Here is a 513,861-nt window from a genome sequence, read left to right as displayed (position 1 = left end):
GTATATTAACAACATGGCAATGAATTGCTGTGCATAATTGATCTGATCATTTAAGAATGTGTTGTATTTGCCTTATGAAGGAAGGCTAGACAATAGGCCTGTTTCCTTTGAAATTTGGAAAAATCAGAGGTGACTTAATTAAACAAAAAAGATCCTGAGGAAACTTGACCGGGTGTTGAAACAATGTTCTCTCTTGTGGGAGAATCTAAAACTAGGGGTCATAGTTTAAAATAAGGTGTCTCCTATTTAAGACAGATGAGGAAACACTTTCTTTCTCTGTGGGTTCAGAGTCATTGGAATTCCCTACCTTTTAAGGCAGTGGGTGCAGAATGTTTTCATGTTTTTAAGGCAAAGATTGCTAGATCCTTGATTATTAAGGGAATGAAAGATTGTCAGGGATATGAAGAAATGGAGAGTTGAGGCTACAATCGATCAATCATGATCTTATTGAGGCAGTGCAGGCTTAAAGTGCTGAGTGACCCATTATGGTTCCTAGTTCATGTATTTGTATGTATCTGCACAAGTTTGTGATTTTTAAGGTTTTAATAGTCTTGGTGTTTTTGGGATCAGCAACCCAAATGTTCTAAATTTGGTCTTAACTGCAACATGTTGAAAGAATGATATGTGCTTGTTGTGGCTTTGAGGTTTGGAACATGAAACAAGTACACATGGCACTGAATGTAGTGTAGAATGATAACCATTGTATTTTATGCATTCAGATCAATTTTCTATGTGCCTTGGATTTTTGAAGATAACAGCAATGTTAAGAAACACAGAAACAGATCTACATCATGTCCATTTTGATGAGGTTGTTGAGCTATTAAAGACAAGGCTTCTACAAGTACAGTACTTACAAATAAAAGTTATTGTAGAATTGTGCAGTATGAGAGACAACAGATGGCAATGTCATGTCTGCCGGCTCTTTGAAAGACTTATCCAGTTGGTCTGCTCCCTTGCCCCTTTCTCATGGTTGTGCAAAGTTATCAAATAAACTAAAAACGAATGAAAAATGTGATAAGCTTTAGAGCTTTACTATTTGCCATCAAGGATTCATCTCTTCTGCTTTGTAGTATTGACATCTGCTTCACACTTTATTTACTATTTTCTTTTACGTCTGACTGGTTGCCATTCTGCTGTGTTGTTTCCTTCCATGATCTCCCATAACAACTTGTTTACATTCTAAATGCCAAAGCAACCACATAACATGATAATTTATTCGACTGCTATTTCAGAACAATTCAACAGTCCTCCCAATAACGCACAATGAAGACACCCCACATAATCGCAAAAATATTGGGAATGCCGTACTGGTTCTGATACGGTTAAGATATTTAACTGCTTGGCCCAACTTAACACAACTTTAGTGTTTGTGGTCAACCCTACACCTGATTTAGTCATTCTGGAATTTTCTACAAGGTTCTTGGGGAGTCATGTGTTTTGAATCCATTATTAGTGACCATCATATAACTGAGTTTAGTCTAAAACTATGGATCAGTAGTCAAAAAGTGATGTTGTTAAGGTGGATCCCACTGACAAAACCTGAGCCAAATTCATTAAAGGTGTTGTTGGCTACGGAAATAAATGTTGAAACATATTTTATATGTACTGAAGTAATTTGCTGGTAGTGAGTCCTGAACAATATACAGACAGGCTGATAATTGGTAAGAAATATTTGTGTTATGTTGGTGCTAGGCAATGATCAACTCCAACAAGAAAATATAGCCAACTTCCCTTGATATTTGATGCCATTACAATCACTGAATCCCTCATCATAGATGTCCTGAGGATTATCATTTATCAGAATGAAAACTGGATCAGCCATATAACTATTGTGTTTGCAAAAGCAGACCAGAAGCTGAGAATTACCTGACAAGGAACTCGACTCCTCAAAGCTTTTACTGATCTGTAAAGCAAAAGTCCAGAGTGATGGAATATACTCCAGTTCCCTCAATGAGGGTAACTCCAAGAAACCATTTTGAAGCTAAGTACTGTCTGAGATATACCAGCCTGCTTGACTGGAACTCCATCCACCACCTTCTCTCATGTCACTAGTGGCACACGGTAGAAATGTATACCATCTGCAGAATATAGTGCAGCGATATACCAAGGCTTCTTAGGTAGTACCTTCCAAATCTGTTACCTCTACCCCGTGAAATGAAAAGGCAAACACCACCTTTACAAATTTATGCACCATCCTGATTTGCAAATGTGTTGCTATTCACCATTGCTGGGTCCCAAACAATCCCATGGAAAGCAACAATTTGAGAAAGCTGCTCACCATCAAAAGGAATTAGAGATAAGCAATAAATCTTAGCCTGGCCAGGAATGCATTCCATGAGTAAAGAAAAAAACAATAAGCTTGATGGAAATGTACATCACAGAGTAGGGCCATTAAGTAGAGGATGGAAATTGGGACAGAGTTTGCAGTTATGTGTAGAGCATTGCAAACAGTTGATGTTAAGGGACTTGACTCTTAATTTCTTTTGAGAGATAAAAGTTTTGAGAACTGAACTAGTTTGATTCTTTTTGTTACTTCATTTATCCCCCCCTCTAATCTTAATATGTTATATTATAACGTGGAGGAATATTTGGGCCCAAAACTCCAAATGTTATTCTAGTCGATAACTAATAGTGAAAAAAAGGCTTATATTCACACATAGTGCTTTACATGACCACTGGACTTTGAAGTGCATTACATTCAATTTGAAATGTCATCACTGTTGAAGGAATACTGCAGCCAATTTGCTCATTGCAAGCTCTCAGAAGCAGCAATGCAATAAATTATCAGAGTCATAGAGATGTACAGCATGGAAGTAGACCCTTCGGTCCAACCCGTCCATGCCGATCAGATATCCCAACGCAATCTAGTCCTACATGCCAACACCCAGCCTATTTCCCTCCAAACCCTTCCTATTCATATACCCATCCAAATGCCTCTTAAATGTTGCAATTGTACCAGCCTCCACCACATCCTCTGGCAGCTCATTCCATACACGTACCACCCTCTGCGTGAAAACGTTGCCCCTTAGATCTCTTTTATATCTTTCCCCTCTCACCCTAAACCTATGCCCTCTTGTTCTGGACTCCCCAACCCCAGGGAAAAGACTTTGTGTATTTATCCTATCCATGCCCCCCATTATTTTGTAAACCTCTATAAGGTCATCCCTCAGTCTCCGACGCTCCATGGAAAACAGCCCCAGCTTGTTCAGCCTCTCCCTATAACTCAGATTCTCCAACCCTGGCAACATTCTTGTAAATCTTTTCTGAACCCATTCAAGTTTCACAACATCTTTCCAATAGGAAGGAGACCAGAATTGCATGCAATATTCCAACAGTGGCCTAACCAATGTCCTGTACAGCCGCAACATGACCTCCCAACTCCTGTACTGAATACTCTGACCAATAAAGGAAAGCATACCAAACGCCGCCTTCACTGTCCTATCTACTTGCGACTCCACTTTCAAGGAGCTATGAAGCTGCACTCCAAGGTCTCTTTGTTCAGCAGCACTCCGTAGGACCTTACCATTAAGTGTTTAAGTCTTGCTAAGATTTGCTTTCCCAAAATGCAGCACCTTGCAATTATCTGAATTAAACTCCCATCTGCCACTTCTCAGTCCATTGGCCCATCTGGTCAAGATCCTATTGTAATCTGAGGTAACCCTCTTCGCTGTCCACTACACCTCCAATTTTGGTGTCATCTGCAAACTTACTGACTGTACCTCTTATGCTCGCATCCAAATCATTTATATAAATGACAAAAAGTAGAGGGCCCAGCACCGACCCTTGTGGCACTCCACTGGTCACAGGCCTCCAGTCTGAAAAACAACCCTCCACCACCACCCTCTGTCTTCTACCTTTGAGCCAGTTCTGTATCCAAATGGCTAGTTCTCCCTGTATTCCATGAGATCTAACCTTGCTAATCAGTCTCCCATGGGGTACCTTGTCGAACGCCTTACTGAAGTCCATATAGATCACATCTACTGCTCTGCCCTCATCAATCTTCTTTGTTACTTCTTCAAAAAACTCAATCAAGTTTGTGAGACATGATTTCCCACGCACAAGGCCATGTTGACTATCCCAAATCAGTCCTTGCCTTTCTAAATACATGTACATCCTATCCCTCAGGATTCCCTCCAACAACTTGCCCGCCACCGAGGTCATGCTCACTGGTCTATAGTTCCCTGGCTTGTGTTTACCACCCTTCTTAAACAGTGGCACCACGTTTGCCAACCTCCAGTCTTCCAACACCTCGCCTGTGACTATTGATGATATAAATATCTCAGCAAGAGGCCCAGCAATCACTTCTCTAGCTTCCCACAGAGTTCTCGGGTACACCTGATCAGGTCCTGGGGATGTATCCACCTTTAACCGTTTCAAGACATCCAGCACTTGCTCCTCTGTAATCTGGACATTTTGCAAGATGTCACCATCTATTTCCCTACAGTCTATATCTTCCATATCCTTTTCCACAGTAAATACTGCTGCAAAATTTGTGAGAAGATTTGTAGCTCAGGTGCTCGTTGTTGTGGTTCTGTTTGCCGAGCTGGGAGTTTTTGTTGCAAACGTTTCGTCCCCTTTCTAGGTGACATCTTCAGTGCTTGGGACCCTGTTGTGAAGCGCTAGAAAGGGGACGAAACGTTTGCAACAAAAACTCCCAGCTCTGCGAACAGAACCACAGCAACGAGCACCCGAGCTACAAATCTTCTCACAAACTTTGAACACCTACGGGCGAGAGACGCTAAGACAAGCCAGGAAATGGGAATCCTGTGCTAACCGCCTAAGCGCCACATATGAACAACTCCGATTCCTGCATGAGTGCCAAAAGAATTGAATCCTTCTACAATGTGTCAGATAAAGACCACCAGTCAACAACCCACAAGCCAGGGGGACAGCCAGACAGAACGGACTCAGGATGATCCAGGTAATGATTACAGATGCTCACAACAGACTCCACAAATACAGACAAGAAATTGCGCGCCAAAAATCGTTAATTTTAAAAACTACCAATTACGAATGGACCCGGACCATAGAACAGGCTGTCACCATAGTACAGAACAGGACCACACACTGCAAAAAAACGGCACTAAAAGAGCAACTGACAACTGGAAGCGGTACATTCAAACCAGTATAAAAGCCGGAGAAATCAGCACAAAAGTGCTTCACAGGAGGGTCCCAAGCACTGAAGATGTCACCTAGAAAGGGGACGAAACGTTTGCAACAAAAACTCCCAGCTTGGCGAACAGAACCACAACACTGATGCAAAATATTCATTTAGTATCTTCCCCATTTTCTGTGGCTCCACACAAAGGCCGCCTTGTTTGATCTTGAGAGGCCCTATTCTCTCTCTAGTTACCCTTTTGTCCTTAATATATTTGTAAAACCCCTTTGGATTCTCCTTAATTCTATTTGCAGAAGCTATCTCATGTCCCCGTTTTGCCCTCCTGATTTCCCTCTTAAGTAAACTCCTACTTTATACTCTTCTAAGGATTCACTCGATCTATCCTGTCTATACCTGACATATGCTTCCTTCTTTTTCTTAACCAAACCCTCAATTTTTTAGTCATCCAACATTCCCTATACCTACCAGCCTTCCCTTTCACCCTGACAGGAATATATTTTCTCTGGATTTTAGTTATCTCATTTCTGAAGGCTTCCCATTTTCCAGCCGTCCCTTTACTTGCGAACATCTGCCTCCAATCAGCTTTCGAAAGTTCTTGCCTAATACCGTCAAAATTGGCCTTTCTCCAATTTAGAACTTCAACTTTTAGATCTGGTCTATCCTTTTCCATCACTATTTTAAAACAAATAGAATTATGGTCACTGGCCCCAAAGTGCTCCCCCACTGACACCTCAGTCACCTGCCCTGCCTTAATTCCCAAGAGTAGGTCAAGTTTTGCACCTTCTCTAGCAGATACATCCACATACTTAATCAGAAAATTGTCTTGTACACACTTAAGAAATTCCTCTCCATCTAAACCTTTAACACTATGGCAGTCCCAGTTGATGTTTGGAAAGTTAAAATCCCCTACCATAACTACCCTACCATAAACTCCCCTACCCTTACAGCTAGCTGAGATCTCCTTACAAGTTTATTTCTCAATTTCCCTCTGACTATTGGAGGTCTATAGTTCAATCTCAATAAGGTGATCATCCCTTTCTTATTTCTGAGTTCTACCCAAATCACTTCCCTGGATGTATTTCCGGGAATATCCTCCCTCAGCACAGCTGGAATGCTATCCCTTATCAAAAATGCCACTCCCCCTTTTCTCTTGCCTCCCTTTCTATCCTTCCTGTAGCATTCGTATCCTGGAACATTAAACTGCCAGTACTGCCCATCCCTGAGCCATGTTTCCATAATTGCTATGATATCCCAGTCCCATGTTCCTAACCATGCCCTGAGTTCATCTGCCTTCCCTGTTAGGCCCCTTGCATTGAAATAAATGCAGTTTCATTTATTAGTCCTACCTTGTCCCTGCCTGCCCTGACTGTTTGACTCACTTCTGTTCTCAGCTGTACCCGTCTCAGATCGACCTCTTTCCTCATTATCACCCTGGGTCCCACCCCTCCCCTCCACCCCCCCCATCTTATTAGTTTAAATCCTCCCAAGCAGTTCTAGCAAATTTCCCTGCCAGTATATTAGTCTCCTTCCAATTAGGTGTAATCCGTCCTTCTTGTACAGGTCACTTTTGGGGTAAAAGAAATTCCAATGATCCAAAAATGTGAATCCTTGTCCCATACACCAGCTCCTCAGCCATGCATTCATCTGCTTATCCTCCTATTCCTGCCTTCACTAGCTCGTAGCACTGGGAATAATCCAGATATTGCTACCCTTTACTTTTTAAAACTTCTGCCTAATGCTCTGTAATCTCTCTTCAGAATCTCAATCCTTTCCCTTCATATATCGTTGGTTCCAATGTGGACAATGACGTCCTGCTGTCCCTCTCCCCCGTGAGAACATTCTGCACTCTCTCTGAGACATTCTTGATCCTGGCACCAGGGAAACAACACACCATTCTGCTTTTTCTCTGCTGGCTACAGAAACGTCTGTCTGTACCTCGGACTACCACATCCCCTAACACAATTGATCTCTTGGAAGCCGACGTACCCCTCGTTGCCAGTCTCAATACCAGAAACTTGGCTGTTTGTGCTACGTTCCCCTGAGAATCCATCACCCCCTACATTTTCCGAAACAGCTTACCTGTTTGAAATGGGTATATCCACAAAAGACTCCTGCCCTAAGTGCCTACCTCTCTTACCCTTCCTGGAGTTAACCCATCTATGTGACTGTAGATGAGACTTTCCCCCCTTCCTATAACTGCCATCCATCACATACTGTTGCTGTTGCAAATTCCTCATCGCTTCTATCTGTCTCTCCAGCCGATCCATTCGATCTGATAAGATTCGCATCCAATAGCATTTATGGCAGATATAATCCGCAGTAACCTTTAAACTCTCTTTAAACTTCCACATCTGACAAGAAGTACATATCTTATTTGTAATTTTGGTTGAGGTAGGAATATCTCTGACCAGGACCCTGGGGATAATTTCCCTACCATTCTGCATGGTATCTTTTGCATCCAACTGAGAGGACAGATGTAGCCTCAGTTTTATGTGTTATCCAAAAGTACGTTCACCAGAGCAGCCCTCCTTTTGTGCTGCACTGGATTGTCAGCCTTGATATTTATCCTCCCATCTCAGAGTGGTACTTGAACCTGGAATCTTGTGATTCAGGGACAAGAATGTTCTCCACTTCCAAAGACTAGGGTTCTCTGTGCAGAAGGAATGTCACTACAAAGAAAATAGCAGAGCTGTTATCAATGCCACCACAGCTGGGGCAGCAACTGTGCATGTACGTAAGGAGGTTTACAATGACTGCAAGAATCAATAAAATGTGGTTCTGATGAAATGTTCTGACCTGAAACGTTGACTCTCCCGCTCCTCTGATGCTGTTTGACCTGCTGTGCAATTTCCAGCTCCACACTGTATCAACTCTGACCTGCCAGCATCTGCAGTCCACACTATCTCCAAGTTACAGTGACTACAAAGCAGCTGCCAGGTATAAAGATGGTGCTGCCATATAATCCCACACTGCAACTTGCGGCTGTTTGGAATAAATACTTGAGCATTCACTCAGCATAAAGTTAGCTCCGATTGTGCACAGAAATAGAGACAGGAATAACGCGGCAATGCAACCACAAGCCCGAGAGTGCAACAAGGCAACCTGTGACTCTATTTAGAAAGAAATATTTTTGCTTGTTTTGACTGCTTCAGAGCTGTCTTGTTCATGACATTGGGTCAACAGTGCCTTGTATCGAAGTGGATATAGTGCAGACAGTGAACCTCTGCCTCTCTGAAATAGTGTTTAATACACCTTAAGTATCCAGCTATATTGGCTCCAGTTAAAACAGAAATGCACACATTCCATGCAGTGCATTCAAAACACACCCATTAAACACTGTATATGTGTATGTGTTTGACTCAGACTTCCCTAGGTAGACAATCCATACTTGTTAGCGAATGATTGCTGACAATGATGTCGATGCCACGTGTGTAGATGTATTTTGGATTAGGCATATCATCTTTATGCATCCTTAATGCATGCGCCCATTTTGATGCATGGAGTCACTTTTTCTGGAAGAAAATAATGGGTTTGAACCAGCATTTTCCCGCATTACAGTAACTCATACTGAAACTCCTATATTCTGTATTGCACTGGTGAAATGTTATATATTCAGCTTTTCTCACTGCTCTTACAGAATATGATAGCTTTAACTAATGTGAATTTTCATTAACAATAGCAGGGTCTCAGAGTGAGTGAGTAAAATTAATTCACTTAGTATTGGCATCTATTTTCCAAAGTAGGAATAACTACACGTGGCTAAGTCATTATACATTCCCTCATAGGGGTGTTTTTCACTGTTGATTGCAAAGGAAAGACATCTGACAACACAGTGCAGTAACAATGGTTAACAATGTAGGAATGCTTTTATGAGGTTGTGTATAATTGCGCAAAACATTCTGGAATAGTGATATTTCATTTTGAAATATGCATTAATATTTTTAAGGATGAACTTTATGGACATAATTATTTTTAACTGACTGACAACATCCCAAAGTGTTTGATAGCCAATTAAGTAATTTTGAAGTGAAACACTTTGAGGGGTAAATACTATCCAAAACACTGAGAGAATTCCCATGCCCTCCTATAGTTTGAGTAATGCTCTGAGATCTTGTGTGGTTACCAATGAGGGTCATAGCCTAATGTGTCATCTGAAAAATGATACAACTGCACATGAGGTACCAGTACATCTGTGCTGGATACTGGTTCCGTAATGGCATGCTGTGATGAGACAGAGACAGAATTAATCAAATGAAATTGATTAGCTGTGATTATGCCATTAACATGATTATTTTGCTTAGATGTACGCCATCCACTACAGATTTAAGAGCCATTGAAGACAGTCATTAATAGTTTTAAATTATTCAGCATCACTGTCACGTGATTAATGAAAGATGTCATTAACCACATAGCTTAGTAAAATAAAAAGCTGAAATTGGCATGATGTTGCTGAAATGTCTAAGGCAATGGTGCTGTATGATTTTCATTATAATCTGCATAAATTATAATAAGTGAATAATTCAAAATATTTATGCAATCTTGAGCAGTTTCTGTGCTAAATCAGTGCTGTACAATTATGACAGCTTACTCTGAATAATGTAATCAGATATTAATTTAAATCTTCAACAAGTGAACCCATTTTCCACTATTAACATTGAAAATACAGCTCTATTAATATAATCTGACTTGTCCAGTGTTGGTCCGAAACAAAAACAGAAGTTGCTGGAAAAGCTCAGCAAGTCTGCCAGTGTCTGTGAAGAGAAATCAAATTTCAGGTCCAGGACCATTCCTCTGAGATGCTGCCAGACCTGCTGAGCTTTTCCAGCAACTTTTGTTTTTGTTTCTAGTTTACAGATTCCGTAGTTCTTTCGGTTTTTGCCAGCGTAGGTCCCAACATACACCCTGATACTGATAAATAAAACTACTGTACACCGAAAAGTTCATGAACTGAATAATTTTTTCCCCTTGTTCAGATTGCGTAAGAATGCTGGGATGTAGCAACGAACGCTCTTCACAGCGCACGCGCCAAAGACAAACTGAATGAGATCACGCGGGGCCCGAGAGCTTTTGCATTCAACAAGCGCGTAGCAAAGCAGAACAATGAAACCATGTGGTCGCACACGGGCTTTTTGCGTTCATACTTTCATTCATACCTTGAATTTCGTACGTACATTGAAGTAGAATTTTACATAAAATCCTGTTCGTAAACCGATTTGTTTGTGAATGGGGTCGTTCGTATGTCGAGGCGCTACTGTACATGCACATGAAGTAGAATACTCATTGCTCTGGACTGGGGAGGCATTGATGAGGTATCATTGAAGAAAGAGTCATAAAGTCACAATGTAATATGGCACAGAAACAGACCCTTCAGTTCAAACAGCCCTGCTGACCACCATCCCGCCTGCCAGTGCTTGGCCCATATTCCTCCAAACCTTTTGTATTCATGTAACTATCCAAATGTCTTTTAAACATTGCAACTGGACCTGCATCCACCACTTCCTCTGGCTGTTCATTCCACACACCAAGTACTCTGTAAAAATAATCACATTGCATGTCTTTTTAAAAATCTTTCTCCCCTCACCTTAAAAAATGTCACCTAGTCTTAACACATTCAGAGCACTTGTGAAGATGGAGACAGTGAGATCTGCAGATGCTGAAGATCAGAGTTGAGAGTGTGTTGCTGGAAAAGTACAGCAGGTCAGGCAGCATCCGAGGAGCAGGAAATCGACATTTCGGGCCGGAGCCCTTCATCAGGAATCTCCGGCCCAAAACGTCGATTTTCTTGCTCCTCGGATGCTGCCTGACCTGCTGTGCTTTTCCAGTAGCACACTCAACCTTGTGAAGATGGGTCATTGGACCTGAAATGTTAATTCTAATTTCTCCCCACAGATCCTGCCAGACCTGCTGAGATTTTCCAGCAATGTCTGCTTTTGTTTCAGATTTCCAGCAACTGCAGTTCTTGCAGTTTTATTCGTTGACTAATTATAGTGACTGATTCTGAAATCATTTTTATTAAGTTTGTTTCTAAAATAAAGCTTGAATTAATGTTTTTGTTTGTTATCTTTGAATTATTTATATTGTATAAAATATATCACCCCAAAACTAATTTGTAGATGCATAAAATTTGGTTTGCATTTACAATTAGATTAGAGAGGTGATTCCGATTGGTTGATTCTCCTCATAGAAACTGACAGCAGAAACGGTTTCAGTAACCCTTTAGCTAACTGTTAGGTTCACAATCCTCAGCATTCTATGATTTCACTATGATGTATAAAAATGTTAGGATTGATTTTAAAATCTTGCCTCACCCGATAACTGGATACATGAATCAAATACATGAGATACTGAAGAACACAATTTATTTTCTTGATTTGTCTCTCATGAAAGAAACTGCAGCCTATAATTCTATTTTAGTGGGAGATGTTTCTGAGTGGTAAATAGAAGTAGGCTTCGTGAGCCTGCCTAGATTTAGATTAAGTAATATTTCCATTGGTAGCTCATGAGACCATACATAATTTCAAATTCACATTCACTTGATCTGTATTGTGTGATTCTTCTGGCTTTGAGATGTAGTTTCTACACACACACGTACATTTTGAGCATTCACATGGAAACAAATCTGTATGAGCAAATAGGGTTCCTATTTTCTTTAATATGACTCTGTAAAGTGTAGCTTATTTAGAACAACCCTATTCCAAGTCTAATGTCATCTATGTTCCAGAAGTGAGAAATTTTCCGTCAAACATCAGATTGAAATGAGAGAACCGAAAGGAAGAAAAATTATAGGGATAATGCCCTTATTATATCATTCATCTTCCCATTTTGAGCTAGCAGATGCACGATCCTTATCTTCCTCCATAGTTTAAAAGCTTTTCTCCCAGATGTTTTCTCATGTCCTTTTGTAAACGGTAATTATAATTATTTGGGTTGTCTTCATAATCTGCAAATTCAACAAAGAAATGGGAGGATGAATGAGTGATATTTATGCTTCAGTGTGTCATAAATACAAACATTACGCCAACATATTTTAACATTATGAATGTGGTAAACAAGGTGATAATGACCAGATAATCTGCTATTGTGATGTTGATTGAAGGGTTGGTATTGGACAAATCAATTGCCCTGCTCTTGTTCCAAGTAATTCTTTTGTAAAAATCTGAACAGGCAGTTGAATTCCTTGGTTTAGAATCTCATCTGAAAGATAGTACTTTCAGTAGCACACTGTTCTTTCCCTTGATTGGAACTTCTTTTTATTTAGTAGAAACAAGCCGTGAAGTGGGATTTGGACCTGCATTAATGCTCAGAAGCAAGACTGCTACAGGTTCCTCTGCAACTTCTTGCATCTCTGAAAGCCAATAGAAAATTAAACAATTTACTCACATGTGATCTGCAAACCTGGATACATTTAGATAGAGTGACCATTGATAGTGCAAATTTTTACAAATGACCTAATGCATTAATTCACAATTGCAATTTATCAAATTCAACAAAAGTCCTCTCCTTAGTTGCAGAACTTTTTTTTTCTCATTCTTTTACAGGACATAGGCGTTGTTGGCTGGCCAGTATTATTGCCCATCTCTAACTGCCCTCAAGAAGGAAGTGGTAAAATGTCTTCTTGAATTACTCTAGCCCATGTGCTGTAGGTAGACCCACAATGCCTTTAGGGAGGTAATTTAGAGATTTTGATCTAGTGTCATTGAAGAAATGTTGATATTTCTAAGGATGATGGGTGGCTTGGAGGGAGAATTTCAGGCAGACATTCCTGTGTATATACAACCTTTGTCCTTCTGGAAGGAAGTGATCACTACATAGAAAATGCTCTGTCCAAGGATCTTTGGCAAATTTCTGCTATGTGTCTTGGAGCTAGTTCACACTGCTGCTACTGAGCATTGGTATTAAGGGATTGGATGTTTGTGGATACAGTGCCAATCAAATGGGCTGCTTTGGCCTGGATGGTGTCAAATTTCTTGAGTGTTGCTGAGTCAAGCAAGTCGGGAGTATTCCATTACACTCCTCACTTGTGCCTTGTCGATGGTGGTCAGGCTTTGGGGAGTCAGGATGTGTTACCCATTGCAGGATTTCTGGCCTCTGATCTGCTCTTGCAGCTATTGCATTAATATGTTGAGTTTCTGGTCAACTGTAACCCCCAGGGACATAGAACAGAGAACAGAGAACATTACAGTGCAGTAGAGGCCCTTCAGCACTCAATGTTGCACCAATGTGGAACCATCTGAAGTCAATCAATCCTACACTATTCCATTTACATCCAAATGTTTATCCAATGTCCATTTAAATGCCCTTAATGTTTGGTGTAGGCAATGCGTTCCACACCCCTACTACTCTCTGAGTAAAGAAACTACCTCCTATATCTATCACCCCTCAGTTTAAAGCTATGTCCCCTCAAACTAGCCATCACCATCCGAGGAAAAAGGCTCTCACTGTCCACCTATCTAACCCTCTGACTATCTTATATGTCTCAAGTCACCTCTCAACATTCTCCCTAATGAAAACAGTCTCAAGTCTCTCAGCCTTTCCTCATAAGACCTTTCCTCCATACCAGGTAACATCCGAGTAAATCTCCTCTGCATCCTTTCCAAATCTCCCTATAATGCAATGACCAGAACTGTACACAATACTCTAGGTGTGGCCAAACAGAGTTTTGTACAGCTGCAGCATGACTTCATGGTTCCGAAACTCAATCCCTCTACCAATAAAAGCTAACACAATGTATGATTTCTTAACAACCCTGTCAGCCCGGGTGGCAATTTTTGGGGATCTATGTACATGGACACCGAAGTATACATATCCCTTTCCATCATTAAAATAAACATAACTGAATTGTTTACTGTTGGAAAATAAAGAATTAAAAAAACTAGTCACCTTACCAATCCAGCACACAGAACCTTTTGTTTGGCTGGAGGTGGAGGATGGGTGGGAGACACTACCGAGGTAGTGTTTCAGGTAACACAACCTTGATAGTGGGGGATTCAATGATGGTAACACAATGGAATGTCAAGGCTGGTGGTTAGGTTGTCTGTTTTTAGAGATGGTCATTGCCTGGCATTTGTGTGGCATATCATTTGTCAGCCTAAGCCTGTATATTATTCAGACCTGGTCACATTTGAACAGTATCTGAGGAGTCACAAATAGTGTTGCATGTTGTGAACATCCAACTTTAACCTTATAATGGAGGGAAGGTCATTGATGAAGCTACTAAAGATGTTTGGGCCTAGGACACTACCCTGAGGAACTCCTGCAGAGTTGTCTTGGAGCTGAGGTGACTGATCTCCAACAATCAAAACCGATATGCCATGTATGACTCCAACCAGTGAGGCATTTGCTAACCAACACCCATTGATTTCAGTTTTAGTGGTAGTTGATGTCACACTGAGTCAAAAGTTCCCTTCATGCAAAGAGCTGCTATTCTCACCGCTCCTCTGGAATTCAGCTCTTTTTTCCATGTTTGAATCAAGGTTGTAATGAAGTCAAGAGGTGAGTGGCCCTGTTGCAAACCAAATTGGGCATCAGTGAGCAGTTTATGAAACAGCAGAGTGCTGATTGATAGCACTGTCAGTGATAACTTCGATCAATTCACTGATGATCGAGAGTAGATTGATGTGGCTGTCTTTGCCAATTGGTTTATTCGACATATTGGTTATGAAATATTCTACAGTCATGGAAGAAAGTTATAACACGATCATTCTATTTTGCACATTTTTTGATATTTAGTTCTATTCCCTATAGTTATTATAATACTGTATTAACTTGCCTCTTCCACATTGTACTCATTTTCCTCACAAAGAATTTTTATAACTCTCAGGTCTACTTCAGCTGCGTTGGCTGTTTGTGTAATTCTGATCTGACTTCATCTAGAAAATCATGACAGGTGACAGAAAATTATACTATTTGCAACAGCCCTGTAAGGTTTATTATGTCACTTTGTCTCTGATGTCCAAGAACAGATCCAATTTTCCATATATTTTTCAGATGAGAATGACAAGTTAAGGCTGTACAGGATGGCTTCCCAACTTGAACCTGCTGCTGTCAGTTGCTGCCTTTCTCGTCTATTTCTCTATTCCAGAGACAGTCTTCAAGGCACTAAGATTCCTATGCCTGGTTTCTCTTCCTTCTTCAGAACACTGTGGTCTTGTATTCCTGCAGTTCAGCTTCATCTTGTACCATTTGGGCTCAACCAATCTTCTCTCTGTACTTTTCCATACTTTCTTGCTTGCTGACTACTGTGCTATGTTTCTGCCATAAATGTTGCTTTCTTTACTCAATTCTGTGTTATTGATAAAATTGTTTTTCAGAAGTACACAGTTTATGACCCCACTCAGAACCAGAGTTACAATAATACTAAACAAGAGTATTATTTCCAGCAATTTTAAAACTGTCATGGAAAAGTCAAAATGGTGAATATTTTCTCCAACAATTTGTTTGTGGGTTTTCCCAATAACCCACCATTGTAGAAGAATGGCTAAAAGAACAGACAAATGCATATTAAGATCTTGTGACAAATTTTGACAAGGTTAAGTGAGCAATTAGGAGGACACCCTAAGCAGACACAAACCAGAGACATTTGGGATGATTATTTTTAATAAGGGCAGCATACAGATTGTGTGTACAATGGGAAGGATTACATTTCCTAGCTCCACATATGAAACATAAAATTAAAGGATGGCATCCTAAGAAAAGATTGTCAATAGAATATATATAGGCAATAGAATATATAGTCATCTGTTATGTTGTCTAATCTTGATGTTATGCTAATGATTAATTGGGAATGAATTTTGTTTGTCACCAGTGACGCTGTAAACAAAGTTAGAAAGATGTTCACTCGTCAGTGTTTCAGTGAAATTGTAAACACAACAAAAATAAGCCTTTTTAAAAATTCTGCCAGTACTCCAAAAGCCACTCAATGAAATCAATAATTTGGCTATAAAAGTTACATTTATTTATTCCTCAAGAAAGAATATGACTCATACAGCACTTTACTATGTCCTCAGGATTTTCTAGTTGATTACTCCTAAAGTGCAGTACTGCTGTGTGCCAAATCGTAAAATGTAACATGTGCACAGAAAGGTCCACTGAATCGTAACTGAATCAATCAATGAATGACTAGATAATGGGTTATTAATAAATGTTCAGAGATAGGTGGGTAAATACAATGAATGTTTGGAGGAGATAGCAGAGAACACTTGTATTGTTATCATCTACGTGGCAATTATGAGATGCCAGCACAACCCAGCAGGTATAAATTAGGTATTGCTGCAGGTTTGTAACGTTTTGCAGTAACTAAAATGGGAAATGTCTTGTATGCACAAAAGCAGGGAGTTTTAGAGCTGCAGGAAGCCACAAGTTAATGTTAGCAACTCCCTGAGGTTTTCAGATACAGCCCTGGGGATGCTGTTGGAGAAAGTAGACATCTGAAAATAAGTACTTGTATAGGTTAGGTATTGCAGAAAATTTGTGAACAGCAAATGCAACAGTAACTTTCAAAGGAAATTCAATCAACCTTTGAAAAAGATTAATTTTCAGCATTATGAGGTAAAATCAAGAAAGCGAGACTGATCGAATACATTTTTCAGAGTTGGTTCAAATATCATAGGCCAAGTGGCTTCCTTCTATGCCATGATTTCTACATGAGGAGCAGCAACGTTGAACGTGAATGTTAACTACATTTTAGTTGTGTTCCTGCTGTTTGCTGAAAAAAGTGGAATATTTTCCCCTAAGTACAAAGGCAATGTTCTATTTTTTTTTATAGATATTTTTATTGGGAATTTAACATTTTGACAAATTTACAAAAATAAGCAGAATTTTCAAGCACAAACATTAATATAAAAATAGATCTTAAATATATAATCATCAAAATTCAACTAATCTACAATCATCCAGAGTGTATAGTTGAGTCGCTTACATCCTTCAAATAAGAGAAAATGTTCTCTAATACACTCATAACAGTATGATAAAAAGGAAGCTATTTCCAAACAATAAGAACAAAAAAAAAATTAAACATGTTTGAATGGAGATCTTCCCCCTTGTTCTCAGGGGGCCTTACTACCTTTCCAACGTTCCACCATATCCTCTCCCAAACAGTGTCCCACCCTCGACCCGGGCGCTCCTTAATAGGATTTAGATATAATACCGAGCTAGAGTTAACAGTGAGCGCCGCACCCCCACCCCTCCCCACCCATACCTGAGTATATCTAATAGCATCAATGCCACGTACAAACACACATAACTATAAAATTACAACTCCAACAGATTACAGTTAAGTATAATAACATAGCAAGGAACACAACCCCGCTCCCAGAGGCAAAAGTAAAGTAGAATAAAGTATCCATTTCTCCCCACGGAGTGTGGGAGAGGCAAGCCAACATAAATTGTCTCTTACGATTTATTTAACCGAGTCTAAAAGTTTCTTGGCCTCTTCCGATGATCTAAAATTATACTCGGATCCTTCGTGGGTAAAGCATAACGTCGCTGGGTAGCGTAAGGTGTATTGAATATCTAAGTCCCTTAAACATTTCTTCACCTCATCAAACGTCTTCCTTCTTCGTGCCAAAGCCGGGGAGAAGTCCTGAAATAACATAATCTTGGATCCTTCATGAATCATAGCTTTAGGATCCTTTCCAAGCTTTCTGGAGGCATCCAGGAGTATCTGCCTCTCCCTATAACTCTGCAGCCGGAACAGGACCGGGCGTGGGCGCTGGTTTGGGCCAGATCCGCGTACTGCGACCCGGTAGGCCCACTCCACCCTTACCCGATCAGTTTCAGCCCCCAGGTTTAAAAGCTGGGGTAGCCATCGCTCCAGAAATGCTGCTAACTGTCCTTTCCCTTCTTGTTCTTGAAGGCCCAGCAACCGAATATTCTTTCTCCGATTTCTGTTGTCAATATCATCCATGTAGATTTCAAAGGCCCTGACTCTCTGCTCCAGAGCTCGCACCTGTTCTGCAGCTGTTTGAGCTGCAGCCTCGGAGGTCGTGGCCTTTAGTTCCACCCCCTCCACTCGGCCCTGTAATTCTCCTATAGTTTGATTCTGTTTCTGCAGCTTTTCTTCGAATGCATTCCATCTCTGTCGGGATTCTGTGATGAAATTGACGAGTGTCGATTCCAATCTGGCAATCATCTCTATAAGGCCTGTTTTTACATCAGCTGCAGCCGGAGGAGAGGAGGGTGGGGGAGGGGTCTTTGTTTTCCGAGAGCTGCGGGGTCCCTTTGATTTACTCATTATCCACTCAGTATTAGACTATTTAAATATAATAATCAGCAGCTAATTAAGATTAAAGAAATTTTTTGGGTGGTTTGGCAAGTGTGGTGGGGGCAGGAAACCCACTTTTCCCAGGTTTTGGGAAGGGCTCTGTAGACTCAGACTTGCTGAGTCGCCGCCATCTTGGATCTCCCTATGTTCTATTTTTGACACCGGACATCAAGGATTCTTTCCAAGCCTCACTAATGACTGATCGTAGGTTAAAAGAAAGTTTAAAAACTAAGAATGTCCCAAAATGTTTTACAGCCAACTAAGTACAATTGAAGTGCATTTACCGCTGTAATGCAGGAAACATGCAAGTCAATTTCCATGCAGCAAGGAACCAACAACAGCAATAAATAACCAGATAATCTATTTTCGTGATGTTGATTGAGATAGAAATCTCTTGCTCTTCTTCATATAGTACCAAGGGATCTTTAATATTTATCTGAGAGTTCAGTTAGTTTAAAATTGCACTCAGAAGGCAGTGCCTCACTGCTAATGCAACTTGTGTCAACATAGATCTTGTGCATAGAATTGAACCAACAAGTGTTTGACTCTGAGTTAAGACTGTTAGCACTGAGCCATGGTTCACACTAAGTCAGCAGGAAATAGCTCAGCGCGACTCACTTCTTAATGAACTGACACTATCAGAAACCATCTTTACTCTAATAAGTGTGTCTTACCTTTGGTTGCTTCATAATCCTGTCCACATTATGGTAAGATGACTTTGAATTTGCCTTACTGAACACAGGTGCAACCCACAGCATTTCATGATGAAATATAAAAGCACCACTAGCTCTGCCTTCAATCCATGATTGTGCCTCCATATAGCTAGTGTAAAACCCAAGAGTTCCTAATGTCTGGGCATCTCTATGAACAAACACCTACCTGTGGCAGATTCTCAATAAGCCTAGAATGTTTTCTGTTGCTTCCTTAATTGGAGGGGATTGCTTTCAGGGTGTGCTCTCTGCTTCACCTTCATGAAAATGGTTGAGGTGAGGCATGTTTTTTTTTGGTCCCATCTCTATTTAGTTCTGTGTCAGACCATTAAAATCTATCCTTAAGTCTCACAACCACATCCTAAGCCCTTTTTTCTAGATTAAGAGGCAACTCATTTGCTGCTGCTTGACAGAGTAATGAGAAGAACTGTTGTCCATCTGCTCAGCACAAAGCATGGTTTGCAAAATAACTAATATTATGTATCACCAGAAGAGAGATTCTTAACTATAGTGTACTTCTCAAATCAATACAGTCCTTATAACCTGATTATAAGGTATCATAATTCTGTTACTTATATGGCACGTGCAATAATACTTAAGTATGAAATTAAATTGGCACTTACAACAAAGCTCTAGTGGTGATTAGTTAGAAATTCAATGTGTTCCATTTTTGAGTCCTGTCCTTTCAACCTTTGCAAATCCAATGTCTGAACTGCTAGTTTCAGAAATTTTCTTACAAGTTCCAAGTAATAATCCATACAATTCTGCTTTACAATCTAATAATGCTTTTTAGTAACACTATAGTACATAACAAATGACTCCTAACTGTATTAAAATACAACTCTATATACATGAATAAAAGGTTAATAGTTCTTCTAACTTTACCAGATAATGGTGGCATTCAACTCCAAAACTTTATTAACTTCAAGATATTTTCATTCCTGTTGCTTTTAATTGCTCTTTCATCAACTTCATCTTTTAATCATAATTCTTTCTTTGGTTTCACCTGAGTCAATCTCATGCTCTGACAAAACTCCCAATTAAAACATTTTGCACAAACCCAGATGTTTTCATTTGAAGAACTGTTTTCCTTGCCCTTGTTATTAACTGATTAAAATTGTCTATAGCATATGAATCACTATACACTAGTATGTCTTTTAATTATGTTTATTGAAGCATCTAGAGTGCCCATAGTTTTAAGGTCAGTGTTAGTTAAACAGTTTAATGGTCATAACTTCTAGGTTGACTAATACAAAGATGCTAATAAGCAAAGCTGAAATATGCAATATAGAGATCAAGACTGGTATGCCTTTACCATAGAATCATAACAGGCCATTTTGCCCATTGAGTTCACAATGACCCAAATCTGAAACCCTATATTCCCTGTGACTAATTCACTTAGCCTGCATACTATGGGAAATTTAGCATGTCCAATCCACCTAACCTGCACATCTTTGGACTGTGGGAGGAAACCTATGCAGACACATGAGAATGTATAAAGTTCACACAGGCAATCGCCCAAGGTTGAAATCAAACCCGGGTCCCTGGTGCTGAGGTGGTAGTGCTAAGCACTGAGCCACTGTGCTGCCCTAGCAGACCTTACTTCAAGATAGGCCAACTAACTATCTTTACACAAACATTTGGTGTGTAGTTTTGATGAAGCTAGAGGCAAGTGTTGAAATGTAGTGCCCTTGACTGCACAGGTAATGCTGTGCTAACTGTAACATTTGGCTGCAGGTCTTTTTGCTTGATGTGACTCAAGAGGATCAAAGTTTTCTTGCACAGTGATCCTCAGAGAATTGTAATGTGTTGTTCAGGGATTTCTTTGGGCTGATAGAGATTCCTTTAAGCACGACTCCAGCTGCAACTGTTTACTTCTTCCTCTTGCTTTTCCTCCTGCTCTCTTAGTGAGCTTTCTGAAATATCTGTACCAGAAAAGTTTGATCATTGTCACTGCACCAAATTTCAAAAATCTTTGTATCGAAGAAGTTTCTAACTATTGCAAACAAAAGCATCATCAGAAGCTCCACATCTGACCACTGTTGAGGACATCATTGGCTAGCATGGGCACTTCAAATCCTCTGTAACGTTCGCTTGTTGGGAGAGGTAGCAATTGAAATTAGTCAGATGGTGAATGACTGTTAGAAACTGGCTTTGGTATATTAATAATTATTTACATAGACTTCATAGTAATGGCAAAGCTTTCAGTGCTCATTATTATTACAGGGCCACCCAACCATTAATTTCTGGCATCTGTACATGTGGACATGCAGAACTTGCTATCAGAGAAATTCTGCCTCTCCGCATGTTATGACCAATAGACTCAGCATTGAAATCACAATATGAACTGGTGGTGCTTACACAAAGGTTCCCCATTGAAGATTAGATTCCCTACAGTGGGAAACAGGCCCTTCCACCCAACTTGTCCACACTAACCTTCCACAGAGTAACCCACCAAGACCAATTTCCCTCTGACTAATGCACCTTACATTATGGGCAATTTAGCATGGCCAGTTCACCTGACCTGTGCATCTTTGGACTGTGGGAGGAAACCGGAGCACCCAGACACAGGGAGAATGTGCAAACTCCACACAGACAGAATCGAACCTGGGACCCTGGTGCTGTGAGGCAGCAGTGCTAACCACTGAGCCATTGTGCCACCCCAGATCAATGAAGAATTTGGGGATAGTGCATTCAGACTAACCAAATTCTAATGGTATAATAACAATTGAATGGCATCTGTGATCCCAGAAAATTAACTTTACAGGTGTGAAGCCTCAGTCCTTTAAAAGGACGACATCAATGTACAAAACTGTCCATTTCCTGCAGGATTCCCAATTTGGGATATGCTTGAGGTTCCAGCACTGTACTCTGTCTGAAGCAGTAACCTGGATTGACCAACTACTAGGAATAGTGAATGGAGGACAGCAGGCTCTTTCTCAAGGCCAGAGGTTCAATTGGAGATGCTTCAAAACTAAAGAAGCTGAAATTCCATTTAAAGCACTCTCTCAGTACTTTTAACATATCTAGAATTAAAATAACCTCAGATACCAGTCCACTATTTTCAGGAAGAATGACTGCTCACGGAGTTGCTGAATTAACTATTTTTTGCTCTGTCATAGGGTGTTACCGTCATTGTCAAGGTGAGAATTTCCCATTCCAACTAACCCTTGAGACGTTGCTGGTGGGCTGTCTTTTTGAACCATGGGCAGTCCAATTTTATAGCTGCACCAAGCTACTGTTAGGAGTTCCAGGTTTTTGACTAAGAAACAAAGAAAGTGCGGTGATGTAATTATAAATCAGGATAGTGTGACACTTTGAGGAGAAATTATGTCTGGTGGTGTTCCCATGCAACTATTATGATTGAGAAAGTAGAGTTCATGAGTTTTCAAGGTGCTATTCATGAGGCTTGGAGAATTCTTTCCTATTTTTGGCAGAGCACAATTCATGCTGTTACAATCAACTGCAATATGTTAGAAGAGCAGGATAACCCATATTGATAGAATTATTTTTGGTATTAACTTGAACCTTCTGTAGGATACTAGAAATAATTAAATCAACAGTATTTTCTGTGCACTGTTGCCGAATGATGGTTTTGTTATTAGTCAGAAGACAATGCCTCTGATTATTTGCAATAAGGCAATGGACTAAATATGGACTGTTGATGTTCGAGTCAGCCTTTGGCAACAAAATTGGTTATGAGTCATCTTCCTTTGAAGCCTGTCCTTGGAATCACCCAAAGAATTCTACTGATGGTGGAACAGGCATTTTATCCCAGAGAGGCAACATATTGTACTTCTGCTGTTTTTAGAAAATCATGTGATAATCTGTGCTCAAGTAATCAAATCTAAACTAACCAAATATCTTTTAAATGTATCTTAAGATTTGATTTGTCTAGTTAATAATAGTTTTACACAGTATGATAATTAAGTCAATTGCAAATATTGCAATTAAAATTATTTTCCTTTCTCATTCTTGCAAATGGGTGCAACGCATAAATACAACCACAAATTATAAATGTTGTATTAATGTCTAATATTTAGTACGCATCACAATGAACAAAAGAAAGTGAATATAACATAAATTTGAGTGAGGTTAGTAAAATCACATTTTATCTGAATCTCTTTTTAACATTTTACTTCCTTCTAGCTGCAGTGTTTAAATGTGGAAATAGATCTTTACTAAACTATTAGGTTTCAAGGTAAGAGTACTCCTCTTAAAATGAGGGAGGATAAGAATACTGAAATTGAATTAGATTTGTAAAGTTGCTTGTAATGAAGTCAGTGCTGTATTTGTCATTGCTGTAATTTTACAAAAATTTAACTGATGGGATTTAATAAAAGCATTAATCAAAGTGGTTCAGTCATTGCAGTGTTAAGAATGCACAACAAATTCAAATTCTGAAAACTGTATTCTGTGTCCCATAAGATATAGGGATAAAGTAGTTGCGTGGTCCAGAGAGATTCTTAAGGACACAAAGAACTTGAGGTTTATGTTTTCACCAAAACCATAAAAAAATCAGGGCTGCAGATGATCATTTAAATGCAAGATGGTAGTGACGATATGAGAAGTTTGAACTTCATGCAAATATCAAAGCAAATATGGTTGCTAATTATACTGTAAAAACTGTAAGTTGGAAAAGTGATCAAATGGCTTACTTTTCAGAAAGTAATTTTTTCAGCCTCATTTTACTGGTTCTAGGGAAATTCATTGAGAAACTTCAACATAAATTCCCAAAACAAACAATCCCTGCATGGCCTAGAGTCTCTCTGTTGTTGACATGTATAAAAGCAAACTGAGATCCATTTTTCACAAAGGCATAAAGCTACTGCATAGCTAAAGGCATTTTGTGCTTGACCTACTTGATGGAGAACTCAAGCATGATTATTGGCACAGTCAATAGAAGTCACATGTTTGGCAACCATAATTTCAATGGTTGCTTGTCCTAAAAAGAACCTGTTTAAAACTGAATGGACACCAAGGAGATTAAATATCCGACTAATACTTTGATAGCTATTAACTGCTTTGACACATCCTGAGGATGTTTTTAAGTGTGGCCTAGTCTAATTTCACTTGCAGAAATCTAGAAAATGACAAACAAAAACTACAATGTGTCCCCAAGATAATAACTTGAAAGCTGTCAGATCAGCAGACATTTTGTGAGTCATACAGTTACTTAGCCAGTGCAGCTCCATGTTAAATATTTAAAAAGGGTGGAATCATACCAAACACTTGGCTCACACTCACCAGTTTTATCTACAGTGCATTGGCTATAAAAGACAAAAGGATGTCAAGAGGTTTTGCTGCATAAGCAGTGAACTACTTCTGCAGAGGAAGTTTCTTATCTGCCTCTGTCCTCACTCCATGCTCCTGGACTCTTTACCCTGTGAATACAAGATTAAGTAGATAGCGAGCATGTGGTAGTATAGTATTATGGTTTGTCACTGAATTGTTAGTTCAGAATAAAACAAGAAAATGATGGAAGTACTCAATGGCTCTGGCAGCATCTGTGAAGAGAAAAGCAGAGTTTACCGATGGAATTTAATGATCTCTCTCGTGGTGGCAGGGGTCTATTTAATCAGACAGGATGATTTCAAATGGTGACACTGCATCTTGCCCATTTCTATCACAATTAAATTTGTTGTAGGCAGGCCTGGAAACAGCCTACCACCAATTGAGGCCCTTAATTGAGCAATTCCATTCATTTAAGGGCCTCAAAGCATTCCACCAATATTAACCCAGCAGGAGAGGGGTGACCCGCAATGCTGGGAGCATAATAAACAAATCTGTGCAGGGTTACTTTAAGGTACCCTCAGGAAGGCAAATGAAGCATTGGTTTTTATTTAAAAGGGATGGAGTATAAAACCTGGCAGCTTTTGCTTTAACTACACAAGGCACCAGTCCAATATCACTGGAATAATATGAGGAATTTTGGGCTCTCTACTGAAGGAAAGATATACTGGCATTGCAGGAGATCCAAAGAAATTTTCCAGGTTGATACCGGGTTTGGAGGAATAGTCTTATGAAGAGACATTGAGTTGATTGGATCAGTATGTATCTGAATTTAGAAGAATGAAAGGCAACTTTAGTGAAATGTACAAAACACTAAGGACTTGACAGTGCAGTTATGGAGAGGTGACTTCTCCTTGTGGGAGAGTTTAGGACCAGAGAACATAATCTCAGAATAATTGGTTACACATTTAAGAGACATGAGGAAGGATCTCTTCTCTGCCAGTAGTGAATTTGTAGAATTCTTGATCACAGAGGGCTGCTGAGGCTGAGGATAATTAACTATATCCAAGACTGAGAGAGATCTTTAATAGCAAGGGAATCAAGGACTATAGAGAAAAGACAGGAAAATGGACGTAAGGATTATCAGGTCAGCCATGAGCTCATCGAATGGGAGAGCATACTCAGTGGGCTAATGGCCTACATTGCTCCTGGATCTTGTGGTCTTTTAGTTAGCATTCAAAAAAAGAGAGAATCTAATATTTCACATTGGACTCCATACAATTTAATTCATTAGTTTTACTTATATTGTCAACCTGGCTTTCTTTTCAAAATTTTGTCCATTTTGCTTTATCACTTCTGGCATTTGAGAAAAAAAACAATTCTCCTGTTTCTTTTTGGGTGCAAGTTCCCCAATCACCTGATTATTGCTGGGCCCAATCACAATGCAGCAACTGGAGATATGTGATAACCTACATCCCAGGTAGCAATCAGCTATGAGCTTTACTTTACTTCCTCAGAGGACATAAGATATGCCGCAATGTTAAGAAATATGGGACAAACATCTGATAAAGTGACCAAGGGAAAACTTGACAGTCATCAGTAGTTAGATTAGATTCTCTACAGTGTGGAAACAGGCCCTTTGGTCCAACTAGTCCACACTGACTCTCCAAAGAGTAACCCACCCAGACCCATTTCCCTCTGACTAATGCACCTAACACTATGGGCAATTTAGCATGGCCAATTCACCTGACCAGCACAGCTTTGGATTGTGGGAGGAAACCGGAGCACCTGGAGGAAACCCATGTTTCCCATGGGGAGAATGTGCAAATTCCACACAGATAGTCTCCCAAGGCTGGGATTCTGGTGCTGTGTGGCTGCAGTGCTAATCACTGAGCCACTGTGCCGCCACCATGTGTTTTATTTGCAGACTGTAGTATTTAAAAGGCATCTGGATGGAAACATGAATAGGAAACATTTAGAGGGATATGGGCCAAATAATGGCAAATGGGATTAGATTAGTTTCAAATATATCATTGGCATGAGTTGGACCGAAGAATCTGTTTACATGCTATATAACTCTATGGCTCAATGATTATTGATTTGATGGAGTTTCTTTCATCTTCACCCAGAGATTTTTACTTTAGAAATGGTAATGTAAATGTGGCAGTTGACAGGATGAACAAATCTAAGCCATCTCAATGAGACTGGGAAAAATTGAGGACTGCAAATGCTGGAGGTCAGAGTCAAGAGTGTGGTGCTGGAAAAGCACAACAGGGCAGGCAGCATCCGAGGAGCAGAAGAATCCATGTTTCCAGAATAAGCTCTTCATTGGGAAGGGTCTATGCCCGACACATCGATTCTCCTGTTCCTCAGATGCTGCCTGACTTGCTGTGCTTTTCCAGCACCGCACTCCCAATGAAACTAGGAGTCATTTGTGGAGGAATATCCTTAACTACTTGTGCCAGTCACAATACAAAAGAATTAATGTAAACTTGGTTGGGATTGAACTTACATCCAAATTTTTGTCTATACTGATATGTTATTTGGGGCGGCATGGTGGCTCAGTGGTTAGCACTGCTGCCTCACAGCACCAGGGTCCCAGGTTCGATTCCAGCCTCGGGCGACTGTCTGTGTGGAGTTTGCATATTCTCCCAGTGTTTGTCTGGGTTTCCTCCCACAGTCCAAAGACATGCAGGTCAGGTGAATTGGCCAAGTTAAATTGCCCATTGTGTTAAGTGCATTAGTCAGAGGGAAATGGGTGTGGACTTGTTGGGCCAAAGGGCCTATTTCCACACTGGAGGGAATCTAATCTAAATTAATCTTTTGGTCTTAAATGCTGGCCCAGCCAGTGATGCCCACATCCCATGAATGATTTAAAAAGTAAAATCCTTAGTAAATAAGGATGCCAAAGTTCCATGTGGATCTTTCAACAGATTATCACCTTTCTCTGTGGGGCATTTCACTGTGTACAGGAGAAAGTGAAGACTGCGGTTATTGGAGATCAGAGATCAGAGTCTTAAAATTGATGATGGAAATGATGGTATGACTCTAGCATCACAGGAACCCAGCATGGTTGAAGGCAGGCAGAAAATAAACATTGTAATAGATAACTGTGTTCATTATAATTTACATCATAGTACAATGTATTAGGCTACATGTAATGTGCCTTGGGCAATGTGTACTAGATCATTGTGGCCAGTTTGAATATGACTAGTTCATGTCGTACAGATGTACATATTAATTGAAGTCATTCTCAAAGTAATAAAATGAAAGCAAGCCATGTGCTTCAGGTTGGGCAGCTTCAGGGAGAAATTGCTATGAACAATGTAGAACACATGTTCTGCGTAAATCAATTCCATAACTATATCATTTGGAGCCCCACATTCCAGTGGAAACTCCATTAACTGAAACAAATCACTAAATATCAAATGTGCACTGGGTTGCATGAATCCGCATCTCCAATTTCATGACTGGTGTCTGCATTAGACAACAGCTGAGATTAGGATTACTGTTAGTATGGGGGCCAAACATCAAGACCGACTGCTTCAACTGCAATTTCTGTGTATAACTCTAGTATTATTTGAAACTTCTTAATTCAGTGTTTGAGTCCTTCAATCTGTATTCAGGATCTAAACTAAACCAGTTACTTATATCTGCATTACTCATTTTCTTATGAAATTGCATCCATCATAATTCTTTCAGTTATCTTTATAATATATCACTTTCAGTCCCAGCCTCATCCATTTGACCTTTTCTGGTCACTTAATGCATCAACATCTCCTGGAAAGTAATACAGTATGTATTTTCCAGAAATTGCCTGGGTTGTTGAAATGTACACAACTTGCTTTAAAATTATAATGAAATAGTCTTGATGGCCATTTCATATCAACTAGATTTTTTTTGTAAACAACAAAAAATTACAAATTACCTTTCTCATTTTTACTAATGTAATTTCAAAATATGGTCCCTTTGTTGAATATACATTACCAATCCCCATTGTCCATTACATTAAGCCTCCAATTTAATAACAACAAAGACTTGTTGACAAGTGATGATTGGAAATTTTAAAAAATGGCTAACTTTTTCAGCACCAAATATATTTATTTCACAATGCATAAATCAATTCCATAGAAAATGGGTCACCAGGTCAATTTTGCATTGAATAAACTGCATTTTGCAAAGGAGTAATGGATTTGGAAATTATTCTGACAAACATTAATAATTTAGAAAGCAATCCTAGCAGAATTTTACTTGAATGTTTTTGCACTATGAATGATGCAAATAGTATGGATATTTCTCCACTAATTAGTACAAATCATACTAATGACTTGCTCTATTGATGGAAGTAGGTGTTAATAGTGATGGACTGGAAAGGTGGTTTGGTTTGAAGCTTATTTTAAATTTTGAGATGACGCAAAGATTTTGCACTTGTAGGTTCAGTCTGCGTGAGTTTGCCAACTATCAGAGTAGGCTAAACAGGGTAGTTTTGCAGTATTTTTGACGTGGTCACACCACAGCATGAGAGTCTGGAGGAAGGAAGCGAAGGGGTGACCATGAGACAGTCCAAGAGACATGGGATGCTAATGTAGGAATCTTCTGGCATTTTGCTCACAAATCAGTTTCCATTCTTGAAACTGACGTGGGTGCTGATGTCTCAAGGGAGAGCGTCAGAGACTCAATTCTACAGCAGCAGATGAATAATAAGAAGAAAAGAGGAGCAATAATGATAGAGGGTTCATTAGCAGAAAAGACAGGCCTTTCTGTGGCCATCAACATAACTCCAGAATGGTATGTTGCCTCCCTAATGCCAGTGTCAAAGATTCACAGAGCAGCTGCCAGACATTCCTCTATGGAGAGTGAACAGCCAGGGGTCATGGTTCATGCTAGTGCTAATAACCTGGGTAAGGAGGGAAATTTGGTTCTGCAATTATAATTTAAGAAGCTAGGTAGCAAGTTCGCACGCAGGATCTTAAATATTGTAATCTCTGGATTGCTTCTAGTGCCACACCTATATGAGTACAGAAATAGGGGATAAGGCAGAGCAATGCATGGCTGAAAAAATGATGCATGAGTGAGCGCTTTAGATTTCTGGGATACTGGGACCGCTTCTGGGGAAGGTGGCACCTGTACAAGTTGGATGGGTTATACCTGAACAGAGCTGGGATTGTGTTCCTTCATTTTGCGACTGCTAGTGGGAAGGCTTTAAACTAACTTGACAGGGATGTGGGAATCATTAGAATCCATAGAATCCCTACATTGTGTAAGCAGGCCATTCAGCCCATCAAGTCCATACCAACCCTCTGAAGAGCATCCCACTCAGACCCACCCACTGCCCTTGTAACCCTGTATTCCACATGGCTAACTCACCTAGCCTGCACATCCCTGGACACAATGGTCAATTTAGCATTGCCGATCCACCTAACCTACACATCTTTGGAATCAAGAGAGGATAGCAAAAGAAAATACCAGGGTTCTCAGAATACTAGCAAATGCAACTGGCATTAACGTAGACAATAGAAAGTTAGGTGAAGTCAGAGTAAAGAAAGAAAAAAGAAGTCAAAATTAAGGTCACTGTGTATATATGTGAATGAATGATATACAGGAGATAAGATGGGGAGTTACAGGAGCAGATTTCCAGGTAGAATTTTGATACTGCAACAATAACAGCGACCCGGGCAAAGGTGGACATTCAGGTATTCAGAAAAGATAGAAGGAAGGGAAGGAGAAGTGGTAGCAATACAGGTAAATGAACATATTGCTGTGCTGAAGAAAGAGGATATTTTAGACATTCCAAGCACAGAATCCGTTTGTCCAGAATTCAGGAACAAAAAGGGCACAATTGCATTGCTAAGTGTAGTCTATAGACCACGAACTAGTGGAAAGGATGTGGAAAAATAAACATCCAGGGAAATTACAGAGATGCCAAAATTATTTGATACCTGTAGTTCTAATGACAGTCTTCAAATACTGAAAGACTAGGATACTTATATTGTACACGACAGTGATTGCAAGCAAGGGAGCTCTCGACCACAGTATGTGTCCAGCCTAACAAGAAAGAATGCACTTTTAGAACTGATTCCTGTAGTTGAGGTGGGTCAAGTGGATCAAGTATCAGTTGGGGAACAGTCAGGAGACAGTAATCATTGTATCACAAAGTTCAGGATAGTGGTGAAGAGTGGCATGCAACAACCCAGAGGGAGAAAACTCAACTAGTGGAGAGCAGACCTCAAGAGGGCAAAAATAGAATGGAGCAGAATTGACTGGAATGAGACATTGATCTGAAAAACAGTAACCAAACTATGGGCTAGCTTAAAAGAGAAGATGGTATGGGTGTAGCCAAGGTATGTTTCTTCAAAGGGAAAGGAAGAACAGACAGATGCAGAGTTCCTTTAATGACAAAGGAGATTGAAATTAACGTCAAGAAGAAACAGGTGTCTTTATGACAAGCATCAGGTAGAAAATAAAATTGAGAACCAAGAGCAATATTAAAAGCTCAGAGCAGAAATACCAGAAGGTAGTTTCAGAGGTGTCCCAAAGGACATATAAATAATAAAACAGCAATAAAAGAGGACTAGCGCCAATTGAGGACCAAAAAGAGAATTTACACCTGGAGGCAGGGCATACTTTAAGTGTTAAATGAATTTGTATTTCTCTTTACCAAAGAGAGATGCTACTCAGACCATGGTGACAGACGAGGGAACTCAGTCACAAGAAGGTATCAAACTTGACAGAGCAGAAGTGTTAGATGGTTGGTACTTAAGTTGACTAGGCACCAAGAATGGATAAGATACTTCCAAGAAACATAGGAACATTGGGTCAGAAGCAGGCCATTCAGCCCTTCAAGTCTGCTTCATCTTTTCATAAGATCATGGCTGACTCTATATGGGCCAAGGCAGGTATATCCCTCAATACCCTTGTTTAATTTAAAAGAATGTCTATCTCAGATTTAACTTTAATAATTGGAATGTCATTGACTACCATTTGAGGAATTGCATGTAGTGTTTTTCTCCTGAATTTCTCCCAGATGGCCTGCCACTAATTCTTAGACTATGCCCCCAATTGTAGAACTTTCAACCAGTCAAGATAATTAATCATTATCAATGCAGTCTTTCCTTATTAATATCCTGAATACCTCAATTAGATTCACCTCTTAGCCTTCTATATTCTCGAGCATAAAGGCCTAATTTTTAAAATCTCTCTTCATAACCTGAAGTCCAAGTATCATCTTTTTGAACCTGCATTGAACACCTTCCAGGGCCAAAACATCTTTTCTGAGGAATGGTACCCATAGCTGTTCACAGTACTCTAAGTAGTGTCTAACGAGGGGTTTGTATAACTCCAACATAATGTCTGTAACCTTGTACTCCAGCTTTTAGATATGATGGCCAACATTCCATTCGCCTTCCTGACTATTTTCTGCACCTGTTTATGGCATTTTAAAAAGCTGTGCACCTGAATCTACGGATCTTGATGGACATCGTTGTCTTCTTCACTCTCTAAAATGTGCCACCTAAAAAAAACCCTGATCCATCCTTTTTTCTATCCAAAATGGATAACCTCACCCTTGTTTATATTAAAATCCATTTGCCACAGCTTTGCCCATTTATCTAATCTATCGAATTCCTGTTAGAATTTTATACTGTCCTCAACACTGTCTAAAATGCTGCCTAATTTAGTGTCGTCAGCAAATTTGGATATTTCACTTTTGATGCCATTATCCAAGTTGCTAACTAGTCTGTAATTCCCTCTGTCATCTTTCATAAAGAGTGGAGGGTCATGAGCAAATTTCCAATCCAGAGGTACAACTCCTGAATTCAGGGAACTCTAAAAGATTATGGTTGGAGCATCAATGATGTGCTGCTCTACCTGTTCTAATACCCGAGGATGGAAACCATCAGATCGTGGAGATTTTTCACTCTTCAGTTCCATTAATTTCCCCATTGTTGATGATTTACTTAAGCTAATTTTATTTCAACCCTGTCCCTGATCCTCTGTGAATTTATTTGGACATCCAGCAAGCTATCCTGCTTTTCTGATGCGAATACTGAAGCAAACTTCTCTAAGCAAGAGCAAAAAAACCACCCAGCTCAGGAACAGGCTCTTCTGCTCATCAAGCCTGCACCGACACATGATGCCTTTCTAAACTAAATACTTTTTAACTCTACACAGTCCTTATACTCTACTGCCTGCTTATTCACGTTTCTGTCAAAATGCCTCTTAGACTTTGCTATTGTATTTGCTTCTACAACCTCCTTTACCATCCTCTGTGTGAAAAAAAACTTGCCTCTTGCATCTCCTTTAAATTTTTCCACTTTTACTTTAAGTCGATGTCCCCTAGTAATTGACATTTCTTTCCTGGGAGAAAGACTCTGACCATCTATTTTAACCTCTATCAAGTCACCTCTCAGTCTCCAAAATTCAAGTGAAAACAAAGTTTGTCCAATCTCTCCTCATAGGTGATACCCTCCAGACCAGGCAAAATCCGGATAAACCATTTCTGCAGCATCTGCAAAGCATCCACATCTTTCTGGCAGTGTCACAATCAGGACTGTACATAATATTCCAAATGCAGAGTAACTAAAGTTTAATACAGCTGTAACATTACTGGCTAATTTCTATACTCTGCTTTGGCTAATGAAGGCGAATATGCCAAACGCCTGGAGACTTGTATTACCACTTTCAGTAAAGTGTGGACCTGTAAGCATCAATCCCTGTATATGTTGTTGCTACTAAGGGTTCTGCCATTTACCATATATTTACCCAGCTGTATCAGAGCTTCCAAAATGCATGACCTCGCATTTGTCCTGATTAAATCCTATCTGCCATTTCTCCACCCAAGTACTCAGCCTATCAATATCCTGTTGTATCCTCTGGTAAATATCTGCAGCTCCCCAATCTATGCATCATCTACATAATCAGACCATCTCTATTCTCTATCAAATTATTTATATATATTACCAATAACAGGACTCATAGCATTCATACCTGTGGAACACCACTGGTCACAGATCTCCACTCCGAAAAAAAAACACCCTTCATCGCTACTCTCTGCCTTCTATGACAGTCAGTTCTGCATCCATCTTACCAGCTCAGCTTGATCTTCACCTTCCATTCAGCATGTCTGCCACTACCCCATGGTCATTAACAATATCCTCATCCTCAACTTTCAATGGACCAACAGTATTCTTTCCCTTTTATATAACTATGAAATCTCTTAATATATTTTGTGCCCCTTGCTAGTTTCTTTTCATAATCATTTTTTAGTTGTTCTTGTGAGCTACCTTGTAACCCTCTGATGGTCTTTGTATTTGTCCCATTCTGTGGGATCTGTGCTGTTTTTTGTGTTTTTATAAGGCCTTTCTGTCAAAGGAAATGAGAGTGGGAATTGCAAGGGCACTGGCTACAATTTTTCAGCCTTTCCTCAACTAAGGGCAGATGCCCAATGATGGGAAAATTGGAACCATCATATCCATGGATTGGAAGGTTAAGCTCAGTAGTTACAGACCAGTCGGTTTAACACCAGTGGCAGGAAAGCATCTACAGATATCTATTTGGGATTTAGTAGCTACATGGAGAAAGGTGGGTGATTAAGAAGAGTCTGTAGGGATTTCTAAAGGGGAAATCACATTGAGCAAAGTTGCCGAAGAGTTTGAACAGGCAACAGAAAGGCTCGATGAAGATAATGCCATTGATGTGGTGCACATGGACTTTCAGAAGGCGCTTGACGCAATGCAACAGATTTGTGAGGAAAGTTACAGATCATGGAACAAAAGGGTGAGTAGCAACACAGACACAAAATTGGCTGAATGATAGGAAACAGAGTAATAGTCAATGGATATTCTTTGGATTGGGGGAAGGTTTGTAGTGGAGTTCCCCAGGGTTTTGAATTTGGACCCTTGCTTTTCCTGATTAATTATTAGTGATCTATATCTTGGTATGCAGTTAGAAATTTCAAAGTCTGAAGGTGATTCAAAACTTGGAAGAATTGTAACTTATAAGGACAGTGTCAAACTCCAAACATGCTATCATCCTCTCAGCCCCGCACCCACCCTCCTATTAATCTCTCAGCCCCTTCCCCCTCCACATTCCTGGTAAAGGGCCTATGCCCAAAACGTCGATTCTCCTGCTCCTCAGATTCTACCTGCTGTGCTTTTCCAGCACCACACTTTTCAACTCTGACTCTCCAGCATCTGCAGTCTTCATTTTCTCTAAGTTGGTGGACAGGGCAGATAGGTGGTAGATGAGATTTCATGCAGTGAATTGTGAGGTGATGCATTTTGATTGGAAGAACATTAAAAGATAACATAAAATATAGGGTATAATTGCAAGGGGAATGCAATAGCAGAGCACCAAGGTGTCCATACGTATAGATCATTGAAAGTGATGGACATGGAGAAGCAGCAATCAATAAAGCAAAGTGTCTTCAGCTTTATTAATAGGAACATCGAGTACAAGGGCAAGAACATAATGTTGAACTTGTATAAGATACTGATTAGGCCACAGCTCGAGTATTATACACAGGTCTGGGAACCAAAGTATTGGAAGGAGATGAATGCATTGGAGAGAGTGCAGAATTGATTGACAAGAATGGTTCCAGGAATGATGAACTTCAGTTATGAGGATAGATTAAGGAACTTGGGTCAGCTCTCCTTGTAGAGAAGATGGCTAAGAGGAGGTCTGATAGGGGTTTGCAAAATCATTAGTGAGAGTAGATAGGGAAAGTTGTTCCTGCTCACAAAAGTAGCAACAAGATTAAAATGATGTGCAAAATCAGCAAAGGTGTAGTGAGGAAAGACATTTTCACTCAGTGAGTAGATGGGTATGGAATGTACTGCCAGGAAGTATGGTGGTGGTGCGATCTTTTGAGGCATTGAAGAGGGCATTGGATGATTATTGGACTGAAAGTAATTTGCAAGGGAATTGGAGAAAAAGCTGCAGATTGGTATTGATGATAATTTAATGAGCTGATGTGAGCACAATAAGCCAAATGGCCTCCATCTGCACCTTAACATTTCTGTGACTCTGTGACTTTGGACTGGACAAAGTTCTGGCTCCTCGTTGATGTTAAATCATTCCCATAAGTACAGGAATAAACTTAATCTTAATTATCACCAACAGAGGTCAAAAACCAAGCCCACAACTTGTTCCACTTGTCAGTTTTTTTTTAAACAACTTACGACCGTTCCATTGATCAGATGTGGTATTCCTCCATGCATCCACATAAATCACTGGAATCATCATGAACAAATACAACTGATACCCTGCAAAAGTCTACCAGAGTATCAAATTCTGTGTGAGAATTTTAAGATGAAATAGATACTTTTACTTTTAAGCGTTTGGAATTAGTTTCTCTGTTTAGCTTATTTATTTTCAATTTGCATGTGAGATTATTCCTCTTACTCCAGCTACACATTATGTTTTACTGCACAACTTCCCCAAAACCCACAGCACAGATTTTAATTAAATAGAAAATGAATCAGCAGGAATATCCTCTTAGGACAGCTGTTGTGGACTGCAGGACAGAGACCAAAAGCTGCTTGTTTATGAGGTATCCAGTCTGTTTCTGAGCATGTGACCAATATATTAGGAAATAATATGTGCCATCTAAAACAAAGAACTGAGGTTTAACAATCGGCAAAAGAACCTAAAGTGAAAAAATATAGTAGCATTCTAACCATATTTAAAGATTGAATGCAGGACCATTAAGTAGTTAAAATCCAAACTTGCTATGATGGAGAAAAATATTAGTTGTCTTCATTTCATGTGCTCAGTACAAAAGAATTGCTCATTGTGTTAATTATTGATTTTTGTGGAAAGTAGTTGACATGAGTTACTAACTAGCAGAAATTCCTACTTTAGTAGGCCACCTATTGTTCCTCTTACGTATGGTGATAAATGTCACATTTAAATTAACAAATTATTAAAAGTAGCTGCTTTACTATATCAGGTCCTCTGCATTTGCTGATAGATATCATTCATGTGAAAAAAAATAGTTATCCTAATTCTCCAGATGATACAGGTAAAAGCTTCTTGTCAAACAGGCCGTTCTCTCACCAGGCAGCACCCATTGTCTCCCTTTGTGCTCTCTCTCCTGCCTCTTTTTACTGAAACTGTTGATGTCAGTTCTTTACTGAATGCTCCCATTATATCCTTTCTGTGTTTCCAAATCATATTTCTGATTCAACTTTCTCCTGTTTCCTCAAGACATATTGCAACGTCACATCGTAACCAATGGTTATTGCAGATCTAAGCATCTAAAATGGCTAACCTCAGCTTTTAGAAACATAGACAATAGGTGCAGGAGTGAGCCATTCAGCTGATCAGTTTCAATATCCCACTCATACTTTCTCTCCATACTCATTGATCCCTTTAGCTATAGGGGCCATGTTCAGCCCTAGCTTGAGTACATCTATCAAACTGGCCCCAACAGTTTCCTGTTGTAGAGAATTCCACTGGTTCACAACTCTCTGTGCAAAGAAATTCTTCCTTATCTCAGACCTGAATAACATATCCCTTATTCCCTATGTGACCCTTGTTCTGGACTTACCCAAAATTTGTAACATTCTTCCCACATCTAGCCTGTCCAGTCCCATTAGGATTTTATATGATTCTATGAGATCCCCCCTCATTTTTCTACGTTCCAGTAAGTAAAAGGCCAGTTGATCTAATCTTTCTTCCTGTCCTGCCATCCCGGGAATCAGTCTAGTGAACCTTGCACTCCCTAATATCAAGAATGGCCTTACTCAGACTAGGAGACCAAAAGTGCACACAACACTCAAGGTGCACCTCAACAAAGCCCAGTATAACTGCAGTAAGACATCACATACTCAAATCCTCTCACTTTGAAGGCCAGCATGCCATTAGCTTTCCTCACCACCTGCTGCACCAGTATGCTAGCCTTGAGCAATGTTCCACTATGATACCCACGTCTCGTTGCACCTCACCTTTTCTTAAAGTACCACTGTTGAAATAATAATCTTTTTTCTTATACCCTTTACAGTAGTGATGTTTCCTGCATCTCTGCCTTGGCCATTTGCCTCTTTTATTCTCTCAGTCAATTATCATGGGTAAAACTTGAAGAAGAAACAACTGTGGAAGTAAATATGACAGACTAGAGAAAAAAAAACATAAGCTACAATGGACAGGTATTTGACTGTTTGATACCCCAATGTGCAGCAGAGCACATGGAGGAATTTTAATTTGTTCATATCATTTTGGCATCAATGTTAAGGCCAGCATTTCATTGCTTATCCCTAATAATTTTTGAGAAGATGCTGATGAGCTGCCCTGTTGAACCACTGTAATCCATGTGCTGTAGGTGCTTTCACAGCACTGTCAGGGAGACCATTCAAGTTATCAGTTCAGCAACAGTGAAGGAATGGTGAAATAGTTCCAAGTCAGCATGATGTGTGGCTTCGAGGAGAATTTGAAGGCAGAGATTTTTCCATGTGGCTGCTGTTTACATTCTCCAGATGGTACAGGTCACAGGTTCGGAGGTTTGAAGAAAGTTTTGTGAGCTACTGTAGTGTATCGAGCTGGTGGAAAGAGTGAATGCTCAAGGTGTTGGATGATGTGCCGATCAGGTGGGCTGCTCTGTAATTTGATATTAAGCTTCATGAATGTTGTTGCAGCCATATCCATCCAAGTAAGTGGAGAGCTTTCTATCACACTCCTGACTTGTGTCTTGCAGATGGTGGACAGATTTTGAGTAGCCAAGAAGTAAGTTATTTGGCTCAGAATATCTAGCCTTGGTCTTGCTATTGGAGTCACTGCTTTCATGTGATTGGTCAGTTAAGATTCTGGTCACTAGACAGTTTCCTCACATACCTGAAATATAATACAGTTGTTGAAGAAGTTCACTACTCTTTAGTTTTCTTAAATCAATTTACAACATTATAAAGTCAATATCAATGTTAAATATTGTGTTTTACTGGACACTTAATCTACTATTTAATCCATCGAATGCTAATGGACACAAGGTTTCACACCCATGCATTTATAAGATTTTACTAAATATTGCTGGCATTCACAATAGGGACAATCACAGATATTGTTGTACTGATATTTATTTGCAGATAACAGAAAATATTTATTTTGCAGTGAATTCTTATATTGAGGTTCTGTCAGCCCCAATCTGGTGCTTGAATGCTTTTGGTTATATAGACTTGATTGTGAGAGATTATTTCCTAGTTGCAATGCTCTCCCATTTCTCTGATGTTCTTGACACTTTGGCATATTTATTTCCTTTTTTGACACTATCTTTTGACAGCCTTTTGCAGTCGATAGTACTGCTTCTTTACAAGAAATGAGAACTTGAATACACAGTACATTTTCATTATATGAACTTCCAATGCATTATGCCCTGAATCTGTCAGCTTATCATTTTTCATTTTTTACTGTTAGGTAAGGGACTTCATTTCAGTCATCAGGATGGCAAAAACTCAATCATTTCAAATTAACTCAGTTTATGTGGTTTATTTTGAAGTTGATAGCAGATAAAAATCCAATGCAGCTGAAAGTGGGTGTTACTGGTGTTCTTGTTACCATACATCACCGCAGATCTATCAAAGAACTATTATGCCTGACAGTTAAGAACACCCTCCAATAATTACCTGTGCAGCTTCACCACTTGCGTTTTGACTTCTTTTCACTTAGGAAGTCTTTGTATGTGTATTTTCAATACTTGTAACAGATTATCCAAAGCACTGGATCAGCTAAAGTCATTGTTCGATTCATGTCATGTGTTGACTGTCCTTTTAAGATTGAATGACGTGATGAATTCTGTTACCAAAATTCAAATCAGTTACATGCAAGAATTTTTCTGCAGTTTTGATCTGAAATCTCTTGTTGGGAAAAAATTTACAGTTCTTTTTTCAGTTGACAATCTTGTAAAAAAAAGTCAGGTTTTCTACTTTTATAGGAGAACCAGATGTGCCGAGTATTTTTTAGATGGTTGGAAAGAGGCTGGTAAGTGTAGATTTACAAAGCAAACTGGGCGTTCTTGTGATAAGTCATTGAAGATTAATATGCAGGTACAGCAAGCAAAAAGTGGTAGTGGGGGGGGTGGTTGGTGGTGAATGGAATGTTTGCCTTTATTGCAAAAGCATTTGAGTACAGGAGTAGTGAAAGGTTGCTTCATATGTAAGGGTTGCTTCAGTTGTATACGAACCTAGTTAGATTATACCCTAGTTAGATTGTGTCTGCAGTTTTGGTCTCCTTATCTCAGGTACAGGAAAAAGTTCATCAAATATGTTCCTGAGATGGTGTAACTACTCTATGAAAAGAGATAAGTCAAACATGGCCTGTATTCTCTGCGTTTTGAAGAGTGAGAGGTAACCTCATTGAAACTTACAAAATACTTGAAAGGATAGACAGGATAAATGCAGGCAAGATGCTGTCCCTGTCTGGAGAGTCTAGAATCAGACAGTGCAATTTACAAAGGAAGAGGATGCCACCTAGGACCAAGATAAAGAGTTTGTTTTTACTCAAAGGTTTGTAAACATTTGAAATACTCTACTATGGAGGGCTATGGAGTCTCAAGTATGTTTAAAGTAGAGATTAACAGATTTCTGATAGCCAGTGGGGTGGAGAGTTATGGGGATTGGATGTGTAAAAGGCATTGAAGTATCCAATCAGCCATGACAGTGGTGAATGGCAGAGCAGGTTTGATGGGCTAAATGACACACTCCTGCCATGGAATTATAGAGTTATACAGCACAGAATTAGACACTTGGGTCCAATTTGTCTGCGCCAACCAGATATCCTAAGCTGATCTAGTCCCATTTGCCAGCATTTGGTCCATATACCGGTAAGCCTTTCCTATTCACGTACCCATCCAGATGCCTTTTAAATGTTGTAATTGTACCAGCCTCCATCATTTCCTTTGGCAGCTCATTTCCTCTGCATGAAAACATTGCCCCTCAGACCCTACCAAATCTTTCCTCCCTCCGTTAAACTTACGCCCTCTAGTGTTGGAACCCCTTCCCTGGGGAAAAGACTTTGCCTATTCACCATATTGATGCCCCTCATAATTTTATAAATCTCTACATGGTCACCCCTGAGCCTCTGATGCTCCAGGGAAAAAAGCTCCAGCCTATTCAGCCTCTCCCTATAGTTCAAACACTCCAATCTCTGCAACAGACTTGTAAATCTTTTCTGAACCCTTTCAAGTTTAACAACATCTTTCCTATAGCAGGGAGATAAGAATTTAATGTAGCATTCTAAAACTGGCGTAACCAACATCTTGTACAGCCGCAACATGACCTCCCACCTCCAATAATCAACACACTGAAATGAAGGCAAGTATGCCAAACACCTTCTTAGCTGCCCTATCTACCCACGACTCAACTTTCAAGAAACTATGCAGCTGCACCTTTAGGTCACTTTGTTCCTCTGTTGTCTATATGTTACCATGTTCTTTACATTGCAGGGTGCATCATCTTTCCTCTTTCAATAGAGCAGTTAGCTATTTTTCCCAAAGTTGAAATGAGTTACAATGCAGCTTTTATTTTTGGCTGTTATTGTGTTATCCCTCATCGCAAGGAATTAATGTAATTTACTCCATCTGTCAACAGTACAAGCACTCTTTCACTCTTGCCTCTTGTAAACAAGTACATGGTTAAGGACAATATACTTCACATATAAATAAGAACTTTAAACCTCTCATCAGCATTTTAAAATAATATTAATAGTTACTGTATCAAACAAATGCACTCATAATATATCTTTGGCAGAGTATATCATTTATTTATCCACTCTCTGCACTTGTGTTTTTATGCCAGATGGGTTGAAGCAGCTTCTAGTAATTCTTTGTGACAATTTAGAGAATTCTAGCATTTTGAGCTGTGAATTTTAAAGTCAAGTTTAATTTTTTGTTTTTCGTTCAACTGAAAAAGATTTTCAATAATGGAGATTTTATTTTACATATAAACATTTCAATTTACTTCAAACTTCAACCCACAAAATGTTTGGGACCAAGGTAAGCTTTGGAAACTGGGGAGAAACCATGACAGATTAAAGCTGATGCAAATAAGTACTGTCACATATTGAAAGATGGAATGGGGACACATATCCTGAATGATTGGTTTTGAACTAGTTCACAGAGAAGCTAGTAGCTTGGGTTTTCTGTGTAAAGTGTGCCCAGAGCCTAACTTTATTTTTCTTTCAGACAGATGTAAAGTGGATATTCCAGGGATGATGCGGCTGGTCAAACCACTTAGCTTTAAACAAAACAGAATTTATTTAAACATTATGGATGAAGCGTGAACGAAAGGAAACAGTATTTGGAACAACAACTTATTTGACAACCCAAACAACATGATATCACAACTTAACAAAGCTGTTCCAATCTCAACACAAACCTTGGCAAAAAATAAATTCAAACACAGGTTATTACAGAAAGGAGATTTCAGAGAGAAAGTTCAGATGAGACCTCTGTTGAAACATGGAACCTCTTTTCACTGTAGCTGCTTCTCTAGGTCGTCAACAGTTTTCAACTCCTGCTGAAAGCTAGAAAAAAAACTGAACTGGAAGACCTGGCCACTCCCCTGCCATTGTTCAAAGTAATTATTTCCAGACAAATTGGCACCTCTGCCTTTATAACTCCTCTTGGGAAAAAAAACATGGACAACCAAGGGGCAGCATTGCCACATTATCCTCTATGCTATCTTCTTGCCTTTTCCCCAAAACCCTTGAATTCCTTACTAATTAAAAATCTATTATCTCACCCTTGGAATACACTTAATGACCCAACCTCTACCACCCTCCATGGGACAAAATTACACAGGTTCACTACCAACTGAGAAAAGAAGTCATCTCTGATGTAATTGGATGAGCATATGTCAAGCAGAGAACTTGCCACAATGTCATCAAATAACTTTCTTGCTCACCATATGTACCCTAACAAAATGCATGCACATTCAAAATGAGGTATGGCAGTGATATATGAATTCCACTATAAGCACTCTTGAAACTTCCAGCATTGTCATACACTTTAAATGTTTGCAGGATAAGTTTGCTCATGACGTAATGGAGTGCATCAGATTGATTGATTAATTTATTGTCACACGTACTAAAATACAGTGAAAAGCTTTGTTTATGAGCAGTATAGGGAGATCATAGTCAGCAAGGATGCACAAATCAAAAAGATTGACTGGATTGAGAATTAGTTAGCAGATAGGAAGCAGAGGAGGAATAAATGGGTCTTAGAAAGCAGTAGAAAGCAGTGACAAGTGGGTACTGCAATGATGAGTGCTTTATCCCAGCTATTTACTGTTTATATCAGTGGGTTGGATAATGGAATAAAAAGTAACATTTCCTAGTTTGCTGATAACACAAAACTAAGTTGGAGTATGAGTGGTGAGGAAGATGTAAAATAACCTTCAAGACAATTTAAACAAGTTGAGTGAGTGGATAAATGCATGGGAGATGCAGTATAATGTAGATAAGGATAACATTGTTCACATCAGTGGGAAAAACAGAGTGGAAGACTATTATTTAAATTGGGTGATAAATTGGGAAATGTTAATTCACAAAGGGACCTGGGTGTCACTGATGCAAACATGCAGATGCAACAAGCAGTTAGAAGGGTAAACAGCCTTCATTGCAATACAGTTTGACCTCAAAGCAAGGAAATCTTACCAGCTGTACAGTGCCTCGGAGAGATCACACCTAGAGTAGTGTGTGCAGTCTTGGTCTCCTCACTTGAAAAAATAGGCAATTATCATGGACAGAGTGCTGCAGAAGCTCACCAGATTTATTCTTTAGATGGCAGGTGTGTCTCTTGAGGAAATATTGGATTTACAGGGCCTGTGTTCGCTGGAGTTTAGAAGAATGACTGCAGACATTATTTAAACATTTATTCTGAGGAAGATGCACAGTCTGGCAGCAAGGAAGATGTTTTCACTTGCTGAAGGGGTATGGAGAACGATGGATCACTCTCTCAGCAGAGCAGATAAGGGCTGTTTGGCAGTGGCTGCTTGAAGGCTCGGTGACGTTTGTTTTAATGGTTTAAATTTGAATTTTTTTTTAAAAAAGCGCGGAGCGGACCCAGAAGCTGGTGTAGCGCAAGCTTACCTGGGTAAGTTGTTTTCCTATAAAGGCGCGCAGGAGAGGAACCCAAGGCACTACAGAGGCAGAGCTTCCCACCCGCCCTCTTCCTCTCACCTAATAATAAGACCCGTTGTGGTAAGAAGGTAAGTGCTGCATTTTGCTTATTCTCGTGTTTAGACCTAGTTTTTTTTTAAGGGTTACTTTTAGAGGGATGGCAGTGAAGGCAGTGCAATGTTCCTCTTGCAACATGTATGAGGTGAGGGATGCCATGGTCGTCCCTGCTGATTACACTTGCAGGAAGTGCACCCATCTCTAACTCCTCCAAGACCGTGTTAGGGAACTGGAGCTGGAGTTGGATGAACTTAGGATCATTCGGGAGGCAGAGGGGGTCATAGATCGGAGCTTTAGGGAAGTAGTAACTCCAAAGATTGTAGACAGATGGGTGACAGTGAGAGGGACTGGGAGGAAGCAGCCAGTGCAGAGACCTCCTGTGGCCGTTCCCCTCAAGAACAAGTATACTGTTTTGGATACTTGTGGGGGGGGACTTACCAGGGGTAAGCAATGGGGTTCAGGCCTCTGGCACGGAGCCTATCCCCGTTGCTCAGAAGGGAAGGGTGGAGAAGAGCAGAGCAATAGTTATTGGAGATTCGATAGTTCGGGGCACAGATAGGCAGTTTTGTGGGGGCGAGAGAGACTCACGTTTGGTATGTTGCCTCCCAGGTGCAAGAGTACGTGATGTCTCTGATCGTGTTTTCCGGGTCCTTAAGGGGGAGGGGGAGCAGCCCGAAGTCGTGGTCCACATTGGCACCAACGACATAGGTAGGAAGAGAGAGGAGGATGTTAGGCAGGCTTTCAGGGAGCTAGGTTGGAAGCTCATAGTTAGAACGAACAGGGTTGTTGTCTCTGGATTGTTACCTGTGCCACGTGATAGAGAGTCGAGGAATAGGGAGAGAGAGCAGTTAAATGCGTGGCTACAGGGATGGTGCAGGAGGGAGGGATTCCGGTTTCTGGATAACTGGGGTTCTTTCTGGGGAAGGTGGGACCTCTATAAACATGATGGTCTACACCTGAACCTGAGGGGCACCAGTATCCTTGGGAGGAGGTTTGCTAGTGCTCTTTTGGGGGGTTTAAATTAACTCTGCAGGGGCATGGGAACCTAGACTGTAGTTTTAGGGTGCAGGACCTGGAATGTAGGGAGGTTAGGAACCAGGCATCAATCTCGAAGGAGGGTGCCTGTGAACAGGAAGGTGGCTTGAAGTGTGTATACTTCAATGCGAGAAGTATACGAAATAAGGTAGGTGAACTTGCAGCGTGGGTTGGTACTTGGGAGTTCGATGTTGTGGCTATTACAGAGACACGGGTAGAACAGGGACAGGATTGGCTGTTGCAGGTTCCAGGGTTTAAATGTTTTAGTAGGGTCAGAGGTGGAAGTAAACGAGGGAGAGGTGTGGCATTGCTTGTCAAAGATAGTATTACAGCAGTGGAAAGGACGATGGATGAAGACTCGCCATCTGAGGTAGTTTGGGCTGAGCTTAGAAATAGGAAAGGTGAGGTCACCCTGTTAGGAGTTTTATACAGGCCTTCTAATAGTCCTAGAGACGTAGAAGAAAGGATTGCAAGGATGATTCAGGAGAAGAGTGAAATTAATAGGGTGGTTGATTTGGGGGACTTTAACTTTCCAGATATTGACTGGGAAAGCTATAGCTCGAGTACCTTAGATGGGTCGGTGTTTGTCCAATGTGTGCAGGAGGGTTTCCTGACACAATATGTAGACAGACCAACAAGAGGTGAGGCCATACTGGATTTGGTTCTGGGTAACGAACCAGGCCAGGTGTTAGAATTGGAGGTAGGTGAGCACTTTGGGGACAGTGACCACAATTCGGTGACTATTACTCTAGTGATGGAGAGGGATAAGTGTGCACTGCAGGGCAAGAGTTATAGCTGGGGGCAGGGAAATTATGATGCGGTGAGGCATGACTTAGGATGCGTGGCTTGGAAAAGTAAGCTTCAAGGGAAGGGTGCAATCGATATGTGGAGCTTGTTCAAGGAACAACTACTGAGTGTCCTTGATAAGTATGTACCTGTCAGGCAGGGAGGAAAGGGTCGTGTGAGGGAGCCGTGGATTAATAAGGAATTGGAATCCCTTGTTAAAGGGAAGAGGGCGACCTATGTAAAGATGGGGCGTGAACGTTCAATTGGGGCGACTGAGAGTTATAAGGTAGTCAGGAAGGATCTAAAGAGAGAGATAAGAGCAGCAAGGAGGGGACATGAAAAGTCCTTGGTTGATAGGATTAGGGAAAACCCAAAGGCTTTCTATAGGTATGTCAGGAATAAAAGGATGACTAGGGTAGGAATAGGTCCCGTCAAGGATAGTAGTGGGAAGTTACGTGTGGAGGCTGAAGAAATTGGGGAGAAACTGAATGAATACTTTTTGTCAGTATTCACTCAGGAACAGGACATTGTTGCCGATGTGAATATTGAGTCACAATTAATTAGAATGGATGTCTTTGAGATATGTAGGGAAGAGGTGTTGGAAATTCTGGAAAGGGTGAATGTAGATAAGTCCCCTGGACTGATGGCATTTATCCTAGGATTCTCTGGGAAGCAAGGGAGGAGATTGCAGAGCCATTGGCCTTGATTTTTATGTCCTCGTTGTCTACGGGAATAGTGCCAGAAGACTGGAGGATAGCAAATGTGGTTCCCTTGTTCAAGAAGGGGAGTAGGGATAACTCTAGTAACTATAGGCCGGTGAGTCTTACCTCTGTTGTGGGCAAAGTCTTAGAGAGAATTGTAAGGGATAGGATTTATGAACATCTGAATAAGAATAATGTGATCAAGGATAGTCAGCATGGTTTTGTGAAGGGCCGGTTGTGCCTCACAAACTTTATTGAATTCTTTGAGAAGGTGACTAAGGAGGTGGACGAGGGTAAAGCGGTTGATGTGGTGTATATGGATTTTAGTAAGGCATTTGATAAGATTTCCCATGGTAGGCTACTGCAAAAAATACGGAGGTATGGCATTGAGGGTGCATTAGAGGTTTGGATTGGGAATTGGCTGGCTGGAAGAAGACAGAGGGTAGCAGTTGATGGTAAAGGTTCATCTTGGAGTGCAGTTACCAGCGGTGTTCCGCAAGGATCTGTTTTGGGACCATTGCTGTTTGTCATTTTTATAAATGACCTGGAGGAGGGGCTAGAAGGTTGGGTGAGCAAGTTTGCGGATGATACGAAAGTCGGTGGAGTTGTTGACAGTGAGGAAGGATGTGGCAGGTTACAGCGGGATATAGATAAGCTGCAGAGCTGGGCAGAAAGGTGGCAAATGGAGTTCAATGTCACTAAGTGTGAAGTCATTCACTTTGGTAAGTGTAACAAGAAGATGGAGTACTGGGTTAATGGTCGGATACTTGGTAGTGTGGATGAGCAGAGGGATCTTGGTGTCCATGTACACAGATCTCTGAAAGTTGCCACCCAGGTAAATAGTGCTGTGAAGAAGGCATATGGTGTACTGGCTTTTATTGGTCGAGGAATTCAGTTCCAGAGTCCTGAGGTCATGTTGCAGTTGTATAAGACTCTCGTGCGGCCGCATCTGGAGTATTGTGTGCAGTTTTGGTCGCCATACTATAGGAAGGATGTGGAGGCACTGGAACGGGTGCAGAGGAGGTTTACCAGGATGTTGCCTGGTATGGTAGGAAGATCGTATGAGGAAAGGCTGAGGCACTTGGGGCTGTTTTCATTGGAGAAAAGAAGGTTTAGGGGTGACTTGATAGAGGTGTACAAGATGATTAGGGGTTTAGATAGGGTTGACCATAAGAACCTTTTTCCATGTATGGAGTCAGATATTACGAGGGGGCATAGCTTTAAATTAAGGGGTGGTAGATATAGGACAGACGTTAGGGGTAGATTCTTTACTCAGCGAGTCGTGAGTTCATGGAATGCCCTGCCAGTAACAGTGGTGGACTCTCCCTCTTTATGGGCATTTAAACGGGCATTGGATAGGCATATGGAGGAAAGTGGGCTAGTGTAGGTTAGGTGGGCTTGGATCGGCGCAACATTGAGGGCCAAAGGGCCTGTACTGCGCTGTATTTTTCTATGTTCTATGTTCTATATGATAGACCATATCAGACTGAGATGAGGAAAAATGTCCTCACTGAGATGATTAGATTAGATTACTTACAGTGTGGAAACAAGCCCTTTGGCCCAACAAGTCCACACTGACCCTCCAAAGCGCAACCCACCCAGACCCATTCCCCTACACCTAGCACTACGGGAAATTTAGAATGGCTGATTCACCTAACTTGCACATTTTTGGACTGTGGGAGGAAACCGGAGCACTCGGAAGAAGCCCACGCAGACACGGGGAGAATGTGCAAACTCCACACAGTCAGTCGCCTGAAGTGGGAATTGAATGCGGGTCTCTGGTGCTGTGAGGCAGCAGTGCGAACCACTGTGCTGCCCATGATGGGCTTGTGAAATTCTCTACCTGTCAAGGTTGTCAGGGCCAAGTTTCTGAATATGTTTAAGAAAGAAATAGATATCTAGTACTGAATGTGTCTAGTGGTTGAGTTATGATCAGCCATTATCATGTTGAATGGCGGAGTAGGTTCAATAGTCCTCGTGACCTCCTCCTCCTATTTTCTAAGTTTCTAATTGGAAACAATATATTGCATTCCCTTTATCCTATATTTTCTGTACCTGTGGTTGAATTTTCCCAGTCCATCTGAGGCTGGAAGACGGTCAATAGTAAGTGAAGGCATCAGGATATTTTTCAGTGACCTCCTCTTATCACAATATATTGCCATTGAAGCACATATTTGTAGCACAGCTGCCCATAATGTGATCAACTCAGCAATTAAACGGACGAATTAAAAGTCTTTTGTCACCACTATGAACACTTTGCAAATGTTCAGAGGGCCCATCATAGAGGTCTTCTAGGGGGTTCCTATGGCAAAGCTCACTTTGATGTGAGCTCAAAACTCCATGGTTGCCTTCACAAATCAGTAAGCCACCTTATTCCTTAACTCAACCCTCTCCCGCCCAAAGCCAGGGCCTTCCTTCCTGGTCCCTGGCTTCCACAGGAAAACAGGCATGCCATCATGTGCACCACAGCATTGAGGAGCCATGTCCCTTAAGCTGCGGCCAGAGCTTCCATTTTCTGCCCTGGAATCAGGACCTCATTGGAGCAGACAAAATTTAATCTCCGTTGATTTATTGTGTATTCAAACCCGCCTACAAAAACAAAACTAAACTCCATGCTAATCCCTGGGTCATATCACTTGCAATCTGCCTTCAATCAAAGCAGCTATCCTGTTTCTTTCTTGTTCACCAATCAAGTTTCTAGCAAAGCTGCTTTGTTACCCAACATATGCCAGCTTTTTTCTCAAAATCATTTTGGCAAAGCTTCTGAAATCCCTTTATAGTATATCCATTCTACATCCTTCAGCTGTTTACACAATCCCCACTTCATCAGAAATTCTGTGTGATTTACATTCAGTGCAGCCTGATCAAGCTGGCCTCAAATAGACATTCAGCTCTCCATATGCACTCAGCTGAGTACCTGTCATGGATCCTGTAACTCTCACTAACTTGGCTGATTTAACTCTTCCAAGTTGTGCGTGCACACTGCCCAATCTACTGGATACTTAGAGGCATGTTTCATATCCAGGAAATGATTTGTCATGGTTGATGGGGGTAGAACAGATTAAGTCTGCTGTTTCAACTTAAGCAACATGGTGATAGTTTGCACGAAAGCAGCCCAAAATGGGAGTAGGGACTCCCAAGTGTCAGCTACAATTTGGGTGTTGTGGGATCTGTGGCAGCAGCATACCAACTTATAATAATAACAGTTCTCACTGAGGGCTTGCAGTGGTTTTCATGTTTCTAAACGAGGTACAAGTGGAAAAAGTTTTGGAAGAATCAAGTTTACACAGAGAGCATGTAATTTCATGGAACCTGATGTTTAAAAAATGGGATAATAAGCAAAATGTATGGATAGGGTTGGATTGTGATAAAAAGAAATGATTGATTTGATCAAAGACCCTCTGAACAATGGAAAATGAGTTTGAGAATAGGCTACTAAATATATCACAGAGTGACCAATCAAGAAAAACAACATTATTTTATGCATGAATATAACATTAGTGGATAACCATTTGATGAAAACTGACCTAGAAGTGGACAAGTTGTAAAGAAGAATAAAATATAAGCGATTTCTAATAACTAATGTGATTTCAGACTGAAAACAAAAAAAAACATATTTTAAGGTCAAATATATGTAAACCCAGGGATAGCTGCAAACTGATTCTGAATTTTTAGCTGAATGTTACCCCAGGTATTTCTTAAGCAGTATGCTTTTTTTTCTTTTTGCTTTATAACAATATTCTGGTTGAACACAGGCTGTTTGAGAACAATCTAACATTCATAAGGTTTTGGATCAATTCGTAAATTTTTGAATTCTTAATGAAAAGAGTTTTGGAGCTAAATGAGCTTTCCTTCATGATATCATATCGTCAGCATTATAACACTTGAATAGAAAATAACAAATACAATTTAGGAGTAATAACATTCCTGCGAGATATCAGCTCCTTTCCATGCCAGCAGTTCTAATAACCGAAATAAACCATCATATATGGTCTATAAATGAAAAAATTGCTGCTATCACCAAAATTATTTGACAGAAGAAGGATTTCAGATGCTTAACATGTGAATAGTTATTTAACAATGTTAGTATAATAGAAAATCTGTATCAAACAGTTTTTAATGCACAATGCAACTGAAAATAAAGGAATGGCAATTTATAACATTTACAATTTTCTGCAGCAATATACATGTTTCCTATATATGGTTTTATAAGTACAGGACCATTTTATCATTTCCCATATGTTATTAAATATTATACATCTGGAATAGTCTATAATTTGTTTGTCCCTTTATTGGTATAGCATCTAATTTCCATAACGGATACACTATGAGGTGAGTTAGTAAACAATGACTTCTCTGTAGACTGCTGTTCATTCATCATTTGTTTCTTCCTGATGTTAAAAGGTTATCCTTGCACTCCTGTACACTTGGAAAATTATTCAAGTGCTTTCTGTACATCATCCAGATATTGGAGTGATACTCCTGCAAATGCCAATCTCAACAAGTTCTCCTTACGCCTGGTTCACGAGGTGTTTAGGGATGCTACTCCCATTGATTGTGAAAAGAAATTCCCTCTTCATCCTGACCATCACCTTCAAGTAGGCTCCAATGAATTTAATGGTTTGGCTATAATTTGTGACAAATCGTTTTCTTGTTCCATCATTTCAACTGCGACATCTAATTAAAACCTGGTTTCAAGATGTGCATGATATTTAAAGATGTTCCACTGAAAAGAGACATTCCGTTTCAGGAGTTAAAACTCCGGGATGATTGTTGGGGGCATCTGGTGAGTTTCAAACTCATTCTGCTGCTCACTGCCCAAAATCCACCTGGAATTAAAACTGTGTTTCTTCTCTTTCAACCTGTGGTATACCTGCCACAATTCTGAAAGGGTAGTGGAAACAATTACTGTACAGCAGTTGTAGCAAGGTTAGCCAGGTTGACCCACATAGAATAGAGTTCCCTCATTCAAGCAGTTAGCCTGGTTCAATCTGGGAGCCTTGGCTGACAGATATAAACAGGTATGTCAGACATTCTGCCCACTCTGAGAGCTGGCTCTGATGGGGCAGGATCAGTGTCAGGGACTCTCCAAGTGTAAATCAAGGGTGACTTGGTAATGGAGTACCATCCCTGGTGGAGTTATTTCATGGTAGTAACTATTCATAGGAAATTGGATATGCACTTGGAAAGGAGAAATTTGCTGATTTATGACAGGACAGGAAAATGAGAGTAATGAGATAGCACTTTCAAAGTGATTGCAAAGGCAGAATTAATTGAGTAGCCTCCATCTGTGTTGTTATAATTGTATAATTCCTGTAGTGCAAAAATGACTTCAGCTTGGATGGCATTTTTCTGACTCACCACCTCTTAGAGCCTCTTCAGCCCCTTCTCCACCCAGGTTTAAGTGGGAATCAAAACAAATTATAATGTTAATAAAAGAAAATTCTCCTCCAATCTGTCACAACCATCTGTGGCTGTTACTTGCATACTCACGTTATCATTCCAGATGTTTCGTGCTTTGAGTTCATTGCATTGTCTCATAAGCATTTGAAATCCAAGAGATCAAATAATTCCACAAATTTGTTCATATTGGTCTTCACATTAGGAATCCACAAAAATTGACTGCAGGGATTCTATACTTTTTGATATCATTGCCATCTTCAGCCATTACTGATTTAGCTTTTGTAAACACACCTCAGTGGGATTGATGTCCACGATGGAGCTCACAGATCAGTAGGTATGACATACCTTTCTACCTATTACTGTTTCTTGCTACAAATGAATCTTTTAAAGATTACAATACAGATTTTTCCATTCTACTGCTAAAAGTTTGCAAAGAAGATTGACAGAAACAACAATATTTATTTTGATATTCCTACAGAACTTCAAGCAAATTTATAGCAAGAGGTCAGGAGAATCATTTTGTAAATTATAGGTGGTATTATTGTATCATATTGAACATAGTCAATGGGTGATTCAGAGCCCTAGATATAAAATGTTTTGGATGTGTTTGCATTTGGATATTTTGTCTCCCTCTTACAGATTCAAAAACTAATTAAATAATTAATCAAATTGTTTTATGAAGAGATAACCAGTCCATTTCAGAAACTCATTTATTTAGAAAAATTCTTTGCTGCTTGTCAAATGAACAGATCTATGGAGGGGGGCACTCAACAATGATTTTTGTGTTTCAGGCATATTTCTTACTTTATCCTGATAATAGTGGAGTAGTTCATGCATGATCAAACTGACTACATAATTTCAGCACGCAAACATAGAAAAAAGGACACAAACTATCTAAGCAATCTTCTCAGCCTGTTCATCCAGGTCTGGTATAGCATATACACACGGTTAGTCTCCTCCCTCTGAGTCATAGAATTTCTTTGCTGAAAGAAGAAACCAGCAGAGAAAAACCTCTAAGTCAATTAGAAAAAAACTCCGGGGAATGTATCTCCAGCCCTCTAACGTCATCAAGCAAGTTTCAAGTCACAGGTAGATAGGTTAGTGAAGAAGATGTTTGGTATGCTTGCCTTTATTGGTCAGTACATTCAGCATTGGAGTTGGGAGGTCATGTTGCGACTGTACAGGACATTGGTTGGGTCACTATTGGAATATGGTAAGCAATTCTGGTCCTCCTGCTATTGGAAGGATGTTGCGAAACTTGAAAGGGTTCAGAAAAGGGTGTTGCCAAGGTTGGAGGATTTGAGCTATAGGGAGAGGCTGAATAGACTGGGCTATTTTCCAAAGAGCATCTGATGCTGAGGGATGACCTGACAAAGGTTTATCAAATCAAGAGCGGCATGAATAGTGTAAATAGACAATGTCTTTTCCCTGGCATAGGGGAGTCAAAACTAGAGGACATAGGTTTAAGGCAAAAGATTTAAAAGGGACTTAAGAGGGCAACGTTTTCACTGAGAGGGTGGTGTGTGTATGAATGAGCTGCCAGAGGAAGTACTGGAGGCTGGTGCAATTATAACATATAAAAGGCATCAGGATGGGTGCATGAATAGGAAGGATTTAGAGAGATGTGGGCGAAATGTTGGCAATTGGGACTAGATTTATTTAAGGTATCTGGTTGGCATGGACAAGTTGGACCAAACAGTTTGTTTCCATGCTGTATATCTCTATGACTCCTTGACACTGTAAGTGGATTACATAACTAGGCAAAGCCAACCCCATCTATGTTCTTTAACATAATGCTTTCCACTTGCAGAAAGTAATCGAGTTCCCTTTTGAATGATGGCAGGGTATTCCTGCACAGATGTTCTATTCTAGATGTTAATCACTCTTGTTGGAGAAATTCTAAAATTATGACATTTTTATGAATATAGTTTCAAGTAGTCACATACTTGAATTTAATGATATAATGTCCTTTCATGTCATAATATCTTACAGTTTCCCTTTTTTGTTCCTTTTTCTTCTCATTTTTAAAGTAATTTGCCTGTTCACATAAATAACAGAAATCAATTAAGCAATATAGACTCATAGAGCATGGAAACAGATCCTTCAGTCCAACTTGTCCATTTCGACTAGATATCCTAAATTAATCTAGTCCCATTTGCCAGCATTTGGTGTCAACCCTTCCTATTTATATACCCATTAAATGCCTTTTATATGTTGTAATTGTACCAGCCTCCAACACTTCCTCTGGCAGTTCATTCCATGCACGATTCTCTGCATGAAAAAGTTGCCTTTTCAGTCTTTTTAAAACTTTTCCCCTCTCACCTTAAGCCTATGCTCTCTTGCTTTGGACTGCACTAACCTGGGGGAAACAACTTCGCTATTCACTCTATCTATGCTCCTCATGATTTTATAAACTTCTATAAGGTCACCTCTCAGTCTCAGACACTCCAGGGAAAACAGCCTCAGCCCATTCAGCTTCTCCCTATAGCTCAAACTCTCCAACTCTGGCAACATGCTTATAACTCTTTCCTGAATCCTTTCAAGTTTCACAACATCCTTCCGACAGCAGGGTGACCAGAATTGCATGCAGTATTCCAAAAGCGGCCTAACCAATGCCCTGTACAACTGTGACATGATATCCCAGCTCCTATGCTCCATGCACTGAACAGTAAAGGCAAGCATACCAAATGCCTTCTTCATTGTGCTGTCTACCAGTTATCTAATATAAATTGCAATGGCGAGTTTTGAGAAGATTTGTAGCTCAGGTTGAGGTTCTGTACGCAGGTTTGCTTGCTGAGCTGGAAGATTCATTTCCAGACATTTTGGCACTTTACTAGATAACATCTTCAGTGGGCCTCCAGGCGAAGCACTTTTGAGAATTCCTGCTTTCTATTTAGATTAGATTAGATTACTTACAGTGTGGAAACAGGCCCTTCAGCCCAACAAGTCCACACCGACCCGCCGAAGCGCAACCCACCCATACCCCTACATTTACCCCTTACCTAACACGGGCAATTTAGCACGGCCAATTCACCTGACCTGCACATCTTTGTGACTGTGGGAGGAAACCGGAACACCCGGAGGAAACCCACGCAGACACGGGGAGAATGTGCAAACTCCACACAGACAGTCGCCTGAGTCGGGAATTGAACCCAGGTCTCTGGCACTGTGAGGCAGCAGTGCTAACCACTGTGCCACATGTTTGGGTTTCTTTGGGTAGGCAATGTCATTTCCTGTGATGATATCATTTCCTGTGGTAATGTTATTTCCTGTTCTTTTTCTCAGGGGATGGTAGACAGGGTCTAATTCGATGTGTTTGTTGATAGAGTCCCGGTTGGATCTCTTAATATAATCTGACAAAATTGAAAGCCATATTGCATACTATGGGAGGCATCAGTAACGATATATATTATGAGATATTAAAAGTTATCTAATGCAGTTAAACTTTGAGAAAGGACACAGAGTGGTTTTAAATGAGTTAATAAAGGGATATCACTCATTTCTAATTTTGCTCTGCAATCCCATGAATTTTGATCTGAGATATATTGTAAGTGAAAAATGCTTTGCATGAATGTTCTTTTGTATTTTGTTCATTGAAAGGACAAACTATTGCCTCTACAAAGTAAGTGAGAAACATTAAAAATTAATTTAAGGACAAAATACAAATGACATCCTTTGCAATGACTGGTAAACATTAAAAAAAAGTTTTCCAAAAGGGACTTTCTGGAAAAATGAAGGGAAATACATTTATGGCACATGTTCTCAATGAGATGTTTTGCACGAAAGTAACATTGATCAAAGATAGAGCTGTAAATCCATTTCATTGATCCTGCAGAATGCATACCATTCCAAAATGGCTTCCCACTATAAGTTTTGATTGGTTAATTATGCTCAGCATAAAGAGTAACAATGAGGCAAACCCCTAGTCCAGAAGACTTCAAGGAAAAGGTATCCCCAATTGCTAAGGACAGCAAACCACGAAATTTTAAAAATAAGCTACAATCCAGATAATGCTTTGGGGACCCGGGTTCGAATCCCACTATGGCAGATGGTGGAATTTGAGTTCAATGTAAAATATCTGGAATTAAGAATCGAATTGTCAATTGTTGGAAAACCCATTTGGTTCACTAATGTCCTTTCGGGAAGAAAGCTGGTCTGACCTACATGTGATTGCAGAATCATAGCAATGTGGTAGATTCTTAAGTGCTTGCAGGGAAATTAGGGATGAGCAATAAATGCAGGCCTAGCCAGGAACACCCTCATTCCATGGATGAATAAAGAAAATCCTTGTGGAAGCATTCAGTGCAGGAGACCTCTTCAAAGAACGACAAAGTATTCAAGATCTGATAAGGTCTCAGCTACAACAGAGGAAATGTTCAGCTCCAAGATAGAGGCACAAGCTGCATTGTGAGGCAATAGTCTGCAGGACAATTCAGCCAGTAGTTACTGTATGAGTCAAAGCTGAAAATTCCTGTTGCAAAGTGGAGTCTTTAAATAGCACAGCATTTGAGGCTGAAAGGGTAAGAATTTTAAAAACAAGTTGCTGATCAGATTGGGTGTTGCCTTCACAGCACACAGGTACGATCATGGATGGATTGAAAAAAATGCAGAACAAACAGCACCAAGATGGAGCTGCATAACCAGGAGTGGAGAGACAGGAAAATCTTGAGCCAACCATTAAGAACAGATAAATGTCAGGCAATTCAAAGAAATGAGCAATTATGGACTAAAGTGGAGATTTTTGGGAATCCTGTTATAGCAGGGAAAGGTGAGAAATCCTACATTAGAGCTGTGAAAGACAGGAAAACCTCCATTGAAATGCAAATGCATGGGATAATGTTCAAAGAGCAAGAAAGAAAATGGAAGACTACAAGATCCTATAGGAATCCGTACATTATTTCATTAATTATTTCTACAGAACAGTGGAGAGATGCAATTACAGTGAATTACAATCAGAATTCATAAGACATTGAATTGTGGTAGGCATTACTGATGTTTATGATTGATGATGATTATAGAGTTATGATATTCAAAGAAGACTTGACTCTCCTAAAGGCAAGTCACATGTTGAGTGAAGCAGAGGTCTGTAAGTAAACGATCAATCCTAAGAAATCAAACTTGACACAGGGACTCTTTGGAAATCATTCAATTTTTAAGATACCAAATCAAAAATAGGTACATGATAAATCAATGCAACAGGTAGGACAGACACCAAACACTAAAAGTACTTGCTAATTACATGTAGCAAAGAAACCACGCAGGCATGAACTGCATCCAATTGTTGAAACTGAATGCTTTTATTGTAAAACATTGGAAGCTTTTGAAAAATGTGTCAAAGCAGGATACAGCCTCAGAAAATGACAGGACCAGTGAAATACCCACACAAAGTGATAGGTGAGTTAGAACAGTCTCCGGCAAAAGTCAAAACTAAATGTTTTTCAAATTAAATCAGTCACCCAGACCAAATATTCTAGCAAGGAGTAAGTGAGGTCTGCAGATGTTGGAGATCAGAGCTGAAAATGTGTTGCTGGAAAAGCGTAGCAGGTCAGGCAGCATCCAAGGAACAGGAAATTCGACGTTTCTGACCAAGGGCTTATGCCTGAAACGTCGAATTTCCTGTTCCTTGGATGCTGCCTGACCTGCTGCACTTTTCCAGCAACACATTTTCAGCAAATATTCTAGCAAGCAGACATTTATGACAATGGACAGCTCATAAATTTCAAATTAGACATGAGGGAAGGTATTATCTGATTGTGAGCCTTGGTTGATGAATATTGTTAACAGAACTTCAACTATAGAGTCTAGGGAGAACTTTATTCAATGTTAAAGGTATGCTATAAGCACCTCTCCAATGTAGAAAGCACCAAATTCCAGAAAAACCTGTATGTACCTCATTACAAGGAATTCTAAATTGACCTCAATTTTATTTGAAAGCTAAAAGGGGTTAATCAACAAAAGAAAGGAAACCAAACAAAGAAGCAACAACTGAGCAGAATACCCCACTCAAGATAATTCAGGTAGCTGCATCTGAGTTGAGTCAGATTGCAATGTCACAAAGTGAACAACCAATTATAATGAATCCAAGTCATACATTAGATGCTGTGTTGACTAAGAAAGCTCAGGTTCAAGTCAAATATCTTCCAAAGAAGAATCCTGAGCAACCATAATGAATGTTATAGTAAACCAGAAGTAACATTCAAGCAACACAACTTAGGAAGTGAACAGATTGGTTTTACTAATGGTTGAGTCATCCTGGGCAAATAAGAAAATCAAAACAAATGAACAGGATGAAATGGAAAGTTTATCTACTTCAGTACATCTGGATTGAGAACAAAAATCCACTGACATAAATTAAAGGTGTGGTGCATGCAATTCCATGGAGGCACAACTAAGAAGAGACAAGAAATATCTAAAATTCAAGATAACCTGTATAACATAGAACAAAGAGCCTTCTCTACCAGGGCTGATGACCACAATGAAAGAAATACAACAGATTAACAACTTTCTAGTTCAGGAAAGAACCTTGGATCACAGACCACTCTTGCAAATCTAAACAGAACACATTAAGGGAATAGTGTAACCTCCAAATTGCCTCAGTTTGCTGGTCAAAAACTTACTATTGGTGATGGGGTGCTGCTAAAAGTAATAATATAAACAAATATATAACAATAATAGCTATAATAAAAAAAATTGTTGGAAATGTTGCTTATGGTCTGAAAGAGTTAACACTTGATTAATGCAATTAGCAGCACCAACAATGATGATATCATGAGGATTTGGTGGAAAATGAGAGTAGGATCTCATCAGAGACAGGTCTTTATACTGACATGTGGCCTATTCTTACAACCTGTAAATAGTTATAGAGATGTAATAAACTACACCTTGTTTACTCAATAGGAGTCTATTTGATAGATGCACTGGCTTACCCTCACACACACTGGACCACGTAAGCACCTAAAGAATCAATTTCGAATAATATATTTAAAATATAGAACATACAATAGCAATGCACACACGTATTAAGTTAGTTTATTTAATACACCCCCGTTTATTTAAAATGTACTATTTCATTACTGATTTCTTCATACCACTTATTCTATTCCTCCGAAGCTAAATAACTATTTAATCTTGCTGCCATCTCGCTATTTTATGCGAATATCCTGTCTACTTGTTTAATATAACGCCTCTACCGTTCTAATTTCCATTACAGCTTAGGGGGGGGGGGGAGACTGAGAGCCTCTGGGGTGACTTTGAACAATTCGATCAATGAGTCTGCCCGCATACAGATCATAAAACTGTGAGGTAAATTTCAGTTCTACAATCTCCAACACCAGCCCCGCTACACTTGGCGATCAAAAAGACCCCGTTATCACACTTTGCAAGACCATTCTCCACGCCGCCGCACTCATAGTGATCAGAAATCTCCTCGCCCCTCCCAATTACCTGCTTCAACAGTACCGCCCGCCCCTCTCCCCCTACCCCAGCTGTAAGTGTGCCCAATTGCAGTTCACAAGAGTTGGCCATCTCAGGGTTGGCAGCTTCAAGGCGTGCTACACCGCTGGGTGGCCCGGGGGGTGGTGGTGAAAGCAACTCCAGCCCACGATCATCACTTCCGCAGCTCTGTTACAGGGGAGGCTGGACCAGAGCTGCCGCCGAGTCCCCAGTCCCTGGAGCGGGAGCGTGCGGGCGGGCGAGCGAGCGAGTGCGCGCCACCCCTTCCATCTCCCAGGAACGCGCAGAGGGAGCGAGGAGCGCGTGCTCGTGTCGCAACACATTTCCCAGGAACAAGGTTGAAAGGCACAGACACAGAGGGACAGAGGTATAGTTGGGGGGTGGGGGGAGGGGGAGGGGGGGGGAAGCAAGAAGAAAAAACGCCGCGAGTCAGTGTTAAACCATCCGCAAGCCCTTTCAATGAATCATCTGAGGCCGGGATCTGGAGCGGACAGGAATATTGCAGAAATCAGGAGGCTTTTGCTCTTGGCGTGTGCAGTACGCCGGGCTTGAGGTAAATCACGGTTAGTTTTTGTTGTATTTTAGGGGGAAAAAAAAGAATCTTTCAATAGACAGCAAGAGGTGAGGGATGTTGGAGAGAAGGAGAAGCAAAGCCTTCAGCAATGAGGTGCGGTGCTGTAGTTAGCATCATTTATCCCACCCGCCCCAGCGCTTCCACAGCCGCCACTGTGACCGGCCCTGGTCGCTGTCCGTGGTGCTGAACCTGTTTCAAGGCTCGGGCTGGCCGCGCTTTCCCCGTCCGCCACTCTTGTTCATCCTTTACCCGTTGCTGCATCTGAATGCACAGCCTCTCCACACCAGAAGCTGCATGCAAAAGATTTGATAACATGAGATTTCATTCGGTGGAGACTCCAGGGCATGCACTCGCATAACGGTACAGCGCGGGGAACGTGCACTGAATGAACACTTGCAGTGCATCCCCGGTCAAATTTTTTTTTGCAATCTTGCTTGCATTTTTATACATTTTATTGAGAACTGTTTGCATGTCCCGGATGGTTTGTCCTCTTGAGCTTCCCATTTCTGCTATGCCTTATCGTAGGCATAACTCAGGGCAAAGATCGCATGTGCTTTTGTGATGGTTTTACCTTCCAAATCCGCGGTCATAAAATCATAAAGGGATTTAGAGTCGAAGTTTATAGGAAGTGCTGTCTGCACCCCTCCTCCCTCTTGTGTTGGTATACGTACATTGCCCTCTGCTGCTACTTCATTTATTATACTAATGTGGCGCCTGACTTTAGTTTCTCTCATCTCATTTTCTTGTTTAGTTAAAAATCGGGAATCCGAAGGCGGCTCAACACAGATCTTGCGATGGCTCAAGGAAATAGTTATGGGCAGAACGCCAGTAACAACGGTATGGCAGACGAATCGCCGAACATGCTAGTATATAGAAAGGTAGGCAAGTCAGTGGGGACATGCATATAACTTGTGGCGGAAGATGCGGCATCTTCTTAAAGCTACGACGTTCGTTGTTCGGAACCGGTGATATTTTGTGGTGTGCTTTGCCTATCACTCCGGCTGTGGTTGGGAAGAATAAAATAATCGTTGAGCTGGATTTAATGCATAGAATCCCTACAGCTTGGGAACAGGCCCTTCGGCCCAACAAGTCCACAATTAGGTTCCCCTGTTTCCGACCTGTCCCAAACACGCTTGGAGCTCGGGGCGGTGGGGAGGTTTAAGCTAACCATTGATTGTTGAATGGACATGCTGGGCAGCTGGAGAGCGCTTTCTTTCAGAGAGTATTTTAGGTGTGTGTGTGGTGTCTGAACGCTGCTGGAGCCTGGGGTTTGTCAGCATTGGGTCTCAGTCCTGAAGCTGGCCTTAAGGACATAACAGACCAATTTAAGGTGACGGCAATAGAGTGACAGGTGACTGCTAAGCAAATCTGAGCCAGACTAGGTACATATCCGAACCTCGCCACATGCCCACAAACAGTGGGCTGCAGCTAGCACTGCGTGAACTCGCAAGAAAGATAAGTTGGTATTAATCCGGTTGTCCTCATGAATCACACGCATTTTCAGAAGCATTTTTTCAGAGCATCTATGCTGTAGAGTGTGGGGATGAATTAAGTATCCACTTTATCATTGGCATGGGTCGAAAATATCTATCCAGGTATTTAAAGTAACAAAATCACACATATTCAGCAGCATAAGTTTTTATGGATGATTTATTTTTTAAAAAAAACTGAGTTTGAGTTTGTACCAGCTGAGGGAAATACTTTGCAGATGGGGCAACATGAACTGAGATATACAGTCTTGAGAATAGACCATAAGACTTTCAACATATGAACAGAAATTAGGCTATTTGGCCCACCATTTAATTGTGGCTGATGGGTTTTTTAACCCAATTTTCCTGCTTTCTCTCCATAACCTTTGATCCCCTTGGTAATCAAGAACTTATCGATCTCTGTTTTAAACATATTCAATGACCTGGCCTCCACAGCCTTCTGTGGCAATGAATTGCATGGTTTCACCACTCTTTGGCTAAAGAGGCTTTTCCTCATCTCCATTCGAAAAGGTCTTCCCTTTACTCTAAGGCTGAGCCCTCGGTCCTGCCTATGGAACCATCTTCCCAATGTCCACTCTATCCAAGCCATATTCAGTCTTCTGTAAGTTTCAGTCAGATCCCCCTCATCCCTCTAAACTCCATCAGGTATAATCCCAGAGTCCTCAAATGGTCCTCATATGTTAAGCCTTTCATTCCTGGGATCATTCTTGTGAATCTCCTCTGGACCTGCTTCAGGGCCAATACACCCTTCCTGAGGAACGGTGCCCTAAATTGCTCACAATACTCTGAATGTGGTCTGACCAGAGCTTTATAAAACCTCAGAAGTGCATCCCTACTTTAATGTTCTCATCCTGTCAAGATGAATGACAACATTGTATTTGTCTCGCTAACTACTGACTCAACCTGCAAGTTTACCTTAAGAGAAACCTGGACTAGGACTCCCTTGTACTTCAGATTTCTGAATGTTCTCCACATTTAGAAAATAGTCTTCATCTCTATTCTTCCTACAAAGTGCATGATCTCATTCTTTCCCACATTGTATTTCATCTACCACTTCTTTGCCAAGTCTCCTAACCTGTCTAAATCTTTCTGCAACCTCCTCACTGCCTCAACACTACCTGTCCCTCCACTATCTTTGTATCATCTGCAAACTTAGCCAGAATCCTTCAGTTCCTTCATCTAACTCTTGCTGTAACAGTGGAAATAGTCTTCTCAGGGCCACAGACATCACCTGTCGAAAATTATACAAAATTGAACTAGAAAATGCGTGTAGATGAGAGGAACCAGTTCAGTGCAGATGTGGAAAGACATTCAATAGTTAACACAACTGTTATGTACCTCTTTGCTTTTCCTTAAAAAGTGAATTTGTGGTTTATTCTCTTCCCTTTGCACTGAACGCTTCAGAGGGGAAATGTTGGAAGTGTAACTGAGGGAATGTCACCTATTGAACTGCAACATGAATCCCATTTCTATGTCAACATTTAAACCTAGTGTTTCTGCCTTATAGGCAGGGATGCTAACTACAGAGTCAAAGACTTGCTGAGATTTATCACTACACATTTTGCATTGTTTTACAGAGTAAATAAGAGCATAGCTATGGTTACTATTCTAAGAACTCAATAGAGCATTGCTGTGTATAATTTGCATTCGTAGTGTTCCTGATTTAAGAAATGATTGTTTGTACTAATGATTCACTCATGAAAGATACAGAATGGAATTTCCCAAGATTAGTCAGTAAAATAAAGCTCAATATCATTGCTCACAATATCAGGTGACTCACTTGCAGATGACTGTCTGTCAATGACTGGCATGAAATCCCTGTTGACAAAAATAGAGAACATTAAGATGAATGTTTTCTTCTTCTGTTAAGATATTATTAATAACAGAACTGCATGACTGTCAAACAAAAAAATGATGCACTCCTGCAATATTCCTCTTAATGATTATGAGAACATAATATCATTAGTAGGAATAGTAAATAAGTAAACTGTAGAACAAAATAATGCTTTCACACTTTGTGAAAAGCTGCTTAACTTGTGTAAATGACTAACATTAACCTAGCTGTGATATGCACTAAACTGCATTGTTTACAATTGAATAAAATATTTGGAAAGCCCACCTCACAGCCAGGCCATGGAGGTCCCAGTAGATGGCAGCATGGAGATGAAATACAAATGAATGAATTTCCATGAGTGACAATTGACCAAATACTGTACTTCTTTCAAAGTAAAAATGGTCATATATGGGATGCATATGTGTTTGAACTTTCAATTTTTATACACCAGTAAACAATATGATGAGTATCATTGTTTGCAATTCCTAAATTGCAATTTCATACATATACACAGTGTAGGGTGAACTTAATATATCAGAATTGAAACTTCAAATTTACTTGCAGATTCTTGTAGATCTGGGTGCAGTGGAGGTAGAAAGTAGTATTCAGGTTAACCATGAGATATTTTCAATATAACTTTATTTTGTTATGTAATCAAATGAAACCATAAATAACCGGGACTATGGGAGTCAATGAGAATTTCAAGCTGTACCTAGAAGACTATTTTTCAACATTATGCAATACCTCACATAGTACAGGGGGCATGAAGTAACTTACACATTTTTCTGTAAGGACTTAGATCATAATAAAGCTCTTCCAATTTTCTTTCTTTCTTCGAAGATGTTGATGCATACTAATTTCCAGGAGTATTCAAGTGGAGAAATGTATCAACTAACTTTGAGATATAGAAGAAATACTTTAAATGTTTTTTGTTTTAATTTATTTGTGGGTTGAGGGCATTGCTGGCGAAGCCAGCATTTATTGTCCATCCCCTATGTGTACAGAGAGCAGTTAAGAGTCAATCACATCATTGTCTGGAGTCACATGTAAGCTTGATCAAATAAGGTTGGTAGGTTCCTTCCCAAAAGGGCACTAGTGAACCTGATTTTTGTTTTCAATGGTTTCACAACTATTATTAGACTCTGAACACTAGATTTTTATTGAATTCAAATTCTACCATAACTGGATTTGAACCCAGCATTGCCTTAGTTTCTGGATTAATAGCCCAACAAAAATACCGCAAGGCCATCACCTCTCCCCTAAATGTGTAATTGGTATTTGTAGTTAAATTGAACTCTAGAAAGAGGAAAAGCCAAGGATAATTAAACTGTAATTCCTTATTAAACAAAGTGTGACTTACAAGAATAGAAATCAAGTTGCAAGAACCACAGTTATAAAGATGACTTGTTAACAGAGGTAGAAAAATGTCCTTCTTTCCATAGATTTTTGTGAAACTCCCTTGTTAGCAAAGAACCAAGAAGGTAGGCTGTAACCAAGTGATTTGGTATGTATAAATGCTGCAGTTCATTCAGAGGAAATCAATTATATCAGGAAGGCTGTATAAGATGATTGACATCAAAAAGGCTGAAATCTCCAACTTCATGTCGTATGCTGATTGTTCAGTAGAGATGATTTCTTTGAAAGCCAAGGATATATAAGATACTATTTCTGACACTAAGTTCATCAGTCTTTTGTTTTCAGCTGTTGATCCTTTGTTCTTAATTTAGTGACTGTCATTTTAATATTTCTGAAAGCAGAGTTTGTAGTAGAAACCATGGAAGCTTTAGTCTTGCATATCCAGTAGAGTTCTTATAAAATCAAAGTACATCTCCATTTGAGAGGAAATGGTTGAAAAACTTATACTAACTAGTTAGAGGCAGAAAGAAGTGTGCTGTTTAAGTGTACAAGTTCCCCTGAGAAGGCACCAATATGGATGACTTTTATAGCTCTCTGTAAGGTCCCACAAAACCACTCAGCTCAAATTGCTACAACAAAACAATTACAAGAGTAAAACTGGACACAGCATCAACCTTGGCTTTGGATTTGGAAAAGGCATGGTTTCCCCAAATCATCTTGAAAAGTCCTCCTTATTAACATGTGCCAAAAGTAGGAGATTTACCCTCAATCAGTGAAGCCACAGCTTGACATTGCCATAATCATAAAATAATTCCACTCACAATACCTCAGACCTCTCCACCACCAATGACAGGCAAGTGCTATCCCACCAGCAAGTGAAACCCACCAGAGCTGGCAACAGATTGGTCCAGTCATGAAGGAGTGACTTGGGAGTCTTCAACAGTACTTCTGGAGACCATGAAGTTGCATGGCATTTGGTCAAATGTAAACAAGGAAACATCCTGCTGATTATTATTTACTTCGTTCTTTTCTCAAGTTAATGGATCAGTACTTCTCCATTTTGAACATCACTTGGAAGAAAACTGAGGTGGTACCGTGGGTGCAGAACATCAAAGTCTGTCATGAAGAATAGCTTGGTAGTGCCACTCTTATTTAGCTGTCCATGTCCTAAAGGGTATAGTTGTCAGATTGTATCAAGTGGCAAGCAAACCAACCCACTAGACCTCACCCTCACAAATCTTTTTGTCATAAGTGTACCTGCCCAATCAATGTTGCATTCCAAAGGCCTTGTGAAGATGAAGTTTCATCTTCTTACTGAGGGCACTGGCCATCATGTTTTATGGCATTACCACTTTTGAAAATGGATACATTCAGAACAAATTTAGCAGTACAACATTGGACAACTATGAGACATAGTGGACCATCAGCAATAGTAGAAATGTCTTGCAAACAAGCCAGGGGATCAAACCTGGTTTGTTGAGGAATGCAGGAGAGTAGCCAGGAGCTTCATTAGAATAACTAGATATTAGATGCCAATTTGGTGGAGCTACAACACAAGTCCACATTCTAAGTAGCAGAAGCAGTATGTTTCAGATAGAGCTAAGCAATTCTACAATCAATGGATCAGAGCCTAAATTGCAATTCTGTCACTGCCAATTTCAAGTAGTTGTGAAAACTTAAATAACTGGTAAGTTGAGTTGGCTGTATTAAAATTCCCATCCTCAGTGGTAGCAGAGTCTAACTCATGAATGCAATATGCATAGTTGAATGTTTGCAAAAAACAGTTTTTCTGGAAATGCTTACTAGATAATCCATATTGGCTAACTCCTAAAGATGAAATCTGTCTCCACAATTTGTAAAGAAACAGGTGGGAGCACTGGATACACAAAGCTATGGGCCCCAACATTTTGGCTGCAGTATTGGAGATTTGTGTTCCAGAATAAGCTCCATCACTAACCATGTTCATCCTGTGTTTTTATGGCTCTGGTATGGATCCAGAAAAGTGGAAAATTATTCAGCTATCTCTTGCTGATGGAGAGCAGGACATATCCAGTCTAGTCAGTTTTTCCATTAGTACACTTCTTATCAATAGCAAACTGATACCAGCTTTTGTTGACGTGCTATCAATTAACATTTATTCACTAATCATCTACTCGCTGATGCTTAGTTGAATTCCATCAGGTCCATTCAGCTCCTGACCTCATTTCACCCTTTGGTCTAAGCATGAACAAAGAGCTAAATTGTAGAGGTGAGGTGGGAGTGACTAACCTAAACTACATAACAGCATTTAACTGAGTGTGGTCTCCAGAAACCTTAGTGAAATGGGAAATACTTGGGAAAGTCTCCACGAGCACAATGAAAAATGATTGAAGTTGTTGGGAACAAATTATCTTAGTCCCAGGATGTTGCTGAAGTGTCCTTGGGCCAGCCATTTTTAGCTGTTTCATTGGTGTCCTTGTTTCCATCAAAAGCTCAGAAGTGAGGAAGCCTCCTGCACAATGTTACTTTTATTCACATCATCTTAGATAATGAAGAGGTCAAATAGGCTTGCAGCATGACCCGGATTCAAGTTTGTACTGATAGGTGATGGAAATCTTTATGCTACACGGGTGCCAAACAAAGACTATTGCTAACAAGAGAAAGTCCAACTTCTTTTTGACACTCATGGGAAGTTTAAACATTAGGTGTCCTTCAAAATTCATAGAATCATAGAATCCCTACAGTGTGGAAATGGGCCATTTGGCCCATCAAGTCCACAATGTTAAACTTCTGGGGTCATTATTGAGCAAAAACTTAATTGGGGTTAAAGGACAGATACTGGGCATGCCGTTGCCAGTGGCTCACCTTCTGGCATTCTGAAGCTTCATTCCAGCTACAAAGCAAAAGTCTCACAAATGCGAAGTGAGAAACAAAAAACTTTTTCGCACAACAAATAAAGTTTGGAATGCACTGGCTGAAAGCAAGTAGTGAAGGCAGGTTCAGCTGAAGCATTCAAGAGGGCATCATATGTTTGTTTGAGTAGAGACAATGTTCAGGGTTACAGGGAAAAGGCAGGAGATTGGCACAAAGTCATAATGCTCATTCAGAGAGCTTGTGCAACCACAATAGGCTGAATAGCCTCTGTCTACACTGCAACAATTCTATGATTCTTTGAAGTCAGATTTGTAATGGATTAATTTCCAATTGACTGTATGAGTATAGGTCCAAGAACTCTGCACCATTCAGAACAAAGCAGCTCAGTTGAATGCTACCCATCCACGATCTTAACCATTTGCTGTCTCAACCACTAATGGAAAATTAACCACCCAGAATATGCACTGCAGCAACCTACCTAGATTTCTTCAAAACAACCTCCCAAACCAGTAGCCTCTATCATCTAGGAGAACAAGGACAGCGGATACTTGCTGAAACCACCTCTTACAGAGTTCCCTCAATGACACACGCCAACCTGACTTGGAACAATGGAGTCCCTTTGGCAAAGTGTCACAAATCTGGCATCTACTGGCTAGCAATGCTGTGGGTGGACCCAGATCACAAGACAGCACTAGTTTGAGCAGGCAGCTCATCACCATTTTCTCAAAGGCAGTTAAGAATGTATGTTGACTTTGCTAGCAACACCCCACACCTGTGAATGAAAAAGCAAAAAAATCACCGAGTCCAGATACAGTAGCAAGAAGTTGAATTTACCCAGGAGAAGCAGATATCATGTCTATAAGTTGAGATTGCTGATGCTGCATTTTGGAAGGATAACACAATTCTTCCAGAGATAGACGAGACAATCAGTTTACTCACACCAGTTCCTAAGGAGGATGTTTCTCAGTGTAAGTATAAAAAAAAATTAATATACTTTGCGGACAGGCAGTATAATTCTGTTAACTTGTTTTTGATTTGAGGAATCTAGTCCTAAATTAATTTATCCACATTACGTCAAATGCAGCTATCAACTTCAGTTGTATATTATAGTTCGCAAGGATTAGTGCTGAAATACATATGAACTGTTGTTGTAGCATTTGCTACTTATTTCATTTACTAAGTCTGTGCTAACACTTTGCTTACTCAATAGTTAAGTGCTACCATCTGGGATTCTAAAAATAATCATTGTTAACCTATCATTTTTTTGTCTGAATTACATGTTGATAGTTTCAGGATCAGATTATTTCATTCAGTAGCTTGGATAGATCCTGATTGGAGGTCAGCAAAGTAAATGCTAATGATATCTGACTTGACTGATATAAAATAGTTTGGTGCATTAACTATAGACATCCTTGTTAATTTCTACACATAAATTGATTGATAAAACATCAGCAGTCCAGACAGAAGGAGTAACTATAATGAAGTTCAGGATTTATCTGATGCCCTTGCTGAATATTTTTGTTATGGTTTTGAGTGCGTTGTTCTAACAGAATTCAGTTGAGACTTCCAGCAAGTATACCTTCAGCATTGCTTGCAGGAGTCAGATGGGGTTGCCAATCTGAATTAGAAATGGCTGCAATGTCTGTAATTCCCCTCAATCTTCCACTTAGCATTCTAAATTATTGTCATAAGCTGTGTACACTTTGGCCTTTATTTCAATGACTTATCTAGGTACTGAATGAAAAGATATATTTCTCATGGAAACTTTTCATTTCCATTCTTCAGGCTTGGACTCTAAGAAGGTCTTTACAATCCTTGGTAATTTCTTACAAGTAGAGATTTTTCTCATTCACCATTATTTCTTTTTCATTCAGTTTAGGCTATAGAATAGACTAAAGTGTGACAGTACTAATAATTAAGAAGTCCATTGTTACTTTGCACTGGTCTTTTTTCATGTCAATGTTTTTCAGGACAATGATAATATTAATAAGCACCCTAAGGAAATTATATCTTACCTTCTTATATATTACACAGGAGTGCATATCCATGAAGGCATTCTAAGGAAATAATACCCCCAAGTGAGTTGACACGGTTCAGTTTTAGCTTTACTCTAACACTCAATGTGTTGTTGCCTGGAAATGAGCTTAGGTTGTGCATTACTTTAAATATATGAAATGTTCACAAAAAAAATTATGGTAATATCAGCCTACTGAATAAGTGGTGGATTCTTATTTTGGGAAATGAGAGAAAATAATGTTTAAAATAACATTAAATACTTGCACCATGTAGCTAAAGATGGTCTAAATTAGGCTATGATTGTGCCCAAGAAAAACATTAATTCATTTATTTATAACATACTTCAATTAATATAGGAATTTATTAACGTGTAGGAAAGTTTGGATATACATTTTTAAAAATTACTCTTGGGACGTGAGTGTTGCTAATTTGGCTGATACTTATTGTCTATCCCTAGTTGCCCTGGGGAAGGTGATGATGAGTTGACATCTTGAACCACTTTAGTCCATGTAGTATAAGCAGACTCTCAAGGCGGTTAGGAAGGGAAGTCCAGCATGTTGCCTCATTGACACTGGCGATTTATTTTCAAGTCCCTTGAAGGGAAACTTATAGGTGGTTTTCCCATGTATCTGCTGCCCTTGTCCTTCTGGATGGAATTGGTAATGGGAATGGAAGGGTGTGTCAAAGGATCTTTGGTGAATTTCTTTTGCAGTGCATCTTGAAGACAGTACACTCTGCTGCTACTGAGAGTCAGTAGTGGAGGGATTGGATGTTTTTGGATGTGGTGCTAATCAAGCAGGCTGCATTGTCCTGGCTGGTGTCAAGCTTCTTGAGCTTTGTTGGAGCTGGACTCATCCAGGCAAGTGGGGGCCATTCTATCACACTCATGGCTTGTGGTGAATTGGCTTTGGGAGTCAGAAGGTGAGTTTATATTGTGTCTCTGTGTCCTTCTTACAAAAGTGAATCACACCACATTTAGAAGCATATCATCATACAGTGTAGAACAGGCCCTGCTGCTCAGTGAGCTGTAGTGCCAAAAATACATTACTACCTACACTAGTCTCACCTTCCAGCAATAGGCCCATAGCTTTGAAAGTAATGACATTTCAAAGCTGATCCAGGTTGCAAGGTTACCCGCCTCAACTACTCCCAAAACCCCTCCCCTGGAAGTGTATTCCAGACCTCTACCACCTCCTGGGTGAAAAATAATCCTCAAATCCCCTCCAAACCTCCTGCCTTTAACTTTAAAAATGTGCTCATTTGTTTTCAAAATTTCTTCTTAATGGAGAATTTCCTCCAAATTAGGTTTGACCTGCTATTTCTTTTCACATTCCATTAACCTTCCATGCCCTGTTCAAGTTCTGCACCATCTTCCACACAGTTCCCAATGCTTCCAAGTTTGTATCATTATTCAAAAGATGTGGCAAAAGATGGCGGCAACGGAGTTGGCAGTGTCCCTACTCTTGAGCTTGGTCTTGTCCATTCCATCCTCCATAGAACATAAAACATTCCAGCGCAGTACAGGCCCTTCAGCCCTTGAAATTGCATTGACCTGTGGAACCAATTTGAAGCCCAGCTATCCTACACTATTCCATTTTCATCCATATATTTATCCAATGACCATTTAAATGCCCTGAAAATTGGCAAATCTACTCCTATTGCAGGCAGTGCAATCAATGCCCCTATTACTCTCTGAGTATAGAAACTACCTCTGTCATCTGTCCTATATCTATCACCCCTCAATTCAAAGCTATGTCCCCTCATGCTAACTATCACCATCTGAGAAAAAAGGCTCTCACTGTCTACCCTATCTAAACCTCTAATTATCTTGTATGTCTCAATTAAGTCACCTCTCAACCTTCTTCTCTCTAATGAAAACAGCCTCAAGTCCCTCAGCCTTTCCTTGTAAGATCTTTCTTCCCTACCAGGCACCCTCTTAGTAAATCTCCTCTGAACCCTTTCCAAAGCTTTGTTGAAATTAAGACTTGGTGACACAGAATTTCAAGAGTAAACTATTCAAACAAAAGCACAAATTTACTTTTCTAAGTTGATCAGATTTCCATTCTAGATCAGTGCCATCTGAGAAGGAATCAGACTAATCACGTGCTTGGCAATAACAACATTGGTTTCGCCAAATTCACCAATATTTGTGGATAATATCCATACAATATAAAGGCAAATTTACTGACTGTGTATATGTGCTTAGCAAACATCCACTACTATTCTGTGCAGTGCATTTCAGCCTTTATATTTGACAAAAAACTGGAATTCTGCATTGAACATATCAGATGTAGTAACCCTTGGTACAGCTTGCACTTGTCCGACTTTGTTAGAGAAAATTGCTAATCGTGTTGACTCACCAGAGAGCCAGAACAGATACACCCCTGTTTTCTATTCAGAACATGGAGGAATGTTGTTTCCCCTTTCATTGTTGGAAATGAGTTTCAATGCTTGTGCCTCCCTTCTGGCTTGGTGTGGTTATTCTGGTTGGTCGGGTTGACTGCGATGACAGACCTCTTCTCCATATGATGTTACACATGTAGTATGTTACTTGCATTTTAGCAGATCTGTATTTTTTTATTCTACTTCTGTTTTTGTACACAAGTCTGATTATTGATATTTTTGAGTTCGTAAGCTGAATGATCACCAATGCCAATTTAAACTTCAAAACGAGAAAATAATTCACGATCTGGGACCCAATCTCAGAGAATCTCAGTGAGTACTTTGTACAAGACTGGATATGCCTATTGTATGGTAGATTAGTGTGTGCTTAAAAAATCATGAATGGAATGAAATATGAATTGAGGCAAAACTTTCATTTTAGTTGATGTATATGTAAATACATCCAATACAGAATGGTTTGCGGTTATTGGAGCAAATATAATTGTTTCAAAGTGGCAAATACGTGTGGAATCAGACACATAATCTGGAACCATTCCTATAGTACCACATGCTTATTTAATCGGGCTAAATTGTTCTTTTCATTATTAATCAGTAAAATGGCAATGTAACTTGTTTGATTAAACATCAACAAACTTTACAGTCTTATAATATATCCTACGATAAAATTTTTCAGACTTTAAATCCCTCGTTACCACATCAAAACCAAAGTTAATATGCAAACATATTTAAATGGACATCAATCGTTCTGTGACTGTTTCTGAATGACTATGATGAATACTTCTGATCCTTGATATTTTTAATCTTTTGAGGCATGTAACAATTCTTGTTCTCTATTTAATTTGCATAAATACATCCGCCTTTCTCCTTGTCTTTGCTTTTATATGTTAAATGGTTCCCGACAATTATTCTTTTTCCCTTCTAATTAGGATACAATATATCAAGTACATTATTTACTGTTGAGTAGTTTGGCCTCTAGTGACAGGCTATAGCAACCTGTTTCAGAAGCATCCAGCTATAGAAACTGACATAAGCAAATGCTTTGTTTGCTTCATGTACCACGAAGCGAGGGAAAATGAATCATTTTAATAAAAGGTTTATATGACGTGTTGTGTGGCTGAAACAAATCCAATTTTACAGTAAAAAACTACTCAGCTGTCATGAACATATTTAATGCTGTAACAAAATTTCCCACCATAAAGTAGACACTTAAAATCTAAGCAACGGTATCTGATTTTCAGTGCAATATTTATATTTTGCTTGTCATCTCTTTTCCCAGTTTGCTCCTTTTATGTTTTTATTATCTTATGCTTTCTCTCATATTTCTTTTAACATTAGAACCCAACTTTTTCAAAAAGTGATTAAATGATCCACTGTGGGAGGAGTCTCAGGGTGCATTCTGGAGGCAGGAAACACATGGTTCTCAGCCATTGAAGTACTGCACCTTAGTCCAGTTCCTGGATGCTCAAGGTTCCCTACAAAACTCAACAGTGACTCCTTCTACCTGTAAAGCTGCTTTGCGATTGAGTAGCAGTGCCAGGGGTCTACTTACTATCCGTAATAAGATGGCAGTACCAGTGGTGACTGTGGTAGATCTGCCGAGCAGCTAACTACTGACAGTGGCAGTCTCAGGATCTCCAATGGTCCCAACTCCATCAAATAAAAAAGCCTCTCCTTTAAGGATTAAAATGTTTCTTCTCTATTCCTCCTGTGAGCCAGTGGCATTGGCTCACTGCACTGACTGCAATTACACAAGCCTATTTCAAGTTATTTGGCTCCAGATAGCATACACAGGGAGACTTCATCTACTTAAATTGTCTGGGATTGAACCTGCGACACAGACTAAAAGCCAAGTGACTCTTTCATTAAACTTTATACTTAATTGATTTATGAGAGCTGAACCTCTCACTTGGATCTTGATTGAGAGCAGTAAGTGTTGATGAAAATAATGTATTTGATGTCATATGCATAAACTTCCAAAAGAAGTTTGTTGAAGTGCCACAGAATAAGCTTTGTCAGCAAAGTTGAAACTCATTGAATATGTGGAAAATAAGCAGCACAAATATGAAGATTGGTTCAATGACAAGAAACAGAGTGTGGAAGTCATCAGTTGTTTTTTCACATTAGAGGAAGGTATCCAATTTGGTTCTCCAGAAATTATTATTGGTACTCCTAATTTCCACCTTTATTAATAACTCAAGTTATGACCCCCATTGATCCAGTGACCAATTAAAAAAAAATTCCAAGGTGTAAGTTCACTGAAGAAGGGCTCATGCCCGAAACATCGATTCTCCTGCTCCTTGGATGCTGCCTGACCTGCTGCGCTTTTCCAGCAACACATTTTCAGCACTATAATAAGTAAACAAAAACAAAAATCATGTAAACATGCTGAAGAAAAGTCATATTGGTCTTAACTCTGTTTCTCTGTCCACAGAATATTACCTGGCCTGCTGAGCTTCTCTGGAATTTCCTCTTTTTATTTCACCCAAAGATTATTCAGTAGTCAACTTAAACTTTAAATTGCAGAAAGGTTTTCCTGTTTAATTTTTACAATGTCTGTGGTTACAGTTTGCTTTGTCCATTAAGCAGACATTTCACTCTCCAGTCCAAAGGTATGCTCAGCTTTGCTGCTTTGCTCCAAATTTCAGCCGGATTACTTCAAAACCTGGACTGACTGTCACTGTGTGGGTTACCTGCAAATTCCTTACTCTCAACCCAAGCTAAGTAAATCATCCAGCCGTGTTTAAATTCTTGTGAACACCATGCCTTCAACCCAGTCCATTTGGCGGCACAATGGTTAGCACTACTGCCTCACAGCACCAGAGACCTGGATTCGATTCCAGCCTCAGGTGACTGTCTATCCGGAGTTTGCGCATTCTCCCTGTGTTTAGGCCACTGTTGGAATATTGTGTCTAATCCTGGTCTCCTTCCCATCGGAAAGATGTTGTCAAACTTGAAAGGGTTCAGAAAAAATTTACAAGGATGTTGTCAGGGTTGGAGGATTTGAGCTACAGGGAGAGGCCGAACAGGCTGAGGTTGTTTTCCCTAGAACGTCGGAGGTTGAGGGTGACCTTATAGAGGTTTACAAAATCATGAGGGGCGTGGATAGGATATATAGACAAAGTCTTTTCCCTTGGGTCGGGAGTCCAGAACTAGAGGGCATAGGTTTAGGGTGAGAGGGGAAAAATATAAAAGAGATCTAAGGAGCAACTGTTTCACACAGAGGGTGGTACCTGTATGGAATGAGCTGCCAGAGGAAGTGGTGGAGGCTGGTACAATTGCAACATTTAAAAGGCATTTGGATGGGTATATGAATAAGAAGGGTTTGGAGGGATATGAGCCGGGTGCTGGCAGGTGGGACTAGATTGGGTTGGGATATCTGGTCGGCATGGACGGGTTGGAACTGAAGGGTCTCTTTCCGTGCTGTACATCTCTATGAATCTATGTGCAGGTCATGTGGATTGGCCGTGCTAAGTTGCCCATAGTACGAGGTGCATTAGTCGGTGTTATATGTAGAATCGGGGAATGGGTCTAGGTGGCTTACTCTTTGAAGGGTCGGTGAAGGGCCTGTTTCCACACTGTAGGGAATTTAATTCATCTATATTCTGCATGGCGAACAGTAAACATCAGCTGGCTCCCACTGTCTCTCTTTTCTCTCTTTGTGCCCCTTTCTGTCTGTCTCTTTTTTTCGCTGCTAGTCTCTCAGATACTACAGAATGGGCTGTCTGTGACATTTAGGAATCTCTTCAGAAAAAATCCTTTAACATGGTAGTAAAACGGTTTGTAAATGTCTCTTCTCATGTGGATCACATGGGCATTGTATTAATGTAGAAAAGAAATCATTGATGATCTTCTAGATATCGCCTTCTCTCTATCTTGGAATTAAATGTGTAATTTAAAGTAGAAGGCTTACAAATTCTGACATTTTTAATACCTCCCTGTGATTTGAAGGCGAACAGTCTATCCACTGTCAGTATAGATGCTCTGCTCATTGTTTAAAAGAATGGATATCTTGCACCTTATACCCAGGAAGATAATCTGGCTCACCATTAAGCTTCAATAAACAAACCACCAAAGTTTGTTGTCCGGATGTTTACAGAACAAATAAAAAACTTCATATTTGTAGTACACAGACTTGGAATTTTTTGAATTGTGTGAAAGATAGTGAAGACATTGAGGAGGCAGACATGCTCAGGCATCTACCAGATCAAATTTAATGCAGGGTTGCATGAAATGAGACATTGAAGAAGGAAGAGCAAGGACAGACAATGGAAAGAAAAGAGTACAGTTCTAAAGAGGCATAGAAGCAAAGAGGTGAGGCTTGAAACTACAACATCCTGATTCATTCTGACACTGGTTGGCTCCAATGTATCTGGTGGTGAGGCAGTGGAAGATGATGATAAGCTGGCTCAAGACTGATGGACAATGTTTAAGCTATTTCTTCTTTACTTTGTCTTACTCCTAAAACTATTTAAAATCCACCAGATCATGGCAACAATGGAAAAGCTTTTCACTTATATTTTACTGTTTTTCTCACTGTAGGAATACAGATGACAATAAAAATCATTCATTCAGATGCTCAGTAATGCATACTCTGTCATTTCCATCTCTTTCTGGCAATATGCCGTGCAAAACAGCATTAATTTTAAAAAAGAAAGAGTTTGTTTGAACAACAGTGAGTGTCATTCATTGGCTTGCTACTGAAACTTAAAGCTAACGATTTACCAGGAGCAATTAGTACAAACATCAAATTTCAAAATCATCAGCAATTTTCAGAGAGACCATTCATGTGAGTGACTGATTTTTAAAACATCAATAGTCTCGACAATTTTACTACCTGATCCCTGGAAAGTTTAAGCAAGTAAATTTGTTGAGGGAAAGACATGATCCCTACCTCCGAATTAAAGTCGCTTCACATATGCAAGATGACAAGCTATCTATTAGAAGATAATAATGGGGTAATCTTGGACTGCTCAAAAGCAATTACAGCAGCTTTATAATTGTATTTAATTTATATTTAAATATGTAATTAGCTTTAATTGAGAAGGCTGGGCAAAGCTCAAATTAAAGGGCTGAATAGAGTAGGGGAAAAGTTGAGGTAAAGTCAGACAATAGTAGTGGTTTGATAAGGTGAAAATTGTGTCTAGCAATTTGTAGATTGTGATATGATCAAAGTATAGAGGATGCGTGCTGCTATGTCTCTGAAATCCTCTGACTATTTAATTTTGAATGGAAATTGCAAAGGGAAGTTGCAATGAGCCTCAACTGAAGAGCAATAATTAAAGATAGAAAAAAGAGAAACATAGTTTAATTGGACATGAATTGAATTGAAAGGAGCAATATCCAAAAAAAGGCACGCATTAAAAAGAGAGGAATATGAAAGATTGTGATGTAAATGGTAGAAGTAAGAGAAAGATAATGGATAAAATCTAATCTTGTCCAGAGTTGTGAGAAATGCAATAGTTGGTTCCATTTAGTCATGGGAGAGGCTGCATATCAGTCTCCCTGTGCCAGAAATATCTCCTGGGATTAAGTTGGAGGCAGAAATGGACTGATAAAAGAAATTTGCTTGCTTGTGGCAAATTGTCAGTTAAGCTCATTCATTGGCTGCTGGTGGTAGTGCTGGCAACAGAGAGTTGTCATCTCTTGGCTTGGTGTGTGGAATTTCTGTCATCGGGTCTTACAGCCCAGGCTTTGCATGAATCTGACAGTTCAAGTGGCAGCAAATTTAGTTGGGCCTCCACCACAGAAAATTCCTTTGGAACTGGTTAATGAGACTAGGTCAAGAAAGTTAAATGCAGCCCCATAGTCACACCACATGCTTTTTTTTCCACAGTGAAGAGAATATCTCTCCATGTGAAAAAGAAATTCAAGTTTGTAGACCTAAGCTTTAGAAAATTAGATAGAAAAGGTGTGCTTGACAAAAAGAGGAAAATTAACTTCAGTAATGCAGTAGAATATACAATGCTGCGAACACTCAGGAGGCCTGGCAGTATCTGTGATTGAAAAACAGGGTTATCTTTTTACCTTGTCACCTTCCACCAGAACTGAGAAAAGTTAGAAATGTCATAGATTTTGAGAGTGAAATGCTGGAAGGGGAGAAGAACACTAAAAGAAAGATCTGTGATAAAGTGTTTGGCTAAAGGGAGGAGGAATTAATCATTGAATCACAGTGTGGAAAGAGGCTATTCAGTCCATTGAGTCTGTACTGACCATCCAAAGAGCATCCCACTCCCCTACCGTATCCCTGTAACTCCACGTTTACCATGGCTAACCAACCGAGCTTGCACATCCCTTAACATTACAGAGAATTTAGCACGGCCAATCCACCTAACCTATACTTCGATTATCCAGCATTTGATGATCCGAATGTCGGATTATCCGGCAAGATCGCAAGGTCTCGATGCTCAGCTAAACTATGCTATCTGGCATTCGATTATCTGGAATTCGATTAACTGAATGAATGCTGCCTGCCTGTGTCCTTCAGATAAGCGAGGTTCCTCTTTGTATCTTTGAACATACATATATTGGAGCAGTAAAGAAGCAAAAGATGTGTCTGGCTGAGGTGTAAATAGGCGTGAGATGGATAGCAGCCATGTGAATACATAGTAAAGGATTTAACAAAGAAGTAAGCCAAAAAGACAACAAAACACATCACATGAAATTATATGGGGGTTATGATCTAAAATCGCTGAATTTAATATTGAGTCCAGAATGTTGTTGGATACTGGGTTAAAAGAGTGTTGCTCCTTGAGTCTGCGATAATCTCCATTGGAATTCTATAGCAGGTAAGGGACAGAAAGATCAGAGTGGGAACAAAATGCAAAATTGAAATGACAAGTGACAGAAAGTTCAAGATTATGTTTGCAGAGAGCATAGAGACATTCCACAAGCAATCACCCAGTCTGTGTTTAGTATCTCCAGTATTGTGGAGGTCCATAATTTGAACAGGGAACACGTTATACTAAATTGAAAAAGTACAAATAGCCCATTCACTTGATTGGAAGGTTTGGGGCCTTGAATGATGAAACAGAAGGAGATAAAATAGAGGGTATTGTATCTCTTGTATGGAAAGGTGTTATGGGAAAGGGAAAGGATGTAGAAGAGTGAGTTAGAAGTGGGAGTGGACTAGGATATTGCAGAAGGGGCCGTTCTTTTGAAATGCTAGAAGATGAGAAAAGGGGAAGATGTGTCTGGCTGTGACATTGTGTGGGAGGCTGAAATGGCAGAGAATGATTCATTGAATATTGATGGATTGGAAAGTGAGGCCAAGGGGAAATTGATTGTGGATTTCAGGTGGGTGGTCAGAAGACTGACCTTTTAGAAGGGGAAATGGGGACTATGGCATGGGAGAATGGAATAGAGTCCCTGCAAGAAGCAAGGTGTGAGGAAGTATATTTGAGGTATCTTGGGAAGCCACGGTGCTTGTAAGGAATATACGTTATTAGCCTCCCCAGAGAAATTGTGAACACAGAAAGGTGTGAGGGAGGAAAACAAGGATGTTCCACATATCCCTACAAAATGGTAGGCAAAACTAGGATCACATGGATACCGCTAGCAACATCTTTTATTTGGTCAAAGATGAATGGAGTTGAAGGTAAAAATGTTCAATAAGAGAATAATTTCTGTCAGGTGGAGGAGGTTGGTGGTAAATGGAGACTGGTTGAGTTTTCATTCAAGAAGGAATGGAATGCTCTTTAATCACCCTGGTCATGGGCTTGTGAGATCTTTAATGGCATTTAGTTAAAGGCATGAGTTTGTATTCAAAATCCTACTCAGGGAGCAAGGTAAAGAATGTCATTTTGTGAAGATTGTGATAAAGGTTTGCTTGAGTTTACAAGAGACCCATACTAAGCAGTTTTTCAAGTAATTTAAGAAAATAACTGATGCTTTAATGAAGTATAGCAGGGTAGCTTAAGATTTCAAAACTGCTGCAAATTATCTTTTGAAATAGGGGAATTTGTATATCCTTGAATTCTGTAATCTGATAAACAGTTCAAATGTGGTCTTATCCACTGTTAGAAGATGGTGTCTGTTGTTGCTGTCATCGTATCTAATGCAGTAGCATAAGGATTTTCTGAAATGTTTCATTTTACTTTGGCTAAGAAGCACAGAATTATAAATGTTCCTGTAAAGAAAGAGGTATTTAGCTCACAGTGCCTGTGCCACCTATGAAGCTAATCATGTAATCCTATTACTCAGGTTTTACTCCACCCTTTTGTAAGTTTTCCTCTTTTTCAACTATCCACTTTTCTTTCAAAAATGTTATTGTAGATTATGTTTGCAGATTGCTTTTGGTGGGACTTTCCATGTCATGATAACTTTCTGTAATTAGAATCTCTTAACTGTACATTTGCTCTTTGGTAAGGAATTCTATTATGTAAGGTTTGTGAAGGTTTGTAGCTCAGGTTGAGGTTTAGGGTGTAGGTTTGCTCGCTGAGCTGTAGGTTTGATATCCAGATGTTTCATTAGCTGGCTAGGTAACATCATCAGTGGCGACCTCCAAGTGAAGCGAAGCTGTTGTCTCCTGCTTTCTATTTATATGTTTGTCCTGGATGGGGCTCCTGGGGTTTGTGGTGATGTCATTTCCTGTTCATTTTCTGAGAGGTTGATAGATGGTATCTAAATCTATGTAATTGTTTATGGCGTTGTGGTTGGAGTGCCAGGCCTCTAGGAATCCTCTCGCATGTCTTTGCTTAGCCTGTCCCAGGATAGGTGTGTTGTCCCAGTCGAAATTTTGGTTTTTTTCATCCGTGTATAGGGCTACGAGGGAGAGAGGATCGTGTCTTTTTGTGGCGAGCTGGTGTTCGTGTATCCTGGTAGCTAACTTTCTTCCTGTTTGTCCTACATAGTGTTTGTGGCAGTCCTTGCATGGAATTTTGTAGATGACGTTGGTTTTGTCCATGGGTTGTATTGGGTCTTTTAAATTTGTTAGTTTTTGTTTGAGAGTGTTCGTGGGTTTGTGTGCTACTAGGATTCCAAGGGATCTTAATAGTCTGGCTGTCATTTCTGAAACTTCTTTGATGTATGGTAAGGTGGTCAGGGTTTCTGGCTGTGTTTGGTCTGCTTGTTGTGGTTTCTTCTTGAGGAATCTGCGCACTATATTTTTTGAGGATCCGTTCTTCTTGAATACGTTGTATAGGGGGTTCTCCTCTTTTTTCCGAAGTTTGTCTGTGCTGCAGTGTGTGGTGGCTCATTGGAATAGTGTTCTGATACAGCTTCTTTTGTGTGTGTTGGGATAGTTGCTGGTGCAGTTAAGTATTTGGTCAGTGTTTGTCGGTTTTCTGTATACGCAGGTTTGTAGTTCTCCGTTGTCCTTTCTTTCGACTGTGACGTCCAGGAAACCATGACAAATAGACCAAACACAGCCAGAAACCCTAACCACCTTACCATACATCAAAGAAGTTTCAGAAATGACAGTCAGACTACTGAGACCCCTCGGAATCCTAGTAGCACACAAACCCACCAACACTCTCAAACAAAAACTAACCAACTTAAAAGACCCAATACAACCCATGGACAAAACCAGTGCCATCTACAAAATTCGACTGGGGCAACACATCTATCCTGGGACAGGTTAAGCAAAGACATGCCAGAGAATTCCTAGAGGCCTGGCACTCCAACCACAACGCCCTAAACAAACACATAGATCTAGATACCATCTATCAACCCCTCAGAAAATGAACAGGAAATGACATCACCACAAACCCCAGGAACCCCATCCAGGAGAAAGATATAAATAGAAAGTAGGAGACAATGGCTTCGCTTCACTTGGAGGTCACCATTGATGATGTTACCTAGCTAGGTAATGAAACGTCTGGATATAAAACCTACAGCTCAGCGAGCAAACCTACACCCTAAAAATTCTATTATGTCCTGCACTAACTGAGTAACAAACAATAGATAATTTTCCAATTTATTTAACTCATCATTATCCATCATTGTTTTGGATATTGTGATCTTGATCCTTTTAGTTTGAATGTTTACAGAACAAGTTGTTTTTCTTTCTCATAAATGAAATATCTTACCCTTGATAATTTAGTGAATTTCATTTGAAACCTTGACATTCCTCAAGTAAAGTATCAAACATTCTAATTGGAGCTTCACCAATGATTTATAAAGGTTTAAAGTTGTCCCTTTGCCTTTATATTATACTCAAAGTTACCTCTAATTTAGAATTGGAACTGTCAGGGATGGATGTGATTCATGGATCATGTTGGCAGTGTTATGATTAGGTTAATTGTACAATTGAGTGTTTAAAATTAATCAGTCACTTTTATCTTGACCTTTTGATTGGTTGTCTAAAATCAACCTCCAAAGAATCCTACAAGATACTTCAACTGATGACAATGCTTCTTTAATTAGTACAAAAGCCATTAACTAGAACTGATTGTATAAGCAAACTGATGCAATCTTGCTTAAAAACTGAAAGAACTGCAGATGCTTTAAATCAGAAAGAAAAACAGAAGTTGCTGGAAAAGCTCATCATGCAGCATCTGAGTTCCAGTTCTGAGGAAGGGTATCCAGACCTGAAATGTTAACTCTGACTTCTCTTCACAGATGCTGCCAGATCTGCGGAGCTTTTGCAGCAATTTCTATTTTTATTGCAATCTTGCTTAATTTGTTTTTAAGTGCATTGTGTTTGTCACTAATGTTCACCCTTTATGCAAGAGAAAAAGCTCTTTTCATTATGCTGTACTGCATGCAATATCCAATATCACTTCCTCAAGATTTTAGGTTCTAACTCTTTATGCTGGCAAAGAATTGTCAGAAGTTTCCTGAAATAACATCAATTCAGATTCCTAATATCTTCTTCTCTGTGACTGTCACCATTGCATAGTTGTGTTCTGATAGTTGTTGGAGAAAGATGTTTTAAAGGCTACCATTTAACAACATTAACAACAACAGATGAAAATCAGCAGGTCTGTCAGCGTCTGAGGGGAGAAAGCAGAAGTAACCTTTCAAGTCATTCTTCAGAACAGATTGTGGTTAGGAAAAGGTGGCATATATGCGATATATGTGGGTATGGGAGGGAAAGCAGATAGTGCCCAGAGAGAGAGGGCAAAAATTAGGGAGACAAAGAGGAGGATGATAGTATGCCAGGGAAAAAGAAAAACTCGTGATGGGGACCATAAGTAGGTGAAAATGGGTTGGCTTTGCTGAAAATGGTCCATGTCATGACAGGCCTGGGATATGGGGGTAGGTAAATGACATAGAACAAATAGTTGCACTTCTAAAACTGAAAATGCTGTTCTTCCAGCTCATGCCCAGGCTCACTGAGCACTGCAGCAAGCCTGAGACAGAAATATTGCCAAGGGATGTGTGGAAATGACAGGCAACCAGAAGCCCAGGGTCATTTTTATGGACAGACCAAATGTATTCTGCAAAGCAAATGTCAGGTCTTCACCTCCCCAGTGTAGAGGAGTCCAAGTTGTGAGCAGCAAATACTGCAGAATAGATTGAGTAAACGTTGGATAAATCACCACTTTACTTGGAAGGTGTGTCTGGATCTTTGGTTAGTGAGGAAGGAGGAGGTAAATAGGCAAGTGTTGCCCTTTCTGCAATAGCAGGGGCAAGTGCCATGGTGGTGGTGGTGGTGGTGGAGGTGGCTGGGAATGGAGGAGAAGTATACCAGGGTGTCCCAGAGGAATGGTCGCTGCTGACAATGGAGGGGAGGGGAATGTGTTTTTGGTGGTGCTGGTATCCCATTGAAGGTGGCTGAAATGCAGCTTATGATTCTTTGAATGCAGAGGCTGGTGGGGAGGAAAGTGAGGACCAAGGGGACCCTATCGGTGTTGCAGGAGGGAAGAGGACAGGTGAGGACAGAAGTGCAGGAAATTGGTTAGAAGTTGGTCAGACATGGTTAGAAGTCCTGTCAATCACAGTAGTGGGGAGAAGAAAGATAGAAATGGCTGAGGCCCTCCTGTGGAAGGTGGCATCATTAGAATAGATGTGATGGAAACGGAGATAGACCAGGAATGGAATAGAGTCTTTACAGGAGGCAAGGTTTGAGGAAACATTATTCTGACTGTGACTGGACACAAAAATGTTTGATATGGCTTCTCTAAGTTACCTGACTATAAACCATAAGCTCAAAGTGGATTACAGGGAGACATTCCCAGTCACATGAAGATTTTTATCTGGGACATAATGACATTCCAATGAAGACTTGCTTTGGGAATTTGCATTAGATGCAGATTAATGCTAAGGTCCCCAGGTGGGAAAGAGCTTTATTTCAGAACATCAACACCTTTTTCAGAAGATGACAAGTGTTCTGTAAACGTTACCCGCCAATGAAGAATCACACAAAAGTACAAGCTTCCTGGTTGAAGAGAGATTCTATTTTGAACCATGCAAGAAAAACCCATCTTCAGAAAGCTTTGTATATTAACCGGTCAACTAAAAGTGCCAACCTGCAGACTAGAGGGCATAGGTTAGGGTGAGAGGAGAAAGACTTAAAAGCAACCTAAAGGGCAACCTTTTCACTCAGAAGATTGTGTGTGTATGTAATGAGCTGCCAGAGGAAATGGTGGAGGCTGGTACAATTACAACATTTAAAAGGCATCTGGATGAGTCTATGAATAGGAATGGTTTAGAGGGATATGGGCCAAGTGCTGGCAAATGCGACTAGATTAATTTAGGATATCTGATCGACATGGATGAGTTGGATCGAAGGGTCTGTTTCAATGCTGTACATCTCTATGACTCCCAAACTCTGCTGTCCTACTGTGTCTATTGATTGAAAGAAACTCTAACTATAAAAGCCATTGCATTTTCTGGATCTGAGTTCAAGATCTCTTTGCTTCAGCAACAAGGAACTCAAGCAACAGGCCTCATTGATATAGCAGAGACCACTGACAGGGCATTCCTGTCAGTACTCTTTTGTCCTATTTGCACTTATTTTAATTTTGAAACCTTTTTTCAGTTGATTACTTTATCTTGTTTTCTTAATTAAACTTCATTAATAGCTTGTAATAAAATAACCAAAAAAAAGAAGTATGAATGCTGGAAATCAGAAATAAAGATCAAAAATTGCTGGAAAACTCAGCAGGTCTGGCAACATCTGTGGAGAGAAAGAAGAGTTAGTGTTCCAGGTCCAGTGATCCTTCTCCAAAACCGATCATAGATAGGAAAATGTTGCTATTTTTGCTGAAGATGTAGTGGAGAGGAGGGATAGGAGTAAACGATAGGTGGAGATGAAGCCCAGATGAAGAAGATTACAAGTGGACAGATGGGTCAAGGTCAGCTTGAGAGAATCAGTGGCTGCAAATGGGTCCATTAGTGGTTGACAGTGGGAGGGAGATGGTAGCAGCCCATGTGACTACAAGGCCTGTTGTGTGGGGGTTGGGGTAATGACATGGAAGAAACTGCTTGGGTCCTAAAATTACTGAACAAAATAACCATCCTGTTTAAAGAAAAGCTTTGCTCATCTTAAACTTAAACCATTTCAAATTTTAAAGAGGGGCTAAACAAGCTTTATTAATTCAGTTCAACAACCATGTTGTGGACAAGCCTGATGGTTGTAACAATGGGGAGATGGTCATGAAAAACTTCACAATTATCACAGGAATGTTACAATGCAGAAGAGGCCATTTTGCCCATTGTGTCTATGCTGGCTCTTCATATGAACATCATTATATACTTGATTCCTGCCTTTTCACAATTCCTTTGCACATCATATCTACCCAAATAATCATTCCAATACCTTCTTGAATGCCTCAATTGAACCTGCCTCCACCTCACTTCCATGCAGTACATTCCATATCCTAAAGCTTTTCCCACATTTCATTTGTTCCTTTCTCCAAATCACTTTAAATCTGTGCTGTCTGAGTCATGATCCTATAATGAGCAGGAACAGTTTCTCCCTATCTGCTCGAACAAATTTGCTCATGGTTTTCAAAACCTCTCAGCCTACTTCTCTCCTGGGGGGACAGTCCCAGCTCATTCAATCTACCATTATAAGTGAAATTTCTCATCCCTGGAATCAGTCTTGCAAATCGCTTTTGCGCTCTCTGCAATGTGTTCACATCCTTTAACAAATTGATGGAGATTAGAAGCTCGGTCGATGGGAAATTTGAGATTTGAACTGATTTTCTTCCATTCTGCTCAGCAGTGTGCTGAGGTTTCTCAAAACTACTACATTCAACTAACTGTTAGGCAGTGTTTCTGACTTAGCTGAATGGCCTATTTTTATAACTATGTACCCTATTTAGTTAAGCGACTAAGATAACTGAGCTTTATCCGACCATCATTCAAATACACTTATATCTATGCTGTTGTGCTATAAATATCAGAATGGCATTGTGTAAGCAAAGTGCACATAAACTGAATGCAATCAAATAGATTTTTTTTCAACAAACCTGTTGTGAAACATAAAAGAATTACATTCATAATGTAAACGCTTCGATTGAATCACAAGTGATCATCAGGTAAAGGTTCATCTTTTACTGTTTCACAGTATCATTACAGTTTAATTCACTGATCTGAGACAGATGCTGAACTTGTTGAAAACAAGACAGGTTTACTGAAACCAACTTAAAAATCACACACCACCAGGTTATAGTTCAACAGGTTTATTTGGAAACGCCTGCTTTCGAGGCGCTGCCTCTTCATCAGATTGTTGTAGAAGTAGTGCCTTGAAAGCTAGTGATTCCAAATAAACCTGTTGGACTATAACCTGGTGTTGTGTGATTCTTAATTTTGTCCATTCCAGTCTACCACCGACACCTCAAAATCACAAATACTGAAACCAAGGAACTGTTATGCATTGAGATTCCAACTAATACAATTGTCACGCACTTTGGGCTGAATTTCACTGGAAATCAGCTAAGTGTCAATTTTAGCAAGTTTCATGAACCAATTCTTTCTGTGAGATTTCTCATGCTATCTTAAAGAACTCGCACCATTGCCTCTGCATTGTGCCTGTGTGGTATCAATTTGTTGCTGAGCATCAATGACAAGGCACAACAGGAAGTGAGTGATCTTGATCGGATTCCAGATGCTCTTGACTTACTGTGCTGGAACTGTCTCCCTTGGGCTGACTGAGTATTAACCCTCCTAGACTTTGAGTCATGGTCATTTGTTTAATGTACATGCAGTATGTTTGCTGCATTGGTTGCTGACACATGGCGTAATTTTAGGATTGACATAGTACAGCACTGTACAACAACATGTCCACCCCCTTGCCTGCTGGAAGACATGACAAGCTGCCTGATTATGCTTCTGTGCTAAATGGCAAGTCAAGGCAGAAGTACTGATCTCAACATCAAGAATCTCGTCACTGTCCACCTCACCCATTCTCCCAATTCTCTTGCCATTTCCCACATCATTCAGTGGCTGGGAAGGTTTCATTCTTTGTCAACAGAATACCTTGTAAACAAAGGCTTCCATGGTGATATGTGAACATCTTTTATCCTGTCTCATTTGATGATGCCTATGGAAAACCTTACAGGATGCATACATTTAAGAACAGGACTTTAAAATCTAATCCACTGGGGGCAAGAAACCATGACAAAGCTAAGCTGCACAGAGTAAAGTAATCAAAGCTACGTTTGGAAAACAGATTTTCAACCTTCTAATGAGAGAGGGATGTCAGGTGATCAACCAAGCTTTGACTGTGCAGATCAAGGATATACCATCTGTAGCTGTGAGAAGAAACTGCTGCATTCCACACTCCTCTCTCTATCTTCATGTAAGATGGCACTGAAATAACTCCACAGACCCTGTTATCCCGTCACCAAGATGACGGCAAATACCCTTGCCAACTTTTATAGGTGCACCATCGAGAGCATTCTGTCTGGGTGTATCACTACCTGGTATGGCAACTGTACCATTCAAGATCGGAGGCAGTTACAGAGAGTGGTGAATTCAGTGCGGACAATCACAAAGGCCAACCTCCCACCTATAGAGTCCATCTACCAGGTCCGCTGTCAAGGACAAGCTGCCAGCATTCTCAAAGATTCATCCCACCCTGGCAATGTTTTTCTACAACCTCTACCACTGGGGAGAAGGTATAGAAGCCTGAACACACACACCAACTGGTTTCATAACAGATGCCACCCTACTGTTGTTAGAATACTGAATGGACTCACAAACTCTTAACGTTCGCCTGTACCAGTGTTTTTGTTTTTGCCGCTGTTATCTATTATTTACTTATCTATGCTGGTAAACTACGTGATCTGCATGTATTGCTCGCAAGACAAATCTTTTCACTGTGCCTCAGTACATGTGAAAATAAATTCAATTCAGCCAAGTCACTCTTTATATACACATGAAAAGTCCTTGACTCCAATCCTGCCTCTTCAGAGTCAGCCCTCAGAGTGCCAGAATCCCTGACACATTTTGTACCTGTCAGCCAGGTGAACAATGCAGGTCCATTCCTGTGTTTCCTAAAGCAAGCTTCATTCCCTGTAGTCAACTGTCTGTCTTGCTTGGCAGAGTCCTGGGTCCAGCAGTGCATTTCCTGATGCAGTTTCACCTCCCCCACCCTCCCCGGCACATCTAGGAAGGTGAGATTTAACCTGGTGCAGAGTCTTCCACCCATTAGCAACTCTGCTAGTGCTATCCCTGTAGTTACTTTTGGGGTGGTCCAGTAATCAAGTTAGGACCGGGACAGGCTGTAGGCTCTTTCTTTAAGCCTGCCTTCAAAGTTTTGACTGCTCTTTCTACCAGACCATTGGATGATGGATGGTATGTAGCTGTCCTTATATGCCAAATCCTATTCAACTTTCGGAAATATACAGAATCTCTGCTGGTTAATGATGGCCCATTTTCTGTGACAAGCACTTCCAGAAGTCTGTGTACTGAACAGGATATGCACAGTTTTTCTATCATCGTCCCTGTGTTTGACTCTGTGCATGTCGAATCACTTTGAGTGGGTGCCTACAATAACCAAGAACATTGAGCCCATGAAAGGGCCAGCAGAGTCAAAGTGCAACTGAGCCTAAGGTTTAACTGGCCATTCCTGTGGATGTGGGGGAGTGGCTGGTGGTACTTTTTGTCCTTGTTGGCACTTTAGGCACTGCCCCACCAACGTGGCTAAGTTTGTATCCAAAACCTGGTGACCAGACATACTTCTTACTAACATCTTCATTTTGGAGACCCCTGGGTGGCTCTAGTGCATCTCAGCCAGAATTTGGCTGTGACCTTTGCTTGGAACAATCACTGTCACTCCCCATAACAATGTGCCGTTCTTTACTGTGAGCTGGTGTCTCCACGTCCAAAAAGGGTTCAATTCTAGGTCTAATAGCCTTTCGGTTTCGCCTGTGACCACCAGTTGTTTCAGTTTTGACAAGAGTGGGTCTTTCTGCTTGCAAAGTCTGATATTGTCAGCTGTGATTGGGAGTGTGTCCAGAAAATGTAATACCATTCCAGACTCTTTCACAGGATACCACCAGTGGTGTATCTACCAGTGAGAGGCAGCTCAATGCCTCCATACTACTCGGCCTCTCAGACAGTGTTTTTGCTTATAAAATATAAGCACTTAGAATTAGAGCCCATTGCTGAATGTGGTCCAAAGCTGTGGATGACACTGCCTTCTCCTCTTTAAGCAGACCAAGTCGGGTAGTTGGTCTGTTAAAATCACAAATTTTTGTCCATAAAGTTATTGGTGGAACTTCCTGACTCCAAAAATCTTTGCCAGTTCTTCTTTCTCTATATGGGGGTATTTAAGCTCTGCATTCGCCAAAGTCCTAGATGCATATGCTGTTGGGCATTCCTTGCCATTGAGCCACCTGTGATCTAAAACCACCCTAATGCCATACAGAGAGGCATTCCATATCAATACCAGATCTGGCTTGGCATCATAATGTGCCAACATCTTAAAGGGTGATAGCTGTTTCTTTACTTCATTGAAAGCTATGGCTTGTCTGTGCAACCATTTCCAAGGCTGACCCTCTTTTAGGAGTTAATGCAAAGATACCAGGATGGAAGCCAGGTTATGTATGAACTTTCTGTAATAATTCATCAGCCTATGGAAAGACATAAGCTCTGATACAGACGTGGGAGCTGGGGTACCTTTAATCACCCTAATTTTATCTTCTGGCGTGTGTAACATGGTCTTGTTGACTCTATAGCCCAAATAGGTCACTTGAGCAGCCTGGAGCACACGTTTCCGTCCTTGGAAAAATGCCTGAGGACTATAAATTTTCTAAATGTTCCTTATTTGATTTCCTTGTTATTAACACATCATCTAGATGAATTGTGATCTCTGGTATACCTTGCAAAATATTTTCTATTATCTGTTGATGACAGCCCAAATGGCAGCCTTGTGTATTGGTGCAAACTCTAATGGGTATTAATTGTCGAGAGTGTGGAGCTGGTAAACGACATAAGTCAAGTAGCATCTGAGGAAAAGGAGAGTCGACATTTCGGGCATAAGCTCTTCATCAGGAATCATCAGGTTTATGGTCGAAACGTCAATTGTCCTGCTCCACGGATGCTGCCTGACCTGCTGTGCTTTTCCAGCACCACACTCTCGATTCCAATCTCCAGCATTTCTTTCTCCTAGTCATTATAACCTTACTGCGCTTCCAAGGATGAAGAAGTTCTCCTCCTCTCTCTACAAGGATGTTAGGATTCCTGATGAAGAGCTTATGCCTGAAACATTGATTCTGCTGCTCCTCAGATGCCGCCTGACCTGTTGTGCTTTTCCAGACTCTTGACTCTGGTCTCTAGCAGCTGCAGTCCTCACTTTCTCCTGTAATTGTATTAACCTGGGAATTTGTGTCTAATGATTGTAAGTACACCTGGTTCCTGTCCAGCTTTATTGAAAGGCATCCCCTGCGCCCCTCCCAAGCTTTGCGTATAAATCCTCTATGTGAGGGATTGTGTATTTATCCAGCTGTGAAAACTGTTTACCGTTTGTTTAAAATCCCCACAAAGACAAAGGGACATATTGGGCTTCAAACTTGGTATGCCCAATACTACTCATTCTGCAACTGGTTTGATGGTTCCTTCACCTCCCTGCCTTCTGATTTCTGCCTCTACTTTTGCATGTTGGGCAAATGGCACTGGGCCTTACTGAATTGTGGAATTGTTTCGGGTCAATATGCAAAGTGGCCTTGGCTTCTTTGATAGTCTCCAGACCTTCCCAGAAGACCTCCAGGAATGTAATTAGGACTTCACTCAGGCAGCTAGTTTCTGATTGAAAAAGGTTGAGCCAATCTTGGTGAAACTCTTGCAATAACTTCACTCTATCAAGCTGGGACTTGAGCCTTTTACTATCATCACTGGTATTTGAACCTTCTGCTATTCATAAGAAACCGGAACAGATGTATCCTTAATCTGTAAAGGTTCTCTGAAATAGGTTCTCAGTCTAGCTGAGGTTTTGCACAAAGCTGGATTCCAGATCAAATTTTATTGAAAACTGGTTCTGCAATCAGGGATATGGCTGTGCTAGTATCAACCTCCATTAGAACTGGATGACCCTTCAACTAGACGTTTACTTTGATTGGTTCTGATTTGGATGTTGCTAAACAATTTAACTGTTCCAAACCAGATGTGGTTGATCTTCCAGGATGTGAACCCTCCTGGATACTAACCTATGAGTTACCTTGCTCAATTTAGGTTGAGGAGGACTCTTTTGCTATCCTGTGTTTTTACATTGACAGTGACTACAATGGCTTCTGGCCAGGATCCTGTAGATAATTTTAACTGTTTGACCAAAGCTTGGCTTCATTTTGGGGTCTTTCTGTGGGCTGACCACAAGTCCCTCCATTCAGAATATATCCTGAGTGAGGTTGTGCAATTGTCTGCACTCAAATGGTGTTCCTCACCCTCAGTCGGCCTGCCAAGGACGTTCACTTCCATCAGAATACCTTGCAACTCATATGCCCTACTTGCCACATTTTCCAATGATAAAGCCAGTTGTAGTGCCTGTTGGACTTTGAGTAATAGACATTTTATGTAGTTAATTATACTAAACAGTCTCTCAGCATCTCATTAAACAAAAGTCACATGCTTCTGCCTGTTGTCTTATAGATACAGATTCCCCTGGTTTTCGAATTGCCAAGTAAAAATGATAGCATCTCATTATTAGAGGAAGTTTGGTGTCATAATATTTCTTAACTATGCCTGTCAATTCTTGAAAGGTTTTAGGGTCTGGTGCCTCAGGGAAAGTTAGGCTTCTAATAACAGAAAAAGCTGCCACCCCCTGGGCTGCCAGGAGAATTCTCACTGCTTTTCATCTGCCACAATGTTGTTTGCCAGGAAAAAATAAACATATTTTTTTCTGCATAGTTTGGCCCAGTTTAACAGGGTCAAGCTACCTGAACAAAAGCATGATGCAAGAATTGCTTAGCCCAACTCAAACATGAGCACGTTTCTTCCTGGGCAAGTTTTACTTTCATTGCAACGGGAATAACTCCACTGAGGCCAGTATCCCGTCATCAAGTCACCCTTTATTTACACATGAAATGTCCTTGACTCAAGTACTGTCTCTTCGAGTCAGTTCTCAGAGTGCGAGAATCTCTGACATTCCTCTTTTTAATCTGTCAGCCAGGGCTCCCTTATTAGACCAGATTAACAGCCCATGTCAAAGAACTCATATTCTGTAAAGTCCAGCTGGCTGACCTCATCACAGCCACTACAGGCACACTGTCTACATTCCTATAGCAGATAAAGAATCTTTAAAGAATGGTCGTAGTTTCCACAGTGCCCTTTTCCTAAGAAGACATCAGTGACATGCTGAAATTGCCACTGGAGACCAAAGCCATTCATTAACTACAGCTAGCTCTGACACACAATTACAAACAGTGAGCTTCCAGTTTCATTTTTGCGTATTGTGAATTTTAACTTTGCCAAAGTTAACCTCCTCTAGTCTGTAATTTGTATTTGTGCATATTTGGCTTGAGTGCATATGACTGCTGAAGGAAGTCAGAGTTTATGTTACATTTTTGATATTTAACAATTAACTAAACCCCTTGCTTGTTTAACTGAGAAAAGCTTTGTCTTGTTATCATTCCCACATCAACACATAAGTCCACACTAAATTGATGAATACACCCTTTTTAAATTCAGAGCTGCCGAAAATGTTAGATTTATAAAAGGTGAAACCTTAACAGTTTGCCTAAAAATTGTACTTTTACACAATCTAATTTAAATATTTGTTTATCAAGCATGGTGACTGGAAATGATTGCAGAGTATACTAATGCTGAAGGCGACTGAACAAATTGGTGCTGTTGTTAAAAAATGTTGAGGAAATGCTCAATGAATTTGCTATTTTTACTGACTAATGTTATTAATACACATATATGTTTCTAAAAGGAGAAATTGCAGAAATGGAGAACATTAAATGAAAGGCTTGTATGAGAAAGAGCTCAAGGGGATGCCATAGTATAATTCTTTTTGACAATACAGTAATTATTTTTAAAAGAATCATAATGTGGTAGTTATCTCAATACCATGGAATAAATTATATTTGGTCTTTCTGCCGTAGGCCACTGATTCTTCACTGTCCAAGTCAACCCTTAATTATGGTTCTTTAATCTTTTCTCTTGTTGCATATGATTATTCTATTGTGGTTCTGATTATCATAATGGTGAGAGACAATATAACACTCATGAACTTTACCTCCTAGTGTACTATATTTCATAATATCAGCTTCTATCTTTTATTACCTATAGTATTTAACTGGAATGTGTGCTGTTGAATAAATTGATGGATCTCTTTGGAAATCACTTATTGAAGTTTGATCTAAGTTGACATCAAAATACTGTGCTCATTATTTTGACCTCTGTTGGACTCCCACTTACCAAAAAATACCCACAATGCTTGTTTGGCTTTAAATATTTTCCTGTATATTTGTTGGTGCAATTTCAAACGTTAAAGGTGCAGTTTTTTAGTATGTTGTCAGATGTCAAATGCCTGAAAGCTGAGCTTAGCTAAAAATGGTAACATTTTACTAAAGGAAAAACAATTCTATTTTGCATTTTACAAGAACTGTTCTTCATGTCATTTTTATTTTACATAAATGTAAAACCAAAACTATTCCTCCTCCTTCACCAGGATATGTTGATTTCGTTTCTTATTATTGCTGAAGTTGCAATGAACTTGTAGTGATTTAATGGCTTTTTAGCAAATTTATTTTGCATGAAATATAGGTGAATTTAGAACAAATAAACTTGCTAAATCTGCATTGAAATGATAGGAATTACAGGAAATATTTGACATAGGTGATTTATTTGGCTAATAATTTTCTAGTTGGATGAACAAACAAATTGGGGGTTGTTTAGCTCAGTTGGCTAGTTAGCTGATCTGTGATGTCAGAATAACGCCAGAAATACGGGTTCAATTCTTCTACTGGCTGAGATCTCCATGAAGGTCCCACCTTCTAAACCTCATCTGAGTTGAGGTGACCCTCAAGTTGAACTTACCATCAGTCATCTCTAATTGTGGAATGAGGCTGTGGTGACTTTATCTTTTTATTTCAAAAAATAAATGTAACTGAATAAGGCTAACTGAAGTCTAATTTCTTAGAAATTACTAACTTGCATTTTATCTAATTAAGAATGATTATCAATATTTGGGAAAATTGCCTTATAACCATTGGAGTGAACTTGGCTTGAACAAGCTGTTTTACCTGATTCAGCAATGATTATGATATTTTCTGTAAAGTAGGAAAATGGGCATGGACATTGTGATATTTGAAAATCCAATGGATATTTATTACTAATATCTATTATGCACAAACATGACATCCTCTAGGCATGTCTGTGTGTCTGGTCTAGAATGAAGGAAGAGTTTGCAACAGAGAAGCATGTTTCTGCCAAACTGTCATACTTCAAGTGATCCAAGTAAAGATTAAGTATGAAATCTTTATATCCTCAGGTCACATTCCGTGATGCCTTTTAATGACATACTGGCCAATTGACTGTGGGACATAACACAACAACTATTGTACTTGCATATTATCATATGCTTACATATGTTCCATATTATAAAACACATTTAATAGTAACGTGATGACATGTTCTGCTCAAATGGATGTTTTGATTTTATTTTGCAACCTCTAATTATTTCCTTCTGAATGGTAAAATGACTTGTCCATCAGCCATCACATTTTTATCACTAACAATAGGTGATTAGATTCCCTACAGTTGGAAACAGGCCTTTTGGCCCAACAAGTCCACACTGACCTTCCAAAGAGTAACCCACCCAGACCCATTTCCCTCTGACTAATGCACCTAACACTATGAGCAATTTAGCATGGCCAGTTCACCTGACCTGCACAGCTTTGGACTGTGAGAGGAAACCAGAGTACCCAGAAGAAACCCACGCAGATACAGGGAGAGTGTGCAAACTCCACACAGACTGTCACTCAAGGCTGGAATTGAACCCAAGTCCCTGGCACTGTGAGGCAGCAGTGCTAACCACTGAGCTACCATGCTGCCTCACATGGCTATTTATACTGGTCAGGTGGATACTGAAAGTGTTGTGGCACCACTTGAAAAAGAGTGGGGAGAGTGTGTTCACCTGCTGTCCAAGCTGACATTCTTACCATTATCACTACTGTCAAATAGAAAATGCAGATTAGCATATTGTGGTGCCACCTAAGTGTAAGGAGGAGGGCATGCCCCATCGACTTCAATCGAGCTGAGGTGGAGATGGTCAAGAGCATCAAGCTCATAGGGGTGACGATTACCAACAATCTGTCCTGGACCACCCACATTGATGGGAATGTCAAGAAGGCACACAACACCTCTTCTTCCACAGGAAACTAAGGAAATTTGGCATGTCCATAAAGAGTGCCTCCAACTTTAACAGATGCGCCATAGGAAACATTTTATCTGGATGCATCATGGCTTGGTATGGCAATTGTTCTGCCCCAGACCATAAGAGACTACACAGAGTTATGAACATAGCCCAGCCCATCACACAAGCCAACTTTCCAGCCATCTATACTTCTCACTGCCTTGGAAGGGCAACCAATATCTACAATAACCCCTCCCATTTTGGTTATAATCTCTTCCAACCTCTTCCATCAGGGAGAAGATGCAAAATCTTAAACACATGTACTAACAGGTTCAAGAACAGCTTCTTTCCTGCTGTTATTAGACTTCTGAATGGACCTCTCAAGTTTCAAAGTTAATGTTCATTTTGCTTTTTGTGCAGTTTTGTTGAAGCCATAACTTTATATTCCTCACTCTGTTCTATCACCTTACAGTCTTTATTTGGTATCATCTGCCTGTACTGCATGCAAAACAAAACTTTTCACTGTCACTAGGTACATGTGACAATAATAATCAAGCAATCAAATAAATCAATTTTCATACATTCCGAGACAGTGCACCTCATAATTGTGTACCTTGCTTTTATATTGTATTTTATACATGTTGGATATTGTAAACAAAGGGCATATGGTATGGTGGGTCTTCAGGTGGATAACATAAAAAGAGTATGATCTTTGATTTGTACGAGGTATGAAGGCAATTATAATATTAATTGGAACAACTGGAGTAGACTTTTAAGACTCTTGAGCCATTTTTCCCATTTCTTAATATTATGGATCATCTGTATTTCAACTCCAAATTGCCAACTTTGCTTTCTTTTAATATCCATAGCTATTAAAAATTTATCTATTCCTATTTCATGTTTTCTTCCTCTCTTGGTCAAGCTTCAAGAGAATTTTGAGGGAGAAAATTTCAGATTTCCTTCAAAAGAACTGTTTCCTGACAACATCCTTGAATGGCCTAACTCTAATCTTAAGATTATGCCTCCTTGTTCTGATCTCCCCAACTAGAAAACCTTTCCCCTCCTCTATATATCTCATTACATCCTTTAATCATCTTAACTTTGACAGTATCATAGGGGGAGAATTGGGAGACAAGCTGTCCTGCACATTGTCATATCTGCTCGAATAACCATGTCAACAGTGACATTGACAGAAAGCTGAGAAATAGACTATTGTTCTTGCAGTCTGGTTGAGGAAAGTAATGAATTAACTTTTTTAATGCTAATGTGTAAGTATTTCATCTTTCAGAAGTTTTCAGTAAAGTACAAAATCACTTAGACTGTCCATTCTTACTGCAGCAGCTGCTTTTATTGGACAAATGGTGCTAACAATTTGCCAATTCCACTGGTTAATTACACATTTGCTGGTTTACTAGAAGTATTAAGAGCACCAATATTTTAGGCTGGATCTTAACTGTTGTTTCACACTGCATACTAAATAACATACCTTGACCGCGAGGCTCAAAATAATTATCCCACAAAGGTTTTCAACGACCTCCCACTGTTTCTAACACTGCTTGAGTCCTTTGATGAATTACAACCTTGCAGTCCCAAAACACTTTGCCGCCACAGGGAGATGTCACCAGACCATTCGTAAGAGATGCTACAGATGTGCTGACTAACCTCTTGCAGAAATTCAATTTCATTTGTAGTCTCTGCTTCCAAGAACAGATTATGAGCGCAGTTCTTCCCTCCTGCGACCCGGATATTTTTATTGTAATAACTAAGAGCAAAGACACAGTTTTACTGTCTTCCTCTCATAGTAAAGAAACCATATCAATACTAATGAACCCATTTTAGGTGATGAGGACAATATTTCATATGGTCTACAGGGCAGGCAGATGACACAGGCTTCATTTGCTCTGGTATTGATTTTAAACAGCTAAGAACAGCTTAGATTGGGAATTCTGCAGAGTAGGGAACATGACCACAATTATTGCACAAAGCTGTTATCATTCCTGTTGGAGTGTTTCATAAAAGAATTTGCAAATATTTGACCTTGAAATTGGAAAGCTGTAGCCAAAGTCAGTATTGCTCTTTCCCGTTCAAACATTTGCTAAGAACCATGATTAACTTTAATATCTAGTTGTTTCATTTTCCTGCAAATGGCTTCTGTTTATATGATGAGTCCAACTGATATTATTAGTGGAACTGGTTTGCAGATTTGTTGAGCTGCGCAGTAATGGGCAAGTTAAATTTGGCAAGCTTATGTCCAAATTGCGCATCATAATTTCCAAGCTATATTTAAAGAAAATCTGAAATCTAAAGTTTGTGTTTTACCCTGAAAGCAATTTATACACATAAATTCAAAGGAGTGATTTAGTAATATGACTGACCTGATAAAGACTTATGGTGACACTGTTAAATACTGGATAACAGGGCAGTTTGATCTTATTTATTGACTGCTGAGTTTATGAGCATTACAAGATCATTGATGCTTAAATTGTCACTGTAACCAATGTTGGCTATATATGTATGTCATATAATTTAAACCTAAAATGCTGCAACTACACCGACAACTGCTTTCTAATGAGGGGCTTATGACTGAAATGTCAACTCTGCTGCTCCTCGGACGCTGCCTGACCTGCTGTGCTTTTTCCAGTGCTACACTTTTCGACTCTTACTGTCCAGGATCTGCCGTCCTCATTTTCTCTTAAGTGCTTTCCAAAGTGTTTTTGAAAGTATTTTGTTTGAGCAGGCATTGCTTCGTCTCTACTTTAGGAAGAGTTTAGATCAGTGACACTACTTTGCCTGAGACAGAAGGAATTCAAGGTCCAGTCTGGAGTCTGAGCACATATTCTAAGCTGAGACTTCAGTACAGTTCTGAAAGACTGCTACAGTGTCAGAAATGCTGTCCTTTTGGTGAGATGCTAAACTGAGGTCTCCCTTCTGGCATGTTGTGCCGAAATGAGTTAGAGCGTGTAGACAGGATTAATAGTAGGTATCTTTTCCCGAGGATGGGGGTTTGAAGACTAGGGTGCATATTTTAAGGCGAGAGGAGAGAGATTTAAAAAAGACATGGGGGCTTTTTTTTACATAGAGAATGGTTCACATGTGATACAAGCTTCCTGAGGAAGTGGTGGATGTGGGCACAGTTATAATGTTTGAAAGACTCTTAGATAGGTATATGAATAGGAAAGGTTTGGAGGGATATGGGCTGGGAGTGGGGAGGTGGGATTAGTTTAGTTTGGGATTATGATCAGCATGGGCTGTTCGGACCGATGGGTCTGTTTCCATGCTGTATAACTCTATGAATATTCAAGATTTAGGTACGGGTGTAGGCAATTCAGTTCCTGGAGTCAACTGCACCATTGATATAGTTGTAGCTGATCTCATCTCAGCCTCAACTTGACTTTTCTCTCAGCTCTCTAGAACCCATCAAAGCATTACTGATTAAAAATCTGTCTATCTTTTCCTTAAATTTACTCTATCTCCCAGCATCTGCTACACTGTGAGGTAGTGAATTCCACAAATATATGACCTTTTGAGAGAAGTAATTTCTCCTCCTCTCTGTTTTAATTCTAGTACCCCATATCTTAAAGTTGTGACCTTTTGTTCTAGGTTTCCCCCCCTTTCTATGTCTACAGTGTCAATCCTGTTTGGCATCTTCTACACCTCAATTAGAGCTCCTCTCATTTCTCCAAACTCCAGAGATTATTGACCTCGGTGCCACCGTTGCCTACATTTCAACAGTGACCGTTTTTCAAAAATATTTAATTGACCTCAGCACACTTTAAGATGTCCTAAAACTGTGAAATGTCCCATATAAATGTAAATATTTTAAAATAAAAGCATGGAGTTCAAAAAACAAGGAGGTTATGCAAAACTTTTAAAAATTATTGGTTAGGTCTCAGCTGCACTACTATATCCAATAATGTGGATCACACTCGGGGAAGCCTTGGAGAAAGTTGAGACCAGGTTTACAGAAGGTTTATGAATTATGGGTACTGAAGATAATAATACTTAGGGATGACGATATTCGCTGACTGATGGAAAGAAGAGGCAATTTATGAATGATGGGTCTGGTTATGTGATGTCATGTAAATGCTTGAATCTGAATCTTTCTTGTTTGGAGCACTCCCTGACACAATTCTGGGACAGGAACCCGGAAATGACTGTGACAAAATGTGGGGTTTAATTTTTACAATGAATTACAATGAATAAGCTGTCTGCCAAAACCCTTTCCAATTCAAGATGATTTCAGGACCTCCAGTTCTGATGCAGTCATGCTGTTCATGACTGTCAATTAACTGTCATGAGAATTAACTCTGGCTTTCTTACAGATATTGCCAGACACGCTGAGTTTCTCTAGCACTTTCTGTTGCTACCATCTGTAGTATGACTAAAGTGAAAGGAGTGTGCAATCCCATTCTGGAAATATTGTGGCAAAGAGAAGTAACTAATGAGTTACTATCAATTTTTAGCAGCTGTGATGAGATAGCTGAAATATTTTGTACTTTGCTGTCCACTCTTCGCAGAATTAACAACCACATCTGTTAAATCTGCTTTTTGATTATAGTGAAATGTTTAGCAGGTAAATAAATCCTGAAAGGAGTAAAACACAGGGAGAGAAATGAAGCTGCAGGGAGGAGTTTTCCCAGCTCTTTGGTCTCCATTGGAAGAAATGTGTTGGGACAGTTTGACAACTTATTCTGTGTCACCTCTGGCCAGTTTTCCCAGCGTTAAGGTGGGGCCAGTGTTTGCATTCTGCAAATCCATGCTACTGAGCCACTGAGGTTGACAAGGGTGCAATTACCAGCAGTTTACACATTTCGGGGATATTTATTAGTATTGCACAGGCTCTCTGCTTTTCGGTAACTCAGAGAAGGCGACTGCAAGGAGCAGGTCAGCGCTACTTGAGTGGCAAAAAATGTCAAAGCTGATGTATTCCTGTGTTAGAAACGTGCCAGTGAATGCAGCTTTCTGCTAAGAGAGTGATGTCCTTGAGAGTGGAAGGACTGGCTACCAGTACTGTTATGTTTCCACCTGCCTTGAGGTTGCATTGAGATCCATACATCAGTGCCCTGTTTGTGCTGCTTAGTTCCATTCACTGTGGACACAAAAATTATCATCGTGGAGTCACTGCACTTTTTGTCTCCAGGAGGAGGGCCCTGTCCAGTTGGAGGTTTGTGTGCTCTAGATATGCAAGATGCCTTCTTGAAACAAGGGTTATGTAGGCTTCTTAAACGTGCCTACTGTTTTTCATCTATATATGCTCAACTCTACTGTTCTTCACCTTCACTGGTCTAACAAGTTGGAGACCACTCCGATAAAGTAAATCATTTGTAGTTTGATTTCAGCGAAGTCATTACAGAAGTACTACAGATCACTGCTAGCCCAAATAAGGCCCCTCCCCTTTCTGTTTGACATCCATCCACCCGTTGAACCTTTTAACTCTATCTGACAAAGCTGTATCAGGATGTTTGCTTGACCTCTGCAGATTGTCAGTGGTATGCAATGTGTTAATATCATACCACTTACTTTTTGCTGGAAACCGGTATGAATCGAATTGCCCCCATCCCATTTGACTCCTTCTGGGCTGAATCTTGTGTTACCATGAGCAATATATTTATGTTCATTGCTATATGCAACTCAAAATACCTCTTCAGGGCTGTGGCCTTTAGTGGTAAGAGCTAATTGTAAAAACAATAATTAACATGCTTTTCTGCTTTATCTGTAACAATGACATATTACTTCTGTGGCTATTTCCAAATACTCACTTATAACTTTAATTCTGTCATGATAGAACAATAGAATTTTGTTGTAATGCTTTTTCTCAATTCAAACCATAATGGTCCCAAATTTAAGCAAATTAATCGCCTAACATTAATCAATCCTTCAAAATAGGGACATGTGTTCAAAAAGGGGCACTTAATTTTGTGTCTCAAAAAGGCAAAATAACTTCAAAACTAACAAAATCAGAATTAAGTAACAATTGTAATGCCACCTTAGGCTGCAGCCAAAATATACAGTCAGGAGTATCATTCAGGCCCACACATTATAAAATGCTAATAGCAGTTTTTTAACCTGTAATCCTTTATATTTTCAATTCACATTGTCTTTATGAATTATGTAAAGCTTGTGTAAATAATTATCATACCCATTGAGTTTGGTGACAGAATAAATTTAGATGAAATTTCTCTCTATTGCTTTCAGAAAAATTTGTTATTATTTTCGAGATTACATCCTATTATCCCTCTTGTTTGTAATTGGGACCAATAACAACACCAATACGAATATTTAAATATAGAGGGATAGAATTAACTTACAATTCGAGAGGCAGGGACTAATCAAGAATAGTTGACATGGTATTGTTAAGGGGAGGTCATATCTGACCAACTTGACTGAGTTTTTTTTAACCAGGTGTATTGATGAGGGCAGCGCATTTGACGTAGTCCACTTGGACTTCAACATGTCTTTTGTTAAGGTTCCACTTTGCAAACTGATAGAGAAGGTAAGACCCTCTGGGAAGCAAAGGAAATTGCAAATTGAATACAGAATTAGCTGAGTTTCAGGAAACAGCAAATGATGGTTGTGGGTGTTTTTATGACTGGAAGCATGTGTCCCATGAGTTTCTGCACAAATTTGTTTTGGGACCCTTGCTGCTTGTCATATATATAAATGACTTAAACTTGAATGTAGGAGGGTTTATCAGTATATTTGTGGATGATATGAAAGTTGGCAGGTTGATAAATAATGAGGAAGATATCCTTACATTACAAGCGGATTTAGGGCTACTCAAATGGGATGATCAATAACAAATGAAATTCAAACCGTCTAAGAGGGAGGTGATGGGTAGAAAAAACAAGGCAAGACAATACATGAGGAGAAAGTGAGAACTGCAGATGCTGGAGATCAGAGCTGAAAATGTGTTGCTGGAAAAGCGCAGCAGGTCAGGCAGCATCCAAGGAGCAGGAGAGTCGACGTTTCGGGCATGAGCCCTTCTTCAGGAATTCCTGAAGAAGGTCTCATGCCCGAAACGTCGACTCTCTTGCTCCTTGGATGCTGCCTGACCTGCTGCGCTTTTCCAGCAACACAATTTCAAGACAATACATGACATTGGATTAGAGGGACTTTGATGTGCATGTCTACTGATCCTTGAAAGTAAAAGAGGCATATGAGATACTTGCCTTTATTAGCCGAGACATAGAATTTAAGAACAGGGAGGTTACACTGGGCCTGTATAAAAAAAAGTGTTAGTTTGCCAACAGCTAGAGTTTTATGTGCAGTTCTTGAAATCACATAAAGGAGGGGTGTGATTGCACTGGAGGGTGTGCAGAGGAGATTTACCAGGATGTTGCCTCGGCAGGAGTGTTTCAGTTATGAAGAGAGTTTAGATAGACTGGGGTTATTTTCCTTGAAGCAGAGGTGACTGTGTTGTCATAAATGATGCACATAAAATTATGAGGAGCATAGTGTAGATAGAAAGACTTTTTCCCCTTGATCAAGGGATCAATCTAGATGGGGCAGGAGGTTTAGAGGGGGATTAAGCAATTTCTTTTCAGCTAGAGGGTGGTAGGGTCTGGATAGGGATCCTCACTGCCTGTAAGGGTAGTTGAGGGAGAAACCCAAAAGGCCTTCATCAGTGCTGTAGACCCCATGACTCTATGCAATCCTGTATGTATATAATCACCAAACTTTGACAGAGAGCTAAAGAAGTAGACATCATTACAAATGATGAAAAACAGGTGGTTTAAAGGAGCAATGTTAAGTGAGCTGAAATGAGACAGTTGTGGAGGGATGTGAGGACAATATGGATTTTAAACTCAAGGCCAAGTAATTCAAAGTTGAGGAGTTGGGGGAATAGAGAACCAATGCTGGTTTATGGCATCAAGTGTGATGGGTGATTGGGAGTTGAAGTGAGATATGAGAAAAACAACAGAGTTTTGGATGAAGTTCTTGCAAGTTTATTGTGTACAGTTCTGGTCACCGCATTATAAGAAGGGTGTGGAAGCTTTGGAAAGGTGCAGAGGAGATTTACTAGGCTGTTGCCTCCTATGGAAGGAATGTCTTACGAGTAAAGGCTGAGGGCCTTGAGGCTGTTCTCGTTAGAGAGAAGAAGGTTGAGAGGTGACTTAATAGAGACATACAAGATAATTAGAGGGTTAGATAGGGTGGACAGGAGAGCCTTTTTCCAAGTATGGGGACGGCAAACACAAGGAGACACAACTTTAAAGTGAGACGAGATAGGTATAAGACAGATGTAGTTTCTTTACTCAGAGAGTAGTAAGGGTATGGAATGCTTTGCCTGCAGCGGTAGTAGATTCGCCAAGTTTAAGTGCATTTAAGTCATCATTGGACAGGCATATGGACATACATGGAATAGTGTAGGTGGGATGGGCTTCAGATTAGTGTGACAGGACGGCGCAACATCAAGGGCTGAAGGGCCTGTACTGCACTGTAATGTTCTATGTTCTATGTTAAGTTGAAAGGTGGCAGTCCAGGATAGCATTGGAATAGTTGAGTATGGATGCGACAAAAGCAGATAAGTGTTGGTTGAGATGGACAGTGTTACAGAAAAGAAAGATTTGATTTGGTTTATTAGTTGTCACATGTATCTTGTTAGAAATACAGCATCTTGTTAGAAATAGTGAAAAGTGTTGTTTTTGTCACCACTCTCCAGAGCTACCTTAAAACACAGGAAAATAAATGAAAATGTAGACTATAGAGGCAGAAAAATGAAGAAAGAAAGAAAAGGTGTTCAAATTTACAGTCCTTGTTAGTAGGTGCTTCGCCATGGGCCATGGGCCTGGTGGCCAGGCATGAATCCTCTTGCTGTGCTGCTGCCACTCTTCGGTGCCATCTCAACTCTACCAATGCCCTCGCCACTATGAGTCCTCGCTAGACCTCACCAGTACAGACGTTACCAAAGCTGCCTAGTACTGCACTGGGCCCAAGCTCAACTCCACTGCCTCCCTGAATCTGCCTCAGGCCCACCTCTCTGATGCAGCCACTGTCATTGCCGCTGGGTATGGTACTGGGCCTAAACTCGCCTCCTCCGCCGCCTCCTTGAACCTGTAATGGACGCAGTCGCCGCTGGGAACCCAAAGTCACATCTGCAGCATCAGCCAAGAGTCGGTGCTGGGACCGCCTTATTGATGCAGAAGCTGCTGGGAAACCAAACTCACCTCCAACATCGCTGCCACAAGTCTGTGCTGGGCCCTCCAAGCTGTCCATCAAAAGCTAAGTAAGAGAAATTAAAGAGACAAAATAACTAGAGAAATGAAAAGAAATGAAAAGGAAACCAAATGGAGCAGAGGAGCCCCAGGTCCAGAAGCCCTATTCCACCGCCATCTTACTTGAAGCCCGGCAGGTTGATAATAGATAGGCTGTGGGACCAGGAACATAGCTTAGAGTCAGATAAGAAGCCAAGGGTTTAACAAGACTGGTTTAATCTGAGACGGTGATAGCAGAAGATGAAGTTGGTGGCAAGTTTATAAAGTCTTCACCCCTACCATGAACTGCTTTAAAATGGCAGAAGCAATGGCTTATAGGTGGTTGGATGTAAATGATCTGACAACAGAGGGTTAAGGGCTTGGGAGGTGGAGGCAATAAATAGAACTGAGTGTTCTTAGTCAACATGATGAAGCTGACTCCACTACTTTGGATGAAGTCACCAAGGGTTGACATTTTGTCAAATCTTCCCATCCCTCCTGAAGAATGGCTCCCAGCATTTGTCTTGTGACAACTACTATCTCTTGTAAAGTGCAACAATCTCAATGTTGCACCCTTAATTTTGTAATCTTTTTCCAGAATACCATTTATTTATTTATTTTCTGTTCAGTGATATTATTACACACCTCTAAATATTTTAATGCAAATAATTTATGTTACTAATTAAAAGAGCAATTCACAAGCACTACGAATGAAGGGCAGCCCAACAATAACCAGTGTAGGGAAGGGAGGGGATTAAATAAAAATGGAGCTAAAGGGCACAAATGATAGCCTTTATTATTTAATATCTGGAAGTGCTATCTCATACAATTGAATATGCAGGTAGTTTTTAAATATTTTTCCCAATTAACCTGCTCAGCAATGTTGTTACACACCACTGGAACAGGTGGGATTTGAACCCACACCTCCTAGTCCAGGGGTTGGAACCTCACCACTGCATCACAAGAGAGCCCATTGCAGGTAGCTTTTACTACATCTGGTCCAAGTATGCACACCTGTCTCAACACAGCTAACAGCTGTAACCAAATATTTGCAATTCTTGACCAATGGGAAGAATACTCTTGGCTTCCCCATAATAAACTAACCTTAATTTGTATCAAATATTTACAGTTTGTGACCAATGAGATGAGTGTCTCTGACATTCCCACAACAATCTAACCTTTAGTTGTGCCCAATGTATGTAATTTTTGACTAATGGAAAGAGTGTTTATGCTTTACCCACAAGTATCTAATCTTAAATTGTGCTGTTTTGAGTGGGGATCCATCTATAGACCACTCTTCCCCCCAGTCAGTCTTAGTCATTCCTTCTGTTTATTTCTAATGTTAGGGTCCCTTGAACTCAAATGTGCAAAGTGGGTCCAACCTATAACTTCACATGTTCTTTCGTAAGATTACTTTGCAGCATTTTGCACTGAAAGGCATCCTGAACAATACCCCAAAAATACATACAAATTGAGATTTTATTTCAGTAATAGTATATACTGTACAAATTGATGTCTTAAGCCTTATTAATGATTTAAGTGTGTCCAGTGAAGTGAAATCTAACATGCTTGTGGATGTCTATGTTTTGATGTTGCAAGAAAATTAGCATCAAAGTACATCGCTTTCATATAAACAAAACTGACAGAATTATTTACCTTACCTTTAGAAAGTCTCATGCTGTGGAGCTTCCATACTTTCAAGGTCTAAAATTCACTTTATATAACTTTGTTGTATGAGGTAGCCTATTCTTCAAACTACTCTTTTGAGCTGATAGTTAGTTTAAAATGTCGTATCCAGTTGGGGAAATGGCTATCAAATGTAAATAACTTTTATAAATGAGAAAGAGAAGGCAATATGGGCCAGTCTCAAAATTCTCCTAGCAACCAATTAAAACAGCATCATCACTTGGAGTTTGGGTCAAGATCGAAAACACTAATTACAACAAACCATATGCAATATGCCTCTTTGATTAAAGGTATTCTATTCGTTTGAAAGAACTAGTTGCCTTACTATATTTTTTTTCCCATTTCTTATCTGAAAATATCACAGTGAAATTCTTCAGCTTGCTAGAAATTGCAACAGTAGCACAACAAATTGTATTCATATGGTTATGTTGTGGAAGCATTATAAAACAAATGATGGCAGTAAGGTGCATCTAATGCAGATGATCAAATGTTGGTTTAAGAGGTGGGTTTGAAGTAGTCTCTCAAAGGAGGTACAGAGGTGGTATGTATAAGAAGGGAATTCCAGAGCTTGGCACTAGTTGACTGAAGGTATGGCCAACATCAAAGAAGCAATTAAAATTTAAGATACACAAGAAGGCAGATATAGAGGAGTGCATGTGCCTCAGATGATTGTAGAGCTGAAGAGAATTACAGGGGCATAAAGGGGTTGGCCATGGTGTGATTTGTAAACAAGGATGCAACTTTTAATATTAAGGCATTACTTAAACAGGAGTCATTGCAGGTCAATACGTATAATGGATGAACAGGATTTGATGTGAGCTAGAACATAGAACATAGAAAGGATACAGACAGCAGATTTCATGATCTCAAATTTACAGATATTAGTAAATGTAATGTTGATGGCTTGTTGATTAATTATTAAAACTGTACAGGGACAGGCATTGTTTGACTACGTATGTTTAAGAGAGTTGGCTTGGGCACTGAGGTTGTAGTTCAGTGGCGGATATCTGTATGGCTGCATCTTGTGAATAAACTCACAAGGAAAAGATTTGCCTTGTTTTGTATTTCACCATCTGACTTGAACCTGTGCATCTTTGGAGATCAGTAAATACCTGTGGATGAGGATTTCAACAGCAGATGAGCTAAGGCAGTCTGAGAGTGGGGTGAAGTTATGAGAATAGAAGTAATTAGTATCATCAAGAATATATGTAATTGAAAGCTCATCTTGGGGTTAGATATGACAACAGAGTTACAAACATTATGATTCAGACTCAGACAGTTGGAACGTAGCAGGGTGGAATCTGAGTTCCCAAGATAGATTTTAAAAATGGCTTTAGCCTTCTCAATATTTAATGGTTGGAAAGTTCTGCTCATCTAGTACTGAATGGCAATCTAATGGTGGATTGAGGTAGTGAGGCATTGGGATTTTAAATGAAATCATTGGGGAGCAGATGAGAAATATAAGAAGGATAAGGTACCTGCAGACAGGAGCGTGAAGAGAAACCATTTATGATGATTCTCTGACTATGATTAGGTAGCCAAGGTTAGAATTAGGCGGTGCAATAGCTGCTCATAAGGAAGTGGCAATAAACAAGATGCTGTGATCAACTGCTTCAAAAGCTGCAGGCAAATTGAGACCATGAGTGGGAGAATTTACCTTCATCACAGTCACTCCGTTTTTGATGTCATGAAATTGTGTAATTTTGAAGTTGACAATGTGTTGAAATATTAGGCTTATTTCAACTGCAGGAATCATCCTTGTTTCCTGCATGTCCTAGTTCAGCCTGGACCATGCTCTCAGCTTATTTTCTGCTTCTGTCCTGAGTTGGATATTTAATTAATTGCTGACAGATTTGAGCGTGCATGTTATATATATTTTGCAAAATTATGGGCAATGCTTTTTTTAACCACAGAGTTCATGGTTTAAGACTCAGGGCTGTATAACTGTTGAGTTGCAATTTGCTGTGATGAAATTTATCTGCTATCAGCTGAAATATTTGGCATAGCAGAGCAAGTTCAACTTGTAGGAAATTTGTTGCAAGACCTCGTGCTGAAACCTTTCCTCCTGATCACCAAGCAACGACAAATTCATTAACTGCAGTTTGCAACAACAAAGAAATCCAAAATGGGAGAAAGGCTGGTGCACCTTGGTACAAAGGACTTGCTGAGAAGCTACAAAATGAACAGCTGTACAAATATAGCAATATAATTATTTATTTAATTATGGTCTCTTTGTTTACATTTCACTAGTTATCCTCAATGCATATTAATTATTTTAAAAGCTAACGAAGGAACAGAACATAACATTTTTCAATTTGTTTCAAGTTTTCTGCTTGAATTTTGTACATGACAACTTTGAAAAAGTTATTTCAAAAAGAATAAAATTGTGTGTTTGAACTCGAGAAGCAAAATTAGCCATGGAGAGACTGCAAATAGTATAGATCGAAATGGAGGTCATCATAGGTGAAGCAGAGACTGAAAAAAACATGCGAGTCTAATCAAATTGCATCTGAGAGTGTGACAGAATCTGGCTTCAAATCTAATGGTAGTCCTGACAGCCAAGATCAGAACACTATAATTATTTTTAAGAAAAGGCACAATACCACCAGCAAGAGATTAATTAGCCGTGGCTGAAATCTTTATCCAATTTGATTGTATTTTCAGGAGGATAAAGCTTTAGGAATGAATCACACAGTCAGTTGTTGAATTCATTCTTCTGGAGACAAAAGCAGCAGTTGTGATGTTTTTGTAGTCTTCCTGGCACTTTTTAGGTTTTCACAGCAGCAAATTAGTGAGCGTGCATCAGAGCAGTCAGATTGGAGTGAGCAGTTTGTCAATTCAAATAATGGCGATAAGTGGTTACTTCATAAAATAGAAGGTTGACTAAAAATTTCGTGGCACATTGCACTTCTGTTTTACCAGAAGGAAGCTACAGAGAAGGCAAAATTGTCAAGATGGGGGAAATGTGAGGCATGAGATCTTCAATCATGAGTTAACATTACAGGGATCATGCTGTAAGGTTGAGTGAAATAGGAGTTGATGGGAAGGGTGAGGGCAGTAACAAATTAAAAATACTATACATGAATGCACGTAGCATTAGAAATAAGATGGATGAGCTTGAGGCTCTTTTGGAAATTGGCAGATACGATATTGTGGGGATAACTGAGACATGGCTTCAAGTGGACAGGGCCTGGGAAACGAATATTCAAGGCTACACGTGCTATTGTAAGAACAGACTAACGGGCAGAGGGGGTCGGGTGGTCATGTTGGTAAGAGATGATATTCAGTCCCTTGCGTGGGGGGGACCGAGAATCAGAGGATGGAGAGTCAGTGTGGAAAGAGCTGAGAAATACTAAGGGAAAAAAGACCCTCTTGGGAGTTATCTACAGGCCCCCAAACAGTAGTCTGGAAGTCGGATGTAGGTTAAATCAGGAGCTGAAATTGGACTGTTGCAAAAATGTTACTACAGTTGTTATGGGGGATTTCAACATGCAGGTAGACTGGGAGAATCAGGATGGTATTGGACCTCAAGAAAGAGACTTTGTGGAGTGCCTCCGAGATGGATTCTTAGAACAGCTGGTGCTGGAGCCGACCAGGGAGAAGGCAATTCTGGATCTGGTATTGTGCAACGAACCTGAATTGGTCAGGGACCTCGAAGTGAAGAAGTGACCATAATACAATAAGCTTCAATCTACAACTTGAGAGGGAGAGGGTACAATCGGAAGTGACAATTTTTCAGTTGAATAAAGGGAACTATGGAGCTATGAGGGAGGAGCTGGCCAAAGTTCAATGGTGCAATACCTTAGCAGGGATGACAGTGGTGTAACAATGGCGGATATTTCTGTATATAATGCAGAAGTTGCAGGATCAGTTCATTCCAAAAAGGAAAAAAAGATCCTAGGAGGAGGCATGGGTGGCCGTGGCTGATGAGGGAAGTTAAGAAACATATAAAGTTAAAAGCGAAAAAGTATAACATAGCAAAGGTAAGGTGAAAACGGAGGACTGGGAAGCTTTTAAAGAACAACAGAGGATTACTAAGAAGGAAATATGCAGAGAAAAAATGAGGTATGAAGGTGAACTGGCCAATAGTATAAAGGAGGATAGTAAAAGTTTTTTTAGGGATATGAAAGGCAAAAAAAATGGTTAGGAATAAAATTGGGCCCTTGAAGACAGAAACTGGGGAATATATTACAGGGAACAAAGAAATGGCAGAATAATTGAATTGGTATTTCAGATCTATGTTCACTGGGGAAGACACAAGCAATCTCCCTGAGGTAACAGTGGCTGAAGGACTTGAACTGAAGGGAATTTATATTTGCCAGGAATTGGTGTTGGAGAGACTGTTAGGTCTGAAGGTTGATAAGTCCTTGGGGCCTAATGGTCTACATCCCAGAGTACTGAAAGATGTGGCTCGAGACATCGTGGATGCGTTGGTGATTATTTTCCAGAGTTCGATTGATTTGGGATCAGTTCCTGCAGATTGTAGGGTGGCTAATGCTATACCACTTTTCAAGAAAGGTGGGAGAGACAAAGCAGGAAATTATAGACCAGTTAGTCTGACCTCAGTGGTGGGAAAGATGCTGGAGTCTATTATAAAAGATGAAATTACAACAGATCTGCATAGGAGTAACAGAATAGGTCTGAGTCAGCATGGATTTATGAAGGGGAAATCATGCTTGACTAATCTTCTGGAATTTTTTGAGGATGTAACTCTGAAGATAGACGAAGGAGATCCAGTAGATGTAGTGTACCTGGACTTTCAGAAAGCTTTTGATAAAGTCCCACAAAGCAAAATTAGGGTGCATGGTATTGGGGGCAAAGTACTAACTTGGATTGAAAGTTGGTTGGCTGATAGGAAGCAAAGAGTAGTGATAAACAGCTCCATTTCGGAATGGCAGGCAGTGACCAGTGGGGTACTGCAGGGATCAGTACTGGGACCGCAGCTTTTTACAATATATGTTAATGATATAGAAGATGGTATTAGTAATAACATTAGCAAATTTGCTGATGATACTAAGCTGGGTGGCAGTCTGAAATGTGATGAGGATGTTAGGAGATTACAGGGTGACCTGGACAAGTTAGGTGAGTGGTCAGATGCATGGCAGATGCAGTTTAATGTGGATAAATGTATGGTTATCCACTTTGGTGGCAAGAACGGGAAGGCAGATTGCTACCTAAATGGAATCAATTTAGGTAAAGGGGCAGTACAGAGAGATCTGGGTGTTCTTGTACACCAGTCAATGAAGGAAAGCATGCAGGTGCAGCAGGTAGTGAAAAAGGCTAATAGCATGCTGGCCTTCATAACAAGAGAGCTGAAAATGTGTTGCTGGAAAAGCACAGCAGGTCAGGTACCATCCAACGAACAGGAAATTCGACGTTTCAGGCATAAGCCCTTCATGAGGAATGAGGAAAGTGTGTCCAGTAGGCTAAGATAAAAGGTAGGGAGGAGGGACTTGGGGGAGGGGCGATGGAGATGTGATAGGTGGAAGGAGGTCAAGGTGAGGGTGATAGGCCGGAGTGGGGTGGAGGCGGAGAGATCAGGAAGAAGATTGCAGGTTAGGAGGGTGGTGCGGAGTTCGAGGGAATTGACTGAAACAAGGTGGGGGGAGGGGAAATGAGGAAACTGGAGAAATCTGAGTTCATTCCTTGTGGTTGGACGGTTCCCAGGCGGAAGATGAGGTGCTCTTCCTCCAACCGTTGTGTTGTTATGTTCTGGCGATGGAGGAGTCCGAGGACCTGCATGTCCTTGGTAGAGTGGGAGGGGGAGTTAAAGTGTTGAGCCACGGGGTGGTTGGGTTGGTTGGTCCGGGTGTCCCAGAGGTGTTCTCTGAAGCGTTCCGCAAGTAGGCGGCCTGTCTCCCCAATATAGAGGAGGCCATATCGGGTGCAGCGGATGCAACAGATGATGTGCGTGGAGGTGCAGGTGAATTTGTGGTGGATATGGAAGGATCCCTTGGGACCTTGGAGAGAAGTAAGGGAGGAGGTGTGGGCGCAAGTTTTGCATTTCTGGACCCCACCACCAGGGATATATTTCCCTCCCCTCCCCTATCTGACTGGTTTGCAGTCAGAGGCTAGTTGGGTACAGTAAGTGCCTTGCTTGTTGCAAGCAACTAAATAAAAATGCTGTTTGATTCAATCTGCCAGTCTTTGCGATGTTTAGCTGATATATCCAGTGTTACACTGGCACTTAAATACAGTGGTGAGCACCGCTTTTGTTGCTAATGCATAGTGGCAACGTGAAACAGCTGGCTTCACTCATGGATAAACGAGGTAGACGAGGCACGTTTCAAGATCAAAGGTGAAAGCCTCGGGCCAAAATTATGATTTTGCATAATATACATTGAAGAATGGTCTGATCAGAATAGCCATTCTCTTGCAAGACATCTTCAATGTATTTTATTTTAATATTCAGTTTGCACAGTGAACAAATGATTTGGAACCTTATTTAAAAGGCAGCCTGGAAAGCCAATCTTAATAGTATATGGAACTGTAGGAATCCCATGCCTACATTGACCCGTGAAATTAGGTAATTGTTCTGATGAATGCAAGATGAGAGGCTACAACATAATGTCATTTTTTAAAAGCAATGTTCAAGTGTTGTGCTACCAAAAGACTGCAGTAACATAGCATAAGGTGCTTTAGATGACTATTACCAAACAAGTTTGTCTTTAAATAAGGACATTTTAAGACAAATGACCTAAAGCTTGACCAAAGAGTTATGTTTAAGGAGGAGCTAAGAAGAGAACCATTGTGGATAGATTAAGCAGTTATCGGTAAAATTTCAGAAGCTATGCAGTTGAAGGCATGGATGCTAATGGCAAGTGATTAAATTTGGGGATGTGCAAGTGGCCAGAATTGCAGGAGCATGGTGATCACAAGACTTGGAGGGCTGGGAGATGTAATAGATAGAAGGAGGGATGAGATAATGGAGTGGTATGAAGTCTAGGGAAGACAGCATTCATTTCACATCACTTTGTACTTGGAGAGATTTAGAGTTATGAGATCATAAATGACAGACCAAAAGTATCAGATCATGATCTCACACGTGAGACTGTTGCCAAATATAAGACTGTTATTAAGATGAGACAGTACCAAATGTTCTATAAAACTTCAGAAAGAGTCAGAGCAGAAAGCATTAAAAAAGTGAGATACTGAAAAATGTGCAATATTTCAATTGGTGTAGGTTTTACAATAGAAGCTGGTTAGCTTAGCTGGATGGACAAAGATCACATTGTTCAAAATAGTGCCAACAGCATGCTTTTGATTTTGTTCTATCTGGGGTCTTTGGGGGATCTCCCCATGCCTCTGAGATTGGAAGGTTTTTGAAAACCTTCACAAATAAAATCTGCGACATATATAGCTCACGTTGAAACATCAGCAGCCAATGAGCCAAGTACCTGCCTTCAGGCAGAGTGCCAACCCATACATTTCACAATGGGTAGTAAAAGGACCCATGTCACATTGGCTTTCACTTCCTTTTAATGTTTGGCTTGTTAATCCTCTGTTGCATTTCCACCCTTTCTGAGCTGCATGGCATCTTTCATAAATAATAAAACTTAAATTCACATCATTCTCAATTTCTAAGATACTGAAGCAGTCTTTGTCTACATGCAGCAAGACTTGGGCAACATACAGGCTGATAAGTGACAAGTGATATTATGCCACACAAGTGCGAGGCTATGACTGTCACGGATAAGGGAGAATCTAGCCATCATCTCTTGACATTACCACCCCTTGACACTCAATGATATTACTATAATGGCATTATCCATTATCAGCATCCTGGGGGACATTTTCATTGGCAAGAAACTGAAGTGTGGGTCAAGAGTGTGGTGCTGGAAATGCACAGCAGGTCAGGCAGCATCTGAGGAGGAGAAAAATCGACGTTTTGAGCAAAAGCCTTTCATCAGGAAGAAACTGAATTGGACACAGCCATTTAAAAACAGTGGCAATAAGGGCATGTCAGAATTTTAAGGCCTGGAACTCACCCCCTGTTTCTCCAAATCTGTCCACTATCTAACAGGGAGAAGTCAGGAGTGTAATGGAATACACTTTAATTTTCTGGAAGAGAGCTCTAACAACATTAGAACCTCAAGACCAGCCAGGATTAAACAGCCTGCTTCATTGACACTCCATCTAAAATCTTAACATTCACTTCCCTGACACCAGTGCAGTGTATAGTGGCAGCAGTGTGTGCCATTCACAAGATGCATTGCAGAAACTCACCAGCGCTCCTTCAGCAGGATGTTCCAAACCCATGGCCTCTAGCACCTCAAAATATAATGGCAGCAGATGAATGGCAGCACCACCATGTCGCCCTCCAAGCCACACACAGTCATGACTTCTAACTATACTACCATTCCTTCACCATCACTGCATCAAAATCCTGAAAATCTCTCTTCCTAATAACACTGTGGGTGTGCCTATCCCACCATGGGTTGCAGTGCTTGAAGAAGGCAGCTCATCATCACCTTCTCAAATATAATTAGGGATGGGCAGTAAATGCAGGCTTAGCCAGTGATGCCCATAACCCATGAATAAGTCAGAAAAGGACATTCTGTACAGATGTGGCTTGCTCATCAGAAACCTATTCTTCCTAGGGCAAGCTAAGGAAGGGAGAGAAAAATCAGATAAAGAAAGATTGGAGACACTGAAAACATGGTTTGTAGTTCTCTTTAGGGTGCTTTGAACATGTAAGATTGATGGCAAGACACTGCGATTGGAATGACAGAGGCTAAGACACAAACAGCAGGGGCATAGCAGTTGAAAAATGTTTGAAGTAGCAGAGAGCAAAACGTATAACATGAATGGAGGAGTGAGAGATGTAATTGGAAATATAGGTCGATATATTCAGTGTAGAGTATATCTCCCATACCTTATAAAACTTTTATATTATTGGTTCAAACTGTGACCAGTCAGAACTAAACAGAAAAGAGACAAACACCCAAATCAAAAGTAACAATATAAAGTACCAAAAAAAAAACTGGAAATACTGGAAATATGAATCAAAAACAGAAATTGTTGGAGAAACACTGCAGGTCTGGCAGCATCTGTGAAACGAAAACAGAGTTTATAATTCAGGTCCAGTGAAACTTCTTCAGAACTCTTCTGGAAAAGGGTCACTTGACCTGAAGCATTAACTATGCTTTCTGTCTGTAGGTGCTGCCATACCTACTGAGTTTCAATAGAAACTACCAAACAGATTATATAAAAAAAACAAATTGGCCAATTTTGATATGAAGAAGTGGAGGAGCTAAGTGTGATGAGTCCAGAGGAAGTTTGGATGTGTGTGTGTGTGTGTGTGTGTGTATAAGTAGCAAGTTAAAATGCCTGAAACTGCTGATGTGTTGTCAGGAAGCCTCCATTTTTTATCTTTCCAGCTGGCCTCATACAGGTCTCCTGGTGACATCTGTCAAATAGGAAGTGAAAACAAAAGCTTGCATTTATAGTGTTCTTTTTGTAGCCACCAGCTATTTCAGTGTGTTTTTACAAGCCAGTGAAGTACTGTTGAAGTGTAGTCACAGATATGTTGTGTAAGTCATCAGCTAATTTGTGTACAACAAGCTTCTACAGCAATGTGATAATGGCCAGACGATCTGTTTTTGTGATGTTGATTAGGGGATAAATATTGGTTGGGTCACTGGAAAGAATTAGGAGAAAGTGAGGACTGCAGATGCTGGAGATCAGAAGTTAAAAATGTGTTGCTGGAAAAGCACAGCAGGTTGATTTTCCTGTTCCTTTGATGCTGCCTGACCTCACTGGAAAGAATTGCCCCACTGTTGACAATAGTACTATGGGATATTTTAAAACCATCTGAGAGGGAAGTCAGGATGTTGGCTTAACATCTCATCTGAAATATGGCAACTCCAAAAGTGTCAGGATTTAGTAATCCACTGCAGTATTAACCTTGAATTTAATGGTGATGTTGTGGAGTGTTCGATTCATCCACAGAGTATCTCTGATATGATAAATGCAACTTTTGCCAAAACTGGCACTTACATATACTTCAGTCAGAATGAGAGAGCTCTCAAATTTGCTGTTGAATTCCCACAGGTCCAGAAAACTATTGATTGGGTAGGTGTGGCAATAAAGCTACTCCCAGGTACCCAGCAGTATTCATTGCTTGTTAATCATCTGGGATTCCATTGCATTTATACTCAGCATGTCTGCAACTACCAACAGAGTATTGTGCCTCTGTGAGGTAGCCATGGAGCTGCCATTAAGTTTTAATTCTGCACCAGTTAGAGTGAAGGACACTTGAATGTGTGGTGTCATTCACCTTTCCTTTCCATTTTGTACAATCAAATTTCAAACTGCCTCAACTGTTTGTTTCCTAACTGTACTTCTGAAATGTCTTGCTGTAATCTCTAGGCCTAGGAAACAGTTCAATGTGTTTAAAAAGTGCTCCAGAGCACTTCACAGGAGCCCAATTAGACCAAATCGAATGCCAAATTAAAGGTGACGTTCAGTGGGATGACTAAAGGCAGAGAAATTAGTGCTGAAGAAGAGTCATTGGATCCAAAATATTGACTCTGCTTTCTCTCAGCAGATGCCGCCAGACCTTCTGAGTCACCCCAACCATTTCTGTTTTTGTTGCATAGAAGTGAGAAGTGACTTTCTAGAAGATGTTAAAAAAAAGAGGAAAAGTACAGTAGGGGAGATAATTTTAAAGAATAGAGGAAAAGTACAGGAGGGTTTAGCAGGCAAATTCCTGAACATGTAGGACCCAATCAGCTGAAGGCACGGTATACCAATAGTATGGGATAGGACCAGATCACAGGGACACAGAGTTGTATGGAGTTATATGGCTTGATGTGCTCATAGAGAGGGAGGGGTGAGTCCTTGAAAGGATTTGCACGTGAGGCTGTACATTTTTAATTGGAGTCACTTGGGCTCTGAGAACCAATGTAGGTCAGGAAACAGCCCCTCTCAAGTACGTATAAATTTAAAATTTTGGGCAACTGCTTTTTCTGTGTTTAATTTGCTTGGAAAACCCAACCACTGAAGGAGGTAATAAAGTTCTCTCAAACTAACCAATCAGTTGGTTATCTGGAGACTACAGGTGCAAAGCCAGTTGTAAATATTTTGCAAACTCAAAGTACTTATAGCTGAATATTCTGAAAACAAATCAGAACAGACTTTTAAAAATGTATCTTCAAATCACAATAATGCATCTGTGGGAGTACAACAGGGTGTAATTGAGGATGGCAGATTGATTGAGAGAATTGACCTATAATTTCATCCTTCAATCAATCTGCTGTCTTCATTTGCAACCTAATGGTACTCCTACAGATCCATTACTGCTTAAGCTAAGTCAACATGCAACTGAAATATACATTGATTCAGTGACATTTATCAAAATTCAGAATGAAGAGAGGGAATTAGATAGAAACATCTGTTAGGCTGTGCGGAGAGCGCATGGAAATAGAATTAGTTGTATAACTGTTAGAAAGAGCTGGCATTGGCACAGTGGTCCAAATGGCATCCTTCTGCGCTATATCCTCCTATAAGTTTGTAAATCAGTGTCATTCAGTATTCTTTGTGTCAATTGCAATGAGTTTCAAAAGGTGTGGCAGCTACACCAAATCTTCATGCCAGTCAAATGTAAAGGGTAATCCTCTCAAAAAAGTAACCAGCTGAAACATTTTACCTGATTTCTCTTTAGTAACTTTAAATGTCGAGTTAAATCTAGCCAAGGAAATCAAATCTCAAAAAGGCCCGTTAGTAGGGCATGAAAGCAATGTGCAATTACTCTGTGCCTGATTGAGATGATGGGGATAGCACATAGAGTTTGTGCTACCTGCTCATCTGTTTGGTGGTAGCATGCAGCCCAACATTAAACACACTGAATACTGACTGCATGCTGTACAGGGGGCTGAGATTCAAGCAAGGCTATTCCCAATTAAAGTTAGCCAAGCCACAATGGGTGCTGCACCTAAGAGTTAAAGTTCCATGGTTCTCAGCCAGAGCACTTGGTGCAGAACATGGGAAGTAGGAGAGAGGTCATCTCTCTGCACAAGATTCTTCATTTGTATACTGTGAAGGCAATGGGAACAGATAGCCATGAAGGGTATTATCAGGAGTCTGGCGGTAAGGATCTATATTTAGTGTCAGTAAGGGTTCAGTGACCTCAGCAGTGATCAAAGTTGATGAATGATCTTCAAATGCCATTATTCTAATTTCCTATTAACTGTAACACTAACCTGAACACTGCTCAAAATAGCACACACTCACCACCCCGTCTATCAGCAATGTCTGTCATGATTCTCCCTCACATATCACTGGTGCAAGCCTTACATGCACATAGCTTTTACTGTGAAAAGTGTATCACCCAAACAGGTTACAACACATACGTTGTTACTTTTCTGTCTTTCTCGAAGGATGTATATAATAGGATGCAGCAACAACAACCCAGTGAGGATCAGGCATGGCTGCTTGTCCTCAGTCCCATGGAGAAGATGATGCTTAGCAATATTGGTGCAGCCATCACCAAGGGTGTTGCAGCCAGCATTGTTGAAACCATCCAGAATGATGACATGCTCTTCCCTATGCACCTATGTCACTCTAATACTGTAGTCACCATGTGATGTACAAGCTACTGGTGGTGCTGCCATACACCTCTTGCATCTTAGCTGAGTGGCCTTTCTATACCCCAAACTTTCCTTCATGCATTTGTACTTTCAGATCTACAAGGCGTGTTGCTTGACCGGCCAGTGAATAAATGAGAATTAAAATTCAGAGGAAGAGCAGACCACCGAGGAAGCAGCACCACAGCTTGACCTGATACTTGCAGCCAACTATGAGAATTTTAAACAGCAACATAAAAACAGGATGTGCGTACAAACAGAGAAAATAACAGCATGAAGAGGCCATTTAGCATTTTGAGCCTGTCTCACCATTCGTTTTTTTTTAGATTAGATTACATACAGTGTGGAAACAGGCCCTTCACCCCAACAAGTCCACACCGACCCGCCACCCACCCAGGCCCATTCCCCTACATTTACCCCTTTACCTAACACTACAGGCAAATTAGCATGGCCAATTCACCTAACCTGCACATTTTTGGACTGTGGGAGGAAACTGGAGCACTCAGAGGAAACCCACCCAGACATGGGGAGAATGTGCAAACTCCACACAGTAAGTCGCCAGAGGTGGGAATTGAACCCGGGTCTCTGGCGCTGTGAAGCAGCAGTGCTAACCACTGTGCCACCACGCCACCATCACCAATGGCATTGTTACGATCATGATTGATCACCCAGCTCAGCCTGTTCCTACATTTCCCTCATCTTTGATTTCTTTAGCCTCAATCCTTCTTGAAATCACGCAAGATGCTGGAGATCAGAGCTGAAAATGTGTTGCTGGAGAAGCGCAGCAGGAGAATCGACATTTCGGGCATGAGCCAATTACAGCAGGATATCCCTGCTCCATTACTTGAATTTTCTTGCAATGAAGTCTAACAGACTATTAGTCTTCTTTAATACACCAGCTTGCTTACCTTCAGCGAGTGGCATTGAGAACACCCAAGTTTTGTTGTACATTCCTGCCTCTCAAATTATAGACATTCAGATACCAATCTGCTATTTTGTCTTTGGGACCAAAGTGGATAACCTCACTTTTGTCTACACGAGACTGCATCTGCCATGCATTTGCTCACTCATTGGGTTTGTCCACATTTCACTGAAGCATCTCTGCATCCTCCTCACATCCTAATCTCCCATCCAATTTTGTGTCATTCTTCAAAATTAGTGTATTGTTATACTGAGATCGACAATACTTGTATAGAAGATGAAAAGTGAAGGTACTGTTACACAGCCCTGAGCAGATCCAGTGGTCATTTTATAGACTCTGAGTAGATCGCAGAAACTACTGTGCCATTGGATTCTATTGTGAAGAAAATCACCATATCAAAGTAGGGGAAGACGATCAGCATCAATGTCTTCCAGTTTTTCAATAAGCTTAAATAGTTGCAGCATGTTGAAAGCTGAAGAAAAATAAACAAAGGTAGTGCAAGATTTGCTGCTTAATTAACTCACATTGACGTAGCAATGTATGACGACAATGCCCATTGAAATATCTAGTGCATTGGAAGGCTTGCAGATGGTTTATTGCCATGGTCAAGGAGCATCGAGGAGTCAGACTCCAACATGTCAGTAGATTTCGTGCAAAGCTTGAAGGTCATCCTTTCCAGTGTGGCAGTGGTGGACAGCTCCAACACATGGCTTCCAGACCCAACCATAGTGCAGTGTCTGCTGATTGAATCTCGGCTTCTGTTGCAGAACTAGCAGAAGCTCTCCAACATCTGAGTGCTACAGTGGAAGCTCAGATTTAGATTTTAGACTTAGATCTTATTGTCACATGTACTCAAGTACAGGAGTTCAGTGAAAGGTATATAATGTTGCCGCATATGGCGTCATCTTAGGTACAAAGGCACCTAAGGTACAAAAAATTTAGGTACAAAGTAGTAAAAATTAATTACTTTCATAGAATAAGTAGAAAAATAAAGAAATAAGGTAATAGTTAACATTAAAGTCCTTCTTAATTTAAATTGGAAAAATAAAGGAACGGAGTTAAAAGTTCAGCAGTTGTTGATGAGTCCTCTCCTATCTTACTCTCCAGGAGACCTCAGCTGCCTGTTCTCAATGCCATCACTCATACTGGGGAACCGCCCTCACTCCTCACATTTCCTGCTTTGGGCCGCAATGCCATTGCTGCTGAAGCTGCTGCCTCTCTGATCTTCTCCTGGTGCTCATTGTCATGCAAGTCTGGCTTGGTAACATGCAGGTTCAATCTGCAACTACCATGGCTGTGGATATCAGCACTCAGCTCAATCCAGCAAATCTGTTCTCGAGCAGATTATTAGGATTGCTAAGGTTCTATTCCATGGGAATGACAATAACTCTGGTGCACAATCCTGACGTCCTTTCTCAAGATGGCATAGTTCGTGTTCTCATCACTGTCTTTTGTCAGTACCGTAGTTGTTGCCTGTCAGTCAGCAAAGCTACATCACTCCATATACTGTACTGATACAGTCCAAGGTCAGCTGCTCAAAGGAGTCCCACAAGACCATCTAGAGTCTTCCCTATTGAATGTCAGCAGCCTTTTAACAGCCATACTGTGGCCCATACTGGGATAGTACTGTGTGTTACTAGACAGGGCAAGCACTAACAGAAAGTGGAGCTTGATTAGTATTACGTGTAATTTGGCATGTGTTGTTGGATAAATTTATAATGTAAAGTTTGACTGTTGATTTCTTTACTAAAGGACTTTGGGCAAGAGTATGCAGTGCTCGGCTATAATAGAGATGTGGAAAGGTGGGGAAGTGGGGTCCAGTCATGATCTGGTGTGTTTCAGTGGGAGCCAGAGCTTTTGAAACACTCATGAACTAGCTCTGAGAAATTTACTGGTACCTACGTTTTTAAACAGGTTTACGTTGAATAGTTAAGAATGAGCTAACTTGGCATCACTGTTTTTCTTAAACATATATGGTAATTCTGTTATTCTGTGGTACAGTGAAGAGATTGAATTATTGTAATAACAAGGCTATTTTCCTAACGTGATTCAGGGAAGGGTATCTCCATCCAGAATAAATTACCTGTGATGTCTAATGAATTGAACGTGCTGAAAATGTGTTGCTGGAAGAGCGCAGCAGGTCAGGCAGCATCCAAGGAACCGGACATTCGACGTTTCGGGCATAAGCCCTTCTTCAGGAATCTCCAGCATGTGCAGTCCTCACTTTCTCCTCCTTAATGAATTGAACATGTCAATGTCTGGATAATATATTACACCTGGAATAAAAGCTAACTTTAGTACTGTAGTGATTGGAATGAGGGCCAGGTGAATCTCATTGACAATGAAATCCATGATTGGGACCCTCAGTCCAAACACTACAAATACATATCTATCTATTTAGTGACCTTTGCTATAAAAACATTCAACAGCCCAATAAAAATGGCTGCTATCATACACACAATGGGTACGTTGGCTACTTCAGTAATGTCTAGTAATGTACAGAACAAAAAGCAACCTTATCACCTCTTCTTCAGTCAGTCTGCTTGTAACACTAATAAAGTAAGCTTAAATAACACCTGCTTCTGATCTCAATCTCTCTCAGAAGTATGATTTCTCAAAAACGTCCTGTATTTTGTTTGCCAATCCCCAGTTTACAATGATGATATCTTCACCAGCAATCTGACTGCATCAGAGCTCCTCTGAAAGAGAACTTTGTGCATAACTATCTGAAAGACCTCCTGCTGGACATTGGCTGACTGGATCCTCTCTAATTCATGCAACCTAATTCCAATATATTGAATTCTAATTGACTCGTAATTTCTTTTTTTTTTCCTTTCCTTCTTGGATGCATGTGTGTGAATGTGTTTGTGAACCATTCCCCTGGGTTTTGAATGCAACAATAAATCCTACTTCATTTTAACCCTAAAGAATTTTGCTGTGGGTCATTTAGTTATGGCTTTACAAACATGGTTTGGGGAAATATGCTACTGAATTTATTTTAAAAGCAAAAAGAAAATAAGAAAAAAAAATTAAAAATAAAACCCCTAATTCTCTTAAGGAGAGGACAACATGGCAGTAAACATAATTCAACTCACCTCTCTCTTTTTTGTGAGAAATGACAATTATGTTTTGCAATCTTGGCCAAATCCCAGTGACAAATCAATAAGTCCACAGTACCTCAGAATGTAATGGAAGCCATTTACAATCAATTTTTTTTTGCAGGTAAATGAAGAGGTTATTATTCAGACATAATCTGGTATCTCTTTTTTACAAGAGTGCTGTCATTTCATCGTAAAATATGTCTTGACAAAAGCTTGAGTTTTGTTTCTGAGATTTACAGTTACTGTTTGCATCAACAATTTCAATGCAACAACATAGCATCTACAACTGGTGCAACGTATTTGCTGTGACAGGTAACTCAAGGCTGACAATGATATCCTAGTGTAATTTGACAATGCACAGTAACCTTTATTTTCCTAAACTCTGTTGGCATTGTTAAATGGCTATGCTATTTAGCAATGAAATCATAAACATATTGTAGCTTCCATAATATCAGTGACAATTTACTTGCACTTATTTCTTTAGTACATGGCCTCGATGATCACAGGAAAGGCCACTGGGAAAAGCTGTTATATGTTGCTGCCGATGTTTTGTGTGTTAATGCAGGGAATACATCGTCTAACATTGTATTTCTCACCAAATCAACTTCGTGTTGCTAGCTGACAAACGTTATGAATTTTGTCTGTGGATCTACAAATCATGGAGTGTTACAGGACAATTTCCACAATGCCATTACTTCCAACGTCAGAAATCTTGAGATTGACTTTGGGACAGTGCTAGGGAAGATGCCACATCCATGCATCACTGATAATCTCACCCAAGCGCTGCAATATTAACTGAAAACAACCAATGCTAGAGATCCCAGCGGGCTAGACAGCATCCATGGAGAGAGAGGAAGCTAATGTTTCGAGTCTAGATGACTCTCCATCAGGGGTAATGAAGTGTGGAGGGGACAACATTTATGCTATTGTTTGGGGTTGTGGGGTGTGGGGTAGTGGATGTATGGCGCTAGTGGAGAAAAGATGTTGATAGTTCAAGTTAAGTGATAGAATGTGATAATGGCAAAATAATGATGTAGTAAAAAATGAGGTCTGCAGATGCTGGAGATCACAGCTGAAAATGTGTTGCTGGTCAAAGCACAGCAGGTTAGGCAGCATCTCAGGAATAGAGAATTCGACGTTTCGAGCATAAGCCCTTCATCAGAATAACGTCGAATTCTCTATTCCTGAGATGCTGCCTAACCTGCTGTGCTTTGACCAGCAACACATTTTCAGCCAAAATAATGATGTGTTTAACTACCAGACTGGAAAGGACAGGCAGTCCCCCTGGAAAGTGGGGAGGGGAGAGAGGACATGATGACAGAATGTAACAAGGTGAAAGAAAGGGAAGAAATGGTTCACAATTTGAAGGTGTTGAACTCAATATTAAGTCCAGAAGGCTGTAAAGTGCCCAGTCTGAAGATGTGATGTTGTTCCTCCAGTTTGCGCAGCGATTCACTGGAGCACTGCAGCATCCCAGGCACAGACATGTGGTTACGTGAGCAGGATGCTGTGTTAAAATGTCTAGCTACGGGAAGGTTGGGGTCATGTTTGCACACAGACCAGAGGTGTTCCATAAAGCGGTCACCCAGTCTGTTTTTGATTTTCCCAATGTAGATTAGGCTACATTGGGTGCGGCGAATATGATACGAAATAGTTTCTTCCAGTTGCCCTGTGCACCAGTCATCTCACAAGAGAGAACTGGTGACCATCTTGATAGATTTAGATATTGAGTTGAATTATACATTATGAAATCTCTAACATGCATTCTTTACAATGCTTTAGTTTAGATGGTCTTTTTGATTATGCATTATTGTTTGTACACCTGCTCTTGCAGGAATTGGATTGGAGTATGTTGAAGGATGTGCGTTATTATTTTGCAATCCTTTCATGCCATATTTTCCAGTCGGTTAAATCTGCAGACAGAAATAGATCCTATGTTTCAATTACTGTTGGCATGTCAGCATTGTTATAGCAACAAAGAATTAGTTAGACACTTTGATTAAGGGCAAGAAAATGTGAATTTACAAAAAAAAAAGCCTTACTGAATAGTTTCAAAGAAGAGTTACCTGAGAAGTGAAATATTTCAGGCATGTCAAATGGACTTGTGAATTGGCAGTCAGCTTATCATTGCAGAAGGTTTTATTTTCTATTAGCTTGTAAATTTCAAATATTAGATTTCAAACCAAGGAAAAGTGACTGCAGGATTAGAAATAAATCTCCAAAAGGTTTGAACATGGCATGCTGTTACAGTGCAAAGAAGGTTGGGTGAGATGAAAAATCAGCTGAACTTTGTTAAAAAGCCTATATTGCTGTAGACCAAATTCACCTTCATAGGTTCTAAAGTATGAGTGTGAGAGGGAAGACAGAGCTTGAGAAAAGGGCCAGGAAATCTAATGTTCACTGCTTTAAAAATTATTCTGCAACATTGCCAGCTTATAATGGTGATAACTAGGAGTCTCTTGCCTCTGAAAACAAAAATATTGGTGGAGAAATTAAATCATAATTCAAATGGCACGACAGAGAAACCTGTTAGATTTTCTTTCTCGCAAAAAAAATTTCTGATGTCCAACTAGTTACGACTAATTCTTACCCAGAATATATGTCACAGAGAGCCATGTATTATGAGAAGTATTTCAAATTCTGAGGTGATTGAATTTTTTGACCAGTTTCACTTGTGCAGGTACTTAACAAGTGCATTACTGCAGCAAAAAGCCAAGCAACAAAATATCGTGAGCATTTCCATAACCTGATTATTTTTTATGACCTGAATGTAGCCATGCTTGAGTAGAAAAATTGTGTTTTAAATTAGGTGCTACTTTAGAAGGTCACTACTGCATTTGTCTAATTTCCCATGTATGATATTCTTGCAGGACAGTCTAAAACAATGAACAGGACTTGGTGGGTCAACACCAAATTAAACTGGCTCAACCTGACACACGAAGAGAGTGCCATTATACTCCTCTTTCCTTGATGAATGTGTTACACATTATCCAAAAGTCCATACAATGTATATATCTTTTTTTCCATATGTTTATAAATCAAACTTAATCACTGGTTTCCTATTCCTATGAATATATCTCCTTTCTTGACTCAAACTTTCAGAAGTTGGGGAAGCACTTTAACCCATCTTGGCCTGGAACGGAGAAAAGATTTTCTCGAACGAGGCTTGTTTTTGTCCTTGACCATCAATTTAATTTTTCCCTTCGTCAGACATGTCTGTCTGATTGATTCAGATCTGTGTTAGTTTCAGGCATAACTTGTGCCACAGTAACTGTTGGTATTCTGCTTATTGCAACTATCCAAATCATTAGACTTATTTGATTATCTCCAAATCCCTTCTTTTTAAGTCAATTTTTCTTCATGAACTACTGAGTGTTTTACATGATTCATATGTATGCACATAACCAATCCATCACCAAGTATCTTGATTTAATACATGTGAGTACTGTACATGTTTACAACTCTCCCTGGGAGCCATTTTGACCACCGATGATGCTAATCTTGCACCTTAATATGCTGGATTCCACTTCAGACCTCTCACTGTGCTCTGTCATGATTTTCCTTCTGTCTGGATGATTTTCCTTTACTTACTGTGCCAAATATGTCTTCAGTGATGAGAATCTCATTCCAGGCTGTCTTCAAAGAAACAATTGCTGACATTCTACTAGCAGTGACATGAGGTGTGTTATGATAAACAAAGTTGCCAGTTTGTGATTCAATGACATCTGACATTTTATTCCGGTTTGTAGCCAACCTTTGTTTAACAAGAGCTCACTTGACAATCTGCTTTTTTATTTGAAGCAGAGTGATATGCTGGAACACTAGTGAGTTTTTGCCCTGTTTGTGCTCGTGAAATTTGATAACTCTTAAATAAATGATTTGGAGATGCCGATGTTGGACTGTGGTTCACAAAATTAAAAGTCATGCAACACCAGGTTATAATGCAAGAACTTTATTTGGAAGCACTAGCTTTTGGAGCGCTGCACCTTTGTCAGGTGGTTGTGGAGAATAAGATTATGAGACTCAGAATTTATAGCAAAAGTTTACAGTGTGATGTAACTGAAATTATATATTGAAAAAGACCTGGATTGTTTGTTAAGTCTCTCATCTTTTAGAATGACCATGTTGGTTTCAGTTCTTTCATATGTAAATCGCAAAACATTTTTTAAGAGTTCACTTGCTAAAGTTTTTGTTAAAGTTCACTTGAGAATGTAACTTCTGAAAAAGAAGTTTTCTGATTTACATACAAAAGAAGTGAAACCAACATGTTCAGTCTAAAAGATGAGAGACTTAACAAATAATCGAGGTATTTTTCAATGTATAGTTTCAGTTACATCACACTGTAAACTTTTGCTATAAATTCTGTGTCTTACAATCTTATTCTCCACAACCACCTGATGAAGGAGCGGTGGTCCGAAAGCCAGTGCTTCCAAATAAACCTGTTGGACTATAACCTGGTGTTGTGTGATTTTTCACTTCTGAATAAAGCTGGTGTCCAATGATAGATACAATTTTCTCTGGTAACCCATAACTAACAAAAAAACTGTGCAAAGTCACTCAAGTTTTGCTAGTTTTTGTTAGATTCATTGAAAATACCTCAAACCACTTTGAATAGCTATCTATCAAAATAAATACCAATTTACCTCAATGTCTGCAAAATGAATGTGTATCCTCAACCTCACCTTGCCATGATTCTAAAGATGCTGCCTTCTTTTTCTACAATTTGACATACTTTACACTGTTTTCTTGTATCTTTTATGTCCTTGTGTAACACTGGCCACCAAAGTTAAGTAACAAAGATATATAACTTTTCGCCAGACTCTTTGTCTAACTCATCTGTCATGACAATCACACAGCAACCCATGATTTGTAGATTTTCAGAATTACCACTGAGGCTCCTCACGTAAATTGAACTTTGTCAACTGACAACTCATTCTCAAGAATTAGAAACCGGCTGGATAATGGTGCTGGCTACAGATAACAAAATAGTTGTACATCCTTGACCATATTGTGTCACTATCAGTTCCACCAATATCATCTGCTCTGTCTGGCAACTCATTTACATGTGAAAAGATAAATAAATCCTCCTCATTTTGAGTTTTATGTTGATGGGATGGTGATCTGGACATTGCTTCAACATCATAGTGATCCTCCACTTGTTTGTACTTAATGTCTTCTTATAAGCAGACAAAATCAAAGCTCATCTTTGCATTCTAGCTTCAGATAATGTGGGTAGTGGAGCTTTTAGGTTCAAAATAACCATCAATGCCTTATGATCAATTTCAATTGTGAAAACCACAACTGTACAAGTAAATATAAAATCCCCTTGCTCCAAAAATCAAAGACAGCGCCATGTGTTCTTTCTGAGTACAATTTCACTCTGAGACACTGAGGCAAATGCAATCGGTCTCTTTACATCAGTACCCAACAGGTGAGAGATCACAGCACCTATTCTGTATGCAGACATATCACATGCTACCTTAATTTGTTTGGATCTTTATTACAAAAGCATTTGACCATCCTTCATTTCATTTTTACACAATGTGAAGATTTGTCATATTCCTTGGTCCCAACCAACGGAACACCCTTAAGAAATTGTTTAATAAGCTCAACAAAGCTGGAAAACTTGGAAATTTGAATTCTGCAATCATTTAATTGGCTCAAAAGAGATCTGAGCTCAGAAATATTCTGAGGGTGTGGCATCTTTCTTATAGGTGCAGCCTCACTCTTAATGTAGAATCCATCCTCCTCTACCCTATAATCCAAATACTCAGATTTTGAAACATTGCACTTTTGATTGCTTTCTCTCTGATCTCCATTGCTTTTCCAAATTCCAGTGCAATGTCTTCAGCCTGTCATCATGGATGTGCCTGTTGGAGTTGAAATAGTTACGGCATCTAAGTAAGGCACTACTCCCTAAATTTCTTGCAAAATTTAGTTCATTCGCCCTTGAAAAATTCCAGGGATGAAGAGACACCAGATAGCAGCCTATGAAGCTAAAGTAGTTCATGTAGGTATTAGTAGTCAATTAGACTTTGTCTCATTGCGTAATCGAAGTTACAGACAGGCACTTGTGAAAGCAAATTTTTGAAAATACCGGACTTCTGAACATAGCAAACAGATCCTCAATGATTATCATAATTTATAATCCCTACAGAATTTGCATCTGGTACTAACATTATGGAAGTAGCCCAATTAATATGTTTAACCTTTGGAATAATGTGTTGTGTCACCAGTCTTTTGAGCTCATGTGCTATTTTCTCCCTCAAAGCATAGGACATTGAATGGGGTTGGCAATAAGTTGGTCTGAATGAATGAATGTTTCTTTTAATTGCCATGTGTATTTTACAGTGAAAAATATAGCAAATTCAGTGAAAAACTTCCACTTTCACCATAATTCTGACACAATTTTGGATATTTTAAGAATAATAATTTTAAAATGGCTTAAGGAGAGACCATAATCCATTCACCACTGCTTCACTGCTGCCAGTGCTGAACTCAACTAATGTCGAATTTGCTGTTCCTCAGGCATTGTCTTTCACCACTGGGCCAACCTTGCCGAGATTGCCTCTGCCAACGTAGCAGCCAATCCTGAATCCCGTGCTTGCTCTTCCTCCAGATGTCTCCTTGAAGCCACTGCCAGAGTCCCCACTCCGGGCACACCACCTGCCTCAGTCTCTCTGAGCCTTTGTCTAAGCCATACATAATTGAATCAGATGGCCAGTTCTACTAAACACCTGAGGATAATGTCACCTTGCATTGTGAGTTTCTTTTCTGTGAGAAAGACCTTGTTCCAGTGCAGCCTCAGTGTGTATAGCCATTTCCTTCTTAGCAATGCCAATTTGTCACCCTTCACTTCAATTATGGGTAATTTTGTGCATTGCTCCTGCTGGTGACTACAGCCATTACACTCCTCTGTAACTTCTTAACTTTCTGCATTTTATCTCCAACTGATGTTGACTCAATCTTTGATGATATAAGGATCCAGGAATCATGCTGACTAGCATCCATGTGTTAACCTCCATGTTCATAGGATCTCCAATCAATATTACTTGGACAAAGTTGACCTGTGAATATTCATTGGACTTCCTTGTGCTATTAATTAAAAGGATTTACAACAACCCTTCACCAACTAGCTGCTGTTCAGCAACCATTTGCTATGACTGCCATATCTTTTTACCAGTATTTTCCCCGTGTACCTCCTTCTGACATGCCTTGGAGAGATGATTCTTCCATCTTGCCACTATAGCACTCTGCATTCACAAATAGCCAATTCTGTTCCCAATGTTGGCCTTAATGAATAATGGGACTTTGCAACTGCCTTTGTTGGGGCCTGCAGCTTAATGAGCTGCAGTTATTCACTCGAACGAGTCACTGGTGGTTTGTAACTCTGACTTCTCTCAAGTCACGTTCTACTATATCCATGTACAATGCTGTTTAGCAAGCTAGGTCGAAGGCAAACTTTGGCAATTTTGGAACTTACTGTGAGTATCCTCACTTTGTAGATTACATACAAATTACACACTGCTTCTTTCTTTGTGTTCTTCAAGATTTCTATGGATGGACAGCTTTTTCAAAAGTGTGGTAAGCTTTCCAATATCCTCACTGAGTAACTGATCACTGGTTCCAAACTGAGAGCTTCTTGTAATCACCAATGCATTTTGCTGCTGGTCAGCTTTATACAAAACATCTGACAGTGAAATGTCTTTTGATCCAACAGGAGTGAGCAAATGTAATTGACTAATTCATGGCCTGCTTTGGTCAGACATATCCACCCCTTTTCTCCACTGCCTGTTTGGATGTTATTAGCAATGAGGAACATCTCAAGCTGCTCCACATAGGCACTGACAGACTTTCAATCAGGACTGTACTCTCCCAGTTTTTCAATAATACCTGACGATGCAGTTACCTTCAAAGGTTAGTCCACCATATATACAAGTAGTCTTTCCACGAAAATTGGATTTGTACAGCCATCCCTTGAAAAATAAAATTCCTCTGCTGGGTGCTTATTTAACCGAAATATGTTTGGCAAAGGACCTCCACAATCACACTTTTTTGTCAAACATATTTCTTTACAGGACAGACTAAAACAATGTGCAAGGCATAGCACCTCAGTATAAAAGAAAAGGCTGATGTATTTGCAACCATCTTCCACCAGAATTTGCCGAGTGATCCATCATGGCCTCCTCTCACTGGTCCCTAGCATCATAGATATCAGTCTTCAGCCAATTTGATTTGCTCCATGTGATACCAAGAAACTGTTGGAGCCACTGAATATTGCAAAGGATTTGAGCCTGTAACAAGATTTCAGCAATTGGACTGAAGACTTGTGCTCTAGAAATTGCTGTTGTCTGAGCCAAGCTCTTCCAGTACAGTTACAATACTGGCATTTATCTGACAATGTAAAAAAAAAACTGCTCAGATGTGTCTTGTACAGAAAAAGCAGGACAAATCCAACCTGGCCAATTATTGCCCCATCAGTCTACTCTCGATCATCAGTAAAGTGATGGAAGGTGTCATCAACAGGGCTATCAAGCAGCACCTGCTCAGCAATAACCTGCTCAGTTATGCTCACTTTATGTTCCATCAGGACCACTCAGCTCCTGACCTCTTTACAGCCTTGGTTCAACCAAGAACAAAAGAGCTGAATTCCAGAGGTGAGGTGAGAGTGACAGCACTTGGCATTGTGCACGAGATCTCCAGTAGCATTGTGGGGTAGTGCTAAGATATGCCACAGAGCTAAAACATTTATGAAACAAAAAGGGTCAAAGCCATTCATAATCCAACACTCTTCAGTTTCATTCACAACTCTTCCAAATTAACCAGCCATTGTCAGGCCACAGAGGAACTTAGATCAACCTTTGAATTTGGACTGAGAACATAGATGGACATTTAGCCCTAAAATAACAGGTAATGATTGCCTCCAAATGGATTCCTTGTCTTCAGCAACACCATCATTATTCAGATCCCACCATCAAGATTGGTATCCAATGGACCAGCCGCTAACTGATAGGTAGTCAAGAACTTTGTGACAAGAACATAGCTGGACACTTAACTAACTGCTCACTCACTAAATGACACAAAAACATTTCCACCACCTATGAGGTGAAGAGGAAAGGGTAAGTGATCATGCCAGTGGACTAGTTAATCTAATGGTCCAGATTCATGCTCTGGGACACCAGCCCAAGTTGCACAATGGCAGCTGGTGGGATTTAAATAAACAAAGAGATTCAATTCAGTAAAATTCTGGACTTGAAAGCAATTCTCAGTAATGGTGACCATGAATCTACCATTGCTTGCCATTAAAAAACCATCTGGTTTACTGAGATCTACTGCTTTATCTGATCTGGCTAATATGTGACTCCTGACTGTAGCAATTTGCTTGACTCTTAACTACCTGCTGAATTGGCCAAGCAAGCCACCCGGTCATGGCAATATGGTATAGGCAATTAATGCTGGCCTTGCCCACATCCCACGATTGAGTTAAAAAATGTAAAGAACATGATGGAGTACTCATCACACATCTGGATGAGAGTCTCACAACTCAAGAGGCTTGATGCCATTCAGGATGAAGCAGGTAATGTTTGGAATTCTTGCCATTGAACTCAATGTTCAGTTATCCATGACTGGTGCACTGCGGCTGCAGTATGCAGAATATGCATTCACACAACTTTTCATCAATGGGAACAGTGCAGTGTACAAGGGATTGTCTGATTTATGGGTGCAATGTATTCTTAGGCACCTTAGTAAATGACCAATGCCTAGAGTAAGTAATATTGTTTTACCTGCAATGCACTTCAAACAATAAAAATAGTCTGAGGGCAGTTTATAATGAGGATTCATAATAAAGACCCATGGGACATGATTCATACTGGAGGATTGATCCAACATGCTATCTTACATAATGTACTTGTATAGTTACGCTCTATGCTTTGAATTGTTTGTAAATCTGATCCCACTGATCTTCATAATTTATTTCTCTTTTATCCTTGTGTTACAAATTAATTCTGTGAGCATGTGGATGAAGAAATGAAACAATGGATTTAATGGCCCACTGATTTCTTTTCACGACTGGTTACAGTGAACTCAAGGGCAGGGTGAGTGCTAATTAGCCTGTTGGCATGGGATGGGAGTTTAGAAATGCAAAATTGAATTGTATTTAGAAGATATTTTCAGATCAAACTTCAATCCAATGATTAGATCATAGTATGTTATATTTCACAATAAGTTATCTCATGTTTATGTAGTTAACCAGATATCATGACTCTTAGGGATGAATGCCAATTCACCTTGACGTAACTAACAGAGAACTTATTCAGACCTTTATTAATCAGAGATGGGACTTGGGTGTGCAGTGGGCAAAGCAGCTGGAGAAGCTGGAGGACCAGGTAGTTTGAAGTCCAAGGGATTACATCAGCTTTGTTTAACTGAAAACAACGGGAAAAATATCACCAATCAAGTACTGGGTGAATATGCCCTACTGTATTTCTCTTGGGTTACTGAATGAATAAATTAGAACTCATGATACAATATGTAATGAGTGGTCAGTGCTAGAAGTAAGTTAAATGGGCTGAATAGCTTCTTCCTGTTTCACTTTATAACCTGCACTCAGATTGATTTTAAGCTGCTCTTTTATGTTTCATGCTGCGCCTGGTCATGAATTACACATTTTTATTATGGGCTCTGATTTATTCAGTTACCTTCTGAGAGAAAGACGTCAGTGCTTATTTTTCCAGCCCTAAAGGTTGAAGGCAGAATGCAGCAAATGGAAAATGATCAGTTCAAATCATAATCTAATGAAAGGCCCTTTGTTATTTCAGTGTTGTATGACTACAATGAACATAATCATGGATTGTAGCCAGTTGTTTCGGATATGATTGCTTATTGGGCTGGAATCATGGCACTCCATTGTTTCTGGTGGTTTATAACATTTTAATTGCATTAAAATGTAACAGGAGGTGTTGTTTTGAAAAGTGACATCCCCAAGGTGTGATTTAGGACTGTTAGAATTTTCTGCAAAACAATATCTATTATCTATTGTAAAGACCCATGTCTTTGTTTTGTACTTTTAATTGTCGACTGAAACGAGTAGAGAACTGTTTTGAAATCAAGGATTGGTGAATGTCTTGAAAGCAAGCAACCTAACATTGTTTACACAGCTGCTGGTTCCAGCTGTACCTGAAGTGTAGTTTGCAGATGAGCTGGAGCTGTAGATTTGAGTACAAATAGAGATTCAAATGGCAACACGTAGCTGGTTGTCTGTGGATTGCTGGCTAGTTATTGATGACACAGGCCTTTCTCCCTGCCAATAACTATGATTGATTCTCAGATAGCTGAAGACCTGGGGCTGTGCACAAAATACACAGAAGCTTTCATATTTGTACCAGCTCAGGAGATTTCTCTGGTCGCTGCAGTGAAAACTAACATAAGCCTGAAGAAAACATGTTTATTTTATCTCCAGCAATGCCATGTAAGACATGGCATTTAATTAACAACTCAGAACAATCCCAGGATATACTTGCTGTAACATCTCAGTTGTCTGATTTTCCACTGACCTTTTAAGCACAACAGGTATCAGTCTCACCTGTGATCCAGCCACATCATTCCTGAGCATAAACTGTATCTCCAGAACCACGAATTTCTCTAATACTCCTCCCACCACTTCATCACTTTTCACTCGACTCTCCAGCCTCATCTTATACAATAGATCATTACTTTTATCACCATGAATTCCACATATTACTGCCTTTTCTGCCAATGCTTCTTCTAAAGTACATACCTCCTCATCTCTCAGCATCAAAGATTGACTTGCTCCTGTATCTCTTAAAATTTTAATTTCTTTACCTACTTTTCTTGAGTTAACCTTGTTAACCTTAACATACCCTATTAATTATTTAAAGAGATCTGGTACCTTCTTAGTAATCAACACCTGACCAGGCCATGCATTGTTTTGCAGCTCTTTAGCTTCCACTAGGATCTCCTTTACCACTGTAATAAGCCCAACTGGCTTATCTTGTTTTACTACATCTGTTTTCCCAGTGCTTTTCTTAAACCAACACTGCGACTTCATGTGTCCTACTTTATTGCAATGACAACACCTATCTTTACCATCTTCAATGAGATCTTCTCTTCCTTTGCTGCCTGAGGATCTTTCTTTTCCCCAATATCTATCCCTCACAGATTTAAATTGGTGTTGGAAGCTAAACTTTGGTTTATGAACTAACTCATAATCATCTGCCATCTCTGCTGCTAACCTTGCAGTTTCAACTCTCTGCTCTTCCACCTGAGTTCTCAGTACTTAAGGAAGTGAATTTTTGAACTCCAAAATTACCGTCTCTCTAACGGTGTCTTATATCTGATCAATTTTCAATGCCCTTATCAATCAAAGTTACTTTGATTGATCCTTTCAAACTCTATGTACATTATACTAGGTTCTTTCTTTAGATGCCTAAAATGTTGTCTGTAGGCCTATGGCATTAGTTCATATGAACTTAAGATGTTTTTTTCACCTCCTCATACTCTCCAGGTACCTGCTCTGATAGTGAAGTAAACACCTCATTAGCTCTACCAACCAATTTTGTTTGACTCAACAGTACCCATATGGTCACTGGCCATTTCATTTGTTTTGCCACTTTCTCAAATGAAAATGAACAAACTTTAGTAATTCTTGGACATATTGAAATAGATTCCCACCAGGCCTTTGGCTACAGTGGGCCTTCTCTTCATCATTGCCTCATCACTACCTGAAACCTTCGCCTCCACCATTTTTAATCAACTTTCCTCTTTCGTTACTGAATTTCTGAAGTTCAAAAACTCTCTCTTTCTCCCTTTCTTCTACTTATAATTGTAGTTCAAATGTTTCATTTCCTTTTCATGTTCAAGCTGTTTAAATTATTTTAACTTTGTTCTGCTGCAATTACCTCTCTCTCTCTTTTGCTTTTGCTTCTCTTTCTTGTTCTGTTTCCTCTGCCATTGCCTCTAATTCAAGCTGCTTCATTTGCAATTGAATTTTAGGAATTTCCAATGATTCTGATTGCGTTCCTGGCAATTATAAGTGCTGCACTATTGCCACAATTATTTTCCCTTTCCTCATCAACACAGACAATTCCAACTTTGACTTGTTTGCTAATTCCAAAAGTGTTACTTTACTCACTTTCTGTAAATTACCTGAGGTGAGTTTTTCCACCCCCAGTAAGCTCATGGTGACTGAAATTGTCATTATTACGCATGACATACTTTGTTTAAACCTACTGGAAACACAAACCCACTAACATTCACTGCTTACTGTCTTTGAGCCCGATAATCCTAAAGCCAACGTGGAGTTAGAGATTTTGACCCCGACAAGAGCTCCCTGTTTGTCATGGACCAGACCAAACTCCCTTCAAATATATCAGGAAGATAGCCTAGATTCTAACTCTTTCTTACTTAAAGGCAAGTGTAACCATTGTAGTTTGATTGCGTATTCTGCTTGGCTTAAAGCCAAATAACCTTATCCTTACTCTACCATTAGAATACAAACAAAAGAGAGAAGAATTAGTCTAACTTTAACTCTGTTGGAAAACTTAACAGGATAATAGATTGTTTAATTATTAAACAACAACTGTTCCATTATAGAAACATCTCAAAAATGCACCCTTGGCAAAGGCCAATTCAGTAAAATAGATTGTCTCATATGCAATGTCATCTATATGGAAGCTACATCAACAGAAACTTCTGGCAGAAAGAGAGAAAGCAAATGTTTTACTGTAGCCATGAGAAATCTATGGCAGCTTCAAAACCCCAGTAGCTAATGAAAGCTAAACTAAAACGTTTAGAACTCTTAGATTCAGTTGGAGTCTGACCCTGCCCATCCATGTTGCTTCAATTGTTTCAATGTAAAATATAAACCCCCAGGCTTCACAAGCTGTTTACTTTATTGGCTGGAACGGGCCACTCGTACCTGTGTCTCATCCTCTCTTCATAAAAGGAAAAACAAAATAAACCTCTTAAATCCATAGCATTGTCACAAATGGTACATGAATGTTGAATCATAATAATGGATTCTATTTGTTGTTGGCAGCCTCCTGGACTCTATTGGTGCTTGGTTGTGAAAATCACTTGTTATTGTGGTCAGTGGAAGCATATCTCCTGTGTTTCTCATGATTAGAATTATACCATATTCCCATTGTAGTTTTTCTTTAATTAGTCCTAGGGATTCCTTAGTTGTAAAAGGCAATAAAAAGACTTGAACACAAGATTCCTGGATGACTCAACAAAAGTTTGTTTTTGAGTATACCCCCTACCGATCCTCTGAAAAAGAGATAGGTTCCGGGGAATGTCATAGAGTTATAGAGATGTACAGCATGGAAACAGACCTATCGGCCCAACCCATCCATGCCAACCAGATATCCCAACCCAATCTAGTCCCATCTGCCAGCACCCCGCACATATCCCTCCAAACCCTTCCTATTCATCTACCCATCCTGATGCCTTTTAAATGTTGCAATCGTACTAGCCTCCACCACTTCCTCTGGCAGCTCATTCCATACATGCACTACCTTCTGCATGAAAAAGTTGCCCCTTAAGTCTCTTTTATATCTTTTCCCTCTCACCCTAAACCTATGCCCTCCAGTTCTGGACTACCCCACCCCATGGAAAAAGACATTGTTTATTTATCCTATCCATGCCTCTCATGATTTTATAAACCTCTATAAGGTCACTCCTCAGCCTCCAACGCTCCAGGGAAAACAGTCCCAGCCTATTCAAACTCTCCCTGTAGCTCAGATCCTTGTGGCTTCAATATATATTTCCTTTCCCCAGAAACCATACAACACAGAAGGGACCATTCATCCCATCTTGTAAATGCCAACACAAAGACACCCAGAGTCCCTTTCTAATCACATCTTGCTGCATACGGCCCACAGTCTTACGTGTTACATCACGTCAGGTGCAGACCCAGGTACTTTGTAACAGTGTTTAGAGCTCTGTCTCCATCACTAGCTCAGGCAGCGAATTCCAGACACTCACCACCCTCTGCGTCAAAAGGTTTTTCCACACATCCCCTCTCATCCTTCTGCCACTTTGGTGAATCTATGACTCCTCATTTCTGAACTCTCTGTCAAGGGAAACTCTCTGCTCTATCTCTACCCCTCACAATTTTGCATACCTCAATCATGTTGTCCTTCAGCCTTTTCTGTTCCAAGGAAAACAATCTCAACCTCTCCAATCTCTGTTTTTGGCTACAGCTTCCCATCCCTGGCAACATTCTAGCAAATCTTCTCTGCGCTCCGTCCAGAGGAATTTCATCCTGCCCATAACGTGGTCTCCAGAACTGCACACAGTACTCCAGTTGTGGACTCACCAATGTCTTATATCCATTCTACTTGATGTGATTTTTGAGATCTGGAAGTCCTTTCTTAGTGAACAGTCACTGATGTTACCAAGATCTACTCTGCCCACATGATCTGTCATAGATACACCGACGGGATCTTTCACCTTCACTAGGGTATTCATACCTGATGAGGTGAAACTCACATTAGTTCCCAAAATACAAGAACGAGATGTGGGAAACATAATCCTGAAGTATTCAAAGACAATATTACAGCTCTAGGTGTCCAAGTATATTGCAATTAGAGGCATTTGAATGTCTGAAGTAAAACAAAACAAAAAAATGTGAATTAAAGCACAGTTGCCTCAGCATGTCATGCTGCAAGTGAACTCCATAAGTTGGAGACTGAGACCTTTATACCATCAAGTTATATGCTATGATACAGTGATAGCATCATGGGCATACCCCTCGAAGATAGTTTGCAAACTAGCTATGAGTTATGATATAATGCTGTAGTTCTATGATTGATGCAGAGGTGGCAAATTGCGATTCTTTGATTTTTGGTGAAATCCTAATTATAGAATTAATGCTATAGATATTTACTTTTATTATACACCAGAAAAGCATTGGATCACTTTTTATTTTTAAATTTGTAGATGTGTACATCAAATTAAAAATGCTGATTTTATGCTATTTACCCTTCACATTTACAAACCAGATTTACAGGTTGTGGCTAAAGGCAAATATTATGTTTATTCTTTTGCTGTTCAGTGATTGAGGGGATCTTGGAAATCAGTAAGCTGTTGCCGTAATAAAAGATTTCTTGTTGACTGTTTGCTAACACTACATTAGCACAAATAAAACCAAAAGACAAAAAAGAAAAAGCAGAAAATGCTTGAACTCAGAACGTCATGCCGCGTATGTGGACAGAAAAACAGAGTGGAAGGAGCAGATGGAAGTCCGTTTCAATGGATCCAAGCCAACTGTTCAGCTTCCGACATCCCATTCCATACTGTAATGAGTGAGAGCTTGTTAAAAGCATCGGCCATGTGATGGAAGACTAAAGGTATCACATTTTATAGTTTTATGGTGTGAGTATAACAAACTAATTTCCTTTTGGATCTACACGTGTTATAGAGTTGGGTAGTCATAATATTTCCACTTTTGAGTTAGAATGTGCATGGATTGAACCCCACAGTTGATAGCCTAAAGACTGGGACTAGAACTTCTGAATTTAGGATAGCATCACATTGAATTCTTACTTTTGGTGAATATGGCTGTCTTGGGTCACATATCCTCTATCTATATGAGATTTATTTACTCTATAAACCAGTATTGGGAGCTCTTGTGATGCAGTGGTCCTTTCCCTACCTCTGGGCAATGAGGCAGGCACTGCTCCAAAAGTGTGTCCTAGTGTATCTGAAGAGGGTGATTAGAATTATCTGTAAGCTGGCGTATGTATAAATGATTGCAATCTTGGAAGAAATGTGGATGTTATGGCCTACAGGGCTGTTTAATCTCCTCAGTTGCAAACATAGTACAAAAATATTTCTGTGAGGTGACTTGAGGCATTTTTTAAAAAAAGATGTTAAATGTTTCATAGAAATACAAGTTGTTGTTATAACAGTCTTGTAGCTGTTCACTACTTCATAGAATTTATCAGGGTAAAATGTGAAGATATGAAGACAACAATTTATTTTCTCAACAGCTTAAAACATGATACATGATTGTTCTGCTGAATGAACCAGAAGAGTCAAGTGGGTTAAAAGGGTTGATTCCATGGGGCAAGGGGAATATCTGAGTTGACTGACAACTTTTCAGATGCTTATTCTTGGGTAGGGTTAACTCTTTTGAGACAGTCTTTATTTTTAAAATCTATTTGTTTCAAGAGCATTAAGAGGCAACCACAGATGGATTGGAGAAGGATGTTGTTCTCCATAGGATGATAAATTTATATGCCTTTCCCAATTTGTTTTTGATTGTGACCAAATGTATGTGTTCAAATGAGTTGATTCAGTATTGAAATTTTATGGGACACTTTCCAACCCTTTCAATTAAAAACTTGGTCAGAGATCCATTAACCAAAAAGCCATTTTAGCCATTTTATGTTCAAAGGGATATTAATTGGCTCAAGTTAATAATTATGTCCGCCATTTGGCAAGGGAATATTGTCTCAGACAACTGCTAGCATATTTGATTCGCCAGACACTCTGTAGTCACAGCAATACCAGGTTCAAGCCATTGCCATTGATGCAATTATGTGTTGTCAACGAACAATAAGATGTTCTGGTGTAAGACTTCAAGGTGTAATGAGATATTTGCAGAACTTGGCTAGCAGACCTAAGGGCCTGAGAATTAGGGAAGTAGAGGGACCAGGTTTAAAAGGCCAGTGAGAAATGTGATAGGAGGGCTATGACTTGGAGTGGGTGGGGATTGGGAGTAGAAGGAAGAGGAAAGGTACCTCTGACGGGAACGGCAGGCCCAAAAGCTGTTGCCCACCATCCAATTGCCTGGTGCCAGCGAGAACAGTAAAAGGTGCTTTTGAGAAGATGTGGGCCTTACCCTGCTTTTGGGAAGAAGTGGGATGAGACATCCAAATGGATCCAATAGTCCCAAGGGTAGGATGGCAATTCAGTGCCAATACTGCCCTGGCTAAAATGTTAATGAGCATGGGTGGCCAGGGCACATAGCACTCAGCATGTTGCCTCCCCTACCATTCAAAAAAAGTAAGGCTGATCAAATTCTCCAGACACCTGTCTGCCCCAATAACCTCTCAGTCCCTTGTTGATCCAGAATAAATCTAACTCTGCCAAAGAAATATTTAACCATTCTACTTCCATTACCTTCTGAGACAGAGTTCCAAAACTCGAGAAATTCTGTGAGAAAAAGCAATCTGCTGATCTGTATTAAATAGCCAACTCCTTATTTTTCAACAGTGACCACTAGTTCTAGATTCTTCTAGAAGAGAAAACAGCTCCACCTTGCCAAGACACCTCAGGATCTTATTACTTTCAATTAGGTTATTTTTCATTGTTCTGCCATTCACTAGATGGAGGCCAAATGACAATGTTCCAGTTTATCCCGAACCTGGCATTTCAAGATTGGTATCCCTTATTTATAAATTTGTCTTGGATCTGATGAAGTAAATGGATTGTATGGCCTTTTCAGAGTTAATATACTGTTTTTAAGCTGACCAGCTCTTGATGGAGAAATTTGAAATTCACTAATGAATCTGAAACCACAAAAAACCAGTCTGATTGTAACTATGACATCATGGTAACTACCTATCTCGTTCACTAATACTCTCTGGGGAACAAGCATCTGCCAGGAGTAGAACAATTTGTATCTACATGTCACTTCACAGGTCACAGAATTGAGAGGAAGGAGGTCCATCATGTCCATTATGTCTGCACTGGCTGTCTGAATACATAGGCACTTCATTCAGGATTCTAACTACTTGCTGGGTGAGAAAGTTATCCTTGTCATTTTGCTTTTGCTTCCTTTGCAAAACACTGGTTCTCAGTCTATTAATGAGTGAACAGTTTCTCCCTATCCTTCCTGTCCAGACCACTCATAATTTAAAAAAAACTTCTACAAAATGTGGGTCTTCCAAAGCTAGACTACCCTTGATGACTAAGGATATTGGTGAGAAAATAAGGAAGGAAAAGGGGGTATATGATGCATCCCAGAATAATAATGGAAATAGAAATCAGGAAGAGCACCTTAACTGTAGGAAAGAGGCTAAGGCTGGAATAAGAAAAGCTAAAAGGACGCATGAGAAAAGGATGGCAGGTGGCACTAAAAAAAAGGGAAATGTTCTTCAAATATATTAATAATAAAAGATTAGTGTGGCCTATAAGGAGAAAACAGAGAAAGCTACTCACTGAAGCAAAGGATATGACAGTCCTGAAATAAGTAATTTGGTTCTGTCTTTACCAAATTTGAAAGTCATGACAAGAGAACAATTCAAAATATGGGTGTTGAGCAACTGAGCAGGACAATGATAGATAAAGAAGAGTTGTTGAAAAGGCTGGCGCTTCAGGAAGAGAAGTCACCAGGCTCAGATGGGATGCATCCTAGATTGCTGACAGAGTCATAGAGTCATAGACATGGGCAGCATGGAAATAGACCCTTCAACCCGTCCATGCCGACCAGTTATCCCAACCCAATCTAGTCCCACCTGCCAGCACCTGGCCCATATCCCTCCAAACCCTTCCTATTCATATACCCACCCAGATGCCTTTAGAGGTAGGACAGCAAATCACAGAGCCATTGGCAGAAATTTTCCAGGCTTCTCTGAGCACAGGATTAGTCCCAGGGGACTAGAGGATTGCAAATGTGATTTCGTTGTTTAAGAAAGGAGCAAAAGATAATCTAGGAAACTACATACCTGTCAGCTTGATATCAATAGTGGGAAAACTGACAGGAGGAAGTAAAGACTGCACATGCTGGAGATCAGACTTCAGAGTGTGGTGCTGGAAAAGAACAGCAAGTCACGTAGCATCCGAGGAGCAGGACAATCGATGTTTCAGGCATAGGTCTTCATACACTGAGTGAAAACTAAGTTAATACTAGCCTGCCAGGGTACCTTTGTCAAGGTAAGGTCATGTCTGACAAACGTAATTGAGTTCTTTGATGAAGTGACACAGGCAGTAGATGACGGTAGTGCTATGGAGTTTGAAGCACTACTCCATAGTAGTGCTTTAATACAGTCTCACATGGGAGTATGGGTAGCAACTTAGAAATATTTGGGATTGATGGATTCCTGGCAGCAAGGATTAGAAATTGGCTAAAAGATGGGAAACAGATGGTATGTAGAGAAGGGCATTTCTCAGACTGGAGACCAGTTGAAAGTGGTGTTCCCCAGGGATTGGTATTGGGACTCTTGCCGTTTCTGATTTACATAAATGATTGGGAGATGAGTGTTGAAGGCAAAATCACTAAATTTTCAGCTGATGCTCAGCTAAGGAGAACAATGAATTGTGAGGAGAATGCTGAGTGACTTCAGGGGCACATTGACAACTTAACCAAATGGGCAGACACCTGGCAGATGAAATTCAGTGCAGAGAAATGTGAGGTCATGTATTTTGGTAGAAGAAACACAGGTAAATAAAAAGACTCAATGGTACAATTTTGTGCATAATTCTTTAAAAATGGCCACGTGAATTGAAATTCTGGACTAGTGGTGCTGGAAGAGCACAGCAGTTCAGGCAGCATCCAAAGTGCAGCGAAATCGACGTTTCGGGCAAAAGCCCTTCATCAGGAATAAAGGCAATGAGCCTGAAAGCGTGGAGAGAGAAGCTAGGGGAGGGTGGGGGTGGGGAGAGAGTAGCAGGGCAGAGGAAATGACCTGGGAGTTGCAGTGGGAGAGGGACTCCCTGAAATTCTTGTAGAGAGAGGAGGAAAACTTCTTCAAGGCAGGCATCCTTGCAAGAGGATTTGCAGTAGGGTTAAAATCAACGAGGTAAAAACGATGACTGCAGATGCTGGAAACCAGATTCTGGATTAATGGTGCTGGAAGAGCACAGGAGTTCAGGCAGCATCCAACGAGCAGCGAAATCGACATTTCGGGCAAAAGCCCTTCATCAGGAATAAAGACAGTGAGCCTGAAAGCGTGGAGAGATAAGTGATTTTAAACCCTTGTGATGAACGCGTTCCTTTGACAAGGTTAGATTGCCCTTGGTTTTTTTCAGTGATGTTTGAAATGACCCAAGGTTCCACCATGTCTGAAGTTTGAATGGCCCAGTGGGGCCTTTTTGTTTAAGAAGTTTTTTCAAGGAAAACCAGATATAACCAGCCCAAGGACTATATATTAGAGAAGTGTCAATCAGACATTCTGGAATCCTGACCGTTGGAGTATGTGCACTTTACACATCCTAGCATGGCAACAGTGAAGGGTGTTGGCAGGACCTCGTTGGATGATTAGAAACCAGCACATGACCCTATTGGCTAAAGGCTCAAGAACATTCTGGAAGGTCTGGTGCAAGGTTGGTGAGAGGCGGGGGGAGGTAATAAAAACAAACATATCTGGAAGCTAACCCTCAGTAAAGGTCACATTGAAGACTCAATGTAGATTTGATGATGACTCAAAGCAAGGCTTGTTGCAGAAGACCATGCAGCAACCCAAAAAGACCCAGGAGAAGATCTGCCCTGACCTATAAGACCCACTTTTGTGAAAGAGAATCCACCCAATGTCAGTGTGGAAGGAGATTTCAATGACCCAGCTCAAACACATGGTAATATTTTTTCCTCAGGTGGATAGAGCTAGTCAGGGAGTAAATATTGTGGAAATTTGGGAAATGCTTACATAGTGTTTTAGTAAGGAATATTTTGTTAATAAAATTGAATAGAACTGCAAACTGAATTACTAGAACTAGGGGGAATAGCCTCAAAATGAAGGGGAGCATATTTAGGACTGAGTTGAGGAGGAATTTGTTCACCCAAAGGATTGTGCCTCTGTGGAATTTCCTGCTCAATGAAGCAGTAGAGGCTATCTTGTTGAATGTTTTTAAGGCAAAGATAGATTTTTGAATGGTAAAGGAATGAAGGATTATGGTAAGTGGGCAGGTAAGTGGAGCTGAGTCCACAAAAATATCAAACATGATCATATTGAGTGGCAGAGCAGGTTTGAAAGGGCCAGGTGGCCTACTCCTGACCCTATTTCTTATATTCTAATTCTGTGTCCCTTTGTCTGCCCAACTGACAAGACCTCTTGAATAAAGTGTTTTTAATACATAAACTGGTTGACGTATCCAAAGTGTGGACTACAAGGTATTAGTCAAGAAAACCTTCGCTGAACTGCTTCTAAAGCAATTATATTGTACCTTAAATATGGAGACCAATATTGTGCATAGCACATCAGGTGTGTTTTTTTAAAGATTAGATTCCATACAGTATGGAAACAGGCCATTTGGCCCAACAAGTCCATCCAAAGAGCAACCCATCCAAACCATTTCCCTACCCTACATCTACCCTGCATATTGCACCTATGGGCCATTTAGAACAAAGAACAAAGAAAATTTACAGCCCAGGAACAGGCCTTCGGCCCTCCAAGTCTGAGCCTATCCAAATCTACTGTCTAAGCCTGCCGCCCAATTCCTAAGCATTTATATCCCTCTGCTCCCCACCTACTCATGCATCTGTTCAGATGCATCTTAAATGAATCTACCGTGCCTGCCTCTTTCACCTCTGCTGGTAACATGTTCCAAACGCCCATCACCCTCTGTGTGAAGTACTTGCTGCGTGTGTCCCCCTTAAACTTTCCACCACTCACAATGAAAGGGTGACTTCTTGTTATTGAATCCTTCACCCTGGGAAAAAGCTTGTCTCTATCCACCCTGTCTATACCCTTCATGATTTTGTAAACCTCAATCAGGTCCCCCCTCAATTTCCTTTTTTCTAAAGAAAATAAACCTAACCTACTCAACTTCTCTTCATTTAGTATGGTCAATTTACCTAACCTGCACATCTTTGGGCTATAGGAGGAAACGCATGCAGATATGGGGAGAATGTCAGACAGTCAGCCAAGGCAGGAATCAAACCCGGGTCCCTGACGCTATGAGGCAGCACTGCTAACCACTGAGCCACTGTGCTGTTCTCATCAATCTCATTAACTGAACCATATGTCCTTTCTTTTTCATGCATTTCACATCACAAAAAAAAAGAACATTCTATTGGTATTTTCGCTAATCAACCTGTTCAGTAATGTTATTACATTCCTCTGGAACAGGTGGGACTTGAACCTGGCTCAGTGGTAAATACATTACCACTGCACCACAAGAGCCCTCAACGCAGTCCTATTAACTTCCCTGATTACCTGCTTCACTTACAAGCTAACCTTTTGTATTTCATGCACAAAGTTATCCAAATAATCATTTCATGGTCACCATTAGCCCCTTAATTCCAGATATCTTATTTAGATTGAATTCAAATTCCACATTCTGCCATGTCAGGATTTAAACCCAGATCCTCAGAACATTACCTGTGTCTCTGTGTCTAGTGATAAGACAACTTGTATTATCGCGGCTCAGCTCTGCAATCTCTTACCAATATGCTTTTTTAAAGAAGTTCTTCCCGCACAGATGTACTGCATTATATATCTTTCCATATTATTCTTCATTTGTCAGATATTTGCCCACTTACTTCACCTAGCGATAGTTTTTCAAGTTTCATATGCTCTACAGACAATTTGCTTTACGACTTAGCTTTGTTTTGAAAGCAAATATTGCAATTGGACCTATGATCCTTTCATCCACGGTATTTACATAAATTAAACTATGAAAGGTGAAGCCTCACCAGTGACCCTTGTGGTACACCACTTATCACATCTTGACAACCTACTTATGAGCTACTTATGTTAACTCACTGTTAACCAGCCAATCACTATCCATGCCAATATATTACCCTGACACAGAGCTTTTATTTTCTACAATAACTTTTTATGTGGCACCTCAGCAAATGCCTTCTGGAAATCCAAACACAGCGCATCCACCGATTCCCTTTAACGACAGCAAATATTAGTTCCCCAAGGAATTCCAATATATTGGTTAGATGTGATCTACCTGTCTCAAGGGAAATGATAATACAAGTTGTCTTATCACTAGACTATTAATCCAGGGACACAGGTAATGTTCTGAGGATCTGGGTTTAAACCCTGACATGGCAGAATGTGGAATTTGAATTCAATCTAAACAAGATATCTGGAATTAAGGGGCTAATGGTGACTATGAAATGATTATCAGGGAAAAAAAAACATCTGGCTCACTATTACCTTTAGGGAAGGAAACTGCCATCCTTACCTGAATGGCCTACATGTGACTTCAGAACCATGGCAATGTGGTCAGCTCTTAACAGCCCGCTGTGCATTTAGGGATAGCAATAAATGCTGACCTAGCCAGTAACCCTCACATTCTGTAAATTAATTTTTTAAAAAAGCATATTGATGCCTGAATACTTTGAATTTTTCGAAGTGCCTTGCTCTAATACCTTTAATAATCGCAGCTCATATCTTCCCTATGCTATATATTAAGCTAACTGGCCTGTGGTTTCCTTATTTCACTTTCTGTGTTCCTTTTTGAAGGAAAGAGTTATATTAATTATTTCCCATTCTATTAGAGTCTTGCCTGAAATTAGGAAAACTAAAGCTTAAATATAAACTGTCTTACTCTTTTAATTCTTTTAAGAATCTTGGATAAAATTTAACAGGACTAGAGTCATGTGAGTTTGGAACTCCTGATATTTGTTCAATATCACTCCCTTAGTGATTGTAATTTTCTGAAGTTCCTCCCTATTTTCCATTTCTTGATTTACAGCTAATTGCTAGGATGCGACGTGCATGTACTTTAGTGAAATCCAGTGCACAGTATGTATTCCGTACATTTTCAATACCCTTATTTTCCCAGGCTCACTGTCGTAGGACCAAGATTGCTTTATGAATGCTTTTCTTATTTTAAATATATATACTTATATAATTCTTAAAAATATAGTTTACACTCCCACTCAAATTTTTCCCTTTTCCCTCCTTTTTAATTTTTAGTCTTTTTTTAATGTTTTCATTTCTCTCACTTCTGTAGTCACACTGGGTGTAGTGTAGATCAAAAACCAATGTACTTTACCAAGTAGGGTGTCAAATGCAAATGTCATCATTAATTAACAAAGCCACCCTGCACCATTTCCTAGCTTGCTATCCTTCCTAAAGTACCTTTCTAAATTCAGGTCCTAAAGAATGTCTTTCTACAGCCATGTCTCTGTAATTGCTGTCAGATCATACTTATTAATTTCTGTTTGTACCATTAATTCATCTGTTTTGTTTTGAAAGCTATGTGCGCTCGTGCAGAATATTTAGTTATCCCCTTTTTAATGAATAAGTACTTATTCAGAGTGGACTGTGCTGTGGAAATGTAATAGATGCATTTGTAATCTGAAGAACACTGTGTTTGTACAGCCAGAAGGTCTTTTATGTCATGGAGATACAATAAAGAGACTAGAAAAATGAGAGTACATTCTCATCTGAGTGAAAACACAGGACAGAAAAACAACATAGCAATCTGAAAAAATTATTTGTTTGCTCAGCTTTGCTAACTTTCAATGTGTTTATTGATAGAATCACCCTTCCTTCTTCATTCTGTTCCCTATTTGTAAACAGTGTTTACACATGCAGGTTTTGTGTCTGTTAAGAACATGCCTTCCATCATTTCTATATTTTATGTTTAATGTATTCATCATTGCTTGAGGCTACATTTGGTACACCAAACATAGAGATTGTTTGGAAAAATGAATTGAAGGTAGAGCTCGACCACAATGGGCTCAATACTCACACTTCATGAGCCTATTGTCCGTTTAAATAATCCTTTGATTCCAAGAGTTGAGGTATCTCACCTTCTCCTAAACAGCCTCCAGTTTCCCTTGGCCACCAGAGAATCCCTTTGTGTAACTGTTATTTTTTCTTTTCTTTCTCTCTATGTGGAGATGATTGAGCCTTCAGTTGCCTTCTCCTTGCTTGGTGTATTTTAAATTACGACCTGAGTAGAACATGGCTTCACCAAGTAACCAGTTATGAAACTAGACTTTCATTATAAGGTACTTGCAGCTTAGTACATGGGAACATTGTGCTGGATTTTATGCTTCCCCATCAGTCAGTTTGAAGGTAGAGGGCTACTGAAGCTGGTCATCAAGTCTACCAAGGCTGAAATGGACAGACTTTCAGGGAATCAAAGGTTATAGGGAAAAGGCAGGATTACGAGTTCAGCCATGATCTCATTGAATAACTCAGCAAGCTCGATTGGTTATAAGACCTACCTTTTGCTCCTATATCTTATGTATTTTGGCCTTATCCTCATGGCCCTATTCAGGACTGTTGCCTGATGGGTAGACTACAAATTGACTCATGAGAAAATGGGATTAGAGCAGAATTACCTATGAATGTGTGGCAAGTTTCTCCAATTTCATACACTAATAATGCTTGTGAATACTGCCAATTCAGTTCATGCTGTTTATTTAGCAGAAACAAGTGGTGAGTAGGAGCATTTTCTCTCCCCGTAGGCTGTTTTTGTTAAGAGGCTTTCGCTGTGTTAATATTTTACATAAATAATAGTTCACAGGCAATGCTTAAGGGAGTTTTTAACCTGAAATTGCAAAGACTGAACAGCTACCAAAGCAAATTAAAACATTTTAAGCATGAGGATTTGGTAATTTTTCAAACTCTTCTATTTTAGTGGGAAAGTGTAGGATTTATATTCCTGCATGATCATCATGTGAAATCTCCATGTAGTACAAATCTAGCTGAGGGCATCTTGTTTTGCAATGCAGAATATAAAAGGTGAATTATTACTTTCTTTATGGAAAGCAATGGAATGTTGCCCATCTCTAATTGTCCTTGAACTGAGTAGCTTACTTGATCATTTCAGAGAGCAGTTAAGAATCATCCACATTGCTAAAGGTTTGGAATTATCAGAGCAGGTAAGGATGGCAGATTTATTTCCCTATAGGGCATTTGTCAACCTGATAGGTTTTTACGACAATCAGTAACAGCTTCACAGTCAGTAAAGGGACAGATTTTCAATTCCCAGATGTGTTCATTGAATTTAAATTCCGCCAGCCATAACGATAGGATATGAATACATTCTCAGATGTAACCTAGCCTCCTCTGGATTACTAGTCATACAGTTATAGAGATATACAGCATGGAAACAGACCCTTCGGTCCAACTCGTCCATGCCGACCAGATACTCTAAATTATCTAGTCCCATTTGCTAGCATTTGGCCCACATTCCTCTAAACCCTTCCTATTCATATATCAATCCAGATGCCTTTTAACTGTTGTAGTTGTACCAGCCTCCACCACTTCCTCTGGCAGCTCATTTCATACACGCACCATCTTCTGCATGATTAAGTTGCCCCTTAAGACTGTTTTAAATCTTTCCCCCTTCACCTTAAACCTATGACCTTGAGTTTTTGACTCCCCTATGTTGGGGAAAAACTTTGACTACTCATCCTATCTGTGCCCCTGATGATTTTATAAACCTCCTCAGCTTCTGATATTCCGGGGAAAACAGACCCAGCCTATTCAGCCTCTCCCTGTAGCTTAAACCCTCCAACTCTGGCAACATCTTTCCAGTGCCATTAAACCACTACATGCCTACATCCATTCCCTGCCCTGTTAAATCTACCGTTTTCAATTGTGTGTGCAAATATAGTGATGTGAGCTGTGGTCAGCTCTTCAGTCTCAGAGTTGACAAACCAGCTGTCTTTAACTGGCCTGGAATTTGGCTCAACCACACTTCTGCCTTCGCATACCCATGGAAAGCTTCCTTCTTCCACACCAATTTGCCTCAGACTTTCAGTTGATGACCTTGCTACCCTTCATTAAGGTGAGCTGCCATTTGAGCAAGGAATCAGATCCAGGGCTCTTTGTCATAGTTGGGCAGGGAGACTAAAACTCCCTCTTTCTACCACCTAGTGAATGCTTACTAAGATTGATTTGGAGATGCCGGTGTTGGACTGGGGTGTACAAAGTCAAAAATCACACAACACCAGGTTATAGTCCAACAGGTTTAATTGGAAGCACTAGCTTTCGGAGTGCCGCTCCTCTACCACCTGATGAAGGAGCGCCGCTCCAAAAGCTAGCATGCTTCCAATTAAACCTGTTGGACTGTAACCTGGTGTTGTGTGATTTTTAGCTTACTAAGATTGTATGGTAATTCAGCCAAGATCAAAATTCCAAACCTAGTCTTCAAACTGGAAAACTGTCCATTTATGGTACAGCTGCAGTTTTGTGTTTCATGTCTTCTTTCAGTGGACAGAGTTATATCTGATTTATAGATGGTGCAGTCCTTGGGTTGATGATTAAAACAATTGGCAATATGTTTAAGATATATCATTCCTTTTTATTATTTGATGAAATTTAGGTAAAGTTACAACAATTTTAAATTTGATAACTTTCACATTTCCAGCTCAATGAAGTGTCCCAAGATACTTTATCTAATAATTGTCTCACTCTTGATGTCTTCTGTCTAATTATAAAGTTAAAATTTCTGGCAGTTATCATACCTCTATTAAGATACTCTGTGTTGCAAGATTTCCAACTGAAACAGACCACAAGGTCCAACATTAGGCATTGGTCAGCGTATGAATGGATTGTAAATTTTTAAATATTTACCTGCAATATTTGGAACACCAGTAAATGGTGCTGTAATTGGCACTAATGATGTACAAGTGTGTGCTATGTAATACTAGATTTCAACCTAGCATCATATCTACTTAGTGATCCTGTTAAAGTGACCAACTCTGCAGCATTATGATAGCCTAGATGTTAAGTAAAACGTGTCTCATTATGGCAGCAACAATTTGACTCTAAGGCCTAAGTTGCCTTCCCAATTTTATGACCTGGAGTTAGTTCCTACTTCATTGCATCTCCTGAAGATGAAGGTAGCAGTTAGAAAAATGTTCTGCCATTGGACAGGACCCAATTTGGTGTCATTGTTATCCTCTAAGAAATCATGTATAGCTTGTCCATGTTATTGTTTCTGGCCCAGCTATTAGCCCCCAGTGCCGCCACAGTTATATACGATTATGCCTCAGGCCAATATATCACAATGGAGCCTAGCTACTCCTCACGGGTAGTTCCCTTAGAGAAGCCATGGAACACAAAAAGGATATATCCGCACTGCTTTTCTGTCCCTTCCTAAAATTGCTCGAGAGCCCTGGAATTCTGGTAGCAAATCTCTCATCTCAGGCAATAAGCAACCCTCAAAGTAGGGAAAGAGATCTGAAAACACAAATCTATAAATTAAGGTATTTTTCTCTTATATTCATTTCTGAATCATCCTTCACTGCTCCACCTCTGGAAGGAAGGTGACCTATTTTAAGGTGGTCTCCATGGCTACCATAAATAAAAATGATGTGAGTCACTCAATTGTGACCAATTTCTCTTCCCTTCTCTCACTCCCTTTCTGTCTCTAGGGAACAAATTGCTCTCAGCAATGACAATCCTACCAAAAGGATTTATTTTGCATTCTTCATTGGTAATTTAAATGTGCAACCAAAATTATTTTTTCATTAGCTAACTTACAGAGTTATCATAGAAATCATCAAATCTCTACAATGTGGAATCGGAGCATTCAGCCTGTCAAGTCCATACTGAGCCTCACATCGCATCCCACCCAAATCCACCCCACCTATTCCAATTCCCATGGCTAATCCACCTAGCCTGCGCTGCCCTGGACACGAGAGGCAATTTAGCATGGCCAATCCACAGTCTTTGGACTGTGGGAGGAAATTGGAGCACCTGGAGGAAATTCACGTAAATGTGGAGGGAATGTGTAAACTCCTTACAGATATTCACCCAAAGGTGGAAATACACCTGGATCCTTGGTGCTGTTAGGCAGAGTACTAACCAGTAAGTCATCATGCCATCCAAATGTTTGTTCATTTTCTCACAATTGACTGGAGAATGATTTGAGCTGATAGTGAGTAAGTTCTGTTTGTGAGTTGTAAGTTGAATAAGCAGCAATATCATATCAGAAAGCAGTGCTATCCTTTGTATTATTTCTTGATTTCATGTTTGAGTTAGACTGCAGCTATGCGTGTCATAATTCTAATCTGTTTCGACAATAAATGTGATTGTTTGGCTCCAGTGAAAGCATGGAGGTGTAACAAGTAGTTCCCCAGTGAACATTAACTTCAGTGAGAGGGTGATAATAACTTCAAGTGGTCATGTAAATTTATAATACCAGGTGATGTGACTGAATAATGTCATTCTTTGTTTGTAGGAGGGTTATCAGCAGTCATGCGCTTCATCACTGTTCTCTGCTTAATGTACTGTGTTGTTCTGTGATGGAAATATTTGTTAATTTGTTTTCAATCCTGTATCTAAATATCCATCATTGCTGGGCCTTGACCCCTTCAACATCAGTCTTCTGGTCCACTGTCTACCATTTTTATGGCACCATATTTTTCAAATAATTCAGATCATTGTGCTCTCAAAAAGGAGTTAAATCATAAAACAGAATTTAATGTCTTTCATTATGATGAGTTTAGTGGGTGGAGGGACTCCACTGTTATTCTTTCTCAACCCTAATGAAGTGCATGGAAGGAAGGCCCATTGAAGTATAGAAAATAGGAACAGGAGTAGGCTATTTGGCCCCTTAAACTTGCTCTGCCATTCAATATGATGATGACTGAACTTCTTATTCAGTACCCTGTTCCCACTCTTCTTCTATACCTTTTGAACCCCTTAGCTTTAAGAACTGTATCTAACTCTTTCTTGAAAATATTCATTATTTTGACCTCAACCACTTTCTGTGGCAATGAATTCAGCAGGTTCATCACTCCTTGAGTATAGAAATTTCTTCCTTTATCATTTCTTTTTTTTTAAAGATATTTTTATTAGAAATTTAATATTTTGACAGATTTACAAAAATAAACAGAACTTTCAAGCACAAACATTAATATAAAAATAGATCTTAAATATATAATCATCAAAATTCAAAGGAATGATACTAAAGAAGAAAGAAAAACAATGAAACTCAGTTAACTACTAATCTAATCCACAATTATCCAGAGTGTATAGTTGAGTCACTTACATCCTTCAAACAAGAGAAAATGTTCTCTAATACACTCATAACAGTATAATAAAAAGGAAACTATTTCCAAACAATAAGAACAAAAAAAAATAAAACATGTTTGAATGGAGATCCTCCCCCTTGTTCTCAGGGGGCCTTACTTCCTTTCTAAAGGTCCACCATATCCTCTCCCAAACAGTGTCCCACCCTTGACCCGGGCGCTCCTTAATAGGATTTAGATATAATACCGAGCTAGAGTGAACAGTGAGCTCCCCACCCATACCTGAGTATATCTGATAGCATCAATGCCACGTACAAACACACATAACTATAAAATTACAACTCCAACAAATTACAGTTAAGTATAATAACATAAAATAGCAAGGGAAAACAACCCTGCTCCCAGAAGCAAAAGTAAAGTAGAGTAAAGTATCCACTTCTCCCCACGGAGTGTGGAAGAGGCAAGCCAACATAAATTGTCTCTTACGATTTATTTAAACGAGTCTAAAAGTTCCTTAGCCTCTTCTGGTGATCTAAAATTATACACGGATCCTTTGTGGTTAAAGCATAACGTCGCTGGGTAGCGTAAGGTGTATTGAATATTTAAGTTCCTTAGACATTTCTTCACCTCATCAAACGCCTTCCTCCTTTGTGCCAAAGCCGGGGAGAAGTCCTGAAATAACATAATCTTGGATCCTTCATGAATCATAGCTTTAGGATCCTTTCCAAGCTTTCTGGAAGCATCCAGGAGTATCTGCCTCTCCTTATAACTCTGCAGCTGGAACAGGACCGGGCGTGGGCGTTGGTTTGGGCCAGATCCGCGTGCTGCGACCCGGTAGGCCCACTCCACCCTTACCCGGTCAGTTTCAGCCCCCAGGTTTAAAAGCTGGGGCAGCCATCGCTCCAGAAATACTGCTAACTGTCCCTTCTCTTCTTGTTCAGGGAGGCCCAGAAGACGGATATTCTTTCTCCGATTTCTATTATCCAGGTCATCCATGTAGATTTCAAAGGCCCGGACTCTCTGCTCCAGAGCTCGCACCTGTTCTGCAGCTGTTTGTGCTGCAGCCTCGGAGGTCATGGCCTTTAGCTCCGCCCCCTTCACTTGGCCCTGCAGCTCCTCAATAGCCTGGCTGTGCTTTTGTAACTTTTCTTCGAATGAGTTCCATCTCTGTCTGGATTCTGCGATGAAATTGACGAGTGTCGTTTCCAGCCTGGCAATCATCTCTTCAAGGCCTGTTTTTACATCAGCTGCAGCCGGAGGAGGAGAGGAGGGTGGGGGAGGGGTCTTTGTTTTCTGAGAGCTGCGGGATCCCTTTGGTTTACTCATTATCCACTTAATATTAAACTGCTTAAATATAATAGTAAGCAGCTAATTAAGGTTAGAAATTTTTTTTGGGTGGTTTGGTAAGTGTGGTGGGGGTGAGTAACTCACTTTACCCAGGTTTTGGGAAGAGCACTGTAAACTCAGACTTGCTGAGTCGCCGCCATCTTGGATCTCCCTTTATCATTTCTAAATGGTCTATGCTGTATACTTACACTGCGATTGCTGATTCTGGACCCCTGGGCCATCAGGAACACCCTGTGTTTACTCACCCTGTCAGACTTTTCTTGGTTTCTATGAGATCCCCCCTCATTCTTTTAAACTCCAGTGAATGTCATCCTAACCAATCCAACTTCTCTTCATGCCTCGGTCCTGCCATCCCAGGAATCAGTTTGGTAAACATTTATTGCATTCCCTCCTGAGATTGTTCATCAGATAAGGAGGCCGAAACTTTTCACAATACTCAAGGTGTGGTTTCATTAGGGCCCTGTACAACAGCAGGAAGACATCTCTGATCCTGTGATTGAATTTTCTCACTATGAAGGTCAGTATTTCATTAGCCTTCTGCATGCACATGTTTACTCTCAGTAACTGGTGTATTAACTGGCATTGTTGCATCTCCCGTGTAGATGGCCTTTTTTGCCTAATGCCATTGAGATACTTAAATGGCAATTTACAATCAAGGGCTCCATCCCACCACTGCTGGTGATCACACATCAACAGGGTTGGAACTCACCATGTAGGAGACTTGTAAAACAAAATCCTGTTGGAGTTGTTTTGCTGACTTCTGGGAGAGATCCCTTGTTCCAAAGTATTTGGTACTTGTCTAATCAGGGAACCAGTTTTGGAAAGCAGCACATGTCTGCAGAGGGCAACCCTCTGCCATTGCTGCTAAGAACCTTTCTGTTGGGCCATCACCTTCTGCCATGACCTAGCTGTGATCTGAATTCCTCAGTGATTCTGAGTTACAGTGGTTCATGGCTGGTGTCGGTGGGGACAGGGGTTGCATTACTGACAGCAGCCGCCACTTTGCCTATGGAGCTGTTGAGCAATGAAGAACTCCTGCCCTCTGTCTGGCTGACAGGACTTCCTGCAAACCTTGATCCTGGATTGGTTAGGACTATATTCACTGAGTTTTGATGATTTGCAGCTGGGGGATGGGGTGGGGGGGGGGGAGGTGGTGGAATGCGGTAGTAGAATCACATGGAGCCCAATGAAATTCTAATGGGACCAGAGAGGGTAAACACAGGAAGGATGTTCCCAATTAAGAGTCTGATTGGTATTAAGGCAGCAGGCTTTCCCAGTTAGAGGAGACTCTTTAAATATAATAAAGAACTGCAGATCCTGGAAATCTGAAATAAAAATAGAAATTGCCAGTGAAACTCAGCAGGTGTGCCAGCATCTGTGAAGAGAAAGCAGAGTTTGCGTTTAAAATTCAGTGACCTTTCTTCTGAAGAAGGGTCACTGGACTCGAAACATTAACTCTGATTTCTCTCCACAGATGCTGGCAGACCTGCTGAGTTTCTCCAGCAATTTCCATTTTTGATTTGACACGGGGCTGTTGTTGACTCTTCCGCTGTTGAGCAAGACCTTACTGCATACATTAAATACTGTGAATTCAAGATTGATGATTTGAGAAGGTACATGGAAAATTAACCAATTATACTTGTTGAGGCTTGTTTATTAAGTAATCTTTTGCTTGTGTTAAATAGGAACATAAATTATTACTTACAGCTTCTATTAAGTTTGAAGCTTTGCTTCCTCTTGAAATGTTGTGTGGCTTAAACTTAATCAGATAATTTTGTTCAAAATGTTAGTGTTACTTGTACACACCAATTTTGTCTCTATATATATTTTTGTTATCTGAAAGTATGGAGAAGCAAGAAGGTAGAAGAGATCCTAATCTCCGCTCATTGCTGGCACATCCAATTCTCAGTCAGAATGTCTTTGTTTTGAGAGCCCTGACAAAATATTCGAGACTACTGAAAACATGGAAAATACTGTATAAATGCAGGGAGTTTTTTTTATGTCTTTAAGAGCATATTGTAAAAGCAGTTTAGAAGGTTTCCTAAACAAATGAAAAAAAATCAGGAAACTGTCTGAAAAGAAAGAAAATAGCAAATTCAAAGTCTGATTATTCTTTGCCTGCTAGAGATAGCTGACTAGCGATATCGCTGTACTGATCTTGAGCAATAAAGAATGTATGTGGGAGAAAGCTTGATATAGCGCTGATGTATATTGCATGAAAAGGAAATGAGATTTCAATGGCAATTTTAGTTCTATCTGGGTAGATCCATTAATCCCACCTGAAAGTGCACAGATAATTAATACGTGAAGATTTAAATTAACCTATTGAATTATTTGCTGAAATATCCAAAAGTACATGCTCTGCTACTAAAAAAAAGGCAGAATGTTATATCTTTGCCAGTTGCAATTCAACAGAGCATCACATTCAGTTGAATGTGATAAGCCATGTGTTTGGAAAAGCATATTTTCTTTATGTGAAAAGACTTTTGCTGCCAGCATCCCCCTGCCATTTTGAAAGTGGTTAGCAAAGGGGACCACTGTGGAATCTGTGACACAGCACTATATGATCCAGTAAGAGAGGATGCAGAGGTGTGCGACTTGGTGGTATTCTTGCCCAGGATCTTCGGGTGAAATACAGCTGCTGGTGTACATGATTTGTGGGCAAAATGATTGATTAGAAATAAATGAAAGATCGTACAAAAATGAAGACTGAGTTAAAAAGACTGAGATTTTAGGTAATTCCATGTTTTGTCAAAAGAAATGGGGATTCTTGTAACTTCTTGGGATATATTTTTGTTGTATCAATTATTAAAATGGACATTTAAATTTTTTGTTTAGAATACACTTTGCCTGCTATTAATGATGTTAATTTTAGTTAGTATGTAACAATAAAAGTTTTAAAAAGTGAAATATTGTCCATTTGATTTTCTTTCATTGGTTTTATAGGAATTATGTTCTTTTAGAAGTTATCAGTCTCTAAAGAGATTATAACAAAGATTACCAAGAGTTTCAGGTGCAACAGGAATTTCTAGAAGTTCAATTGGTTCAGATAAATGAGCAATCTAAATACATTCTGTGTAATGGTGCCTTGGTAATTGTTTCCAATATTGTTGAAAATTCAACTAAGTTGCAGAAATTGACAATTTTCTGCAGGGTTTTTTAAAATTTGAATAATCTTTGCAAAACCATCAGTCCTCAAGTCTTGAATGTCAGGAGTGACAATAAGCTTCAGCAAACACTAACGAGCATAATATTTTGCTTACTTTGTAGACAATTTTCAAAATGTCATTATCATTTCTCTTTCAGAGGTCAGGTTTATTTTCCCTCATTTAGATAAGCTGCTGTTTAGTTAACAGTGAGTGGGATGACCCTGAGATTATGGTATGTGGAGTTGCCAATGTCTGAACTTCTGATTGCACATCTATGCCATCACTAAGAAGGCCGATTTCCATCTCTGTACAATGGTCTGACTCTGCTCCTCTCTCAGCTCTTTTGCTACTGCAGCAGTCTTTCACACCTTTGTTTCCTCAGACACTTGTCCAGTTCCTTGTAGGAGTTGTTGTTTCCTTCGTGCGAGATGCTAGGGTGAGGGCATAGTCTCTGAGTAAAGAGTTGCCAGTTAGGACAAAGATGAGGAGGAACTTCACTCAGAAGGTAGTTAACCTATGTCATTTTTTACTGCAAAGGGTTTTAAAGATTACATTGTTAAGTATATTCCATGCTGGAATAGATAGATATTTAGGAGAAAGTGAGGACTGCAGATGCTGGAGATCAGAGCTGAAAATGTGTTGCTGGAAAAGTGCAGCAGGTCAGGCAGCATCCAAGGAGCAGGAGAGTCGACGTTTCGGACATGAGCCCTTCTTCAGGAAATATCTTCATAGATATTTAATCAGTATGGATATCAAGGATAATGGGAAAAAGGCATGAAATGAGATTTCAGGATCACCAGATCAGCCATGATATTATTGAGTGATGGAGTAGACTCAGTGGGCTGAATGGGTTTCTTCTGTTCCTATATCTTATTGTGTTATGGACTTCCTACCTGGCCCTTGACAGTCTACCCTCTATAAACCTGAAGCCAGCTAAAACTCAGAAGCTTGTGCCCTGCCTTGCATGTACTCATCCCTGTCCTTGCTGATCCATTGCTTAAGCAATGCCACAATTTTCATTTTTGTTTCCAATTTCTTCATAGCCTCACAACTGGACCCAGGCCCAATTCTGCAATTTCCTTCAGTCCCACAACCTTATGTTCAGATATATTTGTTCCTTGAATTCTGCCCTCTTGATCATCTCTGATTTTAATCATTTTAATGATTGGTCATTATGCTTTCAGTTACCAAGGACCTAAGCTCTTGAGCTCACTCCTTACACTTTCTTTTCCTCTTTTAAGGCACGCTATTAAACCCAACTTTTTGATCAAACCTTTGATTGTCTGCTCTCATTTAATGCAGTTCTGAACTTGCTTTAACACACTCTGAGAAATGCATAAGTTGTTTCCTTATGTTAAGGCCAGTAAATAAATGTACCCTGTGGTTGCTGCTTACAAAGTTGAGGGTAGTTATTAATTGTACTTACAGCTGGGCATGATAACAGAGTGATTGTTTATGTCTCCAGTTGGTGTTGTCATTTCTCATATGCAACAACAGTAAGGCTACAGAGCAACTGTCAATTAAACACATCAGGTGGAATGTTTAATGCCTACCAATAACATCCAACCATCCGCCCCCACCCCATCCCCGCCATCTCCTGTGTGTATGGGCTAGGAAATAATGGGGGCTGTTTGATGGGTTGACATGATCTTGACTCCCATTTAAATCCAGTCTGGTAGGGATTGAGTTGGCTTTCTGTCTTTCGGCTTCCTGTCTCTGGGCTAGTTGACTTAATAGTGGCTATTAGGTCAATTAATGGCTATCTATGGTCAGTGAGGGGGTTGTGCCTCATGGATGGGCAGCCAATTATGTCCTGATGGGCTTTCTGCAGCCTGGGATTGTTTCCTCCTGCTTAGACACTCCATACTTAATGGAAGGACCACTGCGGCAGGGGCAACACCCACAGGAACACCTCCCTACCTGTTAAGTAAAACTCCTTCCCATTTCTAACTTGCTAGATTGACTCCTGCAAGGTCACTTATTTCCTGGCTTCAGAACTGTATTGTTGCTCTTCCTCTCTGGCCTCTTGCAATAATGAATTTGCACCTAAAGTTCAAATATCTGTTTACAATGCTCCTTGTGATCTACCAGCAGGCATATGTTTTTCATGAATGTGTTTACTTGGAACCACAACTAAATTAACTGGATGTGTTTACACTGTAGTACTCCATCAAGTAGAATAAACAATGTCCTAAATGAAATATTAGAAGCCTCGAGAACATGACACAGGAAAGCATATTTTTATTCAGGGGATGTGGATTTCTCTGGTTGGGCATTTATTGCTCCTCACTGATTGTCCTGAGAAGGTGTTGGTGAGCTGAGTTCTTGAACCATTGCATTCCAATTGGTGTAGGTACATCCATAAGATGGCATTCTCTCTTGATGAGTGCACATTATTCACTATTCCTCAGATGGTGAATCAGTCCATGTTCAAATGTAGCAAGACCTGGACAATATTTAGGCTTGGCTTGATAAGTGGCAGGTAACATTTGCATGTCTTTTGAAGGATTTGAACTTAGTGACACTGACGAACGGTAATATATTCCCATGTCGGGATTGTAGTGACTTGGGTAGCCTACCTACAGGTGGTGGTGCTACCTTGTCCTTCTTAATTGTGGTTGGGTTTAGAAGATATTGTCTAATGGGTTTTGTTGCATTCTGTGCATCTTGTTGATTGTGCATACTGCAACTATTAAGCATCAGTGACGTAGGAAACAGTTGTTTGTAATGTGGTGTCAGTCAAGTCGGCTACTTTATCCTGAATGGTGTCAGTCTCTTGCGTGTGGCTCAACGTGCACTCATGCATGCCAGTGCAGTGTAGTTGTCATAGTCCCTACTTGTGCCTTCCACATGGTGGACAGGCTTTGAGGAGACAGGAGTTGGGTTACCCGCCACGCAATGCACAAAAGTGAGAACTGCAGATGCTGGAGATCAGAGTCAAAATTAGAATGGTGCTGGAAAAGCACAGCAGGTCAGGCAACATCCGAGGAGCAGGAAAATCTGACAAGCCTGCTCCTCGAATGCTGCCTGACCTGCTATGCTTTTCCAGCACCACTCTTCTCTCTACCCGCCACACAATTCCTAATTCCTCAGCTGCTATCAGATCCAAAGTATTAATAACGTGTGACAATTTTGCTTTCTGATCAATGTTAACCTCCCGGATGTTGTTGAAGGAATTTGGTAATTAAGTTGAATGTCATAGGTCAATGGTTTGATTCTCTTCTTGGACATGGTCACTCCTTGGACTTGTGTGATGCAAATGTTACCTGCTACTTATCAAGCCAAGCCTAGATATTGTCCAGGTCTTGCTACATTTGGACATAGACTGCTTCACCATCTGAGGAATAGTGACTAGTGTGCAGTCGTCAAGAGACATTGCCATTACAGAAGTGGCTGAAGATGATTGGGCCAAAAATGCTACCCAGAGGGACATATGCAGACATATCCTGGTGATAATGATGATAAGCAAATCAACAATATTGTTATGTTCTAAATGAATTAAGTAGCTGCCATCTGACAGAGCTATTTCTTCATAAAGAAAATATCAATTCATACAGCTTGTATTTCACAAAGATTACAAATGGGACATGTTGAATCTTAGGGTGGACTACTAGAATTGTAAAGAAAAACTTTCAGGTTGGCACAATGAACTTGTCGAAATCAGTGGAGTGTAGTGTGTATTTCTAACTTATATACCACAGAGGGAATAGAGAAGGTAAATCAAAGGACTATCAATTCAATACTTTGGATTAGGTGCCTCAGCTACAAGGGCAAAGTATTTGAAATTCTAGATAATTCGAAACTAATGATATTTTGGACATAATTCCAAACTCTAAAAAAGTGGTCAAGATTTATAACTGGATTTACTTCTGCTATCTTGCTTAAATTTAGGTAGGAGAGTGGTAAATAGAGGACAAAAGTAGGTAGAGTTTCCTTTTCCAAATTAGAAGAGAGACTTGAACTCACAAGGAGGTGGAAGGGTCAGTCACGAGTGTTGCTCATCCCTCCCCACCATAGCTCAAGATAAGTGGGTACAAGGGCTAGGCCAAAACTCCCCTTAATTTCAGAAGGGAAGGTGATCATGTTGTTTTATAATTGAACTATTGTTTTTCAAATGTTTAGTGTATGAGCGGATTGAGTGTATGTTAATGGAGGTAAATGGATGGCATGGTGGCTCAGTGGTTAGCACTGCTGCCTCACAGCGCCACAGACCTGGGTTCAATTCCAGCCTTCGACGACTGCCTATGTGAAGTTTGCACAATTCTCCCTGTGTCTGGGTGGGTTTCTTCCAGGTGCTCTGGTTTCCTCCCATGGTCCAAAGATGTGCAGGTCAGGTGAATCAGCCATGATAAATTGTCCATAGTGTTAGGTGCATCAGTCAGAGGGAAATGGGTCTGGATGGGTTACTCTTCGTAGCGTCAGTGTGGACTTGTTGGGCCGAAGGGCCTGTTTCCACACCGTAGGGAATCTAATCTAAATAGTGTTGACAAATTAGAGAAAAAAAATTGGACATGTGTTTGGCAGAGGAAATAATTGAAGTGAATAAAAACGTTTATTTGAACTTTGGGGGCAGCCTGATGGACTGCATGTCTTCTATGTTCTGATTTGATAAATAGAATGATTTAATGTGCAGCGCGAATGGCAATTAATCGGCAGTAGTGAGATTCCCACAATTGTTGGATTGCACAGGAATGGCATAGAGTTTGCAGATACGGTCCATTATTGTTTTAAAGGCCTCACTGGCTACAGGATTTCAGAAAATCATAATAGGCATGACCATTGCTATAAGGCAGCAAGTTGAATTTTTCATATGCTTCAAAGTGTGACACTAACAAGATACCCCACATTTTTTATATAAATATGTATATGAAATTCTTGTTCATCCTTCACCTGGATGAAATTGTACATGAAATGGCATGGCAAGCACTCCATTTCTTTGTTCATGATTTCCCCTTGCCTCACCTACTCACCTTGTCTATTCGAGTTGCAGCCTGCCCAATGTCCCTGAACATACAGCAGCTGATGGTGCTCTGCGGACTGTTGGTGGGTCTGTGAAAATAGCTACTGTAGAAGAAAACAGCTACTGTTAAACTATGCTGTGCTGTTTCATGTAAATGCTGTGCCATTTATGTGCAAGTCCTTTTCTTTCCCTCTCAACATGACTAACTATTATCAGAGGTGGGAGCTGATTGAAAATTTTCATATCTATATCAAATTTTTCATTTGTCAGAAGTAAGGTAATGAGGTATATTAAACTAAGCCTCAACAGTGACAGATGTTATAGCGTGAAAGGTTCAGAAACAAAACCAGTTCCTTTAAAAATGTTTTCAATGTTTGATAAATCTTCCGTGGGCTGGTGCTGGATTTGTGTTGTGCCATTGCATATTTATACTAATAACTTCACGTGCTTCAGTAAGACTCCTATTCTTAAGGAATCAATTTATTAATGAAATAAAGCACTTCATGCCATAATAGTAATTGCTATGTGCTGTGAGAATAAAGATACATTTGACAGTTGGAGGGCTAATTCAACAAAAGTGCTTTCAGCTAATTTGGTTTTATGCATGTTAGCTCTGATCTTCATTTCTGTTCTGGTAGCGAATTTCTTTGGTCCTGACATATCATTTCCAATTGCTTGTAGCAGTTTAGCAATTGCTGGGACCATGAAGGATTTCTCCTGAAGAGTCCTTAGTTGTCAGTTTCAATAATGCTTCATCTAAAACACAGTTATTAGAAAGTATAAATATTCCAGCAGCATTTGTGAATTATCAATGACAAAGTTATGAAGATGTAAGAAGGTGCTCTGCAAATGTAATTCTTTCTTCTTAGCTGAAATAATCACCATAACCACCACTAAATGAATCTGCAAGATAGCAATTACCAGACACTTATGGAGATATCGCAAGTGCTATTTTGATATCCTGGTGTTTTTCCTTATGGTGGGGAGGGCAAGTGTGAGAATATTTGAAAAGACCATGGCCAGCAACCTCTCCATATGTTGTATCTCTTGCTGATCCTTCATTTTTGCTGGGTCACAGTTTGGATTTCCTTATTGTGGGGCTGTTAATAATGCATGCACTGTAATAGTTACAGGAAGGGATCCACCATCACCTTCTGCTGCAGGGTGAAGAGAATATGGGCTGGATTTTATCTGGAAGGTGGGCGGTCTGAACTAAGCGGGGATTCAAAGTCTGAAAAAAAATTTGACCCAAACTCACCTCCAATTCATTCACTTTCCAGCTGGAAGCAATGGGGGTGACAAATCCATTAGTGATACTGATGTTGGAAGATTTATCATCCAGTTTTTCAACTTTAACTCTGATTCTAGCATTTGGCAAACTGTCAGTTATATTAAAATGAGAGCTTTGTTGGATTGCAGCGATGAGTGCCTTTCCATCTATCTCTTGGATCCAGATATTTGTTTCCTTGAGGCACCTCTGCAATTTCTTTTTTAGATTAGATTACTTACAGTGTGGAATAAGGCCCTTCGGCCCAACAAGTCCACACCGACCCGCCGAAGCACAACCCACCCATATCCTGCATTTACCCCTTACCTAACACTACGGGCAATTTAGCATGGCCAATTCACCTGACCCGCACATCTTTGGACTGTGGGAGGAAACCAGAGCACCCAGAGGAAACCCACGCAGACACGCGGAGAACGTGCAAACTCCACACAGTCTGTCGCCTGAGTCGAGATTTGAACCCTAGTCTCAGGCACTGTGAGACAGCAGTGCTAACCACTGTGCCACTGTGCCGCCCACTTTTGGTGCATCCTCTCTCTCCCTTGATCCTCAAAACTCCTCACAATTTTGCAATCTACTCCATCCTGAATCTTCCATTCCATCATCAAGCCTCTCTCTCCCACCCCACACTTGGTACGTCAGGTCAGGAAGACTTTAGCCATAAATGTGACCTTACTAGGGCCTTGCACATTCTGAGAACAATACTTTAAAAATACTTTGGCTTTAGATGCTCTGGAAGGAATTTTACAAGGAGCTGATGTGCAACTGATGAGAAAGCCGAAGCAGTCATAGCTTTGCTTTACCTAGTCCTTATGTATTAACATAGCACACATGCCAGTTTGCTTCTGTTTCTGAAGCCTATCCATGTGCTTGTCAAGAAAGATTAACTGGCTTTTGATGCTGCCTTTGATATATGTTCAGCAAAACAGAATATTTCAAGAGCAGATGAAAACAATTAAATTCAAATACGGAATGCCCTCAAGCCTCAAGAGTCATCTGAATGGAGACAGGTCATTGTGGATACCTTGGCACAGCACGAAGCAATCTTTATAATTCTTCATGTGTAAATGTCAAATGTTGAAAATGAAAAGCTAGGTATTGTTTATTCGAATGTGATGTAGTGCAGAGATCATACATTTCAGTTCTTATAAATTGTCGTCTGGAGAAATGAGATTTTAAATGACAAAAACAAAAAGAGCAATATATCACGGGTCAACCAATGTTTCCTTTTGCTTTCATTATCATCATTCTGTTCAAGGGTATCTCAGGCTGCATGGTTTATGCCTTGCCTTCAAGCTAAAAGAACTCAAGGATTAATTTCTTTTTTTCAGTTTTTCAGGTTTTCAGGCTGGCACATTTTAAAAAATTGGTATTTAGAATTCACTCATTTGTTTGTTAGAGAGTGAGATTATCTTCTAAAAATATTTTCTCTCCATCCTTGTCTTATTTCTTGTCAGCATTGTGTTAGTCAGAATATAAAGAAATGGCAGAGAATGACTAAAAGGTTAATCAGTATAAAGAAATTGGAGTGTAGGAGGAAGCTGAAATGTAAAAACAGGTAACAAGAATTTATATATATAATGTAAGGAAAGTGAGTGTGGGTGAAAGTGAAAATCAGTAATTAATATAGATAATAAACACGTATATTATATTTTTGGATTTGGATTTCAAAATAAAGGCAGATGGATGTAGGTTATACTGTGGAAGTTTTTTTTTAAAAGGTTAGGAGGTTATTCTTGGACGTGACCTCATGTATCAGTGCTACAGAGAAACATTACTGCAGTCAACTGCTTGCTAGACTCTATAGTGTTGATAGATAAGTTGGTTATACTTTTACATTTACGACAAGCAGAGTATACAGAACAAGTCATTAGTTTTCTGTTAAGAACAAAGTAAAATTTGATTTCAATTGGGATAAATGTTTTATCTTAGTCGGATTTCTTTCAATTCATTTGACAGGAAACTTTTGCCTTCAACAAGAATGGTTTCTGGTCCGTGGAGTTTCCAAGCCAGGAAAATTTGCGATTGAAATGTTCAAGGTTGTCGTGATATGTGATATTTCTTTGAGATTACATTTCTGGACTTAATAGCATTGGGAGTCAAGTTGAAAATTTGTTTTGATATTTGTTTCACAATCTTTCTATTTATATAGATTTGTTTGTATTTTCTTTTGTGTGTGTAATGTACTTTTGTTCTGTTGTTAAAGAACATCTGCAGCCTCATGTGACTACGTTTCAGTGACGAACAACCAAGCTAACCAGTTGCAAAAATCCAGTATGATATATCAAGCCTGGTTTCATTCTGACATCTGACTTGCTCCCAGCTAACGGCAATACTGGACATAAGATAAAAATGACAGATGAAACAAAGTTCTGCTTCTGCCTTCACTCTAGAGAACAGAGGAAACTTTCTGACAATTGCTGTAAATCAAGAGGTGGAAAGAAGAGAGGAACTTGATGAAATTATAATCACTAGGAGGTGAAACTCAGCAAATTGATGAAACAGTAAGGTCTTAAGCTCCTATGTCCCAGTGGACCTCATTCTTGGGTCTTTAAAGAGGTAGCTCATATTGTTGCTAATTTTTCAAAACCCCCTGGACCCTGGAAAATTACAACTATCTCCCCTTTATTCAAAAAGGGTAGGAGGCAAAAAAAAGGAATCAGTTGACAAGTTAGCTTGACACCTGTCATGGCAAACGTGCCAGTATTGATCATTTAGGAAGCTGTAGCTGGGCCCTTAGAGCATTTCAAAGTACTTGGAAGAAATCAGTGTGGTTTTGTGAAAGGGAAATCATGTTTAATCAATTGATTGTAGTTCTTTGAAGGAATATCATGTGCCAGGAATGAAGGCACCTCATTGGACAGATAAAGTTTGTTGCTGCAGAATTTACAAGAATGAGGGGTGGCTTGAATAAAGTATGTAAGATCAAGATCATGAATGGTGTTAACAAGGTGGTCATAGAAATGGTTTTTCCATTAATGGATGAGTCTGGAATTATGGAGATCTGTTTTAAAATCAAGGGTTGCACTTCTTGCAGATGAGAGAGAAAATGAACTATCTCAAAGAGTTGTGTGACTTTGGAGCTCTCTACCTCAGAAGGTGGTGGAGACAGAGTCATCGAATATTTTTAAGGTGAAGACAGATAGACTAGACCAACAAGAATCTAGCTAATCAAACATTGTTGTGTGTAAATGGGACTGTACAATTCAAAGGAAACAAATCAGGCATGACCTTATTGAATGGCAGAGTAGTTTTGAGGGGCCGAATAGCCTAATTCGTACGTTCTTTGAAAGATAGTGAAGAACTGGTCTGATGCCAGATAAATACCGGGATGGTTAGTGCAGAACTGATGGGTGATAAGGACATTTGTACCTCCTGGGCTATATGGAGGAGATGACTCTCTGCATTGTGGTTATAGTACAGCTTGTGGTATCTGGCATTTCTAAGAATATTGAGGATAACAGTATATGGACGTAGGTTTGCTCGCTGAGCTGGAAAGTTAGTTGTCAGATGTTTTGTCACCATACTAGATAACATCTTCAGTGAGCCTCCGGATGAAGCACTGGTGGTGTAGCCCACTTTCTATTTATGTGTTTGAGCTTCCATGGGTTGGTGATGCCATTTCCTGTGGTGACATCATTTTCTATGCTGATGTCATTTCCGGTTCTTTTTCTCAGGGGGTGGTAAATGGGATCCACGTCAATGTGTTTGTTAATAGTGTTCCAGTTGGACTGCCGTGCTTCCAGGAATTCTCGTGCGTGCCTCTGTTTCGCTTGTCCTAGAATGGATGTGTTGTCCCAGTCAAAGTGTCCTTCCTCATTCCTATGTAAGTATACTAGTGAGAATGGGTCATATCTTTTTGTGGCTAATGATGTTCATGTATCCTGGTGGCTAGTTTTCTACCTGTTTGTCCAATGTAGTATTTGTTACAATCCTTACACAGTATTTTGTAAATGACATTAGTTTTGCTTGTTGTCTGTATAGGGTCTTTCAAGTTCATTAACTGTTGTTTTAGTGTGTTGGTGATTTTGTGGGCTACCAGGATGCCAAGGGTCTGAGTAGTGCAGCACGGTGGCACAGTGGTTAGCACTGCTGCCTCACAGCGCCAGAGACCGGGGTTCAATTCCTGATTCAGGCGACAGACTGTGTGGAGTTTGCACGTTCTCCCCGTGTCTGCATGGGTTTCCTCCGGGTGATCCGGTTTCCTCCCATAGTCCAAAGATGTGCGGGTCAGGTGAATTGGCCATGCTAAATTGCCCGTAGTGTTTGGTAAGGGGTAAATATAGGGGTATGGGTGGGTTGCGCTTCGGCGGGTCGTTGTGGACTTGTTGGGCCGAAGGGCCTTATTCCACACTGTAAGTAATCTAAGTAATCTAATTTAATCTAAAATCTAGTCTGGCAGTCATATCCGTAATGTCTTTGGTGTAGGGGCATCAATCAAGCAGACAAAACACATCTAGAATCTCTAGCTACTCTCCCCTACATCAAAGACATCTAGAAAATGACTGCCAGACAATCAGACTTCTTGGCGTCATGGTAGCCCACAAACCCACCAACACATTAATACAGCAGCGAATAAACTTGAAAGACCCTATACAGACAACTAACAAAGCTAATGTCATTTACAAAATACCTTGCAAGAACTGTTAAAAAAGGCAGAAAACACCATCAAGGCACAAAAAGACATGACCCACTCTCAGCAGTATCCTTAAATATGGATGAGGAAGGACACCACTTTGACTGGGACTACACATCCATCCTAGGACAAGTCAAACAGAGACGCGCATGAGAATTCCTAGAAATGTGGCATTTCAACTGGAACTCTATCAGCAAACACATTGACTTGGATCCCATGTACCACTCCCTGAGAAAAAGGACAGGAAATGACATCACCATTGAAAATGATGTCACCACAGAAATTACATCACCAACCCAAACACACAAATAGAAAGTGGGCTACACCACCAGTGCTTCGTCTGGAGGCTCACTGAAGATGCTACCTCGTGTGGTGATGAAACATCTGAAAATGAACCTTCCAGCTCAGCAAGCAAGCCTACATCCAGAACCTCAACCTGAGCTACAAATCTTTTCAAAACTCATTAACAGTATATTTTTGCCTTCCACCTTTTCAGCTCAAATCGATTTTGCTGATCATGGGCCTTTTGCTTTCCATTCCCTCCTTCTTTACTTCACCTTAATCTTTGACTTTGTGGTTTCCCACTTTTTAGACACCCAATTACCTGCAGAGCCATAAGAAAAAAATCACAGCAGAGGAAAGAGAAATAGCATAACACTGATTAAGAGGCCCCAACACTTGGTCTGACACATACAGCAATCAGCTCAAGAGCTGGCACTGCACATGCCTTAGAACCAATTATAGAGTTGATATCTACATATTGTGAATCATAGACATCAGTGGACTGCAGCTACTTGGGGGGGACGAATAGTGTCAGCTCATTTGAGGATGGGTTCACAGTTGATTTTTGCTACAATTCAGCTGAGCACCTTAATGGAATTGTTTACAGGAGAACATTTACATGAAGGTGCTGGGTATATTGTCTGTAGACAGGCAGGAAGCTTGTAGAACACAGCAACCATGCACCATTAGGAAGTGGAGAAGTTGACATTTCAGGGTATTGTCTGGGCTTCCAGACTGTGTCCTGTTATTGCCAAGTAGCACAGAGGATAGTGGCTTCCAATTAGCAGTGGACATCATGCAGAGCTTGCCTTCTCAGCAGCTTCTGTGCCATCTCTCTGTCATCCAAATGACTCAGGTAGTAGAACTGCAGCTTGCAGACATTTTGCAGCCTGGTGGACAAATCATTAAATCCTCAGCCTTTCCAATAAGGAGGTAATGCCATAATACTCCTCACAATATTCAGGAACTTGCTCTACTACCTCCAGAAACACTGTAGCATACCTGCAGAGAATTTTCAGAAGCAGCAGTTATTGTAAATTACATTGTCTGACGTTAAGTGCATAATCCTTTAAGCTACACCATGATCTTCCATGAGTGGCAAGCCAATATGTACAATGGATTTATAAATTGCAGGTGCACAGGCAGAGTGACACATTAGCTGTTAGGATGCATAATGTTAAACATCACCAGTTTGGATGATTCTGGTGGAAATCTGAGTGTGCTTCCTGGTATTGACATAGTCCATACTATATTAGAAGTGACTCCAGGCACAATACACCCCATTAGGCATGGTCCTGACTTCCATCTAGGTATATAAATGGTTAAAGTAAGTGTAAAGTAATACTCTCAGTATGTTAGCTATTTCATATGAATGAAAATACTCTTGTGATTTCTGTCCTGATTTCATCCAGCATATCTGGATTTAGAACTGAGGAGCAAAACCCTTCATGCTGCAATGTTTCACCTTGTCCTGAATACAGCAAGGTTCTTCTAAGCTGCAAATAGCCTTTGGGAGCATGACGAAATGAAGAGAAATAATTTTCTGTGTCAACCTACCAGATTTTTTTGTCAGTAATTATAGCCATCTCAGATGTCATCAGATAGGGTTTCAAATGTAAAACCTTACATCCTGATGTCTTTGCATGTTTTTTAATATACATTTGGGAAAACCTTTTGAAACAGAGGAAGTTGAGATTGCATATAACCTATGAAAGATAGATGGATCAAGAGGCTTATGTCGAAGGTATAATCTGCTTGCTGATGATGGACATGATTTGCAAAGTTAGGTTCCAAAACTCATGCATTTGATTGCAGCATAGTCATCACGAAGTGGCTTTTGGCAAGGTAGATAGTGTGCCTGCCTCCTCGGTCAAGCCCCTGCCACCCCAGGGCCTGATAGCATTGATAATGTGGAAAAACAAGAACCAACTTGTCAGTTTGTCTGACACACACAAATAGAGTCACTAAGAGTGGGGAAGATTCTGGTCACCATCTGATGGAAAGAAATTGGAGCGTCGATCATCACTATTCATAGCTCTGTGCTGTGATGCAAAACAATGCATGTAGCCACAGCAACTCCGGCTTCCTGGGGAGTTGGTTGATTCAGTTGGCTGTCTAGTATGGACCAGCTTGGTGCCAACAGCGTAAGGTTTGGTGCTCCATTCTGGCTGCAGTGTTCTGGGGGGGCTACTTCCTTACCCTACCCATGGTGGAAGTCATAGCGCTATGGGTTGATTCTATCTTCATGCAGAAAAATCAAGAAGTAGAAAATGCAAGTTGTGCAAGCAGTGAGTCAGGGAGTGTGTGGGGGTGGGAAATATGCGGCACTGAAGGCTAAGTGAAATGAACATGAACAAATTATAGAAGAGGTACCACGCTGTGTTTTGTAATTGCAGCTGGTGGTTTTTCCTTTGCTACAGATTTAAGATGACCACATGATAACTTATTGAATGTAACCTGCTGTGGAGAAATTCTTGCAACATCCTGTGCAAGTTTAACATTTAAACTTGCTCTAATTTCATCTGTACATTGGATACCACAAATCCATTTGCCTTCTATACTCTCTCAACTTCTTTTGTTGTATTAGTGGCCTATGTATCTGTGTGCTGTGATCTCCACTTGCTGTATTATATTTAAAATCTTTCAATTTAAGGTGTATTTCAAATTCCTATCACAATGCATGTTCCTTCCCAATTTGCCTACACTGCATTGAAACTGCTAACCTGATATTCACAGTCCTGATTAAATTCTCCTTTGAAATTTGTCATATGCTTCCAGTTTGGTATCATCAGTATATTTACTCAGGCTGTTATTTATATTGTATCATGTAAAGATTATGTCTTTTTATTTTCCCACATTTTTGATGGGAACAGAAATGGAAAAGGTCTATTTTTAAAACCAATGATTGTGAAATGATTTGCTGCTTTTTTAAAAAGAAAGTCACTGAGATTCTTGAATACTTGCACTTACCGATATTCATTGTAAGTCATGTTTGAACTGCTGCTTTGTTCAAGCACTGGGAGGACATATAATTGTAGACAAGTGGCACCAGGATTTGTGAAGTTGTGACCAATTGTGGATAACAAGGGCCATCAGTCTGACAAGAACTAGCTGATTGGTACCTGGGAAGCTGAACAGCATGTGTGTGTGAACTTGTAAATAAGAGATTCAAAAATAGAAATCACTAGAAAAACTCAGCAGGTCTGGTCACATCTGTGGAGAGAAACCAGAGTTAACGTTCTGAGGAAGGGTCATCAGACCCGAAACATTAACTCTGATTCCTCTCATCAGATGTTGCCAGATCTGCTGAGTTTTTGCAGCGATTTTTGTTTTTGTTTTTGATTTACAGCATCTGCAGTTCTTTTGATTTATTCAGCAAATACGAGATTTTGCAAGTAATGTATCATTTGCCTGTGCCTCTTGCAAGGAAGTGAAAAGGACCTGGAGAACAGCAAGACCTGGCATGCAAAAGAACCATCTCTGTGAAATCCCTATTCAACGCCTTTCTGACCATCTCTTTATCCATGTCCAATTTCTCAGGCAATCAAAGAACAGGCAACAACTGCAGCCATGTTAATATTACCCACATGCTGAGAACAGATAATATTTTTAAAGAGTTATAAACTCTGAACTGGCATGTATCTAAAATCTCATTGCACCTTATCTATCCTGTTATTGGGTACAAAAATGCATGTTTGATGTATCTGCAATTTGCTTTAAAAAACCAGTGCATCATTTCAATGTTTCTTGTTAACTTAATTTATAGATTGCATTGTTTTGTTCTTTTATGCAAAAAAACAAACAGTTCTCCACAAGTAAATATCACAAATTTATCCCACTGACCCCAGACATATACTGCTCAAGCAAATGGCAGCAGTTCTATTATTGTAAATATGCTGTATAGAGATAGCAGTGACTGATTCCTAAAACTTAAAGATTGAAGGTACTTTGCAGTTTGATTGTACGGATATTCACAAGTTGTGAATTTATTAGCAAACAATAGTTTATTAACTAGGATAACAGCAAAGGGTATCTTTCAGGTTTTAGAATTTTAAAAGCTTCAGAAAATTGCCATTTTCAACTTTATTGCAATGATCAAAAAAAAGTGAATGAATTATGCAACTTTGTACATTAACTTTGAATATTTAATTGAACACCTTAAACAAATTTGATGAGGTTTCTGGGTGAAAATTGCACCCAATATAAGATATAGCACATCTCTATAGTACACAGGATTAGGTCTGGTGTGATATAAAAGCAAGAGTGTACATCATCACAGCAGGTGATTCAGTGTCCTACGCTCTTGCTCTCTCTCCCTCTCTCTCTCTCCCTCTCTCTTTCAAGATACAGCCATCCTCAGATTTTTTTTAAAATAAAGTTGATGTTTTCCCAAATTTAACAAGCTTCATAACTTTGTTTTTAGTATAACAAGACCAATAATAGTATATTCTCATAAAGTCATAGAGATCTGCAGAATAGATGAAAGCCTTTGCCCTTTGCACCAATCAAAAACAACCACCTAACTCTCTAATCCCATTTTATAACACATGGTCCCTTGTATGCCTTGGCATTGCAAGTGTCAATTTAAATACTTCTTAAATGTTATGAGGGTTTCTGCCTGTGCCAACCTCACAGGCATTGAGTTCCAGATTCTCACCACACTTTGGGTGAAAAAGCTTTTCCTCACATCCCTCCACAACCAATACTGATCTCCATTAGGAAACCTGAAGTCAAGCTTGGGACATCTGTCGAATGGAACTCCACAGAGATTGAGATTTACAAAGATTGAGACAGGCAGATCACAGTGACTGAAAAGACCTTTATGAACTTGAATAAAGAGATTGCCTAACGTTATAGTCTTTTGGTGTCTTGGATAGTAGTTGGATGATGTGGAGGAATGTGGCACAGGGATTTTTTCTACCTGAGAGCACTTTGACTTTTATTCCTCAATGTATCTTCTGCCTGTTTCTGCAGATGAGGTTGGGGAGTCTGTGAACACCTACATCAAAGTCCAATCAAAAATGACAGCAAGTTGACCTCAGGAAGCAATAGCACCCTCACATCCCTCCAATTAACATGGTGGGACTGAGATGAAAATTACTCCTTTTCAAGCAAATGCAGTATTTGTGTTTCAGCAAATCATGCTTTGTATCATCTTCCTGGAAATTTCAGCTTATTTCAGCTCTTGGTGTGAGCAGCCCAGCTAGGGTTCCATCAGCACATATGACAATAATATTATTTTGAAAGATTATCAGCCTTACAAGTCATCAGAGTGGTACAGACTGTGGCTAAACCTCATCTTGCTGACTATGCTACCAATTGCTTTCTGTTTTCTTCCTGTGCAATATCATGTGAAATCAAAGTGCCACTTAAATAAAGCTTTTGTTTATGTTTGGTGCTCACCTATCAAGTCTGAGTGTGGCAGATGGCAGCAGAAACACTATAATTATTCGAGCTAAGTAATTCTCTTTGTCCTCCACACAGGAATTATTTATGTAATACTGATCATTACCTAGCTCATTTTGCCAAGTTGTAAAAGTCTGATGTTAAAATCTGTCTGTTTAATTTAACTTTGGTTGAGTGGTAATAGATCAGAAGATTAAAATATGTAGAGGTGAACTTTATATGAGTATTTGTGTCTGCTTATGCAGAGGAAATGATTTACATAGCTATATTAACATAATTTCCTGGATTTGCTCATTATAGCAATGACTGGTGTAACCCTTTCAAAACAGATACAGTATGTTGGGATGTATAGGAATTACAGAGAGAGATTCTTGTTTAAAAAAACAGCAGAGCAGACTGGGAGAGGCTTGGAGAAAAGCAAGTAGCAGTGTTCATTTGAATCTCATCTGACTTCATTGCATTTCTCATCAGTCATTTTCTGATAATCTTTGAGGAGGCCTACTCCGAGAGCAGCTGGTGCTTGCTGACATACAGCCAGCAGTGATTAGTGCACAGATAGAGAAGAAAGATGGTGTGGTTTCACAGACTGCAACCTGTGAGCTATCTTTGAGGAACGTGACATGAGGAGAAAACAACAAATGTTGGAGATCACAGTAGGTCAGACAGCATCCATGGAGAGAGAGCAAGCTAACATTTCAAGTCTTTTCTCCATCAACACTCTACACCCCATGACCCCCAACCCCGACCAAACTTTAGCCTAAACGTTGTCCCCTCCACACGTCACTTTAGCACTGATGAAGAGTCATCAAGACTTGAACTGTTAGCTTGCTCTCTCTCCATGGATGTGGTCTGATTCACTGTGAGCTCCAGAATTTCTCGTTTTCAGGACAGTTTCCAGCATCTTCAGTAATTTGTTCCTATGTTGTGACATGTGCTGACACAATTCACTAACTATTCGAGGGCAATAAGCGAATCTGCAACTTGACTTTGACCTCACTAGTTTACCTATTGCAGATGCATCAGTTGCATGACAGTATTGGTGTGAACAATTACCATACAGTTATTTGTGGTGGAGACAAAGTCCCATTGTTGCATTGAGAATGCAGGGATCAAGGCAGCCTGGGGTGGTGGTGGGAGCAGGCCAAGCCGGTGACAGCAGGCAATCCAGCTCGGTCCCAAAGCAGAGGGGGTCAGGCTGTGTAAGGAGAGCGAGCCCAGCATGGCCGGGGAACTACTTACAGTGTTTCTTTGTTTTTCTACCTTTTCGTAAGAAGGACTATAACGTTTAACTTTTTAATCTTTGTTTTCCTTACTTCTCTGCTTTGTATCTAAGTTTCTGTACATAGGTACTTTTGTACCTAAGATGGCACTTTAAGTGGCGACTTAAAAACTTTTCAATATGTTCATGTGAGTACATGTGAGAATAAATCAAATTCAAGTCAATAATTCATCATGTTTTGTGTCACTACCATGATTTTGAAGAGATCCAACAGCTCAGAACTGGGCATCATATGGTGATCTAAGCCAATAGGAGCATCAGCAGCAGAATTGTATTTGACAAAGATCCATAACCTCATGGTGTAGTACATTACCCACTCTACCATTGTCATCCAGCTGGGGATCAACACTGTTTCAATCAACAGTGCAGGAGGATATGCCAATAGCAGCACCAGGTGTACATCCCCCTGGTGGAGCTGCAATACTGTACTACCTGCATGCCAAACAGCAGATACAGTTTGATGGACAAAGCTACATGATCTCACAGCCACTGGATCAGATGTAATCCTTGCAGTGCTTCCACATCAAGCCATGAATACTGGTGACAATTTAAAAACAAAAGTGCAGAAAGAAGCTCCACATATTTCCCCATTATCAGTGATCAGAGAGCTCATTGAAATGCAAGGCCAACACTCCATTCTTAGTGAACAATGCTGGGTGGATGATCCATCTCAACCTCCTCCTGAGGAGTACCCAGCATCACAGATGTCAGTCTTCTGCCAATTTGCTTGACTCCACTTGATATCAAGAAATGACACTGGACACTGCAAAGGCCATTGTTCCTGGCAATACGACTGAAGATTTGGATGCTTACCCCCAACCCCCATCACTTTCCGAGGCAAAGAAATGGCATGATTGTAATTGATCCCCTACCCCTTTTAACAATCAGTCGCCTTACCACTGATGCACATCAGCAGCAGCAGTAGTGTGCCATCTGCAAGATACATGACAGCAACTCACCTAGGCCTGTACCATAAAAGTAACAGGGGCAGCACATGTATTTGAAAGCCAATTTCCCCACTCCCATCCAAGCCATATTAACCAGCCTAACCTTGAGTTAGGCTGCTTCTTTACTGGCATTGGGCTGAATTGTCAGCTGTGATCTAGTTGAATTGCAGATCAGGCTTGAGGTGCTTACTGAATCTTCCTCTTACGCTCCTGGTTATTTATTCATAATTCCCTTCCTTTTGTATTAAACAATGTTGAAGCCATTAAACCAAGTTATTTTTCAGTGGGTTCCTGATAATACAAATGAAGAGACTGTAATGAAAGGAAGCTATAAACTAAAGCTGCAGATGGTTTCAAGGTAATCCAACTAATATCAAACACGGTACTATATTAAATTCTTTTGCTATCAATGTTATTGACGGATCCTTTTCTTTTTGTTCATGGCTTCTGGGCATCAGTGCCAAAGCCAGCATTTATTGCCCATCCCTGATTGTCTAGCAGAAGGTTGTGGTGAGCTGACCTGAATCTTTGGGATATGGGTAGACCCACTGTGCCTTTAGGGAGGAAATTTTAGGATTTTTACCCAGCGATAGTGAGGGAATGGTGATGATTTGTGCTTTGGAAGGGAACTTGCAGGTGGTTAGGTTTGTATGCATGTGGTGCACATTTCCTTCCAGTGGTTGAGGTTACATGTTTGGAAGGTGTTATCAAAGAAACCTTGTTGAATTACTGCAATGACTCTTGTAGATGTACACACTGCTGGCACTGTGCTAGTGAAGTGAATGAATGTTGAAGGACGTGGATGGAGTGCCGTAAAGTAGGCTGTTATCCTGGAAGATGTAGAGTGTCTTGAGTGTTGCTGAAATTGCACCTACCCAGACAGGTGAAGAATATTCCATCTCTCTCCTGACGTGTGCCTTGAAAACAGTGGACAGGCTTTGGGGAAATGGGAGGTGAGTTACTTGCTGCAAAACTTCTAACCTCTGGCCTCCTCTTTTAGTATATGCATGGCTGGTCCACTTAAGTTTCTGGTCAATTGTAACTTCCAGATTGTTGACAGTGGATGATTGAATGATTGTGATGCCACTGAACAATGATTGAAGGAATTGGTCAGATTCTGCTTTGTCGGAGATGTTCACTGCCTGCCACACATGTTACTTGCTATTTATCTGCCCAAGCCTAGGTATTTTCCAGGTCTTGCTGCTTATGGACCTGGACTGCTTCAGTATCTCAGGAGCCATCAAAGGTGCTGAACTTTGTGTAATCATCAGCAAACATCCATACTTCTGACCTTTAGATGGAGAGAATATCATTGATTAAGCAGCTGAAAATCTTTGGGCTGGACACTACCTTGACGAGCTGTAGGAGTGATGTAATTCAATTGACCTTCAACAATGGTGGCCATCTTTCTTTGTGCTAGGTATGATTCCAACTAATGGAGCGCTTCCTCTCTGATTCTCATTGATTCCTGTTTTGTTCAAATTCCTTGATGCTATACTCATGTAAATGCCACCTTGATATCAAAGCCAGATTCTGTGGAGGAAGTGAATCAGAAAGTGAGAAGCATAAAGGTCTTCTGAAGTTAATTCCAGCAAAATTCTCTCTCTTCCTTTTCTCTGTAAAGTTGCTATCTCCAATTTTCTGTTGATAGAGCAGGAAAATGATGCATTCAGAGGCATTGAGAGAAATAATTCTAAAACCCAAAGATAACCAGAAAGGCCCAAGGTCTAACCAGGCAATGAGTGAACCAAAGACTTGATCACTGTACAAATAACATTGAATCATCATTAAAGGAAGGAAAAGGATCGGGAATCAGTCCATGTAGGCTTGTGATTTTGGATTAGTGGTACGGGCTGACTATATTCCTCTGACTATTTATTCTCCCATCACTCTTTTTTTTTGTGTCTGCTTGCGATTATGTGTGAATTTCAAAAGGGATAGAGCTTAAGATTAGATTACTTACAGTGTGGAAACAGGTCCTTTGGCCCAACAAGTCCACACCGACCCGGCGAAGCGCAACCCACCCAAACCCATTTCCCTACACGTAATACTACAGGCAATTTAGCATGGCCAATTCACCTAACCTGCACATTTTTGGATTGTGGGAGGAAACCCACGCAGACACGAGGAGAATGTGCAAACTCCACACAGAGAGTCACCTGAGGCGGGAATTGAACCCAGGTGTCTGGTGCTGTGAGGCAGCAGTGCTAACCACTGTTACGTAAGTTACAAAATCTTGAATAGTTATATTCATTGTTATTGAAGAAACCTGGAATAATTTACTTGTAACCTGAATAACAGTCAATCAGAGGCAAATGGGATCTTTGGTAGTCTTGTTAAATCCTCAAATTTGACATAACTGCGGGAATAATGGGGCTTGTCTTCCAGCACAGTACCTCAGTGAGTCACGACAATGTGTTAAGAAGGGGAAGGGCATAGTTTTAGTTTCAGTTATGAGTCTTGAGAGTACTGTGTTGTGAGGACATTTGTTTACATTCATCTAAATAAAGTTTTAAAACACTTTAGACTAATATTTCAGTTCACTGGTAACAAGGACAGAAGAGAAAAAAATCTGCTGTTGCCAACCAACAGAATGATAGAACTGACACAAAGTCAGGCAGTGTGCCAAGATTCAACTAATGTCCAAAAGGCTCTGGCTAGTAAAAAAGTCCTGTTTGGCTTAGAAGAAAGTTGCAACAGCAGATAACTGCTAGAAACTGAGGGGATTGGAAATCTAGGGGGTTGCTTTGAAAGTGTTTAGAAGACAGTGAGAAGAAAGCTTCAGAAACCAATTACAATTGTATTAACTGAGTAAACAGCTTTAAAGTGGAATCAGACAACCTTTACTGAGGTTTAATTATCTCTAAGGTTGCTGCTGAAGGTCAAAGGTTATATCATTATTTCAGATATTTGTTATAGTGATTGTGATGAGGTCAGCCAGATGCACTGCTTAGAATATGAGTTCTGTGATTGGGGCTGTTACGCTGGTCCAATCGGGAAGCCCTGGCTGACAAATAGAAGCAGGAGTGTCAGTTATCCTGGTCACTATGACAGCTGGCTCTGAGGAAGATGGATCAGTGTCAAGGACTCCCCATGTATAAATAAAGGGTGACTTGATGACAGGATACCAGCCTCTGTGGAGTCATTTCATTTGTAATACCATTTCAACCAACTTTTGTATTGTGTAATATAATTTGGTATTCTTTCTTCTTGTGCGTGATAAATTTCAGTTTTTTGTTAAAAGTACAATGTCAACCTTTTGAGAATATGTTCAGTAACTGACCTTCATGATAAACAAACGGCAAGAATAAAACGCATGGTCTGTCAAACTTGGTTTCACTTTGGGATATGACTTGCCCTGTACTATCACCAGGACAATAGACATTGAAATCCTCCACCCACAGTTCATTGTGTGCCTTTCCACCTTAATTATCCTTCCCAAGTGGTGTGCAACTTGAAGGAGCACTGGAGGATTGTAGGTGGTAATCAGCAAAAGGTTTCCTTGTCCATGATCGATCTAACATCATGAGACCTCATGGGGTTCCTAGTCAAACATTAATTACTCCCAGGGTAACTGCCTCCTATCTGTACACCACTGTACCACAATCTCTGCTACGTCTGTTCTGCTTGTGAGACCTGACTTACTTCGGAATGAAGATGGTGGTGTCTGGAACATTGTCACTCTAATGGAATCATACCTTGCATACCAAGTTACTCTTTTCTTTGTCTAGTTGGTGTGACCGCTTTCCCACCTTTTGGCACGGTCCCCAGATGTTAGGACTTGCAGGATTGACAGGGCTGGGGGTGGCATTGTTGATTTCAGTGCCTAAGTCGATGAGGCTGGATGGTCTGTCTGATTACAAACGTTTCTTTGTACTTTAATATGGTTTGATACATCTGAGAGGCAAGCTGTACTATTTCAGAAGAGTCAACCACGTTTTATGTTAGTGTCTTGAGTCACATGTTTGCAGATTTTCCTCCCTGGAGGACTTTAGCAAAGTAAATGAGTTTTTTTTAACGAATGGACACACACTTAACCATTAGATCAGCTTGTAATCCCAGATTCAAATTTCACCATCTACCATCACCAAGGCATATTCAAACTCAGGTCCCCAGAGCATTAAACCAGGGACTCTGGATTACTCAGCCAGTAAAATTATGGCTGCACCACTACCTCCACATTCCTTTTTGAAATGAAAGTTTACTCACATTATCATTTCTGTGAAGTGTCACCCTTGTGGCTTGGGCAGAGTTAATGGGAGGCTGCTGCTGCCAGTATGAGGACCCCTGAGATGTCTGTGGCTGACGAATATTCACAAAGCTTGAATCTCTCAAAAAGCAGCTGCAGACTGCAGTATTTTGGTTGCTGACATGCAGACAGGCCCATCTGGCACCTTGAAATTGATTCTTTTTGAAAAACAAATGCGGTTGCAGCAGTCTTCAACTTGAAAAGTCATCTTTCTACCTGACAACAGAAAAGACTCAATTTTTTCAAGGTTTGATTATCTGAGAAATCAATAAAATATCAAATCTTTCAAAGACTTCCACAGGATTCAGCAGAACTCTTAGCTCATAGGAGCTTTGGAATAGAATGTGGGTAAAACCACGCACTAGCCCCATCTCCTACCCCTACCCCTACCCCTCCAATTCGGTGCACAGAGTCAAACCTCTCTAAGATTGTTTCTTGGCCTGAACTGGAAAATAATGTGGCAATGATTGCAGGCAGCTAGGGAACTGGGAAAGAGAAGATGCAGCAGGCAGTAGCTGTGTGTTTTGATCGACTGTTGCAGGAACAATTACTGGAATACTCAGAAACACAAGACAGAAAATATGGTTTTGATAACATAAACATTGAGAACTCTCAGCAATTTTTGGATCTTTTCCTGCTATCTAGATGTAAAATAACATCTTCTGTGAAATGAGAATTGGTATAAATGCATAAAGGGGAAAATAAGTTATCTCTTTTAATAATTGTTCAAGTTTTTAAATCATGATATGCTTTACCACGAACTTTGTCAACACGTACTTATTTAACAATTGTCAGTTTGCAGAATGAGAGCTGGTGGGCTAATACATTAGTTGCTGGCAATTTGAAATAAGATCAGAAAATTCTGCAAAGACTTAGCAGATCAGGCAACATCCATGGACAGAGAAAGAAAGGTTAGCGTTTAAACTTGAAGTGCTATTAAGGACAAAAGTTGACCAACTTGAAAGGTCAACTCCTTTTCTCTCTCCATGACTGACCTGATGAGTAGTGAGGAATTTTCCCAAATGACCACCACTGCCAATGTATGGTATTTGCCACTTCTGCCAGTATGTGGTACTGGATAAGGATTAATCGAAGTAGTTAGCTGTTGAAGAGTGTGGTGCTGGAAAAGCACAGCCAGTCAGGCAGCATCCGAGGACCAGAAAAATTGACATTTCGGGCATAAGCTTGTCATCAGGGATGAAGCTTGTGGGCTCCCTTGACACTCAAGCCTCATTCCTGATGAAGGCTTATGCCCGAAACGTGATTTCCCTGCTCCTCAGATGCTGCCTGATCTGCTGAGCTTTCCCAGCACCACATTCTTTGACTCCGATCTCTAGCACCTGCAGTCCTCGCTTTCTCATAGTTGGCTGTCACACCTATCCTGCTTTGTCTTTGCTCTGTCTTTGGGCCTCCCTAAGTGGTTAGTGGTAGAGGACAAACCACTTGGACAACATGAAGATTTATTTCATGTTTGCAATACCACAATTAAATTCTGTCAGGCATATTTACTAGGACCTTAAAAAGCTGGTAGAATTAAGTATGTCCACCTACAGTCTATATGTGACTTCAATGCGGCCAATGTAACACCTTCAGAACTGTTTCCTCTCACAACAAGCACTTTAAGCATCTTCTGTTTCAAATCTGAGAGCTGGAAGAGCTGCTTTGTTTGTTTGATATGAGAAACAAATGCAAATAAAAACCATAAATAATAATTAGCCATTTGAAAGAATGCATTCCATTTGTACAGAACTCTGATGAATAAGTACCATTCATCTCTAACAGCTGCCACTTAGATTTAAAGGCAACCCTGGGACTTATTATGATATTATGATATTGCACACATTTTAAGGGACAGACAAAGGGAAGCTTTGTTAGATGACCTTCGTGAAGGTAGTGGAGTGCTTAGGCAGTGACTGAGAATTTAATCAATTTAGGTTACTTCAAAATTGTGAAGTAGAGTCTTATTTTTCAGGCATTTGTCAAATCCCAACTCCCCAGTCTAATTCAGGAACTGGGTGGTGGAATCTGTTCAGAAAGACTGAATGGATTGAAGCTCTCTTCCTTAGATATACAGAAGGTGAAGAGTGATAACATGATAGAAGTCTTTCAGATTTTTCAGGGGATCAACAGGGTCGAGAAAAAATTTCCAGTTTTGGTGTGAGACTTTGGATGCAGGTAGTCATCGCTGAAATCCAGTTTGGAAGTTAGGAGCAACATTTTGTTTAATTTGAGAAAGTAAGAACGTTAAATTTCCTCATGGAAACAGTACTTGAGATATAGCTTAGATTCAGTTTAAGTGAAAGCCAGACATAGACTTGAGATAGGAAGGAATAGAAGGCTACGTAACAGAGTGAGGTGGAAATTGTTCATGTGTAGCATAAACACTGGCATAGCATTATGAGGCTGAGTGACATGTTTCGATGTTCTAAATTCTGCATAATATCCTGAGGTCAGCTCACTATGTGATCAATTTGCTGGTGATTGTTTCTCTTAAGATCTCATCAGAGGGAAACAACTGACCTTCTTCCACTACTTAGATGTAGTTTTGAAAGATATGACAAATGCATCCATTAGCATCATGTGACAGATGGTTGTTTCTGTCATATGGAGGATGCCTATGATTTATTACAATGTATCAGGTAACAACTGGACCAGAACTATTTTCTTGTCAGCCACAAGCAGCTATAACAGAAAAGAAAAGCTGTCAGCAACAGTGAAAGCCAGCTGTAACCATAACAACTCCAGTCTTTTTGGTCCTCTTTCAACTCGATAAACAGCTAAATAAATGGGATCCCTTCTGGCTATGATACAAAAGTTACTGATCTGATAAACAAATAATTTGCTCACTCTTCTTGTCTTTCTTAACAGATTATTAGGATGCTTTCTGCCTTTCATGCCAAGCTTCCTGATTTGATGAGCAATTTAGTTTTCATACCTCACATCCACTCCCTATAAATTGTTCACCTATTAGGATCCTACAGTTCTTTGCACCAAACTAATTCATTAGTTCACAAGTTCATAAGCTATCGGAGGAGAATTAGGCCATTTGGTCCATCGAGTGCTCTGCTATTTGATCATGGCTGATATGCTCCTCACTCCCATTTTCCTGCCTTCTCCCCATAGCCCTTCATCCCATTACCAATCAAAAATCTGTCGAACGCTTCCTTAAATGTCCCAGCATCCACTGCACTTTGGGATAGTGAATTCCATAGATTCACAACCCTTGGGAAGAAGTAGTTTCTCCTTAACTCTGTTTTAAATTTGCTACACCTTGTCCTAAGACTATGACTAGATTAGATTAGATTAGATTAGATTACTTATGGTGTGGAAACAGGCCCTTCGGCCCAACAAGCCCACACCGACCCGCCGAAGCGCAACCCATCCATACCCCTACATTTACCCCTTTTCTAACACTACAGGCAATTTAGCATGGCCAATTCACCTGACCCGCACATCTTTGGACTGTGGGAGGAAACCGGAGCACCAGGAGGATTGCCCACGCAGACACGGGGAGAATGTGCAAACTCCACACAGTCAGTCACCTGAGGCGGGAGTCTAGGATGACCTCTCATCCTAGAATGCCCCATAAGAGAAAGCATCTGCTCCACATCTATTTTATCCATACCTGAATTTATCCAGTACCTCAATTGCTCTCCCCTCATTATTTTAATTTCCAGAGAGTATAGGCCTAACTGTTCAATCTCTCTTCACACGAAAAACCCCTCATCTCTGGCATCAATCTAGTGAACCTCCTCTAGGTTCTAGGGCCATTACATCTTTCCTCAAATAAGGGGTCCAAAACTGCACACGATACTTCAGTACTGATGATGCTTTGTTTAGTTGCAACAATACGTCCTTACTTTTTATATTTTATTCCTTTAGCTATGAAACCTAACATTCCATTGACTTTCTATATTATCTGCTGTACCTGCATGCTATTTTTCTATGACTCATGAATGACGACACTCAGATCCCTCTGCACTGGAGCACCCCAACATCTCTCCCTTTTTAGGTAATAGATTGCCTTCCCATTTTTCTGACCAAAATGCATGACCTCACACTAATCCATGTTAAGATCCACTCTCCTAACCTATCTAGTTCTATTTTTAAGGTTCATATTTCCTCTTTGCAATTCACCATCACTTCTATTTTTGTGTCATCCACAAATTTGCCTCCATAGCCATCTATCCCTGTATCCAAGTCATTAATTTAGGTTATAAATATCTGCGGTCAAGAGGAACTAACCCTATGGCACCTCAATGGTTACATCTTGCCATCCAGAAAAGAAAAAAATATCCTGATCTCAGTTTTCTGTCCATCAGCTAGTCATCTATCTAAGCTAATAAATTACCCCAGTCCCATATGATCCAACCTTGTGAGTTACCCTTTTGTGCAGCATCTTATCATATGCCTTCTGAAAGTCTAGATAGATTACATCCGCAGGATCCCTATTATCTACTTTGCTTGTTACATCTCCGAAGAACTCTAGCAAATTAGTCAAATATGATTTGCCCTTCACTGAAACATGTTAAATAAGGGAGACAATCAAAATGAAAAAGAAGGCATACAAGAGTGGCCAAGATCAGTAGGAAATGAGAAGATTGAAAATCTTTAAAGGTCAATAGAAAGCCACAAAAAGAACTATAAAGAAAAATGACATAGAAATGAGAAAAAACTAGCACAGAATATAGAGATAGACAGCAAAAGTTTCTATAAATATGTGAAACAAAAAGAGTGGCTAAAGCGAATGTTGGTCCTTTAGAATATGAGAAGAGACATTTAGCCATGGGAAATGGTGAGATGGCTGAGGCATTGAAGAGGTAGTTTGTGTTGGTCTTCACAGAAAAGGACACGAATGGCATGCCAGTAATTGACAAAGAGCTGAACATAGGGGAGGACCTGGAAATAATCATTATCTCTGGCTCCATTATCTTTCCCAACACCATTTCTTTCATGATAGAGAAGTCTCCTGGCCCTGATGGGATGCATTCTAGCTTACTCAAAAGGGGATGGCAGGAGAAATAGTGAGTGCACTTGTGGCAATTTTCCAAAATTTGCTGAACTCTGGAGCAGTTCCAGCAGATTGGAAAATAACAAATGTGATGTCATTGTTTAAAAAGGGTGGTAGACAAAAGATGGGAAATTATACACTAGTTAGCTTAACTTTTTTAGTGGGGAAGATGCTTGAGTCTATTATCAAAGAAAAAAAAGCAAGCCATCTAGACAGAAATTGTCCTGTTGGCAGATGCAACATAGGTTCTTGAAGGGCAGGTCATGATTAACAAATCTTTTGGAATTCTATGAAGACATTATGAACACAGTAGACAATGGGGACCCAGTGGACATGGTGTACGTAGATTTTCAAAAGGTCTTTGACAAGGTGCCACCCAAGAGGCTGCTGCATAAGATAATCTGTGTGACATTATGGGTAAAGGATTAGCATGGATTGAAGGTTGGTTGACTAACCGGAAGCAAAAAATGGGGATAAATGAGTGCTATTCTGGCTGGCAATCAGTGATGAGTGGTGTGCCTCAGGGATCAGTGTTGGGACCATAATTATTTACAATTTATATAGATAATTTGGAGTTGGCGACCACGTGTAGTGTGTCAAAGTTTGCAGATAACACTAAGATAAGCGGCAGAGCAAAGTGTACAGAGGACTGTGAAACTTTGCAAAAGGATGTAGATACTTTAAGTGAGTGGGCAAAGGTCTAGCAGATGGAATATAATATAAATAAATCCATTTTAGTAGGAGTAACATAAAAAAGAATTATTATGTGAATGGTTAAAAAGTTGCAGCATGCTGCTGTGCAGTAGGGCCTAGGTGTCCTTGTGCATGAATCACAGAGGGTTGGTCTGCAGGTACAGTAGGTAATTAGGAAGGCAAATGGAATGTTGTCCTTCATTGCTAAAGGGATTGAGTTTAAAAGCAGAGAGGTAATGTTGCAGCTACACAAGCTGCTGGTGAGGCCATACCTGGAGTACTGTGTGCAGTTTTGGTCTCCTTACTTGAGAAACAATGTACTGGCACTAGAGGGGGTGCAGAGGAGGTTCACTAGGTTAATTTCAGAGTTGAGGGGATTGCCTTATGAGGAGAGATTGAGTAGACTAGGATTATATTCATTTGCATTCAGAGGGGTGATCTTATAGAAACATATAAAATTATGCAGAGAATTGATAAAATAGATGTAGAGAGGATGTTTCCACTGGCAGGTGAGACTAGAACAAGAGGGCATAGCCTCAAGATTAGGGGGAGCAGATTTAGGACTGAATTGAAAAGGGGTTGAAAATTAGGGGGAGCAGATTTAGGACTGAAAACTTCATCCAGTGGGTTGTGAATCTGTGGAATTCCCTGCCCTGTGAAGTAGTTGACAGTACTTAAGAAATGTTTTTAAAGCTCACATAGATTTTTTTTTGAAGAATAAAGAAATTAAGGGTTATGGTGAGAGCAGGAGTAAGTGGAGCTGAGGCCATCAAAAGATTAGCCATGATCTTATTGAATGGCAGAGAAGGCTCAAAGGGCCAGATGGCCTCCTCCTGGCTCCAGGTTTTTATGTTCTATTGCTGACTCTGATGGATAGAGTCTTGACTTTCCAAATGCCCTGACATTGCTTCCTTGATAATTGATTCATGCACTTTCTGAACAACAGATGTTAAACTAATCAATCTGTAATTTTCCACATTTCACCTTCCTCCCTTTTTGAATAAAAGTGTTACATTAGCATTTTTTCAATCCACTGGAACTTTTCTCATGTCCAGGGAATTTTGGGATATTGTAGCTAATGGATCCACTATCTCCGCTGCTATTTCCTTTAATACTCTAGGATGTAGGCCATCAGTCCAGTTTCTGTTGTTAATCATTGTTGCATTATGGTATAAAATATACTTGTACTGTATGTATTGTGCATGCCTCAAATAATTTCCTTAAGATTTGTTCTGCTATAGAAAAGATATTATTAAATTGGAGCGGGTTCAGAAAAGATTTACCAAGGTGTTACTTGGAATGGAAGGTTTCAATTATAAAGAGAGACTGGATAGGCTGGGACATTTTTTCACTGGAGTGCAGGAGGTTGAGGGGTGATCTTATAAAGGTTTGTAAAATCATGAGGGGCATAGATAAAGTGAATAGTAAAGGTTCTTTTCTTAGGTTGACAAAACTAGCGAACATAATTTTAAGGTGAGAGGAAAAAGATTTAAAAGGGACCTGAGCAGCAAGTTTTTCATACAAAAACTGCCAGAGGAAGTGTTAGATGCAGATACAGTCACAACATTTAAAAGCCATTTGGACAGGTATATGAAAAGGAAAGGTTGAGAGGGATAATAGTCAAACACAAGCAAATGGGATTAGTTTAGTTCGGAAAACTTGGTCGGCATGAACAAGTTAGACCGAAGGGTTTGTTTCCATGCTATCTGACTCTATGACTCTTTATGAGCTATGTAGGCAATTAACCCTAATAAAATTGTGATGGGCCTTCTCCTTAAATTGCTGAAGTTCTTGTGACAACAGTGTTAAATTAGAAAATTCCAGGATATTGATCCAACAATGGTGAAGAAATGACTATCTGCTCAAATCAGATTGGGGTGCATGATATGAAAAGGAACCTGGAGGTGATGGTATTCCAACAATGTTGCTGCACCTATCCTTTTCAGCAATGCGAAATCAAAGAGGAAATGACTGTTAAGTATCATAAATTATTTACATTGCAACAGCCATTCGACCATGCTAGTGTTTATGTCCCACAGACGCCTCCTTACTTCTGTGTCTGTCTAACACCGAAAACATATCTTTCTAGTCCTGTCACCCTTGTGAACACATCTAGACATTATTACTGAAGTAACCTTAATGAATTGTTGCAGTGCACACTGTAGATTTTCTGCACCGCAGCATCAGTACAATCGTGTTGCAGGGGTGGGTTCAGCTGTCGGAATAGTTATCACTTGAAAAGCTTTGACAGACATCTGAATCCCCAACAGTAAGGAAATGCTGAAATGAAGAAGCACAAATGCTGGCAATCTGGAACAATCCAAAACAGAAAATGCTAGAGAAACTCAGCAAGTCTGGCTGCATCTGCGGAGAGAAAGCAGAGTTAGTGTTTGGAGTTCAATGACCATTCTTCAGAATGGAAACATTCCTGCATTTCAATTCTGAAGGATATATTATTTGGGAAGGGATAAAAAGTGCCAAGTGTGTCACAAAATAGTTTCAGACCCTTTGTCGATATTTTCTCTGGGACCTGTCATGAGTGTTTGCTTTTCCATAAATTTATTTTGCTAAGCTTGTCCCAAAATTCAACTGAATAATTGTTTTCTGGACTGCAGTGAAAATATTGACATTCTCTGCACTGGAGAATACAGGATGTAACCATATCAGAAACTACAGGGGATTGTGTAATATGGCGTGAAACCTCTCATCAAATATCATTTGTGTCCTAAAAAAATTATAATGTAAAATGTCCATCATATTTCTGTGACTGAACACATGGTAGTTTATCTGTGCTCTTGCCAGGATTAGAAAATGGTTGCATTCACTCTTGTGTGAGTCTTGGTTGTGAGTGTGTTTCAGCAAATTATTTAACTGAATATTATTAAATCTGAGTCCTCGGTTAACTTCATCAGAGGACCGCATACGTGCAGTTTATGACAAAGTTGATTGGATACGCACTGTCCTTGTCTAATTCTCCTTGCAGATTAAAGATGCCAGCTGTACTTCTTCTGCGCAGAAGTATGTGGGTTTAATCCATGCTCCATAGTTCAAACCACATAATCTCGACTGACAATGTAGTGTGGCAATAGTGTGATAGCTTTTGATGAGAAATATGCAAAGACCACAGGCTGACCCCTGACATATTTTGGCAAAGTGTCAGTTTTATTGAGTTTCTCTAAATGAGGCCTTTTCTTGTGTTATCTCACCAAACTCATCTTTTCAACTATCTACCACACCCTTATGTTGCACATCCTGTCTGATTCTAGCCCGACTTTACTACTTATAGCTGGAACATCTCTCTGCTACCCAGAGTCCAAAAAGGTGGACTGGATATACTAAATAGTCTAGGCAAAAGTGAGGACAGCAGATGCTGGAGATCAGAGTCAAGATTAGAGTGGTGCTGGAAAAGCACAGCGGGTCAGGCAGTATCCAAGGAGCAGGAAAATCAATGTTTCAGGCAAAAGCCCTTCACCAGGATTCCTGATGAAAGGCTTTTGCCCAAAACGGCGATTTTCCTGCACCTCATATGAAAGAGTCTGTCATATCTAGGGATATGCAGGCTAGGTAGATTAACCAAGGGAAATGCGGGGTTCAAATGCTAGGGTAGGGGGCTGTGTTTTGGGTGGGATGCTCTTTGAATGGTCATTGTAGATGAGATGAGCCAAGTGATCTCTGTCCACGCTGTACAGATTCTACGATTCAAGTCGACCTAAACCCCTGTCATCGATGCTATCTTTAAATGACATTGCGTACTGAGTCACGTGTCAGAAGACCCGAGCTGCCTTGCATAGCTCCTGACGTTTGCCCTTTCTATAATACCAGGACAATAGAGTAAAGCAAGCCAAACTGGATGGAGGGCTACCCAAAATTTTGCTTTCACCCCTTTGGAGTATGACCTTGCCTTCTTTGAGTGGCTGACTGACAGTGTCAAAGCCACAAAACTGATATTGAAGGCCACCCTTGACCCATTGTGCTAGGACTCCTGTCACACTTGACTTGATAATGACTTCTGGCAACTATGACAAGCTTCCTGGCTTTGTGACTGCTCTAAATGATCAGGCAAAACAGTACTACTGTGAACCGGGTAACTTGGGCTGAGGAAGCACACTGCAAAAATACCAAGTATGGCATGGATGCTGTGAGTCCTGAGGTAGGTTTAAAGTGAGTGAGCAGTATGAGAGCAAATGAACATCCATGAGATGTTCTATGAGTTGGGTTCCTGTCCCTGAAGTGCCAACGTAATGATGGTATCCCAGTATGCTTTGGGTCCAGCCTGGCAGTGCAGAAATGTGCTTATAAGGTGATGTACATGATGATGCAGTAGGGCTGCCACATATCAGATGGTGGTTTCCATGGATGGAAGGGGTGCTGTTTAGTGTGGGAGGGGTGCGTGTGGTCACTTCCCATCAAAGGTACCCTGAGATGTTGGTGCTGGCTCTCCAAGATGAATATCCAGAGGAGCAAGCGATGATACCCGGAGTCACCAGGTATCCGCTCCGACTTTCATATCGACACCTAGCTTCCTTGCTGTGAGTTGTTGGATAGAAGACTTCAGAATAATGAGCCAGGTCCTGCAGATGATGAGGCGGATATCAGGCAATAATCTCCCTAAATAGGTACCACAACCTTAAAAAGTCCGCGGAGTGGGAATGCTATTGGGAATGCTGGAATAGGATCTCAACTAACATTTTTAAATCTCAGCCGCCTCTGTTCTGACATGGTCCAAGGCATGAAAATCTGGCCTCTGTGCACCAAAATCTCAGGAAGGCACTGAGACTGATGGGTGGTAAACTGTTATACCTCACTGCCAGTGAGAGTCAGGATTGGAAATCAAACCAAATCGCAACATTTTACAAATTCTCCTTTGCTGCAGTCGATATACTGACACTTTGGAAAAAAAGTTGATGAAGAATATTTTTCATTGATTGTTTTATTTTCCCTCTATGCAGTAAAAAGAAAGATAAAAAAATTTGCATTTCCATGCAGCTTTTCATGACCACTGGATATTTCAAAATGCTTTACAGCTAAAGATGTACATTTAAACTGCAGTCACTGCTGTGTTACACATCTGACATGAACAGGTTTTTACTTTGGGGCTGTCGTTAACTTAGGATAAAATGAAGGGATCACGTGACCTGTTCTGAAATTTGCCTGACAACCAGCCTGGGTGGCATGTTAGAGATTACAGGGAGATCCAGATTGTTTGGAGCAAAGAAGGTGTAAAGGTGTTCACACTGGGAGACAATAGCAGTGTTCACGTTTACAGTGGTTAAACTACTCGTCCCTCAGCTTCCAAACAAATATTGGGAACGTTGAGTTGTAAATGAATATATTTGAAATAGGGATAGGATAGATTTGTTTTCTTAAGGAGATAATCAATGTTCTTAGCAAGGACTATGAGATGCAAATCGCTGTGGAGATGGGATGTGGGAGGCGGGGTTCTGGAGATATCCCTGAAACTTCCATATATAGGTGTCCTGCCTGGATCCAGGAAAGAGGAAATAGCCAGAGGCTGAAAGCCTCATTGGTCCCGGGTGCAGGAATGTGGGTGTGAGCTTGCACTCAGATTAAAATGACCAAATGCATGAAGATTTGAAACGAGGCTGGAAGGTTCATTTCACTTGCTCTTCAGGGGAATTGCATGAAGATTAATGGAATAGGAGAAAAGAAAAGCAACCACGCTGAAAATGAGTGTCGGTACCACTCTCCAAGCCTCCAACCATTCTCATCATCCCACATATTTGAAGAAAGACTGCCATTAGGTGGAAGAAGAGCTGTCTCCAAAAAGAGTGAGAAAAATATCAAGATACTTGGGAGAATGTGTTGCACTGTAATTAATTGATCATCCCATTGTTACTTGCATAATTTACTGCTATTAGAATTCTAGTTCAGACATTTTCCCAGTGAACTTGTTTGCTGAAGTAGGCTTTCTATTATATGCTACATCGGTTTCTCAGAGCGCGTACAGTGCACGCACTTCTGAAAGGACACCCCACTTTTTAATAGGGTGGTTAAAAATGCCCATGCCATCCGTTTTATGCTATGGGCAGTGTACTGCATGGGTGAAATTGACTTGTAATGTCTCTCACATTTATAAAGTATGCCAGTATCCACTAACTAGGCATAAATAAGATGAAAACACCACTATCATAGGACAAGCCAGACAGAGAACAGCCAGAGAATTCCTAGAAGCATGGCATTCATCCCCAAACTCCATCAACAGACACATTGACCTGGACACCATATACAAACCACTACAGCTGAAACTGACACCCGGAAACGGCAAGAACATCCATCAACAGACACATCGACCTGGTCCCCACATACAAATCACTGCAGCTGAAACTGACACCCGGAAGCAGCAAGAACAAACCAATATAAATACCGGAAGAAACATCAAAGCAGCGCTTCACACGAGGCTCCAACAGCACTGATGATGTTCCCTAGCCAGGGAACGAAACGTTTGCAGCAAAAACTTCCAGCTCGGCAAGCAGAACCACAACAATGGATACCCGAGCTACAAATCTTCAATCAGATTTTAACCATATTGAAGTATCTGCAAGTGCTTCAAACAATAACTTACTTTTGAAGCACTGTGACTTGTCGTGTAAACACAGCAGACATTTTATATCTGCAATACCTCATGAACAGAATGAGCAGATAATTAATTTTAGTTTATTTATTGGTGGAGGGATGAGGGTATTAAAGTGAATGATCTGGTTGAATTATAGACCAGTTAGTGTAACCTCTGTAGTGGGGAAAATGCTTAAGTCCGTTGTCAAGGAAGAAATAGCAAGGCATCTAGATAAAAATTGTCCTGTTGGGCAGACACACCATAGATTCATGAAGGGCAGGTTACGCTTTACTAATCTTTTAGAATTCTATGAAGACATTACGAGCAAGGTGGACAACGGGGACCCAGTGGATGTAGCGTACCTAGATTTTCAAAAGGCCTTCAGCAAGGTGCCGCACAAGAGGCTGCTGCATAAGATAAAGATGCATGGCATTACAGGCAAAGTATTAGCATGGGAAGAGGATTGGTTGACCAACAGGAAGCAAAGAGTGGGCGTAAATGAGTGCTATTCTGGCTGGCAATAAATGACTAGTGGTGTGCCTCAGGGATCGGAGTTGGCGCAGCAATTATTCACAATTTACATAGATGATTTGGAGTTGGGGACCACGTGTAGTATGTCAATGTTTGCAGTTGATACTAAGATGAGTGGCAGAGCAAAGTGTGCAGAGGAATGTGAAACTTTGCAGAGGAGCATTAATACTTTGAGTGGGTGAGCAAAGGTCTGGCAGATGGAATACAGTGTTAATAAACATGAGGTCATCCATTTTGGTAGGAGTAACAGTAAAAAGGACTATTACTAGAATGGTAAAAAAATTGCAGCATGCTGCTGTGCAGAGGGACCTGGCTGTCATTGTGCATGAACCACAGAAGGTTAGTCTGCAGGTACAACAAGTAATTAGGAAGGCAAATGGAATTTTGTCCTTCATTGCTAAAGAGACGGAGTTTAAAAGGAAGGGAGTTACATTGCAGCTGTACATGGTGCTGGTGAGGCCACACCTGGAGTACTGTGTGCAGTTTTGGTCTCCTTACTTGAGAAACAATGTACTGGCACTAGAGGGAGTGCAGAGGAGATTCAGTAGGTTGATTGTGAAGTTGAGTGGTTGGCCTATGAGGAGAGATTGAGTAGACTAGGATTATATTCATTGGAATTCAGAAGAATGTGGGGGGATCTTATAGAAACATATAAAATTACAAACAAAATAGATAAAATAGATGTAGAGAGGATGTTTCCACTGGCAGGTGAAACTAGGACAAGAGGACAAAACCTCAAGCTTAGAGGGAGCAGATTTAGGACTGAATTGAGATGGAATTTCTTCACCCAGAGGGTTGTGAATCTATGGAGTTCCCTGCCTAGGGAAGGAATTGACATTATTTCAGTAAATGTTATTAAAGCTTTTTGAACAATAAAGGAATTAAGGGTTACAGTGAGAGAGTGGGAAAGTGGATCTTATTGAATGGCACAGCAAGCTTGAAAGGCCAGACGGCCTACTCCTGCTCCGAGTTCTTATGTAACTTCAGAACCTAGTTGCTAAATAATTAAGAACTTATTGTTCGCATTTCTTTCACTTGTTAACATCTTATGTTGATGACTGAGTGATGATATCAATTTAAGAGTTGATGGGGAGTGTTACTGAAGCGAACCAATGCAGGAACTGAATGAATGCACATTGGTCATTGCTTCATTATGCATTATTAAAATGCAGATACATCTTTCAGAAAAACAGGATTAAACTAAAAGGTAAATGAAAGGGAGATTTTTTGATGTGCTTTGAGAAGTTGAAATTTTTGTTTAAAATATTTTATAGTATAATTTGATAGTTACTAAAATTAATATGTTAAATATTTACCAATTCAATTTTCAAGTATATTTGAAACAAGGCTGGGATATGTGGACACATTGGATAGATTTAATAAAGCTTATTATATACCCCCAGAATAGCAGTAATTTCAGAAGTTTTTAGGTCATTGGACTCAAGACAATTAATGACTCAACTAATTATTCTACTCTGCATTACAATTATGCTCTGCAAAGATCTAAATAGATCCCTGCCCTGCAGGTATACAGCACTGACCACCTGGAAACTCTTTATAATAATGTAGATAACTAAAGAGTGGCACTTTCCCTGCAACATTAACAAATGTAATGGGCGGAACAAAAATGACAGGAGAAAGTGGAAAAATAAAGTGTCCCTATGACTTTGCACACTTTTTCTGGCTTCTCTGGTGGCATTTTACTTGGTTCATTTCATATGGTTACAGTAGCGCACTAATAATAAGAAAATACTGAAAACTAGATCTTAAAAAAGTGACCTCAGCATTGGATAAAACAACTGTAAAGCATATCGAACTGATAAAATATGTGTACAATTTGCCAAATTATTTCACAGTTTTAATTCCCAGTAGGAAGTTAGTAGGATCAGATTATGGTTCTGCTGGTGTCAGAGGTCTTCATTCTGATATAAGCCAACTCTTAGGTATTAGTCAAGTGTATGGAGTGTCCACATTCTGCCCTCAAGCTTCAGCTCCTGGCTACCCATTGTTCTGATTCAACACACATGCCAGTGAATTGTGTTTGGCCCCACAGTGTAGTTTTATACAGTTAACAATTGGTATGCATGTACATAACCAATGTAACTCACAACTGCCAACCAAGCCATCAGTTGTGTCAGGCTGCTTCACAATTTTAGGAAGACACCTCCTTACATCTATGCGGGCTGGACCGTAAATCCCAATGAGACTTACATCCTAAATTACAAAAGAAGGAACTGTCTGTTTGACAAATTTTAAGATCCAGTTTATACATTGGCAGCTTCTTTGGTAAACCAGTGTGCTAAAGTGGAGAATAATGCAGAGAATTCATATTCCATCTTTCATTGCAGGTGAGTTGACTTAGCTGATTACAGCTATGGATATGGCAGGGACACTGATATAAATGTCTCCCCAGGTTAGGACAAGGAAATGCTTGCTATTACTAAACTGGAAGACGATGAGACTTGACTGTGAGAAATGGGCAAGTATCAGAGAGTAATTAACCATCTGTGCAGTTAGAAACTGGTAAGGAGTCAGTGCTTTGAGAAGAGGAATAGGGAAAATTGGTGAAATATAGGTGAAAATCACTTCGAACAATTGGGAAATAGTATTTTACAGTCTGTATAGTACTCATAGTTGAGCAAGCCACTTTCAATTTAAGTGTAGGCATATCGAGTGTTTCTTTTATGTTGATCTCTTGTGTTTTACCAATTATTTCAATAGCTCAAGATTAGCCCTGGATGTGAGTATGAACCACAATGATTTGAAAATAAGATGATGTTGAGGTAAGTTTATAAATTCAGCACATAAATCAGCATATTTTAAAATGAAAAGGAGAATAATGGATGCATTGCTGCTTGTTTAATATAGGTTTTATGGATGCTCATCAGTGTGTAGAGCATGGTTTGCGGTAAAAGAATAGGTAATTATCTTTTGATCTTTATGCTTACATAGAAATTGAATAGGATTGGTATCTACACAGATGAGTGCAGATTTGAAATTCAAAAGAAATATTCAACAGCCTTCCAATAAACTGAAACTGGAATTGATTTGTAGTCCAGGACAGGCTCACATAAAGAACAAGTTTTCACAGTAAATGTAACACACAAATATGTAAAAGAAGACTAAGAATAGGCCATTCAGTGCCTTGAGGTAAAAACAAGAACTGCAGATGCTAGAAACCAGATTCTGGATTAGTGGTGCTGGAAGAGCACAGCAGTTCAGGCAGCATCCAAGGAGCAGCGAAATCGACGTTTAGCCTGCTTTGCCATTTAATAAGATCATGGCTGTTCTGCTTGTGTTCTGAATTCTACATTCTCATTCTCATATATATCAATAGCCTTTCATTCTCTTGCCTGACAAGAATCATTTTACATCTTGCATTTTACATTTGGGGTGGCATGGTGGTTAGCACTGCTGCCTCACAGCGCCAGGGTCCCAGGTTCGATTCCAGCCTTGGGCGACCATTTGTATGGAGTTTGCACATTCTCTCCAGTTTCCTCTAACATTCCAAAGATGTGCGGGTCAGATGAATTGGGTGTGCTAAATTGTCCATAGTTGTTAGGCACAGTAGTCGGCGGGGGGGAGGGCTACTCTTCGGAGGGTTGGTGTGGACTTGTTGGGCCGAAGGGCCTGTTTCCACACTGTAGGGAATCTAATCTAATCTGTCTTGATACTCAATGATCACACTTCAATCTCCTTCTGAGGCAGAGATTTCCAAAGTTGCACAACCCTGTTGAAGCGAAACAGTTCTCCTCATCTCTGTCTGAAAGAATGATCCCCTAATTTGAAACAGTACATCCTAGTTCTGTTCTCTCGAAGAAAGGAAACATCTATTCCATGTCCACCTTGTCAATACTGTTCAGGATCTTGTTCACTTCAATTAAGTCTCCCCTCACTCTTTTAAACTCCAGTGGAAATAAACTCAGTCTGTGCAACCTATCCACATAACACAACCCACTAATTCCAAGTGTCAGTCTGGTAAGGCTCTCCTGAACGACCACCGACACATTTATATCCTTCCTCAGACAAAGAGACCAAAGCTGCACACGGTATTCAAGATTAGGTCTGCCAATTCCCTGGAAAACTGAATTGTAATATCTTTACTTCAATGTTCAATCCTCTTATCATAAGGGATTGCTTTGATTATATGCTGTAACTTGCATTCTAAAATTTTGTGACTCATGCATCAAACATCTAGATTCCTTTGCACCTCAAAATTTCACAGTTTGATTTGGAGGTGCTGGTGTTGGACAGGAGTGTACAAAGTTAAAAATCACACAACACCAAGTTATAGTCCAACAGGTTTATTTAGAAGCACTAACTTTTGGAGTGCTGCTCCTTCATCAGGTGGTTGTGGAGTATAAGATTCCATGTCCACCAAAATATCAGTCATTCTTTTTCGAATTCTTCCTCCCAAGGTGAACAACTTTGCCAAATTTTCCCACATTATCCTTCGTCTTTCAGATTTTTGCCCACTCATTCAAATTGTTCATATTGAAATAAGTGCACCAAGGTTGGTATACTGATAACAAGTCACCCTGTGTTTACATGTCACTGATTCAGCTAGCTCAGAGCCAGCTCCTAGAGTGAACAGAGCCCTTGACACTCCTGTTAAAATCTGTCAGCCAGGAATCCCCGATTGGAATAGGCTAACAGCCCTAATCAGGGAACTCATATTCTATGAGGTGCACCTGGCTGACCTCATTCCAATCACTACATTTAAAACCTTCCATAAAGTGCTAAATTTGTCTTTTCAACATACTTTTCCAGCTGTCTTTGTATTGCCTGCAAATTTAGCCAATACGTTTGTACCCACATCTAAGTCATTGATGTGAATTCTGAAAATTTGAGGATGCCTGCTGAACTTTAGCTATCACATCCTGTCAATCAAAGACCCATTTTGTATGGTCTCTGTTTTCTACCAGCCACCTCACTACCCTTGCTAATATATTATCACCCAAGCTTTTATTTTCTGTAATCAACATTGATGCATCTCCTTATTAAATGCCTTCTGGAAATCCAAGTATAGTACATCTATAGGCTCCCCTTTATCCACAGAACATATTACTCTTTCAAAGAATTCTGATAAATTGATAGATTTTCCTGCATGTGTTTACTGTAAAGGGATGTCTACACTACTCCCACTAATGGCTTCTTTCTCCTACTGGTCCTCATTTCAATTCAAACTGATCCTACATTTTGATCTCCTGAACCATCTCTGATTATTGCAACAATATCATCCCTGGTTAATAGATCTACCCTTCCACCTTTGCCTAGCTTCATATTCTTCTTGAATATCATATACCTTCAAGATTCAGAGCCCAGTCCTTGTCATCCAGTAGCCATGTCTCTGCAGTGGTTATCAGTTGATATTTATTGACTTCAATGTGCATTGCCTTAGTTAAAAAAGCAACTTACACTCAGGCATCGGGTCTTGGATTTTCTTTTTTTGTTTTCTTTTAGTATCGAGTCTGAATTGTTCGTGCATTTCTCATGTTTTGTTTTATGTCTCTGTTCTTCCTTGTCATTCTCTGATTTTAATTTCTTGACATTATTATTTTCCTCTCTTACCTTGTCTGTAATCTTTGATGGACTGCATCTTTTGACATTTGCCCCTGCTATTTGGTTTAAAATTCTTTGAGTTTCCCTAATTATGGCAACTTATGTTATTTTTATTTTGTGGACTTACGTGGAATGTACTGCACAGAAACTGATTTTTTTTTGTTCTATCTAGAACGTGCTGGTGTTCACACTTCATATGAACCTCCTTGCACCCTTCATCATCAGTGTGATATTCTAATTCATTCTCCCTTGTCTGCTTTTCTAGATTACCCTTAAACACAAAATTGCCATTAAATCCATTGTTCTCTTTTGTAATGAGTGCCATATTTCCATCACTGTCTTTGTAAAGAATATTACAACACTATCCAGGTTGTACAACATAGATGTTCAACAGAAAAACAATACCACCTCTGAAGATAATCTTGTTCCTTGCTACTATCATATGTTCCTTTGGTAGGAAACAATTGCCAGACATCAGAATTTTATTTGAAGTCCCCAGCCCCCACAGGAAATAGCAACAATTTTCATTAATCTAGCACTATTTAATGGTGAAAATATCTGAAAATACCTTACAGAAAAAAATTAAAACAATTGTGAACATTTAAGGAATGGATAATGAAGCAAAGTTGCTCAGTGCTTGGTCAAAAAATGTGTCATGTGGAGTTCTTCAACAATGGTGAGAGAAGAAGAGAGACTTAGGGAAATGGGTTCAAACAGTAGGATTGATGGAGCTGACAGTTCTACCACAAATGGGCCTAATCAAAGGAATAGAAGATAGATTTCATGGAGAAGAGGAGACTGGAGAAAGTGGGAAGAAGATAGTTGAAGAATTACAACCTGATATGTATTGAACTTGAGAAGGTGGGAGATATTTGAGGATGGCTGTATAAGGCATGAATCAAGAAAACAGGAGAGAACAATGAAGAATGTAAATATGACTTTTCATGGCCATTTAGAAATCCTTGATTTGAATATCTTCATAATAAAGGAAGCTCTAATTATATTTTTACACATTTAAAGGTCAAAATGTAATTTTTTAAAATTGAAGATTTTATCATTGAAGTCATTTGGTATGCTTTCCTTTATTGGTCAGAGCATTAAGTTTAGGAGCTGGGATGTCATGTTGGGGATGTACAGAACATTGATTAGTCCACTTTTGGAATATTGCATGCAGTCCTGTTGTAGGAAAGATGTTGTGAAACTTGAAAAGGTTCTGAGAAGATTTACAAGGATGTTGCCAGTCGGGCTTGATCCAACGAAAAAGGCTGAATAGGTTGGGGCTGGAGTATCAGAAGCTGAAAGGTGAGCTTACAAAGGCTTATAAAGTCATAAGGGGCATACTTCCTGAGGTGGGGGTGTCTGAAATTAGAGGTCATTTCCCCAGGGTGGGGAAGTCTAAAATTAGAGGGCATAGGTTTAAGGTGAGAGAGGAAAGATTTAAAAGAGACCTAAGCGGCAACATTTTCATGCAGAAGATGGTGCGTGTATGGAATGAACTGCCAGAGGAAATGGTGGAAGCTCGTCCAATTACAACCTTTAAAGGTATCTGGACGGGTATATGGTAGGAAAGGTTTAGAGGGATATGGGCCAAATGCTGGGAAATGGGACTAGATTAGGTTAGGGTATCTGGTCAACATGGGTGAGTTGGACTGAAGGGTCTGTTTCCATGCTGCACGTTTCTATGACCCTATAACTAAAATATCATGTTTTGACACTTAGGTTTTTAGTATTTTTCTCAATAAAAGCATCCAGTTACTGTTCCACATTTTATTTTAAAATGCAACTCCCTTAATTTTCTAATATGTATATTAAAGGAGACGGTGACAATTTACTAAACATTTCATTATGCAGAGTCACATTCAAAGCACCTTTAAGTCATGTTCACTGACTGTAACATATTGAAAAAAAATCATATTAATAATGAATATGCCAGGTATTATATATGGTGATTCTTTTGTTACTCATTGTAGATTCATATATTTCCATTTTAAAAAATAATCATTAAACAAATATTTGTGAAGAACTAGCAGTTAACAGATTTTAACACCTCCATAAAAGCAAAACTGTTACAGTCTGGCTTATTCATGTGAGATCAACTTACAAATCATTGCCAACTTGTAGTCATCTATTAAAATCATGATTAATATTATGCAAACAAATCATGGCAAAACCATCAGTGTCAGCATACAGCAATTGATGATAATTGAGCAGTTGTATTATCTCACACAAATGGTCCAGTCTGTGGAATCATGTGGTTTCCAGTGTCATCATTCCAGGTACGGTTGCATAACAACAGCACAACAATGTGTTTTTCACTGGCCTTTTGCATTTTTACAAGTTGCATTTTGCAAGACCTTTTAGCACAGTAGCATGTTCTAAGGCATTCCACAGAAGTGTTATTAAACAGAACTTAGCAGTGGGAGAAAGTGAGGACTGCAGATGCTGGAGATCAGGGTCGAGAGTGTGGTGCTGGAAAAGCACAGCAGGTCAAGCAGCATCCGAGAAGCGGGAGAATTGATGTTTCGGACGTAAGCCCTTCATCAGAACTTAGCAGTGTCACATCAGGAAACATCCAGATGAGGACCAAAACAATTTAATTAAATAAATAGATGCTAAGGAGCACCTGAAAGGGACAGAGAGGTTTTGCAGAGGTGGAAGGACAAAGCACAGGATTTCAGGACTGAGGTTGGAAAAGGCACAGCTGCCAATGTTAGGTGCGCAAGAGGCCAAATGAAGGGACACAAGATCTTGGAGAGTTATAAATCTGGATGAGTGACAGAGCTAGGGAGTCAAGAGCACATAGAGTCACATGTAAACAAAGGTGGGAATTGCAGGCTTAAAGCATTTCTATTGTGGATCTTCAACTGAGCAGAATATTTAATCTCTGCAAATGCCTCATGGATCATTTGTTAGGATTGGTACTGTGAAGGGAATGACTGAACTTGATTTTTGAATGACTTGAATTAAAATCTTCAATATGGGACTTCAAAAGAGTCAGCAGTATTCCAACATATCTCTTCTAAAATAATTGAGCATTCTTTCAAAAGCCTTTTCTGTTTTAGCAATACATTCTTGCAATTCTTTGCTCCAGTTTGCAACGAATATTTCATGCAATTTACAGTATTGGACAATTTCAGCAATCCATCATTAACCAAAGTTTTATCAAACTAGACTTGCTTTACATAACTTGCTAATAATTTCTTGAAAACCCTGCTAGGAATTATTGCCATCAGAATTGAATGACCTAGAATGTAACTAGGATTTTAGCTTCTTGTAGTTACTGGAGGTAAACTGATTAATTCAAAGGTAATAACATTTCACCTTCCATAATTTGTCACAGAAGTTTGAGGGTGCATACATGAGGATCAGTAGTTGGCACAACATCGTGGGCTGAAGGGCCTGTTCTGTGTTGTACTGTTCTATGTCTATGTTAAATAATTTCTCTTTAGTGAGGCAAAGAACTTACAATGATCTTCACTCTTGTGATGTAGGTTTGTAACATACTGTTATAATTTGTGAACTATGAAAATGGTAGAAAACTGGATTTTAATTTCACTTCTGTGAAGGCGAATTTTTTTAATAGGCTAGGAAGTATTTTTGAACAGTGAGTTCAAACATCATTTCTGTGAAAGTGTATGGCTAAAATTAAGTAAGCTATCTGGTGAGGTAATTGATGAAATATTTACAAACTGGAATATTTATGAATTTAGAACGAATGATGATCAGAGGCACAAATCAATTCAGAAGAATAGTTTCACATCAGCAGAAGGACAGTTGGAGTTGTGGGAGTGTTTAGAGCTGGAAAGGAGTCTTTAGCAGCTTAAGTAGAGAAGATCTTTCTTAAACTTCAGTTTTATAAATCAGTGAAGTAGTTCTATGTATTTTAGGGCAAAGCAGTAATAGAAAGAAGCACATCTAGTGTTATGCAGAAAATTTAAAAATAAATGCTTGCAATCTTGTCCATTGAATACAAAATTAAAGGGTCAAGTCAGAAGAATATTTCACTAGGATTGATTGACTGTAAAGAATAATGCTGGGAAAAGGGTGGAACCTTTCTTTTTGCTGTTTAGGTTAAGTTCTTTCTAAATTACGTTTTATTTTCATATATGGTTAGTTTTCCTTTGATATAATAAACTTGTATTATTTTGTTAAGAGAACATTAGCAGCCTCATATGAATATGCTCAGTGGTCAATCATTGCAACCAAACTGCCATCTAAAATTATGATCTGTCAATCCAAGTTCCACTCTAGGATTTGACTTGTCTGGTGTTATCAACTGGGATTACAACTCCATCTTATAACTACAAGGTTCTTTTTTATATCCATGGCTAAACGTTTTTCGGACCCAAAAATGGATGCCACATATTTTGTATTAAAAGAAATATATTGATACAGTCACTGCAGGAACACTGTGAGTTGGATTTTTCACTCTGTGGAAGTGGAAGCAAAGATGGCTGGAAGGAGTGTTATTCTCCTGTTTAAACACCAGCTCCCAGACTTAGAGAAAGAAAAAGTCTTCGCACAATCTTTCTTTTTGTTTTAAAGGTGATCTGTAGAATCAAACAAAATATACAAGTGACTCAAAATGAAATTAAACTTAGGAACATGCCATTAAGGAGTAGATGTATGTTATTCAACCCTTGATCAACCTCCACCATTCAATGCGATCACACAGAGTCATAGAGTCATAGAGATGTACAGAATGGAAACAGACCCTTCGGTCCAACCCGTCCATGTCGACCAGATATCCCAACCCAATCTAGTCCGACCTGCCAGCACCTGGCCCATATCGTTCCAAACCCTTCCTATTCATATACCTATCCAAATGCCTCTTCAATGTTACAATTGTATCAGCCTCCACCACTTCCTCTGGCAGCTCATTCCAAACACGTACCACCCACTTTGTGAAAAAGTTGCCCCGTAGGTCTCTTTTATGTCTTTCCCCTCTCACCATAAACCTATGCCTTTTAGTTCTGGACTCTCCAACCCCAGGGAAAAGGCTTTGCCTATTTACCCTATCCATGCCCCTCATAATTTTGTAAACCTCGTTAAGGTCACCTCCCAGCCTCCGATGCTCCAGGGAAAACAACTCCAGCCTGTTCAGCCTCTCCCTATAGCTCAAGTCCTCCAACTCTGGCAACATCCTAGTAAACCTTTTCTGAACCCTTTCAAGTTTTCAACATCTTTCCAATAGGAAGGAGACCGGAATTGCATGCAATATTCCAACAGTGGCCTAATCAATGTCCTGTGCATCTGATTGATCTGATCTGATTGTAACTTCAAATCCCTCTGTTTCTGATAATCTTTCACCCTTTTATTTACCAAAAAAATCTATCCTCCCCTGCCCTAGTAGTATTTAAAAACTCTGCTTTACCTACCTCTTTGAGGAAGAAAGACCTAAATGCTCATGGTTCTTAGAAACAAGATGCCTCATTTGTTTTATGGGTTACTCCTTATGTTAAACAGTGACCCCTATTCTTCATTCTTCCATAAGAAGAAACATTTTCTTCACATTCAACTTTTCAAGACCCCTCAGAAACTTGTATATTTTGACCAAGCCACCTTTTACCCTTCCAAACTTCAGCAGATACAAGCCTGCTGTGTCTAACCATGTCCTCATAAAACAGTGTGCCCATTCTAGTTATTGTTGTGCTAAACCCTCTCTGAACTGCTTCCAATACATTTATACTCTTCCTTAAATAAGGGGACCAACACTGTACACAGTACTCCAGATGTGTCTCACTTGTGCCCTGCACAACTGAAACACAACCTCTCTGCTTCTGTGTAGATGGCATTCTGATTATCTACTGAACCTGCAAACACCTTTTGTGAAACATGCACAAGAATTCCCAGATTTGTATAATATTATATTGCTCCGTCCTTGTGTCCTCCTCACAACTTACTTTCCTACCTATCTTTGTATCATTGGTAAATTGGCAGCTATACATTCCATTCTTTCATCCGAGACATTTCTGTAAATTGTAAACAATTAGTCTTAGCACCAGTCCCTATGGCACACTACGTAAAGCTACAGTCTGCATTTTGTTAGCCGGCCAAAATTCTATCCAAACTAACAAACTGTTTTCTTCACCAAGAGCCTTTATTCTCCACAATAAACTTTGATGCAACACTTTATCAAATACCTTCTGGAAATCTAAGTACAGTACCTCCACAAGTTCCCCCTTATCAATAATAGAGTCTGGGCCGAAGGTACATCCCAGAACTGGGACCCAGGCTGCTAGGCAAACCCCTGCAGTCAGAGTTGGGCAGCAAACCATGGGTCTTGACTAGGAATAGCAGTTGGGCTCCTGATTCCCCCGATCCACTACCTAAATGAACTTCAATAGATTGGTTAAATATGATTTCCCCTTCACCAATACATGTTGATTCTGCCTGATTACCTTGAACCTATCTAAGTGCCCTGAAGGGGGAATAATAGTGGGGAGGCCATGATTGAGTGGTATTATTGCTCCACTATTAATTCAGAAACTCAGCAAATGTTCTTGGGATTGAGGTTCAAATCACACCATGGCAAGTGGGGGAATTCAAGTTCAATTAAAAAAAACTGGAATTAGGATCCTACTAATGAACATAAACCCATTGTGGATCATCAAAAAAAAAATCTGGTTTACTAATGTCCTTCAGGTAAAGGAAACCTGCCATCCTCACCTTGCCTGGTTGACATATGGTTGACTCTGAACTGCCCTTTGAAATGGACTAGCAAGTTACTCAGTTGTTTCAATCGCTACGAAGTCTCAACAAAGACATGAAACCAAATGGAGCATCTGGCATTAAAATAGGTACCAGAAAAGACAATGACAAAAACAGGCCTGTCAACCCTTTACATTCTCCTTATTAACATCTGGAGCTAGTGCTCAAAGTTTGGGAGAGCTGTCTCACAGACGAGTCAAGCTTGATATAGTCATAGTCATGGAATCATACCTTATAGACAATGTCCCAGGCACCATCATCACCATCCCTTGATATGTCCTAGCTCACTAGTAGGACAGACCCAGCAAAGATGGTGATATAGTTGGGAAGGAATTGTCCTGACATTCCTCAGCATTGACGCTGGACCCCGTAAAGTCTCATGGCTTCAGGTTAAATATCTGCAAGGAAACCTCCTGCTCATTACTGTGTACCGTCCTCCCTCAGCTGATGAATCAATATTCCATGTTGAGCAACACTTGGAGGAAGCACTGAGGGTGGTAATGTTGCAAAATGTAGTCTTCATGAGGGATTTCAATCTCAATCCCCAACAGTCAGTAGCAGCACTATTGATCGAGCTGTATGGCTTCTAAAGAACATAACTGCTGGACTGGCTCTCAGCAAATGGTGAGGGAACCAACAAGAGGGAAAGATATGCTTGACATAATCCTTACCAATATGCTGGCTCTGCCATCCATAGATGCATCTGTCCATGATAATATAGGTAAGATTGACCATCACACAGGCCTTATGGAGATGAAGGCTAGATTATGTGGTGCTGGAAAAGCACAGCAGGTCAGGCAGCATCCGAGGAGCAGGAAAATGGACGTTTCGGGCAAAAGCCCTTCACCGGGAATGAAGGCAGGGAGCCTCGGGGTGGAAAGATAAATGGGAGGGGGATGGGGTTGGGGAGAAGGTAGCAAAGAGTTCATTAGGTGGATGGGGGTGGGGATGAAGGTGATAGGTCAGACAGGAGAGTGGAGCGGTTAGGTGGGAAGGAAGATTGGCAGGTAGGACAGGTCATGAGGGTTGGGAGGTTGGAACTGGGGTAAGGTGGGGGCGAGGGGAAATGAGGAAACTAGTCAAGTCCACATTGATGCCCTGGGGTTGAAGTGTTCTGAGGCAGAAGATGAGGCGTTCTTCCTCCAGGTGTTGGGTGGTGAGGGAGTGGCCATGGAGGAGGTCCAGGACCTGCATGTCTTTGATAGAGTGGGAGGGGGAGTTGAAATGTTGGGCCACGGAAAGGTGGGGTTGATTGGTGTGGTGTCCCAGAGATGATCCTTAAAACGCTCTGCAAGAAGTGCTCCTTCTCACAGGGACTCTGAGGGAGCTGGATCAGTGACTCTCCATGTGTAAATAAATGGTGACATGGTGATGGCATACTGGCCTGTGGAGTTATTTCAGCCATCTCTTTACTTTCCATTGACGATTCTCCAGTCTCATTTTCTAAAGGATCAAAATTAATTTTGAAAACATTTATTTTAAATATTTATAGGAACTCTTACTACCTTTTCTCTATTTCTGGCTAGCTCTCTCATACTTATTTGTCTTATTGTAACGGTTAGCAATTTTTTTTATTCAGTCTTTGCTGATTTTTGTATTAATTATATATTTTTCCTTTAAGATTGATATTATCTACAACCATGGATGATGGGTTCATCCTTTAGCATTTTTTAAAATTCTTTGAAATGTACCTATTCTGCACAACTTGATAAACCCCCTTAAATGTCTGCCAATAAATCTCTGTTGATCTATTCTTCAAATTAATTTGGCAGTTTACTTCAGGCAGCTCTGGTTTTCATGCCTTTATAATCACTGTAATTTAAATTTTAAAGCATAGTCTTGGGCATTCTCCCCTTTTCTTCAAAATGAACGTAAAATTTATACATGTCATTATCATTGCTGACATGTCATTGTCATTGCAATCTCCTGATTGGAGATCATGAATTAATCCTATCATGTACAATACCAGATCTAGTATATGTTATTTTAAGAAGCTACCTGGAAACATTCTATGAACTTATCCAGGCTACATTTGCCCATGTGACGTTTCCAGTCAAGATGTTGATTGAAATCTCCCATGATTATGGTGTATCCAACAAGCTCCCATTATTTCTTCCCTTACACTTCACTCTAGCGTGGGTGTACTGCCACGGGGCTTGGACACCACTCCTACAAGTGGCTTGTTTCCTTGATCATTTCTCATCTCCACCCCTAACTATTTCCATGTCTTGTTTTCTTAAGTTTAGGTTATCCCTCTCTATATTGCATATATCATCATTAACTAGTTCTTTAGGTGATGCAGTTACTCAGTAAATTCAACTTATTTATATGTGGAGAATCCATTTCTTCCACACCAACCCTTGATCCAGAGTTACCGCTCCACCCCTTTTAAGCTTCCTGCCTTTTCTAAATGGCAGTGCTCTTCAAAATTTAGATCCAAATCCATCTTGGCCTGCAGCCGTGTATCTACCAGGTCCTACTTTATTTACTTGTGTTTGTACTCTTAGTTTATCTGTTTTGTTTTTAAATGCTATAGCCAATCAGATAAAATGTCTTTGGTGCTATGCCTTTATTATTTTTATAAACTCTGGTTTTATCCTTCACTTTACTTGAAGATTTGTACTTCTGATCCCTTCCAGTCACAGTCTGTTCATTATTTCCTGCATTATCACCTTTCTCTTTGGCCTTGTCTCTTCTCTTGGATTTACCACATCTTCCAATATTTGGTCCCGTCCTCCCACTAGTTCTTTTAAAATCCTCTCTACATTGACTTCCAAGAACATTAGCCTTGTCACAGTTCAGATACTGACTGTGCCATCGGTTCAGATTCTAATCTCTCCCACAGTGCCCCAAGAATCCCAAGAAACCACTTCTCCCACATCAGCCCTTGACCCATGCAGTTATCTGATTCTCTGACCCTTCTGATTCTCCCTGTGCCAAACTGCACATTGCACAGGTAATAACGTTGAACTTATGGCTTCAGAGGCTCTGCTTCTGAATTTGATGCCTCGCTCCTCCTCCTGCATATGTAGAATTTCTACTTTTGTTCTGCCTATGTTTCTGATCCTGCATGGGGTACTTTTTGGTTTTCTTGGATCCTTTTTTCATCCCGCTAACTAGGTTACTAGGTGATGCAGTTACTCAATAAATTTGGCTTGTGCATTTATATTGGCATGGGAAGTATATGGACTCACACAACAGCAGAGTTAGATTGATTCATCAATATCCTCAATTATTATCAGCCCTCAAGTGAACGTAAAGCCACAAGGAAAGCCTTCATTACCTTGATGCAACAGAACTTATGCCTGTTGTCTTGAGACATCTTAAGTTAGCAGAAAAGTATATTTTAAAAAATCGCACAAAAATCCACCATCCTAAACATAGCTTCTACAGATTGGTGAGGTCAAAGCAAATGCCCTTACATGGCATAAACACATAAGTAGAACATTTTAACTAAGGCAGTTGCTACCTTCTTTTCTATATCACAGATCTCTATTTCAGATTTGCAGTTAACAGTTGATGAATCACAATATCATCCACAACATGTTACTTATTTTGTAGTCTTGAATTTATGTAACCTTAAGCTAGGGATTCCATGTTTATTTGCAGGAATTGACTTTCTCATTGATTTCAAGCTTTTTTGTCTCCTCGTTGACTGAGCATTCCTTTATTAATGTGCAATAACTCTATCTCTTGCAGGTTCCTCTGTATGCTTTACAGACTCCTGCTCCTCCCATTCAGCATCCCACTATGCTGCTACAGTCTCTTTCTCCCCTCTTGAAACCTCTCCCTCTATGTCCTCTGTTGTCTCTTTGCCTCCTTTCTTCCCCCTGCAGCCTCATCCTTCCCCTTCCCTTTCAGCTCCTTCTCCCCTTCCCTTGCTACCTCCTGCTACTTCCTTGCAGCCTCCTTCTAACAACAACCCCACCCCCACATTGCAGTTTCCTTCTCCAACCGTCTGTAGCCTCCTTCTCCTTTTTTTCTATCTCCCCTCCCTCATCCCACTAACCTTCTTCTTGCAGTGTATAGCAATGATACTCAAACATGTAAGTAGTCAGCCTACATCAATAGCAATGTCAGAGATTAAATGACAGAATTTGAAGAGAGATGATTCTATATATGAGCTTGTTCTAAATTCACAAAAGGTTAAACGGAAAGGCCATCTTACTATTATCTTAGAGTCAGCAATCTCTCTAGATGTTTCCTGAAGGCAGAACCAAATACAAGATACACCATAATGAAAACAGATGGTAACAGCAAATGACTGACCCAGCAGCAGCAGGACAGAGCAGTGACAAGAAGAGGATAAGGCCCAGCTACTTGGAAATCAGTCATGAGCAGAGCAGCTATGAACATGGAACAGTACATGGCGAAACTCCAGTGAAAAAAACCCCTGGAGCGATCACTACCGATACCAACATTCTTTGAACACAGGGAACATAGAACATAGAACATAGAAAGATACAGCGCAGTACAGGCCCTTCGGCCCTCGATGTTGCGCCGACCGAATCCTACCTAACCTACACTAGCCCAATAACTTCCAAATGCCTATCCAATGCCCGCTTAAATGACCATAAAGAAGGAGAGTTCACCACTGCTACTGGCAGGGCATTCCATGAACTCACAACCCGAAGGCTAGAAGAAGCTGAGAAATGAGCTTGTTGATTCACCAAGATAAAGGAGCACTTCAAGATGAGGGTCTCAACTGAACAAGGACAAAGTCAGAGCAGAATTACCAAAAATATTTAGCATCTTTGCAAGGTTAGTAACAGCTTAGCACTTTTCATTGAAAGCAGATGCCAAACCTGTATGCACATGCGCCAAAAAATTTTCAATATCCACTTTTGAAAAAGTAAAGGAAAATTAAGGCAAGGCTGCATCAGGGAATGACTTTACCAATGACAAAGCTAACAGATTAATGTTCTCTGGCATGGTCCAGAGCCAAACTTTAACCATTTACTGACCATTCACACAGTCAAATCATGCGTTATATATTGAAATCCACCTTATATCATTGTGGATAAGAATCTAACAAACCTGTTACAAGATAGAATTTTCACCAGTCCTGATGATAATTAGATTATATTAGATTCCCCACAGGCTCTTCAGCCTAACAAGTCCACACCGAATCTCCGAAGAGTAACCTACCCAGACCCATTCCCCCAGCCTACATTTATCCCTGACACTATGGGCAGTTGAGCATGGCCAATTCACCTGACCTGCACATCTTTGGATAGTGGGAGGAAAACAGAGCACCCAGAGGAAACCCATGCAGACACGGGGAGAATGTACAAGCTCCACACCGACAGTCGTCCGAGGCAGCAACTATCTCTGGAACAAAGATCACACCATTTATAAGATATTGCTTTAATCATCTCCCTTTCAGCATTACATCAGATCTGAAAATTTTCAAAGAATAATGATTAGTTTGGAAGGACTAGAAGACTTACCTGTGTCATATAGATGAAAGTTTACAGTCATGACTTAACCATGTCTGAACATGATGAAAGAGCCAGAGCTTTATTGAAAACCTTGCAAGAAGTAGGTCTTGCTCTGAATGAAAATGTTCCTTCAACTAGCCTTAAAACTTTGGGACATATTGTTCACATAATGAGCATCATAGCTGGTCTGCAAAACAGTAAAACTGTTCATGATTTCCCATTACATTGTAATGTTACTGAAGTGCAGGGAAACATGGGAATGGTTGACTAAGTCAGGAAGCATTTATTAAATCTGGCACCGGTAAATGAATTAGGGCAATAATTGTTTTGACATTGTTTTGGAGTTGGCAGAGAACTCACACATATTCTGAGAGAGAATCATGGCTTATCTCATGAGACATATTGGCACGTCATGACTCAGAAATGTTAACAATAGGGACAGCAGACACCTCATTAACTGGACCAATGCTTTTTTCAAGCTCAGAAAGAGGGAAGATGTACACAAGTCTACCATTTTATCCAGATCTAGTTGGAAGAATCAACAGCAATGCAGGCATGAGAAAATTATAGATTTCATCTTAGATCTGAAGTTTACTACAGAGACAGACCTTAAACCATTGATAAAATTATTAAGTGTCATAAAAATAGCAAAGATATGACAAAGATTTCAATTAACAGGAATAAGATTTGTCACAGTAACAGAGTATGTCCAAGGTAAATATCAAACTACAGACACTCTGGTTATGCATTCCTGTTCAGCTATCGATGTAAAATGTTGAGAATTGTTTTGAAGAATTGGATTCTCATAGTTCTTTGACTTCAAGATAGTTACCTGTGATGACATAGGGTTTAACTAAGAACCACAAGCAAAGTCGTAGAGTTCATGGTTTACCAGCTGGGGAGTCGGTATGGATTGAGAATCAGAATCATGAAGGCACATTCGTGGAGAACACTTTGCAATGAAGATCCTATCTCAATGAGACAGAAAACAGCATTGTAAGGAGTATAAGAGGTGTTAATTTTGATGATAAGTCAACCCTCATTGGAATGGATCAAAACCTATCCAGAGGTCGAGTAAGATAACCTGAACAAAGAACTGACATTCTGTGGTGACTCAAACACTAATTCATTGACTCCCAGCAAAAAGACCTCAACTTCCTCTTGGGAGAGCTGAGAACAAGTTCAGAGAAAGAATTGAAATCACCACAGTGACTATCTTTGTGGGCCAGAGATGGAGACAGATGTTGGGGGGAGATGTGAGATGATGTATACAGTTTGGAGCCTAGAGGGTGATGCTGAGCAAAAGTTTAGTACTAAAGTATGTAAATAGTTAGCCTAGGGCAGGAGTGGCAGGAGAGTTCACATGCCATTAGACAATTGACAAAGATGATTCAAAGTAAAGTCTTTAACTAAGCTTTATAGTGTAAACAGTCAGCAAAACATTAAATCAAGAGGTAATCTTACAAACATCTTAGACTCCATAGTCTCTAGATCCTTGCTCAGGATGCAATGATTTCCAACACCCACATGATAATAAACTTGTTCTCTTTCTCTGTTCCTCCTCTACAAACAGCCTCCTTTCGCCATGCAGCTGTGTCTGTCCCCATCTGACGTCACACACCCCAGCTTGGCAATTGGAATCGCTGATTGACCTTCCCAGTCTCAAAAGATAGCTTCCTGTTGTGATTACCCAACCCTGGCAGATGCCTCCTACACCCCTACCCAATCTGGCAGAAAGACCCCCAATAGATAGTACCCCTGACCCGAGAAGACGTTTCTCCCTTGATCCTGACAGAGAGCTCCCTGCTGGCGCAAGCAATCTACCTGCTGTTGCTATTTACCTTCTCAGCTCCTCATTGCTTCTCCAATCCCAGGCTAATTCTCTTCCACATATGCTGCTGTCACTCAGATATATGGAGGAGACTTTTCTCTGACTGGTTGATCACATGATTCATTATTCAAGGGGGCTTTGGGGGAAAATTCATCCTCTGTTTTCATGTTTTTTGACCTCTGCAATATGGGACCAAATAGAGAGCCCTTGCCTCAGTATTCTGACTTACTGGAAAAACCTTCACTGGGTCTTCAGCAAGCAGATGTGTTTCAACATATTGTCCGACACATCTTTAACTAAGCACTTTAACCAAACTACATATATTGAACTAGTAGAGTTGATTTGGATGCAATGCTTTTTTTTTACATCTAACTGTGCGACAATCAAGGATTGGAGATCTAAATTTGTCATGTTAATTGATGTAGCTTTGTTTGATGTGTGTCTCACCTGTCAGAAAGGTCACCAGCCATCACTGCTGACATGATTACTGTATAAATGGATGGGCTGTTCAAGTGAAAACTATTGACCTGCCTGAGGGTCAGACTTTATCTGTGTGTGCCATTGGTATTTCAATATCACAAATTACTAGCAATTTAACGCAATTACAGAGGTTAACCTTTTTTCTATAGTGTTTCCTTTCTCCGTATACATCTTGGCTAATTTTATTTCAGTTAGTCAGCCTAAAACAGTCAGAAGAATTGAGCTATGTCCCTGATTATACAGTAGTGTATTATCATATATGAAGTGAGCAACTGTGGTTCAAAGATTCATTTTCTGTAAAGAGGTAGCTCAAGACAATTGATACTATTGTGGCCTTCGAAGGAGGATAGCCAAATTACTAAAGTATATTTGCAATGAACACTTGCTTGTGGATTTCTAGATTAGATTCCCTACAGTGTGGAAACAGGCCCTTCAGCCCAACCAACCCTCCAAAGAGTAACCACCCAGACTCATTTCCCTCCAACTAATGCACCTAACACTCTGGACAATTGAACATGGCCAATTCACCCGACCTACACATCTTTGTGACTGTGGGAGGAAACCCACACAGACACAGGGAGAATGTGCAAACTCTACACAGACAGTCACCTGAGGCTGGAATCAAACCTGGGACCCTGGTGCTGTGAGGCATCAGTGCTAACCACTGAGCCACCATGCCACCCTAGCCTGCAGTCTGAAGTTTGAAATTAAGCATTCTAATTAGGCTGTATATCACCCAAAGAGTTGCTACTGCGCGTCAGTACTATTAGAAGAATTTCAAACCAAGTACAATTGTGAACGATGTGCTAAACCATGCAAGCGATTATCCTGAGGACTGAAAATCAGCTGGAATGTTACCATATTGTAGACCATAAAATTTTGGAGCAAAATTAGATAATTTTATCCATCATATCTGCTCAGTCATTCAATGATGATTGTCGACTCTTGGACAATGAGGTTGCTACATGGCCAGAATGACTGTGTTTGTGAAATTTGTTTGTGATAGTTAATGAGCATGCTTACATATACAACAATCCTTCTGATATTTCATAACGGAGGCTTTAAGAACTTTTCCTTCCTAAGAAAATCAAGTTTGATTGCATTCTAAGCAAATATATTTTGAGAAATATTTTGAGATTTTTCAAATTTAATAGCCTAGGTTGACCACAGTCCACTTCTTTCATATTTGTAAAAGTGCTTGGAATTCAATTTTTAAAGCACTGTGCACCATCACTGTCACAGAAATGTTATCATTAGAATACTATCAGAAATGCATTAACTTATTATTTATCTTGTTGTTTTTGTAGGATCATACTATGTGAAAAATTGCTGATCACATCACTGCATGCATAATAATTACACTGCAAAATAATTCACTGTTTGCGAAGTGCTTTGCGATATTTGCAAGAAATGTAACAAACTGGTGGCATTTCTTCCTCTATGCCAGTGCACTGATAAAAATAATGATTTGTCGATCTTTGGACTGACTAGCAATGTCTTGAAGTGAAAAACACATGTACCAGAAATTTTCTTGCTGCCTTTACTACTTCACTGCTGTTATAACCTCGATAAAGGTTCAGCAGACACACCACTTCCACATATTAAATGTGTTTCATCAACTCCCACCAAAGGGACTGGTGATTTGGAGTAACATTGAGGAAATTTACCATCATGGACAATGTTAAAAATCACACAACACCAGGTTATAGTCCAACAGGTTTAATTGGAAGCACACTAGCTTTCAGAGCACTGCTCCTTCATCAGGCACTCCGAAAGATAGAGTGCTTCCAATTAAACCTGTTGGACTATAACCTGGTGTTGTGTGATTTTTAACTTTGTACACCCCAGTCCAACACCAGCACCTCCAAATCATGATCACGGACAATAATGATGATAAACAACTTGAGACTTTCATATTTGTTTCTACCAGTCTTGCAAGGTTTGCTCTACTGAAATAGATTAGTTGATAGAATTCAGATGTAAAAGAAATCTATTGTTTCATCCTCATGAAGGAGTTTGTTTTGCATAAGTTTGCCCCAAAATAAGATCCATCAATAGTGAAAAAATAGAGTTTGGGGCAACTGTTAAACATATGCCATCTGTTTTGTGGTTATATTTTTGCAGCTTTTTTTTCTCAACACGTTCATACTTGTCACACCCTTGAAGCTATGAGCATCTTGAATTAGTGTGAATAACCAATTAAATATGCATAATGTTGAATATAGCTTGTGTCATGCTGTTGCCTTGGGAAATACTCAAATTGGTGTTCTTTCTTGTTTGAAGTCTGGCACTTGAATTGTTGCAATGTTTCTCATCTGCATTTTTAATTGGATTTGAGGAGTTAAACTTTAAGAAAACTAATAAAGTTTTTGGTGTTGAATGTATGCCTTCGAGTAAATTTACACCAAGTGTGGCCTTATACTAACATGGCTTTGGATTCACATTATTAATGCAGAGTGTAAATTGTTTGTCAAAACCCAAGACAACTCCAAAGTCTAGCTCAGCTTTTATGTCACTGACACAGAATTCCACATAACTTGAGATGGGCTCAATGAAATTTCTATAAGGAAGACAGGGATTTTGTTCCACTGCATTTACATTAATGGAAGACACCCACAGGAATTGTATTGTCTAAGACTAACCTGCCTGCCAGGAGGGTCTCAGGATCTGCTGGCACATTTAAAGAATATTGGGCATGGAGTAAAACTGACCTTTCATCCAATCCTATGAGATTCCTATCCAGTGGGCTGCATTGAGTTTACTCCACCAAACAGATTGGCATATACATCAGTCAGAAATGAGACAAGCAGAGCTCCCAGAGTATTTTTCACATTGGTTGTGTGAACCATGTAAATCAGTGAAAAGAAACATTCTAGAACATAGAACATAGAAAAATACAGCACAGTACAGGCCCTTTGGCCCTCGATGTTGCGCCGACCCAAGCCCACCTAACCTACACTAGCCCACTATCCTCCATATGCCTATCCAATGCTAATAGAGTTTGGGGACAAAATCTGCTGGCCAAAATCACTTGGAAAAAAGAATATAATAGACTCAAAACAGTACACAGAATTTGGTTGAACTTCTGACATAATGGCCGTTTGGTGCAAGTAGTCATAATCACCAAATGCATTGCCTCCTCCTTTCAATCAGTTATTCAAATCACTTTTAATGCTGATTTAGAACCTGCTTCAACTACAAAATGTGGAAATGAATTCAACAGCTAATGTGATTCAAAAGCTGCAGAGAAACAAAATTGTCACGTATTCAATTTTTTAAATTTAATCATTTCTCAGTGGCATTTATGTTTAGATCTTCCAACTTATTAGAAACTGTCCACTTTTAGCTACTCTGTTCCATCCTTCCATTATCTTATGTGCTTTCTACCATATTATCCTATAATCTGTATTGTAATGAAAACTGTTCAATTTCATCTTATTTTCCTCAAACCAGGTAATATGCCAGGAAATCTAGCTTGTACCTTCACTGTAGCTTCAATATTCTTCCAAAATTGTTACCAGTTTTGCATACATTATAACCAAAAACTTATTAAGATTTCATCTATTCATCTAAGCATATCCTTGCTTCTTGGTTTTATAGTCAATACAGTTTCTGTAAAAAACTTGAATCATATTAGTCTTCTTTACAACCGGACTAAGCTGAGATACTACCTTCGGTTCCCTGGAAATGTATATGTCGTATTCTATGATCTTTCCCAGGACAGTGTCTACTTCAATTCTGAGCATTATTGCAGCTGCTATTTGTTTGTCAAATTGTATCATCTTGCCTTTCGTGACTTTGAATGACATCCGGCATTTTTTAATCTATTCCCCACCTTATTAATATTTCTTTTGCAACTTCCTTCAGTCTCCAAACAAAATAACCACACATCTTATTTTGGTGTCACCTGCAAATTTTGGCAACAAACTCTCTCAGCCTTTATCCAAATTATTGGCCCATTGATGTATATGGATATACACAGTTTAAGTGGTGGAGCAAGAAATTGAGGATGGAATGCAATTTGAGAAAATGCAGGGTTGTGCACTTTGGCAGGGGGAATAGAGGAATTGGTTATTATCTAAATTAAGAAAGACTGCAGAAAGCTATGGAACAGAGCGATTTGGACATCCTCATTCATGAAACATAAGAAAAAAAACAAGCATCCAACAACAGCAGGTAATGAGGAAGGCAAATGGAATGTTGGATTTTATTTCAAAGTGAATGGGAATGGAGTACAAAAGTAGAGAGGTTTCACTAAAACTACGCAAGGCACTAGTGAGACCATAACTGGAATAATGTAAAAGGTCTTGGACCTCATATCTAAGAAAAGATATACTGAAATTGGAGGCTGACCTGAGAAGGCTCACTACCCTAACACCAGGTAAGGAGGGACTGCCTTACCAGGAGAGGTTGAGTAGATTGGCCTGTATTCATTGAAGTTTAGACGAATGAAAGCTGATCTAATTGAAACATAAAAGATTCTTTGGGCACTTGACAGGATGGATGCAGAATGTTAAGTTGGCCTTTTGGGATAGTCTGGGACTAGAGGGCAAAATCTCAGAAAAAAAAGTCACACATTAAAGAGAGATGAGAAGGAATTTTTTTTTCTCACAGAGGATAGTGAAACTGCGGAATTCTTTACCATACAGATCTGACGAGGCTGGGTCTTTAAGATTAGATTCCTTACAGTGTGGAAACAGGCCCTTCGGCCGAGCCAGTCCACACTGACCCTCCGAAGAGTAACCCACCCAGACCCATTTCTCTCTGACTAATGCACCTAACATTATGGGTAATTTAGCATAGCCAGTTTACTTGAACTGCACATCTTTGGACTGTGGGAGGAAACTGGAGCACCCGGAGGAAACCCACACAGACACAGGGAGAATGTGCAAACTCCACACAGATAGTCGCCCGAGGCTGGGATCAAACCCGGGACCCTGGTGCTGTGAGGCAGCAGTGCTAGCCACTGTGCCACCCGTAAGTGGATTTGAAGCTGAGAGAGACAGATTTTTAATCAGTAATGGAATCCAGGATTGTGGGGTAAAGGCAGAAATGTGGAGTTGGGAATGATCAGATCGGCCATGATCACATTGAAGGGCAGAACAGAATTAGAAGGCTGAATGGCCTATTCTGCTCCACAATTCACATTATATGGAACACTGATTCAGAGCCAGATCTGATCCCTGTGAGAAATTACTACCTACTGAAACACTACCTAACAACTCTCTTTTCTTCCTTCTAACCAATTTTAGTTTAATTTACTGTTCTCAATCAAATTCCACACTCTTAATCATCTATAACAATATCTCATGTGATGCAATGTCAATTCATTTCCAGTGAATGTTCTCATTTCACTTTCCCAGTTATTTCCTCAAAATATGAAATTTCATGATGTTTGTAAAAAAATGATTGTCCATTATGAAATCCATCCTTACTATTTGAAAGCTTTTTAGTTTTCGCATGTCCTCCTTGATTACAGTCTACCACTGATGTAAAATTACCTGTAATTAACTGGATGAACTCTTTCTCCCTGCGATAGTTCATTACAACATTACCCATTGTCCAGTTCTCTGCTACACTAGAGCCTTGAAATATCATTTTTCAGATCTCAGTAATTCTTTTCTTCCCATTTCTGCCTCAGCGTGGAAAATGTTTCTGTTTCCATTCAGTATCAACTAATGATTTCCATTGTCTTAATGGAGCAAAGATTGTTGTGCAATTAATTAACATATTTATATTAAATATTATATATCATTCATAGATTATGAACTTGTATTTCCCTACATCTTTTACAAACTCCACAAATTTCACTATTACATACTGGGACTGGTCTAACTGGAGACATCAATCGAAAAGAAAAAAGTCATAACATTATCCATGATAGATGCGTCATTTTAATATCACTTTAACAATACTGCGAGAAGGTTAACAATCTTGTAACCTTGTGCTCAGTCAGATCAATCAAGAGGCAAGATTCATGGTAGAAGTAAAGAGAGGTCTTTTATGGAACACAGTTTTAATGACAATTTACTCTGTTGTTGAGGTTTCACTGTGAAACCATCATGAGCATATTTTATTTCTGCACACCCTTAATCTGCAGTAAGGGGAACTAAATGTACCCAATCTCAATAGTAGTGCAATGAGGTGACCTTCCTGAGTGCAAAGTCAGTGGCAAATATCTGATGCCTAAGCTCAGGTGTGCATCATGTTTCAATATAATTGCTTTCATTACTTTACAAAAATTGTGATAAATTACTATAATCTCTTGAACACCCAAAACTAATTGGAAGTAGCAAAGTAAGAGCAGAGTTGTTCTCCGCAATCTTCAGTGGTCCCATTACATGGTAAATTATTTATTATTATTATCGTTAATATTTGCAAATGCCTCTATTTCCTTCGGTAGTGATAGAGAACTACCGTTGAGACTTGTGAAAAGGTTGGGTTGGTCTCATCTGAAGTTACTGGAAGTTACTGGAAATCAGAAACACAGATGAAGTGCTGGAGAAACTCAGTAGGTCCAGCAGCATCTGAGGAGAGAGAAATTCAGTTAATGTTTCAAGTCTAATGATTGTCCTTAGAAGAGGTGTCATTGGAGGTGAATCTTAATTCTCTCCACAGATCGCTATGTCTGTTCAGCAGGAGCCCTGAGAAAGTTTTTGAGGTTGAATTTCAAACTATTTTTAGATATTATGTACATTATCTACTGGTGAGGCCTAAGACCACCTGATATTATGTCTCGTGGCTTTAATAGAGCCAACATGGTTGGATATCTAGATGTAAGAAGTCAGTAGTTTGCTGCTGACATTGTAGTGCCCATCAGCTAAGTGAGATCTGGGAGTCAACATAAGAGGCCAGGGATGGGGACTGAAGAATGGGATGTTGGATGATGCGACGGGGATAGGAATCTGAAGAGCAGAAAAGCTGTATTGTTGGGGATGAGAAGCGAGACCTACATTTTTTAAAAGTCGGGCTAGATGGCAAACTCCTACTTGGTTAGCTCTGTTGGCTAAATGGCCTCTAATACAGAGTGACATATGGGTTCAATTTCAACACTGGCTGATGTCACCTTGAAGGTCCCACCTTCTTGACCTCACTCCACACCTGAGATGAGGTGACCTTCAGGGTAAACTCACTGCCTGTTGTCTCACGGGACTGTGGTGACTTTTGTACCTTTAAATGTCAAGCTCCCCCTAACCAGTCAAATGCTCTTCTGCAAAATTCATGTGAAGGCAAACTAAGAAAGATTCTCACTGAATAGAGTTATTATCTGTTTAGCAGTCTCAGAATACACCTTGGTGGTGATTCAGGTCTCTGAGAGTAGAGCAGACACTCTGTTACAACATTTACTTGAAAGGATTAGAGAGATGAAGACAGTAAAGACAACAACTTATGGTTTGGCAAGACTCAATGATGCTGGAGCTGAAGAGATTGTTTAAAATGGTCAAAGAGAAGAGATTCTGTGCCATCTGGATTGTCATGAGAGATCAAGTGAGAGATGCATGTGTGCTTTATTGATGGTAACCATGCTTGGGCACTTAAGACAGAATACTGCTGCTGTGTAAAATAACTCAAGGACTGAAACAATTTCAGAGAAAATTAGAAATTCCCAAAATATAAACCAATGTTGGAAAAATTGTAGCATCGCATTCGTGTGGGCAATAATGAATGCTTATAGCCAAGTGAAGCATGTCATCTTTTTATATCAAACGTTCTTTCCCTGTTAACTAATGTTTGGATTTCAGTTCAAATTTTGGAATCTTGGTTTATAAAACAGTTGCAATGTGAAATCTTGTCCATTGTTTGTCCTAGGTTTCAGTGTTGGATTCCTTAATTCTTTTTAAAGTTCCTGTTCACCATGAGGATTCTGGTACATGACATGCAGTTGGAGGGGGATAATCCTTGTGAGCTCAGCATTACTCGTCCACAAAGAGCTTTCTGAGGTGTTCTAAGCCAGTCAGGTACAGAGGAACCTTCACTATTCAGGCAGAGAGTACTTGGTTGGATAATCAAATGTTTGGATAATCGAATGCTGGATAACGCCGTTCAGCCAAGCATCAGGACTTTACAATCTTTCCAGCGTAAACCAAAATTCGGATAATCGAATGCTGGATAATCGAGGTTCCTCTGCATTCTGGATTCCTGAAAGTGGAAAATTGGAAAATTACTGAAACAAAAAAGCAACTGTCTTATTCAGGAACCAATTGGACTCAGATTGGAATAAAGAAGGTTGTTGAGATATTTGTGGACAATCTCTCCTAAATGTAGAAAATGAGCTCTGAACTCTGTTTAAAGGGTGTTTGTACCTGTCTGTGTCATGATATTGAGATATCCTCACTCTCTGACTGGCTAAATCTGTAAGAAACTGACAGTCACAAGCGAGTGTATCCTCAGCAAATTTGGGATCCCACCAAGATTTGAACCTTCCTTCTTTCAAAAATTATTGGACTTTTTGATCAACTTCTAGTATTTTCTGTTTTTTTTTAATGTAGAATAGTACTAGACATAGCTCCCTACTTAAAATTATTTTAGCAAGTCAATAATTGGTTCTGATTTTTCAGTGCTTTCTTCCATTTTGTTATTCTTGCCTTAAACACATTTCCTAAGAGATATTAAAATCCTTTGTGATTATCACCTTTTGATTGCCTGCAACCACATAACTTGCCTAAACAGTTTTGTGCCTACGTGTTCATCTTGAGCATTGACAGCATCTGCCAGTTATCTATCACCTCATTGTCCTTTCATGTTAATTTCTACCTTTGCAATTTCTGACTTTGAATTTTACTCCTACTCGCTCAGTAGGTGTTTTTAAAACCCAAGGACCAGATATCCCAACAGTTAACAAGTCAAAAACAACTGAAGAGAGATCATGGTCACAGTATACTGTCTGATTATGAGTAGTGGTGCTAATAAAATGTCTATTTTTATTCATAAGACAAGCTAAACTTTTCTTCCAAAAAGTTCACATATCTCCCAAACCCAGCCTACATAATGCTTTAGTAAAGTCCAACATCCACTGTCGATCTGGATAAGAAAGCTCTATGAAATGTAGGGGAATGGATCTGGGTGGGTTGCGGTTTGGCTGGTCAGTGTGGACTTGTTGGGCTGAAGGGCCTGTTTCCACACTGTAAGTAATCTAATCTAATCTAATCTAATCTAATCCAATCTGGAACATGGACCTCCCATTTGTCAAGGGGCCTTCAGATTTGGTTTGATTTGATTTGATATATTGTTGTCATGTGCAGTGAAATGGTTTGTTTTGTGAGCAGTACAGGCAGCTCAGAGTAAACGAGGACATACAGATCATAGGGTGCTCAGACAGAGCAAGGCATACAAGGTTTTGGCTGCACAGGAGATGCACAAAGTAAGGTCAGCATTAGCTTTGAAATTAGAGAATTTCACTCAACAGTGTATTACCAGCAGGGTGAAGCTGTACTTGAACTTGTTGGTGCATGTGTTCAAGCTTCTGTATCTTCTGCCTGATGGAAGAGATTTGACAAGAGTATTACCAAGATGTGATGGGGTTTGATGATGATGGCAGCCTTTCTGTGGCAATGTGAAGTGTAAATGGAGTCCATGGATGAGAGGTTGGCTTCACTGATGGTGTGGGCTGTGCACACAACTTTATCTAGTTTCTTATGGCCCTGGGCAGAGCAATTGCCATACCAGGCCCCCATAATGCATCCGGATAGAATGCTTTCTGTGGTGAATCTGTAGAAATTGCTGAGGATCCTTGTGGACATGTCAAATTTCCTGAGCTGCCTGAGGAAGAAGAGGCATTGGTGGTCCAAATCAGATTGTTGCTTGTTATCACTTCTGGGAACTTAACACTTTTGATACTTTTCACCTCAGCTTCTCAGCTCAGTGCTTCTTGCGTTCTATATTGCAACAACAATATGTGTAAATATTTAACTGCTGTAAAGACTGATTAAAACACAGCAACTAGAGTTACCATCAATGACAACTGTAAAGGGGTTGGGGAGAAGAAGGAAATAGGGAAGGGATTGGTATAACATCTCCCATTCTGACTCTAACTCTCCCAGAAGACTGGAGAATAGCCAATGTTGTTCCTTTGTTTCAGAAAAGCATAATCCAGGAGATCATAGGCTGGTAATAGCCAGTATAGCTTTGGGCAGGGGTGGTCCTGCCTCACAAATTTGACTGAGACTTTGAAGAAAAGATGAAGATGATCGATGTGGCAGTGGATGTTATCTACATGGACTTTACTAAAGCAGAAGATTAGGTTTTGTAGAATCCTTGGTGAGTTGGTAAGTTGGATACAAAATTGGCTTGGTCATCGAAAACAAGGATAGTTGTCAAAGGGTGCTTTTCCAACTAGAGCTAGATAACTGGTGTTCTGCAAGAATCAGTGCTGGGCCCTCTGTTGTTTGTAATGTCTATAAATGGTTTTGATGAATATGTAGGTGGTCTGATTAGTAAGTGTGCAGAATTGATGGAAATGTGGATAGTGACAAAGGTTAACAAAGAATATAGCAAGATATAGATCTGTTGGAAAGTTGAGCAGAGCAATGACAGATGAAGGTTAATCCCGACAAATGTGAGGTGATGCATTTTAGGAGGTCAAATGCAAGAGGAAAGTACAGAGGAACCTCAACTATTCGGCATTCGATTATCCAAATTTTGTATCATCTGGCAAGAACACAAGGCCCTGATGCTTGGCTAACCTATGTGATCTGGCATTCGATTATCTGGCGAACCGAACGAAATGCTCCCCGCCCGTGTCCTTCGGATAATCGAGGTTCCTCTGTATATAGCAAATGACAGGATGCTTCGGAACATTGATAGACAGAGGGATCTTGGAGTGCAAATTTATAGCTCACTGAAAGTGGCAACACAAATGAATAAGGTGGTAAAGAAATCAAATGGCATGCTTGCCTTTATCAGTCAAGGCACTGAGTATAAATGTTGGCAAGTTATGCTGCAGTTGTATAAAGCTTTAGTTATGCCATATTTGAAGTATTGTGTGTCATTCTGGTTGCCAAACTATAGGAAGCATGTGGAGACTTTAGACAGGGTGCAGAAGAGGCTTACCAGATGTTGCCTAGATTGGAGTGTAAAAGCTCTAAGGAGATGTTGAATAAACTTGGATTGTTTTCACTGGAGTGTTGGATGCTGAGGGCAACTTGACAGAAATGTAGAAAATTATGAGAGGCATGGATAGGGTGAATAACCAGAGTCTGCTTCACTGGGTGGAAATGTTAAATACTAAGGGACATAGGTTTAAGGTGAGAGGGGAAAAATGTAAAGGTGATGTGTGAGGCAAGGTTTTATGCAGAGGCTGATAGGTGCCTATGCAGAGGCTGGTAGTACCTGGAATATACTATCATGGGAGATGCTATAAGCAGATATGTTAGCAACATTTAAGAGACTTAGACAGACACAGTAAAATGCAGAGAATAGAAGGGTACGGCGGGCATCATGGTTGGTGCAGACATAGTGTCAAAAGGCCTGTTCCCATTCTGCACTGTTCAGTGCCCTGGAGAGAGCTTTACCACCAGACATGCTCCTGACTGTAACCTGTGAAATCAAGTCAGACTTAAAATAAAAATATTGGAAACTGATTAGTCTGATTATCAGAAAAATTCAAAGTTGGCAGAACCGCCATCATGTAATAACAATGATATCGTGCACCTATAGTGCCTGAAAAATGTTCAATGTTGATATGCCGATCAGTCAGTCTAAGTTGTAGTTCTCGAGTGTAGATATTGGCACAATCCTGCACTATTTATTCAGTATTGTAGTTTGATACTGTATCTCTTCTGTGATATTAGCATTCAACTTCATTATGTGTGTCATCAGGGTTTCCAAAGCCCAGGGTATTTAGCTCCATATTGTGTTTCATGCATAACCTGAGCAGCTAGATTGACAAGTTCAGTTGTGCTTGACCAGTAAACTGACAAGGATCATTTCTGTGCTTATGGAGGTACAGTTTTTAGGGTCAATTTAATTTGCTTCTCAGTTGTTATGTCAGATGTTAATAACCATGCTAAATATTTGGAAATCATATGAATTTGACTTGAACATATTCCTTGTCTGTAAACATTTTAAAAAGGTAAAAATAATGACGGCAGATGCTGGAAACCGGATTCTGAATTAGTTTGCTGGAAGAGCACAGCAGTTCAGGCAGCATCCAAAGTGCAGCGAAATCGACGTTTCGGGCAAAAGCCCCAGAATCAACCCTTCCTGATGGATTTGATGGGTTTCCTTCTGCTGAACTGAGCTGAACTGCCTGAACTGCTGTGCTCTTCCAGCACCACTGATCCAGAATCTGGTTTCCAGCATCTGCAGTCATTGTTTTTACCTTGTTGATTTTAACCCTACTGCGAATCCCCTTGCAAGGATGCCTGCCTGGAAGAAGTTTTCTTCCTCTCTCTACAAGAATCTCAGGGAGTCCCTCTCCCACTGCAACTCCCAGGTCATTTCCTCTACCCTGAAGCATTCCTGATGAAGGGCTTTTGCCCGAAATGTCGATTTCGCTGCACTTTGGATGCTGCCTGAACTGCTGTGCTCTTCCAGCACCACTAATCCTGTAAACAGTTTAGTCATAGGTCCAGATAGTCATAGTCGTGAGATTCCACTGACCTTCAGACTTGACAGCTGGGATCTGGATTGGGAGGTACCACAACCATTTCTAACAACTCCCATTTTTTTCAAATTAAAGGAAAGGGAGTAGGGCATGACTGACTCATGCAGGAATCCAGATCTCAACAGGGACATTTGAACACATGGCTAAGTTCAAACAGATCCCAAGTTCACTGCAACAAGGACCTTAGCTATCATTGGAAATTACAAATTTTCAGTGTAGTCATAAATATTCTTTATAAATGAATGATTTTATAGAGCTGTCAAACTGTTGTATTATTTAAATTGTCAGCCCTTTAAAATTAAAAAGAAATTTTTTTTGTATCAATGAGAGAAGAGGAAAATTGTTCCAGCAGTTACAATAACTGTTTGTTGACATGACCCCAAGAGCTATCATTATTACTGGTTGACTGCTGACCACAACTTAAAAGGGTAGGGGAATGAGGTATGGGGTAAGGACTAGTAAAGCTAGTGAATATTTAACAAAATTAAACAAAGTCCAGAGGAAGGAGATACTCATTGGTTCCTGTAGCCATCTCCAAAGTGTGCGTCGGTGTGACAAACCCCATTTTCTCACCAGTCCCATCTCCACAACACCATTCCCCCCATCAGATGCACTGAGTCAGGAAATTTCCCAACTTCATGCTATATGACTGAGGAGTGAAGCTCCAGGCAAAGGGTCTTTTTTGACACAGAAGGAACCCATCAAATCCATGCTGACTTGTCGCAAAGGAATTCTGTCAGTCCAACATGCCCAGTCAATCCATGTGACCCTGCAGTTTTATTCCTCCCAAGTGCCCATCCAGATTCCTTCTGAAATCATTAATAATGTCTGCGACCACCATCATCATGGGCAATGAGATTCAGGTCATTAGAACTCACTTTGTAGAAAGTTTCTTCCGAATGTTTCTCCTACACCTCTTGACCAAAACCATTTGTACGTTTACTCCTGCCCTTCCATTGTCGGCTCATAAAAAGAGCTTATTCCTGTCTACATTACTTAAGCCTATCGTCATCTTGCATCCAATCTTCTCTTCCTCCTCTTTGCTTCAAGGGGAGCAATCCCAGCTTTGCAAATTCAATCTTGTAAAAAACAAATCCTGACCCATTCTGGAAAATTGCCTCTGCACATTCTCTGTGACCTTTGCAGCTTTCCTAAAGTGTAAACCTCTAGTTGGGACCATAACAAGAGCTGTATAAATTAATTTTCAGTATAATTCAGTGCATTTTAACTCAATACCTGAGATCCCATATGTTTCGCTGAGCACTCTCTCAATATGTCCTGTCAACTGCAAAGCTCAATGGACATGCAACTCCATGTCACTCAGTTTCTACACATTCTTTAGAATTGTGTTATGAAGTCTGAATTGTGTCTCCTTGTACCCTGTGCCAAAGTGCATCACTGTACACTTCTCTGTCACTTGCCTGTCCACTCTGTTAGCTGATCTGTCTTGTTTAGAATTATAAAATCCTTACGGTGTGGAAGCAGGCCATTTGGCCCATCAAGTCCACACCACCCAAATGAAGAACATCCCACCAGAACCACCCTTTCCCACAGCATATCCACCTCGACTGCACATCCATGAACACTATGGGCAATTCAGCAAGGCCAATTTATCTAACCTACACATCTTTGGATTGTGAGAGGAAAAGCAGACCAAGCAGCATCCGAGCAACAGGAGAATCGACGTTTCGGGCATAAGCCCTTCTTCAGGAACGTCGATTCTCCCCTGTTCCTTGGATGCTGCCTGCCCTGCTGCGCTTTTCCAGCAACACATTTTCAGCTCTGATCTCCAGCATCTGCAGTCCTCACTTTCTCTCCGAAAAGCTGACCAAACCCACACAGACACAGTGAGTGTGTGCAAACTTCACACAGAGACAGTCACCTGAGGTTGGAATTGAACTCAGATGCCTGGTACTATGAGGCAGTAGCACCAACCACTGAGCCATCATGCCATCACAAATTCATATGACTCATTCATAGAAGAGAATTCCAACAGTGTGAAAACAGGCCATTAGGCCCAACAAGTTCACACCAACCTTCCAAAGAGCAACCCATCCAAACCCATTGCCCTACCCTATTATTCTACATTTACCCCTGATTAATGCACCTAACCTACACATTCCTGAACAATATGGCAATTTAGCATGGCCAATTCACCTAACCAGCACATCTTTGGATTGTGGGAGGAAACCGGAGCAAATCCACACAGACACGGCAAGAATGTGCAAACTCCACAAAGACAGTCAACTGAGGCTGGAATCAAACTTGGAGTCCTGGTGTTGTGAGACAGTTCCACTGTGCTACCCTGGGTTCATATTGCCCAGGTTTTTGCAAATCCTCCAAGTTTAATATCACAAGAAAGTTTTGAAGTGATACAATTGAGAAAAAGGTTTTGTATTTATAAAGTAAAACAGCATTCATGAGCTTGGCATATCCAAGTTTGGTGAACAGCCAATGAAGTAAGTTTGAAGTATTATAATATAGGAAATATTTGGATTCACCTGCATATCCATTGTGTTATGTGTATACTGCAACAGTAGCATGTTGGTTTTCAATTATGATGCTCTAATTTTGAATATTAGCCACAATTCATCTTTGCAATTGGCAACCCCTTAAAACTAAGACATTCAATTTCAGGGCTGTCATTTTGTTGCTGAATAAAAATATCTTCAGGGATATATGTTTGTGAACAGAAATAAGCTGATTGGGTAACTGTTGAGGGGACTAACTGTTTATACTAACTGTTGTTCTGCTTGGATAAGGATGCTATTGCAGTGGGAGATGGATCAGTTTATTTTTCTGTGAAAACAGCTTACAATTCCAGGATAATTCTGGAATGCAAAGGGAATCCCTGACTTTTCCTTTCTATGCAACCCTGTCACCTAGCTCCTCCATTCTTGTCTCCAATGAGAAATTTGAAGAACTTGTGAATTTTGTTTTCACCAAGAGTCAAAAAACTTGATCAGCTACCTGTGCCCGTCCCTTCTCTTCTTTTCTCTGGTCAATTGGACTGACTTTCCATGAGTTCCTTTTTATAAATGAAGCTTTTTTCTTAACTAGGACATTACAGAATTTACAGCTTTAACCCTGAATTTGCATCCTTCTCTAGTTTCTCTTCTATCTTTATTCATGACTGCCTCAAGCTTATTTTGTCTCAGAACTCTCTAGGCCATATTTCCAATAAACTGCTAACCACTTAACCTCCTTTCCATGCTAGCTGACATTGCTGACAGTTCTCTGTTCTCCAGCTGTGCAGCTCTTTTCCAAATCTTATTGTATTTACAGAGGAACCTTGATTGTCCAAAGGACACGGGCAAAGAGTTTTCGTTCGGTTAATCAAATTCTGGATAATCCAGTGCCGGATAACATAGTTTAGCCAAGCATCGGGACCTTGTGATCTTGCCAGATAATCTGATATTCAGATAATCGAATGCCAGATAATCGAGGTTCCTCTGTATATAGCATCAGGTATAGCCTACATGTGACTCCAGATCCTCAGAAATGTGATGGACTTCTTTCAGCACAATTAGGGATGGGAAAGAAAGAAAACAGAAACACTGCATGTATTGTGGCTATTGTGACAACAGATATTTCTTTTTGAAACTTTACCCTCAATTTCACAGTAGCAGACTTGTCCAGTATAGTTTAAACCTCAATGAAACTGCAAATTTATTTGTCATTTCACCACAGTTCGCGGCCATTGACCATACTTTCATCTATCACCACTACCCGCATGACAGCATGTGAAAACAATTCATTTAATTGAAGTGCTTCAGGATATTGCTGAGACACATAATAAGATGCTATATAAGCAACTTTCTCAAGTTGCTTGTAATCTAGCATTACCATAATAAGGCCACGTACGATCGATAATTATGAAATGGCTCCAGAACAAGAGGAGGTCATTCAGCCTGTCATTCATTACCACCGCTCTCTGCGACAGTGAATCAGTTTGTTGCACTTCTCCCCTCCCTCCTCCGTAGCTCTGTCAATGCCCATACCACATGAATGAATAAAAAAACGCCATGATGTGGAGGTGTTGGTGTCGGACTGAGGTGGACAAGTTAAAAATCACACAATGCCAGGTTATCGTCCAACAGGTTTATTTGAAAGTATTAGCTGCTCCGTCATCAGTTGGCTGTGGAGCAGGATCATAAGACACAGAACTTATAGCAAAAGATCACAGTGTCATGCAACTGAAATGATATATTGAACAAACCTAGATTGCAAAAAGGTTTTGAGCACATGATGTTCAGCTCTAAGTACCTAAATAGACTATGAATTCCACACACTAAGTGGGGATAGAGATGGGGATGGGGATGGGGATGGACTTCTTCAGGTGTGACTGCATTCTCACCCTCACTAGTGAGAAAGCTTACTAGATCAAGGTCAGACCAGCCATGTAAGAGTTGACCAGTGAGGTTCTCAGCAAATCACCAGCCTCAATATTCCACAAACTATCATAATCCACTGGGCAGAGGTTGGCAGCAACGTGGTCCTAAAGGAAGTTGCTTGATGCCCAGCCTTTAGGGACATAACTAGCCTTTCTTTCAGGTCAGGTGGAGTGGGAGTCAGAGGAAAAAGAAGGTCAGGGGAGTCAGGTACAAAGGAAGGTTGATGGTATCACTCTTCTTAAACACAGTTTTGAAAACTAGCCATTTTTTCCACCAGCCAGGAAGAGAGGTAATCAACCCTGTAGTGATTTGAGGTTGTTATTGATCACTTAAGGGTCTTAAACGGTGGTAAATCAAAAATGTATAATTGCAATTACATCTCTTAATTGTCCTTGTCAAACCAATATCTCTGAGAAACCTGGTCTCCAAGGTCTGGCATTGGTCATTTTTTTTCCGGTTTGCTGAGTGGTCATGGGAATTGAATTTTGGGAAAGGACCTGGATGTGGCCATGTTTGGCACTCTACTAACTAGAGTTTACAGAATGAGAGATGATCTCAATGAAACTCATAGGATTCTTAAGGGGCTTGACAGGGTCAGTGCTGAGAGGATGTTTTCCCCCCTTGGGAGAATCTAGTCTAAGGGCATAGCCTCAGAATAAAGGGATGCCAATTTCAACTGAGATAAGGAGAATATCTTCTCTGAGGGCTGCGAGTTTTTGGGATACATTACCACAAAGAGCTGGAGGGGGCAGAGTCCTTGTGCAATTTTTAAGGCTGAGATAGACAGATTCTTGATCAGTAGGGGAATCAAAGGTTGTGGGGAAATGCAGGAAAGTGGACATAAAGAATATTGGATCAGGCATGATCTTACTGAAGGGCAGAGCAGGCTTAAGGGGTCGAACAGCCTACTCTTGTTCCTATTTCTTATGGTCTTATGATGTTACAATGTACTGTCATAGAACCACAAAGCGCAAGAGGAGATAGTTAAGTATTTTGTGCCTACTCTTTGAATGAGTTGTCCAAACAATCTCACATCCCTGCTCTTTCTTCATAACTGGCAATGTTTTTCTTTTTGAACTGTATATTCAATTCCAGTTTTGAAAGGTATTATTTGTTCTGCTTCCACAGACCAGACAGGCAGTGCTTTCCAGATCATAGCAACTTGTTACATATGACATATTTTTTTCACCTTCCCTTTTGTTTCAGTATATTCAATCCTCCCTTGTTGTTTTTGATGAATCATCATTTATTTTATCATTTATCCCCATGCTAATCATAATGACCTTAAAACTGACCTTAACCGGATATATGATGCCTTTAAAAGGAATAATTACTGATAACATTTTTCCATATACCTGCTGCTGTATTGGAATTTAAATTCTGGTCCCATCTGAGGGTTAGTAATCTATAATCATACTTCCTGTTCCATGATTACAATTGAAGTGAAATAGTTTGCTTTCATAATTGAGAAACCATGTTAAAAGTGCAAGACCATGGTGTGACACCATCAAGGTCAAAAAAAAACAGAAGAGAAGATAGGATCTGAAGAAAAAACCCAAAACATTAACTCTGTTTCTGTCTCTGCAGATATTGACAGACCTGTTGAGTTTCTCCACTATTCTCTGTATTGTTTCAGATTTCCTGCTTCTATTGTATTTATACTTTATGAGAAAATAAAGTCATTCGGAAAAAAGCGTTTAGCTGGCTCCAAACTTGAGCTTAAGGGGAAAAATATTGCAGATGCTGGAAATCCGAATTTTCTTTAAATTTTTCCTGTTTTATTTGGAGGCACCATTATGCTGGTTGATCACTTGGTGCCAACAATGTGTTGGACTTGGTTTTACAATTAGACAGGCGAAAGTGAAGACTGCAGATGCTGGAGATTAGAGTTGAGAGTGTGGTGCTGGAAAAGCACAGCAGGTCAGGCAGCATCCGAGGAGCAGGAAAGTCAATGTTTCAGCAAAAGCCCTTCATCAGGAATGAGGCTGTCAAGTGCCCTTCCTATCAATAACCATTTTTGTGAGACCATAAAATGTAGAAACAGAAGTAGGCATGGCTGATCTGATAATCCTCAACTACACTTTCCTGCCTCTTCTCTTGTTAGCTTTACAGATTAAAAATCTGTATGTCTCAGTCTTGGATACGCTCAAAAAACCGACCTGTTGTCATATGGTTCAGCCTTTCTCAGAGCATGGCTGAACAGGAGACTCACACTGCCTGCCATTGGCCTGTTGGAACAATGCACAGGATGGTAATCAACCTGTTTGGCCAAACCAAGAACACACCTTCCTTGAACATTAAGTCCATTTCACCACATGACCATAAGACCGTAAGACATAGGAGTGGAAGTAAGGCCATTCGGCCCATCAAGTCCACTCTGCCATTCAATTATGGCTGATGGGCATTTCAACTCCACTTCCCCACACTCTCCCCATTGCCCATAATTCCTTGCGAGATCAAGAATATATTAATCTCTGCCTTGAAAGCATTCAACGTCCCGGCCTCCACTGCACTCTGTGGCAATGAATTCCACAGGCCCACCACTCTCTGGCTGAAGAAATGTCTCCTCATTTCCATTCTAAATTGACCCCCTCTAATTCTAAGGCTGTGCCCATGGGTGCCAGTCTCCTCACCTAATGGAAACAAATTCCCAGTGTCAACCCTTTCTAAGCCATGCATTATCTTATAAGTTTCTTTTTCAGAATGGCAGCTTACCTTATTAGATCACCCCTCAAAATTCTAAACTCTAATGAATACAATCCCAGGATCCTTAGCTGTTTATCCAATGTTAGGCCAACCATTCCAGGGATCATCCTTGCAAATCTCCGCTGGACACACACCAGTGCCACTATGTTCTTCCTGAGGTGTGGGGCCCAAAACTGGACACAGTATTCTAAATGGGACCCGAGTAGACCTTATAAAGTTGCCTTTGTTGCCTTTACATTCTAACCCTCTTGAGATAAATAACAACATTACATTTGCTTTCTTAACCACAGACTCAGTCTGCAAGTCCACCTTTAGAGAATCCTGGACTAGCACTCCCAGATCCTTTTGTACTTTGGCTTTATGAATTTTCTCACCGTTTAGAAAATAGTCCATGCCTGTATTCCTTTTTCCAAAATACAAGACCTCGCATTTGCTCATGTTGAATTTCCTTAGCCATTTCCTGGACCATACTCCTAAACTGTCTAAATCTTCAGCTCCTCAGTACTACCTGCCTGTCTACCTAACTTCGTATCTTCGGTGAACTTCGCCAGAATGCCCCCAGTCTCTTTATCCAGATCATTAATACGTAAAGTGAACAACTGCAGCCCCAACACTGAACCCTGTAGGACACCACTTGTCACTAGCTGCTATTCTGAAAAATAACTTTTAATCCCAACTCTCTGCCTTCTGTCAGGCAGCCAATCCTCAATCCATGCCAGGAGCTCACCTCAAATACCATGGGGCCTCACCTTACTCAGCAGTCTCCCATGAGGCACCTTATCAAAGGCTTTTTGGAAGTCTAGGTAGATAACATCCACTGGGTTTTCACGGTCTAACCTACTTGTCACCTCTTCAAAGAATTCTAATAGGTTTGTCAGGCACAACCTCCCCTTACTAATTCCATGCTGACTTGTTCTAATCCAACCCTACACTTACAAGAATTTTGAAATCTCATCCTTAACAATGGAATCTATAATTCATCTTGTTGTCAACCTGAAATAAAAACAGAAAATGTTATAAATATTTGTGACATTCTGATCCATCCCTCAGTTATCTCCAACAGTCTTTTCATTGCTACAGCAGATTTCCATGTAAATCCAAGATGCAATACCAACTATTTTACCTCCAGTTACCTCCTCCCTTTCTAACATCCTTCGTGAATTGAAGCAGCATTGCTTGTATTTCTTTCTAATTTGATAGAGGTGTACAAGATGATGAGAGGCATAGATAGAGTGAATAGCCAGAAACTTTTCCCCAGGGCAGAAATGGTTATCATGAGGGGGCATAATTTTAAAGGTGATTGGAGGAAGGTATAGGGGAGATGTCAGGAGGTAGGTTCTTTACACAGACAGTGGTGGGTGCATGGAATGCATTGCCAGCAGTGGTCGTAGAGTCAAATACATTTGGGACGTTGGGTAGACACATGGGCATGTAGGTTAATTTGATCTTAGAGTAGGATAAAACATTGAGGGCTGAAGGGCCTGTACTGTGCTGCACTGTTCAGTGTTCTATGTTCTAATAATTTTACTGTGCTCACAATGTGGTCTCCTCTACACTGGAGATACCAGGACACTTCTGTTCACCTTACTATATATGACCCTGAGTTTCCAGTCATCTGCCATCTTCAACCGTCCACTCTGCTCTCTCTCTGTCTGCAATTTCAGTCTGCTACAATATTCCAAAGAAGATAAGCACCAGCTCATGTAAAAACACCGTCTCTTTCTGTTATGTACTTCACAGCACTTCAAATGCAACATTAATTTTAACAATTTTAGATTGCTACCTCTGCCTCATTTTCTTTTGTTTTTCTGTGTTAGTTAGTTTGTTTTCCCCCTTGTTCTCTTATTTCCTTTTTTTTGTGCTTTTGTATGGAAGTTATACAGGTTCATGCCTCCTCCACTCTAATGAGTTGCTTTCTAATTTGCTTCATTGCCACTCCTTTTAGTTTTGCAACAGGAGACCTTTTGGCATTGACCTTTGGCATTGATCTTCCCTTCCCCCCACCCGACCCCATCAGATCTTGCTTTTTATTCTTTATCCAACGCTACCCGTTCCCCTTCTTTCAGCATCTAAAGCCTATTACATTTCTAATTTGTTCCAGTTCTGATGAACAGCCATTGGCCTGAAATATCAATTCTATTTCTCTCTCTTCTAACTTGATGAGAAGAGTTGTTCAAGTTGTTTTCAAGTGCTTCTAGACTTAATGAGAATTTTCAGCATATTCCGCTCTTATTTAAGATAACAAGCTCAGAAAGTCTGAAATAAATCGATTGACGTCCACATCCAGTTGGCTTCCTTAGTCTGATTGGTGATATATAACTTTGATCTATCTGGTGCTGACTCTGAAATTCCATGGGGATTCCTTCAATCTCCTGCTGTAACTTCCCACTGCAAGGTTTCACTAACAGAAACATTTCATTAACGGATGAGTGTAATTCTGCCCCCAGCTTGACCTGACTGTGGCTCAGTTTGGCAGTATTGCTGACTCTGAATCACACAGCGCTGATTACGAGTTCGCCTCCATGAGTTGATTGACAAGGCCAACAGGGAGAAAGTGAGGACTGCAGATGCTGCAGAGTCAAAGTTAAAAGTGTGACACTGGAAAAGCACAGCAGGTCAGGCAGCATCCGAGGAGCAGAAGAGTCGCTGTTTTGGGCATAAGCCCTTCATCATTCCCGCTGTGCTTTTCCAGGACTACACTTTTGAAATTGACAAGGCCAACAGTCTGTGTAATAAAGAGTGTCCTTCTTTCAGATGGAAATCTACAGGTGAATGTAAAAGCTTTAATGAAATCATTTTGAAGAACAGGTGTCCTGACCAATATTTGTCTCTCAATCATTATCACAAAGATCTCATATATTGCCGTTTGTGGGAATCATGGTGTGCAAGTTAGCTGCCACATTTCCTACATGACAAGCAGTGACTGAATTTCAAATACTAATTTATTGGCTATAAAGTGCTTTGAAATGCCCAGTGGTACTGAAAAACACTAAATAAACAACAGATTTTCTTTTCTGATAGCCTCATCATTCTTTAATAGCGCCAGATGAAATACATTGCTCATAGTTTTCATCGTTTTAAAAATAAGGTTCATAATCCTTTCCCAATCTCCTATTCTTAAAGAATAGATGCAATTCTCTGAGCTCTGTTGCTAATTAAGACCATCAATTTATGAATGGTGTTTAATTAATTTCCCTTGATCCCTTTTCTGTATGTCTATTTCTATTTTAATGACACTTTGAAATTCTGTGAGATCTGCTCCTGCTCTCAGTGTTTCTTAATGCTTTAGTAATAAAGAACCCACATCAAGCACTTTTAGTCTTTCTCACACTCCTTCTCATCTTTCACTTGCTCAAAACCTATTCCATTTCTAATTTTTTCCAATTCTAATGAACAGCCACTGACCTGAAATATTAACCCTGTTTCTCATGTCAACAGATGCTTCCAGACTTCAGCATTTTCTGCTCTTATTTGAGATTTTTTAACAAGCTCAGAAAGTCTGAGCGAGTCCGACAGTTTGAGTTACCATGAGGTCTGCTGCTGCTCATAATGTTCTAGACTGCTTTAACAAAAAAGAATCCATGGCAAGCACCACTTGCATTGAATTCCTTTAAAGGGCCAGCCTTTACTTAGTAGCAGTACTATTACCTCTGAATCAGAAGATGCTGGGTTCTAAGCCTCACTCTGGAGATTTGTGCTATATATTCTCTGTTGACACTCAACTGCTGTAAAGAGGAAGCTGTCATATAAATGGAAGTTCCGTCTTCCAGATGAATGGTTAAACTAAGGTCCTACCTACCCTCTTAAGTAAATCTAAAAGATATTGTGGTAGTATTCCCAAAGAAGCAAGTGAAATCTTCCAGTGTCTCAGCCAGGATTTATTCCTCAGTCTACACCACTAAAGCAGTCTAATTTGACACTTATTACATTGCTATTTGAGTAGACAAATTTTGCTTTGTGCAAATTGGCAGCTCTGTTTCTTTACATTTCATTTCGACACTTCAAAGCTACTTCATTGCCTGTGAAGTGTTCTTGGTGAAGTTGTGAAAAGTGACATACGGTTATAGTGTGTCTTAACTGGGCTCTTCCAAGTTACTTGGAAAAGTATTCACTCGTGCATATGTATTTTCATTAAATTGCATTTAATAAATGAATGGAAGCAAATTTTGACTTTTATATTCAGCACAGTTATTTTTATTTACCAAATAATTGACAGATAAAGAAACAGAATGCTGTTGTTACAACAAAGGGTGTTTTCCAAATCAATTCTTCATATAAACATGGTTCTACAAAATCTGATTGACCATTGTTAATCAGTATGACTTGTAAAGGCATAAGTGTTTAAATTTTCTGACGTGAAAACAAACCTAATCAGGTTACGTCCTGTTGAAAGATTGTCAGATTGGACGTGATAAATTTATAGAGAAATCAATCCTTTTTGACTTGGATGTGCTGACACCCAGTGGCATAAATTGGCTTTAACATTTGAATCTGTGCAATGGAGTTGACCCAATTACATTGCTGGCTGTTAGTGAGACAGTGGCCTGGCAGGAACCGCTGCCTTTGTTACATATTTGTTTTCAGGCCTGCCATGCATGCATTTTGAAAGAAGCAACAAGATGAGGGAGTATTTAATGAATGGCAGGACACTGGGCAGCTTAGAGGAGCATAGGGACCTTGGAGTAATTATTGACAGTTCCATGAAATTGGCAGAACATATGAAAGGTATCATATGGGAAACCTGCTTTCATTGGTTGTGGCAGAGCATATAAGCACAAGGAGGTATTGTTGGAGTTGTACATAGCACTGGTTAGGCCACAGCTGGAGTATATTGTGCACTTCGGGGGGTTTATGATTGCACTAAAGGCGGTACAGAGGACGTTCACCAGAATGATGCTGGGACGGAGAAATTAAGCTATAAAGAGACACTAGATTGGCTTGGATGGTTTTCTCTAGAGTCAAGAGTGTATTGCTGGAAAAACACAGTAGGTCAGGCAGCATCTGAGGAGCAGGAAAATTGATGTTTCGGGCCAAACCCCTTCATCCTGAAAGGTTCTAGCCTGAAACATCGATTTTCATGCTCCTCGGATGCTGCCTGACCTGCTGCGCTTTTCCAGCAACACACTCCTGATTCTGATCTCCATCATCTGCAGACCTCACTTTCTCTTGGCTTTCTCTAGAGCAGAAAAGACTGAAGGGAACATGAATGAGATGTATAGGATTATGAAGAGTCTAGACAGGGTGAATAGAGAGCAGTTGTTCCCCTTAGCCAATTACAAGAGGTGACATGGTGGCTCAGTGGTTAGTTAAAGCACAGCAGGTTAGGCAGCATCCAAGGAACAGGAAATTCGACGTTTCAGGCCAGAGCCCTTCATCAGGAATGGCTGGCCCGAAACGTCGAATTTCCTGTTCTTTGGATGCTGCCTAACCTGCTGTGCTTTAACCAGCAACACATTTTCAGCTCTGATCTCCAGCATCTACAGACCTCACTTTTTACACGGCTCAGTGGTTAGCACTGCTACCTCACAGCTTGAGGGATATGGGTTCAATTCTAGCCTCAGATGACTGCTTGTGTGGAGTTTGCATATTCTCTTTGTGTTTGTGTGGGTTTCCTCCCACAGTCCAAAAATGTGCAGATTAGATCATGCTAATTTGCCTGCAGTGTGCAGGAACTTGTTGGTTAGGTGGATTGGCCATGAGAAATGCAGGGTTATAGGGTTGGTTGGGTTGATTAGCCTGCTTCCATGCTGTCGGCATTCTATGAAATGAAGAGGTCACAGCTTTAGTGTAAAATGCAGGAGATTTGTGGAAAAAAAAACATATATAGGACAAGTGCAGGAAATTGGGATGATTGCACCTTTAGTGGGGGGGGAAATATCGGTGCAGACTCGAAGGGTTGACATTTTCTGTATGAATCTGTGAAACTATATATTTCTAAGGGGCAACCATTTCCGTTAGTGAGGCCAATAGTAATCCTGATAAATTTTATTACATGCAGGGCTGGATGTTGTACGGAGAGCTGGAGAATTGAGTCAGGCAGAATGTGAGAATGCAGGAATCTAATTTGTTTGGTGTACACTGCTTGGGTTTACAATATTGTATGAATCAAGGACCATATTTGAAAGTCACCCTGAAGAAGACACAATTTTAGCAGTACTGCTTTACATAGGCAGATGAGCAATGATGCATTTATATTCGAGATAGGGTTCTTAACTTGGATAGCTCATGAAAATATGCATAGGAATCATGATGCGTGATTAAGTCACTCCTGTTTAATCTAATGCAGGCAGCACTCCAACTTGGAGCTGCCTGCTCATTTGGAAGATTGATGCTTGCAGCTACAGCTCAACATACTGTTCATTGGCTACATGGATTAGTGGGGGTCCAAAGGTCCTCCCATCCCTTAAAGCTAGCCTGCATCTTTTAAAGAGGAACTTTCGTATGGCTAGAGCCAGTTGTGAATCTGACCTGGGAAGCCTTGAATAAAGTAATGACATGACAGAAAGCAGTTCCAAAGCTTTTTGCATGATGTACAGGAAGCCTTGATGGGTGAATGATGGTTCAGTATCCACAGGGCCCAGGAGACCTTCCAAAAATCCATTCAGAAAACAGTGGGAACAGGTAAGTGGAGATAAGTGAAAGGCAATCTGGGTATGGTGCCACAAGCAGTGCAATGACCACGTATGAGTTGTAAAGGTCAGTGAATGCAAATTCAAAAGTCATGAGCTGCAGCACTCATCTTAGACACTGCTCAGTTCATCAGACTCCCAGCACTCACTTATCAACAACTCAATCAAGATCTCATGCACAGCATTCATATGGTGCACACTCTCTGACTTTTTTAGAGATAAAAGCCTGCAGATACTGAAATCCAAAGTAGACAAGCAGGAGGTTGGGAAGCCTACAGCCTGGAGGACTCAACAATGAGCACTCTTAATTTCAAATAACTTCCCATCCATCCCCTGACTCCCTACCCAGCCCCTCCCCCTCACTTCCACCCCTCCCTTACACCAACTGGATTCATTCCTCCCACTGACCAATCAGATTGTACCTTCAACCTGCCTTCACCTATCCCCACTTCAAGCCAGGCAGCATCATGAGGTGGAGAAGTCTATGTTTCGGGTATAACCCTTCTTTAGGACTGGGGGTGGGTGTAGAGGGAGCTGCAGATAAAGAGGGTGGCATTGGGGCAGGGTGGTGAATTGAGGATAGGTGAAGGCTGGTTGAGGGTACGATCTGATTGGTCAGTGGGAGAAATGAATCCGGTTGGTGGAAGGGAGGAGTGGAAGGGAGCGGGAGGGGCTGGGAAGGGAGTCGGGGATGGGAAGGGAGGCTATTTGCAAGTAGAGAACTGATTGTTGAGTCCTCCAGATTGTAGGTTTTCCAGGCAGAAGATGAGGTGTTGTTCCTCCAATTTGCGGTTTGGTTTGTGGTGGCAATGGAGGAGGCCGAGGATGGTCATGTCAGAAAGAGAGTGGGAAGGGGAATTAAAATGGGCAGTGACTGTGAGGTCTGGTTGGCACCTGCGGCCTGAGATGCTCAGCGATCCGTTCCCTAAGTTTATGTTTGGTCTCCCTGATGTAGAGGTAGAACAGCAGACAAGCAATGGCTAATATTTAAAGACATGCTGCACTATCCACAGCAGACATATATTACTATACATCCACCCGAAAGGAAAGGTGTATTAACCATGATTCAAGAAAGAAGTTAAAGATTGCATTGTATCAGAAGGAAGTGAGCTATATGTACTCAAAAGCGGTAAGCCTGAAGATTGGGAACAATTTGGAACCCAGCAAAGGAGGACAAAGCCTGATTAAGAAAGGAAGAAAAGAAATATGAATGTAAACTAGCAAGGAACATGAGGATGGACAAAAACATTTCTGTAGATATATGAAAGGAAAAGATTGGATGGGACAAAAATGAGCCCATTAGAGATGGGACAAGATAATTTATGGTGGAGAATGGGGAAGTGGCAGTGAAATACGTTGCTATTTTGTCTCTGTCTTCACAGAAGCAGATACAAAATATCTCCCAGAAATACTGGGTGACCAAAGATCTTGTGAAACTGGGGAGCTAAAAGTAATTAGTCTTAGTAAATATTCAGTATTTGAAAAGTTGACTGGATTGAAAGTGGATAAAGTCCCTGGACCAGATGAGCTTCATCGCAAATTGTTGTTGTGAGGGAGATAAGTGTTATTGTTCAAAACTCTATAGATTCTGCAAAGGTTCATACAGACTGTCGCAAATGTAACCCCGCTGTTTAAGGGGAGAAAGCACAGAATAAGGAACTACAGACCTGTCAGTTTGATGTCAGTAGTTAGAAAAGTGTTAAAATCTATTACAAAGGATGTGATAGCTGGACATTTAGAAAAGAATGCTGAAATAATTTGACAGAATCAGCTTGATTTATGAAAGGGAAATCGTGTTTGAGAAACTTGTTAGAGTTGTTTTTAAAGGATATTACTTGTAGCATTGGTTATGGAGAACCAATGGATGTGTATTTGAGTAAAGGGAAGTCCTTTTCAGGCAGAGATATGGAGAAACTTCTTCAGCCAGAGAGCAGTGAATCTATGGTAAAAACAGGATAAAAACAATGACTGCAGATGCTGGAAACCAGGTTCTGGATCAGTGGTGCTGGAAGAGCACAGCAGTCTAGGCAGTATCCAACGAGCAGCGAAATCGACGTTTTGGGCAAAAGCCCTTCATCAGGAATAAAGGCAGTGAGCTGGAAGCATGGAGAGATAAGCTAGAGGAGTGTGGGGTGGGGAGAGAGTAGCATAGAGTACAATGGGTGAGTGGGGGAGCAGATGAAGGTGATAGGTCAGGGAGGAGAGGGTGGAGTGGATAGGTGGAAAAGAAGACAAGCAGGTCAGACAAGTCCGGACAAGTCATGGGGAGAGTGCTGAACTGGAAGTTTGAAACTAGGATGAGGTGGGGGAAGGGGAAATGAGGAAGCTGTTGAAGTCCACATTGATGCCCTGGGGTTGAAGTGTTCCGAGGCAGAAGATGAGGCGTTCTTCCTCCAGGTGTCTGGTGGTGAGGGAGCGGCAGTGAATTCATTGCCACAGAAGGCTGTGGAGGCCAGGTCATTGAGTATGTTTAAGACAGAGATAGCTAGATTCATGATTGTAAAGGGGATCATGGGTTATAGGGAGAAAGTGGGAGAATGGGGTTAAGAGACTTATCAGAGCTGAAAATGTGTTGCTGGAAAAGTGCAGCAGGTCAGGCAGCATCCAAGGACCAGGAGAATCGATGTTTCGGGCATGAGCCCTCCTTCAGGAATCCTTTCCTGAAGAAGGGCTCATGCCCGAAACGTCGATTCTCCTGCTCCTTGGATGCTGCCTGACCTGCTGCGCTTTTCCAGCAACACATTTTCAGCTCTGATCTCCAGCATCTGCAGTCCTCACTTTCTCCTTGAGAGACTTATCAGTCATGATTGAATGGTGGAGCAGATTTGACAGGCTGAATGGCCTAATTTCTGCTCCTATGTCTTATGATCTTATGATTTAAACTTCCTTGTGATTTCAGAGTCTTTCTCGATTCACCTTGCCATTAATTCCTCTGATCTTGTGACCTTGTCTTTGCCCCCCATATTCATCAACATATTCCAACCTTACTATATCAATCATCTTTCATCCCACTTTCTCAATCTCAGACAAGAACAGTTTCTTGCATCCATCCTGCAGCTGTCAATCTGTTTAATTATTTATGCATCTCAGGGATAGATGGCCTTCCCCCAGTAAAACACCTGCTCTCTTCCACCTTACCCTGTTACGGCTCCCACATTTTCTTCTTAAAATCCAACAGATTTAAGCATATTTGGAACATAATTGGTTTAACGATCTGTCACCAGTTCAGGCCAGACCATATCATATATCATTGGGCTTTTCTGTCCACTGTCAAAGTTATTCACTATCCTGAGGATCATATTAGAATGCAAAGGTGATATACAACTTAATTTCACAACTGCAACCATCTCAACAAACCTTTCCCCTCCCTATTCTCCAGCTCATACGTATGAAGCTCATGAATGCCTTTGTCAATAATATTTAGTGTAACTACTATGTTGCTTTTACAACGCTGCATCTTTATCCACCAAGTGAAACTTGCCTCAAGGACTATGCTTGCAATAGCCTTGAACTCACATCAATTTCCTGCTCTTCTCATGTCTCTCATGTTTCATACAGCATGGAAACAGACCCTTTGGTCCAACCAGTTCATAATCCCAAACTAAACTAGTCCCCCCTGCCTTTTCTGGCATATATCCCCCCAAACCTTTCCTATTTATGTACTTTTCTAAGTGTCTTATAAACGCTGTAATTGTGCACGTCCACCACTTCCTCAGGAAGTTCATTCCACATGTGAACCATCCTCTGTAAAAAAATTGTCCCTCATGTCGTTTTTAAATCTCTCTCCTCTCACCTTAAAAATGTGTTCCCTAGTCTTGAAATCCCCATCCTCGGGAGAAGGCCACCAACCATTAATCCTGTCTACAGCCCTCATGATTTAAAAAGCCCCTGTAAGATCAGCCCTCAATCTCCTATGATCCAGTGAAAAGTGTCCAGCTTTTCTTTATAACTCAAATCCTCCATACCTGACAATGTCTTGGTCAGTCTCTCCTGAACTCTCTCCAGCTTAATAATATCTTTCCTATAAGTGGGCGACCAGAACTGGACACAGTAATCCAGAAGAGGCCTCACCAACTTCATGTAAACCTCCCATTGGGTCCACCTCTTGTACTCTTGATGCTATTTCCTGGCCCTGATATTGTAACTGGTTTGCACTATTTGGTTACTGCTACCTCTGCTTCCAAAGTTATTACCAAGCCCCGCTCCAATCAAGTTGTCATTCTTTCAAAACTGTGCCAGTGTTTCCTAATATTAATTTATTTGGCTCTGAGCTAATCATTACTTTTGTGAAACTACTTGAGCCATGCTTTCCTGAAGGGATAAAGGACTGTTTTTGAAATAGATTGTTAAGTGATGAGTGATCACTTGTCAAGATTCAGCACCATTAGATGCTGCATTTAGGAAAATGGAGTAGGTGGGTGGATGAAAGGACCCCATTGCCCTCTCCCTGTTATCTGCCATCACCAGTTGAATTTGCTTAGATGAACAGGTAGTGCAAGGTGAGACTGCAGTTCAGTTTCATTTGCTTGACATTCACTTTTGCGGTTAACTGAAGCTGGTCCCAGTGGAAGCAATCAGATCCATCTTATTATCTCCACTGGGTGCAACTGGTACACCAATTTCCTCTTCTGACATTAAAAAAGGAAATTAGGAGGATGTGTCTTGCTGCTGGGACCTTGAAGCACAGTAGTGGGTAAAACAAGATTTTAGCAAATAGCTCTCTTTCTCTAATTAAAATGCAAGATCAAACAGCATCTATATTTAAACTAATTGTTTATTTCGCCTTTTGTCAGTTCCAATCAAGTTCAGTAATGGAATTAAAAATATATATGTACTGATTGGTTGAGGAATTACATTGCTAAGGAAACCGACACTTTAAATCTCAAGTCACTCCTAGGCTAATTAATGCATAGGTTAACTGCAAACTTTGATTTTCCACACCAGTTATTTTGATCAGATTACTCAACAGAAACAATTCTGTTCCTGTATGAAACATAACTGTAAATTGTTTTATAATATTCTGTGTGTTGGAGCTCATTGGATCACACTGATTATAACAGACAGATTTCATTGGAACTGTTTGGCCCTTTCGTAAAAATCATTTAAAAATATCCAGTGGTGGGCGAGTGGAAATGCTTATTGCTTCCATTTAAGGTAAACATGGATTCTTGAAATCTGACTTGAGCTTACTGCAGTTTATAATTAATAAAAATTTAAATATTATTAATGATCGAGGAAAAACAAATATGCTATGTTAGGCAGTATTTTTGGCCAGGACCTTTGGATGGTGAGGATTTCCAACCGACTATCTGAAGAATTGGAGGAGAACACAACCCTGCTAGGATTATTAATTGGCTTCAGACGGGATTTACACCACTCCCTCATGCTCCAAACTCGATTGGCCAGTGGTTCTCAGAGCAAGCAGTGTCAGAAGCTGTAGTGGACAAGACTGGAACTATAAACAGCTCCCAGGGTTGGCGTTCCAGAGTATAAGTCTAGGAATAGAATAGCCTTTATTATCACAGCACTACAATGAGTGCAGGGAAAAATTTATAACGTCGCCTCTCAGCACCATCTTGGCTACAGAGCACGAGGTACAGATACCTTTAAATGTAGTTACAGAGTAAAAAACACATAGACTAACATGGGAACAGTTGAACAAGTCCAGAATGATAACAAGTGATCATAAGTACTTTTGTTCCGGTCTGTGCCCTCTCAGCCCAGAGCATAAGGTCATGCTGCTGCCATGTGCTAGTCTTCCTCCATGGCTCGCTCGCCGTTGTGGGAATGGTCCCACTCGCTCTGACACTGGAATCTGTCCATGCTCACTCCTTCTCGGGAATCTCTGCGTGCTCACTCCATCATGGGAATCGGTCCGTGCTCATTCCATCACGGGAATCAGTCCGTGTTCACTCCGCCACAGGAATCGGTCCATGCACACCCCATCACGGGAATCGGTCCATGCTCATTCTGTCGCAGGAATCAGTCCGTACTCACTCCGTCCTGGTAATCCGTCCATGCTCACTCCATCACGGGAATCTGTCCATGCTCACTCCATCACGGGAACTGGCCCACATTCACTCCATCACGGGATTCGGTCCGTGTTCACTCCATCACGGGATTCGGTCCGTGTTCATTCTGTCACAGGAATCGCTCCGTCGTGGGAATCGGTCTGTGTTCACTCCATTACGTGAATCAGTCCGTGCTCGCTCTGTCACGGGAATATGTCCGTGCTCGCTCTGTCACGGGAATCAGTCCGTGTTTGCTCTGTCACGGGAATCAGTCCGTGCTCGCTCTGTCATGGGAATCAGTCCGTGCTCGCTCTGTCACGGGAATCAGTCCGTGCTCGCTCTGTCACGGGAATCAGTCCGTGCTCGCTCTATCACAGGAATCGCTCCGTCACGGGAATTGGCCCATTCTTGCGCCATCATGGGAATCGGACCGTGTTCACTCTGTCACAGGAATCGATCCATGCTCACTCTGTCATTGGAATCAGCCTGTGCTCGCCCTGTCACGGGAATGGATCCATGCTCACTCCTTCACGGGGAGTCAGCTCATGCTCACTCCATCGTGGGAATTGGTCCATGCTCACTTTGTCACGGAAATCGCTCCGTGCTCACTCCATCATGGGAATCACTCCCTGCTCTCACTGACACGGGATTCGCTCCATGCTCACTCCGTCATGGGAATCACTCTGTGCTCACTCCATCACAGGAATCTGTCTGTGCTCATTCTGCTGCTGACCAAGTGGGTGTGAGGGGAGTACACAAGGCAATAGGTGAGGTGATGTTTGGGTGGGGACAAGAAAGGAGAATGTTGAGCACAGGTGGGGATGGCAGTGTTGGTGGAAAAGCTAGGTAGAGGCAGTACCTGTGTGGACAGAGTTTGTAGGTTGGTGAAGATAGGTGGGAGAGTGCGGGAGGAGGCACTGCTGAAAGAACGCCATTGATAAAGGTGCCCACCCACCCTGTCAGAGAGCTGAGCAAGGTTGCTGTCTGGGCTTCCATTCCACTGCTGCATGCTTCCTGTCAGCCTGAAAATGAAAATCATGCAAGAAACAAGCCTTATGTGACCAATGATTGGCCGTTTCAAGATCTCACTTGGAGCCAGGGTGCCCAAATTTAAACTCCTCAGTCCCATTGTAAAATTGTAAAGAGACCCCCAGATAGGTAGGAGGCCATTGGAAAGGATAACTGGGGAATATCATACTCTCCTTTTCACCAGCAGATCATGCTGGTGGAGGAATGTAAACTTTAATCCTTCATTATTAGAGAACTACTTGAACATAAGACTTCATTCACGAAATGATAATTTGGTGGTGGACATCAAGGATCCCATTATGGTATCTTAGAGTTTGTACTGTTGCGTCTACCGAAACTGAATGGTGCTCATGATCAAACGATAAGATCTTTCGTTAATACATTTAAATCAGGATCCTATGCTCACTATTGAACATTTTTCTGATAGTCAACTGCTCATGCAACAAACATCTTCAAATTTTCATGACTTTAGGAGAATTATATGAAGGGGTCATCCATGAAGTTCGCTTAGATACTCGTTAATTTGAGTCTGGGTTTTGTGGCCTGTTTGCTGAGACACGTCTGTTTGGCTCCCTTCTGAACACGTGTGCTGCAATCATGGATGGTCAGATGGGGCTGTTGTTGGCACTGGAGGACAAGGGAGAATAGCAAGAAAGAGAGGAGGAAACAGAAATCGCTGGAAAACAATGAAAAGAGGAGCAGGGGACTAAGCAGGAGGCAATACCTCCATTTCATGGGGTGATCTCCTGCCTTGGAGGAGTAATGTCTGAGCCTTCTTGCTAAGAGGAAGAAATCGACCAGATTTGACAAACTTATTTCACAGGTAGTTTTATTGTTAATTTTAAAACTGGGATTGATAGATTTTGGTTAACCAGAGGTAATATGAGATAGGAGGCAAAGATGGGTATATAGAATTCTGACACAGGTTACTGTAATCACTGAATGCCAGAGCAAGCTGAAGGGGTGAAATAGCTAACTCCTATTCTGACGTTTCACAGCAGAGGCTGCTGTTAATGCACATCACTGCCCGTGGCTGTCAAGGTCAGTGTGGCTTTTGGATACTTACATGACAAACTAAACATTGCAGATCCAGCCAGAATAATTCAGCTAGATTTTCAAAATGAAAGGGCCAGATTAAGTTTTTTTTTGGCTAAGTCTGAGTTTTATCAAGTTTTTGGAGGTTTGTTTCCTGCAAAGCCTCATGGATTGTCCTACCATGTCCTACTGAACCCATCTCATTAATTACCTCCTCTGCCCTGATGGTGCTCCTATGTCCAAATTACACCTCACCTTTCCAGGCACCATTCCCAGAACAAGTCTCCATTCAGTGGATATCCCAGAATTCACCGGTATTGTTTATACCCTTGACGTTTTTAAAAGTCCCTTGTGCACCCAGACCAGCACTGGCAGTTTGGAGCTACCCTGCACAGTACCTGACATTTGCCCGGGACAGGATGTAGAGGGAGGGGGGGAATTGTATCCCACATTTGGAGGTACCTCTGGATGAGAGGGTGCCTCTGTGGAACCTACCCCTTCTGCAGGACGCAGTGCATCAAATCTGGTCTGAGGTTTCCGCTCATGTCGCTTGTGTCAGCTCAACCGGCTGCAGGAATACCGAGTGCTGAAGGAGGAAAGGACAATATCCTTCTCCAGTCCACCAAGGTAAATACCACCACCTTCTCTCTAATATCCCACACTCAATCTACCTCTGCTGCTGTACTTATTTACCACCATTGCTCATGCTCCGCTAGTCTCGCTGTTATCTGCAATATCTTCCCTCAGTCGTTGTCACTCACCCCAACTCTTGCCAATGTCTGGGCTACCTACTGTCTCACGTTGGACATTTCCATCTCTGCACCGACAGTAAGAGCTGTACCTCTCAGTTTCTTCTCCTATATTACTTGCTTGTCTCTCACTCTGTGAGGAAAACAGCCCACATTAGTGCGGAAAGAGTAAGATCGCTGGTGTGCTGTCAGTCTTTTGGCCCCTCCCCCCTCAGGCACAGAGGATTCTGTCTCTGACCACCTCAAGCACGCCCTGAGCTGCTAACTGAAACTTCCCTTGACTCAGTTTGCTAGGGCCCCCAACTCAAGGCTATTCCCCTCAACGTGGTTAAAGATCATTTTAATATGAATCGGGTTTCTCTGGTTTAGGGGGCAAAGCTGAAAAAGGCAAGGGAAGGCAATGAAAGAATGGGATGCTGTGAGTATCAAGATAGGCTCAGCGTGAGTGAACACAATTGCAGGAAGTGAACAGCCCAGAGATGCAGTCTGGTCCAGTCAGCGAGATGAGTGTGTGTCCTTGAGCCCAACATACTTGCTGCAGCTTTACAATGACAATTGCTGATGTGGCTTGAGGTGCAGTATTGAAGTGCAGGAGTACTACTGCTGCAGGTGGATTGGAGATGGGCCATGAATGTTCTTAAAGACTGGGACATGTCAGATGCCAATGTTTTTGAACACGGAGTCCAAAGTGGTCTGTGCACATGGAGCGTGCCCCGAGAAGTTTGGTGCCCGGATTCCGAAATGGAGTTTGCTTGGAGCAGGCAGTGAGCTGAGTCTACCTGGTGCTCACCCTGGTTTCCTTGTCAAGATTTCACAACGGTCGAGCTTGTTTGGCAAGTTTGATAAGTTGGGAGACTGAATATTAATGAAGTGAAACAGAAGTTGCTGGAGCTACTCAGCAGGTCTGGCAGCATGAGTCCAGTGACCCTTTTTGAGTCCCTTCTTCATTAATGAGGCGAGTTGGGCTGTTAACAATGTTCTTTACAAGCAATAATCACTGTCAATTGGCAAATCAACACTGCCTGGTGAGAATCTCACCGTGTCACATAAAAGATGATCTCAACATCAAGTTGCGCCTTGCTGCAATTATCTTCCAATTCTGCCACACAGCTCAACATCACCCATGTCACTCAAACCTCAAGATTCCACCTTAAGTCTTTATCTTTGGATCTATGGCCAGGAATCCCTGATGGATTAGTGCTCTGATAACCTTGCAAGTTAGGTCTGATTGAGGTCAATACTCGAGACTTTGAATGTGCCAATTTTATAATCAATTTATGGTTGGACTAAATACAACCTGTAGCAGAGATGTGGATGAGATGCACTCACAAAATGCTGAGTTTAGACAAGAATATCTTTATAAGTTCACAAGTTCATCATTAATACCCCACAAGTGACTGATTTAGCTAATGTCAGAATTAAACGGTAATGTGGAACACCAGCTGTGATCTTAAAAAGGCAATTGCATTGTGTTGCTGAGGCAATTTGTTTTTACTCTGGATTTATCATTTAATAAAGAAACAAAATCTTTGTTTTCAAGATTACTGACTTCATTTGAAACCACCTTTGAATGGGCCAAACCTACGGAAATTGGGTAGGTCACCAAATAGAATTCTTCTGTGGGAATTTTCTATTGAAGATGATGATGTATTCGTTGGACAACAACAGGTCTTGAAATGGGCATTAGTTGGCGATTTAAGGGCATCAATTGACAGCCGAACTTAATTCCAATGAAAGTGGCAGGATTCTGGGAAGGCAATATTTAAACTCCTGTGCCACTTGTCAGCCCACTGCTCCTGGGACTAGAAAATTCCACACCTCGGCTCAACACTTAATCCCACCAGTTCATTTCTTAATATATCGTAGAACTGTGACGTCTCAAGGTCATTGTGTTCTGTGAAATGTAAGGAAAGTTTCCTGGAGCTACTATTCACACCAGAAGCTCTCACAGATAGTGTTTTCAAGGATGACTTCGGTCTCCACCATCATCTCTCCATCTCCCACACATTTTGTTCTAGAGTTTTGCAAGGTCTTTGTTCTCATGCCCTGGAAGCATTCGACCTTTAGTCACAGGATCAGGTACATTCAACGTTAGCACCAGAACCTCGTGTCATGTGCCTTTGGAATGCCAAATGCCAAGATACTTTTCTTGGAAAACAATGCTGAGAAATCACAGCAATCTCAGAGATGGATGGTATGTGATAGACTGGTAGATGGTACCTGAAAGAAACTGGGGACAGTGGCAACAGAGTATATAACTTGTTTGACCATAACACCAAAAAGGTATAGCAGCAGAAATTAGGCCATTCAGTTCTTTGAGTCTGTCTCAATCTTAAATATACTCAATGGCCTGACCTCCACAGGCTTCTGTGGCAATGAATTCCATAGATTCGCCACTCTCTGGCTGAAGAGGTTTCTCCTTATCTCCGTTATAAAAGGTCTTCCTTTTACTCTAAGGCTGTACCCTGAGTCCTAGTCTCTCCCACCAATTGAAAGATCTTCTCAACACCTACTCTGTCCAGGCCATTCAATATTCTGTAAATTTCAATTAGATTCCCCCACCCCTCCAACCCATCTTTCCAAACTCCATTGAGTATTGACCCAAAGTCCTCAAATATTCCTCATATGTTCAGTTTTTCATTCCTGGGACCATTCTCATGAACCATCTCTGAACACGCTCCAGGGCCAGTACATTCTTCCTGAGATATGGGGCCCAAAACAGTTTCAGGGTGACCTCTACTTAAACACCACAGCCAGCACAAGATTATCAACTGTGTTTGGGACAGTCAGTGAAGTTATCATTCATACTAGTAGGTCTGCAGTGCATAAAAGAGTAGGTTTATCAAACAAGTCACTCATATATTGATTTTAAGAACAATCGATCACATAACTTTCCCAGGGGCAAGAGCAGAAACAAACTCAAGGATATTCCCAAGTAAACAGTAACCAGGGTATTATTGATGACACATGTACACAGACCCAAGTACTCTTATACACACAAGTGCCCCATTTGCACGGCATCTGTTAACCTTATTATAATTTACATATGTTTTAGATTAGATTCCCTACAGTATGGAAACAGGCCATTTGGCCCAACAAGTCCACACTGACCCTTCTAAAAGTGATCCATCCAGACCCCTTCCCTATATTTACCCGGCCAATGCCCCTAACACAATGGGCAATTTAGCATGGCCAATTCACCTGGCTTGCACATCTTTGGACTGTGGGAGGAAACTGAAACACCCAGAGGAAACCCACACAGACACGGGGAGAACATGCAAACTCCACACAGACAGTCGCCTAAGGCGGTAATCAAACTGGCCACGTTGTTATAAAGTATTTCTTTATGGGCTATGTGTGAAGCCTCTAAGGCCAGCATTCTTTCCACCTTCTTGTTGCCCCTTGAGTGACACACTAGGCTATTTCAGATAGCAGTTAAGCCTCATCATATTGTGTGTCTTTCTATGCGATGCTTCACTTTGATCCATCTAGCATCCAGAAGGCAAAAAAGAGAGTCTATCTTTTGTTTTTTCCAGGTCATAAATAAGGGAAGAAAGGATCTCTAAGAAGGGACATGTAAACAACTGCTGGACATGCACAAGGATAGCAGTGAGTTGAGGGGCGCATAGGTTAAGTTACTCTATTTTACATTAGGATTAAACCTCAGCACAACATCATGGGCCAAAGGGCCTGTTCTGTGCTGTACTTTTCTATGTTCTATGTTCTCAGGATAACACCAGTTATGAGGTTCAGGGAGGCCTCCCACTTCAGCTGTCATTTCCCCTCTCTGCAGCCATGATGTTCAATGTGACTTATTCAAACTGATTCCATTTTGAATTTGTCTCCTCTTCTAATGTTCCAATTTCTCCTGCATGCAGAGTCATTGTCTTGAAGTTTTGGGAGGCTATAGATTGCAGAAAGAATTAGAATCAAACGTGAAGAATCTCCTTCTTAACTTTTGCATGAGTATATGATTATTTATCATGAAGATAAGTTATGTTGTAAAGTTTGTTGTTGGGGTTTGCTTTTCAAATTTCAGTGAATAAGGCGTTCAGGGTAAATGTTAGTAATAAACAGTGGCCATTCATGTAAAGTAAGGAAATACCTGATGTAACATGAAATCAAACTGCAGTTTGATGGAGAGTGGAAGGGAATTATTTCAGGCATGTCTTATTTGCCTGTTTTACCAGGTACAGGGAAACATTAGCTAACCTTAACTTTGCTTTTCACTCTGATCTCACATTTTTCCTGAACTCCATATTGCATCTGCGCTACGTCATCCCAAGGAATTTGGTTCATGCCCCAGGATGGGAACATTAGCAAAGCAAGATTTTTTTTATTTCAAAAATATACTTTATTCATAAAATAATTTGATGGTTTGTACACTTGGTCATGCCATACGTACATAAACATTTACATACAGAGATCAGAATTTATCATTTTTATATACAGGTCTGTACATGTATCAATCATATGCCCATAAGATAATACAAGTACAAGATAATACATGGTTTGGAAAGGGCAGACGCTAGGAAATTGTTTCCATTAGGCAAGGAGACTAGGATCCGTGGACACAGCCTTAGAATTAGAGGGGGTTAATTCAGAACAGAAATGCGGAGACATTTCTTCAGCCAGAGGGTGGTGGGCCGGTGGAATTCATTGCCACGGAGTGCAGTGGAGGCCGGGACGCTAAATGTCTTCAAGGCAGAGATTGATAGATTCTTGTTGTCTCGAGGAATTAAGGGCTACGGGGAGAACGCTGGTAAGTGGAGTTGAAATGCCCATCAGCCATGATTGAATGGCTGAGTGGACTTGATGGGCCGAATGGCCTTACTTCCACTCCTATGTCTTATGGTCTTATATATTTAGCTGAGGTGTCAGCAGAGCCCAAAAGACTGTGCGGGCCCCCTGTTCTTCTTAAGCAGGCAGATGTTACACAGTGGTCTTTCCCCACCGCGCCTTGGCGACAGCTGCCCCAAGCTACAGAGCATCCCTCAACACGTAGTCCTGGACCTTGGAATGTGCCAGTCTGCAACACTCAGTCAAAAATATGGAACGCTTCACGAATTTGTGTGTCATCCTTGCACAGGGGCAATGCTAATCTTCTCTGTATCGTTCCAATTTTAGTATATGTGCTGCCAAAGCGCATGCCCCAGCCCCCCAAACCAAATACCCAGCATAGCAAGATGCTCTGCAGTCCTGATGAAGGGTTATGCCTGAAACATCAACCCTCTTGCTCTGCATGACCTGCTGTGCTTTTTCCAGCACCACACTTTATTCATTCTGACTTCTCCAGCATCTGCAGTCCTCACTATCTCCTAGTTGCTCTGTATCCTTATCAAGCCAGTACAAGCTCTGTGTCCAGGGAGAATTAAATTGTCCATTTAAATAGCAGTTGTAACCTTTAAGAGTTGCCAGGAAGCTCATGCTGACTGAACCAATACAGGCTGAGAGCTCGTGATGCATAATTAATTAGGCTGCACTCATCAAATCTGGCAAGGTCAGCTGAATGTGACTTCAGCAAGTATGAAGACAACTGTTTTATAATCTCAAAGCCATAACACTCTTTCAGGGAAATCTACACAAAAGCTATAGTATGGTCTTACGTGTCAAGTAGTTTGGTTATCGTTTTCTGTTCCAGTCACTACCGGTTCACCATTACTCTACTATTTCTGCTCGTTAATGTGCTCAATAAAAACAATTTAAATTTTGAATCTGAATGGTTGGCTTCAGTTACCCCCTGGCGACAAGACAAAATCAGTTGGAGCTGAAAATAGTGAAGCACAAGTTTTGCAGTGACTGCCTCAGGGAGACTACCTGAAGTGCCTTAACACCTGACTTGTCAAAAATATTACCTCCTTTTTAATCAGCTTTCTCATAGAAACTTATGCTTTCTTCCATTTAACTGGCACTTGTCTGATCAATCAATGCACAAATACAACACCATTGTGTTTTTCCTCCCTTTGGGATCTCATTATTTTACGGCATGCTCCTGAAATTAAAGAGAGAGAGAGTCATGCAGCTTTAATGGTTTTAACAGCTGCATGGTGCCATTCTGCTCATTAATGCCGCAGTATGGGTGATGCAATTAACATTAGCTGAATCTCTGCATTTATCAGCAATACAGGAGACAGGAATAGTTTTAAAGCTACAGTGCCTGTGATGACACTTCAATTCACAGACCACAGCTTGTTACACAACATGGGAAAATTTAACAATGCACTTCACAAATAGATGCATGAAAATAGGGAAAGTGAGGACTGCAGATGCTAGAGATCAGAGTTGAGGGAGTGTGGTGCTGGAAAAGCACAGCGGGTTAGGCAGCATCTGAGGAGCAGGAGATTCGACGGTTCGGGCATAAGTCCTTCATCAGATGCATAAAAATGCTTGGTTGACCCAAAAGGAAGTAAGACAAGTGGTCTTAAGGCTGTTTTTTAAAGGTAGAAAAAAAAGGGAAGTAACAGGGTAGGAAAAGACAGATAATAAGTGAAGTGAGTTGGAAAGAGTTGTTTAGGAGGTATTATTTTGCTTTCACTGAGGTCAACTTAGTAATTTTGCATTACTGCTGAAATACGATTTAATATGATTTAACAACCAGGAAGAAAAATGGCTATTAAAGAATATCTTTAAAGTGGAGAAATCTTCAACTTGGCAGTGACCTTGTGGTGGAATTTCTTCAAGCCTTTCTGTGAATCAGCAACATTTCGGTTTTGAGACAAAATGCCTTTTCCCCAAAACTCCCAGCTTTAACAAATTGTTTGATACAACATTGCTAAAAAAACTTTCCAGTAATTAATGTTATAAACGTAAATAATACCGCTCTGTGCCACTTAAGTTGTTAGAAAATAAAATTTTAAAAATCACCTCTTGGTGATTTCCTCTGATGACAGAGTGGGTTTTGTTTTGAGTGATGAACCGGTAAGAAGAGATTTCCAGTCTGAGAGACTGACACAATTTTTTCCCCCTCTGCCCTTCAAAACATCCAGCTGCAATTTTCCAATTTATCTTTTTTCTAACCAACTATCAGGGTCAACTTGAACTCCCTTGGCTAATGTGGGTGGCATGGATAGGGAGTTAAAATGTGGTGGAACCTTGTGCCATGTTCCCGATGCATCTCCTCACCTGCCCAAAGTTTCTTAACTTGCCTGAAGTTAGTCACAGGAAGATTGCTACAGAGTGGCTACAGATTTCATGGTCAAAATCACTTCTTGATGCCACAATTGGGATACAGAAGTTATTGTAACCAACAGGGCGTGTGCAGTCTCTATTGCTTCAATAAAAGCTGACAGCAGTAAAGATTGTTGAGACAGGAGGTTCACCTGACTCATAGGTTATCTTGGGTGGCTCTACTGTCCTGGAATCATAGAGTCTCTATAGTGTGAAAGTAGACCATTCAGATCCCCTGCAAAGCATCCCACCTCAGACTTACCCCACATTACCCGTAGCTAACCCACATATCGCTGAACACTATGGACAATTTAACATGGCCAATCCACCTAACCTACACATCTTTGGACTGTGGGAGGAAACCAGAATGCCTGGAGGAAACCCACACAGACATGGGAAGAACATGCAAGCTCCACACAGACAGTTACCTGAGGGTGAAATCGAACCTGGATCCCTGGCACAGTGAGGCAGCAGTGCTAACCACTAAGCCACTGTGCCACACCAATAGTGACCTGGCTAGCCTAATACTTGTAAAAAAAAGACTTGCTATTAAATATACGACTCAATGAAATAATTTTTAAAATGTAGCTACTGTTGCAATGTATCAAAGACAGCAGCTGAGAACTCCCATGAAAAGCAATGTGGTCCTCTCAAACAATCTGTTTTTGTGATATAGATTGAGCGATAAGTATTGGCCCAGAAATATCTCTCCTGATCTTCTTTAAACTGATGCCATGAAAACTTTCACATTTCACCTGGGAGAATGATGGGGCCTCATTCTACCTTCTTATCTGAAAGAAGGCATCTCTGACAGTGTAGCTCCCCTCCTCCACTCCCTGCAGTGGAATGTTAATGTTCCTCTTTGTGCTCAAGCCAGGACTAGGATTGAAACCCGAATGTTGTGACTCAGGTGAGAGTTCAACTGCAGAATTACAGGATACGTACAGCACGAAAGCAGGTTATTTTTCCTGTTGTGTCTATGCACAGATCTGCAAAGGTAGTAGTAGAGCTTGATAAGGTGGTAAGAAGGCATTCAGAACGATCTCCTTCATTGACAGAGGTATAGAATACAAAAGTAGGAATAAATTGTATAAGACACCGGCGAGGCCACAACTGATATAGATTAGATTACTTATAGTGTGGAAACAGGCCCTTCAGCCCAACAAGTCCACACCGACCCACCAAAGCGCAACCCACTCAGACCCATTCCCCTACATTTATCCCTTCATCTAACACTACGGGCAATTTAGCATGGCCAATTCACCTAACCTGCACATTTTTGGACAGTGGGAGGAAACCAGAGCATCCAGCAGAAACCCACGCAGACATGGGAGAACTCCACACAGACACTTGCCTGAGGTTGGTATTGAACCCCAGTCCCTGGCACTGTGAGGCAGCAGTGCTAACCAGTGAACCATTGTGCTGCCCCTGGTCACCACATTACAGCAAGGATGTAATTGCTTTGGAGAAGATTCACTAAAATGTTGCCAGGGCTAGAGAATTGTAGCTCCATGGAGTGATTGGAGAGGTTGGTGTTGATTTCCTTGGAATAGAGAAGACTGAGGGGTGACATGATTAGGTGCACAAAATTATTAGTGGTGGAAGTACAGTAGACAGGAGAAGCCTGTTTCCCTTAGTAGAGATTTTGAAAACCAGGTGTCATGGATTCAAGCTAAGTAGCAGAAGGATTAGATGTAAAACCTTTTTAACAGGGGGTGGTGGGTGTCTGGAATTCACTGTCTGAGTTGGTGGTGGAGGTAGAGACCCAAAACTCTCTTTAAAACATACCTGGAAATACCCCTTAAGTACTTTAAGCTGCAAGGCTATGGGGTGTGTGCAAGAAGATGGGATTAGAAAGGAACTCTGGGTGCCTTTGAGTTGGCATGGACAAGATGACCCTTCTGTGCTATTCTGTGCTGGCTCTTTAAAAGATCAATTTACTTAGATTAGATTAGATTAGATTAGATTAGATTCCCTTCAGTATGGAAACAGGCCATACGTTTTCATTGCAGTCCTACAAATGATTCTTTTCTTGACAAACTGAGCCACATCTGGCAGACTCACACTTAATTTAATGGTGACCATTTCCTTTGTCACCTGCCTCTAGCCTCATTTCTACCTCGTCAGTTTTGTCTCCTGTGCAGTGACATGATTCCCCGGGGGTAGGCTGGGAGTCAATTTCAGGGCACGAGTAACAAGTTGAAAATCTCCCAAGCCATTTTAAGCCATCTTGCGCTATGACTATTGCTATGGTTAATAAGCTATTAACATGATAAAATTGAGTTGAAATTAATTTTTAATTCTAAATTATTTTAGTGTTTCTTGCTTGGAGTAAAATAAAACTTGAACATTTGAATCAAGCTGAGGCAACTGCATTGAAACTCATCATTTTCGAGCCCTCTATTTTGAAAATGAGGACATCAGAAATACCCAAAGACATTCAAGGGACTGTTTGTATGTCTGACTTTACAAGGAATGCAGCGAAAAGGGAGACTTGGGAATTAATTGAGGTCAGCTTACTGTAGCACTTATCTTCAAGGCTTTTACATGAATTGATTCAACCCTTTAAGCTTGAACTTCAGGAAGATGGTTACATGATATGTTATCAGAACGGCACACATTTCAACACTAAATCCACAACTTGAATGATTATCTGGCAGGAGCAGTTTAATACAACCATTTACACATTTGTCTGCATGTATTAGTACTATCCCATTGTAACATCTTTACTTCAACAATGAATGTACATCAACCTCAGCTCTTTCATGGATGAAGGAAAATTTGAGCAATTTCCTTTAAAAGAGATCTGTGCCATCCTGGTCAGTTCTTTTTAGCAACTGAATGAATGATTTGTTTATTGTCACTTGCGTTTTACAGCGAATTATACAGTAAAATACAACAAAAAGCTTCAACAGTCATCCCACTCTGACACCATTTTGAATGGTTTAAGAATAAAAAGGACAAAAGGTGTAAGTGAAAGAGAGCCCTGAGCCGGCTCACCAGTGACACAGGCACTGCCACCCTCCTCCACTGCTTGCACTGGATCCACCAACATAGGAGTCGTCACTCCATAGGCACTATATCTCCACCTGACTCACCTCACCGACGCTGACGCTGATGCTGTGTCCCATCCTGAATCTACATTCACCCCACAACCATGAGTCCCCAGTTCTGCTGCCACCTCAGTGGCGCCAGGAGTCCTGGCTCCAGGCAAACCACGCTGCCGCCGCTGCAGCCACTGCTAGGAGTTCCTGAATTGGGCCCACTGCTACTGGAAGTCCCTGCATTGGGCCTACCATAGCCAGATGTCCCTGCATTGGGCCTACTGCAACCAGGAGCCCCTGCTTTGGGCCTACTGCAACCAAGAGCCCTGCTTTGGGCCTACTGCAACCAGAAGTCCCTGCTTTGGGCCTACTGCAACCAGGAGCCCCTGCTTTGGGCCTCCTGCAACCAGGAGTCACTGCTTTGGGCCTACTGCAATCAGGAGTCCCTGCTTTGGGCCCACTGCAATCAGGAGTCCCTGCCTTGGGCCCACTGCAACCAGAAGTCCCTGCTTTGGGCCTACTGCAGCCAGGAATCTCTGCTTTGGGCCTACTGCAATCAGGAGTCCCTGCTCTGGGCCTATTGCAACCAGGTGTTCCAGCATTGGGCCTACTGAAACCAGGGGTCCCTGCTTTGTGCTTACTGCAACCAAGAAGTGCTCATTTATAAAGCATTTTGTAATGTTAGACTCTTTTAGGTTATTGGTGAGGTATCAGTTCCCAGTTCTTAAGTGGTGTAACTGCAATATTAATGCATTTCTGGTATTGATGTTTTCAATATCTAGCAGTAGATTTTCACCAGCTGAATTAGCTTTGGAAATGGTTGATTCTATAATCCACCTTTAAAGCCTCAAAGTGTCATGGTTCATTTCCAATCTCTAGAACTCAGCTTACCAAAAATTTCATGATTCAAGGCTTGTTTGATCAAGCAAAAACCTACTCAAATCTGAGGCTAGCACAGATAAATTAATTCAGGAAAGTTATAAAAGGAACAGTGATACATTACTAAAAATAAATGTGGAACAACTAAGAGATGAAGAGCTTAATGATAGTCCTGGGGAATTGCCAGACAAAGAGACCTGGTGATGCAGGTTCATAGTTCCTTGAATGTTGCAGATAGACAAGGTAGTGAAGAAATTATTTGGTCTGCCTGCCTTTATTGGTCAGTGCTTTGAGTATTGGAGTTAGAAGGTCATTTTGCGACTGTGCAGGACATTGGTTAGGCTATATTTTGAATACTAATTCAGTTCTGCTTTCCCTGCTACAAGAAAGATGTTGAAACAGTACAGAAAAGATCTATAAGGATGTTGCCAGGTTTGGAGGGTTTGAGCTATGGGGAGAGGTTGAATAGGCTGGGGCTATTTTCCCTGGAGCATCTGAGGCTAAGGGGTGACCTTATAGAGGTTTGTAAAATCACAAGGGATGTGGATAGGGTGAAAAGCTGAGGTCTTTTCTGGGGTTAGAGGAGTCCAAAACTAGAGGCCATAGGTTTAAAGTGAAAGGGGAGAGATATAAAAAGGACCTAAGGGACAACTTTTTCACGCAGAGGGTGGTGCAAGTATGGAATGAGCTGCCAAAGGGATTGGTGGAGACTAGTACAATAACAATATTTAAGAAGCATCTGGATGGGTGTATGAATAGGAAGGCTTTAATGGGATATGGGCAAATGCTGGCAAATGGGAAAAAATTTAGTTTAGGATATGTGGTCAGCATGGACAAGTTGGACCGAAGGGTCTGTTTCCATGCTGTACATCTCTTCATCTCTAAGTTTGTCCTGGAGAGTGAGGAAATACTGAGATGCTAAACAATTACTTTGCTTCAGTTTTCAAGGAATAAGGCACCATAGCCTCATCAGCTCATTAGCGAGAGAGAGAGAGAGAGAGATGGTTTAATCTGAGGATCACTATGCCTCAGGTTGAGGGGAAAGGTCAAAAAGGAGAGTCCTTCATGGTAACCTCAGCCCTGCAAGAATTGATCCCACACTATTACTATCACCCTGCATCAGCTATCCAGCCAACTGAACTAAAGCAATCCCCAAGTTTTCTGGAATAAGTGAGCATTAGAACTGTCAAATTTGTGGTGGCCCTGTGGAGCAAACATTGGAGACTACTATCCAAGGAGAGGTAATGTTGAAGTTGTTCAAACTGTAGGACTTAACGTCTTATGTTTGAAGAATTGGGTGAATCGAGGGAAGAAATAGTAAAGATCCTGACCATATATTTGTTATTATGGGAAATTATTCCAGAGCACTAGAGAATGGCAAGTGTATGAAGCTTCCAAAGTAATGTGGGCAGGAAGGCAAACATTGTAGGATGTTAACACTGGAAGTGTTACATTCATAACAATAGGAGGATCTAAAATTGGGTACATGCTGAATCATAAAGGGCAGTTAAAATGTTGAACTTACTTTAATTAACCAGGGTTGAAGCAGAATAGAAACTTTTTGTTTAAAATCTGAATTTGATATTTACTTAGAAAGAGACTCTTATCAGTCTAGATGCTCTTTATGTTCCATTCAACTGATTGTCCATCCAATTGCATTTCATCTCGTCTGCGTGATCTTCTATCCTTTTCTTCTTTATCTGTTCGCATAGCTTTCCTTGAAATAAAGCCTCAATATTCACTTCAGTTTCTCCATGCAAGTTCCACATTCTAACATTTCTGAGTGAAGAAGTTTCTCCTAAGTTCTTTATAGGATTTATTAGTGATTATTTTATGTTTATCATGCGTAGGTTTCAACCTCCCCACGAGGAGGAATTTTGAGAGATTTAACTGGGATTAGAATGTGTGCCTCTTCATATTTCAAGCTACATTATTTATGAAATTCTGTACACATCAGTCCTATTTATTTCAGATATTATTTTAAAAGAAAATGTATGCCTACAAGTTTTTTTTTAGGCACAATTACTGATAGTGATATTTCACGCTCAATCTGGACTCCAGTGATAAAGACAAGCAAATGATTCAGCATATTCTGACAAGGAAGAAGCTTAAATTTCCTTTACATAAACAGAAAAGATTAAATTATTTGCATTTTCTCTGGATTTATTGCAACGAAAGTAGCACTATTTATATCAAATGAAATAATCTCTCTCATTTAAATGTACTTGGTAGACAGCTGAAATACAGACAATGTTTGCACAGTACAGACTTAAGGATTCCAGTTGTACCTGGCTCTATAAACAAAAAATTTTAATTTGTTCTGTATTTTCCCCTATTTGTCCTGTTTGGATTTATGTATTCTTCCTGCCTTCTCCTTATCAATCTGTCAATCCACTGTGGGCTATCAGCCTGCCCCCTGCAGTAACAGCAGTGATGCAAGTTGAAATTGATCTTGCTACATTACCAACAGACCAATTCTAGGTTTTGTGCAGGAGATGCAAGTGTAAATAATTGTGAGATATTAATCCTGTTGCGCAAAGCACACAGCATGAATGGCAAAGGAGTAAATGTGAGAAGGTGATAGTTAACTCATTTGCAGGGACACAGCTGCTCTCGGTGCTTTGCTTTGAAATCAAAGCTTTTGTGATTGTAAAGATCTTACATTGTCGTTCAATATAGAGCTAACATTTTAACTCAGTAAAGGTTCATCCAGACATGTAAAAATTCTCCTGCTTTACCACATGTTCTGTGTTTGAATGAAAGGCCTGGAATGCAGGCATTTCTTGTCCAATTACAATAGATTCTCAATCAACAGGGAGGCAATGACTCAGATTGACTCTGGACCCCATGAAGTCTCATGGCTTCAGGTTAAACATAGGCAAGGAAGTTTTCTGCTGGTTACCATGTGCCACCCTCCCTCTGGTAATGAACCAGTACTCCTCAATGTTGAACAATGCTAGGAGGCAGCACTGAGGGTGGTTTCAACAAGAGTGGCTTGGTAACAGCACTACTGATTGAGCTGGTTGGGTCCTAAAGGACACAGCTGCTAAACTGGGTCTGCAGCATGTGGCAAGGGAACCAACAAGAGGGAAAAACATACATGACCTCATCCTTACCAATCTGCCAACTGCAAATGCATCTGTCTGTGTTAGTATCGGTAAGAGTAACCACCGCAAAGTACTGATGGAGATGGCAGTCCTGTCTATACATTGAGAATACCCTCCATTGTGTTGTGTGGCGCTATGCCCGTGCTAAATGGCAGATGTCAAATAGATTTAGCAACTCAAGACTGGGTATGCATGATATATTGTTGGGCCATCAGCAGCAGCAGAATTGTACTCCAGCACAATCTGTAACTTCATGGCTCGGCATATTCCCCCATTCAACCATTACCATCAAGCCAGGAGATCAACCCTGGTTCAATGGAGAGTGCAGAGGGGATGCCAGGAACTGCACTAGGTACCCCTAAAAAAATGAGGGGTCAAACTGGTGAAGCTACCAAACAGGGCTGCTTGCATACCAAACAGCATAAGCAGCAAGTGACAGACAGAGCTAAGTGAACCCACAACCAATTGATCAGCTCTAAGCTCAGCAGTCATGCTATATCCAGTCATTAATAGTGGTGGACAATTAAACAACTCATTGGACAAGGAGGCTAAAAAAAAATCCCCAATTCTCAATGTTGGAAGAATGCTGCACATCAGTGCAAAAGATAAGGCTTAAACATTCACAGTAATCTTCAGCTTGAAATTCTGAACAGATGATCTATCTTGACCTCCTCCAGTGGTCCCCAGCATTAAAGATGCTGGTCATCAGCCAATTTAAGCCACTCACCGTGATATCTAGAAATGGTTACAGGCACTGCACACTGCATAAACTATAAGCCAGACGACATTACGGCAATGGTGCTGAAGATTTGTGCTCTAGAACTTGCTGCTCCCTTGGCCAAGCCGTTCTAGTACAATTGCAACACTGGCATCTACCTGACAATGTGAAAAGTTACCTAAGCATGTACTGAAAAAGCAAATTAGCCAAATATTATCACATCAGTCCACTATCGATCACCAGTAAAATGATGGAAGCAATCATCAGCACATTACAATGGGATCTTGATCAGATGGGCCAATGGGCTGAGAAATGGCAGATGGAGTTTAATTTAGATAAATGCAAGGTGCTGCATTTCGGGAAAACAAATCTTAGCCGGACCTATACACTTAATGGTAAGGTCCTAGGGAGTGTTGCTGAACAAAGAGACCTTGGAGTGCAGGTTCATAGCTCCTTGAAAGTGGAGTCGCAGGTAGATAGGATAGTGAAGAAGGCATTTTGTATGCTTTCCTTTACTGGTCAGAGTATTGAGTACAACAGTTGGGAGGTCATGTTGCAGCTTTTCAGGACATTGGTTAGGCCGCTGTTGGAATATTGCATGCAATTCTCCTATCGGAAAGATGTTGTGAAATTTGAAAGGATTCAGAAAATATTTACAAGGATGTTGCCGGGGTTGGAGGATTTGAGCTATAGAGAGAGGTTGAACAAGCTGGGACTGTTTTCTCTGGAGTGTCGGAGGCTGAGGGGTCACCTTATCGAGATTTATAAAAAATCATGAGGGGCATGGATAGGGTAAATAGACAAAGTCTTATCCCTGGGATCGGAGAGTCCAGAACTAGAGGGCATAGGTTTATGGTGAGAGGGGAAAGACGTAAAAGAGACATAAGGGGTAATGTTTTCACGCAGAGGGTTTTACATGTATGGAATGAGCTGCTAGAGGAAGTGGTGGAAGATGATACAATTGCAACATTTCAAAGGCATTTGGATGGGTATATGAATAGAAAGGGTTTGGAAGGATATGGACCAGGTGCTGGCAGGTGGGACTGGATTGGGTTGGGACATCTGATCGGCATAGATGGGTTGGACTGAAGGGTCTGTTTCCATGCTGTACATCTCTATGACTCTATCAACAGAGCTATAAAGCAGCACTTGCTCAGAAATAACCTGCTTAATGAATCTCAGTTTGGGTCCACCATAGCCACTCAGCTCCTGACCTCATTTCAACCTGAGTTCAAACATGACAAAAGAGCTGAATTCCATGGAGGAGGTGAGAATGACAGAGTGTAACATCAAGGAGCCCTCACAAAAATTAAATTAGTGATTGAAGTCATTACCGAAAAATGGTTGTGGTTCTTGGAGGTCAATCAGCTCAGCTCCAGTTCATCTCTGCAGGAGTTCCTCAGGGTAGTATCCTAGGCCCAAGCATCTTCATCAGTAGGTCAGAAGTAGAGATGTTCATCAGTGATTTCCCAATGTTCAGCAGCATTCACAAGTGAAGCAGTCCATCTTCAAATGCAACAAGATCTGGACAATATTCAGGCCTGGGCTGACAAATGGCAAGTAACATTCGTGCCACACAAATGCCAGGCTTTGACCATTACCAATAGGAGACAATTTAACCACCTGTCTTTGACATTCAATGGTGTAACCATCACTGAATCCTCCACTATCAATGTCCTTGGTATTGCCATTGAGTCCATACAACTGGACTCACCACATAAACGTAGTGCCTACAAGAGCAGGTCAGAGGCTTGGAATACTATGGTGAGTAACTCACTTTCTGAATCCCCAAAGGCTGTCCATAATCCACAAGGCACAAGTCAGGAGTGTGGTGGAATACTTCCCACTTACCTGAATGGGTGCAGCTCCAAGCATACTCAAGAAGCTTGACACCATCTAGGACAACACAGCCCACTTGATTGGCACCACTTCCACAAGCATCCACTCCCTCCACCATCAATGCTCAGTAGCAGCAGTGTTATTATCTACATGATGCACTGTGAAATGCATCAAAAATCCTTAGACAGCACCTTCCAAAATCTTGACCACTTCCAAGGAAAGACAAGAGCAGCTAATACATGAGAACACCATCACCTGCAAGTTCCCCTCCAAACCATCACCGTGCTGACTTGGAAATATATCGCTGTTCCTTCAGCATCGCTGGGTCAAAATCCTGGAATTTGCTCCCTAATGGCATTATTGGTTAACAGCAATTCAAGAAGGCAGCTCTCTACGACCTTCTCAACTGCAACTAGGGACAGCAATAAAATGCTGGCCAGCCAGCAACGCCCTACATCCCATGAGTGAAGAAAAGAATTCCCTGCACTTTTCAATTTTGCTCCTTTTGTAATCCACTGTTATCACAACATCCCAACTGCACCACCACCCCCTTCTTATTTCTTCACCATATTACCTCAACGTCACTTCCTTTTCACTAATTACCTTATCTTGGTGGTTTCTTTCTTTCTTGATCACTTGCCTTCTTACTTTGGTCAATATTACCTTTCGTAATTGCCCTCCAACTCTCACTCAAGGGCTGCTACCTCACAAGGGAACTGCTTACTTAACTAAGTAAGTCTTGTGGCTAAACATTGAGTAGACCTGAAGCTGAGCTATCCCTCCCAGTTTCTACGCCAGGCTCCCTTCTTCCACCTAGAACCAGGAGTCATCATTTAAAAATGAGGACTTTTAAAACAGAGATGTGGAAACATATTTTTATCTCAAAGAATTGTGAGTCTTTGAAATTTTTTTCCTGTAAAGGCAGTGCATGCAGAACATTTAAATATTTTTAAGGCAGTAGCGGACAGATTCTTTATTAACAAAGGTGTATATAAGAATGTTAGAGATGAGGCTAAAATCAGATCTGAATGGCAAAGTCAGCTCAATGGGCCAAGTGACCTCGTCCTGTTGTATGTTCTCCTAAGCTGAATTTTCCATTTTCACATTACATTTGCCACTTTGGATTTCCCCTACAAATACTGCATTGATTCTGAAGATAATGCAACAACTCAAAAACATTTCAGCAGAGAATTCTGATGTCAGAAAATCAGGCAGCCTCAGGTAGACTTTTTCAGAGACCTTGGATTCAATTTTAATTCCCTGCCCTTGGCAGAAATTAGCGCTGAAAATGTGTTGCTGGAAAAGTGCAGCAGGTCAGTCAACATCTAAGGAGCAGGAGAGTCGACGTTTCGGGGCATGAGCCCTTCTTCAGGAATGAGGAAAGTGTGCCAAGCAGGCTAATATAAAAGGTAGGGAGGAGGGACTAGGGGGAGGGACATTGGAGATGCGATAGGTGGAAGGAGGTTAGGGTGAGGGTGATAAGGTGAGGGTGATAGGCCGGAGTGGGGGTGGGGACGGAGAGGTCAGAAAGAAGATTGCAGGTTAGGAAGCTGGTGCTGAGTTCGAGGGTTGGGACTGACAAGGTGGGGGAGGGGAAATGAGGAAACTGGAGAAATCTGAGTTCATCCTTTGTGGTTGGAGGGTTCCTAGGCGGAAGATGAGGCGCTCTTCCTCCAGGCGTCGTGTTGCTTTGGTCTGGCGATGGAGGAGTCCAAGGACCTGCGTGTCCTTGGTGGAGTGGGAGGGGGAGTTGAAGTGTTGAGCCACGGGGTGGTTGGGTTGGTTGGTCCAGGTGTCCCAGAGGTCTTCTCTGAAACGTTCCGGAAGTAGGTAGCCTGTCTCCCCAATATAGAGGAGGCCGCATCGGGTGCAGCAGATGCAGTAAATCATGTGTGCGGAGGTGCAGGTGAATTTGTGGCAGATATGGAAGGATCCCTTGGGGCCTTGGAGGGAAGTAAGTGGGGAGGTGTGGGCACACGTTTTGCATTTTGTGCAGTTGCAGGGGAAGGTGCCAGGAGTGGAGGTTGGGTTGGTGGGGTGTGTGGGTCTGAACGTAGTCCGGAGTCTGTGTGGGGTCAGTCGGTTCCATAGGCAGGTGCTGAGGAAGGAGATGTGGCTGTGGTAGCGAGTCTGTTTGAGAACGTGGCTGAAGAGCTTCTGGGCAGAGGAGATGACCTGGGGGGTGCAGTGAGACAGGGACTCATGAAATCTTTGTAGAGGGAGGAAGAGAGCTTCTTCAAGGAAGGCACCCTTGTAAGAGGATTCACAGTAAGTTAAAATCAACTAGGAGAAAGAGAGGACTGCAGATGCTGGAGGTCAGAGCTGAAAATGTGTTGCTGGAAAAGCGCAGCAGGTCAGAAATTAGCACTGATCGGGCCGACTGTCAGACACCAGCTGCATGCCAGCAGGGTGCACATTAAGTATGCAAATCAGGCTCCAGTGATGTCATCAGGACTGAAACTGATGGTTTATCCTGGAGTTTGAGGTGTGTGCAGAAATGGTCACTCCACAGGTCTAATTGAGGAGCTGGGTGTGTATGAAATCACCAAACTAAGACTGAAAGAGGGCAGTTCCTGAATAATGGTTGGCGTGGTCTTGTCGTAGCTTATCATAACTGAGATTGCATTCTGAAAACCAGACCTTCCTGAAGCTACTTAAAAAGGTGTTTATCTGAAATACTTCGGTCAAAAGTCATACAACACCGGGTTAGAGTCCTACAGGTTTATTTGAAATCACAAGTATTCGGAGTGCTGACCCTTTGTCAGAAGACTTCATCTTCAGGACTCTAACCCGATGTTGTGTGACTTCTGACCCTGTCCGCCCCAGTCCAATACTGGCACCTCCATATCATCTGCAATACTTAGTTTCAGCTTTCCCTTCGCTTCTGGCAATTGCCTCTTTGCCTGTGGGATAGTTGTGACAGTGGTGCATTGGTGCATTGAGAAGTTGCAGGATGCATACCTGCTTGGTGTAATTGGTGTATAAGAAGTTTCAGTTCTCAAATCAGCAGGATGTATCTGCTGCTGGACTCACACATTGAGCAGAGCCATCAGCTGAAAATCAGGAGGAGCTACTTTTATATTTCAACCTGAAGTTTATACTGTTTTTTCTGACAACCAGTTGGGAGAATGTCAAGGATTTTCTAGATGTTAGAGAAAGCTGCATGCAGGGTAACATTGAAGAGTGTACAATTCCTTTACATTTGACGTCTGTCACCGTCCCAGGGGTATTAATTTGATGTTTGCAAAGCAGAATTACAGTTGGTTACAAAATGCCAGAAGATATGCAGAGTTTGGATATCAAAATCATCAACATTGTCAGAGGAGTTGAAGAAGAGATCATGCTAGAATATGAATGTCATGCTCATGGGAACTAAATTAACTTCAGAAAATAGATTAATTATTAATTATGTCCGCAGTGTTGGTAGCATACCAATTCTATTGAACCCACCACCACCATCACCATCCAATCATTTGAATGATTGCTGCATTAAGAAACTGGTAACCAGGGTACCCATGGGCTGGACATCGGTGCCCAAATTGTAGCTGGCTAGGACCAATTAAATGCCAGCCTGTACTTTTTTTTAATGGTAAGGAACATTGTGACTGGAGTCAGTGTTGGCAGTCCTGCAGGAAGTGACTCTGACCTGGGAAGTAGTGGAGAATGACACAACGTGTGAGTGAGTCGATTTTGAGTGCTGCAGTGGATGAGGAGGTGAAATATTGGAAAGATGCGTAGTATTCAGCAGGGGGAAGTGCTAGGGGTAGAGTTGCAGGAGACCCTCTGGATTTATGTTTAAAAAGCAGTGGGAGCTGATTGCTTGAGTTGTAAATGCCAGCAGTCAAGCCCCAGGAATGTGGGCACAGTGCTGCAAAAAGCTCAATGACTCAGTGACTACTCAAAGTTAGTGATGCACCTTTTGGATTCTTTAAAGGAACAAGTACAAAGGTAAAGTTAGTGTGTAGAGAAGGGCAGGTAAGAAATATATATTCACACCACTATGCTTTTAACACAGCAGACACAGTAGAATGAAAGGGAAATGCAATGTGAATTGGAAGTTAAAGAAATGGTCATTTTAACTATCAGCCCCACTGCTGGCCACATCCTCACTTGTTAGATTACTTACAGTGTGGAAACAGGCCGTTCAGCCCAACAAGTCCACACCGGCCCACAACCCACCCAGACCCATTCCCCTACATCTAACACTACGGACAATTTAGCGTGGCCAATTCATCTAACCTGCACATTTTTGTACTGTGGGAGGAAACCGGAGCACCTGGAGGAAACCCACGCAGACACGGGGAGAATGTGCAAACTCCACACAGTCACCTGAGGTGAGAATTGAACCCGGGTCTCTGGCGCTGTGAGGCAGTAGTGCTAGCCACCGTGCCGCCCATTATGGATAATAGCTACACCATGTCCTCCAGAGGGTTAGGACTTGCACGTGTGTCTGTTTCCTTTCAGTTGTGCACCACCTTCTGCAAAAGGAGGGCGATGTGTGTCAATGAGTGTTGTGCATTTTGCTTGAGTGACGTTCAATATTTGGCAGTTTTTGCGAGAATTGAGAAGTATACGTGATGTTTGCAATTCCTAAATGCATGAGCAGGAGATAAAGAGGTGAATGTGAAGAGTGACTCAGTTGATAGAGATTGTTGGTGAGTAAAGGAGTTGTGGTCACTGCTTGCTGAATCCTGTCTCAGATAATTGGTATCTATATCAATCTGTAACTGTCATAGAAAGACTGATACTTCAGATTCAGGGAGATCCTAGCTGTCCTGCTGCAATGCATCTCTTACCAGGTCTAAAATTCTTTTGCCATCAACTGTAGATTCTGCTTTGTTGAATCATGCCACAAGGGTTTATCTTGTAAGGTTCTTGAATCTTCAGCTCTTCCTGCAGCTCACTATTAATATGAGCAGTGTACTTAAAGCTAAAGAAAGATCCTTTGACGTCCAAAGCTACCCATGTGAGGTATCAGGCAGCTAAACAAAATCTACATAGCTGATTGCCATTTGTTGCACTATTGCTCATCATTGGATCAAAACCTAGAAATATAGAAAATGTGACGTTTTGTGGGTACTGCACCCATCCAAGTAAGTGATGAATATTCCATCACATTTCTGACCTTTGTCATGTAGATGAGGGACAGGTTTTGGGGATACCTTGCCTCTGACCAGCTCTTATAGCTACTGGATGGGTGGACCAGTTATGTTTCTGGTTGCTGGTTACATGTAGGATGTAGATGGTGGGAGATTCTGTACTGATAAAGCTGTTAAATGGAAAGGACAGATGGTTAAATTGCAATCCGTGTTCATAATGACAACAAAGATCTTCAATTTGCCTGGGTAAAAGAATGCGTGTTTATATAAAAATATATAGTCTGAGATGGAACTTCGTACTTCAAAATGATGCGCATTTGTGGAGTGAAAAGCTTTTTAAAATTATTATTAAAGCAATTCAAAATAATCTCTGAACAGAAGGTGTTATCTAATTCTAATTGTGATTTTAATGCCCAGCGTACAGGTTTCTTTATAAAACCATGACTTGTGTTGATGCTTCCTTAGAAAACAGAAGCCCTTAATGTGAATAGAAAATAAAATTAAGCTTAAGAGATGAAATGGCTTTACCCCTAATTAAAGAAAAGCAAAACATTTCGTTACGCTACAAAGGAAAATAAATGCTGAGTACATTCTCCTTTTTTAAAAAAAATGTTTAAAGGCATGGAATGCAAAAATAACATTAAACATTTTCTCCCATCTCATTTCAGATGGAGGATGTTATAGCACGAATGCAAGAGGAGAAAAATGGGATTCCTATCCGCACAGTCAAAAGCTTTTTGTCAAAAATTCCCAGTGTGTTTTCTGGTAAGATACTGTTCTAATTTTAAGTGGCATGGAAGGATATGGCCAGTTTTATGTCAGTTGTGGAAAACTTAATGAAATCTGATGGGAACATGTGGGGCATCAGTCTTATGGAAATTCCAGTTAGCCACATTTTGCGCAACAAATGCAATAATAAACCTAGCAGTTTGTATTTTTTTAAATATGTTTTGCACTGACAAACGGAACATATAGCTTCTAAAAAAATCCTCTTTTTTAATATTTCTCTGGACAAGTAGAAGCTGATCAAAGAGTTTCACTGTGGAGTTGGGTGGTAGAAGGTCATGCCTAACTAACCGAGTTAAGTTCATTGTGGAGGTTACAACCCTGGTATGTAATGGGGTGCCTCGTGTTTCCTTCTATTTGAGCTTACGGATGCTTTGCATGAGCCCAAGCTGTTTGACGGCACTCACCATGCTTTCTCAAGTGCCTTCTGTCCTTGCAACTTTCTTGTTATAACTACTGTGAAACTACTTTGAATCATACAAGGATAGGCAGAAGAAGTCGGAAAACACATAGAACGTAAACCAGAAGTTTGCAGAAGCATCATTTTAATTTTTCTGTATTCTAGATAGGACTGGCAAAAATCTGCTGTCTATGTATTACACAGGTATCCCACTCTTTCTTAAGCCCTGTGCATGCTGACCTACATTGATACCCAGTCAAACCAAGCCTTCACTTTAATTTTTTAAATTTTCCTTTTCAATCCCTCTGTAGCTTTACTGTTCCCTATCTCTGAAATCTCTTCCAATTGATAGTGGTTTCTTTTTCATTCCTAATAGAACAGATCTGTGATGGGTGGCTGTAGACTCCAGCGGCTTAGGCTCCACATCCTGGAATTCTTTCCCTAGTATTCTCCACCTCACTTTTCTTCCAATAAAACATTCCTTAAAGTTCACCTCTCTGAGCTAGCTTCTGGTCATCTGACTTAATATCTCTTTATGTGTCCCATTTTACTTTATGCTGTTTGTACAAAGTATCTTGTGTTATTTCATTCCATTTAAAACATTATAGAAATGCAGATTGTGGTTACACAAAAGAAAACAAAAAGAAAAATTAAAGGACAAGGAGATTATTTTTTAAGAAAATGGTTTTAAAAAAACAGTTTATTTAATGGATGTATTTGCCATGTGAAACATAGCTAACTTGAATCTGCAGAAGGTTTTCCTGAACTCCTGCTATCATTTTGATTTATTTATATATTGTCACATGTATCTTCATACAAAATACAGTGAAAAGTGTTGGATATTGTTGCACTCTCTCGTACCGTCGTAAAGCACGGGAAAATAAACCAAAACATAGAATATGAAGGCAGAGAAATGAAGAAATAAAAGAAGTGTCCCACATTACAGTCCTTCTTGATAAGTATTTCGTCATGGGCCATGGACCTGGTAGCTAGACACAAATCTCCTTCACCGAATCGCCGCCACTGGAATAAAAATTACCCACTCTTCGGCTCCATCTCAACTCCGCCACTCTGAGTCCTTGCTGGATCTCACCATTTCAGATGCTACTGATGCTGCTTGGTACCGAATTGGCCAAACTTTTACTCCGACACTACTATGAATCCACTTTGGGCCCGCCTTGCCAATGCAGCCATTTCTGATGCCACCAGCTTAAACTTGCCTCTGCAGCAGCAGCAGCAGCAGCAGCAGCAGGCATGAATCAGCACAAGGACTGCCTCATCAATGCAGAAGCTGCTCTGACCCTAAACTTGTCTTTGATATTGCTGTCGCCTGTCCGCAGTGCTGGGCCTACTCTATTGGTTGGAGATGTCAGAGACCTGGGGGAAAAGGCATAAATGACTATTACTTGATGTTTCTGCAGATATTTGGCATCATATTAAACTTTTATTGACTGGAAATTGAACCATTATCGGTGTGATGACCCATTACATACCCCTCTCCATCCTCCTTTCTACTGAAGTTGGAAACATAAATTGGAAAAGGTGCACACAGCCACCTGACATAATTTCTGGACCCAAGATTGAAGTCATCATTCCCAATCAACTGAAGTTAGGTCAGGATATTGGGAAGGAACCACTGCATTTTAAATCTAAATTGTATGCAGCAAACCTTTTATTAATTGGACCTATGGGACCAGGAGTGAGTGGGTTGATCAAGTATTCTGAATAATCAGGAGGTTTACATAATCAAATTAAAAACACAGAAATAAATGATAGAAGTGTAAGGCTCGGGTTTTAACCATCACTGTTATACATTATTTACAGCATAAGTCACTGAACTAATGATGCAACTTTGCCTTGAATAAAACTTACTGGCAGAGAACTTTCTTACATGTACCCACAATAGACTATTCAGGTTTCACGGTAGATAGTGTACTCGACGTGAGGACTTAAACTAGCAAGGTGAGGAGTGGGACCCAGGGGGATAGTGAGGAAAGAGATCAATCTGAGACTGGTACAGTTGAGAACAGAAGTGAGTCAAACAGTCAGGGCAGGCATGGACAAGGTAGGACTAATAAATGAAGCTGCATTTATTTCAATGCAAGGGGCCTAACAGGGAAGGCAGATGAACTCAGGGCATGGTGAGGAACATGGGACTAGGATATCATAGCAATTACAGAAACATGGCTCAGGGGTGGGCAGGACTGGCAGCTTAATATTCCAGGATGCAAATGCTATGGGAAGGATAGAAAGAGAGACAAGAGAGGAGGGGGAGTGACGTTTTTGATAAGGGATAGCATTACCGGTGTAGTGAGGGAGAGTATTCCCGAAAATATATCCAGGGAGGTTATTTGGGTGGAATTGAGAAATAAGAAAGGGATGATCACCTTATTGGGATTGTATTATAGACCCCCTGATAGTCAGAGGGAAATTGAGAAACAAATTTGTAAGGAGATTTCAGCTATCTGTAAGAATAATAGGGTGGTTATGGTAGAGGATTTTAATTTTCCAGAGACTGGGACTGCCATAGTGTTAACAATTTAAATGGAGAGGAATTTGTTAAGTGTGTACAAGAACATTTTCTGATTCAGTATGTGGATGTACCTCCTAGAGAAGGTGCAAAACTTGACCGACTCTTGGAAAATAAGGCAGAGCAGGTGACTGACGTGTCAGTGGGGGAGCATTTTGGGGCCAGCGACCATAATTCTATTAGATTTAAATTAGTGATGGAAAAGGATAGACCAGATCTAAAAGTTAAAGTTCTAAATTAGAGAAAAGCCAAAATTAGAGAAAAGCCAATTAGAGAAAAGCCAATATTAGGCAAGGTCCTTCAAAAGCAGGTAAAGGGACAGCTGGAAAATGGGAAGGTTTCAGAAATGAGATAATGAGAGTACAGAGACAGTATTTTCCTGGTAGGCTGAAATGAAAGACTGGTAGGTGTAGAGAATGCTGGATGACTGAAGAAAATTGAGGGTTTGATTAAGAAAAAGAAGGAAACATATGTCAGGTATAGATAGGATGGATTGAGTGAATCCTTAGAAGGGTATAAAGGCAGTAGGAGTATACTTAAGAGAGAAATCAGGAGGGCAAAAAGGGGACATGAGATAGCTTTGGCAAATAGAATTAAGAATAACCCAAAGGATTTTTACAAATATATTAAGGACAAAAGGGTCGCTAGGGAGAGAATAGGGCCCCTCAAAGATCAGCAAGGCAGCCTTTGTGTGGAGCCGCAGAAAATGGGGGAGATACTAAACAAGTATTTTGCATCAGAAAAGGACATGGAAGATATAGACTGTAGGGGAATAGACGGTGACATCTTGAAAAATATCCATATTACAGAGGAGGAAGTGCTGGATGTCTTGAAATGGGTAAAAGTGGATAAATCCCCAGGATCTGATCAGGTGTATCCTAGAACTCTGTGGGAAGCTAGGGAAGTGATTGCTGGACCTCTTGCTGAGATATTTGGATCACCGATAGTCACAGGTGAGGTGCTGTAAGTCTGGAGGTTGGCTAACTTGGTGCCACTGTTTAAGAAGGGTGGTAAGGACAAGCCAGGGAACTATAGACCAGAGAGCCTGACATCGGTGGTGGGCAAGTTGTTGGAGGGAATCCTGAGGGACAGGATGCATATGTATTTGGAAAGGCAAGGACTAATTAGGGATAGTCAACATGGCTTTGTGCATGGGAAATCATGTCTCATAAACTTGATTGAGTTTTTTGAAGAAGTAACAAAGAGGACTGATGAGGCCAGAGCAGTAAATGTGATCTATATGGACTTCAGTAAGGCGTTCGACAAGGTTCCCCATGGGAGACTGATTAGCAAGGTTAGATCTCATGGAATACAGGGAGAACTAGCCATTTGGATATAGAACTGACTCAAAGGTAGAAGACAGGGGGTGGTAGTGGAGGATTGTTTTTCAGACTGGAGGCCTGTGACCAATGGAGTGCCACAAAGATCAGTGTTAGGTTCTCTACTTGACATCATTTATATAAATGATTTGGATGTGAGCATAAGAGGTATATAGTTAATAAGTTTGCAGTTGACACCAAAATTGGAGGTGTAATGGACAGTGAAGAAGGGGTTACCTCAGAGTACAACGGGATCTGGACTAGATGGCCAGTGGGCTGAGAAGTGGCAGATGGAGTTTAATTCAGATAAATGCAAGGTGCTGCATTTTGGGAAAGCAAATCTTAGCAGGATTTATACACTTAATGGTAAGGCCCTAGGGAGTGTTGTTGAACAAAGAGACCTTGGAATGCAGGTTCATAACTTCTTGAAAGTAGAGTCGCAGGTAGACAGGATAGTGAAAAAGGCATTTTGTATGCTTTCCTTTATTGGTCAGAGTATTGAGTACAGGAGTTGGGAGGTCATGTTGCAGCTGTACAGGACATTGGTTAGGCCACTGTTGGAATATTGTGTGCAATTCTGGTCTCCTTCCTATCGGAAAGATGTGAAACTTGAACGGGTTCAGAAAAGATTTACAAGGATGTTGCTGGGTTTGGAGGATTTGAGCTATAGGGAGAGGCTGTTTTCCTTAGAGTGTCGGAGGCTGAGGGGTGACCTTATAGAGGTTTATAAAATTATGTGGGGAATGGATAGGGTAAATAGACAAAGTCTTTTCCCTGGGGTCGGGGAGTCCAGAACTAGAGGGCATAGGTTTAGGGTGAGAGGGGAAAGATATAAAAGAGACCTAAGGGGCAACTTTTTCATGCAGTGGGTGGTACGTGTATGGAATGAGCTGCCAGAGGAAGTGGTGGCGGCTGGTGCAATTGCAATATTTAAAAGGCATTTGGATGTGTATATGAATAGGAATAGTTTGTAGAGATATGGTCCGGGTGCTGGGAGGTGGGACTAGATTGGGTTGGGATATCTGGTCAGCATGGACGGGTTGGACTAAAGGGTCTGTTTCCATGCTATACATCTCTATGACTCTGTGCATCTACAACTCAAAATTGAATCAACTGCTGATATTTAATGTGGCCATTTGATTAAACTACAGATATATTTACATTGAGGTAAATAAATTTAAAAAACGGATAATTAGATAGAATAATTCAGTAAACTTTGCGGTATTTGAGATATGTAATTTTTGCTGGTTATTAAGAGTGTTGATTCATAATGAGCCAGTTAAAACAAAGTTTACTATATATTTATATATATATTTCACACATCCAATCTCTAATAGTTCAAAGTTCTTAGCATGAATAAATCAGCATCATATTAATATTATTTATACAGGCAATCACTTACAATAAGATTAGTAACACAATGCTTCATTCAATTGGATAGGATCTATTGTATAATATTTATAGCTCAACATTAGATATTGTTCACTACCTCTTTGTACATAAGTGTTTACTTTCAGCTCAGAGATTTGAGAAAGACAGAAGAAAATTATTTTTTAGATGATGCTCTTTCATGATATAGAGGTCCTAAATGGTTTTACAACCAACAAATTTATTTTTGAAATATATTGTTGTGTCATCTGTTGTTATGTTTTTTGTTGAACAACTTAAAATTAATTGACTTTATATAACCAATTCCCACAATGTATTCTTGAGAAATGTAAATTTACTGAAAAAAGTCTGATAGTATTTTGCTCCTTCTCACAGTACTGCTCTTCTGGCAATGGTAATGAAAGGCCCATAAGATTGTACCACTAACTTAGTCAAGTTACTGCTGGTAAACTACTGCCAATTCTTGGAGTGTATGCAGCTGATAGCAATACCAGGAAAGAAACAAAACCAACTGGTCAGATGTGGGGCCTTTTGCTTTGTATGTACACTGTTCCGCTCCAAACCCAATTCCTCAGCTATTGAAACAGCGAATACTCATGTGTAGCAAGACCTGTACAAAATCCAGATTTGAGCTGTGAGTGGCAACTAGCATACAAACATTCAGGTGAGACAGGTGTCAGGCAATGACCATTCCTAACAAAAGGGAACTTATCCACGTTAGCATGACGATCACAGCGGCAACACCAATGTCAAATCTCCTACCATAAATGTCCAATTATTATCACAATTTATTTGTTAGTTTTCTCCTCAAACCACCCTAGTGACATTCTCATTTGACCTGTCTGCAGCAGAGGCCACGTGCAACCCTGTCTTTCTACAAGATAGCAACTGGACTACCCACATCTTCTGCCCTAGCTGCAGACTATTTTACGCAGTGACCCTCAACATTCAGATTCAGCCTGTAAGAGAAAAAGTGGATTATCCACCTTAGCCTCCAAATCCATTTGCCTCAATCCTGGGATGAAGGGCTTGTTTTATGAGGGATGGATGAACAGGTTGGTCCTATACCCATTGGAGTTGAGAAGACTGAGGGGTGATGTTAGTGAAAAGTCCAAGATACCAAGGTGACTTGATAGGTTGGATACTAGAGGATGTTTCCACTTGACTCTAAGGTAAAATCACTATAGTCTTCCCAGACCGTAGGACTGCTTTCTCATGTTTGTACCTGAGGGTCACTTCATCTCAGGTGGGGAGAGAGGTTGAGAAGGAGAGACCTTCATGGTCATCTTAGCCAATGCAGAAATTGAACCAACACTGTTGGTATCATTCTGTGTTACATAGTGGCCAACAGCCAATTGCCCTCCTAATTCTACTGTTTAAAAATAAGAGGGCTCTCTCTTAAGATGGAGATGAGGAGCATGTTTTTTTTTTCTGTGAGACTGTTGGTCTATAGAATGCTGTTCCCTAGAAAACCAGGCCTTTAAACTTAAACAAGGCTGAGTTGGATTAAAATCAGATCTGTAATCATCTTATCGCATGACAGAGCAGGCTCGAGGGCCAAATGGCCACTTTGGTTCCTTCAATCTCTTCTTCCTGGGTTCATGTTTAGATGTTTCTGAGGAGTCCACCTCACAGAACGCAGTTTTCAGCCACTTTACTTCACTCCATGTGATAGCAACCAACAGCAAAGTGCATTGTGTGCAGCAAAGGCTACGAACCTCAACATCATACCTGCTGTAGTGCTGAGATCTTGTATAACTAGAACTAGCCAAACCTAGCTAAGCTATTCCAGTTCAACAATGGCATTGATATCTACCCAGAAATTTGGAAAATTGGCCAGATATTTCTACCCAATTGTCACCCCATCAGTCTACTTCCTCTCATCAGCAAACTGGTGGAATCTGTGGCTGACTGTGCTATCATATTGCTAGAGATTATTATAGGCAAGTCCATTTGGAAAGTATGGTGAGATTGGAAAGATGAGGTACTCATTGACAGGAAAAGCTCATTTTTCCACCCAAAATTTAGACAGTTGAAATAGTGATACTGCTCATGAATGGTAAGAGGTCAATTTACATACTTTAAAACCTCATTATTACCTATGTTTACCTCATTTATATGTAGTTTGCTATTCTCTCAAACTGTACAGAGAAACTAGCTGGCGTCAATTCCTGACATGAAAGTCAGACTGAATACTGGGCCCCTGCCTTGCTTTGCTTTGTCTTTATGCATGTTGCAGCCTCATTCAGAGCATACAGGCTCACTATATGTATAGAGTCATAGAACTGTACTGCATGGAAACAGACCCTTAAGTCCAATTTGTGCATGTCATCTAGGTTTTCCCAACTAAATGATTCCCATTTGCCTGTGTTTGGCGTATATCCCTCTAAACATTTTCTATTCATATACCTATCCAAATGCCCTTTAAATGTTGTAACTGTACCTGCATCCACCATTTCCTCAGGCAGTTCGTTCCACATACAAACCACCCTCTGTGTAAAAACATTTCCCCTCAGGCCCCTTTTACATTTTCCTTCTCTCATCTAAAAAATAGTTTTGAACTTCTGTACCCTAGGGAAGGTAATCTTGCTGTTCACTTTATCTATGCCCCTCGTGATTTTGTAAACCTGTATAAGATCGCCCTTCCAGCTCCTACATGTCTTGCTTTTTAGTACAGACAGATAATGCCAGGCAGCTTGTAATGTTTTCCAGCAGTAGTCAGTCAAATGGATGGGCATGTTGCTTTACAGTGATGTGCTATATCATTGCTGCGTAAACATATGATAGCAGCTCAAACAGCAACTGAATGTCCTTCAACTAAATTGCGACACCTGAAAGTCTAAGGGGATTAGTCCTCAGTCAAGTCAAGAGGGATTGTTATGTGTTAGGGGGTATCAGCACATAATTCAAGAATATCATCCGAAATCAGTTCAGGGGAAGACACAGTCAGCCTGTTGTTTGGATAGTTCAGAGGGTTCATATCATTACAGTCCACAGATGAGGTGCAAAGTCTAGATTAGAGTGGTGTTGAAAAAACACAGCAGGTCAAGCAGCTCCGAGGAACAGGAAAATCGATGTTTCGGGCAAAAGCCCTTCATCAGGAATAGAGGCAGGGTGCCTGCAGACTCAATTTTCCTGCTCCTCAAATGTTGCCTGACCTGCTGTGCTTTTCCAGCACCAGTCTAATCTAGACTCTGGTTTCCAGCATCTGCAGTCATTGTTTTTACCACAGAATGGGTGCAGTCAGTCCTAAACGATGACAATGTTAAGTTACGCAGTTCATGAAGAAAAGAGTAACATTTTCTTAGACAGAGGTTGAAACGTGGTACAGTGCTGAGGACAGTCAGTCCATGTAGCTTGGTTCTTGTAGCTGCAGTGACTATGATGATCAATCAGACAGGTGAAGATGTCAGGTGGCAATACGTTTTCCAACTTGAGCTTCTATTTCCAGCCAAGTGTGATCTATGCCTCTGATGTCTCCACAGGGGCCTTTCTTTTTAATTTCCCTCTATTATGTATCTTGTGAAAAGCTATTTGGGATTGACAGTAATTGACCTGGTGCATACCTGGTGCAGAAATCCCAGAAGTTCCCAGCATTGCGAGTACTTCTGCAATGGCGAATACAAGGTAGCACAGAGGCAAGGGGCAAGATGGCAACCTGGTGGATACATGATGAAGTGAGTAGTGGAGAGTTAGGTGAGACCCCGTCTCATGTTTACCTCCATTAAACTCCCAAAACTGACACATCACCAATTTTGGAAAATTCAGCCCTTTATTCTTTTCCTGAGTATCACACTTTCAGTATTGCATCCGTTTACAGACACTGTTTCTGCATTGGTTGACCTGAAAGCTCGCCCATAAAACAGCGGGCAGTCAGAATTGAACATACAGAGAGTAAAAATAATCTAGCTCAAGGAAACTGGCTAGAGTGATATTCATAAATCTTGTGTGCAGGAGGATAACAAATCTCTGAGGACAAAACTGACCGAATAAAATATTGAAGCAATGAAGTAGTGAAAATTCTCCCAATATGTTTGGGAGGTCTTTTCGGTCATTATTATGCACTCAAAGTACCTATAACAATAATGCTTGTCTTCATATGAATTGCCTCAGCCTTAAGCTTACATGAAATCCCAGATGTATACTGCCAGCTTTAGAGATTTATGAAGGTGTTGCGACACAGCTCCCAGCATGCACCTAGCCTGCAGCTTCTGGGTGTGCTTATGATTGATAGAAAGACAATTCTCTCAAATAACAACAAGCTTTGGACTTCAACTTCAGTCTGACTGTTTGTTTCCAGGTAACATATCGGACACCAAATATAATTCCAGTATTAAGGCACTTAGAAATTAGGGAGAGTTTTATGACCTCAATATGAGCCAAATGCTACAATATTAGGAACTATTTTACATAAAAATAGTAATCTGGTATCCCTTTATCTCTTCCATTGTCATCTTTCTATTTTGGACTTGACTATCATTTTAATTTTGACTTCATTTTGTTGTACTGTTTGATATTACAGCTCAAGAAGTGATTTATTTGCCTTTCTGTTGATTCTCATCATCAGGTGTGGAGGTGGCAGGTCTGGCTGAGAGTCACTGAAATTAATTTCAGATGTGACTAGCAGGGTCTCAGTATCAGAACTAATGGGTTTCAAAGGCTGCAGCCGCAGTTGTGAAATTAATATATGAGCTGTTATTTATAATTCACTGTTTCACTGTAAAATCGCTTTCCTACCTTAATTCCCTGCTGTGATTTGTTTGATTGAGGCACTATTTTATAAAGTGCATCTCTCTTTTCAGTTTTCCTCTATTTTACTAACACCAAGCAATTCAGCAGACCCGTTTCATTTCTAATTGGTTTCTTTAACAGTATCATCAATGTGGGAAACCTAATAGGAAATTAAAATGGGAGATAACAACAATAATGTAAGGTTCTGAGGGAGGCAAGTTGAATATATCATCAGGTTACTGGTGACATGAGTTCGAAGACTGGTGCCCTCACGCTAAAACTGGTTATATAAATTAAACACTGTATTGCAGAATTGAGAGTGTTGCATTACTGGTTATGCAATAAATAATGAATTGAGACCATACCCATTCAGATGGTTGAAATAGACTTTAAGGATCCTACAGCAATAGTTCCCAAACTGTTCTGGTAAATATTTTCCAACAAGTAACTCCATGAAAATATTTTCTAATCAACCTGCTAGAGATATTGTGAGACACCACTGGAGCAGGTGGGACCTGAACCCAGGTCCCACTGGACCAGGGGTGGGGACACCACCACTGCCCCATGAAAAGCACATTAATTAATAATTTCTTGCTGGAGCCCAGTTCCACAACCATTTGTCCCAGCTGAAGTAATAGTAACTTAAAGGTTAAAAGGAGAGGAGAAAAAGCAATAGTTAGAACACAGAAAGTGTTACGTACTACATGAATAGGAATGGTTATGGTAAATAATAAGAAAATACTTGCAAAAAGCAAAATTGAAGTAATGAAATACAAAGGCATACCAAATTGCATGATCATAACGTCAAGATTTTTTTAAAAAATTGTCAATTAGTGTCAGAACTATATCATTATGGTTTAAAAGCAGAGTGGCAAAGACATTCTGATTAGAGTTTAGTACAAATGTCCATACCAAAAGAGCTAGAAGCACAAGTTCAATTTAAAGGTATTATGGAGGCCTGGCTACAAACAGGGCTGACTGGTAGCTCAATATTCCAGGCTGTGTACTCCTTAGAAAAAATAGGGAATTGGCAAAGGATTAGGAGTTAAAAGACATGATTTCAAAATGAACAAGTAGTAGAAAGACAGGTTAAAACTGAGGAAGAGCACAGAATGGAATGTTAGGATGTAGTGAGGAAATACTCTTTCACTCGTTCTCACTTGGAGTATGGAGTACACTGCCTGAATGTGTGATAGAGGTAGGCTCAACTGAGGCTTTCAAGAGGGTATCGGATGATTATTTGAATAAAAATAAAAATGCAAAGGTAGAGGGAAAAAAGGTGGAGACTGGCACTAGGTTCATTTAACAAACCAGTGCAGGTATGATGGACTGAATGGCCTATTTCTGCACTGTAACACTTCTGTGATTCTGGTATTTCTATACTTTCGTGATTAAGCTATATGCAGAAAAATTTCAGAGAAACATGTCTGATACAACAGCATGGTTACAAAGGCACATTTTAATTTTCACATAGATGAGCAGAAGTAGAACATTCAAAGAGTCAAGTCAGTGGATTAATATTACTTGTACAAGGTCAAAACAAAAAAAAATCAGATTGGCAGTCCAGGATAGGAAGGGTGAGCATTAAAGGCCAGAGAGGAGGAGGTATGACAGTTGCAAAATATTAATAAGAGATCAACGTTTTGAAGGTAATTAAACCCTTTTGGGATCAATTATCTCCATCCTGTGAATTCTAGAACATATAGTAAAACATTTGCTAGCAGTCAGCTGATATTTGAGCATTTTGAGTGAGGATAAAGTTGATTCTAGACCCTCTGTCTTGCAGATTCATTTCAGATTAACACCTTTTCTGCTATTCACATTGTGCTCTTTTTATTGATTTAGTATTTATAGATAGATAGATAAAAGCATTAGGACTGATATAAAACAAACATAGGGCTGTAATTGCATCAGGTAATGTTGTTAAGCCACTTGTGTTTTTGGTAATGCATCATTCAAACTCCTCCATTGAATTGCAGCCTCATTGGTCACCCGCAAACAGCCATTTTCATCAGAATAATACATACCTTTATCATAACAAAACATACTGTACCAGGCTTACTGAGATGGGCCTTTATGGGGGAGTAATTGAAAACATTATCAGAAAGGATATGTTTTAAGAAGCTGTGATTTGTAGGAAAGATCTAACTGACAGAAAAATGTGAAAAGAAGATGCCAGGTTGCATTGGAGTGATGACTGGAGGCCATTTTTAAAAAAAACGTTCTGCTTAGATTCAGTGGATGAAATCAAATTAAGACTAAACAAGCATGGAATAAGCTTTTCAAAAGTGAGGCTTCCATTCATAAATGAAAATAAAATTCATAAAGCAAAGATGAAAAGTGAATAACAAGTATAGAAAGCCTAAAACAAAACCAGCTCATACCGGAAATGGGCAACACGTCAATTGTCATTGAAAGAGAAAGTTAGGTAAAGGCCTTGAATAAATCTGCTTGATTGCTTTCAAGTCCTAGCAAATGGCTACACCTGAATCATTAACTTTCTTTCTCCTTGAGATTCCCTGAAGGATTGTTGAGAAGCTTAATTATGTTTGATGTGAGGTCAGATCATCACAGAATTCGATAACTAACTGACATAGAGAATGCAACAAGCGAGATGATGAAATAATTTCACACATGACGCACAGTACCAATGGCTATCACTTGCAGACTGGTACGAATAAGCTCCCATGACAAAAAAAAGTGAATGATTTGTTGGCACACCATGTAGAAAGGGAAGCTGAAGATCTGTGTAATCATATTGCACATGCAAACCAAATGCTCTTCAAAGGATTATCTGAGCCAAATAAGAGCCAGGGTCTCACTTTGAATTTGCAACAAGATTTTCCAGAATTGTCCTGTCTGAGCACAGCCTCCATTGTTTTTTTACCCAAATTACTGTGTGAACTTTCATAGTCAGCAGAGCACCATCAAAGATAATGTAGTAATCTAAACCCCTCCCCCATCCCCACCCTCAAGAACAATGAATTTGGTTCAAGTGAGAAGTTAAACAAATCAAAAATGTGAGAAGGACTGAATCCAAAAAGTATTCCTTTATAGCAATGCTTGTGTGTTGGGCAGCACAGAAGTAATTCCCCTTGGTCCATCAAATTTACCTGGTTCTAGATCCATGTTATTGACCACCCATTCCATGATCTCACCTCCCTGTTGTCCATGTGATTTTTCCCCTGGCCACCTGACTGCCATTGATCACCGATCATGTTCTTACCAGCACATCTTCTTCTCCCTCCTGCCATCTGGCAGAAGATACTGGAGCATTCGGTCTCACATGGCCAGACTGTGCAATTGTTCCTTCTCCCAAGCCATCAGGATCCTTAACACTGTGTGATCACACACTATTCCATCTGCAATTTATGCATGACTTTTTGAATTGTTGCTAAAACAATGATTTGTTAATGATCATTCATTATTACACTGTAAGTTGTCCACCAATATGCCTATTGTCTAGTCAGGAATTACTGTGCTGACTTGCATGTTTTACACTTCTTATGCACTTTATGCCAACCTGTGTATGATCTCGTGTAGTTTGTGCTGTCCATATAGCACCTTGGTCCTGGAGGAACACTGTCTTGTTTTTACTGTATCAGTTATAAGTGGTAGAAATGACAAATAGAGCTATGCCTGACTCTTGACATCCTACACCAAGATGATTTATCCCTTGAACACCATAAAAATCACACAAATTTGAAGTAGAAGGACACCATTTGACCCATTGAGCCTACTCTGCCTTGTGATAGTGACCTCAGCTCACTGAGGCCTCACTCTTCTTTCCCATCTCCCCATGTGTTATGGACCAGGCCAGACGCCCTCAAGCATTTCAAGAATGTAGCCCAGACACGAATTTAGCTAGTTGTTTTAAGCAGGTGTAAGTGGATATTCCAGGAGTGATGCAACTGGCTCAACCACTTTTTTTTAAACAAAACAGAATTTATATGCAAGATTACTGAATGAAGCACAAATGAAAGAGAGCAGAATATAGAATAACTTAACGAATCCGAAAACCCAACAGACTATCCCAACTTAATGATGCTGTTCCAAATACTTGCAACAATCTCTATAAACACCCCTTAGCATCAAAGGAAAAATCAAACACAGAGTCTTACATGAGAGAAATATCAGAGAGAGAGAATGAGTATCAGCATGGATCTGCTTCTTTTGGTCCAGCAGCTTCACCACTCTGCCTGCTAAAACCAAACCAAATCAGAGAAAAGCTGAGCTAGGAGAACTGGACACTCCCCTGTTATTGTACAAAATTAAAAATCACACAACGCTAGGTTATAGTCCAACAGGTTTATTTGGAAACACTAGCTTTCAATGTGCTGCTTCTTCATCAGGTGGTTGATTAGATTAGCTTCCCTACACGTTTAGTGAATTGGTCAGACCACAGATTAGGATTGCTGAGAGAGACAGTGAATGGGTGACCAAAAGGTAGAGAAAGAGTAGGAAGGCAGTGCAGGTGTTCCCTGCGGCCATCTCCCTCCAAAATAGGCACACCATTTTGGATACTGGTCCTAGGGAGTGTTGCTGAACCTTGGAGTGCAGGTTCATAGCTCCTTGAAAGTGGATTCGCAGGTAGATAGGATAGTGAAGAGGGTGTTTGGTATGCTTTCCTTTATTGGTCAGACTATTGAGTACAGGAGTTGGGAGGTCATGTTGCGCTGTACAGGACATTGGTTAGGCCGCTGTTGGAATATTGCGTGCAATTCTGGTCTCCTTCCTATCGGAAAGATGTTGTGAAACTTGAAAGGGTTCAGAAAAGATTTCCAAGGATGTTGCCAGGGTTGGAGGATCTGAGCTACAGAGAGAGGCTGAACAGGTTGGGGCTGTCTTCCCTAGAGTGTCGGATGCTGAGAGGTTTACAAAATTATGAGCGGCATGGATAGGATAAATAGACAAAGTCTTTTCCCTGGGGTTGGGGAGTCCAGAACTAGAGGGTATAGGTTTAGGGTGAAAGGGGAAAGATATAAAAGAGACCTAAGGGGCAACTTTTTCACGTAGAGGGTGATACATGTATGGAATGAGCTGCCAGAGGAGGTGGTGGAGGCTGGTACAATTGCAACATTTAAGCAGCATTTGGATGGGTATATGAATAGGAAGGGTTTGGAGGGATATGGTCCGGGTGCTGGGAGGTGGGACTGGTTTGGGTTGGGATATCTGGTCAGCATAGACGGGTTGGACTGAAGGGTCTGTTTCCATGCTGTACATCTCTATGACTCTATTTAGCTGTGCCATTAATATCGAGTGAGATTCCATGCCTGCCCTCTCTCTGGTAACAGCATCTGCTTGGGACACATATAAACTATTCTCACCTCATGCTTTCATCCTTTTAAAACTAGAGCCAGAATCTCTGTTAGTTGGCAAAATTGCCAAATAGTACAACGCTCATTAACTTGTTTCATCGAGGTGCACATTTCAGTTCAGCAGTTGATGCTTCCCAGATGAGGTAGAGTGGGCACCAACTGGTGATACTTGGATAGGTCATGGGGTTGGAGAAGGTGTGAGAATGGAACAGGTTTTACTGGAGAGAAGAGTGGAGGTGGGATCGGGGGAAGCTGCAGGACGAGAAGTGTAATTGTAAATGTGCAGGATGCTGGAACAGGTGAAACCCAGATATTTTTGTAAAGCAGCTATGGTCCTCCTGATCTTACAAAGAGCAGTTTTTAGTTATCTGTCAGGACACCCACTGATTAACCAACAAGACAAGCTTGACTGTTCTGAGTAACTGTGATGTTCAACAATCAGGAAAATAGGATGTTAAAATTGCCTCAGGATCCCATATGTTAAAAACAGACCTTAATGTGCATGAGTATTAAGATGCTCTTGTGACAGGTGGATCTTTCATTAAAATAGTTATTAAAATGATTGCCGTATTGGAACCAAAAAAAAAATTCATTTTGCCATGTTTCTGCTATTCCCTCAGAGCCATTTAGTTAACAGCTGAAGTGATAAATGATAAGTTAACATTGACTGACCTGCTTTAACGATCAATCTTCACTGAAATGTTAATCTTTTCAAATGTTGAATGATTTATTGTGTATTTGCAGCATTCACTCTGCTGCAAATGAGCATATCTGCTATCAATACCAAACTTACTGCTCCAAAGCTTTCAACTCTAATCAAATCTTGTATACTATTTTTCAGTCTTCTAAATTTATGTCAGTGCAGAATAGAAAATAGCTGGAAGAGCAACTCTTTTTTTGTTCTGTAAAAGTACATTCCAGTGTATTGATTGAAACAGCTTCTGCATAGTCTATTTATACAATATGTTGAAGATTTTCAGACAGTTCACTCAGGATCTTCTATGGTTAATAATGATGAAAGATCAGTTAAGGTAATTCATGCATATTTCCTTTCACCTCCAATATTTGCTTTTGTTGTCATATGGTTGAATTAATTCTTTAAAATCTTAATATCTGTGAAGCCAGCAGAAAGGTTCATCTTTCATGAGCCCCACCGTTTAATGTTCACTTTCTTTCTAAACTTTATGAGATCCCATTTTATGTTTGTATATATTCCGGTCTCATTCCATCCTGCCAGTCTTAGATTATTAACATTGTGAATGTACGATGAAGATTGCCAATTTTATCATGGTACCAATTTATGTGACTGATCATGGAGCTCAAGGGTGTCCTCTGTTGGGAGAAGTTTTGACATTGAATGATGATCTAAAGCAGATGAGAACTGATAATCTATTCTCCATTTTCTAGCAGTTCAATGACTTACCTTATGCTTTGCAACCAGATCTTGCAGCTTCATGTTCACTCAAAATAGCTTTGGCATGTTTGAGGCCACAGCAGTTTGTCAGTAGCCATTTTTTCCCAAGTGTTGGTGCTAACTTATAATTTGCTTAGCATCTCTTCGCAATGCTTCGTCTGCCCATAATGTGAATTCCCACAGAGGATAGTTCTGGGAATCTGTAATCAAATGACTTGTCCACAACTGGACCTTTATGATCATGGTTTTAGTTTCATTTCAATTGTAGCTGGTGAGGACATCACTGATCAGCATTCTCACCTGCTACTTGACACCTCTGAAGCATCATCAAGTTGCTTAGTGTGATGGCATAACAGGTCTGTGACTCTGCTCTATATTGCTGGTTGGCAATAGCAGTGGCTTGCGAAAGTTGACACTTCCCCATTAGGCTGTCATCAGTCACTTGCCATGATACATTCTCGAGTTATCTTGACAGCTACAAGTACAGGAGTCACATTTTCATGCCATTCAGGAAGCGAGGGATAGCACACCCACCATCAGTTCAAAATATTCATCATCTTAGCACTTGGAAAAACATGGAGTGAGATCCCCAGTTCTCAGCCTACTTCACATTTCACATTTGTGTGAAATGATGACTAACAAGAATCCAACTAGTTTCAGGTAGAACTTTGACTTGGTGCTACAATGTGCAGCAGCTATGACTGCTGGTGATGTATTTTAAACACCAGCCACAAGGTTCAAGCTAAAGCATTTGCAAAAAGAAAGTGCATGCGCGAAAGGTACATTCTCTGTCACAGATTTTCAAGTTTCTTGATGTGTGAAATTGAACTGCACTGATGTTGATATTGGTCTACCTCTGTTTTATGTGGGACAGCATTGGGTGGAAGTGGAGATGATGGATTTGCCACACCTTGTATTTTACATATCCTCCATACCATCAAAGCTACTGCTTTCAGAAAGACAGATCCAATTCCAGCATTCAGGACCTAGCCATCAGACATCATCAGTATGGAAAAAGGTGTGGGAAGTTGGGTAGAGAAGTCGGGTTCATAATTGTTTGTAGGACCACTGAACTAAGTAGAAGACCATGGAGACATTTTAATTTGATGATGAGAATTTCAAAGGGGGCTGACGGCTACTTCAAAAAGTGAACCCAAGGTGAGATGTGAGAAAAACATTGCACAGGATAGGATATAGAATTATGATTTGAAATGTGCAGAGGATGGAGTCTGAGGTAGGAAAGGCAGGAGAAGATTGGAATGGTTGAGTCATGAGGAAGCCATAGCATTAATAAGGGATTCAGCAGCCTTTTGAGTTGAGGCAGGGTACAGATAGGCAATATTATGGTGCTGCAAGTAAGTGGCCTTCATCATAGAGAGGGTATAGGGTTAGAAGTTCAGCTAGAGGCCAAATGAAAGTGGTAAATGTGTTGAGAGCCTGACTCAGTGCAGTGTTTTCAGGGAGTACGATGCAATCTGTGATAAGAGTATGTAGTTTGTGGCATAGCCGATGATGGGTTTGGTCTTACTAATGTTTAACTGTAAAATACTATTGCTGAGAAGTGATGGAGATTGGGAAGTAGTCTGACAGTGCAGAGGCAGAGATGATAAGTTGTAACTGGGCAGCTTCCACATACAAATTGAGACTGATCCTCTTGTCCTGGGGTGATGAATTCAGAAATTGAGCTACACAGAGGCATAGCTGTGGCATAAAGTGTGATGAGGATAAGAATAGAAATCTGGGAGAGAGAAATAAGATTAAACTGGAGATCCAATTGAAGTGCTGCGCCAGTAATTTAATATTTAATGCCCTGAATGGTCACCTCCAATGCTGCGATGCAACAGTATGATTTTTAACATTCTTTGAACTTTGCTTCAGTTTGGGAAACAAAGCAAGCACTCAGTTTCTGTTCACCAAAATGATGAAAGCTCAATCATTGAGTAGGTGCAGACCGAAATCAATATTTTTCTAGAGACTGATGATGTTAAGGGACATGGAGTTCATACAGGGAAGGTGGCAATGTGGAGATGATCAGCCAGACGTAAATGGCTTGATGGGCTGAATGGCTTCATCCTGCTCTTATGTTCTCTTCAAGCCAATATTTTAGTTCAGTTCTGACTCCATTTGGGGTCTGATTTATCACATTTGCCTAGAGAAGTTCCCAGTGTTTTTTTTGTGATGTATTTGGTGTAAATTTCAAACCAAACCAATTGACAATGTGTCTTGTGAGAAGAGTTTTTGACAGTCAGGAAATTTTTGAACACCAGCTGCATATGTCATCCACACAACATTCAATCTGCTCCTCTGAATAGTTTGAAACCTGGGAGAGAACTCAAGACTATTGTCAAAAGCCATCAGGGCTTTCATTGGACTGATTATGCCAGTTTTTTTTTCCTTTCCATGAGTTATTTTCATTCCACCTGTTTTCATAGTGTATTCATTTTGTGCAGTCCTCTAGAACTAGATTCTATAACAAGAGGAAATCAGAGCACAGTGACAGGACTGGGAGGCTTTCAGTGTTGGGTCTCTAGATCAAGGTTTTGGATCTCTGGGAGAAAAGCAGCTAAAGGATGTCAATGCAGTTGTTCTGGTGAGAAGCTTTTTGTATCATTTTTTGACGTGTCTTCGCTCATCTTCGGCCTGTTTGAATCTGAGGGAAGAGACCGCAACAATTCTCCTGAAAAATTCCCGCCAGCTTCGCATTCAGGTAAGTATTTAAACTTAGATTGTTGATTACTGCTGAAAGAAATCCTTGCAATTATACAGCATCATTTGTGATCTCCAGATATTTATTTCCCACCTAATTGACAAGCAAGTTGCCAGTTGAGCAAGATATTTAACAGATTGAGGCTGTAGTTGAAGGAGCAAGTGTTGTGGGGGGCTGTGGGTCTGGTGGTAGTCCAAGTGACGATGTCCAACTTCCAGGAGGGGGGTTTCTGATTTTAGGAATGAGTGAGGGAGCTGACAAATTTTGGAGATTGGGATTGGGGAAGGGGGTAAGGCTTGGAGATATTTGCACGTAAGCTTATTGGTCCTTGAGAAAGCATTTTCATTCCTGTTGGCACAGAAGCAGTGATGTAAGGTAAATAATCACACGGATGGAGCTGTTTCTGTCTCTGTTCTCCTGATGGGTGGCCTAAGGCAACGGAAACCTGGCTGCCTCTGGTCAAGAGGGACAGCACGTTGGCTAAATGGTTAGCACTGCTGCCTCACGGCCCCAGGTTCGATTCCAGCCTCGGGTGACTGTTTGTGTGGATTTGCCCGTGTCTGCGTAGTTTTCCTTTGGGCGCTTCGGTTTTCTCCCACAGCCCAAAGATGTGCAGGTTAGGTGAATTGGCCATTGGCCATGCTAAATTGCCCATAATGTTAGGTGCATTAGATGTAAACCGGGGTTGGGGGGGGGGGGGGGGCTTGTTTCAGCTCTTTGGGTTTTATCTAAGTGAAATCAAACCTGTATGTTTTCACTCAGTTAAATTCCCTGTGACATCATCCCTTGTGCAATGGTGACAAAACTAATGAAACACAGGCAATCTGCCTTAATTGTATGCCATTAAAATTGCAGTAGAATAATAGGATTAAGAATATTACAAGTTCTGCTTATAGTCCTCTTTAATAAAAGTAATTTATTTAACACTTAAATTAAAAGAGTGCTAAAATAGTATATTGCAACCTGTCATTGCACTGCTGGAGATGACTATGAAGGCAAATACTGTAAGATCTAATCTTTCCAAACTATGATTAAACAGGCTAATGAATTTACAAGAAGCTGACTCACACAGCACAGAATTCTGACAACTTTCACATATTTCTCTTTTTACTATCTCTGTCTTTTAAAAGTAAAAGGACAGGAGGGTTTGAACTATAGGGAGAGGCCAAGTAGGCTGGGGCTTATGTTCCCTGCACCATTGGAGGCTGAGGGGTGATTTTATATCATGTGGGGCATGGATAGGGTGAATAGCCTTTTTACTAGAGTGGGAGAGTCCAAAACTAGAGGGCATAGGTTTAAGGTGAGAGGGGAAAGATTTAAAAAGGACCTGAGGGCTAACCCTTTCATGCCGAGGATGGTGCGTGTACGGAATGAACTGCCAGAGGAAGTGGTGAAGACTGGTACAATTACAGTATTTAAAAGGCATCTGGATGGTTATAGTAAAAAGTGAGGTCTGCAGATGCTGGAGATCAAAGCTGAAAATGTGTTGCTGGTCAAAGCACAGCAGGTCAGGCAGCATCCAAGGAACAGGAAATTCGACGTTTCGGGCCAGAGCCCTTCATCAGGAATGGTTATGTCAATTGGAAGGGTTCAGAGGGATATGGGCCAAATGCTGGCAAATGAGACGAGGTCGGTTTGGAAAGGCTAGTAGGCATGGGACAAGTCAGACTGAAGGGTCTGTTTCCGTGCTGTATGACTCTACTGTCAAGGTACAAGGAGGGGTAGCCATTTTATTGAGAGAAACAATAACAGTGACTTACACTCGAATATCACCTTAACTGCAGTTTTAAAAAAACTCTACTTAGCATTTCAAAGGAATGTTATGAGACATCAAAGGCAGATTAGGTTACAAGACCAGAATCTTGGACTTTTTAAAATCCATTCACGAATGTGGTTGTCGCTGGTTCATCCCAGGGAGTCAATCTCATTTCTGTCAGTCTACAGTCACATGTTGCCAGACTGGGTGTGGTTGGCAGTTATGTTCACTAAAGGATATCAGTGACGCAGATAGGGTTTTCCCCCATGATCGACAATGGTTATTATGAGACTTTTAATTCCACATTTTTACTGAGTTAAAATTCCACTGTGGCAGAATTAGATTGTGGGTCCCCAGAACATTATCCACGTCTCTGGATTATTGGTCCAGTGACAATACCAGGAGGGTAAAAGCTAGGCTTTTTGGAGTCACTAAAAAAAATGAGAGAGAGGGAGGGATTCAGTGCTCAAGAGCAACTGAACACTAACCTACTTCTAATCTGTTAAGCCATTTGTTTTTAAACCATATTTTTGCCCTAACAGTTTTTGCTTAAAAAGAAAACCTTTTTGTAACCAGTATGTATGGGACCAGGAGTGTGCCAGTCGATGAAATATGCTGATTGATCCAGGGATCCACATAATCAATGTAAAAACATACATTGAGTAATAGAAACGTAATGCAGGGAATATACACATCACAGTTATACTTTATGTACAGCATAAATCACTTAAATAATAATGCAACTTTTCCTTAAATAAAACTTGCTAGCATAGAGCTTTCTCACTCACACTCTCAGCTGACCACATCGCCGAAAGTCTGATAAAACAGTCAACTTCCGAATTATAATTTTTGTCCATCTATGAAGAGTGCTAGTTCATTTAAGGTGCTCGGTAGAACAAAGTCTGCTTAGTAGGAAGGGTTCAGGCCATATAACAGATGCACCAATGAGCAAGAGATCAGAGAAGGTTGGATCTGGCTGCTGGGGCTGTGGTTGTGAGAGTGAAAAGTGTGTTTAGAGCTGAAATCAAGGTATGGAATTACAAAAATATCATAAGATCTTAAGCTATCAGGGAAAAGGGCATTTCTTTTACTGGAAAGCAGAAGAGAACAGATTAATTTAACAATTCTAAATTAGCACAGGGCAACAAAGAAATAATGTATAATCAAAGAAAGGGGGCTGATTTATGGATGAGGGTGGAGAATTTCTAATTTCTGTTAATCTCTAATTTATAGCGAGCAGTTCAGAGTAACATGAAAATAAAAAAATAATGTTGTCATAGTCCTACCAGACCAGAGGGCTGCTGTCTCATTTAGAGACTGTTGGTGGTGTTTTAACCTGGGGGTTACCACACCTCACGCATGGAGAGAGGTTGAGAAGGAGAGTCCTTTTGGTAACATCAGCTCATGGGAATTGAACCCATGCTATTGCCATCGCTCTGCATTGGAAACCAGCCTTCCAAGCTAACCTACCCAATAAGTTAAAGACAGTAGAGAGGTAAGTAAAGTTGAACTAAATTTAAAGCAAGGCTAAGGTATGGCAGGGCAACTTAGCCAGGGTATGGTGGCATGTGGGAGGTCATTGGACCTGGATGAAATCATATACAAGATATGATCTTTTGCACAAACTTAAGCAGTGTCTGGATCCACTGCAGTGCATCTGTGAGCACATGTTCAGAAAGGTGGTCACACCACAGGTTAGGGGCAAACAGGCAGTTAGGGAATAGGTGACCACCAGGCAATCCAAGACAAACATGCAAGTGGTGCAGGAGTCCCAGTCAGTAGCTGGCTTTCCATTCTGGAAGCTGGGGAGGGTGTTAGTTCATTGGAGGAATACAGCAAAAGCCAAGCATGTAGAGGGAGGAAGAGGAGTGGAAGGGCAGTATTGATATGGATTCCTTAGTTGGGGGAACACACAAGGGTTTCTGAAGCTGTGATTGTGACTCCAAGGTGATACATTGCCTCCCTGGTGCTGGAGTCAATTATGCCACAAAATGGAAGCAGGACATTCTTCTGGTACAGAGGAAATAGCCAAAGGTTGTGATCCTCATGGTCACTAATAACATGGTGGGTAGGAGCATGTAGCGCGACATTCAGAATTTGAGTTATGAGGAAGAAAATGAACAAACACAATTTCAAAGGTGATCTCTAGATTACTCCCAGCATCTGTGCAAGTGGACACAGAGGTTAAAACAGATGAATACAGGCCTGGTGTATGAGGGGGGGTTTAAGATTCTTGGGACAGGGGACTGACTATTGGGAAAATGGCACCTTTACAGGTGAGATGGTTTACAGAGTTCTGTATAAACAGAGCTGGAACTGATCTCTAGGGGACATTTTAGGAGGATATAAAACTAATTCAGCAGAGGTCTGGATCATCGGAAAAAAAGTGATGAAATCTAAGTCTGCATTACTGTGCATTTGCATGAATGTATGGAGAAGAGAAAATAAAATTGGGGAGTTACAAGCACAGATTGTCATGTGTGATTATTATTTTATGAGAATAAGAGATCTGGCTCAAGGACAGGCAAATGAGATATTCCGGCTTCCAAGACATAGGCATTGGTGAGTCAGTTAGAAAAGTGAGATTGCTGAGCCCATGTGGTTATCCCCATCTCCTGCTTGAGACTGAGCTGTTGCTTGATCTCCAGAAGCATTTCAAGTACCAGTGACGGTTGGGACAAAATATTGATTAGATTACTTACAGTGTGGAAACAGGCCCTTCGGCCCAACAAGTCCATACTGACCCTCTGAAGACCAACCCACCCAGACCCATTCCACTACATTTACCCCTTCACCTAACACTACGGGCAATTTAGCATGGCCAATTCACCTGACCTGCATGACTTTGGACTGTGGGAGGAAACCGATGCACCCGGAGGAAACCCACGCAGACACAGGGAGAATGTGCAAACTCCACACAGACAGTTGTCCGAGGCAGGAATTGAACCCGGGTCTCTGGCGCTGTGAGACAACAGTGCCAACCACTGTGGCTCCGTGCCATCAGCTGTAACTGAGCAATGGGCTTCCATCAAAAAGGAGGTATTTTGGGTACAGTTAAAGTATATACCCTCAAAAGTGAAAGATAAACAAGGTAGACAAACAAATCTAGTGATTCCTGAATAGCAAAGGCTAAGAGGAGATTTAATAGAAGTTTTCAAAATTGATGACAGGCCAGCACAGAATAGGTGGTCAGATACTGTTCTTGCTCATGGAGAGATAGGGAACTAAGATTACAAGCTCAAAGCATTTTGCAAAGGAAGTAAATCAGGGGTGAGAAAAAGTAAACTGTTTCAAATGGCAGGTAGTGACGGTATGGAATGCAGTGCCTGGAAATGTGCTTCAATTCAAGATGGCATTGGATGATTACTGAACTGGAAATAATGGTCCAGAGTTACAGGGAAAAAGCAAGATATTGGCACAAAGAAAAAATGGCTTAGAGAGCTGGTGCAGACATAACGGGCCGAATGTTTTCCTTCTGCACTATAACAATTTGTTGTTTTGGCCTTCTCGCTGCCAAAATACAGATATTTCTCCCACTGGTCTGGCTGGCCCTGTACAGGGTCTGGTGTAAACTATATTCAGGTCAGCTAGTGTAGCGAGAAAGAGATCTGATGAAATCTTTAAAACCTTTTCTCTCCCCATCTTCTACTTGTGTGGAATTTCCTCTAACCATACTCAGCCAACAGCAAAGCTAAATGGTTAATAGAATGTTAAAGCCAACTGGCCAAGACTTAACTACTAATTCCAGGAGTCATTGGTTGATTAAAAAAAATAGGAAAATGGACTCAGTTATTTGGAAACTTACTTTTGTCTGCCAAAAACAAAATCTCACTCTGTATCAGGTATAGCCAGAATACTTTTGAAAGCTATACCTGCCAAATAAAAGTGTTTTCAAATGACCGAAGACAATTATTCACTGGAAATATTTTGGATTTTAGAGGTCAAATTTCATTTAATTCCCAAGAAGGAAACAAAATACACAACTTAATGTGTTAGAAACCACACAACACCAGGTTCTACTCCAACAGGTTTGTTTGGAAGCACTAGCTTTTGGAGCAGTGTTCCTTTATCAGGTAGTTGTGGAGTATTAGATCATGAGACACAGAATTTATAGCAAAAGATTAGAGCGTCATACAATGATATATTGACCAAACCTGGAATGTGTGACTACTAACTTTGTCCATCCCAGTCCAACACCAGCTCCTCCACATCATGGCTACTATTTAACATGGACAGGGACATTGGACAAGTGAGAAGTGGAGGAGGAACAATGGGCTACAGAGGAGAAAAGTCACTATGGGCTACGTTCACTAATCTTATACTCTGAAAGGGAACCTTGTCAATGCATCGGAAACAGGGCTATGATACATTAGTGCCAATGCTCCACAGCATTTTTATTTCAATCACTCAAATGACTAGAGATTGGTGGATTTTCCAAAAGGAAAGAAGCTCTGAGGAGTTGAAGGTACAAGTTGAAACACAACATGCTAATTTGTGTTTTACATTTTACAACAGTTAAACCTGAAGAATTTGCAAGCCTTGAGCAAGAGTTAGTCACATTGTGACATTTAACAGGTTTTGTTTCATCGGGAATGGATTGGTACATTGGTGTCAAATTTATTTTTAAACTATTTCAATGATATTTTAAAAGTCTTATTTAGAGTAAATGTTTGCAGCGTTTTATTAAAATGGCGTGTAAAAGAACATTAATTTGGCTGCAATGAGTGCATTATCAGTGGAAATCGACACCCACATGTAATCACTGCAATGTAACATACAATTTGTACACCAATGCATATTTCCATTGCAAATGTACTGTTGAATTCCTGCAATTGGACTAGTATATTTTAACAGATTTTGAATAAAGCAGCTTAATACCTATCAATATATCACTTCAATTTGGCTTTGAGACATGTGTGAATTTGGTACCTTCCGAGATAGCAATTGAATTGCTAAGTATCAACCTGAGCATCACATTCTTAAATCTCGAGCATTAAATAAAATTGGATCACCCGAAATGTTTTGGTCTTGGGAAAATAACTTAAAGCTTCTCATTTTTATAATACTGAAAATGAAGTCATGTAAAATTAATGGAAGTTGCTTCCGACCATACTTTAATTTAATCAATTAAACTAAAAAACTGAATCCACAATCAAGTAATAATCCTTAATAAGATTACAAAGATTAGAATAACTCTCGATATCCCGAGAATACTAGATGTACAATACAAAGCATCATAATTAGTGATCAAGTAGCATGGGTTGCTGAATGAAGTTTACAGCTGCTGTTGACAGGTTTTGAACAGCTGATATAGGAATGTAGGTTGTATTAAACAGTGTCTTCTCATACCACATGCATTTGGCATTGTTTTATTCAAGGTATCTTCAGTTTTCCACCGTTAGGTGCAAGATAATTCCTCATTTTTATTGTAAGTGGGACCTCTGCATGGATTTTATGCTGGCAAGATGGATGCATTACTGAATCTGATATGAGACTGGAGAACCAAAGGTGATAAGCAGGAGTCAAGAGATCTTCAGCTGGAGGAAGAACGCGGGTAACAGAGGAGTGATCACAGGGAAGTCTTGAACTGACATTTGTTTACAGGACAACAATGTAGGGATAGCTTAGATCCTGCTGTTCAGACACCTACTGGTGGACCCAGAAGTCATCGAGGATCTGCCGTAGGTCTGTGGTAGTTAGTTGAACCCAATGACTTGGCAATCGGCTTATGAATGCAGGTGACGTGGTCTTCTCACTGGATTGTGTCACAGGAACAAGGTAGCTGCATCACCTAATGGCTGTGCAGGAGTCAATATCATGTCTAAAGAGCAGCCCTCTGCACTTTCAACCTCCAGGCTCTGAATTTCGGAGTTCTGGGAGAGAATTTCCCTGCCGTCACACAGTAGCATCAAGAGGTTTAACTGAGGTCTGAGATGTCACAGAGTGCATCCAGCCTCCAATACCCGATGATAAATAAGGACAGGGTGGATAACTCCCATCTGTCACCTTGTTGGCAGCCTCTTCAGTGTTCTCCCTTATTGAGCCATATCTTTTTTTTTAAAGATATTTTTATTAGAAATTTAATATTTTGACAGATTTACAAAAATAAACAGAACTTTCAAGCACAAACATTAATATAAAAATAGATCTTAAATATATAATCATCAAAATTCAAAGGAATGATACTAAAGAAGAAAGAAAAACAATGAAACTCAGTTAACTACTAATCTAATCCACAATTATCCAGAGTGTATAGTTGAGTCACTTACATCCTTCAAACAAGAGAAAATGTTCTCTAATACACTCATAACAGTATAATAAAAAGGAAACTATTTCCAAACAATAAGAACAAAAAAAAACATGTTTAAATGGAGATCCTCCCCCTTGTTCTCAGGGGGCCTTACTTCCTTTCTAAAGGTCCACCATATCCTCTCCCAAACAGTGTCCCACCCTTGACCCGGGCGCTCCTTAATAGGATTTAGATATAATACCGAGCTAGAGTTAACAGTGAGCGCCCCACCCCCACCCCTCCCCACTCATACCTGAGTATATCTGATAGCATCAATGCCACGTACAAACACACATAACTATAAAATTACAACTCCAACAAATTACAGTTAAGTATAATAACATAAAATAGCAAGGGAAGACAACCCTGCTCCCAGAAGCAAAAGTAAAGTAGAGTAAAGTATCCATTTCTCCCCACGGAGTGTGGAAGAGGCAAGCCAACATAAATTGTCTCTTACGATTTATTTAAACGAGTCTAAAAGTTCCTTAGCCTCTTCTGGTGATCTAAAATTATACTCGGATCCTTCGTGGTTAAAGCATAACGTCGCTGGGTAGCGTAAGGTGTATTGAATATTTAAGTTCCTTAGACATTTCTTCACCTCCTCAAACGCCTTCCTTCTTCGTGCCAAAGCCGGGGAGAAGTCCTGAAATAACATAATCTTGGATCCTTCATGAATCATAGCTTTAGGATCCTTTCCAAGCTTTCTGGAGGCGTCCAGGAGTATCTGCCTCTCCCTATAACTCTGCAGCCGGAACAGGACCGGGCGTGGGCGCTGGTTTGGGCCAGATCCGCGTACTGCGACCCGGTAGGCCCACTCCACCCTTACCCGATCAGTTTCAGCCCCCAGGTTTAAAAGCTGGGGCAACCATCGCTCCAGAAATACTGCTAACTGTCCCTTCTCTTCTTGTTCAGGGAGGCCCAGAAGACGGATATTCTTTCTCCGATTTCTATTATCCAGGTCATCCATGTAGATTTCAAAGGCCCGGACTCTCTGCTCCAGAGCTCGCACCTGTTCTGCAGCTGTTTGTGCTGCAGCCTCGGAGGTCGTGGCCTTTAGCTCCGCCCCCTCCACTCGGCCCTGCAGCTCCTCAATAGCCTGGCTGTGTTTCTGCAGCTTTTCTTCGAATGCATTCCATCTCTGTCTGGATTCTGCGATGAAATTGACGAGTGTCGTTTCCAGCCTGGCAATCATCTCTTCAAGGCCGTTTTTACATCAGCTGCAGCCGGAGGAGGAGAGGAGGGTGGGGGAGGGGTCTTTGTTTTCTGAGAGCTGCGGGATCCCTTTGGTTTACTCATTATCCACTTAATATTAAACTGCTTAAATATAATAGTAAGCAGCTAATTAAGGTTATAAAATTTTTTTGGGTGGTTTGGTAAGTGTGGTGGGGGTGAGTAACTCACTTTACCCAGGTTTTGGGAAGAGCACTGTAAACTCAGACTTGCTGAGTCGCCGCCATCTTGGATCTCCGAGCCATATCTTTGATGATGTTTTAAGATGTGCTGCTCTACACCTGAATTGTGTGAAGTCTCTTTACGTTTTGGACCCCGTATTTCTAGATTCTAAATTTCCTGCCTGAGGCTCTGCCCCTCTGCATGTCATTTTTTATTCATTCACAGGATGTGGGCATTGCTCGGCCAGCATTTATTCTCCGTCGCTGGCCTTTGAGAAGATAGTGATGAGCTGCCTTGTTGGACTGCTGCTATTCATATAATATAGGTATAGCTGCAGTGTTGTTAGGGAGGGAGTTCCAGGATTATGACCCAGCAACAATGAAGGCTCAGTCATATAGTTCCAAATCAGGATGATACCTGGAATTAAACTTGAAGTTGATGGTGTTCCCACGGACACGTTGCGCTTGTCCTTTTAGATAGGTCCTGTTGATGGTGCCTTGGTGAATTAACTCACCAAGTTTTTGAAGACAGAATTTGGCTCAGAGATCAATGCGGAGAACTGTGAGTTCATACATTTTGTTGGAAAGAACATAGAGAGGGAGTATAAAAGAAGGAGTACTAATCTAAATGGTGTCAAGAAGCAGAGAGACTTGGATCTGTGTATGTGTAGATCATTAATAATGGCAGGACAGGTGAAGAGAGTGGTTTATATAACATACAGAATCCCAGGCTTTATTATTAGGGACATAGAGTACAGAGCTGAGCCTGTATAAGAAACCAGTTAGACCTCAACTGGAGCATTGTGTACAGTTCTAGGCATTGCACTTTAGAAAGGATGTGAATGTATTTGAAAGATTGGAGAAAGAACACCTCATCTTCCACCTTGGGACCCTCCAACCACATGGCATCAATGTCAATTTCACCAGTTTCCTCATCTCCCCCACCCCAATCTCATCCCAGATCCAACCCTCCAACTCTGCACCACCCTCTTGAACTGTCCTACCTGTCCACCTTCCTTCCACCTATCCGCTCTACCTTCCGCTCTGACCTATCACCATCACTCCCCCACCTGCATCTACCTATCACCTACCAAGCTACCTTCCCCCCAGCACCCTCCCAATCTATTTATCTTTCAGCCCCCTTCCCCCCACCCCCACATTCCTGATGAAGGGCTTAGGCCTGAAACATCAACTCTCCCGCTCCTCAGATGCTGTGCTTTCCCAGCGCTACACTTTTCGACTCTGATCTTCAGCATCTGGGTCTTCACTTTTTCCTGCATCTCTTTAAAGAAGTGGCAATTTGCATGTACTGCATACATGAGAATTGAAAGCTGGGATTCAGTATCAATTTCAATTCTGCGAATGTCAGCAACATAAAAATTCTTGTACAAGTTCAGCAGGCAAAAGAAGATCTGGTTCTGGCTGAAGTCAGGCAATTGCCAAATCAAACAGTCCAAATTACAGTGGACAAAAATTAAACCAATTGACTGCATACTGTCAAGGATCTCCTAACAATGACTAAATTAAGACCTCAATTCAAATTTGTTACTTTCTACTCAGTTGTGCAATACCTGTAGCCTCAGCACTCTTCTCCTTATCATTCTCATTCAACTTTTTTCAGCTGTTCATTGTATGTGGCTTGGCCAATATTTACTGCCCAACCTTAAATGCCCAAAGAGTTGAGAGCCAACCACAATGTTGTGGGTCTGGATTCACATGTAGGCCAGGCCAGACAGAGATGGCAGATTTCCTTCCCTAAAGGACATTAGTGAACCGGACGAGTTTTTACAACAATCAACATCTACCTTTTAATTCAAGATTTTATTCTCCACCTTCACCTCCCCAGAGCACTCATCATTGATGTAGCTATTTCGTCTTACATGCTAACACCAGCTACTGGTCTCAAAATATTGCCCCTGACATCATTCATACTTCACTAAATGATGCTACCTCCATTCACATATCATAGAATCCCTACAGTGTGGAAACAGGCCATTTGGCCCAACAAGCCCACATGAACCGTCTGAAGAGTAACCCACCCAGACCCATTCCCCAACATTTAGCCTTGACTAATGCACCTGACCTACAAATCCCTGAACACTATGGGTAACTTAGCATGGCCAATTCACTGACCTGCACATCTTTGGATTATGGGAAGAAACCGGAACATCCAGAGGAAACTCATGCAGACACAGGGAGAATGTGCAAACTACACGCAGCCAATCTCCCGAGGCTGGTCCCTGGCACTGTAAGGCAGCAGCGTTAACCACTGACCCACCATGCCACCCATCTTCGCAAGCCTTTCACCAGGTCACAGCCTCTTCACCTTACTGCAGGAAAAGATGGACATTTGGTGAAACTGGAAGATATGGTCCACAAAATGCTTGGACATTTCACTTGGTGTTTTTCTTCTCACTGGACTCTCTGCCTCATTAAATTCTCCATCAAACCCTGGGGCTGAAATGTGCTGCTTTTCATTTGATTCTGCCAAGCCTTCCACTCACGGTTAATCCTTGTCCCTCAATCTTCTTTCCAGGCCCATTGCAATGCAAGAGCCCAGTTGGATCACCTACTTATCTCTCAGCCCCCTTCCCTGCTATATTCCTGATGAAGGGCTTATGCCCGAAACATCGACTCTCCTGCTCCTTGGATGCTGCCTGACCTACTGTGCTTTCCCTGTGTCACACTTTTCAACTTTAAAGAGATGCAGGCTGCCTTAAACTGGTGAATTCCCAACCTCTCCTATAATGAGAGAGCTGGATATTCTCAGCATGAGTGTTGTGGATAACTTACCCATCATATGAAAAGCCAATGGAAATAATGCTATTAAATTATACTTTATCATAACCATTCATAATGCTGAAGATTTCCATCTGGTCCTTTCTTAAACTTCTCAATTCTAGCCTCTCAAATCTGCCTTCTTTAGATCCTACAATTCTTGAGATATCTTCATCAACCTGTGTTGCATTTTTTACATTGTTTTTATAGCCTTCTGTTCAAAAACATGAACATTTATTTTCTTCCAAACTATTAAACAGAGTCATCATCCCCTTTAAAAAAAACAATTTAAAATAATAAAGGAAATTTTTGATTTGATCACTTCAAAGTCTGTATGATAATATGATTTACATTAGTTTTTAAGCTTTAATATCTTTCATACAGAGTCAAATATCCCTTTAAAAATGTGGTTTATAAGTTGGCAAACATGAAGTAAATAATTTGTACTTGTGAACGCAAAGTCATAATGCATCACACTTACATATCTTTGCCAGGTGATTACAGTGTATTTAGTGCTTGCACATCAATCTCCATTATGAACATCAGTGTGAATTGCCACCATGAAAAGTAGTGTGAAGCACTAAAAAGCACGTCACAACAACTGATTTACTTTCCGCATTATCAAATAGGAAAGTGAAAATTAAATATCAGCCAATTTTAAAAAGGATTTGTAATTAACTGTTATCAAGTTTTAATAAGCTTCCAGCTGAGGTGGGCATCTGCTGTTATGAGTAAATCTGTAATGTTAGAAATTCTAACTGGTCTTGTGCCAAGCTCTGTAGTCAAGATACTGCAAATATCTTCTCATGTCTGTATGTGGCAAGGATTAAAAACTAAATATACTTATAAAGTTGAAGTCATTTAACTTTTGCAGCACCACATAATGTAGGTATAAAGGAGATCAAATATACTGTCGCCTGACAGGAACTTAGGAAGGTAAGGACTAAAAAATGATCATCGTATACTATGAGGTTGGTCCAAATGTTTTTAAAAATGCAGTAAAATAAACAATAGCATAAAATTATATAGTTTCCTTCCAACAAACTGGAAAATGTTTCTGTACAAATTTTTGGGAATTGTATTGGTCACTAATCTTCTAGCTTTCAAGCACACAACAGGCTTCAGAGTATCTGCTGCCTTGGCCCCTGCTCCAGTGTCCTCAAATATTTCTTAAAGTGCATACATTGAAGTACATACACTAAAAGATAAAATTGTCAAACTCGTGCGTATCTACACCGTCTGTTCTACCTTCAGCTCTTGGTCTGGTCTCAGCCTTCCATGAGTCCCATTGTTCAGATTGTTCTCAGCTTCTTCAGGCAACACCATTTTCCCTTGATTTTGGAGGTGTTTAGAATAATGTGCTCCCTTCCTGTCCTCTCAGAGACCTCAATTAGTATTACGAGATCATGACACCAAATCAGGAGTTTGCCTTCGAATAGTTGAACCTCAGGAGACCTCAACCCACATCATGTGAGATCATCCCTGAATTGAACTTGCAAATTAAATAACCAGCATATACTTCAACCAGTGATGCCACACATTTCTTTCCTTGTGGATGCTGTGCAGAACTTAACTGTATCAATTAAATCTGCATGTGTTTCATGGGAATAAAAACTCATATTTTGCATTTGTAAATAAGTTATACATTTGTTTTACAGAGGAATATGTATTACGTTGCTGATTTGTTCAGTCAGGATATCACAATTATTCATATGCTTCAATGTGTTAGCAAATAACCTTCACAAGGTATTATACCATGTGTTTTCCTGCATGCTGTTGATCATGAATTAGAATTTAACTTTCCCAATTTACAGTTTAGCAATTGTAGTAACTAGTTCATTCTGCTTATTTAAAAAATGTTCTGTTGATGGGATGGATAGCCAGGCTTTCTTGCATCATTGAGGAATTAAAGTATATTTTGATCAACTTTAATTTGGAAAAGCTTCCATCATCACTGGTCTCAGAAACAGTGAAGATGAAGAGGATGTGAAGAGTTAATAAATGTGTTGGGCACATGCAAAGTTCATTGCAAAGTTCAATACCTCTCCTACACTTTGGAACTGACTTTGCAATTCACTGTAAAAATGTGAAGCATCAATATTTTTGGAGTATCCATATTTTAGTATCTAGTTTCAAGCAATGTTCCATAATTAGCTTTGATGCATAGTTCTGAAGATTGTAAACATTGTAGAGGAAGTCAATGGGTCTGTGTGAATCTTTCCTTATGAGATGTTGCACAGTTAAGACAGAAATGAAGAGGAATTTCTTTCGTCAGATGGTAGTGATTCTGTGGAATTCGCTAGGTTGTTGAATATATTCAAGGCTGAGATAGACAGATTTTTAAACATTAAGGAAATCAAGAGTTACAAGGGAAAGGCAGGAAAGTGAAGTTAGAGTTTTCCAGATCAGCCATTATTTGTTTAAATGATGGATAAGACTCAATTGGCTGAATGGTCTACTTCTGCTCCTATGATCTGTGACCTTAACCAATCATACCACTTTATCAAGGACTGCAAAGTAACAACTCATTTTGAATTTTTTCTTGAATACGCTCATTCTCTGCTTAATATCTGAACTGCTTCCTCTTTCTCCTAATACAGATTAGATTTGGTTTGAAATAGGCCTGCATCTTGAAATTGTCAGCAAGCTTATATGCGTCCAAAAATATTTGTTCAAACCATTTGTCACTCCTGCAGTCTACAAGAAATGTCTTGGTTTCTTTCAGTTACTTAACAGTATCATGAATGCTGAACATTTTCTACTGAAGTTATTTGCTAGTCATGTTGATCTCAAAGTGGATTCCATACCACACAACAAAAGAAAGCACAAAAATAAATGCTTTTATGAGAGGTTATGCATCCACTCATGAGGCACTGCCAGATGCTCCTGTCAGGGAATGTCAGAGCTTACAATCCGTACATCACAGGTATCATCAAGCTTGCGATGATATTTCTGGTATTAATTCAACCTTGCCATCTTGTTTCACTCAATAGTCTTTCTATAAGATTAGGCACATGCCAAATTACAAGCCCCTAATGTTGTGCTGAAGCTAAGAAATACATATAAACACATTACACAAAGTTATAGCAAGTCATTGCCTCCAAGTGACATTCTGCAGTATCATGGACAACCAAATTCAAAGACTGTTCATTGCAAGGACCAACCAGGGCTTTTGGATTAACATACAGAATTCATCATTGCACACTTTATTCCCTCCTTGTACTGCTTCCATTATACCTGTAATAGTCTTACCTACATAAGTTTTCAATAGACAATAACATCTCTTCTTATGAGTGAAGGATAGTCAACAATGAATTTCCAGTACAGCAGAGGAGTTACATCCACTGCAATTGCATAAAGTGAAGGTTGAAGATGGCTGATTGGGACTGAAGAGTGGGACAGCTATGAGCAACTTAGAGCCCCAATCAAACCAACAGCATTGCAGCTATTTCTGCCTGACAGCATAGGGCCAAGAATGATTCACAGGAAGAGTGCTGAAGTCTGAGTGAAGAAAGTAGCTGAAAGTAAACTGAAGGGTGATCACAGACTCCTGAGTCAAGGAGATAGCCAAAGAAATGGTGCATCAAAGCATAAGTGGTCACTCAGCTGAGAGAATGGGTCACCGGAACTTTTCAGAATTATGCAAATGGGTAGATAACTGGAGGATCAATAAGCATATACCAGCCAGACTGGACAATGTCAGGAAAGGAATTGGACGGCCAGCGAGCCCTTGTATGTACCCCATGGAGAGGCTGTTCATGAAGCTGTGAACATGCAAGGGGTGGGACATGGTTTAGGGTATGCCATGCTGTGAAAGAGCTACACCTGCTTACTGTTGTTGCCTGCTGGAAAATTCTTGGCTAAAGAGAGTGTCAGTGCAGGGAGACAGGAGGACATGAAACTATAATACTCCCTACTCTGGGGCAATTGGTTCTGTTGCTCATGCTTTGATGCAGTTGCATAGTTATAATTACTCGTGAAGGCAATGGAATTAACTGGGCTGTTGAAGAGTTCAATATAGAAACCTGTAGCACAGTTAACTGTGGCCTGAGGTACACCAGAAACGTAACCTTTTTCACTAAATATAGATCTCCAAGTCAAAATTCAGCGATTACATATTCCTCTGAACTGTATTTTTACTTCATACATATTAGTACAGTTCGAAATCAGGAGACACAGGCAGTGCTGAGGGTGTAACAATATGGATGAAGCCACATTCTTGGGAATAATAATTTGTGTGTGCAAGCATTCAGAAAAAGCAAAGGAAAATGACCTAAAATAATTAATTCTTTTCTTCCATGAATCTACACTAAGTTATCACTACGGAGTTAGTTTTCAGTGTATGTATTGCTGTGTTTATGCAACATTAATGCATAAATAGGTGAACACTTTCCTATGGAAGTGCTCTCCAATTGCTTTACTAAAGACAGCCTTACCTCATTGGGAATTGGGTCATGACTTAGGTAGCTACAGCATGGAATCAACAATATTTCAGTTATGTTTGGTATGGAGATAGCGCAGGAACTATTAACTGCCATCTGCAATATGTGGACATATTATTTTTGTCTACATTGGAGATTGTTTGCTGTTTATGGCTTTGTTTTGCACTGAAGATATAATTTACTGGCAGAGCTTGATGTCTTTGTTTGGCTGATTAAATTGTCGAAAAAATCAGTCAAGTTGTTTTCCTTGTAGGTGAACAAAAGCCACTACTGTGATAGTTGAAAAAAAATCACCTTGTATGGATGACTTCCTCTCATCCCCATTTAGGTAACACAAGCAAAGGAGATTTCCATAGGCTGGTATTCCGAATGAAACTATATACATCAAACTCCCCTCTCCTTCTCACTAACCTTACCCTTCACGGGTGATAAATTCTTCGCCCACATTGTGTTTGCTATTTACAGCATCCTCTAAACATGTGTGCCTTTTCACCTGTCCTCAGTAAGAATCCTGAATAAAATCCACCTCTTTAAAAAAGAATTTGGCAATCTTTTTTCAATCTTTCCTTGCTTGCTATCATATCTGTGTTTCATACCTGCTACGGTATTCCTTAGATTGTTTCCAATATTGTCGATCCTGCATTAATACAAATTATTCATAGAATAGTTTGTTATTTTGCCATTAACCACAGAAGATTATCTTCTATATACTGCTTGTTGTGACAGCAAACATACATTTGCACAGATAGGCAAACATGGAGAAAATTAATTCCAGTCAGAATCATGTTCTAACTTTTTTTTGTCTAATGCCCTTTTTTAAAATGGTATATAATCCAGCTTAACATATTTCATTATCAGTATCTGTCCTCTAGAAGGAATTCACATTTAGATGTGAGATTGTTGACAGCTGTTTTCCAAAACTTGCATTTCTGCCATCAATGATGTGACAAACAAATGTATTTTTCCAATTAGTTACAAGTGGATCTGCATTCCTACAACCCAGTAAGGTCAGTACTTTGAAAACAGGCAATACAAATACATTACAGCTACTATTCCTGCTCTTGAGCACAATGCTCTAATATAGAGTCATATTAAAAATGTGCAGATGTTCACATTTCAGGTTGTTGCCATGGCAAATCAACATAGTTATTGATGGGTGCCAATGTAACTGCTGTTGCTGTCACCAAAACTTCTGGAAGCCCCCAACTACCAATGACCATGTACTCTGTCATCAATCAATCTCCAGGCCATCCTTCTCCTAGGCAGGGGTCTGGGTAGCTACCAAAGGAACATCACCCTTCATTCTCTCAGCTACCATTGGGACATCACCCTTAGTTCTCTCAGCTACCAGTTGGATATCACCCTTAGTTTTTTGATTAAGTTAGATTCCATACAGTGTGGAAACAGGCCCTACAGCCCAACAAGTCCAAACCGACCCTCCAAAGTAACCCACCCAGACCCATTCCCCTCTGACTAATGCACCTAACACTATGGGCAACTTAATATGGCCAATTCTGAAAATGTGTTGCTGGTTAAAGCACAGCAGGTCAGGCAGCATCCAAGGAACAGGAAATTCGACGTTTTGGGCTGGAGCCCTTCATCAGGGGTGAAGGGCTCCGGCCCGAAACGTCGAATTTCCTGTTCCTTGGATGCTGCCTGACCTGCTGTGCTTTAACCAGCAACACATTTTCAGCTCTGATCTCCAGCATCTGCAGACCTCACTTTTTAATATGGCCAATTCACCTACCCACACATCTTTGGACTGGGAGGAAACCAGAGCACCTGGAGGAAACTCACGCAGACATGGGGAGAATGTGCAAACTCCACACAGACGGTCACCCAAGGCTAGAATCGAACCTGGGACCCTGGTGCTGTGAGGCAGCAGTGGTAACCACTGAGCCCCCTGCCACCCTTAGTTCTCTCAACTATCAATAGGACATCACCCTTAGTTCTCTCAGCTACCAGTGGGTCATTACCCTTAGTTCTCTCTCTCTGCATGCAATTCTGTTGTCTCTTCTCCTAAAAGGAGAGAAAGCAGATGGTCATTTGTGGGAAAAACAGCCTATGTAGAGAGCTGGTGGAGGGCTAATATTTGTGGAAGGTGACTGCGAGACATGGGTATGAGGTGGCACTCACAATAAGGCTGTGCATCAATATCAGTTGTTCATGGGGGAAATGTGAAAAGGTGAACTTGAGAGAGAGAATTGAGTAACACTGCACATTTATTGGTGCAGGGTATGGTATGCAGGAAAAATCCAGAAAGGTCAGAGAGTTGCAGAGTGTGACTAGCACCTGAAAGTTGGATACCAGTCACACTTCCTGCAATCACGTAACTATTGAAGAATAGCTGGTTGTTTTATGAGATAGGCCCCTTCCTTCCCCCTTCCTGTTCATTTTGACACCAATTTCCTGGGAGCTCCCACTTCTCACAGCAGGAACACCAAGGAAGAGTCTGAGACTGTGGAGAAGGGCCTGAGAGAGAGGCAGTGTAGAACAAGGGTGCAGATGATTAAGGGGTGGTCCTACAATGTTGCCTTGCATTTTTGGCAGAATCCTGAGAAATCAATCTGGATTGCAGCCATTCTGACCCCTATCATCATTCAGTTAACTCAGAATCTTTCTGTTGAGAGATGTGAGTGATCATTGTCACCTCACGTTGGGAAGCATAAGGCTAAAGTCTTGGTAAAATCTGCTTCTCTGAAGAGCTAATCCCAGATCCACTGCCACCTCTCCTCGTGTGAACAAATTGGTTTGGTGATATTTCTATTTTGCTTGGCTTCACATCTGACTCATGTGTGACCAGTTTAACCACCTCACCTTTTCCCATTGTAAAAATCTCATCTACAGACCATCATCTATGCACTGCTCCTAGTCCCAGCCCTCACTAAAGATCATCCAGATCAGATGAGGAACAATAGACTTGACTTTCCATTCTAGCATGATCCTAGTGGTCACATTCAGTCATTTGCAACGTCTCCCTGTGTGTTCCAATGGTCTGTTTGCATTGCAGCAAGTGACTGGGACAATTTCTTTAGGATTGCAGGACCAACATTGGTTCAAACAACATCAGTACAACAGTAATTTTAATCCACACTTACATAATGGGGGTGTGTGCCTGGTGTTCCTTTACTGATTTGCTTACCTTTGATTTTTAGTCAGAGTGCTTTTGGTTTATTAATCACAGTAAAAGTCTAAAAATGTGAAATTGTGTTTGATCATTCTTTTAGCTAAACATTGAATGTTCAAAGTTTTTGAAAACTATTGATCTCTACAGGAATTGGCACAACAAGTAATAAAAAAAAATCAAATATGGATGCAGGCGTCAGATTCCAGCATGTTTTTGACATTAAAAGTCTGTAAGCCCATAAGATATAGGAGCAGTATTATGTATTTGGTCCATCACGTTTGCTCTGTCACTCAAGCATTATTGCTATATTTCTCAATCCCATTCTCCTGCTTTCTCCACCTTAACCCTTGACCCCTTACTATTCAAAACCTTATCTTCCTCTGACGTAAAGACACTCAACACCAATGAAAGCTCTGGAACTTTTTCTATCACTAGAGTGTTCATGTGCAAGAAACTGCAAACTTACAAGGTAGCAGTCAGGCTCATTGACAGCATCAGCTTGATTGCAGAAGAGAAGAAAATTGCAGCAAGCATTTTAATGACAGAAGGAAATGCAAGTCTAGCTTGGCTTAAAATGAATAAATAGTTGAGATAATTGGAACTGATTCACAGGTATACATTATTATGCGTAGGTTCAGTTGCAACCGCCCACTTCCATGTTTATCGGTGTCATTACACTCTTCATTGATATCGCATTGCTGCATTCAATATATTGTGTGATTAAAATATACTGCAGAATTACTGCTATTATCACTTTCAGGTTGCATTATCATTGCCATCACCTGTCACTCCATTGAAACTATGATAGCCCAGCAAACATTGTCGTGAGACAACACCATATATGGTTGATTTGACTAAAATTCCACAACCAGGACTGCGCAATGCTGGCAAGCGAATGATGTATTGGTCAGCAAATTACAAGCTGTATTTCAGGGCCATAGAGTAGTCTAACGCCAAGATGGGAAAGAAATAACATTTATGGTAAATGATAACTAATAGTTACGCAATGTTAGATTTTTAAAAGTCTGTAGGTTCAGCTTGTAACTGCACATGCCTTTGAGAGCTCTGTCATACTATCAAATCCCATTTTTGTGATTAAACGGATTGTAGAACAGTCCTGCATGATGCAGCTGCTGGCCCAGCTGAGGGAAGAGAACTGGGACACTCTCCTGAATGAGGTGTGGAAGTCCTGTCCCCATGTAGTTAACAATCCTCAAATTGTTGCCAGTATCACTGATGATGCATTCACCACCAAGACATCAGCTGGAATGGAAACACCACCATCCTAAAGTTCAGGGCCCTTGAGATTTTCTACTTTTTGTTTTTCAGGCCCTCCATTTTCCTTCTCACTAACTCCTTTATTAAGTAATGCAATACGTAAGTATCATAACCTTCTGAATGAGTTAATGCATTTTTAGGGTTTCCTTTTTTAGATGATTAAGGTAGTGTTGATATATTATTGATTATATTTATAGAATTAGATGTTTTAACTTGGAACCTGCTGAAATTCCCACTCATGATGGTGCTACCATCACTGAATCCCCCACTATCAACATTGACTAGAAACTCAACCGGACAAATCACTTAAACACAGTGGCTACAAAAGCAGGTCAGAAACATGGAATACTGTGGTGAATAACTCACCTCCTGACTCCCCAAAACCTGTCTACCATCTACAAGGCATAAGTCAGGAGTGTGATCGAATACTCCCCATTTGCCTGGATGAGTGCAGCCCCAACAACACTCAAGAAGCTTGACACCGTCCAGGACAAAGCAGCCTGCTTAATTCACACTACATCCACATGCATCCACCCCCTCCACGACTGAAGCTGAGTGGCAGCAGTGTGTACTATCTACAAGATGCAGTGCAGAAATTCACCAAAGATCCTGACACAGCACGTTCCAACCCAATGACCGCTTCCATCTAGAATGACAAGGGCATCAGATATATGGGAGTACCACCACATTAAAGTTTCCTTCTAAGCTACTCACCATCCTGACTAGGAAATATGTTGCACTTTCTTCACTGTCACTCAGTCAAAATGCTGGAATTCCCTCCCCAGTGGTATTGTTAGTCAACCAAAGAAGGTGGACTACAGCAGTTCAAGAAGCTCACCACCATCTTCTCAAGGGCAACTAGGGATGGGCAATAAATGCTGGTCAGCCAGTGATGCCCAGATCCCACAAATGAATAAATGAAAAGAAATGCTTTGAATACCTCTTGACTTTATTATTCCAAAATACTCCTGGCTGATCTCCTATATTCTACTCTCCTTAATCTTGAGATCATTCAAAACTGTGAGCCCAATCAAGCAATATCTTGATTTCAAAATTCTCAAAATACCTTCACCTCTCCTTATTGCTGCAATCTATGCTAGTTCCCCAACCATCCGAGTTGTCTAATTCTGGATTCCTGTGCATCCCCAATATAATGACTCCATCATTCTTGGCTATCCTTTCAGCTGCCTAGACCGTAAGGTCCCCAAATCTCTCTATGTCCTCACCTCACTTTCCTCCATTAAACCTGCCTCCTTAACCAAAGCTTTTGGAAATAACTTATTTGGTTCACTGTCATTCTTTGTTTTATAATGGCCCTGTATATTGTCTTTGGATTGTTTTGTCATGTTAATAATGGTATATAAATGTACATTATTTTGTTGGACTTCACCTATTTAACTCTAAATGGGGCTTTGTGACCAGCTCAGCCGAAAGTTGAAGCCTTTATCACTCTCTCGCTTTTTCCTTGTCAAACTTAGTTTCTGAGTACTAAATGCCAGTCCAGGTTGTTTGAGTAGATCAGGAGGCTGTGGCATAAATTTCTGGAGCACATCAATAAAACTGCCTCATCCCTGTGTTTTTTTTCCAATTCAGTCACGGCTATAGGCATCATTGACGAGGCAAGTGTTTTTTGCCATTAAGAGTCCAGAGCACTGCCATGTGTTTGGAATCACATGTCAGGACAGCAGATTGTTTTTCCTAAGGGCATTAGTGAATGAGATGACCTTTTACGACAGTTGACAATGATTTCATGGCTGCCATTCGGCCAGCTCTAATTTCAAAATTTATTAAATACAGGTTTCACTACCTGCCATGGTGGAGATTAGACCCATGATTAGAGTGGTGCTGGAAATGCACAGCAGGTCAGATAACATCCAAGGAGCAGGAAAATCAACGTTTCGGGCAAAAGACTTTATTCCTGATGAAGGGCTTTTGCCCAAAATATCAATTTTCCTGCTTCTCGGATGTTGCCTGACTTGCGGTGCTTTTCCAGCACCACTCTGATCTAGACTCTGATTTCCAGCATCTATAGTCCTCACTTTTGCCATGATGGGATTTGAGCCCATCTTCCCAGATCATTGGCCTAGAGTTCAGGGGTACTAACCCAATGATTTTACCACCTCCACTTGTGAGAAAACTCCTCTTTCCTTCTCTCTCTTCGCCTTTTAGTTAGGATTGCAAGATCAGCCATGACAAAGCTTGATTTAAGATATCAAAAGAGCTCAACATCTGACATACAATTTGAATATAATAAATAAAATTAAAATAACCAGCTTCTTGTGTGTTATAATGTTTCACTCTTGCGCATTGTTTTCCCTGTTGGAAATGCACCAGTAAAACAATAAGGATTTCTCATTTAGGAGGTTGTGTTTGATTCTATTGTTAAAACTGAAGACACTAGCTACACTAAATGAAAGTGTGAGTTCTGCTGCTATATGAAGTACATGAAGGAACATGGTGCTACTATGCTTGTGCTGCTGAATTGGGCCCCTTTGCTAAGCTGTTCCAATTACTCCCATACCCTCACGACCTGGTATGGCAACTGTACCATTCAAGATCAGAGATGGTTAGAGAGTTGTGAACTTGGTCCGGACAATCACAAAGGCCAACCTCCATCTAATGAATCCATCTACCAGGCTCACTGTTAAGGAAAGGTCACCAGTATTCTCAAAGGTCCATCCAACCCTAGCAATGTTTTTCTACAACCTCTACCATCAGGGAGAAGGTACAGAATCCTGAACACACACACCGGCTGGTTTCAAAACAGTTTCTAGCCTACTGTTGTTAGAATACTGAATGGACTCACAAACTCTTAACATTTGCCGATACCTGTGTTTTTGTTTTGGCCGCTGTTTACCTATTATTTCCTATCTATTCTACTTAACTTTTGTGATCTGCCTGTATTGCTCACAAGGCAAAGCTTTTTACTGTGCCTTGGTACACGTGACAATTAATTCAATTCAATTCAATCACTGTCAATTCTCTCAATTGGAAAATAGTTTAGATGCAATTTATGATTAAGGTAGGGTCTGGTGTGGACTTGGGAAATTCCGTCCTGTATCACTCACTACAAAAGAGGAAGGGTATAGATTGTTTCTAGTCCAGGTCCAAAAAGTTTGTTCTTTCATCGGTCCCCCTTGAGTTGAAGTTTCACTGACTGAGACCGTTCAAGTATATATTAACTGGCTCCCCCATGCATTTTGACCCCTGCTGCATACCTCTCCAGGTGGTTGTTGGATAACATTTTGGATGAATTTTCTGAGAAATTTAAACATTTTTCACAAATTTGTATTCAGAAGGCAATGAGCATTTGTCATTTCATTTGAAGCATTTTGCACATTCAGTATCTGAAAATGACATGAAAGCACAATCGATTTGTATCAGATTATTTTAAAAGCCAGTAACTTCAGGTTAATGATAAAATTGATAAGATTTCATTCTTCACAAAGAGTACAAATAGAGTGCTATCTGGGAAGCAGTATTGGCTACTGACTGGGAATTTAAATAAAAACAATCAATATATGCAGCATGAAGCACCGGCAATCAATAATTGAAATGTGTAAAATTAGGAATTAAATGTAGCAGAGTTTGCAGGTAACAAAATCTAAATAAATTCTTGAGTGTAATTTTATTTGGATCATTTATCAGCTCTTACAAGATGGAATTGGTCTTCATATTTGTTTTAGAGTTACATTTAATGACTCAAGGAGGAAAAGAAAAGCTTGTGTAGCATCTTTCACAACACTTGAAAGTACATTCCAGCATTACACTGTTGTGATGTGGAAAACCCAGTCACCCATTGTTCACAGCAAATTACCACAAATCTTGATATGAAAAATACTTTGAATGAAGGATACTTATTGCCCAGTACCAAGCAATGGTTTACATTCATCTAAGCAGGCCTTGGTTTAATGGCTCAGTCAAATGTCAGCACTCTACTTTCATGTAGCAATGCTATTACTGTTCAGTTCTTAACCTCATTTTTTTTTCCCTGACAGCTTTAAGGTTCTTTCTATAATGGGGTGTCACAAACATATGTTCTTTGCTCAAATTGTGGGTAAACCATTGCCTTATAAAAGTGCATCACTATCTCACCCTATTTATAAACTCTACGATTCTATTAAATTCATAAATACATTCTGCTACAAGTGTTGAGTTTCTACATTTTATAATTTTTTTATATGCAATTTGTGTATATTTGTAGCCAAGTTCCCAGATTATATAAAGCTAGTAAGTGCACATTTTGAATCCAAAAATGCTGTTCAGGAGACAGACAGACCCCAGTTGTCAGCTTTAATATCCAATGTACTGGTTGAAGTTTGTGCAAACTCTTGTTTATGAACAAAATTTGGCAGACTAGTAAACTACTTCATCCAAAACCTATTATCACAATAGGAACATTGGAGTCAATTTCCAGCGTTGCAATTGTAAATGATGGACACCTAACTAAACTCCTTAGACTCCTTATGGAATGGAATTATTTTCATTCACTGGCTACTTAACACATTTTTGTTTCTGGACCTTGCTCTCCCAGTTAATAGACTAATTGATATCGCTGTTATTTTTAAACGCTTTGTTTCTTTAAATCGTAGCATTTGCCTTCTGTTGTATTATGCAATGGTCCAAGATGACACCTCTTTTATTTGTTATGGAAAACCTGATAAAGATCAGGCTGTCCGAATGTATTTACGTTTGTAGAAGTTGAGCATCTATTCCATGATTCAGGAGAGGTATAAATGGTCATGAACTCCAGTGTCATACTTACATAAATTTAGTTATATAAATGTTTTAAAGATGACAGTTGCAGCAATTAGTGAGTCATCTGTGACAGCCCTTTGATGAATGTGAAAAATGCACATTAAAGTTTAACAACTTTGTAAAAGCATTGTAGTAATGCCATTTTACTAGTTGTAGATTATTTCAGCATAACTTACACTTTGTTTCTTGTCCTGGAATACCCAGCTTTGTTGGGCAGGATATGTCTGATTGCACTTTGCTAAAACAACTGCTCTCCTTGGGTATCAATTTAGGCAGAGGAGTCTGAGGAGGACAGAGGAGACACTTTAGGAATGTCCTCTAAGCATCCCTGAAGAAATCAAACACCCAAGCTGACTATTAGACTATTAGTGTCAGTGGGAGAAAGTGAGGACTGCAGATGCTGGAGATCAGAGACGTTCAGTGGTGAGGGAACTTCTAGAAATATTATTTGCCATAGAATTAATGGTTTCATGGGAAAATGTGGATTGATTCAGAAGAGTCAGCATGGAATTTGCTAGACTTTTTTGGAAGACATAATAGAAAGGATAGATGTAGTGTGCATTGACTTGTAAAAGGCATTTGATTACAATGCTCTCAACAGATATGCAAAGAATGTTAGCAGTCATACAATAAAAGGGACAGCAGTAACATACATAGTAAATTGGTTGGGCACTAGGATCTAGAAAGTAATGGTTACTGGATATTTTGGGGCTAGAATTGGTTGGTAGTGGAATTCCCCAAAGGTCGATATTTGAACCCTTACATTTTCTCAATCTTGGTGTGCAGGGCATAATTTCAAAATTTGTAGATGGAACAAACTTGGGAGGATTGTAAAATGTGAGGGAGATAGGTTGAGACTTCAAAAAAACATTGACCAATTGATAGAGTGGGTGGATTGATGCAGATGAAGCTTAATGCGGAAAAGTATAAGGTTGATGATGCACTTTGGCACAAAAAAACTTGGAGAGACCGTATAAAATAAAGGACTCAAAGGGTTTACAGGAGCAGAAACAGCTGGGTGTATATGTGCATGAATCTTGAAAGTAGCAGGACAGGGAAACAGAACTATTGATAAAGGATACAGCATTCTAGACTCCAAAATGGGGACAGAGAGTACAAGATCAGGATGGTTGAAATGAATTTACATAAGACACTGGTTGGACTGCACCTGGAGTGTTGTGTACAGTTCTGAGCATTGTGTTATAGTGAATGAACTGGAGGCAATAAAGAAGAGGTTTATGAGAATGGCTTAAAGGATGAGATGCTTCAGTAATGAAGGTAGATTGGAAACATGTGGATTATTTTCTTGCAGCAATGATTAAGAGAAGATATAGAGTCATAGAGATGTATAGCATGGAAACAGACCCTTCAGTCCAACCCGTCCATGCCAACCAGATACCCCAACCTAATCTAGTCAATTTTCAAAATCATGAGGGAGCTGGTCAGGATAGATAAGAATCTGATGTTGTCCCTGTTCCTAAGCAGATCAAGGATCAGAGTGCACAGTTTTAAAATATTTTCCAGAAGAAGCAAATGTGAAATGAGAAGAATGTTTTTACATAGCAAATAGTATTATCTGGAGATGTGGTGGAGACACGTTCAATTGAAGCATTCAAGAAGGCAATGGATGGTTATTTAAGTAGAAAGAATGTGCAGGGTGACAGGGAAGAGGCAGGAGACTGGCACTAAGCCAAAATGCTTAGAGTCAACACAAATACAATGGGCTGAATGGCCTCCTTCTGAACCAAAGCATTTGTGTGATTCTGTAAAATGGAGAAGATCTGTTCAGGAAAGTGCTAAATATGTAAAGATATTGTGTTGAGAGTATTCAGAGGCAAAGTTGAAGATTTGGAGAAAATGCACAAACCTCAAATACCACAACTGCCCAGCCCTTGCAGCTCCACCTGTATCTGCACACCTGCAGACCACGTGAGATTTATTAGCCATCTCCAAATCCATTGAATTTGGGTGGAAATAAGTCACCCTTGATTCCTCATAACTGCCTTGGAGAGATCAGCCTAGAATTTAGAAGGGTGAGGGGAGATCTGATTGAAACTTACAGAATATTGAGCAGCCTGGATAGAGTTGGCATGGAGAAGATGTTTCCTATAGTAGGAGAAACTAGGTCCTGAGGGCACAACCTCAGAGTGAAGGGATGACAGTTTACAACTGAGAAGAGGAGGAATTTCTTCAATCAGAGCGTGGTGAATCTGGAACTCATTGCCATAGAAGGCTGTGGAGGCCAAGTCATTGAGTGTATTTAAGAGGAGATAGTAATGGAATAAAGGGTTAGGGGAGAAGGCAGGAGAATGGGGTTGAAAAACATCTTAACCATGATCGAATGTTGGTGTGGACTCAATGGACTTAATTCTGCTCCAATATCTTACGGACATCTGATGTATTTGTGAAGCTGGAAAGCATGAAAATCACTTCAGTATTGAATGAATAAATTTTATTTACAGTTGACACTGAGAATTTACAGCCTTCTTGAGCTAAGTTTTTATCTGACACTCCATGATGATGAAATCTATATTTGAAATCTATGTAGATTTTGGAAGTGGACCAATGGGCTGAGAAGTAATAAATGGAGTTTAATTTAGATAAATGCAAGGTTCTCCATTTTGGGAAAGCAAATCTTAGCAGGACTTATACTCTTAATAGTAAGGTCCTAGAGAATGTTGCTGAACAAAGAGACCTTGAAGTGCAGGTTCATAGCTCCTTGAAAGTGGAGTTGCAGGTAGATAGGATAGTGAAGAAGATGTATGAAATGCTTTCCTTTATTGGTCAGAGTATTGAGTACATGAGTTGGAAGGTCATGTTGTGGTTGTACAGGACATTGGTTATACTTTTGCAATATTGTATGCAAACCTGGTCTCCTTCTTTTCAGAAGGACATTCTGAAACTTGAAAGGGTTCAGAAAAGATTTACAAGGATGTTGCCGGGCTTGGAGGATTTGAGCTATAGGGAGAGGTTGAATAGGCTAGGGCTGTTTTCCCTGGAGTGTCGGAGACTGAGGGGCGACCTTATAGAGGTCTATAAAATCTTGAGGAGCATGGATAGGATAAAGAGATAAAGTCTGTTCCTTGGGGGTGGGGGGATGTTGGGAGGGTTGTCCAGAACTAGAGGGCATAGGTTTAGGGTGAGAGTGGAAAGATATAAAAGAGACCTAAGGAGCAACTTTTTCACACAGAGGATGGTACGTGTATGGAATGAGTTACCAGAGGATGTGATGGAGGCTCCTACGATTGCAGCATTTAAAATGTATCTGGATTGGTATATGAACAGGTAGGGCTTGGAGGGATATGGGCTAGATGCTGCGACGTGGGACTACATTAGGTTGGGATATCTGGTCGGCATGGAAGACTCTGTTTCCATGCTGTACATCTCTATGACTCTATGACTCTAAGTTGCTCTAATACAGTGTAAAAATTATTTTAATCTGATAAATAATTAAAGTAAAATTAGAACATGAATTCCTTTGGTATCCATTATGGGGTGTGACCATTGGTACCATCTGAGATGCCTTTGGGTACATTCACTGCCATCAATCCGACATTTTACTGTTAGTCTAAGTTACTGGGCAAGTGGTGATGGATGCTCAAATGCAATGAAGTTAGAGACCATCATCAACATGGTAGTCTGGTGTTCCATGATGGGGTCATGGTCCAGGGGCAGATAGGAGGTGGATTAAATTTAAAACAGCTTACGTTGCTGTCACTACACATAATCCCTTCTTTCCTGTAAAAGGTTACACACAGCATGAAGCACTAAGTAGCAAGGGAAAGTCAGAGACCAGTGCACCCATGTTTCTTCTTAAGAGAGTTTGTGCAGGACATCAAAGATAGGAATCTGTGGCGGGGAAGTTAAGGATCATAATGAGCTCCACGGTCAAAGCACTGTCCACACTGTTTCTAGTAGAAGCTGCTGTTCAGCAAAACTTAGTGACATGAAATCAGATTAACATGAATTATCTAAGCTGTTTGTGTCAATTATTAGTTGACCAAAAATTAAATGCTTTGTGCATACGTATGCCTCAAATTTCAGGCATCTTACTTAAAATACCAAAAGCAGAAAAAAAAATTTTAAAAAGGCTTTGTTTAATTCTAGTTTCTTCTGACTAAGACTGAGTACTTACAATCTAGAAATTTCACTTACCAACTAGTCTTGGGTGAGCTAAAGCATTTAGACTTGGTGATTTTACAGGCATAGGCTAAGCCTGAACACTATTGCAGCCTAATAGTATTAAATAGTATAAGATGTGGGACAGTAGAAAGCTGCATGTCTTTTGATTTACGTATGAGTAAAACCATCCAAGGTCCACTAGTATTGTTACGTTGCTTGATACTAATGCAGATATTTTCTGTGTTCTTTTTGTAGGTGCAGATATTGTCCAGTGGCTACTGAAGAATCTGAACATTGAAGATCAAGGTACAATTACTGAGATTCAAACTGGTAAATCCATGCACAATCTGATAACTTCAAAATAAGATTTCACAGAATGATGAAGTGGTTAAAGTAATTTCATGTTGCTTTTTTTAAGTACTACAAAACAACATAATAAAATTAAATAGAATTTCACTAACAGCATCTAGATCTGGAAACAGTGGGGACAGTGTTATGGCTGTGAAGCTTATACTTTCTGTATCATAGGTTCCCAACGTTTATAGTCCGACAGGTTTTTTTGGAAGCACTAGCTTTCAGAGCACTGCTGGGCACACTGGGCTTTGACTTTCCCTTGCTACTTGCTTCAGGTTGTGTGCAATCTTTTTCAGGAAAGAAGGGATTATGTTCGGACAGCGCTGTGAGCTGTTTTGAACGTGTGCCTCGTCATGATTCAAAATTGCAGATTTTATTTGTAGAATGAGAGCTGGAGGCAAATGGAAGTTGGCAAAGTGTTGAGAATAATGCAGAGTATGTGACTGGAAGATAAATTCAGCTTAGTCTTCGCAGGCCATCGGTGTGCTCTTTCCTTGGAGAGTGACATCTGGAGGTAGTTCAACTTGTAGGTCTCACAAAAGGGGAGAGGTTGAAGAAGGAGAGAACTTCTTTCCTTTCTCTCCAAGGATCCCAAGGAGAAATTGAAATCTGTTCACAGAAATCTGTCCAACGTCTGTCACAGGCGTGTTGCATTGTCCCAGTGAGCCTCAGCATAAGCTCAAAGAACAACATCTCATTTTCCTCTTGGGGACCCTGCAGTGTCCAGGGATCAATGCTTCTTGAGCCGGATTCCATCCTTCCATGTTTTCTACCCACCCCCATACCCGGTACTGTCATGACATAGGTTGCTTTCAGTACAACTAACCAATTCCCTCTCACTCTTAGTCCTATTATTCCATGATATGGATTGCTTTCAGCAGAGCCTTCCCATTCTCTTGTACTTTCAGCTCTCATTATTACTTATTTAGCTTCTCTTCTACCCTGGCTTACTATTAGTAATTCCCTCATCTGCTCCCCCTTTTATCTGTCTCTGTCTCTGTCTCTGTCTCTGTCTCTGTCTCTCTCTCTCTCTCTCTCTCTCCCCCTCGACTCTGTGTCTGCAATCTGCTCACTTCAACTCCCGCTCCCCCACCTCCAAATTTTTCTTTGCTGTTAGCAATCCTGATGAAGGATCACTTGACTTAAATCATTAACTCCGCTTTCTCCTCACAGATGCTGCCAGACCTGCTGAGTTCCTCCAGCAATGTCTGTTTTCATTCTGAGAACTGGCTATGACTGTCTCCTCAGTGAACCAGCTGATTTTCCACTTTCTCTGCAGGGCCTCATTATGATCACTGCCTGGGAACTTTGTTTAAAATCAGCTTAAAATCCAACAGGTTTATTTCAAACTGCAAGTTTTCAGAGTGCTGTTCCTTCATCAGGTAACATTCTGCCTGATGAAGTAGCAGCGCTCCGAAAGCTTGTACTTCCAAATAAACCTATTAGACTATAACCTGGTGTTGTATAATTTTTAACCTTGTCCACCTCAGTCCAACACCAGCACCTCCACATCACGATAAATTTGTGATCAGTGTTGTTCTTCTGTATGAATGTCTCCACGTGGGACAGGTAGTACTGCACAGTTCCACTACTTGGAGTGTTCGGCAGCAATGTGTCTTGATCCATTCTTTGTGACATGAGAGACAGGTCAAAGCTTGGAGTACAGTGACACTTGGTGTCTGCGTACTGAGGGCCTGCATATAGTTGGATACAGCTGAGACCAACAGTGGCCATTGAGATGCTGTGATGGTTGGTATGCTTCTTCCTCCTCTTTCAAGAGGTTTTTGCATAATGTCCCTGTGATCATGATCCATTTGCAATCTACAGTTAAAAAGGAAGAAAGCTCAGGTTACCTTTATGATGCAGGAGTGAGGAATGGCCAAGACCTGCACCATATGCAGCAACACTGCGAGCACCTTGCACCTATGACCAAGTTCTTACTCACAATGGAGAGAGGGTTATCGCTCCCAAACGTAGTCTCTGTTTCACCAGAGCTACTCGCTTTTTCTACTTTTCAACACATGCACTACTTTTTCTGAACTACGTAGCCAAGACCTTCAGGTATTGCGACCAGACATGAAGGGGACAAATCAGTCAGCTCACTTCACAAAGAACATGGCTTCAGTCTTGCCATAATTTACTTTGGCTATTGAGGCCTGATCAAAGTAATTGATGAGGCTCATCAGCCTGTGCGCTGGACAGCAGGTCTGAGCAGAAGTTGCTGATGTCTCTGTACAGGAAAGCTTTCACCTGAATGCCTCCACTGGCTGAGATTGTCACCCCTCATAAACGCACCCTTCCTGATGGACTCCACCGAGAGTACTGTGCAATCACTAAAAGGACAGGGGAGAGAGGACAGCAGTAACTGACTGCAGGTTCAATTGGAAACCTCTCCACTTTCCAGCCACTGTTGTTCTGATGTTTGTGCAGAACAGTCAGATCCAATTGTACATTCTCTCCAGAATTCATTTTTCATGCCGCATCCATCATGTTGATGCGTGACATTCTGTTAAAGGCCTTCTCCTGATCCAGGCTGATCAGGCAGTTGTCCCTGCCAATGTCATGCTCAGAGAGAACTGTATCACTGAGGAGTGTGAAGTTCTCAGATCCTGCAGCCAGGGACAGTGCCAGTTTGGTTCGGGCATACCAGAGTCTCTAAAGTTGCAGTAGAGTACCTGGTTCCCCTTTGTAACGTTAGCATTCTATTTTCTTTAGCTACCTTAAGCCTACCTGCCATAGTACATCTCCCCTTTGAGAGATATTGACTGGCTATAACTGAGAGCAGAAGAGCCTGACCTCCCCCAGTGCCTACACAGCCCCACACTCTCCTCAAAACAAGTAATAGCCAATAAAAAGCATGTTTGTTGTTGTCTGATTGATGCCCAAGCCCCAGCACAACTTGCACATGCCCTTGCATCCAGCAGAGCAGGTAGTAACAGTGCACATTTGGCCCTCCATACACATCATCAGGCACAATCGAATTTCTAGACCTTTACATATTGACTTCACTCATTCTCCTTTCTGGACAGAAAGTGAGCTGAATTATGCTAACAATCTGGGTTGACATTTCAGTCCAGGCAAAGGACAACAATTCACTAAAGGTTGCGTCTTCCTGTACATGAGAAGCCACACCAAGATTCGCTTGCAGACCTCAGGCAGACATTAATAATACAGTGACATTATTTGACGGAGTAATTTGTGTGCCCTTGCCAATACTCCTCCCTGAGCAAGTATAAAATAAGATTGATTGGGCTGCCATCTCGTGGTTGTTTATGGGATGACCCAGATGCAGAGGTGCTGCTGTGTTTATCCATCCACATAATACCAACTGCTGCACTTCAGAAAATAATTCAAAGTCTGAAGTGCTCTTCAAACTGATAAGGCATTTTATAAATGCATGTATCTCAGTATTATTATTAGAAACCTCTTATCTTAGCTGCCACATATACCTAATGAAATGAATTATGGTAAGAGTTCTGTTCTTAACGTGCGTTTCCCTAGTAACAGGTTGTTTAAATACTGTACTTAATGTAGCTTGGCTGATAAGCATTGTTTTGTTGCAATATCAGAAAAACACCAACACTGCAAAAAATCAGCAAGAAGAATGTGTCTGCTGGGTCCAATGGAGTAGCTCATGGTTCAGTGGTGGGGCAGCACAGTGGCTCATTGGTGGGATGGCTCAATGGCTCTGTGGTGAGACGGCACAATAGCTCAGTTGTGGGATGGCACAGTGGCTCAGTGGTGGGATGGCACAGTGGCTCATTGATGGGACGGCACAGTGGCTCAGTGTTGGGGCGGTACAGTGGCTCATTTGTGGGGCGGCATGGTGGCTCAGTGGTGGGGTAGCGTGGTGGCTCAGTGATGGGGCAGCATGGTGGCTCAGTGGTGGGGCAGCACAGTAGCTCAGTGGTGGGGTAGCTCAATGGTTCAGTGTTGGGGCAGCAAATTGGCTCATTGGTGGAGCAGCATGGTGGTTCAGTGATTGGGCAGTACGGTGGCTCAGTGGTGGGGCAGCATGGTGGCTCAGTGATGGGGCAGCATGGTGGCTCAGTGGTAGGGCAGCACGGTGGTTCAGTGGTGGGGCAGCACAGTGGCTCAGTGGTGGGGGGCACAGTGGTTCAGTGGTGGGGCACAGTGGTTCAGTGGTGGGACAGCATGGTAGTTCAGTGGTGGGAGGGCACGGTGGCTCAGTGGTGGGGCAGCACGGTGGCTCAGTGGTGGGGGGCACAGTGGTTCAGTGGTGGGGCAGCACAGTGGTTCAGTGGTGGGGGGCACAGTGGTTCAGTGGTGGGGCAGCATGGTGGTTCAGTGGTGGGGCAGCATGGTAGTTCAGTGGTGGGAGGGCACGGTGGCTCAGTGGTGGGGCAGCACGGTGGCTCAGTGGTGGGGGGCACAGTGGTTCAGTGGTGGGGCAGCATGGTGGCTCAGTGGTGGGCCGGCATGGTGGCTCAGTGGTGGGGCAGCATTATTGCTCAGTGGTGGGGTGGCATGGGGTTTCAGTGGTAGGGCAGCACAGTGGATCATTGGTAGGGCTGCACAGTGGCTCAGTGGTGGGGCAGCATGGTGGCTCAGTGGTGGGGTAGCACGGTGGCTCAGTGTGGGGCAGCATGGTGGTTCAGTGGTGGGGTGGCACAGTGGCTCAGTGGTAGGGCAGCATGGTGGCTCAGTGGTGGGGCAGCACAGTGGCACAGTGGTGGGGCAGCACGGTGGCTCAGTGGTGGGGAAGCACGGTCACTCAGTGGTGGGATGGCACAGTGGCTCAGTGGTGGGATGGTACGGTGGCTCAGTGGTAGGGTGACATGGTGGCTCACAGCGCTATGGACCTGGGTTCAATTCTAGCCTCAGACTACTATCTGTATGAAGTTTGTACATTTTCCCCATGTTTGTGCGGGTTTCTTCCGGGTGCTCTGGTTTCCTCCCACAATTCAAAGATGGGCAGGTTAGGTAAATTGGTCAGGCTAAATTGCCCATAGTGTTCAGGGATGTGTAGGTACATTAGTCAGGGGCAATGTTGTGTAACAGGGTAGGGGAATTGGTCTGGGTGAGATACCTGTTGGAGAGTCGTTGTGGACCTGTTGGACCAAATGGCCTGTTTCCACACCATAGGGATTCTATGGCTCCATGAAAGACTTTGAGAAACCTCCAGAGTTTCCCGTTTGGAGCTTGAGTTAAGTATTTCAGAAATCTTTTCCAAAGGTATCTTTTGGTAAAATAGAGTACACTATACAGAGTATTGTGACACACCTCTTAAGTATTTTGTAGGATTAACATATTAATGAAGTTAGAATCCACAAAGCTTCCACACTTAAATAAAGACAAAATACCACAGAAGCTGCAAATCTAAAACAAACAGATTGCTAGAGAAGCTCAGTAGGTCTGGCAATGTCATTGAAGAGAGAAACACTGTTAGTGATTGACGTCTAGTATGACTGCTTCAGATCACTGAAAGGACACTATAATTTGCTCATATAATTTATACAGTTCTGAAAAAGGGTCAGTGGACTCAAAATGTTAACTCTGTTTTCTGTCCACAGATGCTGCCAGATCTGGTGAGTTTCTCCAGCAATTTCTGTTATTGTTTGTTTCAGATCGCCAGTATCTGCAGTTCTTTGTTCTAATTTATGCATATGTTGTGTTTAAAACATCATGGAATTATATTATTCCTACCATGTATGGTACTCCATTTAATCATATCAAAGGCTTATTTATAGAACCTTCAAACATTTCAGAAATATTGCACATAGAGTCATAGAGATGTATAGCATAGAAACAGATCCTTCGTTCCAACTCATCCATACTGACTAGCTATCCTAAGTTAATCTAGTCCCATTTGCTAGCATCCAGCCCATATCCCTCCAAACCCTTCCTATTCATATACCTATCCAGATGCCTTTTAATTGTTGCAATTGTACCAGCCTCCACCACTTCCTCTGCCAACTCATTCCATATATGCATCACTTTCTGCATAAAAAAGTTGTCCCCAGGTCCCTTTTAAATCTTTTACCCTCTCACCGTAAATCTATGCCTTCTAGTTCACCCACTCCAGAGAAAGGACCTTGTCTATTTACCCTACACATTCTTCTTTATGATTTTATAAACCTCTATAAGGTCACCCTTGAGTCTCCAATGCTCCAAAAAAAAACAGCCCCAGTCTATTCAGCCTCTCCCGACAGATCAAACCCTCAAACCCTGACAATATTCTTGTAAATCTTTTCTAAACCCTTTCAAGTTTCGCAACATGCTTCCAATAGGAAGATCAGAATCGCACACAATATTCCAAAAGTGGCCTAATCGACATCCTGTACAATTGCAACATGACCTACCAACTTCTGTACTCAATGCACTAACCAATAAAGGAATGCAATCCAAAAGCCTCCTTCACTATCCTATCTTCCTGCGACTCCACTTTCAAGGAGCTATGAACCTGCACTCCAAGATCTCCAAGGTCATATACACCAAACTACTTTGAAGTATGTTAGCTGTTACTCAGTAGAAAAAAATGGAGCATCCAAACAGTAAAGAAATGATGAACCAATCAATGTTATGTTTGGTGGTGTTGCTTTCAGAAGGATAGTTTGTCAGAATCACAGAACTTCTTGCAGTTCTTTAAATAGTCACAAGGAGGTTACTGTCTTTTCAATCAATAGATAGAAAAGAGAAACTGTGCTTGAAATTTAATCAAAGGACAGGGTTTCCATCCCAAGATTAAGGCAGGAATGAAGGTAGATGGCACATAATTTGCCATCCACCAGCTGCATTGGCTGGTGAGCTAAATTTCTGGCATTATGCCTCCCCTGAACTATGTTTATAGAAATACAAAATCCTATCCCAAAGCTCAAATTTCTGTTGAAACACTCTAATAGTTTCAGCATAAAAATAGTGAAGCCACTGGGACATTGAAATGATGCTGTATGATGTCAGCAGTCGAAATCTTTTGAAGAGAAGGGATAATATAACTATTTTAAATATATCATTACTTCTGATAAAATAGTGACCACACCAGTTATACAAAATTCACAGCACAGAAGTAATCCATTTGATTTGACTGGCCTTTGCTGGCGTTACTGCTGTATATTAACATAATTTTCAATTGCTTTCAAATCTTCGATTGCTTTCCCTGTGCATACTTAGTCAGCTTCCACTTGAATGCATCTCTGCTCTTTGCTGCAGTATTTCATGAGGTAGCAAGTGCCATTTTCAAACCACACTCTGGATGAAGAGGTTTCCCCTCCATTACTCTCTGGATTTGTTAGTGGCCATTCAACATTTAGGACCCCTAGATTTAGATTCCTTCAGAAGTGAAGACTATTTTTCAATGTCTATCCCATCAAAAACCTTTAATATTTTTCTAGATCCCTTTCAGGCTAAAACCTCAGTGTTTTCATTTTTAGAGCAGAGTTTCAGTCTTGCCTGACAGATGTAAATATTCTTGCGTAGTTTCTGTAAATGTTTTAATGTGCCACCTCCAATGCCTTTTAGATGAAGTAATTAATGTGAATGTATTGGTGTTGTACTCTTTGTTTAAATTCCGTTGCCTGGAAAGAAATGTTAGATAATTGTCATTTCAGACAGAAAAAAATCAGCAAACCTTAGAAACCAGCCTTGCTCTCCAGCTCTTAAATTATGGAATATTTCAGTTGTCCAGGATAGCCAGCATCATCAAACCATTGGAAATTGGGAGAATAAATTGCCAACATCAGTCTTTCCTGATGGGATAAAAATCTGGTAATGAAAGTATTCAAATATCATTGTGGGAGGTACACCCTTTGCACCTATATATATGGGTACTATCTTCAAGCTTGCCTGTGAATGTATATGAAATATCCAAAATATTCTTCCATTAGACAGCACCTTGGCGTTTGGGGCCCAGCTCAATACAGCATCATGGTTAGATTTCAGAATGACAGTCGAACTCATGCTGTGTTTTTATCAGGCACTTTCTTGAGGTCAGGGAGCCTAAAACAAATCTGGAAATAGTGGAAAGTTGCTGAAGACAAAAAAAAATGTATGTTATAATGAGAGAAACTAAGAAAGTACCCTTCATAACCAAGTTAAATGAAAGACCATAATGACAGTCGAAGCTTTGAATTCCGGTGAGGTCACAGCAGTGATAAAGACTCCACTCTTTTGATAAATACTCAATGATAAAGAGAAACTCCAGCAATCATTTGTATCATACCTGGTCTGTAGTCTATCGAACAGATTGGATCATTCTGTTGAATGAATTACTCCCAGCCCCAAAGCTACCGTTTGAAAAAAAACATACAAAAAAAACACCATGGAAAGAAGTCTGTGTCTGTTGCAGGGACAAATTGAACACTGTGGAAAATAATAGGATGTTGAAATAACATCTTTTATGTTACACTGTCACTCAAAATCAAAATCACTTTCTTTGTGAGACTAAATTGTCTATATCTGTAAAAGAAATTTTGTTTTGATGCCATATTTGCACCACATTGTCTGTCTTTCCAGCAAAGTGCTTAAAACTAAGTGGCTTATTAGCAGTCCCTGCACAAATGTAAGACCAACTATATCATCTCTGGCACACGAGGTCAATGAAACCAGGCGCCAGCCTTGCTCTGAGAAGCAAAGTGAAACAAATAATTCTCTATATCATACAGAATAACATTTTTAAATTAAATCAATTCCTGGGACCACATGCAGACAATTAAACTGGGTTCTCAGAAATATGGAAACAGTTTATTTAATACAAATCAGGAAATACCAGAAAATTACAAGGCAAAAAATGTGGTGCGAAGGAAAATTCTAATCATATTATAGCAATGCAATTTCAAAAGTGGAAGAAATACACAAAATTCTTGAATCTCTCTGTCGCAGAGAGTAGAAGAGTTAATACTTTATCACGTTCCTAATCTTGATTAATTCAAATGCAGCATTCTTGAACAATGCACTACTTTGAACGTTCCTGATTTGAACCGGAAACATTTTTTGGAAAACAGTGTGAGGCAATGAGATGCTTGGACACAGAAGATTGGCTGGCACAGTGCATGCAGAAATATCAGTCATGAAGTACAACACAGCCTGTCCAATTTTTAAGACACATCAAAGTGTCTGGACAATCTTTTGAACTATTGTCTGTGTTTCTGTCAAAATAAGTGATCTTGGCAACATTGCCACATTGGCTGTACATTTTTAGTATGTACAGCATCAGCTATTCTTTTTATCAGATCAACTTGTTATAATTATCTTACGAGTACTTTCAGTCCTCAATGATTCATTGCGGGGTATTCATGATTGCTGCTCAAAGCTGTTTTTGGCTAATTTACATGTTACCATCAGCTGAGCATGTCACTAGAGCTATTTCAGATAGTAGTGAACTAGTTAGAGGTAATGTAGAGTAGCTCTGGGGGTAGTGTATGATGCACAATGATCTCCCAAGTGTAACATTGTTAGGAAAATATGATAGGAGGCCTTGTGGGAAAACAGGAATTATGAGTAACCCACCATTTAAACTGTATAATAAAACGAATTCCTTAATATAAGATTAAATCTTAAGTCTGATGAAAATTCATGATTTTTACAGAATTCTCATTGATAATTTTACTAAATTGCCCAGCAAATAATTTAAAACTAAATTGGAGCAAGAGATAAAAACCCAGATAAAATCCTAGTACATTTGTTTGAGGTATTTTTGAGTTTTTAAAAACAATGTTACTTTTAGGTTTGGTATTTGACGATGTTACAAAGGACTGTGGCAGCCACTCACCTATTTGCCAGAGATTACTTGAGCAGGCATGATTCAGCTCAGCCAAGGATGCTTAGCCATGTCTCACAGCAATACCGAAGCCACTGAGCCCCTACCCCAAAGTATATCCACAGTTGATAATCCTTGCATCTTCTTTTCTTGCCATACCATTTCCCTCAAGGTAGACATCCATGCTGTAAGCAAGAGGTAACGATGGATGTGGATGGCAAGTGGGGATTTGATACTGAATAAAATATTGTTAATAAAATGACATCTTAACAGACTTTTACACTACAAAATCATCTTTGTTGTGAAACTGCCATTCCTTACTTTTCTACTGCTAACCCCTGTGGCAGGCTATTCAGATGCTCTTATCCAACATATTCTGAGCCTCAAAAACAGTCCCACCTGTACAGGGGCACTTGAGTGTTTGCATTGGAGGTAGCATGTAATGTTCTCACTGAGTGGGGAAGGCAAATGGAGAGTGCTGATGAGTTATGATCGCCATAGAAACCAAAAACTTAAAAAAGAAATAAATACCCAATTGTGTTTTTTTTAATTTGCAGCACCAAATCTTGTATTAATATTTCTTTATGATTTTAAATTAGCTGAAACGTTAATTGAATGAAATTCCTCATGGTCTGTGGTTTATCTGGGCATAGGTGAAAGTTTCTAAGGGAATCTGCATATGTGACGAGCAGACATGCAAACCCAAGCACCACTCCTTCTGATGACAATCATGCAAGTGAGGTGGATATAAAAGCCATCCCTGGCACATGAGTCATCAGTGTCCTGCCTTATGCAATTATGTATAGCCCACGTGGAGATGTCGGATGCAGATACTTGAAAGGATCAAGAAGCAGAAATGTTTACTTTCACAAACACTGGTAACTTGAGGCAACTAGATCCAGTAGTGAGCATATTTTCTTTTCAGGAGCTGAGAAGTTCTTCCACCACAAGATGTGGCAATCTTAGTCACTGTAGGGATTGCTCTACCAAATTTCCTGCCAGTACACACTGTTTCTCACTGTTCCTCTTATGAACTCAAAACATCTCCTTCTCCCTTCTTTCTCTCTGTAATTCCCTCTATAAGTGTCTTCACAAGAGGCTGTTGGTTCTGCTGATGGTCACCTTGCCCTTCATCCAAGGTTCCAATATAAAGGCATCCCCAAATTGTCATCCACTCAACTTGAGTCTTAATACCTCCAAAGTGGGGAATTAACCTCTCAATACAGGTCCTCACAGGAAACCCTTTCCTATGGGGCAGTAAGAAACAGCTGTGAGCATTGAATATTATTGTTGTCTGCCTGACATATAATGAGCCCCATGAATTACATTTCCATTTTCTCATCATGGTTTCTTTGGTAAACTTCTCGGAAACCTGTACACCTGAGTTAAATTTTAATATCACGAATAATCTCGTGAAAAGTGACTCGTTTAAATATTATGAACAGTATCCCACCTCCGTGGAGGAAATTATACATGCACATGGAAATATACTTTAGTTAAACCATGAAGGTGGTTTTTAGGAGTCAGTTTCTGGACACACTGACATTCTTATCGATTTTAACAGCTCTCTAGAATACAAACCATCTTGCAACTAAAATTTCCACAAATGTGCTTGAATATATGGGAAACAGCACTAATCCTCTTCACGTTATTTTGGTTTGTTACTCCTACACATTAGGAACACAGGAGTTGCCAGAATGAAGTCAAATCAATGGATTATTGCCCTCACCCCTTACAGAGGCCATGATTGTATGAGCAGAAATTGCCTACCATCATTATAAGATAAAGACAGTGTCAGTAGCGCTGTAATGTCCCGCCTAAACCTACATTATTGCAGTCTTCCAGCTTTACCTTGTTCATGCATGAATCATCAATGTGTTGAGTTAGGGCAATAAAGCTCAAGGTCTTACAATGAACAAATGCCCCTCCCCCTACTCTGCCAAGGACATGCAAGTCTTGGGCCTCCACCACCAAATTTTAGCCATCCGATGCCTGGAGGAAGAATACCTCATCTTCCACCGTGACCCTCAAACCATCAATGTTGACTTCACCAGTTTCCTCATCTCCCCTCCTCCCACCTCATCCCAGATCCAACCCTCCAACTCGGCACCGTCCTCTTAAACTGTCCTATCTGTCTATCTTCCTTCCGACTTAACCACTTCACCCTCCCCTCCAACCTTCCACCATCACCTCCCACCTGCATCTACATATCACCTTCCCAGTTATCTCACCCCCACCCACATCTTCCTAAATATCTCTCAGCCACCTCTCCGTATTTTTGATGAAGGGCTTATGCCCAAAATTTTGATTCTTCTGCTCCTCAGATGCTGCCTGACCTGCTGTGCTTTTCTAGCGCCATGCTTTTGACAATGAACAAATGTATGTAATTAAATCACTCAGCCAGGATTTTAGCAGGCTCCCAGTAATAAATGGATGCAATTTCTGACTGAATTATAGTATGGATTTAGTTAGCTCCCAAATAACAGATGAATAATTAGTGGTACAAACTGAAAGATACTCAACGAACATTTTAATTTCCCTGAATCAGCGAAGCTGTTAAAATGGCAAATGTAATATTGTAGAATGAGTAAAATGTAGTTTAATTAAGGTCATCACACTTTATTAAAGTGTATAAAGCTGTTGAATTGTCCAAATAGCAAATAACTGGTGTGCTTAATATGTTGCATATGATATCTATGTATTTCAATTCTATCGTGATGGAAAGTGATCGTAGAAAATATATTTTTAAACTGTTGCCAAGCATAAAAATGGGTGGTATGGGTGGTGGAGATTACTAATTAGTTTGCTGGAATGTGTGACATTCATCTTTCCTTTTCATCTACAATGTAATTATTCAGAAGAATGAACTGATGAATTAATCATTGTGTTTGGTTTTTGGAGCAATTCATTTTGTACCTGTCAAAATATTTCCAGACTGTCCGGACTTCTTGTAAATGATTGAGGCCTTTGAATTGTCTTCTTCTAAAAAAAGAAGTCACCATGACTATATTACAAATGAAGACTTTCAGTTATTCTTTACATTATTTCCACTAAAGACATCCAATTTCTTTCTCAGGACCCTATTACCATTCTGATAGGTCCCAAAATAAGTAGGAGTTTTTTTTTAAATCATACTGTCGAGAAATAGCTAGCGGCTCCTTGTTCTAGATTGTGACATTCTGCACAAATGGATGGATGTTGTAATATATTCTATTTAGTATTCCCGGGGTTAAGGTGGTTGTGAGTGAGTAGGTATCTTCAATTTATTACCTTGCTGTAAATGTCCTGTCTATTGTGATGAAGATGCTTCATATTTAATATTCATGTTATGATGCGTAGTGAGAATGTTTAGTTTTATTTCAAGTTTTATGGAATGTTTTGTTGTTGAAAGATCACTCCGGAATTTGGAGATTTTTATGAAGGCTTACTAGAAATCACATGATTGGTGATAACTGCCTGCTTTGCTGAAGATGCCTACTAGGGCTTTTTGAACATCAATCTGTTAGAAGATACTTTGCTGTCTGGGGATTACTTGAGCAACAAGAAGCTAAGGATGAAGGATTGTCCAACAGCTCTCTTCTACTTCTATGAAGAGCAATTTGGTTGTATTCAGGGTGAAACCTATTTGCTCTTCCATAAGAATGACTACACTTCTCAATATTGCATTTCCTGAGCAAGTTGTGTCTGCCAAGAATCCCGAGACAACTGGATTCTAGGCAGAAAGTGCCTACCATCATTGCAAGATAAACACAGTGTCAGCAGCACTGTAATGCCTGGCCCAAAACCAGGGAGGCAATGGCTGATTGGTATTATCACTAGTGGTTAGCACTGCTGCCTCACAGCACCAGAGTCCCAATTCAATTCCAGCCTTGGGTGACTGTGTGGAGTTTGCATATTCTCCCCGTGTCTGCATGGGTTTCCTCCCACAGTCCAAAACTGTGCAGGTCAGGTGAATTGGCCATGCTAAATTGCCCAGAGTGTTAGGTGCATTAGTCAGAGGAAAATGGAGTCTGGGTGGGTTACTCTTCAGAGGGTCGGTGTGGGCTTGTTGGGCTGAAGGGCCTGTTTCCATGCTGTAGGGAATCTAATCTAATCTAATCTATTAATCCGGAATCCTGGCTAATGTCATGGCAGATGGTGGAATTCAAATTCAATTTTAAAACAAAATCTAGAATTAAGAATCTACTTATGACCATGAAATCATTGTCAATTGTCGGAAAAATCCATTTGGTTTCCTACTGTCCTTCAGGAAGAAAATCTGCTGTCTTCACCTGGCCTGGCCTGCATGTGACTCCAGACCCACAGCAATGTAGTTGACACTCAACTGCCCTTTGGAAATGGTCTAGCAAGTCATTCAGTTGTATCAATTGCTACTAAGTCTCAAAGAAATGAAACCAGATGGATCACCTGGCATTGACCTAGCCAATGGAAAAGACAATGGTAGAAATAGCCCCGTCAACCTATAAAGTCCTCCTTACTAACATCTGGAGGCTAGTAACAAACTTGGGAGAGCTGCCTCACAGACTAGTCAAGCACCAGCCTGACATAGTCATGCTGACAGAATCATACCTTACAGAACAATGTCCAGACACCATCACTGGAAATGTCCTGTCCCATCCATGGGACAGACCCAGCAGAGGTGTCCTAAACATTGACTCTGGACTGTATGAAGTCTCATGGCATCAGGTTAAACCTGGACAAGGAAACCTCCTGCTGATTGCCACGTACAGTCCTCCCTCAGCTGATGAATTGGTACTCCTCCATGTTGAACAATACTCAGAGGAAGCATTGAGGATGGCAAGGGCACAAGATGTACTTTGGTTGGAGAATTTCAATGTCCACCACCATGAGTGACTCAGCCGCTGTACTACTGATTGAGCTGGTCAGGTCCTAAAAGACATAGCTGCCAGAAAATGGCAGCAGATAGTGAGGGAACCAACTAGAGGGAAAAACTTAATCTCATCCTTACCAATCTGCTAGCTGCAGATGCATCTCTCCAAGACAGTATCAGTAAGAATGACGACTGCACAGTCCTTGGGAGATGAAGTTCCACCTTCACATTGAGAATAACTTCTGTTGTGATGTGTGGCATTATCACCATGCTAAATGGGACAGATTTCAAACAGATCTAGCAACTCCTGACTGGCCATCCTTGAGGCCATCATCAGCAGCAGAATTGTACTCTAGGAATATCTGTAACAGCATTGGTCAGCATGTTCCCCACTCAACCATTACCATCAAGCCAAGGGTTCAGCCCTGGTTCAATGTAGAGCGCAGGAGGGCATGCCAGGAGCAGCACCAGGCATGCCTGAAGTTGAGGTGTCAACCTAGTGAAGCTACCAAACAGGGGACTACTTGCATGACAAAAAGCATAAGCAGCATGTGATAGTCAGACCTAAGCAATTCCACAACCAATGTATCAGATCTAAGCTTTGCAATCCTACCACATCCAGTCATGAATGGTGATGGACGGTTGAACGACTCACTGGAGGAGGATTCTCCACAAATATCTCCATCCTCAATGATGGAAGATACCCAGCACATCAGTGCAAAAGATAAGGCTGAAGCTTTCGCAGCAATCTTCAGCCAGAAGTGCCGAGTGGATGATCCATCACGGCCTCCTCCAGTGGTCCCCAGCATCACAGAGACGAGTCTTCAGTCAATTCGATTCTCTCCCCATGATATCAAGAAATGATTGGAGGCACTGGATACTGCCAATGTTACGGGCCCTGACAACATTCTGGAATCATACTGAAGAGTTGTGTTCTAGAACTTGCTGGCCCCCTACCCGAACTGTTCTAGTACAGTTACAACACTGGCATCTACCCAACAATGTGGAAAATCACCCAGGTATGTCCTGTACATAAACGGCAGGACAAATCCAATGTTGCTAGTTACCGCCACCTCAGTCTAGTCTCGATCATCAGTAAAGTGATGGAAGGTGTCATCAACAGTGCTATCAAGCAGCACCTGCAGAGCACTATCCTGCTCAGTGATGCCCAGTTGGGTTCCACCATGGCCACTCAGCTCTTGACCTCAATACAGCCTTGGTTCAAACATGGACAATAGAGATGAATTCCAGAGGTGAGGTGAGAGTGGCTACCTTGGCATCATGAGCTACATTTGATGGAGTGTGGCAGTGAGGAGCCCTGGCAAAACTGGAATCAATGCGTATTGGGGGCAAATCAGTTGGTTGGAGTCATTACCTGAAACATAGGAAGATGGTTCTGATCGTTGGAGGTCAGCCCTCTGAGTTCCTGGACATCTCTGCGGGAGTTTTTCAGGGTAGTGTCCTAGGCCTTACCATCCTCAGCTATTTCATCAGAGACCTTCCTCCATTATAAGGCCAGAAGTTGGCCAATGATTGCACAATGTTCAGCACCATTCGTGACTCCTCAGATACTGAAGCAGTCCATGTTAAAATGCAACAAGATCAGGACAATATCAGGCTTCGGCTCACAAGTGGTCAGTAATATTCGCATCTTGGTTTGACTATCACCAATAAGGAATAATCTAACCACCGCTCCTTGACATTCAATGGTGCTACCATCACTAAACTCCCCCATTAACAACATCCTGGAGATTATTACTGACCACAAACTCAACTGTACTCACTACATAAACACAGTGGCTATAAGAGCAGGTTAGACATGCAGCTCCAACAACACCCAAGAAGCTTGACACCATCGAGGATAAAGCAGCCCGCTTGCTTGGCACTGCATCCACAAGCATCCACTCCCTCCATCACCAACACTTAGTAGCTGCACTGTATCCAAAGATCCTCACACAGCATCTTCCAAACACATGACCACTTCTATCTAGAAAGACAAGGGCAGCAGATTAAAGGGAACACCACCACCTTCAAGTTCCACTCCAAGCCACTGACCATCTTGATTTGGAAATATATCAACATTCCTTCACTGTTGTTGGGTCAAAATCCTGGAATTCCCTTCCTAATGGCATTATAGGTCAAACTACAGCAGGTGGATTTCAACTGTTCAAGAAGACAGCTCACTACCACCTTCTCAAGGGCAACTAGGGATGGGCAACAAATAATAGCCAGCCAGCAACACCCACATCCCAAAATGAACAAAACTGGGCATAATTGGTGACTTTCCCAGGCATGCTCGAATATCAGATCAACAGTTTTCTGAACCTTCCACATTTTATCCTTATTGCCTTCAAGCATAACCATATGACTAGAATTTTGTTTTTTAAATTCAGTCTTTTACAGAAAGATTTGTTTGTCTCTTTTCCTGAAGTGAATGTGCATATTTGGGTGTTTGGTTTAGTTTAATTAGTGATAAACATATATATGTGCATCAGACCAACTGCATGTATCAATAGGTTATTTTGTCTCCACTGCAGAGGTTTTATTTTGATAATAAACCAAATCTTGCATTTATTAAAGAGACCTGATTAATAGATCTTTTTAATTAAAGCCTCATATAGATAAACTATTTAATTGGTCAACTCAGCAACTGGAAAATATCCATTTATTATTTTTTTGTGACCGATGGAGTAGTGGGACTAGAACAACAGTGAACTCTTCCAGCTCTGATCAAAACACAATAAATTTTGTTTTTAAGTGAATGTTATGGATAACATTACTCTTGTGCACTTCATAAAGTGAATACAAAGCAAGGTGGTTCATGCAGCCAAACTGCAAGATAGTCCCAGCTGTGCTAATGATATCTGCCAAGGTCACTGCAGTTATAAACTTTTATTCCTCAAACTTGTTCTTTCACAGGGGAGCAAGTTAAAAACAGAAGTCAATTTCTGATGCCCAGGTGTAGGAAATAAGTGATTAATGCTTTTTCTTTGGCAGAGATAGAAACTTAATTATTTTCCTGTGGACAGTTGACAACTGTGCGAGGAGGCACTTGAACCTTTCTGATGCAGGGCTTCTCAAGAATCAAAGTAATTTTGCAAACAAAAATAGAAAATGCTACAAATAGTCAGCATTTCCAGAAAGATTCTGCAACTGAAACAGTTTCAGTCAATGTTTCAAGCTGTTAAATTATTATCTGGATTAATTTGATCTGCTGACTTATTTTAGCATTTTCTTTCATTTTATTTTCAGATTTCTAGTATTTGTAGTATTTTGCATTTGGTCATTGATTGTTCTTTGGCAACTCAGAGCTCCTATGCACATAAATGATGGATTTATGAAGCAAAAAATCTTTTATAAAAAAAAGGGGAATAAATACCCCACCCATCCTTTGGTATGTCCTAACTTAGAAATTTAAAATGCACATCTTAACCACCGCCAGACATAGTTTGAACCAAATTATTATCAATAGAGGAAAAAAAAGGGGAAAAAAACAAAGCTCCAACCGGATTTCCTCCATTTCTTTTACAGAATGATAAACACATACCCAAGCAACGATATTTATACATACTAAAATTGTTTAACTTAGGTTAGTTTGTCCACAAAGTCTCTTGCCTTCCCCAATGTGTCAAAGAGATGCATGGATCCATCTAAGGTGATCCAAAGTACTGCCAGATATCTCAGGGAGTACTGAATCCCAAGCTCCTTTAATCTTCTTTTGACACCATCATACGATTTTCGTTTCTGGATCACCTCCGCTGAAAAGTCCTGAAAAAACATGATCTTAGACCCCTCGTAAATTAGGGCCTTTGGATCCTTCCCTTGGAGTCCGGAAGCCTCCATGACTCTCTCCTTATCCCAATAATGATGGAACTGCACCAGGAAGGGGCGAGGGCGTTGACCCAGACCCGACTTCCGTGCTGCGAGGTCTCTATCTTCAATCCCCTCATGCCAGTCTCCAAGTCAAGGAATTTTGGAAGCCAATCTTCAACGAATTCCGCAGGCCGCTCACCCTCCTTACCCTCAGGCAGACCGATGATCCGAATGTTTTTTCTCCTGCCCCTGTTTTCAAGATCATCCACTTGGTCACGCAAATTACGAGCCTGCGTCTTCAGAACTTGGATCTCTTCCTTGAATGAATTGGCATCAGCTTCCACTACCATGACCCTGTGCTCCACCTCATCCGTCCTCTTCTCCAGGTCTCCCAGCTGCTGCTCATGATTCTGCAGCATGAGAGAGACTGGAGCCAGCTTCTCTTCAATCTGTTTCCCCAATATCTCGCGAGATTTCGAGACCTGGTTCACCAGGTCCTGGAGAATAATCTGCTCTGAGGCTGCTGCAGGCTGAGCTACAGGCTCAGCCTCAAATGCTCCTCCTCCCTTTTTAGGCATTTCTGGACAGCTGAAAATACAGGTAAGTCCATTTTTAAATGTTTCTTGGGGCTCCACAATCTTCCCAACAGCCCAAGAAATCCTGATGACCTGGGTTGGGTGGGTTAAAGGACTGTCCTGCTCCTGCTGCGATGTGAAGCTCTGCAGTGTGATCTTCTCAGATCGCCGCCATCTTAGATCCCTGAAGCAAAAAATCTATTAGTCCCTCAGGGTTCAGCTGGCTCATGACCATCATGCATGATGGCACTTGGCAATGTTTCCACACACTGTAGATGTTATCCCTTGTGGCCTAGATATCTATCCTCATGAGCTGAGAATAGCAGATCCTGTTACTACTTCTAGCCATAGCATTCTATTCCTGCTTTACCATTGATGGTCACGCCTTCCATTACCATTACCTTAAATTCCCTCCCTATATCTCTTTGCCTCTCTACCTTACTTCCCTTCTTTGAGACACTCCCTTTAAACCTCCCTTTTACATAGGCTTTTGCTCTTCTGATTGATTATATCCTTATGTAGCTCTGTATCATATTTTATCTTATAATGCTTCTGTGAACTGATTGGCATGTGTAATTAAAGTACAGGTACTATGGAAACACAAGTTGGTGTTCTCCCTTGGGATGTAAATGCCCAAAATGAATGCCACATTCCAGAACATTTTTTTAATGAGATTTTGCGCAGATATGATTGCAAAGTCGAAGTTATTTTTCATGGTACTTTTAACAACTTGTATACTTACCTATATTTAAACTTAGGTAAATGCCCAAGTGAGAGATGATTAATATGTTGCATGGAAGTTATTTTCTCAGAGCCTAAAAGAGAATCCTTCTGATTAGTTTCTCTATATGGCCAAGGGAGACATCATTACATAGAACATAGAACATAGAAAAGTAAAACACAGAACAGGCCCTTTGGCCCACGATGTTGTGCCAAGGTTTAATCCTAATGTAAAATATAATAACAACCTACACATCCTTCAACTCACTGCTATCCATGTGGATGCCCAGCAGTCTCATAAATGTCCCTAATGACTCTGTTTCCACCATTACAGCTCTCTGCGTAAAGAACCTACCTCTGATGTCTCCTTTATACCTACCTCCTAATATCTTCAAACTATGACTCCTCGTACCAGTCAATCCTGCCCTGGGGAAAAGTCTCTGGCTATTGACTCTATCTATTCCACTCATTATTTTGCACACCTCGATCAGGTCACTTCTCTTCCTTGTTCTCTCCAGAGAGAAAAGTCCGAGCTTATTCAACCTTTCTTCATAAGGCAAGCCCTCCAGTCCAGACAGCATCCTGGCAAACTTTCTTTGCACCCTCTCCAAAGCCTCTGTATCTTTCCTATAGTAGGGTGACCAGAACTGGACACAATATTCCAAGTGTGGTCACACCAGGGACTTGTAGAGCTGCAGCAAAACCTCGCGGCTCTTAAACTCAATCCCCCTGTTAATGAAAGCCAAAACACCACATGATTTCTTAACAACCCTATCTACTTGAGTGGCAACTTTGAGGGATCTATGTACTTGCACACCCGGGTCCCTGTGTTCCTCCACACTGCCAAGAATCCTGTCTTTAATCCTATATTCAGCATTCGAGTTCGACCTTCCAAAGTGCATCACTTTGCATTTATCCAGGTTGAACTCCATCTGCCATTTCTCAGCCCAGCTCTACATCCTGTCTATGTCACGCTGCAGCCTGCAGTAGCCCTCTATACTATCGACGACACCTCCAACCTTTGTGTCATCTACAAATTTATTAACCCACCCCGTAAACTCCTCATCCAAGTCATTTATAAAAACTACAAAGAGTAGAGGCCCAAGAACAGTGCCCTGTGGGACCCCACTCACCACTGACCTCCAGGCAGAATACTTTCCATCTACAACCACTCTCTGCCTTTGTCAGCCAGTCAATTCTGAATCCAGATAGCCAAATCTCCCTGTATCCCATACTTCCTGACTTTATGAATGAGCCTACCATGGGGAACCTTATCAAATGCCTTGCTGAAATCCATATACACCACATCCACTGCTCGACCCTCGTCGACCTGACTTGACACCTACTCAAAAAACTCAATAAGATTTGTGAGGCATGACCTGCCCCTCACAAAGCCATGCTGACTGCCTTAAATCACACTATGCTTTGCCAAATCATCATAAATCCTATCCCTCAGAATTCTTTCCAAACTTTGCTTACCACAGATGTAAGAGTGACTGGTCTGTAATTGCCAGGGATTTCCCTAATACCCTTCTTGAAAAGAGGAACAACATTCGCCTCCTTCCAATCCTTGGGTACAACTCCTGTGGAGAGGCAGGAGGCAAGTATCCTCGCCAGCAGCTTAACAACCTCCTTTCTCGCTTCCTGGAGCAGCCTAGGATAAATCTGGTCTGGCCGTGGGGACTTATCAATCTTAACTTTTTCCAAAATTTCTAGCACATCAACTTCATCAATCTTGATCTGGTCAAGACTGTATCCCAGCTCCTCAAAGTTTTCATTTACAACAAGTTCCCTTTCCTTGGTGAAAACCGAACCAAAAAATCATGTAGGGCTTCCCCTATCTGCTCAGACTTCACGCGCAAGTTCCCTCCGCTATCCCTGATTGGCCCTATCTTCTTCCTGATCATTCTCTTATTCCTCATATATCAGTAAAATGCCTTTGGGTTCTCCCTAATCCTTCTTGCCAGATCTTACGCACTTAAAACTTTCCCAGAAGTCCTTCACTCCTCCCTCGCACCTCTCAGCAAATGGAGGCCCCGACATCTGAAGTAAATGATTAGATTACTTACAGTGTAGAAACAGGTCCTTCGGCCCAACAACTCCACACCGACCCTTCTAAGAGCAACCCACCCAGACCCATTCCCCTTCACCTAACACTATGGGCAGTTTAGCATGACCAATTCACCTAACCTGCACATGTTTGGACTGTGGGAGGAAACCAGAGCACCTGGAGGAAACCCACGCAGACACAGGGAGAATGTGCAAACTCCACACAGACAGTTGCCTGAGGCAGGAATTGAACCCAGGTCTCTGGCTCTGTGAGGCAGCAGTGCTAACCATTGTGCCACCATGCCACCCTTTTAAGCAGTTAGACTCACCTTCCCAGAAGTCCTTCACTCTGCCCTCGCACCTCTCAGCAAATGGTTTTTGTTGGAAAGCTCTATGGTCTTGGTCTATTAATACAAACAGATATAGGGACACAAAGGATTGAACCTCACCATATTTTGGCTACATCAATTACAACGAGTTTCTTGAAGAGCTTCTCTCCACAAGACCTCGTGAGAGTTCTTGCTATACTGTCCCAAACTCACCTCATTAACTGCTATATACTCTCACACTGTCCCTCATGCAACTAATTCTCCAAGTTGCTGTAGCCACTATCCTACTATCCTGGGATATCTCAGCATCCCTGGCAATGGTGCCATCTTTATAACACTGTTGTGCACACAGAGAAGCACTGTCAGTCTGGCACTGCCCTGCAGTGCCCATTACATGTGTCATCTTCGTTTAAATAAGTGTAAATTTACATCGTGCATTGTAGACAGGTGCCTAAAGGTCCTGGTGGATGGGATGCTGCAAAGCAAGGACTGGTAGAGGATGCCATGCCGTCAGACCCTGCCAGCCTTGCTTGAAGTTACCACCCAGGTCATTGTGGTCTCAGCCGTCTTGATGAATGCCCAACAGGGACGAATAAGTCAATGACTTTCTCTGCTCAGTTAGAGTAAATATCACCATTTCCTTCCTGCTACCTCACAATTACTCAGTCTCGGTTTCTGCACCCACATCCCACAAAGGCTCATGCCCCACCAATCTCGCTACCACATCACCATCTTCCTGCACTCGTTCAGCACATCGCACCACCTTTCCTCAACCAGTACCAGTACTATTAGCTATGCCACCCAATTTCACCACATTCAACCCTAGCCTTTCTCTCATTCTGAAGAAAACAACCCACAATAGGGCAGAAAGAGCCAGCCAGGTTGGACTGATATCAGAGGCTTCTCTTAACTTACTGTGACTTGCAACCATGACAAGCATCCTGGCTTGTGTCTGCTCTAAACAGCAAAGCAAGACAGAAATAATGTGAGTCTGACATCTCTGCCTGGGAATGCAAAGCACAAAAAAGTAAGGTAAGGCAGAGCTGCTATGAACATCCGGGTAGGCACAAACTGGTCAGCACTAAGAGATCACTTCATCTGCATTTTCAGTTAAATGTTGTCTACAAGCAACGCATACGTTCTGAGAAATTATAATTGTCAGGAGGGCATGCAGGGATATCTATGTTCCAACATATCGTGATAAGTGTAATTACATAAACGTAACTAATGCAGTTACAGCACGTAGAAGGATTTCTCGGTGGAGAATGTAGTTAAAATGCAAACATAAGAAATGGGATCAGGATAAGGCAGTTCGGTCCCTCAAGCGTAGCCTACTATTCAACAAGGTCACAGCTGATCTGCCCTGGGTCTCTTACATGCCAGCTCAGCATAGCTGTCAACTCCCCAATATTGTTCGAGGTGAGCTACTGGGATGGATTGAGGATTGGCTGTCTGACAGAAGGCGGAGAGTTGGGATAAAAGGTTCTTTTTCGGAATGGCAGCCGGTGACGAGCGGTGTCCCACAGGGTTCGGTGTTGGGGCCACAGCTGTTTGCATTATATATTAATGATTTGGATGAAGGGATTGGGGGCATTCTAGCGAAGTTTGCAGATGATACGAAGTTAGATGGACAGGCAGGTAGTACTGAGGAAGTGGGGAGGCTACAGAAGGATCTAGACAGTTTGGGAGAGTGGTCCAGGAAATGGCTGATGGAATTCAACGTGAGCAAATGCGAGGTCTTGCACTTTGGCAAAAAGAATAAAAGCATAGACTACTTTCTAAGTGGTGAGAAAATTCGTAAAGTCAAAGTACAAAGGGATCTGGGAGTGCTAGTCGAGGATTCTCTAAAGGTAAACATGCAGGTTGAGTCTGTGATTAAGAAAGCGAATGCAATGTTGTCACTTATCTCAAGAGGGTTGGAATATAAAAGCAGCGATGTGCTACTGAGACTTTATAAAGCTCTGGTTAGGCCCCATTTGGAGTACTGTGTCCAGTTTTGGTCCCCACACCTCAGGAAGGACATATTGGCACTGGAACGTGTCCAGCGGAGATTCACACGGATGATCCCTGGAATGGTAGGTCTAACATATGAGGAACGCTGAGGATCCTGGGATTGTATTCATTGGAGTTTAGAAGATTAAGGGGAGACTTAATAGAAACGTACAAGATAATACATGGCTTGGAAAGGGTGGACGCTAGGAAATTGTTTCCGTTAGACGAGGAGACTAGGACCCGTGGACACAGCCTTAGAATTAGAGGGGGTAAATTCAGAACAGAAATGCGGAGACATTTCTTCAGCCAGAGAGTGGTGGGCCTGTGGAATTCATTGCCACAAGGTGCAGTGGAGGCCGGGACGCTAAATGTCTTGATTGATAGATTCTTGTTGTCTCGAGGATTTAAGGGCTACGGGGAGAACGCTGGTAAGTGGAGTTGAAATGCCCATCAGCCATGATTGAATGGTGGAGTGGACTCGATGGGCCGAATGGCCTTACTTCCACTCCTATGTCTTATGGTCTTATGGTCTTATTTCAAAAACCTTGGGTTGGCATAGTGGTTCAGTGGTTAGCACTGCTGCCTCACAATACCTGCGACCAGGTTTGGTTCCTGCCTTGGGTGACTATCTGTGTGGAGTTTGCATATTCTCCCTGTGTCTGCTTGGGTTTCCTCCCACTGTCCAAAGATGCGCAGTTAACGTGAATTGGTTGTGCTAAATTGCTCATAGTGTTAGGTACATTAGTCAGGGATAAAGATAGGGTAGGGGAATGGCTTACTCTTTGGAGAGTCACTGTGGACTTGTTGGGCCAAATGGCCTGTTTTCATACTGCAGGTAATCTAATTTCTCTATCTCCTTTTTAAAAGCTTTTTATGATCTAACTTTCACAATTCCCTGAGTTAGATAATTCCAGACATTCACTACCCTCTGGGAGAGGAAATTCCTTGACATCTCAGTTTTAAATGAATTTCCCCCTTTCTGGTTACAATGTTCCTTAGTTTGAGGTTCTTCACAAATAGAAACAGCTTCTCAACATCTATTCCATCAGTACCCCTCAGAATGTGTGATGAGGAAGACTTACAAGAGATGGTTGTTTTCACGTATGGATTTGCACAGGAATTCATCAAAATTCCAAAAATTGTATAAGATGGAGGCAAGACCACAAGCTAGATACAGGTAATATATAATATTATATAGGGGTGACATGGAATCTTATGCCTTAGTGGACCAGGTGAAAACATCAAACATTTCATGATTGTGTAGACAGCTCTGTTGAACGTGGCATTTATATTTATCACTAGATATCGTAAGGCATTGGTCTCGAGGTCAATGGTAATTTGGCAAAAACAGGAGTTCCTCCCCGGCACACCAGTTCTTAATTGCCTCACTGGAAAACTAGGGCAGTACAGTGGCTCAATGGTTAACATTGCTGCACCAGGGACCCAGATTCTATTCCACCCTCGGGTGACTGTCAGTGTGGAACTTACACGTTCTCCCCAAGACTGTGTGGGTTTCCTCCCCCAATCTGAATACGTGCAAGTTAGGTAGATGGGCCATGCCAAATTGCCCAGAGATGTGTGAGTTAACCAAGGGAAATGCAGAGGTAGCACAGGGTTTTGCATCTGGGTGGGATACCCTTCAGAGGTTCAGTATGGGCCAAATGGTCTGCTTCCACACTAGAGGGATTATATAAAAAAATGTATTTTGTGCCTGAAACAATTTACTGTTTTCTATAAGTCAAACTATCTTGCTGATAAATATTTTCCAACAAGCAACTATCCCTCTTTATACTGCTTTCAAAGGAATGAATGGATGACTTTCCAATTAGTTTGTTCTCAAAAAAGTGAGGTGTCATGAGTAGCATTATTGGTTAATCATGTGATTATACATCCAGTCAGATTAAGCTTGCTGTGTAAAATCCTGACCTCACCCATAGCTGACTGGTGTATGTATTACATTCACCTGATGCTTTAGCTTTGAACAGGCACATTTCAATGAAAACGTCAAGATGTAATCTCAGATAATCGCACCATTCAGAGCTGGGGGGGAGCGTTATAATTTTGCTGACAGAGGTGAGTCCCCACACCACTAGGGAGACATCTAGGTTTCACATTTGCCAAATAAATCCAAAAAGCCTAACCATTGAATGCTGTGTTGGAAGTCTTAGCCCTTTTTGGAAGCAATAGTTTAGTACATTTTGACCTCTCTTATACGAGCAGGTGAGTCACTGTCGTTCTTTTATAATGTCAATGCTTTGGAGATCCAAAGTACGATTACAATCTGAAAGCCTGATGTGGTTTTCTAATCTCTGATGTCTGAGAATTATGCTTGGTATCTCTGCCAACCCATACTTTGGGCCCTACTGAAGGTCTGATGCATCAGAAACTCTAAATGTCAGGATTGTCACTTTATGCCAGTCATGCTCTTGGAGAACTGCTGGATGTTTTGTCACAAAGACATTAAAACAGCTGTGGATTTCCAGAGCCTCCATTTCTAATTTAGTACGAGCAATTATATTACTGTATAAATTTTATTAGCCAAAGCATGTATTACTTCAAATACAGGCATGATTTACGTCATCAAATCTAATAAACGTCCAGCAATGCAACTTTAAGAGGGTTCCTTGTCAGGTTTTGAGGGCTATCTTTGCAAAGGACATTCAATCCTTTCAAAATAAGACTATTTTTGGAAGAAACACGTCCTTTAGTCCAAACATGAACAAAAATCTTGATGTACATAATTAAGGCAGAACTAAAATGCTAAAGCTGTAAACAATTTAGTTTTAATGTTACTGAAAGCTTTTTTATGTCAGTGTGTTTAGATCAGCAAGGATCCTTACTATATAAGAATGTGGCATGATTACACTGTAGACTTCGCTTTTTGTGCCGTTGGTCTTGAATTGTGTTATGAAGAATAATAGAAACCTTCATAAATCCTTATGTCCCAAGGGCTCAGAAAGCAGGAGTGAGATCAAGTTATTGGTAGCACTCAGCAAATGACCTTGGTTTACATCATATAAAAATCTGAAATCATTATTAATATATATCACGAGTAGTAGTGTCATCCATTTGGCAGCTAGCATAGATTTAAATTTAGCAATCCCTTCTCAGAACCAAACTGATAGACTGTTTTATTCAGAGAGCATTCACTTGACTGCTTGAACCAACACAGAGTGTGATGTGCCAGGATAAACACAATCAAAAATCAATCTTGCAATTTTCGGTACTTTGACCTTGCTGTGATTCAAGCTGTAGTTGTTCATGGCAGGTAAGGACTGCTTTACAGTAAACCTCAGTCATGGTGCAGTAGGAACAAAAGCATCCACAAGAACATCCAACATGTATTTTCATCCATGTGGCATCTACAAGCATTATAGAATCTTATAACCAAACAATAGAATTTTAAACTGCCGGGCACACTAAAGTCTCAATGTCTGAAAGAGTCATATAGTCATACTGTATGGAAACAAACACTTCTGTCCAATCAGTCCATGTCAGCTATGTTCCCAAACTAAACTAGTCCCACCTGCTTGCACGTGGCCCATATCTTTTTTAACATTTTCTGTTCATATACTTATCCAAATGTTTTTTAAATGTTGTAATTGTACCTCCATCCACCACTTTCTCTGGAGTTCACTGCCATTCCCTGCGTAAAACGCTGCCCCTCATATCCTTTTTAAATCTTAGCCTCCCTACCATGAAAATATGTCCCTAAGTTTTGAGATACCCCACCCTCGGGAAAAGACCCATGTCATTCACTTTATCTGTGCCCCTCATGATTTCTTAAACCCCAATAAGGTCACCACTCCAGTGAAAAAGTCCCAGCCTTTCCAGTCTATTTTTATATCTTAAACCCTCCATCCTGGCAAAATCCTGGTAAGGCTTTTCTGAACCCTCTCCAGTTTAGTAATTATCCTTCCCATAATAGGGTGACCAGAACTACACACAGTATTCCAGAAGAGACCTCATCAATGTCCTGTCCAACCTCAACGTGACATCTCAACTCCTATAGTCAAAGGTCTGAGCAATGAAGGCAAGTGTGCTAACTGCATCTTCTTAACCATCCTGACTACGTGTGATGCAAATTTCAACGAATTATGTACCTGAACACTCAGGTCTCTCTGTTCTACAACCCTAAACAGGGCCCTACTTTTAATAAGTCCTGTCCTTGTTTGTATCACCAAAATGCAATCTTCCATATTTATCCAAATTTAACTCCATCTGAGCTCCTCAGACCATTGACCCAATTGATAAAAAATTCTTTATAATCTTAGATAACTTCCTTCACTATACACTATACCACAAATTTTGGTGTAATCTGCAAACTTACTAACCATACCTCTTATACTCTCATCCAAATCATTTATAAATGAAAAAACATAATGGATCCAGGTCCAATCCCTGTGGAACCACACTGTTTACAGGCCTATAGTCCGAAAAACAACCCTCCATCACTGACCTCTGTCTCCTACTATAAAGCCAATTTTGTATTCAATTGGCAAACACACCCTGAATCCAATGAGGTCTAACTTGTATTGCTGTACTTGTAAAAACTGCGCTAGAGAGAAGGTTGCTGTAATTTGATTTCAAACAAAATAAATATTATAAATGATCATAAGTTAATTAATATGTTGTAGTTTCATGTTATGTGTGTTCTTCCTGTCACAAAGCTGGTCACATTTTTTCTAAAAGCTGTTCCTTTTCTCGAGGATACTGTGTCCTTGGTTTTTTTTCAGAGGGGCCGTAAACAGCTCCCAGTTTAGATTAGACTGGTGCAGAGATTAAAGGGTATTGAGAGGCCTTTTTGTTCATATGTAACCAGGTGAGACTTCAGGCCAAAGTGGTATTTTTAGAAGTGACCTGTATAATGAAAGGGGAGTGGTCAGCTCTCCAGCTGAGAAGTTCAGTCCAGAACTAGATAGAAGTTCAACGGTGGACTGTGTGAACAGCCTGCAAATACGCTCTCTCTTCCTTCCTTTCTAACTTCAACCTGTAAGCATTTGTTCCATTTTTATGATTTGGAGATGCAGGTGTTGGACTGGGGTATACGCAGTTAAAAATCACACCACACCAGGTTAACCTGGTGTGGTGTGATTTTTAACTTCCATATTTACAGTTTTTTTAAGGCGGTTTGCTTCTTGGGACTGTTGTGTATATTCAGAACAGTATAATTAAATCTATTTTGGATAGACTTCATTCTGTGGGGGTTCTTTATTCTGTTTTTTGTGTTTCATTATGTAATTTATGAATAATTTTTCTGTCTGTTTTAAAACATGGGAGTCAACCTAGCTAACTTACTCCGAGTAATTTTCACTGTACACGTACCAAAACAAATTGCAAAATTATGGTCTGGGCTACCTGCTTAAGAATGTTTTGAGTGGTCTGGCCTAGTCCATAACTTTCCCAAAGATGGTTTCTTGGCACCCTCATTTGCTAATATGTCATCCGGAGCCATTTTCTTGTTATTTTGTTGGTGGTAACTTACCCACTCTCTCAAGGGCAGGGTGAGGAGGCAGGTTCCTGTGTTCTACCTCAGTCTGAATAGGAATCAAAGCCACACTTTTGTGTGTTTTTATGAACCACATGTTAGCCATTCAAACAAATAAGCTAACTACCTGCTGACAAATTACAATGCACTAATTATTCAAAGTTAAAAATCACACAACACCAGGTTATAGTCCAACAGGTTTAATTGGAAGCGCGAGTTTTCGGAGCGCTGCTCCTTCATCAGATGGTTGTGGGAGCAGCCCCCGAAAGTTAGAGCTTTCAATTAAACCTGTTGGACTATAACCTGGTGTCATGTGATTTTTAACTTTGTACATCCCAGTCCAATATCGGCATCTCCAAATCTTAATTAATCAATAATTTTATTCCTGGCTTTGCTAATTGCAGCACAGCTTTCTTTTATACCGCTACTGGATTGGCTGAACTAAATAGTCCACCTGCTTTCAAATTAAATTTCACTGGAAACTAAAGATGATCAAGATCATTATATGCATTGAAAACAAAAACTACATACGTAGAAAACAAACTTCAAAAGCACCTTTATTCTTGAAATCACTAAAAACATTTTGGTTCCGAATGCAGCCTGTGCAGGGTCAGTGGAAGGACATTGATTATGCATTTGAATACTGAATGTGTATCTAGTGCATGGCAATGAGAACGATCTAGGAGCATCCCTCTACTGACCAATGGGATGTTTGCATACCCAAGCTTTCTCTCCAAGACTCTAGAATGTTCTCCACCTGTTCAATACTGTGGAACCAATTCTGTTTTAGAATTAAATAACATCTCCTTCAAAGGCTGAGGCACTGTTCTCGTTACTCTTTATCTGAGACAAATCATGTAAAAAGAAAGTTTATATGTTATTGTCAATATCTAGGTTTTATCTTTTGGAATATGGCTTTTGATTTTGGAAAAGTCATAAATGTAGAAAATGGATAAATGCAACTAAAGCAGGTTCAGAGTTCATTAAACTTAAAACGTTCAGGTTTTTTCGATATGTTTAAAGAGATGAATGTTTAGAAAGATAAGATCCTAAAACAGCAGCTAAGCTCATTTAGCTAAAGAACTGGGAATATGATGTTTGAATTTCTTGAAAATATATACATTCCAGAGATATGGTTTTGTTTGGTAATGAGGCAACAATTAGTCAAATAGCATTTAGTGAATTCAGAATGCTTGTAAAATCCATTTATTTTATCTAAAGGTTGGCTTTAGGACAGTCTAGAGCAGGCTATATCATCATGGAGATGGGTGGAATGTAAGAAGATTTGCTTGTTTCAAATCAGTTGGATGTTTCCTGAGAAGTTAATTACAGTTTGGACTTAATGTGGTTGATAGCTCAGTAAAAGAGGACAGCCAAATTAAGTAACAGCCTGATAGACTTGCATTGTAAGCAGAGTAAAGATTAGCTTCTCCACAAATTCTGTGGAATGCAGGCAATACTTAATTTCACTTTGAGCATCGTGAAGGAATCGATGTTGCTGAGACTGAAACAAGTAGGTCCCCACTGAATCTTATGGGAAAAATAAGCATAGTTCTGAATGAGCTACACATTACTGAGAGAATAACCCAGATAAAGGAAATGAAACATCCACAATCAAGAGATGGTATACAGAAGTTTTACCTCTGAGAGTGGCTGAAGGTGATTGGAATTCTCCAGAGGATTGTAGCATACTTAAGGATGGTGCCCTATAAAATTAAATAACTTTAAGATTGATGTATCTCAAGACAGAATTCTTTGAAGAAGTAGGAAGAATATCTGCGTGCACAATATACATAGTTGTAAACAATATTATCACATTTTTCGTGATTATTTTAAGTTTTTTACATATAGTAAACGTTATTTTCTTTAAGAGAAGTGAAATCTTGTGGTGTAGCTCTGTATTTGGATTTTGCTTTAATTGTTAATGGTTGCTAACTGGATCATAACAATGATTCAGTTAGGTTAAGTACAGTATTTTCAGGTATAAAAATAATACAGTTGTTTTTTTATCCTTAAAAAAGAGGCAGCTGTTGAGATTGAATAGATGTGTTTAAAATCAGGAAGGTTTGTGATAGAGCAAATAAGGAAAACTGTTTCCATTGGCTGAAGGATTTGTGATCAGAGCTAAAAACAGAAAATGCGGGAGAAGCTCAGCAGGTTTAGTAGGATGAATAGAGAGAGAGAAAAACAGAGTTATCTTTTTCAGCCTAATATGATTCTTCTTTCAAAACTAAAACTAAAGGGGCTGGAAAATAATGGTTTTTATGCTGTTTACAAAGTCAAAGAAGGAGAAAGTAAAACAGATGGTGAATTTGCCCAGAGCAAAAGACAAAGAGACTGCTAAATATAGCAGGGAAAAGTTTCAGATACAAAGTACGTGTTAATAATAGATGTGAATAGTAGAAAATAGACCAGCTTTGTAGACAGCAAAACCCTGCAAAGAAGACTTGACCAAAGTTGGGGTGTGAAGGGGGTTAATCAAATTAGAGGACAGTGAGCATACTCTGAATACAATGTTGAGTCTTGAAGGCTACGAGTGCCAGAAGCTGAACATCTGTTTCTCCAGCTTAAACCGGCTTTCACTAGAGTACTGCAGCAGGCCTAGGACGGAAATGAGAGTAGGATGATTTATTGAAATCACAAGCAAATGGGTTGTCAGGATTATTCTTGCAGATAGAGTGGAAGTGTTCCACAAAGTGGTCAACCAGACAGTGCTTGGTCTCACCAAAGTACAGGAGACTATAATAGATGCTGTGAGTCAGTAGATTAGATTGAAAGATGTACAAGTAAACCACTGCTTCACTTGGAAGGTGTGTTTGATGGACAGTGAAGAGGGAGAAGGTAAAATGGCAAGAGTTACACCATCTGCAATTACAGTACTTGGGAAGGTGTCATGGTGGGGAGTAGGGAAATACCTCCAGCAGGAAGTTACCAGATCCCTCCCCTCCCTCATCAGCATTCTGCAGAAATTGTTCCCTCAATGAACCCCTGGCCCACTCTTCCATCTCTCCTAACACATCCTCAGCCCAGATTCCCAACCATGCTGCGAGACTCGCTGAGTTTCTTCAGCACTTTCTGTTTTATTTCAGATCTCCAGAATCTGCTTTTACTTGGTAATCAGGGTTAATTGACAAAAGAGCCAGAGGTGAGAGGGGAAGGAGAATTATTTTAGTGCAGACCGTTGGGATGATCTGGACTGTTTCAGCTGAGAGACTGCTGGGTGCAGATCCTAAAGGAACTTTCAAAATTGAATTGAATAAATACTAGAGGAGGAGTCATTTATAAAACTGCATGAATGATGAAGTGAGTTGGATAAATTGGTTATGCTTTTCATGTTGCTAGGTTAGGTGGAAGGAGATATGCTGCATAATTCTATGATGATTCTATAAAATCTCACAAGCCAATTTTATGTCTAAACATACCAGGGGAAGAAGAAACCTCTCATGTGAGGAGGCAATACAGTCTACTGTTTCACTGCCTCCCCTTGACGTCACTTGCCTTGGAGGAGTGAGAGCAATCTCCATCCCCTACAAGGTCAACCAGAAAGTCTCAGAAAACAGCAGGGAGCCATTGCAACAGGGTCCCTGATATCTTTTGATTCAATGGTTTTGGTCAGAACCCCCAGGGACATTTCTGGGTTCTTCTGTGATACACAGCCAAAAAATAGTCTTTTTCTTAGAAAACAATATCGATTATGGACAATTGTAGCCAATGCAGTTTTCTAGCTTTTGAATATAATTATAATATAATTGATTCTACAGTAAAAAGTATCAGTCTTGATAATGTGCCAAGGTTTAACTGCAATATCATTAAGGCAGAAGTCTTAGAGTTCTGTTTAATTGTTGGGTACTAAAACAAGTACCAAATTGTCATAATTAATTCAATGTTAATTCATCTTAGTGATGTGATACACTATCTTCTACAGTAACAAGGAATGCTAGTTTATAATTTTCTCCTGTATTGGGTCACACCAACTCTAACTGAGGAGCTGAACATATCAAATTGCTTTCAATCTTCTATTCCAATGAATCTATTGGGTTAAATCTGACACTTTTTTGGTGAAGGACAAGTTGTGTTGTGTTTTTTGGAGGCTGGTGAGGACTTGTTTATTAGATTAGATTAGATTACTTACAGTGTGGAAACAGGCCCTTCGGCCCAACAAGTCCACACCGACCCGCCGAAGCGAAACCCACCCATACCCCTACATATACCCCTTACCTAACACTACGGGCAATTTAGCATGGCCAATTCACCTGACCCACACATCTTTTGACTGTGGGAGGAAACCGGAGCACCCGGAGGAAACCCACACAGACACGGGGAGAACGTCCAAACTCCACACAGTCAGTCGCCTGAGGCGGGAATTGAACCCAGGTCCCTGGCGCTGTGAGGCAGCAGTGCTAACCACTGTGCCACCGTGCCGCCCCATGTGATTTCTTGCTGGAGTTTACCAAACTCATCTCATTAACTATCAGCCCTGCCCCTTGGCATCATAGAACATAAAACACAGAACATTACAGCGAAGTACAGGCCATTCGGCCCCCAATGTTGCGCCTACCTGTGAAACCAATCTAAAGTCCAAATAACCCAAACTATTCCATTTTCATCCATATAATTATCCAATGACCATTTAAATGCCCTTAAAGTTGGTGAGTCAACTATTGTTGCAGGCAGTGCATTCCACACCTCTACTACTGTTTGAGTAAAGGACCTACCTCTGACATCTGTCCTATATCTATCACACCTCAATCTAAAGCTATGCCCCCTCATGCTAGCCATCACCATATGAGGGAAAAGGCTCCCACTGTCCAACCTATCTAACCTTCTGATGATCTTATATGTTTCAATTAAGTCACCTCTCAACCCTCTTTGCTCCAACAAAAATAGCCCCAAGTCCCTCATTCTTTCCTCATAAGACTTGCCCTCCATACTAGGCAACATCCTAGTAAATCTTCTCTGAACCCTCTCCAAAGCTTTCACATCCTTCCTATAATGCAGTAACCAGACCTGTATGCAATACTCCAAGTGCAGCCGCACCAGAGTTTTGTACAGCAGCATGATCTCATGGTTCTGAAACTTAGTCCCTCTGCCAATAAAAGCTAACACACTGTATGCCTTCTTCAAAACCCCATCAACCTGGGTTGCAACTTCCAAGGATAAATCATCCCTCTTGGCTGATTCTAGCCACTTTATCAAGGGTCATTTGCAGAACAATTTGCCGCCACTGAGATATCCCAGAATTGACTGACATCTCTGGCACTGTAAAAAATGAGGTCTGCAGATGCTGGAGATCACAGCTGCAAATGTGTTGCTGGTCAAAGCACAGCAGGCCAGGCAGCATCTCAGATGCTGCCTGGCCTGCTGTGCTTTGACCAGCAACACATTTGCATCTCTGGCACTGTCACCATCTTTGAAAGGCTATTGTGTATGCAGATAAGCACTGCCAACCTAGAGCTGTCTTGCACCGCTCCTGACATGACAGACAAGGGTCTGGAGGTCCTGCTGGAGAAGATGGTAGAGAGGTGGAATCTATATGTTTGCCTTAAATGACCTGGCAATGCAACAGTACTATGAGCCTGGTATGTCTGGATGAACAGGCTTGTTCAAAAAGGCTAGGCCAAAAGCACAAGGCAGGCTTGAACATCTAGCTAGGCTCAAAGTGAAATTCACTCTAAGAGAGGAACTAAACAGACTAGGGATACATTCTAGGCAAAAGTGAGGACTGCAGATGCTGGAAATCAGAGTCTAGATTAGAGTGGTACTGGAAAAGCATAGCAGGTCAGACAGCATTCGAGGAGCAGGAAAATTGATGTTTCGGGCAAAAGCCCTTCATCATCTCTGGGACACCTGCACCAATCAACCCCACAGCCCCATGGCCCAATATTTCAACTCCACCTCCCACTCTGCTGAGGATATGTAGGTCCTGGGCCTCCTCCACTGCCATTCCCTCACCATCCGATGCCTGGAGGGAGAACGCCTCATCTTCCGCCTCAGAACACTTCAACCCCAGGGCATCAATGTGGACTTCACCAGTTTCCTCATTTCCCCTCCCCCCACCTTACTCCAGCTCAACACTATCCTCATGACCTGTCCTACCTGCCTATCCTCCTTCCCATCTATCCGCTCCACCCTCCTCTCTGACCTATCACCTTCATCCCCACCCCCATCCACCTATTGTACTCTTTGCTACCTTCTCCCCAGCCCCAGCCCCCTCCCATTTATCTCTCTACCCTGGAGGCTCCCTGCCTTCATTCCTGATGAAGGACTTTTGCCCAAAACATTGATTTTCCTGCTCCTCGGATGCTGCCTGTGGTTTTCAAGTACCACTCCAATCTAGAGATACATTCTGCTCAGGTCCATCAGCTGGGTGCGAGTCCCTGAACAAAAGTATCCGAGCTGCAGCATTCCAATGATAGTAGCTGCTGCAACCTGAAGTACTGTACTGAAGCACAGAAGCACACTGCAAGTGAATTGGAGATGTACCAAATGGGTTTTCAGAGGAAGGTGCATGTTAGATGTTAATGGCCTTGGAGGTACAGCTTGTGTGACTGGTGCTGACGGAGTTAGCTCTGAGATGTTGGTGTGCAGTGTGCAACACGCAGATCCTTTGGAGCAAGCAGTGAGCTGAAGCCATCCGCTTCCCATTCTGACCACAATGTCGAGAATCCTCAATATCTCATACATTTGTTTAGGTAGCATACTGAATATGAATGAAGCGAGCTGCTGCAGCAATAAGGTGTTCAAGAAGCTATAACTTCCCTTAATTGGCAACTAACTGCTGCCTCGTGAGAAAATTGTCACACCACCTGGCAAATGCATAAAAGATTTACTCCATCCAAGATTTGAGTTGCTCTCAATTTCGAAAAAAGCCTTGCTCAATTTTTCATGGAGTGCTGGTGCAATTCTCACTGTAATTCACATTGTTCAGGCTGCTTTCTGATTTTGCCTTCGATCTCCAGAGAAAGGCTTGGTTTCTGTTTGGCTTGGCATTCCTCATCCGCTGTACCTTGATTTAATGCAGCAGGAGTTGTGTCAAATTGCAAGTGGACAGGAACCACTTCACTCTTTCTGCGTAACTTAGAATCACTGATTCACACAAAAAAAAATCTGAATCTGTTATAGATCAGATGATTTTCATGGATTCTCAGGGCACTGGATTGTGATCCAGAAATTGGTCCTTGTTTAGTTTTGTAAATATTACATCGATATAATGAGCTCAAATTTCTTACCGGAAGAGTATTCTGTTTAAAATACTGATTTCAGATTTCAATGATATAATTACAATGAGATTCTGCTATTAATTACAGTTGGAGATTACCAAAGAAAACTATTGAGAATACAGGCTTTGTTTTATAGTTGTCTGGATCTCTGATAATTATGAACCACAACTGGATGTGTGAATACAAGACAAATATAGCACTTTTCACAACCTCAAATATCTCAAAGCACAATACAGCTGATTAAATGTATTTGTGGCATAGTCCCTATTGCAATATCAAAAATATAGTTTCAGGAATTTGCAAGAAAATTGTAGCTGTATATTTTGGAACTAAGGCAAATCTATTTAGCAGTGAGAGGGCAGTCTCCCAAACTTCTGGTGGTGTTGGTTCTGTTGTTAAATTTGCAGGGCCTTTCTTAGACATTCCAACTCTGGCAAATCTAAATTTGGGTCCTAACACCTGTAGAGGGTCAACTTCAGCAACAATATATGAGACAAACTTTGGGCTGGATTATTCGCCAGCCCCTGTGCCCAACAACAAAAGGTAATTATTGAAATATGTATGTATGTGTTTACCCATGCCCCTGGATATATATGAGAGTATCTTCCACATTGTTGGGGCTCACCTTTACCAAGGTGCCACCTTACAAATTGAGGGGCACAACCTCCTGCCCGTCTTGGCATTGGTACAAAGCTGCATTTAGTATTATGTGTCAACTTGCAGAATTGGAACGCATTAACTCTACTCATCTTATTAATGCCTTTAAAATCCTTTTTCAACACATTTGAAAACATGTGGGTGTTGTTTTCTTTGATCTCCTAATCCTTAAGTTGCTCTGCTTCATAATGATGCAGTCAACTCCTTCTCTTAGCCTTGTTTCCCTAATCCTTTCCTTTAGGCTTTCACTTGCACTGCTCCTCCTCAAGTTAAAATCACACAACACCAGGTTATAGTCCAACAGGTTAATTTGGAAGCACTAGCTTTCAGAACAGTGCGTCAATAGCTAGTGCTCCCAAATAAACCTGTTGGACTGTAGCCTGGTGTTGTGTGATTTTTAACTTTGTCCATCCCAGTCCAATACCGGCACCTCCACATCATGACCTCCTCATGTTGGCATCTGCTGCTTCGGTTCCACAAATCTGGACTTGCAGCTATTTTAGGCTGTCCTGTTGCCTGTCTTGCTACTCTGCTTTGTCTCTGGACTAACATCCTTCATTTCACAACAGCTAACTCTCCTCTACTTTGTTTTATGACATCATGCACATAAATGCTTGCTCTTTGCTTCTGACAGTTTCCTACAGATTATACCATATATTCTCCTTGGGTCGGTGTTATGTATTCTGCTGCAGATGCCACCATTTGTTAGGGTTTGGGCTTTTATCTTTCACAGTTTGAGCTTAGCAACAATTTCAAAAAGCATGAGCAGACTGAGCCCTTTACAAAATGCAAGTTATAAATTGATTCACTCCTGAAATGGAGTTGTATTTCCAGATTTAACAGACCAAACTGCTGTAAATATCTCCGAATGATACAATCCGTACTATGCACAGACCTGTGGTTCGCAAGAAATTGTAATAGGTACTGTTTTAAGTGTTTTTGAAGATTGAGTTTGGTTGTATAACGAATACATGGCCACAGTACCACATTACATTAGGAATAGTAAATAGAAAATGGAATGACTGGCACATAAAGGTCACAATACTTAAAAACAAAACACACAATTAGAATAAAACAACGTCAAGTTAACATATCTTTATTCTTATACCAGCCAACAGCCTACTGAAGAATGCCACAGTTGTAATAAGGCAGTGCTGTCAATCACTCATGATCCATGTCATAATAAAGAGGGAGCAAATTTTCATCTTTCATGTTCCTTGCACAATGAAGACTCACCTGCCCTGACGTATGCCGTAGGTGTGTCAAAGACATTATTATCTCCATAATGTTTTGATCAGAGCCCTTTAATCTTTTCTGGATCAATTAGTTTCTCCTGCTTTTCATGGGCAGCTGATCTTGTATCTCTCATTTCAAAATTTAGTGATAACAGAGCTGGCTGCACTTTGAACTTGATTTTTTTTAAAAAAGCCTATCAAAAAAAAACAAGATTCCCATGTTTTTCGCATATGTCTTTGCTGGAACAATCATTAACAAAGTATATTAGAGGCCTTGTCACATTAGCTTCCATTTTCCTCAGTATTTTGTGCTATCTTGTTCCACACAGATATATAGATGCCTTCTTCTTTATTTTGGGAATAATAATCTTTATAAAGTGTTTTCAAAGATTGATTTTAAGCTCTCAAAGCATGCTGGTGATGCAGTACATTAATGGCCTGTTCATTTCACACATCAGCGGATGTAAGTATCATGACCACAGGCTAACCTTAACTTTCAGTCATGGATATGATTGGCTTGACAGTGATGTCAGTCAGGTGCTTGTGGTGCTAATGCCTTAGTTTGTCACTCTGTTGAAGATGATGCTTGCTTGATAAGGTGCATACAAATTACATTGATTGGATCTGTCTGTTAAGGTTATGTAGCAAAGTGCCTGCAATTTATTCTTCTACAAGCACTCCAAGAAGCACAGGTTTGCACATAGGTGCTTAAAAATAACTGGGAATTGTATTTAATGAAATTGAGGTTCTGCCTTTACTTCAAACGCCAGATTTAAAACATTACGTCAGCTAAATAGAGCATTGTAGTGCTGTCTCTTTTGAGACAGTATATGCATCTAATGTTGGACTGTTGGATCCCAAATGCACATGCATATTTCCGATGGAGTGTGCCGGGCATTATGTCAGTAATGTGGTTTGAACATACACACCATTCCGTGAATCATCATGCAATATGGATTTGTCACCAACACTAACCATTTTCCAATTCTGTTGCAGTTTGTTCCTAGTTATAACCTTATACTTCTGAATGTGGCACCTAATGATATGGAAAACCCCCATAATGTACAAGCTAAAGGGAAAATGAATTACCTATAAATTAATTGCTGATTCATTCTTTCTTGACTGGTGGTCTTATCATATTCACATCTTGAGCTTTTCCATATGAGGCTAAAATTTCAATAGTCTACAGAGAGTTGCTTGGCTGGTACTGAAGCAATTTTGTTTTGTTTGATCAAAAACATTAATTCAAGGAAATTGCTTCCAGACATTGGTATCATCTAGGAATTAAGCATGACTGGGAAAAGGAAGAAAGGACACACAGAGCAGGACAAACTGTTGGAAGAGGAGGAGGAAGGGAAAAGATCTCAGCAACAGACCATATCTGCCAAAACCTTCAAGGAATAATTGTAATGCTTCAACATCAGTGATGATGAATGCTTGAGATATCTGCTTTCCAAAATTGGATTTGAATGAAATCTGCCAATGACTGTAACCTCAAAGCAGTGGCAAAGATTGTGTTGGGTGTGTCTGCCATGGTGGAATAGTTTCCAGTGCTGTGAATTGCAGGCACAATGCATTGCCAAAAAGTCTTGGTGTTTATTCTCTCAAATGTTCAAATGCTTCTCTAAAGCATCAAAGCACAGATTTACATTTCAAAAAACTCTAACAATTTCTTGCAGCCACAGTTCAGCTTTTCATTAAGAGGTATAGCACACCTTTAATTAGAACTTGTCACTTGCGAAATGAGGATCCACCCGATGTATGCAATCTATGAAAGCGTGGCTGCCAGTACTATGATTAGATGATTAGTATTAACCACTGTAGCCTCATATGTCTATTTCAACTAATCTTCAAAAATCCTGTAAATCTCATTATACTTCGTGCTTGGCAGATTTCAAGTGTTAGTCAATAGTGGAGTTTGAGTTGGCAATACTGATGCAATCACCTCTGTGTTATTGGGTGTTTGGCTTGCAATTTCTTTCAATAATAAAAGCAGGCTTGACTTTGGGAGGGATGGTGGTGGGGTGCGGGCTGCTGTATTTTTGTCCAAAGTGATGGCACTGTTATAGAATGAAAGCTGTTTGGGCTTCTGTGGCAGAGCGGTGATGTCCCTACCTCTTAGAAGGGTGGTCTGAGTTTAAGTCCTACCTGCTCCAGAGATGGTATAGCATCTCTAAACAGGTTAATTGTAAGTGAAAAATGTTACCACCTTTTTAACTAAGGGGTTGTTTATGGGGATGCTGCTGTTATTTGGAACAACATCAGTAAGTTGCGATAGAGTCAATTGGGTTTTCAGATAAGTTATGTTATTCTATATTCTGTTCTCCTTTCTTCGTATGTAAATAAATCATTTTATTTAAAATCAAATGATTTAAAATCAAGCCTAGCAGCTGTGTCCTTTGGGATTCAACCATCTTGATCAGTGATGTTGCTGCTGAGTCACTCTTGGTGGCATATATACAAGTCCCCACTATACATCTGGCTCCCTTGTCACCCTGAGTGCTTCCTCTAAATGGTATTCAACATAGAGGAGAACTGATTCATCCGCCGGGTGTGAGGGTTCAGTTACAAGGTGATCAGTAAGAGATTTAGTTGTTTCATGTTTAACCTGATAACTTGAGATGTTGTGAAGTTCTGGGTCAATGTTGAGGGCTCCCAGAGCAGCTCCTTCCCAACTGTATATCACTACATCTGCAGGATCCCTCCAGCTGGTGAGATGGAACATAACCAGAGACGGGTATGGTGGTGTCTGGGACATTGTTTGTGAAACATGACTCCCTCAGTCTTTCCCAATTTTGGCACTAACCCTCAGATATGAGGAAGGAGGACTTTTCAAAGTTGACTGTTTTGCTAAAGTTTTTCCATTGCCTCAGTTGATGCCAGGTAGTCCATTCATTTCATTCCTTTTTTGAGACTTTTAGTCGTGTAGGTCATTAGTACAGTATTGTGATAAAGGTTGTCCTACCCTTGATTTAAAGTTACAATATCATATTTCCACAAAGCTATCTGCACCAGCATTTCATCAAACTTATTTATCAAACTTTATACATTCACCTACTGTACGGTAACGCTAAATTGCACTTTATTACCCTCGACATCAATCCCACTGTCTAGCTGCCTGTTCCCTGCTTTGGTGCTGATTGTCTCTCCCAGTATTGTCAGTTCCTTGATATTCTCTCTGTCTCCAATATTACCTCTTTGGTTGCCACACTACTTCAATGTTACTTTTAACCTTCCCTAACAGTAACAGAAGTCTGGTCTGCATCCTTCTCCCTTTCTGTCTGTCTGTCTCTCTCTCTTTGTCGTCCGTTTCCTGGCCACCTCTCTGCTATTTTGGTCAGAAAAGTATCAAGTGTTACTTTAAGGTGACCCTGCCTTTAAGATCTGCTGAGCTTCCTGCTGTAATTCTCTGACAGTTGTTATTTGTACATGGCTGTTGTATTCCCACCCGGGAATTAAAGTCAAGCCAAGAGAGAAAAATTGAAAGATAACAAAAGCATTAGGTCAAATAAAGGGTCTGTTTCTTTTGCCAGAGTTAAATCATGAATATCATTTGAAAACTTGTGTGCACCATTTCGATAGATTGCCTTTTGAATATTGTTTATGCAAAAGTAATAAGTTGGCATGTATCCTACCAAGAGTTTAATCAATGCAGAAAAATGCAACGAGGCATATGGTTAGCAAGGTGAGCCAGTAAATAAAATATATAGTTCATTTCATTCAGACAGATGTGAAGTAGTTGATGAATGCCATCAACGTAGGCACAGTGTGAATAGTTCTTGAATGTACAGAGAAACAAAGAGATTGAGGGTACAGGTGTGCAGGATGGTGCAGTGAACAGTGAATTTCAACTTCAGTGGGTGCCAAATAGCTTACAACAGACATGCCATCCACTGCATACTGCAACCACTCTGTACAATATTGACTGTGCACCCCAACAACTGTCCATCCCACTAACTTTACAGCTACTGACTGTATTTCTGGTAATAACATGATGGTTACATTTCTGTGCAACCTCGCGCTAGATGAAATTGCGCTGTAGAAAATCATGCTGCAGAAGATTGCTATAAAAAAATCACTATACCTCTGTAGTAAAAAGCTCACGCTATCCAAACAGCATCCACTATTCGTCAATCATGTCGTAGCCAATTCATGTTGACGAAGCATGCATTATATCAGACACACTGACAGTAGGATTCTATTTTGGAGAAGATGTTTGGTTCATGTATGGCATGAATGATAACATGTTACTTAACAGCCCAAGTCTGAATGATGTCCATGTCTTGCAGCATTTGAATACAAACTGCTTCAGTATCTGAGGAGTCATGATGGTGCTGAATATCGTGCAATCATTGGTGAACATCCCACTTCTGACCTTAAAGTGGAGGAAGGTTATTGAAACAGCTGAAGGTGGTTGGGTCTAGGACAATAAAGAATTCCTGCTGAGATATCCTGCAATTGAAATGATTTACATACAAAAATGCATTTGGTGTATTTTGTGCTATGATTAACTCTAACCATCAGAACGTTTTCCCCTTCATTCTTATTGATGCTCCTCCCGGTCACCCTCGCTCCTGTTGAGTTTAGCTCTCTTGTCCATCTTTGGATCAAAGCTAAAATGAGTAAATGCCACTTGATAGGAATATCAATGAACATCTTCAATCATGTTCACCCTGACTGAGAGTAGACTTATGTGTTGGTAATTGCCAGGTTGGATTTGTCCTACATTTTGTGTCCTGGCCACACTTGTGATATTTTCCACATTGTCAGGAATATGCCAATGTTGTATCTGTACTGGAACAGCTTGGCTTTTTCTGGCCTCAAGTCTCTAAGACTATTATCAGCATATAGCCACAGCCCATAGCTTTTGCTGTATCCAGTACCTTCAGCCAATGTCTGATATCATGTGGAGTGAATCAGATTGGCTACAAGCTGGGAATACCTTTACAGACAAATGTATTCTTAACTGGTTATCGTGTGTGTCTTTTTAAAATGGGTTCATCACCATGGTTTTAGTTGCTTTCTAATAAAATTCAATTCCTAATGTTGACGACTATGTATTAGAAGTAATTTCCAATTTTATCTCTTTCCATTATTCCCAATGTGATTTCTGAAACATTGCTGTTCCACTCTTTCACATTTCACTCATCACTAACTTCAGCTGATGCACAACTCTTCAGTGCTGTGGCAATGCTGTGGCTTTAAGAGGTAGATTTTGACCTGGTTTCTTTTAAGAGACAGATTGAGTGAGAGGTGCAGAACAGTCTGTGGTAACATGAACAGCTTGTGAGGCCTTGGTTTTTGTTTTAATTTGGAACAACTGGAGCAGCCCGGACAGGTGTGGCCGGCTCTCACAGACCAAGATTTCTAGTTTTTTTTTCTTAGCTTTTAGATTCAGCAGAAGCTGCTGGAGTCTTGGAGAAATGGAAGATATATTTTCCCCTCTTTTTTGGTTACAGCTAGAAGCTGGGGTTTCTCTTCCTATTGTAGGTATTGCAAGTGAGAAAATCTGTTTTCTGAATTTGCCTTTTTGCCACTGGGGGTGTTTATGGGATTTTACTATATTGGAGCCACAATGTCATGCTGCAACTACACAAAACACTAGTGTGGCTGCACTTGGAATATTGTGTACAGTTCTGGTCACCATATTTCGAGAAGGGTGTTGAAGCATTGGAAAAGGTGCAGAGGAGATTTATGAGAATGTTGCCTGGTCTGGAGAGAAGGTCTTATGAGGAAAGGCTGAGAGACTTGGGTCTGTTCTCATAGGAAAGAAGGCTAAGAGGGAATTTGATAGAGACATAAAAGATGATCAGTAGATTAGATAGGGTAGACAGTGAAAGCCTTTTTCCTAGGATGATGATGTCAGCTTGTATGAGGGGGCATAACTACAAATTGAGGGGTGATAGACTTAAGACAGATGTCAGAGGCAGGTTCTTTACTCAGAGAGTGGTAAGGGCGTGGAATGCCCTACCTGCCAATGTAGTCAACTCAGCCACATTAGGGAGATTTAAACAATCCTTAGATAAGCACATGGACGATTTTGGGATAGTGTAGGGGGAGAAACTGAGAATAGTTCACAGGTCGGCGCAACATCGAGGGCCAAAGGACCTGTTCTACGCTGTAATTTTCTATGTTCTATGGAAATTAATTAATAATAATTACTGTATCTATTATTGTGTTAAGTTTTCCAATAAAGTTAAGTTATTCTCAGTTCTTCTTTCTTTTGTTGTATTTTCACAATAGTGTTTGAATAAATTTTGTTCTGCTTAATGTTGAGCAGTTTGACTGGTTGAAATGAATCTGGAACACAGCACTTTAAATTTGCCTTTAAAATAAGAAAAAGTTAGGATCAAGGCTACCTTTGTAAAAAATATTGAGGGGGCCAGGTCTGGGTCCACAACAATGCAATTCTTTTCAACACCAAGTCATTATTGTCCTTGTCCTACCTAAAATCCACAAATATCCTGTGTCCCAATATACGGATTCCATGATTGTTGCTTTCATCCAAATGCCTCCATTCCCTCAATCCATCATAGTCCTCTCCGAGAACCCCACCTCGCATTATCTGCAAGTTTACATAATCTGTTCCTCAGACTCTGGTTTACTGCATGCTGCCCAGCACCAATGGTAATCTGACATAGCAGAGTTTTTAATAATTGATTGAGGGCATTTTTTGACAGAAAAGTAATGCACTTACATCAACTGTTAATGTGAAATTACAGAGTTAATCTCAAGGAGTAATGAATCCAAATTAAAATTTGAAGCTGAGCTTCACATTAACCATAACTTTATGAATAAGTGATTGTTGCCGCATGAAATGATAATAAGGGCTAAAGGAGAAGAGATGCTTTAGAGGACAAATAGATTTTAAAAGGTTTCTTCCTAGAACCAATTGAAAAAGTTTTTTCTCTCTGCACCAACATGAGAGGTAACAGGCCTCCAGCCAGAAAGGGGCATGTGACCCGCAAAATGAGAACTTAGTAGGTCAGTTCATGCCTGATTAGATACTGAATTTATAGCCCTTCATATCAAAGTAAAAGCAGCTCTGCCAAGCTTATTTGTGACTGAATTTAGACTGGCAAAGCTGATTTCATGTAAGATCTTTACAAGCTTCAAAGAGAATTTGCATTTGACTCATAAAACTCAGCATAATTCAGATTCAGGTTCTAGGGCAGGAAGCAAACCCACTGAAGTGTCTAATTTAACCAATTTTTTACTGGAATTGAAGTTTATTTTTGACGTACATTGAAACCATAGATCCAGTTTACTGAAGTCGTTGCATAAAAAGATGCTTATTCAATGTTATTTTATTCATCTGTGTAAGATATATCTACCGTGGGCCTGACAAGTGAAAGGGAGGGAAAAAAACGACATCACTTTCAGGTTACAATAGCTCCAAACATTCAAGCCTGGTGGTGAAAGATTGGAACTAAGATTACCACCAAAGTGACAGAGTGCAGTCAATTCACGGAGGGATAGGTTGGAAAGGTGAGATGAGGATCCAGCAAAAATGCTATCCCATGCTTCCAATATCTCTGCCTCCACTGCATCTGCTCCCAGGATGTGGCGTTCCACATCAGGGCATCCCAGATGTCCTCCTACTTTAGGGACCGTAGTTTCTCCTTCTCAGTAATTAAGGATGCCCTCAACTACATCTCCTCCATCTCCTGCACTTCTGCCCTCAAACCCACTCCCCACAACAACAATAAGAATGGAATTCCTTTATTCCTTACATGCCACCCCACCAAGCTCTGAATCCAATGCATCATTCTCTGACATTTCCACTACCTATAATCAGACCCCAGCATCAAAAAGATATTTCCTTTCCCACCTCTGTCTGCTTTCCTCAGGGACTTCTCCACTACACCCAGTACCTATCCTTGCAACCACAAGAGGTGCAAGAGCTGCCCCCACACGTCCCCTCTACCCTCCGTCCAAAGCCCTAAACAATCCTTCCAGATTCAACAGGGATTCATCTGCACATCATCTAACCTCCTCTATTGCATCCCTTGCTCCTGATGTGATCAGGGACCAGTTCATGGAGTATCTGCACTCTGCACGCATCAACCAACCCGACCTTCTAGTTGCCATCCATTTTAATTCCTCCACGAATCCCCTAGTGACATGTCCATCTTTGGCCTTCTCCACTGTCAGAGTGAGGCCAAATATAAACTGGAGGAACAACATCTCATATTTAGCTTGAGAACCTTACAGCCTAATGGCCTCAATATTGACTTCACCAGCTTCAAATCCCTCCTCCCCAGCCTTATCCCATGTCTAGCTCCTTTTCCCTGCATCCCTGACCTGTTCTAACCTGTCCATCTTCCTACTCACCTATTCGCTACACCCCCCCCCAGTGACCAATCACAATAAACCCCTACCTGCATCCACCTATCACCATCTTACCTACCCTCCTGCCCCTCAGGCCTCCCCACATGCCACTGGGCTCCCTGCCAACCACCTCAAAACCCCTTCCCCCACCCCCAACCACCGTCCTGATGGAGGGTTTCCTGCTCCTCAGATCTATTTGACTTGTTATGCTCTTCCAGCTTTACAATGCCCTCCCCCACCATTGTTTCTGCCTGCTCATGCCCCACAGAACTCCATTTTTTTCTCCCAATCCTCAAACGGATTATGTCAGTTTCAGAATCTCCCATTTGCCGGCACCAGTTTACCATGGTCATGCAATGCCTTTGCATATCCACCCAACATCAGGGTGGTCTCAGGACTTTCAACTGGAAATAAAAGGCCTGAACTGTTCCCATCCACCACCACCCTCTTCAGCCTGGCCAAACCCATCCTCACTCTGAATAACTTCTCTTTTAACTCCTCTCACTTTCTTCAAGTCAGAGGGGTGGCCATTGGTACTCACACAGGCCCCAGTCACACCAGTCTTTTTGTGAGGTATGTGGAACATTCTTTGTTCCATTCCTATTCCGGCCCCACCCACAACTCTTTCTCTGATATATCAAACGTATCATTGATGCTAATTCCCTCTCTCATCCGGAATTGGAAACGTTTATCAATTTCGCTTCCAATTTTCACTCTGCTCTCACCTTCATCTGGTCCATCTCTGAATCTTCCCTTCCTCTCTGCAACATCTCTGTTTCTACTTTTGGGACAAACCTTTTCTCTACATCCTCACACCCTGCTTCCTGTAAAGACTCTATTTCATTGTCCCAGTTCCTCCATCTCCGTTGCATCCATTTTGATGATGCCATCTTCGACAAGGGAGCTTCCAAAATGTTCACCTTCTTCCTCAACCGTAGATTGCCTCACACTGTAGTTGACAAGGCCCTCAATTGGCTCTGACCCATCTCTCGCCCTTCAGCCCTCATCCCCTCTTTTCCCTCCCATAACAGCAATAGGGTCCCCCTTGTCCTTACGTATCATCCCACCAGCACCTACATCCAGAAGATTATTATCAGCCATTTCTGCCACCTCCAGTGGGATGCCACCATGAGACAGACATTCCCCTCCCAACCCTTGTTAACCTTCCACAAGAACTGTTTCCTCTGGGCTACTCTGGTCCACTCTTTCTTCACTCCCAATACCCTCCACAACTCCAGGGAACCTTCCCCTGCAACCGCAGAAGGTGTAACACCTGCCTATACTTCCTCCCTCTTCAGTATCCAAGGGCCCAAACACACTTTCACTGGGCAACATCTCTGTCTCAGGCTTGCTACAGTGCTCCAGTGAAGCTCAGTCCAAGCTGGAAGAATAGTACCTCATTTTTCACTTGGGAATCACAGCCTTCAGGACTCAATATCAAATTCAACAATATTAGGACATGAGGCACGTTCTTCCATGTCTTTACCACCTTGTTAGCCACTGATAGTCCCTAATAGTAGCTATTCATTCTCCTAAGTTGATTCTTTTCCACTCTTGTGTCTGTCCAACTGTTCTGCTCTCTCTTTGGGCTATATCTCCACCTAGAGTCCAACCATTTACTCCTTATCCCTCACCCTACCCTATCTTCTGCATAAAAACCAACTATTTCCAAGCTATTGTCAGTTCTGAGGAAGGATTGCTGGACCCAGAACATTAACTCTGATTCCTCTCCACAGATGTTGCCAGACCTGCTGAGTTTTTCCAGTAATTTCTATTTTTGTTTCTGATTTCCAGAATCCGCAGCTGTTTCAGTTAATAAAGTCTGTGATTATAAACCAGGCCTTGATATGAATGCGTACCCTGAAACTAAAACAGAATGTGGAACCTAAAACTGATACAGGCACTGAACCTAAAATAGACCATGATATTAATGCATAGAGCATAGAACAATACAGCACGGAATAGGCGCTTCGGCCCTCAATGTTGCGCCGACCTGCGAACACTACACTATTCCATCATCATCCAAGTGCTTATCCAAGGATTGTTTAAATCTCCCTAATCTGGCTGTGTTAACTTCATTGGTAGGTAGGGGATTCCATGCCCTTACCACTCTCTGAGTAAAGAATTTGCCTCTGACATCTGTCTTAAATCTATCAGCCCTCAATTTGTAGTTATGCCCCCTCGTACAAGCTGATGTCACCATCCGAGGAAAATGACTTTCACTGTCTATCCTATCTAATCCTCTGATCATCTTGTATGTCTCTATCAAATCCCCTCTTAACCTTCTTCTTTCCAATGAGAACAGACCCAAGTCTCTCAGCCTTTCCTCATAAGAGCTTCCCTCAGACCAGGCAGCATCCTGGTAAATCTCCTCTGCACCTTTTCCAATGCTTCCACATACTTCCTGTAATGGGGCGACCAGAACTGTACACAATATTCCAAGTGCGGCCACACTAGCATTTTGTTTAGTTGCAGCATGGCATTGCAGTTCTGGAACTCAATCCCTCTACCAATGAAACCTAACACACCGTATGCCTTCTTAACAGCACTAGCAACCTGGGTGGTAACTCTCAGGTATCTATGTACATGGACTCCAAGATCCCTCTGCACATCCACACTACCAAGAATCTTTCCATTGACCCAGTACTCTGCATTCCGGTTATTCTTCCCAACATGAATCACCTCACATTTAGCTGCATTGAACTCCATTTGCCACCTCTCAGTCCAATTCTGCAGTTTATCCAAGTCCCCCTGCAAGCTGTAACATTCTTCCAAACTGTCCACTACTCCACCGACTTTAGTTTCATCTGCAAATTAACTAACCCATCCACCTGTGCCTGCATCTAAGTCATTTATAAAAATGACAAACAGCAGTGGTCCCAAAACAGATCCTTGTGGCACACCACTAGTAACCGGATTCCAGGCTGAATATTTTCCATCAACCACACTCGCTGCCTTCTTTTAGAAAGCTAGTTTCTAATCCAAACTGCTAAATCACCCTCAATTCCATGCCTGTGCATTTTCTCCAATGGCCTACTGTGTGGAACCTTATCAATGGCTTTACTGAAGTCCATGTATACCACATAAATTGCGCTACCCTCATCTACATGCTTGGGTCACCTTCTCAAAAAACTCAATGAGGTTTGTGAGACACTACCTGCCCTTAACGAAACCATGTTGACTATCTGAAATCAAATTGTTGCTTGCTAGACGATTATAAATCTTATCTCTTACAATCCTTTCCTACAATAGAAGTAAGGCTCACTGGTCTATAATTATCTGGGTCATCCCCACTGCCTTTCTTGAACAAGGGCACACCAGTTGCAATCCTCCAGTCCTCTGGTACTAAACCTGTAGACAATGACGACTCAAATATCAAAGCCAAAGGCTCTGCTATCTCCTCCCTAGCTTCCCAGAGAATCCTCGGATAAATCCTATCTGGCCCAGGGGACTTGTCTACTTTCACTCCTCCTAGAATTGAAAATACCTGTTCGTAACTAATCTTGATCGTTTCTAGTCTAATATCTCGTACCTCATTCTTCTCCTCTACAATATTCTCCTTTTCCTGAGTGAAAACCAATGAGAAATGTTCGTTTAGCACCTCTCCGATCTCCACAGGGTCCACAATCAACTTCCCATTTCTGTCTTTGACTGGCCCTATTCCTACCCTAGACATCCTTTTATTCCTCACATACCTATAGAAAGCTTTAGGATTCTCCTTTATTCTATTTACTAAAAACTGCTTATGTCCTCTCTTTGCTCTTCTTAACTCTCTCTTTAAATCCTTCCTAGCTGATCTGTAACTCTCCATCACCTCATCTGAACCATCTTGCCTTATCAACACATAAGCCTCCTTCTTCTGCTTAACAGGAGATGCAATTTCTGTAATAAACCATGATTTCCTTACCTTATCACTTCCTCCCTGGCTAACAGGGACATACCTATCAAGGACACACAATATCTGTTCCAGACTCATAAACAGATACAGACACTGAACCTTTAACCTAAAACAGACCCTTGAACCTGAAGCAAACCCTGAAACTGATACAGACCCGGAACCTAAAACAGACCCTGAAACTAGGCCATCAACTATTTCAAATGTGCCTGCTATTCAGATGATTCCAGTATATAGACAGCTGAAATCGGGATGTCTAACCTGTAGATGGTGGCTAAGTTGGAGTTATTCCAGTGTTGACATATTTGTCATAAAAGTTTTTTTTAAATGTTCATATGAACACGAACTAGAAAGGATCACATGGCAGTGCCACCTATTTGGGACAAAAAGGCAAAAACTTTTGACACATCTCCTTTTCCAACAAAATGCTGTTTCTTATGCAAGTAGTTTCTCCAGTAGCTTTCAGAGAACCTGCTTTAGTTCTCATTAGATTTATATAAAGGTAACATGGTGTTTGATAATCTTGAAATGGAAACAGCTGAACTCTTATTCAAGATAGCAATGCAGCAAAGCATTTAAAGTTTCTATTTTCAGCCGATTCCTGCCCGTCGTTTTTCATTCTGTTTGTTGCAGTGAGTAATCTTTCCACTTCCATGTTACCCTGGAGTGAAACCAGTTGTGAAGCAAGGTTTGCCCAGCGGTTCGATTCTCAGCAGGCTTGTGTTCACGGAACATTTCATCGCCCTGACACAGTGCCACCAGCTGTCAACGAGCAATTCATTATTCATTCTTTTCCTCCAGAATTGTCATCAGTTATGTTTGATAGCTTCCACCTCTGGCTGCTGCCGCAAACACTGTCAGATCGTTCTGCTATATTTGGAAACCTGCCAGCCAGTTAGAACATACCCTGTCTCCATTCAGGGAGACTGAAGGTGCTGGTAATTTAAACCTTATTCTCTGTAAGTGATAGTCTTTCCTTGGTCTGCAGACCTGTTTCCGCCCAGAACTATGGAATGTGGTCAAATCAGCACCACCAACCCCCCCCACCCCCCCCCCCCCCCACCCCCAAATTTATGTAGATTACAGCACGAGAGATTATCTATGGCATCAAACTGGACCTATCAGTAATCCTGATGTTTTCAAGTTATATTTGAACTGTGCTTCCAAGGCCGAAAATGAGCTAGATTTTCTCAGTACCTCGGAGATGGAACCAAGTTCCATTTGAAGGCTAAGCAATTTAGGCCCACCAATGTCCCGTTTGGTAAAGATGATGGCACTGTCAGCAAATTCCTGATTGCAAGTGGGCCCCCCGTTGAAGGTGGGGGCCAGCATGCTACAGGAGGCAGCCAGCTGGTGGCAGTTACTGGTGCAGTGACTGGACTGCAATGGCCAAAGCCTCGGCCACAAACCGCACTGTGGAGGAGATCCTCTATTTTCAGGTGCTGTCATGGTCTCCTTGCTGCCTGAGCAGCACGCATCTCTCATTGTGGGACTGCCAGCCCAGAATTGCTGCAGACCCTCCGATTGGATCATCTATTTCTCTGGTCTGCCACTATTCTTAATTGAGTGGGGCTCCAGGGGGTGACTTATTAATTGAGCAGCCGATAGCAGGATGGTGACCCACCTGGGAAAATTAATCCCTATATTTGTAGTGGTCTCTCGATTGTGTTGTTTTCAGATGTTGAACTGCACTGGGTCGGCTGGTTTACAATGCACACAGCAACAACATGAGTTCAAATCCTTCACTGGTTGAGATAGAACATAGGACATAGAACATTACAGCGCAGTACAGGCCTTTCGGCCCTTGATGTTGCACCGACCTGTGGAAACAATCTGAAGCCCATCTAACCTACACTATTCCATTCTCTTCCATATGCTATCCAATGACCCTTGAAACACCCTTAAAGTTGACGAGACTACTACTGTTGCAGGCATTACTTTCCATAACCCTACTACTCTTGAGTAAAGAAACTACCTCTGACATCTGTCCTATATCTATCACCACTCATTTTAAAGCTATGTCCCCTCGTGCTCACCCTCACCATCCGAGGGAAAAGGCTCCCACTGTCCACCCAATCTAACCCTCTGATTATCTTATATGTCTCAATTAAGTCGCCACTCAACCTTCTTCTCGCTAATGAAAACAGCCTCAACTCCCTCAACCTTTCCTTGTAAGATCTTCCCTTCATACCAGGCAACATCCTAGTAAATGTCCTCTGAACCCTTTCCAAAGCTTCCACATCCTTCCTATAATGCAGTGTCTAGAACTGTACACAATACTCCAAAAGTGGCCAGAGTTTTGTACAGCTGCAGCATGGTCTCATGAATGACTATGAAAGTCCCACCTTCTGAACCTTGGCCCTCACTGAGACATGGTGACCCTCAGGTTAAATGAGTTTGCTCTCTCTGTCTCTCTCTCTCTGAGACCATGGTGACTTTACCTTGACAATAAAAACAACAGAAATACTCCAGAGGGCTTTCCGCCTCAGTGGAGAGAGAAATAGAGTTAATGTTTCAGGTCAGAAAGTTTTCATCAGGATTTCATCATTTATATTCTCCATGTCTCTGGGAGTCACCTAGTAGTGAGTGAGGCAGTCATCATGCGAGGTACAAATACTAACCTGTATATTTGTGGGCTGGGAGGAGGATGCTGGTGTCCATTTGCAGAATCCAGTGTCATGACAGCAAGGACACAGAGAGGCAACATCCCTACCCCACTCCTCAATTCCTCTGCCAAATCACCACCACCACCAGGCCCCCAAACTACTTGTGACCAGGCTCCCTTGGTGATCCTATGCTTCTCCTTGTTTGCATTGCTGGCATCTGCAGCCATTGTTGTGGTTCCATTCGCCGAGCTGGGAATTTGTGTTACAAACGTTTCACCCCCTGTCTAGGTGACATCCTCAGTGCTAGGGAGCCTCCTGTGAAGCGCTTCTGTGATGTTTCTTCTGGCATTTGTAGTGGTTTGTCTCTGTCGCTTCCGGTTGTCAGTTCCAGCTGTCCTTTGCAGTGGTCGGTATATTGGGTCCAGGTCAGTGTGCTTATTGAGACAAGCCAGGAAATGGGAATCCTGTGCCAACTGCCTAAGTGCCACATACGAACAACTCCGGTTCCTGCATGAATGCCGAAAGAATCGAATCCTTCCACCATGTGTCAGATACAGACCACTAGTCAACAACCCACAAGCCAGGGACACAGCCAGACAGAATGGATTCAGGATGATCCAGGTAATGATTACAGGCGCTCACAACAGACTTCACAAATATAGACAAGACATTGCGTGCCAAAAATTGCTAATTTCAAAAACCACCAATCAGGAATGGACCCTGACCATAGAACAGGCCATTACCATAGGACAGAACAGGACCACACACCACAAAAAAACGGCACTGAAAGGAAAAATGGCCAAACTCTCACACAACATTGAGGGCACCACAACACACACCTGGGTTAGAGACCTCTCCCACAGGCAGCTCAGGGACATGGAAAGAACAATACTGGCCAAGGGACTCAACTACAACCACAGGGACGCCAAGACAGCAGACTTCCTAGCAGCACTAGAATGCACACTCAGGAACAATGGACTGACAGAAGAGACACAACAAACAGTGAGACAAAGTATCGTACCTCTGATAACAAGGAAAAGACAAACACATAACCTCAACACCAAGGAGAGGGAAGCACTAAAATCGCTAAGAAACTATAAGAACATAATCATACTACCAGCAGACAAAGGCAGAATGACGGTCATCCTGGACAAAGCAGAGTACATCCAAAAAGCACAACAACTACTTGCAGATACCAACACCTACCAAAAGAGGGAATTTGACTGCACCTCACAGTTCACCAATAGGATAAACAACACATTGAGGAACCTACAAAAAAACGGACAGATAACCAGGTTTGACCTACAAAGAATGAAACCTGAAAGCAACAACACCCCCAGATTCTATGGACTACCTAAAGTGCACAAACCAGACATCCCACTCAGACCAATAGTATCACTACCAGAGACACCATCACACAAGCTGGCTAAAGAACTGAAACACCTGATTAGTGGATCCAGATACTCTATATAGTCAACACAGGAATTCTTGGACATCATCAGAAATATACACATAGACAAGAAAGAAACTATGGTCTCATTCAATGTAATGGCACTGTTCACCTCTATCGACAAAACCCTAGCCAGAGAAACAATAGCCAAACTGCTGAACAGACAACAGGACAATGAACCTATCAACAAAGACTGCATACTCAAACTACTGGACCTCAGCCTCACAACACACTTCACATTCAACCACCAAATATATGAAAAACTCAACGGCACAGCCATGGGCTCACCCATCTCTGGACTCATGGAAGCGGTAATGCAAAGATTAGAACAAACAGTCTTACCGCAAATTCAACCCAAACTCTGGGTCAGATATGTGGATGACACCTTTGTAATCATTAAAAACACAGAAATAGAGAAACACACCGGATCGTCAACACCACACTCACAGGAATCCGATTCACTAGAGAGGAAGAAAAGGACAACCAACTCCCATTCCTAGACGTGATGGTACTGAGAACACCTAACGGAGAATTCACCACAAAGGTATACAGGAAAGCCACACACACAGACCAAGTCCTGAACTACGAAAGCAACCACCCCAACACACACAAAAGAAGTTGCATCAAGACACTGTTCAAAAGGGCCACAACACACTGCAGTACACCAGAACTGCAAAAAGAGGAAGAAGAATACCTACACAATGTATTTGCCAAAAACGGATACCCCCACAATTTCATCAACAGATGCCTAACGGAAAGACAACGGAACAAGGACATGCCACAACCCAAAAGACTAACCACACTACCATACACCAAGAGCATTTCCGAACTGACATCCAGACTACTGCGACCACTAGGACTCATAACAGCACACAAACCAACAGCCACTCTCAGACAACAACTCACCAGGACAAAGGACCCGATACCCAGCATGAGTAAAACCAATGTAGTGTACCAACTCCCATGCAAGGACTGCACAAAACACTACATAGGACAAACAGGAAGACAGCTAATGATCTGCATCCATGAACACCAACTAGCCACAAAACAACACGACCAGCTATCCTTAGTAGCCACACACTCAGATGACAAGCAACATGAGTTCGACTGGGACAACACTACTATTCTAGGACAAGCCAAACAGAGAACAGCCAGGGAATTCCTGGAGGCATGGCACTCATCCACAGATTCAATCAATAAGCACATCAACCTGAACCCAATATACCGACCACTGCAACGGACAGCTGGAACTGGCAACCGGAAGCGGCAGAGACAAACCACTATAAATGCCGGAGGAAACACCACAGAAGCGCTTCACAGGAGGCTCCCAAGCACTGAGGATGTCACCTAGACAGGGGACACAACGTCTGCAACACAAATTCCCAGCTCGGTGAACAGAACCACAACAACGAGCACCCGAGCTACAAACCTTCTCACAAACTTTGATCTGTAGCCATTCCAATTGGCACTGCCAATGAAGAACTGTTAACCCAGCAGTTCTTGGGAAAGGAATTTCCAGACCTGTCTACTTAGCAGTGATCCTTCCTCAGAGGAGCATTCAGGGGACTCGTGCAGTCTCTAGTTCGTGGGCGAGATCTCCATAGCCAGCATTAAATACCACATTTTGTTTCACAGTGTCATGTAAAGTCACAAATTGCCAGACATTTCACTCAGAAGAACAAAATGTGTGCTGTTTGTAATGATTGGACTGAAGTCAGGCAGGTGGACTTCATAGAATATGAGTTCCCTGATTGGGGCTGTTGACTTGCTCCAGTCAGAGACCCCTGGCTGACAAATATAAACAGCAGTGTCAGAGATTCTGTTCATTCTGAGAGTTGGCTCTGTGGAGGCTGGATCAGTGTCAGGGATACTCCATGTGTAAATCAAGGATGACTTGGTCTTGGGATAAAGGCCTGTGCAGAGTTATTTCACTGTTTTTACCTGAAATAGTCTGCTGGCCCTGAAAACAGTTGAGGACTATGCCAGCTTAGTTTGAAGAACACCCTTAGATATGATTGATCGCAGAATTGTTATAACACAGAAGGATGCCATTTGGCCCAACTTACCTGCACAGGCTCTTCAAATGAACATCGTCAGTTAGTGCCAGTCTCCTGCTTTATCCCTATACCCTTGCACATTATTTCCACCCAAATCACCATCCAAGGCCCATTGAATGTCTCAATTGAACCTGCCTCCACCACATTTCCAGGCAGTGCATTCCATACCAGAGCTGCACATCATTTGAAAATATCACCAGATTCACTTTAATATATAATTTCACTTATTTTACTTTCCGTGTAGATAATAACTACACATGCATACTGTTACTACAGACTTTAAACAACATCGGAGTTGCTAATCTGAGACTGATTGATCAAAGAGAAGTGCCAGTGATCTCTGTTGCTGATATCAAAAGCAGGAGATGTTCTCTCTGTCCTCTCAAGACCAAAAGCTTTCTTGTCGGAATCCTTATTCCTATTATTGACGGGAACAGTTTAAATTTCACCTGCTTACTTTTATCAGCTAATGCAATATGTTGCATTTCAGCATCATTATGATTATACAATATATAGTACACACCCTAATATGATATAGTAGTGGAAATTTTTCCTAACAGCACCAGTATTGTTTGGATTGCCATTGAGCTCAAAACTTTTCTTGACCTGATGTTGTTATTCTGGAATCTTCCAATCCTGGCTGTCAGAGAAATGTAAAGTACAGTGTCAATTACAGAACTCTGTCTCAGTAAAATGTATCCTGGGGAAGACAGGACACATCCCAATTCCTAGGCATAGCTGCCATTACGGTAGGTTTCCAGGTCCAGTCTGACTGTTAATGAATGGATGAGTCAGTAAGTAAAAGAGTAGGTGGGTGAATGGGTAACTGGCCAGTGGGGCAGTTGGGTCAGGTCATGTCGGGAGATGTAGTCAGGCTTGATGGGAGTTGTTGCGGTTCACAGGCAGTAAGATCTGGATGTAGGCAAGTATTGGGTCGAGTAGTCAGCTTGGCAGGGGTGGACTGGGTGGTAGTCAGGTCCTGTTGTGAGTGTAGTCCAGAAGATAGTGAGGTGATTGGGAGGTGTATTTTCATTGTCTGTTGGGAATTGTGTAGTTGGGTGATGGGAAGCAGCATTCAAGGAATGAGTGTAGTTGGGTGTGGTCAGGGAAGCTGATCAAGTGATCCATGGGGCAGGGGGGAGCAGTGGTCACATTGGAGGTGCAGTCAGGGCAGGGTATTGTAGTATAGTTGGGAGGGCTAATCATTTGTCAGAAAGTGTAATCTGGTCAGGGATTAGTTGGGTCATTTGGAGAGCTGGTCAGCAGGACTAGTCAGGTTCTGGGAATAATGGCAGCATGAGGTAGTCAGAGGTGTAGTGAGAATGGAGAATCATCAGTTTGAGAAGGTAGTCATGTAGCTGTCAGAGGGTCAAAGGATAGTCAGGTTAGATTAGACTGGGGAGTAATTGAGTGTTTAGAGCCGTCGTTGCGTGGTCTGGGTGTTGTTGGGTGTTGGAGATAGTTGGATCAGTTGGGGGAAGGTAGTCAAGAGGTCAGAGTTGGGGTGAGTCAGTGTGAGTGATTGGAATTATCAGTTATGCAGTTACCCAGGTGATCAACTCGGTTTTAATCTGTTGAACATTTCTGAATAATGAGCCAGGTCGGTACTGCAGAACTCTACAACTCTAATTTAAACGTTGGAGACAACTGCAGAGGGTCATGGGGCACAGGGATGTTGCCAATCAAACACTGATATTTTCCAGGAAATTCATATATATGTCTACGCAGAGGGCATCCGCAGGCTCTTAATGTGCGTCTTCAGTCATATACCTACTTTTCGACGATGGAGACTGGATGATTGTGCACAAAATGTATTCAGTTATTTCCATAAATGCTTATTATGTTGGGCAGTTTAATTGCAATGTAATACTGCTGTTGAGTCAGCTGAAATAAAACACTTCTGACCTTGTTCTTTATTTCCTTTGAACAGTAGAAGCATTGCATCTTGGAACACTAATGGCAGCTCATGGCTACTTCTTTCCGATCTCAGACCATGTGCTAACATTGAAGGATGATGGGACTTTCTACAGATTTCAGGTACACTAAACACAAACCAATTATTATGACATAAAATTGAATCACTTTTATTTAATATTTTCATTTGGGCATCAACCCATGACTGTTAAATTTGCTCTTTTATCATTTACAACAACAAGAGAAATTGTGCAAAGTTGGTAAAGAGTTAGTTGAAGGATCAATAATCTGGGGCATAATTTTCAGGTAATAGGGAAAGGTTAACAGGAGATGTGAGGAAACAACTTTTTTATCCAGGGGGTAGTAAGAGTTTGGAATTCACTGCCTGGCAGTGAGGTGGAGGTGAACCTCTCAGTCATTAAGAGGCACATGGTTGAGCATCTCAAATGTAATAATACTTAACAAAATGGGCACGGCGATGGAAAATGAAATTGGTGTAGATAGGCCCATTGAATCTGCACAAACCTAAGTGCCTCTTTGTTGCTGTATGACTCGATGACATGCTTGCATGCCAACCTGTGGAACAATATATTCCACGTTCTTATGCATAAGGTCTCTCAAATTGTTCTGTGCTGTAGCTTTCTGCAGTCTATTCTTGATCTCATTGATATACATAATGAGTGAACGTGGAGGCACAAATGGGCACTCTATTATTAATCATTTTCCATCCAAGCAACACTAATTAACCAAGTAAGTCATAGAGTCATAGAGATGTACAGTATGGAAACAGACCCTTCGGTCCAACCCGTCCGTGCCGACCAGATATCCCAACCCAATCTAGCCCCAACTGCCAGCACACGGCCCATATCCCGCTAAACCCTGCCTATTCATCTACCCATCCAAATGCCCTCTTGAATGTTGCAATTGTACCAGCCTCCACCACTTCCTCTGGCAGCTCATTCCATACACATACCACCTTCTGTGTGAAAAGGTTTCCCCGTAGGTCTCTCTTATATCTTTTCCCTCTCAACCTAAACCTATGCACTCTAGTTCTGAACTCCCTGACCCCAGGGAAAAGTCTTTGTCTATTTACCCTATCCATGCCCCTCATCATTTGTAAATCTCTATAAGGTCACCCCTCAGCCTCTGATGCTCCAGGGAAAACAGTCCTAGCCTGTTCAGCCTCTCCCTATAGCTCAAATCCTCAAACCCTGGGAACATCCTTGTAAATCTTATCTGAACCCTTTCAAGTTTCACAACATCTTTCCAATAGGAAGGAGACCAGAATTGCATGCAATATTCCAACAGTGGCCTAACCAATGTCCTGTACAGCTGCAACATGACCTCCCAACTCCTGTACTCAATCTTCTGACCAATAAAAGAAAGCATACCAAACACCTCCTTCACTAGCCTATCTACTTGCGACTCCACTTACAAGGAACTATGTAACTGCACTCCAAGGTCTCTATGTTCAGCAACACTCCCTGGGACCTTACCATTAAATGTGTAAGTCCTGGGAAGATTTGCTTTCCCAAAAAGCAGTACCTCACATTTATCTGAATTAAACTCCATGTGTCACTTCTCAGCCCATTGCCCATCTGATCAAGATCCTGTTGTAATCTGAGGTAACCCTCTTCGCTGTCTACTACACCTCCAATTTTGGTGTTATCTGCAAACTTACTGACTGTACCTCTTATGCTTGCATCCAAATCATTTATGTAAATGACAAAAAGTAGAGGACCCAGCACCGATCTTTGTGGCACTCCACTGGTCACAGGCCTCCAGTCTGAAAAACAACCCTCCACCAACACCCTCTGTCTTCTACCTTTGAGCCAGTTCTGTATCCAAATGGCTAGTTCTCCCTGTGTTCCATGAGATCTAATCTTGCTAATCAGTCTCCCATGGGGAACCTTGTTGAACGCCTTACTGAAGTCCATATAGATCACATCTTCTGCTCTGCCCTCATCAATCCTCTTCGTAACTTCTTCAAAAAACTCAATCAAGTTTGTGAGACATGATTTCCCATGCACAAAGCCATGTTGACTATCCCTAATCAGTCCCTGCCTTTCCAAATACATGTATATCCTGTCCCTCAGGATTCCCTCCAACAACGTGCCCACCACTGACGTCAGGTTCATTGATCTATAGTTCCTGGGCTTGTCCTTACCATCCTTCTTAAACTGTGGCACCACGTTAGCCAACCTCCAGTCTTCCGGCACCTCACCTGTGACTATTGATGATACAAATATCTCAACAAGACGCCCAGCAATCACTTCTCTAGCTTCCCACAGAGTTCGAGGGTACACCTGATCAGGCCCTGGGGATTTATCCAACTTTATCCATTTCAAAACATCTAATACTTCCTCCTCTGTAATATGGACATTTTGCAAGATGTCATCTTCTACTTTCCGACAGTCTATATCTTCCATATCCTTTTCCACAGTAAATGCTGATGCAAAATACTCATTTAGTGTCTCCCCCATTTTCTGCAGCTCTACACAAAGGCCGCCTTGCTGATCTTTGAGGGTCCTATTCTCTCCCTAGTTACCCTTTTGTCCTTAATGTATTTGTAAAAACTCTTTGGATTCTCCTTAATTCTATTTGCAAAAGTTATCTCATGTCCCCGTTTTGTCGTCCTGATATCCCTCTTAAGTATACTCCCACTTCCTTTATACACTTCTAAGGATTCACTCGATCTATCCTGTCTGTACCTGACATATGCTTCCTTCTTTTTTTTAACCAAACCTGCAATTTCTTTAGTCATACAGCATTCGCTATACCTACCAGTCTTTCCTTTCACCCTGACAGGAATGTACTTTCTCTGGATTCTCGTTATCTCATTTCTGAAGGCTTCCCATTTTTCAGCCGACCCTTTTCCTGCAAACATCTGTCTCCAATCAGCTTTTGAAAGTTCTTGCCTAATACTGTCAAAATTGGCCTTTCTCCAATTTAGAATTTCAACTTTTAGATCTGGTCTATCCTTTTCCATCATTATTTTAAATCTAATAGAATTATGGTCGCTGGTCCCAAAGTGCTGCCCCACTGACACCTCAGTCACCTGCCCTGCCTTATTTCCCAAGAGTAAGTCAAGTTTTGCACCTTCTCTAGTAGGTACATCCACATACTGAATCAGAAAATTGTCTTGTACATACTTAAAAAATTCCTCTCCATCTAAACCCTGAACATTATTGTAGTCCCAGTCTATGTTTGGAAAGTTAAAATCCCCTACCATAACCACCTGATTATTCTGACAGATAGCTGAGATCTCCTTACAAGTTTGTTTCTCAATTTCCCTTTGACTATTAGGGAGTCTATAATACAATCCCAATAAGGTTATCATCCCTTTCTTATTTCTCAGTTCCACCCAAATAACTTCCCTGGATGTATTTCTGGGAATATCCTCCCTCAGCACAGCTGTAATGCTATTCCTCATCAAAAATGCCACTCCCCCTCCTCTCTTGCCTCCCTTTCTGTCCTTCCTGTAGCATTTGTATCCTGGAACATTAAGCTGCCAGTCCTGCCCATCCCTCAGCCATGTTTCTATAATTGCTATGATATCCCTGTCCCATGTTCCTAACCATGCCCTGAGTTCATCTGCCTTCCCTGTTAGGCCTGAAAATGTGTTGCTGGTTAAAGCGCAGCAGGTCAGGCAGCATCCAAGGAACAGGAAATTCGACGTTTCGGGCATAAGCCCTTCATCAGGAATGAGGAAAGTGTGTCCAGCAGGCTAAGATAAAAGGTAGAGAGGAGGGACTTGGGGGAGGGGCGATGGAGATGTGATAGGTGGAAGGAGGTCAAGGTGAGGGTGATAGGCCGGAGTGGGGTGGGGGTGGAAAGGTCAGGAAGAAGATTGCAGGTTAGGAGGGCGGTGCTGAGTTCGAGGGAATCGACTGAGACAAGGTGGGGGGAGGGGAAATGAGGAAACTGGAGAAATCTGAGTTCATCCGTTGTGGTTGGAGGGTTCCAAGGCGGAAGATGAGGCGCTCTTCCTCCAACCGTCGTGTTGTTATGTTCTGGTGATGGAGGAGTCCAAGGACCTGCATGTCCTTGGTGGAGTGGGAGGGGGAGTTAAAGTGTTGAGCCACGGGGTGGTTGGGTTGGTTGGTCCGGGCGTCCCAGAGGTGTTCCCTGAAGCGTTCTGCAAGTAGGCGGCCCTTATGCCCGAAACGTCGAATTTCCTGTTCCTTGGATGTTGCCTGACCTGCTGCGCTTTAACCAGCAACACATTTTCAGCTCTGATCTCCAGCATCTGCAGACCTCACTTTTTCCCTGTTAGGCCCCTGCTTTGAAATATATGCAGTTTAAATTTATTAGTCCTACCTTGTCCCTGACTGCCCTGACTGTTTGACTCACTTCTGTTCTCAACTGTACCAGACTCAGATTGACCTTTTTCCTCACTATCTCCCTAGGTCCCACCCCTAACCCCCACCTTACTAGTTTAAATCCTCCCGAGCAGCTCTAGGAAATTCCCCTGCCAGTAAATTACTCCCCTTCCAATTTAGGCGCAATCCTTCCTTCTTGTACAGGTCACTTCTACCCCAAAAGAGATTCCAATGATGCAAAAATGTGAATCCTTCTCCCATACACCAGCTCCTCAGCCATGGAGTATGTCGGGTTCCAAGAGATCGATTGTGTTCGGGGATTCTCTAATCTGAGGCACTGGCAGACGTTTCTGTGGCCAGCAGTGAAAACGCACAATGGTGTGTTGCTTCCCTGGTGCCAGGATCAAGGATGTCTCAGAGAGGGTGAAGAATGCTCTCACAGGGGAGAGGGGTGAGCAAGAGATCATTGTCCACATTGGAACCAATGACACAGGAAGGGAAAGGGTTGAGATTCTGAAGGGAGATTTCAGAGAGTTAGGCAGAAATTTAAAAAGGAGGTCCTCGAGAATAGTAATATCTGGATTATTCCCGGTGCTATGAGCTAGTGACAGCAGGAAGAGGAGGATAGAGCAGGTTAATGCATTAGAGCCAGTCTCAATACCAGAATCTTGGTTGTTCGTGCAATGTCCCCCTGAGAACCCATCATCCCCTACATTTTCCAAAACAGCATACCTGTTTGAAATGGGGATACCCACAGAAGACTCCTGCACTAGCTGCCTACCTCGCTTACCTTTCCTGGAGTTAACCCATCTATGTGACTGTATCTGACTCTTCCTGTAATGCCATCCATCACATACTGTTGCTGTTGCAAATTCCTCATTGCTTCTAACTGTCTATCAAACCAATCTATTCAATCTGATAAGATTCGCAGCCAACAGCATTTATGGCAGATATAATCCACAGTAACCCTTAAACTCTCTTTAAACTCCCACATCTGACAAGAAGTACATATCACTCTATTAAAGGCCATTTTTTCTCCTTCACAATCTACAGACCCAGAAAATAATACCTCTTATTCCTCTACAAAACACTGCCCCAGGTTAAATTAATAGTTATGGCTTATATTTTAAGTTTAATCAAGAAACATAGCTCCAAAAACATATAATCAAGCAAGAACCCACTCTACTCACTACTGCAGATTCTCTGTAGGCCACACTTAAAACAACGATTAACTTATCTGATTCTGTGCTGTGAACTTTGCCCAACAGTTCCTCCAAGATCAGTTGTGAATTTCACTGTTTGTTAATTTTCCCAGATGCTCTCCGATGTCCAGCGATACATGAACTCAAATAGCAATTCAAACAGCAACATGTACACTGAATGAAGATTTGGTAGCAACTAGGCAGAAATCCTGATACTGACATATGAACAGTAGCCCTGGGGTAAACTATGCCAGATGCCCCAACATACTGGAAATTTGAACAGAAAATCCTGCTGGAATATTAGTCAGACCATCCATATCTCCATCATGCTCGGGCACTGATGATGCTTCTGTAAGGCTCTCCTCTGCTGCCAGGCACTGCAGATGAGAAAAGGTATCTTGAACTAGAAAGGGTCAGCAGGCAGATCAGTAGCAGCTATAGGGAAACAAAGCTGACATAACTGGACTATTTGTTTCATTTGCACTTAGGTCTTGTATCTGACCAATGGGTTGGCAGCATGTTGCTCTGCAACTTTAGATTACTGACTTGAATATACACAAAGTAAGCCTACCTGACCTGTGGATTCCAAATTGCTGGGCACATGGACTAATGAAATGTAAACTAACCCCTATGTTGGAACTCCACGTCACAGAGACCTGTGGGGCAGAATCCTTTTAAGGCTGAAATAGATAGACTCTTGATTAGTAGGGAAACCACGGTCCTTGGGAAAGGACAGAAAAAAGATGCGAGGAATGTCAGATTAGTCCTGATTCTCCTAAATAGTGGAGCAAGTTCAAGGGACTGAACAGTCTGAATCTATTTCTTATGGCCTTTTGATCTAATATTCTGCCCTACATCTGCCTTTTATTTCAAGTCTTGTTTGATTGCTAAACCTTGCCTCAGTAGTTACAACAGGAAGATTGACTTCTCAATTCCAATTCCCAACCAGTTGTCTCAAAATGAAGTATATTTGAAGTGTAGTCACTGTTATAATGTCAGAACTGCAGCAGCAAATTTGCAAATGGTAATCGCCCAGAAACAGCATATTGACGACGACCAGATAATCTCCATTGGAAAGACACAGTGCTGTGCTCCCTCAGTACTGCACTGGGGTGTCAACCTTTGTTTTTATACACCTATTCCATAGAATGGGACTTGAATCCAAAACATGTTAGGACCGAAAGGTAATGGAAAGCATTATTTCTGTTCCTTAAAGAGAATGACTGCTGACACCTGTATGCAGGGAAAAAATGCATATGCACTGTGCTCGTGTCCTTAGGAGGCACAGCATTATTAAAATCAAGTTACAACACGTAAAAATATCTCACTGAACCTCAAATTTTGAATTACATTATTAAATCAGTTACTTTCTGTGTAAGCAAATTGAACCACTATCTCTGAGGAAGTGGAACCAAAGGGGGGTAGATTTTGTTTTCTAGCGTCTTGGTGCATCGCTTTGTGCAAATGATTTTATATTCATCTGATCATTTTGTTTCCCACAAGAATTCATTTAATATATCCTATACATGTCATCAGTATTATTCAATTGATCACTGAAACTGTTCCACCTCACTGGAGTGTCATGCTGGAAATTAAACTCTACTATTCCCAGAGCTTTCTCACAGGTTAAGGATTTTACAAAAGTATGCAATATTCCTTAATTTACCTGCCTTTTAGACTGGGGCATCAGAAAGCTCGACTAGGAATCTGTACTTGACAGAAATTATTATATATTACAAGCAAATAGATACTAGTTACAAGGAAACAATCATGAACCATCAACATTAACTCTACTTGTTAAAACTCCAACCCCCTTATAAAACTCCCCCAAAAAGAAATACAGACACACACAGTAGATCCAAAAATGAAGCAGTGTTGTGGGTGGAGGGAAAATTGGAAAGGCTGCTCAATGATCCCTGGGACTGAACCAGCTATTCGGTGATTGCTGTAATCTCCAGGTACGTCCACATGCTTGCAAGAGCCACAGAGTGACTTCTTCACAACTTATAAAGCCTCTAACTTACTGGTTAAAAATAACAGTTTACAGCACTGGTGGGGGTTAATAAATTGGCATTCTTCAAGAGTTAGGTGTTTATTTTTTTAACCACAGAAAGAGAAGACACACCATCACTTGGTCCAGAGGTCCAATGCCTTTGTGACCGTCTTCTTCCAGAATTGGTTAATTCATTATGTGATATAGTCACTAAACCGGAAGCCCAACTGATAATCTGGATACATAATGAAAAGCTGCCTACAGCCAACCTATAGAACTTAAGCTCAATTCATACATTTGGAGTACCAAGTTAATATCAATAATGGTGTCCATTAATTTAAATTCCTAAGCAGCTATAGTAATTCTGTATCATTCATCCAAGCCTCTGGATTACAGGGGCAGTTAAATAAATACTCCCAAAGTAAGATATAAAATATTTTCCTGCGTATCCTTCAGTTTGAAATGTACCTGAATCTCATGGTGTCCAAACACATACAAACCTTTGAGTTTTTTTAGATTTCTCCTTTTACTTTTCACATCAGGAATAAATCATTGGGCCATATAAAGTAATTTCAACCCTAGCGGAAATCTATGTGCTAGTGTGAAAGTGCATGAACAATTCATGTCAATTAAGTCACTTGTTTCTTTTTTGGAAGCAAAGCAGAATCACCAAGACAACCATCAATGCTTATGTTAAATATTGACTTAAGTCCTAAATATCCAATGCACAGAGATGGTGAACAATATTTTTAACTGATATAAAATGTTTCATTGTCAGAATCTGTGATCATATTGCAGATAATAAATAGCTAATATTTGCCTCTTTCCAATTAGTTAGTTTTTCCAGCCAGTCTACAATGCTCACTGGCTTATTATTTTAATCATGTAATGGCCAGGGGGAAGGAAGAATGAAACTCTGCGTAAATCTTCTGTTTTTTTGGTTAAGTCCAAATTGCTTAAATTTTTTTGGAGGCAATTCCACGCGGATTTTTGCTCTTTATCATACTTACCTCATTTTGCTTCATTACCAACCTACCCCATTCAGTGGCATTTGTCATGTCTGATTCTGGGCCTACCTCTCCTCACACTGTTCCCAGAACTCCTCACTACTGAACAAATATCCTGGCATTCACCAGCCTCCACCGTGCAGCTGGACAAGTACTGTGAATCCAGAGCTACCTTTTACATTTCCTGACATTTGCCCTCAACATGACAGACAGTGAGAAATCACTGTACCATTGTGTGGGCTGAGTCATGGCGGTCACACTGTATAGTGGACCAGCGCTGAGACCTTAGGTACAAGGACTCTGCTGTGGCCATTATGGTATTTGATGAGTAGTAGTTTAGGAACTGTACCAGCAATGTATTTTAGATACTTTACAAAAGCTATTTTATTTATTTTCAAATTACAAAGGAGTGTTTTTTGAAATTAATTGTATTGCACTTTTAATGTGTTTGGAAATCTTTGTATTCGTATTATAAGTAGATAGTCTGAATTATTCTATTTTATCTTAATTTATTTCATTCTATTGTATTATTGAAACAAAATTTGCAGTGTTGTGTGCTTATGTTTCAGTGAGTGATGGCTTTGTTAAAAGCAAAACAAATAAAAATATGATCTAACTATCCAGGTTGCTGATATGGAATCTGACTTATCCTGTAAAAAACAAGGGATCATAACAACTGTAGGAAAAAAGGTCAATAATCTTCTCCATTCTGCCAGCATTAGAATTGCCATCTTCTCTCTGCAACTTCACACTCACTCTGTCATATTATTGCCTTGTTATTTAGCAGAGATATAAAAGGTGGAAGGTAGTCGTGGTTACATAGAAATATAGAAAATAGGAGCCTTAATAAGCTATTTGACCCCTTGAGCTTGCTCTGCTTTTGAATATGATCATGGCTGATTCTCGAGCTCAATACCTTAACCCCTCTCTCACCACATACAGCTTGATCACTTTAGTCACAAGAACCAACCACATTGCTGTGGGTTTGGAGATTTCTTTCCCTAAAGAGCATTAGAGAACCAGCTGGGTTTTTAATTACAATTGCGTGTTTGTAAGATCATCATTATATTAGTTTTTAATTCAAGACTTCATTGAGTTCAAATTTTGGACATCTGTCATATTGGCAATTTGAATCTACATTCCGAGGACACTAGCCTGGGGTTCTGGATTAGAAATCTAGTGACAAACCACCACAACACCAGTATCTTCTAGTTCATCATGATATTGAAAGTTACTGTAAAGATGAAGCTGTCAAACTAATTTAGCATTCTGTTCGCAAATATTACATAACTGCATCTTACTGTGTATACTAATGTGACAGAAAATATACGTGTTTATTTTAGCAGTGTGCTAATAGGTTATTAATCTATGTTCAATGCTGTGCTGAATTGCACCCATTCAAAATTATGGTTGAAAAATATAAAGGCAAAAAGTACTTTCTTTGTCAATCTATTGACAATCTATAAATCTATTCTCAAGAGCTGAATTATACTGGTGGAGATATAAATGATAAGTGAGTACCGAATTACAGTCAAATCTGCACTTAATCAACTGGATAAAGAGTGCAATTAAGAAGTATGATTAGATTACTTACAGTGTGGAAACAGGCCCTTCGGCCCAACAAGTCCACACCAACCCGGCGAAGCGCAACCCACCCATACCCCTACATTTACCCCTTACCACTATGTGGAAATTTAGAATGGCCAATTCACCTGACCCGCACATCTTTGGACTGTGGGAGGAAACCGGAGCACCCGGAGGAAACCCACGCAGACACGGGGAGAACGTGCAAACTCCACACAGTCAGTCGCCTGAGTCGGGAATTGAACCCGGGTCTCCAGGCGCTGTGAGGCAGCAGTGCTAACCACTGTGCCACCGTGCCGCCCACTAAAATAATGAATTTTACAAAATGTTTCTGGCCTGCTGTGTTAGCATTGTAGTCATTGCTGGTTGTCTTAGAGCAGCATAACAGGAAGAGAGTGCGATCTATGAGTTTGAAAGAAATAGGAAGGACAGTACTCAGATCAAATTACTCAAGACAGTAGAGCTACCATCAAAGAGTCAGTGACCTGGACAGGATAAAGAGAGAATACATAATGAGACCCAGGTTCATCTGGGATGGTAAATGTGATGTCATCACTTGATCCAGAGAAGCCTTGAGAGATGGTAAACCATCTGCCCAACTTTATTTATATTACACGTTTCTGCAATCATATCATTAACAATAATTTCCACGCTGTTTTATCTCATTGTCTAGGTCATTATAGCTTGTCCAGAGATGTTGTGGCTGAAGTCAGGTTGGAAACATAAAATTACATGAATAAGTATATTTGAAATTCAATATAGGAAATTGTGAGATTTGGAACCAAAAAGGATAGAATGGATCACTTTCTAAATGATAAAAAAGTAGATGCACTGAAGGTTCAAAGAGACTTGGTGGACCCAAGTATGTAGATCATTGCACTTCGATGAGCAGTTACAGAAAAGATTCATGGCTTTTATATCCAAAAGCTGGAAGACAAGGGGCTGTTGGAATAGTGTGACACTTCCAGACTGAAATTAGGAAATACTTCTATTGAGAAAAGATAATACAAGTTTTGCGCTGCAATGTATTCCACAAATGGTGGTACTGTGAAAATAACCAAATGATTTATCATCTGAGATAGATAGCTTTTCTATTAAGCAAAATCACTAAAGGTAATGGAGCAAATACAGAATTAAGTCATAGCACAGACATGATCGCATTGAATAAGAGTACAGGTTCAAAGTGAGAAGTGCCTCTTCCTGCTCATATTTAACTACCTTCTGAGTAGCAACACATGAAAGGCCTCAATACCTAAGTCTTTTTGAAACATGGTTATGCATATTTATTTTGAATGCACCTGAAGTAAAGAAGACCAAAAGTGATTCATCCAGTTCCACATCACTGTAGCCAGTTGTGACCATTCTCTGCTCTCATGAACGCAGCTTCTCACCCACTGCCACATACTTCAGAGCTACTCCCTGAGTGGCGTGCAACCCAAATTTCAGTTTCAAAAATGGGCAGGCTGCTTTATCACGTACAGTTCACCTAAAGAATTGAGCTCAGTGCAACTTTAGGTCAGCATCTGGATTTCCTTGTGCATGCTGCCCAAACCAGGCCCCAGATGTATTACTTGTCAGTCTGAACAAGGATTTAATGCAGCGGCAATGAAAGATCAAGTTGCATTAGCTGTTTACTTTAGTAGAGGAGTGTTTCTTACTATAATACCTGAAAACAAAAGTGAACAATTACTGATTGCTTTCAAAAGAAACTAATGGACTACCAATATGTTGTTCTTTGTTTGCTACAGACACCATACTTTTGGCCATCAAATTGTTGGGAGCCAGAAAACACCGACTATGGTTAGTATTTATGTAAGATACTTCCTCATTATATGCACCGGGGTCATAATAATGCAAAGTATACAAATGCATGGTTTCATGTTAGTCAATTATAGCATTTAACCAATATGTTATGAATAATTATTAACAATTTTATAGTCACTTAACATGGCACATTTAAAATCCATAACTTGTATAGATATTTTAGTTCCTGAAATAGCAATAGGCTAAAATTAGGTATCTGAATGCAGAATAAGAAATACACTGTTGCTTAATTAAAATTGTTACAGAACTCCATTTTTACTAGCAAAGTGCCAAATATAAATTGCTTCTCATTTATCTCAAGTTGTAGAAATAAAGTCAGAAAAGTCTTTTTTAAAAAAACCTCAGTCATGAAAAGGTAAGAATGACAAAATCCTAATCTGTTACTGAGTTCTGCCTGCTGATGGGAAGCAGCATTCAGGATTTTTTAAATGTCAGTGGTATTTCAATTTGTCAAGGAGATCTGTGGGTTTTGAACACACCAACAGCATTCGGATTCCATCCCTGTGTCAGTTTAAAACAATTCCCTTAAACCTAAAAGCATTTGAATTATATTGGTGGTGCACAGATGCTGAATATTCCCAAGTCAGTTTAGAAGGTGTTAACTAATTCCGATTGTTCACACTTCAAACCAACACTTGCACATGACATCTGGGTATTAGTGTATTAGGTAAGTGGTTTTGTTTACAACTCATGGTGTTGATTTTTCTTCCCCCCAGGAGGATGAATGAAAATTGTGATCATTATCAATAACTTAGCTCACAGTGTGAACCGAGTGATTGGGAAGCAGAATGCTGTACTTTCTGACCAAGCATAAAATTGAGTCTACTTGGCGGGTGAGGGGCCCAAAAACTCAAAGCTTGCCTGCCTTCTGTTTTAAGAAGGAATTAAACTATTATGGAATAATTAAAATACTTATCGAAGCAATTGTCCCCAATTTAATGCAGCTCATGCTACTTGTTGGTAATCGCAAAGACTGCACATGTTAGCAGGATGTGTCAGAAGGCTGCAAGCCAAGAGAAAAGTACACTGGGGAATAGGAGGCTGCAGCTTAGTCTGTAGAACAGGCTTGTGAAGTTATCCAGTGTCTAAGTATGATCTAAGTTCTGCTACTGAGGAACTGAGGGGTCATATCTGAGCGGCTCACTTGGAAGGGAGGTATAAATGAAAAAGGAACCATTTTAGGGCTGTCTGTTGCCTGTGGAAATAGCTAACGCTGGTGGAGGTTCCTCCAGCGGGGAAGAGGGAAGGGGGGAGAGAGAGAGAAAGCGACCATCGGCAACATTTGTCGTAATAACAGTGTAGGCTCAGAAGAGGAGTGAAGGGAGTAGAGAAGTGGACACTATCCTGAGGGATGGACTTACAAGCAGCGCACTACACTACCTGCCTTCAGATGAATAACTGCTTTTTGTCTTTTATATAAATGGTTTGGAAGTAAACATTAGAGGGTATAGTTAATAAGTTTGTAGGTGACACCGAATTGGTGGTGTAGTGGACAGCGGAGAGGGTTACCGCAGTCAACAATGGGATCTTGATCAGATGGGCCAATGGGCCAAGGAGTGGCAAATGGAGTTTAATTTAAATAAATGTGAGGTGCTGCATTTTGGAAAGGCAAATCAGGGCAGGACTTACACCCTTAATAGTAAGATCCTGGGGAGTGTTGCTGACCAAGGAAACCTTGGAGTGCAGATTCACAGTTCTTGAAAATGGAGTCTCAGGTATGTAGGATAGTGAAAAAGGAATTAAGTATGCCTTCCTTTATTCGTCAGAGCATTGAGTATGGGAGTTGGGAGATCATATTGCAACTGTACAGGACATTGGTTAGGCCACTTTTAGAATATTGTGTGCAATTCTAGTCTCCGTCTTATATAAAGAATGTTGTGAAACTTGAAAGGGTTCAGAAAAGATTTACAAGAATGTTGCCAGGGTTGGAGGGTTTGAATTATAGGGTGAGGTTGAATAGACTTGGGCTGTTTTTCCTGGAGCGTCGAAGGCTGAGGGAAGGTCCTATAGAGCTTTATGAAATCATAAGGAGCATGGATAGGATAAGTAGACAAGGTTGCTTTTTCCCTGGGTTGGGAAGTCCAGAACTAGAGGGCATAGGTTTAGGGTGAGAGGGGAAAGATTCAAAAGGGACCTAAGGGACAATATTTTCACACAGAGGGTGGTGGGTGAATGGAGTGAGCTGCCAGAGGAAGTAGTGGAGGCTGATACAATTACAACATTTAAAAGGCATCTGGATGAGCACATGAGTTAGAGAGTAATGGGCCAAGTGCACACTTAGGACTAGATTAATTTAAGATGTCTAATTGGCATGGAAAAGTTGGACCGAAGGGTTTGTTTACATGCTGTACATCTCTATGACCCTAGGACTCCAAATGTTAGCATCTCAGTAACCTTTATCCATCTAGGCAGGTACTAGTATTCATATGCCTCTTGATTGATCGGCGATCTGTTCAAACCACCGGACTGGCCGTTTGATTTTAGGTAAACTTAGCTTTTGTTGTAAGACACACGTTGAGTCTAATTGTAGACTCAGTTTGACAGAGCCAATCTGAAAGATTTCTAGTCCTAATTAGTTAGAAGAACCATTCCAGGTAAAAATATGCTGCCACAAGTTTTACAAAATTTATTAAATTTTCCATAGAAAGTGCTAATGAACTAGGAATACTTAATAAAAATGAGCTTGAGTCCATACACTTCGGGATGCCAACCTCAAAACTGGTTGGCTGTGCACAGGTCTCCCGTTGTGTTCTGCTGACTGTAGTTCTCTGAATGTCTTCAATACGTCTTCCTGTGAATCAAATCACTAAACCGCAGGTTTATGGACCCTTACTAGCCACTGCCCTGTCCATGATCAAAGGCATCCTGAACTCAAATTGGTTTGAATAGTACATGGACTTTGTATGCACAATTCATTGGCTAAACAGCACCATTTCCTGATTGGCCATCTTAGTGATATCACTACATATTATCTCCATATTCATTCTTTAATATGGCAAGCATTTTATAAAATCATCTTTTCTATGACAGCTTGTTCCTCTTAGCTTACCAGCTCCATAGACCTCTAACAAGTTATGGTGGCATCAATGAGCAATATATATGTCTGCTTAGAGTATTTAGTGTCATTTCCCCGTGAATAACTATCATTCCAAATATCCCAAAGGATAGATCTAAGAAGGTCAAAACAACATCAAAACTCACGAAACCTATTTTCAAACCCATATTGTACACATGCAACGATAAGACTGTTACATAATTTGTTACACAACTAAACCATTTTAAGACATAACTGGGTCTTTCAGTAAAGGCCTTTCTTTTTACCTCAAACCACTTTAACATGTGGTAGTCTAAGTTTACATTAGCCTGATCTATAAACAGAATCAAAATCATAAACCTTAGTTTTGAACTGGACCGTATGGCCTACATGCTGACAAAAACTTTGAACAACTAACCCCAATTAAGTAAAGTACAATTTGATTCCTCTCTTGCTTAATCAAATCAAAATTATTAATTATTGAAGAAGATCTCAATACCATAAACCTATCTAGTGCTGGTAATAGTGGATCTGAGCTTCTGTGCATCTAGATCCTTCAAGGCAGCTACAGGTGAATTGTGTAACAATGGGCAGTGTATTAAAGCTACAATGGGTGTGCAAGAGACTGAAAACTCACATCTGTTCCATCGCTGATCACAAGACCTGGGCTGAGAGAGTGACCAGCTTTGTGGTGATGGAAGGTTTCCCCAAGATGCAAATGGCTGTCAATTGTATTCACGTGCCATTAGGACATCCACAAAACATTTAGAGATTTTCAGCAATGAGGTAGCTTTCTATTCTCTCAGCTTGAATACTGTAATGACCATCAACACTTCCTACAAATGATTGCACAGCACCCTGTAAATAGTCATGATGTATACATCAGGGGAAATAGCTCCATAGTCACCCTTTGTTTACATGTGCAGAGTCCTTGACACTGATCCTGCTCTCAGAGTGAACAGGACATCTGACTTTCCTGTGCTTGTCTGTCTGCCAGGACTCCTTGATTGGACTAGATCAACAGCTTCAATCAGGGAACTCATATTCAAAGCGTTCCATCTGGCTGCCCTTTTTATACCAAGTACTCAGGGTTCTTTGAACTCCCTGCATAATTGAAAGGCTGGTTGATAGTTGACATGGGGTACATGTTGAAGAGACTGCCCATGACAGTCATTAGACATCAAGAGTCTCAGGGATTATTGAGTTACAATGCAGTATTTGCTTCTGTTACAGTGATGATTGTGAGAACGGTTGGTCTGCACGTAATGTGACTGCTGCCTCAGCCACTCTGTTGACATTATCCAGTATACACAGAGTGTGTTCCTTAATTATGGTCATGTTGTCAGCCACTTAAATCTGACATAGTAAAGGTGAGAAACCTTTACACATGAGGACATAGAATGTTATGTTGCTTCCTCTGATGATGGGTTCAGCAGTGACTCTGAGGATGGATAAGAGAAATAAGATAAGATCCCAAGATGTTGGAGATAATAAATTCACACGTACAGAAATTGATTAACCAATAGAAGACAGAGTTGGGATAAGGCAGTCATTTTCAGGATGGCAACATGTAGCCAGTGGAGTGCCAGAGGGATCAGTGCTGGGATCACAATTATTTAACATAAATATATTAATGACTTAGAGAATGACAGCGAATGTACCAAAGCTAAGTTTGTGGACAGCATAAAAATAGATGGGAGGGTAATTGGTGAGGATTACACAAAGAGCCTACAGTGAGATATACTCAGGTTAAGTGAATGGGGAAAAAGCTTGGCAGATGGAATATAATGTTAGGAAATGTGAGATTATGCACTTTGACGGGAAGAATACATGAGCTGAATGTTAATTAAATGGAGAAAGACTGTAGAAAGCAGCAGAACAGAGTGATTTAAGACACCTCGTTCATGAATCACAAAAAGCTCAGATCCAGTGTAGCAGATAATACAGAAAGCAAATGGAATGTTGACTTTTATTTCAAAAGAAAATGAATACAAAAGTAGGAAAGTTTTGACAAAAGTATACAAGGCACTAGTCAGGTTCTGGATTAGTGGTGCTGGAAGAGCACAGCAGTTCAGGCAGCATCCAAAGTGCAGCGAAATCGATGTTTTGCTGCACTTTGAGCCCCTTAACTAAGGAAAGACATTTCGACATTGGAGGCAGTTGATAGAAAGTTCACTAGACTGGTATCAAATACGGAGCAAAGAGGTTATGTAGATTTGAATACAGAAGAATGAAAGGCAACTGTGCTGAAACATACAAGATGTTTAGAAGACTTGAACAGGGTTGATGCAGAGAGCTTGTTCTCCTTATTGGTCAGTCTAGGGCCAGAGGGAATATCTCAGAATGATCGGTTACACTTTCAAGACAGAAATGAGCAGGAATTTCTTCTCTCAGAGAGTTATGAATCTGTGAAATTCTTTAGAACAGGGTGCTGCTGAAGTTGGGCTATTAAGTATATTCAAACTGAGACAAACAAACTTGTAATCAGTAAGGAAGTCAACAGTTATGGAAAAAAGGCAGGAAAGTGGAGTTGAGGATTATTGGATGGGCTATGACCTCATTGAATGGTGGAGCAGGCTTGATGGGCTGAATGACCTACTTCTGGTCCTGTGTCTTATGGTTTTATGACAACTGACTTCTATCCTGGCGTACAAACAAACGCTGAATAGGATGCCAAAGAGCTGAAAATGTGTTGCTGGAAAAGCACAGCAGGTCAGGCAGCATCCAAAGAGTAGGAGAATCGATGTTTCGGTCATGAGCCCTTCTGAATAGGATGCCAAAGATCCATCTCTGATAACGTTCCATCATAGTAGTTCTCAAGAATTCATACCGCACTCAGAATTTTATCAGACCTGCCAGAGTTTCTCCAGCACTTTCTGTGTTTATTTCAGATGTCCAACATCTACAGTATTTTGCTTTTCAATCACTGTATAAACCTGCTAAGCAGTCAATGGAATCTGATGACCTCCGTCATGGAAAATTCCTTACTCATACATCTGCTGTTGACAAGTTTTATTGTGTGTTGATGGATAATGAGTCTTATTGACAAAAAAAACTGAGCAGCAGTACATTGATGATAAGTGAGATGCAGTTTGCAAATTAAGCAATTTGTCAAATTTCATTTCATTTACACAATAATGTAGACAATGGTGTTGAACTAAATCAACAGAAAATATAATCTTTGCATTACCATAAGGAAAATTAGTAGAAATAAAGCATAGTTCAGCAGAGAAATATTTCAAACATTAGCAAAGAACACGATTAAGAGTTCTGAGGAAGGCTCTCTCGACTCAAAGCATTAACTCTGATTTCTTTTCACAGATGCTGCCAGACTTGCTGAGTTTTATTTCTGCAGTTTCTCTTTACGTTTTTGATTTACAGCATCCACAGTTCTTTCAGTTTTTACACAATTAGAGTAGTTAATTTTGGGCACAGAAGCTCCAGAGACCATATTCCCTCCATTGAGCCTCACCCTGACACAGTGGACAGGCTTGAACACTCCAATAATCCCTTGAACAATGCTATTAGCAATGCTCCTGGTAGTGCTAGGCCAGGCAGGTTTGCGTCAAGATCCCACACAAAATAGTTAAAAAGATCCTTAGTGGTAGATAAAGGGAAGTAACACGGTATGTGTCACTTGCTGCATAGACAGAGAAGCCTGCAGCAGCAAAGTGATCCTATTCATCATTGTTTGACTTTGGTAATCTGATCACTGTCTGTCAATACCAACAATGACAGTGGCCTAAGGTCACCATGTTAAACAAAGTCTCTGAAGATTCATTCCAAATGATGTAGTGATGGAGATTTGGTGACAGGCCAAGGGTGTGTACTTAATTTTTAATTCATTTGTTGGAAGTGGGTGTTGCTGGCTGCCCAGCATTTATTGCCTGTCCCTAGTTGCCCTTGAGAAGGTGGTGGTGAGCTGCTACCGTCCAGCTACTGTGGGTTGACCCACAATGCCATTACGAAAGGAATTCCATGACTTTGATCCGGCAACAGTGAAGCAACAGTGATATATTTCCAAGTCAGGATGGTGAGTGGCTTGGAAGGGAACTAGAAAGTGGTGGTATTCCCATATATCTGCTGCCCTTGTCCTTCTAGATGGAAGTAGGCATGGGTTTGGAGGGTGCTGGCTAAGGACATTTGGTGAATTTCTGCACTGCATCTTGTAGACAGTACATATTGCTGCTACTGAGCATCAATACTAGAGGGAGTGGATGCTTGTGGATTGTGGTGGCAAACAAGCAGGCTGCTTTATCCTGGATGACGCGTCAAGCTTCTTGGGTGTTGTTGGAGCTGCCCTCATCCAAGCAAGTGGAGAGTATACTATCACACACCTGACTTGTATCTTGTATATGGTGGACAGATTTTGGGGAGTCAGGACGTGAGTTATTCATCTCTGTATTCCTAGCCTCTGATCTGCTTTTGTAGCCACTGAGTTTGTGTGGTGAGTCAAGTTGAGTTTCTGGTCAATGCTAATCCCCAGGATGTTGGTAGTGGGGGATTCAGTGATGACAACACCATTGAATGCCAAGGTCAGTGGTGAGACTGTCTTTTATTACTGATGGTCATAATCTGGTATTTGTGTGGTGTGAATGTTACTTCCACTTGTCAGCCCAAGCCTGGATATTGTCCAAATCTTGTTGCATTTGAACATGGACTGCTTCAATATCTGAGGAGTCATGAATGGTGCTGAATATTTTGCAGTCATCGGCAAACATTCCCACTTTTAACCTTATGATGGAGGGAAGGTCATTGATGAAGGAGCTGAGGTGATTGGGCCCAGGACACTATCCTGAGGAACTCCTGTAGAGATGTTCTGGAGCTGAGATGACTGATCTCCAAGAACTATGACCATCTTCCTGTGTGTCAGGTATGACTCTAACCACCGGAGAGCCCCAGACTCTAACCCCCTGATACCCATTGATTCCAGTTTTGCTAGGGCTCCTTGATGTCACACTTGGTTGAATGCAGTCTTGATGTCAAGGGCTGTCACTCTCACTTCACCTCTGGAATTCAGCTCTTTGGTCCATGTTTGAACCAAGGCTGTAATGAGGTAATGAGCTGAGTGACCCTGGTGGAACCCAAACTGGGTGTCACTGACCAGGTTCTTGCTGAGCAGGTGCTGCTTGATAGCATTGTTAATGACACCTTCCATCAATTTACTAATGATCGAGAGTAGATTGATAGGGCAGTAATTGGTCAGGTTTGCTTTGTCCTGCCTTTTATGTACAGAACATACTTGGGCAATTTTCCACATTATTAGGTGGATACCAGTGTTGTAACTGTATTGGAATCTCTTGGCTAGGGGAGTGGCAAGTTCTGGAGCACAAGTCTTTAGTACGATTGCTTGAATGTTGTCAGGACCCATAGCCTTGGCAGTATCCAGTATCTCCTCCAACCATTCCTTGATATCACATGTAGTGAGTCAAATTGGCTGAAGACTGGTAACTGAGATGCTGGGCACCACTGGAGGAGGCCTAGATGGATCATCCGTCTGACACTTCTGGCTGAAGGTTGCTGCAAAAGCTTCAGCCTTATCTTTTTCACTGATGTGCTGGGCTCTTGCATCATTGAGGATGGGGATGTTAGTGGAGCCTTGGAAATCCCTTGTCCAGAGCCTGCACATGGATAATTATTAACCGTGACAGATAACTATTAATCTTCAAAGACTGAGAGAGCAAAGAATTTCCACAAGTCCTATGTAGAGACTGACTGAAGAAAGAAATGGCGGAAAGAAAGTCTCTCTTTCAATGGAATATTCAGAGCTGGAAGATCACTGCAAATTATTAGTTGAGGATGGCATTCTGCTATAACCAATGAATGATGGGCCTTACAGTCATAATTGAAAGAGAGATCAGAAATCTCCATTCAGATTTGGAAATATCAATCTAGGGGATACAAGCACCTGTCAATGAGAGAGATGAACTCCTGAATGCTTATGACCCTTCAGTGAATAGATTGGAAATCAATGCGAACAAACAAAACAGAACTTAAACTATCCATGTCTGGCAGTTCTACACTTTGGCTGGCATTCGAACAAGCAGGCAACTACTTTACAGTGTTCTGAAAGTCCCCCTTGTTGTCCAATCTTGTGTCCAGTCTGCAGGCCAGGATATAATCCAGGAACCCTCTACAGATTCGGATCCAGAGGTTTATTTCAAAGTAGTTGGTGGTGCACTCCTGCTTGCTGAATGAATTTCTGAGATGTTCTTTTCTGCTGATAAGCAGCCCAATGCTGATTCAAGCACAGACCTGATAATAACTGTCTTCAGTGAAGGAAATTCCAACCTGAGGAGAAACAGGGAAGCTATTGTTCTCTCATCTCCAGAATCGTACTTTGAATGCTCTTCTTTCTTCTTTTCATCAATCTTTAACTTGCAGCACACCACAGATGGACATGATGGGGAGAATTTTCACTTCCAGGAGCTGTGCTAGTTCAAGTATTGGAGATTTGCCACTATATTCAGTTTTGGTTCTTGATTGGCCCTCACTGCTGTTCTTCAGAAGGGTACCAGGTTTTAATGTGTGAGGTAAAAGACTGAGAGTAGTAGTAATGGTGGGCCAGAGGTGGGGTTTCTTGTTCGTAGTGAGTTAAATCTTAATGTTTAAATGTTAATGGTTAAAATGGTACAGGGAAAGAACCTGGGGAGATGTAGAGTAAATAGTTACATTTTTTACTCTAAGAATAGCAACACAGCATATCTGTAAGGAGTTATGTAATGGTGACAACAGAACACATAGAACTGGGATCGAAATCTATATGGTATGAGAAATGGTCTCTCTTTTATAGAATTTGTTCAAGTTAATATTTACTCAGCAGAGTACAGATCTGAGCTTACTACAGAAAAGAGATTTGCAACAAGTAAGCAAATGAGTAATAACCAAATAAGATGTAATACTGATGGTATTCCAGCTGAATTCTTCAAATCTGGTGGGCTTGCACTCGCATGAAGACTTGATGTAATCATCCAATACATTTGTGAGGGAAAAGAACTCCCCAAGCATTCTTTATTGCATTCATTGACTTGACCAAAACAAATTTTGAGCACTATATTCCAAAGCTTTTGATATAATTCCTTCATGGCAATATGAATGCAACAATGGAAGATCTCAAACACACACCTTCAAAATCTGGTGTGGAGTCAAACAAGCCAGTAATACCTCTGTAAGCTCAGTTAGCTGAAAAGCTGGTTTGCAATGCAGAATGATACAAACAGCACAGTTTTAATTACTTGTTGAGGCCATCAATGGAGTTCTTTCCTTCTCAACCTCATCGGAAGTATGGTGACTCTCTCCACTAGTTGTCTCTCCTCAGTGACAATGGAGACTTGCACTTATTTAGAATGCAACTGACATGGCTATTCACCTCAGAGATCAGTGTTAACCATCTAGATAACTTCAGTCACCTCTATGTTAAAATTAAATTGACTGCTATGAACGTACATGTTCTGCAGCGTCATTGTTCACACTGCAGTTGATTTGCAGACCACTCTTGTTCTCTTCAGTTTTGCATGGAGGGAACTTCAATGCTGTTAAAATTCAAATCAACCCACGCCTGGTCAATAAGATGTTCCTAGTCTCATATGTTTTGACGAAGAGACTCTTAAATATGTTGAGCATTTCCCTTATCTTGGAAACCACCTACCTCAAAAGGTCACCATTAACAAGGAGATCTAACACTGGTCCCAATGTCCAAACTCTGCCTTTGATAGATTATGGCAGCAAGTGTTTGACCACAAAGACCTCTGAAGACAACAGAGTTTGAGAGTACAGAGCACTTTCATCACCATACTCCAGTACTACACTGAAATTGGACTGTGTGCCAGCAATACAAATGAGTACTAAGGAAATTGCACCAGCACTATTTCCTCTGTATCCTCTGTATTCAGTTGAAAGACTATCAAACAAACACTAATCTCGCCCCAGAGGCCAACTCCACATGCATCCAGGTAAAAGTCCTGAAAACACAACTTTGATGGATCAGACACTTCATCTGCATAGCCAGAAACTGTCTCCCCTTCCAGATCCTGTTTTATCACCTCTCAAATGGCTCAGATTTCAGGCGAGAGCAAAGAAAATGTTCCAACAATGCTTTGAAGTTTTCCTTGAAGCTAGAAACATTGATATTAATGAGTGGAAAGGGTTTGTTACCAATCATTCAAAATGACAACAATGTGTCCACCAAGCAGCGTTTTGATTCAAAATGGCTTAATGATGAGTGAAAGCAGTGGCAGAGAAGGAAGTAAAGGAAACAAGGGTCCCACTACTTCCTGGGAAGTTGGACTTCATGAGCTAAGGGTCTGTAGGTCAAGATTTGGCCAGTTGATTCCCATGAAGATTCATGACAGAAGCTTGTGACCTCTAAGTAGACAAGATCCTCAAATTGAGGGTCAGTCACCATTAGCTATTTCATATCATCAACATCGTGCTCCTGAGAACAATTGGATATCGTGAAGCCTTAGTTCTGCTATTCTGCAGCTGAGCTATCTCTATTTGGGATATGGGTGTGTTCCAATGGGAAGAGAGTGGGCATCCCATGTGGCAAACACTGTTTGTTAAAGTTTCCCCTAAATACAAATTTACCATAGTCTGGAGATTAGTTAATGTGGCAATGTGTTTCTGCAAGTATCAATCAATCTGAATGATCAGAGTATTTTTCCCAAGGTGGAATATAGCATATTATGACAGCATACAAATGTAGGAAATAGATTCCACAATGTGTTGACCACCACTTAGATCCCAGCAATATTAGGTGGAAGGATCACCTGTACATCCCTCATTTATAGTATTAAGAATGGTCACTTGGCAGTGTGGAATTTAAAATTCAGAAAGACTACAGAATGACTGATTGCAGTAAATCAAGTAGCCAACTGAGAAGGAAGTGTTTTTATTCATTGAAGTATCAGAGTTGGACAACACACCACCCCAATGTCTCTTATGAATAAAGTCCTAATATGGAAAACAGGGAGTGAAACACATTTACAGTGGTGATGTGTGTTTGCTCTGCCCCTCCTGTGGTTTTTCTGACTCAAGACTCCACTTTGAGTACAATATGAAAACAGACCCTTCAGTCCAACTCATCCATGCTGACCAGATATCTTAAAGTAATCTAGTTCCATTTGCCAGCATTTGGCCCATATCTCTCTGAACCCATGCTATTCATATACCCATCCAGGTGCTTTTAAACACTAATTTTACCAGCCTCCACCATTTCCTCTGGCAGTTCAATCCATACACATATCACCCTCTGCTTGAAAAAGTTGCCTCTTCAGTTCCTTTTAAATCTTTCCCCTCTCACCTTTAACCTTTGCCCTCTAGTTTTGGATTCCCCTACCCTGGGGAAATGACCTTGACTATTCACCCTATCCATGTGCCTCATAATTTTATAAACCTCTAAAAGACCTCCCCTCAGCCTGATGTTTCAGGGAAAATAGCCCCAGCCTATTCAGCCTCTCCATATAATTCAAATCCTCCAATCCTGGCAACATCATTGTAAATCTTTTCTGAACCCTTTCAAGTTTCACAACATCCTTCCAATAGGAAAGAGACCAGAATTGCACTCAATATTCCGAAAGTGGCCTAACCCACGTCATGTTGGGTACAGTCCCAACATGACCTCCCAACTCCTATACTCAATACTCTGACCAATAAAGGAAAGCGTGCTACACGCCTTCTTCACTGCCCTATCTACCTGCAATTCCATTCTCAAGGAACAATGAACCTGTAATCCAAGGTCTCTTTGTTCGGCAACATGCCCCAGGACCTTACCATTAAGTACAATAATCCTGTCGTGATTTGCCCTAGCAAAATGTTGCACCTCACATTTATCTCGATTAAACTTCATCTACTACTTACATGGTTTGATTTATTTTTCCTTTTGTGGTATGTGGTACAGTGACAGGTTTAATAGGTGAATTTAGTATCAGTAGAAATAATGAAATTTTAGAACATCTAAATAGTCACCAATCTTTTATCTTTTGACCATAGACCTGAATCTAATGAACTAGCTAACATAATACATTATGCCAGAGTTTGACAGGTAAATTACGTTAATCACACACTCATTGACACAAACCTCTTTTGCGATTAGGAGAAAGTGAGGACTGCAGATGCTGGAGGGTCTGATTTGAAAGTGTGGCACTGAAAAAGCACAGCAGGTCAGGCAGCATCTGAAGAGCAGGAGAGTCAATGTTTCCAGGATAAGCCCTTTAACAGGAATGTGGAGGGGGAAGAGAGATGAGAGATAAATAAAGGGGTGGTGGTGAGAGGAAGGTAGCTGGGAAGGCGATAGATAGATGCAGGCAGGGGGTAATTGTGATAGGTCAGTGGGGAGGGTGGAGCGGATACGTGGGAAGGAAGATGGACAAGTAGGACATTTCAAGAGGGCGGTGCCAAGTTGGAGTGTTAGACCTGGAATAAAGTGGAGGGGGAGGGGAGATTTGGAAACTGGTGAAGTTGATGCCATGTAGTTGAAAGATCCCAAGGCAGAAAATGAGACGTTCTTCCTCCATTCATCAGGCAGAGGAAGAATGTCACATCTTCCACTTTGGGACCTTTCAACCCATGGAGATTTGCCAGCAGTGGGTGGGTGGGTGGAGGGGGTGATGCTCGTGAAGCCCTCCTTCCCCAATTGGTTCTGTTACCTCAGCAGAAGGTTGTCAAGAAATTCCATTCAGCCATGTATTTGGATTTTCTGAGTATCTTCCACCAATGTTAAAGCAGCTGATGGGGTGAAAGAGTGAGGAGATGTGTGGTGCAGACGTCTCTAATAAAGCCTCTTTGTAAATAAAAGTTTTCTAAATACGCCTGATCAATTGAATGCCGTGAGACAGGGCGGCTAATTGTTATGCAGCGCAGTTAAAATTGCACACTTTTTTGCGACCATTACTGTGTTCCATCAGTTTCATTTTTGTCCCTTTGAATTGCTCTGTACCAGTCAGAAGCCATTCTGTCTATAGTGTCCATGCTGATTCTTTGAAAGACCCATCCAATTAGTTCCCCTCCTTTCCTCTTTCCCCGTAGACTTTTATATTTTTCCTTTATAAATATATATTCAATTCTCTTGTCAAAGTTATTACTGGAACAGCAGTGTGTTCTAGGTTACGACAATTTGCTGTATAAAAGTAACTCTCCTTGCCTTTCCCTGGTTCTTTTGATCCTTCAAGGCTGCAATAATTATTTTTCTTTGATTCACAGCGGTTTACCTCTGCAAGCGGACGATGCAAAATAAAGCAAGGCTCGAGTTAGCAGACTATGAAGCTGTGAGTATCCTTTTGATTCTTTTGACTTGAATGACAGCGTTTACTGGCTGTTTGGATAAGCATTGAATGACTCATCAAATATAAGAGTATCATCATCGTTCGATACTTAAAAATATCTCACACACTTCGCCTTTTAGAAAATGCCTCTCAAGCTTTTAAAATAGTTTTGAGTTTGAATTTTAAATTGCAGTGAACTGACTAATGCTCAAATTATAAAGCGCATGTTAAATGAGTCATAGACAAATCATGTTAATCCGAGATCCTATAATGTGATTGAATAAGACCACTACAAACAAAACCTTCAATTATTTTTATAAAAGGTGTTCAGACAGAGCACATGTCAAAACATTGGAAAACTTCTTTCATCTGGAAAAAGAACCCTATTTAAAAGATTAACACTCAAAGGTACAGCTTTTTGATTTTATAAACAATTCCTCTTTGAATTCAAACAGCACAATCTTAGGAAAAATATTTCCCAGACTTTCAGTAGGAGGTAGGGAAGTGGGATTAATTTAACTGCTTGTCCAAAAAACAGCATAGACAAAATGAGCCAAAAGGCCACCTTCTGAGAACCACAATAAATAGAAGCAGGCAGAGGTCATTGTGAGCATCTTGAGCCAGCTCTGCCATTCTGTGAAATCATGGCTGATTTTCTATCTCAATGCCATTCTCCCCACGACCCCCATATCCCTTAATAACTAAAATCTTGAAATCTCTCAATCTCTGTCTTAAATTATTCAGTGACTGAGGCTCTACAATCTCTGCAATCGTGAATTGCAAAAAATCACTTACCTCTGAGTGAATAAAACTTTCCTCATCTTAGTCCGACATTGCTTATTTCTTATTCTAACTCCCCAGAGTTAGAGAGGAGTCTGACTGAACATTGTGGAATGCTGTAGGGTGGACACTGGAATAATGTTTCCTATCGTGGAGATGGGGGTGGGTGACCATAACTTGGAATTTTTTTTAAGAACTGGGATTTCCCTTTTTTGAGAGAGAGGAGGAGGAGAATCTCTTTGTTTCAGACAGATGTTAAGATCGCAAAATTCTCTTCCCCAGCAGATATCAGAGGCTGGGTCCTTAAATTTATTTGAAGTTGAGTTGCATACACTTTTGATAGACAAAAACATCAAGGGTTATAAAGTACAGATAGTATAATGAAGCTGAGATGAAACCATATCTTATTGGATAATGGAGCAGGCTCAAAGAGCTAAATGGAATACTATTGCTCCTAAGTGTATGTTTATAGGATTATTCTAACTGCTAGAGAATGATGACCTGGTCTCTTCCACCACTCCCCTGAAGACCATCATCCCACCTTCCCCGGGTACACTTGTTGTCCTTCCAATTGGACAATTATATTCTTCCCTTCTAAGGAGACCAAAGTTGTACATTAAACTCCAGGCACATTCTCACTGATATCTTATAAAGTTACAACAAGATTTATTGAGTGTTGTACTCAAGTCATCTTGCAATAAAGCCCAACATTCTATTTGCCTTCTGAATACTTTGCTGCATCTGGATGTTAACATTCAATTAAATGACCAAGGACACCCAGGTCTCTTTGGACATTACCATTTCTCAGTCACTCATCATTTAAGAAATTCTCTGCATTTTAGCTCTTCCTTCATATATTGACCCTATATTCTATCTGCCACATTCTTGTCCACCAGTTTATCTAAATCCCAATAAAGAAACCTTTGCATCCTCTTTGCTTTCTTGTCTTTACTTCTCTCCTTAAGCATTTACATCTTCTGTCACTTGATCCCTGTTCCACATTATTTAGTTGAAAGCCTTCCCTATCTTGCTGATTATGGGCCTTGTCATAACACTAGCTCCTGCATAGTTGATATGAACATCATCACAACTGTAAGCTCTCAATTTCTTCAGTACTGATGTCAATGTCCAATGAATCGAAACATTCCAAAGGAATCTACGAGACAATCATTTAACAGTTTCATTTAACGTTCTCCATTTGCTTGTTGCTCAGGTGAAAATTCAGAAATTGTTACCTCTGATTTTTAATTCAGCCACTAGCTGCTCATCTCCCTAAGCAAATCCTTTTTCTTAGTCCTTCCGATGTCTTTGGAACCTGTGTGGGCGATGACAACTGGATCTTCGAGATCTCACTGCAAGTCCCTCCCTCGTCCAAAGCAAATGTCCTGAGCAGACAAAACAGCCGAGTGCATTCACGGTCCCAGCTGCAGAGATTATTCCTCTGACTATACTGGCCTCTACTACCGTCAGTTTGCTTCTGTTATCATTTATACTGTAAGCTTTGAGGCTACTCCACTTCTGCCTCTTTGCTCTGCATATGTGCCTCAATCATGGTCATAGCCTCCTGTCAATAACCATAGACCACATCAGAAGACTCTATTCTAAGGGGTTTGACTACCTCCTGCAGTAAAGATGTCCAGGTAAAGTCCACCTTCTTGATGTGTAACAGAGTCATCATCTTATTTTTTTTTTGATTTTTAAAAAAAATTTAACTTACTTTTCTAATCAACCTGATCAGAAATGTTATTACACATCTCTGAAACAGGTAATACCTGAACCTGGGCCTCTCAGTCCAAGGGTAGGGACACTACTGCTGCACTACAAGAGGGCCTGGCCTCCACCTTAATGACTCTGAGCCAGATCTGTTCCTGTTGCAGGCATTTATTGCAGGTGTATTTACCCTGGATCATGGGGGTGTCCATGAGCTCCAACATTCTGCAGCTGCCACACAATACCTGTCTTTGCATTTCTTATGTTACTTAATTAATTGCTGATTAAATATTACTTAAACTCTGCATGTACTGACGTTATTTTAATAAGTATGCTAATTACCCCATTGGAAAGTCCTGGTTAAGCACTAGTGACATGGTGCAGTTTGTGCTCAAAGTCTTGTATGCTCCTCAGCTTCAAATATTTGACCAATGTCCCCCTATAAAAATACAGTGTTCGCTTTTCAGCCACACATTCTTGCAGAGAATTTCAGCTCCAGGATATATCTGCAGGCATTCCTCAGGATAGTGTCCTAGGTCCAACCATCTTCAGTCGCTTCATTAATGACATTCCTCCATCACAGCGTTAGAAGTGGGGATGTTCGCTGGCGATTACACAATGTTTAGCACCATCCACAACTCCTCAGATACTGAGGCAGTCCATGTTCAAATTCAATACAATCTGGACAATCTGAACTCACCATATAAACACTAGCTGCAAGAGCAGGCTAGAAGCTAGAAATGCTGCAGTTAAGTAACTCACTTCCTGTTTCCCCAAAACCTTACCACCATTTAAAAGGCTCAAGTCCGGAGAATGATGGAATATTCCCCACTTACCTGGATGGGTGCAACTCAAACAACACTCGAGTATCCACTCCCTTCAGCACCAAGGCTCTATAACAGCTGTGTTTACTATCTACAAGGTGCGCTGCAGAAATTAAAATGACCAAAGATCCTTGGAAGCCACCTTCCAAACCCACAATGACTTCTCTCTAGGTGGACAAAGGCAGGAGATACATGGGAACACCACCATCTGCAAGTTGTCCTCCAAGCCACTTACCATCCTGACTTGGAAATGTATTGCCTTTTCTTCACTGTTCCTGCTTCAAAACCCTTAAATTCCTTCCCTAAGGGCATTGTGAGTTACCCGACAGTAAGTGGACTGAAGCTGCTCCTCGAGAGCTGTATGGATGGGTAATAAATGCTAGCCAGCCAGCGATGTCCACATCCCACAAGTGAATAAATTTAATTCCATGCCCCACCAACACTCTGTATAGTGCATCAAACCTCTCAGCTTATTGAGTTTCAATGTTAAATTACTGATTGTTTATCATTATCATCTCAGCCTCAGCTCCTCACCTTATCACAGTCTCATCCAAACACAGATTAAAGAGTTAAGAGGAAAGCGACTGCCCTTGACAAAGGAAGTCAATCATCTCAGACCAAGGATATCAGAATACTGTCATAGGTCCACCCATCTTCAGTTGCTTTATCATTTAACTGCCTCCATTGCAAGGTCAGAAGTGGGGATGCTCGCTAAAGATACATAATGTTCAGCACTCTTTGTGACTCCTTAGATAATGAAGCAGCCCTTTCATACAGCCAGACATGGACAACATCCAGGCTTGGACTGATAAGTGCTAAGTAACATGCACAATGCACAAATACCAGACAATTTCAGTCATCAACAAAAGAGAATCAAATGATCTTCTTAACAGTCAATAGCATTCTTGTCACTGAACACCCCACCATTAACAATTTAGGACTTAACATTGACCCAAAACAAGCTTTTGGAGAACTGATCCTTCATCAGGTAGCTACCTGGTGAAGTAGCAGCACTGAAAAAGCTCGTACTTCCAAATAAACCTGTTGGACTATAACTTTATCTACCCCAGTCCAACACCGGCATTGGCACATTTATATACGGTCAGAGGCCAAGATGCCTGCACCATTAGCAATCTAGGAGTTAACTTTATCCCAAAATCTAACGGAGTCAAAAAGTATGGTGCTGGAAAAGCACAGCAGGTCAGACAGCATCTGAGAAGCAGGAGTTAACCATATAAATACTGGTCAGAGGCCAAGACTCCTACACCCAGTAACTCATCTTCAAAGCATGCCCACCATTTGGCAAGGTTTAACTCAGCGACATGGTAGAATACTGTTCACTTACTTGTGAGTGCAGCTCCAACAACAGTCAAGAATTTCAGCACAGTCCAGAGCAAAACTTGTATGGCACCTCATCCACCTCCTTAAACATTCATTTCCTCCACCATTGAGCCACCAATGTACAGCAGAAGTAGTGAGTACCATGTACAAGATGCACTGCAGCAATTTATCAAGCCTTGCAGCATGTTCCAAATGTTATTTCTACAGAAATGAAACCACTGTGCAAATATATATTTAACATCATATAATTGATATTGCCTTCCCATTGTTGAGATCTCAGTTTGTCAGCAAGAATAATTGGCATAACACACAGATAGAGACAATACAGTGACAGGTAGTTAAGAGTTTTGCTAACAGCAGTAACTTGCCATGAATATTGTGACTTTATGACTCAGTAAGTCCAGCCAATGAAGATAATTTGGTAAGTCTCTCATTAATTACTATCCGAAAACACACTGCAGCAAGTGACTGCAATTTATTTTCCACATTACTTCTATGTAACTGTCTTCCATTCACAGCATTTTACTGGAGAAACCATCCTGTTTTTATCATAAGATTATTGTTGTTTGGATCACCGATTGTTGTAGTTCATGGAGACTCAATTTAAATAGATTCTGTTTGTTGTAAAATCTTTTTGTTATGAGTCATTAACTTAGAATAGCTCATCTCCAATGCAACAGCCAATACACAAGCTTCAATATTAACTGATGTTTCTATTAATTGGATGCCAGCTCTGGTGATCATACCTTAAATATGGATTGTTCAATTTCTAGGAGAGCTTGGCCCGTCTACAGAGAGCATTTGCAAGAAAATGGGAATTTATCTTTATGCAAGCAGAAGCACAAGCAAAGTGAGTGTGAGAAGTTTATTTTCTTTTTGATATTTTATTCTTCCGGTCAGTTCTCACCAGCACCACTATATAGTGGAGGCTCCACCTCTATTCAACTGTTTATCTGAAAATGCAATTGTGTCCCATCTTAACCTAACATTTCATGCTAATCTGAAATGAAATCCAGCCCCAATACAGGCCCGTCACCAATATTACCTTCTTCTGTCAATGGAACATTACCCACCATGGCTAAATGTCTGAACTGCAAATTTGGTCATCTCAAAAATTGACTTTTCTCTTCCTTTGCTGGCCTCCCTGTCACCAGTCCTCATGCCCACCAGCTTACCAGAACTCTGTGTCACAGCCCTATGCCCAGGCAAATCTTTGCACAATCATTACAATTAAAAGCTGTATGCACATTAATTTTAAGATCCTTTAGGCATCCATATTAATGCTAATACTCTGAATCAGGATTAGCTCCCAGTGTCAGAGATTCATTGTTAAAACATAGAAAATAAGAGGAGTGTGCAGTTTGGCCGTTTTATCCATCCCATATGGACATGGCTGATCATTCCACTTATTATCCTGGTCCTCTCCATATGTTTGGTCTCCAAGAATTATATCTAACTCCTTCTTGAAAACATTTAATGTTTTGGCTGCAACAGCTTTCTGTTGCTAAGAATTCCACTGTCCGGGTGAAAAAGTTTCTCCTCATCTCAGTCCGAAATAACTTACCCCGTATCCTTAGATTGTAACCCCTGATTCTGGATTCCCAGGTCATTGGAAACATCCTTGCTGTATTTACCTTGTCTAGTCCTATTAGAATTTTATAGACTTCTGAGAGATCATCCCTCATTCTTCTAAACTCCAGTGAATCTTGTCTTAACTGATTCAGTGTCCCTTCACATCACAGTACTGCCATCCAATGGATCCATCTGGCAAACCTTTGTTGCAACCCCTCCATGGCCAGAACATCCCTCCTCAGTAAAGAACAGAATACTCCAGGTGTGGTCTCATCAAAGTCCTGTACAAGTACAGTAAGACATCACTGCTCCTGTACTCAGATCAGAGTCAAAAGAACAGTGCAGTTCTCTTCCCTAAATCATTCTCCCTGTCTCAAAGTGCTTCATAAACATGAATCTACTGACCAATGTATTTAATCTATTTTTCTCCCCACCCACCCACAAATTTTCTTATTCCTACTTAATGGTCAGATTCTGGGGTGTTTTTAACTTCAGAAGTACAATTTAATGAAGGTAAATTGTTGCTGATCTGACAAATAAATCTGATTATCACATTATTCATCTGACAGAGTTGATAAAAAAAGAGACAAAATTGAAAGAAAAATTCTTGACAGTCAAGAAAGAGCATTCTGGGATGTACACAGACCGGTGGTAAGTAACTTTTGTATATAAAGAAATTAAGCATTTGAAAACACTTACAGCTTTTCAGTTTTGGGCCAGTGCAGCTGAGGCATGCAGGTATGCATATTAGAAAATAATCAATTTGTAAGAAGAACTATCTCTAAAACTTTTAATTCCCAGCTGAAACATTTGTCCAGTTGTAGCAGTGCTTTATCTGTCGGATCCTTGCATTGCAGACTGGATATAGATAGCTTTTACAGTACTTTTTAAATATACATAAATATTTGTACAAAGGAACCTTGATTATCCAGCATTCAATTCTCCGAACATTCGATTATCCGATCAAAATACTCCCCGCTCGTGTCGGTGGATAATCAAAGTTCCTCTGCATTGGTAAGTGCAATAATTATTGGGTATTTTTGTGACTATGTATTTGTGTTGACAAGCCTCGGAAATTCCTCACAGACCTCAACAAAGACAAGGATATCCTTTTAGATTAGATTCCCTACAGTGTGGAAACAGGCCCTTCGGCCCAACCAGTCCATACCGACCCTCCGAACAGTAACCCACCCAGTCCCATTTCCCTCTGAATAATGCACCTAGCACTATAGGCAATTTAGCATGGCCAATTCACTTTATCTGCATATCTTTGGACTGTAGGAGGAAACCAGAACACCTGGAGGAAACCCACACAGACACGTGGAGGATGCAAACTCCACATAGACAGTCGCCCGAGGCTGGGATCAAACCTTTTGAGTTAAAGCAAGATTGATCATGTTAAATTGAAATATGATTCTTAGTTTATCTTAACGAAGCTGCTGAAAATATAACAATGGTTAAAGCAATTAATGGCCTAAGTATAGATTGGGTTTAAATGTAAAAAACTATAATGCTACCTCTCAAACATTACCAACCACAGCACAAATTATGAAGGTGACCATGAGGCAACATGTTCTGTTCAGCATTATAGGTGGTATTTTAGCAAGAAGAGGCACCAATTTGATAAGGAGGAATTTCTTTTCTCAGAGTGTTGTGAGTCTTTGGAACTCCTTGCCACAGCGAGTTGTGGGGCCAGAGTCCTTCAGTATGCCGAAGGCTGAGATAGATTAATTATTGATCAGTAGAAAATTTAAGGGTGAGATATCCAAGATGGCGGCGGTCTGAGTGGTCTGCTGTGCAGGGCTCTGTGTCATACCCCCTGCAAGGAGGGCCTTTACACCCCTCGTTAACTACCCTGAGGAGAAAAACGGATAATAAAACTTTACTGAACCACCGCGGAGCTGCTAGAATTGTGGTTTGGCAGCTCGAAGATCAGGATGAAGGTGAATAAAGGAAAAGGGGCAAAAGGAGTACAGCAGGCAGGGGTCTCCTTAACTGCACCAGGGGTGCCTGCAGCCAGTTCTCAAACTCCCAGGGCAGCCTCTTTGAATTTAATGGGGCAGCAGCATTTACTCTTGGAGTTTGCCAAACTCCGATAAATGATTGAAGCAGCGATGGAGCCAATATCTCTCATGCTGAAAAAGCACAAGCAGGAGAATCAAACACAAGACCGAAAAATAAAAGCAGTGGAGCAGAGGACCACAGCATCGGACAATGTGGGGAGGTCTCGGGAGGAAGGGTCTGAACACTGGAAGATTAGGTTCGGGTCTTTCGGGAATAAGTGGACGATCTGGAAAACATAAGTATAAGAAAACATTTATGGCTCATGGCTCTCCCGGAGAGCGAGGAGAAGTGGCTCCAGAAGTTCCTGGGGCTGGAGTTGGAATTGGGCCTAGTGAGTGTGGAAAGGGCCCACTGGATCGTAATGCGCAGGTCAGGGCCAGATCCATGCCCCCACCGGTACTAGTGCGACTCCAGCACTATAAAGAGAAACAGTTAGTGATTGAAACAGCAAGAATACTGAGAAGAGATCCATAGGCTTTAATACACAAAGGCTCAAGAATAATGTTTTTTCAAGACTTCTCAGGAGCCATAATTAAGAAGAGAAGGCATTTGATGAAGTTAAGAGAAAATTAAGAGATCTGAACATTCAATATTCCTTGAGGTACCCAGTGGTGTTGCATTTCGCTCATAGATGGACGTATTTAATTTTGATTCAGCAGGAAAGGCAAAGGACTTTGTGAACTCTTTGAACCAAAGGACTTGGGTCGGGAGTGGAGGGGGTGAAGGGGCACCATTATGGTCAATGGTTCAGTTTTCCCTTACTTTTTCTGCCCCTTTTTTACTCCTCTCTCCCCTTTTTGTGGTTATCAGTTTTATAGATTTTGTACTGCCTTGGTGTAAAATCTGATGTATTTATCATTTCAGTCGGTTGGTATTGTCTGGGTTTTTTTTTGCTGCTGTCCTTTTGTTTTTGGATTGGGGGTGGCTCTACCTGTGGTTAAGATGTATGGAGAAGTGGTGTGGAAGGCGGAGGGTGGGTGTCCATTGTTAACACTCAGAATGTAAATGACATGTTTTCTTTATCTGTGTATTGCGTGGGACTAGGGTGCGGCCTCAGCTGGAAGGAGCCAGGATGGTAGCAACAATTGGGAAGATTGGGCAAGGGGAGAGGTCTCTAGTGAATTGAGGTTTACTTAGGTGTTTGTTTAAGTTAAATGTCGTGGATAGCTTTTTAGTTGTAGTAGTTTTTATAGGAGTAGTTTTTAGACTTTACAGAGTTAATATCTTTATCACCCACCGCACCTCAGATAAGCTTCCTCCTCTTGGGAAACCACAGGCTGCCCTGGACGACCATAGCTAGTGATTTGTGGTGCTCCTGGAATGTAAAAGGGAGCCATTCCCCCATTACAGGAACGAAGGTGCTGTCAAGCCTTAGGAAGGAAAGGGTTGACATTGCCCTGTTGCAAGAGACGCATTTAACTGATAAGAACACTTGAAACTACAGCGGAGGGGTTATTCTTCTCCTCCTTTCGCTCCAAGAGTAGAGGAGTGGTGATACTGGTAAGAAGGAACCTCCCATTCCAGGTAACTGAGCAAATTAAGGACGAACATGGACGGTTCATCATTCTTAAAGTTCTAATACGTGGAGAAGAGTATGGCATCCTTAATGTTTATTGTGCCACAGCGTACCCTCTTAAATTAATAATTGATGCCAGTTGCTAAATTAATGAATCTTGTGGTGCACCACACGATCACAGGAGGGGATTTTAATTGCCTGATGGATCTCAGAGAAGGCAGGATGCCATGGGGCCTGGCAGGTACCCCTGCGCAATGGCGACAGTTGGTAGACTTGTTTGAGGAGTAAGGATTAGGGGATGTGTGGAGGCATGTCCACCCTAATGGAAGAGACTTTACTCTTTATTCCAACCCACACAAGTGCCACACACAAATTGACATGTTCCTTATGCCATCGGCTTGTTTGGACAGAACATTGGCTTGTAAAATTGGGAATATAACTATCTCAGACCATGCGCCAGTGTACTTAGATGTTAAAATCAAGGGTGGCAGACTAAATGCATGGCACTAGCACATGGACCTATTCCTGTTAAGGGAAAGCAAATTTATTGAGTATGTTACAAGAGAGTTCAGGGTCTTCCGGGATATCAATTTGGGTATGGCCAGTAATCCAGCAATACTTTGGGAGGCCACCAAGGCATATATACCAGGCCTGATCACTTTGTATTCGGCAACTAGAAGAAGGCAGAGGGAGGACCAACAATGGATGCTGGAGACCTGGCTGAAGGTAGCTGAGGAAGTAGATGATAATAGGCCTTCATTGGTCAAGCTGCAGCAGGTCACAGCTCTCCGGGCTGCTCTCAACTCATTGCACACACAGGTGGCAAAAAAAGAGATCTCCTTTGCTAAACAAAGATTGGTTGAATTTGGAGATAAGCCAGGTAGATATCTGGCATATCTGGCTGGAAAGAAAAATACTTCCCAATCCATTATGTCATTTAGAGAGAAGATTGGCACAGTTACCCGTGAGCTGAAAAAGATCAATGTTAGATTTAGAGAATACTTTGCAGCATTTTACCAGTCAGAGGACAGCGAAGACAGTGCAGTGAGAATGCAGTCCTTTTTTGAGAACCTGGACCTCCCCAGTATAAACACAGAACAGGTTTCCCTGTTAAATGTACCTGTGACAATGCAAGAAGGAATGATTGCTGGATGTTCCAGGGTTTAGAGCATTTAAAAAGACTAGGGAGGGGGGACAAAGAGGAGGGGGTATAGCACTACTAATCAGAGAGGGTATCACAGCAACAGAAGCTTCCATTGTCGAGGAATATCTGCCTACCGAGTCAGTATGGGTGGAAATTAGGAACAGCAAGGGAGCAGTCAACTCTTAAGGGGTTTACTACAGGCCACCCAATAGCAGCAGGGAGATGGAAGAAAGCATAGATCGGCAGATTTTGGAAAAGTGTGGACGTAGTAGGGTTGTTGTAATGGGTGACTTTAACTTTCCCAATATTGATTGGAATCTCTTTCGAGCAGAAGATTTGAATGGAGCTGTTTTTGTAAGGTGTGTTCAGGAGGGCTTCCTAACTCAGTACGTTGACAGGCCGATGAGGGGAGAGGCCATTCTAGACTTGGTGCTCGGAAACGAGCCGGGGCAGGTATCAGATCTTGTGGTGGAAGAGCATTTTGGTGATAGTGACCACAACTGCCTCACATTCTACATGGCTATGGAGAAGGAGAGGATTAGGCAAAATGGGAGGATTTTTTATTGGGGAAGAGGAAACTATGATGCGATTAGACATGAGTTAGGAAGCATGGATTGGGAGCAATTGTTCCATGGTAAAGGCACTGTAGACATGTGGAGACTGTTTAAGGAACAGTTGTTACGAGTGATGAATAAATATGTCCCTCTAAGATAGGCAAGATGTGGTAAGATAAAGGAACCTTGGATGACGGGAGCGGTGGTCCTTCTCGTCAAATGGAAAAAGATAGCTTACATAAGGTGGAGGAAGCTAGGGTCAAGCTCAGCTCTACAGGATTACAGGCAGGCGAGGAAGGAGCTTAAAAAATGGCCTGAGGAGAGCCAGGAGGGGGCACGAGAAAGGCTTGGCAGAACGGATTAGGAAGAACACAAAGGCATTTTACATTTACGTGAGGAATAAGAGAACGGTCAAAGAATGAGTAGGGTTGATCAGGGATAGCATAGGGAATTTGTGTGTAGAGTCTGAGGAGGTTGGGGAAGGCCTAAATGAGTTTTTTGTTTCTGTCTTTACAAAAGAAACGAACTTTGTAGTGAATGAAACCTTTGAAGAGCAGGTGTGCATGTTGAAATGGATAGAGATAGAGGAAGCTGATGTGCTGAAAATTTTGTCAAACATTAAGATTGACAAGTCGCCAGGCCCGGACCAGATTTGTCCTCGGCTGCTTTGGGAAACGAGAAATGCAATTGCTTCACCACTTGTGAAGATCTTTTCATCCTCACTCTCCACTGGAGTCGTACCTGAGGACTGGAGAGAGGCAAATGTAATTCCTCTCTTCAAGAAAGGAAATAGGGAAATCCCCAGCAATTACAGACCAGTAAGTCTCACATCTGTCGTCTACAAGGTGTTAGAAAGGATTCTAAGTGATAGGATTTATGACCATCTGGAAGAGCATGGCTTGATTAAATGCAGTCAACACGGCTTTGTGAGGGGCAGGTCATGCCTCACAAACCTTATCGAGTTCTTTGAGGATGTGACTAGAAAAGTTGATGAGGTTCGAGCTGTGGATGTGGTGTATATGGACTTCAGCAAGACATTTGATAAGGTTCCCCATGATAGGCTCATTCAGAAGGTCAGGAGGAATGGGATTCAGGGGAACATAGCTGTCTGGATGCAGAATTGGCTGGCCAATAGAAGACAGCGAGTGGTAGTAGAAGGAAAATATTCTGCCTGGAAGTCTGTGGTGAGTGGTGTTCCAGAAGGCTCTGTCCTTGGGCCTCTATTGTTTGTAATTTTTATTAATGACTTGGATGAGGGGATTGAAGGATGGGTCAGCAATTTTGCAGATGACACAAAGGTTGGAGGTGTCGTTGACAGTATAGAGGGCTGTTGTAGGCTGCAGCGGAACATTGACAGGATGCAGAGATGGGCTGAGAGGTGGCAGATGGAGTTCAACCTGGATAAATGCGAGATGATGCATTTTGGAAGGTCGAATTTGAAAGCTGAGTACAGGATTAAGGATAGGATTCTTGGCAGTGTGGAGGAACAGAGGGATCTTGGGGTGCATGTACATAGATCCCTTAAAATGGCCTCCCAAGTGGACAGGGTTGTTAAGAAAACATATGGTGTTTTGGCTTTCATTAGCAGGGGTATTGAGTTTAAGAGTCGTGAGATCTTGTTGCAGCTCTATAAAACTTTGGTTAGACCGCACTTGGAATACTGTGTCCAGTTCTGGTTGCCCTATTGTAGGAAAGATGTGGATTCTTTGGAGAGGGTTCAGAGGAGGTTTATCAGATGCTGCCTGGACTGGAGGGCTTATCTTATGAGGAGAGGTTGACTGAGCTCGGACTTTTTTCATTGGAGAAAAGGAGGAGAAGAGGGGACCTAATTGAGGTATACAAGATAATGAGAGACATAGATAGAGTCGATGGCCAGAGACTATTTCCCAGGGCAGAAATGACTAACACGAGGGGTCATAGTTTTAAGCTGGTTGGAGGAAAGTATAGAGGGGATGTCAGAGGCGGGTTCTTTACACAGAGAGTTGTGAGAGCATGGAATGCATTACCAGCAGCAGTTGTGGAGGCAGGGTCATTGGGGACATTTAAGAGACTCCTGGACATGCATATGGTCACAGAAATTTGAAGTTGCATATATGAGGATCAGTGGTCAGCACAACATCATGGGCTGAAGGGCCTGTTCTGTGCTGTACTGTTCTATGTTCTATATTCTAAGAGGTGCAGGAAGCAAAAAAGCATCTCCAGGGTGGCAAAGCACCAGGACCAGATGAATTCCCAAGTGAGTTTTATAAGGAATTCATAAACGTGTTGGTGGAGCCACTTCTGGATTGTCTTCTGCCCACTTTTAGGGAGGTTAATATCTCCTCGTTTTAAAGAAGAGGAAAGAGCCCGAAGAATGTGTTTCATACAGACTAATTTCATTGTTGAATGTAGACTTTAAAATTCTGTCAAAAGTGCTGGTCCTGAAGTTGGAAAAGGTATTGCTCCATATTATGAAAGGAAGTCAGATGGGTTTTATCAGGGGCTGCAGCTCCTTGAACATAGTACAGGTATGCCAGCAAAGATTGATGTGGAAAAGGCATTTGATTTGATAGAATGGCCATACCTGTTTGGTCTGGGGGAAGCCTTTGCCAGATGGGTGGTGGTATTGTATCATGATCCTGAGGCGGCAGTCATCCCAAACAGTACTAAGTCAGATAACTGTAGTATTGGGAGAGGTATTTGACAGGGGTGTCCTCTCTCACTGCTGCTATTTACCTTGGCAATTGAGCCATTAGCTGAGGCTATCAGGAGGGACCCTGAAATAGTGGCGCCAAGGGTGGGAATGGGGGAGCATAAGATCACCCTACACACTGACGATGTCCTTTTGTTCTTGACCAATCCAGAGGACAAAAAATTTATTCATCTCGCAGTTTTGCGAGATAAAGGATCAACTTCACAAAATCAGAAGCCATGCTGGTGGGGGGATTAGTGGAGGTGCCTGACCTGTACGATGGATGGTCGTCAAAAGGGTTTTGTATTTGGGAAATTTTATTACCCCCGCCTCCCACCAGCTGTACAAAGCTATCTAACTATGTACAACTACTGGAAAGGATAAAACAAGATTTGCAGTGGTGGGACGGATTACCGTTATCATGGTTAGGCCGAATAGCCCTGATTAAAATGGATATTAATGAATATCCAAGGATATTCGTGGGCGGCACGGTGGCACAGTGGTTAGTACTGCTGCCTCACAGCGCCAGAGACCCGGGTTCAATTCCCGACTCAGGTGACTGACTGTGTGGAGTTTGCATGTTCTCCCCGTGTCTGCGTGGGTTTCCTCCGGGTGCTCCGGTTTCCTCCCACAGTCCAAAGATGTGCGGGTCAGGTGAATTGGCCATGCTAAATTGCCCATAGTGTTAGGTAAGGGGTAAATGTAGGGGTATGGGTGGGTTGCGCTTCGGCGGATTGGTGTGGAATTGTTGTACCCCATGAGTATGCTCTTGTTGTTGCTACCCAGACGAGTGTTAAGGAGGCTCAATGGTTGGCTTGGATCCTTTATCTGGTGTCACAGGCGCCCCTTGATTAAATTTACTAAATTGCAGCTCTCGCCAGGTGAGATGGGGGTGGACCTTCCAATCTTGAAGAGTTATCAAGTAAGTGCGCTGTTAGCATATGTGGGTGACTGGGTACAGGGGGATTCAGGGTTGATTTGGCTTGACATTGAAGCTTCGCATTTGTGATGTCACCTAGTTAATCTTTTATTTATAGATAAGATGAAATCCATAATCAAGCCATATAAGAGGCCAATCATTTTAAATACAGTGAAATCCTGGAGGATAATGAGGAAAGATGAGGGCAATTGGTCTAGGACCTCACCGTTTACCCTGTTGGCGGGAGCCCAAGGATTAGCCATGATCCTATTGAAAGATGGAGCAGGTTCAAGTGGCTGGACTCCTGTTCCTATTTCTTTTGGTCTCAAGTTGTGCAGAATGAGAAAGATTAATTAGAGACCACATCACCACATCTCTTTGCATTCTGCTACATATCAACCCCTTGTGAGACCTTAAGGTGAGCACGGACCTTTTACCCAAAATGCACAGAAGTTTCATTTTAATATTGTAGCATTGGAATATTAGGTTTATCACACATTATCACCAAATACAATAAGTGTTACTTGGATTTTAATCCATCAGTGGAAGAACCAGTGGGAATCTGCAAAGTCTGATGCAATTATCATGTAATCAGGCTCTTAACCTGGACATTTTCAGGCCTAATAGGGTAGAACCTCTGCTCCCGAAACCTATAGGAGACTGACATCTGTACCGTGCTGGCAGTGCCACCTAGCATGCAGCTAATGCTGATCTTAGACTCTTGGAGAGATCAGACATGGATCGCTCATAGAGTTAAGCGTGGGCAGAATCATGGGCATGAAGAGGGACTGAGGGCGGGAGGATCAACGTTGAGAGCAGTGGAGTGGCTGCTTGCTGACCTTGCATCATGCTGACACATGGCGCCTTTCTAAACTAAAAACCTTTCGCCTTCATGCAGTGTACATCCCTCTATTTCCTGCCTAATTATATATCTGTCAAAATGCCTCTCAAATGTTGCTATCACATCCACCTCCACCACCTCCTCTGGCAGAGTATTCATGAACTTATCACCCTCTGTGTTAAAAGCTGGACTCTCACATCTCCTTTAAACGTACCTCCGTTTATGGGAAACCCATATCGCCTTGTAATTGACATTTTTACACTAGGAGAATGACACTGACTATCCATTCTATCCATGCCTCTCATAATTTTGTAAACTTCTATCAGATCGCCCCTCATCCTTTGATGTTCAAGTGAAAACAAACCAATTTTTTCTAATTTCCCCTTACAGCTAATACCGTCCAAACCAGGCAACACCTTAGTAAACCTTTTCTGTAACCAGGCAACATCCCGATAAACCTTTTCTTTAACCATTTTCTGTCCAAAACCCTCACATCCTTCATGTAGTTGGTCACCAGAACTCTACACAATATTGCAAATGTGCCTTAACTAAAGTTCTGTACAGCTGCAACATGACTTGCTAGTTTATATACTCCAGGTCCTGATCAATGAATGCAAACATGCCATATATTATCTTGATCACCTTATCCACTTGTGTTGCCACTTTCAGGGAACTATGGACCTGTACACCTGGATTCCTCTGTATGTTGATGCTATTAAAGGCTCTGCAAATTACTGTATGCTTCCTTCCTTCATTAGCTCTTCCAAAATACATCACCTCGCATTTGTCCAGTTTAAACTCCATCTGCCATCTTTCCACCCAATTCTCCAGCCTATCTATATCTTGCTATATCATTAGACAATCCTCCTCACTATCCACAGCTCCTCAAACCTTTGTGTGACCTGTAAATGTACTAATCAGGCCTCCAAATCTTTTAATCTGATTTGATTTATTATTGTCACATGTAGCAAGATACAGTCAAAAGTGTTGTTTGCATGCTAACCAGGCAAGTCATGATAACCAGACCAGACAAGCACATAAGTACATCAGGGTAATAGAACAGAATGCAGAATATAGTGTTACAGCTACAGAGAAGGTGCAGAGAAAGATCAATACTAATACATGAGAGGTTTGTTCATAAGTCTGATAACAGTGGGGAAGAAATGTTTCTTGAGTCTATTGACATGTGTTTTCAAACATTTGTGTCCTCTACCCAATGGGAGATGGTGAAGCAGAGTATAACCAGGGTGGGAGATGCCTTTGATTATGTTGACTGTTTTCCTGAGGCAGTGGGAAGTGTAGACAGAGTCAATGGAAGGAAAGCTGGTTTTCACGATGAGCTGGGCTGGGTTCACAATTCTCTCTAATTTCTTGCAGTCTTGGGCAAAGCAGTTGCCATACCTAGCTCTGATGCAACCGGATAGAATGCTCTTTATGGTGCATCTATAAAAATTGGTATGATTCATTGTGTAAATGCTGAATTTCCTTAGTCCTCTTAGGAAGTTGAAAATTTGGTGTGCTTTCTCAACTTTAGCATCAACATGGATGAACCACAGTAGATTGTCAGTGATAGTTACTCGTAGGAACTTGAAGCTGTCGACCACCTCCACCTCACTTTATATACATCATTTGCAACAGGGGTCCCAGCGCTGATCCCTACGGAGCATCACTGATCACAGATCTCCAATCAGAAAAAGACGTTTCCACCACTACTCTCTCTTCTTTGACTAAGCCAGTTCTGTATCTATCTTACCAGCTTACCATGGTTCCTATGTGACTTTATCTTTTATATCAGCCTGCCATGAAGAACTTTGTCAAAGGCCTGGCTAAAGTCCATACAGGCAACATCTATCACCCTGTCCTTATCAATCATCTTTGTCACTTGCTCAAAAGATTCAATCAAGTTTGTGAGACATGACCTTCACTACACAAAGCCATGCTGCCTGTCCTTAATGCATCCATATTTTTCTAAGTGTGAGTCAATCTTATGCCTAAGAATTTTCTCCATAAATTCCCTACCACTGACATAAGGCTCACTGGCCCTGTTGCCCTTCTTAAACCAAGGAACAATATTTGGCAATTTTCCAGAATGCTGGGACTCTTCTGTGATGAAAGATGATACAAAGATTTCATACAGGGCCCCAGAAATTTCCACATCTGCCTCCATCAGCATTCATGATTGATCCCATCAGGTTCTGGGTACTTCACTACCTTAATGCTTTCAACACACCCAACACCTTTTGTATGTTGACATGCTCCAGAACATCAACATCCCCCTCCCAAGACTCACCATCCACAATATCCTTCTCCTTTGTGAATACAAATGTGAAATATTTATTAAAGACATCAGCCACTTCCTGTGGTTCCAAGCATAAATTCCCTCTTTTGTCCTTGTGTAGACCTACCCTTACCCGAACTATTCTCTTGCTCCTAATATATGTATAAAACAACTTAAAAATTTCAATAACACTGTTTGTGAAAGACATTTCATGACTTCTTTTAATCCTTCTAATTCCTTCTATAAGTTCTTTCCTGCTTTCTTTACATTCTTCAAGGGCTCTGTTTGTTCAGTTTTCTAAACTTTATGTATGCCTCCTTTATTTTTTGACTAAGCTCTCAATTTCTTTTGTAATCCAAACTTTCTGAATCTTGCCATCCTTGTCCTTCATTTTCATAGGGACATGTTGTCCTGAGCTCTAATCAACTGGCCTTTGAAAGAATACCACATGCCAGATATGGCTTTACCCTCAAACAGCAGCCCCCGTCTTCATTTCCCAGTTCCTGCATAATATTCCGATAGTTCGTCTTCCCCCAATTTAATAGTTTCACTCAAGGACTACTCTTATTCTTATCCACAATTAACTTAAAACTTGACAGATTTGTGGTCACAGTTTCCGAAATGCTCCCTCACTGAACCTTCACTCACCTGCTGGGCTCATTTTCTGATACCAGGGCTAGTCTGGACTATTTACATGTTGCTTCAAAAAAACCATCCTGGACACACATAACACCCAAGCCCTGGCATCAAGTAAATTCCAGTCAATGTAAGTGAAGTTAAAATCACCCACCACAACAATTCTATAGTTTTCACATTTCTCGGTAATTTGTCCATATGTCTGTTCCTCCAGCACCCACTGGCTATTGGGAGGCATGTAATACAATTTAAAGTGATTGCACCCTTATTATTCCCGTATGGCCTCACTTGATGAGCCCTCCAGGTATCCTCCCTCAATACAGCTGTGATTTTCTCCCTAATCAGTAACATAATTCCCTATTCAATTACACCATTCTGTATCGCACTTGAAACATCTAAGTCCTGAACCATTAAGCTACCAGTTTTGTCCCTTTCTCAACCAAGTCTCTGTAATAGTTACAACATCATAGTTATATGTATAAATCTAAGTTCGAAGTTCATCTGTCTTACCTGCCATACTCTCTGCATTACAAATGCACTGCCAGTCTACCATGTACTGTAACCTCCCCTGTCTGTTCTACCTTTCAGCCTTGCAGTCATTTTACTCCCTGACTTACTGCAATTATACCCCACCCCCCACCACCTCCCCTCACCAAACAAGTATAAACCCTCCCGAGTGGCACTAGCAGATCTCCTTGCCAGGATTTAGTGTCCCTCCTTCTTGTACGGATCATGCCTACCCCAAATGTCCCCACTTTCCCCCCGGATTTATCATCAGAGGAAGAGGGGAAAAAATGTTAAATTCTGGCTAACATTTTTCTTTGAAATATGTTTGTCCTCTGTTCAGGCCCAAGGAGGCAAGCTGGCTGTGCTTTGATGAGAAGTCAGCATTTAAGGTTTTAAATAACATCCAAAGGTGTAATTTTTCTTTAACTTCAAGAGCAAGTGTTATCTTCATCCTGGTCCAAGCAGTTTGACAGCTAGACAGTCGATGCTGGAACTGGTGTTTTGAAACTTGCAATTTCAGTGCATCTCTTGGATTTTTTAGTGAATTAAGAAAAATGTTTTAAAACATTGCATTACAGGTTATTTCCAGTTCCAAAACAAGTTAGGGAAACGTAGTGCTAAGATCTAGGAAGTTTCCTGATCATCTGCAGTGCCACCAAATGTATACCCTACTTTGGAATGTGTGCAAATGAGCAAGTCACCATTATGTATGTAGATTGAGTTGGAAAAGAGCTGACTCAGCTTTAGTATCATTATCCACAGCCTGAGAACAAAGAGGTTGATTTGCTGTGTTATCCTTCTAAAATAAAATTAAAGTATAGGACCTTGAGAGATCAGCATTAAATAGCCAACACTCACCAATACTTTGTTTCTAACTGGTCTATGTACTATTGAGCAGCCTTAGCTTGGCAACTTTGTTAAAGTCTGCAAGTCTTCTTGTTACTGTCAGTCTTGAAAATATGCAAAGCATTGACAGAAAGTGCTGAGAAACTCAATGGGTCTGGCAGCATTTGTGACAGAAGACAGAGCTAATGTTTCAAATCCAGTCATACTTCTTCAAAATGGAATTTGCTAATCTGCAGGAGTTAGTTTGAGTGACCATATCAGAGGCACTCCTCTTCTCAACATTTATGCTATAGAAATAAGGTTATGATGATAATAAGATTGTACTAACGTTTGTTGCTCCAACTGTGGTGCAACTTCTTTTTAAATCAAAAAGAAGATTTAATGACAACAAATTGTAAAGGCAAATCAGGGCAGGACTTGTACACTTAATGGCAAGGTATTGGGGAGTGTTGCTGAACCATGGAGTACACGTTCAGAGTTTCTTGAAGGTGGGGTTGCAGGTAGATAAGATAGTGAAGAAGGCATATGCCCTTATTGATCAGTGCATTGAGTATAGGAGTTGGGAGGTCATGTAGCAGCTGTACAGGGCACTGGTTAAGTCACTTTTGGAATACTGCATTCAATTCTGGTCTCCCTGCTGTAGGAAGGAACTAGATTAATTCAGGACTTATGGTTGGCATGGATGAGTCAGACCAAAGGGTCTGTTTCTATGTTGTGCATCTGTATAACTTTAAATTACATTACAGTCTTTACAATATTAGACTAACTATGTGCTATTCCAAGGCCTAGAATAGTGAAAAACAAAAGCCAACAATAAATAATTTGCCCTTTTGGTACTTCTCTAGCATCTACTGTAAGTTTATTTTTAAAAACTTAAACAATGAAAGCATTCTGCTTATGAATAAAAAAAAATCTTTCACATAGAATACACAGTCCTCTACTGGTAGCAGGAAGTTTAAGGTCAAACTTGTTGGATAATTTCGATAACAATCAATAATTTTGGATTTTTTTAAAACAATATTATCATGGTTCTGGGAAGTGCATGCACTAAGTTGAAATTTTTGGCCTCAAAATCAGTAAGAAAAGCTTTGATTATAATGTTACAACAAGCAATTTAACTACCCTTTAGGGGAATGAACAATGCAAACTTGGAAATATGGATAATAACCGAGGCTAAAAGCTTAGAAAGATGGCCAACAGTTATTAATTCTCTTTCACAGTGCAGTCTCAAGTCTCTGTTGTAATACTGCAAGGTAAGGTACTATCAGCTCCATCATAAATGCAGTAATAAAAAGACCCTTTATAATGTTCTGCAATATATTTTAAAATAATTTGCAATCTTTTGTATCCATCTTTTGTATGACATACTTCTATACAGCAATAGCTTTGCCATGTTATAATAAGCATTCCAATATATTTAAATAGTTTCAACACACCATTGTTTTTGTAATGCATTTTCATGCATCTCGTTGTTGCATCTATTGGGAAGTAGCAGCGTAATGTTTGTGGTGTAAAATAAAAGTTGTATATCGCCAAACAATTCATTCACTAGCAATATATGTTTTGAGAAGGACAAGCGAGGAGTTAATTTTTTTAAAGTGCAGATTGGTGCCAGTTATATGTTGGTTTAAGAAATCCATAAAATTTCATTAAAAGATCTTCACTGTACTTCTTGCATGACTGAAGCTGGTCAGAAAATCAGAATAAAGTGAAGATGTTACTGTGTAGATTTAATTGCCTAAGGACGAAATTATTAACATAGCATGAGAAATTCAGCAACCTACAACAACTAATAACCAACGTACAATAAGGGCTTTTAGAGCTCCAGAAACATGATGCACATATATACACACACACACATACACAAAGACACACACACACATATACACACACAAATGCACACACACAGATGCACACACATACACACAAATGCACACACACAGATGCACACATACACACAAACACACACATACACACACAGACACACACACACAAGCACACACACATACACACACACATATACACACACGTATACATACACATACACACACATGCATACACACATACGCACACACACATATACACACATGCATACACACACACATATACACACACGTATACATACACATACACACACATGCATACACACATACGCACACACACATATACACACATGCACACATGCATACACATACACATATACACACACACATATATACACACACATACACACATATACACACATAGACACACACATAGCCACACATACACATATACACACACACATTTGCACACACATATACGCACACAGACACAAATACATACACGCATACACACAAACACACACACACATAGAACATTACAGCGCAGTACAGGCCCTTCGGCCCTCGATGTTGCGTCACCCTTCCATACTAATCTGAAGCCCATCCCACCTACACTATTCCATGTACATCCATTTGCCTGTCCAATGATTACTTAAATGCACTTAAACTTGGTGAATCTACTATCATTGCAGGCAAAGCATTCCATACCCTTACTACACACTGAGTAAAGAAACTACCTCTGACATCTGTCTTATACCTATCTCCCCTCACTTTAAAGTTGCGTCCCATTGTGTTTGATATTCCCATACTTGGAAAAAGGCTCTCCCTGTCCACCCTATCTAACCCTCTGATTATCTTGTATGTCTCTATTAAGTCACCTCTCAACCTTCTTCTCTCTAATGAGAACAGCCTCCAAGCCCTCAGCCTTTCCTCGTAAGACATTCCTTCCATACCAGGCAACATCCTCGTAAATCTCCTCTGCATCCTTTCCAAAGCTTCCACATCCCTCTTATAATGCGGTGACCAGAACTGTACACAATACTCCAAGTGTGGCCGTACCAGAGCTTTGTACAGCTGCAGCATAACCTCCTGGTTCTGGAACTCAATCCCTCTATTAATAAAGGTCAAAACAATGTATGCCTTCTTAACAACCCTGTCAATCTGGGTGGCAACATTCAGGGATCTATGTACATGGACATCGAGATCTCTCTGGTCATCTGCAGTCCCAAGAATCTTACCATTAGCCCAGTACTTTGCATTCCGATTACTCTGTCCAAAGCGTATCACCTCACACTTGTCCACATTAAACTTCATTTGCTACCTCTCAGCCCAGCTCTGCATCCTATCTATGTCTGTCTGCAACCTACTACAACCTTTGTCACTATCCACAACTCCACCGATCTTAGTGTCGTCTGCAAATTTACTAACCCACCTTCTAAGCCCTCATCCAGGTCATTTATAAAAATGATGAACAGCAGTGGACCCAATACCGACCCTTGTATGCTGCTAGTAACTGGACACCAAGGTGAACATCAACTACAACCCTCTGTTTTCTTTCAGCAAGCCAATTACTGATCCAAACTGCTATGTCTCCCACAATCCCATTCCTCCGCATTTTGTATAATAGCCTACAGTGGGGAACCTCATTGAACACCTTGCTGAAATCCATGTACACCACATCAACCATTTTACCTGTTTACACCTACCTGTTTGGTCACTTTGTCAAAAAAGTCAATAAGATTTGTTAGGCACGACCTACCCTTCACAAAACTGTGCTGACTGTCCCTGATCAGATTATTCTTTTCTAGATGGTCATAATCCTATGTCTTATAACCTCTTCCAACACTTTACCAACAACTGAAGTGAGACTCACTGGTCTGTAATTACCAGGGTTGTCTCTACTACCCTTTTTGAACAAGGGAACCACATTTGCTATCCTCCAGTCCTCAGGTATTATTCCTGTAGACAATGATGATGTGAAGATCAATGCCAAAGGCTCGGCAATCTTTTCCCTTGCTTCCCAGAGGATCTTAGGATAGACCCCATCCTGCCCAGGGGACTTGTCTATTTTCACACTCTGCAGAATTTCTAATACCTCTTCCTTGTGAATCTCAATCATTTCTAGTCTAGGTGCAAGTATCTCTGTATCTTCCTCGCCAACATTTTCATTTTCTACAGTGAACACTGTCAAAAAATATTTATTTAGTGCTTCCCCTATCTCCTCTGACTCCACACACAACTTCCCACTATTATCCTTGATTGGCCCTAATTTAACTCTCGTCATTCTTTTATTCCTGACATACCTATGGAAAGCCTTAGGGTTAACCCTGATCCTATCCACCAACTACTTCTCATGCTCTTCTGAGCTCTCTTTTTAAGTCTTTCCTGACTTCCTTGTAACCCTTGAGGGTGCTGAGTTTTCACATTTTGTCCTAACATAAGCCTTCTTTTTCTTCTTGACCAGGGATTCCACTTCCTTAGTAAACTTTGTGGGCGGCACGGTGGCACAGTGGTTAGCACTGCTGCCTCACAGCGCCAGAGACCCGGGTTCAATTCCCGCCTCAGGCGACTGACTGTGTGGAGTTTGCATGTTCTCCCCGTGTCTGCGTGGGTTTCCTCCGGGTGTTCTGGTTTCCTCCCACAATCCAAAGATGTGCGGGTCAGGTGAATTGGCCATGCTAAATTGCCAGTAGTATTAGGTAAGGGGTAAATGTAGGGGTATGGGTGGGTTGCTTCGGTGGGTCGGTGTGGACTTGTTGGGCCGAAGGGCCTGTTTCCACACTGTAAGTAATCTAATCTAAACCACAGCTCACACGTTCTATATCTCCCTCCCTGCCTGACAGATACATACTTATCTAGGACACACAGGAGCTTTTCCTTGAATAAGCTCCACATTTTTGATGTGCTCATCCCTGCAGTTTCCTTCCCCATTCTACGCTTCCTAAATCCTTCCTAATTGCATCATAATTTCCCTTCCCCCAGCTGTAACTCTTGCCCAGTGGTATACACCTATCCCTTTCCATCTCTAAAGTAAACCTGACAGAATTGTGATCGCTGTCTCCAAAGTGCTCACCTACTTCCAAATCTAACACCTGGCCAGGCTCATTACCCAGTACTAAATCTAAAGTGGATTCACCCCTTGTTGGCCTGTCTACATACTGTGTCAGGAAGCCCTCCTGCACACACTGGACAAAAACTGACCCATCTATCGTACTCATACTGTTGTGATCCCAGTCAATATTTGGATAGTTGAAGTCCCCCATGACAACTACCCTGCCTCTCTCACTCCTATCAAGAATCATCTTTGCTATCCTTTCCTCTGCATCTCTGGGACTATTCGGAGGCCTATAGAAAACTCCCAGCATGGTGACTTCTCCTTTCATGTTTCTAACCTCAGCCCATACTACCTCAGTTAACGAGTCCTCAAACATCCTTTCTACAACTGTAATATTGTCCCTGATCAACAATGCCACATCTCTCCCTCTTTTACCATCTTCTCTGTTCTTATTGAAACATCTGAATCCCGGAACCTGCAACAGCCATTCCTGTCCCTGCTCTATCCATGTCTCCGTAATGGCCACAACATCGAAGTCCCAGGTACCAACCCACGCTGCCAGTTCACCCACTTTATTTCAGATGCTCCTCGCATTGAAGTAGACACACTTCAATCCAGGTTCTCACTTGCCAGTGTCAGAGACTTGATTTTGGAACTCCCTACTCTCATTCTCTTCTGTACTTGTTCTACAATTTTGGTTACCATCCCCCTTCCGTATTAGTTTAAATCCACCTTAATAGCTTTAGCGAATTTCCCACCCAAGATATTGGTACCCCTCTGATTTAGATGAAGATCATCCTGCTTGTAGAGGTCCTACCTACCCCAGAAAGAACTCCAATTATCTAAAAACCCGAAACCCTCCCTCCTGCACCATCCCTGTAGCTATGTATTCAACTTCTTTCTCTCCCTATTCCTCACCTCACTAGCATGTGGCACGGGCAGCAAACCAGAGAAAACAACTCGTTTGTCCTAGCTCTAAGCTTCCATTCTAGCTCCCTGAATTTCTGCCTCAAGTTCCCATCTCTCTTCCGACCTATGTCGTTGGTGCCAATGTGGACCACGATTGGGGCTGCTCTCCCTCCCTCCGTGGGATCCCCAAAACACGATCATACACACACACACACACACACACACACACACATATACACACACATACACACACACACACACACACATACACAGACACACACGCATACACACACGCACATATACACACACACATACACATATACATGCACACACACATATACACACACACTTACACACATACATACACACACATGCAGATGCACACACACACGCATACACACATACACACACGCACACACAGGCACACACACACACATAAAGACACACACACATACACATGCGCACACATATACACACACAAACACAAACACACACATACAAACACACATACAGACATGCACACACAAACACACACATGTGGGTGAGTGACACTGACCACCTTACTGATAAGAGCATTGGCATGGTACAGTCAGTTCTGCTAAAATACAATAGTTATGTCCTCATACAAGGCCGTGTTATAAGAAAATTGCATACTAGCAGCACCATCTAAACTAATGAGGTTGCAGTGGCATTATAACCAATACACACTTCAAAAGTTTGCACTATAGAAATAGTGTCCCTAATTTGTCAATTGTTTTTTAGCAAATTTGCATCAATGAAATGCATACTATAGTGGAACAAGTTGTACATTGACCAGAGTAGGCAGATCACAAAGGTAATTAGCATGCAAAACTGACTTGATGGCAGTGGTGCTATTTTGAAGCTCAGTTCTTGAGCCAATATATTCCCTCAACCATGCACAGCTGGGCTCACATTCAGGAGCTAGAAGGAACCCCACCACTCCCCCCAGCACTACTTAAAGGGATCATCAACCCCTCATACATTGGTTATCAGTTGATTTCTTTTGCTTACTTTCTCAATATTACAAGTATTTTGGTGCTTCGTACAGTTGTTTCAAATTGTAAATCTAAAGGAAATGGTATGAGCTGCTGAAAGATTCCCTCCAGCTTTAAGGTTGCTGCATGAACCAGTCTCTACGAGTATCTTAGCCCTTGGAATACATCAAGACCTGCAGAATGAACAGTGGCGATGCAAAACAGACAAATTGCTAGAAGAACGAGGCTGAAGAGTTGGAGAAGTATTAACAATTCAAAGATAAATTTTTCAACTTGGACTTGAATGAGAAATAAAGTATAAAATGCCATGCCTATGTATAGATATCCTCACTGAAATCTGCTGAAGTCCACCAGAAGCAATGATAGAAGGAGATTGCATAAAAGATATCAGTTACTGCAAGTTGTACTCTCAGCAGTTAATAAACCTCTGCTAGCTTTTCAAATAAACCGAATTGACACTCTCAATCTGTGTTACTCACAAGATAACCTAAGAAAGCACATCAAATAGTCCTTCTCAGATACTGAAGCAATCTATGTCCATGCAGCAAAGCAGGAACAACATTCAAACTTGAGCTGAGAAGTGGCAAACAACATTTGTTTGAATAAGGACCAGGCAATTACAATTTCTAACAAGAGAGAATGCAACCATCTCCCCTTGACATTCAATGTCATCACCATCTCTGAATTATCCCTAGTATCAAACAGTTACAATTGCCCTGAATTGAACTGGACCAGCTATTTAAATATAATGATTAAAAAAGCAGATCAGAGATTGAGACTCTGTAGTGAGCAACTTACGTCATGACTCCCAAGCCTGTCCATTCAGTTAGGAATGTAACAGAATACTTTCTACTTCCTTAGATGTGTGCAGTTTCAATAGCATTTAAGAAGTTTCATGGCATTTTGGACAAAACAGCTTGCTTTGTCAGCATCACATCCAACATCTCAACCACGTATTCCCTGTAACATTGGTCCAAAGTTTCAGCATTGTGCATTGATTACAAGATGCACTACTGTAACTCATTAATCCTCTTTTGAAAACATCTTCCAAAATCATAATATACACCATCTGGAAGAAATGGGACAAATAAAAGGTGTATTATCACACCAGCTGCAACTTGTAAATCGAACAGATTGGATGAAAGGGAAGTAGGATAATAGGAAGACGATTAGGTATGAAAATAATGTCAACTTCAATGCTATCAACCTCATCCCTGGCTACAGTTCACATCCCAAAACTGGTTAGCATTGGCTTGACCATATGGGTTTGAATATGTAGCAGAGCCTGTTCTCTTTCAGTTAGCTTCTGCTGCTTCCGTCATTTCATTTTATTCGTTCATAGCACATGAGCATCAGTGGCTGCGACTGCAATTAATGCCTGACTTTAGTTGCCTTTGAGAAGGTTGCAGTGGTTGGCCACTTTGCTCTTTAGAAGGCAAGTGAGTTGTGAGTGCAGTGCAATGCGTTTGGGCATCAGTCTATCATTTGATTAGTTGCCACTGTGAGGCCTGAGGTGGTATAAACATATAGGGTGAGGTGAAGCATATGAACATTAGGTGTGCATCCTGAATAGTGATGTTTGGTCATTGAGCAACACTGGTATGATGAATTGAGCAGTGTGTGGGGCTTGTGCTATAGATGGTAGCATGGTTAAGATGAACATGGATTCACTAACCTTGCCCACTCATGTGAGACCATTGAACTTCATGCTGCACTGCATTCAAATCTTCAAATCATGACGTCTGGCACTGGTTGCCACAGATATCACGTCTCCATTTCCAGTGTGTTTGAAGGGCTTCTTGCTTGTGGCATATCTCTTACTTTCAACCTCCGACTTCCAGATGGACAAGGCATGATCAGAAAACTTCAATCTCCCATGTCAGGCTGTTCTTTCCTCTTTCCCAGAGTCATTTCTTGCACAATTGCTAGCTGCTTCTGCTGTAGATTAAATGTACCCCCTTCCCCCCACCCCTTTTCGACAGTGCAGCCTAGCTTTACTTGGTACTTAAGTATAAGTTATGATTTTAAACTTCTGAGGCTTGCAGCTGATGAACTTTATGGTTAGTGCTGGCTGTATACTGTAATTATTTGAAATAGTAAGCGTCATGAAGTTGGTGCACCAGCTGCATGACATTGAGCTGTACAGTTTAATAATGTATTGTGATCCCTGTATAGTTTTTTAGGGGTTTTCCAATTTTAAAGTCTGGTTGAAGATTTGTAGCTCGGGTGTCCGTTGTTGTGGTTCTGTTCGCCAAGCTGGAAGTTTTTGCTGCAAACGTTTCATTCCCTGGCTAGGGAACATCATCAGTGCTATTGGAGCCTCCTGTGAAGCGCTGCTTTGATGTTTCTTCCGGTATTTATAGTGGTATCCACTATAAATACCGGAAGAAACATCAAAGCAGCGCTTCACAGGAAGCTCCAATAGCACTGATGATGTTCCCTAGCCAGGGAACGAAACGTTTGCAGCAAAAACTTCCAGCTTGGCGAACAGTTTTCCAATTTTGTTCCGATGATCTTTTATGAATTCTCAAGTAGTGTGCTTGTTTTGTAGGTATTTTCAATTAAATCTTCATTAAGGTGTATGCAAAGTCAAACTGATGTATCAAAGTTGCATTATGATATTCCATGACAGATTCAATTATAGCTTACATGGTTAGAAGTAACATTGTTGAAATTTAGAAATGGATTAAAAATAGCTATAAGACTGTGAAAGCCAATCACTAAAACACTCAACAAAACTTCAACAAATCTTATTCCGACAAAGCAATTGGTCGTTATTTACAAGGAAACTGTATGCAGAGTGGCTAAACTTGGAAAAGAGAGAGTTGGTCACAGCTCTGAGTCTCTCACAAGTTTGCACTTACAGACAGAAAAGCAGGAATACTTATACTTAAAACTTATCAATATCTATCAGTAGAGGTTAGTCATCTATTAGACCGGTACATTAAATTATGATCTGTGTTATTACTTCAGAGGCTTATCACCTTGACCTCTCAAAACCTGGTGCCAGATATGTCATCTCATAACATCCTTGTTGGGGGCTCAAAGGATTTTGTAGAATGTCTTTATTTGGGCTCAGTCAATGTCCCAGAATTAATTCCTCATGAAGGGCTTTTGCCCGAAACATCGATTTTACTGCTCCTTGGATACTGCCTGAACTGCTGTGCTCTTCCAGCACCACTAATCCAGAGTCCTAGAATGTATGTGGATCCAGCCTGATCAAGCTCTGTCGAGGTCTACCAAGGTTAAAGAATTTATGTGGACTTACCCTATGTCAGGTCCTGCTGTGGTCAGCAGCGCTTTGACCTTTGTTAAAGTCTTAACTTGTGTTGTGTCAGGCAGCTCTGGGTCATACAAAGGATAGTCAAGGTGTATGTTACAATCAGGGGTTAGCCAGTTTTCCCACAATTCCACCGAATCGGATGAATTGCTATCCTGCCTTATGGACAATGCAAAGTATTTTATTTATATAATATCCCACAGTTCTATAAATTTTATTTATATACATAATTAAACGATATTAACATTTAAATTTCCATAGTTTAGGAAATCAACATTGATATCCATAAATGGCACAACTTGTTTTAACTGAGTAGTAAAATCATTCACATCTACAGGAGTACTTGTGGACCTTAAACATTTAATTCTGTGCTTTCGTCACTCTCAATTTTGTTCATTCTTCCTTCTTTTATGAATATAACAAGAGAAAACTACAGGAATTAATTAAAAGTCTGACAACTTGCCCTTTGATGACGCAGTGTCTATATTAATAACTTGCTGCTAACAAATAGTGCAAAGCAATGATTGTATTCTATTTCTAGAAATGCTAGACAAATTGCTTCCATTTCATTTCAATAAAGCTATAAAACCAAACGATAAAGCAACCTATAAAAGCTTGTCACTAGAAAATGCAAAATTTATAAAGCTGTTAAAGTTAATTGTACTTTATTATTGCTATATTTAGTATTCAATTAGCTAAAGAAAATAGTGTATTTAGAAGGTTATTTTTGTCTAGTTTTAAATGTTAATTATGTTCTTTGAAGCTATTTTAGTGACTAATACTTTATACTTACTTACTTTCTATCTGTTGCACAATCCTAAATCCATAATACTCCCAATCCAGACTGTTTGAATTCAGTCTGCTCAACTCCTTTGTGGGACTTGATCAAAAATCTTCTGGAGATCCAAATTCAGCATATTATTGCATTTATCTTATCGACCTTGCTTGTAACATTCTCAAAAAGTTCTACCAAGTTTGTCAAACATGAGTTCTCTTTCATAAATCCATATTAAGACTTTCCAATTGTACCATTAATTTCTAAATATTCTATAAGCACATACTTTATAATAAATTCTGCTATGTTTCACATTGCTGATAACTTCCCATTGCTAATAGATCTGTAGTTCCCTGTTTTATCTCTACTTGTCTTAAATGGTGGAGTTACACTTGCAATCATCTAATCTCCAGGCACTGTTGAAGAACAGACTAAATGGAGTTTTTAAAAATGATCACCAATGTATCCATTATTTTTATTGCTATCTCTGTCAGCACTCTAAGGTCAAGCTCACTGGATCCCAGGAATTCGTCAACTTTCAGTCTTGTTAATTTCTCAAATGCTGTATTTTTATGAATGTGAATTTATTTCAATTCTACACTTCTATCAACACTTGGATATTTGTTATTTCAGGGAGACCTCTTATGTTTTCCTCAATGAAGACAGATACAAAGTACTTATGTAGCTTCTCTGTCATTTCTCAATTGCCAATTAGGCATTTTCCTCTGGTCTACCTATAATGGGCCCACATTTGCTTTGCCAATCTTTTCCTTTTTATATATCTAGAGAAATTTCCAGTCATTTTTATGCACCTTGTTATTTTTCATTTATCTTCCCTTCTCTCTTCCCTTATCAACGTTTTGCTGAGTTGTAAATTCTCCTAATTTTTAGGCTTATAATGTTTTTGGCAACTTTATAAAACTCCTTCTATGATCTGATACTATTATTGAAACTTCCTATGTTAGCCATGGTTGTCTCATTTTTCCTGTTAGATATTTTTGCCTCTAATGGATTATAATTTTTTGAAGATTGAGCATTAATTCTTTAAATACTCGCCATTGCCTATCTACAGTCAAACCTTTTAATGTGTTTTTCTAACAGTTAGCTTCCTCCTTGTCATTTCATAATTGATTGAATTTGATTTAAGACCTCAGTTTCAGATTGAACTACACAATTTGCATACTTTTAGATTAGATTAGATTAGATTAGATTACTTACAGTGTGGAAACAGGCCCTTCAGCCCAACAAGTCCACACCGACCCGCCGAAGCGCAACCCACCCATACCCCTACATTTACCCCTTACCTAACACTACGGGCAATTTAGCATGGCAAATTCACCTGACCCGCACATCTTTGGACTGTGGGAGGAAACTGGAGCACCCGGAGGAAACCCACGCAGACACGGGGAGAACGTGCAAACTCCACACAGTCAATCGCCTGAGGCAGGAATTGAACCCAGGTCTCTGGCGCTGTGAGGCAGCAGTGCCACCGTGTCACCCACTTCATGGAAGATTTCATTGCATTATGATCTAATATCATGTGACATAATTTAATATATATCTTCTTAAGGTTAGCAATTAGACTTTTCCAATTAATAATACAAAATTGAAAGTAAACTATGTTGTAATTAATTCCCCAACATATTGCTCCAGAAAACTACCTTGAATATTCTCCTAGACATTGGTGCTGATGATATTTACCAGTCTATACATAAGTTTTAAGTCGAAGTAAGTTGCTGTATACACCTCTAATTTTGGATGTAGGTTTGTTCACGGAGCTGGAAAGTTTGTTTTTAGATGTTTCATCACCATACCAGGTAACATCTTCAATGAGCCTCCAGATGAAGCATTGGTGGTGTAGCCTGCTTTCTGTTTATGTGTTTCAGTTTCCTTAGGTTGGTGATGTCATTTTCTGTTGTGACATCATTTTCTATGGTGATGTCATTTCCTGTTCTTTTTCTCAAGAGTGGTAAATAGGATCTAAGTCAAGTGTTTGTTGATAGAGTTCTGGTTGGAATGCCATGCTCCTAGGAATTCTCGTGTGTGCCTCTGTTTGCCTTGTCCTAGGATGGATGCGTTCTCCCAGTCAAAGTGGTTTCCTTCCTCATCTATATGTATCCCAAACACATAAATAGAAAGTTAAAACTCACACATCACCAAGTTATATTCCAACAGGTTTAATAGGAAGCACTAGCTTTCGGACCACCACTCCTTCATCAGGTGATTGTGGAGTACACAATTGTAAGACCTGCTGGACTATAACCTGGTGTTGTGTGATTTTTAAGTTTGTACATCCCATTCCAACATTGGCATCTCCAAATCATGACATAAATAGAAAGCGGGCTACACCACCAGTGCTGCATCTGGAGGCTGACTGAAGATGTTACCTAGTATGGTGATGAAACATCTGAAAATGAACCTTCCAGAATAGGCATCCAGAACCTCAACCTGAGCTACAAATCTTCTCAAAAATTGCTAACCTCTAATTTTCTGATATATATTATACCCCACAATATCACTATTATTTGTTAGCCTATAAACCACTCCTATGAAGATTTGTGGCCCCTTGCTCTTCCTTAGGTCCACCCAAACAGATTCTGTATCCTGTTTTCTGATCCAAGATCATCTTTCATTCATACACTGATTCTGTACCTTATTATCAACTCTACTCCACCACCTTTTCTTTTTGCCCATCCCTTCTAAATGTTGAATACCCTTTAATATTTAGTTCCCAATCTTGATTATCCTGAATCCACATCTCCACACTAACAATTAAAACATATTTTTTGCTTCTACTTGTGCTATTCATTCTTGTTGAATGCTGTGTGCATTCAGATAGAGTGCTTTTTCATTCTGCATTTTTAACAGTATGCTGTAATTTGACCTTGGTTGATTCTATAAGTTCTTTTCACAGCTTTCTACTTCCATTTACAGCTTTTCCTACTTCCTATAACCAGCTTTGTCTTTATTATATTTTAATTCCATCTTAAGTTAACATCCCTGCAACAAGCAGGTTAGACAACACTAGTAAGTCATTCTTTAAGTATGTTGTGCCCTGTCCTGCTGAAGTATAACCCATCTTCCTTATACATGTTCCATCTGCCCCATTCCTTCCTGCACAATCTATTCAGCCATGTCATTCTATACACGATGTGGAGTGCTGGTTTTGGACGGGTGGACAAAGTTAAAAGTCACACAACACCAGGTTATAGTCTTGCAGGTTAATTTGGAAGAACTAGCTTTCAGAGCACTGTTCCTTCATCAGGTAACCTGAAGGAGCAGTGCTCTGAAAGCTGGTACTTCCAAATAAACCTGTTGGACCAAAACCTGGCATTCTGTACATGCACCACACTCTGTGAAAAAGTTGCCCCTTAGCTCCCTTTGAAACCTTTCCCATCTCATCCTAAACTTATGCCCTCTAGTTCAGGACTCCCCCAACCCAGGGAAAGATCTTGTCTATTTATGCTATCCATGCCCGTCATGATTTTATGAACCTCTATAATTCACTCTTCAGCCTCTGATGCTCCAGGGAAAATAGCCTCAGCATATTCAGTCCCTCCCTATGGCTCAAATCCTGCAACCTTGGAAACATTCATGTAACTCTTTTCTGAACCATTTCAAGTTTCACAACATCCTTCCGTTAGGAGGGAGACCAGAATTGCACACAATATTCCAAAAGTGGTCTAACCAATGGCCTGTACAGGAAGTGGTGGAGGCTAGTACAATTGCAACATTTAAAAGGCATCTGGATGGGTATATGAATAGGAAGGGTTTGGAGGGATATGAGCCAGGTTCTGGCAGGTGGGACTAGATTGAGTTGGGATATCTGCTCGGCATGGACGGGTTGGACCAAAGACGCTACTTTCGTGCTGTACATCTCTATAACTCTATGACTCTATGTGTTTATTTGCTTCCCATTTTCATACTCACCAGCATGTGTTGCTGGGAACAAACCTGAAAATACAGCATTGGAGCTCTTGCCTTTCGGTTTCCTTTCCTTGAATCCTACTTTCAGAACCTTATCCCCTTTTCTACCTCTGTTGTTGGGGCCAGTGTGGACAATGACCACTGCCTATGCAACCTTTCCTAAGAGAATGTTCATCAGCCAATATTAGATTAAATTCCTTTACAGTGTGGAAACAGGTCCTTCGGCCCAAGCAGTCCACACCAATCCTCTGAAGAGTAACCCACCTAGACCCATTTCCCTCTGATTAATGCACCTAACACTATGGGCAATTTAGCATGGCCGATACACCTGACCTGCACATCTTTGGACTGGGGGAGGAAACCGGGGCACCCAGAGGAAACCTACGCAGACACAGGGAGAATGTGCAAACTCCACACAGGCAGTCCCTCGAGGCTGGAATCAAACTTGGGTCCCTGGCGCTGAGAGGCAGCAGTGCTAGCCACTGAGCTGCTGTGCTGCATCCTTGACCCTGACACGAGGGAGGTAACATACAAGGGAGTCAAGTCCATGGCTACTGAAATGCTATCTGTTCACCTAACTATTAAGTGTTATGACAAACGTTCCTTCTCCTTGTGACAGTAGTTTATGTTTCATAATTGTCTTTTCGGAACTTTCCACCTGGAGAAGTGAGGCCGTCCAGTGTGTTTTCCTCTCACATATTTTGATGAGAGGGGCTTTAGAGAAAGGTAGAGTAGTCAAAGATTATTGCAGCTGGGGCAGTTCACCACAGACTCTCAGACACAGACTCTCAGACACAGATGTTTACCATATCAGAAAGCATCATCATCATGGAGGAAATGGCAGAAGTGGCTTAAAATCACAAATCCTGCCACCAAACACATTACTCCCTGTTTCTGCAGGATCAAGAATGGAGCCATTTCGGGTTTCGCAGAGGCGCAGTTCCTGGAAGCAGCTGGCTCTTTGAATGGTTGGCTGTCTCCATTTAACTCGCATTGTGGTTTAGTAACGTAATTGCATGAAACTTGGAGCACATGGAAAAGACCAACTCAAACCAGGTCTTTTCTCAGTAGGATGGTCAGGATACTTTTGGAGAACTGAGATGTCTCTGTCGATTTAGTGCTAAGATACCTTGGGGGCAGGCAACAGGTATTCTTTATGGGGGAGGTGATTACTCCCCTTTGTAGAGGGTGAGTTTAGATACCATTTGATTGATATCAAACACATGGGTGATGGTGGTCAAATTTGGGATGGGGTTAACTGCAGAGAGGGTTGCCCTTAAAGTTGCATAAACCCCTTGGAAAGGAGGGTCCTCTTTCCTTTACTCCACACCCACGCGAGTTCGCCAATTACTGTGGTGGTCTCTCTCCAGCAGGCTCTGAAGCTTCAAAGACCTGGAATGCTGCACTTGGACAACTCCGCTGGAGAGAGAGCACTGAACCAAACTCACTGTTTATAACCTGACCAGCGAGTCAGAACTTATCTCCACACAGTAATCACAACCACCACCAAAGCTTGGGCAATTCCCTCTCTTATTGGTGGGACAACAGCCACCTGTTGCCTACCCACTCTGGCTGTATCTCCATGAAAGAGAAAAGAGAGATCAAACTGCTAATCCTGGCCAACAATCCCCCTTGAGAGGGCAGTTCACCCTTCAGTCCTTGTCACTGAAATTATAATCTAGGATCTGCTGTGAACTCAACCAGAATTGCTGTACCCAGAAGGAGCACACACAGAATCAAATATGAGTTAAAATTACCAGTGAACTTTATTACTGAAAAAAAATCAACTTGCCCTATCCGTACAATACTTTGATGAAACGTATAATCTATACTATGATATAACATTTAAGAAAATTGGAGTGTACACAATGTAAATCTTTAGCCTTACACAATTTACAGGGTACTTTAAGAACTACAAAACCACCCTCCGCCTCCCACCCAATGCTAACCAACTGCTCCAGAGTACGAGTGTTCCAGGCCTGAAAAGGGTTCTTACAGTCTCAGGGGAACTTGTTGGATCTGGTGGGGCTTCCTCTCTGCCTTCAGAAGTTGTAGACTTCCGAAGTCTGAGGTCACAGACAGGGTCGATATCTTCAACCCCAAAACGTTGGTGTCCAGAGACGCAGCCAGCTCAGAGCGATGAGAGTGAAAAGGAGAAAGAGCCCCAATAACTGACCCTGCTGCCCCCTTTAACCTTGCCATTCCAAAGGGCTGCCAGCTCCACCCCTCAGGTAATTCCATTTCACAAAGCATCTCCGGTGATTGCTGGGTCCGGTTTAATCTCACCATTCGTGGAAACAAAAGGGTCAATACCGTCCCAAGTTTACTTAACTGAAGTTTTGATGACTTAATGGAGCCTCCCAAACTGTTTTCAGATTAGAGTAAATCGTTATCCCATTAACTAGATAGGCTCCATTGTTCACAGTTTTTTCATCACCATTTCTATGCCTGTCCCTTGATACAATGTCTGGCGGGTGCCGTTTTATTGGTCAAGTTGCCTCGTACCTCTGAGGTCTCTGTCTCCTGACGATGGTGTGTCCTTATTGTAGCAGGCCTGCTGAGAAATCCAGCCTCCACAGATGCCAGGTTAGCCAGTTTTTCACAAAAGGCCATTGTCTTTCAGTCTTTCCTTGCTACAGAACTGACTGAAAAGCCTGTCAAACCTATCAAAAGCTCGAAAGAAGTGACAGCGCTACAAAGAAGTGATTATAATTGGGTGATGAAAGTCATCATTTTTAAAGGTTGGGGGGTTAGCGTAGCAGGGTCATCTCCTGTCTCTGTGAATCTGAACTAAGAACAAAAATTATGTGTCAAAATCCAAACTATTTTTCAACTTCTTCCTGAAAGCATGACAGACTTGGTGTTTCCATTCAAGCAAATTGTTCCTTGCAAATAACACTGTATTCTGCATTCTGTTGTATTATCCTGATGTACAATGTGAGGTGTGATTTGTCTGGTTAGCGTGCAATACAATACTTTTCACTGTATCTTTGCACATGTGGCAATGATAAATCAAGTCAAATCAAATGCAGTATTGTTGTAGCTGTAGCCAATGCCTTTTCTATTGCAAAGTGTTCTTCCCAAAATATTCACGATATATATGATCAATCATGGAATTATAAATTAATATTTTGGATAATTCATCGTTGTGGCACTTGAAATTTTCTTCCAAAAAGGACGAACTAATGTGTCACACATGTGTTGTATCTACCGTCCCTTCAAAGATTATCCGGGAAGGGATTAGACAGCCATGGCTGACAAAGGAAGTCAGGAAATGTATTAAAGAAAAAGAGAGATCCTATAAAGTGGCCAAGAGTATTGGGAAATCAGAAGATTGGGAAGGCTACAAAATCAAACAGAGGATAACAAAAAGAGAAATAAAGAAGGAGAGGGTCAAATATGAAGGTAGGCTAGCCAGGAATATTAGAAATGATAGTAAAAGTTTCTTTCAATACATAAGAAACAAATGACAGGCAAAAGTAGACATTGGGCCACTTCAAACTGATGTTGGAAGCCTAGTGGTGGGAGATAAGGAAATAGCTGGAGAAGTTAATAAGTACTTTGCATCAGTCTTCACAGTGGAAGACATGAGTAATATGCCAACAATTAAAGGGAGTCAGGGAGCTGAGTTGAGTATGGTTGCCATTACAAAAGAGAAAGTGCTAGAAAAGGTAAACGGTCTTAAAATTGATAAATCTCCTGGCCCTGATGGGCTACATCCTAGAGTTCTGAGGGAGGTGGCTGAGGAAATAGCAGAGACGTTGGTTGAGATCTTTCAAAAGTCACTGGAGTCAGGGAAAGTCCCAGATGATAGGAAGATCGCTGTTGTAACCCCCTTGTTCAAGAAAGGATCAAGACAAAAGATGGAAAATTATAGGCCAATTAGCCTAACCTCGATTGTTGGTAAAATTCTAGAATCCATCATTAAGGATGAGGTTTCTAAATTCTTGGAAGAGCAGAGTCAGATTAGAACAAGTCAACATGGATTTAGTAAGGGGAGGTCGTGCCTGACAAACCTGTTGGAATTTTTTGAAGAGGTGACAAGTAGGTTAGACCAGGGAAACCCAGTGGATGTGGTCTATCTAAACTTCCAAAAGGCCTTTGATAAGGTGCCACATGGGAGGCTGCTGAGTAAGGTGAGGGCCCATGGTGTTCGAGATGAGCTACTGATCTGGATTGAGGATTGGCTGTCTGACAAAAGGCAGAGAGTTGGGATAAAAGGTTCTTTTTCAGAATTGCAGCCGGTAACAAGCGGTGTCCCGCAGGGTTCAATATTGGGGCCGTAGCTGTTCACGTTATATATTAATGATCTGGATGAAGGGACTGGGGGCATTCTAGCGAAGTTTGCCAATGATACAAAATTAGGTGGACAGGCAGGTAGTACTGAGGAAGTGCAGAAGGATCTAGACAGTTTGGGAGAGTGGTCCAGGAAATGGCTGATGGAATTCAATGTGAGCAAATGCGAGGTCTTGCACTTTGGAAAAAAGAATAAAAGCATAGACTACTTTCTAAACGCTGAGAAAATTTGTAAAGTCAAAGTACAAAGGGATCTGGGAGTGCTAGTCGAGGATTCTCTAAAGGTAAACATGCAGGTTGAGTCTGTGATTAAGAAAGCGAATATAATGTTGTCATTTATCTCAAGGGGGTTGGAATATAAAAGCACCGTTGTGCTACTGAGACTTTATAAAGCTCTGGTTAGGCTCCATTTGGAGTACTGTATCCAGTTTTGGTCCCTACACCTCAAGAAGGACGTACTGGCACTGGAGTGTGTCCAGCAGAGATTCACACAGATGGTCCCTGGAATGGTAGGTCTAACATATGAGGAATGGTTGAGGATCCTGGGATTGTATTCATTGGAGCTTAGAAGATTAATGGGAGATGTAATAGAAACTTACAAGATAATACATGGCTTGGAAAGGGTGGACGCTAGGAAATTGTTTCTGTTAGGCGAGGAGACTAGGACCCGTGGACACAGCCTTAGAGTTAGAGGGGGTAAATTCAGAACAGAAGTGCGGAGACATTTCTTCAGCCAGAGAGTGGTGGGCCTGTGGAATTCATTGCCACAGAGTGCAGTGGAGGCCGGGACTCTAAATGTCTTCAAGGCAGAGATTGATAAATTCTTGATGTCACAAAGAATTAAGGGCTACGGGGAGAATGTGAGTAAGTGAAGTTGAAATGTCCATCAGCCATAATTGAATGGCAGAGTGGACTCGATGGGCCAAATGGCCTTACTTCCACTCCTATGTCTTATGTTCTTATGGTCTAACACCTAACACACTATTGCTTTATATCTGCAATGCATGCTGCCTATTCAAATGTCTGTACCCCACTAATGGAAATTAAACAATTAAGTCATATGCAAGTACATTGTGCTTTTCAACTTTCTCTGCCAATGTAACATTGGGCTGGAATCCTTTGCTCACCCTCTGACACCTAAGTTTTCTGAGTTAAAGGGTCATTGGTTCTATGGGGTGTGATTGTGACCAGATTCTCACTCACAAGAGAAACTCAATGATGGAGATACCATTCCAGTACCAACTTAAAAGGACAACCAAAGATAAAAGGAACATTTAAAGGCAATCCTTAGACCTGGTTTCCCTGAGTGCAGCCTGAAATAACACCTCAGGCTAAGCCAGTCTTGTAAAGGAACACATCAAACTTCTGATAGGCCCTTTCTTTGCATAGGTGAAGAGGCTGACAACTCCTTCAGGTATGGGTAAAGAATGCATCTTCAAAGTGAGAAACCCACAGAAGACCAACAGAACATAAGGTCCTCAATGTACTTACAAAATGGAAATTATTGGAAGCTGGGCCAAATCCTGGCAAATGGGATAGGACAGATTGAGATGACTGGTCAGCATGGATGGGTTGGACTAAACAGTCAGTTTCCATGTTGTTTGACTCTGTAACTCTGTTTCAAATCTCAATGTCAGAATGAAAAATATCAGGAAGTGCTGTGAGTGGCGATTGGATGAGAAATATGCATTATTTTCATTCAGTAGGCAGTAAAATACCATATGATGAATTTCCCAGCCCATTGATCCATTCAAACGTTTCACTTAAAAGGAGCATGGCTCAGAGTAGAACTGAGTCTGAATTCCTGCTTCTCTAGTTTGCACTCCCTTCAAGTGCAGATCTGTACTCATGGTGCATTTGAGAAATTTATAATTATTTAATGCTCATCACACAACAGGCAGATTTGTATAGAATTTTGGCTTATACAAAACTAAACCAGCTCAAATTCTGGTACAGCAAATCTAACACTCCCCAAATCATTACCAACTGAACAGAGAATGAAACTCAGCAAACAATTCAGTCATAGTAACCCCAAGATTCGTGTGTTGGCACCTGAAAGACCATTGCCATCTGAGGGAGCTGTCTTTGTTAGGTAGATATTTATTTTAACTGTGCTTAGACATAAAGAATCATCTGAGCACAGATCATGAAGGACACCTACCATATAGGACTGAGCACATGTCTGGAGCGTCCCAACATAAATTACTGATGTAAAATTTAATGGATTCCTTATGGGCATGTGACACTCACCTGCCTGATTATTTTGCAAGAATCTGCATCTGATGGTTTTGTACACTTAAGTACAGTCAAAAAAATCTGCTTTTTTTTTTACAACATTCTGAGATCATCTTAGTCTGCTGTGAGTACATTTAGCTTTCATTTCTGCATTAACCTTTTTCATCTCTTAGAAATTCCTTGGATATGATTTTTGAAGGCCATTATATCATTTAGTCAAACCATTGAGTGGACGCTACACATCCTAGGGTCCAAAGAGTACTCAGTGTCTCTCTTGAGTGCAATTTAGTGTATGGATCTGCAGTGTGGCCTGAACATCATTTTATGTGTTTTGGCACCTTTCAAGTGATTTTAAATGCCTTTCACTTTACCTCTGCAATTTAACAAATCTCTTAAGAATCTTTAAATTCTTAGGTGATTCATATAAAGTTTAAAGAGGTTTTACTATTTGATTATTTTTGATAGATTTCAGGCCAACACTTTCCAAAAACGAAAGCAAAAATCTATGGCTGTTCGATAACTTAAATACAAGCAGCAAATTGCGAAGTGCAATGGACCTAGCAGCATCTGTGGAGTGAGAAACATGCTTAATGTTTTAGATTCGTGACCTTTCATCAGAACTGGGAGGTTGTTATATTTAGACAATTGAGTATGTGAAAGGGAGGGCGTGAGAGAGAAAAGGAAGGTCTTTCATTTTCATATATCTCAATTTTGTTGTCTTTGTTGGTTTGTTCTTTTTTCTCCATTTATTTTCTCTATTTTCCTTTGCTTTCAGTAGGACATTGCCATTACACCACCGTCTTTTCTTTCTTTACTTGTCAGATTACCACTCCCTTTGGTTTTACACATGAAATCTTTTTGCCATTTAATCTCCCTGCTCTCCTTGCTGTCACAAATCTTTCCTTTTGGTAGTTTTGGTAGTTTTCTCCTACCTTCTGCCTTCCATTTTGTCAAAACCTAATGCATCTTTAACTTGTCCAGTTCTGCTGTAATCTGGTATCTCGGAAACATTAATCCACTTTCCAGCCAGGTTTCACATAGCATTCTGTATTGGATCACATTTATGTAAAAAGAACGAAGAATGTATAGATTTTAAATTGTTATGATTTTCTTTTAGCCAGGTTGTGTAAATACTACAGAAGTGGATATCAAGAAATCATCCCGAATGAGAAATCCTCACAAAACAAGAAAGGTAAACCATATTTTCAATAAGTCAGTCACCACTGACAGAATACAGTGGAACCTAATATTTTGATCTTTACTTCTTGTGAATGCACTCACAACTGGCAGTGTGTCAAACTGCACACGCATTTATGTCAACGCCAGCATTATAATCCTGCAATGTTCCAATCATTGGAAATTAGCTGATGCTCTAAACCTAAACAGTGTAAATAGCTATGACATTATTTTGCCCATTCTATCACCACTTACTGTAAAAATCAATTCTTTTTGTACTTGAGCTGTTAGCATAATGTATACTTATGTTCTTTTGACTCCATTGTTAACTGTGCTGAACAGATTGCGCTGCAACTAATTAACCATTTAGCCAATAATCATAACTTAATTGTTTTCACTGAAGCAGTAAATATCAGCAGATATTACTTCCCCACATTATTGGAACTGGCAGCATGATGCAAATGAACAGAGATCAAAAACATTAAGTCATGATGATGTCTAACCAGCTTCAATTTTCATACAGTAGTTTGCTATCTGATCAATGTGACCATTCTGTCATTTCTTGGATTTGGAGCAAGAGCCTGACTATGAACTGTCTGAACATGTCTGATGTTTGGGCAGATGCCCTGCCTTGCTGTAATGTTTTCCATTACAAATAACCCCTGACAGGAAGCCAGTTAAAATGTTAATTTGAACAGACAAAAGAAGACAAGTTCAAGTACTTGTAACCATAACCATAGTTACTTTGTTTTTCAGCTGTCTTCATTAACATTCAGACGTGCTTTGAATATTTTCAGTAAATTTCTAATATATCAGAAAGACCCTAAGGCATAGAAATACAGTATGTAGCCCAGGCTAAAGTTCTGACAACATGGGTTTGAATCCCATCTCATCAGATGTGAAAATTGAATTCAATAACATCTGGAATGAAAAGTTAGCCTCATGGTGATCATATAACCATTGTCAATCATTGTTAAAAACCCATCTGGTTCACTAATACACTTCAGGGAATTAAACTTGATATGTTTATTCAATCTTGTTAATATGTGAATCCAGATCTACAGCAATGTAGATGACTCTTAAATGCCCTCTGTGCAATAAACACAAGCCTAGCCAGTGCTGAGCACATCCCATGAAAAACTATATATATAAAAATTGCCTTCCCTATTTTCTGAAAAATTGGATGCTACATTTTTGTAATCATGCGTGAAGACTATCAAGTCCCATTGTCCTGCAGCTTTCTGAACCTGATGAAGGGCTTATGCTCGAAACGTCGAATTCTCTATTCCTGAGATGCTGCCTAACCTGCTGTGCTTTGACCAGCAACACATTTGCAGCTGTGATCTCCAGCATCTGCAGACCTCATTTTTTACTCAATTGAAATGATATCCAACTCTTCTGTTCTTCCAGCCAAAGAACATAACCTCACTTCCCATGAGTGAATAAAAACATTCAGACATTATATTCCTCCTGCCATGTGTTTTTTGCCCACTCACTTAACCTGTCTATACTCCTCAGGAGACTCTTTGTGTCACCTTCACCACTTGTTTACCCAAATATCTTCTGTCACCCACCAATTTTGCAATGAGGGAATCATAACATATCAAGTTATAACATGTATTGTAAATAATTATGGCCCCAGCACTGACCTCTGTGGCACTGTATTAGTTAAAAGTTACCATCCTCAAAGCGACCCTTATCCCAAGCCTGTATCTTTTATTGTCTAGCTAATCTTCTACCCATACTATCACCGACACCATAGGCTTTGTCTTATGACGTAACGTTTTGTGCAGTACTTTATTGAATACCTTTTGGAAATCCAAAGATAATGTGTCTACCAGTTCTCCTTTATCTATCCTGCTTGTCATTTCCTCAAAGAATTTTAATAAATTTGTCAAACATGATTTCCCCTTCATGAAGCAATGCCAATTTTGTTTGATTATACAATATAAATCTAAATACTCTGCTATTGCATCATTGTATAGACTAACATTTTCCCAATGACAGATGTTAAACTAACTGGCCCACAATTGCCTGCCTTTCATCTCCCTACTTTTTGAATAACCTTGTTACATCTGCATTTTTACAATCATCTTGGACTTTTCTTGAATCTAAAGATTTATGGAAGACTGCTACAAATAAAATACACTGTCTGTGGCCACTTCCTTTGAAAGCATAAGATGTAACCAGGTCCAGAAAATTTAACAGCCTTTAACTGCATTATTTTCCTTTTTTTGTTCTCTAGTAATAGCTGTTGCATTTATTTCCACCCCATCTTTTACCTCTTAATTTTTTTTGAATGCATTTAGTATGTTCTACCATGAAGACTGATGCAAAACATTTATAGAATTCCTCTGCAATTTCCTAGTTCACCATTATTATTTATTCAATGTGGTTCTTGGGGTTTAGGGATTAAATGGTATGGGGAGAAAGTGGAAACAGGATACTGTATTGAATGATCAGCCATGATCATCTTAAATGATAGAGTAAGGTCGAAGGGCTGAATGGTCTATACTTGCTCCTATTTTCTATGTTTCTATGTCCCCAGCCTTTTTCTCCAAAGGGCAAATACTCATTTTCCCTTCTGTCTTTTCAGATATTTAAAGAAGCTCTTACTTACTTTTTAAAATATTATTTGCAAGTTTACTCTCAATGTTTGTTTTCTCTCTTTTAGATTCTTTTGTCCCTTTTGTTGGTTTTTAAAGCTTTCCTAATTGCCTGGTTTATTATTAATCTTTGCTGCTGTATATAGTTTTTTATTTCAATTTGATATTATCCTTAAGTTCTTTGGTTAACCACAGTTGTTTTGTTATAATGTATTTATTGTGGGTTTGATATATACATAGAAAAGTGATAACTTTGCATTTATGTTTAGAGTAACTTAATTTTGTCAAAGCTAATGTTGCCTGTAATCTTCTGTGCTTGCAAGGTGGATGTGGGCAAAGAGAGTTTGAAGGAATGTTTGTGAAAAGAGGTAGCAGTAGACAACTGTTACTGTTGAAGCATGCAATCCAGTACCGTTCTCTTTCAGCTTGCCATGCAACTGGTCTTCCTTGCTTAACTTGTGCAAGGCAGAATGAAAATAACAGATATTTGTTCTTTGATTCACCTTCCACAATCAACTTACACAAATCCAACTTCAGTTGGTCAGTCATTAACTAGTAGCTTGGGCACAAAGCTTTCACTTGTTTGTAGTTTCATGCCAGCAAATTTGGTGTCCCTCTCTTTAATATTTGCCAGTTTGTAGACTCCTATTTCTTCAGCCTTGATAAATCCTATTAACATGTTCAGGTGTCCTTTGAGTCTTTGCAAATGCAATTGCTATGTTAAGTACCCTATTCTGCTTTTCTCTTCAACCACCTCAATATCGTTAAATGTTATTGACGTGCAATTTTCCATTGCCACCACTAATGTTCTCCATGAGTGGTCCAACTCCACACCTGGATCTGTTATAAAAAACTGATCTTTTAAAAGACATCAATGCAAATGACATAATTCCTTTGAGTTTGTCTGACATCGACAGTGAATCATTCAAGTGAATCATTCATCAATTATACCCATAGCAACAGGAGTTCATCCATGTGTGCTTTGCCTGAAATTGGGTCCTTGGTTCTGTGAGAAACAAAACTCACATATTAATAAATTTCAGTCCGAGTTAAATTCTAAAGCAGCGAATTTTATTGATACATACTTGCAAGAACAGGTGCCTAACGAGTAAGCACCCCGATCTGAGGGTTACATTCTGATTTATGCTGTTCAGCTGCGTCTCTCGGTCCTCCCTTTCACCCCATTGATTACTTTTACTGTAGCGCGTGGCCTATCACAAGCTCTAGCTTCTCTCCACCTCTGTTTACTTCTCCCATTACTCTAAACCTATCGTCCCTTACTCTTATTTACCTCTTTCCTTATTTTTGACTATCCTGACATAGTTTGCTGTCTTCGTGCGATCATCCTGCCAAACTAAATTCCATCCGTTGACCACATCCCTCCTGAGACTGGCACACTATTCTCCTGTTACTGGTACATCCCACTACAGGTCACTCTGCCCTATTAGTCATAGATAATTCTACCTGTTTTCCCTTCATACCATTTTGTATTTGCATGCGCAGCCTAATTTTATGATATAAGCTTTTGCAGAAGCAACACCTGTTCCCTTATTCTGCACAATTTTAACCCTATATCTTACAATCCCCCCTTTTTCTTCTTGGCTACTAAATGTTGTCTTCTGCATTTGTCTCATATGTTGCCTTCCAGTTTGCTAGCATCATCCCTGAGACTTCATTTATAGTGGCTAATTCCTCAAGGTCACCCATCCCCTCATTGTTCAAGAAGTTGAGTTCTTCTGCCTGATTACCTTTTAGAGGCATTTGTTTTGCCAAGGCCGTCTCAATTAGTCGCTGGGTTAACCCTCGTCCACAAGGTATGATACAACAGCTAATTGCTGTCAGTACTCCTGCTACCACTATCAGGGAGGTGAGGATAGAGACTACCACGCCTTTCCACTTCCCAAACCATGATCCCAGCCATCCCGGGAGGTGATGTGTCCACTCCTGAGTTGTTAGCCAATTCTTCTGCCAAGGTGGTCAATCCTTGCAAAGCACGAGAGATTGACCCATCAGGTGCTGTATTATTTGGAATAAAGGTACAACAGCTACCCTCTAGCATCACACATACACTCCCTTTTTCAGCTAGGATCATATCTAGGGCCAGTCTGTTTTCCCAGGCCATTCTGCTGGTTGCATCAAGTTGCTCGGAAATACCCTTGACTGCATCTCTAGTGTAATTGATGAATCTTTGCTGGTTGTAAAAAAATATAGTTTATCTCATTCTTGTTGACCGTTACCCACCAAAATAGGGTGATTCAAAACCTGCTGCAATCTAGTTGCAGGCCTTGAACTGATCGGGGACCCCTCTAAGAACTCCTATAGAGTCGAGATAAATCGTATCATCAAAGGAAGTATCGAATAAAGACCTTTTACTCCTCTCATTCTTTGTTACTACCACCTTCTCCTTCTCAAATGCCAAGGTGAATGGGATTGCCAATTGCACAATTGCACTTATCCTTCTCCAGTCAGGAGGTAGGGTAGGTCGCAATATTCTGCCTCCACAGTACCACCAGAGATCCACCCAGGGAACCCTGAGTGCTGAGTAGTTCCCTCCTTTGTCCATTTCAGTGTCATTCTGAGTTTCTATACATAACATCAGCTCCCCCAAGTCTCTGAATAGATTTGACCCCATTGGCTTATACACGATGTGTGATTTCCGACCATGGTCAAAAACGGAGGGGGGAGCTTTCAAATCTATCTTCTCCAAGGGAGGGAACATTAGAGATAGGGATGTACAATTCCTATCATTCCATGCAATCTTATCCTGATACAGGGCTATCATACATTCCATGCCCTTCCTGTTTTGGTTCCACCCAAGCAGAAAGAAGACTATGTGGGCAACTGGTCTACCGGAGGCGACATGCATAGCAATTGCTTTTATTCAGAGTTTCAACAGTGTACTTTACCCATTCAACCCAGACATTTGCGCCCCCATATCCAGTTTCTATTTCAAAGGTCTGCTTCAAGTCCTTCACCTCTATAATTTTTAACCACCTTTGGGTCATTGGGAGGGGCAAAAGGATGTATCTTATTATCAAGTTGTTTGGTTCATTTTCTGTTTCCTATGGCTATTTGGAAACAGCAGCCCAAAAAACACTTCCCAGTGGCAGCCATTACTATCTTTAAATTGTTACTAAGGAGTCGAGATCCGTTTTTACGGGGAAAGGAGTCTTCAGAGGAGGTATTTTTGACGGTGAGATTTATCGGTAGCACTTTTTGTCAGGACAGTTTAAGGCTGGGCGAAAGGGGGCTCTATGGAGAGTGATGCCAGGTGGCGGTTTTTGTGAACCATACCTTCTGTCCAGTAGGGTCTTAAGAAGGATTTCAGAGGAAATATACACCCTCTGATACTTTACATCTGTGCATTCTACTAGATTGCAAGCATCAACTTCTATTACTTGTGGATATTCAGACTCAGGGACCGTTAATAACAAATATGGAGATGACAGCATGGTTTGACAAAATCCCAATACTAAGTAGGCTAATATGGTAACCCTAAGCGTCCCCAGCTATCCTATAATAGTATAATAGTATTGAAGGACCGAGAGATTTAGCATGCAAGACAATATACAGATATCAAAAAGAAACTATCCCGCGTCCACATAAAAGTCAGTTACTTAAAGTCTTTTGAGTCTGAGTTTCAGTGGTTCTTCTGTCGATTCGGCTGTCCAGATGCCTTCCTTAACCGGGGATTCCACCGGTCCTTTAGTCCTGCTGTAGTGAGTCCAGCCTCTCTCCGCTGTGAGTAGCACCGTTTCAGTAGTCAAAAGAGCCTGGTACGGTCCCTCCCAATCCGGTTGCAATTTAGTTTCTGTTCATGACTTAATTAGGACCCAATCTCCCAGCCGGATGGGATGAATGGTGAATTCAAGGGGCGGAGTCTGTGCCAGTAATCCTTGTCTCCTAAGAAAAGTCAAAGACGAGGACAAACCCAGTATATACTTTTTAAAGGACGGATCTTTAGTCTCCAGGGTTGGCAGTTCCCCTTTCATTCCCAGTTAGGGCAGGCCAAACAATATCTCATAAGGGGACAGCCCCAGATCTTTCCTTGGGGCTGTCCGCACACACAAAAGGGCTATAGGTAAACACTTAGTCCAAGAGAGTCTGGTTTCTACTACTAATTTCGATAACTGCTTCTTGGGTGTCTTGTTCATTCTCTCAACCTTTCCTGATAAAGGTGGGTGCAAGGAGTGTGGAACTCCCAGGAGACGCCTAACCCTTCATTACTCCCTGGAGTACCCTGGAAGTAAAATGAGTTCCCTGATCTGAATCTATGCATTCTACTATCTCATATCTGGGGTTTATGTGTTCAAGTATTACCTTGGACACCCCACTTGCGGTGGCAGTGGCTAAAGGGTAGGCCTCCACCCATCCAGATATACCTCAGTCTTCCCACTTGGGGTAATTCGGTATAATCTACCTGAAAGTTCTGAAATGGTCGGAGTCTAGGTTCTCTCCCTCCTGGGACTTGTTTCCTCAATACCTTCTTGTTGATTTTCTTGCATGTTATACATCCCTCACATATCTGTTTGGCTATCGTATAGATCCCTTTGCATCTATATTTCCTTAAGACCAAATCACACATTGCTTGCACCCCCAAGAGACTCCTCTGGTGTAAGACAGCCATAATTTCTCGCATCATCATCTTATTTAGCATCTCCTGGCCATCAGGTAGCATCCAGCGCTCTTCTACTGTCCGTATAGCTCCTTGTTCTTCTAACACTCTCTTTTCCTTAGAGCGAAATATCGGTCTCCTCCCAGGTTCCTGCACCATTGGTACCAAAATCTATATTGTAGCAGGCTGAGGGTTCAGAGCTGCCTCCTTAGTGACTTCATCCGCCAATCTATTTCCCTTTGCTTCGCGAACATTTCCCTGCTGATGTCCATTTATGTGGACTATCACTATTTCCTTTGGCAATGAAAGGGATTCCAATACTTGCTTTACCAATTCCTCATGAGCCAGTTCTTTACCCCTACCATTTATCAGTGCCCTCTCCTGCCACATCTTCCCAAATGTGTGTGCCACCCCGAAGGCATACTTAGAATCTCTGTATACAGTTCCTTCTTTGCCTTCCAAGAACTTAAGGGCCCTTCCTAGTGCATAAAGTTCGCAAGTTTGCACCAATCAATCATTGGGTAGTCAACTAGCCTCAATAATACTCCCCAGTATTCCATCCACTACTGCATATCCATTGTGTCTTTTACCTTCAATCACTCTGGAGGACCCATGAATGAACATCCTGGCCCCTGCATGTAGAAGGATATCTCTAAGGTCCATTCTTACTTTAGTCTGATATTCTATAATGTCGAGGCAGTCATGTTCTGGGTCTGAGGGAGCTTCATCCTCCCCTTTCCAGAGAAAGGTAGCTGGATTCAGACAAATATCTGTGATCAATGTAAGATCATCCCTCTCTATTAGAATTGCTTCATAGTTTAGAATTCTAGAGTCCGTCAGCCACCGCCCTGCTTTCTGATTTAATATGGTCCATACTTGATGTGGGGTGCTGACTATTAAGGCTCCCCCAAAAGTGAGTTTCCGACTCTCCTCTACCAATAAGACTGTTGCTGCCACAGCCTGCACACACTCTGGCCAGTAATGTAGCTTTCCATTCTTTAATTAACAATGAATTAATGCTGCCATGTTTTAAATTAGCAATATGACAGGTCATTGAGAGAGTGTGAAGGAATCCTGTCAATTAATATTGATTCAGGCTAATACAATTGATATATTATAAATATTAATTATTAATTATATATATTATATAAATGAAATAATCATTACCTGTAATTCAGGGTGGAAACGCATCAAGTGGCTAAAACATTTTAAAAGTGTAATTGCGTAGCTCTGTTTGTTTACCAGTCACTTATGACTTCTCATTCTGTTTCTGTAATTGTTTTGCTCGAGCACATTCATTTTTTAAAACAGATTCCATCGCACCATTTGCAGTTTATTCAATCCCCAATTTGGTGGCAGTATCTTGTCATGAGCACAAAACTGATTCTTCGTGCCTCCCATCACAAAACTGTCACCATAGTCCAATTAACTCTTTCGTTCCCGCTCCCATGTTACGTTGCCAGATCAATTGCTGAGCTGATTTAACCAACTGAACAGCTTTAGGGCCACCTAATGGCCATTCTTCATCACCCAATGTTTTGTTTAAACCTTTATTTTTGTTTTAAGAAATATTGCAATATTTCTTGCTCCCTATAGCTTCAAATACCAATTTATCAATTTATGCTTGTCTAACTTTAAAGCCTGTTCCTAACTATACATTTTGAAATCTTACTTGTAAACATATATTTATATATTATAAATTCATTTATTCAGTATTTAATATTTAAAATGTAAAATGCATACAGTTCCGAACTTTGAAATTTACTATTATTACCTGGTTTTAGTCACTTAATTTAAATCCAAAATTAGTTTTCTTAAGTAGTCCTGACCAGTCATTACTCAATTACATTGCTATAGGTCATGGAATAACTGGAGTTGTCTTAAAAGGATTTGTCCATTCAAGTTAAAAACAAACTTATAATGCATGAATAATGGCCGAATCCAAGATCACAGATATTAACCATAGGATTGATTTATTACAATCTAATGTTGAACTGAAACTTCAACTGTCATTGAGGGAGGGAACTTTCTGAATAAAGCTATGGCTTAAAATTAAGTGAAAACAAATGAGTCTGAAACACAAAAAAAGGTGTTCATGTTGTTTTCCTCCGTATTAAGCTGATTTGAAATCGCTTTTATGTAAGGATAAAAGTGGTTAATTAGAAGCTGATAGTAACGCAGTCATGACCTGTAAAAGAACAGGAGTTAACATTTTATTTCATGATCACTGTAAAATCCTTAACCTTAAAAGAAACCATGTTAAATTTCCATAATAGAAATCAGATTCAAAACAGTCCCGGATCTCAAGGGTTAAACTTTCTATTAGCTGTACAGCTCTTTTCTCTCTCTCTCTCTCTCTCTCTCTGTGTCTCTCTCTCTCTCTCTCTCTCACACACACACGCACACTATCTCACAGACACTTTTTGAGCTTCCCGCAACAACAACTCTAGATGATTCTTGCTCCACCCCTCTATAATCACAATTTTTTTTGATGTCTGGCCATGATTTAGTTACAAAGTATATCCTCAGTAGACCTTCAGCTACTAGCCCTTCCAACACTAAGCATAATCTGATCCCTCCTGACTGAAAGGCTGTTTTCTGTTGACATATAAATTCAAATATTTACAAACACAGTCTTCATCCAACCCATACTTTGGCCAGAAGACGGCAGGGTGAAGAATGGATTCCTTAGTCCATACAAAGCAACAATATTTAATCATCTTTTTGCTATCTCTTCCCCTTGTGCAAGTATTGTTTTTCCAATTCCACAGCATCCTGCCCAACGGACTTTCTGGAGGTATGTTGTCAGGAACCCCGCCTCCATTTCCATTTTTTTTTCGGAGGCTTATACTTTACCCTTGGCACAGCCCATATTGAGTTCTTTCGTTCGACACTTATTAACGACTAGAACTCAATCCCAGCCACCAAGGGAGCACTTAAAAGTCAATTTCCCTACCTTGGTCCATGCACGGAGTTGCCTGGCTCCCTGTACCTACTTACTTTCACCTGGTTCAGATAGACTCTCATCGGATCTCAATCAGTCAACCAGAAGGAAGAACCCACAGCCGAGGAACACAGGTCCATTCTGCTGGTGATGATGGATATCCCGGACACGAGCCCCCAAATTGTGAGAAACAAAACTCACATATTAATAAATTTCAGTCCGAGTCAAGTTCTGAAGCAGCAAATTTTATTGATACGTACTTGCAAGAACGGGTGCCTAACGAGTAAGCACCCTGATCTGAGGGTTACATTGTGATTCATGCTGTTCAGCTGTGTCTCTTGGTCCTCCCCTTTCACCCCATTGATTTCTTTTACTGTAGCGCGTAGCCTATCACAAGCTCTAGCTTCTCTCCGCCTCTGTTTACTTCTCCCATTACTCTAAGCCTGTCGCCCCTTACTCTTATTTATCTCGTTCCTTATATGTGACTATCCTAGCATAGTTTGCTGTCTTCGTGCCATCATCCTGCCAAACTAAATTCCATCCATTGGCCACTTCTCTCCTGAGACTGGCACACTATTCTCCTGTTACTGGTACATCCTGCTACACGGTCGCTCTGCCCTATTAGTCATAGATAATTCTACCTGTTTTCGCTTCTTCTGTTTTCCTATGCCTGGTATATCACGCTCCACGATTCCTCTGCCTTATTAGTCATAGATAATTCTATCTGTTTTCGCTTCTCACTGTTTAGTATTTGCATGCGCAGTCTAATTTTATAATGTAAGCTTTTGCAGAAGCAACACCTGTTCCCTTATTCTGCACAATTTTAACCCTATACCTTACAGTTCATTGTTTGCTGATGTTTCATCCTGAGCCATTTTCTTGGCACCTTTTATTAGTAGTGGTTTGTTATTGTCTTCCATTCAGAGGCAATGTGAAAAGGCCAAGTCTATCTCCACTGAAACAGAAATCAAGTATGTGCTGTAGGTGTAATTCTGAACCACAGTAGGCATTGTTCTGGCTATTTAGCCAACTGAGCTAACTGACCCTCATAACAGATCTAAGCCAATATAAATGCTGATTAGTTATTATTGAAGGAACTCAATCTCTAGAAGTTATTCAGCCATTAATACCTACTTGTTATCTTTTGAAAAAATTACAAATGACTGATTTTAAAAACTGGTTAATTTCACAGTGTATATTACAAGACTAATAAACTGATTTGAAGATTCAAACCCTTTTCAAGTTTCTTTCTCAGTTTATCATGTTCTGCTGATCCTTTAATTATTCTGTAATTGTTCCCAGATATCTGTCACTATCAAAATACCATATACACCAAATGATTTCCCAACAAGCCTGGAATAAGTGGAGCTAAGCATTAATAAAGTCCTATCAAATGGACATTATGCATTGGGAAAATTATAGTGCAATTTCAGTTGGAATTTCCCTTGGACAGATGGTGGCAGTCAAATATCAGTTCGCAGTTCTAAATGAGATTCAAAATATTTCTATTTGTGATGGGATGTCAAAATTTAAACTCCCAATGGTTTATCAGGCTAGTTTCTGTATTATGATCAGTACATTTTATCTATGATTCGGTCCTGATTTTATCTTTACATTTTCTTTTGTGCCAATAAGTGTGAATATACCAGCTAAAAAAAACGTTTTCAATGTTGTCATTCATCAGTTCATCAGTTCCCTATTTGGAAGTTATGTTCCACAGAGTAGTTGTTCTCATGTTACAAATTTTTATTGATAAGGCCAAGCTCATTGTCCATGTGAAAACGATAGAAGAACATGGACCATTCAATAAACCAAAAGAATAGCAATCGATTTTCATATCGAAAAATGTATCATTGTGCATGGAAAAGATCTCTCAAATATTTGTACACAATGAGACAAGTGTCTTTATGGATGGATGGATATGGGTAACCATTTGTTTGCTAACACTCCTGTGGAGCACCAGGCACGACATTAAAGTTGCTATAAGAACTAAATTAAAATCAGCCCACTTAGATATGTTCCAGCAGAGGTAGCTCTTCGTATTCACAGAGGACTTCACCGATGAACTATCCTTGAAAAAAAAAAGAAACAGAATGAATCTCAACATATAAAGTCAGGGAGATCAAACTAAACAATTTCTGCAGTGTCCATGTAAAGAAATCTAAAGCTAGCATACCCTGCATTACAATCATCAAACCATTTGCTGAAGGTTGCCAACGCTGCAACAACTGACAGCAACATTTGACCTTGTGCAGGGAAGATGTCACTCAGTTTTAGCTTTTCACTTTACAGCTGACTCACAATAATTCAGCGCCTCGAAAATGGATTTCCAATAACATGATTTCAAAGTGAGGTTTGGCCATATATTCGATAATGCTAAGTAATAACAAGATATTATTCATTCATTCCGTATACACACAACAAACAAGTAGCAGAGTATGTCATTTAGCCCCTTGAGTTTAATCACAATTCAATAAAACCATGCTTGATCTGATTACAGTCTCAAATGCACACACTACCTACCCTTGATAATCTTTCAGCACCTTGCTTAACAAGAATTTCAACGAGTCAAGAGTGTGTTGCTGGAAAAGCACCACAGGTCAGGCAGCACCCCAGGAGAAGGAAAATCGACGTGGGAGGGGAAATTGTGGTCTTTAAATAAGGAGGCCATCTGGTGTGTTCAGTGGTGGAACTGGTCCTCCTGGGAGTAGATCCGTTGGGGGTTGAGGAATTAGGAATAAGGGATAGCATTTTTGCAGGAGGCAGAGTGGGAGGAGGTGTAATCCCGCCCACCTTCTGAGGAGCCCCATCTTATCCCAGTTCCGACCTTCCAGCTCAGCACTGTCCTCATCACCCATCCCATCTGTCCATCTTCCTTCCCACGTATCTGCTCCACCCTCCCCTCAGACCTACCACCTTTACCCCCACCTCCATCCACCTATTGAACTCTCAGCTACCTACCCCCAGACCCACACGCCCTCCCATTTATCTCTCAGCCACTGGCCCATAAGCCTCATTCCTGATGAAGGGTCCCTGCCTGAAACGCCAATTTTCCTGCTCTTTGGATGCTGCCTGATCTGTTGTACCTTTCCAGCACCACATGCTTGACTCTAATCTACAGCATCTGCAGTCCTCGCTTTAGCCAAGAATTTCAAGGATTCTGCTGCCACCACTTTTTTTAAGTAGCACAGACTTATGAACCTCTGAGAGAAATGGAATCATCTGTTCTCTGTTTTAAATTAGTGACCCCTGAATTTTAAACACTAACGCTTCGTTCTAGATTCTCCCATAACAGGAAACATCCTCTCTGCATCTTCGCTACCAAACATTCTCAGGATCTTATATGAGTTAATCACGTCATCTCATCCCCTGAAGTAAACTGTGCCTCGCGTCTGGTGGAGATCTAACTTCTGGCATTGGCATTTCTGATGTAATTTTCCATTCCCTCACTAGATCCAGGAAGATGAGAGTTCATGGTGTAGAATCTTCTTTCCATTAGCAACTCTGTTGGAGTTATCCTTGGAATTCCATGCGATGTGGTCCTATAGGGTCCGGGACAGTTTAATATCAAACAAATCTGTAGGCAGTTTCTTTAAGCCTGCCTTCAAGATTTGGATTGCCCTTTCTGCCAGACCATTGGATGATGCATGGTATGGAGCTGTCCTTACATGTAGAATTACATTTGACTTGAGGAAATTACTCTAATTCCCTGCTGGTAAATGATAGCCCATTATCTATGACCAACACATCCCGGAGTCTGTGTATTGCAAAAGATACATGCAATTTTTCTATTGTTCCCATGCTTGACAAATTAATTCTATGCACATTCAACCACTTTGAGTGGGCATCTACAATGACTAAGAAAATTGAGCCTACGAAAGGACCTGCGAAGTCAAGGTGTAACTGAGCCCAGGGTTTACCTGGCCATTTCCAAGAATGCGGGGAAGCTACTGGTGGCAAGTTTTGTCCTTGTTGGCACTCCGGGCACTGCCCCGCCAAAGCAGCTATGTCTGCATGCAACCCTGGCCACCAGATATAACTTCTCACCAAAATATTCAAATTGGAAACCCTTGGATAACCCGAAGGAGTTTAACTGGTTTCTGGCAGCAGCCATTGCTTACAACAATCACTCTTGCTCCCCATAGTTATATGGCATTTCTCCATGGTGATCTGGTGTCTCCAGGTCAAATAAGGTTTCCATTCTGGTTGTAGTAGCCCTTTTATTCCCCCATCACCACCAGCTGTTTCAGTTTCATTTCCTGACTCCAAATATGACAGCCAAATCTTCCTTCTCTATTTGGGTGCTGTCATGTTCTGCATTAGCCAAAGTCCTGGATGCATGCGCCATTGGGCGTTCTTCATTGGGCCAACTATGAGCTAATGCAACTTGATACCTAATGGGAGGCAGCGTGTGTCAATACCAGTTCTCCCTTGACATCAGAGTGTGTCAGCATCTTAGAGGATGATAGCAGTTTCTTCACTTCCCTGAAAGCTATGGTTTGGTTACATGACCATTTCTAAGGCTAACCTTTTTTAAAGGGTTGATGCAAAGGTGCCACGATGGAGGCCAGCTTATGTATGAACTTTCCGTAATAATTCACCAGCCCAAGGAAAGACATGGGAGATGGGGCATCTTTGACCACTGTCACTTTATCTTCCAACGGATGTAACCCAGTCTTGTCAACCCTGTGGCCCAAATAGGTCACTTGGGGTGCTTGGAACACACATTTTTCCATTCTAAGGCGTACACCTGCCTGGGAGAAATATCTAAGGATGGTGTCCTTAGCCAAACTCCTGGACTCATACACCATTAGGCATTTCTGTTTATTGGGCCAAGTTGTCTAAGTGCTCCTTTTTGGTCTTCCCTGTTATTAACGCATCATTTAGATAAATGCTGACCTGCAGTAGGAGAAAGTGAGTCGAGAGTGTGTTGCTGGGTAAGCACAGCAGATCAGGGAACTTCCAAGGAGCAGGAGAATCAACGTTTGATGAAGGACTTATGCCCAAAATACTGATTCTCCTGTTCCTTAGGTGCTACCTGACTTGCTAACTTGTGGTAGACCTTGTAAAATGTTCTCCTTCATCCACTGAAAAATTGCACATGCTGATGATACACCAAATGGCAACCTTGAATAATGGTACATATTAATTGGAGCATACGTCTGGTAATCCTCATCTAACCATAATTGCAGGTTTGCATGGCTCATGTCCAGCTTCGTGAAGGACAGACCCCCACCAGCTTTGCGTGTGAATCCTCTATCTGAGAAATTGGGTATTTATCCAGCTGTGAAAAACAGTTTCTTTAAAATCCCCACAAAGCTGAACAGACCCATTTGGCTTCAAACTTGGTATGACTTGTGCTGCCCATTCCACCAATTGTACTGGTTTGATGATTCCTTCGGTTTCCAGCCTTTTGCATTCTGCCTCTACTTTTGCGCATGGGCAAATGGCATTGGGCAGGCCTTACAGAATTGTGGAAATGCTTCCTGGTCAATGTGCAAGTTGGCCTTGCCTCCTTTGATAATATCTATACCTTCCTGAATGATTTCCAAGTATTTAATTTGGACTTCACTCAGACAGCCATTTTCTTATTGAAAAATGTTAAGCCAATTTAAACTAATTTTGTCCCATTAGGCTTGGGCCTGAGCCTTTTACTACAATCAATGGTTACTAAGCCAGCTGCTTCTCATAAGAGTTCAGAATTAAAATTGTGCCCTTAATCTGTAAAGGTTCCCCAGTGTAGGTTCTCAATCTAGCTGAGATCTTTCACAAATTTAAGAGTTGGAGTCCCAAGCGAATTTTGTTAAAGACTTGTTCTGTGATCACTGAATTGGCCGCACTGATATTCGCCTCCATTTGAACCCGATGACCATTTAACCAGATGTGTATTTTGATTGGTTCTGATTTGGATATTGGGTGGACTTTCCAGGGTGTGCAATCTCCTCGATACTGGCTTATGAGTTCTCTTACTCTGTTTAGGTCTGGTAGAACTCCTTTTCTGTCTCAAGTCCACATACCAGCAGCAACTACAATGTCTTGCTGGCCTGGATACTGAAGAAAGTTCTAACCGTTTGGCTGAGGCTCGGAGTTTTGCTGTGGGCTGAAGTAAAGTGGCTCTATTCAGAATATGTCCCAAGTGAGGCTATGTAATTGCCTGCATTCAAGCATGTTCCCCAAGCTCAGTTGGACTGGCCAGGTGTCCACTTCCATCAGAATACTCTGCAACTCAAATGCTCCACATTTGCAATAATGAAGTTAGTTGTAGTACTTGTTCGAAGTCCAGTTGGGCTTCAGCCAGTAGATCCTTTTGCATTGTGACATCATTAATCCCACATACCAACAGTCTCTCAGCCTGTTATGAAGGGTTAAAACAAAATAACATGCCTCTGCCTTAACCTAATCAAAAATCTCAACACAAATTCCCCTGGCTCTCAAATTGCCAAGTAAAACCAATATTATCTGAGAATTAGAGGAGGCTTAGGGTTGTAATACCCCAATACTAAATCTGGCAAATCTTGAAATGTTTCAGCCTTCAGTTTCCCTGGTGCCTCAGTGCAAGTTAAACTCCTAATAACCAAAAAAGTTATGGGTCCATAAACTGTCAGGAGAGTTACCCATTGCTTTTCATCTGCCTCAATGTCATTTATCCAAAATAGATCACACATGTTTTTCACGCTGCCCAGTCTTTGATGGCAGGGTTGAAAATGTCAAGCTTCCCAAATAAAATGATGTCAGAAGTGCTCACCACAACTCAAAGATGTCTGTTGCAAGTGAATTTCTTCAGGAACATATCCATTGAAATAAGTCCAGCGAGGCTAGTACACGTCATCAAATCATCCTCTATTTCCACATGCCTAATATTTGGCTTTGGTTCAGCCCCCTCAGAGCCAGCTCTCAGAGTGTCAGAATATCTGACACTCCTGTTTCTGTCTGTCAGGCAGGGCTCCCTAATTGGACCAGATTAATGGTCCCAATCAGGGAACTCATATTAAGACGTCCACCTGGCTGACGTTGTTACAATCCCCACTCCCTGTTTGGATGTTGCACATCATTACCATGATTCAGGCATCTGTTGCTTTATCTTTTTGGTGTGAATTCTCAAATGGTCAATTCACCAACAAATCACCTGTAGGATTTTGGATTGACCAAACTGCTCAATCTATCTGCAGCAGAATGTTGTTTACAAAGTCCTCTTTGTCAATGCCCTTTCTCTTCCTATGACTGTGTAATACAAGGTAATACCTGAGTTTGATCCATTTAATTGATTTTGAAGTACATTACAGTGGTGGCACAGTGGCTCAGTGGCTAGCACTGCTGCCTTATAGCACTAGGGTTCCAGGTTCAATTCCAGCCTTGGGTGACCGTCTGTGTGGAGTTTGCATATTCTTCCTGTGTCTGTGTGGGTTTCCTCCCACTTTCCAAAAATGTGTAGGTGAGGTGAATTGGCCATGCTAAATTGTCCATAGCATTAGTCAGAGGGGGATGGCTTACTCTTCAGAGAGTCAGTGTGGACTTGTTGGGCAAAACGGCCTGGTTCTACACTGGAGGTAATCTAATCACTTTCCTTTTCAGAGCCATCACCAAATGTATTTTCTCAGGTCACTCTTCAGGGTTACTCTTGAAGGAATATTTGCAGCTGTCCTGGATGTTATCTCTAACTCCCTTATCTTTATAGTCACAGAAACAAAGTGCACAGTTCTCTCATGGCTCCAGCATTATTTTTCCAATTATTTTGCAGACTTTTGTTGACAATCTATACATCTTCTAATCCTGCCTTCCTGTTCTGATATTCAATGTGTCGATGTTTAGTCAGATTATCCATTTCTTTTTCAGTGCCTAGGTGAGTTTGGATTGGGAACATATCAAGTAGCTAACTTATTGTGGCTTACAATGAACTTTAAAGTTCTCAAGCAGATTTGGAGCTCAAGTTGTGGATTAGGTGTTGACTTGCTCACCGAGCTAGTGAGTTTGTTTTCAGATGCTTCGTCACCATTCAAGATAACATCATCTAAGAAACAAAACCAGAAATGATATCACCTACTCCAACAAACCAGGGCACATAAATAGCAAGCGGGACAGAACACCAGCGCTTCAATGGAGGCTCACTGATGATGTTACCTAGAACAGTGACGAAACATCTGCAAGCAAACTCACAAGCTCAGCGAGTGAATCGACAGCCTTACAATGAAGTGCATGAATTGAGCATCTCAATGAATGAAGGGGAGAAAGGACAGACGTGTTTGGTCAATTTTGCCGAAACAAAGCCGCTAACTGGGAATATTTCTAGTCGTTAATGTGAAAGTAAGGTCTTCAGTTTGTATTCAGGTCTCCAGTTTTTTTATCTTCATTTCTTCTTTTTAAATAGTTTGGTAGATATAGGTATAAGATTGATTCCAGAGTATTAAAAACAAGTGTTTTAATAAAATGAAGTGTTCACTGTAGGGATACTTCAAGCATACAGAGCAGGGATACTAGAGTGATTTTAATTGATAACCTAATTAAAATATGACAGGCCAGATGATGTGTTGCATCTGCAGCATGTGAGTGCTGATGGATACCCATGGTGGTTGGCAGTGAACATATCTGTAACAAGTGTTTGCAGATTAAACAACTTTGGATCCAAGTTATCTGCACACTCCAAGAGACAGTCACATCCCTTAGAATAGAGAATTTAAAATTGGTCTGCGATCAAGGACAGGAGCATGTGATTATAAGTGAGAAAGATATGGGGATCTAAGAAGAAGCTCTTGACTGGCCTCTGTCCCTCCAATTGTCCAACAGTAATGATGTTCTTGCAATCTGTGTGGATGCAAGGTGGGGACTGTGGGGCGAATGCTAGACCTGACCACAACATTGCCAGTTAATGGGGAAATAAAAATAGAAATGTAGTAGTGATAGGAGACTGTATAATTAGCAAGATAGATACTGTCCCCAGTCTTCTCAGAGCCCCTTTCCACTCCTGTAATTGCTACAACCTGAAGAAAAATCCAATTCCTGAAGGATTCTTGTAGCCCATGCCATGCTCCTTTTATTTGGAATGCTCAGAGAGTGCATGCACCAGCCAATCATCTGTCCCTCAAGGGTCTGAGAATCCAAAGGTGGGAAATAATTAGTTTGCTCTGCCAAAGAACAACTGCCAGGTGCCCAATTCAGAGACTGAGATTTCAGATGTGAAAACGGTCCCTCCAGTCTAGTACAGTCCCAAGTGAGACGTTCTTTCCCTCCGTTTCTACCTTTTCGATAGCTTGTGATTTCCCTCTGTAAAATCAACAGGCTAAACATTATGGGACAATGCGTATTGACATGAGAAAAGGATGTTCCATAGTAACCAATGGTTGAGGTTAAATGAAATCACCTTCTGGATGAAATGAACAGCTGAACAAAAACTGGTTTTGTACTATGGAATCTTGGATTACAGTGAACGTTATGTGGGAGTAAGTTTTAACTGTGATTGCAAAATCCAGATTTCGGTAAATGTAAGATAACTTTACAACAAGTCAGTCCCGTTTAAGAGCTCTTAAATGTCCTCATTTGCATCCTGTTCTTCAGTCTGTCTATGGTCTACAAAACGATGTCCGAGGTCACAGTCCGACCCACACGCCTGCACCAGAAGCAAAGCAACCAACCGTAGAAGAGTTACATCAACAGGTTTGTAATATTAATCATATGTAACTTGCATGGTAGTATTAACCCTTTCCAGTTTGTTGAATTTGGTTGTCAAGTCTTTTCTTTTCCATTTTACAGATAAAGCACTGGCAAATGCAGCTAGATAGACACCGGTTAAAAATGTCCAAGGTTGCAGAGAGGTAACGTTCTGTTTCCCTATTTCATGGCTTTGTTGCAATTTTTCTGTTTGCCCACCACTCTTCCTCTTTAGTCCACTCTGTACCAGGCACCATCTCTCAACCCAGATTCACAGATGCTTTGAGTGCTAGTGTTTGAGAGCTTACTCCATTTGTTTGAGAGCTTTCATTTGGAGACCATTTGGTGTTGGAGTGCATGTAATGTTTGAGAGCTTTAAGTGTGCTTTAGTGGGTTAGATCTGATATTCCCCCCATCAGTCTGCTTGGAGGTCGAAGGTGAGAGGCTTCATTAAGTCCACTCAGTAGCCAGTCAATGCCTATCTGCCCACTCCTGATTCTAATGCAATATTATCTCTCTGATCTAATGCTGATTGCTTAATATGCAAATGAATAGAACTGCTGCTGATCAAATTCACTTGACTGTACCTATTCTTCCCTGTGCATGCCACTGCAGGGGACTGTAATTTTTGCGAGATTCAGCTATTTCTTTATGCTTCAGTGGTGGTCTTCTTCAAAGTATTTGAAACAATTCGTGGAGCTTGTCTTTTAGCTTTGTGCTAGTAAGTGGAAGCCAACTTTTACCAATCCCCAAATATGGGGCCACAAGACAAGGAAAGGAATTGATAGGGATGCACCTATTATTCTGTTTTGAAAGTCAGACATTAGTAGAAATAGCTAGTTAGCTATTCCTTGCAGATCCATTGATATAAAGCCTAATGTTAAATCTCTGTGGTGTTGGTGTTTAAATATAAGCTATTGGAAGGGACGTCCATTAAAAATTATATTCCAAACCAACCTACAAGGCAAACTCAATATTCTAATATCCTTACTCCTTCTATTCATTGACCCTTCAGTTGCTCTCACTGATGTTAAATCCACATCAACAGTAATCTATGCTTTCCTCTTTGGTATCTCAATTTGAAAACTAAATATTAGAGACAAGTAATTGATTTTTCTTTGAAGTCAATCACTTACGCATTTGGCAATTCAAGGCACATTAAGGAACTGAAAGAACTGCTACATTTCAAATCCCCTGCTTTTTTTCAAAGCCTTGCTTTCCTGTAGATTGTACCACCTTTATGACACTCTCAATTCATCACACTAAATTGCTTCTATCAGCCTTGCATCCACCCATACATCATATTATTAACCGTCATGACTCTGTCGGTAATAATTTCTTGTGGATTCAAGCCTCAGTCCGTACTTGAGCATATCATTTCAGCTGACATTGCAAAGCAGTAGTCAGGTAATGCTGCATTATTGGATATTCGGTCTTCTGGATGAAATATTAAAAGTACTAGGCAGAACATTACCAAGTCATTATTTGAAGGAGGCAAATTGAGGTCTGCAAGTATGCCAGCCAACATTCATCCATCCACAACAGCATTATTTCACCGGTCATTCATCCCGTTGGTATTTGTAGGACTTTCCGATGGAAAAGTCAGTCATTGTATTTGGCTATAATCCAAAACTAACTACATTTCAGAAGACTTCATTGGCTGTTTAGTCTTTTTGGTTATTCTGAGGATGTAAATGGCAATGATATAAATGCCATAATCCTAGATCAAATAATTAAACGTATGTTCCAGAATGCTGACAAACATGACCTTAATGTCCCAGGTCAGGCAACAGATATTCTGACTTCTTTCTTTTTACACTCTTACTAGTCTTTGCATAGTACACGGTTTTTATCTATTCATTCGTGGGATATCAGCACTGCTCGCTGAGGCAGCATTCATTCCCTGAATATGATGGTGGAGAGTTGCCTTTATAAACCATTGCAGTACAAGTTGAGTTATTATACCCACAGTGCCATGAAAAGTAAAGTTTCAGGATTTTACCTGAGGGACAGTGAATGAACGATAACATCATTCCACATCACGCTGAATGTGACTCGGAGGGGAACTGGTGATGGATCAATGCATTTGCTCCCTATGCCATTCTAAGTGATTAGAGGATGCAGGATTGAAAGGATTTGCTGCTTTTCTTTTAGTTTCTATGTCAATGCCATGTAATGCTTCCAATTTCATTCCTATAAAGTTTCATAGTGGTTTGGCACAACTGTGTGTTTCAGTGCCATTTCATTAGGCAGTTAAGAGTCAACCACATCGGTTTGGGCCTCACAGGGGAGGCAATGGCCCAGTGGCATTATCACTGGACTCTAAATCCAGCAACTCAGCTAAATGTTCTGGAAATCCAGGTTCAAATCTTGCTGTGGCCATTTGAATTTATCAAATTAAAAGGGAAATCTGAACTTACGAAGCTATTGATGACTATGGGACCATTGCTGATTGTCTGTGGGAAAAACAAACCATCTGGTTCACTATTGTGCTTCAGAGAAGGAAAGCTGCTCTTCTCACCTGGTCCGGCCTACATTTGATTCCAGACCCACAGCAATATGGTTGACTCAACTGCACTCTAGAGGCTCAGGAAGCCAATCAGTTCAAAGGTAGCTAGAGATGGGCAATAAGTGCTGGCCAGCCAGCGATGCCTATGTCCCATGAGTGAAATAAGTTAAAGAATCACACCCTGTTCATGTCAATTAAGGACTGCAATAATCATATCATGATGACTCTACTAATTCAAATTTCTCAGTTGCTGTGAGGGGATTGAACCCATATTTTTAGACCATTACTCTGGGCTGCTGGTTACTCATCCAGTAATATTATTAGTACTCCATTGTCTGCCCCTGCAGGGGGCATATGAAATCTGCTGCATTCTGAACAAAGAAGAGACAATTCAGGTGTTTTTGTCCTTGCTGTAGGTGCATCATGATTAGGATATTTATTTCTTCTTGATTGTTAGATTTCACAGTGACAATTGATGTACAGCTGCCATCTTGGTTTGAATCTACTATTTGTCAGAAATGTAGGCCTTCATTCAGAAAATACTGCCCTTACTGTTAAAGCATACCAAGGCATGTTTTTGTCACAGAAACTTTCTACTTTGTCTTTAGTCTGATCGGGTACGCGGAGCAGTATATGGAATTTGATCCATTTCTTATAACTCCTGAACCTTCAAACCCATGGATGTCAGATGATATTTCCTTCTGGGAGCTAGAAGCAAGGTCAGTTGTGAAAATATTTTTCTTCTATTTCTTTCTATCAGAAATGTGTCATGCAGCCCATAAAGTAGGGAGTCTATTCCATTCTTAAATACTTTAGCATCTCCTTATATTGTTAAATATGTATGATATATCAATGGTCACTCCAGTTTTTCTATTAAAATTTGAAAAATGTTTAAAATGGCTGTACAGTGCACCTTTGATTAAAAATCATATTCTGCCTCTGTGCATTCTTCATGCTGCAGTATTGAGGTTGTCTCGTCTGTCCTGTATTGCACACTATCTGGATAAACTGGGTAAGGCTGCTGATAAGTGGCAAGATTCAGCTACGGTTTCTTCAGTCCGCCAACTGAGGTGCTGAGTTTCCCTCGAACTCAGCACCGCCTTCCTAACCTGCAATCTTCTTCCTGACCTCTCCGCCCCCACCCCACTCCGGCCTATCACCCTCACCTTGACCTCCTTCCACCTATCACATCTCCATCGCCCCTCCCCCAAGTCCCTCCTCCCTACCTTTTATCTTAGCCTGCTGGACACACTTTCCTCATTCCTGAAGAAGGGCTTATGCCCAAAACGTCGAATTTCCTGTTCCTTGGATGCTGCCTGACCTGCTGCGCTTTTCCAGCAACACATTTTCAGCTCTGATCTCCAGCATCTGCAGACCTCACTTTCTCCTATTCAATATGTTGATTGGGTTATTCTACAGAGGAACCTCAATTATCCAAATGACTTGGGCGGGAGTATTTTGTTCGGATAGTCGAATGCTCAGATAATGGAATGCCGGATAACACAGTTTAGCCAAGCATCGGCATCTTGCGATCTTGTTTAGATAATCCGAAATTCGGATAATCAACACTCAGATAATCAAGGTTCCTCTGTACTCTACTATCAAATTACTGCACAGTAATGGTTTGTACCAATTTAAGTTTATGTGCATCTGGGGAAGTCAAGAACAAGTGGTGAATTGTCACAGATTGAAACTGAATCCAGTTCCAGCAGTGTTTAAATGTTTTTCCATAGGGTATTCCATTGGAACTAAGCAGCTGATGTCTGCAATTATGCCTGAGTGCTTTGCATACGCTTTTAAGTTTGCTGATATTAACGTGTCAAGAAAGCTAGACCAGTTTAACTGCAAAGGATACAAATCAATCTTTTACATAATATTGAGCTGATTCTATTGTGTACAGTACTTCACTTGAAAAAAACAATATCTTCTTACCACTTTAACACAACAGAAAACATAATATTCTTACCTCTTTAATGCAACTAATAGATTTCTAAGTTTCTAATTTACTTGTTAGAAATTGAATTTTATTTGATGCATATTACACACTGCTAAAGAGTGGTATCAAAAATATATCAGTGAATTTTCAATACCCAAAACTGTTGGAAAACTAAGAAAGTACTAGTAGTAATAAAAACAGATGGTTCTAAAGAAACTCACAGGTCTGGTAGAAGTGGAGAGAAAAGCAGAGTTTACATTTCGAGTCCAACATTACTGTCTCTGGAATCCAATGACCTGCTAAGTTTCTCCAACTTTGTGTTTTTATTTCAGATCTCTGGTATCTGCAGTAGTTTGTTTTATTAAACTATTTAGTGATGTCTATGTAATGCAAAAATGATTCATTCTGTGAAGAAAACTCCAAAGACTGCAGTTGTCTCCTGGGTGTCTGGATAAAATTTTAATTCTGCTAAAATGAGAGACTGAGATTCCCAAATATTAATTCTACTGTTTTAATTTCAGACTGATTGTGAGATGACAGAGAAGGTTTGGGGTGTACTTACAAAATATGTGGTAAAGAATCTGTGGTCTATATATCAATCTGGTTAGACTATAAGACTTAGAAGCAGAAACAGGTCAGTTGGCCCATCTGCCATTCAATACTATCTGATAACCCTCAACTCCATTTTCTTGCCTTTCCCTCAAATCCTTGATTCCTTTACTGATTATAAACTGTCTCTCTCATCCTTGAATATCCTTAACAACCCAGCCCTGACAGCTCTCTGCAGTAACGCATTCCACACATTCACTCCCATCTGAGAGAAGAAATTCCACCAAATTTCAATTTTGTCTTAAATGTGTAGTTAGAATCAGATAATCACAGAAGGAGATCCTCCTCACATCTGCATGAGTTCTTTGGAAGGCTGATACAATCCTCCAATTACAGATCGGAAAAATAAGGCTATCAGAACCATTTCTGAAAATCTGCTTGATGCCAGGGGTACCCCAATGATTCTCCAAAGGGGAAAATAAATGTTTACCTCTATACTTCTCTCCGCCCATGTTCTGTTATCTGGTGGCCTCAGCCTAGGGTAGAATTTCTCAAATGTTACTGGATCTTCAACTGAGAATTCAAATAATGGAAGTAGTTAACAGCTGATTTTGAACCTACTTAAATTCTGCTTTTAACCGATGTTTGAAGAAAGAAATGCAATTATAATTAAAGTCATTGAAATGCCCAATGACAAGAAGCAGATGTTAAATGCCATAGCTGCTGAGTGGTTCCATGGGTAGCTCTTCCTCCTATGAGCCAGGAGGTTCTGGTTTCAAATCCCACTTCAGGACTTGCTGGTGACAAAAGACTCCAGCCAATGTTGTAGATAAACCAATGAATATTAGTGCTGATCCCCAGATTAGATAAAGCAAGAGGGTTAACAGCAGGAATGACATCCAGCCATCAAAGCAATCATGCAACATTGGAACACCTGAATGAGTCAAAGACCATGTTTAAACTGTGCCATCAGTTTGTTCAGCATTCATTTACAATCATGCAGATAGCACTGAGATTTTGTTTCTTCAAATGCGTGCACCTGATTTCATGAATGGTCTACATCTGTAGTTCTAAGAAAATTAGAGAAGTGCTTGTGGAATAATACTTGTTGCTTAAAAATGCTGCCAGGTTTTTTTTTACACCAATTGATTAGAAATGCATAAGTCTTTTGGTGTGAGCTACAAAGTGGAGCTCAGGATAAATGGTCAAACTTCACACCTCTTGCATTGTATCACATCTCATTATCTTAATCAACGCAGCTTCTCCAGCCTCTTGTAATTGACCTTTCTGCATTCATGGGTCCCAAAATGCCATGGATGGGATGATATAAATATGATGACAGATTTTTAAAAAAGAGATCTTTTCATTACAACAACGAAGAAGAAAGATAGTAGGGTTGTTCAGAACTATGGATGTTTTGATGAATAAGGAGAAGTAGAAAGATAATCTTCACTCTTCTTTGATGAGTAAAGAAAGGGCATCAATTGAAGATCACCAAAACATAAAGGCGAACAATTTACTACTAATTCTTTATGAATAGAAATGTTGCAACATCAATTGCTGTACCAGAAACAAATCAATAATGGGCTTTAAGACAGATGTGGATAAATAATGAAAGAATAAATATTTAATAATATATAGTTATGGGGAGAGGTAAGACGAAAGATATTAAGTGGATATCTCTTTCAGAAAATGGCCTCCCTTTAGGCGATAACATTCTTAGAACCTAGAATCCCAACAGTGTGGAAACAGACCCTTCAGCTCAGCAAGTCCACCCCCACCCTCCAAAGAGTAATCCATCCAGATCTGTACTTCTCTATATTTCCCCTGACTAATGCACCTAACACTACAGGCAATTTAGCCTGGCCAATCCACTTAACCTGCCCATCTTTGCATTGTCTGAGGGAACTGGAGCATTCAGAGAAAACCCATGCAGCCATGGGGAGAATGTGCAAACCTTACGCATGATGGCTGCCTGAGGCTACAATTGAAACCAGGTTCACTGGCACTGTAAGGCTGCAGTGCTCACCACTGAGCCACCGTGCCGCCCCTTCTGTAAGTCTATAAATCCAAATTGGGAAACATACTGCTCTTGAATACACAGAAAGTGGCGCATGGCCAACTTGAATCATATCAGTGAAAAAAATACAAAATGATAATAAAGTTACCTTTTTTATGGGGTTTTCTGCTCAAAGGCATTTCTGATATACAGCTACATTAGCTCCTCCACAGGTAGGGCAAGAAGGCAGATTCCAAATCCACCTTGGTTTGAACAAGCAATAAACACTCTGCTGTTGACTTCAGTCTGTTGTGCACCAGCCATCCAAAGCATCTGAGTTGCTGTGGCATTCATTCGCATGTTACATCCTGAAACTATGAGTAGTGATGGTGAAGACTCCAATTTTTTTCCATTACCTGGCTGACGAGGAATCTCCCCTGCTCTTGTTACCTGTCATTTGTGTGCATTGGAAGGATTTATAAGTTGATACTCAACTAATTTGGCCATACTTGCAAACACACTTGTCTTGATTCTCAATTCTTAGAGTGTCCCTGGAAACACTGGCTCAGAGGTAAGGAATACTACTGACTGCACGACAAGGTCTCCCTACTTCATGTTTATGACCTCTAATTACACATAGTTTTAGTTGTGATAAGGTTCACCATTTGATAAAAACAGCAAGTAAATGGAATGGCATGTTGCAATTATCTCGTAGTGACTACCACCTTGAGAAATAAACCTTGACCACAAGTCAGTCTGCTATAACATGCAAATTTTCATCAGCGCAAATTGGCTGTAACACGATTGACAAATTGTGGATGCTGTTTGGATAATGCAAACTTTCTATTGAACAGAGTATAGTGATTTTCAATTAGCGATCTTCTGCAGCGCTATTTTCTATAGCGGTTTTCCATAGCGCAATGTTATATAGCGCGAGCCTGCAGAGGAACACAGCTATCACATTATACCAGAATGACCTGTACTTCGTTCTTAGTTATCTGCAGTAAATTCCTGGTGCAGAATCCTTTTAACATTTGAAAACATAAAATGTCATCACATTTCAGAAGACTTTATTGACTAAAGTTCATTTATTGACTAAAGTTACAATCTGATATTATTATTTGATATGAAACACCAGTAAAACTTGCTGTATCTGTTACCAGCTGTTAAAGTTTTCATCCCTTGTGATTGCAGTAAAGAACCATATGCTCAGAGAGTAAAGCGATGGGGTTTCTGCATCGATGAAGTTTTAAAAGATCCTGTAGGGAGGGAACAGTTTCTTAAGTTCGTGGAGTCTGAATTCAGCTCTGAAAACTTACGGTATGTATTAGAAATTTTCTAGTGAAAGAATTCTTCCTATGCACAAATTAGCAAACCCTAAATATTAAAATCACACATAACTGGTAAAATCTTCCTCTTCACATTCAGACCACTTGTTAGTATTAACCAGTGGTGAAATATTGATATTAAAACACTTACTTTTTCTAAAGGTTGTGTTAGCTGATACCCAGGAGCATGTGCACTAGCAGTGATATCACTAAGAAATGTAATTTTAAGAAAAGAGTGACAAATATCTAAAGATGAAAATAAAAGGTAAATGTTATAATAAAAATAAGGTGCTAACCAAAGTAGGATTTCTTTTAATTTTTAAAAATTAACATAATATTATGCACGTGTAACAGAAATAATGGCAATGAACATGTGCATTTGGAAAGCATCAGTGAAGCATTGGTGTCAACAAACGTGTTACTGTCTAAATGTTCAATTTAGAATTTACCTGGGTTGAATCATTTTTCCTGTCACTTTTCTAGTTTTTTTTTATCTTTTTCTGAACTTCCATCTGCTTTAATATGGATTACCAAAACCCTTGTTTTCTTCCCCTTTGCTTTTATATTGTTTCATTAAATCTAATAGCTTCAATAAAACAATATTTGCTGTCAAAAGTCAAAGATATCGTTACAGCTTTAAATCAGCCCATATAGCACTTAGACCAAACCCATCAGTCACCTTCATTGCATTGGGAATTTAAAGCATTTCTGAAAAGTCACAAGTGACTCTCTTTAAGTCCCATTTAGCATATCTTCTGGGGGCAGGATCTTTCCCAGGTTTCAATAAATCATAATGGCTTGTTGAAACTGGCATACCAGTCATCCTCGCCCCTTTTTTTACAAATTCCTTTCGAGCATGTGGGCATCGCTGGTTATATCACCATTTATTGCCTATCCCAATTATAGAGTCATAGAGTCATGGAGATGTACAGCACGGAAACAGACCCTTCAGTCCAACACGTCCATGCCGACCAGATATCCCAACCCAATCTACTCCCACCTGCCAGCACCCGGCCCTTATCCCTCCAAACCCTTCCTATTCATATACCCATCCAGATGCCTTTTAAATGTTGCAAATGTACCAGCCTCCACCACATCCTCTGGCAGCTCATTCCATACACGTACCATCCTCTGCGTGAAGAAGTAGCCCCTTAGGTCCCTTTATATTTTTCCCCTAAACCTATGCCCTCTAGTTCTGGACTCCCCCACCCCAGAGATAAAACTTTGTCTATTTACCTTACCAATGCCCCTCATAATTTTATAAACCTCTATAAGGTCACCCCTCCAGGGAAAACAAAGCCAACCTATTCAAACTCTCTCTTTAGCTCAAATCCTCCAACCCTGGCAACATCCTTGTAAATTTTTTCTGAACTCTTTCAAGTTTCACAACGTCCTTCCAATAGGAGAGAGACCAGAATTGCACACAATATTCCAAAAGTGGCCTAACCAATGTCCTGTACAGACGCAATATGACATCCCAACTCCTATACTCAGTACTCTGACCAATCAAAGAAAGCATACCAAACATCTTCTTCACTCTCCTATCTACCTGCAACTCTATTTTCAAGGAGCTATGAACCTGCATTCCAAGGTCGCTTTGTTCAGCAACACTCCCTAGGACCTTACCATTAAGTGTATATGTCCTGCTAAGATTTGCTTTCCCAAAATGCAGCACCTCACATTTATCTGAATTAAACTCCATCTGCCATTCCACATCCCAATTGCCCTCAAGGAGCCACTGCCGAGCTGCCTTCTTGAACCACTGCAGTCCTTATGATTGGGGTGCACCCACAATGCTGTTTGAGAGGTAGTTCAGTGATTTTGATCCAGTAACACTGATGAAGTGGCCACATATTTCCCAATCAGAACAGTGGGTGGCTTGGGGTCAATTTGCAGATGTTAGTGGTCCCATGTGTTTGTGTTTTTTGATGGTAGAGGTTGCTGGTTTCAAAGATTCTGTCAGAGGAGAATGGTGAGCTGTTGCCATCAATCTTGTAGACGGTTCCAGTGAAAACAAACCCAGCCTATCCAATCTTTCTTCATAGCTAAAATCCCCCATACCAGGCAGAATCCTGGTTAACCTTTTTTGTACCCTCTCCAAAACATCCACATCCTTCAGGTAGTGTTTTGACCAGAATTGTATGCAATATTCCAAGTGTGGCCTAACTAAAGTTCTACAAAGGTGCAGCACAACTTGTCTATCCTTATACTCAATGCTCCTTTCAATGAAGGCAAGCCTGACATCAGCCTTTTTTACGACCTTATCTACCTGCATTGCCACCTTCAGTGATCTGTGGACCTACACACCCAGATCAATATTCCTAAGGGCTCTGCCTTTGACTGAATGCAGCTGAAGATGTTTTGGGTAGAGATACAACTCGGAGAAACTCCTGCAGAGATGTCCTGGTGCAGAGATGACTGACCTCTCACAATTGCAACCATCTTTCTATGTGTCAGGTATGATTCCAACTAGCAACTATCCCATGATTCCAATTGATTCCAATTTTCCTAGGGGCTTGTTGAAGCTGTGCAAGTGAATGTAGCCTTGCTATTAAGAAAAGTCACTTACACCTTATCTCTGGGGTTCAGCTCTTTTAGTCCACGATTGGATCAAGATTTTAATGAGGTCAGTACATGAATGGCTTTAGTCGAACCCACATTGGGCGTAAGTGAGGAGTTTGTTGCTGAGCAAGTACTACTTGATAGCACTGTTGACAATCCCTTCCAGCATATTGCTGATAATGGACAGTATCGTGACAGGGTGGTCATTGGCTGGATTGGATTTGTCCTGCTTTCTGTGCACAGGACCTAGCTAGACAAGATTTCATCTTGTTGGATAGTTGGAGATGTAATTAAACTGGAGCAGTTTAGCTGTGGGGTAGCTGGTTCTAGAATCTTCAGTACTATTGCCAGAATGTTGTCAGGGCCCACAGTCTTTTGGGGCCCAACGTCTTGATGTCATGTGGAGGGAATTGACTTGAATTGATTTGATTTGATTTATTTATTGTCACGTGTGTTCTGCTATAAAATAAAATGAAAAGTGTTGCATAATGTCACCACGCTCCAGCGCTATCTTAAAAAAAGCAAATAATAGAAAGAAAGGCAGAATAATAAAGAAATAAACAAAAAGTGGTCAACTTTCCAGTCCTTCTTGGTTAGTGTTTCACAATGAGTCTACTAGCCAGACACAAGTCCTCCTCACCATGCTGCTGCCGCTGGAACAAAAGTCGCCACTCATTGGTGCCATTTCACCTCCAGCAATGCACTCAACACCATGAGTCCTTGCTGGTCCTCGCCAATGTAGACAGTGCCAACACTAGTTCTCCCGGTATTCCGTGAAATCTAACCTTGCTAACCAGTCTCCAATGGGGAACCTTATCGAACGCCATACTGAAGCCCGTATAGATCACATCTGCTGTTCTGCCCTCATCAATACTCTTTGTTACTTCTTCAAAAAACTCAATCAAGTTTGTGAGACAAGATTTCCCACGCACGAAGCCATGTTGACTATCCCTAATCAGTCCTAGCCTTTCCAAATACATTTACATCCTGTCCCTCAGGATTCCCTCCAACAACTTGCTCACCACCGCATCAGGCTCACTGGTCTCTAGTTCCCTGGCTTGTCCTTACCACCCTTATTAAATAGTGGCACCATGTCAGCCAACTTCCAGCAAATACTGGAAATCTAAAATAAAAACAGAAATTGTTGAAGAAACTCAGCAAGTATGGTTGTATCTGTGGAGAGAAGGTGCAGTTAACGTTTCAAGTCTAGCGACCCTTCTTCAGAAATAACTTATCATAGAACCATGACCTCATTAAATTTTGGAGCAGAGTTGATGGGCTGAATGGTCTACTTTTGCTTCTGTGTGTTTTGGTTTTATGGTCCTAATTCAGGATCAAAACATTTTAGCCTTCTGTTCAATTCACACTTGTGGAATAAGCTTGCATATTGGGAAATGAAAGATTGCCTGTGGGGTAATCAGGTTTGGAAAGACAAAGGATTTAGACATGGAATATGGAGAAAACCATATTTCAGTAGCTTGCTTTGCAGAGCAGAGAGAGAGAAGGGAGAGAAGATTCTCTCACTTGGTCTATTTCTCCCTCTCTCGCTCTGTACCTCACCATTGTTCAAAAGAAGTACCCAGTGGAAAAGCAATTTGGGAAAACAAGCATTCACCCAGAATTCCAGAATTTTGCTAATGAAAAGCAACAACTAAACAACCATGGACTCAAGTTTCATTGTCCCAACTCCCGAACTTTAAATTACACCTTCTCTTAAGTTCCTGTTTCTATTAGAAACCCACTTTTTTTTCAAAGTTATTACCTCTATTTGATATCACATTTTATTATTTCCTCAGGGTTAGTAGGGAATAATATTCCTCTTCTTCACTCAAGGAAACCTTGGAATTAGCTTTTTTTTTAATCCAGTTAACTGGGTTTTAACTGGAGTGTGATAGCTGTGTACATTATGTATTTTCATTTAGCGTCCCCATTTTTAGTTTTAGCATCCTTCACATACTTTGTCAGCTTCTGTCGCCATTGCAAATCAATCTCCCATACTGCTTTGTATTTCCACACTTTCTCCATTTTGTACTGGCTTTGGGAAGGGGTCTTCTTGGCCTTGCATCCCAGCTCCATCACCCCCAACTCCCCCCCCCCACCACTCCAATCTATTCTTGCCCTGGCTGTATCTCCCAACTTGCTACACCACAACCTCACTTCTGGGCTTCATCCTCTTCACTGAGCCTCATAGAAACATAGAAAAGTATAGCGCAGTACAGTCACTTTGGCCCTCGATGTTGCACCGATCCAAGCCCACCTAACCTACACTAGCCCATTATCCTCCATATGCCTATCCAATGCCCATAAAGAGGGAGAGTCCACCACTGTTACTGGCAGGGCATTCCATGAACTCACGACTCGCTGAGTAAAGAATCTACCCCTAACATCTGTCGTTTACCTACCTCCCCTTAATTTAAAGCTATGCCCCCTCGTAATAGCTGACTCCATACGTGGAAAAAGGTTCTCATTGTCAACCCTAGTAAAAACCCCTAATCATCTTGTACACCTCTATCAAGTCACCTCTAAACCTTCTTTTCTCCAATGAAAACAGCCCCAAGTGCCTCAGCCTTTCCTCATACGATCTTCCTACCATACCAGGCAACATCCTGGTAAACCTCCTCTGCACCCGTTCCAGTGCCTCCACATCCTTCCTATAGTATGGCGACCAAAGCTGCACATAATACTCCAGATGCGGCCGCACCAGAGTCTTATACAACTGCAACATGACCTCAGGACTCCGGAACTTAATTCCTCTACCAATAAAGGCCAGTACGCCATATGCCTTCTTCACAGCACTATTTACCTGGGTGGCAACTTTCAGAGATCTGTGTACATGGATACAAAGATCCCTCTGCTCATCCACACTACCAAGTATCCGACCATTAACCCAGTACTCCATCTTCTTGTTACTCTTACCAAAGTGAATCACTTCACACTTAGCTACATTGAACTCCATTTGCCACCTTTCTGCCCAGCTCTGCAGCTTATCTATATCCCGCTGTAACCTGCCACATCCTTCCTCACTGTCAACAACTCCACTAACTTTCGTATCATCCGCAAACTTGCTCACCCAACCTTCTAGCCCCTCCTCCAGGTCATTTATAAAAATGACAAACAGCAATGGTCCCAAAACAGATCCTTGCGGAACACCGCTAGGAACTGCACTCCAAGATGAACCTTTACCATCAACTACTACCCTCTGTCTTCTTCCAGCCAGCCAATTCCTAATCCAAACCTCTAACGTACCCACAATGCCATACCTCCGTATTTTCTGCAGTGGCCTACCATGGGGAATCTTATCAAACGCCTTACTAAAATCCATATACACCACATCTACTGCTTTACCCTCGTCTAACTACTTAGTCACCTTTTCAAAGAATTCAATTAGGTTTGTGAGGCACGACCTGCCCTTCACAAAACCATGCTGACTATCCTTGATCACATTATTCCGATCCAGATGTTCATAAATCCTATCCCTTACAATTCTCTCTAAGACTTTGCCCACAACAGAAGTGAGACTCACCGGCCTATAGTTACTAGGGTTATCCCTACTCCCCTTCTTGAACAGGGAACCACATTTGCTATTCTCCAATCTTCTGGCACTATTCCTATAGACAACGAGGACATAAAAATCAAGGCCAATGGTTCTGCAATCTCATTCCTTGCTTCCCAGAGAATCCTAGGATAAATGCCATCAGGCCCAGGGGACTTATCTATTTTCACCTTTCCAGAATTTCCAACACCTCTTCCCTACATACCTCAAAGCCATCCATTCTAATTAATTGTGACTCAATTTTCACATCGGCAACAATGTCCTGTTCCTGAGTAAATACTGACGAAAAGTATCCATTCAGTGTCTCCCCAATTTCTTCAGCCTCCACGCACAACTTCCCACTACTATCCTTGACTGGACCTATTCCTACCCTAGTCATTCTTTTATTCCAGACATACCTATAGAAAGCCTTTGGGTTTTCCCTAATCCTACCACCCAAGGACTTTTCATGTCCCCTCCTTGCTGCTCTTAGCTCTCTCTTTAGATCCTTCCTGACTACCTTATAACTCTCAATCGCCCCAACTGAACCTTCACGCCTCATCTTTACATAGGCCGCCCTCTTCCCTTTCACAAGGGATTCCAATTCCTTATTAAACCACGGCTCCCTCACATGACCCTTTCCTCCCTGCCTGACAGGTAAATACTTATCAAGGACACCCATTAGCTGCTCCTTGAACAAGCTTCACATATCAATTGCACCCTTCCCTTGAAGCCTACTTTTCCAAGCCACGCATCCTAAGTCATGCCTCACCGCATCATAATTTCCCTGCCCCCAGCTATAGCTCTTGCCCTGTAGTGCACACTTATCCCTCTCCATCACTAGAATAAAAGTCACCGAATTGTGGTCACTGTCCCCAAAGTGCTCACCTACCTCCAAGTCTAACACCTGGCCTGGTTCATTACCTAGAACCAAATCCAGTATGGCCTCACCTGTTGTTGGCCTGTCTACATATTGTGTCAGGAAACCCTCCTGCACACATTGGACAAACACTGACCCATCTAACATACTCGAGCTATAGCTTTCCCAGTCAATATCTGGAAAGTTAAAGTCCGCCATAACAACCACCCTATTACTTTCACTCTTCCCCTGAATCATCCTCGCAATCCTTTCTTCTACGTCTCTAGGACTATTAGGAGGCCTATAGAAAACTCCTAACAGGGTGACCTCACTTTTCCTATTTCTAACCTCAACCCAAACTACCTCAGATGGCGAGTCTTCATCCATTGTCCTTTCTACTGCTGTTAGACTATCCTTTACAAGGAATGCCACACCTCCCCCTCTTTTACTCCCACCTCTGACTCTACTAAAACATTTAAACCCTGGAACCTGCAACAGCCATTCCTATCCCTGTTCTACCCATGTCTCCGTAATAGCCACAACATCAAAATCCCAGGTACCAACCCACGCTGTAAGTTCACCTACCTTATTTCGTATACTTCTCGCATTGAAGTATACAACTTCAAGCCACCTTCCTGTTTACAGGCACCCACCTTCGAGATTGATGCCATGTTCCTAACCTCCCTAAACTCAGGGTTCTGCACCCTAAAGCTACAGTCCAGGTTCCCATGCCCCTGCAGAGTTAGTTTAACCCTGCCCCCCCCTCCCAAAGAGCACTAGCAAACCTCCCCCCAAGGATACTGGTGCCCCTCAGGTTCAGGTGTAGACCAAAATGTTTATCGAGTTCCCACCTTCCCCAGAAAGAACCCCAGTTATCCAGATATCGGAATCCCTCCCTCCTGCACCATCCCTGTAGCCACGCATTTAACTTTTCTCTCTACCTATTCCTCGACTCTCTATCACGTGGCACGGGTAACAAACCAGAGACAACAACTCTGTTTGTTCTAGCTCTGAGCTTCCAACCTAACTCCCTGAAAGCCTGTCTAACATCCTTATCCCTCTTCCTACCTATGTCATTGGTGCCAATGTGGACCACGACTTCGGACTGCTCCCCCTCCCCCTTAAGGACCCGGAAAACATGATCAGAGACGTCACGTACCCTTGCACCTGGGAGGCAACATACCAATCGTGAGTCTCTCTCACCCCTGCAAAACCGCCTATCTGTGCCTCGAACTATCGAGTCCCCAATAACTATTGCTCTGCTCTTCTCCACCCTCCCCTTCTAAGCACCCTCCTTATCTTTCCTTGTGCCTCATTTCTCCTGTAAATCCCACCCCACCCCCAGCTGCCTTGGTTCTCCCTCCAGACTTTGGTCTTGTCTTTGGGCTTCATGTCTGGTCTTCACTTTGTTGCTGAGTCCATGTTTCCCTTTCAAGTTCAGATTGAGGTCCTGGGCTCCATCTAGTGACAGAAATTTCTCAATGCAGGTGAGTCCTTGGATTCCACTTGCACCTGACAAACCTCTGCCACTAGATGGAGCCTGATCAAGCTACGAGTATTGCAGAGGATTGCATTTTTCTCTTATTAATGCAAATTTATTTTATTTTGACAATGACTTCATTTAGAAATGTAGGAACTTAGTAACTTAGAGTACAGGCCTAGCAACATCTGTGGAAGAGATAAATATAGTTAACATTTCAAGTCTAATTTAACTCTTCCTTGGAATTGAAGGGGTTGGAAAATGGTGGGTTTTTAGCTGTTGAGAAAGGTGGAGGAGGAGTGAGTGGAATAGATGGTGAAGGTGCCCATAGTAGAAGACAGAAGGATGTGTACAATAGGTACAGAATAGATGAGCGCAGTAGCTTTTATTTAGAGAGATTTATTTAAATTCATATAATGTTAAAAACAGCACTTCGAGATGATTGGAACTGAAATAATGGACCTTTGACAATAAGTCTGAAATATAAAATTTGACGTGTAATGGTTAACCTATATAAATCCTTAGTGGGTCCATGGCAGGAGTATTTTCTTTATCAAATTTTTTAATCAATATGTAAATATACCTTCTAGCAAAGGAGCAAAACTTGGCCTTCTCTTGGGAAATAAGGCAGAACAAATGGCTGAAGTGTTAGTAGGGGATCACTTTGGGACTAGTGATCACAATTCTGTTAGTTTTAGAATAGTTATGGAAAAGGATATGCCTTCCATAAAAGTTAAAGTTCTTAATTGGAATAAGACAAATTATAATGGTATGAGACAAGAACTTTCAAAAGTTCATTGGAGTAGCCTGTTCAGGGATAAAGGGATAACTAACAATTGGGACACTTTAAAAAGTATTGATAACAAAAGTTCAGAGGCATTATGTTCCTGTTAGAGTAAAGGGTAAGGCTGGTAAGAGTAGGGAACAGTGGATGAATAAAGATATTGAAGTTTTGATCAAAAATAAAAATGAATCACATGTTAGATATAGACAATTTGGATCAAATAAATATCTCAAAAACTATAAAGAGTCTACTGGCATTCTTAAGAGGGAAATCAGGAGGACACAAAGGGAAAAAGAAATGACCTTGACAGAAAAGGATAATCCAAAGAGATTCTACAATTGATAAAGAGCAAAAGAGCAACTAGAGAGATAATAGGGCCCCTTAAACATCAATGAGGTCATTTATGTGTGGAACCTCAGGTGATGGGAGAGATACTAAATTAATATTTCACGTCAGTTTTTACTGTGGAGAAAGAAATGGAGGATAGATAATTTGAGGAAATAAATATTGATGTTTTGAAAGCAGTCACACTGCAGAAGAGGACGTGCTGGAGGTTTTAGAAAACATAAAGGTGGATAAATCTCCAGGACCTGGTCAAACATATTCCAGCATATTGTGGGAAGTTAGGGAAGAAATGATGGGGGCCCGAGCAGAAATATTTGTATAATCTAAAACCAGATGGAGGACTAGAGGGTGGCTAATGTGCCTTTATTTAAGATGACTTGTAAGGAGAAGCTTGGCAGCTATAGATCTGTGAGCCTGACATTGGTGGTGGGTAAGTTGTTGAAGTTGATTCTGAAACATAGGATTTACTGGCATTTGGAGAGGCAAGGACTGATTGACAATAGTCACCATGGTTTTGTGAGGAGGAAATCTCACAAACTTGATTGAGTTTTTTGAGGAAGTAATCAAGAAGATTGATAAGGGCTTGATATGGTTTACATAGACTTCAGTAAAATCTTTAACAAGGTTCCACATGGTACGACTAATTAGTAACATTGGATCACATAGGATTCAGGGAGAGCTTGCCAATTGGATAGTAGAGACATAAGGTGGAGGTAGAGGGTTGTTTTTCAGACTGGAGGCATGTGACCAGCGGTGTTCCACAGGGATCGATGCTGAGTCCACTTTTGTTTTTCATTTATATAAACGATTTGGATGAGAATATAGGTGGCATGCTTAGGAAGCTTGCAGATGACATCAAAATTTATAGTAAAGTGGACAGTGAAGAAGGTTATCTAAGATTTCAAAGAAATGCTGTATGTCTCTATGACTCTATAAGCCTTTCAAAGAAATCTTGATCAAATGAAAGGCTTATAGAGTCATAGAGATGTACAGTATGGAAACAGACCCTTCGGTCCAACCCGTCCATGCTGACCAGATATCCCAACCCAATCTAGTCCTACCTGCCAGCACCTGGCCCATATCCCTCCAAACCCTTCCTATTCATATACCCATCCAAATGCTTCTTAAATGTTGCAATTGTACCAGCCTCCACCACTTCCTCTGGCAGCTCATTCCATCACATACTACCCTCTGTGTGAAAAAGTTACCCTGTAGGTCTCTTTTATATCTTTCCCCTCTCACCCTAAACCTATGGCCTCTAGTTCTGGACCCCCTGACCCCAGGGAAAAGACTTTGCCAATTTACCTGATTCATGCCCCTCATAATTTTGGAAACCTCTATAAGGTCACCCCTCAGCCTCCGACGCTCCAGGGAAAACAGCCCTAGCCTGTTCAGCCTCTCCCTATAGCTCAAATCCTCCAACCCTGGCAACATTCTTGTAAATCTTTTCTGAATCCTTTCAAGTTTCACAACCTCTTTCCGATAGGAAGGAGTTCATGCAATATTCCAACAGTGGCCTAACCAATGTCCTGTACAGCCGCAACATGACCTCCCAACTCCATTCCTGTCCTGTATTGTTCTTTCTCCTCTTTGTTCTTAATTGGGTCAATGGGGTATGGAGTGGCAGATTGAGGTTAATTTAGATAAAAGAAAGGCATTTTGATAAAACAAACAATGGCAGAATGTATACAATTAATGGTAGGGGGCTGGGTAGTGTATGAACAGAGAGACCCAGGAGTTCAGGTACACAATGTTTTGAAATTTGCATCGTATCCAGATGGTGTGGTTAAGAAGGTGTTTAGCACACTTGCCTTCAGTGCTCAGGCCTTTGAGCTTGGAGTTGAGGCGTCATGTTGAGGTTGTGCAGGATGTTGATGAGGCTTCTTCTGGAGTACTATGTGCCATTCAGGTTGCTCCGCTATAGGAAGGATATTAATGTTATTAAATTGGAGAGGGTTCAGAAAATATTTATGAGGATGTTGCCAGGAATGGAAGGTTTAAGTTATAACAATAGGCTGGGACATTTTTCCGTGGACCCTGGGAGGCTGAGGGGTGACCTTATCAAAGTTTATAAAATCATAAGAGGCATCGATAAGATGAATAGCAAGGGTCATTTCCCTAAGGTGAGGGAGTTCAAAACTCGGGGGTATGTTTTTAAGGTGAGAAGAGAACGTTTTAGAAAGGACAGGAGGAGCAACTATTTTACACAGTGAGTAGTTTGTTTGTGGAATGAAATGCCAGAGGAGGTGGTGGATGCAGTTACAGCATTTAAAAGACATTTGGATAAGTACATGAATAGGAAAAGTTTGGAGGAATACAGGCCAAATGCAGGCAACTGGGCCTGGTTTAGTTTGGGAGCATGAGCATTTGCATAGACTAGTTGGACCAAAGCGTCTGTTTCCATGAGGTATGACTCCATGACTATGTGTATTATGTGAAGTTCTGATCTCCATGCCAGAGAAAGAATATTGAAACAATTAGGAAGATGCAGTGTGGAAGAATTAGGATGTTGCTTGGTCTGAAAACTTGGTTCTTTTTGTGAAATATTTTTAAAGGGAAATAGTAAATTAAGAAAGCATGAAACCTAGTAAGTGCAGTTAGTGGATCAAATCCAGTTAAACTCCTGTGAAGCACTTTGGGCAATTGATTCCATTAGCGATATCAACAGTTGCAAGCTGTTATGACATAGAGACTGGCATGTTAGATATGCATGGAAGGATCCTTGTGGTGCAGTGGTAGTGTCCCTGCCCCAGAGCAAGGAGTTCAAATCCCACCTACTCCCAAATTGTGTAATAACATGTCTTATAGGTTAAATAAAAATATCTTGGATAAGGAACTTTGTCCGACGTAGTCCTTCATGGTTCAGGATGACTTGCTTTGTCCCTGGTTTGATAGATTCTGTAAGTTGAGTTCACGATCTACCATACGTAGGGCAGGTGTTTCATGGATATTTTCCTTTTAAGTTAACCTTTAAAAACTTCCCTGATGCCATGAAATCTAGGGGCATGCTTGTCACTGTTATGAAGACAGCCAGGTTGTGAGGGCCAGATGCCAGCTCATGACTTGAATCGGCCTGCACCTTGAAACTGCACTGAGACCTTAGTCATGGGATTGGGAATTCTGGATCAGGACCCGGCTGCTATTTCCCCACCTCCACAATCTCTGGAAACATCCAGTTCCCGTCCATGTTTAAGATCAACTCAATGGTAACAGGGAAGGGGACAAAAGATTATGGGAATGCAGTTCGTACATGGAATTTTCCATGTGGAGGACAAACAGCCTGTTTCCATCTTTCAATGTCTGCATTATTCTGTACAACAATCCAGTTTCGGCACATCTAATTATCTAGCCATATATTCATCAGTTCAAAAACATTTCCAGTATGTAAACAAAGCATTCCACTGGTAGAATAAAGTCAGAAAATGATTTTTTCTACTGTTCAATTTGCAACATCTGATAGTTTTCAAATTTATTGATTATTTCTTTTTTGCCCTTGTATATCTATCCCATCTACTAACTGCATATAATTTTTGCATTCTATTCAACACTATTTCAGTCTATGTTTCAAAGTTTCCCTCACACTGTTCATTCGTATCTGGAACTCTCCATGACAAACTTTGATCTTTTCCTCATGAAGGCTCGTTTTTATTCTCGTGGTCAAACAATGTGCATCACTTTCTGCAGACCTTCCCACCATGGGTTTAAGCTGGGCTACAGAAAAAATGCGGCATGGTCTCCACCCATTACCTTCCCACCTGATCAAATGTTCAACACAAATAATCCCACCATGAGGGACCATAAAAGATTCCGCCCAGAGTATTTTTAATAGGACAAAGTAGTTTTTAGATTAGATTCCCTACAGTGTGGAAACAAGCCCTTTGGCCCAACAAGTCCACACCGACCCTCCAAAGAGTAACCCACTTCCCTCTGACTAATGTACCTAACACTATAGGCAGTTCACCTGACCTGCACATCTTTGGACAGTGGGAGGAAGCCAGAGCACCCAGGGGAAACCCACGCAGACACAGGGAGAATGTGTGAACTCCACACAGACAGTCACCCAAGGTGGGAATTGAATCCAAGTCCCTGGTACTATGAGGCAGCAGTGCTAACCACTGAGCCACAGTGCCACCCAGTTTTGACTCATAGAATGCTTGCAACATAGAAAGAGACCATTCAGCCATGATGCCCCTTGCTGGCTCTCCAGTAGTGCAACTGAATTGATTCCATTCTCCCATTTTTTTTTCCCTGTAGCCACAATTGAATCTGCCTCCACCATTCTCTCAGGCAATGCACTCCTTATGCTAACCATTTGCTATGTTAAAAAAAGGTTTTCCTTATCTCGCTATGAGATTCACTGGACTCATTCCTAGAATGAGGGTCATATCAGGAAATGTTGACCAGGTTAGGCCTATGTCTGTTTGAGATTAGAAAACTGAGAGGTGATCTTATCACAACTTGCATGCTCTTGAGAGGACTAGAAAGGGTGGATATTCAATGCATTTTCCCTCTCATAAGGGAAATTAAATGGAGGGAACACAGTTTAAAAATAAGAGACCGCCCTTTTAAGACAGAAATGGTGAGAAATGGTTCTCTCAATGGTCTGTTAGCAATGTGGAATTCTCTTCCCAGAAAGTGAGTGGGCTGGGACTTTCAATTCCAAAATGGCTGAGTTAGATGGGTTTGTGATAGACAGTGGAGTTAAGAATTATTGCCTGCGGGCAGTGAAGTGGAGCTGAGACCATAATCAATCATGATTTTATTGAATGGTGGAGCAGGTTTGAAGGGCCGAATAGCGTACTCCTGCCCTGGAATCCTCTGTTCCTTTGGGTCTCTTGCCAATCAATCTGAATTGTGTTTATGTGCATAGGACAAGGGTCAGGGATCAGATCAGATGCTATCAACTGCCCTGCTGGGTTCAAGTGTGGGACCTACTTCTCCTGCATCACCTTCTCCTGCCTAACAGGAAGCCCAGCTTGGCAGGCAGACTTGGCAATTACCCTGGAAGGGATCCTGGCAGTGATTTCAGGAACCCGCTATCAGTTAAAGTAGCAAAAGTCACCCTTTGACCCTGAATGTAGCCTGCTACTCAAATGAGCCACCAAAGGTCAGACTGGAGGCCTGTGACCAGTGGAGTGCCACAAGGTTCGGTGCTGGGCCCTCTACATTTTGTCATTTACATAAATGATTTGGATGTGAGCATAAGAGGTTTAGTTAGTAAGTTTGCAGATGACACCAAAATTGGATGGGACAATGTGCTGAGAAGTGACAGATGAAGTTCAATTTAGATAAATGTGAGGTGCTGCATCTGAGGAAAGCAAATCTTAGCAGGACTTGTACACTTAATGATAAGGTCCTGGGGACTTTTGCTGAACAAAGACACCTTGGAATACAGGTTCATAGCTCCTTGAAAGTGGAGTCACAGGTAGATAGGATAGTGAAGAAGGTGTTTGGTATGCTTTCCTTCATTGGTATTGAGTACAGGAGTTGGGAGGTCATTTTGCGGCTGTACAGGACATTGGTTAGGCCACTTTTGGAATATTGCGTGCAGCTCTGGTCTCCTTCCTATCACAACGATGTTGTGAAACTTGAAAGGGTTCAGAAAAGATTTACAAGGATCTTGCCCAGGTTGGAGGATTTGAGCTATAGGGAGAGGCTGAATAAGCTAGGGCTGTTTTTCCTGGAGCATCGGAGGCTCAGGCGTGATGTTATAGAGATTTATAAACTCATGAGGGGCATGGATTGGATAAATAGGCAAAGACTCTTCCCCCGGCGGGGGAGTCCAGAACTAGATGGCATAGGTTTAAGGTGAGAGGGGAAAGATATAAATGAAACCTAAGGAGCAACTTTTTCATGCAGAGTATTGAACATGTATAGAATGAGCTGTCAGAGGAAGTGGTGGAGGCTGGTACGAATGAAACATTTAAATGGCATTTGGATGGGTATGTGAATAGGAAGGGTTTGGAGAGATATGGGCTGGGTGCTGGCAGGTGGGACTAGATTGGGTTGAGATATCTGGTCAACATGGACAGGTTGGACCAAAAGGTCTGTTTCCATGCTGTACATCCCTATGACTCTATGACTATATGACATATCTTAATGGACAGATATTCAAACGGAAATATCATTAAAGGACTATCTGTTAAAAAAGAAAAGCTGTTGACGGCCACAAGAGCAAAAAGTAAAGAATGATGATGATGACTTACAACATTAAGTCCACTGTTTCAGAGACTGTTTACTTTAGGACAACTCTGCATTCTGTATACTTTATCATGGAGCTTCTAACAGGGCAGAATTTTCAAAATGCCAAATTTTCTTGAAGTGTCTCTCTAACCTTCCCAGAGGATGGTGATCAAACACTGACTTTAGTCAGTTCTGATTTGGTGAATGTCCCAAATCTTTCCACATCTCATCAGCATAAAATTCATTGTGTCATATTGTGAACACACTATACAGAATACAAAAAACACCCATGTCATGCTTTAATCCCCAGCGTTGCAGAATAAGTTATACTAAATTGTTTGTTTAATCATAAATTCTGCTTTTGTTCTTGATTTGAAGTATGTTCAACCTTTTTTTTGATAAATTGGCATCTTTGGAACTTGTAATTGGTGAGGTTTCTTGCAACAACATAACTGTTGACACAGTCCTGTGAATCCAAACAGATTCTGGTTAGCAGTGCTGGATCTGAAGAAAAGACCCATTCGTGAGGTACCATCACGTGTTCAAGAAATCTGGCAAGAGTTTTTGGCACCAGGAGCCCCCAGTGCCATTAACGTGGACTCCAAAAGCTATGATAAGACCACACAAAATGTAAAAGACCCAGGAAGATATGCATTTGAAGATGCTCAGGTAAGCAAATTAACTCTGAAGTGATGAAACTTAGATTGACACTAATGGGGGAAATATGCAATTATATAAACATTATGTGTCTGGTGAAAATAATGTAAGATGTCACACTGCACACTGATGGTTATTTTTACATTCCTGGAAGCCAGTAACAACTTGCCCCTAAATGTGCCATAAAACAGAATATAAACTATTGGGCAAACATAATTCTGTAATCGTGACTCATTCCATTGAGTGGCAGGATGATGTTCACCATCTTGATTTTTTCACATGGGACAATCAAATGGTGAATTATATCAAGTTGCACCTGAGATTAGGTTCCAGGCAACCCAGTCAAGAGGTGTGAGAGTACGTTGCCAAGCAGTCTATTTTGGCTGAAGATTGACATTTATAACTCCTCATTAAAAATTGAGAAAACAAAAAAATGATTTTTGTACAATCTGTATACCATTGAATCTTACAGACTTACATTTACTCTTGCAAATGTAATTTACTAAGTGCAATCGTTAATCACAGTAACTAAAAATCAATTATAATAAAACTGTTCATTGATATTTCACCAAATTTGTTCATCTGATCTTCGGCCCCTCAATTACATCAGCCACCTCCTTTATTTTTAGCTTGCCTTTATTTAAGCTCTCAGAGTACTAATAACCACTATTTTTTATTTTAGCAGAAGCACAATTATCTGCATTGATGTTATTGCAAATTAGTTTGGCTTATTCATAAATTTCTAGTACAATTTGCACCAAAAGGATCTTTTCAGGTCATGTAGCCAATGGTGTTCCATGTCAGGCATTCAGTGCCAAGACGTCTCTGGTCAGATATAGTACAGCTAGAGGCAGGAGAGAACTCAATGGTTAGATTGTACTATAACATGAAAACACACTTTAGGCGCACTTCCACAATGTAGCCTGCTGATGTTTACAGTTGACAATTTTTTCTTTTAGGAGCACATTTACAAACTGATGAAAAGTGATTCTTACCCTCGTTTCATACGTTCCAGTGCCTACCAGGAGCTACTCCAGGCTAAAAAAAAGGTACTTATGGAGAGTTGTCTTTTCTTTGTACTTAGACAGTAAGCCTTAAATGATCTGCTAGAGATATGGGACGAATGGTAGGTATTAGAGCAAAAAAAGGCAACAAAAATCACTTTTTCATCTTTTGAACTGAATTTATCACACATATCTTCAGCTTATAATTAATTTACATTGATGGGTTCTTTTATTTTATTGCTTTAAATGGCATTGCATTTGATTGCAATGTGTTTATGGGTTTTTTCTGCTAATTATGTAATAGCTAATTTCATAGTTTTAAAATTATGCTGATTTTATTTTCATTATCCAATAACGCATATATCAAAGAACAAGAACAAGCCCTTCAGCACCCCCCAAACCCGCACCAATCCAGATCTCTATCTAAACCTGTCACCTATTTTCTAAGGATCTGTATCTTTCTGCTTCCTACCCATTCATGCATCTGTCTAGACACATCATACATGGCACTTTCATGCTCTCCTCTACTACCATCACTGATAATGCGTTCCAGGCACCCACCATCCTCTGCGTAAAGAACTTTCCATGCATATCTCCCTTGAATTCCTCCCCTTTCACCTTGCACTCGTGACCCCTAGTAACTGAGTCCCCCAACCTGTCTATACAATTCATAAGTTTGTAGACTTCAATCAGGTCCCCCCCTCAACCTCTGTCTTTCTAATGAAAATAATCCTAATCTACTCAACCTTTTTTCATAGCTAGTGCCCTCCATACCAGGCAACATCCTGGTGAACCTCCTCTGCAGCCTTTCCAAAGCATCCACATCCTTTTGATAATGTGATGATCAGAACTGTGCACCGTATTCCAAATGCGGCTGAACCAAAATCCTACACAACTGTAACATGACTTGCCAACTCTTGTACTCAATACCCTGTATGTCTTCATGACTACTCTATCGATCTGCTTTGCTACTTTCAAGATACAATGGACCTGAACACTCAGTTCATTAAGCAACAGATATCTTTAGCAATGTATAAGTTTTCTGTCTTAAGCATTTGACCTTATTCACTGAGAACCTACATTGTAGCCCAACTTGCCAAGTAGTTTCATCACTGGATGCATCTACAAATCTCCCAATCGATCCCTGTTAGTAGACAAGGCTGATTAATGGGAGAGTGAGTTTTGCAAAACATGCCTTGCAAAATTGACTTTTAAAGAATCTAAATCAAATCTCAGAAGCATGAGTTTAACAAATTTTGACTTAACACATTTTTTCATGTACATAGTCATTGGTCAGATCCAAAGGTTTTACATCTTGGAGATGTTACTCTTTTGATTTCAAGGGGCACAGAGTTCTGGATGCTATACATATGTAGAAGTTATAACACAAAAAAACAACTTATTTGAGGCAACCAGTCTGTGTCAGTGTCTGCCCTCCATGCATGTACATAGTTGTAGTGCACACTGTTCCCATGCTACCTTTCCTTCATCCCCCTCTCCAAATCAATCTTGAAATGTTGAAATAATTTCAAGTGTTATTAGTTGATGCAGAAGCTAGGTCCTCACAATTCTCTGTGAAAGTAGGTTTCTTCCATCCTCTGTTCTAATTGTCTTTTGTTTAGTCATGTATCTGTGACTACCACTAATTCTTGGCCCTCAAGTTCTGGAAGCAGTTTGCTTCAATTTCGTCCCATTCTTCCAATATTATAGATACATTTATCACATCCCATAAACTGTGCTCTTATGGCTAAATATTCAATTTTATTTTACTGTTTCTTCTTTTTCATATTTCTGCATGATAGGCAACATCTTACTAGTCTGCATTGTGCCCTGTCTAAGTCCTCCAAAGAGAAGCGCCTAATACTAGTACAGTTCTGTGACAGAAATGTTATAAAAGTTTAATACTAACTTATCATCAACACTTGCCTTTTATATTCTATACTTCCTGAAATCAAACTTAGACTTCTAATAGTTTTTTTTTTAAAATGGTACTTTCATCCTAATATGGTACTATTAATATTCTATCATGGTTAGCAGTGGAAAGTAGAATATCAGAGAGTGTATCTCAGGAAATTGGAAGCACTCAAACTGTTGTTTTGTCTGTATTAATTTTAATGGACAGAAAGTCATGAGTGTGATTTCCCAAGATGAGTTCCCAATAAGACCAATCTATTCTGAGCGCACCCAGTTCATCGAATTAACCTTTAGGTGTTGTGATGTGGTAAAAGTGTTCATAAAAAATTCTTCTGATGCTTCTGCAGAAAATGTAAACATGTTCATTTAGAATATGTCCGTGACTGATTGCATTAAAAATAGCAAACAGAGGAACTTCTTACAAAGCCATCTGCAAGATCACACGCATTACCAACCAGAAAGTTGTTGTAGCGTACAAACTTGTGAATGAACGAAGCGGGTCCCAATCTTGCCTCGGCAGGATAGTTCAGTTGGGATGGGGATATATTTGAAAACCAAAAAAATTCAAAGAGATGGCAATCCTGTGGGAATTCCAGAGTGCTGAAAGAAGGCGTTTGCAATTCTGAGTGAAGGGGGTGGATTCTGCGTTCCTGGGACAGGTGCACAATTCTAAGGTCTTAACTGGTTGGGAATACTCTTTTCTTTTCTCTCTATATATTATGTAAGGTAGGCTAGTTCTCTCTCTCGCTCTCTCTCTCTCCCCCTCTCTCTCTTTCTCTCTCTCTCTCTCTTTCCTTTCCCCTGCTGTTGCTTTCCCACTTAGCAAAACATTTTTATCCTATGGTTTTTGGTCATTTCAAGTTTCTGCTTTGTGATGGACTCATATAGCTCGAAAGGCTAGCAAAAGATTCATAGCTCCCACCCTAATCACTGGCACCAATGATATTTTGTTCTGCAATGACAGAAGAGATTGTTGGTGCCAACAAAAATACAGATCAATTCATTCTTGAGTTGAGATGCCACACTTCTGAATTTCTTGGACATTATTTCAGATATATCAATTTTTGCCTCATTTATGGATAATGGAAGCAAGCTTCTGTCAACTCTGAGACCTTATGTCTGGAGCATAAACTGTAGCAATGAGCAAGATTCTATCTGAACTAAACAGAATGGTAACATGAGACAGCTTCTTTTCAAGTCCATAAATGTGATATAAAATTGTGTGTAAGATGTTTGAATCAGGCCAAACTAGGCTAAATTAAGCAAGTTTAGTGGCAGATGTCAAAATGGATGACAGCAGAGAAAATTTGTTCATAAATTTTCAGTTTTCTACAATGGGGAAAATAGCTATCACTTACCAATATCCAAAACATAATATGGCAACAACTGAACACAGACCCAATCATTTACGAAGCCAGTACTTCCTGAAACTTCAGTTTTGAACCTTGCTGGTGCCCTGTTGTGTTTGATGTCAATGCCGATGTGACTTGAATCAGAAGAGTATTTGTGATTGTAACATTGTGGTCATGTTTTGTTAACATCTCTGTTTGAGTTCATCTGAGATTTAATACTTACCCTTGTAAATCTGTAAACAATTAGAGGTAGTACAATTAATGGTAGTGGTTTGCAATGCAGAGTAATGCCAGCAGCATGGGTTCAATTTCCAGTTCAGCTGAGGTTATCATGAAGGTCCCATCTTCTCACCCTCACCACTCGCCTGAGGCTTGGTGACCCTCAGGTTTAACCACCACCAGTACCTCTCTATAATGAGAAAGCAGCCTTGTGGTCAGCTAGGACTATGGCAACGTTACCTTGCCTTTTGTAGCAGATTTGTGCTCATGTAGCATGTAGCATATTCTTACATGTTTACTGCTTCATAGTTCAACTTCATTTCATTATCCTCACCAATATGTCCTATGTTGTTAATCGTAGCTGGCAGTCCTGCCCTGATTCTTGGTTTCTTTCCAGCTGTTGCTGCAGCCTATCATTTTCCTATTCATTCAGCATTTTTGTTTCCTTTGTTAGTATTGTCTTTATGTTCCTGTATGTTCATGAGAATAGAGAATGATTGAGGATCATTTTGAGAAATGTACTCACAATATCTCAAATCGATATTTGACCCTGAGTGAAAACTACACATCGCATACCCAATCAGGGAAGTTTTTGTCATACTTTATACAGATTCACGAACTACAGCAGAAATGGGAAAGTGCTCAATTTCAATTTCATATTTATTTCTTTAATCATATTGTGTTGCTTACTTTATGTAGAGAGCATTTTGAAGGTCTTTGTACATTCCTTCTCATCTTGGATTCGCTACGAAAATTTTGGAGCGACAGCATGATTTTTGAGTGGGTGAAATGAGAGTCGCGATTGTCAACACTAATGGACTTAAATATGAATCATTAATTACCCCCAAGTATTCAGTATCTTTGACACATGCTGGCTAATTTCTTTTATTCTCTCTCATCCCAAGTTACTTGAGGTCTTAATGCTTTCACTGATCATATACAGTCCTCAGAGTTGTTTCAGTGGGCTGAGATTTCATCAAGCAATGTATGCAAAGCTTTCTTGTTCTGCGTGGTTGTCATTTTGGTGATATCATTTCAGGAACCAAAATTTTACCAATAACGCATCCTCAACTTTGCTTTCTCCTTGTTCACAGAAAAGTATGAACTTCTTTTGAAGGATGTTCATAAAGGTAATATAAAAGAACAACGGCTTTTTAACTGTCCTTGTTTAATGTCAGCTGTAACATTTTTGTGGTGTCCTTAATGTTTGAAATTATTGACGAGACTGTGGCAAGTAATTCATATTTACACCCTCCCATATTCAGTGCATTTACTATCATCAGTTGAACCCTAGTTGTTTACTTCCCAGCAACATTTTTCACATGGCACAGGGGACAATTAACTGATTCCAGAAGCTTCAAATAAGTCCAACCATGTCAGGGATGTTTCATATTGTCTTTGAAACTGATACAAGAGGACAAATCTTATTACAATTAGGGTGGCATAAAATATTTCCAGTTTTAATGATCATGGGCTATCATCATATCAAGATTCATTACTTAGAGTGTTGGCACAGCAGCAAGTCCCCTGCAAATTCTTTCACTACTTCTTTCAGACTAAATTCTTGCTCGCTTTACATTTAATTTTTCAACGTCCATTAATCCTTGCATTGCTATTTTCCATCTATTTTCCTCTTCTTTCAGACAGAATGTTTAAAAGTTCTTCTCCCTGTGAGCATTTTATGCTGCCCAGTAGATAGACAGGGGCATAATATAACTCAACTGAACTCAATCTCCATCATTATCACTCAACTTTCAGTGAACATGTTCCCTCTGCACATAAAGGATTATGATTTCCAATCATCCAATTCTTACCTAGCTTCTCAATCAATGAAAACAAGCAAATAAACAGCAAATGTTAACCATGCTTGAGAGTCAAATAGCAGTTCCAAGACTAAAGCAATCAAGTCCTTTTCATTGTACTTTGTAAAATTATGCTTTTTCTCAACCATTGTTTTTTTTTAGATTAGATTAGATTCTCTACAGTATGGAAATGGGCCCTTTGGCCCAACAAGTCCACACCAACCGTCTGAAGAGTAATCCACCTAAACCCATTTCCCTAACCTATGTTTGCCCCTGCTCTGGCACAATGGGCAATTTAGCATGGCCCATTCACCTGACCTGCACATTTTTGTATTGTGGGAGGAAACCCGAGTACCTGGAGGAAACCCACACAGACACAGGGAGAACGTGCAAACTCCACACAGAAAGTCACCGAGGTGGGAATCAAACCCGGGTCCCTGGCACTGTGAGGCAGCAGTGCTAACCCATGTTCATTTTGTTTAATTGTTCTACCTTGCAGCTTTTTCCTCCTTTTATTTATTGTCCATTTGAATAAATTTTATTTTCTATTCTTTCAGCTTAATTGGTTTCCCTGTCTGTCCTGTTGTGCCTGTGTCATACCTAATATATTTTGCCATCTCCCTTTATTCCAGTTACCACACCAATTTACCTGGAAGTGATTGTGCATTCCAGCAGTCATCAGAACCCTGGAGAGAAGCTATTCTGTGTCTCTTAGACAATCACAAAATGCAGTTTGCTTCGTGTTGAGAATCATATAATTCCTCTTTTGCAGCCCTTAGTAGAGTAACAAATTAACAAGCAACTTATAATTGTGATGGAATATCCGTACAGTCTTAATCAAAGGCAGTAAAGAAAATTCAATGAAGTATGAGGAATCTAAAAGAAATCCTCTGCAGCTGGTGCTTATATTTTCTTCCAATCTACTTACAGAGTCAATATGCTGCACATTCTATAGCTTATAGTTTTGCTTAAACAAAATACATCATTCTGCCTGCTTTTGCCTTAATCACTTACACCTGTAATTCCTTTGTCGCTTTATGCCACTTTCAGAATTTCTAGTTTGCGGGCTCCAGCCGGCTTCTCTTTACCTTTATATGTCCATCCCCCATCAGGGTGGTCTCAAGACTCTCTGCTTCTTCCTGGAGAAAAAGTCTGAACTGCCCCAATCCACCACCACCCTCCTCCGTCTGGCCGAGCTCGTCCTTACTCTGAATAACTTTTCACATGTGGACTTGTTATCACATGGGTCCCAGTTATACCTGTCTCTTTGTGGAGTACATGACACGTTCTTTGTTCTAGTCCTATTCCGGCCCTCACTCACAACTCTTTCTCTAGCATATGGATGACATCATTGGTGCTGATTCCCTCTTTCATCCAGAATTGGAAAAGTTTATCAATTTCACTTCCAATTTCCACCCCGCTCTCATTTTCACCTGGTCCATCTCTGGCTCCTTCCTTCCCTTCCTTGACATCTCGGTTTCCATTTCTGGGTATAGACCAGCCACCAATATCCACTACTAAACTAACTGACTCCCACAGTTACCCTCTTCCTGGAAAGACTCTGTTCCGTTCTCCAAGTTCCTCCAACTCTGACGCACCTGTTCTGATGATGCCAACTTCGACAAGGGAGCCTCCAAAATGTCCACCTTCTTCCTCAACCGAGGATTCTCTTGCACCAGTAATTCCCGGTAGTTGACAGGGCCCTCAACCAGGACTGACGCATCTCCCGCACTTCAACCCTCACCCCTTCTATTCACTCCCACTCCTCTTTCACTTCCAGTGTCCCAAACAGAACCATGCACATTTCCCTGCAAATGCAAAGGGTGTAACCACTGCCTGTTTACTTCTACTCTGCTTAGTATCCAAAGGCCTGAACATATCTTCCAGGTGAAGCAGCATTTTACCTGAATTTCACTCAATCTAGTCACTGCATTCACTGCTCTCAATGTGGTCTCCTCTACATGGGGAAACAAAGCGTGGACTGAGTGACCACTTCACAGAACACCTACATTCTGCTTGCAAGAAAGACCCTGAGCTTCCAGTTGCCCGCCATGTCAACACACCATCTTGTTCTCTGGCCAACATCTCTGTCTCAGGCTTGCTGCAGTGTTCCAGGGAAGTTCAGCATAAACTGGGAGAACACACCTCATTTTCCGCTTAGGAACTCTACAGGCTTTTGGACTCAATATTGAGTTCAACAATTTTAGGGTTTGAGGTATCTTCTCCCATATCCTTACCGCAACCCTCACACACCAGGCCTTGTTATCACATGATTTGCTATGACTCACCACCCTTGTTAGCCACTAACAATCCCCATTAACAGATATTCATTCTTCTAGGCTGACCATTATTCACTTCTTTGTCTGTCCAACTGTTCTCTTTCTTGGGGGTCTACCTCCATCTATAATTTACTCTTTGTCCCCCATCCTACCGTATCTTCTACATAAAAACCAAACCTTTCCTAGCTACCATCAGTTCTGAAGAAGGGTCACTGGACCTGAAACATTAACTCTGATTTCTTTCCACAGATGCTGCCAGATCTGCTGAGCTTTTCCATCAATTTCAGTTTTTGTTTCTGATTTCCAGCATCCACGGGTTCTGTTGTTTAATACAGTCTGTAGGTTATTGAGATGGACAGCTCATATACTTGCTAACACACTAGTACTGGAACCCATGCTCTTTGTGTTAAGTTTCTGTAAAGGTTACAACACTATGTGAGCTTTTACTTCAAGACAAAGGTAGGAAATGGATAAATCAGAGGAGCATTACAAACATAAGTGATAGGTCAATTGTAGATGGAATCATCATAGAGCAAAAATTAACAAGTTATAGTGTCAGTACTTTTACATCAATATTTTTCCTTCATTTAATTTTATCCTTTCAAATTCCCTAATTTTCTTTGCCACCTTATGATACATTGTTTTCTTATTTCTAAAGCCCCATTGACACTATTGCTACTTGCATAGAAACCATAGAAATATAGATCATAGAAATATAGCTTTCAATCATATTGAAAATTACACTTTGTGGATTTACACAAAATCATTGACAGAGATATGTTATATTTGAGACAGATGCAGTTCCTTTTCGGTTTGTACTGTGTAGATCTAACTTTGAAAATAGTTTTGGTTCAAAGTGTACAGCTTTAGTATCAAAATGATATCCACTCTGTTTCTGCTCATTTTCTGGTGATGTAGATTGGCATCATGTTGACAGTATTGTTGTGGACGCTAGAAGCTATGCACTCCAGTAAGCAAACTGTGATGTCAATCAGCATTAGGGCTAATTTTAAGCTTGCACTGCCACTTTAAACCTTGCTGCTCCAATATGTACATAGTTGAACTTGAAGTGAAATGCATCCTGTGCCCACCACTGCCAGCGGTAATGAGTGTACAGGCGGTATGCAAGCAGGTTCAGCACATCATCCTCATGAAGCTATCCTGAAAGTACTCTGCTGTCCACTACACCAAACTAGAGAATTTCTGCTTCATGCTGAGGACCATCTTGCTCCACACCTGGCTCATAAGACCCCTCTGTAACCCAACCATATGTGGTCAACATACCCAAGCCATGCTGCCATGGGAAATATGGCTGAGCAGACAATTGAGTTGCTGAATCAAAGGTTCCACCTGTCTCCACTGACCTGGAGGTGCTTTTCCAATGCTTACCAGCAGAATTGTCCCGATTTGTGTTGGTTTGCTGCATCATCCATAACCAGGCCATCATGACAGTACAACCTTTGCATTTATAGATTTGGTGACCACCTCAGATACACAGGTAGTGGTTGAGATGTAGGAGGAAGGGAGAAATCAGTTGGCATATCCATGTTCTAGAGTGCTGCCTATAGTACACATAATTCCACTCAGTTCCAATGAATGCAATCTCAGAACTTGATCATCAAAGATCCCACTGTGTAACATTCCGTGAGTTACTGTCATCACATTGTGTGTGCAGATACTTTCCAGAAATAGAAGCCACCACAAAACAACCCCTTGTTTCAATCAACTTTCTTTTATAAATTATCTGTAGTGTTTCAATATTTCAAATATGACTGCACTTTAAAAGATACAGAAGCTTGAACACATGCACCAACAGTTTCGAGAACAGCTTCTTTCCTGCCGTTATTAGACTCCTGAATGGACCTCTCTAATTTCAAATAATGGTAGAAGTCACACGATATCAGGTTATAGTTCAAGAGGTTTATTTGAAATTACAAGCTTTCAGAATGCAGCCCCTTCATCAGGTGGCGTCACCTGTTAGATTATAACCTTATCCATCCCACAGCAACACCAACCCCTCCACATCAAATAATGTGGAGCTTGCTCATGTTGATCTTGCTTTGTGTACCTCCTGTGCAGGTGTATCCTTGTGTTTCTCAATCTGTCTAAGCAACTTATGATCTGTATGTCACTGTTTGCTATAATATTCCTGCACTGCATGCAAAACAAAACTTTTCATTGTACTTAGATACATGTGACAACAATAAATCAAATCAATTCAATTCAAAAAAAATAATGTGCTTTGAGACATCTGGTGGATGTGAAATATTCTTTGTTTTCATTTTTTTCTTTCTTTTCAATAATGGCTTTCATTTCCCCAACTTTGATATCAGAATGAATTACTTTCATGATATCCAGTTGTAGTTTTGGAAGTACATATAAACTCGACATTTCATTGTATCAATGTTTCATGAAATGTATGCATTTAATTAAATATTACAAGTGTAATTGCAAAATGGCATATATGACGACAATTTTCACTTTCTGAGCTGCTTCACTCGTCTTTTAGTCATCAATATTTTTTCTCTCCTTTAGTGGAAGTTAACATAGCACAAAATATCATTACAAATTTGTCATTTGCAGCAAAACTGATTTGAAAGTCATAAATTGGGAAGTTATAATCTAAATTAAATAGTTTATTGTAATAACAGTTGCACTGTAGCTTTTTGCATATCTACCTGACAGGTTTCCTATTTTCCAACTCTGGTGCACATAGATATACTCCGTAGGGAATGCTTATGGAAATAATAGGACCACAAATGTCATAGAATCAGAGATGTACAGCACAGAAACAGACCCTTCAATCCAACTTGTCCATGCAAATCCCACCTGCCAGCACCTGGCCCATATCCCTCCAAACGCCTTTTAAATGTTGCAATTGTACTTATACTCCACCACTTCCTCTGGCAACTCATTCCATACATGTACAATCCTCTGCATGAAAAAGTTGCCCCTTAGGTCTCTTTTATATCTTTCCCCTCTCACCCTAAACCTATGCCCTCTAGTTCTGGACTCCCCGACCCCAGGGAAAAGACTTTGTCTATTTATCCTATCCATGCCCCTCATAATTTTGTAAACCTCTATACGGTCACCCCTCAGCTTCCGAAGCTGCAAGGAAAACAGCCCCTATAGCTCAAATCCTGGCAACATCCTTGTAAATCTTTTCTGAACCCTTTCATGTTTCACAACATCTTTCCGATAGGAAGGAGACCAGAATTGCATGCAATATTCCAACCAATGTCCTGTACAGCCGCAACATGACCTCCCAACTCCTGTATTCAATACTCTGTCCAATAAAAGAAAGCATACCAAATGTTTTCTTCACTATCCTATCTACCTGCGACTCCACTTTCAAGGAGCTATGAACCTGCAATCCAAGGTCTCTTTGTTCAGCAACACTCCCTAGGACCTTACCATTAAGTATATAAGTCCTGCTAAGATTTGCTTTCTCAAAATGCAGCATCTCACATTTATCTGAATTAAACTCCATCTACCACTTCTCAGCCCATTGGTCCATCTGATCAAGATCCCATTGTAATCTGAAGTAGCCTTCTTCGCTGTCCAATTTGGTGTCAACTGCAAACTTACTAACTATATGCTCACATCCAAATCACTTATACAAATGATGAAAAGTAGTGCACCCAGCACTGATCTTTGTGGCACTCCACTGGTCACAGGCCTCCAGTCTGAAAAACAACCCTTGCTAACCAGTCTCCCATGGGGAACCATGTCGAATGCCTTACTGAAGTCCATATACATCACATCTACCACTCTGCCCTCATCAAGTTTGTGAGACATGATTTCCCGTGCACGAAGCCATGTTGACTATCCCTAATCAGTCCTTGCCATTCCAAATACATGTACATCTTGTCCCTCAGGTTTCCCTCCACCAACTGCCTCACAGCACCAGAGACCCGGGTTCAATTCCCGTCTCAGACAACTGTCTGTCTGGAGTTTACACATTCTCCACGTGTCTATGTGGGTTTCCTCTGGGTGCTCCAGTTTCCTCCCACAGTCCAAAGATGTGCAGGTCAGGTGAATTGGCCATGCTAAATTGCCCATAGTGTTAGGTGAAGGGGTAAATGTAGGGGAATGGGTCTGGGTGGGTTGCTCTTTGGAGGGTCGGGGTAGACTTGTTGGGCCGAAGGGCCTGTTTCCACACTGTAAGTAATCTAATCTAATCTAATCTAAAACTTGCCCATCACCGACGTCAGGCTTACTAGCCTATAGTTCCCTGACTTGTCCTTACCACCTTTCTTAAGCCATCTTTGTGTTGTCATAATGCTTTGGAAAATTGGATGTTGCATTTGCTCCTTGCTAAGCACAAGAAACATTTAATCCTGCTTTATAAATGACTGTCATATCTAAGATGGATTTGGCCCATACAGTGCAAGTGTTGGCCCAGATTTTGTATTTGTAGTAACCAGAAAACTGTCAGCATTAACCATTGCTAATTTGTGAAACTAACAGTGATTTACAGATTTTGCAAATGCATACTTCAACATGAAAATCCAGGGATTGATGGCTGGGATTCCCTGCTGCCTAATGGGTGCACTGCTTAAGACCCCAGTGTTGGAAATCACTTTAAAATTGCAGAATTGACATGAGCTTCCACTTCCGAAGTTCTTTCTCACAGTTAACACGTTGGAAAAGATGGCACCGTTTATAGTGGGATATTCTTAAAATTAAACTAAGTCACAATTCTCCACCTTCCATTCACATCCATAATTAAAAATTCCATAGAGCTGTAAAATAACTTCTCTTTTAAAATTGTTTGCATTTCAAATGCTACCTTAGTAACATTAGCTCAATCTTCAATTCATTTTATATAAAATTATAAATAAAGAATTATAACTATAATGGCGAACCCTGTTTGCTTATGCTTAGTTTGCTATCCATGGGGACTCTTCAGTTTGGTTGGCTGTTTAAACTGCTGGTTGGACATCATTGTGGCTGGATCCTTTAATCACTGTTTTTGGATTCTTTGATAGATGCCATTAGCATTAAATTAACAGCAGTAAGTATGTAGTGAATGCCAAAAAGCTTGTTAGATCTTTAGGGCAGCTTTCTTTAAGATCAACAAAGTGTGTGGTTACTTCACTGTGCACAAAATCTGGACCATTGTACTGTGGCGGCAATTAATTTTATTAAGGATGTTTTTGATAAATAGGTCATTTTTTTTACTGAATTTCTTTTGTCCCTGGCCATATTTCAAAAATCATTCTCAGGAAGGCTATAGAGTCCACAAATAACAAATGATATAAATCATATTAAACACCAGTTCCTGCTGCAATGTTGGAGATGCCATGATAAATTACATATTCCTACCTATAAGAAACACAGTCAGTAAACTCTCCTAAGTTGTTGATGATTTTTATGAATGAGTACTGCTGAATAGTAGGAAGAGTTACAGGACACTTTAGTAATCAGTCATCATGCTTGAAAAGTGCAGGAACACAAGTCATCATAGACCAAGAACTAGAGTTGGTATTAATGTTATTCTTACTCACTTGTATACGTAGAGCCTTGTAGTGTGGTGGGAAGTATTTAAGGCAAGCATAGATTCGCTTATTGGTTCAGAGTCCCATTGTACTTCTGATTTCCTGTTCCGTAGCATGGAGATGTTCCAGACAGAAAGCACCCAAAGAATGTACCACAATGCATTTTCTGATAAAATGCACAGTGGCTCAGGGGCGGCATGGTGGCTCAGTGGCTAGCACTGCTGCCTCACAGTACCAGGGTCCCAGGTTCGATTCCAGTCTTGGGTGAAAGTTTGTGTGGCGTTTGCATGTTCTCTCTCTGTGGGTGTGCTCCAGTTTCCTCCCATAGTCCAAAGGTGTGCAGGTCAGGTGAATTGGCCATGCTAAATTGCGCATAGCATTAGGTGCTTCATTCAGAGGGAAATGGGTCTGGGTTGATTACTCTTCGGAGGATTGGTTGGGCCGAAGGGCCTGTTTCCACACTGTAGGGAACTTAATCATTATGTAAATATTTGCTTACTATGCAGAAATATTACATTCTTGAGTTAAATCAAGAAAATTATGCACATTTCAAGAAGATTTGGAATTATTCATTATTAAGGTGGAGAGGAGTATTTGTGAAAAGCAGAAATAGGAGAGTGAAATACCCTTTATGCAACTGTAAATGTTAGCATTTATTATTCTGTTGTCATATGTGTCTTTCATGTATGTCATGGGTAGTAGTTATGGTAATGTATTCAGTGGTAAATTGGTCTATATGTTTTTATTTTGGAATTATTTTTCTGGAAGCAAATAGGTGTCAAAGACTATGCCCTGTTTTCATAACTGTCTTTTGCCTTTCTTGTCTTTCTTGTGCAGGGGAAGTCACTTACATCGAAGAGGCTGACGAGTCTGGTGCAGTCGTATTGATATATTCACTTCAGCTGATGAGCGGGCCAGTTCAATCGTTCAAAGCTATAAATCGCTATTTATCCTAAACCCAGAGGACATTGTACCATTCTTTGCATGAATGAGGATCTGAGTGAGTGAGTGAGTGAGTGTGTATGTGTGTGTGTATAAAAAGACAGTGCAAACATGGGTGGAGACGGTGGGGAGAGAGGATTGTTCCATATGTTTTCATGTTTACTTCATCAGTCAAACTTTCATGTGCTGAATCTCCCACTGATAAGTAAAAAAATCATAAAAATTGAAGCTGTAGCTCAGAAGATCATTGAGTGAAAATATTACACAGGTTTAATATGTAAATATAATGAAATGACCCTCAATCCATTATTAAGTTGGACCACAGGAAACCACAAACATAGAAAGGTTCCATGACAAGGGTTTATTAGTGCATCCTTGTCAGACCTATTCTGTGCTCTCACTTTAGTGTTCTTACTGTGTTATTTTTATGCAATGTTGAAGTCAGTATTTATTCCAAATTTATTAAAACCTTTCCATTTCTCTTTATTTTTTAAGTTGATTTATTTTGACATTTTTTGTACTAAAGGTTATTCACTGCATGTCATGATCTGCTATTATTTCACTAGAAGAGAGCTATTGTTTTAACGAAATTAATGAAGTTTCGATTCTTAAAATGGAAAGCTGATACATGACATCTCAATCACATGGCTAGTCAATTTTGCTCTAATGATATATAAGAATAGCTTAGCATCCTAGATATTTTGTAAATGACAGTTTTATTTCTCTATATCTAAGCAAGGCAAAATAAAAATTGATGTAATGAGTTTAATGCAGCTCAGAGATTTTTATTTATTTTTCTTTTATAGGAAAATTTATGTGCGTTGCAGATGATATTGATAAGAAATTATACTTTTTAAAATAGAGTTGCGACAATCATTTGGAATGGTTCTCAAATGAATGTTAGCTTTTTGAAAGGATAGTTCTTTCACATGTACTTCCAAATTCCACATTCTAAGTGGGAAAAATAGTCCATGGTCAGCTCAAGACAATCTAGGATAGAAGCCTAGACTGTTCCTACTGTTCAAGGGAAACGGTATCAGTGACCTCCAGAAATTCTTTGTGGTTAATGGTTACATTGTTTCTTAAAATACCCAAGTTTTTAAGCTTGAAAGGAAATCTTTGCCACTATTAATTATCCCTCCGTTGCTGTCCCATCCTTGATATCGTCTGACTTCCAAACAGAGAGAGCAAAAAGTGAAGAATACCCAACCATTTCTGTGCAGCTGACAGCAAAAATCACTCTGTAACCCAAATGACTGAACTTTGTATGAACACCTCCAACTCTACAATAAATTGAAGATGCATCCATGAGTTACTAGTAAAGGATTAGAAACCCCCACATTGACATGAAACAAGAGATGCTAAGTGTACCTGATGTTTTCAAGAGAAAAGTTGTTTCTTTTTCCCCAGGTGAAAAAAAAATTCTGAGTCATTTAAGTAACACAACTGAACTTTTTAATAGTAACTAGCAACTGGCATAAAGAGATAAGTGAGCCTGATACAGTTTGGTTGGTGGGAGGCAACTGGGAAATAAGTGGAGGAAAGAGTAACCAAAATATATCTTTGTTTAAGATGCAAATCATATAAAGCCAATAATGACACTCTAAAACTGATATACCCCTATGTTAGACCTCGAACGTAGGAAGATCATAATCAATCAGGACAAGAGCAGGATCGCAATGGGAAGTATAGAGGGAGATAGATTTATTCATAAGGAAAAGAATGCTAAGTGGAATTAAAGTGAGCAGGAAAGGTGATATGCCAACATAGTTCACCATATAAGTTGGGGGTTAAACTATCTTCATACATTAGGGGAGTCTCAACCTGATTTTACATGAATTAGGAAATCAACTGCCTTAAATTGGGGTTTCCAAACCCTTTAACGAGAAATGGGGAGGGGATCTGGAGAGGTCTTTCCACAGGGTGGCCATTGCAGCCATGGGGTTAACTCAGGGTCAAAGGATGTCTGACAAGGAAAGACTAATCTCGAGATTACAAGAACGTCCTCAATCTCTCTCTACTGTTCTCCTACATGCCAACATCAGGTAGGTGGTCCAACATTAACGTAAAGAACTGGCGGTGGCAGGTAAGGCCCTTTAGTGTTCCTTAAATGACATCAGAGCAGGAAGACCAAGGGCCATAATCCCCTCTGCCAGTGACATGCCAGCAGCAATGGAAAGGTGGCAGGTACACCTCTGCCCCCGTCCCATAAAGCACTTATCCAATGTTTTGCCCAGCCAACAACTTCCCAGCATGCTCCCCGAGGACCTACACAGTCCCAGGCCAAACCTAAACTTTGCATTTTAAAAATTTTGTATGTTTCAGTGAAATCACCTCTCATCTTCTAAGTTGTACAGCTGGTATAGGACAACTTATTCAGTTTCTCATCACACAACAACTCCGTCATCCCAGGAAACAGTCTAGCAAAGCTGTGTTGTAATGCCTCCATTGTAACTGTTTCTTTCCTTGGGCATGAAAACTGAACATAATACTCCAGGTGTGGTCACACATAACCCAACACAACTGCAGAAAGCTTTCTTTTTCTTGTGCTCCAATTCCCTTGGAGTAAAGGCTAACTTGCCAGTTGCCTTCCTAAATGCTTGGTGTACCTGCATGCTAACTTTCTTTGGTCCTTGTCTGAATTCACACCAAATCTCGCTGAATATCAGCATATAAAAGTTTCATCCCATTTGAAAAGAATATTCTGCTTTCCTATTGTTCCTAACTCACGCGTAGTTACATTACTGTCCAACTGCCACTCACTCAACTTGTGGATATCTCTTGGTCTGCTCTTTGTGTCCTAATCTCAGTCTATGTACCCACCTATATTTCTATTACCAACAAACTTTAGTCCATTACTCTTCATCCCCTTTAATATAGATTATATATGCCTGAGGTCCCAGCACAGATACTTGTAGGACTGCACTAGCCCATATATCATTTTACATTAGCCAATTTGCTATGCATTGCCAAAAAAATTTACCTTCAACTGTATGAATCCTTAACTTGCATTTTAATCATGTGATATGATATTGAATGCATTGTGGTAATCACAGACTTACCACACCTGCTGCTTGCCTTTATCCTAAGAAGTACCATCCTCAAAAAACTGTAATGAATTTGTCAAACAAAGCCCCTTTTAAACTATATGTTGACTCTGTCTGATCATGCAATAATTTTCAAAGTGCTTTGCTAAGACTGACTTAATAATGGATTCTAGCATTTTCCCAACAACTAATGGCAGACTGACAGAACTGTAATTCCCTGTTTTTATGTTTCCATCCTTTTTTCAGTACCAGTGTTACATTTACCTTCTTCTAAATACTGCATTAATTCTAAAATCTGAAAAATTTTGGAAAATCATAATCAGTGCATACTTTATCTCTTCAACTCCTATTTTTGCTATGCTTGGATGTAGGCCCTGGATGCTGGGAAATTCTTAACTTTTAGTTCCTTAAACTTCTTTAATAGTTTTTTTTTCTCTGCTGATATTTATAAGTTCCTCATTTTTATTACTTCCTTGATTCCCTTCTATTTCTGGTTTGAACATTACATCTACTGTGAAGGCAGGCAAAAAATATTTGTTAACCCTATGATGTTAACTTTTTTTCCCCGCCAGTGGAATTTTTAAATGAGATCACTAATTAACCTGCTTCACTGCACAATACCACCAAATTAGTTTTATCTCTGGTTGTTTCTTCCATCTAGGAGAAAGTGAGGACTGCAAATGCTGGAGATCAGAGCTGAAAAATGTGTTGCTGGAAAAGTGCAGCAGGTCAGGCAGCATCCAAGAAGCAAGAGAATCAACGTTTCGGGCATAAATTCCTGAAGAAGGGCTTATGTCCGAAACGTCGATTCTCCTGCTCCTTGGATGCAGCCTGACCTGCTGCGCTTTTCCAGCAACACGTTTTTCAGCTTGTTTCTCCCATCTATTGTTTCTGGAAATTTCTTGAAAGCAAGTAACAAGCCCATATTTTATGGCATGTTGCCAATTTGATTTGTTTCACTGGTCAGCACCCCACTTCCAGAGTTACCCACATAATGGCACAGCAATTTCACAGTATTTCACAACTACTGTACCAGCCTATTTTCATATTCCAGTGCACATAATGATGCTCGAGAGTCCCTTAACACCACAATGTATTGCTACTAAACAATGCTAGTGGTTTTATTGTTACATCAATAACCTTTAACTTATATCTTTCCCTATACCTTTAAATCGAACTGAAAATGTATAAGAACATTAAATTCATGCTGTATGCTTGTTTCATCCTTTGTCTTTTATTTATATATTTATTCAATATTTTGCAGTTATTTTTTCTTGATTTGCTAAACAATTTTTTTTAAATTCCATTAACTTATTGTCTTTTTGCAGCAATGGTTCCATATCATTAAAACCATTTGATTGGCTGGCGTCAATTTTAAAAACCTGTTTTTTGTTTCAACCAGGTAAGAAGTAAATTATTGAATGAATCAGAATTAGAAGTCAAAATGAGTAAGATACAAGTTTGCAACCAAACCAATCATTTCAAGAAAGTCAAATGCATTGATTACTCGTCGGTAATCGAGAAAACAGGTTAAGACAAACTCAATAACTTTGCTAGCAGTGCTGGTGTGATTTTAGACAGGTATTTTATTTTTTCATGACATAAGAGTGTTGCTGAGAAGGCCAGTTGCTCATCTCTAACTTTGCATTGGTGATGGTAGGCTGCTTTTTTAAATTGCTACATTCCATCTGCTATAGATATAACTACAATGCCATGAGGAAGAGATTTTAAGTCAGTGATAGTGAATGAAGGTGACATAATTCCAA

General features: G+C 40.8%; 1 protein-coding gene and 1 non-coding gene across 2 annotated transcripts; one reads left to right on the top strand and one right to left on the bottom strand.

Moving 5' to 3' along the window:
• The first annotated feature begins 60,228 nt into the window (after nt 1-60,228).
• LOC132819354 (regulator of G-protein signaling 7) lies at nt 60,229-513,629 on the top strand. The gene is made up of 17 exons (XM_060830815.1): nt 60,229-60,312; nt 271,486-271,582; nt 321,608-321,658; nt 380,600-380,706; nt 392,440-392,491; nt 406,749-406,813; nt 412,239-412,315; nt 413,607-413,688; nt 449,447-449,521; nt 469,220-469,318; nt 469,415-469,476; nt 472,430-472,540; nt 477,500-477,625; nt 493,861-494,047; nt 494,995-495,084; nt 500,168-500,194; nt 513,498-513,629. The coding sequence occupies exons 1-17, from the start codon at nt 60,229-60,231 to the stop codon at nt 513,627-513,629; spliced, it is 1,524 nt and encodes a 507-aa protein (XP_060686798.1).
• LOC132819946 (U6 spliceosomal RNA) lies at nt 254,009-254,111 on the bottom strand. Its single transcript, XR_009645159.1, has one exon. It is a non-coding gene; the product is annotated as a U6 spliceosomal RNA (small nuclear RNA).
• Nucleotides 513,630-513,861: the final 232 nt, after the last annotated feature.

Source organism: Hemiscyllium ocellatum, chromosome 10, assembly GCF_020745735.1.
Source record: "Hemiscyllium ocellatum isolate sHemOce1 chromosome 10, sHemOce1.pat.X.cur, whole genome shotgun sequence".
NCBI classification, from domain to species: domain Eukaryota; kingdom Metazoa; phylum Chordata; class Chondrichthyes; order Orectolobiformes; family Hemiscylliidae; genus Hemiscyllium; species Hemiscyllium ocellatum.
Note: the sequence above shows the minus strand (reverse complement) of the source record. Positions and strands in the feature narration are given on the sequence as shown.

Coding starts and splice junctions, on each gene's coding strand:
- LOC132819354 (XM_060830815.1), top strand. CDS start 60,229: ATGGCTCAAGGAAATAGTTATGGGCAGAACGCCAGTAACAACGGTATG. Junction 412,316..413,606: donor CAAGCAGAAGCACAAGCAAA/GTGAGTGTGAGA, acceptor TTCATCTGACAG/AGTTGATAAAAAAAGAGACA. Junction 477,626..493,860: donor TTCAGCTCTGAAAACTTACG/GTATGTATTAGA, acceptor GAATCCAAACAG/ATTCTGGTTAGCAGTGCTGG.